This window comes from Vulpes vulpes, chromosome X, assembly GCF_048418805.1.
Source record: "Vulpes vulpes isolate BD-2025 chromosome X, VulVul3, whole genome shotgun sequence".
NCBI lineage: Eukaryota > Metazoa > Chordata > Mammalia > Carnivora > Canidae > Vulpes > Vulpes vulpes.
The window spans coordinates 14332040-14895928 of record NC_132796.1 but is presented as its reverse complement, the minus strand read 5'-3'; the positions used below and the strand labels follow the sequence as shown (position 1 = coordinate 14895928).

Below are 563889 nucleotides of genomic sequence, written 5' to 3'. Positions count from 1 at the left end.
TGCTGACCCGATGAGTCCCGCAGGCTGACTGGGGAAAAGAATGAGGCTGAAAAGACGGCGAGGGTGCCATCATTGGGCTCCCCCAAACCTAGGAGGCCTGCGGGGCTGACGCCATGCACGGGGCGGCCTGGGCCCCCTGGGTCTGCTCTCTGTCTCTCCAGAGAGGAGGATTGCTTTTCTTTCTTTTTTTTTTTTTAAAGTTTTTATGTATTTATTCATGAGAGAGAGGCAGAGACACAGGCAGAGGGAGAAGCAGGCTCCATGCAGGGGGGCCTGATGCGGCCTCGATCCTGGATCCTGGATCAGGCCCTGGGCCACCCAGGCGCCCCAGGAGGAGGCTCTCTGAGCCGGCCGGCGGCCTGCGGCTAAAGGGGCCAGGGCACAGGCCACAGCGAGCTGCAGCAGCTCAGCTGGGTGCCCCTCAAAGTCAAGGGCCACGCTAACAGCTGTCGGCCACCAGCCAGGCCAGGGGTCAGAGGCCACCGTGGAGGCCTGCCTCCTGCGCCTCTGCGGGCTGTGGGCCACCGCGGGGACAGAGGGTCGGGACCGCGCAGCCCGCTCGACGCCCCCGCAGGGGCACAGGAGGTGGGCAGTATAGGGTTCGGGGGTCCCGAGCCTGGATCTCGGGGCCGGAGTCGGCTTGGGCCCGGCTGGAAGCCCGGGCTGCTGGGGGACCGGGCAGCTGCGCCGCCTCAGGCCCGCTTCCCCGGGTCGCTGTACGCCGCACGCTCAGCGACGGCCACCGCTGGAAGGACCCGGGCTTGGGCCCCAAAACCGAAACCACCGCGGAGCTCCGCGCGGTCAGGTGGGCCCCGCGCGAGAGAAGCAGGGGGACCTGGGGGAGGGGGGCGTGGAGGGGCCCTGCTTGCCCAGGGTGGCGGCGGGGGACCTGGGGACAAGGGGCGGGGTCCGGGGTCTGGGCGAAGCCGGGGCCCAGACGATCTGCTGGTGGACGCCGGGGGGGGGGGGGGGGTCACGAGGGGACCGGCTGCAGCGGCCGGAGGATGGAGTCCCTGGGCTCGGAGATGGAGGGGCGCAGGGGGTGGCCGCTGGGGGCGGCGGGTCACAGCTGGGGAGGGTGAGGCGGGGTCCTGTCCCTGAGGTGGGCCGGGTCACCGGGCGTCCAGGCGCTCGTGTCAAGGCCAGCCCGCGCCCGGCGTGCTGTGGCCCCGCTGCGGGGAGAGGAGCTGCGCCCCGGGCTGCAGACCCCGGTGCATCCCCAGCGGACTCTCCGCCCTGGACACGGCCTCGGAGTCTTGACCTTGGAGCCAGGGTCTGCTCCCTCCGGCGCCCCAGGTGCCCACCCAGGTGCCCGCAGGAGCGGGCCAGCAAAGGGCGCCCACCTGCCTTTCCGAAGGCCGCTCTGCGACGGCCGCGTGGCCTCCAGCACCAAGCCGCTGCGGCCGCTGGCGGGTCAACTCCGCGAGCTGATGGAATGAGAAAAGCGAAGCGTCATTGCCACAGGGGCCGGGCCAATAATTTGAAACCCCAGGAGACACGGCCCGGGGTCAGGAGGCCTGGGGTCAGGAGGCTGGGGGTCAGGAGGCCTGGGGTCAGGAGGCCGGGGGTCAGGAGGCCCGGGGTCAGGAGGCCGGGGGTCAGGAGGCCCGGGGTCAGGAGGCCCGGGGTCAGGAGGCCGGGGGTCAGGAGGCCTGGGGTCAGGAGGCCGGGGGTCAGGAGGCCGGGGGGTCAGGAGGCCGGGGGGTCAGGAGGCCCGGGGTCAGGAGGCCGGGGGTCAGGAGGCCGGGGGTCAGGAGGCCGGGGGGTCAGGAGGCCGGGGGTCAGGAGGCCGGGGGTCAGGAGGCCGGGGGGTCAGGAGGCCCGGGGTCAGGAGGCCGGGGGTCAGGAGGCCGGGGGTCAGGAGGCCCGGGGTCAGGAGGCCGGGGGGTCAGGAGGCCGGGGGGTCAGGAGGCCCGGGGTCAGGAGGCCGGGGGTCAGGAGGCCCGGGGTCAGGAGGCCGGGGGTCAGGAGGCCCGGGGTCAGGAGGCCCGGGGTCAGGAGGCCGGGGGTCAGGAGGCCCGGGGGTCAGGAGGCCGGGGGTCAGGAGGCCCGGGGTCAGGAGGCCGGGTGTCAGGAGGCCGGGGGTCAGGAGGCCCGGCCCGAGGCGCAGAGCCCTGCCGCGGTGGCTGCTCTTCCGGGGGCCGCACACCCCAAGCAGGCACAGAGGCGCCGGCCGGCGGGAGCTCTGGCTGGTGGCCCACGGCCGCTTGCTCCCATTCAGACCCGGCAAAGCAAAGCGGCCCGTGCGCCAAGGCCCTGCGAGGTACCCAGGGGAGTCGCCCTGGCGCCGGGGAGGCCCTTCCCCCAAGGCCCCCTGCCTCCTGTCTGTCCCCAGGACCTCCCGAGGCCCGGGCCTCTGCGCTCTGCGCCCCTCCCCCCCCCCCCCCCCCCAGGATCCTCTTGCCTCAGAAAGTGATCCACGGGTCACCGAGCCTAAAACTCTGGCTTCCCGAAACGTCCATTCAGATTCCAAGGCTCCCCGCAGCCAGTGACGCTCTGCCCCCTCCCTGGCGCTTCCGAAGTTAGACGACCACCCGCCCCTTTGGCCATTCAAACCCAACCACTGCTGTGTGAGCAGCAAAGAACTAGACTTCAAATGTCAAAACCAAGACGTCATTTTGCAGCGGCCCCTCCGCCTGTGCCCCCGCCGCCCTAACGCTTCGAACGCGCCCCCGGCGTGTCACGCGTTCCGCACCCCCCAGGACAGGCCGCCGGTTCTGCGGGAAGGAAGCGGCGCTTGGCCGCCCCCCCCCCCCCCCCCCCCCCCCCCCCCCGGGCTCCAGGTCCCGGCGGACAGGAGCGGCCGGGCCAGTCCGAGGCGGGCCTCGCTCTTCACACGCGCCACGCCCTGCCGAGGCCTGGTCCTCCCCGGGCCGCTGACGCCCGCGCCGCCGGCCGGGAGCGCCCCTCCAGCCCCGTTGCCTTTCTGGATTGAATCGGGGCCCGCGGTGCGGGGAGGGGCTGGACGCTGTGCCGTCCCCGTCAGCCACCCCCGCCCCCCGCTGCCACAGTGGGGTCTGCTCACCACCGCCTAGGCTGGTGCCCCCTCAGGCCCGGGCAACGTAGGGGAGGGCGGCGCTGTGAGCGCTGGGCTGGGGGGCGCCGACAGTAGCCTCCGCAGGCAGCCGCCCTTCCTGGGGGCCCGCGGGCACGCGCCTTCCACCTCTGCCACGGTCCGCAGGGCGGCAAAGGGCGGCTCCAAATGCTCAAGTCCTCGGCCCCTTGGTGCTCGGGGTTTCACAGCCCCTGGGCCGGGGGGCGGGGGCGGGGGGGGCAATCAGAGGCCTCCTCGGTTTACCCCACTTAGCAAATGAAACAACACCGGATGCCCAGTGACATTGGAATTTCAGATAAACAACAAATACATTTTATTTATTTTTAAGACTTTATTTATTCATGAGACACACACACACACACACAGAGGCCGAGACCCAGGCAGAGGGAGAAGCAGGCTCCACGCAGGGAGCCCGACGTGGGACTCGATCCCGGGACCCGGGGGTCACGCCCTGGGCCAGAGGCAGGCGCTCAACCGCGGGGCCCCCGGGCGTCCCAACAAATACATTTTTGGCACCAGCAGGTCCCGGTTAATAGTTGGGACCTGCTGCTACTAGAAAATGGCCGCCTGGGTTTCGAGGTACCCGGGCGGCCCGCCGCCCCCCTCGCCCCAAAATGCGCCGTCCGGCCTCCTGCTGGCGGGGGGCGGGGGACACGACAGTCCCTGCGGGCGTCCCCGGGTTGGCAGCAGCGGCTGCGGCTCAGCCCTCTCCGCCCCTCGGCGCGCCCCTCGCACCCACGCGGCCTCTGCCCGGAGGGAAGCCCAAGGGGCGCCCCCCCCGGGGCTGGAGACCAGCGCGGAGCCCCGGCGGCCCGCGTGCGCAGCCGCCCTCCTGGCTGAGGCCCTCTGGCCACCTCGGGCGGGACACGTGGCACCCGGCGGGCCGGCGGGGGTGAATCGGGGCGAACCCTGTGTTCGGGAGCCGTGGCGGGGCCGGGCAGCCTGGCAGCGGCCGTTCCCAGCGCCCTCCCTCGGGCGCGCCCCGGGCACCCAGGCGGTCACCTCCCGCCAGCAGCAGGAGCGGAGCCGCCTGCAGCACGGCTGTGGGGCCTCCAGGGTCCCTCCGGGGCTGCTAAGTAACGTCGGGGGACAGCGAGGGGGGGGGGGGCGGTGAAAACGGAGTCTCCGGATCCCCGCGCAGTTTTGGGATAACTCGGCCCGGCTACGGCCCGAACTGCACGGCCCGGGGAGCGCGGAGCACCCCCCCCCCCCGCCCCGGGTTCCGGGGCGCCGTCTGGGGCGACTGGCTCGGCCGCGTCCCTGGAACAGGCGCGCGGGGAAGGCTGCGTCGGGCGGCCGCGAGGCTCGGCGCCACCAGGAGGCAGCCCGAGGGCAGCGCGGCCCGGGCCGTGCCCACAGCCCACCCCCGCGACGGCGCAGACCGGCCGCAGGAGCTGCCGAGGGCCCCTCGTGTGCGTCGCCGTCGTTTTTGTCGCAGGTGAGGACACAGCGCCCCGGCCGCCCCCTGCAGTGCGGCTCCTGAGAGGGGGTCGGCTTTCCAGGGCAGCAGGGCCCCTACACGACACAACCACCCTCATCACACACATTCAGGCCACGGCAAGTTCCAACACTGTCACCTCGTCGACACCCATACACCAGCCCAGGAGGCTGGGGGGGGGGATGCCCTGCCCCCCCATCACCCTCCCTGGGAGCTAATCTACTCAGACCCAGCATGTAGGCGGCCTCAGAAATCCCCAACTTTTTTCCAGCAGCGAGGTTTTCACGATCACCCCATGTTCCCTATGCTTTGAGGGATTTTATCTACTAAGCTGCAAGTGATAAGTAAATTAATTTGTTCTCCTGTAATTTATTAATTGGAGACCAACATAATGGCCAAATGAAGTTTCTGTTCAGCAAGGATAAATGGTGTTCCCAAGCTGAGGAGCTGGGATTCCTGCCAAAAGCAAAGAAATGTGACATTTTTCTTGGCCGGAGATATCTTATTGAAGCTCCATGAACAGTCTCTGGAGAGCTTTATAAAGTGACATCCTGTGGATTCGTGTTAAGATGACTGCCCTCTGGGGGGAGGGTGGAGGGGGGCCAGGAACCCCAGGAGGGGAGCCATGGGCTCTGATCCCACCATGGCAGCCCCCCTTAGGATAATAATTCGGCTAAGATCCAAGGAGGCAGCAGTGCAGGACAGGAAGGGACCTAATAGCCGGTGCTGGGAATAGGGCCTTCCACCTGTGCTCAAGGCAGAGACTGCCCACTTGGATGATTCAGGGCCTTTGTCCTTTGGTGACAGCCCCAGAAGCCACAGGGGCCCTCAGAATGCCACCTTCCTCAACCTCTGGACACAGCCCAAACATCTGCCTCTGCTCTGAGATGCTCAGAATTCAAAAGGTGTAACTCTACTAGTACAGACACATTCCTAAAAAGGGAGGAAATCCAGGACCCTCCCACAGGGCCTCTTGAGCAACATAGCTAACAGGCCTGTGGTTCTGGCCACACCAGGCCCATGAAGCCATGTGACCCTGAGGATCCACCCTTTCCACCTGAGATGCTCAGTTTTGGCTCATAACCACTATTTCCGATGTGCCCCAGGAGACAGTGACAGACTCTGACCCTAAGCTGGTCTGAACATGAGCCAGGTTTACTTATTTAGAAATGCTTGGCTTTGCTATGAATCCCTGGTATTGTGGAAAGGTCACTGGGATTAGAATCACAAGGACATTGGTTTGACTTTCAATTCCATGAATTTATCTCTGCCACTTTGTCACTTAAAACTCTCGTGTAAAAAAAAAAAAAACTTACAAAACACACACACATAAAAAAAACAACCTATACATCTTTAAGTTCCATTAAAACTGTCTATAGTCGCTACTAATGCAGGGGGAAATGGAATGAATGGCAACTTAAACTAGAAAAAACTAGAGAGAAAAAGCCCCAAATAGCAGTTTAATAAATAAACAGAGTAAGGGGAGTAAAGTTAAATCAAGCATATTAGTTAATTCACCAAAATTGGCTAAAGTGAATTTACCCAATAAAAAACAAAGACTGTTAGAGTTAAAAATAAAAATCTAGATTTATTCTGCTTAGAAGAAAAACACATAAAGTGACAAAGGAAGATTGAAAATAAAATGCCAAAAAGATATAAGAAAAATGCTAAGAAGAAGAAGGCAGGAAAAGCAGAAGAGAAAATTACTGTCCAAAACACTAAATACGATCAAAAAGGATGCTGTATATGATAAAAAATATACAATTAAGCACATTCATGAACTTCTATGCATTCAATAACATAGATGCCAAAATCATAAAGGAAAAAAACCCTTTAGAAAAGCAAATAGATTATAATAAAAACACAGTGATAGAGGGATGTTTTAATTCACCTCTTCCATGGGATCACTGGGTGGTGCAGTGGTTTGGCACCTGCCTTTGGCCCAGGGCGTGATCCTGGAGACCCGGGATCGAATCCCCTCTCTCTGTGTCTCTCATGAATAAATAAAAAGATTTATTCTTTTAGAGAATAAATAATAATAGAGAGAGGGGGGGGCAGAGACACAGGCCGAGGGAGAAGCAGGCCCCATGCCTGGAGCCGGACGTGGGACTCGATCCGGGACTCCGGGACCACGCCCTGGGCTGAAGGGGGCGCTAAACCGCTGGGCCGCAAACCGCTGGGCCACCCACACGTGCTCCTGTTTTTGTTTTGTTTTGTTTTTTTTAAGCAAATTTGTAAGGAATAATAAAAGAATGAAATTTTAAAATAATAGGATGTTTTAAATGTATAAAGAAAGATGATCCTAGAAACCCCTTAAAGAGGAAATTAAAAAGGAAATTACTGCCTATAACCCAATGAAAAGGAGAAAAGTTATACTGCCTAAAATTTACAGGACACAGTGAAAGCAGGTCTTAAAGGAAAATTAATAGCTTAAATGTCTTCATTATTTTTTTAAATGTCTAAAAATGAAGGACCTATACCAAACTTAAGACATTAGAAAAAGAACTGCAGGGGATCCCTGGGTGGCTCAGCGGTTTGGCGCCTGCCTGTCACTCACTCTCTGTCAGATGAATAAATAAAATCTGAAAAAGAAAACCAAACAAGAAAAAGAACAGCAAAATAAGAACCAGAACATCAAAGAGAATGCATACAGATAAAAGCTGAAATAAGTGAAATAGACAACAAATATCCCTCCCTCAAAACAGCTCAAGGGCAAAACAAACGCCAAGGCTGATACATAGACAAAAAAGAGAATGTTGCAAGTCCCTGGCAAGACAGATCAAGGGGAAGGAAAGCAAGCCCAAGTTCGCAAGAGGAGGAATAGGAAAGGTAACCTACCCAGAGATGTAGTAGAAATTAAAACAATCGTGAAAATTTATAAGTAAATTTGAACAACTTAAAGGAAATGACTGATTTATTTACAAAATACAAGCTGCCAAAACAGACCAACAACTTAAAAGAGATCAATTCCAGACTGAAAAGGAGACTGGCAGTCCTACCAGGAAAAAGACGTCAGGCCCACACAGGGCCATCGTTGAGTCTTTTGGGTTTTTGTTTGTTTTTAAAGATGTTATTTATTCATGAGAGACACAGAGAGAGAGGCAGGACACAGGTAGAGGGAGAAGCAGGCTCTGTGTGGGGAGCCCGACACGGGCTCGATCCCGGGATCCTGGGATCGCACCCAGAGCCAAAGGCAGTCACTCAACTGCTGAGCCACCCAGGCGTCTGCCATCGCTGTTTTATCCGACCTTTAGTAGACAAGTGAGTCCAGTGTTCTTTGTACCTGTTTCTCAAACTGAATGTGGACACAAATGATGCAGGGTTCTTGTCAAAATGGAGATGGAGATTTAGTAGATCTGGACGGGGCCTGAGACTGCATTTCTAAGCAGCTCCCAGGTAGAGTGGATGTTGTTGGTTCGTGGAACCCGCTTGAGTAGCAAGGCTCCAACTCTTTCAAGCAGCAGGGGAAACAGATACAAAATTCCACGGTTCACTTTATGAGGCTAGCGCGGCATCAACACCCAAATCACACAAAGCTCATTCTAACAACAGTAAGGTGCTCTCAACCTCAACTTCATTTACAAATATAGATGGAAAGTCTAAATAACATTAGCAAATAGACTCCGGCATGAAATAAAAGGCGTAGAAAGTGCTTCAATGTGAAGAAACCTTAGCAATACGATTCTTTATAGCAATGAACCAAGAGAACAAACCATATAAGGAGCCATTAGTGCTAATGGATGCTAAAAGCAGCCATTCCAAATAAAAACTTTAAGTAAAATAGGAATAGATGGAAACTATGTAAACAAAACTAAGAATATTTATTAAAAACCGACAACAAATATTTTAAATGTCAAACCACTAAAAATGTTCAATTAAAATCAAGGAGGAGACATGAATGCACACGAACACCATTATTATTTACTACTGCTTTGGGGCAATAGTTCTCAACCCCAGATGCCCATCAGAATCCTCTGGGAAGCCTTTCAAAAATATGTACTAATTCAATCTCTGAGCCTAGGGGCCTGGCACTAGGATTTTTAAAAAGAGCTTCCTGGCTGATGTTCATACACAACAAAACCCAGAGTGACAAACCAATCTCAGAGGTTTCAGCAAAAGCAACATGTAAATGAAATAAAATAGCAGGTACGATCATTGGGAAAGAAGTGGAGTTGCCAGATAAAATGCAGACTTTCAAATGAACAATAAATAATTTTTTAGGTTAAGTATATCCCAAGCATTGCATGGGACATACTCATTCTAAAAAAAATTATTCATTATCTGAAATTCATATTTACCTTGGAAATCTGCATTTTTTTGCTATGTCTAGTAACCCTGAAAGAAAAGCTAAACTAGCTCTGTTTATTGGTGCTATAATTGTCTACCTTAAAAACCCAAGAGACCCTATCAAAAAAAACTTTCACAATTATTAACAATATTTGGTAAGGAGGTTGGATACCAGATATAATACAACAAAACAGAGCTTTTTTTTCCCATTCTAACAATAAGTACCTAGAAATGCAAATGGGGTAAGTTTTTCATTTATAATAGTGGCAAAAAACTATAAAATATTAAGGAATAAATTTAATAAAAGAGACATAAGACCCATAAAGGAAAACCTATAATACCCTATTAAAAGACCAAAAACAATTTATGAACAAATGGAAGGTTATAATTGTTCTTAGGAATACTTAATAAAATTTAAAATGTTAAATCTCCCAAATGTAATATATAAATTTCATTCAATTTCAATTAGAATCTTAACAGGGCTTTTCTTGGAATTGTTTAAGGTTATCTTTAAGTTCATATAGAGAAATAAGTGTCTGGGAATAAGCTAAGAAAAGGACAATGGAGGAGACTTACCACATATCAGGGAATTGTATAAAGCAACAAAAATCCAATTAACATCAATATGAAAAGAGACAAGAATTAATGAACACATCTAGAAAACGTAGAATTAAATATTGATATATTTGAGAAATTAGTATAGGACTGTGTGGTGGTTCAATTCAGTGGCAATGCATGTTCAATAAATGAGACTAGAATGACAGGGTATCCATATGGAGGAACATACAAATAAACCATATGGTATAGTATATAAAATAAACTCCTGGATATAAGGACTTAATGCAAAAATAAAAAATTTTCAAGAAAATCCAAGAGACACCAGTGAGAATGGGGAAAATTAACAAGGCAGGAAACAACAAATGTTGGAGAGGATGCAGAGAAAAGGAAACCCTCTTACACTGTTGGTGGGAATGTGAACTGGTGCAGCCACTCTGGAAAACTGTGTGGAGGTTCCTCAAAGAGTTAAAAATAGACCTGCCCTACGACCCAGCAATTGCACTGTTGGGGATTTACCCCAAAGATTCAGATGCAATGAAACGCCGGGACACCTGCACCCCGATGTTTCTAGCAGCAATGTCCACAATAGCCAAACTGTGGAAGGAGCCTCGGTGTCCATCGAAAGATGAATGGATAAAGAAGATGTGGTTTATGTATACAATGGAATATTCCTCAGCCATTAGAAATGACAAATACCCACCATTTGCTTCAACGTGGATGGAACTGGAGGGTATTATGCTGAGTGAAGTAAGTCAATCCGAGAAGGACAGTGTATGTTTTCATTCATTTGGGGAATATAAATAATAGTGAAAGGGAATATAAAGGAAGGGAAAAGAAATGTGTGGGAAATATCAGGAAGGGAGACAGAACATAAAGACTCCTAACTCTGGGAAATGAACTAGGGGTGGTGGAAGGGGAGGAGGGCAGGGGGTGGGAGGGAATGGGTGACGGGCACTGAGGGGGACACTTGACGGGATGAGCACTGGGTGTTTTTCTGTATGTTGGTAAATTGAACACCAATAAAAATTAATTTATAAATTAAAAAAAAAAAAAAGAAAATCCAAGAGAGTAGAGGCACCTGGGTGGCTCAGCCAGTTAAGCATCTAAAGATTTTGTCTTAGGTCATGATATCAGAGTCATAGGATAAAGCCCCAAGTTGGCCTCTGTGCTCAGTGGGGAGTCTGCTTGAGATTCTCTCTCTCCCTCTCCCCCATCCCCAATCCTTCCCGTGCTCTAAAATAAATAAATCTTGAAAAAGAGAGAGAAAGAGAGAGAGAAAGAAAGAATAAGTACATCATCTAGAGAGAATGAGGAGACTTTCTGTAAGTCTAGAAGTTACAAACACAAATATGCAGGGTGCACAAGCCCACACTAGCCCCAATACACCAGGGCATAGAAAATATGCCATTTTTTTTTTGTCTTGGTTTTGCTCTTGTTTTTATTCTTTTCTTTTTTTTTATTATTATTGTTTTCTTTCTCTAAAATGCCACAGTTTAAAAGAACAATTAGCATATAAAAGAATCAGCCCTAAAACTCTCCTCAATGGCAGGGGAGTTCTGCTGGAACACTCAGGTGGGAGGGGCTAGTGGACATAGTATGTATTCCCCTTCTACCTTGAGAGCACAGACCAACGCACAACCTGGGCATCCTAACCAGCCTGCCACTTCAGCACACTCTGGGCCTCTAGCCCACATCAGCCCCAGCTGTCCGACCAAGGTGACCACAGGCCAGTGCATACTAGGATACCTCTGGTTAGCATTCACTACAGGCCTAGCCTTCACATCGAGGTGACATAGGTACAAAGTACCCCCAGAATACTCCAGGCCCACACCACTTTGGCTTCAGATGGCTTGCTAGGGTACCCCTGATGTAGAATGCTCCAGAACATCTCAGCTGACATCTGCTTCTGATCCAGCCGCTCTACCAGGGTGCCCTCTGCATGGAGTTCCCTGGAAACCCCAGCCCTGTGCCTGCATCTGTTTCAGCCCTATCCCTGGGGCACCCCCTGTGTAGAGTACCCTTGAACCCTCCCACCTGCACTGGCCTTGACTCTATCTGCCTAGCAAGGGCATATGCATGAAACACCTTGGGACACCCTGGCTTGCACCCAGTTGAGCTTTAGCTGTCCTGCCAGGCATATTTTGCAGGGAGAGCCCAGGGACCACATCGGCTCATACCCATTTTAGCTTTAGCTGTCCTGCCAGGGTGCCCTCAATGCAAAGCACCCTGGGACCTCTGGGCCTGTACCTTATGTCAGTTCCAGCCACCTCTTCATTCAAAGCAACCTCTGTGCAGAGAGTCCAGGAATACCCTGGTGTATATCCACTTTTGTTTCAGCTATCTAGCCAAAGTACCTTCTATTTGTAGAGCCCCAGGCCTCCAAGCTTGCACACACTTTAGTTTCAGCTATCCTGCTAGGGCACCCTCTGAACAGAGAGCTCAGGGACCTCCCAGCACACACAGTGCACCAGCTCTAACCACCTTACCATGGCTCCCCCGTGCAGAGTGCTATGGAACACTCTGGTGTGCACCCATTTTAGCACCAACTATCCTGCTAGGCAAACCTTAGATAATAGATTCCTGGAACACCTTGGCCTGCATCCACTTCAGTTATACCTGTCCTGACAGAGCACCTGCTGCATATAAAGCCCCAGAACCCTGAGCCCCTGCCAGCCACAGCTCCGGCCAGCCAGCCAAAGTCAACAGGTACACACAGTCCATATAGGGAACATCCAAACACAAGAAACAAACACAAAGTCAAGCAAAACAGGGAGAGACAGAAATATGCTCCAAAAGAAAGAACAAGGAAAAAACCCTCAGAAAAACAACTAAATGAAACAGAGCTAAGCAATATGCCTGATAAAGAACTTAAATGATCATAAAGATATTCACTGGGCCAGAGAAGCAAGTGGAAGAATTCAGTGAGACCTTCAGTAAAGAGATAGAGAATGTATAAAGGAACCAATCAGGATTGAAGAATACAGTAACTGAAATAAAAAAAACATGAGAGAATCAACAGTACATTAGCAGATGTAGAAGAACATATCTGGAAGATAGAGAAATGGAAAACACCCAAGCTGAACAGCAAAAAGAGAAAAAAAAATTTTTTTAATGAGGACAGGTTAAGGGATCTCTTGTGAACCAACATTCACATTATGAGGGTCCTAGAAGAAGAGGGAGAAAGGGGTAGGAAATTTATTTGAAGAAATAATAGCTGAAAACTTCCCTAACTCAGGAAAGGAAAAGGACGTCCAAGTCCAAGAAGCACTGGAGTTCCAAACAAGATGAACCCAACAAGATCCATATCACAACACATAATAATTAAAATGTCAAAGTTTAAAGATAGAGAAGTTTGAAAGCAGCAAGAGAGAAACAAAAAGTTATCTTCACATGAAACCCCCATAAAGCTATCAGCACATTCCTCAGCAGAAACTTGGTAAGCCAGAAGAAAGTGGCATGATATATTCAAAGAGCTGAAGGGAAAAACACCTGCAACCAAGAATACTCTAACTGGTAAAGTTATCATTCAGATTTGAAGAAGAGATAGAACTCCCCCAGATAAACAGAAAATAAAGGAATTAATCACCACTAAACCAGTCTTTTTTTTCTTTTTTCTTTTCGTAAAGATTTATTGATTTATGATAGACAAAGAGAGAGAGAGAGAGAGAGAGAGAGAGAGAGAGAGAGAGAGGCAGAGACACAGGAGAAGGGAGAAGCAGGCTCCATGCCGGGAGCCTGACATGGGACTCCATCCTGGGACTCTAGGATAGCGCCCTGGGCCAAAGGCAGGCACCAAACTGCTGAGCTACCCAGGGATCCCCCTAAACCAGTCTTATAAGAAATGTCAAAAGGACTTCTTTAACTGGAAAATATCCATAATTAGACATAATAAAATTATTAATTAAAAGATGCAAAATATGACAACATATACATAAAACAGAAGAGGGAGTAAACAGAAAAAGGGGAATTTTTTTTAAGAATGCATTTGAAATTCGATGACAATAAATTAATATAGACCATTTACTTAGGATGCTATATAGGAACCACAAAAAATAAGAAAGCTAAACATAACACTATAGAAACTCATCAATCACAAAAAAAGAAAGCAAGAGAAAAAGAACAAGGAAGAAGTTCAAAAGCAACCAGAAAACAAATAACAAAAGGTAATAACTACATACCTATGAATAATTACTTTAAATGTAGATTGCTTTAAATGTAAATAATTACTTTAAATAATTACCTAAATGTTCTGATCAAAAGACATAGGGTGGTGGAATGGATAAAAAAATGAAACACATCTATATGCTGTCTACAAGAAACTCACCTCAGACCTAAAGACACATACAGACTGAAAATGAAGGAATGGAAAAACATTCACCACGCAAATGGAAGTGAAAATAAATGCTGTGGAAGCAATAATTATATTAGACAAAACAGACTTTAAAACAAACACTAGGGGATCCCCGGGTGGCTCAGCGGTTTCGCGCCTGCCTTTGGCCCAGGGCACGATCCTGGAGTCCTGGGATCGAGTTCCACATCCGGCTCCCGGCATGGAGCCTGTTTTTCCCTCTGCCTGTGTCTCTGCCTCTCTCTCTCTCTCTCTCTCTCTCTCTCTCTCTCTCTCTCATAAATAAATAAAAATAAATCTTTAAAACAAACAAACACTAGGGCAGCCTGGGTGGCTCAGCGGTTTAGCGCCACCTTTGGCCCAGGGCGTGATCCTGGAGACCCGGGATCGAGTCCCATATTGGGCTCCCTGCATGGAGCCTGCTTCTCCCTCTGCCTGTGTCTCTGCCTCTCTCTCTCTCTCTCTCTCTCGGTCTCTCATGAATAAATAAATAAAATCTTCAAAAAACAAACAAACACTATAACAAGAGACAAAGAAGGGCATTACAGGGGCACCTGGGTGGCTCAGTCAGTTAAATGTACAGCTCTTGATTGTGGCTCAGGTCATGATCTCAGGGTTGTAAGATCGAGCCCTGCATCAAGACCAGCATTGGGCTCCACACTGGGCATGGAGCCTGCTTAAGATTCTCTCTCTCCCTCTCCTTTGCTTGCTCATTCTTAAAAAACCACAACAAAAAAAAAAAAAAGAAGAAGAAGGGCATTATATAATGATAAAGAGATCAATCCAGTAAGAGGCTATAAAATTGTAAATATCTATGTATCCAACATTAGAGCACCTAAATACATAAATATTAACAAACATAAAAAGAGAAAATGATGGTAAAACTATACTAGTAGGGAAGTTTAACAACCCACTTACAACAATGGATGGATAATCTAGGCAGAAATTAAAGGAAACAATGTCACTGAATGACACATTGGACCAGATGGACATTAACAGATATATACAGAACATTCTGTCTAAAAACAACAGAATACACGTTCTTTTCAAGTGCATATGGAACATTCTCCAGATAGATCATATATTAGGCCACAAAACAAGTCTTGATAAATTTAAGAAGACTGAAATCATACCATGCATCTTTTAAAAAATAAAAATAGTATAAAACTAGAAATAAAGCACAAGAAAAAAATAGAAAAAACACAAACACATGCAGACTAGACAACATGTTACTAAGTAACTAATGGGTCAACAGTCCAAAATCTTTGGGACACAGACATAATGAAAGCAGTTCTAACAGGGAAATCTATAGACATACAGGCCTACCTCAAGAAACAAAAACCTCAAATAAATAATCTAACCTTATGTCTAAAGGAGCCAGAGAAATAACAAAGCCCAAGATGATTGGAAGAAAGGGAATAATACACATCAGAGCAGAAATAAATGACATAAAGACTAAAAGAGAGAGAGAGAGAGAGAGAGAGAGAGAGAGAAATCAATGAAAGTAAAAGCTGTTTTTTTAAAAAAGATAAACAAAATTTATAAAGCCTTACCCACATTCAGCAAGAAAAAAAAGGACTCAAAATCAAAACAAGAGAGATGAAACCATTGACACTATAAAAATATGAAGAATTATAAGAATACTACGCAAGTTTATATGCCAATGAATTAGACAATCTAAAGAAATTGATAAATTCCTAGAAACATACAATCTTCTAAAACTGAACCAGGAGGAAACAGAAAATCTGAACACATTACAGTAACAAAAATGAGTTGGTAATAAAAAAACTACCACAAAATAAAAATCCAGGGCCAGATGGATTCACAGGTGAATTTAACCAAACAATTAAAGAAGAGCTAATATCTATTCTCCTCAAATTATTCCAAAAAATAGAAAAGGAAGGAAAGCTCCTAAGTATATTCTACAAGGCCAGCATTAACCTGATACCAAAACTAGACAAAGACCACAGAAAAAGAAGAAAAAGAAAACTATGAGCCAATATCCCTGATGAACATAGATGTAAAAATCATCAACAAAATATTAGCAAACCACATAAAACAATACATTAAAAAGATAATTCACCAAAACTGAAATTTATTCCATGGATGAAAGGATGGTTCAATATTCACGAATCAATGTGACACACCACGTCAACAAAATGAAGGTTAGAAATCATATGATTATTTCAGAAGATGCAGAAAAAGCGTTTGACAAAATTCAGCATTCATTCATGATAAAAAAATTCTCAACAAAGTGGTATTAGAGGGAACGTATCTCAACATTAATAAAGGCCAAATCTGAAAAATCCACAGCTAACATCATACTCAATTGTAAAACACTGGGAGCTTTTCCTCTAAGGTCAGGAACAAGACAAGGATGCGTATTCTCACCACTTTTATCCAACATAGTACTGGAAGTCCTAGCCACAGCAATCATTCAAGAAAAAGAAGAGGAATCCATATTGGTAAAGAAGAAGTTAAAATGTCATTATTTGCAGATGACTTCATCCTATACATAGAAAGTCCTAGATACCACCAAAAAACTACAAGAATAAATGAATTCAGTAAAGCTGCAGGATACAAAATTAATACCCCAAAATGGTAGCATTTCTATACACCAATAATGAAGTAGCCAGAAGAAATTGAGAAATTTACAATTGCACCAAAAGATATCTCAGAATAAATTTAACAAAAAAGGTTAAAGATCTGTACTCCAAAAACTATAAAATACTAATGAAATAAACTCAAGATGATACAAATGGAAAGATATTCCATGCTCTTGGATTAGAAGAATATTGTTAAAATATCCATATTACCCAATCCACAGAGTCAATGCAATCTCTATCAAAATGCCAACAGTATTTTTCACAAAACTAGAACAAGTAATACTAAAATTTGCATGAACTGCAAAAGACTTCAGGTAGCCAAAGCAAGAAAAGAAGAAGAAAGCTGGAAAAAAAAAAAAAAAGAAGAAGAAGAAGAAAGCTGGAGGTATCACAATTCCAGGTTTCAAGACATACTGCAAAGTTTAGTAAGAAAATGGCATGATACCAACACAAAACAAGACACATAGATCAATATAATAGGATAGAGAGCCCAGAAATAAATTCATAGCTATATGTTCACCCCTCTGTCCAATCTATGACAAAGAAGGCAAGAATATACAATGGAGAAAAGACAGTCTCTTCAACAAATGGTGTTGGGAAAACTGGATAGCTCTACATGTAAAAGAATCAAACCAGACTTTTTCTTTTTCCTTAAACATTTTTTTATCTGCTCATTTGAGAGAGAGAAACCAAGAACACGAGCAGGGTGTAGTGTTAGAGGAAAAGGGAGAAGCAGACTACCCACTGAGCAAGGAGCCCACCACTGGGCTCAATCCCAGGACCCTGGGATCATGACCTGAGCCGAAGTCAGATACTTAACCAATTGAGCCACCCAGGCGCCCTGAAAGCAGACCACTTTTTAATACCATACACAGAAATAAACTCAGAATGGATTAAAGACCTAAATGTGAGACATGTAACCATAAAAATCTTAGAGAAGAGCACAGGCAGTAATTTCTCTGATGTCAGCTGCAGCAACATTTTTCTAGATATGTCTCCTGAGGCAAGGGAAACAAAGCAAAAATAAACTATTGGAACTACATCAAAGTAAAAATCTTTTGCACAGTGAAGGAAACCATCAGCCAAACAAAAAGACAACCTCCTGAATGAGAGGATATATTTGCAAATGACATATCTGATAAGGGGTTAATATCCAAAAAATATAAAGACCCTGTACAACTCAATACCAAAAACCAACAACTCAATTTAAAACTGGGCAGAAGACCTGAATAGACTTTTAAAGAAAATATCCAGATGGCCAACAGACACATGAAAAGATGCTCAATATCACTCATCACCAGGGAAATATGTACATTAAAACCTCAATGAGAGGTCACCACACACCTGTCAGAATGGCTAGGCTCAAAAACAGAAGTAATAAGTACTGGTGAGGATGTGGAGAAAAAGGAACCCTCATACACTATTGGTAGGAATGCAAATCGGCAAAGCCACTGTGGAAAACAGTATGGAGGTTCCTTGAAAAATTAAAAATAGAACTACAATATGATCCCAGAATTCCAATACTGGGTATTTACCCAAAGAAAACAAAAATACTACTTCAAAAAGACATATGCACCCCTATGTTTATTGCATCATTATTTACATAGCTGTGTTATGGAAGCAATCTAAGTATCCACTGATAGATAAATGGATAAGGAAGATGTGGGACACACGTGTGTGTGTGTGTATGTGTGTGTATACATACATCCAATGGCATATTATGCAGCCACAAAAGAGAATGAGATTGTGCCATTTGAGACAACATGGATGGACCTAGAGGGTACTATCCTAAGTGAAATAAGTCAGACTAAGACAAATGTATGATTTCACTCATAAGTGGAATCTAAAAGAAAAGACAAATGAATAAACAAGCAAAAAGCAGAATCAAACATATAAATACAGAGAACAAGCTGATGGTTGCCAGAGGGAGGGGGGACCATGTTGAACAAAATGGGTGAAGGAGAAGGGGAGGTACAGGCTTCCAGTTCCAGAATGAGTCATGGGAATAGAAGTCACAGCATAAGGCATACAGTCAATGCTACTGTAATGGGAATCATTAGGACAGATGGTGGGTACACTTTGTTGAATCACTACATTGTACAACCGAAACTAATGTAACATTGTGTGTCAACTATACTCAAATTAAAAAATTAGAAATTAAAAATAAATACAGGGGCACCTGAGTGGCTCAGTGGTTGAGCATCTGCCTTTGACCCAGGGCATGATCCCGGGGTCCTAGGATTGAGTCCAGCATTGGGCTCCCCACAGTGAGCCTGCTTCTCCTTCTGCCTTCTCTGCCTCTCTCTGTGAATAAATAAATCTTTTAAATAATAAATAGATACATATATATTATGAAAGTAAAAAAGCATATATGGATATATTTACAACATAAAATACAAGAATCTTCATATGGCACAGGTAACATGACAAAGTCAACAGACAATAGATGTGGACAAAAATTTCTAACACAAATGACAAGGGGTTGATTTCTATACTATACAAAAGTATCTTACTAACTGATAGGATGAAGAGCTCAAAAGAAAAAATGAGCAAAAAATATGAATATACAACCTACAGAACAGCATGTCCAAACACATGAAGCAATGTCTAAATTCTGTAGTAGAGAATATAAATTAAAGAACTTATATCATTTTATACCCATCAGAGTCACAAAACAGAACTATAACATTTAATGCTGGTAGAGATGAAGGAGAAGGGAATTTTCATACATTACTGATGAAAATGGCATTACCACAGAATTTTAGGAAGATAATACAGCAACAGCTCTTAATTTTAAAAGACAATTACTATACTAATCAGCAATTCAGCTTCTAGCAATCTGTCCCATTAGTAGGGATGGATTAGTACCCCTATGTAGGGACATACATTCAATATTCATTGCAGCTTTCCTTTAGGGCCCTCTGCCTATGTCTCTGCCTCTCTTTGTGTCACTCATGAATAAATAAACAACATCTTAAAAAAAAAAAAAACAGGCTGGCTGAATCAAGGATGGCCCTCCATAGCTCTCAATTATTATATGGCCATTAAAAAGAAAAATTAGTGAGGCACCTGGCTGGCTCAGTTGGTTAGGCACCTGCGTTTGCTCAGGTCATGATCTTGGGGTCCTGGGATGGAGCCTGAAGTTGGGCTCCCTGCTCAGCGGGAAGCCTGCTTTTCCCTCTCTCTCTGCCCCTCCCCTCTGTTCGTGTTCTCTCTCTCTCTCTCTCTCAAATAAATAAAATCTTTAAAGAAAGAAAAAAAGAAAAGAAAAATTAGTGAACAAAAATGTCCATGGTATCACGGTCCATAATTACCCCAAAGTCTCTCAATAGTAGAGTGGATAAATAAATTTTGGTATATTCACACAACAGGGTATTAGAGAATAACCAGAATGAACAAACTACAACTACATACAACAACCTTATGAATGTCATAAATATAATGTTGTACAAAGGAGTAGATACTGAATGATTCCACGTATACAAAGCCAGCTAAAAAATATCTGTGCGGTCACAAATCACAGTGATAGTTACGCTTGGATGGGGTAGAGGGGAGAAACATGGAGGGAAGCATGAGGGGGATTCTGAGATACTGGTCGTGTTCTATTTCTTGATCTGGGTGGTTACATGGGTGTAATCATTTTGGAAATTCACCAAGAAGTACACTCATGATGTGTGCATTCAAAAAAGAGTAAGAATTAGAGGCATTACAATTTGTAGGGATTTCAACTAGGTATTATTGGTTGAGAAAAGCAGAATGCAGAAAAATATATATAATAACCCATTTTTATACAGTATGCAATAATTAAACATCTTACGTATTACTGTGAATGTAAATATATGATCGTATGAGGATATAGGTCTCTATAGGATCATATGGGACAAAAATATGGAGGCCATCTAATGGGTTGACATGGCTTCTCTAGGTGAGGGAGAAAGGATGATGAAGGCCATGCTTATGTTATGGAGGAAAAAAAGGGGCCCCTGTTTATTTAAAAAATGTATAATATCCCATTTATGTAAAATAATTTAAAAACATTAAAGAGGAAAGTTATTTAGAGAGAAGTTCTACCAAAGTTTAACAATTGAGACTTACTAAATGACAATATTGCATAATTCCAGCCCCATGGCATATTGTGAACAACAATCATTTTCCAAGTAAAAATATGAAGTCTCAAGATTATTAACAAACTGCAGTAGATACCAAAATCTGTTTGCTTCTAGCAATATGGTGGACTCAGACAAGTTGAAAATCCTTTTACCATAATCACCTAGAAGTACTGGCTAAAATGTAACATAATTATTTGAAATGTGCAGCTAAGCTCACAAAAAATAAAAGCAAATCCCCAGGTGCCAGAAACAAAGAGGCAAGGTAGAAAGCAAGGGGTGAGTGCTTTGTGCTAATGGGGGAGGGTATTTGTCTCCAGAACCCAGGGGTTTGGTGTTAATTTCCACACACGGGTAGTAAATGAAGCTTTGGAGGTAGGGAATTGGAACGGAGTACTTAGCATAAAGCCAAGACCCTTAAAGGAGTCTTTTATTTATGAAAAGATTTAAAAACAAGAGCAACCACAGGACATGGGGCTTTGGGTGGGAAAAAAAGAAAAGCTCTGTGAGAATTCAAAACCACAGGACCACAATTCACATTGCTTTTACTCTACCCACATAGTTCAGAAACTCCAGACTAAAGAGGAACAGAATTATTCCTCAAGCAGTGACACTACCACGGCCCAAGGCAGAAAGCAAACAAAAAAACTTCTCTGAAGAGTTGCACCCACATCCCAAATATCATGGGATTTTACATAGGAAAAAAAAAAACCCACAAGCCCTACTAAGGAGGAGTTCAGAAGAAAAAACAGCCAAGCCTTTGAGGGCTGATCAAGAGTCTGCACATACAATTATACCCTCAGGAACGCTAAATACAGAGAGATAGCCAGAAAGAGATTATCAAAGAAATGCATATAAAATGAAGACTAGAAAGGAAGAAAACAAATCCTCATAGAACTAAACCCTATGAATGAAAGAGCCAGCAGAATTGAAAAAAAATTAAATAGGAGAAAGCCCATCACGTATCTCGGAATAAATCTTTTTGAAAAGACTGTAGCAGTAATGAAAAATTCTTTATTAAAAGACATTAGAGAAGACTGAAATGATTGGAAAAAAAATATCCCAACCGTGTTTATGGATAGGGAGACTTGATATATAGCAAAGATGTCAATTCTCTCCAGGTTCATCTATAAGCTTAAGGCCGTTCCCAGCAAAATCCAACAGGAGATTTCATAGAAATCCTAAAATGTACACAGAGGATTCAAGGAACAATGAAAATTGGAAGACTAAAGATGGGCGTGGGGCTCACAGGAAGACTAAGCTGTAGTGTTTAAGTACATGAGCTCATTTGTGAGGGGACAGAGCAAGGAGACGTAGCTTAGAAGCAGAGCTTACATAGGACAGAGGTGGCATTTCAAATTAGTGGGAATGAACTATTCAACACCTGGTGCCTCCATATCACACCCCAAAATCATTTACGGTGGATGCAGGAGTTACAAGCTCTTGAAAAGCACTTTTTTTTTTTTAAAACTTTTGGAGCATTTGGTTGATTCTCATTATTTGTAGCACTTGTGTTCTAGGTTAGGACGGTGACCACTGGTTTTGTGAATGCTGAAGCACGGCTTCCAGGGAGCACAGGGCTTGGGCCCTGCAGCCTCTGGTCACAAGATTTTCATCAATTGATCAGTAACAGACCTGGTTTTATGGAAGACACCTCACTTCATCCATGTAGCTGATTCACAGGGAACTCGGGCCAGCAGAGGTCTACCTCACACCGGAAGGAGGCTTAGCTAACACACCTGTTTCCTCCCAAAGCCCCCCCCCCACCTCCCCACTTCCCCCATTGCCTCCCCCCCCCACCTCCCCACATCCCCCATTGTCCCTCATCCCAATTTCCTGTCCCACCTCAGGGCCTTCTGGCACTTAGGAACAACACTAGAAAGCACATCAACACTACATTTGAGGATCAGTTTAACCAGTGAAATCACCAACACAAAGCACAAAAATACCAAAAAAATGGGGCACCAAATAACATGGTGAGAAGGATGCTTGTTTACGGTATGAGAGCTAAACAGCAAGGCAGGGCAGCACCTTGTTTGACCTCAGCTGGTACATGTTTGACTCAAAATTTCACTACCTTGCACAGGGGCACCATAAATATTGATTTTGGGTTACAAATTTCAGTGAGTAGGTGACTTTGCAAATACAGAATCTGCAAATAATAAGCAGTGACTGTATCTTTGTATTGCCAGGATTGGAGAGAGTATTTGTTTTTGGACAAAATGCAAAAAGCACAAATTATAATGGAAAAGACTGGCACACTGGTTAAGTTGAATTTAAAACTCATGCTTGGGCCTTGCAGATGCGGCCCCGGAGCCTTGCGCCCCACCCAGCCAGCGTCAACCCCTCTGAATTCTTTGATATCACTGTAGACTGTGCTTGGCCCGCGTCTCCTATGAACTGTTTGCAGACAAAGTTCCAATGACAGTAGAGAACTTATGTACTCTGAGCACTGGGGAGGAAGGATTTGGTTATAAAGGTTCCTGCTTCCACAGGATTGTTCTGAAATTTCTATGCCAGGGTGGTGACTTCACATGTCACAATGGCACTGGTAGCCAGTCCATCTATGGGGAGAAATTTGATGAGAATTTCATCCTGAAGCACACAGGTTCTGGCATCTTGTCCATGGCAAATGCTGGACCCAACACAAACAATTCCTAGTTTTTCATCTGCACTGCCAAGCCTGAGTGGTTGGATGGCAAGCATGTGGTCTTTGGCAAGGTGAGAGAGGGCAGGAATATTGTGGAAGCCATGGAACACTTTGGGTCCAGGAATGGCAAGACCGGCAAACCAGCAAGGTCAGCATGGACAGATCTAATAAATTTGACTTGTGTATCTTAACTACCAGACCCTTCCTTCTGTAGCTCAAGAGGGCACCCCTTCACCCCTATCTGCTAAAAATATCCTATAATCTTTGTGCGCCCGCTGAAGCTCTATGGGTTCCATATTTTCCTTATTCCCTTTCAAGTCTAGCTGGATTGCAGTTAAGTTTATAATTAGGAAACAAAAACTAAACCAAAAAAAAAAAAAAGACTTTTGCCTAAAAATATGTGTCAGAATGAAACTTAAAACCTGCATTACTATACTGTCCACCTGAAACTAAGATAACACTATATGTTAACTAACTGGAATTAACATAAAAACTTAAAAATAGGGGATCCCTGGGTGGCTCAGTGGTTTGGCGCCTACCTTGGGCCCAGGGCATGATCCTGGAGTCCCAGGATCGAGTCCCGCATCAGGCTCCCTGCATGGAGCCTGCTTCTCCTTCTGCCTGTGTCTCTGCCTCCCTCTCTCTCTGTGTCTCTTAGAAATAAATAAATAAATAAAATCTTTTAAAAAGATCCCCAAGAATAAATAACCAAATAATATTCAGGAAGCAAAAAAATAAAGATTCATCCTCGATGGCCAGTGATTGGACATTTCTTAAAACCACTATCCTAAGATTATCGGTGGATTTTTACATGAGATAATGGGGCAGAAGCTCTGCATACATCAGGTTGTCCACATTCAGAGCACTCATCAAGATTCTGTTCTTTTGGGAACCACTCTCAGTATGAATTTCTGTGTAAATCGGGGAGATACACACACACACACACACACACACACACACACACACACACACACCAGTAGAAGGGGCTTATATAAACATGGGGGCTGGTTGAGCAGGCTCTGTGGATGCCCTACCTGGTGTTGGAGATTGAAGTCCACTGGGCAGGTAGTCAGGAGGAGGGGAAGATGCAAAGCTGGTTCAGACCTACAAGCACAAGGTGGCACCCCATGGGAACCGACTGAAGACTGAGTCCATTCTTAACCGTCTCTGACATTGGTGATGGGGTCATCCTGCAGAAGCCAGGGCCCTTCATCAAGGAGCTAACACATACCTGGCTCAGGAATCAAAGAAGCTGACAGAGGATCCAGGGGGAACTTAGAGCAATTGCAGGCCACTTCAGGCCAACAAAGTGACTCAGCAGTTCAGCAACAGTGTGTGCAAGCTACACTCTAGCCGCTACTTGCCTTTGTCTTCCCAATCACTCAAGGATCTCCCTGGCCACCTACCTTAACCAGAAACATACAAGAATGGGAATTCTGAGAAATGCAGTTCAGCCTAGCCAAATTGTCACATTGCAAAGCCATCACAGTCTTTAACGGCTATGTCTCTTCAGACCCTCCTCTTGTTCTCATGTTAGCTTTAGTAAATTACATTTTTCTCTAGGAAACAGTCAATTCACCTATTTTTAAAAATGGTAGCTCACGGTATTCTTGTCAACTATTTTCAGCAATTTCTGTAGAGCTACAGTTATAGACCTTTTCACTCATTAATATGGTTATCTTTTTATGTTGTTTCTAGTTCAATTGCATTATGACCACAGAATGTAGTATCTTTGGTTGCTTGGTATTTGAGATATGTTTTGAGGTCTAATACATGATCAATTTTTATAAATGTTCCGTGTGTGCTTGAAAACAATGTGTATTCTCTAAATGTGTGATTCCAGAGTACACACACACACACACACACACACACAATTAGGTGGATTAATTTGGTTGTCCAAAAGTCTATACACTATTTTATTATATACAGTCAATTCCTGACACAGGTACATTAAAAATCTCCCTGTATCAATTTCTCCTAGTAGTTGTGTCAATTTTTGCATTATAAGTTTTAAAGCTCTGTTATTAGATGCATATACATTTATAATTCTTCTATCTTCCTGGTGAATCATTCCTCTTAACATTCAGTAATGACCCCCTTTTATCCCTAACATTTTTTGCCTCAAAGTCTATCCTGTCCATCATTAGTATTGCTACGGTTTTCATTATGCTCTTTTTTCCTCGACCCCTAGGGGTTTCTTTTACTTTCTTGCCAGCTCAGATGTGTATTTAAAAAAGATATTTGTTATATTTTATCCATTATTCCTGGTGTGTGTTCCAGGCAGAGTTGTAGGATATCTAACCTGGCATATTGATAGATTTTGAGGTTCTCAAAATTAGGAAAAAAATGAAACACATACTTGCCTTTAAAGAGAAATCTATTATGTTTGATATGCAATCAGAATAGCAGAATAAATCGCACAATGTATGCATTACCAAGGCCCCATTTCACCAATGAAAGTGTCAAACCGTATTAACTGTAGGGCTTAATCTGAATTGTATTCACTTTGTATCTCCAACAGACAAGAAAAAAATAGGTTTTATCAAACAATACACTCCCACAGCAGATCCCCCAAGGATCTGATATGGCCCCCAACCCTCAAGGGAGGTTCCCCCACGATTGAGAATCACCGGTTTGCGGTCTCCAAAGAAGATTCCGTTTAAAGATGGAAATATTTTATTCCATTAATAGTTTGGTATTCCTCCTCCCATCCCTGAGTCACTCACACATGTTGCACTTTTCACTGCTGCTCTGTGGGTTCCTCTCAACACATTTCCAAATTGCTCTGGTCTCCTTGTTCAAGAGGCCAACAGTAGGCTCAAACCAGTTTCTACCCGGCAATGTGTGAGTCCTAACACTGGAGCCAAATCCTATCAGCTGGCATTTAAGCTAGTCTTATCAATTACAGCTTCCTAGGGACTTCGAAGACCCATGCTATATACATCTGCTCGTGGCATGAATGGGGATCTACTTTACTACTGATTATGAATTACAAGGGTTGTGGAAAAGATGGCATCAGTGATTTGGGCCCAACAGTTTACAAGGAGGGAAAACTAATTCTTGTTAAGCAAGTTTGCTATCTGATTTGTTCACATTATCCAATTTATGTACTACATAGAAAGCCTTTAGAAACTCATTAAAGTCAATGCTTCCATCTTTGTTTAAGTCCATTCTTTCGGCGAGGTCATCAATTTGAAAGTCATCAATATGAATGCTGTAGTGACTATTGAAGAGTTTCCACATGGCACGAAATTCTTCCATGGAAATCAGGCCTAAGTGAATATAGAAGAAGGCTGTGAGTGGTGTAGTTTTAAGACCCACCTAATGGAGGGGTGGGGAAGCTGTAGTGATTGAATAGTCCCAATGAAAAGCTCACTCACATGCCCCACCATCAAGACACCAAAGGAAATAGAAAAGTCAGACTGTCAGTATAAAAAAAAAATATGTCACTTTCAACTACCAAGTGATCCTGAGATTATTCCAAACTGGAATGAGTATACACCGAAGGGATGGGGGTAGACTGTGGTCTGTGGGACTCTGGTGGGATAGAAATTATAAGATCTAAAATCTAGGGAAGGGACATCAAAGCAGAGGGAGAAGATACCCTCGCCCTCAATAAGAGGATTGCAAACAATGGCTCTGTCAAGTTTTATAGGCAATGGTTTACTTTCATATTTTAATTATTGACTTTTTGGTGTTCAATGATCTCTGCAGTTAGGGATTATCCAATTTTTTTTTTTTTAGAGTTTGAAAATAAGTAATTGTGCCTCAAAGCCAAGCAAAAATGAGTTTTCACGACCCTGAGTCCCAAAAACAGAATCAGAAGTCCAAGAATGATTTTTTATTGCCAGGAGTAATCACTATGTTTAAATGGCCAGGAAATGATCTTTTCATCTGTACTGGTGACTTATAAAAGGTCCTGTTCTTGTCTCATAGATACAGAGGCCTATAGGACCCAGAAGGTCTTGAATACATTTTGTGGACAAAGTAAAATAATAATAATATTAAACATGAGTTTATTCCTCCCACTGAGTTAAATCAAGTTTGGACGAAGAATGCAACAGATAAAAACAGTTCTGCTTTCCGAGAAACAGATTAGCCTTTGTTTTCTACTTCTACTAATCAAAGCGTATTTACCTGAGTGATCAGAGTCAATGACGTTAAAGATGATTTGCAGGTCAGATCGGTATCTGTACAGAGTTTCAATTAGAGTCGATTGAGCCTAAAATAAAGATGTTCTCAGTGTTAAAGAGAGAATTAATAACACAGGTCAATTTTAGTAAATGTAACAGATGCAAAACATTATTACCAATTCAACATTGGTGATTTAGAAAGCAAGTGCAAACTGCGTTCGACAGGGAACAGGGCCCAAGCCCATCAGAAGGGGGCGAACAAGAATAGCCAACATTTACTGAGAACACCTGAGTGTGGGCTCTGTGCTGAGTTTTCAATGGGTCATTCTATTCAGTCCTCAACCAGAGCCTCAAAGAACAGAACTATTATTATGGCCATTCTACAGATTAGAAAACAGAGAGGTAAAGTAAGTCTCCCAAGGTTCACATAACTAGTAAATGGGATCTGACTGTCAGCTGCCTGAAGCCAAGGCCTATGAATTTGGTAACCATGGTAAACTGCCTTTTAAGTGAAGCCAAAAGCCTCTTTCGTGTGGATATTTTACTCTCCCACTGAACTTTCCTTTTCTTCTCTTACCTTCTCATCTCCCCTGCAAACAATCACCCCACTCTTGGTTCCCATCAGCTCCCTTCCAGCCCTATGTTAGAACTAATTGCCAAAGGGTTGTTAACTAATAAGTATGGGGGGGGGGGGTAGCTGGTAACTCTCCCTGGGGTATTACCATTTTAAAAGGACAGTCTAAATTCTATAAATCTTTAAGGCATAAAATGTCATGTCAGCAAGTCTATACTCTTACAGTTTAATAGGGACTCTGTTGAGTATGTTAAGGGGAGAGTAGTATAAAAGAATGGAAGTCATATCTTCCCTTCTGTTGGACAGCATGTCAGATAAGAATCATATATTTGACATGGATTTACTTGCAGCTTTTCCTCCTTTTTCCATTTTGCCTATCCTTAGAAGGCACAATTTCCCTGAGTGGATCACAATGTACCTGGGACAGCCCCCTCAGGCCTTTCCCAAAACTGTTCCACCCATCCATTAGTTGATTCCCACTTCTCAACTTTTCAAAGGACTAAGCTCTTCTAATAGATCTTCTTAAGGGTGTTTTGCTCCAGCCACTTTTGTTTTGTTTTGTTTGTTTTTTAAGAGAGAGAACACATACACAACTGGATGAGGGCTGGGGAGCAGCAGAGGGAGAGAGAGAATTTCAGAGTCCTTACTGAGTGAGGAGCTCAGTGTGGGGCTTGATCCCACCATCCACGAGATCATGACCTGAGCTGAAACCAAGAGTCCAATGCTTAACCAACTGAGCCACCCAGGTGCCCCATCACTCCAGCCAGATTTTAGCTGGGGCTACGTTTCACTTGCCTCTTTCACAGGTTTCTGAATGTGGATATCCTCGAAGCTGGACATGTAGTTGATATTTCCATTTTTGTCTGTGGTTACCAGATGTGGACTCAGGGATCTCCATGGTAAGTTCAGTCCCAAAATGTTCTCCATGGAAAAAGCCCACTGGCCCATAGGAAGTTTTCCTAATAACAACAAAGCCCATATCATTGGTTAATAATTTGATAAAGAAATGCAACCTACTTGGCAGAGCCAGTGAGCAGCCTGGGATTTTGAGGCCTGGGTGCATCTTGTTTCCGTTTGTGATTTGTCCCACCAGGCACCACAGCTCTGGTGTATAATTTAGTAATTCCACACTTCCATACATCATCTGGTGCTCATCATGACCGGTGCGCTGCTTAGTTACCATCACAGGCTTCACCCATCGCCCCCCACCCCCCAGTAATCTTCAGTTTGTTCTCTAGAGTTAAGAGCCTCTTTCTTGATTTGTCTTTCTCTCTCCCATTTTTTCCCTTTGCTTGTTTCTTAAATTTCACATAGGAGTGAAATCATATGATATTTGTCTTTCTCTGACTGACTTATCTCACTTAGCATAGTACTCTCTAGTTCATCCATGTCACTGCAAATGGCAAGATTTCATTCTTTTTTTTTCTTTTAAAGATTTTATTTATTTATTCATGAGAGACACAGAGAGAGAGAGAGAGGCAGAGACACAGGCAGAGGGAGAAGCAGGCTCCCTGCAGGGAGCCCCATGTAGGACTCCATCCCAGGGCCCCAAGATCATGACCTGAGCCAAAGGCTGAAGCTCAACCACTGAGCCATGCAGGTGCCCCAGATTTCATTCTTTCTTATGGGTGGGTAATAGTACATTGTATATATATACCACTATTCTTTATCCATTCACTAGTCGGTGGACACTTGTGTTGCTTCTGCATCTTGGCCATTGTAAATAATGCTGCTATAAAGTAGGGGTGCATGTATCCCTTTGAATTAGTGTTCTTGTATTCCTTGGGTAGGTACCCAGTAGTGTGATTGCTGGATTATAAGATATTTATATGTTTAACTTTTTGAGGAACCTCCCTACTGTTTTCCACAGTGGCTGCACCAGTTTGCATTCCCACGAATGGTGCACAAGGGTTCCTTTTTCTCCACATCCTTGCCAACACCTATTGTTTCTTGTGCTGTTGACTTTAGCCATCTTGACAGGTATGAGGTGATAGATCATTGTGGTTTTGATTTGCATTTCCCTGATGATGAGTGGTGTTGAGCATCTTTTCATGTGTCTCTTAGCCATAATTCTTCTTTTAAAATTAAGGTTTAATACATACAGAGAAGTTCACAAAACAAATACAGAGCTCAAAAAAAAAAATACAGAGCTCAGTGAATTATCACAAAGGGAGTTCTATGTAGCCACCAGCAAGGGCAAGAACTAGAACACTGCCAAATACCATATGATTTCACTCATGCGAAATTTAAGAAACAAAACAAACGAGCAAAGGGGCAAACCAAGAAACATAGCCAAGAAACAGATTCTTAACTCTAGAGAACACACTGATGGTTACCAGAGGAGAAGGGTGGGAGGATAGGGTTAAACAGGTGATGGGGATTAAGGAGTGGACTTGTCACGATGAGCACCAGGTGATGTGTGGAAGTGTTGAAACACTATATTGTACATCTGAAACTAATATTACACTGTATATTAACTGGAATTTAAATAAAAACTCAAAGTTAAAAAAAAAAGAAATAGAATATTGCCAATATTCATACCACCTCCCACTTTCCTGAGGAGAGCTGCTACCTTGATTTCTAACATGATAATTTACCTTTTGTCTGTTTTGATCTATGTGTAAGTAGAATCACCAAGTATATATTTTGGAGGGAGACTGGCTTCTTTTGCTCAACACTAAGTTCATGAGAGTCAGCCATGTTGTTCCATTCAGTTTTAACATCTTCATTGTCATTGGTGTATAGTATTCCATGGTGTGAATACACTCAATTTATATATCCATTCTACTGTTGATGGACATTAGGTTATCCCCAGTCTGGGGCTATTACAAACAGTGTTGCTAAGAACATTTCTGTACATGACATTTTGGTGCAATGAACCTATAGCTCAATTTGAAGAGAATTTATATCCTGACAACTTTAGCCCTTGAACACCGTAATATCTACCCATTTATTTGAGTCCTTTTTAATTTCTCTTAATAATATTTTAGAAATCTCATACATCAATCATTAGGTTCCTTCCTCAGCACTTGATTATCTGCTGTGAATGATATCTTTTAAGATTTTCATTATCTAAAAGTTAATTCCTAGCTATCCCAATTATCAGTTACTCCTACTCAGTTCCAAATCTACCCTTCTTTGCCCTATTTTGTGATACTGGAACTGAACCCTGTAAATATTTCATTTTTGGCAGCTGGTATAATGTCAGTAGAGGGTACAGGAAGAATGCTCCAACACTTGGCAGAAGAAATACTGCTGGTATGCTTTCCTTCTTGCTTTTACAGCACAGCATGGTTGCCAGAGGTGTGTGGGAAATGCATTGGCACCCACTCTCTAGTCGACTTCACTGACACCACAGTAAATGGCTTCCTTGCCAGGAATGTGTGGGAGACACAGTGGTACACTGCCCAGAATGGATTTTGCTGGCATCCCAGTGGGTAGCTCCATCCTCTTCAGTCCTGGCCTACCAGCTATAGACTAGCTTTGACATGAGCATCTTAGTGAACTTTCACCCCATCTAGTGGCCCACTGTCACTCTCTCTCCAGTGAGGTCTGAATCTTAGCCTTGGTGGGAGTAAGGGATTCTTTCAAGTTTTTTCCTTCTTTGCATATACTCTCTCAGCCTTAGAGATAGTAGCTGTTCCCTACAGTTTCTTTAGAGTTCTCTTTTAGCCATTTTAGTAATTTAATCACATTTTACTAGTTAATAATTCTTTATGTTAAATTTCTCCCTCTGCTTGTGTCTCTGCCTCTCTCTCTCTGTGTCTCTCATGAATAAATAAATAAAATCTTAAAAAAAAGATAAATTTCCCAATTCAAATTATTGCTGTGGTTTCTGTCTCCCAAATAGACTCTAACAGATTCACTAATATATAGAAATGCAATCCATTTCATTCTACAACTTGTTAAATTCACTTATTAATTCTAATATTTTTTTGTATCTTTATTTTGGTTTTCTATATACTCAATTATGTTGTCTACACATAGTAATATTTTATTTATTTCTTTCTAATTCTTATCATCTTATTTAACTTGCCTTATTGCAATAGCTAGCATCCCTAGTACAGTGTTGAACAATCTTGAGAGTAGACACCTGTATTAGTTTCCTATTGCTGCTGTAACAAATTACCCTTGGCTTAAAAATAACACAAATTTATTACAGTTCTGGAGATTAGAAGTCCAAAATCTGTTTTTGCTGGGCTAAGTCAAATTGTCAGCAGGGCAGGTTCCTTTGGGAAACTAATAGGAGGATCCAATTTCTTCCCCTTTTCAGCTTCTAAAGGCTGTCTATATTCTTTGGCTTGGGGTACCTTCCTCCGTTTTCAGGGTGTATAATTTCTATATTTGCTTCCATCATCATATCACCTTCTCTTCTGACTCCGACTCCTCCTACATCCCTCTTATAAGGACCATTGTGATTATATCAATTCCACCTAGATAATGCAGGATAGTCTCCCTAGGTCAAAATCATTATTTTAATCACATCTGCAAAATTCCTTTAGCCATATGAGGTAACATTTGCAGATTCTAGGGATTAGGATGTAGACACACTGGGGGATAGGAATTATTCAGCATCTTTCTCTCATTCCCAATCTTAGAAGAAAAGGTTTCTTTTAAAAAAAAGATTATATTTATTTATTCATGAGAGACAGACAGAGAGGCAGAGACATAGGCAGAGAGAGAGGTGGGCTCCATGCAGGGACCCTGATGTGGGACTCGATTCTGGGACTCCAGGATCACGCCCTGGGGCTGAAGGCAGACCTCAAACACTGAGTCACCCAGGCATCCCAAAGAAAAGGTTCATTACTCCATCAAGTGTGCTATTTTCTATAGGCTTTGGTAAGATTTCCTTTATGAAATTAAGGAAATTTGCTTCTATTTTTAGTTTTCTAAGTATTTTCTAAAACCATGAAACCAAGGTAAAATAAATCCAAAAAATTTTTCTTATTTTGAGAGAATCATGACTTCTTTAATTTTGTCAAAGCAGTGAATTACACTGATTGGTTTCTGAATGTCAAAACAGCCTAGAATTCCTAACATTTCTAGAATAAACCAAACTTGGTTGTGAAATGTTAACCTTTTGCTAATATTTCATTTAGGAGCTTTTTCATCTAAATTTATGTGTGAGATTAGCCTTAAACTTTTCTTTTCCATAATGTTCTTGCTAGATTTTGGTACCAAGGTTATGCTGACCTCCTAAAATAATCTTGGAAATGTTCTTTCTATTTCCATTCTCTGAAGAGTTTTGTAATACTGATTTTATTCTTAAATGCACATTGTAGTGGCTAATGGAGCTATCTGAACTAAGTTTTCTTTGTGGAAATTTTCAAAATTTCAGATCCATTTTCTTCAACAGCTATAGGATTGTTCATATTTTCTTTTCGTGTCGGTTTTATTGTGCATGTGTGTGTGTACATATTTTAGGAATTTGTCATTTAATCTAAAGTGTCAATTATTAGCATAAGAGTTTCTATAATACATCTTATGAGCTTTTTAATATCTGTAAAGTCTGTAGTAACATTTCCCCTTTCAATTCTGGCATTAGTTTTCTTTCTCTGTCTCCTTACCAGTTTTTATAAAACTTTACCAGTTTCTTTAAAAAACCCTTTATTTTTTTACTTTGTTGATTATAGTTTCATCTTTTAAAATTTAAAATATATGCATGTTCAGTGCTTCTCTAACTTGCATGTTACAAGTTTTGATATGTTGCATTTTCATTATCATTCAGTTGCAGAATTCTAATTTCCACTGTTATTTCTCCTTCAATCTAAGGGTTATTTAGAAGCGTATTGGTCATTTCCAAGCCCCAGGGAACTTTCTGGCTACCTTCTGTCAATTCACTCTAACAGAAAATGTATTCTGTATGTTTCCAATACAAAATTTGTTGAGATTTGCTTTCTGTTCCAGTTTATAGTCAACTTTTGTAAGTATTCCATTTGTGCTTGACAAAAATGTGTATTCTGCAACGTTGGGTGCAAGGTTCTATATATATATTTTTTAGGAAAAATCTGCTAATCTTTTTGTCAGTTAATTCATTTAGTTAAAGGAGGTATTAAAATCTCCCACTATGATGGTAGATTTTTCTACTTCTATTTGTTCTGTCCATTTTTGTTTTACATATTTTTGAGGCCATATGAATAGGTACATGCACATTTAGAATGGATTCAATTGGAAAACTGAACATTTTATCATTATAAAGTGTCCCTTTTTATTTCTAGTAATATATATTTCCTTGAAGTCTACTTTGTCTAATATTAATAGAGTTGTTCCAACTTTGGTTTTGTTAGTGTTTTCATGTTCTATATTTTTCTAAATGTTATTTTCCATATTTTGTACATATGAGTCCATTGTCTACTGGCTTCTATTGCAACTATTGAGAAGTCTGATAACAGTCTAATTGTTTTGTCTTTGTAGTAGTGTGTATTTCTCTCTGCTTTTAAGATATTTTTATTTGCTGTTTGTGCTCTGTAGTTTCTCCACAAGTGTGTATGTGTGTGGGTTTAATTTTTTTTATCCTGTTTGAGAAACACTGTACCTCTCTACCTGTGAATTTGAGTTGCTCATCAGTCTGGAAAGTCTCAGCCATTATCATGTCAAATATATCCTCTCTTATATTCTCTCTTCCTGGGACCCTGAGTAGATGTATATTAGACTTTATTTCACTGTCCATAACTCTTAATCTTTCTAATTCTTTCATAAGCAGTATCTAATCTTCTGTTTAACCCATTCATTATGGTTTTTTTAAACAAGTATATTTTTATATCTATTTGGTTCTTTTTCAAATCATTTTCAAATTCATGTCTGCAATTCCATCTTTTGTTTCTTTAAATATTTCTTAGTTTTTATTTGTATTTAATATTTCTAATATCTGATGTCTTTAGGAAACTAAATCTGTAGTTTGTTGTTTCTGTTGACTCTTGCTCATGGTAGCTAGTCTCCTTGTTTATTTCATGATCTTTGGTTTTAAGCTCATGGGTGATCTCAGTCTTTGGATATACTAGTGGCCAAAATTAGGGATGCATCCTTTGAACATGGATTTTCATTTGCTTTCCAAGAGTCAGGGGGCACTACAAACACAGGCCTACTTTAGCCACTTTGAGGGTCCAGGCTTAGTGTAGAAGCCTCAGATTCAGTTTATCCATCTCTCTATTATCCTATGGTTTAGTCTCAGGATTGAGTGCTGCACCAAAATTAGCATTTGCCCTCAAGATAGTCTACCATTTTGTGCTTGCTTTCTGCTCCATGTTCACACATGTGGTTTCAAAAAACCTTTCATGAGGAAAGAAAATGTTTCCTAGATATTTATCTTACTGTGAGGCTGGTAGCTGTATTAAAAATCTGTGTCCTCTAGAACCTAGCTGTTTCTTAACAGGAGGGTCTTACAGAGTATCTAGTCTGAGACACTACCAGGATAGAAGAGTTGTTGTTTTAAGTTGAAAGAAACTTACTGCAAAGGAGGAATATGGCTTTTTTCAAACACATAATGGATTATATTTTATTTTTATCTCTATCTTTCCTTGCTAGTAAAAATAGAAAACTGAAATCCTAAGAAAGTAAAATAAAAAAAAATGAAAACTGATATGTATGTAAGCTGGTATGTTAAGAAATGGTAAGCATTACATAATTTTATTACCTGATTTACTGCGGTCTTGAAGTTGGAAAGCACGAATGAGATCAGTTTTTCGTGAAATCATTCTCTCTTTTAATATCCTGATGGCACTACTTTCAATAGTATTCACCCTATGTTAACAAAATAATTATTAGGTGAAAGACATATAAATCATCCCATTGTGTCTTGTTTTAATGTACTATGTTACCACGTACCAGTTTCTACTTCAAATGGATTGCCTAATTTCACACATACCATGTTACTAGGTGGTCAATATTTATATATGTATGTATGTGTGTACACGCATTGTGAAATCTTAAAAGGATTACCACTGGTGTTCTCTTTTTGATTTCAAAGATTTATATGAGCAATTGATGTCTGAGCATATCCGAGATAATTTTGAAAACAAGAATAACAAAGAAGGACTTGCTATAAGCACACATTAAAATTTACTGTGAAGTTGCTAAAACCAAACAGCAGGTATTGACACAAGAGAAGACAGATGCATGAGCAGAACATAATAGAAATTACATAAACATAGGGAACTATATATGGGAAAAATATATATGACAAAGAAGGTATTACAATTCAACAGAGAAGGGAAATTTTTTTTTTAAAACATAGTACTAGAATAGTTATCTGTCTGGATGCTAAACTACCTTAGACCATTACAAAAATAATTTTTTTAAAGACTTTATTTATTTATTCATGAGAGACACAGAGAGAGAGAGGCAGAGACACAGGCAGAGGGAGAAGCAGGCTTCCTGCAAGGAGCCCGATGTGGGACTCAATCCCAGATCCCAGGATCATGCCCTGAGCCGAAGGCAGACGCTCAACTGCTGAGCCACCCAGGCGTCCCTCTTTAAAAAAAAAAAAAAAAAAAAAAAGATTTTATTTATGTGAGAGAGAGAGTGAGAGAGCACACACAGGGGGAGGGGCAAAGGGAGATGGAGAAGCAGGCTACTCACTGAGCAGCGAGCAGTATGCAGGGCTCAATCCCAGGATCCTGGGACCATGACTTGAGCCCAAGGCAGATGTCCAGCCACCTGGGCCACCCAGATTCCCCCAAAATAAATTCTAAATAAAGGAGGAAGAAAGGAACAAAGTAGCTATGAGTCATATACCCCCTCCCCCAAAATAGCAAAATGGCAGAGGTAAATCCAACCATATCAATAATAACAGCATATGTGAATAGATTTTTAAAAATAAAAAAGTGGGGACTGTGAGACTGGATTTTTACAAAGAGACCCAACTATATGTTTTCTGCAGGAGATATGCTTTAGTTTCAAAGATACAAAGAGCTTGAAAGAACAACAACAGCAAAAGATGTACTATGCAAACATCAAACATAAGAGAGTTAGAGTGGCTCTACTAATAGCAGAATAGACTTGAAGACAAAATTTGTTACTAAAGATAAAGAGGGATATTTTATAATGATAAGAATCAGACAAGAAGATAAAACAATTATAAACATATACAAACCTAACAATAGAGCCCAAAACTATATGAAGCAAAAATGGTAAGAACGGAAGGGAGAAATAGACACTTTAACAACAATAATAGTCGGGGACTTCAATATTCTACTTTCAACAATGGATAAAACAATGAGGCAGAAAATACATAAGGATATAAAATACTTGAAGAGCACTATAAATAAAGTACTCCCTCCAACAACAGCAGAGTATACATTTTTCTAAAGCACATATGGAATATTCTCCACAATAGACCCTATGCTAGGCCACAATATGTCTCAATAGATTTAACATGATTAAAATCATACAAAGTATCTTTTCTGACTACAAAAGAAATAAATTAGAGATTAGTAACAGAAAGAAATTTGGGGAAATCCCAAATACAAGGAAATTAAACATCATAATCTTAAATAAGAATGGGGCAAAGAAGAAATCACAAGAGAAGTTAGAAAATACTTTAAGATAAATGAAGATTAAAACACAACATGTCAAAACATATGAGACAACTAAAGCAGTGCTTAAAGGAAAATTTATGGCTCTAAATGTCTATGTTATCTCAAATCGATAATATAATCTCTGCCTTCTAAAACTAGAAAGAAAAAAAGAGTAAACCGAAAGAGGGATAGAAAGAACAAAGAATAGAGAAAAACTGCAGGCGTAAATGTTTTATTGTATTTCACAGGTATTTATACATATTGAAAGTTTGTGACAACCCTGAATCTAGCAAGTCTATCAGTGCCAATTTTCAAATAGCATTTTGCTCACTTTGTGTCTCTGTATCATGTTTTGGTAATACAATATCTCAAACCTTTCCAATATTATTTGTTTTTTTTAAAGATTTTATTTATCTATTCATGAGAGACAGAAAGAGAGAGAGAGAGGGAGAGAGAGAGAGAGAAAGAGAGAGGCAGAGGGAGAAGCAGGCTCCATGCAGGGAGCCCGACGTGGGACTCGATCTCGAATCTCCAGGATCACACCCTGGGCTGCAGGCAGCACTAAACTGCTGCGCCACCAGGGCTGCCCTATCTTATTTGTTATAGTGACCTATGATCAGTAATCTTTAATGTTAGTATTGTAATTGTTTTGGTGTGCCACAAACTATGCCCATACAACACAGCCAACTTAATTGATAAATATCTGTTCTGACTGCTCTATTGACCAGCCATCCCCTCACCTCTCTCCCTCTCCTTGAGCTTTCCTATTCTCTGAGACACAGCAATATAGAAATTAGACCAATTAATAACCCTGCAATGGCTTCTAAGTGTTCAAGTGAGAGGAGGAGTCACAGGTCTCTCCCTTTATATTTTTTTAAGTTTATTTATTTATTTTTTTAGTAATGTACACTCAATGTGCAGCTCAAACTCACAACCTCGAGATCAAGAGTAGCATGCTCTTCTGACTGAGGCAGCCAGGTGCTCCTCACTTTAAATAAAAAACTAGAAATGACTAAGCTTAGTGAGGAAGGCATGTTGAAGCCAAGAGAGACTGAAAACTAAGCCTCTTGTATCAAAAAGTTAGTCAAGTTGTGAATGCAAAAAAATTTTTTTGAAGGAAATAATTAAAAGTGCGATTCCAATAAACTCAAATGATAACAAAATGAAACAGCTGTGATTCCTGGGTAGCTCAGCGGTTTAGCACCTGCCTTCGGCTCTGGAGTCCCGGGATCGAGTCCCACATCGGGCTCCCTACATGGGGCCTGCTTCTCCCTCTGCCTGTGTCTCTGCCTCTGTGTGTGTGTGTGTGTGTGTGTGTGTGTGTGTGTGTTTCTCATGAATAAATAAATAAAAACCTTAAAAAAAGAAAATAAGACAGCCTTACTGCTGATATGGAGAAAGTCTGTGTGTTCTGGATAGAAGCTTAAAGCAGCCATAATATTCTCTTAAACCAAAGCCTAATCCAGAGCAAAGTCCTAACTCCCTTCAATTCTATGAAGATTGAAAGAGGTGAGGAAGCTGCAGAAAAAAGATTTGAAACTAGCAAAGATCAGTTCACAAGGTTTAAGGAAAGAAGCCATCTCCACGATATTAAAGTTCAAGGTAAAGCAGCAAGTGCCGATATAGAAGCTATAGGAAGTTATCCAGAAAATCTAGCTAAAATAATTAATGAAGGTGACTCCACTAAACAACAGATTTTCAATGCAGATGAAACAGCCTTCTCTTGGAAGAAGATGCCATCTAGGACTTTCCTAGCTAGGGAGGAGAAGTCAGTGCCTGGCTTCAAAGCTTCCAAGAACAGATTGACTCTGTTAGGGGCTAATGCAACTGTGACTTTAAGTTGACACCAATGTTTATTTGCCATTCTGAAAATCCTAGGGTCTTTGAGAATTATGCTTAATCCACTCTGCCTGTGCTCTATAAATGGATAAAGAAAGCCTAAATGACAGCACACCTATTTATAACATGGTTTACTGAATATATTAAAGCCCATTGTTGAGGCCTACTGCTCAGAAAAAAATTCCTTTCAAAATATGACTGCTCACTGACAATGCACTTGGTCACCTGAGAGCTTTGATGGAGACATATAGTGAGATTGATGTTTTTGTGACTGCTAACACAACATTCATTCTGAAGCTCATGGATCAAGTTGGAATTTAGACTTTCAAATCTTATTATTTAAGAAATACATTTTTGTAAGGCTATAGCTGCCATAGATCATGATTCCTCCGATTGATCTGGGAAAAGTAAATTGAAAACCTTCTGGAAAGGATTCATTATTGTAGATGCCATTATGAACATTCGTGATTCATGGGAAGAGGTCAAATATCAACATCAACAGGAGTTTGGAAGAAGTTGATTCCAACCCTCATGGATGACTTTGAGGGTTTCAAGACTTTGGTGAAGGAAGTCACTGCAGATGTGGTGGAAACAACAAGAGAACTAGAAGTGGAACCTGAAGATGTGACTGCATTGCTGTCATGATTAAACTTGAGTAGATGATGAATTGCTTCTTATGGATGAGCAAAGAAAGTAGTTTCTTGAGACAAATCTACTCCTGATGAAGATGCTGTGAAGATTATTGAAATGACAACAAAGCGTTTGAAATACTATATACATTTAGTTGATAAAGCAGCAGCAGGGTTTGAGAGGACTGGCTTCAATTCTGAAATAAGTTACTGTGGGTAAAGTGCTGTCAAACAGCATTGCGTGCTACAGAGAAATCATTCATAAAAGGAATAGCCAATCAATTTAGCAAATTTCATTGTTGTCTTATTTTAAGAAATTGTCACAGCTGCCCCAAACTTCACCAGCCATCACCCTGATCAGTTAGCGGCCATCAAGATTGAGGCAACACCCTCCACCAGAAAGATTATGACTGGCCAAAAGCTCAGATGATGATAAGCATTTTTTTTTTAGTGATAGAGTATTTTAAAATTAAAGTATATACATTGTTTTTTAGATATGCTATTACATACTTAACAGACTACAGTATAATATAAACATAACTTTATATGCACTGGGAAACTGAAAATTTCTCTTGACTTGCTTTATTGTAATATTTGCTGGTCTGAAACTGAGCCTGCAATATCTCTGAGGTATGCCTATAAATGAAATAGAAACAAAAAACAATAGAGAAAATTGATGAAGCCAAAAATCTGTTCTTTGAAAAGATCAATAAAACTGACAAAACTTTAGCTAGACTGACCAAGAAAAAAAGAAAGAACTCAAATTTCTAAAATCAGGAATGAAAGAGGGGGTCATCACAACTGACCTCACAGAAATAAAAGATTAAAAGGGAATACTGTAAGCAATCGTACACCAACAAATTAGATAATCCAGATGAAATGGACAAATTTCCATAAAGATACATGCTACCAAAACTAAGAAGAAATAGAAAACTTGAACATACTTGGAATAGATGAAAAGATGGAATAAGTAATCAAACAACTTCTCATGAAGAAAAGCTCAGGATGAGATGGTTTCACTAGTGAAGTCTACCAAATATTTAAAGAAGAATTAATATCAATCATTCACAAACTCTTCCAAAAATAGAAGAAGTGGGCATATTACCCATCTTATTATATGAAGCCAGTATTTTATCCTGATACCAAAACCAAAGATCACAAGACAACTACATATTATTGTAACATCTCTTATGAATATAGAAGGAGGGGAATTTGGCTGGCTCAGTCAGTAAAGCATACACAACTCTTGATCTCAGGGTTATGAGTTTGAGCCCCATGTTGGGCATAGAGATTACTTGAAATTTTTTTTATTTTTTTATTTTTTATTTTTTTTTTAAAGATTTTGTTTATTTATTCATAGAGACACAGCTAGAGAGAGAGAGGCAGAGACACAGGCAGAGGGAGAAGCAGGCTCCATGCAGGGAGCCCGACGTGGGACTCGATCCCGGGACTTCAGGATCACGCCCTGGGCTGCAGGCGGCGCTAAACCACTGCACCACCGGGGCTGCCCTTGACATTTTTTTTAATTTGAAAAAAAAATGAATGTAGATGGAAAATCCTCAACAAAACACTAGCAAACCGCATCCAGCAATATATAAAAAGGATCATATATCATGTACAAGTGGGATTTATCCCAGGAACGCAATGTTTGTTTAATATCTGAAATGAACAGGGACACCTGGGGGGCTCAGCAGTTGAGTGTCTGCCTTCGGCTCAGAGCATGATTCCAGAGTCTCAGGATTGAGTCCTGCATCGGGCTCCCTGCATGGAGCCTGCTTCTCCCTCTGCTTATGTCTCTGTCTCTGTCTCTCTCTCTCTCTGTCTCTCATGAATAAATAAATAAGATCTTTTTAAAAAAACTGAAATTAACAAATGTAATACACCATATTAATAAAGAACCAAAACCACATGATCATCTCAATAGATGCAGAAAAAGCATTTGACAAACTCTAACACTCTTTCATGATAAAAACATTCAACAAATTAGATATAGAAGAGAAGTTCCTCAACCTAATGAGGGGCATCTACATAAAACACACAGCTGATATACTTAATGGTGAAAGACTGATGTATCCCTCTTAAGATCAGGAACAAAGCAAGGCTATCTGCTTTCACTACTTCTAGTCAACATTAGTCTAAGAGGGTCTAGCCAGGGCAATTAAGCAAGAAAAAGAAGTTAAAGGCATCCAGATTGGAAAAGAAGCAAAATTATTTTTCATTCAGAAATCATATGATCTTGTATATAAAAATCCCAAGGAATCTACTAAAAACTATTAGAACTAGTAAACAAGTTAATCAAGATTGAACATACAAAAATCAATTGTACTTCTGTACCTAGAAATGAACAATCCAAAAATGTAAATTAAGAAAGCAATTCTACTTACTACAGCACCAAAAAGAATAAAATGCTTAGAAATGAATTTAACAAAAGAAATCCAAGATTTTTACACTGAAAAACCAAAACTTTGTTCAAGGAAATTAAAGCTGTAAATAATGGAGCAATATTCTACGTTCACAGACTCGAAGACCTAATATTGTTAAAATAGCAATAGCCAGGGGTACCTGGGTGGGTCAATCTGTTAAGTGTCTGACTCTTGTTTTTGGCTCAGGTCATGATCTCAGGGTCATGATCTCAAGGTCGTTAGACTGAGCCCATGTTGGGCTTTGCGCTTAGTGGGGAGTCTCCTTAGGATTCTCTCTCTCCTTCCCCTCTGCCTTCCCTCCCCAAGAAATAAATTAATTAATTAATAAGTTAATTATTAAAACCTTAACAATAAAAATAAAATGTCAATGGCCACCAAATACATCTATAGATTTATTTTTTTTTTTTTTAAATTTTATTTATTTATGATAGGCACACAGTAAGAGAGAGAGGCAGAGACACAGGCAGAGGGAGAAGCAGGCTCCATGCACCGGGAGCCCGATGTGGGATTCGATCCTGGGTCTCAAGGATCGCGCCCTGGGCCAAAGACAGGCGCTAAACCACTGCGCCACCCAGGGATCCCCATCTATAGATTTAAAATAATCCCTCTCAAAATCCTAGCTGGCATTTTTGTAGGAGTTGACAAACTGATTCTAAAATTCATATGGAAATGCCAGGGTGCCAGAATAACTGAAACAGTCTTAAAAAATAGGAACAAAGTTCGACTCATATTTCCTAGTTTCAAAACTTACTACAAAGCTACAGTAATCAGGACGCTGTGTTACTTGCATTAGGATAGACCTATAGATCAGTGGAATACAATTTAAAGTCCAGAAATAACCTATACCTTTATGGGTAATTGACTTTTGACAAATGTGCCAAGACAATTAAATGGGAGAAGAACAGTCTTTCTAACTGATGATGCTGGAAAACTGGATATCCACATGTAAAAGTATAAAGTTAGAGCCCTACCTCACACAATACACAAAAATTAACTCAAAGTGGATAGGATATTCAAATGTAAGTGCTTAATCTATAAAATTCTTAGAAGATAATATAGGAATAAATCCTCATATCTTTGGGCTGGGTAATGGCTTCTTAGATACAACACCAAGAGCACAAACAAAAAAGAGAGAGAGAGAGAGAGAGAGAGAGAGATTGGATTTCATCAAAATTAAAAATTTTTGTGCTGCAAATAATACCATCAAGAAAGGGAAAAGCTACCCCACAGAATGAGAGATACTATCTGTAAATCATTTATCTTTTTTTTGTAAATCATTTATCTAATAAACGATGTATATATAGGATATATAAAGAATTCTAACACAACCATAATTAAAAGAGTAATAACTCAATTAAAAATTGAAAAGGGGGGATCCCTGGGTGGCTCAGTGGTTTAGTGCCTGCCTTCAGCCCAGGGCATGATCCTGGAGTCCCGGGATTGAGTCCCACATCGGGCTCCCTGCATGGAGCCTCCTTCTCCTCTGCTTGTATCTCTGCTTCTCTCTATGTCTTTCATGAACAAATAAAATCTTTTAAAAAAAATTGAAAAGGGATCTGATATAAATATTTCTCCAAGAAGATATGCAAATGTCCAATAAGCACATACAAAGGTCCTCAACATCAATGGTCATTAGAAAAATGAAAATCAAAACCACATTGAGAGTCCCACATTCACTAAGATGGCTACAATAAAAAAGATTATAATAAGGGTTGGCAAGGATGTGGAAAATTAGAATCCTCATACACTGCTGGTAGGAATGTAAAATCATGCAGATCCTTGGGAAAAAAGCTTGCAAGTTATTCAAAATGTTAAATATAGAGTTACCATACAATCTAATAATTCCACTTTCAGGTTATATACCCAAGAGAAATGAAAACATGTATGCAGAAAATCTACCTACCAATGTTCAAAACATTATTAATTATAGTAGCCAAAAAGTGGAAATAACCCAAATTTCCATTGATGATCTGATGAATGGTCAAAGAAAATATGAACTATTCAAGCCAAAAGAATCTTGAAAAAGAAAAACAAAACTGGAGTTATCACAATTCCAGACTTCAAGTTACCTTACAAAGTTGTAGTGATCCAAACAATATGTCACTGGCACAAAAATAGACACAGATCAATAGAACAGAATAGAAAACCCAGAAATAAATCAACAATTATATGGTTAATTAATCTTTGACAAAGCAGGAAAGAATATGCAATGGGAAAAAGTCTCTTCAACTAATGGTGTTGAGAAAACTAGACAGCTACAGGCAAAGAATGAAACCACTTTATTACATCATACATAAAAATAAACTCAAAATGGAATAAAATCCTAAATATAAGACCTGAAACCATAAAAATCCTAGAAAAGAGCACGGGCAGTAACCTCTCTGGCATTGGCCATAGCAACTTTTTCTAGATAGGTCTTCTAAGGCAAGGGAAACAAAAGCAAAACTATTGGGACTATATCAAAATAAAAAGCTTCTCCACAGTGAAGGAAACAATCAATACAACTAAAAAGCAGCCTGTGGAATAGAAGAAGATATTTGCAAATGACCTATCTGACAAAAGGTTAGTATCCAAAGTATATAAAAAAACTTATTGGGACGCCTGGGTGGCTCTGTGGTTTGGTGCCTGCCTTCAGCCCAGGGCATGATCCTGGAGTCCCGGGATCGAGTCCCACGTCGGGTTCCCTACATGGAGCCTGCTTCTGCCTATGCCTGTGTCTCTGTGCACATCCCCCACCCCCGTGTCTCTCATGAATAAATAAATACAATCTTAAAAAAAAAGAACTTATCAAACTAAACACTCAGAAAACAAATAATCCAATTTAAAAATGGGCAGAAGACAAGAACAGACATTTCTCCAAAGAAGACATCCAGATGATGTTCAACGTCACTCATCATCAGGGAAATGCAAATCAAAACCACAATGAGATATCAGCTCACACCTATCAGAATGGCTAAAATCAACAACACAAGAAACAATAAGCGTTGGCAAAGATGCAGAGAAAAAGGAACCCTCGTGCACCATTCGTGGGAGTGCAAACTGGTGCAGCCACTGTGGAAAACAGTATGGAGGTTCCTCAAAAAGTTAAAAATAGAAATACCTTATAATTCACCCATCACACTACAAGGTACCTATCCAAAGAATACAAGAACACTAATTCCAAGGGATACAAGCACCCCTAGTTTATAGCAGCATTATTTACAATGGCCAAGATACAGAAGCAACACAAGTGTCCACCGACTAGTGAATGGATAAAGAATAGTGGTACATATACACAATGCACAATTACCCAGTCCTAAAAAAGAATGAAATCTTGCCATTTGCAGTGACATGGATGGAACTAGAGAGCACAATGCTAAGTGAGGTAAGTCAGTCATAGAAAGACAAATACTCTATGATTTCACTCCTATGTGAAATTTAAGGAACAAAACAAATGAGCAAAGGAAAGAGGGAGAGGCAAACCAAGAAATAGACCCTTAACTACAGAGAACAAACTGATGGTTGCCAGAGGGGAGGGATGGGAGGGATGGATTAAAAAGGTGATGGTGTTTAAGGAATGTACTTGTCATGAGCACAGGACTGATGTTTGGAATTGTTCAATCACTGTATTGTATGCTAGGAGGAGGTGACTGGTGAGTGACTGCCAATGGGTTCAAGTTGTCTTTTAGGATGGCAAAAACATTTAAAAACTAGATTATGATGATGGTTGCACAACTCTGTAAATATATTATTGGTGAATTGTGTATTTTAAATTGGGTCAACTTTGGGGTACCTGAGTGGCTCGGTGGTTGAGCCTCTGCTTTAGGCGCAGGTTGTGATTCTGGGGTCCTGGAGTCCCACATCAGGCTCCCCTCAGGGAGCCTGCTTCTCCCTCTGCCTATGTCTCTGCCTTTCTCTGTGTCTCTCATGAACAAATAAATAAAATCTTTAAAAAAGAAACAAACAATAAACACATTAATTTTATACTGAAAACTTCTCAAGAACATCATGTTAAATGGAGAAAAGTAAGATAAGCTATGGATGCCATCACATGGAGAGACACTCAACTCTTGTCACATATGCTTCTAGGTAAAGAGACCAAGAGACAAGAGCACACAGGGCTGTTTGGGGGACAGGGAAGGCTGGGTGGATGTGGGGACTTTCGTTTCTTTACATTCAGTTAGAGGCTGCCCATGGACACTGATGGCTTTACCCATTTAAAGAACATATGAATTGAAAATTACTCCTCTTGGATTCAAATATGAATGCATTCACCCCTTGGTGTCTGAAACTAACCTTACTGTGTTTATACCCATGAGTAACCAGTAAGTAGTTATCTTCCCTCTTGTGGCCACTCTTAATCACTCTGGACTGGTTCTACTTGGCTACCAGTACCAGCGCTCAGAATTCTTAGATCATACACACCTTTGGTAAAGAGGCCTCAAGCACGTTGCCTTAGTTACTTGGTACTGGAAAAATCGAAGGTTCATACCACTGCACAGTTTGATGTAAGCTCCTCGATTGCTGCCTTCTTCATAATAATTAGAAGCAGAAAATACAGTGACAACCTGATTAAAGAAAAAGAGGGCCAGGGTCACGTAGTTAGTTCTCAAAAGGTCCTTCAATAAAGGCAGAGATAGCTCAATTCCTAAAAAAGCAAAAATCAAAGAAGGTCCCAAATCCATACAAATTATCCAAGTCTGACAGGATTTTCTGTGATTCCATTGGAGAGCAGCAAGGCTTTTAAGTCCGTGTCCCTGGGAATGCTCACTTGTACCCACTCATCCCCGCAGTGGAAAGCCTTGCAATCCTGTGTACAATTTCAGTTCCGAATCTCCGAATTCTACTTAATGCTTGGTTTTGCAAATTCTAATTTTCCAAGCGAGTAAAGCTTTTGTTTTCTTTCCTTGTGATATCTGAGTGTTCAAAATAAAACTTGTCTAGTATGCCTTTTTCTTTTGCTTAAAGCTGATTGGTGTAAAGGGCTTGGGGCCCTGCACAAAACCTGTCCTTTAAGGGGACAGAAAAAGGTGGCCAGAATACAGAGTGGCCCAGGACCACTCTGCTGGGAAGGAACCAGCCTTGAGGCCATGGTGGAAGATGGCAGGGTAACACTTGTTGACAGACAACCTGGCTTGGGCTCAGCTCTGCCCTCATCAGCCTGCTGCTTCAGACAAGCTATTTTCTCTGTTTTCTTAGTACAAAGAAACCTTAAATAATACTTGCCTTCACTATCTCACAGCATTAGCATGAGCTGAAAATGAACTAATGGAGTTAAGAAAAGCAAAAGTCTTGAAATAGAAAGAGATGCCACAAATTTGGTATTCTGTTTTATTTATTGCTCTTCTCTGGTAGAAAAGGGACATCCCAAGACAACTTGGAACAAGAAACCCATTCCTCCACCCTCTTCCAGCCTTACCAGACACCACTGAAGGAGCACAACACACTCCATTCTAGTGGCTGCAGCTGAACTGACCATGGCAGGGACTCGCTAGAGCTCACCCACTCGTGAGTGGAAAGGAGGTGTGTTGTGTGGCTCTGCCCTGTACAGGGAAAGCACAAAAGGTCAAAGCGAACTGGATTCGCCGCTGCCTTTGAAGTGCTCTGTGAGGGCAAGTACATTCCTAACCACACTGTGCTGGAGAGTTGCCTTTCGATTCATACAGAAGGAAGCCTGTCTGTGGGTGTACTTAGAGCAACATGTCAGAATTTCTATCTCTGGGATTAGGGAAGATCAGGGAAACAAGCCAAACATCTCTTAGGGTGAGGTACAGGGAGGCCCCTTCAAACAACCTGCCTGAACTCTGTCTACCAAAGCACCGCCTTCTGTTTTGGTCCTGGGGAAGACACCTTCCCATGGACCTTGGGTCAGACACATCCTGTGAAGAAAGACTGCTTGGGGCCAGGATGTGTGTGATGATGTCACCAACAATGTTAGCTTACCTTCCCATCATGGCAGATTTCATACCCTTCAGGCTTACATTCATGAGACCTGATGAGCATCTTCAACTGGTATTTATTAAGAACCTTGGAGGTAATATCAGGTCCAAAGTAGCAGCCCCCTCCTCGACTTGTGTTTGGGTAACAGCCTCTTTTGCCTCTGGGATCACTCCATAGAATATCGATAACCTTTGAACAACAGACCAGATTAGGCCACTATTTACAAGTGAGAGTCTGTCTTTCTAGATTCTAACTTATTTGCCAGAAATATTAACCCAAGTTATTCCAGAGTCTAACTATTTCTCGTTCCTCCTTCAAACTTGTTTCAGACTCATCTCCTCCATGAACTTTTTCCACAATAATTGTCATGCCCACAGCCACCGCAGTCCCTCTCTGCCTCATCCTCAATAACCAGTATAGCGGTACTTTGTAATCATGAAGAATAAGCCCTTGCCTTTGTCTGTCTTTAAAAATCTCGTCATGATCAGTTCACAATTGCTGAATCTGCCAAGGTGTTTTCTCTTAAAAGAACTTCATTGTCATGTTCTAAGGAGAAAGCAACTCCCCACAAGGGACACACATTAGAGGTTCGTAATATGTTCAAAGAGATAAGGTAGGTCTCCCAGCTGTGGCTTTGGCCCTGGTTTTTGTCCTCTTGGAGCAGATGGTATGAGGAAGGCTTTTCCTACCACAAATATAGACAAGCGTTCATCCAAGAATATTTCCTAAGTCATCTCCTTCCCTTTTTGTCCCATTGATAAGAACATTCTCAGCTTCAGCAATACATTTAGCCACTGACTGGTTTCCAAAATGTGTCCTCCTATATCCATAAGTATTTTGGATTTAGGGGCTGAAAGAGGTAAATGCAGGCTACATGATGCCCAAGACTGAAGATTCAAGTTTCTAAGAATATTTTTCATCACTCTGATCCACATATCATGTTTCTTTATTTAAATTCCTATAGGAGTTTAAGCAGTAGTGAGAAAAACTAGCTTTGTCACTAAAGCTGTGCAGCCTCAAGAAAACCTGGGACTCAGTTTCTAGATCTTTAAAATCAGGGGTTTGGGCCAGATGACTTGTAAAATATCTCAAAATTCTAACAGACTATGATTTTCACAGTCTGTATTTTCCATGTTTTTGTTCTGCAGGCTTGAAGGATCATACATTTTAAGTTCTGCAGTTATTCAAGCAGGTCCAAGTCGGGACTTAACAAGAGGACCAGAAATGGTTGTCCCAGTAAACTGGACAATGCACTCATTTATAGGTTTGGTATTGAAGGGGAGTTAGAAATAAGTGAGGAAAAAGACAGCGAGGTGGAGAGAAGAACAGAACTGGTAGGAGAACTCTGGAATGTTTAGCACCTGGTCCGAACTTATGGCAACACTCTGTCAGGCACAAACCAGACACCTGCAGAGTTTTTGATGATTGATTGCAGTGAGAGTGAAAACCACCCAAAGAAGATTCAGACCAGGGTTCTCCTTTCTCCCCCCACTGAATTCCAACATAGGCACAATCCTACCCTACAAACAAATACAATGAAACCCATTTATCTTGTTGGTGTTTATAACAAAACCAACACTTGCATTGTCATATCTGGCTCTTACACTATGAATTCATGTTTGGGCATCTTGATTTGACCTTTAGTATAATGAAGGCAGAAACAAGGAATTGTGTTGTATAAGGAGGGGATTAAGTTTTAAATTCTCACATGAGATGCAAGTCATTTATAGCCAAAATTACCCTTAATGCACACTATACATGATTTTGTATATACAATCTTATACAATAATATGGATGTGTTAATATTTTATGTATGTGATAATGTATAATGGGATAAATAACTTCTATGGAAATAAATTTTTACATACTTTTCTTTTTACCATATACATATAGTTGAAACTTATATAAATTAAATGTATATATAATGGACTCTTGGACTAGAATAAGCACTGACCAAGGAGTTAGTTCTTCAAGTGTCACCTGTGTCATGTTGGGCAAATCATTTAACTTATTTGTGCTTAAGTTGGCTCATCAATGAAATAAGAAAGATATATCTAACATTCATTTTTCTTTGATTCAAAGTCAAAAGGGGTATGAGTCTTATAGAAATGAATGTCTTCAGAATTATCCATTCCATGAATTTGCATTTCTTCTTTCTGTCTAGAATTCAGTCACTTGACTAGGTTTACCCAGACTGTGGCTACAATATAGATTTGTTGTTGAAACAGATTCCTCAGCAGACAGTCTCTTTCCTTCCAACAATGTCCTCTCCTCTGAAAAGCAAGGGCCTTGTGAGTGGTAAGTGCATGAAAGAATAGTTATTTATAATATTCCTTCCTGAAAATGTTCTAATGAAAAATTGGAAAAGTTTTACTGAATGACAGTTTTTACATGACCTGGTGAACAAAAATCTATTTGTGTCTCAGCGTTTAAACCTTCCAAATCCAAAATAAATCCAGCAGAAGTGCCCTGTGCTTGTCTGCAGCTCTAAATAATCCAGTTCCCAAAAGTATGCTTTGTGGGAGAGTTAATAGCTCTGAAAGGTGTATCTAAATGCTTCTCTTTTAAGACACTAATCCTATAGATTCACTATTCCTTTGTATTTTCCCTTAGTCATGTGTCTTCCTTCCAGCTTTTGAACAAGTTGTTTTAAAAGCTGTGCTTAAAAAAATAAAATAAAATAAAAAATAAAAGCTGTGCTTAACCCAAACCTTCCAGTAATACCTAAATTGCTTTAGAGGCCTACTCCTTGTTTGCCCATTGCCTCACTGGATGAGGAGAAACTAGAGCAGTTCATTTCCTTCTTGAGACCCCCTATCACTCTGAAGCCACCTTTCCCTTCAGAAAAGGAGCATGGACATTAAAGTCATACCAGGCATCACATCCTGCTCTATCACTCAGTGACTAGCCAAGTGACTACAAACAAGCCATTGCCCCCTTGGGAGCCTGCACAATGAGGCTGACTACCCTATTTAAAATTACAACTCTGTCCTCTACCTCCAGTTCTCCTGATACTCATAACCTTGTTCTAGTTTTAATTTTTTTCCATAGAACTCTCCACTTAACATATTATATAATTTACTTGCTTATTGTTATACTATTTAACTCCTCCCCCTAGAATGTAAGCTTCATGAGGTAATAGATCTTTAGTCACTGGCATTCTCAAAAGTCTAGAATAGTGACTGACACATAGCAGATGTTCAATAAATACTTGTTAAATGAATGAATTAAGAGAAGGGAGTCACTCAGGAAATAAATTATTCAAATTATTTTTTAAACCTCTCTGGTCTTCCTGTTGCAAGTCTGTCCTAAGAGAAGGGTATCACCCTTGTCTCTATACAGTGACTTAGCTATGAGTACATATATCCCCCACATCTCAGTGATAAAATAAAACTTAAATTATAGCACTCGGCCAAGAATGATGCACTTCTGTGAGTATGGGACAAATAGAGAGCCTATGACCTTTATTATAACATAGCTCATAGATATTGAGAAATAAAGTATGAAATCTGGTTTTATCTGGAAATTTCAACTCTAGCTAACTAAAGTATGCATACCCACTTAGTACGGGTAACTGAGAGAAGAAAATTAAGGATACAACTGAAATTACTAAAATATTGGGAATGAGATTCTGGTCCATTTTACCTGTGTCAGCTCCAGTCATGTGCACGGAGTCTGCAAGATGCCTCATCTCTATTGTTGGGTGGTGAGAAGTTCTAGTACAGAATAATGACTGCCAGTCTCCTCCTCCCACTTCTTAAGGCTCCATCTCTCTAGAATTCTAACTTATCTAGGCTTCCAGTGGCCAGAATTTTCTTTTTGTGCAACTCCAATCTCTTTGGCATCATCCTTTTTATTCACCATAACCCTAGCAGTGCTTGTTCTAACCTTTGGTCTTTGGAGTTTGGATGTCAGAATTTAAGGAGGCATCCTTTCCTACTTGCTATAGGTTGTCTCTTGTACCTTCTTAATTTTCAAATACTTTAGATGCACAAGCCATTGATGAATTCTATTTCTCTCTTACTACCCCTTCTCCTTCCCTCTCTATCCCCACCCCACCTCTCTCTGTCTTTTTCCTCATTGATTAGAGGATATTTTACAACAGAAATCACATTTTAGTCAACATTTTCAGCAGCCAAGGTATGAGTACAGAGTCAAGAAATCACCAAGAGGCTTCTTGGAAGTAAGCAATTAGAAGAAAGCTGATGGTTCTATGATACTATTAGCTCAAGTAGACTGGATGAAAGTTTCACAAAATTAGGGAAAGAGGCAGATGAGCAGAGCCCTCCTAGGGCCAGAATAAGCCTCAAAGATGGTCATACCCTGCCCCTGCAGAAGAGACTGACTTTAGACTTTAATGGGATCAGATCGGGGAGCTATTTGTGAGCCCTAGGGCATTGTTAAGAACAATAGCACAATCAGCTAGCAATTGAAGGCTAACAACAGTATATTACTTAAAATGCCCAGCTTTCAACAAAAATGTTACAAGACATGCAAAACAAAAAATACACAGGAAAAACAAGCAGGCAATAAAAATTGCCTTTGAGGGGATTAGATGTTGACTTAGCAGACAAAGATTTCAAAGCAACTATTATAAATATATTCAAAGACAGAGATATATGTGTATGTGTGTGTATAAATATATATATACACATATGTATGTATATATAAAACATTCCATTCAGCTGGAATGGAATACATTTTCTTCTTAAGAGCACATGGAGCATTCTCCAAGATAGACCATACACTGCCCATTTTAAAAAGCCTCACTATGTTTTAAAAGGATTTAAATCATATAAAGTGTGTTCTCCAACCAAAATTGAATTTAAGCAGAAATCAATGGAAGAAAGAAATATGAGAAATTCACAAATATACAGAAATTAAATAACATGCTGCTAAATAATATATGGGTTGAAGAAGAAACCACAAGGGAAATTAGAAAATACTTTGAGATAAATGGAAATGAAAGCACAACAGCAAAACTTACAGGATGAGCTATAGTAGTAGTTACAGGGAAATGTATAGCCTCCTTATAAAAGGCAAGAGATCTCAAATCAATGACATTACCTTTCACCTTAGGAAACTAGAAAAAGAAGAGCAAACTAAATCTAAAACAAGCAGAAAGAAGGAAATAATAAAAATTTGAGCAGAAGTAAATGAAGGAGAGAACAGAAAATAATAAAGGAAGTCAATAAAACCAAAAATCGGTTCTTTGAAAAGATCAATAAAATTGACAAACCTTAGTGAGACTAAGAAAAAAAGAGACTCAAATTACTAAAATTAGGAATGAAAGATTAGACTGCACTACTGACTTTTTATATATTTAAATATATATATATACATATACACACAATATATATACACATTATATATATATGGCAACTGTAGGTAAACAAATTAGATAAATTAGATGAAATGAACAAATTCCAAGGAAGAGAAACTATCAGGACTACCGAGATACAAACTACTCAAGAAGAAATAAAAAATCTAAATAAAACTATAGCAAGAAAAAAGATTGAATTAGTGATTTTTAAAATTCCTACAAAGAAAAGCCCAGACTCAGATCATTTCACTGATGAATTCTATCAAACATATGAATAAAAATTATTAATCCTCACAAACTCCTCCAAAAAACAGAAGAGGTCACGCCCCAGGCAGAAGGCAGGCACCTAACTATTTAGCCACCCAGGGATCCCCTGTTCTGTATTTTTGTGTGTGTGTGTGATATCTTTGGTATTAGCATAAGACTGGCTTCATAGGACCAGTTGGGAAGCATTAGCTCAGCTGGGAGCCTACTTTTCCCTCTTCCACTCCCCCTACTTGTGCTCTCTCTTTCTGACAAATAAAATCTTTTTAAAAAGTCTAGAAATAAACCTTCATATTTATAGTCAGTTGATTTTTGATAAAAGTGCCAAGAAAATTCAATGAGAATAGTCTTTTAAACAAATGATATTGGGATAACTGGATATCCACATGTAAAAGAATAAAGCTAGACCCCTACCTCCCACCATACACAAAAATTAACTCAAAATGGATTACCCAAATATAACTGCTTAATCTATAAAATTCTTAGAAGAAAATATAGGAATAAATCCTCATGACTTTGGGTTAGGCAATGACTTTTTTTTTTTAAGATTTTATTCATGTATTCATGAGAGACACACAGAAAGAGGCAGAGACAGAGGGAAGAGCAGGCTCCTCACAGGGAGCCCCAATGTGGGGACTCTATCCCAGGACCTGGGATCAGGCCCTGAGCCAAAGGCAGATGCTCAACCACTGAGCCACCCAGGCATCCCTAGGCAATGACTTTTAGACACAACACCAAAAGCACAAGCAGAAAAGAAAAAAAATAGATATTAGATTTCATCAAAATTAAAAACTTTTGTGCTGCAAATAATACCATCAAGAGAGGGAAAAGATAGCCCACAGAATACGAAAGAATGTATCTGCAAATAATATATCTAATAAGGAATTTATATCTAGAATATATGAAGAACTCTTACAATGCAATAATAAAAAGATAATCAACTCAGTTTTTAAAATGAGCAAAGGATCTGAATAGATATTTCTCCAAAGACATACAGATGGCCAATTAGCACATGAAAAGATGCTCAACATCATTAATCATTAGAGAAATGCCAAAACCACAACAAATCAAAACCATAATGAGATTCCACCTCACACCCACCAGGATAGCCATAATCAAAAGGAGAGACAATTTCTTAGTGAGGATGTGAAGAAACTGTAACCTTCATACATTGGTAATAGAAATGTAAAATGTGTAGCCACTTGGGAAAACAGTTTGGAAGTTTCTCAAAATGTTCAGCTTAGAATATCTTATAACCAAGCAATTCCACTCCTAGGTATATACCAAAGAGAAATGAGAACATATGTCCACAGAAAAACTTGTATGTGAATGTTTATGGCAACATCATTCATAATAGCAAAGAAGCAGAAACAACTCAAATGTCTACCCACTGATAAATGAATAAACAAAATGTGGTATACCCAAACAATAGAATATTATTTAGCAATAAAAAGAAACAAAGTTCTGATACATCCCACGACATGGATGAACCTCAAAACATTGGGCTGAGGAAAAGAAGCCAGATACAAAAGATCACATGTGGTATGGGTCCATTTCTTTTCTTTCTTTTTTTGTAAAAAGAGTTTACTTATTTATTCATGAGAGACACACACAGAGACAGACAGAGAGAGAGAGAGAGAGAGTCAGAGACACAGGCAGAGGGAGAAGCAGGCTCCATGCAGGGAGCCCGATGTGGGACTCCATCCTGGGACTCCAGGATCACACCCTGGCTGAAGGTGGCGCTAAACCACTGAGCCACCCAGGCTGCCTGGAATGAGTCCATTTCTGTAACATGTCTAGAATAGGGAAATCTGTAAAAACCAAAGGTAGTTTAGTGGTTGCCTAAGTCTGGGGAAGCGGGTGGTTGGGGAGGGAATGGGGAGTGATACAACACTGTGAATATACCAAAACCATTGAATTATATGCTTTAAATGAAGGATTACATCTCAGTGGAGCTCTTAAAAGTATAGTGATGAATTCAGAAAGAAGAGTATGATCTGCTTAAAAAAGCAAGTCACTTTTTATGTATATAAGGGACAATATCATCTATGCTGCATGTTCATTGCCACTTTGGTGAACACTCTGATTACCTACCTGCTCCCATTCATGCTTTGTTAACTGTTCAGAAAGGGATCCATTTGTTTTGACTTCCCGAGGTATAATAGTTGTATTTATCTTATTTTTCTTCAAGTCATTATCGCGGTCTTCATCTAAGGGAATTGGTGACATCAGCACAGATTTCATCTATAAAACAAATTCACACTGTAGCCAAACTCTTATGTTTCATGCGCTGCATGCAGAAACTTCCCTGCCAGTTGCCACTCTGTCCATGTAGCCATGCCTCAACCTGATGAAGAACACGTGTTTTTCAAGGCCACTTGGGATCAGGATACTTTGCCCAACTTCCCCCTCAAGTACCACAGCTCCATTTTCTCCTAGGAGCCCTGCCAGCCATCCATTCTCACATCCCTTGCCGGAGAGTTTAAATAATACTAAACCAGAGTCTTAGTCTTCTAGAATCTTCCTTCTCTTTCCCTCTGCAATGACAACTCCCCAACCTTACAAAATGTCTTTAATGAAAAACTAAAATAAATAAAACAAAACAAAATGCCTTTAATGAAACTAGAAGGAAGTCGTCATCAGGTTCCTCCAACCCCACTCCCCGCCCCCATTAACAATCATACCATAACAGCAGGTATAAACCAGGAAGCATAGTCATCCCTACACTTAGAGGGTCCTAAGGGATGGGAAAGTGGAGAAACTGGGAAAGTTATAAAATTGGACTTGAAAATCTTTTTTTTTTCTTTTGAAAATCTTCTTCTATTTTATTTATTTATTTACTTACTTATTTACTTGAGAGAGCAAGTGCAAGCAGGGAGGAGGGCAGAGGGAGAGGGAGGAGCAGACCCCCTGCTGAGTAGGGAGCCCCTGGGACTCTGGGATCATGACCCAAGCTGAAGGCAGACACCCAACCAACTGAGCCACCTAAACACCTCGAAAATTTACTTTTATTTTTCATTTGGTAGAGTTCCAAAGGCTTAAACCTTTGCTACAGTTCAATTATATTTAATACAACAAATATGTGCTACCAATTTAACTTCACTCTGGGAGGGAGAGAAGACACAGAAAGTACACAAGTCAAATTTCTATCTTTAAAACCAGGCTTCTGAGTAGGTGGAACGATGATCCCAAAAGGGGGTGAAATTTGAGGTTTCCTGGGAAAATTCCTGGCCCAAAACTTCTCCCCAGGGGGTGTCTTGGTGACTAAAATTCAAACTTCAGGGATGCCTGGGTGACTCACTGGTTGAGTGCCTACTTTCGGCTTGGGGTGTGATACTCAGAGTCCCGATTCAGGCTCCCTGCAGGGAACCTGCTTCTCCCTCTGCCTGTGTCTCTACCTCTCTCTGTGTGTCTCTCATGAATAAATAAATAAAAGCTTTAAAAATAAAATAAAATTCAAACTTTAGTTCCAAGTATCAGGAAAGAGGAAAGAGTTGGAGGAGAGAGCTCCATGTTCTGAGCTTACTCTCTGCTGTTTTCTCCACCCAGGTAATTATATTTAAACCTCCTAACAATTCATTATGGTGGGTATTTTTAGCTTTCATGCACAGGTGCAGAAACTGAGGCTTAGAAAACTTTAGTACCTTGCCCAGTTACCCAGCCAGGAAGTGACAGAAGTAGAAAGTAAAGCTGGCTGTGTCTGTCCAATGACAGAGCCCCGTGGAGTTTACTAGGTCAAGGTGGCTCTCACCTTTTGGTCTCCACAGAGATAGTGATGAGCATTCTGGAGACATGCACTTTTTTTTTTTTTTTTTTTTTGAGTAGGCTCCATGCCCAGCATGGAACCCAACATGAGGCTTGAACTCAGGACACAGATCAAGACCTGGGCTGAGACCAAGAGTCAGACGCTTATCTGACTGAGCCACCCAGGCACTCCAAGACATGCTCTTAATATCTCAAAAAGCTCTAGAGAGAGCTGGGTGCTCCAGCTCACTTCAGAAAAGGAAAATTTTCAATCTGATCAATTGGTAGTGGCTGCCATGGCTGATTAGCGCTGTTGTCACAGGGTGGGTGATGGTAGAGTGTAGTGTTCCTGCCATGTGCTTGCCAATATTTGACTGACAAAAACATCATGTTCCCTTGCTCTTGGCTAGAATCACATCCACTTGTTATGTTAACACTGACTATCTTGTGTTGATCAAAATGTTTTACTGGCTTGACTATTTGCTGATATCATGAAAAAGGTGCCATAGCACCCTGCCTTAAAGGTAGGGTGACCTTAAAATTTATTGCAATTGGAGCACTTCTGAGAGTAAAGGGAGGCACTATTAATAAATACGCCAGGACAACAGGTGCAAGCCAAGAGAGATGGTCATGGTTGGGTGAGGTTGGGGAGGAGATATGTAAAATCACCACAGAATCGGGAAAGGGCTTGTAAAGAAGTTTCTATCCAGTTTTGTCTTAGGTCTTCCCTGCTTTGGTCTTAAATCTCTTAGGAGGTATCCAACCAACACTGATGAAGTATTTACTACATCTAAGATGCTGGAGTTAAAGCAGTGAATTAGAGAAGTAGGGGAGGATAGTAAACAGTACCCCAATTCTTTACTCAATGCTGGTAACTGTTATGTAGGACCTGTACAAGGAGCTTGAGAGCATATAGAAGGGGACCTGATCTAGTCTGGAGGTCATGGAAGGCTTTCCAGAGGAAGGGTACATTTAAGCTGATATTAAAAGGAGGAAAAGTTAGCAATAATACCATCTTTCATATGCATGTAAAGATATAAGGGCTCCAAACACGAGGTGAAAAGGAGTCACATTTCTGTCTGTATCAAAATGATTTCCAGCTCTAAACTCTACTTGTCGAGATTGGTTGGAAGTTGACTATCAATCTTGAGGGGTAAGGGTTCAGGTTTCTCACTAGGACTGTATGTGATCATCTGGTTCCAGAGCTGCTATTGGTCTTTGTGCTCACATTGGATCTCCTATGCCCCCGGTCTGGGGGCTTTGGCTGGGCTCTGGTACAGGATGAAAGATAATTCCAGTCACTCTGCAAGGCCCAGCCAAAGGAGCCCTTTACTAAGTATGGGAGCTTTATAGGCCACACACAGCCTCTTTCCTGAGCCATTCTGTACAGGTTCTTGCTCTGCTTCTGTTGTACTCAATATGATTCTCAGTGTAAACTATTTCCCCCTCAAAATACCCTGAGCCATTGGAGTATAAGAGAAGTCATATCAATCCAGAAATAAATTGCTATACGATTCCATCTATATGAGGCACCCAAAGTTGTCAAATTCAGAGACAGAAAGTAGAATGGTGGTCAGCAGGGGCTAGGGAGAGGGGAGAGTGGAGAGTTGTTGCTTAATGGGTAGAGTTTCTTCCCAAAGATGAAAAGTTCTGCAGGTGGATAGTGGGGGTGGCTGCATGACAATGTGAATGCACTTAATGCCACTGAACTGTACACTTAAAAACGGTTAAAGTGATACATTTTATGTTATGGATATTTTACTGCAATATTAATTAGAAATTTTAGTTTTTAAAAATCAAGATCTTTCACTTTTAGAAACTATATGAAGTGCCAACATTTCCTCATTTTCCACTTTCATCGTGAAAAGTCTATTTTCCATATTTAGAGGTTATCCATTCAGTTCTTTATCTTGCAATCATAGGTTTTCTTAAAATGTGTACTAACTTTTGCAGTTACAACTAAATGCAAATGAATACAAAATAATGAATGAAAGAGGGATAGGGATGCCTGGGTGGCTCAGCAGTTGAGCGTCTACCTTTGGCTCAGGTCATGATCCCCGGGTTCTGGGATCAAGATTCTGCATTGGGCTCCCTGCATAGAGTCTGCTTCTCCCTCTGCCTAAGTCTCTGCCTCTCTGTGTGTCTCTCATGAATAAATAAATAAAATCTTAAAAAAAAAAAAGAGGGCCATATCCCCTCATAAAATTCTGAGACAAGATTTATGTAAACATCGCCTCTTACTTTGTTTCTTTCTATATGGTGGAGTAAGTTCAAGTCTGTGGACTCTGATATACCACCATGGATGACCAGGATTTCATTGTCAATGATTGTACCAATTGGGAGCCAGGTATAGACATCTTCCAAGATTTGTAAGATTTTTTTTCCATGTATCTGTAAGTAAGAACTTGAGTAAGTTTTGTTTTTCTGGTAAATTCAAGTTTATCACAAAAAGCGACAATTTTCATGCCACACAAAGGAAGTCAGCATGGAGTCACTAACCCATCAGCATGAATTAATGCTGTTCTTTTATTCTATGTTTGTCTATCTGTTTGTTTATTCTATATTTTCAATACTTTGACATTTTGGTGCCTTGCAGACCCTGGAGGAGAGATTGTTCCTCCCAGGGCTAGCTAATTCCTAAAAATCATAGATGATTTGCCTTTCATATGCAGATGAGAGTGCCTTTCACATGCAAACGAGCCAATCCAGAGCCCACACTCCCAACCACCTCTTTTATCGGGCTTTGGCACGCCAGGCCACCATTCCCCCGCCTTAATCACCCCACAGCCAGGTACCCAGACAACTAATGACAGCCCTTATTTCCCAGAGAGCTCCTGAAATTGTTCAAACTAGCCAATCCTAAACCTACTTACACTGCCTCCACAGAAACCAAAACAAAGGCTCTTGCCCACATTTTCCCCTCTTTCCTTCTGCCTTCTGACCAATCCTGGTGCTTCCCACGGCCCACGGTGTGATGTGCTGTGCTAAGGCACAGTGAGTAAAAATCTCTTCCTTTACCGTGGTCATTTCTGTATTTGTATGTCTTACCATAAAACAAATCCTGGGTACCTTTAAAACAATAGAATATGTTTTATCTGTGCTAAAACTTACACAAAAGTCACAATGAAAAGGCTTGGTTTAGTCCAGGAAGAAAATTAGGCCTGTATCACAGCCAGGGCTTCCTACTGTGCTTTTATTTTACGTGTAAGGAGTCTGACTAGTTTACCCATCACTCTTCCTGAAGGCTCTTTTTTTGTAGGTCTAGCATAAACAGCAAAAAGAATGCGTTAAGAAAAAAAAGTATGAATCTTACCTTATATTTGTGCAAAATTTCTTTTGTGAAGCCATACCTGAAAAAAACAATTTTATTTAAACAAGTTAAATGCTGATAACTTCTACTTAACGTGAGTCACGCCAAAAGAGGACCCATTGACATTTCACTATCACAAGTATCAAGAACTCAAGAAACTAGAGTTTAGTTGAAACTGACTATTACTTACCCAACTCTTTGCTAGGCATGATAGAAAAGAACAAAAACAGCCAATGACATCATCCCTACTCAGAAGGAGCTTATAGTATAGTTGGAGAAAGAAGATAAATTTTCATGAAACAATTACAAGGCAACTTAAGAAATATGTGCTAGGTATAGGATGTGTGGATGCTGCAAGTACTCAGAGAAGTGTGCTGTGGCAGCTGGGGGAAGCTGTGTGGGAGAATGCTTTTCATGTAGATAGAATTTCTCAGACATCCTAAATCTTACAGTAAATGAATGAAGGCGCGGGAAGGGGTGATGGGGGAAGAGACTGAACAGAGACAAAGAAAAGCCTAGAAGACAACAAGTTAGCCCTTTATACTCTCCCTGATAGAGTTCATGTAATAGTGTTCAAGATTTTAATAGAAAGAGTCAGAAATTTTCATGCCTGAATAGCAATCACTAAGGGAGCTTTAACGATGGAAATTTTTTTTATTACTTTTCCTTGCCTTAGGGTAATAACACATATTCTTAAGGCCCAATATGGGGAAGTCAGAATATAGCATACTCATTCCAGGTTTCCATGCAAATCACATCACGTCAGGCTTCTACAATGTAATGTTATGTTTTCTGAGATTAATTCAGTCCTGTGCTCACCAGAGGTGTCTATGTTGTTAAATCCAATGGGCACCTTGCAGTCTTCATCTTTCTTGCCCTCTCTGAAGCACTAAATATGGTTGACTACATCATCCTTCTGGAAAACTTTTCTTCTCTTGGATTCTGTGACAATAAACCCTCTTGGTTTTCCTTGTATTTTTCTGGGTATTCTAAATCTCCTTTGCAAGTTTTTCTCTGCCTAGCCTTGAATGGTGGCATTCCTTCAGATTCTGTCCTAGGCCCTCTTCTCCCCTCCCTTTCTCTCTTGGCAACCTCATCCTTGCCTAGGGCTTTGGGTACTATCTATGTGCCAATATTGCAGGACAATGCTGAAGGCCACACTGTATTTCTGAGCTCTGGACACATACACTCAACTACCTACTCAAAAGCATTTCAAATCACCTTACCTCAAAATGAACTTTACCATTCTCTCATCCCAACCTTTTCCTCTTATCATGTTCCCAATATCAGTGAGCAATGCCAATGTACTCCCAAATTCAAGCCAGGAACCTAGAGGTTATCTTGGATTCTGTCCTCTTTCAAGTCCCCCATATCACATTACTAAGCTTTAAGCCATCATTGCCTAAATTCCTCTTGAATCTGTCTACTTCTTTGGATCTCCATCCCTACCACCTTGGTCTAGGTGAGAATCCATCATCTATCTCTTTACCTCCTAATTGGCCTCCCACATTCAAATATTCCTTCCTGCTGCATTTTAAAATACAAATTTTATGATACTCTTCTATGATTATTTGTGATGTCCTTAGAAAAAAGTCCAAATTCCTTTGCACGATCCGACCATTTCTTATGTCTCCAGCCCTATTAGGGACCAACCTGTACCTCAGTCTGTGCTTCTACCCTCCTAAAATTCTTTCATATCTAAAAAGTCTTGTCTCAGGCTTTGCATAAGTTGTCCCCTCACTGTAGAATACCATTTCTCACCCACCACAATGGCCCTCTCTGAATTGCCTAATTCATCCTCAGGTCTCAGGCTAATACCATAGTTCTATGAGAGAACCTTCTATTACCCCCAGACAAGTTAGGTCCTCACTTTATAAGCTCATAACACTGTTCAACATAAGTCTTTCCTGCTAGATGTAAACTCTGTGAGAGCAGGGGCCATGTCTCCTTCATTAACTATTACAGACATTAGATAAATATGATTGGCTAATTAAATAAATGAAAGGATAAGTGGCATGCTAAAAAAAAGTATTAAGTTATACATTATATATAAGGGACATCTGATAACAGTCTGGAATTTTTTTTATCATAGTCTTAGCATCTGCTTCCATACCTGAAAATTAGAACTGAATGTCTATACTCATGCCAGGGGTGGGGTGAAACTGCCCCAAAGACAAAACTAATCAGTTGCTGAGCTTTATCAAGGCACCCAAAAACCTAGAACCAAAAGCATGGGACACGTCATGCCTTCTACTGCCCTAGAGCAAACTGGTAAAGGAGGGGTGAAGAAAGAAGGGCAAGGGGAACATTTATCACTGACTGTGCCTTTCAGCAAAATTTGGGAAACCATTTAACCAATCTTTATTCCTCAAATCTCCAGTGAGTCAGATAGTTGAAATGCTACGTTACAGCTGTTCTCAAATATGTTTATGAACAACTATGCCAGAAGCAATCACTATGTCGTAAAAAATACACACATCAGTGAAAAACACAGTACTAGTTTCTGAGACAACATCTGAGGCAAGCCAAAAGAGTAGCAACAGAATGATCTCATCTGAGCCTGCTCATAAAATCTACCACACCCCCAAAGCTGGCCTAACACATCCACCCAGGAGACAATTTAGCCTGTGATGAGAGGCATGGGAGGAAGAGAAAGAACATAATAGAAGGGAGAAACAAGGAAAGAACTGGAAGAAAAGATAGGAAGAAGACTGAGTTGGTAAACAGAGGTAAAACTTGAAATGTCCTTTGAGATTCTCCTCATCCCCACTTCTCTACACTCACCTCTAACTCTCTGTTAGGAATTAAACAGCAGCATTTTTCAATTTTTTTTTTTATGATAGTCACACAGAGAGAGAGAGAGAGAGAGAGGCAGAGACACAGGCAGAGGGAGAAGCAGGCTCCATGTACCGGCAGCCCGACGTGGGATTCGATCCCGGGTCTCCAGGACCGTGCCCTGGGCCAAAGGCAGGCGCTAAACTGCTGCGCCACCCAGGGATCCCGCAGTCTTTTCCAGTATGAGAAACAAAAAGAGGAAATCTAAAGGCCTAGGTTACCTCAGATTCATCATAAAATCTTCATGGTTCCCTCTGTTCAAGTGCAGGTCATTGGGGTAGACAAGAAAACTCACAAACAGGATCATTAGGATCTCTATGGAATGTTTTCCTCGATCTACAAAATCACCATTAAAAATATATGTGTTGCTCCCTGAGGGGAGACCATTCTGCGGAAGGAGGAGAGGGGGAAAAACAAGCAGTTAAAAGAATGCACTTTTAAAAGTAAGGCTTTGTACTCAATGTCCCTGCAAATATGGAGAAAAGAGGCTCAGTCAGTTCCTCCACTGAGAAAAATCTGCTCACTAACTTGAGCTGGTTTTACTCTGTCAGGGCAGGCATTTCCTGCAAGGGACCTTGGAAGTGAAACATTAGCTTGGATAGGAAGATTGGGGGGGCGGGGATGGTGATTGCTCATTCTACTCATTACCTACTATGAGTTTTCTCTGAAAGGAGCTGATTTTTGTCCTATCAAAAATAGCTAACTTGGGCAGCCCAGGTGGCTCAGCAGTTTAGTGCCGCCTTCAGCCCAGGGCATGATCCTGGAGACCTGGGATCCAGTCCCATGTCAAGCTCCCTGAATGGAGCCTGCTTCTCTCTCTGCCTGTGTCTCTGCCTCTCTCTCTCTCCTCTCTCTCTCTCTCTCTCATGAATAAATAAAATCTTAAAAAAAAAAAATAGCTAACCTTATCTCTTCCTTCTCCCTCGAAAGGAAGGAAATGTCCACCCAAGCAAGAACACTGAACCCAGCGCCAAAAGTCTTTCATTCTAAGAGGCCCAACATTTAACTTCTTTGGGTGGTGAATCCCTCAATTTACAAAAAAGGGATGACACTATATCCACCCCCATCCCTGGATCAAACAAGTGAATGGATATGAAAATAACCAGCAAAGTGTAAGGTACCATGGGACTGTGAGCAGGGCTAATATAGTACCAGTACCCTCTGATACAATTGTACCAGGTGTTGGTAGCTGGCAGATATTGTGACTGCTCACTGACTAGGCCATTTTAGTTGTTAAATATTTTGATTATCACTCCTGAGTATGAGATAACACTTTTAAATATAGTATAGTAGGAAAAAAGAATTGGGATCAGGACAAAGGTTTGGTCTTAATAACAGCTATTGATTCATTTACTTGTGTACTACTAAACTCTAAGACAAAACGAACATGCCAGACCCACCAGGCATATCATATCATGCCTGGTAGGGAATGGTCAAGTACATTTTTATTGCATAGTAAAATAAATTCAAATGTTTAAAAAATACATTATAGGGATCCCTGGGTGGCGCAGTGGTTTAGCGCCTGCCTTTGGCCCAGGGCATGATCCTGGAGACCCGGGATCGAATCCCACATCAGGCTCCCGGTGCATGGAGCCTGCTTCTCCCTCTGCCTATGTCTCTGCCTCTCCTTCTCTCTCTGTGTGACTATCGTAAATAAATAAAAATTAAAAAAAAATACATTACAAAGAGAAAAATTTAAACACTCATATATCCAAATGTATGTCCCCTTTCAAAATGTTACCTTCAAGAAATAAGTTACATTAATCGTTTTCAAACTATTTTCAAATTCTTTTTTAGATTTCAAACTACAAAAGAAAATCTTATCTTATATTCACCATTCTAGTAATTATATATATTTTAAATTATTCATATCAACATAGTAGAAATAGTTGAAAAAATATATAATACAGGTTGCAACATATAACCCAGAGATTCCACAAATCATCATGCAATGTAACATTTTCTGAAGACAACTGGAAACAAACAAGCAAGCAAGCAAGCAAGCAGTAGTATAGTATTGTGGGCCAGATATAAGACTTATTTGCTAGTCCAGCTCCACTATTACCCATGCATCCTTGGGTAAATTACTTAATCTTTATCAGCTGTAGTTCATGAGATAATAATTTCCATACTTAACATACAGGGCTATTTTGGAACTCGAATGAGACTGTATGTATAAAATTGCATGAACACCATGAAGCACCATATAAATTAGAAAATTCATTTTATTATGACCTCCATGTTTTTTCTAATTTTAAGATCCCATTATTTTATATTTTCTTAGACATTAATTCATGTAACTTTATCACATTGGACTTAAATAGTATGAACCAGTTGCAAAATATAGGCTATTGCTTATCAAAACTTAAGGAAATAAAGAAGGGTTCCACATCTCTGATACTCTTCCTTCCCTCAGCCTTCAGCCAGCTGGGATGAGTAAACCAGAGGAATCTGAGGGATGTTAGAGGCTATAGACTTTCTTGGGATTCCAGGCCTGAAGGGGGCTAGAGGAGCAGCAGTAGAGAGCTCTGGGGTCAGAACATGGAAGAAGTAGGCCTGAGGAGACCTGTGCACCCCTTGATTAAGGGGAGATCCTGACTCAAAGCATGAGTGTGGTCCTGGTTTGGGGGAGAGGGAGCTGGATCTTACTAGAAGTGTAGGGAACTACTTCTCTATTTCTGAAGCTAATAGAAAACTAACATTTGCATCTAGAGATACCTAGGAGCATAGAGACTTCCTCTCATACTCTTGATGTAGGAGTGGCAACTGTTGTGCCTTTATAGAGAGGCTTAATCTAGCTTAAGCAGAGAATAGAAAATGAAAATAACCTAGTATTCAAGGGGATCTAGTAAACAAAGAGAGGCAGACCAATCAGATCTGCTAAAGTTCTATCCCCTAATGAGGTAGAATTATTGGAGGACAATTTTATTTAAAAAATGAGAGGACCATAAGATAAAGAACAAAAAGTTAATAATTCTTGGCATTTAGTGTGTCATTCAAATTTAAAATAGCAATAGATTAGAGCCAATTTAAAAAGTGATTGGAAAATACATTATTGACCTGGAAGAGCAAACAGATGAAAAATCTTTCACACAGATTATAAAGCAAAATGATGGAAATCATAAGGAATGAGTAAGAAATTAGAGTTCAGAGCCAAGAGAGCTAATATGCCAATAATCATTCCAGAATCAGGAAAAAGGAACAGATGGAGAAGAGGTAATAATTACATAAATAAGAGAGGGAGATTTCTATGATTAAAAAGAGACTTCAGCCTGAAGTTTGAAAGAGTTCCCGAATCCTATGCACAATTGATAGGTAGAAAAATACCCCTATTACCTAAGTCTTAGAAACTGCTAGACAGAAAGAGCAAGTTACAAAGGGAAAAGAATCATCCTGGCATTAGAATTCTAAGATGCAGTAGTGGGAGGTAGAAGATAGTTTAATAAATCTACAAATTAAAGAGAGAAAAGGCCAATGAACCAAGAATTCTATATTGGCCAAAACATCATTAACTTCTTAGGGTGATAGATAATATTTGCAGATATGTAAAGGATCCAATACTAGCAACAACATAGATGATCATCAGGGTGAAAGAAAGACATATGTGAGTATGTAGTGATCTAACACCACAAAAGCAATGAACACGTATTGAATGCTTGTTATATGCTAGACACAGTTTTAGGTGCTAGGAATACAGAAATAAATAACACGAAGTCCCTGCATTCAAGGAGTGTGCATTCAGAGAATGTAGCACCTTCATGCCCCATAGAGGAAAACACTCAAGAAAATATTCTAACGAAATAACAGCTAAGGAAAGACCCAAGAGGAAAGAATATAGAATACAGATGTGAACAATGAACAATGAATCTTCCAATATATAATTAAATTTAAATATAAATCAATACTGATGGGGCACCTGGGTGGCTCACTGGTTGAGCATCTGCCTTTGGCTCAGGTCGTGATCCCAAGGTCCTGGGATTGATGGAGTCCAGCATCAGTCTCCCCAGGGGGAGTCTACCTCTCCATCTGTCTATGTTTCTGCCTCTCTCTTTATTTATTCTCTTTCATGAATAAATAAAATCTTTTTAAAAAATCAATAGTGATAATGTGGAACTTGTATTTAAGTACTAAGCAAGGCTTCTAGAAATAGAAGAGACATACTATGAAGAAAAACCTAATAATGGTCAAGAACTAAAAATATGGCATGTGGAGTAACTAGAATTTATAGGGGAGGTTAGGGGAGAAAAGCAAATTCTCCACAAATTTCATCTCAATGGGGGACATATATGGAAAGTGTGAAAATAAATACATTTATCTTATTGCAGGAGAGAGAAGATAATGGTGGAAGAATAAAGTTATAGCTGTTTGAGAAATATACACATACATTACTTATCAGAAATGTCAGGAATGGGAAGAAAACCACCAATGAATGGAAAAGCACAGTAAAAACACCAAAGAAAACTTCACCAAAACAGCAAAAAGAAGAGGGAGAAGATGAAACAAAGTGAAGTAAATAGTAAGCAAAGTAAAATAGAAGAAAATTTTTCAAAAATATCTGTTGTTATACTATATGTGATTGGGTAAATTCTCCCATTAAAATAACAAGATCACTAGACTACATGAAAATACAAAACTCAGTTATACATAGTTTGTGAGAAATACACATTAAAAAATAGGTAAAGAGAGGTTGAAAACAAGGTAAATACAACAAAGAGAAAACAAAAATGTAAATATTGATACTAGACAGTGGAATTTAAGATTAAAAGTGCTAAACATGATCACAAAGCAACCATACATAATAAAACACACTTATGAAGAAGATATAATTCATGAACTTGTAATCAATAAACAAAAGTACAGTTTTTTGCTTCATATATTTAACTACTATAGATGCAAGAAGAAACTTTAAAAATACCAACACAAATGCAAAATTCAGATTAAATTATTGGTTCAAAATAATGACTACAAAATCTTGACACTCCCTTTAAAGGTGAAGCCTAATTTGCCTCTTCTCAGATGTGGGTTGGATTTAGTGATTTGTTTCTAATGAATTAAAAAAAGAAAAAAGCAGGAGTGATAATGTGCAACTTTGGAGACTAAGTCATAAGAGACACTGCAGCTTCCTGCCTGCTCTCTCTTCTGCATCCCTCGCTCTGGGGAAAGCTAGCTGCTATGTCATGAGACTACCCAAGTACCCTATAGAGAGGCCCATGTGGCTGTTCTGCCGATAACCAGTGAGGAACCGAAATGCTGAGCCTGCAGCCAGGTGAGTTAACAATCTTGGAAATGGGTCCTTGAGCCCCAGTCAACCTTTCAGATGACTGCAGCTCTGGTCAATAATTTGACTGCCACTTCAGGAGAGACCCTAAGCCAAAACCATTCAGCTAAGCTGCACTCAAATTTCTGACCCACAGAAACTGGGAGATACTAAATGTTTCTAGTTTTAAGCCATTAAGTTAAAAAAATAAATAAATAAAAATTTAAAAAGATAAAATAAAATAAATAAACCACTAAGTATTGGGGTAACTTGTTACACAGAAATATATAATATACATATTTAGACAGATGTATCAGAAACTAAATATGTGGAAATACTGAATATTAATCAATGAACTTAATAGGTAGATATAGAAAGAACTTTACATCCTACAAATAGAGAGTACAATTAATTTTTCATATGTCCAAGGAGACTTTATGAGAATCAGTCATGTACTTGATTTCAAAGAAATCCTGAAGAAATTCAAAATAATGGACATTTCATAGGATATGAAATTCTCATATAATAATCCAATAAAGTTTGAAATAAATAATAAAAATATGATTCAAAGAATTCTAGCTTCTTTAATTAAGATCCTTGGAAATTAGAAATTACCATCTTAATAAGCATTACATCAAAGAGAAAATTAAAAGCAAAATTACAAGTTTGATAGAAGGCTCACTTAAAACTACAATTAGAAAAGATGTATAGGGAGGCACCTAGGTGGCTTGTTATATGAGCGTCCAACTCTTGGTTTCAGCTCAGGATATGATCTTATGAGTCATGAGATTGAGCTACATAAGATCCCACTAAATGGGGGGAGTCTGTTCAACTAGAGATTCTCTTCCCCTGCCCCTCCTCCCACTTGTTTTCTCTTGCTCTCTCAAGTAAATAAATAAATCTTAAAAAAAAAAAAAAGATGTGTAGCTTTAAATGCTTTTATTATTAGACAAGATGCACATGAAAGACTTCATCTCAGGAAATTAGAAAAAGAACAATAAAGTCAATCAAATAAAGATAAAGACTGAAATTAATGAAATAGAAAGCAAACCAAAAAAAATGTACAAATCTGAAAGATGATTCTTTGAAAGAACCAATAAAACTGATAAACTCATCATGAGACTGATTGAGGATAAGTGATAAAAGAGAGAATTAAAAAATATGTAAGATTAGGGGTGCCCGACTGGCTCACCAGTAGACCATGTGACTCTTGATATCGCGGTTGTGAGTTTGAGCCCCACGCTGAGTGTAGAGATTACTTAAAAATAAAATCTTTTGGGGGGCAGCCTGGGTGGCTGCCAGCGTGGGGGGCACGCTGGCCTTCAGCCCAGGGCGTGATCCTGGAGACCTGGGATTGAGTCCCACATCGGGCTCCCCACATTGAGCCTACTTCTCCCTCTGCCTGTGTCTCTGCCTCTCTCTCTCTCTGTGTCTCTCATGAATAAATAAAATCTTAAAAAAAAATAAAATAATAAAATAAAATCTTTTTTTAAAATATAAAAAAAGATTTGGGGTGCCTGGGTGGCTCAGTCAGTTAAATGTCTGCCTTTGGCTCAGGTCATGATCTCAAAGTCCTGGGATCCAGCCCCACACAGGCTCTTAGCTCAGCAGGGGGTCTGCTTGTCCTTCTTGTGTGCAACCAGCTGCAGAGCTTATCTGAGAACTGAATCTCCTAGTACTAAGCACACTGGGGAATACATGAGGTCCTGACTGATTGACTCCTGACTACAGTGTTCTCCAGATACAGCTCCTCCACTCCCCCTCGAGTTAATAGACTATTCTTTTACCCTTTGAAGTAAACATGTTTTTCTCTGCTTCTCAAAGTTAATCATTCCTATAGCTAATCTGCTAGCTCTCTTAATAAAACCTGAAGGAGACAAAGCCTTGGGGTCCAAGTCTGAGTGTGAGTCGGAGTCTCGGTCCCCCTGTCCCTCAGGTTAAAATTCAGTGAGACTCCAAGTCTTTCTTCATATCTTCGCCTCCGACTATCCTGGTTCAATGGCATCTTCTCCCTCTGTGTGCGCTCTCTCTCTCTCTCTCTCTCTCATGTGTGTGCATGCTTTCTCTCAAATAAATAAAATCTTTCTAAAAAATTTAAAAATCTGTAAGATTAAAGAGTGGAAAAATACATAAAGGCACAGAGAAGTAGATAAAATAATTATATATATGTAAAACAATATAATATCGACATCTATGGCAATGTACTTTTACTGTCTAGGGAAATGGAGGGTTTCCCTAAAAATAAGAAACTATCAGAACTGATTCAAAAGAAGTAGAAACCTTGAACAGTACATCTCCCTGTGGCTTTCTAGCAGAACTCTATCTCAATTTTCAGGAGCAAATAGTTTTAATGTTATTTAAACCAATGATTCTCATCCTTGGCTGCATATCAGAATCATGTGAGGGGCTTTTTTATTTTTAAAGATTTTATTTCTTTATTAATGAGAGACAGAGAGAGAGGCAGAGACACAGGCAGAGAAAGAAGCAGGCTCCATGCAGGGAGCCCAATGTGGGTCTCCAGGATCACGCCCTGGGGCAAAAGGAGGCACTCAACCACTGAGCCACCCAGGTGTTCCATGTGAGGGGCTTTTAAAAGTTCCTAGGTATCCATCAGAGTCTCTGGGAGTAGGACTCACATATCAGTATTTTTTCCCCACAATTCCTTGGGTATTTATAATGTCAAGTTTGAGAATCAAGGCCTTTAATTATTCCAAACCACAGAAAAAGATGAAAAGCTTTTCAATTCACTTCATGAAACTAGCATAACCTTAATATCAAAAATATAAGATGCATTCAGTATTTTAAAATTATATTTACTATATTTGGATAGTAAACAGGTTTTCCACTGTGATGACAAATCTTCTTGTATTAGAACTTCTCACCTCCAGTTAAACCAAACTTTATAGGTATTTCACCTCTACCACTGGCAAAGAATAATGAATTCCTTCAATCAAACCTAATTTTAAGCCAAAATAGTAATGGTCACCTAGGCCATCCACCTTATACAGCACACTTATTACTCAGTCAGTTTTAACCTTTTCAAAAAATGACACATGTTGTCAAAAGACTAAGATTTGTGATAATGAAGCCCATTCAATAGAATAATATGTCACGGTCTCTGAAAGTGACTCTAAAAGGAGTCTTAAATGTATAACTGAACTCCTGTTCACAGTTAAGCCTTTCAGAACAGCCACTTCAAAGCAGGCAAGACTTATTTGAATATATCAGATCTGCCCTATTGGTTCAGGATTAGTCATATTACTTGATACAGTATGACTTCAAATACATTTTTGTCTTAGAATAATAAGAAAACTAGAAAATAGATAAGAAGATGAGGAGCTAAGTGTCCTTGTACATAAAGTCTCTAGGGTATATAGGCTTCTGGCTACTGAGATTTGATTAGGTTTCCTTCAAAGAAGCAAAAACTTCTGTTATAACCCATCCTTCACTCAGTTCCAGCAAACCAAACTCTCTGGCCTATTCTGCAGCTGATATACAACAAACTGTCTATGACATGGAAATGAAATTGACAAATATAGAAAACCCAGGGTAACTACAACTCTGAACAGCATTCAGATGACCTGAAGGGGGAAAAAATAGCAGGCCACAATTAATTAACTTGAATAGAGACAAAAACAAGATGTTTCCCTATATTCTCACCTATTTCCTACTGACGAACTTTTACGATAAACATCTAGACATTATGCCATTTTTTTTTTGCACATTTTCCCAAGGCACATCAAACAATAACCTCTGGACCACAGCTCCATATTATTCTAATTTTTATTTCTTTTGCAAACCCTATTTGAGGGATCTGTTTCTCTGAATGCAACATACAGCCTTAATCTTCAAAGAAAAAGAATTGACTACTGTGGCAGCGTGAAGTGTATCAGTGATAGAGAAAAAAAGAAAATATTTAATGATATTCCCAAATGGAAAGTCATGGGCATAGGGGGTGGAGAACATTAGGGAAAAGAGAAAGAGAAGGAAGACCAGGTGGCATAGCTTCCAAAGGACAGCATTAGTGTGACACTCATAGGGTGAAGAGTTAATTAGCTTCTCTCTGTCCATGTGCACCTCTTTCAGCTTCAGGAGGTCTCTGCTCACAGCATCAATTTAACAAACTAGTTTGCCAATACTTGATCCAAAGTTTCATGCTTTCCATGCAATGGGGAAAAAGCATCTTGAATTTCAGCAAGGCTAATTAAAGCTCTGAATGAAGTATTTCACATTGGTCACTCTAATTAAGCAAAAGTAGCTGATGAAAATTAACCTTTTCAGAAAATAAAATCTAAAAATATAACCTCACTAATGCTATGTAAATTGCTTCACTTGATGGTATTTGAAGCCATATAATGTTGAGATCCCCTTTTAGCAAAGGTCTGCCATGGTTAACAATGTGACACCGGAGGAAAGCATTCATTTCAAACGCAAATAGAATCATAGCTGAAAACATCTAGCTTAGTCTTAAGGTGCTAAATGATACAATTTTTAAGGACAACCAAATATGAAAGGAACCAAAATCTCAACACAAATAATCAAAAGCAATCAAGGGCATGAATCCCATTATTTATTACAGTGCACCACAACAAATGTGTGAAAATAAAATCTCAGATCCTCCAAAACTTTCTTTCATGATTTAGGTACTTACTAAATTTAAAATTCTTTGAACAGGTTGTCTTAAATTTCACCTTCTCCAGGAAGTCTCCCATGAGGTTAGGTGCCCCTTTAACGTGCTACCTTGTGCTTATCCCCGTCATTAATATGTCCCACCGTGACCTGTCTTGTCTTTTTATTAGTTGACCTTCCCCACTAAACTGTGATGTCTCTCAGGCTAAAAACTGCACCTGAGTCATACTGTATTAGCAACCCATAGTAGAGTACCTCATTCATAATGGGTGTTTAATAAATACACGTGAAATGAATAAACTTCATATTCATCTTTGTATCTTCTCAGTTTTCATATGTGCCTTGAACACTGCAAGAACCAGATGAAAGTCTATTAAATGAACAAATTAGTGGACAGACTCGCTTTTGTAAATGATCTGTTACAACAGTCCAAGTCTTGAACCAAACCAACCGCTTCGATGAAAAAAGTAATATGGCAAGGCATCTCAGGGACTCTACACTGGAACTCTCTCCCTCTCAGGCTCTGCCTTTGGTCCCCCTTGAACCAACCCCAGTCCTGACAAGGGAGAAATTGCCTAGCATAGCACCCGCTCAGAGACGAATAACAATTTTGCTTTGGGGAGCCTGGGTGGCTCAGTGATTGAGGGTCTGATCTGATCCCGGGGTCCTGGATCGAGTCCCCCATCAGGCTCCTTGCAGGGAGCCTTCTTCTCCCTCTGCCTCTCTCTGTCTCTCATGAATAAATAAATAAAATCTTAAAAAACAAACACACAATTTTGCCTTAATTCAAAGCCTGGGGGCTTCCTGGTTTCTCTTTTGGGTTGAGTGAGAGGAATCAGAGCATAATATAAACTTTAGTGATTTACAGCTCCAAAGATCTCCAACAGGAGTACTTTGCCAAACTATTCCCAGCAATCCAAGTTCAATCAGAATGTGAATAAAATACACTTTGAGAAATTAAATAAAAAAGAAAACAAACATGAATTGATAATTTTACTGAATTAAATAAATAATAAGAAATGAAGCAGACCAAGCTAAAGCACAGTCACTAGCTGCTTCTAAATAGAAGCTAGAGAGCCTGTGGCTCACACTGAGGGGCCTCAGCCTGTGCACTCCCGCAGGTGAACCGGAGGAAAGTGCTGCACACAGGGCATTTTACAAAAAATCGGGAATCAAATGCACACTGTTGATGCACTGAGGTTTGCAGTGAGCATCCTCTGCCATCACAGCAACCCTACCATTTCCTGAAACAAGAGAGAGATGGCTTCCGTCAGAGTTAACACCTACTGGCATCCGTGTGCAGCCACCATTGTATCTGGGGCTACAGAGAGAAATCCAATGCTCCCCTTCTCCTGCCTTGTTCCTAAGATGTGCTCTCTTTCCTCCTCATCTACTTTCCTGGCCCATGATGCTTCTCTCAACTAATCTTCCTTTTCCTTTTTTTTATTCTCATGTTCTTTTGTCCTCCTATACCTAAGAGCCAATAATGATACTCACTCATACTGTAAGCATTGCTAAGATGAATTTTCCAGATCACTGAAGCTTACCCCTTTAAAAGCTAAAATGTGTTTTTAAATTACTTTAACCATTTTAACTCAGGGTTTTGAAAATGGGCCATTTGTTCTCCCTACCTCTTAACAGGGTGCACACCATAGCACTTGACACTTTCTTGACGACATAGGCTTGTCAATCTAAGCATCCTCTCAGGTACTTCTGAGAAATAGAGAACTCTCTTCCCTGTACACGTTTCCTATCTCATGCTTATAGGTCTAGATCTCTTCTGTCGGTAACAGCTTTACTTTTCATCCTCATCCTTGTTTCTCACTCCTGCCTTCCTCTCCTATTCCCTCATCTACTGTGGGGTGGGGAGCCAGGCAGGCCAACTTGCAGCGAGAATGTGTCAGACAGGATTTTACTGATATAACAACGTTCACTCGTCTTTGAATAAGGGCCTGGGGCCCACCCTCTGAGGAAAGTTCACTGGATTTGTGACAGCAGTTTACAGAACTGGGAGACCCTTTTTTTCCCTTACTTGTGGGTTTGGGACCACAAAGGAGTGCCAAGCGAAGATAAATAAGTACGTGGGAGCTCGCCCCCCGACAGCAGGGTGTCACTGTCCTTTGTATTCACATAGAAATATTCTTTTCCTGAACAGTCTGTGTGCCGTTTCAGGCTGCCCTGTACCCTTGTGATCCTATCATCATTCCTCATTTAAACTTAAGATAAAAAAATGAGAAAAAGACAAAATGTTGACTTTGGCAAGTGAGATCATCATGTGAAGCAGCTTTCTTGTATGTCCCCCTGTCCCTTCTGGGCCTGCAGCTCCGGACACTCGCTGCCCCCGCTGCCCCTGAGCCGAGTGACTCACCATCATCATGGGCCCATCACGTCCTTCCCTCTCAGACACCACGAACGACAGCACCTTTTCAGCCTCTTTAGAGTGGAACCTTGCCATCATCAGTGGCTCCTTCCTCAGTTTCCCCTTTCAAACCAGGCCATTTTCAGATGCTGGTGCACAGGTTTTATCCCACATCCAAGATGCATTTTAGCTGCTTCTAGCTCATGTCTGTTAAAACTTGAATTCATGTTTTCCAAACATCCCTCTCACCTCCCTCTACCCAAATCCCTCCCAAAGAAGAGTGCCCTACTCTCCCACTGCTGGGTTCTCAGTCTCCACTTCTGGAACGTTGTCGTTGGTTAACTCTCAAAATACTTCTTGCTTTCATGTGAATGCTATATTTTCACCTTTGGTTCTTTTTATGGCACTTCTTACCACCCACCTCCTCCTGTTCAGCCTTTACGTTAGCACTTTCCAGTTTTATATGTTCCATACTGCTCTGCTGATTGAATTAAAGAAACATGTTGCAATTCTCTCTTCCCCTGTCTACTCCCTGAGTCCTTTCCCTGATCACATCTTAATGTCTTCAACTACCTCTCAAGAAATTGGCGTTTCTGAATGCCTCCAAAGTCATTTTTCCCATCTAACTTACTCAACTCTTTGCCCTTTGATATATCTTCCCAAACCTCTAAAAACATAATCGCTGGATTTTCTCTTGTGGTTGTTCCCCACATCCTCCTGCCCCCTCTTCCTTCCTCCAATTGTAACTGTCAACAATAGCAGGATTGAACTTCTGAACATTTTCTATGGCACCATGAAATGAGTTAAACAAATCTCATTCCCCAAGTCATGTAACTCCTTAGTGTCCTCTCACCAGTCCATCTACCCACACTCCCACAGCTTTTCAATTTGGCCAGTAGAATCCCGCTTTCATGGTCAAGAAACTCTTTTCTGTCTTCAACTCACTCAGGAAGACTTCTCTCTGGAAATCTGGGCCTTCCCTAAGAATGCTGCTGGACTCCTGACTCCTGCAGCCCTCTGGAAGGACAGGATTTGTTTCTCCACAGGGTGGATCCCTCAAGGTCAGGAGCTGGGGAGGGTTCACAGCAACTCCTCACACCCACTAAAAGACTCACATCTTGCTAACCTCAGGTCAAAGGGCCTCCTTCTTAGCCAGACCTCTGACTAGCCTTCCTCTCCCTGCTCCTCACCTCATGGTCCTGAGGCCAACTCACTTAACACACTGGCTTTCCATGTCCTAGACCCCCTCATTTCTAATATTCTCTCTCACTCGCTTCAGTCACCCACGTTCCGGACCCTGCCTTGGACTCACGCGTCCCCTAGTACTGTTCCTCGCATAACTTCCCACCATTGCTACTTCCTGAGGCCCGACCCAGTAAGTCTGCTCCCTCTCTCAGAAAGCATGCCAATCGGCAGTCTGGCCATTTTTCCTAGTTGACTGGCTCATCCCGACTCCTCTTCCTTCCCTGCCCAGCTCAGACTCTGGTGGATCTCGGCAATTGCTCTTTTACTATCACCATTGTCTCCCTACCAGGAAAACTTTGGCTGGGCTTCCTGGCATCAACCTAACTTCCTGGGCAGTCTCCCACTTGCCCTGTTCCTGCTCCCGGGCTATCAAGTTCTAGATCCTTCTTTAGACCTCATGCAGTCTCAACCAAATCTCCTAAGTGCTGGCTCCATTCATCCACTCCTGGTTTGGCCCACTCCATTTCCTTCTTGGCTTCCACTCCAAATGAATAAAATTAAAACATTGCATTTCTGTTATGATTTATTAGTTTAAAAAATGCTTGGGGATATTTGTTATTTTATCCACAAGACAACCTTTTGCGGGATGGTAGCTCAAGAATATTACAACCAAAAAAAAAAAAAAAAACCCAACTCAGTTTCATAATAAATAAATAAATAAATAAATAAATAAATAAAATTTTAAAAACCCACTGAGTTTCATAGAAGTTATGTGGCTTACTTAAGCTCTCACAGTCTCCAAAGAATAGACATGATTGGCCATCATAATAATCAGAATATATTTTCTTTCAACCATCTGAGACACCTATGCCATGCCCAGTTATTCAACATGCTAGCTGTGAGGACTGACACAGGGATCAGAAACAGCGATCAAGGGATAATGGCAGAAGTCACCTTGGGATCAATTTTCTATATACAGTTGTCCCAGAAGCAAATATTCAGGTGGTAACACTGGCTCAGACAGGGAAATGAATCCCATCGTAGAGATGCAGGGAAACTCCATGCCAGCCAAGTTGGTCTCTGCCCTCTGTGTGGGCCCCCACAACCAAAACCCAACAAATGAAAAGGAGTCACAGCGTTGGAAGAGCAACTAAGCTCAGCAATGGCGAATCAAGGTAAAGAGAGTTCAGAATTTACTAAGTGGGGCACTCCCTTCACACATAATTAGTGTGCTTTGAAGAGACTGGTATGTGACATGCTCACTTCTGAACAAAATAAAAACAAAACAGATTGTTCTCCTCCTCATCCTGTGCCATCTAGACATTTACAATGTGATAAAGAGCATAAATACAATCAGGTGCAAATCCCAATGGATATATAGGCTATAGGTAACAGTAATATTGAACAAAGACCCAAATTAAATTTTTGAAAGATTTTTTGGTGAAATATGTATTACAGAGCCAAAAAGATATCTATCCCTCTACAAATATTTCAGCTTCTTAGAAAAAAACTGTTACATACATCTGTATTTGTCCATATCCCTAATAACACCAATTTATTGTCTGCCTTAGTATGGGCCTCCCCCCAACAAAAATGCCACTATTTAGCAAAATAATTATTTACCTTATAGAAGATCAAAAAAAGATCATCCAGTTTCCCATGCAAATCACCTGGAGTGCAAATGAAAAATCACTATTCAGTAGGAAACAAGAAAAATGCCCATTTGTGACAGAATTTTTAAACTGAAATACTGCCGTACTGCCAATATTAGTCCAAGCATTCTCAGGGCATTGGGGCTTTACCCTGATGGTATTAATTCGACAATTTGTTTTCATAGTTCTCTGTCCCCTTTCCTATGGGGGGCAGTGTCTGATCTTACAATCACCTATTCACTCCTACCATTGTGCAGCACTGGGCTTACCCCACACCAAGCACTGCATTAAAGGTTTACATGAATAATCCCGTTCTATCCTTACACCTGCTCCATGAGTTGGGTATTATTCTCATCATTCTTAGATAGAAAGGAGGATCAGAGTAGTTAACTGATGCAAAATTACCCACCTACCAAGTATCAGAGCTGGAATTCAAACGCAACTTTATCTCACTCAAAACTTAAGCTCTTAGTGATTATTCTGTATTGTTCACACTATAATCTGTAGGAGATCAGCAAGAGTATCTGTCAGTTGGCATTAAATGCCCAGTGCCTCCCATAGTACCTGGTGCATAATAGGTACTCAATAAATACATTTAATTGCTAAATGTACAGCTTTTTAAAGCCATGTATGTAAAGTCCTGTGTTAGAGAATATGCTCCAGCAATAGCATCTAAAATTGAAAAATTGTGAGTTGACATTCTTTTGATGAGACAGTTATAGGAAGTAAAAATGAAAGCATGACTTTATAAAACTCAGCTAACTAAGGGAAACCATATGAATATATAAAGCCATTAACTAAAAATTAACAGTGAATATATTGGTCAAAAGCCCTATTTGGATAACTATTTCTAGGTAAAATATCTATCTTTCATAGGCTCTGATCATAAAATTTTATTCTTTGCATCCAACTTGATTACCAAAAGAATGCAATATAGAAATACCTTTCCTTGGTTTGCTTAAAATTCCACAACCAAAATCAACCAAATATATGGAACAGAAGACTGCAATTATAATGAGAACAATAAAATAAAAGTCCTGTATCACCAGCACTTATTTACAAAATGACCATAATATTAAGAGCATATTAATGCTATTATATACTTAAATCTCACTGCTTTCATATGATTGTACTCCAAATCCAAGGAAATAAAAGTGGAAAGACTTCTTACTTATAAATTAAATATATATTTTAAATTATTCTATTTTACTAATTTTCTTTAGGGTGACTTGTCTTTCAAAGATTTGAGTAGACAAAATTGTTGCAGCTGGCATGCTAAAAAATGAATTGGTTTCAGTATATTAGGGATTAAGGCTATATAAATATTTTTAACTTCTATTGGACAGTAATAGATAAAACCTGATGTATCATGGAAAGATAAGCCACAGAGAGATATTTCCACTGCAAACAAAAACATGAGTACAGAATTGGTTATTTTTTATAATGTAACTATAGACTAAAACACCTTCTGCATGTGTATTGAAAACTGTGTAGCATGTTGAGATGTTCAGGTAAAAAAATGCATCTGGAAATTGAAATTAAAATAATGGTAAAATTTCATGATACTTTCTCTCCCCCTCCTAGTACTGTCTTAAACAGATGTTTTTGAAGATACAGCCCAAATTTTGAATTTTAAATGATGACCTAATTTATTTAAGTTTAATGGGGCTATAACCACCAAAAATAGGGAAATTACTAGCCTTGGCTTTTCCCTCTAGCAATGGTGCTACATGGAAAAATGTCTGGAAATGAATGTCCAAGATGTGGAGATCTTGAAGTGAATGAACTGTCTGATCAATCCATTCCCTAGACTTTGTCTCGTGATGGAAAATGCAACATCAATCAGAGAGATGCATGACGGGAGTTGGGATAGCAGATATGGGGCTGGCCCTAACTTCGGATGCAGGGGACCTGATTTTTTATTCTGACCCCGCCACTAACAAGCCGAGGTGAGTGAGCCTGGTTGTGGTGGGGAAGAGTTACCACATAGAAATGTAGGGAAGGAAGGGTGCCTGGTTGGCTCATTCAGTAAAACATGTGACTCTTGATCTTTGGGTTGTAAGTTTGAGTCCCACACTGGGTGTAGAGAATACTCAAAAATAAAATCAAGAAAGAAAAGAAAAGAAAAGAAAAGAAAAGAAAAGAAAAGAAAAGAAAAGAAAAGAAAAGAAAAGAAAAGAAGAAAAGAAAAGAAAAGAAAAGGAAGAAAGAAAGGAAGAAGAGAAAAGAGAAAGAGAGGAAGAAAAGAAAAGAAAGAAAAGAAAAGAAAAGAAGAAAAGAAAAGAAAAGAAAAGGAAGAAAGAAAGGAAGAAGAGAAAAGAGAAAGAGAGGAAGAAAAGAAAAGAAAGAAAAGAAAAGAAAAGAAAAGAAAGAAAGAAAGAAAGAAAGAGAGAAGGCAATACATTTTCCTCTCTGGGCCTCAATTTCATCCACAACAACAAGTGACAGACTAGTCCCAGTAAGAATCATTTAGCTCTTGCACTGTGTGATGCCAGGACACCTCTGTCCTCTAATTCACGTCTTCTAGATCCTTTTACCCAAAGATAAGTCTACAATGGCAACTGGAAACATGTGGGAGCAGATCTCACTCTCTGTTTGGCTTATTATACACATTCAGACAGCATATGGAGCCCTGCCTCCATGGACGCCATGGGTTGTTGGCATGGCTTCTCGAGCTTCATGACCTCAAGTCTTAATCTCTGTGAAAAGTAAGAGCCAGGGAGGCCTTAAATAAAAGGCTCCCACTGCTGAGATGCATCATCTGTCAGGCAGAGAGGTGTGTTGGCCTGATCAGGTTGGAACTGAACCATTGAAGATGCTTCAAAAGCCTAAGTCTGAGCATGTAGTGTGTCCTGTTGCATCAAGTCCCTATCACCACTATCAGATGCTGGGAATGGAAATGGTTTTACTAGATTGTCAAATCCACTTCTACCTGCCAGAGGAAAAGAAACACAGGCTAAAAATTGATTTGGAAAATAACAATCACTGTTTTGTAACCTAAAGGCCTAATTAGAAGTTAAGGGAATTGCTGTTCCTTCCACGCACCCCATTCTCAGACAGTTGCAAGCCTGCTGAGCACCAACTGTGTTGAATTTCAATGTGTACCGTTTCTTGAAGCAATATCCTGCCCGGCTGGCCTATATGATAACAAAATCTCAAGTCTTGTTATTTAGAAGAACAAGGAACAGATTTCTGGGACATTCCCACTCTTCTAAAAGCTGCATAGACCAGTTGGAAAAATCTAAAACAGCAGCCAAGGGCAGAGAAGAGTTTAATCTCCACGCTGCCTCAGGCTTTTCGCCTCCCAGCCTAAGTGGTGCATGGAGGCCCACCTAAGGAAAAGTAACACAGAGCAAAGATAATGAGAGCTAGATGGAGGGCAAAGAACGGTGATTCCACCCATGGGTGGTTTTCTGTATTAAAATGCTGCATGCCTTTATAAAAAGCTATGAGTTCTTTAATTTCTCACATAATTAATTCCTGCCAGCTGGTATGCAAAACAAAGACAAGATGGGGAACAGTATTATCATGATAGATAACTCTATATTAACACTCTTCCCTTAATACAGTCCAATTTACACAGTTTTCAAGTTAAGCAAACGATGTAGAACCAAGACACTCCTAAATATTAATTTGGCAGCTCTGCTCTGAAACTTACCACAGATTGTTAACTCTTTGGAGGGAGAAGTTTTTACGTGAGTGAAGTTCGGCATTTGCTTCAGGACTTTCTTGGTTTCAAATAACACCTCTAAGACATAATGAGCATGAAGTATCTGTGAGGGGGAAGCAGAGGAAATACATATAACTATAATATAAATATATAAATATAACTAGCAAGAAAGGCATAACTACGTAGAAAGCTGTAACAGTGGAGCATATGAGCCCATTTCAGGAAGCTGTATTGCAGGATAATGTCTAAACTATTCTCAGATAGATTATTCTAGCAATGTGTCTGGCATACAATAAGCCCTCACTAGAGATTTGTAAACTGAATGAATAAATGGTTCCTAGGACATTTATACTTTCCTGTTCTTAACTGATATCACCCATTCACAGAACGTCTCTGATAGATCCCAAGAGAAGTTATTGAGTTGTATGTGTGTGGGGGGGTACCTCCCTTGCCCCAGGGAAACATGCAGACAAAAATTAAAAATAAAAAAGAAGTAAGGAAAGGAGAAAGAGAGAGAAGGAGAGAGACTGTGGAAGAGGAGCTGCTTTGCATTTGTTTGGGACATCCTGCCTCCTGGGATGGCAGCCAGGTGGTGGTGCTGGGTTCGCAGATCTCACAAGGCAGCCAGAGCAGCCCCAAGAAACCCCTGAGCCAAGAATCCCAGGTGGCTCAATGTTGGGTGCACAGACATGAGAGTATACAGAACAGCAAGTACATTTATATACTGGTCTAAATATAAAACATATTCCAAACCCAAATAAATCATTTGCATTACCTCCTATTACGACTATTCATCCAATTGCCCTCCTCCAGTTAGCGTTGATGACGTCATTGTTTTGGACAGATTTATTCCACTTTCTCTGCTGGGCTTTTGTTTGTTTTAAATCTAGTGTGTTATTCTTCAGTTTTAAAAAAATTATAAAATACCCCAAATACATAATCCCCGAAGGAATATAGCCAATACAAATGTAACGGATGCTACCAGCACTTCATGGGTCAGGACTATTTCCACCACCTGAAATGGGGCTAGCCAAAATCAAGATGTGCTGTAAGTGCAAAACACACACTGGATTTCAAAGACTCGGTATATGAAAAAAAAAGTAAAATGTCTCATTAAAAACTTTTAACGGGGGGGGGGGGCACTTGATGGGATGAGCACTGGGTGTTATGCTATATGTTGGCAAATTGAACTCCAACTAAAAAAAAATTAAAAAATAAACAAATAATAAAATAAAATAAAAACTTTTTTTTTAATTTACCCATTCCACAATTTTTATTTTTTTTATTTTTATTTTTTTAAATTTTTAATTGGTGTTCAATTTGCCAACATACAGAATAACATCCAGTGCTCATCCCATCAAGTGCCCCCCTCAGAGCCCATCACCCAGTCACCTCCACCCCCCCGCCCACCTCCCTTTCTACCACCCCTTGTTCATTCCCCAGAGTTAGGAGTCTCTCATGTTCTGTCTCCCTTTCTGATATTTCCCACTCATTTTTTCTCCTTTCCCCTTTATTCCCTTTCACTATTTTTTATATTCCCCAAATGAATGAGACCATATAATGTTTGTCCTCCGATTGACTTATTTCACTCAGCATAATACCCTCCAGTTCCATCCATGTGGAAGCAAATGGTGGGTATTTGTCATTTCTAATGGCTGAGTAATATTCCATTGTATACATAGACTTATTAAAAACTTTTAACGGAGGGGGGCACTTGATGGGATGAGCACTGGGTGTTATGCTATATGTTGGCAAATTGAACTCCAATAAAAAACGTCAAAAAATAAATAAATAAATAAATAATAAAATAAAAACTTTTAACAGGAGTATATATTAAAACGATAATTTCATACATTGGATTAAATACAGTATTAAAATGATTTTTATCTTTTACATTTTTAAAAGTTTATTTATTTTAGTAATCTTTATACCCAATATGTTTTCAATTTTTTAATGTGACGACTAGACCATTTTTAATTATGTTTGTGGCTCATATTATATTTCTATTGGATACTACTGGTTTAGATTATTAAAGGCCGAGAGGGGTCATTTCTATACATTGTTCAGATACTGTTTTGATTATGGGTTTCAGGAAAGATAGAATTCTTTGTTCCTTTGGCACAATCCTGTCTCATGGTGTCTTAAAATTTCTATTTGCATAGCTATTAAAATAATAAAACTATTTTCTATCCCAGATTCCCAAAATATGATTTAAGTTTGGAGAATTTTCATGATTAAATATACCTTTTTTTGAGAGAGAGATAGAGAGCAGGGGTAGGAGCAGAGGGAAAGGGAGAGAGAATCTTAAGCAGAATACATGAGTATCAGTACTTGCTTACAATGCTGTCTTTCAATAGCATTATAATTGTTTTTATAGTTACAATATTAATACTCAAAAAAGTTAACTTAGATGTTGGTTTCTACATTTATAGAGATGGTCAGAGTAAATAGCAACTTAAATAAAATATTCATATTCTTTTAAAGCCAATGAGGAAGGAAAATACTACTTTTAAAGGATATTTCTTTTTATGAAGTAACAAGTTTTCAAATGGAAAAAAATCTCATTTTTTAGTTGAATAAAAAGTTAAATAGTAAAAAGGAGTATAACTGGAAAGCAATTTTCCTTCTTCCCCACTCAGTCCCTGTCCCCAGAAACAGTCACTGTTAAGGGTGTCTTCATTATCTTTCTAAAACATATTCTATGTGTTGGCAGCATATAAAAATTAATATAACCACATATGAATATGTAATATTAGTATATATTCTATTCTATAAACATATAATCCCTTAAACAAAATGTGGGATATATTCATACAAAGGAATGTTATTCAACTAAAAGTAGGAATGAAATACTGACATATGCTAAAACATGGATGAACCTTGAATACATTTTGCCAAGCAAAAGCCAGACACCAAAGGTCACATACTTTAGGATTACATTTATATGAAATGTCCAGATTAGACAAATTTGTAGAGACAGAAGGCAAATTAGTGGTTGCAAGGGGCTGGAGAGAAGGGGCAATGGGGACTGCTTGATGAGTACAGGGTTTTGTTTTGGGGTGATGAAATGTTCTGAAATTAGATAGTGGTGATGATAGCACAACATTTTGAATATAGTAACACCTGCTAAATCATACACTTTAAAATGATCTATTTATGTTTACATGATCTATTTTATATGAATTTATCTTAACTTTTAAAAATCAAAATATATAAATACTTTTTTTTTTTTTTTACAAATGGGAACACACTGCACTCTCTGTTGAGCCTGTCTTCCCCTAACAGCATAATTTTCTCATTTTTGTAAAGTCAGAATTATGATCTTTTCTGTTACGGCTCCTTGGATATTTGTTATATCTCTTCTCTCTCTTTAAACATATTAAGCATACTTATAAACTCTGAGTCTGATAATGCCATTGTCAAAATATTGGTCTGTTATTTATTGGTTGCCTCAGTTTTCTGTCATGAATCTTATATCTTCCTATGCTTGGTTAATATTTGTATTAAATTCTGGACATTGTACATAACAACTTGAAGAAATAATTTGAGGCCTATCTTCTTCCAGAAAGGATTTACCTTTTCATTTGGCAGGTGGCTAGAAATACCAGCTATCCAGGATAATCTCAATTCAATTTCAGGAATTAGATGATTCCAAGCTTTGATTCAATCCCTACAGAGACAGTCTACTTCTAGCTCACTCTTACTCCTAGGGTATGCCCTTAGGGTCCTAACCTGAGAATGAGGGTTTGGGGGTAATGTCAGAGAAAATAATGGAATAGGTAGCTCACAAGTCCTATCCCTCCACAGAAACACTGAAAACTCAAGCAAAGAAACTGTCAAAATCAACTTTCACAGAACTTTGGAAAGTAAAGTTCACAGCAACCAAGCAAAGGCTGAATCAAGAAAAAGGCAACTTAAAAATGGTTCAGTGCAAGCAGAGAATAAAGGCTAAAATAGGTTTGTAAACAGCCTAGCTAAGCAGTGAAGTGTACCAACACAGAGCCAATCTGCAAAGACAAGGCTTGTCTTTGCTTTGCATTGCTTCTGTCTCTGTCCCACTCTCTATTTCATTCTCTCTCTCTCTCTCTCTCTCTCTCTCTAGCTCCTGGTGTTCAAGGAAATCTCTGTAAAACACTAGTTGAATACAAACTAAAAGGACAGAGACTTCAGAGACCTCACACACAACTAGACCTAGCATACATCTATAGAGCACTCCACCCAACAACATCAGGCTACACATTTTTTTAACAAGAGCATATTGAACATTCTCCAGGATAGACCAGATGTTAGGCCACAAAATAAGCTTCAATAAATTCAAAAAGATTGGAATCATGCAAAGTATCTTATCTGATCACAATGGAATGAAGCTTGAAATCAATAACAGAAGGACAACTGAAAAATTCACAAATATGTAGAAATTAAACAACATAATCAATAGGTCAAAGAAGAAATCACAAAGGAAATTAGAAGCCACTTTGAGATGAATGAAAATGAAAACATTACACACAAAAATATATGGGATGGGGATCCCTGGGTGGCTCAGCGGTTTGGTGCCTGCCTTTGGCCCAGGGTGTGATCCTGGAGACCCGTGATTGAGTCCCACATTGGGTTCCCTGAATGGGGCCTGCTTCTCCCTCTGCCTGTGTCTTTACTTCTCTGTGTGTGTGTGTGTCTCTCATGAATAAATAAATAAAATATTAAAAAATATATATATATATGGGATGTAGCAAAAGCAATGCTCAGAGAGAAATTTATAATTGCAAATGCCTACATTAAAAAGAAGAAAGATCTCAAATGAAAAGCCTAACGTGACACCAAGGAACTAGAGTAAGAACAAACTAAGCCAAAAACTAGCAGCAGAAGAAAAAGGACTAGAGTTCAGATAAATGAAATAGACAACAGAAAAACAAGAGATAAAATTAGCAAAACTCAAAATTGATTCTTTGAAAATATTAACAAAGTTGACAAACCTTTAGCTAGACTGACAAAGAAAAACAAAGAAAATGCAAATAACTATAATCAGAACTAAAAGTGGGACATTACCACCAATCTTAAAGAAATAAAAATAATTATAAGAGAATATTATGAATAATTATACATTAACAAATTAGATAATTTAGATGAAATGGACAAATTCCTGGAAACATACAAATTCCCAAAACTGATTCAGGAAGAAATAGAAAATCTGAATAGGGGGATCCCTAGGTGGCTCAACGGTTTGGCACCTGCCTTTGGCCCAGGGTGTGATCCTGGAGTCCTGGGATTGAGTCCCACATTGGGCTCCCTGCATGGGGCCTGCTTCTCCCTCTGCCTATGTCTCTGCCTCTCTCTCTCTCTCTCTCCTCTCTCTCTCTCTCTCTCTCTCTGTGTGTGTGTGTGTCTCATGAATAAATAAATAAAATCTTTAAAAAAAAAGAAAATCTGAATAGATCTAAGACAAGTAGAGATTGAATCAGTAATCAAAAACCTCCTAACAAGGAAAATCCAAGACAGGCAACTTCACTGGTGAACTCTACTGAACATTTAAGGAATTAACACCAATCCTTCTTAAATTCTTCCAAAAAAGTGAAGAGGAATAAACAATTCCTAACTCATTCTATGAAGCCGATATTACCCTAATACCAAAGTCAAATAAAGACACCATAAGAACATACACATCAATATCCATTCTAAATAAAATGCAAAACAAAAAACAAAAACAACCTCAACAAAATATCAGCAAAAAAATCCAATAAAATTTTAAAAGAATCATAGACCATGACCCAGTGGGATTTATTCCAGGAATACAAGGTGATTCGATGCACACAAAAAAATTAATCAGTGTAATACACACATTAATAGAGTGAAGGAAAAAAACACACAATCATTTCAATTGGTGTAAAAAAGTATTTGACAACATCTAACACCTTTTTATGATAGAACCACTCAGAAAACTAGGAATGGAAGAAAATGTCCTCAACATGATGAAGGACATTGATAAAAAACCCACAACTAACATCAAATTCAATGGTGCAAGACTGAAAGCTTTCCCACCTAAGATCAAGAACAAGACAAGCATGACCAGCCCTCACCACTGCTATTTAACATTGTACTGGAAATTCTAGCCAGGATAATTAGGCAAGAAAAAGAAATAAGAGGCATCTAAACAAAAAAGGAAAAAATAAAACAATATCTATTCCCAGATGACATGATCCTATATATAGATTGTCTCAAAATACACACACTACTAAAGCTAAGAAATGAATTCAGCAGTGGCAGAGTAAAAGCTCAATCCATAAAAATCAATTGTCCTTTTATACACCAATAATGAGCAATCCAAAAGGGAATTAAGAAAGCAATCCCTTTTACAATGGCAATCAAGAGAATAAAATACCAAGGAATAAATTTAAGGTAGTAAAAGACTTGTGCACTGAAAATTAGAAAACATTGCTGAAAGAAATCAAAGAAGACCTAAATAAATGAAAGATATCCTGTGTTTATGAATTGGAAGGCTTAATATTGTCAAGATGGTAATACTATCCAGAGTGATCTACAGATTCAATACAATCCATACCAAAATCCCAATGGGCTTTTTTACAGAAATGGAAATGTCAATCCTTAAATTCATTGCAAGGGGAACCCAAATACCAAAACGATATTGAAAAAGAAGAGCTAAATTGAAGAATTTATGCTTCCTGATTTCAAAACTTAACTACAAAGCTATAGTAATTAAGACAATGTAATGACATAAGGATAGACACATATACAAATGAAGAGAACTGGGAGTCCAGACATACATTAATACATCTATGGCCTATGGCCTATTAGTTTTCAGCATGGGTCTCAAGACCATTCAATGGGGGAAAGAACGGACTCTTAACAGAAGGTGTTAGGACAACTGCATATCCACATGCAAAGAACAAAGTTGGACCCCTACCTCACACCATATACAGAAAGTAACTGAAAATGGTTCATGGAACTAAATTTAAGAGTTAAAACCATAAAATTCTTAAAAGGAACTATAAGGAGTAAATCTTCATGATCTTGGATTTGGCAATGGATTCTTAGATAAAAGACAAAAACACAAGCAATCAAAGAAAAAAATAGATACTTTGGACTTCATCAACATTAGAAACTTTTGTGAATCAAGGCATTATCAAGAAAGTAGAAAGAACCTACAGAATGAAAAAAAATTTTCAAATCATACATTGGAGGGGTGCCTGGGTGGCTCAGTTGGTTAAGCATCAGACTTAGTTTCCGCTTGGGTCATGGTCTCAGGGCCGGGGGATCAAGGCCTGCATCACTGAGCTTCCTGGTCAGCGGGGAGTCTTCTAGAGATTCTCTCTCTCCCTTTCCCTCTGTCCCTCCACCCCACAGTTTCTCTCTCTCAAATAAATAAATAAATAAATCCTTTAAAAAAATCATATATCTGATAAGAGATTTATATCCAGAATATATAAAGAACTCTTACAACTCAATAATAAAAAGACAAATAACCTTATTTCAAAATGGGCAAAGCATCTAAGTAGATATTTCTCCAAAGAATGTGTACAAATTCCCAGTAAACATGGTATAGATGTTCAACATCTTCAGTCATTAGGGAAATGCAAATCAAAACCACAATGAGGTATCACTTCACATGCAACTAGGATGGCTATAATAAAAATACAATTACAAAGAATAAACAAAAGCAAATAACAAGTGTTGACAAAAAAATGTGAAGAAATTGGAACCCTCATGCATTGCTGGTGGGAAGGTAAAGAGGCACAGCCACTGTGGAAAACAGTTTAGCAGCCCCTCAAAAAGTTAAACAGAGTGACCATATGACCCAGCAGTTCCACTCCTAGATATATATACTCAAGAGAACTGAGAACACATTCATACAAAAACCTGTATGTGAATGTTTATAGAAGCATTGTTCATGATAGCCCAAAGGTAGAAAAAAATCCAAATGTCCATCCACTGATGAATGAATAAACAAAATGTGGTATATCCATATAACAGAATATTAGTCAGTCATACCAATAAAGGAGCAATGAAACATGTTATGACATGAATGTACCTTAACAACATTATGCTAAGTGAAAAAGCCAGATACAAGAGGCTACATATTATAGAATTCTATACATGAAATGCCCAAAATAGACAAATCTGTAGAGACAGAAAGTAGAATAATGGGTGCCAGTGGGGAGGGAAGAGGGAATGGTAATGGGTATGGAATTTCTTTGGGGGGTGATGAAAATGTTTTGGAGTTAGTCCTGGTGATAGTTGCACAATTTTGTGACTGTGCTAAAAACCACTGAACTGTACACTTTCTTTCTTATTTATTTTTCATTGGAGAATTGTTGACACACAATGTTACATTAGTTTGAGGTGTACAACACAGTGATTTGACAACTCTGTATGTTATGCTGTACGCTGCGCTCAGCCGCAAGTATAGCTACCTACCATCTGCCACCATACAACGCCACCACAGTACTCTCGACTATATTCCCTATGCCGTAGCTTTAATCTTGATGACTTATTCACTCTATAACTGGAAGCCTGATCTCCTACTCCCTTTCACCCACTTCGCCCATCCCCCCCACCCTTAAATCATTCACTTGAAAATGATGAATTTTACAATATGTGAATTGTATCTCAGAAAAAGGAAAAGGAAATGCATAAGCCTATATACAGACAGGAAGTTGCTGTGCATCTGAGGAGACTTCTATTTAATAGGTTAAGGAAAGCAAAGGGTAGCTCTCACTTATTATGAAGCTTTTCCCCAAAGGAATGCATTTCTGCTATAGTATTTTTCATCCATTCATTCAACAGATAGTCACCGAGCACATGCTATGTATAAGAATCAGGGCAGTATCTGCTTCCACTTGCCTGTTGTTGCTTGAAGGCCTCAACAAGTAAATCAATATCAGTAAAAGTGAGAGGAAATTGCAGCCGAGGACCATGATAGGAGTCTGGGACGTCTATGTGTGAGACATAGTCCTGTCTATCCTTGTAGTCCTGGAGGGTGCTACCAAAAAGTCGAGCAACTAATTCTGGAAAAGGAAAGACAGAAAGGGTGGGGGAATCAACATTCCCATACTTAAAATTCAATAAATATCTTCTTGAATATTGAGCCAATGTAAGGCAGTGTGCTACAGGTATTATGAATATCAAGATATCCCACATTTAATCACGAGGAAGGATTTGTTCTCAGATCATTAGGTACATTCACATGAATCACCCTCATCCCTTCCCGAGTGGACATTGTACCAAAGCAGTGAGTTCATTGGTAGGGAAGAGGAGAAACTCAGGGAAAACTGGTCATTCAAGGTACTATGATGCTCTGAACCTCTACCTCTACATTTTTTGCCTACTCTTACATTGCAGATTTTTACAAATAGGGCTGAAAACATAATAATGTATTGTATTTGATTCAAACATCTGTGCTATTCAGGATCTACAGAAAATTAAACTGCAGCATTCAATTTTTCCCCTGTTAAGCACTTCAAATTTTACTTAGCTATAATAGATTTGTTTCTCTCTTCACATAAAAACAGATTTTCTGACATGATTTTCTTTTTCTTCTTGATAACAAAGCAGATAAAGTTAGATGATGAACCACAGGCAGAAATACCCACAGGGCCTCTCTCTGAGAGAAATATTTCTATGTAACAGATTGCCTGCACTGCCCATTTCAGTAGGTGCTGAGGCCCAGGGTCCCTTTCTTGCTAGGCCACCTATCAAACAGTCAGGCCAAGAACAGAAATCTGGCCAATGTCGGTGGAGAAAGATGAAAGGGGATATGGTAGACTGATTGCAAAAGTGACCCCAATTGTCTATCCCAACCTCTAGCCTGGCTCTTGTCAAGATTCTATTTCCCCAGGCTTCAAATCTGGGTTGTTGGGTTCATGATTTGTGTTAGCCTAAAGAATGTGGTAGAAGTGTTATGTACCATTTCTAAGCCAAGACCTTAGAAGGCCTTGTATGCTTCCATGCTTTCTCTTTTGGACCTATATTACTGCCACAAAGCCCAGGCTAGCCTAATGAAAGCTTCAAGACTATGGAGAACAAAACTGAGTCACCCCAGCCAAGGTCATCCTAGATCAGCCATCAGCCAGCAGACCTCCAAACACATGAGTGAACTCTCACCAAGACCTGAGAAAAACTGCCAAATCAAGCCTGCCAAGATCAGCAGAAACACTCGGATAATCTGTAGACTTGTGGGCAAGAAGTGTTTATTACATGCCACTGAGCTATTGTGGTTGTTTAACACACAGTGTTATTTCGTTAAGAGATAACAGATACGGAGGATGATGATGTATTCTTCAACTCATTAACACTGAATGCTACCAAGCCAATGGGAATCAGAAGTTCTCTGCAAGCTGTTTCTATATTTTTGAATATTTAGAATGGACATGTTTAGAAAGTATGACGTCAGCAGATGTAGATAGAATACATTTCTTTTCATGATCCAGTTATGCTGAGAGATTCCAGTTAAGAACTAAACTTGAAAAAAAACTTTATTTTTTCAAAAAAATATGTATGTCGGGCAGCCCGGGTGGCTCAGCGGTTTAGCGCTGCCTTTAGCCCAGGGCCTGATCCTGGAGACCTGGGATCGAATCCCACGTCAGGCTCCCTGCATGGAGCCCGCTTCTCCCTTTGCCTGTGTCTCTGCCTCTCTCTCTCTCTCCCTGTATCTCTCGTAAAAAAAATAAAATAAAAAAATCTTAAAATATATATATATATGTTATAACATTTGATAATTTAAAAATGCTTTCTAAATTATTGGGTGCCCCAATATTTCTTTGGTGGTGGTTGATGATGTTTTACAAGAAGTTAAATTTAGGAATAATAATGTACGTCTTCAGTGTGGTCCAGCACAGTGTATTTTATTCATTTGGATTTGGTTTGAGATTTAAGAATAACTTAATTACTCCCTGTAATGTTTGAAAACTAGAAATGCAGAGCAGCTTGGTAAATTTTATCTCAGATTCCATTGTGCAAGCAATAAAGCCTAAATACTCTACCTATCTTAATGATTGTACCATTTCGCTCATGGAGATATATCTTCCTGACTCTATACATTTTAATATGGAGCTCCTCTTGGGAAAACAACAATAACAACAAAGAAACACAAAAAAACCCCACCGGTCTCACTATACCATGTTATAACTGACTCATTGAGTAATTCCTACTGAAAGGTACAAGCATGAAAAAAAAAAAAAAGGTACAAGCATGAAATGATTTTCTTTTCCCAATCATGGCCTTCACCTATGCTCTGTCCACTCTCCCTTTCTCATCAGCTCACACATCAATTCCAATTGTGCAATCTTGTTTTTTAAGAAGAAAATTAAAATATTGTTTTTCTTCTTTAAAACAAACCAAAAAAGCTTAGTCTGGCCCTTCTTTCCATATGTTTGTTGACCTTCATTTCTTATAAGTTCCATGATAAATACATGAAAAAGCATCGTTTCCCTAAGCCAATTCCTAGTCAAAACTACTCAATATGAAATATCAGTAAACATCAAATCATAATCCTTTTGCTGACTTTTAGCCACATTAAAAGAAATAACATAGATTCTCTTCCTAATATGGGTAGCTAATGTGAGTCATGTATGAAAACAATCAAAAGCTGTAGCAATTCAAACGCAAGTAGTGTGGGCCTGTAACTATTATAACTATAAGAATAATTTAATGAGTGCCAACAATATATAAAGATTTGTGCAACATGTAATTTGAATGAATCTTTACCTATTTGATTTACAATTCTCTCAATACCAATCTAAACTAATTAAGTATAATGAAATCTTGAATTATAACCAAATGATACCACCTTTACAAGTTGTTCTAAAGAAAATATCTCAAAACTACCCCCCATATATAATCTTTTCTTTTGCCCAGTACAAACTCAAAATCTGGACAGGGAAAATGTTAAAGCCCATAATTAAAAAAAAACAAAACACGTGCACACATATACACAATTTCTGCCTCTACCACCCACATGTCACTTTGAAAACAAGCTCCAAATATGGCTAGGAAAAGAAAAGCACCAATTGAACTGCATTTTATAGTTATTTCATTTCTCAGTTATGAATCTGGATTAAAATTATGAGTGTCCAGGGACGCCTGAGTGGCTCAGCGGTTGAGCACCTGCTTTTGACTCAGAGCATGATCCCGCATTCGGGTCCCGCGTTGGGCTCCTTGCATGGAGCCTGCCTCTCCCTCTGCCTGTGCCTCTGCCTCTTTCTCTGTGTCTCTCATGAATAAATAAATAAATAAAATCTTTTTTAAAAAATTTAGTGTCCATATAATAAACTCAATAAATCGCAAAATGACATTTCATAAAATTTAACACCTGTTTTCTTTAAAAAAAAAAAAAAAACTCAGAAAACTAGAAACGAAAGCCTACCTCCTTAACAGAATTATAAAAATTTAAATCAACAAGAATGGTTTTTCCATTAAAGCATTAACAAAACAGGATGCCTACTTTTACTGCTTCATTTTAACATTGTTCTGCTATTTCCAGCCAACGCAACAAAACACAAACCCAAAATAAGAGCAGTGGCTATTGCATAGAAAGATATAAAAATAAAGTTGCCTGTGGCCAGTGTGATTAAATATCCATCCTCAAGAAAATCAACTGAGAAACTCCCAGAACTGATAGGAGAATTCAGTACTGCAGAGGTTAAGCACACTTGTTCAAAACACAGCTTTACCACTGCTGAGATGAATAACCTTAGGAGGTCACCTTCTAAGCCTCAATATTCTCATCCAACAAAAGGGGATGATAATACTAATCTCAGTGGTCTGTCATGAAGACCAAATGAAATATTTAAAGCACTTAAAAGACATGGCACATGGTAAGCATTTAATAAATATTGGCAATAAGAATAAAAAATTCATTAATGCTATCTTTCAATAGTAGCACAATACAAATAGGTATAAAACAAAAGTTTGTTAAATACTACCAATAATCACTGGAAGATATAATGGGGAAAATAAACTATTGACCATAACCACAAAAAAATAGACAATATCTGGGTCTGATAGGACAATTTGGCTGATCTGGGAAGCAGAAAGAAGAGTCAAAACAACACTGGCACACACTCCATCCCACTCCCCATTTCCATCAGTCTCTGTGTAAACCTATTGCTATGTACAGCAGCTTTGGTTTTCCACCTGTGGGATGGATGTATGGTTTCCCCATCAAGTCTTATGAACTAGTTTGAGAAACTAAGTAGTAGGACATGGAAATGAATGGCTTCCAGGTCACCTCCCACCTATGGAACACCCAGAATATCTCAACTAACCCTGTGCCTCAGATCATTAATCTGGTGCCGATATCTGGAAATGTTAAGTGATCTTCTGTCCCCTAAAAATAACCTGTTTAGGAGTCATAGCACTTCAGCCAAACAGGCCGAGTTGGAGGTTATGTAGAACCTTCCCACCAAAGAGGGCCATCAGAAAGCAATCTATAGTAATGTACAGCATGGTGACCCTAGTTAAGACTACTCTTGTTATATGCTTAAAAGTTGCTAAGAGAGTAAATTTTTAAAGTTCTCACCATGCGCAAAAGAATTGTAACTGTGAGGTGATGAATGTGTTAACTAACATTATTGTGATCATCATTTCATAATATATACATATATGAAATCACTGCATTGTATACCTTAAACTTCTACAATGTTAGATTCAACTATATTTCAATAAAGCTGGAAAACATTTTAGACAAAATCAACCTATAGAAGTAATCTATAAGTTAATTTTTCTGTTACACACAATAGTCAATCAGTAAGATTCTAGAACTCTATAATTATATATAGAGATATATATATAAGAGAATGCACAGCCTATAAATATGCCCTAGTACACATTTTTAAATGAATACATGATGAAGGAGGCATGACAAACCATGGCAAAAAGATACATTATCAAATAAGCATTGTGGGAAAAGTTGGTTAGCTGCTTGGACATTTTCTTTTTGGCTGTGTTCTTTAATTGTTTTCAGCCACTAGGCATCAAAGTTTCCTTTTTTGGTTTAATATAAAAAATCCCAACCCAAACTTATGAAGTGTTAAATTTTTTAAAAGTCAAATCATAAAAAAGTCTAGAAATACAGGCACAGCGATCCACATTTTAAATATTTCAAAGCCTTCTAAGTTTACAAGCAGGGATTCACAAAGAAAAAGATATTTAGACTTGAAAGATATTTTAAATAATTAATGGTTAAAAACTTCCTATACCTGATGGAAAATATCAACCTAGATATCACAGAAGCTTAGCAAACCCCACACAGAATAAAATATAAATGAAGCATCATCAAGGCATATTATAGTTAAAGTCCTACTTTCTAATGTTACTTAGGTTAGTTTGTTTCTTTCCTAACTCCATCAGGTGATCTTATTATTTGTAATACAGTTAAATTCATTTGTCACTGTGTGTACTCTAATTTGGAAACACAGACACACACATTCTTTCCTGTTTGTAATTATTTTTTTATGGATATGAAACATTATCACAGTTCTAAGAGTCAAAACTACAAAAAGGTACATTCAGAGGATGTTACTCCCCCCTTAGCCCTCTACCCAACTCCGTTCTCCCATTCTTTCTCCCTTGTTCCCACCCATCCACTCATCCCCTATAGGTAAACAAGATCATTTGTTTCTGGTTTATTCTATTGGTTTTTCCTGTATTTATTTTTGCACAAACACACACACACACACACACACACACACACACGCATGCACATTCATATCAGGCAAAGATTTCTCAAAGAAGATGCAGAAAGTATTAACCATAAAGGGGAAAAATTGTATTATATTAAAATCAAGAATGGGCAGCCCCAGTGGCGCAGCGGTTTAGCGCCGCCTGCAGCCCAGGGTGTGATCCTGGAGATCCGGGATGGAGTCCCACGTCAGGTTCCCTGCATGAAGCCTGCTTCTCCCTCTGCCTGTGTCTCTGCCTCTCTCTCTCTCTCTCTCTCTCTCTCTCTCTCTCTGTGTGTGTGTCTGTGTGTCTCAATAAATAAATAAAATCTTTTAAAAAAATCAAGAATGTCTGCTATTATCAAAAGGCAGCATTTAACGATTAGGGAGATAAAAGCCAAAGACCAGAAGATATTTGCAATATGTTTATCTAACAGAGATTCATATTCTCATATTTAGAATACTTAGAGCACTTTGAAAACTTGATAAGAAAAAAGCAGCTAACCCAATAAAAGGATGGCAAGAGACCTGAATAGGACTTCACCAAACAGGATGTTGATGTGGCCACTAAAGAGACAAAAATGTAAGCAATTTCACTGCTCACCAGAGAAATACAAACTAAAGCAGAAATGTGATACTACTACATAACTGGCAGAATGGCTAAATGAAAAGGACTGACAATGCCAAGTGCTGAAGAAGATAGAGAATAACTGGCACTCTCATCCACTGAGGGCAGTGGTACAAACTTGGTACAACAATTTTGTAAGATGGATTATCAGCATCTAATAAAGCTGAACATACACATACCCTGTAACCCAAAACATCCACTCTCGGGTCGTGGTACATCTTTATAATACTGGCCCTCAGTGAGTCATGCCCCCTTGTACCCACATCCCTTTACAATATAACGTTGCTTCTCCTCCCTGCAAGAGATAGAGCTCTCCTAGCCCCTATGAATCTGTGGCTGCCCTTGTGACTTGCTTTGACCAGTAGAATATGGAGAACTGACTTTGTGTGAGTTCCAGAGCATAGGCCTTGTAGCTTCTGCCTTTGTTCTCTTGGGATCCAGGTACTATGTAAAGAAGCCCAGGATATCCTACTAGACAGAGAGGCTGCATGAGGAAAATTGAGGTATCTCAGTTCAGAGCCAACACCAAAGTCCCAGACAGGTGAGTAAAACCATCTAGATCTCCCTACCCAGCCCAGCTAGGTTGAATGAGCCCAACGGACACCAGATGGAACAACGACAAGCCATCCCCACTAAGCCCAGTTCAAATGCCTGATCCACAGAATTATGAACAACAAAATGGTTGCTGTTTTTAAGCTACTAAATTTGGGGGGGGGGGGTTGTTATACAGCAATAGGTAACCAGAAATGAGTATATAGCAAAAGAAAATGATATATTTTGTTCACCAAAAAGGACATGTACAAGAATGCACATAGCAGTATCATTCAAATTACCCAAACTGAAAACAACTCAAATGTCCATAAACAGTAGAATGAATACATTTTGGTAAATGCATAAAATGGACCATTATTCCACAATAAGAATGACCGAATTTCAACAACACGGATGACTCTCAAAATATGACATTGAGTAAAAGACAGACTCAACAATGTGTGCTTTCATTTTAGAGTGAAGTTCAAAAACAAGCAAAACCAATCTAGGATATAGAAGTCAGGAAAGTCATCACTGCGGGGGTTAGGAAGTGACTGGCAGGGGGTGGGGCACAGGAGATAGGCTTCAGTGGCTCTGATAACGTTTTCTTTCTTGTTCTGGGTGTGGGTTACAAGGGTGTGCTTACTTCGAGAAAATGTATTGCATCCTATATTTGCAATTTGTGTGCCTTAATGTATGCTATACTTCAAGAAAAGTTTACATAAGAAGATTAAGTCACTGTCTCCTTCTTTGATAAAATTTTTTAATATTTTTAAATCACCTGCAGAATTTTTTGACATGTAGATTTTAAAAAATACAGAGCCTGAGTAAATATCTCTGGGCTGGAACCCCGCCATCTGTGGCTATGAATCTCCGTAAGTAGTTCTGATGCACAGCCCAGATCGAAATATTAGGTCATTAGCAAAAAGAGTGCTGCTTCATTTCATCATCATTATATTTCCTCTCAGAGATATTTTGCCAAAGAACATGAAGCGCAAACAACTATCTTCAAATTGCAATTATCTAAAAGAAAGAAAATGGCAAAATACCCACTTCCACCCACTCCCCACTCCTCAGGTTTGGCTATTCTACCGTTTAGAAAGCTTCTACAGATCATTAAATGCTTTAATTAGTTTCATACATATGCGCTCAGCTCAAAGCATGCCATTAAAACACCATTCTTTTGCCACTGTGAAGGGTGCTCGGGAGATGATTTAAAAGAAGCTCTTAGATGACATACACTTTTAATTAGAACAAAAAATGGTTGGCCCAAATTAAAGAAATAAGTTTTTAAGTCTAGCATCTACCTTGACGATAACGACAGTCATCTTGATTTTGCAGGAGAAATGCATGCCTTGGGAATAACTATAATTTAAAAATCATTTTGAACCGTACCTACATTGCCTGTCCCTGAAATGATTTGCTTAGTCATCTGAGAATGACCAAATACATGATAAAAAGACAGACAGACAGCTAGCTCTGCAGAAAACAGAGAACTGTGTTCAAGCCACCATTTCCCCCAGATTTGCTTCATGAGATACTCAAGATATTTTTCATCTCTCAGCATGAAAGTTTTGTGCATAAAAAATAAGATCCTCTTCACTAAGCTACTATCATACATCAACAGATTATGGTTCAGAGAAGGTGCTCAGCAAATCAACCTTGAATGAAATCTAATTTGGCTTTTTGAAAGTGACAAAGTTAGTCAAATTTAGTCGACAACAATCAGAGAAAAAAGCCACCTGAACTGACTTCACCGGTTGTTTGGTGTCACAAAGATGAGACAGGTGGACATCACTTTAATTTCTTACTGTTCTCCCATTCTTCAGAGTTGACATCCCTTGAGGAGGACAATTCAGTATTTAATGACTGCTTTTCAAAAGACTAAACATTTTTCTTACCTGGATCTTTCTTGTGTATTTGTGTGTAGTTTTCCAACATGAAGGAAAAGAAGTTGGAGAGCTGGACAAAATAAAAATACATTAGTCAATGAATGGACCCCCAAACAGCCATGGTGGTGGCGAATGCTCTCCCAGCTGCCCGAGGTGCTAACGGGTCCCCCTCCCCTCTACAGCTAAAAAGTACTTATTTTCTACTAATAAGCATGAAAGCTGGATGTATACATCATTTTTGGAAGCTTGAAAAAGGCCTTCCTTGCCCATCTACATTTTCTTCTAGAATTCTTACAGGTTTGGTCTCAGGAAAGTCTTTCATGTTTTAACTCCTTAAAATATTTTTTCCTTCATAAAGTAACAAATTTACTTCCTACTGGGGCACATGCCCAAGAACAGAAGAAGACCATTTTGTGTTAGTTAACTAGACATCTGGCAGCCCTCTTCAAAATGTGAATGTCAGGATTGAAAAATACCATCCTCTTCCCAAATCATACTCTCCGCAGCTAGTTCTGAGACGATATCACCCTCTGTTAAAGCTTTCACCAAGGTTCCTCAGCTTAAAATGGACCCAAACTTTCCTTTTCTCGATCATAGGGGTAAAGAGAAGCATTTTACCCAAAAGGAGATGAACTGGCAAAACAGACCTGCAATTGGCCTTGTTCATCAGCATATTCGATAGACTGGAAGATGGTGAGGGCATAGCGTTGTCTGGCCTTCAACCGAGCACTGTAACCTCGGTACCAGTTCTGGATGACCAATGCGGCTTTTAGCGCTGCAGACACGTAGGATATGAAAATCAGAGGATACCAGTTACTATGCAGCTCTAGGACAGGGACGTAGGTGCTTCAGAAAAAAATCAGTACACCTGGATTTCTAGGTTCTAAGAACACACACTGCAATGAGATTTACCTTTATGTTTTTGTAAAATGTCAAGTCTCAAATACCCAGAGAATAATGATGGCATAGCCATTAGGAGTAGAGTTTCTGGGGAGCGCCTGGGTGGCTCATTCATTTGAGTGTCTGATTCTTGATTTGGGCTCAGGTCATGATCTCCAGGTCGTGGGATCAAGCCCCAAGTCATGTTCTGTACTCAGGGGGGTGTTTGCTTGGGATTCTCTCTCTCCATCTGTCCCTTCCTCTGCCCACCCACTTGTGCACACTATCTCTATCAAAAAAAAAATAGTAGAGTTTTGGGACAAGAAGTTGTGAATTTGAATCCCAGATCTGCTAATTACTATCTATGAGACTCTGGTAAGTTATTAGAACTCTCAGGACACCTGGGTGGCTCAGTGGTTGGGCGTCTGCCTTTAGCTCAGAGTGTGATCCCCGGGGTCCTGGGATCGAGTCCCACATCGGGCTCCCTGCAGGGAGCCTGTTTCTCCCTCTGCCTATGTCTCTGCCTATTTTTCTGAGTCTCTCATGAGTAAATAAAATCTTAAAAAAAAAAGTTATTAAAACTCTCAAAGCTTCAGTTTCCTTACCTGTAAAATGGGGAAAATAACAGCACCTACTTCTGGCACTACTCAGGAATATTCATATTCTATGTATGCCCTGGGAAGCAGCCATTCCATTCTTCACTATATACCCCCAAAGCAATCCTATATACCCCTGTTTTGTTGCTTGTGGCAGTAGGGAATTTGACACCAACGCAGCCTGGCTGTCCATCGCTGGGAAGGAGAATGTGTAACTGTGGTGTGTGCACACCACTGGCTATTATGCCACAACTGGGAGCAATAGATTAAATAAACCCACAGCAACATGGGTGGGTCTTAAAAATATAGTGTTTCAGTTAGAACAGTTATTAAAAAGTCAGAGACAATGAAATATAACATATCATTTTATATAAACTTAAAACACACATACACAAAACCAAAACATACATTCATAAGAATATATACAAAGGAAAAGACACTAAACAACCAGATCGGTTATTTATGGGGTGTATGTGTGAATGTGTATAGGGTACAACAAGCAAATTAATTAGCTAAGATAAGAAAGAGTCTCGCACAGACCAGTGATGACAAGGACAATGAATTACAAAGTAGGATTCACTCCAGCTTCTGTACCTGAGATTCAAGTGATACAAAACTGATGGATAAGCAAACACACCTCCCTCCTTCATAGCGTTACGATAAGGATTTAATGAGCTACTACAGGTGAAGAGTTTAGCCCCATGCCTGGTTAATAGATGGCTAAAGAAACGGCTACTATAGTGATAAGCATCGTCTCATTTGTGGATTATTCAGTACACTGACTCTCTTCTGGGGCTCTGAGCCTTTGAATCATCCTGTTGCTTCATGGCTTTGAAGAAAGCGATCAGGTGAGAGATAATGAGATTTAAAATATAGTCTCTTATGCCTTCCTCAAGTTTTAGAGCGAAGAGCAATCAACACCAGCTGGCTTCTTTTATTCATGCTATAATTTTTCCCAGTTAGCACATAAAAATTAAGAGTTGACTATAACAAGAACAATTTGAATTCTAAAAGCAGGATTCTAGCCTCCAGTCTCAGTATCCTTGGCTTAATACTGCTGTGGTACACTAGATATACTAGTCATCTGAGGGTATTTATTTATGTTTCTCCAAGACTCTCTAGTTCGAGACACCCCTTTCATTATTCAGCTTCCAGAAGACCCCAGGAAATAGACATAAGGTCAAGTATCATGATCATTATAGGGGAACAGCCACAGGGAGAAGAAATAGTGATTTGTTCAATATGGCAAAGCAAATGATTGGGAGGCTGGAAATCTCAGCTGTTCTTACCATATCATTATGGAGGGCTCACCTATCAGGTCCCTTCTATGGGACAGTCCGGGTCAGGATAAACCAGCTCTCACCTCAGGGGCTCTCTCTGTTCCTCAAGCACAAAGGAACTGTCCCAGGGCTATTTACCTAGCACTTACTGAGGGCAGGGCCATGGATTCATTTCCTGCAGTCCTCACCGCACCCTGAGGCTGAGACAGACTACTTAAGGTCACTCAGCCAGCAGGTGGAAATGCACAGCACAGAACTGAAGCCAGGTCGCACTGACCTGTAGCCCACGCTCTTAACCTCCCTAGAGCTACTGACCTTTTGCTGGGTCTCGGTTTCTGCATCTGCACAGTGATGTAGTAGGATAAATGATCACTAAAGTTTCTTCAGCTTGGGGTTAGCACCACAGATCATAAATAATCATGCTTACTATTTCTATGACTAATAGTGGGACAAAACAGCTACCATTTGTTAAGGGGCTGCTATAAGATATTTAGCCCTCCCCCCCCCCCCCCCCCCCACATACACACAAGTGTCATCTCCATGTTACACATAAGGAAACTTCAGGTTCAGAGAGGCAAATATCTTGCTTCAAGTCACTTACCTAGTAGTATGGACTCAAGTCTTCTGAGTCCAGACTCTCAGCTCTCTCCACTATAGCCAGTTACTTCTTTCCCTAATCTATTTGTATCTTTCCTTCCTTTGAATAATAATAGCCACCATTTATGGAATGCCTACTATATGCCCGACACTAAGCTACACACATTACTTATACTATCACTTCTAGTCCTCCCCCATGAGGTGAAATAGGTGATCCAAGCCCCGTGTTCTATCTCTGCCTTGCTTCAGGCCAGTCCCTTGCCAAGGTCTCGGCACACTCCCCTGGGGAGGAGTTGCTGTTTTATTTGATAAGCACACAATACTTTCATAGACTATATTTTACTAGTAGGTGTGGAAGGCTGACAGCCATGCTCAGTTCCCTGGCTCTTGCATTGCCTCTTCTCCTGCAAAGGCAGTAAGATGAGCCATCCCCTACCCCCTTCTCTGCTCAGAAATCACCAGGCCTGTTTATGCTTGCTATCCTGTCCCAGAGCCTCTACACATGGGCATGAATGCCACCTACTAAGCTATCACATGTCAGCTGTCACCCCACACTTCTCTAGCGGGCTCGTGGATGCTGAGGCTGGGGCTCTGCAGGCCACATTTCTGATCAGCGGAGTGCTATGGGTTTGGCTCTGCCAACAGGGGCAGTAGAGGGAGATGGTGAGGCTGGAGGAGGATGAGAGACGTACTTCCTCCTGTTCCTCTGAGAGTCTCCAGGCAATAGTTTCCCCACACACACCCCTGCCCCAGGGTCTCCCTGTAGCAGCAGCTAGATCCAGTCTGCAGTACACTGTGCTTACACAACCAGCCTTGGGGCTGCCCCTCAGAGACCCCAGCACCAGCTGGGCAGCCCCCACTCTCAAAGGCTTGAGTTTGACTTCTGCGGGAACCCTCCTCCGACTTTCTAAATGTTAATAATTCCAGTCTCTCCCCTTTGTTCTCTCAGCCTTAGAGATGGTAACTGGCCTACCTCCACGTGTCTTAGAGCTCCTTCAGAGACCTGTTACTGAGGAATGGCTTGATACCCAACTGACAGCTCTTTCCCTTCACTTCTCTCATCACATCCCTCTATGGTTTCCACCTCAGGAAGAGACCTTGCCTGATGAGCCAGTCTCAGCAGGCTCAGGTTAGGCCTCAAGCAGCCAACTGCCTGGACCCTCTGGCTCTGGCCCTTATCAGAATCCCACACAGGGATTTGGAGTACTTAGGCAGCAGCTAGCAAAATGGACTCTGATCTGCATCCTGCTATTGCTCCTTTGCTCTATGGTTGCCCCAACACCCTCTCCCAGCACAGGAAGGAGACCGGAAGGGCAGAGTGGAGTGTACCAACAGCAGACCTCTATGACCTCACCTGATTACTAAGAATTGGCCCCCACCTCCCCACCCCCACCACACACAGCAGGGCCACTCTAGCCAGCTGAGGACTCTCCTCTGGAGCAGAAACCTCCAAAATGGCAAAGGGTACAGCCCAGATAGGATAGACCCTCCCCCGAGGGGTTGCTGTATTCATAACCCCCAACCCTGCCTATAGAGTTGAAGATCTGTGTCGTTCAGTTCTGAACTTGTTGGACAGCTTAGATCCACTTCTGGTCCTGCTGCTTCATCACATAACAGGGCTTGTCTTCCCTGTCACATTAATTCCATGCAGAAAAAAAAAACAAAAATAAAAGATATTGCCATATGTGTCCCAAGGGCCTTCTATTTTTGTTTCTAGAAGGAAGCAACAGCATAGGTTTAATGAGTTACCTGGCCAATTTCCTGTACCCAGCACAGGTGGATTCTCTATTGCCAAGCTGAGGGTTTTTTTTGGTTCTTGTTTTTTAATGGCTTCTTTTCTATGGTGGCAGTCATTATCATGGTATTTTACAGGAAATTAACTATCCATGTAGGAGGCCAACGAATAAGGCAAATCATAAATTCAGAGCATTTGTTTTGTGCGAGGCACTGTGCTTGGTGCTTTCTGTGGATCATTTAATTATATTTGATTTAATCCTCCCAACCATCCCATGAAGTGTCATTACCCTTATTTAACAGATAAGGAGACTGAGGCTCAGAAATAACTTGTTTGGAGTCACATCACTTGTCAGTGGGAGAATACAGAGTCAAATCTGGATTTCTGGAATTCCAGAAACTGGGCTTATACCATTATGCTGTACAACCCAGTGTGGCATTTGGAATCGGCCATAAAAAATGAGACAGTATATACAACAGTAATGTCCTCCTTCCCATAGCGTCTGTACCTCACATTCCCTATGCTCTTTACCTGTTCTGTTGTTCTGCATAGCACGTTTTACCAGCTGACATCCCATACACTCCTATGTTTATATGTTTATTGTCTATCTTCCCCTATTAGCTAAGCTACATGAGAATAGGGACTTTAATTTTGTTCACTGCCATATCCCCAGTACCTGAGGTAAGGCCTGGCAATGGATACTTGTTGAACAAATGAATGCATATCTTCTAGGGCTGTTATAATAATAATGTATTAGTAATGTGTTGATATAGGTATTCATAATATATTAATTGATTGATTCATATAAAATGCTTAGCATGTTGCCTGGCACATAGGAAGCACTCAATAAATAGTAGATGCTTTTAAAAAAAAAAACTAAGGTGGGAATAACATAATAATTGTCTTCCTCCTGGCTAACAACTTCTAGTGTCCCCCCACTCCCAACTTCCTAACTATACATAACAGTGTATTAAAAATTTCACAAACTACTGTGGACAAACACACACCATCTCAGAACCCAAGAGTGAGGAGCCAGAAGTACGGGGCCAACCAGGATCTAGAGGGCACACTCCCTTAGAGAATGTATTCTTGGTTCCAACACTACTTTCTCAGCAAGACCTTTCCTGACCACCCTTTTTAAAATGGCCTCCAGGCCCCCACTGCTATCTCATTTCCTCACCACAGCACTTAACACTATCTGATATAGCATACATTTTACTCATTTGTCATTGTCTGGCTTCTTCCACTAGGATGTAATCTCTGGGACTTTAGTCTTTTGGGTTAGCTGCTATATCCCCTGAGTCTGGAACCGTCCCTAGAACATAGTAGATGCTCAATAAGTATTTGTTGAATAAATGAAATTGCTCTTTAGTTAAGACTTTCCATCTTGTGTTTCTCTTCATGCTGACTGGTGGAGTCTTAGGTTTGGTTTGGTTTTTAAATCGGAGTTTATTTGACAGTTCTTTAAACAAGCAGCTTATCTTCAGAACAATAAGGCATTTAAAGACTCTCTGCTTTTGAAATTCTGCTGGCAGAGGCCTCCTGAGGAGGCATCAGGATGAGCAAATATTTCATATAACTTTAAGGGGCCTGACATCCAGTCAGGAAGAAAGAGACGCACAAGTGTGATAGAACTCATTAAAATGAATTCCAATGAACTGGAAAGAGTATGAACCATCTAGTAGCAAAAGGCTTTAAACAAGGGGGAAAACATCTATTTCCTCAGCTCTTCAAAGCATGATGAGAATAGAGTCTGGCTCAGCTCTGGGACCACAGTTTTCCTTGCTATTTTTGTTTACAGCTATTCTATATCTGCCATCTGCTAGAGTGTGTGACTGTCACAATGAGACTTCAAACTTCACTGGAAAAACAGCTCAAAGCACATGCCCAGTGGACATGAGATGGTCACAAAGTCTGCTTCTTGGGCAGCAAGCAAAAAAAGAACCCTATGAGGCTTCCTCATCCACAAACTGTGGCATCCCTGCACAGCAAGGGCACCACACAGCATTCTTATCCCTGGAAAACATTTGCTTTAAAAAAAAAAACATTTAATTAATTAATTTATTTGAGAGAGAGAGAGACTGCTCAAGCAGGGGGTGGGGGTGGGGGAGGGGGAGGTGCAAGGGAGAGGGAGAGAATCTCAAGCAGAATCCATGTTGAGCATGGAGCCCAATGTGGGGCTTGATCTCACAACCCTGAGATCATGACCTGCCCCAAACCAAGGGTTGGACGCTTAACCGACTGAGCCACCCAGGTGCCCCTGCAAATCATTTTTCTTAAACAAAAGGGAAATGAGAGTAAAGCATGAGGCTTAGTCTCCAAACACTGACAGGCCTCTTAAAACTATCACTTTCCTTAAATGACAACAGAGATCATAGTTTGATCATTCGTAGAAACTTCTGGTGTTCCAGTCAGAGAGGGGCAAGAACTAGAGGTCATTTCTTTGACTTTCTATTTACTCATGTACTCACCCAGCAAGCAACCCATCCACAGGGGATAACAAAAATCAGTTTTTTTTGTTTTTTTGTTTTTTTTTTTTCAAAAATCAGTTTTGAATTTGTAATCTTGAGGCTTCCATTTTGGTTCTGACTCAACCAGGTGCCAACTGTGTAACCTTGGGCAGATTGTTTAACCTCTCTGGTCCTCAGGATCTCATGTGAACAATGAAAACTTGGAATAATGTGATCTCTAAGATTCTCTCCAGTTATAAGATATTCTAATTCATCCTTCTATTTTTTTTAAGGCCACAGCTACAGCCTATTATTGCACATAGCAAAGGTTTAAGTAACCATTCAAGGACAAAATAGGACATGTACTTGTGAACACGTAAATCAGAAGCTTCTGGACAAAGAAGACAAATTCTAAAGGCTACTCAAGTAAAACAATCAATGTGATTCATCATATCAGCAAGAGAAAAACCAAGAACCATATGATCCTCTCATTAGATGCAGAGAAAGCATTTGACAAAATACAGCATCCATTCCTGATCAAAACTCTTCAGAGTGTTGGGATAGAGGGAACATTCCTCAACATCTTAAAAGCCATCTACGAAAAGCCCACAGCAAATATCATTCTCAATGGGGAAGCACTGGGAGCCTTTCCCCTAAGATCAGGAACAAGACAGGGATGTCCACTCTCACCACTGCTATTCAACATAGTACTGGAAGTCCTGGCCTCAGCAATCAGACAACAAAAAGACATTAAAGGCATTCAAATTGGCAAAGAAGAAGTCAAACTCTCCCTCTTCGCTGATGACATGATCCTGTACATAGAAAACCCAAAAGCCTCCACCCCAAGATTGCTAGAACTCATACAGCAATTTGGTAGCGTGGCAGGATACAAAATCAATGCCCAGAAATCAGTGGCATTTCTATACACTAACAATGAGACTGAAGAAAGAGAAATTAAGGAGTCAATCCCATTTACAATTGCACCCAAAAGCATAAGATACCCAGGAATAAACCTAACCAAAGAGGTAAAGGATCTATACCCTAAAAACTATAGAACACTTCTGAAAGAAATTGAGGAAGACACGAAGAGATGGAAAAATATTCCATGCTCATGGATTGGCAGAATTAATATTGTGAAAACGTCAATGATACCCAGGGCAATTTACACGTTTAATGCAATCCCTATCAAAATACCATGGGCTTTTTTCAGAGAGTTGGAACAAATCATCTTAAGATTTGTGTGGAATCAGAAAAGACCCTGAATAGCCAGGGGAATTTTAAAAAAGAAAACCATAGCTGGGGGCATCACAATGCCAGATTTCAGGTTGTACTACAAAGCTGTGGTCATCAAGACAGTGTGGTACTGGCACAAAAACAGACACATAGATCAATGGAACAGAAGAGAGAACCCAGAAGTGGACCCTGAACTTTATGGTCAACTAATATTCGATAAAGGAGGAAAGACTATCCATTGGAAGAAAGACAGTCTCTTCAATAAATGGTGCTGGGAAAATTGGACATCCACATGCAGAAGAATGAAACTAGACCACTCTCTTTCACCATACACAAAGATAAACTCAAAATGGATGAAAGATCTAAATGTGAGACGAGATTTCATCAAAATCCTAGAGGAGAACACAGGCAACACCCTTTTTGAACTTGGCTACAGTAACTTCTTGCAAGATACATCCATGAAGGCAAAAGAAACAAAAGCAAAAATGAACTATTGGGACTTCATCAAGATAAGAAGCTTTTGCACAGCAAAGGATACAGTCAACAAAACTCAAAGACAACCTACAGAATGGGAGAAGATATTTGCAAATGACGTATCAGATAAAGGGCTAGTTTCCAAGATCTATAAAGAACTTCTTAAACTCAACACCAAAGAAACAAACAATCCAATCATGAAATGGGCAAAAGACATGAAGAGAAATCTCACAGAGGAAGACATAGACATGGCCAACATGCACATGAGAAAATGCTCTGCATCACTTGCCATCAGAGAAATACAAATCAAAACCACAATGAGATACCACCTCACACCAGTGAGAATGGGGAAAATTAACAAGGCAGGAAACAACAAATGTTGGAGAGGATGTGGAGAAAAGGGAACCCTCTTACACTGTTGGTGGGAATGTGAACTGGTGCAGCCACTCTGGAAAACTGTGTGGAGGTTCCTCAAAGAGTTAAAAATAGACCTGCCCTACGACCCAGCAATTGCACTGTTGGGGATTTACCCCAAAGATTCAGATGCAATGAAATGCTGGGACACCTGCACCCCGATGTTTCTAGCAGCAATGTCCACAATAGCCACACTGTGGAAGGAGCCTCGGTGTCCATCGAAAGATGAATGGATAAAGAAGATGTGGTCTATGTATACAATGGAATATTACTCAGCCATTAGAAATGACAAATACCCACCATTTGCTTCAACGTGGATGGAACTGGAGGGTATTATGCTGAGTGAAGTAAGTCAATCTGAGAAGGACAAACATTATATGTTCTCATTCATTTGGGGAATATAAATAATAGTGAAAGGGAATATAAGGGAAGGGAGAAGAAATGTGTGGGAAATATCAGAAAGGGAGACAGAACATAAAGACTCCTAACTGGGAAACGAACTAGGGGTGGTGGAAGGGGAGGAGGGCGGGGGGTGGGCGTGAATGGGTGACGGGCACTGAGGGGGCACTTGATGGGATGAGCACTGGGTGTTATTCTGTATGTTGGTAAATTGAACACCAATAAAAAATAAATTTATTAAAAAATAATAAAAAAATAAAGGCTACTCAAAAAAATATATGTATATATTTGTATATATACATATATACATATATTCATATATATTCATATATACATATATTCATATATACATATATATCCATATATATTCATATATATACATATATACATATATAAATATATGTATATCTATGAATCATCCTGGTAGAAAATTTTCAAGTCAAGTCAACTAATATCCTTGACTTTCCCATCAAGGAACTGTAGCAAAGTTTGCTAGCAAGTGTTCTAGGAACATTAAACATTTCACCCATTACTTCTCTTTTGAATTGCCTAAAGTATGATTACTGTGTATGATCTGTTAACTGGCTTGAGTGATAGCCAATAGAAGATGGGGAGAGAAAGTGAAGACAAGAGGGGGCTGGGAGACAGAGACACATGGGAAGGGGCTAAGGTCCAGAGGTTTCAATGAAGATCAAGTGATCAGAAAATGGGATAATGGTCATAAAGACTGCAGAGGCAAAGCTGATCCGGGTGGCCATAGGGACCAGGACACAGGAGCAAGTAGTTCAAGTAGAGTGAGTAAGGGGATGCTGGGGCTTAGGAGGTCAAGGAACTGAGACACCAGTGTATTTGGGGCTGTTCATGGATACAGTGAAGCTGCTCGAGATGATGCCAGGACGTGGTACACAGAGTCTGTGATGGATATAAAAGGTGGGAGAAGGCAAAAACCAGGAAGAACTAATAAATGACACTCCCAAAGGGCAGAACCCTAGGCTACAGCCATCACAACCTCGCCAAAAAGCTCAGGTTGTACAGGACTGGGATATTCTTGCCTTTTGTTTTGAAACATTTTCAAACATATGGGGAAAGGTAAGAATAGTGCAACTGTTAATATTCTGTCACATATGCATTCTCCTACTCTCTCTCTCGTGCTCTCTCCCTCCACCCATAATATCATCATTTCTTCAGTCTCCTTTATTCTAGAACAATTCCTTAGCCTTTTTTTCTCTTTAAAGATACTGAAATTTTTTAAGAGTACAGGCTAGTTATTTAACATATGCCTCAATTTGGATGTGTCTGCTATTTCCTCATGATTAGATTCAGGTTATATATTTTGGCAGGAATAAGTAATGAGACTTTTTCAAGTAGGTTACATCAGGAGGCACATGATGTTCGTTTGTCTCATTATTGGTGATATGAACTTAGATTATTTGGTTTAGGAGGTGCCTGTAGAGGCCACTTTTGGGCAGCAGGCTTGAGTAATAGGAATTCGACCACCTGGCTGAATGAAAACTGGCTCATTAGGAGACCATCCCCCAAAGAGCCATAGGCCCTCGCTGACCAATGGGCTACTTACAACCAGGCATGGGTACCAAAAAAGGGAAATTTCATAGGATCCCCAATCTCCTCACCTTCCTCATCATAACTACGCCCCCATCCCCTCTTCCTGGCAGACAGTCTCTCCTCTGCTGTCCTGCCTGCTGCCCCCTTGCCATGTATCCAATAAACTTCTATTTCCTTTGTTCTGCCTCAGGTGAATTCTTTCACCACCCTTGCAGCTGACCCCTCTACCCAATCGGGTCACCCCATAGGGTCTACCTAAAATTCTCTACTGTGGACATATTTGCTTCCTCTTTATAATTAATAAACAATTTGCAGGAACAAGGCTTTAGGACTTTGTATACATTCTGTTCTCCAAAACATCCATGGATAATTTTTGCCCAAATCTATTCTTTCAATGGTGGTTGCAAAATAGTGATTTTCTAACTCTTTCTCTTCACATTTATTAGGATTCAGATTTTTAAATGCCCCCCACTTAAAGCCTTCTTTTATTCAACAGGACAATGAAACAACATAAAGATTACATAAAGCCCATTTTGTGGTGGACGTTTCCATAAGAACTGTAATCTTTGGCTAACGGCTAACACCATAGTTCAGGAAAATATGAGGCTTTATCTATACAATACCAAACTTATAAGCTAAATCAGTGAAATCAGGAAAACAACAGTTTGCAAGTAACTGTGACCTCTCTACTTTATGAATTTCTGCCAATTTTCTAAAAGAATCGTTATCATGAAGATCTCAGTTTTTAAAAACTTATATTTTTAAGTATGTAAGAAATCTAGTTATGTAAAAGTATTACTAGCATTTTAAATTATTAAAATATTTTCTCATAGGAAATATGTTCTATTCAACGATTCAATAATGACCTTTAATTCTCACTCAGAATTTTAAAAAATTAAATGTCTTGACTGCAATTCTGTTTTACGTCTCCCTTGTTATTAATTACTAATCTGAGTTCTATTGCCACATTCATTCACCCAAGGTCAGATATGATCAGCATTAAATTTTGTCTTCTGTAGCTGCTGAAAAGATAATGCCATATAAAGCCATAATCGAATAAGACAAGTGTTCTGATTCTGGGAAATAACTGGCAATTGGGGCTGAGGTAATGCCCTTTCTTACACTCGGTTGAAATATGTCTCTTTGTAACAGGATTTTCTAACAATTAACAGGATCCGACTAAAAGCTGGCTTCTTCGTGAATGGTCTAGTCAAGGCTAGAAGCTGGTAAAGAACATTTAAATGGGGAGGTAGGACTTCATATCCTTTTAGAAATACTCTCTACCCCCTAAAGGCTCATGATTCTAGAATGGATATCTAAATAATCCATGGTGGAGTCTCATAATATTTAACATTTCTAAAGCATTGGTTAATTAGTCACATAGCAAATAAAGAAAAATAGGAAGATGCATTTAAAAAAAAAAAAAGGAAGATGCATTTAATTGGTGTAAAGAATAAAAAGGATGTTTTGGTTTTGTGTGCCTATTTCATACAGGCAATAAATGTGTTTGTAGTACCAGTCCTATATAAACCTCAAGGCCACCTCATTATCATACCAAAAAGTGAATGATTAACTTGAAGTTATTATTGAGAGGGATCACAATTTCAGATCAAGAAAGTGGTCTCCTTTTACAAAAAGAAAAGTACTCTTGGGGCACTTGGCTGGCTCAGCCAGAAGAGCATGGGACTTTTGATTTCAGGGTCACAAATTCGAACATCACGTTGGTTACAGAGATTACTTAAATCAATAAATAGTTTTTTTTTAAAAAAAAAAAACAAAAAAGAAAAGTTCTCATTTTAAATAATTCTCAGGGCACCTGAGTGGCTCAGTAGGTTGATCATCTGACTCTTGATTTTGGCTCAGGTCATGATCTTAGGGTTGTGAGATCAAGCCCCACATTGGACTCTGCTCAGCCCAGGGTCTGCTTGTTCCTCTGCCTCTGCTCCTAACCCCCGCCCCACGACTCTCTATCTCTAAAGTAAATAAAATCTTTTAAAAATAAAATAAAATATAATGATTCCCTAAGAGTACTCTTATTGTGATGAGCACTGAGTGGTAAATAGAATTGTTGAATCACTATACTGTACACCTGAAACTAATATAACACTGTACTGAAAATAAAAAAAGAAAATAGAAAAAATGAAAAGAAAATGATTTCCAATTGATGCCAAAAAACCAGGGATATATTACATGATATGGGCCAAAAATAAAGATTTGGCACTTTTGATATACTGATGATAATTAAAACCATGAGAGTAAAGTCACCCAAGGAGAGCATTAGAGTGACAAAAGAAAAGAACCAAGAGGAACCCAGAGGAATCCTAATATTTAGAACTTGGGAGAAAGTGGAGCCCTTATAAACAGTTCAGAGACACAAGGAGAATGTGCAGTCACTGAAGCCAAGGGCCATGAGTATTTTAAGAGGGATGTGTGTAGAGTGCCAAGCACTACCAGGAAGCCAAGCAAAATAAGAACTGAAAATGGTCCACTGGATTTCAAGGTCATTCAAGAACTTGTCAAAACCATTTTCCATGGGATTGAATGGAGAAAGTAGGAGACAGCAGTGTAAACGCCCCTTTCAAGAGCAAGCTCTGAGAGGGAGGAGAGTAAGTGGAGGGAAGAAGAGGGCAAGGGAGGGCTTTTCTTCCAAAGGGAAGGGAAAAACAGTTACAAGGGGCCATTTTGGACAGCAGGAAAATTCTGAATATGAGCTCCATGTTAGACAATATTAATCTACCAATGCTAAATGCTTTTCAGAGTGATATAGAATTATAGTTATATAAAAGAATATCCCTGTTTTTAGGACACTCATGCTGAAGTACATGGAGGTTAATATCATATTGTCTACAATTTACTTTCAAATGGAGAGGGAGATAGAGGAGAGAGGGAGAGAGAAAATGATAAAATGTTAACAAAGTGGTGAATCTCAGTGAAGGGAATGTAGGTGTTCGCTGTATTCTTCTCTCTGAAGGTTTGCAATTTTTAAAAATAAGCAGTTGGGGGTAAAGCAAAACAGAATGGCATGAGGAAAAAAATGTATCCAAACCAAAACAAAAGGAAAATCGAGGAAAGGCGCTTGAGCATGTTAGGGCATTAACAGGGTGAGACACATGAGTGGCTCAGTTGGTTAAGTGGCCAACTCCTGATTTTGGCTAAGGTCATGATCTCAGGGTTGCGAGATTGAGCCCTGTGTCAAGCCCTATGTTGGGCTCTGTGCTGGGTGTGGAGCCTGCTTAAGATTCTCTCTCCCTCTCCCTCTCCCTCTCCCTCTGCCCCTTTCCCCATTCCCCACCCTGCTAGCAGTGCTCTCTCTCTCTCTTAAAAAAAAATGTTTATGGAGGGACACCTGGGTGGCTCAGCAGTTGAGCACCTGCCCCTGGCTCAGGGCGTGATCTGTGGTCTCAGGATCAAGTCCCACATGGGGCTCCCTGCCTGGAGCCTGCTTCTCCCTCTGCCTATGTCTCTGCCTTTCTCTCTCTGTGTCTTTCATGAATAAATAAATAAAATCTTTTAAAAAAATGTTAATGGGGTAATAGCTAAGGGAGCAAGCAAGAGTAGTAGAAGGGGGTAATCAATGCCTTTTCTATCCATGTGCACTTGCAGCTATAGAGCATTCTGAGAGACTTTTGAGTGGCAAGAGTTTTAAAGGGCATCTTATCTGATGTCCCATTTCACTGAAGAGGAAAATGAGGGAAATCTCAATTCACAGGGATTTCTGCTATACCCCATAATGCCAGTAAAGACTGCTTGATGGCAATTATAAAGGAAAATCCTCCAATAATAACCAGAATGGCAAGAGCCCCTCTAAAGTTTCAGAAAATTTTTCAGAGAACAACACAGATAAAGGAAACAACATCATTCATTGTTTTTCCATGAAGATCCCAAATATAAATATACAGCTTTGTAAATGACTTAACTTTGGGACTGAGGAGGTAGGAGATACAGGGCTGAGGGTAGAAGGAGGGGATTTCTCAGGCAGCTGTGAATGGCTTATTAGATTTTTATTTTTATTTTTTTTAAAGATTTTATTTATTCATGAGAGAGAGAGAGAGAGAGGCAGGCAGAGACACAGACAGAGGGAGAAGCAGGCTCCATGCAGGAAGCCTGACATGGGACTCGATCCCAAGTCTCCAGGATCACGCCCTGGGCTGAAGGCAGTGCTGAACCGCTGAGCCACCCAAGCTGCCCAATTATTAAATTTTTAAACAACTAAATTAACTAGATGTTATTCCAGGAATTAAAGAAATATTTGGTTTACTAGTTAGTATTTTTAAACTTCTAAGTAAAAATAAAGAACAAATATTTTTTAAAAAGAACAATCTCCATTAGAGAAAATTTCCATTTCTCATAGCTTAAAGCATGAGAACTCCAAAGCCAAAAGCTTTTGTAGGCTCCTCAGCACTTAGGGAAATGAATAAATGCATTTCTAAATGATCTCAAGGGAAGAAATAAAAGAAAATATATCATCGTGTTCTGAAAGTGCTCCATGGGAAAAAAGAGCAATAGATTATTAATTCAAAATGCATCAATATAAAATTTTAAGTATAAAGTGGAGTTTGGGAGAATGAAATCGCAATGTTTAATTTCTATTTTTGGATAAATTCCAATTTTACAAGTCAGGGCAGCATATCAAAGCTGAGGGAGGGAGAAAGACAGACTCCCTGCTGAGTGTGGAGCCCAACAGGGGTACTTGATCTCAGGACCCTGAGGTGAAACCAAGAGTTGGCAACACTTAACCAACTGAGCCACCCAGGTGCCCCAAAGTTTCCTCCAAGAGTTTTACAGAGAAAGAGAAATAATGAACATAGTAGGCACTCAATATAAATGATAACTATTATTTTTCTCTTCCCTGTTGCACATTACAAAAGAAGCAAAATAACAATAATAATACAACATTGATGCTACTTCTCTACATGAAACTAGATAGCCCACAAGAAGAGGATAGTCTCAATTTTATATGTAGGCTACTTTTTCTCAAAAATGCCACAATAGGGTCATCTGGGTGGCTTAGTCAGTTAAGCATCCAATTCTTGGTTTTGGCTTAGAAACCTGGGACTGAGCCCTGAGTCCTGCTCCACGCTCAGTGGGGAGTCTGCTTGAGGATTCTTTCTCTCTTTCTCTCCTTCTGCCCCTCTCCTCGTTCTCTCTTCTCTCTCTCTCTCTCTCATAAATAAACAAACAAACAAATAAATAAATAAAATTTTTTAAATGCCATGGTACTCTAGAGTTCTGTAATAGGGCTGAATGGCCAAAGTGGGAGGAAAAGCCTTTCACACTAGTCAGACTGTGAGAAACAGAGAGCAAGCCCTAACCCTGACTCTGCCACTTACTAGCTATGTGTTCTTAAGCAAATCACTTTGCCTCTCAAAGCTTTGATTTCCTTTCTAACAAATTGAAAACAATCCTTCACAGGCTGTGAAGAACAATTGTATATGAAAGGGCCTGTACAACTATAAAAAGCACTATGCAATAAAAGGTATTTTATATGAGTAAATTTAATTAAAGTTAGTTTCCAAGAGCAGCAACATCGGGAGGCACCATAAAATGGTGTAATGGTTGGCAGCAAAAAAAAAAAAAAAAACCCATAAAAACAAAAAACAAAACTGTAGTCAGAATTCCTTGCATTCAAATCCCAATTCTGGCAGTGATAACTAATATGACCTTGAGAAGTACTTACTTTGCTGAGCATGAGCTTCTTCAATTATACAAAAAAGGAATAATAACACTTTACTCAGGTTTATTGCAAGGATTAAATAAAAAGTATGCAGGATATTTTTAACACTCTCTAGAATATAGTAATTCAGGAAATAATAACTATTATTTTTCTATCAAGACCTCTCAAAACATTCATAACCCTGACACAATAAGTTCATGTCTTTTTTTTTTTAAGTTCATGTCTTAATCACCTGAGTATGAGAATAATCCAAAGTAAGGAAAAAACTACACAAGAAATTCTTCCAAGTATTGTCTCTATTAGTAAAAAATAAATAAATAAATAATTCAATATTAGAAGAATAATTAAGAATATGATGGTCTATCCATAAAGTAAAATGTTTAGTAATGGCTAAAATGCTGTTTTCAAAGAATTTATAACAATTTGAGAAATGTTAATATAATAATGTCTTAATACCAAAAGCAAGGCTATAAGAAATTAATATTTAGGATGATCAGAAATATACACTATACAAAAAAAAAAAAAGAGTGTTAACAGTTGTTGTCTGTGGGTAGTAGAATGATGAATATTATTCCTAACTGCTTTTCTATATTTTATAATATTTTTAAATGAGAAAAACTTTTTATGGATAAATCTAAGTAAATACCATTGTTTCAGTTTTCAGATTTATTATTATAAAATCATAATAAACATTGACATACTCAAGAAAAGATAATGGAAGCATAAAAAGGACTATAAGGGAATACTCTAACAAGTATACACTACTAAATTAAATAGCTTAGATGAAATAGGCAAATTCCTAGAAGGATACAAACTACTAACAATGAATCAAGAAGAAATAGAAAATCTGAATAGACCTATAATAAAGGTAGTATAAGTAATCAAAACACTACCCACAAAGAAAGGCCCATGCTTAGCTCCACTGATGAATTCTACCAAACATTTAAAGAATTAATAGCAATTCATGGGACAACTGGGTGGCTCAGTGGTTTAGCACCTGCCTTTGGCCCCGGGGCGTGGTCCTGGAGTCCTGGGGATCAAGTCCCACATCCGACTCCCTGTATGGAGCCTGCTTCTCTCTCTGCCTGTGTCTCTGCCTCTCTCTCTCTCTCTCTCTCTCTCTCTGTCTCTCTCTGTCTCTCATGAATAAATAAAATCTTAAAAAAAAAAGAATAGCAATTCTTCACAAACTCTTCTAAAAGATGGAAGAGAAGACTTTGTAATTCATTCTATGAGGCTAGTATTACCCTGATAGCAAAACCACACAAACACATCAGAAGAAAACTATAGACCATTATCTCTTTTGAATACAAATGCAAAAATCATAAAACTCTACCAAATTGAATCTAGCAACATATAAAAAAAATTATACATCATAACCAAATGGGATTTATCCCAGGAATGCAAAGTTGGTTCCAACATCTGATGTTCAATTAACTTATCACAGAATAAAGGGCAAAAACTACATGATCATTTTGATACATGCAGATAAAGCATTTGACAAAATGCTTGACAAAATTAAACACTACTTTTTTCTTTTTAAAGATTTTCTTTATTTGAGAGAGAGAACACACAAATAGGAGGAGGGGCAAAGGGAGAGGGAGAAGTAGACTCCCTGATGAGTGGGGAGCCTGACATAGGGCTCAATCCCAGAACCCTGGGATCATGACCCAAGCTGAAGGCAGACATTCAAATGACTAAGCCACCCAGGAGCCCCTAAACACCACTTCTTAATAAAAACAATGGAAAAACTAGGAATAGGAATGAACTTCCTCAACCTGATAAAGAGTATCTTGGAAAAAAACACAGCTAATATTATACATAAAGGTAAAAGAATGAATGTTTTCCCCCTATGATCAGGAACAAGACAAGGATGTGTATTTGTGAATTTCTATTCAACAGTAAGAAAGGTTCTAGCCAGTATAATTATGTAAGAAAATGAAATAAAAGGTATACAATAGAAAGGAAGAAGTAAAACTATCTTTATTAGCAGATGACATAGTTTGTAAATAGAAAATCCTAAGAAATCAACCAGTCTTGGGATATAAGATCAACATACAAAAATCAATTGTTTTCTATACACTTGCAGTGAACAATCCAAAAATGAAATTAAGAAAATAATCCCATTTTATTACATCATTAAAAAGAATGAAAATACTTGTGGTAAATTTAACAAAAGAAATATAAAACTTAAACTGTAAATGCTACAAAAAATTATTGAAAGAAATTAAAGACCTAAATAAATGGGAAGACATTCCATGTTCATGGATCAGATAGTTTGTGAAGCTGACAATACTTCCCAAATTGATCTACAGATTCAGTGCAATCCCCATCAACATTCCAGATGGCTTCTTTTGAGAAACTGACAAATTGATCCTAAAATTCATATGGAAATGCAAGGGACCCAGAAAGCCAAAACAATCTTGAAAAAGAGAAAGTTGAAGGACTCAGACTCCCAACTTCAAAACTTTCTATAAAATACAGTAATGAAGACACTGTGGTACTGGCATAAGAATAGACATATAGATCAATGGGATACAATTCAGAGTCCAGAAATAAACTCTCATGTGTACAGTCAATTGATTTTTGACAAGAGTGCCAGGACCATTCAATGGAGAAAGAATAGTCTTTTCAACAAATGGTGCTGAGATGACTGGATATCCACTTGCAAAGAATAAATTTGTTCCTCTACCTCATACCACATATTAAAACTAACTCAAATGTATCAAAAACCTAAATGTAAGAGCTAAAAATATAAAACTTTTAGAAGAAAACATAACCATAAATAATCTTGGCTTTGGCAATGGATTCTTTGGTATGATGCCAAAAGCATAAGCAACTAAAGAAAAAATAAACTGGACTTCATCAAAATTAAAAACCTTCCTGCTTCAAAGGACATCATCAAGAAAGTGAGAAGACAGCCCACTGAATGAAAGAAAACATTTGCAAATCATATATCTGATAAAGAACTTATAACTGGAATATATAAAGAATTCTTACAATAAAATATTATAAAAACACATAACCAGAAATGGACAGATGATTGAATAGACATTCTTCCAAAGATCTACAAATGGCTAATATACACATGACAAGATGCTCAATATCATTAGTCATTATTAGGGATATGCAAACAAAAACCCTAATGAACTACTATTTCATACCCACTAGGATTGCATAATCAAAAGGACAGACAATAACAAGTGTTGCAAAGGATGTGGAAAAATCGGAACCATTGTATGCTGCTGGTGGAAATGTAGAATGGTGCAGGCACTTGGGAAAAGAGTTTAGAAGTTTCTCAAAATGTTAAACATTGAGCTCTCACATGACCCAGCAATTCTACTCCTAGGTATATACCCAATAGCACTGAAAACGTGTTTACACTCTAACTTGTACATGAATGTTCAGAGTAGCATTGTTCACAATAACAAAAAAAAGTAGAAACAACCCAAATGCTCATCAATTGCTGAATGGATGAATACAATGTATCGTGTTCCTATAATTGAAAATTATTCAGCAATTAAAAGGAACAAAATTCTGATTCATACTATAACATGAACTTTGAAAATATTATGCTGAGTGAAAGAAGTCAGACAGAGAAGACTCCATGTGGTCTGATTACATTTATATGCAATGTCTGGAAGAGCCCAAATCTTTAGAGACAGAAAGTAGATTAGTGATTGCCTAGGGCTGGAGGTAGTGGGTAGGGAAGTCACTCCTAATGGTTTGGGGTAGGGTTATGAAAATGTTCTAAAATTGATAGTGGTGACAGTTGTATAGCTCTCTGTGAATACACTAAAAACCAATGAATTACACACTTTAAACTGGTGAACTGTGTGACATGTGAATTATAGCTCAATGAAACTGCTCTTTTAAGAAAGTGATCCAGGAAGAGTTTGGCATTTCCTCAAAAAGTTAAACATAGAATTACCATATGACCTGGCAATTTCAGTCCTTGGTATATACTCCCAAATAGCTGAAAACAGGGACTCAAACAAGTACATATACCCTCATATTCATAACAGCACTAGTCACAATAGCCAAACAGTTGGAAACAATCCAAATGTCCATCACAAATGAATGGATAAAGAAAATGTGGTCTATCCATACAATGGAATACTATGCAGCCTTAAAAAGGAACAAAGTATGATAGATGCTATAACATGGATGAACCCCAAAAACATGCTAAAGTGAAAGGAGGCAGAGGTAACAATGTATATGATTCCATTTACATGACATGGCCAGAACAGGTAAATTCACAGAGACAGGATACAGACTGGTGCTTGCCAGGGGCTAGAAGGAGAGGGAAATAGGGAGAAACTACCTAATAGATAAGGGCTTTTGCTTTGGAGTGATGGAAATGTTTAGAACTAGACTAGAAGGGGTGGTTACACTTTGTGAATGTACCAAATGCCACTGAAATGTCCTTTTTAAAATGATTAATTTTGTGTTATGTGGATTTCACGTTGGTAAATTAAAAGAAAAACCAATCCCAAAATCTAAGGCAATATTTCCATTTACCTGCACATTTTTTTTAGATTTTATTTATTTATTCATGAGAGACAGAGAGAAAGAGAGGCAGAGACACAGGCAGAGGGAAAAGCAGGTTCCAGGCAGGGAGCCTGACATGGGACTCAATCCAGGGACTCCAGGATCGCACCCTGGGCCAAAAGCAGGAGCTAAACTGCTGAGCCACCCAGGGATCCCTTACCTGTACATTTTAAAAGTTGAGAAGTATTTCTTTTTTTTAACACTTTTTTAAAAAGGATTTTATTTATTTATTTGAGAGAAAGAGTGTGACCAGAGGTGGGGCAGAGGGAGAAGCAGACTCCCTGCCGAGCAGGGAGCCTGATGTGGGGCTCAATCCCAGGAACTTGGCATCATGACCCAAGCTGAAGGCAGAGACTTAACCAACTGAGCTACCCAGGCATCCCAAGAAATATTTCAAAAAGAGAGAATTTATTTTTTACAATCTGGGCTTGGCCTTTTTTGGGCAGAGGGTGGGGGGATACCTGAGAAATTTGGCTAAATTTAAAGAACTCTGGATAATCCTAGATATGAAAAGAATATTACTCCCTTTACTCTCTTATAATTATCACCATGGAATTAGCTCAGTTGAAGCTTTTGAAAGATTTACAGATTTGAAAGAGTACATCTCCTGTGTCCCTACTGTGGGAGATCAGCTTTGCTAACTCACCAGCACAAGTCAGCTGGGAGGCAGAAAAGCATTTGATTCCCAAGAGAAAACTTCACATGCTAATTAGTATAGAATACTCCGCATCCTAAACTCTCCATCTTAAGCCTGAATAAACTTCCAAAAACAAGATGTGGGATAGAAATTGGGAAAATTATCTATAACCTAGATACGAAAAGAATGGAGTTTAAGAGCAAATTATTCAAATAACCATCCCAGTTTGTTGTTGTTTTTATTTTAATTTGCTTGTGGAGACTATGTCCCTTAAACACTCAAGTGAGTTGCAACTAGATTCTAGTAAGGCATGAGAAAGAACTTCAGTATAAAAGAAACAAAGGAAATATTTAAGCCTCTAATTATATGGGGGTCGTGGGGGGCAAGTCATCTATTTAGAAACAACATCTATTTATATATACTTCTTTTGGGGAAGCAGATGATCTTGTGTCTCCCAAATTCTACCTGGAATATTCTCAAAACATGAGGCAAATCTCATGAAGTTCTGTGTTGAAGAGCTATAAAAAAAGAATTTGATCACTGAGGTATAAAATCTAATAAAAAGTCAATGATGCTACTAAATGCCACATAGGTATGGAGAGAGCTATTTATAAGCATATTGAATAAACAGAGACAAATTCACAGAGGCTTTCTTGTTCCCTGCCGTTGAGTTTGAAATTGGTACGTGAGTTTTTATATTGGTACGTGTTCAGCTGCAATCAAATCAAACAGAAGCTCTCTCTTAGATAATACTTTATGATACACGATAAATTCAAAGCTACATCTTCCTAAAGGTAGTTTCCCATGTGATGCCAACATTCAACCTTTAGCTCCAGAGATGGTGCCTTGTGCACAAGCGCAGGGGGCGGCTGCGGAAGCAAGTGGCTGCCCGGGGAAAGGGGAGAAGGCGAATCCGGCTCACTCTGGCTCCCCTTTCATTCAAGAAGACAGGCACCCCCGCTGGCACTCACCTTTCTCAGATTTTCTGTCTTTCGTTGAAGACGAGGTGCCACAGCCCATGTCTTCTAAATCATGTGTGCTCATGAATTTAACTTCTCATTCCAAAACACAGTGTGACAAGTGCCTCCCTTTATGCTGCGAGGAGCCACTCCTAGCTGATCCACCTCAGTCATAGATCCTGATGAGGAAGACACGGGAGGGAGAGGGGGGGAGGGAGGAAAGCACCCGTTAACAGCAAGGTATCGAAGGGCTTCTCGGCAGGATTCATTTTATGCTTCTCAACTGCTGTTCATCATGTGATGTGGAAAGTGATCAGACATCATTTAATCCTGGTGCATTTTCCAAAACACAGCAGCGGCACTAGAGCAGCTATAGATTGTTTTTCTGCTACGCATAAATTCTATTTTCCCTGCGTGTCTGGGTCAGATTGAGGTCTGCATAAAATAAAGCATTTAAAAATGCCAAGAAAAACGGAAATGTAAGAGCACACGATTTTCTAATTGAAATGCAGGGGATGGGATATGAAGGACCTGATGTAATTTAACTGTTTGGGTTTTAAGCTCAAAACAATCAAATGTATCTGGGCTTTTAAAAACACAGATTGGAGACGGACGATGAGACAAAACAACATATTTAAACAACTATGCCAAAATTCACATCAAAGTGAGTTCCTCCACCCTATTTCTCAGAAGCAGCTGGAGAGCTTTTTTTTTTTTTTTTTTAATTTTTATTTATTTATGATAGTCACAGAGAGACAGAGAGAGAGGCAGAGACACAGGCAGAGGGAGAAACAGGCTCCATGCACCGGGAGCCCGATGTGGGACTCGATCCCCGGTCTCCAGGATCGTGCCCTGGGCCAAAGGCAAGCGCCAAACCACTGCACCACCCAGGGATCCCTGGAGAGCTTTTTTTAAAAAAAGGAGGCTCAAGGCCTCCCCCCAGACCAGAGTGTCACCATTGGGGGCGGGGGCGGAGCGCCCTTTTGGTTTGTGGTTTGTTTTGTTTTGTTTTGTTTTTTCTTTTTCTTTTCTAGCTAAACTCTATGCCCAAAGAGGGCTTGAACTTACGACCTGAGATCAAGAGTCCAGTCGGCCAGCTGTCCCTGGTGGGGGTGTCTTTTTTAAACAAGCCATCCATGTGTTTTTGAGACACACTTCCTACCAGGACTATCCTCACACTTATCAGCTGAAACTGCTAAATTGGATTTTAGTATCCCACCTCGTAGCTTTTGGGGGTGATGCTTCCTTTATTTTGTATTGTTCCAAACCAGTCTGATCTAATCTAATCTATTGCATTTCTTAATAGGAACAAAGTCAGAGAACAACTGACCTGGGACCCTATCAGACATGTCTATTTTTCCATTAGCAGTACACTAAAAGCCTCTAAATTTTGACTCAACTAAAGAAATAGAAAAAATAAAATGAACAAAATACTTGAATTATGGAAATATTGTTAGGATAATAATAACCTTAATAAACAGATATTGTGATCAGAGCTAGGGCTGATTTTTTTTTATGTATTGAATGAATTAACCCTCCCACACTTGGGGTTATCTCCAAATTTGATAGGCACTTCTTTCTTATCTTTCTTACCTACATCATGGGTAAAAAATGTTAATAAGTTCATCTCCAAGGGCACAACAGCCCTGTAGCATTTCACTCTGGTCCATTCCCTAGGGTTACTGCAGATCCATTACAGTCACACTCTGAGCATATTCGTTCAGTTAGGCGGTAAATTCATCCATCATAACTATCATCTTACTTGTCTATGAGACATCCTGGGAAATTTTGCTAAATATTTTCATGAAAATAAGATATATATACTTTGACACCTTGAGTATCCCAGCCCCCAGAAGAAGAAAATGAAGAGCAGGAGGAGGAGGGGAGGAAGGAAGGAGGGAAGGAGGACATCAGTTTGGCATGATTTTTAATAACAATCGTAGAAGTTGAAAGGTGGGAGAGACCTTTAAAATTACCTAGAATTTACACAAAGTGTAAGGAAGTCAAGCAACTTGCCTAATGTCCTATAGACAAATTGCTTGTCAAACTTTGGTGCCTATTACCTTCACCTGGGGAGCTTTTAAAACTCCCAATGCTTAAAAACAAACAAACAAACAAACAAAAAAACTCCCAATGCTCAGCACTGCATTAAATGAGAATCTCTGGGGGTTTAGAAAAAGACTGATGCCTGGGTCCCCTCCCCAGAGATTCTAATGTAACTGGGACTGGGTGGGGGTTGGGCATCGAGATTTTTTTTAAAAACTCCTCAGATGATTCTAATGTGCAGCCAAATTTGACAGTCTTTAATAGAGACAATGTTTTAGTGAATCCATGATGACACCTAAGGATCATCACAGTTTCCTCTAAATGCTTTGACTCCATCTGTTTGGAACAGAATTTTTCCAAAGGTCATGTCAGGCTTATAAAGCAGTGGTTTCTGGCATCTATTCTTTTCTCGTTTTTGAAATTGGAGCACTATTTACCAATCACCTGCCTTCTCTCTATACTCAGAAATGTCTTTAAGAAAAAAAGATTTTGTCCATCGAAAGATGAATGGATAAAGAAGATGTGGTTTATGTATACAATGGAATATTACTCAGCAATTAGAAACGACAAATACCCACCATTTGCTTCAACGTGGATGGAGCTGGAGGGTATTATGCTGAGTGAAATAAGTCAATCGGAGAAGGACAAACAGTGTATGTTCTCATTCATTTGGGGAATATAAATAATAGTGAAAGGGAATATAAAGGAAGGGAAAAGAAATGTTGGGAAATATCAGGAAGGGAGACAGAACATAAAGACTCCTAACTCGGGGAAACGAACTATGAGTGGTGGAAGGGGAGGAGGGCGGGTGTTGGAGGGGAATGGGTGACGGGCACTGAGGTGGACACTTGACGGGATGAGCACTGGGTGTTTTTCTGTATGTTGGTAAATTGAACACCAATAAAAATTAATTTAAAAAAAAAAGAAAAAAAGATTTTATCCATTTATTTAGAGATGGGGGAGCAGAGGAAGAGGGAGAGAGAATCTCAAGCAGATTCCACACGGAGCATGGAGCTGACCTGGGCCCATCTCACCACCCCAAGATCACCACCTAAGGCAAAAACTAGTCAGACCCTCAAGTGACTGAGCCACCCAGGTGCCCCCCATTGACAAATTTCTTTTTTAATTTTTAATTTTTTTTGAGAAATTTATTATCGGTCATCTGAAGCAGCAATGAGAACACATCTTCTGGGGTCCTTCATCACCTTTTGAAGTTGTTCACTCCGTCCCGGTGACCTTCTCTATGCACCTACATCAGTGCTCTCCGACATGAGTATCACAAGATTCACCAGGGGAGGTTATTAAAAAATGAACTCTCAGGTTTTACCACCGACACTCAGTCTGGAGGGTCTATCTGCAATTACAACGCAATCTTCCAGGGACTCTGACACAGGCGTTCTGGGATCTCAGTAGGAGAAACACTGCTCTCCATATCCCCCCGGGCTTTACTTCCATCTTTATGCTATTGTTGCTACCCCTTTTTGTGAACACAGAAGAGTTGGGCATTGAGTAGACAACACTGATTTAATAAGAAAAACTGAGAGATTTCAATCTTGATTTTCTTTCTCTAGAAAAAAAATAAAGCAATATCTCTCCAAAGGCATTTGGTTTTTAGCCACCTCTCAGTTCATTACACAACAAACAAAATTCCATATAAAAAATTCACTATGGTAAAAATAAAAATAAAAAAATAAAAAATAAAAATTCACTATGGGGACGCCTGGGTGGCTCAGCCATTGAGCATCTGCCTTTGGCTCAGGGAATGATCTTGGAGTCCCAGGATCGAGTCCCACATTGGGCTCCTGGTGGGGAGTCTGCTTCTCCCTCTGCCTATGTCTCTGCCTCTCTCTCTGTGTTTCTCAGGAATAAATAAATAAAACCTTTTTTAAAAAATTCACTAGGAACTACAAAGCATCAAACTTGAGTATATTTCTGTTAGACTATCAGCTCCATGGGTATCTTCCGTTCTAAATACACCTTGAATCTCTGGCACTTACACAGTACCTTTCACATAGCATATGTTTGATAAATGCTAAATGAATTAATAGAGCTTTCTATGCCAGGGTCCTTTATTTAAAAAAAAAAATTTTTTTATTTGAGACAGAGGATGCACAAGTTCAGAGAGAGAGAACATGAGCGAGGGGAGGGGCAGAGGGAGAAGGAGAAACAGACTCCACACTGAGCAGGGAGCCCAATGTGGAGCTTGATCCCAGGACCCTGGGATCATGATCTGAGCCCAAGGCAGATGCTTAACTGACTGAACCACCCAGGCGCCCCAGCCAGGATCCTTTAAAAAATTAATTGCTGGGGCACCTGGGTGGCTCAGTGGGTTGAGCATCTGACTCTTGATTTCAGCTCAGGCCATGATCTTGGGGTTGTGAGGGCAAGCCTTCTATGGGGTCTATGCTAGGTGCAGAGTCTGCTTGAGAGATTTTTTCTCTCCCTCTCCCTCCCTCTTTGCCTCTCCCCCTGCTTATGCTCTTACTTGCTCACTCTTTCTCTCTCAAATTAATTAATTGAATCTTTTAAAATAATGAATTGCTACAAGTCATTATTGGTCCATGATTTGATGCTATCTGATTATACAAAAGCCTTTTATTAAACCAGAAAATGGGTAGTACTTACACATTCATTTTTAAAGAAGCTTTTAAAAATCATGATGGAGAAAAAATGAGAATTGTTCTAGAATTCTTTGGTTATTAGGAAAAAATTTGCTGTTAAAATTTTTATGTTATTAAATCATTATTAAGCAAGTTCTTCTTAAGCTGTTTTTCTCCTTCAGGTAACAGGCAAAACAAACAAAAAAGAGCTCATCTTAATGCTCACCCAAACAGGAGCTAGGTAAGGCCAGATGCCACTTCTTACTCCCACACACTGCCCAAACTAGGCTGCCATTATCCACTTAAAGGCAGACAGGAAAACAAGTTTTTAAGCAGTGTATATACCTTTGAGGGCATCTCTATCTGGCTGTAAAGCTGATAAAAATGATTTGGGGATTTTCCATTATTGAGAAAAATCGAAGCTCCTTCCATTTCCAGGCCTCTGTCAGCGTTAGAAAAGCACTCAGTATGCCAAAGAAGTCTCTGGAGAAATGATTCCTTAGGGCCTGCAAGGGGTCCTCTGGCTCAAGAGGTGGGGAGTCTCTGCAGCATTGACCAAGACCCAAGGATGCCAGAGACAATGACATGTACTGCAGAAAAGGTGGAACTTGGCAAGAAAAACTTGAAACCTGCCTGGTGCGGCTGCCCCTACCAATATTTATAGATTGAGAATGGTTTTAAAGCACAAACATGAAACAGTGACTCATCATTGGCACTCACTTATAATCTGAAAAAGAAAAGGCTTCTAAGGCTTCTGCTGGAAAGCTTTTACTGTACGTGGGGGAGGGGAAGGCCCAACTGTTTGAGGTCTGGCTCTTTTCATCCTAACCACTTTTCATTTCTCAAGGTGAAAATACAAGGAAAGAACAAATAATGGCCCTTGGAGCCAACCTCACCTCAGCCATTAAGCACCCTACAAGTGCTAGCCCAGCCTCCCCAAGTTGTCATTCATTCTTTATTGTCATACAAAGTACATTCTTCTTGAACTCCCACAGCTTGGCTCAGACACCTGGACCTGGACTCTGCCTCTGGCATTCTAGATGTGAACAGTGTGGTTTCCCATGCTACAGACTCAGCCTTTCTCAGAGATGCTGCCTCTTAGGAGAAATTCCTACTTTAGCTCTGGCCCTGAGGAACCCAAATCCAGAAACCAAAGTCATTCACCTGGCACCAAACTCCCACCTTGCAAAGTGGGAGTGAAGTAAGCAGGTCAAATTCTTCTGTGGAGACATGAGCATGAAGGACAGATATCTCTTCAGGCTCACCCTGCTGCTGTCTCCTTGGTACTCACCCAAACATGGGTTCTACAGCTTGATGGCTGTGGTTGAAGTCTAATTACAGGGCAGAGAATGAGGCTGATGGTGCTAGAGAGGCCCCTGCCACAACTATCTTTCCAGTAGAACACTGCAGCATTTCTTTGTTCATTTCCTTATGTCTGGGGTCTTAAATGAATAAGGACAAGTCTATGAGACCAACCTGGTAACTCTTCCCTGGTCTCATCAGATGAAAGGAGAAGAAGGGGAAGGAAACTACACTGACCACCAGAAGGTGTCTGAAGGCATCTGTTGCTGTGTCATCAAGAGGCAGCTTGGCCTGGTGCCAGGTTTTCCAAGCTATGTTTGTGGAAGAGTAGTTTTCCATGCTTTATGATTCTAGCAATAGGGAAGAAGAAGAAGAAGAAGAAGAAGAAGAAGAAGAAGAAGAAGAAGAAGAAGAAGAAGAAGAAGAAGAAGAAGAAAGAAGAAGAAGAAGAAGAAGAAGAAGAAGAAGAAGAAGAAGAAGAAAGAAGAAGAAGGAAGAAGGAAGAAGAAAGAAGAAAAAGAAGAAGACCCTGCAATCAAATAAGTTGAGGAGAAGTAGGATTAAACAGATTTCTTGACTGCAAGCTTCCTCAGAGCCTTTAACATGTTAATATTCTTCTCTAATAGGAATCTCTAAGAAAGAGCCAAGGTGTTCACTGTTTCCCAAACAGCCTAGCAAGGGGACCCTTTTGAGTTAAAGCATCTCAAGAGCATCTGTTGTTCCTAACTGCCTAATGATGGGTCAGTGGAGCCTGTGGTTTAGAAGTCAAACTGGGGTTATCTGGCTGGCTCAGTCAGTAGAGCATGTGGCTCTTGATCTTAGGGTGGTGAGTTCAAGCTCCACATTGGGTGTGGAGCCTATTTCAATAAAATTTTTTTAAATTAATTAGTTAATTAACATTAATTCCTCTGCACCTCAGTTTTCTCCTAATAAGGAATAATAATGCCTACCTTACAGGCTTGTACTGAGGACTACTGTGGAAAAAACCAGCTTGAACAAAAAAACAATTCTTAGTGGATGAGTCAGGAGGGGTCATGCACAGATGGGTGCCCACCACGGTAAAAGTGCTGAACCGAGACTGTGTTTGCTCAAATCTCTTCCTTCAGAATGCATGGTCTGGGATCTCCCAGAGACTAAAATCCTTGGGTGTCTACTCCTGAGATAATTGTAGATTCATAAGAAATGAACTGTCTTCCTGTGAGAGCACTAAGATCCGCAAGAATGCCATGTCAGTGATAATAATAATAGCTAAAATCACTACTATTTATTAAGGGACTACTGTTTACCCAGCACAGTGGGTGCTTTATATTTCCACTACTCCAGTTAATCTTCACAGCAACTCTTAAGGTGGTACCATCACTCTCATATTACAGATGAAGAACTGAGACTCAGAAATTAAGTATGTACTCCGTGGCACAGCTGACTAGTAGCAGCACCGAAAACCCATTCTGTTCAATGGTTAAAGAATAGAAATGTCCACTAAAACGTAGCTATACTTTGGTTTCAGATCCAATCTGATGAATCTATGTAAGCACTAAATCACTAAAGAGAATTCTCAAACATTGCAAGAAATTCTGTTTTCCTTCCTTACAGAGAAATGGAAACCCAGTTGATCCTCTAAAATAGCAAGAGGCCAAGGGAGCTACAAGATTTCTGAACAGGAAGTTGCATAGTGGGCTTTGGCGAATGTCCCACTATGAAGGGTAGAAGGGTTTCTCAAAGTAACTCTTCCCTCATTTCTAGTTCTCACCCAAGTGACCACAGAGTTTTTCCAAATACCAAGTTCATCTGAAATAGGCAGCAACCCTTCAAATTGCAAAGTCATCTGTACACCTTTCAAAGATGATGACAACTGATTTGCAATCAGGATCTTTGAGAAAAATCACTCCGAGAAATTGCAAAGCAGTAAAATAAACTCTAAGGAGTGCACATTTCCTGTCCTGTGGCTACACAATAGATGTTTATAATGTAGACTTTTGCTTGCTCAAAATACCTAAGAACAAACAAACATATTACCTCTTTCTTCTGCTTGGCCAATGCAGAGGTTTTTCCTCACCCCAGGTGTTGCAAGAGAAACAAAAACAAGAAAACACCCTTCTCTATGAGGGACACAGAGATCTGAAACAAAAGAGGTACAATTCCAGCTCTCTCTGGATTACCCCTCCACACACATACACATGCAAGCACGCATGCATGCACACACTCCACATTTCACACCTCTGCAGCTCTCTGCAGGGAGAACTCTTGCTTAAATAAATCAAGAAATAAATGCACATGCGCCCACACAAAGAAATAACTCAAACAGGCCACAGCTGCTTTGCCTTTCAGCCTGAAAGGCGAGCCTAGAGTCACAGATCCGAGAGAGGCCACGCGTTGGCCTGTGCTCTGCAGCTGTCTGCCCCAACCCTGCCCTATTCCTGGCTCTGAGATAAAGGGACACACTCAAGTTACTGGGCTGGGATGGCAGGACTGCTTTCAAGGGGATCTGGCTCCGTACAGGCAGGGCCAGGCCACTGTTGGCATAAATAACCTGCATCAATAAAAAACACACGCTGAATTTTAGTAAATAAGAGTGGAAAAGTGTTCAGTGGCTAACAACATAGGTCAACCAAGGCTGATTTTTAGGCAACATTGCAAGCCACCTGGGCATGACTAAGAGAAGTGAGACCACCACACATTCCTCCTTGGGACTTGAAAAGGCATGGGTCAGGGAGCAGCCTTGGGTGCTGTGCTGCAGACTCCTCTACGACAGTTGAATTTCTCTAGCTATTCAAATAGCTGTGTGATGGAGAACTTGTCTGTGGAAGGGAGATTCGCCTCCCTCCAGCAGCAGAAAGGAAACTGAAAGTCGACCTGGAATTTTGCTAAGTTAGAGGAGGAAGAGGAGGGAACACATTCGAGAGATCAGGCGCCGATACCAGTACGGGTGCCACCAGCCATAGTTCCGGCATCCTTCCAGGCCATCCGGGGTGATCGTGCTCCCACAGTCTCATGCTGCAGCTGCACCCACAGCAATTCTCCTCCCCTCTTCTGCCTGACTGGTTACACAGCATCTGTTTCTGAGCTTCCTGGCCTTCGGTGTCAGCGTCACAAGCTAGGATTTAAAGGACTCCAGCCAAAATAATTTCATAACCCCACCCAAGCTCCTCTTTAGCCAATTCCTTTCTGCACTTGAGAGCCATAGGAGATCCCGTGAAGTGGTTACCTAGCTTGCTATTTAATCTAATGGAGTCACTTTAAAAATAACTGGAAAGGCAGCTCTGGGCTTCTGTACTTCTATTAGCATATTAAATGTTATCAGAGGGCCTCATTATGAGGCAATACAACAGAATAGGTTTCCATGGCAGGGACTCCAAGACTAGGACCCAACGAGGCTGCCATATACTTTGTAAATGATAGTGTAATTACCCAGGATCTCAAACAAATAGTGGACAATGTTGCTCTTTGGCTGTGTTTCTGGCCAAATGCCTATTCAATCCACAGTGGTTAAATGATAGTTATGTCTAGATATGATTGTTCCAACGCCACCTCTGTGTGAAGCTTTTCCTAAATCACCAAAGGGGAGTTAGGCACTCTGTCTTCTGGCTCTCGAAGCCATGTGTGGGTCCAATTATATAGAGCGTCCCAAGGTGCACTGTAATTTGTCCTTTTACACTTGAAATCCTGAAAGGAAGGGATCCATTTCATTCCTCTTGGCACTCCTGGCACCAAATGAATAAAAGGTATTCACCAAATATTTCTTTAATCACCGAAAGAAAGGAAAGAAGGGAAAGAACTTGTGATTTAGGCAGTTATTTTAACGGCTGGCCTCTGGACCATGCATTGCATTGGCCATACCCTTTATGTGATCTATCTAAAACTTAGAATTTGCTTAAAATGAAGAATTTCACCATATTTTTTCCATCATATGAAGAATGCTGAAATGTGACTTTGAGCACCAAAAAAGTCTTACAGCTGGCCTCCAACTGTCAAATGAACCAGCACTGACGTATGTGAATAAATCATAATAATGATAATAATATTTATTGAGCATGTACTAGGTACTAGGCACTTGTTAGTTTTATGTGTGTTAATCTTATTTAATCCGCACACCCTCCTATGTTGCATATACTATTATTATCATCCCTATTTACACTTTAGGACCTGGAGTCCAAAGTCAAAGAGCAAATGAGTGGCAGAGCTGAGATTTGAACCTAGGCACTTTAATTTTCCAAACCCTACTTATGATCCTTACACTGTACTGCCTTGGTCAGCACCTTAAGTGTTTGCAAAATGAAGGTCCCAGCCTCCTCTCAGATGCTCTCTGACTTTCCTCCAGCTGACCAGGGATGCGTTCTCCCAGCCTGAAAACACAAAAAATAATTGGCAAAGTAATGTTAACAGTTTTAAACTCCCTTGTTAACAGACTTGTACCCCTAACAGTCAAGGTCAGTTTCTCTCTCAGTGGGCACATCACCGTATGAAAACAGCCAGCAGGAAAGGTTGGAAAAGGCCATGGCAATACCAAATCATCCTGCACCAAGATGGCTTATGCTCTTCAATTCGACACAATTCAACACAACACCCTGAGCACCCCTACATGCCAGGCACTGTGCCAAAGGACAGGGACATAAAGGGGGAACAAAATGGACATGATGAGGTGGGGTGAACACATAGGTAAATAAGAAATTAAAATAAAATCACAAATTAAAATCCTTTTCTCCTATTGGAATATAAGCTCCCGGTACCTAAACCAGTGCCAGGCACATAATAGATATAGATTACATGAATAAATAAAAGTGATATGGTATGATAAGATTTCTAATAGGACAGGTACAGGGTGCAGAGGAAGAGCTCCAGCCCAGAAAGGGGGATGAAGGAAGGCTTTCTAAACGAGCTGCTGGGGTGCCCCGTTGGCTCAGTCAGTAGAATGGGTAACTCTTGATCTCGGGATTGTGAATGCAAGCCCCCTTTGGGCATAAGGTTGAGTTAAAGAAAAAGAAAAAAAGAGAAGCGATGCCCTGCCCGAGACCTGATGGTTGAACAGCCAGAAGCTAGAAGTTAACTCAGAAGAGAAGAGGTGAGGGAGAAAAGAGTGTTCTTGCAGATAATGTGTATTTCACCATGCTTAACAAGGATGTGAAATGAGAGAGGTAAGCCAAAAATCAGAATGAACTGAGTTCCTAATTATAATACTGCAATTAGACGTACAAGTGGGTAGTGGAAAGTGCCTATCTTCTTGGACTAAACAATGGCAGCCTCTCCACCCCTGCAGGCCGGACTTACTCTTTCTCGACTGTCTTGGCTGTCCCTCCTTCCTTTCTCACTTGCCCATTTCCCTACTGGGTTTGCCTTCGCCTTCCTTGCTCTCAAATGCTTGTCTCAGGGTCTGCCTCTGAGGGAACCCAGACCAGGACACTTGGTTAGTCTCTGGTGGGAGCAAGCTACAGAAAGAGAGGGATGGAGAGGCTGGTTACCTCACAAGGGAGAGACTGAGCATTGCAGCCAGACCCCTCCTGCCCCACAAGCATTCTGGAGTTGGCCGCAGTTCCATCTTCCACCAAGGAAAAGTAATTCTAATGGGCAGCTCCTATTATTGGTCATGACGCACACCGGGGAACATGCTAGACTCTAGAGCGAGCCACTGGATTTGGGACTAGACCGAGAACAGAAGTAACATGTGCAGACCTATTTGGTGGTACTTAAGGTGTCTGCCCACTTGGGGCCTTTGATACCTCAATGCCCAGCAGCACCCCCTTTGGACAGTAGAAAGCAAAATATTAGAACTCGTATTTTTATCTATTTTTAAATTCTTTTTGAATTTCCTATTTTCATGTATGTTTGGTAATGTACACAATATATGAGTACTGTAGTACTGGTTACAAATAAATTAATATACCCGTATTAGGGGACCGTTCTCAAAAAGCTTGGGCTGTGACAGGTTCACAATCAAAACCATTCCCAGAATTTTGATTTAAAGAGCCTAGTTCCCTTTAAAGAGAAGAAAAGAATACCAAGTAATTTTATGTTTCAATAAAGAGAAAGAATCAAGCTTATTTCCAGGGATGAATTCTGGGTATTGAAAAGGCACAATGAGTAAGAGAAAAGAGACGCCAGCTTTGGCAAGTCATTTGAGAATGATTAAAAGAAATTAAAGGTGGGTTACAAATCACTAGCAAGGCAAAGACATTCATAAAGGCCAGTGCTGGCCGGATGTATCTGTTGGGGTCACCTGGTCAGCAGCCACGATGACAGGCTAAAACAGCTGTCATTACATGTTGAAGTTTACAAGGGCAGCTTTGAAAAGGCTACAAAAGTTGACCTTTCCGTGGTTGTAATTTAATAAACAGAAGATTGGTAGGTACAGGAATTTAAAGTTTGACTACTGCTTCATCTAGCCCTAGCTTGGTCCTAGATGGCTTAAGTCAAAAACAAAAACCACACAAGCTCCTTAAATTAACCCCGAATTTTCAGAAATAAAATCAGAAAGCTGCATAGAGAGTCATGGTCTGGGTAGAATAAGGGCACTCTACCCACCCCACCCATCTCTCCTGCAGAATGAAGCTATAAAACACCCAGAACAGAATCCATGGAGCAGCTTACCTGAGCACTGTGGCAGGCAGACCCAAGATGGCTCCCACAAATCCCTGCCTCCTGGTATCCGTGCTCTTATGTAATCCCCTCTCCTGCAGTGTAAGGCTGGACCTAGTTACTGGCTGACTTCTAATCAGTAAAACATGGCAAAGATGTTAGGATGTTGCCTCCGTGTCTAGGTTATAGAAGACTGCCTTTCTGTCTTGCTAGCAGGCTCCGTCACAACTTGAGTGCTTTTGATGAAGTAAGCTGCCATGCTGGAGAGGCCGACATGGCAGAGGACTGAAGGAAGTCTCTGACCAAAAGCCAGCAAGGAACAAAGGCCCTCGGTCAAACAGACCTCAAGGAACTGGGTCCTGCCAACAATCACTTGAGATTGGAAGTGGATCCTTCTCCAGTTAAGCCTTCCGATGACTGTAGCCTAGCCAACACCTTGACTGCAGCAGCTCGTGAGGACCCAGGTACACTATGTCTGGATTCCTAACCCACAGAAGCTGTGAGATCATAAATGTGCATTTTAAGCTTCTAAGGTTTTTGGAAATCTGTTACATAGCAATGAATAAGTAATACAAGGACTCTGAAAAGTAAGTAGCAGAAGGAAGACTGAGGAAGATGAGAGTTTGAAGTACCACAAAACTGGGGGTGAGGTGGCCATTTTCTTCCCTCCAGTTTTCCCACCTGGATTTGAGGAAGCAAAAATTCAAATTAAAGCCACAAGGGACGCCTGGGTGGCTCAGCGGTTGGGCATCTGCCTTCAGCTCAGGGTGTAGTCCGGGAATCTGGGATTGAGTCCCACATCGGGCTCCTTGCAGGGAGCCTGTTTCTCCCTCTGCCTGTGTCTCTGTCTCTCTCTGTGTGTCTTTCATGAAAAAATACATAAAATCTTAAAAAAAAAATAAAGCTACAAGATAACACAGGACACCTATTAGGATAGTTAACAACAATCCAGTCACACGCAGTGCTGGTTAGGATGTGGAGCAACTAGAACTCTCATACTCTGCTGGTGAGAATGAAAAATGGTACATTTACCCTGAAAAATAGTTTGGTAGTTTCTTGTAAAGTCGAACATACACTTACCATAGGACACCATCATCCTACACCTGGGTATTTACCTAGAGAAGTGAAAGTTTATATTCACACAAAAACCTCTACACAGGTTAAAATGGTCAAATACAGAAAACAGCCCAAATGTCTTTCAGTGGGTGAGTGGATGCACGACTGTGGGACATCTGTACAGTGGAATACTACTTAACAAAAAAAGGAACAAATTATTGATACACACAACCTGAATGAATCTCAAAGGCATTAGGCTGAGTAAAAGAACACGGCTTATAAGGTCACATACATTTCTATGACATTCTTGGGAAGACCCATGGTGATAGAGAATTGATCAGTGGTTGTCAGGGTTTATGGGTGGGGGAGGGTGTGACTACAAGGAAGTAGCAAGAACAAGTTTGGGGGGCAATGTTCTGTATCTTAATTAGGTGACACTAATCTATCCACGTGTCCAGATTCACAAAACTGTATGAGTCGATTTTACTCTACACAAATTTTAAAATAAAGAGTTTCAGAGCTGGCCCTCGTCTAGTGTCTTAGGGTCTGCAAGATAGTAAAGTCCCCAGGGGCTGACTTTGCCAAGGGCTTCCGGAAACCACAGCTAGAAGCAGCGCCTTCTACTGCAAACTTCGACCTCTAAGAAAAACACTTGCCCTTCCATCTGACTTCATCTTAAGCTCTCTATACATGGGCAAAACTAAAAAAAAAAAAAAAAAAAAAAAAAAAAAAGCAGAGATCCCAGGCAAAAAACACACTCCAACCATTCTTTATTCAACAGATACTTACTGAGCATGTTCTAGCTACAAGGCAGAAACAAAACTGAATACATTCTGATCCATTTCCCTTCCAGGTTCACAGTTTAACAAGAGACACAGGTCTGTGCACGAGTAATTTCAAGACAGGAGGTGTAGATACAGAGATATGTCCACGTACTGTTAGATTCTAGAAGGATATTAGTTCTGCCAGGGGAAGTGAGGAAATATTTCATAGAACATGAAAGGTGGGAAAAGGCATTCCAGGGAGCAGGGGCGCATGTTATATGTGAGTAATGTTTCCTGAGACTGGGGGATAGAGAGAGGGTGTATAGAGCAGAGGATGGGGAGGTAGGTTGGTGCCAGCTGTGATCATTCTTGTAAATCACAACAAAGAATTCAGACTTTAACTCATCAGTCAGGGATTACAATTTCAAATGCTTGCGTGGGCTGAAGCAGGTAATATAAATGAATAAAAGCAGCATAGGTGGATTCTAGAGAGTTTTTGTCTAAGTGAGGCAGCTGCTACTTACTGGCAGCTCCCACTTAGGCTGCCATCCAGAAATCCTGGCCCAGGGTTGCCCGATGTAATTTTTCAAGAGAAGCTGAACATATTTTTATGTAAAATCTCCCTACTTTTAAATGTCAGTATATTTCTGCAAATTTAGGATGCCACCAATTATAAGGTATTTCATTATTTTATGTACCAATAAGAAAGAAAAAAGCCACCCATCAAACCATGACCCCCCGTGAATTTTAAGACACATTCCCATCTCAGAGGTGCTAAAATGTGAAAAACATGGACATCTTAGAATCAATAAAAGGCAATCATTCTCATCTTCTCAAAACAAAACAAAACAAAACAAAACAAAACAAAACAAAACAACACTGTACAGGCCCCACGGATGTGGTGTGAAGCTGCCAGACGGCCAACTCAGTTTTTAAGTGAAGGGAAGCCTGAAGGTAATCTGATTAGATTCAAGTTTGAGAAAGATCACTCTGTGGGTCAGATGATGAGGATCTGGAAGCCACAGGAAGCCCAGTGAGGAAGCCCTGGCAACAATCCAGGATATGCTAAAGGCTGGATTAAAGCTGTGCTGGGGGGTGGGGGGTGGGGGAGGCACCTGGGTGGCTCAGCCGTTGAGCGGCTGCCTTCAGCTCAGGTTGTGATCCCGGGGTCCTGGGATAGAGTCCTGCATCAGGCTCCCCATGGGGAGCCTGCTTCTCCCGTTATACCTATGTCTCTCATGAATAAATAAATCTTTAAAAAAATAATAAAAAATAAAGCAGCGCTGCTGGGGATAGAGAGAAGGGGCCCAAATGTGAAAGCCTATCCTATAATAAATCCCACAAGTCCCCAACTGGGTATAGGGAGTGAGGGAGGTTTCCGGTTTGGATTAATCACTTCTTCAGTATTTACTGGGTGCCTACCCCATGCTAGGCATTACGCTGAGTGCTGGGTGTACCGTGGTGGACAAGACAGACGCGGTCCCTGCCCTCTCGTCATCTACAGTCTGGTGAGCAATGTCATTAACTGTGATAGAGTATTAAAGGGGCATAGGGGTAGGACACGAAGGGGAGGTGGAGAAAAAGAATGAATTCACATGTCCCATTAGCAGCAGAAACCTGAGTTTAGAGCCCAGGAAATAAATCAGGTCTACAGATTCTCATCAGGTTACAGATAACAACTGAAGCGGTTCAGGAGGATGAAACAGCCAGGGAGAGCTTATAGAGGTAGGCAAGAGGGGCACAAGCAGCAGCCTGGGGAATTGAGACATTTAAAGGAAAGGAGGAGGAGGAGGAAGGAACAAAGGAGACTAAAAAAGCAACAATCTGGAAAGGAAGAGGCCCAGGAGAGGGGGGTATCTGTAAACCAAGGGAGACAGGTATTATCATATAATCCAATATACTTGCATCTATAATTATTTCGTAGAAATAATTTACCTTGGCAATGTACAATTCAGATTTTTCAGTTACGGGTGTTTTACATGAATGCCAAATAGGCTTATCAGAACTGCTTCTTATTTAGAGAGTTGCGATATTTTTAAATATTGCCACAATCTGTTCCTTTAGCTTGTATGTGCTTGCGTTTTGCATGTATCTCGGTTTGACATCTAGCATGAGTCAATGGCAGAGTAATGGTAATTTCTTACTTCTTCTTATTTTCCTTCTGCAGGAGCTATAATCTGCCATTCCAAGATAAAAATAAAACAAGAATATACATTTATGCAACTCCCTCTTGTATCAAGGCACTGGGAATTGAGCAAAACTGATCTAAGCCCACAGTGGAGTCCCCTTGCAAGAGCATCATGTGGTTCTTGGCCCAGGGCAATGTCATAGGTGAACCTGTAATGTGGTAAGACACTTTGGTCCTCTAGAGTTGCTCAGAAAGGTCCTTTATTTTATAGGAGAGGACACAAGGCTCCGAGAGGTGAGGGGGCCTCCCCAACATTTACAGTCATATGATTGGTGGCCAATACTCCTTCCACATCAAGGTGCCCAATTCCACACTAATAAAGATCACCCAAATATAAATTATATTAAAGTATATATATAATATATACATATAAAGCATATAAAATACCATATTCCATAGGAGGGAGAGAAGGGACCTCATCCTCATACCAAATTCCATACACAAAACCTAAAGTCTACCAGAGTTGGCTAAACAAACAGAGGAAGAAGGCTAACTTTCAATCCTATGGTTCCATGCCTACCCCGATTTCATTCAACTCATCTGCTCCATTAAACATTCTTACCCTTCTCTCTAAGTTGTATCAGGTCTACACTGGTTCAAGGAAAATAGACTCCTAGATCTTCACTTTGTTGGTTGCTGAATCTTTCAGCCTGACTTGCAGGCTCAGGACACAATCCATTGTCACGCTTATAGGTCTAACTTAGAGAGAATTTCTCAGCCTCATCTGGAATTTTCCAGAGGTAGATTCTAGAATTATTCTTTAATAGGTTGCCTTGGCAACCCCACAATGTCAGATGCAGATATGACAGTACCTGCCAACAGAATGTGAACAGCACAACCTGGATGAGAGAACCACTTCTTGTTTATTAGAAAGACAGGTTGCAGGTTCTTCAAGTTTTCTTTCAGCCACCATTTGCCTCCCTGTCAGCCATTTTTGCATCATGAACACAGAAAACAAAGAGGAGTTGCTTTCTTGGAGGAACATTGAATCTATTAGCTAAAACAAGGCCTGGGAAAGATCCATGGCTTTCTTTTCAAAACCATGGTTTTGAGAGTTTTTAGAGAATTTTCTTTAAGAGCACTTATTCTTGTCTTGGTTTCATTCATATATTCATTCAACAAATATTTGTTGAGCATTTATGGTGTGCCAGGCACTGTTCTAGACCTTGGGGAAATACCAGTTAACAAAACTGATAAGGTCCCTTCCCTCCTGAAGTTTATAGCCTCATGGGGGAAGCAAATGTTAATTAAATAATCATAAAAATAAATATGAAATTACAAAGGAGAAGTACATGTAGTATGAGAGTGAGTCAGGAGGTCAAGCAAATAAATGTTTATCAGAGAAAGTAAGCTTTGAACTGACACCTAAAAGCCAAATACTGATTAATTCGATAAAGGTGTTGATGGAGGGAGGAGTCAAGCATACACTTGAGTTAAGACTAGCGACCTGGAGTAAATACTGAAATCTATGATTTAGGAACTTTCAAGGGGAGAACCTAGAGTTTAATGTAGGTTTTAAGCTCACTAAAGCTGAAGTTGGTATTTTTACCAATATTCCAAAGAGTACAAGATCTGTGAGTCTCATTTACATAAAACTCTCTAAAACAGGGCTTCTCAAACTTTAATGTACTTATAAATCAACTCCGGATCTTGTTAAAACACAGATTCCTGGGCCCAGCCCTTAGAGGTCCTGATTCAGTAGGTCTGGAGTGGGGCTCATGAATCTGTGTTTCTAATAAGCTCCCAAGTGATAGATAGTGAAACATGCTTTGAATGGCACTGTTCTGTAACACAGTACAATTTTTATTTGTTTAAATCTCCATTTTTTTTTGTCAACCCACTCTCTCATAACTTTTAGAGTCCAACTACGTTCTACAACGTTCTTATGATTTTTATGGCCAATTGAGTAGTATCACCAGAACAAAAAAGTGTTGTGATATATAAATAAAATAATGCCATAAAGTAAAGATTTCAAATATTTACAAAGAATGAGAGAAATAAAAATTATAAGCAAACTGAGGTATCAGTAATGTGAAATTTCACTGATTACCCAAGTGAGGTGGGTTGTTACTCTCACTTAGTGAAAAGTCTGATTTACAGAGTAGTTTTAAGGACTACTTACCATACCTAGTTTTAAGGAAACGTCATATAAATTAACCTGATGTAACTAAGGGTAGGAAATTTCTATATATTTAATGACTTTTTTTTTTAACAAGTTCACTTTCATTTTTGAATGAAGCTCTGGATTTTATATCACATGAGATAAAATGACCTTTTCAGGAGCCAAAGGCAAGCCACCCCAAAATGTGCCACTTTGGCACACAGATTATTTCCAGCTAAAAACAATCAAGGCCCAAAAAGACACATTGAAGAAACTCCAACCTTCCCCCTAATTGCATAAAACAATTCAGACAGAAGACCTGCTCCAGGAGGAGAGCTCTCACCATAGATCACTACATTATAATATAAACTAGGAGTGGTAGACAGGGAACAGAAGGGTAGGGAAATGGAGCTGGAACCCTCCATCATAAATCTCATGAAATTTTACCTTAGGAATTTTCAAGTCACATTCATTTGAGATTCGTTTTGCTAACTTGGTTTGGACTCAATCCTCTGTCACTTGCGACCACAAGATTCCTTCTGACACTGTCAGATGGGGAAGAAAAGAGAATAATTTAACATAAGGATTACAGACTTAAAAGAAACTTTCCAAACTCTTGCCTAGTGCATCTATTTAATCAAACTGATGGTCAAGCACAATATAAATTACCTTTCCAGAAGAAAAAACAGCAATAAAATCTACAATGTGCAATTGTGTAAATTCATTCATGTTTTTTTTCCAAAAGAAAAAACCTGGGCAATTGAAAGTGTTTTGTTTTGTTTTTTGTAAACATGTCCAGGACAACTCCTTTAAGAATAGATGTGTATTTGGGTTTTAGAACGAACGTTAGACCCAGAGGCTGACACTGGAAACCTATGACTAATACTGAAATAATATTCACAGACAGTTGTCATGGCAGCCTGCTTGTTCTGCACAAAATAGAACCCACTGCATTTTAACAGGATTTATCAGAAGAAAGCTGCTAGCCTACAGACAGCCTCTAACTGAGTTAAACAACCTAATTGGTTTTATTATTACATTAGCCCTCAGTCTATACTCTAATTATATCCTCCCCCAATCACAAATATTTAAAATCACTAATAAAAGTCCATAATATAATTTTTGTTTAACACCTGCATCACTCTTGAAATCATCCCATCAGACTATGGAGGAATAACTCAGAGGCAAGAACCGTTGTGTGCACTGTTGAATCTCCTTGTAAATCTAAAGAAGACAGTAAGCGTTGAGCAAGTAGAGCGAGTAGCTAATTTTCATTTCCATCAACAATTAGCATTGGCTTGATGCTGCTATCAGGTATTTCCTTTTGAGTGGGGTTCTGTAGGAGTGGGGAGTGGCCAAATTGTTCTGTGCTCAGTTCCAAAGTCCCAGGGGAGTGACTTTAGAAACTAGTGGCATCTCAAGACATATAAACAAGGGAGGTGGAGACATAGTATTTTGAGCTAATCTGTTCCTCTCCTGGGTGGGCATCTTTTATCAAATTTAAGCTCGTTGGCTATGATTGTGGGTGATTTTGGAGGTTAGAAATAGCTAGTATTGAGAGGAATACCACACGGAGCCATCTTTATTGTTAGACAGGCTTTTTGCACATCACCCTGCCCCCCTCGCCCCTCTTCCTTCTCCTCTTTCACGTCTCTACTTTCAGAGACAGGAGACAGGGTCTATTAAAATTCAATAACATCCTGAGTTAGGAAAACAACATCAAACCATTATCATCCATTAACAGCTTGGAACAAATCAGTCCTTCGGGTAAATTAATGTTCTTTAAACTCCTTGAGATGGGGTCATATCATACACTTAAAAGAAAAAAAACTTCCCACACTACCCAATACCGTGCTCCCAGACATATTGCAAGCATGTGGTAATAAACAACTTCTACAAGGGATTGCAACACAGAGCAGTCCCTCAGTAGCTGGTGGACAGAGCAGAGACATTGTCAAAATGACATAGTAGACATCTAAGGGTAAGAAACGTGGAAATGTTGAATCGGTAGGTATATGTTTTCCCTTATGTAACTGAAACTACTACTAAACAACGGCATTAAAAATTAGATGTTTTATTTTTCACATGTAACAAAGGAACTAGAAGTATGAAACCTGGGACTGGGTCCCAGGCATCTTCTTTTTTTCAGCCAAGTCACATAGCTTTCTTCTTCAAAATTGTCAACTCATGCTCACAAAGTGGCTGCTCTACCTCCAACATCCACATTTGCATTCCGGGCAGAAAGTAAACAACTAAGGGCAAAATGAGGCATACCACCTGAGTCTACTGTCTTCTAAAGAAATGGTTTTGGAAGACCCCCTGCTTCCATACATCTCATGGCCAGAACTGTGCTTCATAGTCTCTTCTAGCTGCAAGGGAGCCTGGGAAATCAAGTTGTTTTAACTGGATACATTGCCAACTCAAACAAAATCAGGCAGTGCAGTGTAGAGGTTAAATACTGCCCATGGAGCCAGATGGCCTGGGTGTAAAGCCCTGCTCCTTTATTTACTAGCTATATGACTTAGACAAAGTACTTAATTATTCTATGCCTCCATTTTCTCACCTATAAACCAGTCAGAATAACCTTTTCTCACAGGGTTCTTGTGTGGATTAAATGAGTTAATCTGAGCAAAGAGTTTAGAATAGCCTCTAACACATAGCAGGTACAAGTGTCTATTCTTATCTTTATTATTGAGGAAAAGAAAAAGAATGAATTTAGTTTAAGCACCTAGCAGTATGTGCCACAGATGTGTTTGCCCACTCTCTCTAACTCTACATGTCCTGGCTACTGTGCTGTATGTGAGCAAGTACCCTGCTGTGTTCGAGAAGACACACTGAAACCAAAACCCTGCCCTCCCAGAAGTGGCTGTCTCTCTCCCCATTTACTGGGAACCGAGGGCAACCCAAACTTCCAAGTACCCAAGACAGGACACCACTGCCAGCCACTGCGCTGATGCCCATCCATTTTAGATGAATCATCAGGACTCCTTCTATTACAGTCAGTAAACCCAACTCTAGCTAGCCTAAGCAAAACCAGGCACGCATTCTTCAAATAACTGAAGAGTCAACAGGTATAAGTAAGGCATGGCTTGGGAGAGGCCTGACAGGACAGCACCCAATCATTCTCTTTCTCAGCTCTAATCCCTTGCTCTTGGCCCCATTCTCATGCTTTAGGCAGGCAGCAGATGCCTTTCATGCTTTGTGGTCACTCACCAACTTCTGCATTCCCTACATTTGATTCTCACATCCTCAAAGGAGAAACAAGGCATTGGCTTCTCCAGCCTCTCTCCGGGCAAGGGCACAGGTATGTAACTTAGGCTCCAGCAGAGACCTCAGTTCAGAGGGTGGCAGGAGGAGTCAAGGGGTTATGAAATCCATCTTGCGACAACACAAGTGACAGAGGGATCCAGTTTTCAGTCTCGGGGCCCCATCACTGGCTCGACTTGCTGCCTCTGTACTGGAAGGGGGAGCAGTGGGTGTCTTGGCTGGTGCAGCCCTACTATGAGATTAAGACATCATTCCTGGCTTTGGAGTCTCCAAGGCCTTTTTGGAGATCCTGTGAGCCACCAAATGTCCTTTAATAAACTCATTTTCTTGTGAAACTAGCAGGAGTGTTGAATCCACTTAGGTAATGTTCTGCTTTGGTAACCACCCAAAACCCTAGTGCTTTCAATTATCAAGGTTTATTTTTCACTCCTATTCCGTGGCCAGTGCAGGTTGGCTGCAGTTCTGTCTGTCACCTGGGGTCTTTTCTCTAAGACTCAGGCCAACCTCTCTCTGAGTGTTGCTATTCCCATAGCAAAGGGGAAATACGGAAGTAGCGAATCACAAGCTGGCTCTTCACACTTTCACTTGGAAGCGACACATACACATCACTTCTACCCACGTTTAATCAGCCAAAGCAAGTCACTCAGTCAAGCCTATCGCTGGGGAAATGGTATAAAAATCCTACATGGGGAAAAACAGTGAGTATTGTGAACTAGAGGGTTCTACTGTATGCATCTAAGAGGCTGGTCTGATACCTTATAATAGTAAGATGGCAGCAGCCGGGTAAGAAGAGAGAGAGAGATGTAGAAGACTACGTGGGCAAAGAGCAACAAATATCAAATATCCATTACGATAGGCTAATTTCAAATGTTTGAAACATGATGAGCTGCAAAAGGGGGAAGAATAAGGTGAGCTGACATACTAAGGGAATGACTTATTTTCTTAGTACATACTTGGGTTTGCTACTGAAAGGGTATAACTGTTTCTAAGTGAAATCAAAGAAACTGAGCTTCCTAAATCAGCTCAGTGTTTGGGGCCATGGTTTCTTTGGTTGAGTTGCTCTCCATGGGTGAAGCCAGACAGTGGGGAAGCTGCACCACACATCTAAGAATCTGAACACTCAAAAGTCTGAAGCGATTTCTAGTCCTTATCTACTAGTTTGCTGATTTCAGATGCTTATGGGCATACCTGGGGGGTGACAGGCCTCACAAGTCTCACTGGACTGCCTGAATGGCAGAGCTATGGCCATCTCAAAGGCTATCCACAACGCTGACAGTTGCGAGGTCAAAGTCACCAATGGCTTCCTGCTTTTGAGGAATTCATCTTAAAATGACAAAGGAGGGGCACTGATGGCTCAGTGGGCTGAGCGTCTGATAGTTGGTTACTCGGCTCAGGGTCCTGGGATCCAGCCCCGTGCTCAGGTCACAGTGTCAGGATCTTGGGAAAGAGCCCTGCCGTCAGGCTCCTCATTCTGCATGGAGCCCGCTCGAGATTCTCTCTCTCTCTCTCAAATAAATAAACCTTAAAATGAAATAAGATGACAAAGGAAAAAAAATAAAAGGTATCCATTTCCTCCCTGAGTACATATGAAATATTAAAAGAGAACAATGGCACTCTTAGGGCAACAATGCGTAGCCTTTAAGGACATGGGCCTCTTGGAATCACTTAGCTATCAGGAGACTGAGTAGAAGCCCAGCCCTGCCAGTCACTGGCAGAGTGGTGGCAGGCAAGGCACTCAAACTCTCTGGTTGGCTTTAACTTCTTCAGCTGAAACATGAAGACAGTAATACTCACCGAGGCTACCTCAGAGGAGTGTATGCCAAAGTGCTTTGTAAACCATCCTGTACTTGACTAACAATAGACTGTGACTGCACTCTGAGCGCAGCAGGCGGTGGAACAAAAGTCTCCCTCCTTGTCAGGGAACCCATCCTTCCGAGCAAGGGCAGACAGAAGGCTGGAGGACGCACAGAGCATTCCTTAAAGAAAAAAAAAAAAAAACTACAAGTGGGAGTGGAATTTCAGGCCCAATTCGTGGCAGCCTTGTCCTGTGCGGACAGAGGTTAGCAAAGAGGTGGGATATACTTATCATCGGGCATCCTGGTTGTCAGGGCGGTTCATGGACTGGCAGGGAACTGTGAGCCTTCGTGAATCCGTCCACCCGCGGTCATCTGTGCCAAGCCCTCAAGAGGTTTCGTCAAAGGCATCAACAAAAAGGCATTCTGCGGTGGCCTGGTGAATATAACAGGGGCTCGCTAGGATGTAGGATCTTGTACTCTGGAATATTGGTAAAAATACCAACTTCAGCTTTAGTAAGCTTAAAACCTACTCTAGATTCTCCTCCTGAAAGTTCCTAAATCATAGACTTCAGTATTTACTCCAGTATTTACTCCCGAGCTACAGGCCTGCCTCTGTTCCTGGGGAACACATACATGGCAGGTGACTGCCTCAATTTTCCCACCTGGAAAGTAGGGATAACATTTAGACCCAGAGGGGAAGTGGGGGCGTCCAGTCCAACCCATGCATTTCACAAAGGAGGACGCTGACGCTTGGGAGGTGAACTGAAGAGCACGCAGCTAATGAGAAACCAGGGCAGGATAGACTCCAGATTATACCCCAGATTCCTGCGCCTCCCACCCACCTGCTTCTTCCAGGGGTCTGCCCAGGAAGACAGGAACTGGCCGAACGGGCTCCATCATCCCGCCAGCTTCAGAGGAAGATGCCAGGGAAAAAGGCAGGCCCAGCCTTCAGCCCTGTTGGACTCGGCACCCAAGATGCCGCCCCCAGATGGTTTTCAGGGGGTTTCAAGCTTGAGGATGTGAGCGATCCTAGGACGGTGAGGAGGATCCATCCAAAAGCACTGGAGAGGGCAAAGGGCACTGACAATGAAAACTAAGAAGCGAGAGCACACAGGAGCCCTTCGTGGTGGAAGTTTCCAGCACCTACTCGGGCCCACAGTCCTGGAAGCACAGCGACAGGTTCATGGGCCACGACCTGTGCAGTCGCAGGGCCCGCGCTGGGTTTAATGCCCTGCTTGTCACCGTTTGGGAGTTCGCAGTGGCTCACCAGCCAGGAGCCTGGCATTTTCACTTTGCACTGGGCCCCTCCAACCTCGCAGCGGGTCCCGCTTCATCACCCCCAACCCGCACCTTCAAGGGCGGTCCGTCTACGCCGCCCTTCCCACCCCACCCAGGCCGGCCTGTGGGCGGGGGCGGGGGCGGGGGTCCGGCGGGGAGCGGTGCTGACAAAATGGCGGGGGGCACTGGGGGCCTCGGGCGTCGGGCCAGGGGCCACCAACCCGAGGCCCCTTCCAACCGAGAAGCCAGGGTGGCGGCGACCCGCGGCCCCACCCAAAGCCCGCGCCGCCGTCCGTCCCGCGCGGACTTGGGGCCCCCGCGGCTGCCGGAAGCGGATTGTTTCCCGGGAGAAGCCGGGAAGGCGCGGGTCCCGCAGCGGGAGTCGCCGCCGCACCGTCCGCCTCCGCCCGCTGGGCAGGTCCCGCCGACCTCGCAGCTGAGAGAAAGTTTGGGACCGGTGACTAGCGGGGCGGCCCTCAGGAGGGGAACCCCGGCCCTGCGCTCGCCGCGGTCACGCGGGTGGAGCGAACAGCCCAGACGCCACAGCCGGAGCCGGGTACGCGGCCGCGAACGCCGGATCTCGCGGGGGGCGGGGCCACGGTGGAGGAGGAGCTACGGACGAGGGGCGGGGTTTGAGCGGAGGCGCTGGTTCGGACGTGAGACTATGAATAGGCTAATGATGCAGTAAGCTACCGTCAGGGTTCCATAGTGTAGTGGTTATCACGTCTGCTTTACACGCAGAAGGTCCTGGGTTCGAGCCCCAGTGGAACCATGGGTCCGAGGCTTTTTCTTTCCACTTTCAATACTCTTTGAGTGTATGGGCAAGAAAATGAAAAGCAAGACAAAGTATTTTTCTTTCCCCTTTAAAAATAGTATTTGCTTTACTTTTCTATTGGGGGACATTTACATTTTTTTCTTTATTTTTAATTTTTTTGGGGGGGCGTATTTTTCTTTTCTTAAGATTTTATTTATTTATTCATGAGAGACACAGAGAGAGGCAGAGGGACAAGCAGGCTCCCTGCAAGGAGCCTGATATGGGGACTTGATCCCAGAACCCTGGGATCAGGACCTGAGTCCAAGGCAGATACTTAACCACTGAGCCACCCAGGTGCCCCGGGGGGCATATTTTTTTATCCCAGAAGCATGATGACAAATAACCCTCTCCTCCCATCAGCAACAGCAGAAGTGGGCGCCTGGTCCTGTCGTGGTCCCCAGGACGGCCCCGCCCCGCCCCAGGCCCAGGCGGCCTGGGAAAACCCGGAGCTCCCGGGAAGCAAGACCACCTTGGCGGAGCCTTCCCCTGTGGCCAGCACAGACCTGCCCCTCAAAGCCTCCAACTGAAATAGGCAGGGCGAAAGCACTTGGCCTGCAGTTGAATTATTACACATTTATTATTATTATTAAAGGGTTAATTTTTCATTAAACTCTAAAATGCAGAGCGAGGGAAAATAGTCCTTTTCTTTTTAATACAGAGGTAGAGCTTGTTGAATAGACCTTCCTCTGTGTAATGACGAATCCATACACGGTAGAGAACAAATGTCAGGCTTGGAGACACCCAGTAAATACTGACTGAGCGTTCCTCTAGCTCCTTTTTGTCCCTCTTTATAGTTCATTACACTTTCGGGGGGGGGGGTGTCAGGGGGTCATTATCTTTTTCTATTGGCCTTTTTCATCTTTGACAAGAAGAACGAAGGGAAGGTGGGCCCCTGGGGGTTGCGGTGCAGCAGTGGTGGCCCAAAACCAAAAAGGGAAGGCGGAACTCGGCATCCCTCTCCGCATTTTCCACATCGTTTGCCTCAGACAATGTGTACATTTGCATCCTTTTCTAAATCAAGAGCATAACACACGATTGTCCCTGTTATCACAGTCGTTGCACTAACTTGTTTTATTTTTTTATCATCCTACCCATGTTTAAGTGTACAGTTCAGTAATGCTAAGCATATTCACATTGTTGTGAAAAAGGTCTCCAGAACTTTTTCATCTTGCAAAACTGAAACTCGATGCTCATTAAACAACTCCCCTTTTCGCCCACTTTATTATAGTTGGCTGTATAATAATAACAACTAATTATGTCTAGCACTGTTTTAAGTATATATGTAATCATCCCACTTGAACCTCAAACTAACTCTATGACTTAGGCATTATTAGCATCATCTTATAGCTGAGAAAGTTGAAACGCAGAGACCTCAAGCAACTTGTCTAAGGCCACATAACAAGTGGTTGAGCTGAGATTCGCACCCAGTCTGGCCTGGGGATCAGTGCTCTTAACTCTACCTCCTGTGCTGAACCCCCTGACCTTGGCCATGTGGATTGTTTCCTATTTTTTGTTATAAATAACACAGCAAGGGACGTCTTTGTGCGTAACTGTCTCCTTCTCCCAAACTGAGTATTTTCCTGAGTGAATAGGTATGAGCACGATGCCAAGTCGCTTTCTAAGAAGGGAATGCATGTCGCTTTCATAGAATTTGACAATGTTAGTGCTTATTTGGCAGGAAATTGCTCAAGGTCACCCCCGAGAAGATGATAGCAAAGAAAGGATTAAGAGCTGGGTCTTCTGATTGTAGTTTCTCTTGCCCTCTACTGCTTCCCTTCAATTTAAAGCTAGTATAGGGTCGCCTGGGTGGCTCAGTGGGCCAAAGGACCAACTCTTGGTTCCTGCTCACGTCAGGATCTCAGGTGGTGGGCTTGAGCCCCTCACCTGGATCCCTGCTCATTGGGGAGTCTGCTTGGGAGTCTGTCCCTCCCCCTGCTAGCCCTCTATCTCTCTCTCTCTCTCTCTCTCTCTCTCTCTCTCTCAAATAGACAAATCTTTTCTAAAAATAAAGAAAGCATGAAACCCAGTGTCTTCCTTTGCTAAACCGACCTCAGTTGACATTAGATTCTTCTCTGAGACTTCCTCGTCGAGGCAGGTAACTATGTGGGTTAACTTCGTAGGGCTCAGCCAAAGCCCTAAGAACTAAATGGAATAAGATGCTTAATGAGGCCAGTGCTCAAGTTAAGCCCCTGCTCCTGGAGAAGCTCTCCACTTGGATAAGGTAGAGCTGCGGCCAAGGACAAGGGGAGAATGCCCCGCAAGATAGAAGGCTTCTTGTTTTTACTTCTCTTCGGCTATGAAGGTATGTGCTGGGCAACCATTAGCATTTACCAAATACTGAATAGTGCAACTGAATTCGTAATTTTGCTGATTCACAGGAATGCAACCTGAATAATTAAAATATCACTGTATCATTAATTAGCAAGGCATGCTAATTGGTCAAGGGGCATTGTTAATGAACAACAGTTGTCTTTACGTGGTCGTGGTTCTCTTAGTTTCACCGCTGGCTTTCCGGTTCTCTGAGGAACCTTCTAAAGTTCAAAGGATGCTTAAAATGGGACAGAGAGAAGGAAGGGTCTCAGAAACTGCAGAAAATAGCTATAGATTGCAACCACTAATAAGAAAGTGCGGTGTACCCTTGAAAACTTTTAGGAGTCAGAGTTAGAATGACTGTAGAATTTAATCTTCCAAACTAGGACACTATTGAGAGTGGAAGAGGATGCTATTAATAATTCTGCGGACAACAGGTGTAAACCAGGACTGTCCTGGGCAAATCGGGACGTGAGGTCACTCCAGTTTAAATATGGATTAACATAACACGCCGACTACCATCAACTCTAATAGAAAGCATAATCCAACTGAGAGTCAGGAATCTCCAAAGACTCTAGACACTCAATCATTTTTAAATTTCTAAATATGGCCCTGGCAGGAGTAATACGCTTAAATAAGGGGAAATTAAAAACAAATCTCTGAAATATCACCCAATTCAGCTTTTAAATTCTCTCTTAATTTGAACTGATAGTCCTTCATGCCTCTCTTGACTCTCAAGGACCTGTTAGCTCAGAATTCCTTTTAAGGTTCATTCTGAACATTAGAAATTAGTTGAGTGTCTTCTCCGGGGTGATCGTGTATTTAAGCGTGTCACAGGAAATAAGTAAGGAGGGCAGGAAGGTGGAGGCCTCTCCATTCTGCAAATGACCTGGTGGACGGACATGACACCACTCACACAAGTAGAGTCAGAAGCCCTGCTTTAAATCACGTTCCTCTCTGCCCTCTCATTAGACATTATTGGTAGAGTAGTGATTTCATGATCCCCCAACCTCATGACTTTTGGTATTTCGTCCCCTTTCTCGGTATTTGGAAAGATCTGTATGACTGTAATCCCAAGGTCATTTTGCAAACCCAAATACATTCCTAAGTAGGGATCATTGAGACCAGCTGTCTGGTTTTGTCCTCACTGCAAGTAAGAGTCAGCGGCTTGGCCCAGTAACTCTCAATACTTTAAGGTGCTTTGGGTGTTTTGTTGTTTTTCCTTTACTCCTTGCCCTTTCCTCAGCAAGAAAATCTAAACAGAACCTTTCAAGGCTTAGAGTCCAATACTTCTGGTTCTCTGCTATCCATAGGCCTCATCCTCAGATTTCTCTTCTGTGTGATCGGCATTGAGATTCATCCATCCACCCATCCGTGCATCCATCCTTCTGCTCATTTTTGGTCGGTTTGTTACAGACTCTGTCCTTTGGTTGCTGCTGTGGCCCAGGACCCATAAGAACTTGACACGCAGGACACATCTTCGTTGCTTTCACAGTGCTGAGTCTAACTGTGCTCTGTGACCCTCAAATAGGAAGAAGCCCTTGAAAAGTTTACCAACCCATTTTTATATTAAACCTGCCCATTCGGGAGATATTTGTAATAAAAGACACGCTGTCCGGAGGCACAGAGCACAGCACTCTTTCCTGTTCTATTGCTTACCAATCTGTGTACATGTTTGAGGAGCTCCAGAAATTTCCACAAAGAACAGAAAATACCATCTGGCTAGGTAGACTGGAATATGGTCCACTGGGTGGTCCAGTGACCATTTTATGGTCAGTGTGGCTTGGTGACCTATGTGTGCTCTACCCTGAGCTAGAGGGATCCCTGCTTAAGAGACAGAGGGAAAAACGCAGGAATACAGGATGTGGTTGCTGCACTTCATCAGCTTCCCATCCAGATAGAGAATCAAGGCCAACGCACAGGGGGAAAATGTTTTCTATTGCACGACTGGGAACCTGAAGACAAAGATTCTTTGTCTAATTTACCCTTCACGGTTTCTGTTCCACAGTGGCAGTAGCTCCTTATTACAGTGAAATAAGATAAATGGATTGACTCCACTCACGCGTCGGATGAAGATTCACTTGGGAATGCACAAATGGTCATTGTAAAGCACTATCTACGTCTGATAACGGAGGCAGGCTTCTATTTATCTTATATTGTGCATTTTGGATTCAATGCAAATGATGATTTTTTAAAAATCTACCTTCGTAAAATAAAGAGGTCCATTCCTTGGTCATATTTATTATATATATTAAAAAAAAAAAAAACCCGAGCCTCATCTTACAGGTGTGTCTCCTTAGCAGGCGTGTCAACCATCAGAGACAGCAGATTTTTTTAAGCAGCTTATTGAGATATAATTTACATAGCATTAGATTCACCCATTTGAAGTGTGTGATTCAATGGTTTTTAGTATATTTATAGATTGTGGAGCACACAATCCAATTTTAGAACATTTTCATCACCCCCTCCCCTAAAGAGACCGGTAGACATTAAGCCCGTTTCCCCCTCTCCCCAGCCCCTGGCAACCACCCATCTACCTTCTGTCTCCATAAATTTGTCTATTCCGGACATTACATTTAAATGGAATCATACAACATATGGTCTTTTATCTTTCACTTAGCATATGTTTTTGAGATTCATCTGTGTTGAAGCATGTACAGATAACAGATTTACCCAGGAATATGCTTGTAGCCATAAATAGCAACATTTTCACACCAGGACAGTTTCCTTCTTTCTTCTTCTTCGAGAGGGACATCATTGCAGCCTGCTTTCTTCCTGTGTCTTACTCTTGTTTTTCAAGGAAGCTACTTACTGACAGCTTTTGTCATTCATAATTTTATGCTTTCCTCCTCAGCTTCATCTGTTTCCATGGGAAGGAGAGCTCTGTATTTAGTGACATCCATCAAAAAGACTCAAAGGGTCTACCTTTTGTGTGTCTAATGCCCACTCTTCCTCTTGAGCTTGCAAGGTACATTTTGAGACACAGCAAAAGCCTGGACTTTTCTTGCTGTGGTAACAAGGGTTTCCCCATGGAGTGGCCCTTTGGGCAAAAGGGCAGAATGGGCCCATGTTGCATAAACCTAAGATCGGCGAGTGGGAGGCATCTCGGACACTCTAGTGGAACCCTATAATGCGGGGAGAAATCTCAAAAACATTCCACGGAGGGAGAAAAATATGCAACCACACAATCAAAATCTTTTTTCTTCTTTTTTCCTTTAAAGGCTGACCTGTTTTCTCTCGCTCACTGCAACAATGTTATTTTCTGGTATTATAAGATGTTGTACTCAAACACGCTTTTGCTTTTGCTCGCCAGCTTTTTGGTGATTAAATGATTTCGGGGACTGTACAGCCATGTTGCTGCTCCTTGGTGACAGCTTTTCCTGTAAAATGCTTGTTGTTCCTTCTCTCTCTGCTCATTTCCATAAGGATCTGGTGCCTCAGATCCCCAGGCTGCCTATAGACGAACATTTTCTGGAGAGAGGAGCCTGGGAGGGAATAAACATCAGAAATCTGCCCAACATCTGACTGAACACAGGCAGTGGTTCTGAAAGCCGGCCTTCCTCTCAGGACTCTTCCTCTCCACCGGGGCACAGTGGCAGAGCCCCCCCCACACACACACCCCTCTGCCCTTTTTGCCTTCTGCCTTGTTTCTGCAGATCTTCCACCTGCAGCCACAGGTGGGTGGGGGACAGGGAAAGGCCCGAAGTCCGCAGCAATTAGAGGGTCTCATTTGATCTCTGGGTTTGCTCAGTTGCGGCTGCATAAGCCTTCCTCAGTGACACAGCCTCTGGGCCAAACTGATTTAGTTATTAAGGCCACACTGTCAGTGACCCACATGCTTCCCTTTGAATCCCCCCCTCCCCCAAAGGATCTTGGCACAATTGACATTTGTCCAACGGACAGGGCCTTTTTGCTTCTTGAAGATGGGATGGAGCCAACGGCCTCCTGGATTAACGACCCCCAAGTCAACTAACTAGATGCCAATTGCTCCTCTGCCGTTTTGGGGGGAGCAGCTGCAGGACTGTAGCTATGGGTTCACGTGTGCATCCACTGCAAGGAGCACAGGGCGACCCTCAGCCTGTCTGAGCTCCAGGAACTTCCAGCCAAGTGCCCACTCAACCTCAACACTCGCATGTCCTATAGGCCTCGGGAACAGAACATCTTCACTCCATGCCTTGCCATCTCTGTTCCTCCTGGAACCTTCCCCTCTGCCAGTAAATGGCAGCTCTATCCTCCCAGTCCCTCAGGCCTTGAACCTCTCTCTCACACCCATGTCATCTGTCAGCAAGTACCATTGGCTACCTTCCAAAGATGGTCAGAATCCAGCTACTTCTCATCACCTCCACTGCCACCAGCTGGGCCAAGCCATACCGTCTCCCCTCTGGATGACTGCGCTCACCCCACTAGGCTCTCTGCTTCCAGCTTGCCCCAGGCAATCCAGTCTACACTCAGCAGCCAGAGGGAGCCTTCCAAGCCCTCACCTGACTTGTCCCTCCTCTCCTCGAACCCCTGCAAAGGCCTACTCAGGCTAAATGCCAAAGTCCTCATGTGCCCACAAGGCCCTGCACGGATGGTCTCCCATAGCCCGCACTTTATCCCTTCACCTCCTAAAACTCTTTTATTCACCAGCTCCAGCTCCAGAGTCTCCTTGCTCTGTCTAGAGCACACCAAGTACCCACCCAGTACCCACCCAGTACCCACCCAGTACCACCCACCTCAGGGTCTTGACACTTGCTATTCCCCCTGCCCAGAATGCTTTGCTCACAGGTCTCTCACCTCTTTCAGGTCTTCACTCCAACATCACCTTCTCACTGCAGGATATTTTATTCATTCATTCATTAACCCTCACCACCCCCAGCCTAGACTGCACATACCCTAAGAAGGCGGATCCCTTTCCTATTTAGTTAACTGCTATATCCCCAGTACCTAAAGCCGGGCCTGGAATACAGTACATACTCAATGAATATTACTTAAAGAATAAATACTTTGGGACCAGTCATCATCAGGTATCTTTTCTATCAACTTCTATAATTGTACAGGTGCTTAGATACACCGGTGCACAAGAAAGAGGTGGAACACAAAGGCCAGAGCGAGCAGTGAGTTGTGCATGGGGGCCAGAAAAAGTCCTCTGCACGGGGAAGGGGATAAGCAGGCAGAAAAATTGGAAGAAATTTTAAAGCCAAGAAACCATACAGGCATGCATGGAGGCATGAAACAGCCTGGCACACCTGATGAATTACAAGTAGTAGGGAGTGAGAAAGATCAGTTTGGAGAGGCAGGTGGGAGCTAGATCATGGCAACCCCTTGAGAGACACATTCGGATACCCATTTTAGGGATGAGGAAATGGAGAGACATGGCCATACAACTAATAAATGGGAGATGGAACCTGGAGCCTTGCCATGAGGACCCACCAAAGGGTCTGCAGCAAGAAAGTGACACAATCAAGTGTGCATCCCATTCCATTGGCAGCACAAAGGGTGGACGAGGCAAGGTCTCTCTTCAGCAGGGAGTGTATGGGGGGGTAGTGGGGGCCTCATGCAGGAAGCAATGGGCGGCTATGGAGAGGCAAAAGGCCCCTGCTTGACACTGGGTGTGGGAGATTAGGGAAAAAGGTGACTAAGACAAGCCCCAAATCTCTGGATGGGATGCTAAGTGGATGGCAAAGCCATTCAGTGGATAAGAAATAAAGGAGAACAATTTGAGGAAGGATGTAATGAGTTCGGTTTTTAAAAAACCTTTCTATTGAAGTATAGCATACGTACTAGGATTTAAGTATGACAAACCTACAGGAAAGTACAGGTGAGTGTATAGCTGAGTGAATTTTCACGACTGAGCACACCCATGTAACCAGCACTCCGAGCAAGCAACAGAACGTCTCCAGCCCCCCAGAGAGCCTTCCTGGCTTCCTCCCTGCTCCAAATGTGACCAAGACCCTAACGTCTGATGGCATAGATCACTTTTGCCTGCTTCTGTACGTTTCAAATGGATTCGTACGGTGTGTCCATTTTAGCATCTGACTTTCCACTCTGCATTGTTTGTGAGATGCAGCTGTGTTGTAGCATGGAGTTGCAGGTCATCCACTTTCATTGCAGTTTAGTTTTCCACTAGTGTGAATTTGCTACTTGTAGCCATTTACTCTTTTTTTTCTTTTTTACAGAGAAGAGGGTCATGTGGGGGGCAGAGGGAGAGAGAGAGGGAGAGAGAGAGAGGGAGAATCTTAAGCAGGCTCCATGCCCAGCATGGAGCCCAATGCAGGGCTCAATCTCATGACCCTGAGATCATGACCTGAGCCAAAATCAAAAGTCTGATGCTTAACCTACTAAGCTACCCAGGCACCCATATCCATTCTACTCTTGATGGGCATATGAGTGTTTCCAGTTTGGAGTTAATACAAATACTGCTGCTGTGCTGTGGGTAATCTAGTAGGTTTTTGTTAGTTGGAGAACATATGTATGCATTTCTGGTGGGTAAATACGAGTAGAATTGCTGGGTCATAGGGCACGTGTATGTTCCACCTTAGTGTAAGCTGCCAAAAATAGTTTTTCGAAGAAGTCAGACCAACTTATATCCCCACCAGCAACATATGAGAGTTCCCATTGCGCCATGACCTTGTCAAGACTTGGTTGGGTCTGGGCACCTGGGTGGCTTAGTGGTTGAGCATCTGCGTTTGGCTCAGGTCATGATCCCAGGTCCAGGGATCGAGTCCCACATCGGGCTCCCTGTGGGGAGCCTGCGTCTCCCTCTGCCTGTTGTCTCTGCCTCTGTGTGTGTCTTCTCTCATGAATAAATAAATAAAATAGTAAAAAAAAAAAAGACTTGGTTGGGTCCAATTTCAAATAGTAAGAGACATCTATGGGGAGATAGCCGGTAAGCCATTCAAAGCAAGAGTTGGAATCTTGGGCTTAGGAACATTCATGAGGTGAGAGGATCTTCAGAGTGATGGGAGAACCAGGTGAACAGTGTGATGGAAGCTAAAGGAAGATAGGCGGATTGAGAGCATGTGGGAGCATGAAGACATACGGTCAGTGTCGGGAAGAGTTCATTGGATGTGAAAATAAGAATTCAGTACTTCTTTAGCCAGCACAGGCCTTGGCCCCCAAGATGGCCCTACTGACCCTCGTCGCTACCTGAGAGGATCAACTCTGCCCATAGCGGGTAGCCCAAGGAATCTCTAGGAATGAATAACCCGTGAATGAGGCCCAGGAGAGACAGCAGTTTGGTGACCACAGGTGAGGGGTAGCCCTGAAGTGCTCTGACTAAAAGATATGCTCCCCTGGACTCCCACCGCAGCTTGTGCAAACCTGGTGGAGTACTCACCACGTGCGTCACCCAAGGGTCTGTCTTCTCCTGGGTCCTCCAGGCCCTGTGTGCAGAGAGCGACGCTTCTGTATCAGAAGGCCCAGGCCCCGGTGCGGTGCCAGGCTCACAGTGGACATGAAAAAGTGGTTTGCAGAAGAGCTAAATATGTATTATTTAAATGAAGGCACAATTTGAAAAAGAGCACTTTTATAATCGTGACATGAAAGATGAGACCAGGGATCCCTGGGTGGTGCAGCGGTTTGGCGCCTGCCTTTGGCTCAGGGCGCGATCCTGGAGACCCGGGATCGAATCCCACGTCGGGCTCCCGGTGCATGGAGCCTGCTTCTCCCTCTGCCTCTCTCTGTGTGTGTGTGTGTGTGTGTGTGTGTGTGTGTGTGTGTGTGACTATCATAAATAAATAAAAAGAAAGATGAGACCATTCCCTTACTCTCTAAAACGGTCTGAAAGGTTTTTGGGGGGCATCAGATTCAATTTTTAGATAGGAAAGTGGTTAAGGGGGGACTTTTATTTCCTATTGTCTACACTCAAGTTTCGTTCAAGATTTTTATACTAGGTAGGTGTTGCTTTTATGATGAGGAAAGAATTGAAGGCATCCACTTTGGAAAAAATGGGAAATGGAGCTTTGGTGCTTATTAATCCTAAATAACCAAAATATGTCATGGAGGCGGGGGGAGAGGGCTAGGAATCAGCTCCTGAATCGCACATTTGGCAGACACCAGGGATGATGATGATGATGATGATGGTGATGATGATGAAGGGTTAGTAAGTAAAGGGAAAAGCAAGCACTGTTAATGTCAAACGTAACAATATAAGCGTCGATTGTAAGCAATGTTTACATAGTAGGTTCTCAAATATGTTTTTAAAAATACACATAGAAAAAAGACTGGAAAGATTTACACAAAAATGTTAACAGTATTGCCTTTGTGATAAGAAATACAGGAGCGTTTTTTTTCTCTTTGCTACACTAATGCATTTTCCAAAATCCTATAAAGAACAAGAATAATATGAGCATCTGGCTGGCTCAAGTGAGTAGAGTATGTGACTCTTGATCTTGGGGTCGTGAGTTGGAGCCACACTTTGGGGAAGAATTTACTCAAATAATAATAATAATAATTATCCTTGTCTGTTTCATTTTACTGTCCCTAGTTTCTCAGCATCTGTGGAGGTTATTCCTGGCAGATATTTACTTAGTTTGACTTCTTCCAGAAGAGGCTTTGTTAACTTTTATGTGATTATTTCCATTTCACTTTTCCATGGAATGGATCATTTTGTTGAATTTGTTTCTTTTTTTAACCTGATTTTTCCCCCCTTTTTAACCTGATTTTTTCCCCCCTCTTGTCTTTTTGCTTAGCCACCCTGGGATTATCATCTACTGAGGTATGTTGCAGTAAGAAAGCTGTTTATTTATTTATTTTTTTTTTATTGGTGTTCAATTTGCCAACATATAGAATAACACCCAGTGCTCATCCCATCAAGTGCCCCCCTCAGTGCCCGTCACCCAGTCACCCCCACACCCCACCCACCTCCCTTTCCACCACCCCTTCATTGTTTCCCAGAGTTAGGAGTCTCTCATGTTCTGTCTCCCTTTCTGATATTTCCCACTCATTTTTTAAGAAAGCTGTTTTTGAAGATTGTCCTAGCTGAAAATAACGTGTAGGATTATCACTTAAAAAAAAAAAAAAAAGGTATTTTTTAAGATATTTTATTTTGGTGGTAGCAATGGCACATTTTATCCAGGAAAGTTCAAGATTGCTGTTTTAATGAGAGGATGTAAGTAAACCAGGTCTTAATACAGGTGGTATAATCTTGAACCCATTACCTTTTAAAGCTGGATCCCTAAAAGGGACCTCCAGGGGCAGTGAGAGCCTGACCTTGGCCTGGGGCTCCCGCAGCCCCTGAAGATCACTATAATGGGGTGAACAGTGCTCTCTGCATGAGTGTGTCTGTGTGATCATTAGCTGGTCACCCACAGTGGTGGACATTTGTTTATCTGGACTCAAAGATGAGTGGCAACTGTATGTGTTAAGGCTGAACTAATCATCCAGTTGTGCTGCTGTAGTGCAAAAGCATGCATAGAATACAGGTGATGAATGAGCAGGGTTTTTGAACACAAACTTTTCCAGTGGGGCTCTGGCCAGAGTTGCCTTTCGCTGTGACTGACACTCCTGCCCCTCTGGCTTCCTGCAGGATGAGAGTGAGGACCCCTGGTACCAGAAAGCGTGCAAATGTGACTGCCAAGGCAGTCCCAATGGCCTCTGGTCGGCTGGTGCCACCTCCTTAGATTGCATACCAGGTGAGTGTCCCCTCTCCTTAGGGCACCCGCTCCTTGGGGTGTCCTCAGGAACACTGTTTCTCCTTTCTCTTCAACCTGGCTGAATTAATCCCCATGAACACACAGTTGGCCTCTGAGCTTCAAGTCACACAACGGCCACTGTTCCAACATACCACACGGATGGCAGTGTTTAGAAACAGCTTCTTGCATCTCTCCTTGGCCTACGTAAGATGGTGAGCTGGCACCTATTTTCAATGAAATAGACTCACGAAATTTATGGAAATGAATCAATGGCAGGAAGCAGAGCATTTTGAGAAGAGTACAGGCTTTTGAGCCAGAAAGACCAGAGTTGGAATCCTGGCTGCCTCATTTCTTAACTCTAGGACTCCCACTTTGGTCGTTGTCTGTCAAATGGAAGTCATAGTACTGTGTCCGAGGGTTTATTGCTCACCAAACAACCGTGTGCTTCCCCACATTCCCGCCCCCTTAGAGTCAGGTGGCGCCATATGAGCAGTTCCAGTCAAAGTGAGCAGTGTCTCTTCCAAAATGAGCATTTAAGGGCCGGTACTCAACTCTCTGGCTCTCCCTTCCATGCTTGAGAAAGTGCTTCCTCCTTCAGTGTGGGTCCCGGGGGGTTAAATGGAGCAGAAAGGCCTTCGAACCTATAATGGACAAGTCACCTGAGTGAAAAATAAACATTTGTTGGGTCAAGCCTCTGAAATTGCCAAGGCAATTTGTCCTGCAGGCTAACATAGCCCTTCCTGGCTACTATGAATGTCTCCCTGTAAGCTTCATGCCAGCAAACTTGGTCTGCAAACGGCAAGATGCTAAATATTTGTGACTTCGTGGGTCACAGGGTCTCAACTCCTCAATTGGGCCATGGTAGTGCGAAAGCAGCCATAGACAATATGTGAATATGTGAGCATGGCTGTGTTCCAATAAAACTTTATTTCCCAAAGGAGGTGGCGAGCCACATTTGACCCAAGGGCCACAGTTTGCTGACCCCTGCTCTGAGGAGTTGGTTTGCGGAATACATTGGATGAGGCACGAGAGCATCTTGTGTGGCACCCAGCCACCTGTAGTTTAATAAAGGGCGGCCCCCTTTCCCCCCCCCCCCCCCCCCCCCCCCCCCCCCCCCCCCCCGTGAGCTCCCACTCTGACTTTCCGAGGCTTGGGGACCCTGCAAATACTTGCCAAGCTCAGTCCCTTCCATGGCTCTGAGCCTCTTTTGCTTGAAACTGTCTTTGTCACCCCTCTCCAGGGTCACGATGGTGCCATGCCAAGTCATTCACTTTACATAATCGCCTAATAATAGCTCCACTAGAGACAGTATGTGTGTACATGTGTGAGCTTCTCTTCATGATTTCATTAAATTTGTATTAAAATAGCGAATGGCGGGGGAGGCAGGAGAGTCTATCATGGCCTTTACTGCCTCCGTTCCCCTATGTACTAAAGGGCTAGGAGTGCTTTGTGGACCCAGTCTGTTGGGAAGGAACAGCAGGGGCCCGGGAGTGAGGAAAGCAGCAAGTGCTGCTTGGTTTGGTGGCTTCCACCGTCCGGCCCGCTGTGTTCCAGGGCGTGAGCTCCTGCCACCTCTCTCGACTGGCGTGATGTCCAGTCAATATCGAAGCACCCTCCTTAATAATCCATTTAAAATTCAATTCCACCTTTTTCCATCATGTGCCTATTGTGTGCCAGGCACCGAAGGGAAGCTGAAGACAAGGCATCAGCTCCACCCCGAAGGAGTTGCCCGTGCGGTGGGGACAAATGTCCTCTTCACCCAGAGACATGAAGACCGCCTGGAATTCCAACACCAAGTTCTTTCTACACACATCTCGAAAAGAGATTATTTATGCAGACTGGCTTCATTGACCCCATCAGCTGTGAAGCTGAGGAGGCCTGTCTGTGTGTTTGAGGAATGTGAAGTCCACCGGGGTCCCCCAGGCTCTCCCCCCACACCTGCTGAGATCAGAGATTCTTTTAGCTTAAGTGGTGTCCTCTCTCCACCATTTTGGGGTTTGTTTTTTGCTTTTATTTTTTAATAGCACAGATATTTCCAGGAAGGAAAAAATGCAACCCAAGTGTTAAAGGGTTGATTCCTTGGAGTTAATGGGTTTTTCCACGGAAGAGATGATTCAGGGCAGCAGGACTAGCTGCAGTATTCCAGAATTCACTTGCCCCTTAGTGCCTCAGATCCTCACTGGAATGTGAAGAATGCTGCTTGGTTCCTCTGCACCCTGAGATTCCGTGCTTCCATCAGAGCCTGCCTTAGGAGGGAAGAAGAGCCTAGAAAGTGCAGAAGAACAGGAGGGAGGGTCACTCAGAGCTGCCAGGGGGCCTCCCCAGGTGCACACTGGCTGTTACTGTCCAGTGTCGCCATCCACGGAGAAGAAGGTGACTGGCTAGGTGCCTTATGGCCTCCTTAATCTTCGGCTTAACACTATGAAAACGACTAAAAGGTCTGTCTGTCTTCCCCAGTCAAACTGAGATTCCCTTGGCACTCCGACAGGGGCAACAGGGGAAGGAAAGTATCACAACATAAGAAAGCCAATGATTTGTTACTGCTTTACCTTTATTCTAGATTTTATATTTCTATATTATTTTCGGGTTTCCGCTCTATTCCATAAACATTATTCTGTACTGTACTACTTGGCCATGTATGTTCAAGTCTCGTACACATGCACAGCAATAGTTCACGTCTCTCTTGTCAAGAACGTCCCTCAGCTCTCCTTGGGTTTCTCTAGGTTAACGTTCTGTGTAAGCACGTCTGGCCTTCAAGCCTACCAACGGAGAAGCCACCTACTGAATAAGGAAGGCTAGCATGCTAAGTATAGTCTGGGTTAGCAGCACATTTTGAATATGGCTTTATTCCTGGAATGATCAAAGCATCGCTTGCTCAGAGAAAAATGTAGGTTTTCCCTTGAAATGAATGTAGAAACGTTCTTTTTCTACTTAAGATGAGCGTGAAAACAGGCTTCCTAGCTACACTAACTTCCACTGGGCAGAAAACGTGGGAAGGCTATATTCTGTGTGTGATGACGACCCCCTTAATTCCTCCAGCAACATTATTTGTGTTGCTCAATCCTACTTCATGCTTAGAAGACAGTTTCTTTTTGCTCAGGGCGGGTGGGGGGGTGGGTTCTCTGGGCTGGCCAACCTCTATTTCCTCCCTGAGCTTTCTGCTTCCTGTTTCTGCTGTTTTCTGCGCCTCTGCCTAGCGGCCACCCAAGACAGATGATAATCCTTGTGGAGCCCTTCCTTCACTGTCCAATCTAGAACTATCAAGTGCAGAGCATGTGCAGGCATCCTGCTCGGCCCAGAGCATACAATGGTGAGCCAGACAGACCGGGGGAGCTGGCAAGTCCATCATCACAAGGACGGGGACAAGGGACAGGAATGGGGTGTCTGGGGAGGCCGCCGCTGGAGTCCCTCACCCAGCTCAGGGTAGGAAGGGGAAGTGTGCAGAGATCCCAAAGATGAGTAGAGTAGGCTGGGTGAAGGGGGAGGAGAGGGGACAGGAGTGTCACAGGCAGAGGGAAGGCCTCCAGGCCTGCATGAGGACCAAAAGGGAGCTCAGCCAGGACCACAGAAAGGGGGTGGGGGTGGGGGTGGAAGAGGAGGCAGGAAAAATAATAACATATCTTGACTGCAGCTACCTCCACAGCACACAGAGCATGCGAAATGTCGTATTTCCCACTTCTCCAAGCTTAAATAACTCCAGTTTGAGGCCTCCTTTGTCATGGCCTGTGAGGAGTCTAAAGACAGGATCCTTAAAGGTCCTTCCTCTCTCCTTGGACTATAGGAAACCCGCAGGGGCTTCAAGGGCTGCCTGAGGGTAGCTCTCGGCCTGGCCTACGACCCCCCTTGAAGGCAGACACTTGGTGGCGGTTCTTCTCCCTCTGAACCAAGCTCAGCCCAGTCCCGGGAACCTTCCCAGGTTTCCCAAGGGTGTCTCCCTGACCCCATCCATGGTCCAGCCCCTTCAGAGGAAACGTCCCTGCTGAGCTCAGGCCCCTCCACGAAGAACCCCCTTTCCCGGACAAAGGCCAAAGCCCAGAATCTCCAGTCACTTCCTCTAGCGCAATCAGGTAATTTCTGTTGAGGCCTAGATCCTCCAAATCCATACATCTGAGAGATGTTATGCTATCAACAGCCTTTTCCTCTCTTGAATCACACACACACACAAACACGAGTGTGCGGCTTATTCTTCCTGGAGCAAGAGGAGCCCAAACGTTTAGAAACATGAAGCTGGACTCCTCCTCGGGGGAGGGGATGATGGGGCAGGACAGAGAGGGGTGGAGGGGGTTAGATTCCTTTCCGGGTGAGTCTTCACCAGAAAGACAAACATGAAAAACTCAAGAAGGCGTCAATATATTCCCACAAATTCACCCTATTACACCGATATAGTCTGTTGCTCTTGGCCAGCCACTGCAGGCTCTACTCTACAAACATTAATTCATGTAATCCCAGCGACGTTATGAAAGCAGGTACTGTTGTGCCCATTTCACAGATGAAGAAATTGAGACCCAGAGAGGTTAGGCAGCTTGCTTACGCTCACACAGAGAGTGGGATCCAATCCCAGCTCACGCGGACTCTAAGCAGGCATCCCTGACCTTGGCTGCCCGTTACAATCCCTTGCAGCTTTACCCCTAGCCAGGTCCTACCCCAGACCAATGACATCAGAATCTCTGGGCGAGAGACCTGAACATTAGCACTTCTGAACTCCCCAGGTGATATCGAGGCTGAGACCCATCAGAGAGTCTCTGCTTTGTGCCCTGGGCCACACCACCGGGTTTCTGGGGTAGCAGCTAGAGGCACCAATGCCTGAGACAGGAGCACTGGACAGGGGCAAGCTTGGAGCTTGGATGCTGAAGGGCTCAGTTTTGGATGCTTGGGTGTGAAGGATTTTTGGCTCACCCAATGGAATCGTTCACCTGGAAAATGGACAATGGCTAGATAACACTTGGGGCCTGAGGGTCAGGCACTGACTCCCAGATGGCAGCTGAAGCCAAGGGGATGGTGAGATTGTGACTTTCCTGGAGAGCGTGGGCAGGGTCCACGTCTAGACCTCACTGGCCTCCAAGGCCATTGCCATGGGCTAGGTCTCTGCAGGTTTCCAGCCCACTCTTAACTATTAGATGGGCTAATTGGAAAGAAATGGCAAAAGAATTGTGAGGGGGAAACAGAGAAAGAGCAAAATGCCAAGAATAAAGCAATCAGGAGTGGGCTGATGGCTTTTCCTTCCCCTCTGCTCCCTCCCTCCAAGCTATCGGCCCTGGAGCAAGAAACGGGAGGCTCAGGATGGAGGGGCCTTAGAGACATCCACAGTTAGAATTTAACTGACAAACTTGAGCCCCACTGAAACCCAGCTTTCTGGCGCTGGGACCTCGTCCCTCCTTTTGCTGGCATGGGCTTAAAGGGGAATGGAGGAGGTGGAGAAGCCCCTGGGGCCACGGGCACTAGGCCCCTGGATCTGCCAACCAACAGATGCCTTCCCCTACAGGCCAAGGTTTCCAAAGTGCGCTTCGTAAGTGCGCTTGTTAAAAATGAGGGGGCTCCAGGGGTGAAATACTGGAAACCGCATCCTTAACAAGCCCTCCTGATGATTTGACCACACAGGGCATGATCAAGTGGCCCATAGAGCACTCCTGTTCTCTCTCCCAGCAATTCCCTTTTTTTTTTTTACGTGAAGAAAAGAAATATTTAATAAACACCAAGTATTAATACTCCATATACTGGCAGGAATAGGCAGTTCTTGTTCTTTAAGAGGTAAAGCCACCTTTAGGGACAGGAGTGGCCTTCATGGGACTCAGAAGTTTCCAGATGAAAGCCTTTATGTCCTACTGATGCAAGTAGCAGGTTCTAATTTTGTCTGCTCAGCAAATATTTCCTCTCCTTCTCATATTCCTCTGGGAGTATGCAGCCCACCCTACGTGAAACCAATGGGGTTGACCTAAAACATCCCCTGGTTACTAAAGCATGAACTTATGGCCCATCCCTGCTCCATCAGCATAGTCTTTTAATAGGCTCCCGAAGCCTTGGGTACTAGATAAACTATGAATACTGTCCCCTCCCCTCCAGCCCCACTGAGCTGCAGCTACTGGGGAGGGGGGGAGTGGGGGGTGTGTGTTGGATCCTTCCCTTTGGTGCCTTGGGCAGAAAGGTGGTGAAGCCTCCTCGTCAGAGGCCTGAAGCTGTCTTTCTGTCTTCAGTCTCTGAGGACAGGGCATGGCTACCCCTGTGGGCATTCTAGTGTCAGGATGGATGGCGGTCCAGCTTTGGCACGCTTCATTCTGTCCTACTGACTTTTGAAAATTATCCTCCAGAAAGACCTCAGCAGTCATCTTACTGTTGGGAGGTGATGATGCCCCCAGTAAGTGTGTTCAGCTCTTCAATCTGAACTCAAATTTACACATGGAAAAAAAAATATTTAACTTACTTGATGTTTATCGTTCACAATCAGAAAACTGAATGTATTTGTATAAGTTTATCATTTATTTTTCTATAGAAATTTAGCTAGAACCTGTGATTGATTATAAGAGACCCCATTAGTGGCTTAATAAATTAGTTCTGTTTTGACTTCTGTTGCCTAAGGATATCAGGGCTGAGGTCTCTGCAGTTCTTTTGGCCTTCCCCCCATTGTGCAAGATGGCTACCACTGGGCCAGCCATCAAGTCTTCCTTCTAGGCCACAGGAAGAAAGGAGGGGTCAGCAAAAATTGATCAGAAATCCCCAGCAGACATCATCTTATATCTCAGAGGTCAGAAATTGTATCATGTGGTCACTTCTAACTGCAAAAGAGACTGGGAAATGTTTTTTTTTTTTTTTTTTTTTTACTGGTTACATGCTGCCCAGCAAAATTAGGTCTCTTTCATCAAAAACAAGGGGAGAATGGATACTAGGCTGGCAATTGGCAAAAGTCTTTGACCAGGTAACCCAATACTAAATGTAGGAAATACATGAAAAGCAGCAGGCGGTTAACATCTAAGAATCAGCTTTGGCTATTCTTATTTGGAAAAAAATAGCTCCTTTCAACTGTACCTCATTCAACAGTCGCTCAGGAACACTTCACACACACACACACACACACACACACACACACACACACTTTTTTTTTTCTCTTTAGACTAGTGAGAAAACTGCAATTTACAAGTGAGAAATCAGTCTCATATATAATTGCCTTTCTTGCCTCTCACCATTGTTTTGTTTCTATCATTAGCATCATATGCTGCCCGAGGGACCTGATGTCATCTTGCAGGACGGCTAAAAGTGTGTTCATGAGGAATATAAAGAGTATGGCATTTAAGTATGATATTTCTCTGTGAACCTCTTGGTTTTTTTTTAAATATCTAAGTTTGTGGAGGAGGTGAAGTATTTCTCAGCGCCCCCCACCTCAGGTTGCCATAGAGCCCCTTTCGTCTGCTTTTATGAATGTTGAGTCTCTATGGCAATCCTTTTACCTCATCTTCACTCTCTTCTCATAAGAGCAGTAAGTAGGTTGAAGATCCATCGTGAACTGCGCTGCCAAGCAAAACATTCTCCACCTTCCAAAGCGCAGATGAGATGGTTTGATTTGTCATTTTTGTCATGTCGTGTTGGTTGAGTGTTGTGATGTGATAGGAGCGTTTTAATGTGTGTTGTCTTTTCTTTTCCAGAATGCCCGTATCATAAGCCCCTGGGTTTCGAGTCAGGAGAGGTTACACCAGACCAGATCACCTGCTCCAACCTGGATCAGTATGTGGGCTGGTATTCCTCATGGACAGCTAACAAGGCCCGGCTCAACAGTCAAGGCTTTGGGTAAGCAGGGCAGGTGGCTCAGGTGATTTTTTTTCATGTGATTTGAAAAATGTACGTCTTTGTAATAAACGAATGGCAGAGTGCATTTATTTATGTCTTCAACAAAAAGTCATTGAATGCCTTTCATGTGCAGAGGACTGTGGACAAGGTGGATAAGGTCCCAGCCTTCAAGAAGTACACAGGTTAGAGGGGGAGAGGCACTCTAAGCACATAATCACACAACTGATCATTTAGTGAGTATGATAAATGCTGTGGAGGAGACACAGAAGAAAGACCTGATTCATTTGAAGTAGGCAGAAGTCAGATCATGAAGTCATGTTAAGGATTATGGTCCTTATTTTAGGCATAATGAGAGTTTCTTGAATGTGCATTAGTTAGAATACAAGTTTGTGCTGCTGTAACAAAGAGCACCAAAGTACAAAGTAAGTAACATGGAGGTTTATTTCTTGGTCATCTAAAAATTTCATTAGAGGGACACCTGGGTGGCTCAGCGGTTTAGCACTGCCTTCAGCCCAGGGTGTGATCCTGGAGACCTGGGATCGAGTCCCACATCGGGCTCCCTGCATGGAGCCTGCTTCTCCCTCTGCCTGTGTCTCTGCCTCTCTCTTTCTCTCTGTCTCTCATGAATAAATAAATAAAATCTTTTAAAAAAATTAAATAAATACAATTTTCATTAGGCAGTGAAGGGTTATGATGGCTGATGGTTCCAGACTCATTCTGCCTTGTTCTGTCATCCTTCACATGAAGTTTCCATCTTGGGGCCCAAAATGGCTGCTCTAGCTTCCACTATCACATCTCCTTTTAGTCAGTGGGGAGAAAAGAAGCATAGAATACACATACTTTTCTTTAAACGATACAAGCATAATCATATTGGCTACCTTGTCCACACCCCATTCATAAGAATTTGGTCAGATTGTCTCACTTAGCTACAAAGGGAAATACGAACTCTGCTGGGTGGCTATTTGCCCAGGTAAAACTCGGTGGTGGTGGCAGGGAGGGTTCTATTCCTAAAGGAAAATGAGAAGAGAATATTGGGAGACAATTAGTAGATTTTATCAGAGAAAGATTTGAAGTTGGGGAGTATTAGGATCATATTTGTGTTTTTATAAAAATCTGGGTCCTGTGGGGGTGAACTATTTAGTGGTGGTGGTGGTGGTGGGTAACCCAGGGAGACTAGTTAAGAAAGCTAGAGTAGCAATCATCCAGGCAAGAGCTGAGGATGATGTGGGCAAGAACAGCACCAGGGAAATGGAGAAAAGTAAATGAATTTGAGAAACATTTGAGATGGACTCAGTAGATGGATTGGATGTTTGAAGTGATGGAAAGGAAGGGGCCAAGGATCTCTCTCAGATGGGTGGCATGAACACCAGGAGGATGGAGGTAGCATTCTTTTTTTTCTTTTTTTTTAAAGATTTTATTTATTTATTCATGAGAGACACACAGAGAGAGGCAGAGACACAGGCAGAGGGAGGAGCCCGATGTGGGACTCGATCCCAGGACCCTGGGATCACGCCCGAGCCAAAGGCAGACGCTCAGCCACCTAGCCACCCCGGTGTCCCGGATGTAGCATTCTGAGATGGATACTGGAAGGAGTGGTTGGGGTAGAGAGGATTAGTTTACTCTTGGACAGGTTTCATTTGGGATGCTGTAAGGCATTTAGAAGTTGTCTAGACAGCCACTGATACTCAGATTTTGGAATTGAGAAAAGGTCTGGGATGGAAGTTAAAAATTCAAAAGCCACCCAAGGAGCAAGTCTAGAGTGAGAAGAAAAGGCGGCCAAAGACTCAGTCCCAAGAAGCTAATTAATATGCAAAAAATAAATAAAAACCTCAAAGGGGGAATGATAGGTTTCCACAATTCACGAGGGATAGAGCTAAAAAAACAAATCAGTTCCTTCAATGGTTAGTTTGCTTTACGATTGTTAAAAGCCCTTCCAGAGCCCCTTGGCTCAGTGTTGGGCACATGGGAGACCCTCTCTGAAAGCCATAAATGACAGTACCTGAAGGGGAGGCAGATAGGTATAAAGGGACTGAAATTAGGGTAAGACTCACGGAGAAAGAGACATCAGGAGAGACTAAATGAAAAGGGAAGGGGGCTGGCGGGTGCAATAACCATGCATTTTCGTGTTTTGAAGAAAGACCTGTTCAACCACACCCCAAAGGTGATTTCAGCTACACTCAGAGGCCCTTTGACAAATCGGTTGAATCTGGCCAGTTTTCTTCGGGCAGCGGAGATGCAGGGAGAAAGAGAATGGTACAAGGGTAACAGAGGCTCGCCCCTTCTTGGACACGGGCCTCTTGGTGCTTAACTGGTCGCAGCTCCGACTGCCTGCGCACTGCAGAGCTTCCTCAGGGGCTGGCAGCCCCTCAACGGGCAGTGCCTCTCAGCTCCTTGGAGGTGCTCGTGGGAAAAGGCTCCTGGTGATTTGCTGTGTCCCTGGCAGGTGCGCCTGGCTCTCCAAGTACCAGGACAGCAGCCAGTGGCTACAGATCGATCTGAAGGAGGTCAAGGTGATTTCAGGAATCCTCACCCAGGGGCGCTGTGACATCGACGAGTGGATGACCAAGTACAGCGTGCAGTACAGGACGGATGAGAACCTGAACTGGATTTACTATAAGGACCAGACAGGAAACAATCGGGTAAGTTGGGCTGACCCCAAACTACCTTCAGCTCACACTCTCTGGGACTTCTTCCCGCTCCCGTCCTGTCATACCATTGACTCCATGACGAGGGAAGTCATCCATGCTTCTTCCCCACAACATGGTCTACTCTCTGACAAGGCAGGTGTCTTTTCTTACTGTATCCTGGGTGCCTAGCAGCTTGTTCGTGAATGAGCACCACTCTTGTGTACAGAAGAAATCTTTGCCTGAATTCTCATATCAGCTTATAGTTGCTTAAATAATCAAAACTGGCCATTTGGACTATTCCAAGCTCACTGGGCCACTGAACACTTTGCTGCATGGGTCTGACTTGACCTATTATTGATGTGGGTAGGTCCTTGTCCATTTATGTAGGTATGGCCTCTTACTATTGAGACGGATGGCTCGGAAGATTTGGACAATCCAGCAAGTTAGCCACTGAACTACATAAATGATTAAAATGACTCCAGCAGTGCAGACACAGAGGAACTTAAGCCCTTGAGCAGCACCTATGTATCCTACTAACCTCTAAGGGCCAAGCCCCAAGTCTTGTTCACCATAGACTGAACATAGTAGGCTTGTAATTAAGTGTGTGTGTATATATATGTGTGTGTATGTGTGTTTGTGTATATACATGTGTGTGTGTATATATGTGTGTGTATGTATATTTGCAAGGAATTAAAACCTCACTAGCTGTTTGGAAATGTTAACTATCCTTTTGCCTGAGAGTAAGGACTTCTGAAGCTAATTTGGACATTTAATCAGATTAAGTAGATATGTGTGGCTGAAAACCAGAAAGCTTTGTACTCTCTGATGACAAGTTATACAGAGAGATAGATATTCATGGGTTGAGATTTCAAGGGGTTTTATTGAATACAATAGGAAAAGCCATCTTGATATTTCTACATTTTATTTCATTTCTGCTCTCATTAGTTGGCTTTTTCAAAAAGAAATGAGAATTCTTTTTTAAGTCCTGTCTGCATTTCTGAAGGCCTTGACGGTTCTTTGCAAAGAGGCATTCTGCTCAGGCACTTGTACAATCTGGAGGAGCCTGTTCCATCCTCCCTCTTCACCTGTCCCCCGACTTGAAGAGGTTCAAGGGAAAAGAGCTGAGAGAAGGGGATGTGGGATGTTGCTACTGGGAAGAGGGGCAAGATCATGGCGTAGGAGGTCCTTTTTGTTTTGTAGATGGATGAGGCCAATGTGGCAGCCAGATTTTTTTCAGGGAGACAATCCCAGAGAGAAATGAAATGCTCCAGTGTCATCAGGCATAGCACCAGGACTCTAGAAGACTGCAAAGAATGATTTCTTTGGAAATGCAGCCAACCACATCACCTTTTTGTGTTACAGCCAGGGCACCGTGCTATGTTGCGTCCCCCCAAAACACTAAACGACCCTTTTTCTCTCTACTTTGGGTACTGCATTCTCCCTTCCTTATTATTATTATGTCTTTTTCTTTTCCAAAAAGCAGTTTTCCAAGTCTATTTGCCATTTCTATAGATGTAGAGATGTGCAATTAAGCTTTATCTCACAACTTCAGAGCCAGCACACTCGAGCTTTTACTTGAGCCCCACTTTGGATACCTTTGTAATACAGGACCATTTCTCTCATAAGCATGATGTGGTCCTTTTCAAAATTTGTCAAAATGCAAAGGATGAAAACACAAAATTGGCAATAAGGATCAGGAGGTATTTTCTATCAGTGCCATCCAACAGAACATTCTGCAATGACGGAAATGTTAGTACCTGTGCTGTCCAATATGGAAGCCACTAATCACATATAGCTATGGAGCACTTGAACCCTAGCCAGTGTGACTGAGGAAACTGTTATCTAATTTTAATTCACTTAAACTTAAAGAGCCACATGTAGCTAATGCTTCCATATTGGATGGTGTTCTAGATGTCCCCACAGAGTGACTCGGAGAGGCCTAGAGCATGCACAGATGCGAGGCTCTAACATGCAAATTCAGATTTTGGGCCCTGGGGACGGGGGCATGTGCAATTCTCTGAGCCTTAACCACTTGCTGAGATTTCCCAAACTTAAAGGTTGGGGCCAGGGGGATCCCTGGGTGACTCAAAGGTTTGGTGCCTGCCTCCGGCCCAGGGCATGATCCTGTCGATCCGGATCGAGTCCTACATTGGGCTCCCTGCATGAAGCCTGCTTCTCCCTCTGCCTGTGTCTCTGTCTCTCTCTCTATCATGAATAAATAAAATCTTAAAAAAAAAAAAGGTTGGGGCCAGCTTCAGATAGGAATTGTTTGTCCTTTTCCATCCCCTGATGTGATAGCAACAAGATTTTCTCTCTCTTTAGGTCTTCTATGGAAACTCAGACCGAACCTCCACAGTCCAGAACCTTCTGCGGCCCCCCATCATTTCCCGCTTCATTCGGCTGATCCCGCTGGGCTGGCATGTCCGCATTGCCATCCGGATGGAGCTGCTAGAATGCGTCAGCAAGTGTGCCTGAGGCCTCCTTCAGCTCCACACCTGCCCTCGGGGGGTGGGGTGGGGGGGGTAGGGGTGGAGGGCTCAGAGCAGCCTGCAGGGGAACCCTGACAGGGTTCCAACAGGGTGACAAACGCAGCTGTATTTTACAAGCTCTTTTCAATGCAGAGCCTGGCAGAAATAATTTCTTTAAAAAAACAAGTTTCCCATTTCAATCAAAGAGAAAGGAAAACGAGCGTATTTCCCACTCACTGCCAAAGAAAATAAGAACAAAGAAAACGTCCCTAAAACTAGGTTTCATCTAAAAGCCTAAGTAGCAGGGGTAATTTTGCTGCTCTCTTTTTCTTTTTGGTTTTGGTCTGACAGTGTGAAAGGTGTGGTCCCAGGGAACACAAAAGAGCCCAGATAATTTAAAAACTCTTTTGCGTTACCACACTAAAAACAGGAACATAGAGGGTTTTTTTTTCTTTTCTTTTCTTTTTTTTTTTAGGAACACAGAGTTTCATAAAACCTTGATTTGAATGCAAATGGGGAGCAAGCTTGCGGTTTCTCCTTTTAAGTTTTCAGTGAATCATGGCCTTTTAGGACTTTTAGAGCACCCGGCATGCAGGGGGCAAGGTTTTGGGTGACTGGTTGTCAGAGATGAGTAGAGCAGTTGGGAGCCTGTGTCCTGGTCTCCTGGGAGCTGTGCACAACCAATCCCCCCAGGTAAGAGGGCTTCCTCTGCTCTGAGCTTTCACCCCCACGCACACAAGGATAGGGAGGGGGTGGTTGCAGAGCTCTCATTACATACAGATCTATTCTAGCAAATTTTTCCAGCCTGTGGTCACTATCTGGGTGAATACATGGGACAGGCTGCACATGTAAGTAGCAGTTCTCTATATTTAGGAAAGCCAAATGACCAGAGCTCACCAGAATTTCCCCTTATCTAGGGCTACCATTTTTCAACAAGCTTAACATTTTAAAAACAGCTGGCCCAGGAGCTATCACTGGCTACACAGAGGAAGCCCATTAGCTAACTGCATGCTTTGCAGGAAGTGGTCAGACCCTATGTCCTAAGGAGGGCCATGTGGCTGTGTCTCTCACGACCCAACTGTTTAACCTCTCCCCCTTGCCCTAGAACACACAACCATGCCTACTACTGAGGCTGAAATGGCCTTGGGAGGGACAGGGCTAGGAATGGGCCTGGCCTTCTGAGGGGAGTGCATAAAGTAGGGACTTGTCAGGGACCACAGCCTAAGCCTCCTCTGTCATTTATAGCTCAGCCTGAGTTTTCAGGCCGTTCCCTGGGAGAGGTGGATAACATGGGGAGTGGAAAGGAGAGGTATATGAAAGCAGGAGCAGAGAGGGGGTGAAACCAGCGGATGAGGGCCCTTTGTCAAGACCCAGGAATCCAAAACTGTCCTGGCCCTGACACAGCTGAGTCTCTATTAGCAGCTCATTTTCCCAAGTTATGTTTTGTTTTCAAATGCCAAGCCAATTGAATGGACTCACACTAACACAATCTTGGACATTGCATTCACCTTCTCTGTGAGTGGGAAGCCTCCTAAAAGCCCCAAATCTCTTCTCCGGTGTTTTGGGCTTAGAACAGCATTATATTCAACCCACCATCTTTCTAATCCCCTGTATACTTGAAGCTGGAAAAATGCTTTCCTTGCTCAGTATTCTCTCAAATACAAACATATCAAATTCCAGGTGGAGAAAAAAAATCCTCAGGTCTTAGGATACACGAATAAATCCAGTTAGAACAGATGCCTGATCGGAGCCCCTTGCTGGAAAGTTGAATGAACTTTTATCACAACATGGATTGTCAGAGAAAACGGCAGTAGCCAGAGGTCAGGTCCTCTATGACAGGCACACGGACACAGGCGGGGAATACAGCTAAAAGGAAAGAAGAGAAAAATGAAACAGCGTGAGGCAGGGATACAGGTTCTCCAAGTAATTGTTCATGTTGGAAATTTTTGTTTTGTAAAGGTTTAATGAGATAAAGTCATATACCATACAAATCTCACCCATTTCAAGTGTACAATTCAATGACTTGTAGTACACTCAGAGTTGAGTGACCACTATCACAATTTTAGAAAAATTCATCACCCTCACTAAGAAACCTGCACCTATTAGCCATTACCCCCCAACCAACTCACCCACCTGGCCCTAGGTAACCACTGACCCACTTTCTGTAGATTTGCCTATTCTAAACATTTCATATAAATGGAATCACACAATTGTGGTCTTTTCTGTCTGGCTTCTTTTGCTTCGCATCGTGTTTTTCCAAGGTTCATTCATGTTGTAGCATGTGTCAGTATTTAATTCCTTTTTACAGTTGAATATTATTCCAATATACACATAGATCACATTGTATTTATCCATTCATTTGTTGATGGACATTTAGGTTGTTTCCATGTTTTTGGCTATTATGAATAATGCTGCTATAAACAACTGTGTACAAATTTTTGTTTGGATGTATGTTTTTATCTAGCTTGGTTACATACCTTGGAGTGTAATATGTTTATTACATGGTAACTCTATGTTTAACCTTTGGAGGAACTGTCAGATAATTTTCCAAAGTGGCCACACCATTATGCACTCCCACCAGCAATATATGAGAGTTCCAGGTTCTCTACATTTGTTATTATCTGTCTTTTTGATTAGAGCCATCCTGGTGTATATGAAGTAGTATCACACTATGGTTTTGATCTGCATTTCCCTATGACTAATGATGTTAAGCATCTTTTTTTTTTTTTTTTTTTTTACTTTTTTTTTTTTGTTAAGCATCTTTTTATGTGTTCACTGCCCTTTAGTATAAGTTCTTTGGAGAAATATCTATTCAGATTCTTTATTTTAAAATCAGGCGGTCTTTTTATTATTGCATTAAGAGTTCTTTATGTATTCTAGATACAATCACCTTATCAAATACACAACTTGTTAGTATTTTCTCCTATTCTGTAGGCTGTCTTCTTACTCTCTTGACAGAGTCCTTTGAAATACATTTTTAAACTTTAAGTCCAATTTATTCTTCTTTTTATTGTATTTTTGGTGTCACACCTGAGAAACTATTGCCAAATCCAAATCATGAAGATTTACTCCAATGTTTTCTTTCAAGAGTGTCAGTTTTACTTCTTACATTTAGGTCTTTGATCTATTTTGGGTTACTTTTTGTATATGGTATGAGGTAGGGGTCCAAGTTCATTCTTCGCACGTAGACATCCAGTTGTCCCAGCACCATTTGTTGAAAAGACTATTTTTCCCCCCACTGAATGGTCTTGGCATCCTTTTAGAGAAATCACTTGACCGTAAAGGTGACTCTTGATTCTATTACACTGATCTATATGTCTATCTTTATGCCAGTACTACACATTTTGATTACTGCAGCTTTGTAGTGAGTATTGACATTGAAACATGTGAATTCTCCAACTTTGCTCTTCTTCAAGAATGTTTTGGCTATTGAGTCCTTTGAATTTCCATATGAATTTTAGGATCAATGTGTCAACTTCTGCAAAGGCAGCTGAGATTTCACAGTGGAAATTGCTCCATACTCCGGAATTTAATAAACAATGAGATACTGAGATCCATAAAATGTTTATCTTCATGCAACTTGCTTATAATGGCATATTAATTGTGTACCTCACTTAACTTATAACACAGTATAAAAACAAAACTTTTATTGAGGGACATCAGAAGCCTAGCAGAATCTTGTGATTAAACACATGAACTAGTTTATAGTATTATTTCTTTTGTGGGGAAAAATTTCAACTAAAAAATATATATATAGTGTAGCAAAACCTCATGATTTTACCTTAGGTTAACAAGTTTACTTTTATTTTCACAAATGCTAGAGTGTGAAAGTCTACACTCAGATTTTTTAAATTGCGGTAAAATATAACATATTGCAGGAGACTTTAAAAAACTAAATAAAATGCTATGAACAAAGAAGTAGCACTAAGTGTTGCCAAGATTTAAAAAAAAAAAATCTGAGCTGATTTTGGTATTGAGTGTGGAAGAAGGTTACTTGGACAAAGCAAAGGTTACTTAGGCCTTTCAAAATAAAGGTACCACTATGAATTCAGTCTCGGAGGCCAGTAGACTGCATGCCTAAGGTGAGCCTTTGAACATGTGCTGACAAAAGCCCATCCTTTTGTCTACCTGGAGCATGGGTGCTGAGGCCTGCTGACAAATGCATAGCTATAAGGGCTGTTCCTTCCCCTGTGATCCCAAGAATAGCACAAGTTGGGTGGTTCTTAACCCTGACAACTTTACAAGGCTGGTGTGAAGATCAAATTGGATAAATACATCTACAGTGCCTAACGAGCTCTCTAGAACTGGCAGTCAAGACTCCATAACAGAGCTTTTTCAGCTTCATAGGTAGGGCTACCAAGTGAGGCACAAATAATAGTTAGCTAATATTTATTCAGAATCTATCAAGTGCTTTGAAGGTTACCATCTTATTAAATCCTCACAACAACCCTATGAAGTAGGTACTATTATTATTTCCATTTAAGGATAAGGAAACTGAGGCACAGGAAAGTTAAGTAACACACCTAAGGCCACACAAGATGTTGGTGATGGAACTAGGATTCTACTCAGGTAATCGGACTCCAGATCCTGTGCTTTTATAGTCATTTCACCAGTCTCTGGGCCTCTAGTAACTTGTTTTAGTGAACTGCTCTATTCTCAAATCAAATCAACTCAACTACCACTTGCTGGGAGATGAGAGGAAAGGTGGTACATGAATTGCCCCATGTCCGTTTTCGATACTTGGAGACGCAGCAACTGCCCTGCTTAGTAGTGTTTAAGGGTGTAGGCTTTACAATGAAGACTAGGCTTCAAATTCTAGCCAGGTGACCTTGGGTAAGTTAATGTAAGGTCCATAAACCTCAGTTTCCTCATCTACAAAATGAGGATACTACTCACTTCATTGCATTGCTGTGACAAATAAATGTAATATTAAAGTAAAAGCCTTGGCATTGTGCCCAGCCATAATAAGTGCTACAAACAGAAAAATTACAAGCCAATAGATAATTTGATTCAATCTTGAATCACAGTTGAAATCACAGGCCACTAGTTTTTGGGGCATTAAGGAGAAACTCGAGAGTGAAGAAGTTGGAGACGTGGTACTTTTAAGAATGCAAATCATTGGGTTTTAGTTCCTATCCTTTGTTTAGAGAGATAAAGTAAGAAAGTTGGAGAATATTTACGTATGTTATCATACAATCTAAGTTCTTACCCCATTAACAATAAGACCAACTGAGTATCTAAAGACAAAAGTGAGGGTGTAAAATCAGTCAGTAACCCCCCCCCCCAACTCGCCTGTTTTGGTAAATAAAGTTTTATTGGAACACAGCCATACTTATTTACATATTGCCTCTGCTGCTTTTTGCACTAAAATGGCAGAGACCCTGTGGCCCACAGTCTCAAATATTTACTATCTGGCAAAAAAAGTTTGCCAACCTCCTATTTTAAAATATGAAGAAATACTTCATCTTTGCTTTCTCCATCACACGGAGTAGGAGGCAGACATCTCTTCCCATCCTCCCAAACCACTAAGTGAGTGTCTAGATGCAAAAGAGACAAACCACCAAGTGAGTGTCTAGATGCAAAAGAGACAGCACTCCAGTGTGAAAGAAATCAAAAATTTCAAAAGGCCAGGAGGAGAAAAAAGCTTTATAAATAGGGGGGGGGGGGGGAGAGAATATTATCATTAAGTAACAGGATTTGCCCTGCTTTAACATTACTTTCTGTCCCTTAAACTGATTTCAACTTCAAAGGCCCATTATCCTCTATTTGAAATCAAATGAGTTCTTTACAAAGAAGGAACAAACACGGAGCTGCTGGCCATTTAAAAGCCAGGGACCACAAAAGCTCAAGATGGGGACAGCCTGGCAATCACAACAGTCAGTGCAAAATCTGCATTTTATTAAAGACATTTGGGAAGATCCATTCAAAAATACATTGTGCTCAGTAAAAATTAACCATTTCATGCTGATAATTAAGGTTACCACGGAATAGATATTTGTATAATATTTACAGCAACAATAGAAATTTTACAGAAGTTTAGAATGGAATACATGCCAGAAAAAACTTGATAAGATGTACCAACACATGATACAAAGAGTTATATAAACACTTTACAAATGGTTCATAATTAGCTTGTGAGGAATTTAAATATTCAACACTTTAAATTCAGTTTGGATTCAAAAATTAAAAAGGTTAACACCACGTCACACCCTTGCCACAGTAAAAAGTATGGAATTACACTCTGTATTATGGATTATAAAGTCTGTGCAATTAAGAATTTCCACTGATTCTTCATCTACCACAAATTTGGATGTTACGTCATTCTGGCTTATCCATATTTTTAATTTCATGCATGAGCAGGGTTCTCAAAAATCACCCTGCCCTGTGTCTTCCCACATACCCCTTTTGAACTTCCTAGAGATTGAAGAAGCTCAGAACAGTCTTCTAAGTATATACAGAATAACTACCTGAATTCAAAATGGCACAAAGCAATTCTTGGAGATAGGAGTTAGGGGCAACTATTTTGTTTGGTTTTATTGTTTCTGTTAATCAATCCAAGTTTACAGTGAAAATTCACTTCTTGCAATCATAGCTTACCCCTCCAGCCTGACTCAATCAGTGACCAAAGAGGAAATAAGGAAAGGGAAATAGACTGAAATGACTATACTCAATTGTATATCTCTAGTGAAAATGGATTTTATACAAGCTTTGCTTTCCATTTTGGAAAATCTAAGCCATGGTGGAGAACTTAAAAGTTCTCCAAGAGAAAAAGCATCATTTTTTTTTTCTTCTTGAAACTCTGAATGCTTTGTAACTAGAGCTTTTGACAACTCTGGCGATAAACACTTTAATCCCCCAACAGGGACAAAAGTCAAGGCATCTACCTTTTCTATTCCTGGGTTTCATCTGATTAGCCCTGAAGCAGAGCACTAGGACAAGCTTGTCTATGCCTGAAATGAATCAGATCAGGCTTTTGGGAAAGTAAAATCCCAAACCAAAGGAAGTCCTGAGGAAATCTTAGCAGTCTGTCAAAACGGAAGGGATGGAGGAACAGATAAGGCCTCTTTCTCCCTGATACTCTGTGCTGGAAGAGTAGCAAACAAGGCAACTTCTAATCTGCATACAACATGGAAACCAATTTTTTTTTTTAAGATTCCAAAGGAGGATCAACATATGACCCAAGGATCAAATGGGGTTCAGAGAGCTTAACCTTGTGGGTAATGAAGGGCCTTAGAAGTGAAACCAGTTTCACTGCTGCAGTTCTCTGGCCCTAGAAATCCAAAGTGCAGACTACTACAAATTTTTTCTGGCAAAACAAAAGACACACCTCCCTCAAATTTGGGAGTAAACAGTTATCGAATGAAGATACAATGTAGGTCATGATCATCTTTAATATCCTATAGGAAATACACAGAAAGGTGGGCCAGTGCCTGGAGTGGAGAAAGGTGGAGTCAGGACCAGGCCTAATGCTGATGAATTAACAAAGCACTAAGGGAAATGAATATTCACGTAGTAACTGACTTGGCACAAGTCTATGATCTTTTATAGTACATTCAATTAAAAAAGGATAGAATAGAATAGGGCAGCAGGCCCAGAGTTTCCTCACCACCTTACTTCTACCACATTGTGTGTATACAGACAGACGAGGGACTCGTCCTGCCACGGCTTCATTTTCTTGCATTTACTCATGGTTTCAAAGACAGAATTTTTTACCCAGCTGATGAATCAGACTTCAAGATATTCTATATCTCAGCTGGTAAGATACAAAATGAAGAAATCAGAACCACTTACAAGTTTTTGTTTTGTAAGATGGTTCTTTAAGTCTCCGAGAGAAACTTCTTGTGAGATTCTGGCCCTGGAGATTAGCAGCAGGACACTTTCCTGCAGCCCCTTTTAAAGAAACCATTTTTAAAAAAAGCATAAATCCGTTTTCTCTGCCTACACACTTTAATAGTGATGGACTGAAGGAGGCAAGGAAATATATCAATATGTTCTGACTTGGTTCAGTGTATCATACCACATCCCCAGCTCACAAAAGTAATGAGTCTGTGGATCTCAGTGCTCACATGGAGCTCAATATCCCACTATAATGTAGGAGGTAACGAACTTCTAGATATAAAAGCAGTGCTCTCCAGAAAAAAATGTTGTGACCAGGAGAGAATATGCAGATTTCTGAGTCCCAGCTGAACTCTGGGAATAAGTCGCAATGAGCGATTGCCCTTGCTGAAAGTTGGGTCACCACCAGGACCTAGGTGAACAGAAATGGACAGAGCCTTCTACACACTTGAAAAGTAATCCTCTGGCCTTTAAAAAAAGTTGTACACTTATTGAGTCATTCTCAATACATAGCTAGAAGAAAATAAATGGCTTTTTTCCTTATTTACTCTAAAAACTAGTTTAAGAAGTGAGGATATACTATGACGTTAACTAAGATAAGGGGTGCTGGGAAGGGAAAATGGGATAGCATTTTCTAGCGAAGTCCACTAATTTTCAGATTAGGAACATGCTAAACTGGCTAACTCTACAACCACAACATACTTTATAATACATGACGTGACTAGAAACTAACCAGCACAGCTCTGAGCTTAGAATTAAAGTACAACTGCATATGGCAAATCTTAAAGCAGGTTTTAAAACAGATTTAACCAAAGCGTACAGCACAAACACTCCTATAACAGCCACATCACAACCACCAGGAGAGAGTTTTTTGCTTCTAATCGGTCTGTCATATGCCAATATTTGTAAAGAGCTATTAAATGCCTTGAATAAAAGACAATGGCATTTTCTTTTGGGAGACACAGCTAAAAGCCATGGATGCCTTTGAGCAGTTGGTAAAAATCATGCCAATCTGCCAGGCTGCTGCTTGCTTCTAAATATAAGCCTCATGGTTCTATGAAAGATTTTCTAAAGATGCTGACCTAGAATCTAAGTCCTCAAACACCTATAAAGCCACTCTGGTCTCCTCCCAAAGGATGTACCTTTTAGCAGGCCCAAGACAATGAAAACAAACAGGATTCCAAGGATTCAAAAAAAGTGGTAGAAGATTCTTGCAGAGAATGTGATACTAAAGAATTCATACCCGCAGTTTCTCCAGTAGCCTGAAGAGAACAAAGACAGAGCCAAGCTCTGCAGAGCAGTGGGCTTAGAATCCAGTAGAGCAGGGTTTCTTAACCTCACCACTATGGACATTTGGGGCTGGATCATTCTTCGTGTGTGTGTGTGTGTCGGGGGGGGGATCCTGTGTACACAGGATGTTTAGCAGCATCCCTGGCCTCTACCCAGCAGATGCCAGTAGCACCTCACCACTCCCAGTTTCAACAACCAACTATGTCTTCTGACATTGTCAAATGTCCCAGGGAGGCAGAATTGGCCCTGACTGATAACCACTGCTACAGAGACAGCTCACTTGAACTACTTTGCACAGAGCACTTTTGATCTTGGGCTCTGAAGAGGCTAACCCTCAAGCTGAGACCAACCAAGGTATAGTAAAAGTTCATTCAGAACTTCTGAGAAGTGAAGATGGTGGTAAAGTAAAAGTAGAAAAAGAGCAAAGCAGAGTTTCTTTTCAAAAGGAGATCGGCAATACTTCCATAAAATAAAGCAATTCATAAGCCTTCATTCAGTGATATTTTATCCCTTAGGATGTTAGGGCAGATAGCAGAATATGAACATTATAAATTTCCCTTCCTAAAGAAAATGCAGACTTGTGTGACTTTAAAATCATATCCTTCTTATCATGGATGGCAATTTTTGTGAGGTCAATGATTCATCAACCAGAGGAAAACAACAGTTAAATGCTAAGAGAGGGCCCATTAGTTTTGAGAGAAAACTTGACCATTCCCCTCGGCGAGCAGGAAGAGAATTATACATGCTAGAAATGCGGATTGTAGTTCACTTATTATAGCTTACTGAGGTCAATGAAAAGTCAGAATGGACAAAAGTGGAGAAGAGGATAAAAGAGCTACCTCAAAAACACTGGTTGAAAACACTGTAGATATTTTCTGGCTCAAATCTGGGAATGTACGAAAAGTATGTATTGACTCTTCATCAGTTAGGTTTACTTTGCTCTAGGTAGAAGGCAATTATTCTAGCCCTTCTTTGAAGAACCATCATGAATATAAATGTTCTGCAAACATCTGAGATCCCAGTGTTAGCAAGGATGAAAACATGGGAAACCAGCCCCTAGGTGACAACGAGCCTCAAATGCCACAGCATGGCAATGTGACTGCGCAGTTCCTAAGCGCACAGCACAGTGAGAAGTCTTTCCAGAGGAAAAAAATGTAGTTTCTGGTTTGCAAGGGGGGATTACAAGATATAGATCTAGTATGAAAAAGAAGAGTTACACACCCTTTTAGAGTCATTAGTATCCAGGCAAAAACTGCTAAGGGTTCACATCACTTATATAACTGAGCAGCTTGCCTGGGAAAAGCCAGAATTCAGAGCTACTTAAAGAGTACTGAACTGGTGAAAGAAACAAGATATAAAAAGAACTGAAGAGCATGCAAACTACTGGTTTGAATCAAACTGTTTTAATGATAGTACCCAGTTGAGTTTCATTTTAGTGCCTATTACACTTATTAAAATCAAATAAAAAGCACCTTAAAATGACCTCTATATATAATCGATACACATTATAGTAGTTATATAAAAATGTAATATGCACACAATTTAAGATTCAAAGAAACTAAGACCTTTTCTTTATAATCTTTATAATCATCAGAGCTATCATTCTCAAAATCTTGGGGGTGAGGGAACAGTAACTCAGCACATTTCAATTATCGCTGACTTGATTCAGGGGCCAATGCTCTCAGAATCCTGGGACAAGTGATAAATATTGACAAGTTACCCCTTTGAGGGGTGGGGGTGGGGATGGGTCTTTAAAAATATTATTGCTAAGAGACTACTTCCAAAAGTTGAATTCTCTTGATAGATGGTACTGAGGTGATTTCCGTCAAGGATAGCCCAGAGACACGGGGCTATAACCCTTGTTGGCCACAGGCCTTGATGATGCTTCGGAGTAACTTGGGAGTTGAAGGAGATCAAATGAGGGAAAGAAGTCCTGTTCTGATCATGTGTGTGTACTGATGTACATGATAACTTTGTTATAAATGGATAGTCCCAGGAAGAAAAAGTGAGCACAGCAATTTTCTCTACATCTGGAATTGCTTCAGGAGCCTTTTAAATATACTGGAAAGAGCAATTACAGCAACAGCAACAGCAACAACAACAGCAGCAACAACAAAACATTTAGAAATAGAAATGCCACACACAGATCTCACACCCCACCAGCCAAGAGTCTCCGGTACAGCGCACAGGATTCAGGAGCATAGAGCTGGTTTGCAAGATCTGCAGACAGGTTCCTCTTGCAACCTTGCAACCTAGGAATGTTCACTGGCAAATCTTTGGTCTGCACTCTACACTAACACTAAGGAGAAAAGCATATTCTCTCTACAAAGACCCATGAGTAACCCTGGATCTATCCTCTCCTCAGGTGCAAAGAACGTCCCTGGATGCAAACAGGAGCCAACTGTGAGGACGGAGACAACAAGGCCTGCTAGAGCTCTCACTGGCCTACCCGACTGTCTTGCTTATGGGTTTGGGAGGAGATGCTGCATCTCATCTGCTACCAAGGATCATGTCTAGAGGCTACTGCTGGGGCCTAAAAGTTGAGCACGGTTCCCACTGATAGTCACACATAGCCACAATTCAGCTCCCTTGATTAGAAGTATAATACTCACTTCATATCACAAATGTATAAAAATATGGCAGATAGTGTCATAATGATACTTTCTTTAAATGATTATATTTATAAAACAGACAGATATTTACCATATATATATTTATATATAGAATAAAATACTCCTGATGCAATATATAAAGGTTACTGTTTAGTTTTTATAGAAACTACTGTAGCTGTCCCACTGCTTCACAATGTTCCAAACAGCTCAAAATAACTTTACATTTAACATAAAAGGTATGGTTAGAACAGTACAATATTAATTATAAATAAATGTTACAAATCCTATCAAATATGAAGTTTAGAAAACAATTTAAGACATACAGTTAGTTCATCTGCTAACCCTTCAAAGGAATACTCTTGGATTACAATAAACCCCACATTTAGTTTAGGCTAAAAAAAAAAGAAAAAAGAAAAAAAAGAAAAAAGAAAGAAAATCTGTGGTAAGGGCATTGGTCAACACGAATTTTTCTATCCCTTGCAGTACCAGAACACATCCTAGCTTTCCTAAGTTCAACAGGGATTGCACTAAAGCTGGAATGTGCAGGGGAGAAACTGGCAAGAATGTCTTCTTCCTCAATGGCACACTCTATCCATTCTCACACAAGATCCGTGGGGACCAGCAGTCCCTAAGAAACTCCTGCGGCTCTAAGATCCCTGACTAGCATTTGTGGCCGTGAGGAGCCAGAGGGCTCCACACATACAATATTGCACTCACCTTCATAAAGCTGAAAATACTGGCTGACCACCCCAGCCCAGCCCATTCCCCACCCCCCCACACCCTCCCATCCCCTTCCCACTGGCTTACCTACCCCCCCACCCCCACCCCAGCACACATTACAAGGCTGTCTCTTTTAAATCATTCAGATTTGGCATTCGAGACCGATTTGTTCTGTTATAAGGGTGCCCGTTTGGCCCACTCTTGGCACCCAGCTGTTCAGAGTAGGAAGGCCCCTCTGTGGCACTCCGGGTCACAGAGGACACATGCCAACCAGGGTCCATCTGACCTGGCAGCTGGAGGGCTGGCCTGCCCTTCGGTGTGGGCTCCTGCCGGATGTTACTGCTCCCGCCAGAGGCCTGGCTCAGGGGGTGGATCCGAATTTCTGAGAAGGAATTTTTGGCTTGTTGAGTTGTTAAGGGCTGGAAGCGGGGGTCTGAGGAAGCCGGGTGATTTGAGGCTGAAGAGAGATGTAACAGCTTGCGCAGTGATTTTAACGGCTGGCTCTGAAAAAAAAAGATGAGAGTGTGCATAGGACTTAATTTAGAGTAGACTCGAAAGCTGAGAGAGACAGAGCACAGATCTGAGATGACTGCATGTAGCCAGCGGGGCAGGCACAGGGGAAGAGGGGCTAAGTCTAGCCTCATCTGTACTTTTGTTCTTTTTCAGACAAGATCGAAGTTATTTATCTTTAACGAAAAAGCCTAGAGATCTAGATAAGGACTCTAGGGCTGGTGTGGTGGCTGATCAAAGGCTTAGGCACCTTCTATCTGGCTGCATCCCATCTTGACAGGGGGCAGATCTTGACTCAGCCAGCAGGAAGCAGCAAAAGGAATATGCCTCTCTCTTTTTGAGAAGACTTCCCAACAGCTCCACATAAACCTGCCACTTATTTTTTACCTGCCAGGACTCAGCCATTCAATCCTACCTAGCAGCAAGAGAAAGCTGAAAAAATGTAATTTTTCAATTAGGTAGCAACATACTCAGCTAAATATTGCATATCCCCCTTCTGTTCTTATCACCCCAATTTTCCCCTTCCCTTTCTGCACTTTTACTTTTTTGGCGGTGGGGGTAGGATGTGAGCACTGAAAAGTGAACAAAGCAGAGAAAAAAAACAGCAAAAGCCCTATGGACTCTAAAACATAATTCACTCTCAGGAGGCTCTGGATTCTTAACATGCTTGTCTGCTGTGTGGTGGAGGCCCAGACCCCAGAGGTGCTACACTGGGCAGGGGACTGTGCTGCAGGGCAGAAGAGAGAGTCCCAGCAGCCACCTACCCCACACTGGGTGACTCTTCTCAGGGGACTGCTGAACCATGGGCTTCCCACTGGTAAAAAGGTGGTTCACTGCTCTCCCCTCCTATACCTGATGCATGATGAGGCTTACCAGCAGAAGAGGCATGTGAAGGCACCCTGAAATTTAGGGTCCCTGATGGGAAGCCTGCACTCTGGATGTAGCCCTAGCCTAGGGCCACCTCTGGCTACAGGCTGTGCGTCTATGGGCTTGGTAAAGTTTTAATAAAATGTTGATGATCTCAAGGAGTACTAAAAGATTTGCAAGAAAAGAGCATTGAAATCGAAGAGGAATTGTTTGAGAATGGACTCAGGCAGAAATTGCTCCTGGGGAAGTACCCTCTATGGCTATTCCAAAGTCTGTCCAAGACAGCTCTGTGGTCCCCAGGGGAGGTGGCACAGCACAGTACACATCATGAGTGCTCAAAGTTGTGTTTTTTGTTACTGAAACTGGTGTGATAACACAATGAGATTCCTAGTGATTTTTACAGCCCTAACCACATGTGACTATTGAGCAATTACAGAAATTTGGGTCCAGTTGGAGATATAAAGTAGCCTGAAAGGTGCTTCTTAGCATAAGAAATGGCTACACAAAGAAGGTTCTAAAGCCCCATACTTTTTTTATAAAACTGGGAAGAGAAGACGAGGCCCTCACTCAGAGTCTTGTGCTTTTGGTTCAGAAACATACCCAACAACTTAGGTATCTGGTTCTCTACACCCTTTCTGTCCCCTTCCCTCCCCCTTGGCCTATGTTACATTAGAAGTAGAAAATATAAATGGTTGGGCAAATACAAGTGAAATTTGGGAACTCCTGTCAGTGGCTCTAAGTAACAGTTAAAGAAAGTACACAACAAACCTATAAAAATAGACCCTCTTCTGGGCAGCCCAGGTGGCTCAGCGGTTTAGTGCCGCCTTCAGCCCAGGGCCTGATCCTGGAGACCGGGGATGGAGTCCCACGTCAGGCTCCCTGCATGGAACCTGCTTCTCCCTCTGCTTGTGTCTCTGCCTCTCTCTCTCTCTCTCTCTCTCTCTCTCTCTCTTTCTCTCTCTCTGTGCCTCTCATGAATAAATAAATAAAATCTTAAAAAAAAAATAGATCCTCTTCCTCCAAATTACAGAAATCTGTGGCCATCTATCTATCTATCTATAAATACAAGCAATCCTAGAGCTTCATTCAGAAGCTCATGAGGATTGTCAGAAACTACAGTACGGAGGAATACTGGATTTATAAAATATGTTAATATGATCAAAAAACAAGTTAGATTATGTCACTGTGCTTGTTGTAGGATACTGTAAAGATGCAATATTAAAAAATTTTCAATCAAAATAGTTATCCAAAGGAGATAAACCTCAGTTACCTGAAAAAATTTACTGATTCATTTTCTGCTTATTTCCCATTATGGCAGATAAATACAATTATACAATACTGTCTAATATACAGTTCCTAATGCAACTGTTCAATTTTCTATCAAAAATAGTATCAATTTCAGAATTTTATTCTTTCAAGAAAGGTTATCGTATCTTTCAAGGCCCAATTCATATGCTATACCACATTTAACAAAATCCTCATCTTCCCACTACCTCCTCCTCTCACCCTCCGTACATTTTATGGCATGCCTCACTTTTTACCATGAATTATGGTTACTTATAGATTTTCTCTCTCTCCTAAGATATGTAGTACTTACAGGCTGAGACCACATCTTAATTATCCCCCTTACACTTCATCTAACACCCACCCCCCAACACCCTACTCCACCCAGGGCTAGGTGAAGGCCAATGGAAGCTCACTTTTTTTTTCTCATTAAGACATGAGTCACTGAAACGAGATTCACCTGGACTCCCAAGAGTCCAGGATAGCATCTGCTATTCACAGTGACGGTATATTCTGAGGAGGATGTCAGCCTTGTAACACTGAGAGGCTAAATTCCTCAAACCCGCCCACCTCTCAAAAGAGATAAGTCACTGCAGAGTCTAGAATCTAGGAGTGTTACAGGCACCACTCACTTGGGTCTGTAGATCAGAGATCTTCTCAGGACGCCACTCCTTTGGTCTGCTGCTCGGAGTGCTAGCAGAATGAATGGCTTTCTGTAATGTTAGAAGATCGGGGCCATCAGAATTGGGCACCTAGAGGAGAATATAGGGAAGGATTCAATAAGAACCCCAATAAGCCTAATTAAGATATGCAACCACACACCAAGAGGAGAACAAAAGCACATCAAAGGAAACCAAACCTCGACCCCGCACCCCCAATAAAAAAAGAAACCAAAACTCTCCCAATGTTCATAATGCAAGTGATGCCAGTTAAATTCTGCTGCCCTCTTAATAATTTTCCCTGCATTAGGAAAAATTGGCAGATGTCATGCAGCTTTGTTAAAACCTCAACCCTTAAAGCATTCCCATGCTGTTAGTTTTAGTCGCTGTAAGAGAGAGCAGTTAAATTGGGCTGTACCAGAAATTGTTTGTCGTATCCTCATTCCATATTGCAGTTAGGTTATGAACCAGTTCAATAAAACAAAAATTTGTTCCTGCTGGGAAAATGATTCAAACACTGTATTTGGTGGCGCCCAAAGAAGTCTATCAGGCTTTCAAGGATACTGAAGTGGGAAAGTATGGTTTGAATCATATTCCCAAGACATTGCCCAGTAAATCTGGGTCTAGCATTATGTAGTATAAAAATGCTGGAAATTTGTATAAAAATGCTGGAAATTTGTGCCACAAACTCCAGATTAATGCAATTGGTCCATTCACTGATTTTGGTGAACATAGAATAATGCCAAATGCCAAGCAAAAGCTCTGGCTTTACTAAGTGACCAGCAAAAACTAGAGCCAGGCAAGGAAAAAGCAAATCACCGGCTAAGAAAAGTAGAGCCTGCCGGTTCACTCAATTTGGTCAATTCAACTTGGTTTCAAAGAACAAACTGCCAACCAAGTGTTAACAGACTTTGTGAGCCGAATGAAAAGACACTGTTAATTATAAATGTTAATCAAATTCTTTACAGGAAATAAGAGATTTTATGAATGCCGTCTGCCCACAAGTGGCTAACTAGACAACCCAAACTAGCCTTCCACTAGTTTGTTTAGTAGCCTTTTATGCTTCAACTTCCTTAACTGATTCACAAAATCCAGAATGGCAAAGAATTGGTATTTCAGTAACTTTATGGAACTGGCTCAGGTACTTAACTAGCACAAAGAGAATATGACCTCATGAAAATAAAAGACATGCTGTTGTCATCAGTAAAACAAGTTTACTGGAGCAGTTTGCAGGGCTACCATACGTAAAAATGGGTACCATGGGTGGAGTGACTACAGGAAGCTTTTTCAAAGAAGAACTATGCTTTAAATGATTCTTTGAATTAAAAAGAGGAAAGAGGGATTTCTTGATGCTTGGATTCTCCCCGTTGGTGGAATCTGTCTGCAATATAAGATACAAATAAACTAATTGCAAAAAAAAAAAAAAAAAAAGAAAAGAAAAGAAAAGAAAAGAAAAAGAAAAGAAAAAGAAAGAAAAAAAGAAAAAAGGGTGTTCTTACTGAAACTCCTAGCCCTTGGGAGCCCTGATATTGTTCAATGTTAACAGTCACTTAAGGAATCCCTGTGCCGTGTGTGCACCTAGAGGAGTTCTGTGTCATTTCTCACCTGGACATGAAGATGCCAACAAAGTAAATTCAAAACCTGCAAAAACTTCAGTATATATAAAGAACATGTAGTCATGAGCCTTACCTATAATAGGAATGTCTAGAAACCTACACACATCTAGTCACACTGAGCTTACAAAATACGTAAGGATTTATTTATTATCATAAGTACGATTATAAAGAATTGTTTAAAGGGCTACTGGTGAACTTTAATCTTTTCCTAATTGCGAGGGAGGACTTTAGCAATTAAATAACTGACCATGTGATTTGCCTATGGGCGGAGGGTGGAGAAGATACTGCAAACCCTTTTGAACATGGTCAACTCTTGAACCGGAAAACATCACTTGGAAGAGGTAATATCACTGTTGCAGGACTGTACCATCAAAGAAACAGTCTGGTTCTATGCTGTTAAAGAAATATTTACCCCATGGAAAATATGTAGCACAATTCAGAATACAGGTTTTCAAAGTGAAAAAAAAAAAAAAACACAGTTCAATCTTTAAATTGACGCATGATTACCAATTGAGATACTAACTAACTAGGGTACAATTACCAAGTTGGCAAAGTCACCATATGCTCTTGGGGCTTATGTAACTCTGGATATGGAACTGAAGCCAGATTTCCCAAGGCGGCTTCCAGATTTGCTTGAGTCAAAGCAGGCACCTTTACAATACAGAATTATTTTTTGGCATCACTTTTCCCTTTTTTGGATAGCTCAATTGTTAGAGAACTAGAATATATATATGAAGGCATTCAGATCACCTTGTATGAAGACATTCAAGTAAGATAGCCAATTGACGGTTTCTGTTCCCATGACAGGATCCCAGGGAAGAGTAATACGTGACTAAAGAGGCCCTAAGAGAGTGCCCAGGAATCGGTGGCCAGAGGCTCTCCACCAGAGATGGGCCTGTGGCAGGGACTGAGCCTGGGCCTGCTATTTAGGAGAACCCACCTCTGGTTCTCCTGATTATGTGACTTCAGGCAGGTCAGAACTTGCCTGGGCAGTCTTCTATCAGTGAAATAAAGGTGTTAAACTGGATTTAGGACCCGCTGAGGTTTAAAAATATCCTTTTCTTTACATGGCTTGGGCATCACATCTCTTTTTTTTTTTCCTCTTTCTTTCTTTCCTTTTTTTTTTTTTTTTTTGAGTTTTAAGCAAAGGCCACAAAGCTTTTAAAGCTTTCAAAGTTGGTTTACCTAGTTTCCTTTTGCTGAGTTCTAGAAAGTTGGGGGGAGGGGTGGTGGTGGAGCTGACTTTAATTCTGCTTCAGTGCTCACTTTAAGGAGACAGAGTTAACGTGATGCCAGGCTTAGGAGCCTGAAGTCCGACAGAATATAGAGAGCTCTTTGGAAATCTTACTCTGGATACCAGTCTTTAAAACATTTTTTTTCTGGGACGACTGGGTGGCTTAGTCGGTCGGGCACCTGACTTGATTTTGGCTTAGGTCATGAACTCAGGGTTGTGAGATCAAGCCCCACTTTGGGCTCTGTGCTGGGTGTTGAGGCTGCTTGGGATTCTCTCTCTCCCTGTGTGCCTCCCTCTCTCTCTCAAAAAAATTCTTTTAATTAAAAAATGCAGAGGCACAAACAACTTTTGATTTGGAAAAAATCATTGTGGCTGATGTGGAGATATTTTACAGTTCCTTTAACATATCGAAAATGAAATGTATAAAAATCTTTTAAAACAGTTTGAGTGGAGAGGATGTTAGAAAATAATTATTCTCCTATTTACTCTAACTGATAATATTTAAAAATCTAAAATTTGAACCAGATCCTGAATAACAGAGCCAGTCAACATGTAAACACTCAACTCAGGCCATGGTGAGCCAGGGGCTTTAAGTTTAACGTTAGTCTAACACAGACAGGCATCAAAAACCAAATCTACACATAAAACATTTTAATTCCTTAGTTCCTGCTACTTTCTTCTACTTAACTACCGCACAGTAGGTTAGGTTAGTAGACCTGAGGTTAAGAACAAAAACCTCAAAATAAAAATAACAGTGGTTAGGAGAGGTAGTCTATGTTCAATGTTCATGATGGATAAATATGTTCTACAGAAAATGATAAAAGCTTTACGGTACTGGCATGTGAAATATTTTACGCTTTTTCACTTTAAATAAATCAGATCTGTTCATCCAGTCTAAATAACAAATGTAGCAATATTTGATTGAGTGGCATTTTGAGTTGACATTCTGCTTTAAGTGAATTTCAGTTAGAGATTTAGGCAGTCTTTTTTTTAAAACATGAATGTCTCAGGAAATATTACGCAGACATTAAAATGAAGATAACATATATATTATGTGTGTGATTGACAGATATATTATTGAAAGTCAGAAACAAAACTGTACTACTAGGATTACTATTATTTAAAACAAACTAAAAAAACTACCTTCTTTCCACAAACATATGCATAGGCTAAAAAGCTAGGAGAAAATATACCAAAATCCTAATGCTAGTTATAACAGGGTCATAAGATCAGTGTGACAGGGTGATAAGATTAGAAATGATCACTTTTCTCAATTTTTCTATAATGAAATACATCAATTTAACAAATATGCAAGTGAAAGAATTATCTAGAAAGGTAATCTAGGAAGGTTTTTATCTTTTTTCCTTTTTAAATAAGTGAGAGTCAATCATGTAGAAGTACAAATAAAAACAAAAGCGTTTAAAATAGCTGACTCAACAGTCTGTTCTTGAAAGTACCATAAAGCAAAGAGGGAAGCAGGCCTCACGTGGGTGAAGAAGCTCCTGCTGGCCTAGAGGCCTGGCTTCCCCATGTTTTCTCACGTCACTAACCAGCAGAATCCTTGCTTGGGTGGTTCAGTGATGTGATGTGCACGGTTCCATGGAGCCAAACCTTGGTTCAGGCAGAGGGCTCCCAGGAGATAAGACTCGTTCCATTTCACAGTTCAGTCACAAGATAAACATGTCTTCCTACTAAAGCAAACCCTGAAATGTCAAACACTATTCTCCTCTCTGTGATTATGCAGCCCAGTAATGCACTTGTCAACATGGCAACTGGAAAACCAGCCAGGGAAGAATAATGAATGATGGTTAGTTATAGATTTCAAGGTTTAAGCATAAACCAAAACTATTTTCTAAGTTTTCACATTTCCTTAACCCCCAAAGAAAAAGAAATCCTGCAGCTTCATAGTTTTTACATGAATAACAATTTACTGGATGTTTATTGAGAGAGGTTTAAAGTATTCTCTCTTGTCCAAATTAAATTTCTTCTATTCTCGGGAGATTCTGTGGAATCTAGAAAAGGCTCTGTGAGAGGAGAATAGTTGTATAGAATTTAGAAAGACACATATACAATGTATGCATGTCAAATCTCAGTAAGAAAATAATTCACTTTCATTGCCATGTACAAAATGTAAAATACCCACAGACTAATACAGACTCGTTTGCCACTGTATATAGAAAGTAGCCGTCTACTTACTGTTTGAGATTTCTTCTTTTTCTTTTTCATTGACCTGAAAAAACCTTGTTTCTCCTTTTCCTTGAGTTGTTCGGAATGACTAATGTTTTCAGGACTTTTCCTAAATGGGAAGACATTTTTATCATATTGATCTTTCAATCATTCTCCTGCCATTATATGACAAATACAATGAAGCCTAAAAACTGCATGAAACCTGATTCAAACAGCCATGAAAAATCAAGTACATAGGTAAAAAGCCTTTATAAAAGCACAGGAGGAACTGAATCTAATCAACCATGGTTAATGATTAGCCTTTGGCAGAGGTACATTTGAACTGGCAATTTGAGCGTTATTACAAATGATCTGGTAACTGGGCTGCAGGACCATTTTCATGCTGTTGAAAATCTCAAAATTTGAGAGTCTGAAAAGCATAGTTTAAAGGATGCCTTTTGCATAACTCTCCAAGGGAAATAGCGGAAACATTTTCAATATCTTCATTTTTCTATTTACCTTTCTAAAGTCAGCTCGACAAGTTCATTATTACGGGCTTGCCAAGATACTGAACATAAAAAAACAAAACAAAAAACCAATGATACTACAAAAGCATTGTAAATAAAAGTAAAAATTACCTCAAACTGGAAAATTCCTTTCTAAAAAACCTTATACCCATTTATTGAAACTAAATTGAAAAATAGATCAGGTAAGAAAAAACGTAGACAAGATGAATGCTTTAATACAAAGCACTCTTGGAAAAAAAGCTGCTAACTGAAAATACTGACAACATTAAGTTTCAAACCACACTGACACCACCAGGTATTTTAACACAAATAGGAGGTATTAATAGACAGCAAACAGGACACCTTGGCCCTAATAAGTTGCTGACTTGTATGTTAACAGAGGTCCTGCATTACATTAATTTACAGTCTTTAAAATGCAGCCCAACTGGTGTTATTCTTGTACTACAGATATAATAAAAAAGGTTGTACAACCACAGAAAATTCATTTGAAAAACCAAAAACTCAAGATCTAAGACACCAAAGGAAGAAATCAGGAAAACATGACTCTGAAGGAGCAATGATCATTTCTTCTTAAGTGTTTAGCCTAAAAGTTAAATAGGAATACCAAGGAAGTAAAAAGATGTACGATGGGCCCAAGTGTTCCTGAAACTCATTAGGACCTGCAATTTTAAACATCATTGAGAGAGTTCCAAGTTCTGAAGTGAAAGTGTCATAATACAACACAACCAATAAAAATAGCTAGCATTAGAACTCAGAATGATACATTTACAATTTTGAAAGCTAGAAAACTTCAGGTATGATGGAATAGGTAAGAATGGAATAATGAAAAGTTCAGTTCTAAGGAACACAATAAAACAGTGTAGTTTGCTAGAATCACAAAAGCACAACTCTCAGAATTGAAAGGAACCTCACATAGCATCCAGACCAATCAGCAATACTATTTTTAATATCCTATAACTTCCAGAAGTTAAAGAACTATTTGCTTATGATATAGCTTATGTCCTTCCATAATGGGGTCTGCACCTAACCTAGAAGCACATCAAAGCGTTCAGATTAACAGGTACAAGTTCTTTTTTACTGATCAGAATGTAAGTCTAACAAAATCTCCAAGGCCTGCCGAGGGTCAGTAGTAAAAGTGCTTTCTGCCAATCTGGAAAATCTTTTAAGGGGAAGGCGTTGGTCATGACTGCAAGATCAGGTTGGGAATGGGCATTACTTTAAGAATGTTAATGCTGGTGTGAGGGCAAGAGAAGGCCTGAGACACTAGTCTTAGGAGGAAGAGATCTGAGATGGGAAGTAGAGTCTCTATCCAATAAAATGAAAGTGACGAGGCCAGTGAGAAGGGTAATGAACAATAAACAGCCACAGGAGAAAAAGCCCAGGGTTTGTAGTCCCTTATGAGCACAAAATGCAGGGAAGACGAATCAGAGACCCTTTGCAGGGTCTTTTCAGAGATACTAGATAAACTAGAGCCCAAGGGAAGGAGGAATGATGAGGAAAACATCTTCAGACTGAGACTGAACAGAGGTGATGGGGCCAAGATTCAGGCAGGCAAAGATCCCAGAGACTAAAAAAAAAAAAGGAAATAAATTACCCTGAACTAAAAGGATGAAAGCTAGGAGTAAAGTGTGAGCAAGCATGTATCACAAAAGATACAAAAAGGAAGCCAAGGAGAAAGAAAAAGAGTACAAGTGGGAGAGAGAGGAGAAGCTACATGGAAACATACACATACAGAAAGTTAGAGAAACAGGGAAAAAGCCTGGAAGATAGACACAGAGAGAGGTAGAGACAGAGAAAAGCCACTTGGAACACAGGCTCCTAAAAAGCTGTGTGTTGTACAAAAGGATGAAGACAGAAACTTGATCAGTTATGACCAATATTATACCATAATTTACCTCATTTGTCAAGTCTGGACCCTATGATTCTACCTGGTATAGGCAACAGACAGGTCCAAAAGGAGCAGCACAAGAGAAGGTCAAGTGGGTGATCACATCCATCTCAGGTACGGGACCTCTGAGAAGGCCCACCCAGCTAGTCACCTGGCACATTATCCAGGGCTGATCAAACAGCTGGGGTGGGGGTAGCAATCTCCCCCTACTCTGACATCCTCATAACATAACCCCTTTTATAAGGGGTCAAGAGGAAAGAGAGATTTCCAAAGACTCCCCTAAAAAAGGAAGGAATAAAGTTGATGGAATCAAAGCCGACCAACGTTTATGTAGTACTGTGTATGTGGTAATAAGCCGGTGTTAGGTATCGGGTCTAGAGAGAAAAATAAAACAAGGAGTGTGACCTCAAGCTGCTCACAGACTCAAGGCAAGATGCCCAAAGGTTTGACAGAAGGTCAGACATCCAGTGCTTGAGTATAGCAGTGTGACACTTTCTCTGCTACCTCCCCTCCCCTGGCCACAGGACTAAAGTAGTCAGCTGATGTCTGAGAAGAAAATAATCAGTGAACAATTTTGCAAGTTATGATGGCAAGCAATAATGGATGCCAATATATTCATAACTTAACCAGAAGAAAAAGCCTGGGACTGTGTGAGCAGTGATAGCAATCTTTTGCTTACATTAATTACTGGAATTTCTAATTAATTTGGTTTACTGTATAAACATCACTTTTAAACCCAAACTTGACAGCAGTCTTTCCAAACGTATATATTTTGTCTTTTTAAGCAAACTAAGAGCAGCCTGTTTTATAAATCTATATGCTATGTGGATATCTATTCTACATATGAAACCATGAGGACTAGAAATGATATTCCCAGTGGGAGCCTGAGAAAAGCAAAAATAAAATACCCTTCTCCTCTCCCTGGCCATTCGTTGGGATCTTGTACCCTCTTCACACTGTACTGTTACTTGGGATTACTTCTTGCCTGAAAACCTCAGTGCTAACTGCTAAAACTGTGCCTAAGAGTAAACAGGCTTAGGGTGCCTGGGTGGCTTAGTCAGTTGAGCACCCAAATCTTGATTTTCGCTCAGGTCATAATCTCAGGGTCATGAGATTGAGCCCTGCATTGGGCTCCATGCTCAGCAGAGTCTGCTAGAGATTCTCTCTCCCTCTGCAGCCCCGCAACCCTGGCCTCCACCCTTCTCCCCACTTGTGCAGGCACATTCTCCATCTCTCTCTCTCTCATAAATAAATAAATAAATAAATAAATAAATAAATAAATAAATAAAGTCTTCAAAAAAAAAAAAGAAAAGAAAAGAAAAGAGAAAACAGGCTTATAGGGAGGGTGGAGGTATTTTCCTATTAGTAAAGATTAATCTGACTGCATTAACCCTGCTTTTTTTTTTTTTGTTCTGAGATAGTCTGGCTCATCTCCCAGTTCTTAACTGGATTCTGGATAGCTGAGATGGCCAGAATAACGACTCTGGATATTATACTACAATATCTATCACTTTAAAATATGCTATAGGAACTTGATCTTTCCAAGAAACATATACACTGCAGAAATACTCTCTTCCCAAAAGAAATGGGGAAGTACCACTATCAAGGAGAAAGAGACTGCCCTTAGGCAAGTGATAATTTAGGAACAGTGATTCACTATGTTACCACAGCAAGGCCATTCACATTTTTTAAAATTATCAAGCTGCATTTCTCTCAAATATACACAATATGGTGAACCAATGTGGTCTCTTGTTCAAGAAAAAAAAAATCAGGATAAGTCAAACTCATTAAATGACTTAGACCAGGTTAGATGTGATGCTCAAAGGAGAAGTATCATAGCAGCATTAACATGAGGGGCAGTGGGGACAAAAGAATACCGCAATTCAAAGCGGTAATTCTGAAACCCTCTCAAGCTTCCTAACAGCAATATCACAGTAGGGATGACTTGACGGAGGCTTGTCTAAAGTCTGAAGTTCAACGCCCCAATTATGCCTTTAATTCTTTTTAAAAAAACACAACTGTTTTCCAGTTTCTATATATATCTGGTCTAAACAAGCTCTACTCAAACGGACTATCGAAAAGACAGAAACAATATGTTTTTAATACTATTTATCCCACATTTGGATAGGCCTGCCCCCAAGGCCTCTCTGGGCCCCCTTCCTCAGGGGGCAGTTTCCTCACAATGCCCTAGAATGGAATGTGATGCTCCAAAGGCAGCCCACAACCCTTTCTTTGCAGATGAGACTTAGGGCTCAGAGTGAGGAGGGACAGTTTTAGAGTCAGACTACCAGTCATCTGGCTCTTCACTTCGGGGATAGGGGCACCTCACTTCTCCCAGTTTCCCTGCCCCTGAGGGAAGTGATGGCGTGGCTGGACAGAACAATGGTGAGGAAACAGGCCCAAGACCTGATATGCAGTGACTTGCCTGCTCTTTGTGGGGGGATTAGAACCTGGTCCAGGCCCCCTGGTCTGGCAGTGCCCTTTAGACACTCTGTGGTGGGTGGATGGATTACAGAAGAGGTAGGAGGAAGGAAAAATAAAAGAAGACGACGTAGAATAGGGAGCCTGGCTGGTTCAGCTGGAAAAGCATACAACTCTTGATCTGTGGTCGTAAGCTGGATGTAAAGCTTACTTAAAAAGGCCCCACAGTGGGTATAGAGCTTACAAAAAAAAAAAAAAGAAAAGAAAAGAAAAAAAGAGGTGGGGAGAGATGTCCAAAGGAACCCAAGTCACCAAGTGATTAACATTTGTCTGGGACCATCCCCATCTGCCTGGTAGAGATCCAGGCAGTCCCTGGGTCCCTTCCTCTTAGAGATGCCCAAAGGCCAGACCTGACAAGGGTGGTGAGAGGTCAAAAAGGAGCCTAACCTCTACCCTTGGGCCACCCCACGTGCTAGCCCTTCCAGAAGGCCCAACTGGAGGATCTGGCAAGAGAGTAATAAGCTTTAAATCAATCAATCAATCAAACAATCAATCTTAAGTTCTATGCTAAGGACTTGTTTTGCTAAAAAAACATTTTTTTTAAAAAGATACTAATTTTGATCTGACCTAATTGTGATAGAACGATGTTAATCCGTAACCAATTAATTCTCTTTTAAACATTACCACTCCATTATGCAACATCCAAGAAAAAAAAAAAACAATTTTTTCTATACAACTGAGACACTATCCTCCTGGCTTGTCAAAGGCTCACTTAAAAACTATCAAAGCGGGTAACTGCCAGTTGTGCTTGTGCCCCCAGATTAAGTATGGGGGGACTGGTCTCCAGTCACATGGAAAAATAATGCACTAAAGTTTCTCAGCAAAGCAAGTGGAGGGGAGACACTTGACAAGTCATACTGAAGCTAGAGGACATCCGTGGTAAAACACTACTGCAGCTAACAGTAACAAGTCACTGCGTGCCAGGCACTGCTCTGGGTGCTTTTGTTGTTTTCCTTCATTTAATGATCACATGAATCCTGTGAGGGAGGTAGGATTCTTAGGCCTATTTTTACAGATGAGGAAACTGAGGGACAGAGGTTAAAGTCACACGGACAGAAGGTGACATTAATCAAGATGTCCTCTTTCCTGAGTCCAACCTCTCAGGCACTAATGTTAAAACTCTCATTTAGTACATATGGGTGGAAACTGTGCTTATAAAAATCTTTACAACTTTAAAAACATTGTCTTTGTTAGTGTTTTAAAAATAACTAAGTTATTTTTACCATAGGGCGCAGTAGTACTAAAACCTTGATCCAACCCTGCCAACAGGGTGAAAACTGCATAAGCACACAGGGTCAGGAGTACTGAGGGACGCAAGACACTTCTGTGACTTTGGGCTATAAACACCAGAGCTGGAAATGTGACAGAATGGCCCTATTCTAAATTTGCAATGTTACAGGGATACACCATTTTATTCTGAGTAGAGAACTTAGTAGTTTTATGAAGTACACATAAACACCACTCACATCTAGATTCTGGGCAGTCTCTTTGGGCAGCTGAGAGTAGACAGTCTACATTATTATTAGTTTTTTAAAAGGTCCTTAATCCCCAGGCAGATCTGCTGACAAGACTTAATACATGATACAACTCTCCCTAAATTTTTACTACACATGACACAAAGAGATAAAAGGATAAGCAGAGCCAGCACATCATTTTAGCCTGTGACTGACTACCGTTAGGCTTTTTTGTGGTAAAGGGTGTTTCTCCATTTCTTTAAATTTTTTTTTTTTTTTTTTTTTTTTTATTTATGATAGTCACAGAGAGAGAGAGAGAGAGAGAGAGGCAGAGACACAGGCGGCAGAGGGAGAAGCAGGCTCCATGCACCGGGAGCCCGACGTGGGATTCGATCCCGGGTCTCCAGGATCGCGCCCTGGGCCAAAGGCAGGCACCAAACCACTGTGCCACCCAGGGATCCCTGTTTCTCCATTTCTTTCCTTCCACCCTGAATGCAAGTCAGGTGGCACAGAGGTCAAAACTGCAAGCTTTCTAGTCAGACCCCGTGGGGGGCTAGATCTTGGCTCCCCTCTCCTCTCTGCTAAGGGCTGCCCAGGCAAGCACTTTCTCATTTTGAGGCTGCAGCTTTCTTGTCTGTGGAAGGGGAGCCGCTCCCACCCCAAAGGCTGACTGAGAACCAAGTGAGCCTGGCACAGGAAGTGCTAAGCAACATGCATGCTCTGTGATACAATAGCAACAAAAGAGATAGTGAAAGATAGCATTCCCTTTTTTTTTTTTTTAAAGATAGCATTCCTATCAGAAGAACACAATGGAAGATATGTGAGGCATTTAGTGACCAAGCAGATTTTTTTCTTCTTTTACGTGATATTTAATATAAATGCTGAACTTGAAAGAAAACATTACAAATAATGATAAAACACAGTCTCCTAATCAAACAATCTCTCTTGAGAAAGCAAGCAAGCTAAAAAGTGTATTCAGAATTCTTTGAAATTTCAAATCTACAATTAGAAAAAAGGAGAGTAAAAACAAATCAAAATACCCACCATGGATCGAATGCTGGTTGTCTTTTTGAGTGGTTAGTTCCAGAACTGCTCTCTGATGGTAGGGAAGAAACTCTGGTTGATACATTATTTTCATGGAAAGAATTGTCTGGACGAGGAGATGGCACTGAATAACAAAAAAGTAAGTCACTGATGGACTTTTTTGGGCAAAGCAGTTCTTAACTTATTCAATTGCATTCTCTCTCACACAAATCAAACAAGTAAGTCAAAACCCCCCTTCTCCTTTATATACCTTTTGTGTTTTCTGAGGATGGAGGCATTCCAGGGAACATTATCCATCCCCCCAGTGATTACAACATTAGTTTGCAAGGATAAGTTAACATCAGGCAATATACATTCGAAACATAAATTGACTTGTCAGCTGCTTAAATGAAGAAGATTACAGGATATTTAAAAGTATGAATAGGACAGCCTCCTCTCACTGTTTTTGACATTCTTTGAAATTGAGGCTTTCCTACATCATAGATCCAACTATGCAAAATCTATTCTTAGTCTGAAGTGACTCTTAACAATATATGTGCTACAGTATACTAACTGTGCTTTAAGCCTTACACTTGGGAGGCAGAGTCAATTTTGTATTTTTTAAAACTAAATTCCAAAGAAATTCAGTTATTTGCAAAAATACTATTTTTCTCTAAGTTCTCAACCCAGGAATGAAGAGAAAGACAAGCCACAACATATGTGGGTACTTTTCTGCCCTTTGTTGGGAGTGGGATGGAGGGAGACTGTTACCATCTTTTTCTCTAAGTTTTTAAGCTTGATCATAAATCAAAATATATTGCAAATTTCATCACAAAGGAATATACAGGCTGAATATCAAGATAAATGACACCATTTCACCTGACTCAGGTGAAACCAGTAGGACTAAAAACAGGAAGTATTCTGGAAACACCTGTCATTTCAATGGTACCACTAAATCTTCATCCAGTTAGATTTAGTAGAATCACTGAAATGACAGATATCTCCAGATGTTTCACCTAGTTAAGTCTCTTCCTTCTATTCCTGGACTTCCTAAAATAAAAATGTTCTACCTGCCAAATCTTGAAGTGAATTATGAGGAAGACAAATGAGGGGCTTTGCTGATATGAACCAATTTAATTCACTTGCAATCAAAATAAAACTGTCATTCCTAATTAATCAAAACTTTGTTAACATTTTATATTAAAGTATATGCTCCAGACACCTATAGAAATAACACAGGTATGGTCCATTTTGGAAGTAAAACTTATAGTAACAGAAAAAAAGGCATTTGCTCATGTACACAATATTTTAATTAACTTTAATCTGGATTAAAATTTTAGCCCCTTAAGATTCTAAAGTAACCACAGCAGGAGGAAAAACAGAATGCATTAAATGTCATATTCAATGCCCTATACTTTTTCCAAATGGGGGGCTAGGAGGAAACAAGTAGCCTAATTCAATACATTTAGTCCTAAATAACACTTCTATACATTTATTTAGCCTCAAGTTCTTAGTTAAAATGACCAAGCAACTGTCCATGTTCTTCCCCAATTCATGTCCCTTCCAGCTGTCCCCCCAAATCAACAGAATAGTAAAAAGCCAAATGATGTGGGTGAGGGCAACTGTAGAAGGTCATGATGACTCTTAGGAGGCCTTTGGAAACCCAGAACCTTGCCCCTACTCTGGTGGGCTTGCTGTTAGTCACCCCACAGGGGCTAGAGCTCTGGAGGGGCTCTCATTCATTCTATTGCTACATAGCTCTTCAAAGGGGATGCCTTTTTCTGTCAACATCTCCTAAATCCATACAGCCTCCAAAGCCTCTGTTTCAGCTGTCAGTTAATCATCGAAGCACATTTTTCAGGCTATGCAAGTATACTTGAAGATACTCTTTCATCCAATCAACAAATATTTATGAAACTGTCAGACAGTGTGCTAGTCAATGAGGTAAGAGAGGAAAATATGATAAAGGGCCTTGCAACCTTGTGAGAGAGAAATGAAGACCGAGAATCAAGTCTGTGTCATGTTAGAGGCCTAGACAAGGAACCATGGATAGAGCAGAGAAGAAAATGTTTCACTTTGGGTGGAAAGGGAAGACATCGTACTGCAGAGGATTTCAAACTAGAGCCTTACATGGGACAAAAATAAGCTATCCAAGTAATGGGGGGAATGTGTTTCAGGTCGGAGGAGCAGCAGCTGGAGAGGATGGCAAGGGCCAGGGCATGGGATATCTGGAAAGTCATCTTAAGGAATCTAGATCTTGTTGTGATGGCAATGGGAAACCACTGGAGGGCCATCAGCAGGTGAGAGAGGACTGGGGGCAGGCGGTGGGTTGCCTTGCTCTATTTTTGCCCTGTAGCATTTATTATCTTTTACTGTTCTACATTATTATTACATTTAGTGTAGTTCTCTCCTTGTGAGAATGTGAGCTCTGTGAAGGTGGAGACCTCTGGCTGTCTCATTCATGGACATGTTCTAAGCTAGAACAGTGCCAGGCATACAGGTGACCTCAATAAATATTTTAGGACTTAACTGAATGAATGAGTGGTATGGCCAGGACACAGCTTCAGATGGATCATTCCAGAGACTGATGTGATGGCAATTTTGGGAGATAGGGAGATCAGCTGGGAGGCTACTCAAAGAACTCAAGTCAGAAGCCATGAGGGCCTGAACCCGAAGCAGGGAAAAGTATTGGAAGGCGACAGCACAGACAAGGATGGCGCTGACCTGAAGTCAAGGCAGTGAAGTGTAGTGGAGGGCATGGGCTGGAGGTGCAGGGAAGGGCAAGGTAGAGAGGACCCTGGTGGGTGCTCAGAGCTGGGCTTACCTCGGTAGAAACTGCCAACTCTCCTCGGAACAGGGTCATTGTACAGGTGCCGATTTTCTTTGGGGGCGGCACCATCATCAGAGTGAGGGTCATGATATGCTCCACCCTGAGACAAGAAAGAGGTTTATAAAAAGTTACAATAGAGTGGTGATGAGGTGGCTTATGAACTTATAAATTTTTTTTTTAATTTTTATTTATTTATGATAGTCACACACAGAGAGAGAGAGAGAGAGAGGCAGAGATACAGGCAGAGGGAGAAGCAGGCTCCATGCACCGGGAGCCTGACGTGGGATTCGATCCCAGGTCTCCAGGATCGCGCCCTGGGCCAAAGGCAGGCGCCAAACCGCTGCGCCACCCAAGGATCCCGGCTTATGAACTTAGAATAGTACCTAACTGATCTAGAATTTACTCCAGGATCTTTTAGAGAGAAAATTCAGAATTATGGCATGAGGAAAACTACTTAACATTTTAAATGTGAGCCAGTTTGTTATTTGTGGGAGACTGGGTATGAAGAAATTTTAAAAGATAGGCTGTAATAATGTCACATGACCACTCTTTACAAACAAGTTTTATCATAAAAGTTAGCAACTTGTAGAGAATTCAGACCTCAGACTTCTGCCTTGCATGGAACGAAGAGGTGCCCTCTCTGGAAGATTCTTTAACAGAAGATCGAGCCACAGTCATCTCTGGAGGGAGCTGTTCTCCAGGCTGAAAGTCAAATTTAAAAGGATTTATAAGAGTGTCCTGTTCCTAGGGATGAAAATCACCTAAATCACCATGGGCTTTATTTGGCATAATTAGTACCTTCACCAGCTAAAATAAAAAATGTTAGTTGGCTAAAATACAAATTGTCCCATAAAAGAGTGAATCATCTGATGAATGTAAAATAATTCAAACAAATGTCACACAGATGGAAAGTGAAATTCTCATTAAAGTTAAGGCAAGCAGGGAAAGAATTAAGCTGAAAATAGTTCAATTAATTATTAAAAACAAAGAAAATTATCTTCCTAATATCTAGATAGTCATGGTTCTGTGTAGCACTCTAATTAGATTCTATTAGTTAATCCAAAATTTCTCTAGCAGATTTTTCCAAAAAGAACTATGCAGATCCAAAATTATTTTTCATTAAGAACTTAAATGGCAGGTCCAGATGAAATCAAATGTTCTTTGGATATATCATGGAAGAGAATCAGTATTCCTAATCATTTGTCTTAAAATTTCCTAACTACTGTAGTTATATGTACTTAAGTTTTCTTAATCTTCTCTAGGATAACAGTACTTATATTTCATGTAATTTTCTTAACCATGATCAGGACAGCATACATCTCAGGCGACACTGCCTATTTCCCTCAAGGAAGTGAGACACAAGCTAAGAGCAGCCTTGGTCCACAATGGTGTTCACTGAAGGGAAAAGAAGCACCTCATACCCTCGAGGAAAACAGGATTAAGGAACAAAATTACCAAGCCATTAGGAGGACTTAGCTGCATTGTGTATCTGCACATTACACACAGAATTTTATTCTTGAGCCTTACACGATGTATCAAAAACATTTTATTTAAACTTTAAATAGGATTCTTTGTCTCCCTCAACTTCCCAAATGTACTATGAAATAATATTCTTTCATCTGATGTACTTCTTCCTAATTTGTGATAAGATCTCATTTGAATTTTAGCACCTGCAGAGTTTACAAAGCTCTCTAGCAAAGTTTTTAAGAAAATAAATGATTTATATCTAACCTAAACTCTTACGTGACAATGCTAGTTCGGTCCCCTTCTTCTCGAAGGTGGCTGCAGTATTTTGTAAGAGTGATTCCCATCATTTACTTGTGGCTTTAGTCACTTGTCAAACCATCTGCCATCTTTGTGCTTTTAAACTTGTACTATCTTGCAGCTTGGTACTGTACCTCCCGAACTGGACTTAAAATTCTGTAACAGCTGGGTCTGTGCTTAGCCCACAGTAACCACTTATAATTAGATTATCTCCACCATGTTCACAGTCTTTTTTCTGGAACTCTGAGAACCAGTCCATTTGTTCTTTCTCCAAGTTATAGCTTTTTTTTTTTTCTTATATCTCCTCTATTTACACTATGCTGCATGCCAGCACACTTTACCTAGTTTTGATCTCCATCTTATGTTTATGGGCAGCTGCCAAGGCTCTATAGATCTTTCTAGGCCCCAGAGGTTCTCTCTTCTCTAGAGGGACTCCTCCAACCACTGTTCTGACTCCAGTCATGGCATCTCCCACCATGTGCCATCTCCTCCATGTGCACGTGTACATTTCCCATTTCTCCTCCTCTTACCTGGGTACCAGTCTCTCCAACTTCATGGAGGACTGCTCTGCTTAGGGGCCCAGGGTCATTTCTGCCTCAATAGGTCAGCATGATACAGTACAAAGAATGCTGGCCTAGGGACTGAGACATTGTTCCATGATCCCAATCCTGCCTTGGACTATTTGGAAAACTTGGGCAACCCGCCTAACTTCTTGGATCCTCCGCACATTCATCTATGAAATGAAGGGGTTGAATTAGGGGACTTCAAAAGTCCTTTGTCCTACCCTGAAAAGGAGCTCCTAGGGAAGAAGCCTGAAGGCTTCCTTTATCCTCTATTCAATTCTTCAATTCGCACATCGTGTTGTTTGTACATCTGAGGAGTCTTTAAGACCAAACATTTCCCACGAGCATTGACTTAGTCTAGAACATACTCCGCTTTCCTCATGCTTGATTTACTCCAAAAGCCACCTCAAATCTCACATTTTTCACTACAGCAATGTGGAACAAGTTGCAATCCCCACAGCACACCATGCTATTTACTGTCTCTACTAGCCTCCCCCTCTTTTCTGTCCTCTCTTCCAGCCTTTCCTAAGGTCGACTCCACTTCCTCCCCTAGTTAAGCCTCAGAAATCTCTTCTCAGATATCACCTCCCCTGGGAACTGTCCATATCCTCTGTCTGGACTATGCTGTGCCTCTGTCAATGGCACACTGGCCTCTGGCACCAGCCTCACGGCATAGCCATGACTGATCCCTGGTAACTGGGCCCCAACACGCATGCCAAGAGGACAGGGGCCACACCTTCCTCATCATTCTCAAGAGAGCCTACAGTGGTGCCTCATGCAATCAACACCTGAACACATCCTCATTCTTCAGCCATCCAAAACTTCTTTCTACATCCTAGCTCAGAGCAACATCTTTAGTTGCTCCCAAAGTCATTTCTGACTGCTCCTATTTATGATCTTTCTCTGTTCTCAACTCCTATTTATAGTCAGTGCCATAGTAATTTGCTTCTTAATTATTTCATTGTGATCATGTATAATTTACTGTTCCCTGAGAGAAGATAAGTTTGTCAAGGGCAAGGACCCTACCTCAAACTCTTTGGTGTCTGAGAACACCTGGCATAGAGAGTGTTAAACATCTAGAAAACAGCCCCCGCCATCACGGAAGCAGCAACAATTAAAATGTGTTGGATACTCTGTGCCAAGCACTGGGCATGGTGCTTTATACACCATGTTTAAACCTTACAACACTACTTGGATGAGGAATCTGAGGCTAAAAAATTATATCACTTTCACAAATTTACGTCGTTTGAAGCAGACTACAGAACTGGGACACAAACCTAGGTCAACCTGGTTTCCCAACCTGAGCTCTTAGCTACTTCGCTACACCAACTGCTCCATTACTGACAGTCTCCAGCCCATCTTCAGCACCCATCCTGCTAAACCTCCCATTACATATTCCATCCATATTTCCTAAAGTTCTGACACACGCTGATGAATCTATTTTTATACCCTCGAAAAGAGGAGTATTTTCCCTACACAAAACTCTTCTCTCTTTCTAAGAGAGCTTTTTAGAGCTTTCTCTTTCTGAGAAAGAGGGCTTTTCTCTACCCTCACTTCTTTGCTGCAGATGAATGTTTCATATTATGAAAATATAATTTAAAAAACGTGTTCTGTTGTAGGAATGCTACTTCTTTTAAATAGGTTACTGTCAGCAGTTCTAGAGGTTGACAAATCAGTAAGATGGAGGAAGCATTAAGATAAAAACATTGCCTTGAGATTTAAAAACAATCCAAAAGACTGTAAATTGACATTTATTTTGGCTTGAAGTTAAATTTACCTAGGGTTCTACATAAATTAGAAATGTTTCAATTCAGTGAAAATATCGAATAAGGTAGAAGTAAAAGGGTACGATTTAAGCAAATGTGGTCTGGAGAGATTAGAGAAAATCTCTACAAATCACAATAATTTGGGGAAAGTTAAAAACTAACCCATACAACCGATTGATTCTATAATAAATCAAAATAGGATTTTCTCAACAAAATATGCCAGAAAGGAACACTTAAGAAGCAGATTTCTAAAAATAAGTTTTGTTGAGTTCTCCTGAATACTCAACAGTGGACCTTAAATTAATTTTTTTAATAGATAGTCCTTTGAGTACTGCTTCCCTAAATGCATTCTATCAAAAAAGCACAACCTCATATAGTAGGGAAAATTAAAGACTGATCCTATTCACACCCCACACCACCTTCCCATGATGAGCTAACAGATCCAGTCAAGGTCCAAGTTGTACCTGAGGTGATAGGAGCTGCAGGCTGTTGGCCCTGGCCGCCATTCCTTGCCCTACGCTCAAGCTTCCGTCTAAGCCTTTGGCTCTCACTTTGTCCCGGGTCACGTACATGGAATGCCTATGTGGACGCTGCTGGGAAGAGAAGGGGCTAGTATAGCCCAGTCCATAAGAAAAAGATTCATGAGGTGCAGACAGAGAATGGGAATGGCTGCTGTCCATGTGCTCGGGCAGCTTCAACTCCTCCATCGTTTTAGAATGCCTGGTTGTGGTTCGGCGTGAGTCAAGAGTGCCCTCGCTTCGATTATTTCTCCCGGAGGGGCTGAGCAAAGTTCTTGTGTCACTGTGCCTGGTAGGGGTTGGGCTGGTAGGAGAGTTCAAGTCCAAGCAGCTGGATGGGAAGTACCTACTGGTATTGGACTCTGCAATTTGGGCCCTGGCTTCAGAAAGGTTGCTCACAGACTTGGAGTCACTCAACGCCCCGTGGCTTTTGGCCTTGGTCCTGTAAGAGGGACTCCTAGAGGACTGGGGAATAGTGTCAATGTAGCTATGCCGACTCTGCTTCTCAGTGGGCTGCAGTGTCCCAGCTTTGCTCTGAGAGCTTTCCATAAATGAGTGCCGGTTCTGCTGAGATCTGCTGCTTGACTTGAGGTACTTTGTGCCTGGGCCTTCGGAAGGCTTTGGGTCAATATTAAAATCAAACTCTGTCTTTGACTTGGCTTCTTTTGGGCTGAGAAGATGCGGTATGTTATTGTTGGTTAGATCTTTGCTGGTAGACCCAGGTTGGCTGCTTGCTTGGTAGGTTTTGGTGTGCATGGGACTAAGAGTAGCTCCAGCAAGATTTCCATTTAGGAAGCTTTCGTTGGCAGGCAGACCTTCGTCAGCCCGAGGCAGACCCACACTTAGGTTCTGGATGTCCTTGCTGTTGGATCTGTGGTGTGACTGCAAAGCAGTACTTTTGCTGGCTTGGTTTCTATGTTAAAAACAAAAGAAGTATATTAGTTTCTTTCAATAGCAGACACAAAAAGTATCGTTTAAAAAGGGGGGGGGGGCGCTTGAGTGGTTCAATCAGTTAAGTGTCTGCCTTCAGCTCTGGTCATGATCTGGGATCGAGTCCTATGTTGGGCTCCCAGCTCAGCAGGGAGTCTGCTTCTCCTTCTCCCTCTGCTTGCCACTCCCCCTGCTTGTGCTTGCTCTAATAAATAAATAAAATCTTAAAAATATATATACACATGCACACACCCCTAAAATACCTCAAAGACTAAAAACATTAACTCATATGCCAACAAATAACAAGTAACCATGGAAGTAAGCTGCTTAGATCAAGTCACTCTGTAATAAAGCACTGGTCCTGATGAAACAATTTTGACATCCTTAAATGTTCAACTAACTTGTAGCCAACATGGGTTCTAACTAATAATCTGGGAAAATAAGTTTTTGCGTGCTGGTGCTCACATGAGTGTTTGTTAGGAACATCTGATAAGAGAGCTAAGCTATAACAAACTCTTTATAACTCTTTGAATGTCAGAGGCAACATTTAGACTTGAAGGTCATGATGTTCCTTGAACTTCCCTTTTATTTGTAAAACTCACTGCCTGCTTCAGAGATACATACTCACAGCACATACAGACACCAGTACTGTCTTTTGTCTTTAGTTTATATCATCAAAGAATCAGAGTTCTTGCAATATACTCAATAAAAGAAAATGACACTCTAAAACGAAATGTAAACTCTGTTGGAAAACATCATGATTAAGGTTTATGTTTTAGAGAGGTGGCAATACTTTTAGGGCACTTCAGATACCTCCATATACACTAAACAGGAATGTTTCAGTCTTTAACTGAAATCACAGGGATCTAGAGAGTTAATTTCTCTCCAGAAGACACAATTTATTCTCTTCTTCATCTCACACGTCATTATTCCAAACTGACTGAGGCTTTCTTTAGGATTTAAAGCTTCATTTCCTTCTTGGCTTAAAATACAAAATATAAATCCAGAGGAAAACCTTGTCCTCTATTGGAAAGCTGAAACTGACCTCACAGCAAGGTCAGTTTCTTCTACTGCAACTATTTAAAGAAGCATAGTCTGAGATAGGAGAATGTTTTTTTTTTTTTTTTTCCCTTAGGAGAATGTTTTTAAATGAAAAATAATGTACACAACTCTCTTTTTACTATGCATTCCAAAAATGCTGCTGCAAATATTGCTTTTGCTAAAGATGGTTTGACATGGGAGAGTTTTGTTCCCATCACAAACTAATTGAAAGAAAAGTCACATTTTTTTGTCTATAGAATGGTAATCTGTGAAACTATGCCTTTCCATTTTCCCTGAAAATCTACTGCTCAGGCATCAAAAGTAAGGGCTCTTTTCCCATCCTCCTACCATGTTAAAAAAAAAAAAAAAGTATCTGATATCAAGAAAGCCTGTAACAGTTGTGGAAGACCTCATCTCCTAAATGCATTCACTGATCTCTCCTAATTCAGTCACAAGAATTGCAGCATCAAATAAGGTGCTTTAATATGAGCTAACTAAATAAATACCAGGTCCTAGACCTAGAAAGAAATTACAAAGAAACAAGAATTTTGGGGTACCTGGGTGGCTCAGTTAAGTGTGGGACTCTTGATTTTGCATAAGGTCATGCCCTCAGGGTACTGAGATTGAGCCCCACATGGGACTCTGCACTCAGCAGGGAATCTGCCTCTCTTCCTCTTCCTCTGCCCTCCCCCCATCACCTTACACTCTCTAAATGAATAATTTAAAAAATTTTTAAAAATAAAAAAGAAACTAAAGTTTCACCTTCTGCTAAATGATGCCAACTGACTCTATCTCCAGATCAACATAGAGCAGTCATCATATCCTAAGGTATCAGGTTGGCTTTTTTGCAACCCCCTCTTTTTTTTAAAGAGAGAGAGCACGTTGGTGAGATGGTGGTGGAGAGGGTGCAGAGGGAGAGGATCTTAAAGCAGATTCCATGCTGAGGGCAGAGCGGGTTCGATCCCAAGACCTGAGATTAAGACCTGAGCCAAAATCAAGAGCCAGAGGCTTAATGACTGAACCAGCCAAGTACCCTAACGGTATCAGGTTTTAAACCATCAGAGTCCTTTGTCAACTTTTATCTCTGTAACTAAAATATCTTAGCAACTTTTCAAAAACCCAAACAATAATATGCAAATAGTCTAATCCATAAGTAGATCTAAGTGTGCTGGTTATCTTCTATTTACCCAACTCCCTACCTGTTCTCCATTTAGCTCTGCCCCATTCAGGGCCTCAGGAGCTTAATGGTGCACATTGCATCACCCAGATCCCTTGCCACCTAACTCTTAGTTGGGTTTAGCAGTGCAAGGGGCTGGGGGTGGTCTCTCCTACTCCTCCCCAGCATCAGCACCCTAACTCAGATCATAGCTGTGCCTGTCCAGATTACAGCTCTTATGGGGTGGATCCTCCTGCCTGATTCCCCTGGGCTCTCATATTCCCACTTCCTCCCCTTTCTCCTTCAGGTCTAGAGAAGGTAATAGCAGAGATAGCAGATGCAGTTATTGTGTAATGCCTGAAGCTCCAAAGAAAATCAGAAAAGGATAGAGAAGATTGAGGCCAGCTGCTAGAGCTTTTGAAACTGTTGGAAAACACTTATCTCAAAGTAGAGCACAAACCTACATGTTAGGAAGAACATATTCATAGCAACATAAGATACAATTTCTAATGTGACAACGGAGGCTATAACGTTAAGGTAGAAACATTTATCAAAGAGTCAGGTTTCTATAAAAGTACAAAGAGCCTAAACTGCTATTCTGAAAGCTTCTGTCTTAGTATTAATTTGAAACCATTGAGCTTTGCACATAATTCTTAAGTAGAAAGGGCATCAAATTGTCTTCAAATTGGAGTTCTGCCAAAGCACAACAATAAAAAAACTGCTCTGAAAATTCCATAGATCTCTTTGGCACACAACTATAAGGAATCTGTGTTAAACTGCCAAGCATTTAAGAGGATTTTATATATAAACCCTTCTGAAATGGCTGGCAGGACAGATAGTTAATCTCTTTAGTTAAAATAACTTTTCAAAGTAAACATCAAAGATGCAAAGCTATACTTTTATGGAGAAGGATGGCAAAGCAGAATTGGTGAGAAGGCAGGGCAGGCTGAAACACCATCCCACCATATCCAAGTCAGGAGAACCTCAGCATAGTCTGACAGAGACCTAGGAAGGGGCAAGGTAATGCAAGAGTCCACTGCCTCTTCTACAGAGAATGTGAACTTGGACAACAGCTATAAGCTGTGTGAATGTGTCTCAGGGACGAGACAGCTGAGTGTTTAAGTGGCAGCCAATGTGCTATGATGCTGTGAACACCTCTACAGTAGTGCTGGGAAGTCCAAGTTAGCCACAGTCTGTGTAGAATTAGTGTCCCCAACAAGAAGGGATTCCATAGAGGAAATATGAACCATAGACAATGTAGAGAAAAGGACAGTTCCACATACATGTAAACTGAGCTGAGATCATTCCTAGAGAAACCACTCAGGACTTTTTCTTATAAAATTCCACAAAGTGTAAGGACCTAAAAACGAATTCTTCCACAGATTTTATTTACTTATAATTTCTATTCTCGTCTACTTTAAAAGAAGATTTGGGTGGACTCCTAGAAGACCCATATCAACTCATCACCACACATATCCTCCTCACCACACTTATCCTCCTTGACAGAATAGTCCTAAAGAGAGTTCCCAAGGAGAGCCTCAGATCCCCACTGGGATCTCTCAAGTGTTGTCATTAGAGGACAAATACATAGGTCCCCTTTCATGGTATGGGTTATACCACTAATCACTATAGCAAAAAGCAAAAACTTATCATCAGTCTACTGAACTTTATATCCTTGGGATCTTTCTTCTTTGCAAATGTAAGCTAGAGGAGTCAAGTGATAATTAAGGTAGAAGAGAGACAAAAGTACCCGAACTAGAACTACGAGTGATCCCAGATAAGACAAAGGCATAATATGAACTTCTTAAATGGAAAAGAGTAGCTAAATGATGACTATTATTCTTTAGTGTATTAAAATCTCATGGAAACAAACAACAAAGTAAATACAAACTTGGTTAAACAGAATGTGAATCTGTTCACAGGCCTTGAAAAAAATAAAAGTAAAAGAACAAAAGACCCCCAAAACAAATAAAACAATCCAGGTAAGAAAGGCCTGTCTTTCTTAACGGCCACATCTTATAAGATGTGAGGGAAACAAAAACCAAAACCAATCACTTAACAGAGAGTAAAGAGTTGTAAAAAATAATCACACCATCACAGTTAAGCAGAGAAAACATAGGATGAGTGATTACTGCCAATTTATGAATATGTTCACAGGTCTCGGAAAAGTACCAGGTCTTGGGCTTTCAACTTCTAATAGATTAAGAATAATTATTCTACATGCAGAGAAAATTTCAGTGAAAGGAGAAAAAATTTATATTCAAAAAGCTTCATATTAAGAATTATCATATTCTGTTTTTCTTTTAATAGTAGATGAACAAAACTACTCACTACTTCCAGAGCCTGAGCAATACCAGATAAGACCAACTTCTTGGTAGAGGAGGGAAGACAGCCCCCCATCCCAGAAATAGAGTTGTTTTTTTTCTTTTTTAAAGATTACGTTAAAATTTTTTTAAAAGCAGCAATTTTAATCACTATCTACCAAACTGACTTTACTATTTCCATATTCTAATGAAAAAATAACTTCTCAACTCAATGATTAAAAGAACAACAAAAACACAAGAGCCTTCTAATAGAACCAAACCTACTTGGTTCGGTTGCAAAGATTGTCCCAGGTGCCCTCCTACCCATTTGTGTTTGGTATCCTCTTCTCTCTCCAGAAATCCCCTTGCCCTCACCCACACTTTTGCCTCTAAGTATCACACCTGCATCCCATTTATACAGAATCTTCTAAGTTCATAAGGCTAGAAACCCCCTTAGTTGCTAACCTATGCTACCTTTCTCAGGAAATGCATAGGTTTCCATAATATACTTGTTAAAGATAAGTCTTTAAGACCCACACAACTCTTTAATTGTGGTTCTGAATCATGTAATAAGCATAAGGAAGATATTTTTGAATAAAGAGGGCTTTCCTTCTTTTCTCTAATTGCATCATTTAAGCAGCCACCTCCTCCACCTACTTGTAAGACCAACACTGCATCTGTATTTCCTTAAAAGGGAATATTTACCTATTAGACAAAGTGCTGCTTTCCACATGGTAAGGTTTTCTTTTTGCTGACCTTGAAGGGGAGCGATCCAAAAGTCTCTGGGTTTGAAATGTAGGGTGATTCAAACACTGTTCTGTCAAGTATCTGTCAGCTGGGTCCAACTTCAGTAAATTCTTAGGAAACAAAGTTAGGATTAGAAAGAATAATACAAAGTCAAATTTAAATTGTAATAAAAACCTTATTTCTTTTCCTTATAAAAGAAATGCATGGTCATTGCAGAATATCTAGCAGTTTAGTCCAAAAAAAATTTTTTTAAAGAGGACTATCTAAATTACTACATTATCAGGGCACCTGTGTGGCTCAGTAAGTTAAGTGTCTAAATTCGGGGCAGGCCAGGTGGCTCAGCGTTGTGATCCTGGAGACCCAGGATCGAGTCCCATGTCAGGCTCCCTGCATGGAGCCTGCTTCTCCCTCTGCCTATGTCTCTGCCTCTCTCTATATATCTGTGTCTCTCATGAATATATGGGTAGAATCTTTTTTTAAAAAAAAGTGTCTAAAATTTGGCTCAGGTCATGATCTCCAGGTCCTAGGATCAAGCCCTGTGTCAGGTTCTGTGTTCAGCTCAGTCAGAGTCTGTTTCTCCTGCTCCCTCTGCCTCCTCCCCACTTGTGCTTTTTCTAAGTAGATAGATAAAATCTTCTAAATTTTTTTAAATAAATAAAAAATAAATCACCACATTATCTTACTATTGTTGTCCTCTGGGAATAAGCCCTTCTAGTCCTTTTTTGAATACCGTATATACATATTTTCTTTTATAAAATTTGCTCATATTATACATATAAGTTTTGGATCCTGAACTTTTCACTTACTAATCAGAAATATTTTTTACAACGTAATTTAAACATTTGAAATATATTTTGGATGAAGTATATATTCACATGAAAAAATATACACTCATCTTTCTCTTGTCCCCCTCTTGGGAGGCAAGCCCATGTCAGTATCTTCTTGTGCATCCTTCATAGATACTCTGTACCTATCTCTGTCTGTTCCTTTTATTTTACCCAAATAGTAGCAGATACACAATGGTCTGCACTTAGCTTTCTTTCCAATGGACAGTAAAACTTAAGAGATCATTGCATATCGGTGAAGAGCTTTAACTCTATGGATATGCCTTAGATTGTTTTTAGCAATTCCCTAATAATAAACATTTTGGTTGTTCCTTTTATTATTATGAACAATGCTGTAACAAATAACTTTACAACATGTTTGTAAATGACTAAAGAAGTGTGTAGTATGGATATACCATAATTTATTCAACTGGTCTCCTACTGTTGCACATTTAAATGGCTGCTGCTTTGCACTATTATAATTAATGCTATGCTAAACACCTGAAATCCTTGAATACATCCATGATCTCTTTCTTGGATAAAAACTCCCAGAGATGGGTTGTTAACTATGCAAACTTTCAAGGATTATTTTCTATGTGTTGAAATCATCCCCTAGGAAGGTTGTCTAAAATGATACTCCTTTCTCAGCAACTGAGAATCTACCAACTTCCTGCACCTTCATCAACAACAAGCATTATCATTTTTTAAAAATACTATTTGTAAACTAGATATTTAATAAATGGTATCTCATAGCTGTTTTAATTCACATCTGTGATTATAATGAAGTTGAATATTTTTATGCTTACTGGTTACTTACATTCCTTTTTTTTTAACTTACATTCCTTCTTTTCTATTTGTGCATCTATCTTTTTAAAGATTTATTTATTTTGGAGAGAGAAAATGAGAGGAAGGGCAGAAGGAGAGGCAGAGAGAGAATCTTTGGGGATCCCTGGGTGGCTCAGTGGTTTGGCACGTGCCTTTGGCCCAGGGCATGATCCTGGAGTCCCAGGATCGAGTCCCACATCAGGCTCCCTACATGGAGCCTGCTTATCCCTCTGCCTGTGTCTCTGTCTCTGTCTCTCTCTCTCATGTGAATAAATAAGTAAAATATTTAAAAGAGAGAGAGAGAGAGAGAATCTTCAAGCAGACTCCCTGCTGAGTGCAGAGCCAGACACGCGGCTGGATCCCAGGACACTGAGATCATGCCCTGAGCCAAAATCAAGAGTTGGACACCCAACCGACTGAGCCACCCAGGTACCTGTCCTAATTTATTTTTAAGTGTTCTTTATATATCACAATAACTAACCCTTCTATGTTGCAAATAGTAAATGTTTTAACAACTAAAATGTTTTCTTCTGGGCAGCCTGGGTGGCTCAGGGGTTTAGCGCCTGCCTTGGGCCCAGGGCCTGATCCTGGAGACCCGGGATCAAGTCCCATGTCGGGCTCCCTGCATGGAGCCTGCTTCTCCCTCTGCCTGTGTCTCTGCCTCTCTCTCTCTCTCTGTGTGTGTGTATATTCTCATGAATAAATAAATAAAATCTTTAAAAAAATAAAAATAAAAAAATGTTTTCTTCTAATATTATTTTAGTAGTTGGACAAGATTTTAAAAGGTGAATCATTATTAAAACTAGTTGATTTTTATTAACAAATTAAGCAAATACATAAAACATGAACCTACATATCCTAACACAACTCAATAAAACACACTGAATTTGCTGTGACGATATTTGCACAGCAAAATTCAGTGAAGGCATTCTCTATCAGAGAAAGGAAGAATGTTGAAATTCCAGCATTTCCAAATCCATCTCTAGGTCACTTTCATTGGTTTTGCTCACAGTTAACCTCTTTGTGATCCACCTGAACAGTGAGAACAAACCTAGATTTGCTCCCAGTGAGACAGGATTCAATTTCAGATAACCACCTTTAACTTAGCACCACAGAAAATGTGAAGTCTGATCCTACCATACACTGAAATATTCACTTTGGGTCAAATGATTCTGGTAACCCAAACCACTCCTTACATGGAAGTGGATTTACATTCATGTTGATTCAGACACAATTCTAAAATTATCTCAATTCTTTCCTCCTCTTTAGAAAATAAAGAAAACTACGGAGGTATATAAAAATGATTTTGGTCTCACTGGCAATTAAAACAGTTAACATCAGAATGGTTTCAAATGTATGATACTGGTTAAAAACAGAAAAGTTGGCTCCTGAGTAGTATTTTAAATTAGAAGTACATATGACTTTCCACAAGCCACATATCTACTAGCATCAAAGTGCTATTTTAAGATTATCAACTGTAGAAATTACTGCATATACACAAAGAATTATTTTTATGTTCATAAATATAGTTGTTAATTTTCAAATCACTTAACAGGAGGAGGTCTTTATGAGGAAAGTATAAAACTTACTGAGTAAATAGCTTCAAAATTCAGTATTTAGGGGGAAAAACAACATTTTTTAAAAACTAAAATAGAGTCCATATAAATTACTGTAGATTGGGTTAATTCTGGTAACTTGTATCCCCCCCCCCCCCCCACAAAATGGCTAATATCTATAAACAGATGCAGGATGAGATGGCCATTTTAGATATTTATATATGGACAAAATTAACAAATCTGTTTTAGAGAATGGCACAGAGATATATTTCTTCATGAAAGGATAAATGAGGTTATTTACTTTTCAAATTTACTTTAAAAATAGCTGAAAGACAAAGGAATCATTCTATTTATACTACATTCAATAACAAGTCAATATTAATCTTTGGTGAGAGAACTCAGAATTGTGATTTCCAGGAGTGGGGAGGCACATGGGTATACAGCCAGGGAGGGGGTCATAAAGAGGCTTCTAGGGTGTTAATAATTTTCTCGATTTCAGTCTTGATGTGGTTAAATGAATATGTTTACATTCTAAAAACTAACTGAAATGTATATATAATTTGCATACCTTATAAATATACATTTCAATTGAAATGTTTACTTAATGTTAAAAAATTTGAGGCTAAATATGTTAAATTGGAATTAGATTGTATAATTTCCAAATTGGTAACAATACAGAAAGATTCCAGTTATCTTTGTACTTTTATCTGTGCTAGATTTTACCAATGACACTTGGTAATTAGGTTTGGTAATGATTTAACCAAAAAAGTTTAGTTATCTTTTTAAAAAAAACAAAAGGCAGAAAACATGAAATTGTATTTAATTCAGTTCTTTGTCTTTACCCTATTTACATTTCTTAAGTTACTGAATCATTAAGCCCTGATAAATATTGATTGTGTGAAAGAACATATTGACGAAATCCAACTGATTTAAGAGATAATTTATGCCTAATTAACACGAAAGACCCTTGAGGGCTATCTTTTTAACAGCACCTCTCAATCTGTGTTCAGAATACCAGTACTGTAGAGTTATTTTTTAAAAAGTATTGAGTATTTATTTAATTAAACTTGGGAACTGTTGAGCGAGACATAAATGCTTCTTTACTATGGGATTTCTGAAAGCCTTTATAAATTAATGAATGTTTTGAATCTCTACAAAAGCTTATGTGGTATGTATTCTTTCTAAAAAGCCATGTCCCCTCCCCCACTATTACCCCCACACCAATTTGCACGCAGGAACATAGTTTAAAGCACAGCAACGCTCTGAGAGTGCTGCTCAGCAATTCCCAAGTGTGCTAAGTATACCTTTAAAGACTCTGTGCATAATGTAACCTCCTCTCATTTTGAACAATAAGCTACATGGGCATAAAATAAAATTGATCCATTAACAACTATCTTTTGAAGGTCTACTATCAAACAACCAGCACCAGCTTATGTACTGGCTGGCTATGAGGAAAGCTAGGGAAACAGGAAAAACTGGTTCTCACTCAAGAGGTTGTCTGCCTAATGAGGATGAAAAGCTTAAATAAAAAACTGTGAGAATGTTTTAAGCAGTGCAGAGCAGGAAAACCTTCTGGATGAGGGCAGGAGCATGAGGAGGCATGCTCAGGTGTGGTAGTATCAGTGATCCTCATGTGGCCCCCCCCCCAAAAAAAAAGAGCCAGAAAGAACCCAATCATCAGGGAGAGAAGAAGCCAAGTTAGAAAAAGAGAAGAACTAGGTTCACTTACAAAATAATCCTATGAGAGGCCTCTGATATCAAGTTTAAAAAAAAATTAGAATCTCTTTTCTTTCAACTTTCGTTTTAAGATTTGTTTTGAAACGTTATTACTATGCAGCTCTTCAATGCTGAATAAATTTTTAAATTATTTATTATTTATATTTAAATCGTTATTATTCTACCCATTTTAGGAATGTAATTGAGGTATCTTATGGCCCTATCTACATGGAATGTTATAAAACTAGGTACTGCTGCTATTTTAAGTAAATTGCATGCTTTTAACATAACATAGTCCCCCATTACTACTATACATCTATTAACAAAATACATGTATTTTACAAAAGCAGGCTCTGATCACATGAAAACACAAAAAAACCCATAAACCAAAAGACATTTTATACAGACAATATCAACTTGTCCCACCTTCATTAAGTCAAGTAAGACGCTATTTAGAATTCCAAGGTATCTTCTCTCCAATGTCTGAGGATGGTTAACAGCTGGAAACTGTAAGAACAACAGGAGAGGAGTGTCAGCACATGGGGAGTGGGATGCATGTGCATGTACTGTGAGTGCTGGAAAAAGTAGCAAAAAAACAGACATTATTGCTCTAGTGCCAAAGTCAAATTTATTTCCTATGCCTATTACTTTTGTGTCTAGGTATTTGAGGTAAGGATTAAAAGGATTGGGTGTTAAGTAACAGGAAAATGTGCAGGTGAAAGAGAATATTAAATCTAGTAAGACAATGAAGCATGTAAAACAAACCTAACTATAAAAATTTGAGACTGTATTTAAACAGTTTACACAGTACTGTATGTTTATATAGACAATTGTTATAATATACTTTATACAGAATTTGTCTGCTTACACAGACAATTCGTAAGCCTTTGTTACAACATCATTTACTCCTGAAAATTAGAGAAGTAAAATAAAAAGAGAGAGAGAGAAGGCAGAAGCCAGTACTTACAAGGCCACAGAAATGGAAATAGTGAATTCAGACACATGTTCTAGCATTGCTTTTATTTTATTTTTAAGATTTTATTTATTTATTCATGAGAGACACAGAGAGAGGCAGAGACACAGGCAGAGGGAGAAGCAGGCTCTCTGTGGGGAGCCCAATGCAGAACTCGATCCCAGGATCCCTGGATCACGCCCCAGGCTGAAGGCAGACACTCAACCACTGAGCCACCCAGATGCCCCTATCATTGCTTTTAAAATACTCTTTTAATGACCTATTTTCAATTCCTTGCTTTATATAAGTTGGAACAGAAGACAAACAGTCTCCTAAATTATTAAATGCCTTTTTAAATAAAATGAGGGGAGGAGATCAAATTTATTTAGGTGCTCTGTCCTCTCTACCACCTCACATTTTGCAACATCTAAGTAGATGAATAAGTATTAGAGCCCGATGCCATGTACTCCCTCGCAATAGGAAGGCTCCTTTGCTTTTAATACGTTATTTTCTTTATACCAACATAAGAGTATTTCAAAGTACTAGAATCCTTAAACGTGTTAAATACGTGGATGGGAGGACTAGTTATGGAGGAAAATTTTCAAACAAGGCCCTTAAGTCATGATTATGACATTATCTGCACACTGTGCTAGGGATGGCCAGAGATACAGCATATGGGTCAGAACTAAACCTTGCACTGAAGGTGCAACTTGCTACAGTTGGCTAGGACAGCAATCAGCACTGAAGTGTACAGTCAAAAATTCTACTTGAAGGTTGGAGAAAGGAGAGACCAAGGCAGTTTGCAGCTGGAGAAAAAAAGAATCCACAGGTTTTAAAAGAACTAGGTTTTAAAAGATAAGTAAAATGTGGTGACAGAGAAAAGTAGGACAGCACCCCAGACAGAGGAAGTAGAAGGAATATATGAACTTAACACAGACACACAGGCAAACCTATAACTAATTACAGAGCGATGCTTTACAAGGCATGGTAGCAATTCTTATTATTTTAGAGATGAAGAAGGTGACAATCAAAAAGTTCAAGTAACTGATTCTAGGCAGGTTACATAATTAAAAAGCAGAACTAATATTTGCACCCAGGTCTATAATTCAAACCCACACTCTTTCTGAACCTAGGCACCTCTCTCAAGGGAGGTTTTTTTGGATGTTGTTGCGTATTAAATATCAGCCCAAAGAGAGACACCTGTCATGCTGTGATAAACAACTCTGTACTGCTACGTTGTAATTAATATTTTGCTTATGAGGTCTATCTTATGCTACCAGATGTTCCTTTCTTTCTTCAGAAGTAACATTTCATTGATAAGAAAATTAATGAAGAGAGTGAAAAGGTATTAAAAATATTATGATAAGAAATGACCAAGCTAACTTTAAAAAATTAATTTATATGCTTTTGAATGAAATCTACCATTCTCATGTGATAATTCAACAAATAACCAAAACTCAAGCATGGAAGTTTAAATTATATCCCAATGAGTAGCTTCTCTTTCTTTCTTAATCATTTGAACAATACAACACAACAAGAGCACATCTTTAGTGAGCACTTACTATGTGTCAGGCAGTGGTCTGGGCATGTTACAGATAATACTTAACCTTCACAACAACCCCATCAGGTAGTACTTCTGTTATCAGCATTTTCTATATGAAGAAATAGAGGCACAAGAAGCTTGCCAAAGTCATTCATGTAGGAAATACGGAGCCAGGCTTTGCACCCCAGCAGTCTGACTCCAGAATCTATGTCCTAGACTATGGGACATCGATCGCTACTTTTTCTAAATAAAGCATACCAATAGAGCAACATCTTGTTGACTTTCCAATCCCTACACAACTGAATCGAAATGCCAATAACACTAGACCGGTCACCAGTGAGTCTGTGTCTCATGGAAGTTCCAGTTCACACGTCCTACATGCTTGGCCATCTGTCGCAGATATTCTCCAACAGAATGATAAAGGAAGACATTTCCCTCAAATGACGTTGCTAAGCCTCCAAAAAGATTAACCTAATTTAGTTAAAATACCACAAACACTTTCAGACCAAATTGTAAAAATATTAACATTTATAAAAATCAAAGTGTCATGGAAGCAGCAATTTCTCTGAAGGTTATTTATAAGCAGTGTTGTCATGTGGTATCCAGCATCTTATAGATAATACTATTCAGTGAGGAGGTCTGTGAACAAAACAGACCACACACAAATGAGGGAATGAGATCCTTCGTTTGGCCTATCTAACACAAATGCTATTCATTCTTCATATCCATTATAAACTTCCAATCTTCTATAAATCTTTCTCCAGTGAATCCAGCCAATTATGACTTCTAATTTTCCAGAATGTTTAACCCTCTTGTGGTCTCAACCATATTGAGAGATGTTTTAGAAAACAGTGTAATGCACTAAAGAATGAAGTTTTTTTATTATATACCATGCTTTATGATGTTATATTGCTTTCCAATTATTTCATGTGCAAACGTCTTAATTCTTTGGCTCATTTACAAGTTATTAAGGCTAGGTACCATTACACATCTGTTTACACTCTCTTCAGGCAATCAGCATGGAGTCTCTTTAACCAGGCATAGAACAGGAAGCCAACAGGGCCAGCTTGATGTTCCAGAAGTTACAGTTAAAATCCTGAGGTCAGATATTCAATCACTGAATACTATTCAACCTTGTAGGCACTACTCTAGATGTGCTATGAATATAATGGCAGACATGATAGTTCATTTCCTCAAGGAATTAATCAGTTCAGCGAGGATACATATATAATTTTTGAAAACAGCTATTTAAAAGAGATGGCAATGAATGCTACCAGAGCACAGAAAGGGGAGTCACCCACTCCTTGGAAGAGTCTGGAAGGACTTCCGGGAGTGAGAATACTTGACCTCAGTCTGGGGAAAGGAGGAGGAAGAGCTGTCCAGGAAGTAGAGCGAGTACTAGGAGCATCACAGAAATGAAAATACAGAACTGTAGAAGCAACATGTCAAGGAAATGGTGAGAAGTTCAATATGTTAAGTAGGGGGCAATGGTGGGAACGAGTAGCAGACAAGGCTGGAGGGCTAAGAGCAAGGGGTTCTTAATGCTACCTCCTAATGTAAGCAATCCCGTTGAGGCTTTCAAACCCAAAGGAGACAGAACTGAATGTGCAATTTGAGGGAAGATTATTCCAAATCAATGTGAAAAGAATGAAGACAGAAAGTTGGAGAGAGGAGTTTAGGAGTAGTCAATAAGTTCAGGTAAAAGCTGCTAAGGGTGAAAGAAGCATTAGAGATAGAGAGAAGGGAGGCTCAGGTGAGCTTGAGTGCTGACGACACAAACTGGCTCAATGTATCATTCAAGTATTCACTGAGTCCCTAACTAGATATGCTGGACTCTACTACAGATGCTGGAAATAACAGTGAAAAAACAGACGATTTCTGCCATTGGGGAGCTTATACTCTAGTAGTTGAGAATTTGACAGTTGATAATTAACAAGTAAACAAATAAACAACACATCTACATACTAGGGTAAGTGCTAGGATAGAAAAAAAGAAGGATGGTGCTAAGTAAGGGAGACACTAGGAAGATGATGGGGGCAGTATGCTGGTGGCATCAAAGAGGGGGACATTCTTGGAGGGGAGACTTAAAAAGTGAGAAGGGATCGTGCAACAGAAGCACTTTCCCAGGAGAAAGAGCGACAAATCCCAAATCCATGAAGATGGAAAAATCTTAAAATGCTTATAGTAGTCAAAACAAACAAACAAAAAAAGTTGTGGTGAGAGCTTGGAGAGAGAGAGAGAGAAGCAGCCACTATGTTGTGTGCTCATGTGTGAGGAGGGGTTGTTCTTCAAAGTGAAATGAACTGAGGTCCAGAAAGTCAAAAGAAAAATGAAGTGTTCTGCAAATGTCAAGAAAACATGGTTTGGGAACCATGTGTTTAAAAGAAAGGAAGTGGCGGTTTTATAGTTCTCACAATGGTCACCAATCAGCATGTTAGCCCAGAGTAGTTGCAAACAAAAAAGTAGCTTTTGGGGTAGATAGGCAAAAGTAGTTTTTGCCTATAGGTAGGCAGCCTATATCTGGATACTCTAATAAGGTGCCTCTGCAAGTTGCTTGTCTCTCATTTGGGGAAAGTTTATATCTTAAGGCCCTTTTCAGTATATTCCCTGAAAACAAGTTTTATACAAAGTTGGCAAGTCCAGAAAAGGCTGCCCAAGACAATATACTAGTTTGAAGTGCTTCACTGATGCTTCACTGTCAACAGACAAGAAATAGATGCTAGAACACAACCTTTAAATCTATAGAATGCAAGTATTCATAGTCTCCCTCAAATCATTGCAAATATGCTTGTTCAAATAAGCAACAGTCATTTATACATTTTTATATCTCTTGAGGATGCTTAATATTTTACAGAAAGCAACATTCTGAGATAACCAAAGTGTAGAATATGATAATGCATATGCTAGAAGAGGGTTTGATACTTTAGAACTTATAAACTAGGAAAAACATTAGCAGTTCCCACTTTCAAATTCAGACTACTTCTTAAAATTCACAAATACTATATAAGATTCAAAAATAAAATATTATAATGGGGATTATAAACATTGTATTGGGAAAGGGAATAGTATTCAATGGATAGCTTAGCATTCCACTGTGCAATGAACAATGATTTAAATACTGCTGTATTGATTCCATTTGGACTTTTAGTAAAGCCTCTTACCCGGAGCCCATGGAATCGAGGATTACTGTAGAAGAGCTTCATCTGTTCAGATGGAAGTGGTCCTAGCACCTTCTGAATAGTAAAAAGTTGGTCGATTTCGCTCTCTCCAGGAAATAAAGGCTGTCCATCACTAAGCTCCCCAAGAATACAGCCCACTGACCACATATCTACAGACTTCCCATAAGGAGCTCTGAAAAGCAAAGGGAGAGATTATCTTGGCAAATGAAGAAGAAATACATTTTAATAACTTCCAAATTATTTTGAACAGATTCAAAATTTAAAGCAATTTGTGTATTTAAGGAATTAAAAATGAGGCTGAAGAAAAGGAATTATGGATATCCAAGTAAAATTCAGAGCACAAGTAAGTAAATCTATGCTAATAAAACCATCAGTTTAATAACAATTTAGTTAGTATACACTAAGTTGAAGTCTATTCACCTCTGGGCATATTTTGAACATGAATGGCTTAATAAACCCTAATATGTGCACATGTCTGATGAGTTAACATTTCACTTGGAAAATCAAATACTCCCAGGAAATGCATTTTCTAGGTAATTATCCTTTAGCTCTTGAAATGTCAAAAAGTTATACCTCATCCATTTTTTGAGTTCAGACTATTAAAATGTAACTACTGGCTCACGTGTCTTCTTAAACAATAAACATTGAATACTATTTAACTTTTGATTGTATAGAATCACGATTTCTAATATCTAAGGTGGTCTAAGCTCTATTGTATTATTTACCTGAAACTATTTGTACCCTGTGTATATGGCGCTTTATGATAATTATTTGCATCAAAGCATTTTTTTCCATTTCCTTAGGGGTTTACAGCTCTCCACTCGGATCTGAGTTTATGAGAAGGCTTTAGGAGTGTTACTATTATTAATAAGTGGAGACTATATGTGAAAACCTAAGTACTCCAAAAAAGCTTTATATGTATGCCCCAGTATCTATAGCCTTAGGTTAAATTATATGTGGCAGATTAAGAAACCATATTTTCTTTAGTTTCAAATACAAATAATCCAAGTTTTAAGAATGGAAAGCCAAGGGATGCCTGGGTGGCTCAGTGGTTAAGCATCTGCCTTTCAGCTCAAGGCATGATCCTGGAGTCCTGGGATCGAGTCCCATTATTAGGCTCCCTGCATGGAGCCTGCTTCTCCCTCTGCCTATGTCTGTCTGTCTGTCTGTCTCTCTTCGTCTCTCGTGAATAAATAAATAAAATCTTAAAAAAAAAAAAAAAAAAAGAAAGAATAGAAAGCCAAGGATGTCTGGGTGACTCAGTTGGCTAGGTGTCTAACCCTTTTCTTCAGCTCAGGTCATGCATGATCTCAGGGTTGTGGGATTAAGCCCCATGTCAGGCTCCATGCTGAGCATGGAGGCTGCTTAAGATTCTTTCTCTCCTTCTGCCCCTCCCCTCCTCATGTTCATGTTTCTCTAAAGAAATTAAAAAGGTAAGAGAAAATAAAGTATCTGAAAAAAAATATGGGATGAAATTCTAGAATGCTATAATGACACAGCAGTAATACAAAACTTTTAATACTCTAAATTAAAGCACTGTTAACACTATACAGAATATGTTTCTAGGACAATAAATCACTACAACTGTAAGTCAGTATTTTATTTATCTCATTTCCTTCCCACAAAAACCTAAGGACCATATTAGGAAACTTCATGTAGACTTTTTTGGTAGCTTGTTGAGAAGGAAAGGATACTGATATTTCTTTAATATCTGTACAAAAGAAAAAACCTTGTGCTAGATGGAGAAACTTAGGGAAAATTTCTACATAACCAAATCGCACTATTTTTCTTCTGTCAATGGATGTGAATAATTTATGCAGCTGGAACTATTTTGAATGTCAAGGACAAAGTCTTGAGAATGTACAAAAATGTACATTTTTAATGTTAACCAAATATCAACAGATTTCAACGGGATTTTTACACAAATAATATGGTTCTTCAACTAGTACTTGACAATCATTTAATTAGCAATATATAATTTGGCTCAAATTAATTGAAGTTGCAATTTACTTTTGGTAGCTCCCACACATTTCTAAACATAACTGCTGTTTTCTGACAGGTATTATTAGGCAGCAAATACTCTCTGAAGGTCTGCAATAAGGCTGTCCTCAGAATGAACTCCTTGGGGTCATTGTATAGACAAAACTATATTATAAAAAGTCCTCTACCATAATTGAATCCTCAGAGGGTGTTCTAAGAATGATCTACTTCATACTCATTTCTTCTTTGGCAAATCTGCCCAGTAAACTCAAACTCCAATTCCTCCCAAAAGAAAAGGGACTATGCATCCTAGTAAGTCCAGACAGAAGTACACAGAAAAAGAAACAAAGACAATCACAAAAGAAAATCAACCCTAAAACCAAGTTTAAAAATTAGCACAGAAATTCCAAAATCTATCCACACAAAGAGAGATACTAAAGTGACTAACCACATTTGTTTCCCAAGATAAAGCAAGCTATTGATTTTTTTTTTTTAAAGTAAAGCTTTCAATAACTGATATCAACAATTCGTATAGGCTCTATGTCAGCAGTGAATCAAGAATTACAACCAGATGGTTAATAGACACTGGGAAGGGCACCTTGGTGGCTCAGTAGTTGAGCGTCTGCCTTTGGCTCAGGTTGTGATCCCGGAGTCCCGGGACTGAGTCCTGCATCAGTCTCCCCGAAAGGAGTCTACTTCTCTCTCTGCCTATGTCTCTGCCTCTCTCTCTCTGTGTCTTTCATGAATAAATAAATAAAATACTAAAAAAAAAAAAAGAAATACACACTGGGAAATTGTGAACATCAAAATAAACCTTCAGTGAGTAACTTAAACATAATCATCATGATCTTCAACAAAAGGAAATTTATATTCCTACTATATAAAAAAGTATCTTTTTAAAAAAGATTTTATTTATTTATTTGACAGAGAGAGAGCGCGAGAACATGAGTAGGGGAGCAGTAGAGGGAAAGGGAGAAGCAGGGTCCCTGCTGAGCAGGGAGCTCGATGCAGGGTTCGATCCCAGGACCCTGGGATCATGACCTGAGCCAAAGGCAGACATTTAACTGACTGAGCCACCCAGGCACCCCAAAAAGTATCTTTTAAAAATTAAATTTCTCGGGGCACCTGGGTGGCTCAGTTGGTTGAGTGTCTGACTCTTGATTTCTTTTTTTTTTTTAAATAATAAATTTATTTTTTATTGGTGTTCAATTTGCCAACATACAGAATAACACCCAGTGCTCATCCCGTCAAGTGCCCTCCTCAGTGCTCGCCACCCAGTCACCCCCACCCCCCTGACTCTTGATTTCTGTTCAGGTCATGAGATCAAGCCCTGAGTCAGGCTCCAAAACCAGCACAGAGTCTGCTTGAGATTCTCTCTTCCTATCCCTCTACTCCGCTCCCTACTCAAGCTCTCTCTTTAAACAAACACATAAATAAAATCTTTAAAAATTACATTTCTCATATCCCCCATATACTCATTTGGTGCACGAAAGAGATGAAACCTATAATTAGAGCACTGGTCATCATTACCACCGTATCTCATTTTATTTGTAGAATGTGCATTCTTTTTCCATTCTTGGATGGTCCCAAAGAAGTAAATACAATATAGGGAAAATAAGAAAATATTACAAATAAGGTGAGTAGAGGATTATTCATATAACTGTGATTGAGTTCAGGAGGATAGGCTCCTTCTTAGGCTCTCAAGTTAAAACATACTAAAAAGAAAAAAAGAATCTTATCAGAAAATCTTTTTCTGGGGTTAAAAGATGAAAGAGCATTTAAAGTGGAAGGAAGGGGCAGCCCAGGTGGCTCAGCGGTTTAGCACCACCTTCAGCCCAGGGCGTGATCCTGGAGACCCGGGATCGAGTCCCACGTCGGGCTCCCTGCATGGAGCCTGCTTCTCCCTCTGCCTGTGTCTCTGCCTCTCTCTGTGTGTGTCTCTCATGAATAAATAAATAAATAAAATCTTAAAAAAAAAATAAAGTAGAAGGAAGGGTGGGCACAAAGTGGATGGATGTGATGTTGCTGAGAAAATCATCAAAGCAGTGTGTTTGAATAGTCATTTGCCATCAAACAGGATTTCTCTATTCAGAAGAAAATTGGCAATTGGTTCAGTATTTATATCATGTTTCTAGCAACGTGGTTGGATATAAGAGACACTTGATAAGTATTTGCTGAATTAATTAATTAATGAACAAACCAACAGACAGGCCAGGCCTCCCAACAGGAGGTTGAGTTTATTTCTTCATCCCTTGAGTCAGGGCCTGGTCATGTAACAAGCTTTGGCCAATGAGGCAAAAGCCATGCAAACAGAGGCTTGAAAACTACTTTTGTTTTTGGGGCTTGCCCTCTTGCTGCAAGAAATTTTTCAGTTATCACATGAAGCAACTTGGATGAGTGTCTATGGAACGGAGATGGTCTGTTCCAGTTGAAGCCTCGTAAACCCACCAGCTAGACTCCAGATGATCTGCTGGCTGACTGTAGCTACCTGAGTGATTCCCATTGAGACCAATGGATTGAGGAACAATCCAGCTGAACTTCAATTACTAACTTCCCCAAAACACTGGTACCTAGAATTCTGAGCAAATAAAATGGTGTTTGTTTTACATCACTAAGTTTTTTGGGTGGACTGTTACACTGCAATTGGTGACTGGTATTTGATTAACTAAAGATCTTATCTTTCATACATGATCCCTAAGCTAATGATATACGATCAGAAAATATATAAATGTCATTTTATTTAGGGACGGTAACTCACCCAAGTAAGAGTTCTGGGGACCGATACCACCTGGTGGCCACATATTCTGTATAATTAGCATTATTGCCTTCTGATAGATTCCGAGCAAAACCTGAAAGACAGAAAAACCCAAAGGTATAGCTTTGAATAATAAATAATAACTTCATGTTGGTAAAGTATTTCAGTGTTAGTAATATTTTAAAGGAACATCAAAAGAACATAATGACTGGTAATGAATGGGCTGTTTACTAATGGCACCTTCAATTATTTTACTAATTGACATTCATATGTCAATTAAAAGAATAATTTAAGAATACACTAAATTAATATTAATATTTTCTTATTTAGAAAGAATATTTAGTGTATTCACTAAAAAAGCCAGTTGCCTCCTATACTAAAGAAATCCATATTTTTGAAGTCATCACATGCTTTTATAAGCATTCAGAGCATATTTTTAAGTCAGCTCTCTCAATAAATGCAAATTTTAGGAACAAAATGAAGTCCCCACAAGAGCTCAAGTCAAAGCTAAAATACCCTGTCATAGATGGCCATTATATTCCAATATGTGGGACTTAACACAGTATTTGTAGATCTATAATTGCTAATCAGTTCTAGCCATTGTATAAAGAACTAATGATTGACAAAGATGGAAACTAAGCAGGCCAAAATTATTTTCATCTCCTAATATAACTGAGAAGCATATTAGGGGTATCTTAATTACTTATAGACTCTAGTCATTATTTTCCCTTTAAACCCTCACAAAAGGTTTTGGGGTCTAAAAATAAGCCAGTAGGTAAGCTAATTACCCATCTAGCTCACCAAAAGCATACAGATAGTCACAGAGAACCAGAACATTAAAATCAGGGGTAAAAATTAAGGTGTTTGTCAGTTTTGAAAAACAGAAAATAGTGTTTCTTAAAATGGACGAATAAAAAATAAAAACAACCACAGCAAAAAACAAAGCCTGAACTTCAGTTAATCAATGCTTCATTGTAAGGCATATTTGGAAGAAATATTCCTATTTTCAAATGAGATTCTTCAAGCTAGACAAAGGAGCTCCATGCCCTGGGAGGGAAAGCAGTTCGGAACAGAGTACCACATGCAGTGCTGCCATGTGAAACTTCCTTATCACTTAAAATTGTCTTTCCTTTAAGAAATGATGTTGGGGGTGCCTGGGTGGTTCAGCTGCTTAAGCATCTGACTCTTGATTTCGGCTTAGGTCATGATATTGATATCCTGGGATCAAGCCCTAAATCTGTCTCCGTACTCAGTGGGAAATCTGCTTGAGGATTTTCTTTCTCCTTTAACCACCCCCCCCCCCCCCCCCGCCACATGCACACACGCTCACTCGCACTCTCTCTCCCCCCCTAAAATAAATAAATAAATCTTTTTTAAAAAAGAAAGAAAGAAATGATGCCAGTCCAAGGATATCCTTTTCCTATTATCAACCATTCTATAGGTATCTTTTTTGTATTTATAACTTGCTTACAAATTTCAGTAATTTGTGGGTTTAAGCAGATCACCAATCCATAAAATCATGGAAGCACAGTAAAGGGAATATGAGGTGCACAAAATCTCAGTGTTTGGTGGTAACACAATTAGTGACAGGAAGCAAGAAACAGAACCAGAAATACTTCCGAAAATCACAATGCTAAGAAAGTGCTAAAAATGTCAAGGTCAAAATCTTCTAAATAATTATATTTTGGTATTTTTTTAATTCTCCTAAGCTCTTTATAAGATGTTTAACATATAGCAGATTAAAAAAAAACATATAGCAGGATTCTTCTTTGCAACATTCTTTATAAGTATGAAAAAATTTAAGTCCTTTAAAACATTTTTCCTCAGGCAAACAGGTTCATAACACTCAAATTCCTTACAAATACTGAGTGAAAACAGTTATACATGCCTTTAATAGCTACACTAGACAAATCTGGTCATTCACACAGTGCATTCTCTAGCTTCCATTTCTCATTTGTTTGACCCATCTACAAGATACTAAACTAAAATATTTAATGAAAGGCAATGCATTCTCTTTTATACATAGAGGTTTACATCATATTTATGATTATACTTGGATATATGAAAAATAACATTAAAAAAAATCAAGGTTTCTTCAGCATATGGATTAGACAGAAGATTTTCTTAAAGTGATCCAGAACTTAAACACCCTAATTTATAGTTTTAAAACATTACATTACATTATTTTAACTTAAATAGCACTTAATACAGTTTTATATACATGGAAAAGAATGCACAATTTTCTACTAGGATTGAGTACAACTCAAAAGCTTCCTAATATGCTCAACCAGGAGCTGAGATATTACACATCAATTACTAATTATTCATTAAACATTTGAGGGGAATAAATGGAATTGTTCTAAAAGTGTCTTTGACTCTTACAAGTATGTAATTATTGCATATACAGGATACATATGTATTTACCTTGGCATATTATTAGTGTTCATGATTATACCTAAAATAATTTCTATCAATGATTATTACAATATTTTATTTATTTTTTTAAAGATTTTATTTATTTATTCTTGAGAGATAGAAGGAGAGACAGAGCCAGAGACACAGGCAGAGACAGAGCCAGAGACACAGGCAGAGGGAGAAGCAGGCTCCATGTACCGGGAGCCCGACGTGGGATTCGATCCCGGGTCTCCAGGATCGCGCCCTGGGCCAAAGGCAGGCGCCAAACTGCTGCGCCACCCAGGGATCCCTATTACAATATTTTAAAAATATTCTTTCATCCTACTCAAAACAGAAGTCATAGTGGTATTTCATAGAAAATTAGTTTTCTGGAGTCATTAAGAACCGGGCTTATGAATACATGCACGTGCATCTATTTGCTTTGCATTCTCATTAAACAAATACTGCATTATGAATTTTTTTTAAGTGTAGACAAAACTATGCAGAGTACAGTATTCTCCCAGCAATCGATTTTTCAACATATGATGTAATAGAATATTCCTCTGCTAGTTTAAGCCAAAACATTAAAAAATACGTTTAATAAGCCTTTAAAAGCTACTTGTTATATTAAATTAATTCTACTTACAGGGCTCAATTTCTTTTTAACTTACCAAAATCACACAGTTTCAAAACATCATTGTGGCTGATTAAGAGATTTTCTGGCTTTATATCTGAAATATAAAGATGAAGAAACTATTATTAAAAAATGTTCCATGGACTGCTGATTGATACTATTGGTCACTATAATGGCACCTAATTAGAAATATCCAGAGTAAGGTGAATACAAACCTATAGCAATGAAAAGCAGGGTAACACATTTTATACTGGTACATTAAAGTTTCAACTAATTTCTTTTTGAGAAACAGGAAGACCCACAATTTAAGAAATATTTTTCCCTTTAAATCTTAAAGGTATTAATGGGATTTCTGAAAGGAATTTAAGAATCACTGAATCTAGACCACCATGTTTCAAGGAACTATTCTACTTTATAAAATATTAGTAACATAAATTTTTGGAGATAGGATATTAAAAAAAGGTTTACACCCACAAAATACCTTAAAAACACATTTAAGTAGCTAGAATTATATTTACTAGAAAAAAAAACTTCATAAAAAATAGAATTTCTGTTGTGATTTTCTACATAATGTCTATATTTACATATCTCTTTAGCTTTTCTGTGTGGTTCACAATTATAAATGTCTAATGCTGAAGTTATACTGCATGAGTCAAGAAAAGACTTCTCATTTTTTCCGTGGATCTTCAGAAGATGTGGTGGGAGCTGAGTAGAAATACACAGAAAATGCTATTTAATTCCTGCCTTGGGAGGCACCTCACAATACTATTTTTAGAGTAACCATCATCTCTATCAGATGGCAGAGGTGAAAATGGAAAAAGGGAAGAGATGGGAGTAAAATCTGCAGAGAATCATGGTTTCTACTGCTAATTCACAACCATTGATTTATTACTATATACTTAACCAAATCACAGGATCACTTTAGAAATGTAGCTAGCTCAGTTCCTTATTAATAGCTTCATGTTATAGTATAGATTGTTATTAGAATAGATATTAGATGTGCAGTTGACTTGGAGATCTATCTATACCACCAACAACCCTGATAAGGTAACTGGTATGAAAGTCAAATCCAAGAGAAATATAAACTATCTTTTTCTAGACATTTTCTAGACTTTTTCTAATAGGAGTTGGCATTCTTCACATGACCTTTAAGCTATTCTTAAAGTGAGACTATTTTTAAAGTGATATCCTTTTGTGCATGTAAGGTGAATTAAAATGTAGTATTCATTTATCTGATAATTCAGAGACAAGAAGTAGATACTGTAACATTTTCTGATAAACAGCTTCTGGCTTCATTATTTTATCAATATGTGTCCCATTATTGTAAAACTCTGTAATTTAAGATAGATTATCAGGAGAAGATAAACTGCATAAAGTCAAGGACTGTGCTGAGAAAGTAACTGCCCTTTTATTACTATAAACCGCCCACCTCACAGCAATAAAGGACAAAACAGTTTACGGAAGCATACTCATGACCTTTATGCAAGGTTGATCATATCTATAACTTGCAATGGGCACTTTTCACTAATGGGTAGGGAAATTCAGGAAGTTAAAGTATATACTAGAGGTGGTTGGTCTAAGAGGGAATGAAAGGTGACTGTCAAGGGCAGGAAGTCAGTGACTACCTTTAAAAAGCCTTATTCTGGGTGGTTTCACATTACCTGCAGGACCAAAAGGCAACAGAGAACATCCCTTTGTTCTTTTAACTCCAAGGAAACTTCACAGTTCCTATTTGTTGAGTTCTTTATATCCCTAGGCATTTCTAAAGTTGAGAATAGATCTTGTTATACAAACAAAGATCTCACTATAATATCCAAATAAACTTGTCAGTCCATCCTTTTGGTGATACAGAAGGAGACTTGAAAGGTAAATGACATATCATATCCTGTACTTTCAAAATGTATTCAATTTAAATGGAACATCAATGCCCATGGAAATATTCTTAAGATAATAATGTATAAATATTTCATTGTTAATTCTGATATTTTCTTAATATTTTCCATTTCAAAAATTCCATACTTACCTCTATGGACAATATCATTCTTATGGCACCAGTGAATAGCTTTGATTAGCTGATAGATATAACTTTTAACTTTTTCAGGTGGAACCCCATTTGGCATTTCTTCCAGCAATTCAAGCATATTCTAAAAATTAAATAGGGAGTCATTAATCTCCACAAATTACGCAGGCCCATAAATCATGTATTAACAATTTAAAAAAGCATCTTGCCATACTGTGGAAGGAGCCTCGATGTCCATCGAAAGATGAATGGATAAAGAAGATGTGGTTTATGTATACAATGGAATATTACTCAGCAATTAGAAACGACAAATACCCACCATTTGCTTCAACGTGGATGGAACTGGAGGGTATTATGCTGAGTGAAATAAGTCAATCGGAGAAGGACAAACAGTGTATGTTCTCATTCATTTGGGGAATATGAATAATAGTGAAAGGGAATATAAAGGAAGGGAAAAGAAATGTTGGGCAATATCAGGAAGGGAGACAGAACATAAAGACTCCTAACTCGGGGAAACGAACTAGGGGTGGTGGAAGGGGAGGAGGGCGGGTGTTGGAGGGGAATGGGTGATGGGCACTGAGGTGGACACTTGACGGGATGAGCACTGGGTGTTTTTCTGTATGTTGGTAAATTGAACACCAATAAAAATTAATTAAAAAAAAATAAAAAATAAAAAAAAAACAAAAAAAATAAAAAAATAAAAAAGCATCTTGGATGATAATTCACCCAATGCACAGCATGCATTTTTAAGAACTGTTTTGTTTTCCATCTACTATCTTTTTCATGCAGAAGTAGGATACTGTATTAAATCAAAGTTCTCTTTTAAGAGAAATTCCATTCTACTCCCCAGTGTTTGCCCCAAATAATAACCCTGGTACTTTCCACTCTCCCTAAAACCTTCCACACATCACTTTAGAATAGTTTCAAGTGGAAAGCAATACAAAGTAGAGATAAGATGCTGTACTGTATAAAGGAGGGGAGAAACAGTCATTTTAACACAGCGCACTATGCATGTTTAATAGAAACCTGCAGTAAAATCAAGCCTTGAAAATATTTCTGGAACACCTGGAAAATATTCCTAAAAGAAAATGATCCTTATGATTAGAAGTGATCCATGCAATCAGTACAAAAATTAAGACAGGCTGGAAAATGCTGTTGAAATAAACACAGATAGATCCCAAACAAATCAAGTTTCGAAACTTAGTCTAGAGTCAGAGACCACTCTAAAATTCATGCAAAATTTTTTATTAAATAGAAACTCCACTTAAGCTGTCTCCACTGAATTTCCAGATTAACCACACATTTTTCCATTCCCTCTATAAAGTACACTGAAGTCCACAGCATGATTAGTTTATTGTTTGTACATGACCATCTAGGAAAGCAGGTCTCAAAATGTGATCTGTGGATCTCTTGGGGGTGGTTATCAGGTCTTGCAGAAGGCCCATGAAATCAAAACTATATTCATAGTAACACTCAGCTTGTTGGATCTTTCACTATGTTTATATTTATACTGATGACTCAAAGCAAGGATGGGTAAACTGATGGCACCTTAGCATAAATCAAGGCATTGGATTCTTCAATGCTACACTTTCGCAGTTAAAAAAAAAAAAGACAAAAAGCCAGTTTTAGTTAAGGATGTCTTTCTTTGATGAAGCAGTAAAAATTATGACTTGTATTAAATTTCAACTCTTGAGTATATGTCTTTTTAGGAATATATATGATAAAATGAAGAATATACATAAAGCATTTCTGTTGCATAACAAAGCAAGATGGTTGTCTTGAAGAAAATTACTTGGTGATCCAAGTTGAGATAGCGGCTTCTTCTTCATAGAACACCATTTTTTACTCAAAGAATGACCTACAACTGTATTTATGTTAATATGTAATGGGATTATTATTATTTTTAAATGAATATTTTATACTGCTCAGTTTTGACTCAAAATATGATAAATATTAATAGATAAAACCCACATAAATAATCTCTTAGGGTTTCCAAAATAATGTTGAATGTAGGCGTCGCAAGACCAAAAAGTCAGAAAACCTGGTTTGCCTAATACAACCTCACAATTTTGTTCCCACCAGTCAAGCTGCATACATACAATCAGCTGCTTGTTTATAACACTCTCGTACCTATTATAACAGATGCACCTGTTATTTTAATACCATTAAATATCATATAAACCAATGAAATAATGTTTTAAATAAAGAGAGTTGCTGTTTATAAGAAAAACAAAGTTTAATACTTCAGAAAGACTTAATAAAGGAAAGCCACTAAACATACTGCTGTCTAATCAAATGTGAGTGCAACAACTATAAAACGCTGGCAGGGGACAGGTGATGATGGTGATAAGAATTCTGCATTGAGATTGCTTTACAATGTTTTTAAGCTTTTGCTTCACTTTAAAGATGCTCTTGCAGGCTATGATAGTTGATGCATTATGGATATGATGTATTTAAGAAAGACTCGTCAGAACTCCAATCAGAAGACAGATACTCAAAAGGCCTTGACATGACCTCTGAAGAGTAGTAAATGAATATATATTGATCTATTATAAGTTAAAATGTTTGAAGTATGTTTCATTTTTAAATGATTCTCCATTTAAATTGCCTTTTTCAGTTAACAAATGCATAGGAGGTCCTAAATGCACACATGAAATAGAAAGTAAGTTGTATGTCTCATTTCATATTACGCTCTAAATTGATCAGTGGCAGAAAAGAATGTCCCTCAATATCCATTCTTCCCTTAGCCCATGGTAATACAATTTGTAAGTAGATGCATAGGTGCTCAGAATGAAGAGTACATTTCCCCTCTGCCTTGCAGCTAGGGTGGTCATGAAACTAAGTCCTGGCCAATGGGAGGTGATAGCTGGAGCCTCCTTTTGACCTTGAGAACAAGAGCCACATCTCAGGGGTGGTAGAGTGGAAAGGCAGAAGGAAACTTCTATTTTGTTTAAGCCACTGTAATTGTATATCTCTGTAAAAACTCCTACCCTTTAAGAGCATTGTTTTCTTGCCCTCTTGAGACTGTCAATCATTAGGCACTGCCACTGATGGGAGGTCACCTTCCACTGAAAAACCACAGGGTCAAGGCAAGAACCACCGGACTGGGGGACACAAGACAGAAGCTCTGGTAGCAGCTCTGCCAATTATCTGCAGAGAGATCTCACATGGGACAAAATTGGTACACAGAAGTGATTTCTCCATTTGTTCTTATTAAATTGTTATTAATTATGAACCATCACCCTGAGCAGAACAGAAATAAAAAAGACAAACTGAAATAGACCTGTCAGAATTTCATTACTTGGCAGTGAAAATCGTAAATTGCATGATTATTCTTGACAACTAAAAAATAATATAGGGGATCCCTGGGTGGCTCAGCGGTTTAGCGCCTGCCTTTGGCCTAGGGCGCGATCCTGGAGTCCCAGGATCGAGTCCCACATCGGCTCCCAGCATGTAGCCTGCTTTTTCCTCCTTCTGTGTCTCTGCCTCTCTCTCTCTCTCTCTTTCTATGTCTATCATAAATAAATAAATAAATCTTAAAAAAATTTTTAAAATAACATAAAAGAGCTTCTGATTTTTACAGCAATCCTTTTTTATAAATATCAAATTTCAGTTTAATTTTGGTGGGGAAAGTCCCTTAGGAAAATACGTAAATTGACATAGAAATAGAAAACTTTAGGGGAACCTGGGTGGCTCAGTCGGTTAGGCATCCGACTCTTGATTTTGTCTCAGGTCATGATCTCAGGGTTGTGGGATCAAGCTCCTTGTTAGGGTCCACACTGGGTGTGGAGCCTGCTTGAGATTCTCTCTCTCTCCCTCTTCCCCTTCCCACCCTCAAAATGACAGTGTTTTAAAATGACAAAGAAACTTAAAATACTCTTCAAATCTTGCTTGAAATGAAATTACTACGTACATTTATTTTCATTAGAAAACTAATTTGTAAAAGCTGCATTAATTCAAAAGCCACATTCCTGGTCCATCATCTTGGCAATGCTGCTTTTTATTTTGTAATAATGATAATGATGGTGATGACACTGTCATTTATGACATGGAAAGCACCTGGCAAACATAATGCTCTCCAGTATTCATCTTCTTTAGAAAGCCTCATAGTATCATGTAGAAATTCCTCGTTTTATCATGCAGATTCCCATAAAGACATGTACTCAAGAAGTGAAATCTAATAAAAGTAATAATTTTTATTGTTTAAATAGCAGGAAATTAGGAGCCACATACTCATTTATTAAGAAAACCTCTAAAAGGTCCATCTGAGTTCTGCCTCTCTCTATATATCTCTCATGACTAAATAAATAAAAGCTTTTAAAAAATAAAAAAAAAAAATAGGGATGCCTAGGTGGTTCAGCAGTTGAGCCTCTGCCTTTGGCTCAGGGCATGATCCCACTGTCCCAGGTTCGAGTCCCACATCGGGCATCCTGCATGGAGCCTGCTTCTCCCTCTGCCTATGTCTCTGCCTCTCTCTGTGTGTCTCTCATGAATAAATAAATAAAATCCTTTAAAAAAATAAAAATAATGAATGAATGAATGAATGAATGGTCCATCTGGCTCCAGTTTATTCTACTCTTGTCAAGGTAATTATTTCAATTTTGGACAATAACCAACCACTATAGGGCAGCTGCCCCCAAAGAAACTCAGACACATGTATTGATTACCGTAGTTTACATTTGCCCCTAGGCCATACATCATTAAAATTGTCACTAATAGTTACCAATTTAAAAAAAAAATACTAAAGCAAGTATGCAGACAATATGAACTGTGTGTACTTTTCCGATTTTCTCCTGAGCTTCCAATTCCTTATTTGTGGCCTCATCTACCTACTCAAGCCTCACCTTATGCCTCCTGGCACATCTTCTTCCCTCAAAACCAGAACACTGGCAATTCACTAAAGTGGGCTCCATGAGCCCAGTCATTTGCCACCCTAGGTCTGATTTAGGCAGCCATCCTATGCTTGCAGGCTGCCTTCCACACCTCTGTCATTCTATGTCATCACTGTCAATTTACTTATCTCTCCCTCAGAGGCCTTGCCTAGGTTTAATTTAAATAAACCAAGCCTAAAAATTACTTGTTGAACACAGATTCTAAAATATCAGAAGCCAAATTAATTCACTGTTGAAATTTAAGATGATCTCTGTACAGTTAAATTGCACAAAATAATTCAATATATTTCAGGGCTTCTAATGATTATGGATAATAATTCCATTTTTAAAATACTGAGATTATGAGTACATTGACAACACACCAGATAATAATGCTTCCTTGAATAGTGTCAGAAACAACCCTAAATAAAAGAATCAGGCTGGGGTGCCTGGCTGGCTTAGTTGGTAAGACATGTGACTCTTGATCTCAGGGTTGTGAGTTCAAGCCACATGCTAGGTGTAGAAATTACTTATAAAAATTTTTAAAAAGTAAAACAAACAAACAAAAAGCAAATTTCCATACTATCAATTAGTGACTTACTTTTTCAACATACTCAAACACCAAGTACAATTTCCCCCTCCGACGAAAGGCTTCCTTCAGCTCCACGATGTTTTCTTGCTTGAGAGTACGAAGCATTTTAAGCTCTCGTAAAGTCGTTTCCTTGACTTCTTCATTTTCTAGAATGTAAACAATGGTGAATAGAGTAAAATTAAAGCTTTCAAGTCACTGTTAAAAAAATTCCAAGAAAAGTAAAAACATACCAATTCCACTTTCCACTTTGAGTACTTCTGCATAAGAAGTTCAAGGATGTAAGATTAAATATCACATTTTCTTGTTGAAAGGATCAAGAATTAGCAACTTACAGAAGAAAAGGCTTACTTGACCAGCATGAACCTAATTTTCTGCTTGTGTTTTCTTATACTGCGTATTGCAAAGTATATGTATAAACACAGACTTACAGATATGACTTATGAATTCACTGTCATTTTCATTCTAACACTACATACTAAGAAAGGTGGAGTTTAAAAGGGTAAAGAACAATCATCCGTATTAGTGTGCAGAGGAGCCTCTATGCAGCATCTGAAGCAGCTGATGTTTTTAACTTTGGCCTGAAGTTTTGGCTCAAAAGAGCATTTCATTCCTCAAGCTGCATGTGAGTCACCTCAGTGTGCAGAGGTCATGTACCAGGCACCCACAGTGCAGCCACAGTCAAGTTGCAGGGATTTCTAAGAGTGTCTGATCTCTCTGAACAGCAGCTGCTATAGGTTCCTGTTGTCTTTCTGTGGTATGTGCATCTGTCCAACCCAGATGGTGTAGCCGTACTGGGATAGAGAACTTATGCTGAACCAATATAGCCTTCCATATTGTCAATTTCACTCATGATAGTCCCAACAGGCGGGAGGAAGGACAGAAGTCACATTAACTCTAATGGATGAATGGGGAGGGGAGTAAGGAAGGTAATACTTTATTTTAAATGAGTTTTTATTATACCTTTAGATTTAGCCTGGAAACTCTAACTACCATGTTTACATATGGAATACAGGTTCATAATCCTTTATCTGCAATTTCAAAACTCAGTCTAAAAACTGAACACTTTTTCCAAGTTTATGGCAAATCTCTTTAAAAGTAAAACCTGAACTGACATGAGACCACTTATATTGTGTATCCCACTTACTTATGAACATTAATATGTTTGCTTTAGAAATAGTACCTGGTTACAAGGTGCTAAAGTAGCATGCCATATTTCCATTCTAAAACCCAAAAGTTATAAATTCTAAAACACATTTGTCCCCAAGGTTTGGAGTCAAGAGTCAAAATCCTAGCTCAAGACTCCTAAGTTTTTTTGACTCTCAGGTTCAGGCATATCTAACCTCCCTTAGGTTCAGGGAGGAAGAAAATGGAGTTTGGGGATGAAGGTGAGAAAGATGAAAATGCCTTCTAGGAAGAAATGCTTCCCAACCAAGATACACAAGAGAAAAGGGGCTAAATGGGGCTAGAGGGAGAGCAAAGGTTCTAAATTAGGTGCCAGGAATACTTCTCAGATTATTTTCTATCCTAGTCCATCTTCCAGCCCCTGTTCAAATTGAGTTAAAAGAATAAAGAGATAGTAATAAAAGCAGGGGCCTTGTAGCACCAGAATACCTGTAATAAACAGGGAACAATAAAATCAACAGTCCTTTGTCAACTGGTTACACAAGTGAAATATTTTCCCTACTTCAGCAAAAACATAACAAAACAACAACTATTGAAGAACCCTAGAGCAGAGATTAGTAAAGGAGAGAAAAAGATACTGCCTACCAGAAAGCAAGAACTCATAACAAAGGCCAACAGTGGCATAAGCAGTGAGCTAGCTCAGCCCACACCAGGGGGTCAACTGGGAACTGGGGACTCACAGGCTCCCATCAGGGGAAAAGAACATGACACTGTGGGGGCCACCTGGCAGTATAGGGAATGTATGAGATGTGATCAGGGGACTTCCCAAAGAGGCTTAGAGTATCGTAGTGAGACAGAGGTCCAGATGTTTTACAAATTGGGGCTAAGGCAGAGAAGTGGTATTTTGTGGCTTTTAGAATTGCTAACCCCTAGGGAAGACTAAAAAGCCTTTAATCTTGTGAGGAAGGCTAACCTACTTCTCTGCTATCCCATCTGAATTACTTTCAAGACTGGGGTAATCAAAGTAAATATATCTCTAACACAGAGAATGTCACACAGGTCTCAATACAAAGCAAACAATCTTCTAACAAGGAAATAATTCAACACAAATATACTGATTACTCGTGGTCTGGTTCCGGTGTGCTTTTCCATCCCCATCTTATATCCTTCCTTCCTCTGCCTCATGTTAGTCTTTCAGTTCCCAAAATAGCCCCAACTCTATTTTTTCAACCTTACAGCCTTTGAACTTGTTCCTTCTGCCTAGAACTTGCATTCTAGAGCCTAGACTCCCTACAGGGCTGGCTCCTCTTCAGGCTTCAGTTTAAATGGTGCTCCTCACGAGCTTTGCCCAGAAAAATAAACTAAAGCAGGCCTCCATCCCTATTATTCCTTATCACACTACTCTGAACTTTTCTGTCAGAGACTTTCTCACCATTTTTATTTATAGATTCCTTTGCTCATGGATTTACTGTCTGTGTGGCTACCTCTGCTAAACCAAGAGCTCTCAGAGGACAGGCCTAAGTTCTGTTGTTCAGCAATACATACTCAGCCACCTAGGATTGTACCTGGCACGAAGAAGGGATCAATAAATATTTCTGACATGAATGCTTCCATTGGTGTCATAGAAAAACCTTCACTCACATGTAACTAGGTCTCATTCCTTTAAAACATGGGAAGCAGCAATATGATGGCAAGCAAGGGGCACTTCACCCTTTTAGTTCTGAGTACAATGCTTTCAATCTTCTCTCTAGAATGTTGAGAGGGCAGCTTTTCAGGCAGTAGGACAAACTAAATTTATTTTCTTCTATTCATCTCCATTTCTGATTGTCTTGACAATATGTGATTATAAAAAAATGGAGTCTCCAAAAAACAGAAAGCACGAAGGGTCAAGAACACATATATATTTAACCATTCATTAACATCCATAAGCTCTGCTGGAGCTGGGTACAAATGAATGTTGCAACTAAGTCAAAAGTAAATACAGCTGGTGTATCTTTTCTAGTCAAATGCTTGGTGAATTCTTGGCACCCGAAAAGCAACTGAAAAAAGGGAGCTTTGTATTATTAGCAACTTGTGGCAGTTTCACTTTGCTAACAGATAGAGCCACCTCAGAATGGCTAAAGTAGAATGGCTTTAGAAAAAGGAACATTGAAGCAGGGTTTGGAAGAGTTTGGATCCTGTTCACGAACCAACACTGCGACATATGATGCTGGGCAAGCCACTTAACTTTTCATTCATAAAGTAACTAAATAATGGGCACCCTTCCCACCCACACACAGATTTTAAAAATCCCATGGCTTTTTCCAAATCTAATAATGATTTCTTTCCATTAAAACCTCATTGAGGGGTGTCTGGGTGGCTCAGTCAGTGAAGCATCTGCCTTTAGCTCAGGTCATGATCCTGGTCCTGGGATCAAGCCTCAAGTCAGGATCCCTGCTCAGCGAGGAGTCTGCTTCTCCCTCTGCCCTTCCCCCTGCTCATGATCACACACTCTCTCTCTCTCTCATGCTCTCTTTCTCTCAAATAAATAAAATCTTTTTAAAAAATTTCGTTGATTATGAATATAAACCTCCCTGAATTTTGCTACATTGTTAAATGGACATCATTCAAATATATACCAACTCTACGTAAAAATGGCTAGAGAAGAAAGAGAAATGAATGAAAAAGCAGCTCACAAAATCACCTAGCATATGGGGCCCAAACCACCTTATGTGAGCTGCCTACCTATTTTAGGAAATGAAAGCTTCTCTACTGTACACCTGTCACAGATATTAAAAGTTGAGGTAACTAAGAATGTAATGAATGGGAACAAGGCAAGAAGTGGAGTTATTAATTCCTTAAGTGCAGGCAAAATGCAGTCTTCATTACTTGGTCTGTCCTATAATTTTTGTTTCTCCAAGTACTTTGAAGGTTCCTGGCTTACCCTGTACTTTGACAAAACTGTGGCACTAAATGATGATATGACGGGGAAAAGCAATACACATTCCACCTATACGTGCTTCTCACCTCAGGTTCAGAAAGCAGCCAAGCTCTTCAATGAGACAGTTTTTCAAAGGTGACATGAGCACAAAAATCCCTGCCTTCCAGTTGAAATAATCCTGTTGATTCTTTATTTAGGCTAGGCTTCTCCAGTTTACAGATGAAGAAACCAAGTCTAGAAAAGAGTAACTTCCTCAGCGTGAGTGAAGGGAATGCCACACTGAGTAGAACACGGGGACATAGGCAACATGGTATAAGGTAGTAAGCAAGCTTTAGAGAAGTGAGTCAGAACACCCAGGTTCAGGTCTACACTCCGCTACTTCTTAGCTGAGTGGCAAAGCAACATGGTATGGGTGGAAGAAAAATTCAATAAAGATCTTGAAGTCTGCATCTTTCCCAGTTAATCACATACTAGCTGTGCAGCTTTGCATCTTGGGTTCCTTGGCTGTAAAATGGAGTTGGGCTTCTACCAGATGGTTCCGAAGGTCCTTCCAGCTCTAAGACCTGGTGCTTCCATGCAAGTTCTACTTATGTGGATGCTGATGGATCTAGTCGCCAGTTACCACTGAGGGTGTTTAGCTTAGTACAGGCAGCAAGTCTGACAATGTTACATAAATTCTTTTGAGTGACGATTAAATGGCAGGGTAAAAAAAGGATGTTAAGTAAGAAAAAAAAAAACCCAAAGAACTAACCTACTTTTAGCTTGCCAGTTAGGCAAGCTAACACACTAAAAATCAAGAAGGGAGATTCACTAAAGTAAAAGAAAACAATTTTTAAGGGGAGAAAAATCATAGGAGCAAAAGAAATGCAAAGTAAGTAATAAAAAGAAAAAATCTAAAGATGAGCAGAAACTCTATTGTAACTCTATTTTTAAAGAAATGTGGGTTTGGAAAAAAAATCCAGAAATAGCTGTAACCTACTTTATGAAATCACAAACTTGACATTCTTGTAAAGCCAAAGAGGCCCCCCCAAAATGGACCTTTCAATAGGTACAATGGAGGGAGAAAAAGCCAACCCATCCTTATACAAAACCTTAAAGGTACCATGTTTCAGTCTGGTTGCCTTGACTGAAGGAATACCAATAGGAGGGCAATTGACATGACCAGGGAGCTTTGAATGGTGGTATTGCTCTCACATGTACCAAAAAAGATGGCAATCCTTAAATCTTCAGCAATGAAGACCAGGTAGAACACAATGGAAACTTATTAAATCATGAAAGGTACAAATGTGCATCAAACCCTAGAAGCATCTCTGAAGCTTGAAAGAGATCCATTCTGGACATTAAAAGGAAGTGTGATGGGCCACCCAGGTGGCTCAGTGGATGGGCCTCTGCCTTCGGCCTAGGGCGTGATCCTGGGGTCCTGGGATCGAGTCCCACATCGGGCTCCCCACAAGGAGCCTGCTTCTCCCTCTGCCTGTGTCTCTGCCTCTCTCTGTGTCTCTCATGAATAAATAAAATAAAATCTTTAATTAAAAAAAAAAAAAAGGGAAGTGTGATGAAATCACGACTGGCCAGAATGCTCAAGCTTAGTTCATTGAATTTTCTGTTTAACCAAAGATGGGAGAGTTTGCTTTAAGGCCTCTTTTACAGAGAAATTAGGTTTTATAATTTAAGAACCAAAGACTTTGAACCCTTATTTTGTATCATTATACAAAATGAGGCCAGAGTTTCCTCAATCCAGAGATCAAGACAGAGTTCTCTAAAGTCCGGGTAAAAATAAAGATGAAATCAATTAGAGCAAAGAACGGATGACCAAGGAAACATTTTCTCATGTTTAAGAAGAATAAGTATGTCCATTCTAAGAGAAAAAATATTTATCTACAGAAAAGATAAGCAGCAGGATATGAAATGCAAGCCATTTTATTTGATATGAAAGCAGAGACACAACCTGAATCCATCTTCCTGCTATACAGCTCCTTGATAATCAGCCTCCCTGCCATGTACCAAGGCCCAGCAACAAGTAGGGAGGACCCCTCCTCATCTCAGCACCTGTACTTTTAGGGAAAGACTGAAATGTCCTAAGAAGCCAAACATGTTGTCACACTAGAAGATCCAAGTGTATGTCAAAAATAAAGCCTAGATTACAGGACTTCCTCAAGTAAAAGATGAACAGACAATGTTTTTAATTCTTATTAATTCAAATCTATCTAGTCTAAATCACTGCTCTTAGATTATTCAATAAATTGAGGATGGCAGACGTTTGTACATGTGTATGCAGGAGAATTATGTTCCAACAGTGACAGATTATCATCTAAACATCAGATCTCATTGTACGAAATTAGAGTTATAGGAAGGGTAAATGAATTAGGCTAGATCTTTATCATTATACACATAGTCCAAAAAATATCTTTCAACTCAATAATCTCTAGTAACTTTTTGGTCTGTGGTCATTTTTCTCTTCTCAGAAAATCCAAATACTAAGTAGAACTGATTCTCTAAAGACTCCCGGATGATTTGGTATCTATAGTTAATGTTTCTTTGTGGGAACTTACATTAATAGACAAACTCATAGGGCACCTGGGTGGTTCAGTTGATTAAGCATCTGACTCTTGGTTTTGGTGCATGTCGTGATCTCAAGCCCTGCTTCGTGCTCTATGCTGGGCATGGAACCTGCTTAAGATTCTCTCTCTCTCTCCCTCTCCCTGTTCCCCACCACTTGCACGTATACTCTTTTCCTCAAAAAAAAAAAAAAAAAAAAATCCATTATCGGAAACTCTACATTGATGATGATGTATAAAGAAGCAAAAGTCACCAAAACAAAAAAAAAAAAATATTAACCAATGAACTGATCTCAGATAAAAATGTCATCACTCACACAAGTCCTCCATTTGAACACGAGCTTTTATCCTCACCCAGTATGTCAGTTTTGTCTTTAAGGAAAATCACAGACAAAAGACACTGATTAATGATCCGACAGAGTTCTAACAGTTAACTGGAGAGTAAACAACCGACAGGGATGAAGACAGAAAGATGAGGTCATATAAAAAAAGAGAGAAAACTGACAAAGCCTTTGGAGTATTTTTAAATGAGCCTCTTTTTATTATGAAAGTCACTCACTAGCCTACCCTACAATTTTACTGCAAAACTTGCCCTTCTCCCAAAAAAGGTAACACTTGATTCTTTTTTTTCTAAGAAATAGCACATATTTGCTATTATAACCTAAATAGTGTTAACTATAAGATATAATAAACTTATTTTTTATGATTTTTCTTCCATTTTTCTAACTTAAAGTCCCAATCTAACCTTATATTTACTATTAAAGTTTGGATCCCACTTTATTTTTTCTTTTTAATTTTTTTTATTTATTTATGATAGTCACACAGAGAGAGAGAGAGAGAGGCAAAGACATAGGCAGAGGGAGAAGCAGGCCCCATGCACCGGGAGCCCGACGTGGGATTCGATCCCGGGTCTCCAGGATCACGCCCTGGGCCAAAGGCAGGCGCCGAACCACTGCGCCACCCAGGGATCCCTGGATCCCACTTTAGACAGTGATCTACTATCCTGGGATAACAAGGATAGCTTCAACTAAATAGTAGTCTACCTTAAAATGCAGTTTCAAAACATTTTATACAAATTTGTGGACATATGTGAATTTAACAAAGAAATAGGACATGATCACAATCTTTTAAAGCTAACAGAAGGTAACATATACTCTCATAAAACATATCTTGATATTTTATGTTATCAAGTACGAGAATACTTGACTAGCTTGAATGCAAATCAGACCGAGTTCAGATGCTATTTCAGTGTAACAAATGTTTTTACAGGATTATTCCATGATCTTCACAAAGATTTTTAAACATTGGGTTTAGAAAATTCACTATCATAATACCAACAGAATATTTTCAGAGTAACTAATAAATGAGATTAATGAGAGCTACATGACAATAAGGATATTATGATGAAACTCTATTTCTTTAGAATTGACTGGGTGATGGGCACTGAGGGGGGCACTTGACGGGATGAGCACTGGGTGTTATACTATATGTTGGCAAATCGAATGCCAATAAAAAAAAATATATATATATATATATATATATATATATAAGAATTGTCCCAACTGAAATTTAAGGTGATAAAATGGTTCAGAATTAAGTGGTTTCCATAGGGGTTGAATGGACATTCTCATCTGTACTGAACTATCTATGTGCACTTCACATTCCAAAAGGATTGTTCACCACACACATTCCCTTACTTCCATTAAGCAAGATTCTACTCAGATAAGAGGAAAAGGGTAAAGGCAGAAAAGAAGAGTATGCAACCTCCCAGAGAGAGCTAGAAAGAGTAGGAAAGTGTGCCTAGAATAGAACTGGAGCTAAAAAGTTATGAATAATTGCATGCTTTCAGATTCTATCACAGAAATGTTAAGGAAGTATCTTTCTAGAAGTATGTATACATGGGTATACCTACAAAGGTGTCCGTCTACAAATTGGATGGGTGATAAGGCTGCATGTCTGTAAGGTATGGTAACTGATAATGGTCTGGCAGAGATGAGGGCTGAGGGGATTCATGCTTTATCAGCACACAGAAATGAGGGCTGATCAAATGTTTTGTATAGTGTCTGGACTATTCATACACTCCCAAGATCCAACAGCTAGAAACAATGTCTCTTGCCTCAAAATTATTCAAATTCATTCAGGCACTGACTGCTTCCTACCCTGTTTTACTGCTCTTTATTTACAGGTCTTAATTATACTAAGAATTAAGATTTCCTGAAATTACAGCACCTGACTCAGTGCTCATAAATTTCAACAGATACGCTATTGATTACCACTCTGAAGATATCAGCACACAGGTATGAATACATTAACTGAAGCTAAGAATTGGGATGCACAGAACAGGGATTGTGAAAAATATAGCACTTAGTGTTTTTTCTTTTTTTTTTTTAAGCAATGGCATATGTGGCCTAGATTGTACTGCTTTTCAAAAACTTCACAACAATTATTATTTTTGGTGGTAACTGACGCTTGACCATGTGCCTTACAAGATGAATACACAGCCAGAGGTCTTTACATGAAGGCAAAGGTCATGCTTTGATTTACTGTTGCAACCACTCTTTTTAATAGATCACTATTTGTCTTTTCACCACCTGTGGTTAGCCCAAAGCCACTGCTCAAAGAGCTCATTGCCAATGGTCTCAGAGTGGACTGGCCTGGGGCTACTGTTTCCTGTGAGACTACAGATACATCATTTGAAGCAGTTTTTTTTTTTTCTTTAGAACAAGCTAAAAGTATTTATTGCCTTCTCTTTAAAGGCTGGCAAGACAATGGCTACTAAGGTTTCCCAGATGATGTGCATGTGCTCCACATCAGAGGTAGGTATATCAAATACTTGTGAATCTATCCCGGGACTTTGTTAGTGAGCCCTTTTTGTTTTTTAATGTTTGCTAAGTGTCTAAAGTATGGGTGATGAAACTGTTCACATAGAGCCTGTTGTCTTGCAGTACTCAATGTGTGCTGATGGAGGTAGGCTATGACTGCTATTGCCATACTTCCAATTAGGTAGGGAAATTGATGCTATGCTGGTGCCTCTTAGCACTATTTTTCACAAGGCAGGTTATGCTTCAGAGGTAAAAATCAGTGTTATACCACAAATAGGCATTTATGTGAATTTATATGAGCAGGAAAGAACAGAAAATGAAGAACCTCACATTAGTATAATAATTTTGTGGCACTTTTGCTTCAGTTATATTTAGGACATTATGTATGTGGATATTGGATTAGAATGTAAAAAAATATTTCTGTGGGTCTCTGTAGGGAAAAAAAAAAAGGAAAAAGTGCTGCCTAGAGCTTCTGAAAGCCCATGCATACCTTCCTAAATAAGTTTTCTACTTGGCTATCTTTAAATGGCCAATAGTCTAGATTTAAAACCTAATGAATGACTGAAATGCTTTATTTATTTATATTTTTTACATGACTCTTTTTTTGTTGCTTTATTTTAAATTCTCTTACCCAGCATAGGGTAATTTTAATACTCCATCTGAAATGGTCTGGTCATGTGTGACCAAGGACTCCAACTATGGTATTTCTTCTTGAAATGCTTTTATTCTTCCAATGAGTTATTCTAAATATAAAAATCACTTTCTTGATACCATCTACATACCACTTACCCTTGTATTTCTACCTGACTAGAAACCAGAGATCATAGTAACCAATACCAAAGCCCTTCAAACAGCACTTGCTACTTGTGTGAACTCACAAAAGTATTTATTTCAAATCAGTTTTCTCATTTTAACAATATTTAGAAAAGGCATAAATAGCATGCCTTCTACCCAGCATTTGAAGCAAGATTTCCACAATGCTGACTATACCTTAAAATACAAGATGAATTTTCTAGTATCATGAGATTTGAAACGATGAACACAGAAGGAGCTAAATGTTACAAAGCAAAGCATGATATTAAATAAGCTATATTCACTTTCTGAGATGGAGGCTTTAAAATTTCAGGAACAAAGTCTAATTAGCTAGATCCCATCTCTTCCATATTCTATTCACAAGAACTAAATACAAAAAGGAAAAAAGAAAAAAAAATATATATACCTTCACTGTCCTTGAATTTCTTGATTGCCACAATTTCATGTGTTTCCTGCAAAGGAAGAAAAGAGGCAGAAAGTCATTTCCCAGTGTTTTTGAAACTGGGAATCCCAACTGTCTGGGGGTATATTCAGGGACACAGAAGCAAGGAACCTGAGAGTAAAAAAATAGATCCTCGTCTTTCCCAGCCCCTCATTTCCTGGTTCCAAAATTCTCTTTCTTACCACCCTGCAGACATTGTCAGAAAAGGAAAAAAAATAAGGGGAAGAAAGAAGGGGACCAAGAGCAGAGATGGTGATAGACCACAGATAAACCAGAAATGTCAATGTCTTGAGGCTACACAAAAATGCCAGAATGACTGACAACATAATATACCATCATCTGTACTTCCTTCTGAAACTCAGGGACACATTGTCATTGGGCTTCTATCACAGAGAAAAGACTTCTACAATACTTGTCCCCCATTTCAAACCTAAAGAGGGACAAACATCTGAGGCCAAATATCAATCACTATCTCCCTCCTGCCCTTATTTCGCTCTCCTGAATGGTAGTTTTTGAATAGAACTCTACTTTAAACTGAAACATTTAAAAAAAGATAAGGGCTGGAAAGGAAATGGCAATGCTCAGAACTAAGCACCACGAGGTTAAATAACTCATGTCTAATTCTGGTCTATAAAAGGAACAAAAAAAGCTTTTGGCAAAATAATATATAGATTTTTCAAAGTCAATATGTTACATAGAAAGGTCTTCTGAATGACTCAGGTCTGCTTTTTTGTACTCTAAGTGGGTATACTTTCAGATCTGTAGGAGCAAATCTTTTAATAAAAGATTGTCCCTGCATCAAAACAAAGGCTGTAAAAATGCAGACAATAACCAACAAGGTACACATCATTAACTTATTAAAAATATACACTTTTTATAGCTGTTTACAAAAGCAAAGGGGGATCATGAAAGGAAGGAGGAATAAAAGAAAAATGACCACTTTAATTCTTATGCTCAACAACAAACCCTGAGTCATAACTAGGTCTGGGAAATAAAACCCTTTCTGCTTCTCATCTGCCCCTTGAAATAAGAAGAACCTGTTTCAAACTTTCATCTCTGCTATAGGAAAAAGAATTCTGAAAGTGCTGTAGACTATTGAGGAAGAGGGTTCTTAAGAGTATTATATTTTTGTTGTTAATGGAGGATTGATAGAATTGTAGAGTACAGACAGCTTCCAGGATACAATTTATTTGTACTCAGCCTTCCAGGTACTTTCCGATATTGGAAGGGTTTCGTTATTGGGAAGGAATAACTGCAAATTCAAAGTAATGTGGGGGACAATCAGCTAGAATATTAGTACATGTTGTGCCTGGTAACTCTGCTAGGTATGCTGCTCCCTCTTAACACACTCATACCATTTTCTCACCCTGCTTCTTTTCAAAAGGCTCTAGCCAGCAACCTACGAATGACATAAGAGAAAGAACAAACGCTCTCAGGAAACTCGGCTCCAGGCACAAGGAGGCAGCATGATATGCATCCAGGAAGAAAGTAAAACTGCTCACACTGCAGCTCAGTTGGTTAAGCCTTTGGCTCAGGTCATGATCTCAGGGGTCCTTGGATGGAGCCCCAGTCAGGCTCCCCTGCTCAGCAAGTAGACTGCTTCTCCCTTTACTCTTCCCCCTGCTCATGTTCTCTCTCTCTCTCTAATAAATAAAAATCAAATCTTAAAAAAAAAAAAACTGCTCACATTTCAGCTGAGAGTTCTTCTAAGTCATGCTTCATCGTATATTGCACTCTAAATGGAGTCCCAAGGCATCTTTTTATTGAATCCTAAGTGTTAACTTTGTCTGATTTTATAAACGGTCTTGCTTAGTTCAAATTCACCCAGGATAGGACTACAAATTTACATTTACAACGAACTTAGTTACATCATCTTGAAGAAAGAAACTGATTAATTTCTGGCATTTCAAATAGAATGAACTGTATAAAACAGTGCCTGAAAATGGGTCAAATAAAATGAAATGTTTATTCTTTTATTTATCCTTTCACCAATACCATGGAAATCCTCTCTCACTCTCTCAAACACACACACACAAATTCTCTCTCTCTCTCTCTTTCACTCAATACAGTTTATATATTTAAAGAATGAAGCCAAACAGATAAGAGTTTTCCACATAAAATCAATTCAATGCTTAGTGGAAACTACATGCATTTAAAATAACAGAAGATGCTGGAAAGAACCTAACATTTCACTTTTATCCAAACTGCTTAGAAAAATAATGCAGATTCATTACAGAAAACATAAAATATAAAAGACATAATCCTTGCTAGCACTTTCATTTATTTTCTCCCAGTAAATTTTTCTCAAATTGGAACAGTAATATTGTATATGGTGTTACATGTTTTTATTTCACTTGATACTGTATGTATGAGGTGTGCATTTTAACCTGTCATTAAATAATTTTTAAAACCATTATTTTCTTAATGGACTGTTATTTAACTGATCTGTCAATGAACATACTTCAACATCTGCATCTTTATTTCCATAGAGTAAATTTTTCAAGTGATATAACTGGGTCAAAAGGAACATTAAGGCTCCTAATACTGCCAAAACAGATATCCCAAAATACATCATTTCACAGTTCCCTTCAACAATATATAAAAACACCCACTCTACGACCATAGCCAATAGTAAACACAATCACTGAAAAAAGTCTTTAGACATCAGTGAGGTCAGAGAAGTTTCCTTCTATCAATTGGTCAATGAAAAAAGGTCTACTGAGGTTAATATTTTTTTTTGAGGTTAATATTTTTCTTGATGATTCATAGATGTGAATCCGTTGCCAAATTTTGTTACAAAAATTCTTCCCAGATTGATGTGGTCATTAAATTATTTAGAGTCTGGTTGTTGTTGAAAATAACTTATTACTAGTCACATTTTTTGTATATGTGCCTTTATGTCCACTACTTTTGTGTTTGAAGTCCTTACTTAGCTTGAGTATGGTTAATATTCATCCACATTTATTTCTCAGTATTTTAATGATTTAATTTCTTTCCTTGTCTTTATCCATCTGTAATTTAATATATGACATGGTAAAAGAATCTGTATTTAATATAATTCTGAATACTGAATCAATTTTCCCAATACTTTCTACCATGGATTTTTTAGTTGTTCTATCTCAGCATTCTTACATATATGCTTCAGATTTTCTTTCAGAGCTTTCTAGTCTAGTCTACACAACTGATCTGTTGATTCTTATGTTAGAACCAATTTAAATTACTCTGACCTGTTTTATTTATTTTTATCTGAGAGAGACAGAGAGCATACATGAACAGGGAGAGGAGCAGAGGGGAAAGGAAAAGGAGGAGAAAAGAATCTCAAGCAGACCTCAGCATGGGGCTCAATACCACAATCCTGAGACCGTGACCTGAGCCAAAATCAAGCATCTAGCACCTAACCAACTGAGCCACCCAGAGGCCCCTATTGTGACCTGTTTAAAATTAATCTGGGATTATATAGACCCTGGTTCTTCTTTTACCGTTTTGTCAAATTTATTTTTGAGGATAGATTTTGGCTGCTGTACTTAATTTGTAATTACACACATGTGAGCAATTATATGTAATCTGTATTGCTTTATATATTTGATTGGCTTTGATCTTTACATCTAGTCTTTTTCTACAGTGGTTTTCACATTTTTTTAGAGCTTGATTTGCATTAAGTTTTTGCTTAATGTGCATCTTTGAGAGGCTTTCTGAGGAAGTACCCTATTTTCCAAGTCATTACATGTGGGCAAGTCCTCACACATGCATGGCAACTTGGCAGGGATAAAATTTTGGGAAGGCAGCCTTACATTCTCCACTATCTTCAGGGTCCCAGTAAAGTTGTATGCATTGTAAAGCCCTGGAGAGTGCCATTCACATCACAGACATTGTAGGTTTGTGTGTTTATTAAAACAACTTTCCAGGGCAGCCGCGGTGGCTCAGAGGTTTAGCGCTGCCTTGGGCCCGGGGTGTGATCCTGGAGACCCAGGATCGAGTCCCACATCAGGCTCCCTGCATAGAGCCTGCTTCTCCTTCTGCCTGTGTCTCTGCCTCGCTGTGTGTGTGTCTCTCATGAATAAATAAAACAAAACAATTTTCCAGCACATAGGAGTAAAGTCTATAATAAAATCCATGTACTTTTTCTCCATACACTTTCTTCTTCTTTCAAGAAGAAAATGAAGTCTGAGGCCAATTTGATTTTTGTTCCAACATAGATAACTTGGTTTATGCCTAGATCCTATTAGGACTTTTCCTTTTCCTTGGAATATAATTTAAATTACCAGAATATATCTAGAAGAGAGTCTGGGTGGGGGAGCATTGAACTAATATTATCTGAAAATCAATGAAATTAGGAAAGTTTTCTTCTAGCAACCTTAAATGCTGTTTCTAGATCTCTTTTCCTAATATTTTTCACTAGAAACCTTGTAACTTTTAGGTTGGATCTTTCATACTTGCTTTTTATATTTTATTCACTACTGCATAAGTGCCTAGAATAGCAGGCACATAGTAGGTTCAGTAAATATTTCATGAGTGAATTAATCAAAATCGCTGCATCAATTTTGTTCTTTTACTTCTTCCATTTTAGGTTTCTTTATCATCTTATTTCAGCTGACTTCAACTTAGCAATTTTTCCCTTGTTTCAGCTTGTTCTCACTATAGAGGTCATATCTTCCTGGCTTTCCTTGAGAAGACTGCATCTGCTTATTACAAAAACTCATTTTTAGAACTATTGCTTTTAAATCTTCAGAGCAAAGTTTTCTTTATCTTCCCATTAGGTACACATCCCTAATTTTTTTTTTTTTTAACTCATCTCTACTAAGATTGGAAGAGATTCACTAGGCCTGGCACATGAAGGGCTAGTTGGGGTTTTTCAGCCACCTGAACTTCAAAAGCACATCAATGCACCTGAGTCCAATGTCAAACTCTGGATTCCAGCAAACATTCTTCTCATTGGGTTGGCTGGTCTGAGGCTGGATCACCTATGCAGGGTTGTTAGAATAAGTTGTTTGCTGAACCTCCACTTCCTAGCACATCCCATTCCCTCTCCTCTACATTCACCACACCTTGCCATGGGGGTCTATGAATCCTATGATGCAACTTGCTGCTTCCAGTCCTTCTTTGCTTCTTGTCATATTGTAGTTGGGGTGCTTAGTCTCTGAAAAGATCTGGCAATACAGGTGCTGATGTAGGCTACTTGGGGGACAGAGAAGTCCAGCTCCCTCAGGGTCAGATGACAGTTAGATGGTTGCCTGTTTCCAGCTTCAGTGGGGCATGGGTCCAACCAAGCCTTTTTGCTACTCCATTTTGATAGGTTGCCCTATTCTGGTTCAGAAAGCAGAATAAGGAGCATGATGTTCTGTATTTTTCAATCCACCTCCCTGGACTTTGCTAACAATCTTCAATTTCTGGTTTCTTAATTTACAGAAATTTTAGGAGTTTTTGGTTTTTCAAAATCTCTTCATGGGTATTTATTGGAGAGGTAAAAAGTGATACATCAAGTTTTATTACTTGTACTACCACCCTGAGATGCTACACATAATACGGGTGTAGACAAAGAAGAAAAATATATGAAAAATAGTTCTAAAGAACTGTGTTTTAAATTCAATTTATTCACAAGAGCATGCCATTGCCCCCACAACGTCTGCAACAGAATGTCACCAGCTGTAGTCAGCATGATAGGCATAATTTTCTACTTGTTTCAGTATCTTACTTCGTTAAAACAATTAGTTAAAAGCTGACATTATGAACAATAAACTAATGATATGATAAAATATGTAAAAACCATTAATAATAATTCCATGCATCACCCTTAATTTTGTCTCAAAATTGAATTACTTTCAAATGCAAAAAGATAGAGGTTCCTAAATTGTACTGCTATCTCCATGTGTGAACAAGCTATATCAAGGCATTTAACATTTACCAAAATAAATTTCCTCAGCTGAAAAAAAAATTAGAAAGAGAATGAAAAATAAATTTTATGAGTAGTAAAAAATAGAAAAATATCCAGAGGACCTATATTTCTTCCAGTATTCTCAAGATCTCCACCACATAAAAATCATGCCTCTATCATCGAACAACCATCCTGGACACAGAGACTTATAACCAAAACTGACTCCTGCTATCGACTGTCTAAAGCTCCCCAGTCATTGGTTTATGGCCAGAATCAACTGTTCCTCAAAATGCTGGCAAAGCAAATAATTGGTATTAACAATCATAAAATTTACTAAGTTATTTAAAATGCAGTTACATAACTTGATTTAATTATGCTCTGGAACAGTGAATTCTCTAAATTGACCATATACTTTATAAAGAAGTATCAAGAATCATTATTTTAAATGTTTTGCTCTGTAATTTAAAATATCGAACATACATTATAAAAGAGAACAGAAAAAAAAGTGATTTTATTTTACTCTACTATTAGTGGATTCTGAAGTTTATACTATACAATTCATTTCGTATTAATTACTCCCTGAGGAAGCCATTCCTTGGGAGAAAATCTTTATTTCTTCATCCAAATTGTAGGAGATACAATTTGACACTAAAGTATTTTAAAATATTTCAGTCCATGATTTGTATGTAAACACCTCAACCATCTTAAGTTCTTTTACACATTGACATGCAAAACCCTGCAAACGTAGACACTGTTGCCAGACAGACCAATATGGTACCTGAAAGAGCAAGCTTTATTTCAGATTAAATACTTTTGCACCATGCCCTATGCTAAGTGCTTCCCATTTATTATCTCATTTAATCCTCAAATCACTCTCTGAAGAAGATCTTACCATCATGTTCATTTTATGAATCAGGATGTACTGAGTTGTATGGGGATTTTTTGTTTGTTTTTTGAGTACAGTTGACACACAATGTTACATTAGTTTCAGGTGTACAACATAGTGATTCAACACTGAGTTTTAATGAGGTTCTGTAACTTACCCTAAGATCATATGGCTAAGAAGAAATAGAGCTAAGGTTTTAAAACCAGGAAGTCTGATTCTGGAGGCCATTTCTCACCCATGGTCATGCTCTACCACCTTCACAAGCCATAGATATAAATTTTGTTGTTAAAAAGGATATATTCTGGGGACATCTGGGTGGCTCAGCGGTTGAGCTCCTGCCTTCCACCCAGGGCATGATCCTGGAGTCCCAGGATCGAGTATCACATCAGACTCCCACCATGGAGCCTGCCTCTTTCTTTGCCTGTGTCTCTGCCTCTCTCTCTGTGTGTCTCTCACAAATTTAAAATCTTTTTTTTCAAATAAAATCTTTAAAAAAATAAAAATAAAAAGGATATATTCTGAAACATGCACACCTCCACAATGGGGAGGCATTGTTATTTCTCACCTGTGTCTTTCTCAAAAATACATGTTATCACCAATAAAAATGTTCAAATAGTTTTCTAATGTCTGTTATAATATTTATACACCTAAAAGTATGTGCAAAAATTTCATTTTTTCATCTTTATTCTCTTATGTTACAGATACCTTCTTAAACAACTTAAAGAAATTACTTTTAACATTATGAGCAAAATTAGGAAGTGGGAGTAAATAAAGCACTGGATACATTACATGGCAGGTAGATACAACTAACATGTGTTTGCCAAGTACCATAGAATACAAGTTATTAACCAGGATACACAATGATGAAAACTAAACTGCTTTCCAAGAAATCTCTTTACTTGTATTATTTATTGCACACAAACTACCATAGTTTGCCAATATTAAAAGTTAGGTTAACTACCAAATTGAAGTATTTCAGACCATATCAGGAAGGAAAACAATCTATAGAAAAGGAGAGCATTTCTGTCAGTCAGTCATCTAAGAACAGTCTATTAGGCCCTTACTTTATATGAGGTTTTATATGACATCTTAGGTTTGACATGAGTAAATGAAGCATATCATATACACCTAAGCCAATATGTTGATATGTAATAATGCATGTCAGTAAATTAAAGTTTATAACAATAGTTTAAAAGTACAAGTGTTATGCCACAGGAGTTCAAAACAGATTGATCATGTAAATATACAGGAAAAAATGTCAGATTTAAGTCAATAATATGTTGATTTGCTTCTGATCATTCTCTCTTGCTGAAATGTAAAAGGACATAAATATACCTTCGTTCACTCCCATAACTTCTCTCCCTAGAGGTAACTTCTATCCTGAAATTGTTATGTACCACTCCCATGCACATTTTTATTATTACAAATGAATTTACCCATAAGCAATTTTACTACTGTTTTGAACACTGAAAATCACGTAAGTGGCATGTTACTTGTGAGCATCTTTTCGCAACAGCTTTTTGTTTTTAAGCACAACATTGTGTTTGAGACTTAAACATAAATCTAGTTCAGTGGCACTCAGTGTAGAGACTGTGTACCTCCCCCCACCCCGGGGACATCTGGCAATGTCTAGAGATCCTTTTGGTTGTCGCAAAGGGATGGAGTGAGGGCTACTGGCATCTACTGGGTGAAGCCCAGGGCTGCTGCTGAACATCCTACAGTGCACAGGATGGCCCCCATGAAATTACCCAGTCCCAGATGTCAAAATTGCTGGCATTGAAAAACTCTGTTCTAGTTTACTCATTTTAACTGTTTTGGGGGTTCTACTAAAAACACTTCCCCTTAAAAGAAAAACTGATCACATTTTGAGGAGATCAATAAAAATTTTTTAAAGAATATACTGTGAATACAAATTTTAGGTAAAAATGAGTTGATTAAAAGACTAACTCTTCAAAAATTATTAAAGCTATTAATCATGGCACTAAAATGTTTATACTCATCTCATTTTCATAAAATGATTACTTTTATAATAACTTTTGTAATATGGCCCCATTTAAACATAGAGTGGAATATACCAAAAGATATATAAAAATATATTATTTAATTTAAGATTTTATTTATTTATTCATGAGAGACAGAGAGAGAGAGAGGCAGAGACACAGTCATTGGGAGAAGCAGGCTCCCCTGAATCGGGACTGGATCTCAGGACCCCATGACCTGAGCTAATGGTAGCTGCTCAACCACTGAGCCACCAGGCTCCCCTATTTACATTTTTGTTAAAAATTCAGTTATGCTTTTTCAACTGGCCCAAAACAATTCAGCAGTCATACAAAGCTAACAAAACTGCTACAAAGGTTCATCTTATGGGGATATTGTTACAGGAAATACTGGTGTAAATTCTAAAATGTCCATGATTCGTATGCTAAGAGTACTTCATAAAAACTCTTACATTTTAAAAAGCATTACAAGGAAAACTCATAATTTACTAAATGCTCAGCTTCTAAAACGAGGATAGTCTCATGAAAATATTAATACATTATCAAGAATATGAGAGAGCATGCAGCCAAAAAAGGAAGATGTGGGAAGTGGAATCTTAAGATTTACATCAAAAACAACTCCCTTCAAGCCAAGTCAGTAATAAAATTCCTATGTAGCAAAACCTAGTTTGTCATTTATTTCCATTAAAACGTCATATCTCTTCTGCCCTCCTCTGGGCTGGAAATGCCCTCCAGAAATCTTTACTGATGTAAGATGACAGTAAATGAAATATAAAATATCTAGATAAAATGCCTCACCATTCCCTCTTTTCTCCCCTCTGAACCTGGTCCTGTCTTCTGTCCCCGTATCTCAGTGAACAGATAAAAATCTAGCTGGATATTTAGGATCATTCTTGATATCTCCCTTGTCTGCACTCCCAAATCCATTCAAGTGCTGTTGGATTTTGCCTTCTAAATCTTTTTCAAATCAGTCCACAGTTCTCTACCTGACTCCTATCCCAATTCTAGCCCTTTGCATTCCCACTTGGAGTACTTCCTTTCTTTAAAAAGTTTCCAAAAAATGAAGATTATGAAACATAAGACCCTTCAAAGTTTTCATCTGGCCCTCTTCAGAAGCCCTTTAGTAGTCAAGTATTTGAATAAGCTCTTAAAACTCAGAAGGAATTATAGCGTCTTGATTAAAAACCTGTTTTGCTATCTGGCTACTCTGGCCTCCTACAGATCATAAAAATGCACTGCAAAACTGATACTGCTTTCTTTCTGTTAAAAATTTCTTCTTTAGGACACCTGGGTGGCTCAGTTGATTGGGTGTCTGCCTTCAGCTCAGGTCATGATCCCAGGGTCCTGGGATGGAGCCCTGCATCAGGCTTCCTGGTCAGCAGGAAGTCGGCTTCCCACCGCCCCGCCATGCACACATGTGCTCTCTCTCTCTCTCTCTCAAATAATAGAATCTTCAAAAAAATGAAAAAATTTTTTGAGAGAACACGTACAGGAGAACACAAGTAGGGGGAGGGGCAGAGGGAGAAACAGCCTTGGAGCAGGGAGCCAGACAGGGGTTGGATCTCTGGGTCCCAGGATCATCACCTGAGCTGAAGGCAGACACTTAACTGACTTAGCCACCCAGGCACCCCTAAAAATTTCTTCTTTAGCACTGCTATAAAATGGCTGCAGTTGCAAGGTTGCCCATATTTGTCAAGTTATATAAGAAGGCTTACTCACTTAAAAATTAGTATTTATTTATTTCTCCACCTGAAACAATAAAATAAAGATTGTTATCCTTCACTGTCACCTCTACTCCATTCTGTGACAAAGCTAGTGAGATTTCCTTTAGCCTGGAAAAACATAATATGAAAGCAGAGATATCACATAACTACTAATATCTAATATTTGTGTGATACAAAGCATTCCTAGTGATGGAAATAGTTGCAGATCTGAGAACTGGCCAACACTGTGCTTATGGTGCTGTTTAGTAACGTGGCCACCAAATTCTTAGTGCAAACCTGCTGCAAACGTCTAGTCATTTTGTATTAGTGGTGTTTGGGGGAAATCAAAGAAAAAGGGAAATTCTTCGGCCCATGTGGAGTAGAAAGAAGTGAAGAGCCTCTAGAGGTGAGATAAAAGACCATCAGTTTTGTGGGAAGAAAAAACCAAAAGGAGAGGCTCTCTTGTAAATGTAAGCCACATTCTTAAGGAGGCCACTGGAATTCCTACACTAAAGTCTTCCACTATTTTTTATTTGAACATTAAAATGAATATATCCAGTAATAGTGTGAGACTTGAGGCCACAAATATAAGAATAAAAACCATAATAAAAACCATAAAAGTCTAGGAACATTTAGTTGATCAGTACAAACAAGCCAACATACCTGGAAAGCCCCTGTAAGTACTTCTAATAGGCCCAGAATGCCTGTTAGTGAATCAATATCAACCTGGGCAGTGGCTGATACTATCAAAAGATGTAACCATGATTAAGGAAATTAGTTCACATAGAGCTGTACACTTAAAATGGGTACATCTTATTGTATATAAGAAGGTATATGCTTATATGTAAATTATATCTCAAAAGATTTAAAATGAATTATTTAAAAATAATTTATCTCATAGATCAATATAAATTTGCTACCCTATTTTAATATTATAATTACTAAAAAGTTCAAAAAATAAAATACAGTTATTAAGATGAAAAATCGGGTATCCAAAGAACAAATTTTACTAACCCCTATTGCAGAGAAAATAACAATTCTTTTCAATAGAAAGAGACTTTCAAAACAATTTAGCTCCATATTTATAAGTCATACAAAATTCGAGATACCTGATTTTCATATAACTCTTTCAGACATCATATACAGATGCTCTCAAATCATTTTGTCTATACCACACTCAGACTGTGGTTATATCCGCAAGTGAAAGGAAATCTCAAAGAGTACATGGCAAGGATGCCTGTCAGAGGGCATTTTAGTTTAGTAATGTTAACCATCATGTTTGTACTATAGTTACTGTGCAATTGTGTTCAAATTTTATTTCATTTTGCCCTTATTTTACAATAAGCAGATAATGAGAAAATGAAAACTTCACCTCTAGTGATCAATTGAGAAGATAGTATTAATTAGGCATGCCAAATGCAAGCAATCTACATCCTCAATCAGACAATCATTGACTTTAAGCTGTGTTCCATAGTGAACAAAGAGTACAAAATTTAAATTTAACGCTGGAAATATATCCTCAAAGACTAAAACTAAGATGTGCCAAGAAAATGTAGCCTTTTAGTTTTCTGTAACTTTTAACCTTTCTTCCCAAGCTCTGACCTTGATTTAATTTGCATTCCATGGTAGCTCAGTCTTTTTTAGTTTATGGTCTCTTTCTTTCTTTTTTTTTTTTAAGTTTTTATTTATTTATTCATGAGAGACACAGAGAGAGAGAGAGAGGCAGACACATAGGCAAAGAGAGAAGCAAGCTCTATGCAGGGAGCCTGATGTGAGACTCAATCCTGGGACTCCAGGACTACACCCCGGGCCAAAGGCAGATGCTTAACCGCTGAGCCATCCAGGGATCCCCTATGGTCTCTTTCATGTACATGCTCAGTTTCCCCCTCAGATTTTCTGTTTCTACCAAGATGGCAGATGGATGAATGGGTGTGGATTGGGGTTACAGAACTTCATTGTGGTAAGGGAAGGGCTCTCAGATAAATATACATAGGTTCTTTTGCTGTCCCCTGGGACTCTGGTCTCCAAAAGACAAGGTTCCTTATAGGCCTGGACACCAGACACTGGCCTGATGCTGCTGTTGGACCCCACAGGGACTGTGGACTCAGGTATGTGCTCTTGGCTTATAGCCCAGGCCTGGCTCCTCCTCAGCTGTAATTGGTGAAGATATCCAGACTCCTCAATCTCATTTATACCCATGACCTAACAATCAACTACAGTGTTATTGGCTTGCACCTCAACATAGCATTCCTACTGACAGGTTCACTGGCTCTCAACCCAGCCACTTGGAGTATGCAGTAACTTTGAGATTCCTTAGAAGCCAATCACAAGATGAAGGGGACCCAAGAATCCTCTCTCCCTCCACCTAACCACAGCATGCCACATTTTACTCTGCTGTTGCTGCTTCTACTATGATGAGGCAACCTTGCCAGGCAGTTCCTTCAGCTCAAAGAGGGGAAGAGGGCATAAGCTTCCTTCACTTTTGGCTTTACCCTCTCTAAATACAGAATTTCAGTTCCCTGAGGTAATGGGGGACAGGGGAAGAGAGAATGTCAAGACTTGCCTGCCCTAACTCTGCCTGTTTGGCTCACATCCCTTTGGCACCCAGAATGGCTGCCTTTCATCTCTCTTTTAAGTCTTAGTAATTTCCCCTACAAAGAGGCATTCACTCTACTCTCTTACCTGAAACCATGATAGGAGAAAAAGGAGAAAAAAAATCCAACTTATTGATCCAAGATACATCACCAGATATTCCATAAATATTACCTCTGTTAAATATATAAAGATTCAGGTACAATGACAGGGAAAAAAAAGTTTTTAACTATAATTGACTGATGAACTACATAAAAAAACATGGTCCAAATGAAGACAAAAATCTACTGTCCTGCTTTAGTAATGATAGATCGGTTGCTACAGATCCCTTTATTGATGGAAGGAATGACTGTGCCTAGCTTTCTCAGGGCCAATTTTTTCCAGGGAATTGTGTAGATACTAATGAAGTCAGCATACTTAAGTTTTGCAGACACTGGTGGGTAAACAATGTATGGAATGCTAACAATAGTAGAGTTACCTATGATAGAGGCAAGTTGCTCACTGCTTCCTGGGAGCATTAACAAAAACCAGACCCATTAAAAAACAAAACAAAACAAAACAAAACAAAACAAAACAAAACAAAACACCAGACCCATGAGTATATACTCACAACTTCTGTTCAAGTTAGAAACATTACTGCTCAAATGATTATAAAACCACCGCTTAAGAATTTCTGATTCTACCAAAAAAAAAACCACAAGAATTTGATTCTATTTTGCTTTTCTTCATCAATAAGCTGATAAATTGTACATGCATATAAAAAAATCTAAAATCTATAAATCTTCATTTTGGGTCCTACTTTTGCATTTTCCTATAAAGGAAGAAAAATGAGAGTACTGAAAACCAGTAAAGAAAGCCAAAACACCATGTTTTCTTCTAATTCATGAGAAATATGCCTGGGTTTCAGGACAGAAACATGCTTAAGGGAACTCTGAAGTTCAAAAGCAACAGAAATTATGTTCTATATAGCATCTTAAAGCTACTAAGGCATAAGATCCTCCAGCTTACTTTGCCAAAATGTAAAAGACTGAGAGTGAGAGAAACTCAGAAGCTCTCTGTTCAAACAACTGAACTGGATTACCTCTAGGGACCTCATGATCATGCATTCTGATAAGATACGCTCACACACATGCACACAAAAATGGTACAACTAAAATCTGAAACAAATTCCGAGTCACCATTTTGCTGTAACCATGTCCAGTAGAAAACTGAAAATTATATTCAACATAGGTAGCAACAGTTTTTCTTTTCTTAAAAACTTATTTTCAAAGTATCTAGTTAATTACAACTTAGGATGCCTGGGTGGCTCAGCAGTTGAGCACCTGCCTTCAGCTCAGGGCATGATCCTGGAGTCCCTGTATCAAGTCCCACGTCAGGCTCCCTGCATGGAGCCTGCTTCTTTCTCTGCCTATGCCTCTGCCTCTCTGTGTGTATGTCTCTTATGAATAAATAAAATCTTTTAAAAAAAATGTTAATTACAACTTATTTTCTCTTTTATGCATTGTGAAGACTAGAGAACGCCAGATTCACTTTCTCTTACCATAGAAAGAAAGGAGTTATCAAACATAAAACAGCCTAAATATTTTTGAAAGAGCAAGTCTGGTTTGCCTTTCAATCCAAGTACCCAGCACTTTATCTTACATATAATAGCTACGTAACAAAAATGTCTGCAAAACTGAATTGTACCATCTTGTTGTACAGGCATGGAACTGTTTATCAGCATCACATAAGGAAGCTGAATGACCTAAAAAAATGCCACCTTAAATGAAAAAGCAAAAGAGGAGAGGACAAAAATCCCAAAAGTGGCCATGCCTTTGAAACAACTGTGCAATAGAAGTCTCAAGCAGTTCACTGTTTTGAGAGAATTAGCCAAAAAACACTATATAACCTGAAGAAAATTCTTGTGTGGTTGGTTATTTGATGTCAAGAGTATCACTGAAGCATTCTAGTTGAAACCTGCTTCTAGTAATATTCTCCAAAGGCCTCTGAGAGGTCATCAGTTTGCACACAAGAGATATTTCAAACATACTCTGCTGCCAATCACCTGGGAAAAGAAAGATGTATTACATACCATGCAGCCTTGCAACTTTTCAAGGCTTGCAGTATAGGGTTTTAATTCTATGCTTCATCTCCTAACTTAAAAAAAGAGAAAAAGAAAAACCCCAAAATAACAACAACAACCCCTGCTCCTGTCACACCTAATTATTTGTGGTTTCTCAAGTGAACTTTCACACATACTTGCTTACACTCTACTGCCAGCATTCATCCTTTCTTCATTCATTCATTTATTCAATCAACAAACATTTCCCAAGGTCCTATTAGGTGACAGGTACTAGGTACTGTGCTAAGCAAAGCAAGGCAATAGAATATTTATTTGAGTGAGAGACTACCCATAGAGGTGACTTTTTTTAAGCTGCTTCTTAAATCACAAGAAGCCAACCCTGCTACTTCTTCTAATTAATTTTTTTTTTCCTTATTAACACTCTCCCTTGAGGAGCACCTGGGTGGCTCAGTTGGATAAGTGTCTGCCTTCAACTCAGGTCATGATCCCAGGGCCCTAGGATGGAACCCCATCACCGGGCCTCCCTGCTTGGTGAGGGGCCTGCTTCTCCCTGACCCTCTGCAGCTCCCCGACTGTGTGTACTCTCTCTCACTCACTCTGCCTCTCTCTGTGTGTTAAATACATATATAAAATATTTTAAAATTAAAAAAAAAAAAACCTTCCTCTGGGAAGCACTCCAAGATCCCCCCTGCTTATTTTGTATGTTCCTTTTTTGTGGTCCCTAGCACCCTATCCATACCTCCAACTAAGCACTTACCATACTTGCACTAGAATCTGGGATTTGCCACTCAGCCTCACTCCCTATCTCAGACTGTAAGATCCTAAGCCTAGATGTTTCCATAACTCTATGTCCCAAAGACCTAGGAGAAAGACACTCCAAAAGAGTAGGCTAAATGAGTTACGTATTTTAGCTGCTCTAAGAACCTCTTAACAATCTTACAAGGACTGAGAAGAAATGAGGCAATGGACACAGAGAGAATAGAGATTATGTATGTAAATTTTAACTAAAAACATCACAGAAAATAAAGACTAAAACAGTATCTTGTTAAAAAGACCAACCACCTGAGTTCTGACATGAGCAATTTATTTGACATTTTCATGCTCTGAAAGCCTATGAACTCCTCAAGGGCAGAGACCACATCCCAATCACTATGTTGTCATGAGACTTTCTCTTCTAGAATATGGGCTCTCCACAATCATGAACCATGCCCTTTTTTGTTCTTTATCCCAAACATCCAGCAGAACTCACTACACCAAGTGCTTTAACAAATATCTGCTTAATGAATTAACTTTAAGTTTTAAAACTCAGTCCTGTGGTTTCTCTTGAGCTAGAACTAACAAAGATTCCTTTATACATCAATAAAGAATGTATTTAATGATAATAAATCAATATGAATTTGAAAGATCTGCTTCAGATAAATCACATACTGGTTAAGTGCCTATGGAAATTTAAGCACCAATGACATGAAAATGCAAACTAATGAATTATTTTAAGAGAAATTATACATTATTCTCTAACACAACATGACAGAAATTTTATATTCAACACTATGTTTATAAGGAATGGAACAAACTTATACTACCTAGTACATAGAATATGTAAGCAAAACTTGATTCCTCATTTTAAATAAATGAGGAAATTTAAATTTTCACTTAAAAAGAAGGTAAAAGGCAGCATGAATCTCTTCTGAACAGAACTTGATTACATTATAAGTACCTTACCATAAGCCCCTAAAGTGGAATTTAAATCTAATGGCATGGAAATCATTACCATAATGACTTGTGAATCACAACCTTCTAGTTATTCTACTAGCAGTATTTGAACAAAAAGGCACCTAAAGCAATAGAAAATATCATAAATGTATAAATAAATGTGACAAATAATAGACATATATAATAAAATATAACCTGGCTAATTTTTCTCTTGAACACTAAACTACCAAAGGAAATAGAGAATTTTCTAACAAAATCATAATTTCTTACTTTCTGAAACAAATTTAAAAATCTGATTATTAGAAGGCTATATTCCAAACAATTTAAAATATAAGATATGGGGACGCCTGGGTGGCTCAGGGGTTGAGCATCTGCCTTTGGCTTGGGGAGTGATCCCGGAGTCCCAGGATCGAGTCCCATGTCGGGCTCCCTGCATGGAGCCTGCATCTCCATCTGCCTGTCTCTCTGCCTCTCTCTGTGTGTCTGTCGTGAATAAATAAATAAATAATCTTTAAAAGAGAGAAAGAAAGAAAGAAAGAAAGAAAGAAAGAAAGAAAGAAAGAAAGAAGGAAGAAAGAGAGAGAAACCCAGAAACACTTCTTTCAGACACAATCTTGATTTCAAACAAATAATAATAAAGCAAAGTGAAACTCAAAGGTTGTCACACATCCAGAAGAAGGGTAAGAACCTCAGATCTAGAGCCAAACTGCCTGAATTTAAATCATGGCTCTACCACCTACTAGGTAAGTGGCCTTTGGCAAGTTACTGAACTTCTCAGGTGCCTCAATTTCCTTTTCTGAAAACTGGGTCTCATGTCAGTTATTCCTGAGGCTGCTATTAGGATTGAATAAGAGGATACAAGTAAAGTGTTCAGAACAGCACATGAACTAAATGTTATCATCATCACTATCATCAGGAAGAAAGTTCAAAATGCTCTACTTTAGGCATTCCCAAATCATCCAAGCATGTTTCAAGAGGAACTCCGAGAACATGGGGTTTGTCCCTAGGGGTGAGGGGTGCCTTTTCCTGTCCTTAGGGACAACTAACAGTCTTTATTATTATAAAGCCCACTCACAAAGGCAGTGGAGCCGAATTTCCCATCCAATAGGCTAATGTCAAAGAGAGCTGATGTTCCTCCAGGCCTGGGAGGATCACAGGGCTGGGGCTTCTGCATGAGGCAGAGGGGTGTCCAGGACTTTGGACGGTGGTGTTACTTGGATAGATTCCTCCAGTCTGATCACTAAGCACCATGGCCTGGAGAGCTGGGGCCAGGGAAACAATGCCCACTGGAGGGTAGTGCCTGGCAAAAGATTTAATGCTAACCAGAGTAACAAGCAATGGTAACCATGAGAACAACAAGGCACTTAAGGATTAGGCCCCTTCCCCATTTGCCTGGTACTTCATGAACCAAAGAAGGCTTGTATCAGTCACTGGGAAGCAAAGGAGCTCCAATACCACAAGCCACATGGTACAGAGCTAGATTTAGTTTCATTTGTAAAATAAAGAATTGTGTTTTCGACCTGAGTGTCATGAGGCAAATTAAAATCTATTTCACAGGCTTTTGAACTCTATAAAATGATGAGGTCTCTGAAGTTAAGGACAACCTCTCAGTACCATCTATAGTCCCCAGGGCCAATCACAGTACCTGATACATGGTTTATTTCAAGAACAAACTGATGTTGTCATATAAACCAGTATTTACAGACTTTTCACACGCACACAGAGACTTCCAGTTTTTGTTAAGATGGAATAGCCCCACTTCTCCCAGAGCCTTCCTCTGAAACTAAAAATCCCTATATATTACATACAGCCAAGCATAGGAAGACAAGATGGGAAAGAGGCCGAGTGCCTCGGGACTTCAGGACTTGAGGAACACCGCAGCAGTGAGTTCCCTGGGTCTCCCCATTGTCTCCTGTGAATCCCCAAAAGAGTGCTAGAAACCTCCAACCTAGAACCAACACGAGGTAAATATAATGAAGTGCCAAGAAAAGTCTGTTCTCACAGCCAAAAGAGCAGAAAAAGGATAAACTAACAAGAGAAAATCTTTTGGCCAATACTCACCCTACTCCAGGCAAACATCAATGGAATAGCTGCACTACCACCCACTGAGGTTTCAGTAGGGCTGAGCAGGTAGACAGTCTTTACTTCTGCACACGTGCATGCGTGCACAAACACACACGCACACCCTGAGGAAGCAGGAAGCAGGGTTCCAACTGTCTAACTCCCAACCTGGTGCTGCCTCTCTTGGTAAGCCTGGGCAGGAAGTTAATCTTCCATCCCCTGCCTCATACAAGCAGGCACAGCTCCCCATTCCCTGCCTTGTTGTATTGGCAAGTCCAGTCAAGAGCTGATCTTCCATCTCACTCCAGGCAGAAGCAAGCCACAGTACTCTGGCCCCTCTGCCACAGTGGTGTCTGCAGGATGAAGCAGATGCAATAAGGCAGTGTGAATCACTGGTCCACTTTTTTCTGGAAAGCTATTAGCAGGTTCAAGAGAGGAGGAAAATGTCCATCTCACCCTTCCGCAAGAAGGCAGTGGGAGTAAGAGCCAAGGGGGGGGGAGGCAGGGAGATGCCGCCCAAGCAGGAAGCTGAACAAACACACCTAGCCAGCCATGAGGCTACCACTCAAGAGGGAGGCTGCTTCCTGAATAAAATAAAGTAAGTCCAGAGTCTCATGACAAAATTAAAATACGTTCATATAGATATGTAGATATATATAGATATATGCATATGTAGGTATGTGTGCATATATATATGTATATATGCATATATATATATGTGTGTGTGTCTATATAGCTATATATATCTCACTTGTCATACCAAGGACCATGAAAGTCACAACTTGAATGAGAATAGACAAGAGACATCACCACAGAGATGAATCAGATGTTGGAATTATGTGAAAAGGATTTTAAAGCAACCTTAATAAAACTACTTCAACAAGCAACCCAGAAACACCCATGGGCAGAGATTAAAAACAGCCCCAACAAAAGCCTGCTCTCTCAAGCTAAAGACCAAGCAAGGAGCAGCCTAGCATGACAGAAAACATTTAGACAATAACCAATCACTCTGGTCCAGCCAAATGAAACAATGGCTCCATTCACATCAGTAAGGGCAAAATGGGGAGCATGTCCAACCCCTTGCCAGAGTAGTGCCAGTGAAGGCCACATAAGAAGCCTAACTCCCCTAACTCATTGACAAGGAACCTCTCCCCAGTAGGTATCAATGGAAGCAGAATGAGGAAACTGAACTACCATTCCCATCTGTGCCCTCTGCCTTGCAGAGCATTGTCATAAAAGACCAGATAAAACAGAAAATTAAATAAGACAGTCTAATGGCATAATATCCAAAATGTCCAGGCTTCTATAGAAAATCAGTCATCATACTAAGAACTAGGAAAACCTTGACATGAGTGAAAAAAGACTATCAAGAGATGCTAACACAGAGATGTCAGATTTATTTGGCATGAATTTCAAAGTAGCCATCATACAAAGAGAAAGTCTCAAAGGGAATTTTAATTTCACAGAACTTAATGAAAGAAAATACATTACATCAAAATATGTGTGATGCAGCTAAAGCAGTACCAACAGAAAAATTTATAGCACAAAATGCACACATTAGAAAAGAGGAAAGGCCTCAAACCGATAATAAATTCTTACCTCAATACCAGAAAAAGAAATAAGCCTCAAACAAGAAGGAAACATTTAAGATAAAAGCAGAAATCAGTGAAATATCAAACAGGAAAATAATAATTAAAATTTTTTTTAAATAAAGAAAATCTATTAAGCTAAAACTGGTCCTGCTAAAAGATTAAGAAAATTGATGAACTTCTAAAAAGACCAATAAAAAATAAAAAGAGAGATGATAAAAAATCATCAATATCAGGAAGAAAACATGGGAGAGATCCCTAGAATCCCATGGCCATTACCATGAACTTCACACTCCCAAATTTGACAATTTAGAAGGAATGAGTGAATTCCTGGAAAACCACAAACTACTAAACATAACCATAGATGAAATAAACAATTTAAATAGTTGTATAATTAGTAAATAATTGAATTTGCAATTTTAAAGTTCCCAATAAAAGAAATCTTCAGGCTTAGATGGGTTCACTAAAGAAGTCTACCAAACATTTAAAGAATTAACACCAATTTTACACAATCTCTTCCAGAAATTAGAAGGGGAGGAAACACTTCCCAACTCATTTAAGAGGCTACTAATATAATGATATCAAAACCTGACAGAGACAGGTTTTGACAAAGACACAAAAAACCCCAGAAACTATAGATCAAAATCTCTTATGAACTCATGCACAAAAATCCTCAACAAAATATGAGCATATAAAATCCAGTGATGTATACAAAGAACTGCACAGGGGCACCTGGGGGGCTCAGTCAGTTTAATGTCTGTCTTCAGCTCAGGTCATGATCCTGGGGTCCTGGGATCAGGGTCTTGGGATGGAGCCCTGCATTGAGCTCCCTGCTTGGCAGGGAGTCTGCTTCTCTCTCTCCCTCTGCCCCTCCCCCTTGGCTCGTGTTCTCTCTCAAAATAAATATATAAAATCTTAAAAAACAAAACTGTGCATCATAACCCATTGGATTTATTCTAGATATGCAATGCTGATTCAACATTTGAAAATCATGTCAACAGGGTAAAAAAGAAAAATCATATGATCATATCAACTGATATAATAAAACAATCTGACAAAATCAAATACCAATTTATGATTATAAAAAAAAGCCTCTGGCAAATTAGAAATAAGAAGTAAGTTTCTCAGCTTTATAAATATCATCTGCAAAACCCTATAGCTAACATCACATTTAGTGGTGAAAGACTGAATGCTTTTTCCCTAAGATCAGGAACATGAAAAGAATGTCTGCTCTTATCACTATTACTGAACACTGTATTGCAGTAACAGTGACCCTATTTGCAGATGACATGATCATTTACACAAAAAAATCCCAAGAATCCACCAAAACTTCCTAGAACTACTAAGTTTAGCAGGATTGTAAAATACAAGTTCAACACAAAAAATTAATATTTCTTTTTTTTAATATTTATTTTAGAGAGAGACAGCAGGAGCAAGAAGGGCAGAGGAAGAGGGAGAGACAGAACCTCAAGCAGACTCTGCACTGAGCAAAGAGCCCAACACAGGGCTGGATCCCAGGACGGCAAGATCATTACCTGAGCCAAAACCAAGAGTGAATCACTTAATGGACTGTGCCACCCAGGCGTCCCAATCAATCACATTTCTATATGCAAACAACAAAAATGGGAGACAGAAGTTTAAAAGCAAAGTATCATTTACAATTACTCCAAGGAAAGGGATGCCTGAGTGGCCCAGTTAAGTGTTGGACTCTTGATTTTGGCTCAGGACATGATCTCTGGGTTGTGGAATCAACCCATATGGGGCTCTGTACTCATCACAGAGTCTGCTTGTCCCTTTCCCTCTGCTCCTACCCCCATTTGCACACATGTGTGCTCTAACAAACAAACAAAAATCTTAAAAAAAAAGTTACTCCAAGGAAATGAAATATGTACAGGATCTATACCCTGCAAATTATAAAATGTTGGGCAGCCCCAGTGGCTCAGTGGTTTAGTGCTGCCTGCAGCCCAGGGTATGATCCTGGAGACCCGGGATCGAGTCCCACATCAGGCTCCCTTCATGGAGCCTGCTTCTCCCTCTGCCTGTGTCTCTGCTTCTCTCTCTCCTCTCTGTGTATTCTCATGAATAAATAAATAAAATCTTAAAAAAAATTATAAAATGTTGATGAAAAAAAAAAACTGAAGAAACTCTAAGGATATTGAGAAACAAACCGTACTCATGTATTAGAAAACTCAACGAGATGCCAATTTTCCCCAAATTGATATATAGCTTTAATGCAATTCCTATAAAAAATCTCAGCAAGTGTTTTGTAGATATAGGCAAATTTATTCTAAAATGAAAATGGAAAGGCACATGACCTGGAATCACTAAAGAAATTTTGAAGAAGCAGAATAAAATGAGAGGAATCACTATACCTGATGTTAAGGCTTACTACAGAGCTACAGAAAAGTAATCAAGACAGTGTGATACTGGCAGAGGGATAAACACACAGATCAATAGGGCCACACAAATACACCTAACTGATTTTTGTCTGCCAAAGCAATTCAATGGAGGAAGGAAAGATTTTTCCACAAATGGTGATGCTACAGCAATTGGAACCCTTAGCCAAGAAAGAGAAGAGAAGAGACATGCCTCAACCTAAAATTTCACAACTTATACAACAATTCACTCAAAATGGATCATGGAATTAAATACAAGATCATGGACTTGCATTTACTTAAACGTAAATCTATAAAACGTTTAGAAAACAAAGAAGAAAAACTTTAGGATATAGAACTAGACAAAAAGTTAGACTTAGCACCAAAAACACAATCGATAAAAGGAAAAAATGATAAATGATCTTATCAAAATTAAAATTATTTGCTCTGTGGAAGACCTTAAGTGATGGAAAGATAAGCTACAAGCAGGAAGAAAATGCTTTCAAGCATATCCAACAAAGGATTTTAATCCAGAATATATATATATTTTTTAACTCCTTAAACTCAATAGTAATAAAACAAAGAATATAATTAGAAAATGGACAGAAGACACAGCTATCTCACTGAAGAGGATATACAGATCCCAATTAAGCATGTAAAAAGCACACTATTAGCCATTAGAGAAAAGCAAATTGAAACTATAATGAGATCACCTACACACCTATCAGAATGGCTAAAATTGAAAACAGTGATAAATGAGATCACTCATACATTGTTGACGGGAATATAAACCACTCTTGAAAAACAGCATCCCAGATTCTTAACAAACTATATATTCACTTATAACTCAACAGTTACACTCCTGGGCATTTATCCCAGGGAAACAAAACCTGCTGTTCATTTAAAACAACAACAACAACAACAACCTTGTACACAAATGTTCATACAGTTTTATTTGTAATAGTTAAAACCTGGAAACAACCTAAAGATCCTTCAAGAGGTGAATAACCAGTGGTGTCTCCATATTATGGACAACTACTCAGCAATTTAAAAAAAAAACAAAAAGCGAAACTGTTGGTTCATACAAAAACTTGGATGGGTCCTCAAGGGAGTTATGCTGAGGGAAAAAGCCAATCTCAAAAGGTTATATACTGTATCATTCCATTTAAATAGTATTCTCAAAATGACAAAATCATAGAGTTGAACAGATTAGTGCTTGCAAGGAGTTAGGGGAGAGGGGAATGGAGGGGAGCAACTGTGGCTATCAACAGCACAAGAGATCCTTGCCATAAAACTGTTCTGTATCTTCACTGTGGTGGTCACACGGATCTACACAAGTGATAGAAACTTCACGTGTGCATGCATTCACACACATATGAGGGCATGTAAAACTGGTGAAATATGAATAAGGTCAATGAATTATAGCAATAACAGTTTTCTGGTTATGATACTCTACTATAGTTATGCAAGATGTTACTATTGGAAGCAATTAGTGGAAGGATATATGGAATGTATTATTTTTTACCATTGCATGTGAATCTCTAATTATCTCAAGATAAAACTTTAACAAAATCAAGCAAATAGAGACACCAGGCGGCTCAGCAGTTGAGTGTCTGCTTTTGGCTCAGGGCGTGATCCTGAGTTCCCGGGATGGAGTCCCACATTGGGATCCCTGCGGGGAGCCTGCTTCTCCCTCTGCCTATGTCTCTGCCTCTCTCTGTGTGTCTCTGATGAATAAACAGAATCTTAAAAAAAAAAAAATCAAGCAAGAAAGCAATATGTAAAAACCAATGTGAAACAGGAAGTAAGCACAGCAGTGTCCAATCCAAGGTTTCAGAGGTTTTGCAGTGCCCTATAGAAACACACATCTCATTAGTAAAATCTTATTCCTCACGAAACAGTTTGTGAGAAGAAAATCTGAAAGACTCTTTAATAGCCACCAGACTGGGTTTTACAAATGCGGCTGTCAGAACAAGATGCTGTTCATTGGCTGATTTAACGTTTCAGTTGTCCCCATCTTTTCCTTCCTTCCACCCTGTGGGGTGGGAGGAAGCTTCTGATGAAGAGTAGATCAGTTAAAAGAAAAAAAGAAGCTACATTTTTTGCACATCTAAGTAGTGGGTATATCTGTGACCCTGCTACATATAATTAAAGATGCTAATACTAAAACCTTCTGTAATGGAATCACTGCAAATCCATTTCTAAAACTCTGTAGTAGATTTTGCTTAGACTAAGATGTATCAACAGAGTTCAAAAGACTGGGAAAGATGAGTGCAGCCAGAAACTCTCAGAGGAGGCAGACATGCAGGTTACTCTCTTAAAGCTTTATTAAATAAAGAACATTCTCTAGAATATACGATAAACTTGGTCTACATTTGCATTTAATAAAACTGAACATGATAGTAGTCTAATGTGAAATGTTAAACCATTTAGTGTACAAAACTGTTTACGTAGCTGTCATGCAAGAACCAAGTGTGAGGCTTATAGCATTTTCACCCATCTGTGAGTTTTAGAAAGTCACTTGAATAAAATGTTAGATTTCTTCAGTATATATTTCCAACACATTAGTTACATGGGTAATACTCAAACCTTTTTCAACCTTTCTTGCATAAATAAAATCTTAGTACAAGCATCAAAAACACTGGCCACCCCAAAAGACTGCCTGCCAAATTCTTAACAGAATGAGTTCTAAAATAATGCTTATTACATAGGACTTATTAAGTAAAATAAAGCCAAGAACTATCAGTTACTGTAAAATTTGTGTAAGAACATTTAATAGTCCAGCTCTAAGCATTTAAATTTCTCACATTAATGAGTATTGTTTATAGAACTAAAAGTCTATCATTCAAGTATCAATGATTACATTTCAGAAAAAGGACATCATTCTTGACATCTTTCTACAAAAGAAAAAAATCATAATGCATAAAACCAGTATCCATAATAAGCTAAACTGGGTGAAGGGGGCCATTTGGAGGAGGGAAGAGTATTTCACTTTCACAGTAGGAATTAGGTAAACGTCATATGGCCCACAGCACAAAATCCATGAGAAAGGCTCAAATTTGAACCCTCCATTATTTTAAAATCCACGTTCATGGATTGTACATCTGTTTGTACCAATATGTGACAAGTATCTGTTGCTCTTTCATAGACACTGAACCACTGTCAGGAAATATGGGAGAGAAAAAGTCCTTAATAATGTACCACATAATAGCAACTTTTATTTAGAATATAAATTCAAGTCAACCATTTTAAATGCCAACTATGTTCTTCCATTAATCCCCTTCTCTCCTCTACTATCCCAGACACCCCAAAAGAACCCTTTGGGTCTGTTAAGTTTCATAAGTGATGTTAAGTACCACCTCATCTGGGACAAAAATATACTCTCCTTATGTACCTTCCATCTCTTTAACAATTGAGCAAAATCATAATGCTTTCAAGTGTGTATCTAAATCTCCAGGTCATTAAGGCTGCTGCTGGCATAACTGCTGGCTTTACAGAATGGCTGCTGGTCTACAATGACTACTGCCCAGTAGCTACTTTTGTTGTTTTATTTCCCCAGAATTCTGCTTATCGTCAGGGAAATCAAAAGGCTATGTGTGCAGGTTAGTGGTGGTGCTTCCTGCCTGCCCTCTTAGATCTTGCTATGCACTCTGTTTAGCACAGTTTTGCTCATTTCCTTGTTTATTGTAACTGCGGTAGGAAGAACTATTTCGGTTTCCAGGAACCATCTTGTCCTTGTGAAAGGACATGGCAGAGAAAGGAAGAACTAAAAAAGAGTCATTGAAGGGGCTTGGCAGACCAGATGTATCATGGTAAGTCTCACTCTCTGGATGCTTCATATGCTTCTTAAAGGTCTTGAAGAAGATATAGAATAACTCAATGATGTTTAAAGCAAGAGACACCAAGGACACCACCAGCATGAAGAGAATGAAGGTGCTTTTCTCCGTGGGGCGAGAGAGGAAGCAGTCCACCTGATGTGGGCAGGGGTCTCGCTTGCAACTGTAAACCGCATTCAGGCTGAATCCATAGATGTACCACTGGATCAGCAGGAAGGCCACCTCAAAAATGGCCTTGAAGAAGACACTGATGGTATAGATTCGTAGCAAGCCCCTTCTCATTTTCATCTTACAGTATTTTTCAATGTCAAACCTGAAGTTCTTGATTTCGATTTCAATTTCCTCCTGCAAATGCACCTCCATGTTGACACCACTGGTTTGAGCAGCTCTGAGTTCCTCCCCTTTCTGTTTCAGCTTCTCTTCCTTGCGCATAATGTAGAATATATGCACTAGGTACAAGAGTGAGGGGATGGACACAAATATGATCTGCAGGACCCAGATGTGCACATGAGAGATTGGGAAGGACTTATCATAGCAGACATTTTCACAACCAGGTTGCCGAGTATTACAATGAAAGGCAAACTGCTCATCATCCCAGGCTGACTCAACCGCTGTCCCCAGTAGCAGGATTCTGAAAATGAAAAGGACTGAGAGCCACACCTTCCCTCCAGCGGTGGAGTAAGCTTGAACCTGGTCAAGGAGTTGGCCTAAGGCACTCCAGTCACTCATGTTGCCTGTTCGCTCTTCTTTCGCTTAAAAGAAGTGAAGAAGGCACACCAAGTGATTGCACTCCTTGGAGGATGAAGTAAAATGAAAAAGTAAGTTCAAGCACTCAAAACTTTCTAAAGTTTAAAAGTCTGCTACACCGTTTGGTACCTTCCTCACTCTTTCTCCTAATCAAAGACAATTGCTGATACCCAATCAAAGCTTTATGTGGATTCATTTTCATATATAGTGAGCCAATACTCTTAAATAAGGATGTACATATATCAATAATGGGTCAAGTTACATAAATGGAACATAAACACACCTAAAGGTTTCCTTCAATTCTAGAATAAAGTAATCTCCAAAGATAAAGACTGAAACACAAAAACTGAACTAAAGATTCATATGCATATAGTGACCAATTCATCTTCAAACATTATTAGGGCCATCATTGCCCAAATAGGTTATGATAGGGGTGCCTGCCGGGTTCAGTCAGGCATGAGACTTTTCACCTCAGGGTTATAAGTTTGAAACCCATGTTGGTGTGGACACTTTAAAAAGAGGGGTGGAAGACCAAATAGATAATGATATTCATTTGAGCATTATTTATTCAGGGCTTACTAGTCACCAGGTACTATACTGGGCACTGGTCCCTATGGGTGAGCAAAACAGGATTCCTGTACTTGCAACTCACAATTAACTAGAGAAAACAGATCATTAAAAGTACAGTATTTTAGGGGTGCCTGGGTGGCTCAGCCAGTTAAGTGTCTGATTCTTGATGTCTTGATCTCAGGGTTGTGAATTTAAGCTCTCCATTGGGCTCTAAGCCTCTCATGGAGCCTACTTAAAAAAAAAAAGTACAGGATTTTATTAAATCTAAAACACAATTGAGTATAAGATAACCCATTATGTTACCTCCATTCAGAAAGCAATCAAAGCATCCAGTTTTAAGAGGTGCCTCAATTTCAGAAATGTGAGGGGAAATGTACATCTTAGAATCAATGAAAAAGGCTAAGTGAACAGAAAACTGCAGTTTTAAATAAATGCTAAGAAATTTTTTTAAAAAATGGTACTGACGGATATTAACTCAAGGACACCCACATCAGTCTGTATAGTCAGCCAGGCAAAGAGTGTGAAAACTATTAACCTGTGATGAAAGCCAGCATGGGCAAAGCTTTGAGGGTGAGAGAACTCACTGTACTCAGGGAGCTCAAAGGCAGGCAACTGGTCATCAGGGATCAAGCAGAGATAGCACAGCCCAAGACTGGTGCTGGAGGAGGCTACCTCAGGGGTCTGCTTGGCAGCAGTAGCGAAACCCAAAAGCAGAAAGCATGATTATACTGTGGTGCTGGGGCAAGACTGAAGCTGAGAAATTACTAATGGCAGTTCAGGAGCTCTAGGGGCCAGTTGGGAAGTTGGGGTAAGAGATAGGATATGACTAAAGAATGCACAGAGCAGTACAGGGATGATGGTTCTATGCTAAAATGAACAGCCAGTGAATTTTAGTGATGACAAAAAGTAGAAGAGGATGTCAAGAATCATGAGGGTGATCCTGAGAGTCTCTCCCCTAGAGAAAGGAACAGATGATCAATTCTGGCACTGTGGTCCTGAATGCTGTGGTGACTGGGGACATTTGCAAGGGTAGCTGCCATCCCAGTTGGCATAAAGTAGCAAGATCAGGACAAAAACAAAAACAAAACAAGAGGAGCTACTACTCCCTCCTTACCTAGAAATTCAAAGTCAGGATCCAGCCAACAGAGGCCTTAACTTAAATACTTATTTACTGAATGTGAACCACTCTCTCAGTTGAAATGTGAGCACATGGAAACTTTTTGGTTAAAACTAAAATATTGATACACTGCATTTATTCGTGTGGACTTCTTCTAGGAGATTATTATATCAACAGGTTTTTTGCAGTTTTGTGGGAGGTTTTTTGTTTTTGTTTTTGTTTTAAAGTTTCAGGAGGAGCAACACAGACACCAACCTCTAGTCTGTTCAGGGTTGGTGGGAGCCAGCATGGGGCACAACCTTTAACTGTGGCCCTACTGAAGACCTTCTCTTCTTTCTCCATTTCCTCCTGACAGCCCTATATCTTTATAAGAAATGTCTATAAACAAAAGTCTATGTAAAGGTTTCTGCTTCTAATTCAAATCATGCTAGACAAATGGATCTTCCTTTATTTGTTGAAGGTTTTATTTTTAAATAATCTCATTAACCCAACATGGCACTTAAACACACAATCCTGAGATCAAGAGTCACATGCTCCAACAACTGAGCCAGCCAGGTGTCTGAGATCTTACTTTAAAACAAACCACAACTAATTGATTATTACATGGCAAAAAATAATTGTTTTCAGTCAAATCCTTCTAATACAGCAGGACCTCATCATTTCTAAAAAAAAAAAAAAATGTATTTAGTATATTAGGATAAAACCCATAAGTTAATATTTTAATTCTCTCTCCTGAAAAACTTTAATTCCCAAAGATAGATATTCATTTTAAACAATTAAGAAACTTAAAAGAGAAGAATATTTCTTAAATGTGAGTTTGCCAGCAATAATAAATCCTAAATACCATTCAACTAATTTGTTTCTTGGTTTAACAGCTATTCCTCACAATAGATTCAGTGAAAAAAAATAAAACTTAAAATGAAACCTAAAAAAAGAAGGCAAGGCTAATGCAATTTACAATGTCTCAATCGCCCAAGGTTTGTTACAACTGTTATCTAAGGATAAGAACTGAAGGCTCCCAAAATGCAATTTTTTAGCAAGTAATCAAATCACAAGGCTTTGAAGTATATACTGTACTTTCTCAGTTGCTTCAGTAACACATTTTAGCCAAAATGTCCTCCATCATGTAGATTCTGAAAATAATCCTATTAGGCTAAAGTCACCAAGATCTACAGTTTATAATTAATACATTCTTCAAGGTTGATTGAAAATAAACCACTGGCAGCATAAGAGGCATTTATTCTCATTAGTTTTTCAAATTTAAACAGTGCTTAGTCTCCAGAGATTTCAAAATGCCTCAGAAAATTGAGTTACCTTTTCAAAAACAAGTAGGGTAAAGTAATAACAAGTGAAGGTTAAAGACAATAATCCCCGAAACTACTTTAGCATGGATTCTAAAAGGTATCTGATAAAACAGTGCTGTGGGGGAGAAAAGAAAATCAATGATTCCAGTTAATTTAGGGTAAAGCTATTAGCAATTTTCTAAAACTATAAGAAGCTCTTAAGTTTTTCAAATATTTTGTTCTGATAAAGTTCTCACTATAAGCATTTTGAAAATATACAGATCCGAGATTCAAAGGGATGAAAAATAACTAAGAATGAGTCATCTTGGCTAAGGAAACAGGTCATAGAAAAGTTAAGTCTCTTGCTGAACAATTATTTTTAAACTGGACAAGGTATTTCCTTTTTTTTTTTTTTTTTTAAGATTTTTATTTATTTATTCATGAGAGACACACAGAGAGAGAAAGAGGCAGAGACACAGGCAGGGGGAGAAGCAGGCTCCATGCAGGGAGCCTGATGTGGGACTCGATCCCAGGTCTCCAGGATCAGGCCCTGGGCTGAAGGCGGCGCTAAACCGCTGAGCCACCCAGGCTGCCCCTGGACAAGGTATTTCCAATTTTAAAACATAAACGTAAAACTTCTGGTTTCAGCCCCAACAAATAAAGTGCTTACATATTGTCACTCTTGTCCTTACAGCAAGAGGAAAAAAACACTGAAAATCAACTTTCCTTAGGCTTATCAGAGAATTAAAGACATAAGGCAAACTGAACTCCTAAAATGTGGAGAGACAGGCAAATACAGAGAATCACACCCAAGAACAGCTTACCTGGAGCAGAAGGCACTAGAGCAATACACTAGGAAGAAAATAAATGGTAATTTTGACAAAGGCTTGCAAGTAAGAACTCTTAGGAAGCCAATCTTAGGAGAGCCCTCCACAAGCTCCTGGCTTTACCTCCAGGGCTTCACCAGGTTCTGAACATGAAGATCCAAGAATGATCTCCTCCCCTTTTGGGTAAGGCGAAGAAAAAAGTAACACTTTTGAAATATGCACAGGGTAAAGATCCAATAAAAATCTTCTCCCTTTTGAGGAAGGGGAAGGGAAACAGCCATTCTGAAAACACCCAGGGAAAAAGCAGCTGTTTTGAAATAAACCTAGAATGTTCTCCATAATAAAGGCCAACAACTCCAAGGGAAAATTTACTACAATCTGACATGTTGTCCCAGGAAAGGAGAAATTATCCAGCTAGAGCCCCTCTAGCCTTCTTGCTTCACCTAAAAAGAAGGGGAGATACAGGCTAAAAAATACTTCTGAGGGTTGCAGCCCAGGACTCAGGTCCACAAAAAGACTTAAGATTTAGTCCTACGATTATAGAACACTTCTTCTTACCTAGTACTCTACCACCAAGTCACCCAGATTCTGGTACAGTAATGGCGGATTTCAATGGAAAGAGTTGCAAGAAGCAGACTATTTAAAAAGGAGTTCTTAGGAAAGCACTAAGACCATGGGGGAGAAAAACAAACAAACAGACAGATGCCAGAGGAAACTGAAGCCTCTGGCACCTACAGTACAACAAATACTTAATAGCCCAGCCCCAAGCCAAATTACCCTAAAACATTACATTAACAGCCTATTTACCTCAGTTCCCTATTACCTGATATATTCTATCTGGCTTTTAAAAAACATTAAAAAGTGTGCTAAAAGGGAAGACAAAAGGCAGTCTGAGCAGACAAAGTGCAAATCAGAACCAGACTCAGATATGGCACAGATTTGGGGATTATCAGGAATAATTTCAGACAGGGAATTTAAAATAACTATGATTACTAAAGTTAAGAGCTCTAATAGAAAAAGTAGACAACATGTAAGTACAGGTGGGTAATGTAAGCATATACAATTCTAAGAATACTACAAATAAAAAACACTACAACAAAACGAATAATGCTTTTAATGAATTTATCAATAGATTGGACATTGCCAAGGAAAAAATCAGTGAATTTAAAGATATTTCAATAAATATCTAATATCTAAATGCAAAGAGAAACAAAAATTTTAAAAAGCAGAACAGAGTATCTAGAATTACAGAACAATTACAAAAGGTACGACCAGATTACCAGAAGGAAAAGAATGAGATGAAGGAAAAGAAATATTTGAAAGAATAATGGTCAAAAATCTTCCAAAATCTTCCAAAATTAATGGCACCAAACCACACATCAAAAGAGCTCAGAGCAGACAAAGCAAGATAAATTAAAAAAAAAAAAAAAAGACTACTCCTAAACTATATCATATTCAAACTACAGAAAACCAAACATAAAGAGAAAATCATGAAATTATCCAGAGGGAAGAAATATCTTACCTACAGAGAACAAGGATACAAAGTACATCCAACTTTTTTCAGAAGCCATGAAGTGAAATATTTAAAGTGTTGGGGGAAAAAAATCCACCAACCTACAAAGTATTCTGTGAAATTATCCTTCAAAAGTGAAGGAGAGATACTTAAAGTGAGAGAATTTTTTAGCAGTAAACCAGGCTAGTAAGAACTGTTTTTAAAAATTCTTTAGAAAAGGAAAATTATACAGGTCAGAAAGTCAGATCTAGAGAAAATAAGAGCACTGTGGAGAAGTAATAAAGGCAAAATAAAGTATGTTTTTCCTATTAATTAATAGATAACCATTCAAAGTAATAAGGATTATAGCATATGGAAAAGTAAAATGAATGACAGCAATGTTACAAGGGGAATGCGAGGGAAAAATTGAGAAAATTCTAATTTAAGATACTAAATTCCAGGCCATAAAACACAACAGATTTTAAAGCATAAAGATCATACAAAATATAACTCCCATGGGGTGCCCAAGTGGCTCAGTTAGTTAAGCATCCAATTCTTGATTTCAGTTCAGGTCATGATCTCAGGGTCATGGAGCCTGCTTTGGGATTCTCTTTCTTCTTCTTCCTCTGCTTGCTCTCAATCAATCAGTCAATCAAGTACACTCTCACAACACAATGGAATTAAACTAGAAATAACATAAAGCTGGAAAATCTCAAAATATTTAGAGATTAAGCAAGACATTTCTAAATATCACACAGATCAGGGATGCGTAGCTGGCTGAGTCAAATGGAGCATGTGACTCTTGATCTCAGAGTCATGAATGCGAGCCCCACACTGGGCAAAAAGCTTACTTTAAAAAATAAAAATAAAAAAATTAACACAAAGGTCAAAGAAGAAATCCTGAGAAATTTAAAAATATTCTGAACTAAATCAAAGCGATAACACAAATCAAAATTGTGATGTAGTAAAAGCAATGTATAGAAAAATAGTTTATAGCATAGAATATACACATTAGAAAACAGACCTAAAATGATTAACCAAAAAAGTAAATTTAAATAAAAAATAAAATAAAATCAGTAACTAAACTTCTATCTTAGAAAATAAGACAAAGAGAAATAAGCCTAAAACAAGAAGAATAATGAAAATTATAGAAGTAATCAATGAAATTGAACGCAGGAACTCACGGCCCGGGGTGGGGGGGGAGAGGGGAATCAATGAAAACAAAAGCTGGTTCTTTTAAAAGATCAGTAAAATTGATAAACCTCTAGCCAGGCTAACCAAGAAAAAGAAAAAACATAAATTATTAATATTGGAACTGAAAGAAGAGTCAGCACTACCAATCATACAGACATTAAAAGGATAATAAAGGAATATTATTGGGTTGCCTGGGTAGCTCAGTGGTTGAGCGCCTGCCTTTGGCTCAGGGAGTGATCCCAGGGGTCGAGTCCCACATCAGGCTCTCTGCATGAAGCCTACTTCTCCCTCTGCCTATGTCTCTGCCTGCCTCTCTCTCTCTCTCTTTCTCTGTGTCTCATAAATAAATAAATAAATAAAATCTTTAAAAAATAAATAAATAAAGGAATATTATGAATAAATCTATGCCTATAAATATGGTAACTTAGGTAAATGGACTAATTCCTTGAAAGATACAAACTATCAAAACGTATGCAAGGAATAATAGATAATCTGAATAGGCCTATATGTACAAAAGAAAAATCAATAACAGTCTTATAAAACAAAAAGTCCCATACCCAGAGTATTTCACTGGTGACTTCTCTTAAACATTTAATGAGAGATTACACCAATTCTCTACAATCTCTTCCAGAAAAAATAAACTGTTTTGTTCACAGATGATAGGACTGTTCATGAAGAATATACCAAAAAACCTACAATGAAAAATTCCTGCAACTAATAATTCTATCTAGGTCACAACTTACAAGGGTACTATACAAAAGTCAAAGAATAATTGGAAATAAAAATTTAAAACAATACCATTTACGTTATCACACACACAATAAAGTACTGAAGTATAAATCTAACACAATATTTCCAAGATCTGTATGCAAAAATCTATATAGTTATGTTTAAAGAAATCAAAGATTTCAATAAATGGAGAGATATTCTGCATTCGAGAATTAGATAACTCATATTAAGATGTCAATTCTTCTCAACTTGACCTATAGATTCAATGAGATCCCAATCCCAGTAAGCTATTCTCTGGAACAGAACAGAGCCCAAAAATAGACTCAAACACAGCTGATCTCTGACAAAGAAGCAGAGGCAATCCAATAGGGGGGGAAAGGTCTTTTCAACAAATGGTACTGGACGTCCATATGCAAAAAAAAAAAAAAAATCTAGATATAAACCTTTTAAGTTTCATAAAAACTAACTCAAAAGTGGATCACAGACCTAGATACAAAATTACGAAACTTCTAAAAGACAGCCTAAAAAATCTAGGTAACTATGGACTTTGGTGATGAGTTTTTAGATACAACATCAAAAAGACAATCCACGAAAAAAAACTGGTACGTTGGACGTCATTAAAATTTTCTGGTCTGCTAAAGTCACTGTTAATAGGGGCACGTGGGTGGTTCAGTCAGTTAAGCATCTGCCTTGGGCTCAAGTCATGATCCCAGGGTCCTGGGATCAAGTTCCACATCAGGCTCCCGCTTCATGCATCAGGCTCCCTGCTCTTCAAGGAGTCTGCTTCTCCCTCTCCATTTGCCTCTCTGCCCCACTTGCACTTGCTCTCTTGCTCTCTCTCAAAAAAAAAATAAAATCTTTTTAAAAAATAAACAAGGGGATCCCTGGGCGGCTCAGCGGTTTGGCACTTGCCTTTGGCCCAGGGCGTGATCCTGGAGTCCCGGGATCGAGTCCCGCATCGGGCTCCCTGCATGGAGCCTGCTTCTCCCTCTGCCTGTGTCTCTGTCTGCCTCTCTCTCTCTCTCTCTCTCTCTGCCTCTCATGAATAAATAAATAAAATCTTTTTCAAAATAAATAAATAAAGTCACTGTTAACAAAAAGACATGCCACAAACTGGGAGAAAATATGTGCAAACCACTTATCTGCAGAGTGATGTCACTGAAATGGCAAAATAGGGAAATCTGGGGCTCTATCCTTCCAAAGAAATAAATAATAAGCTGGAAAAAGCGCTAGGATCAACTTTTCTAGAACTCTGCAACCAAGGAAAGACTTGATAAAGGAAGTAGCTACTTTGTGATATGAGTGCGGTATGCATTTTAAACTGCCCACCTACCTTATCCCACACACCATATCCATGATAGACAAGCAGATGACAAATAGAAGGCAACTTCCTCAACCTGATAAAGGGCATTTATGAAAAACCCACAGCTAACATCATGCAGACTCAGTGGTAAAAGACTGAAAGGCTTCTCCCCAAGATCAGGAGCAAGAAAAAGATGCCCACTTTCACCACTTAATAACATTATACTAGAAGTTTTAGCCAGAACAACTGGGCAACACAAAGAAATAAAAGGTATCCAAATTAAAAAGGAAGAAATAAAACTATTCTCATACACAGATGATATATATATATATATATATCCATCCATCCTAAAGAATCCATATATTAGAACAAATGAATTCAGCAAAGTTGCAGGTTAAAAAATCAAAACACAGTAATAGCCAGTAGTCCACAAAATGTTAAACACATAATTACCATATGACTGAGCAATTCTACTCCAGGTATATATACAAAAGAATTAAGAGCAAGGACTCAAAATATTTGTATGTGAATGTTCATAGCAGCATTATTCACATTAGCCAAAAGTAGAAGCAATTCAAGTGTCCATCAACAAATGAATGGGTAAACAAAATGTGGTATATGTATACAAAAGAATATTATTCAGCTATAAAAAGGAATGAAGCTCTGATACATGCAACATGAATGAACCATAAAAACTCTACACTAATAGAAGCCAGACACAAATACTGTATTATTCCATGTATATGAAATATATAAAATAGGCAAAACTGTAGAGACAGAAAGTAGATCAGAAGTTGCTGGTGGCAAAGGGGAATGGGGGAGTTCTTGCTTAATTGCTGCAGTTTCTTTTTGGGGTGAGGCTTTTGGAGGCTGGGTGGCTCAATCACTTAAGCATTTGCCTTCGGATCAGGTCATGATCATGAAGTCCTAGGATAGAGCCCTGAGTCAGGTTCCCTGTTCAGCGGGGAGCATGCTTCTCCCTCTCCCTCTGCCCCTCGCCTGTGCTTGTGCTCTCTCTCTCTCTCTCTCTCTAAAAAGTAAATAAAATCTTTGAAGTTGTATAGACTGGCATAAGGACAGACGTATAGACCAACAGCATAAAATTGAGAGTCTGAAAATAAACCCATACAGTGATGGTCAATTTATTTTCAACAAGGGTGACATCACCAATAAAAAGAAAACTGTCTCTTCAACAAATGGTGGGAAAATTGGATATCTACATACAAAAGAATGAAGGTGGACCCCTATCTCATATTACATATAAAAATTAACTCAAAATGAATTAACCACCTAAATAAAGAGCTAAAATCAAACTATTAATTTTTTTTCAAACTATTAATTTTTAAAGGCATAAACCATCATGACCTTGGATTTGCAGTAGTTTCAAAAACACGAGCAACAGAGGAAAAAAAAGAGATAAACTAGATTTTATCAAAATTAAAAACTTTTATGCAAAAGACACATTATTAAGAAAGTGAACAACCCACAGAATGAGGAAAAAAATATTTGCAAACCATATATCTCATAAAGGACTTTTATCCAAAATATATAAAGAACTCTCGCAACTTAATAATACCAACAACTCAAAAGATGGGCAGGGTGGGGCACCTGGGTGGCTCAGTGGTTGAGCCTCTGTCTTTGGCTCGGGTCATGATCCCAGTGTCCTGGGATCGAATCCTGATTCAGGCTCCCCACAGGGAGCCTGCTTCTCCCTCTGCCTATATCTCTGCCTCTCTCTGTGTGTCTCTCATGAATAAATAAGTAAAATCTTTTAAAATAAAAAAAGGGGCAGGTATGGCTAAATGGATGACGAGTATTAAAGAGGGTACATGCTGGGATGAGCAATGGGCATCAAATGTAAATGATAAAGCACTAAATTCTACTCCCAAAACCACACAATATGTGGTTTCTAACTAGAATTTAAACTTTAAAAATTGGGCAAAGGATTTAAATAGATATTTTTCCAAAGAAGATATGCAAATGATCAACAAGCACAAAAAAAGATGCTCAACATCCTATCATTACGGACATACAAATCAAATGCACAATATGCTACCACTTTACGTCACTAGGATGGTCACAACAACAACAAAAATAAGGAAACAAGTATTAGCAAGGATATGGAGAAATTGGAACCTTTGCACATTGCTAGCAGGAATGTAAAGTGGTGCAGCTGCTGTGGAAAAAGTTTTTCGTTTCCTTGGAAAGTTGAACACAGAACTCCCACATTACCTATCACTTCCACTCTTAGGTATAAACCCACAAAGAACTGCAAACAGGAACTCAAAACTTTTACACAAAAGTTCACAGCAGCACTGTTCACAATAGCCAGAACATGGAAGGTGAAAAACAACCCACATATCCGCTGACAGATGAATGGATAGACAAAACGTGATATATTCATACAATGGAATATTAATCAGTCATAAAAAGGAATGAAGTACCGATATATACTGCAATATGGATGAATCTCAAAAATATTATGCTAAATGAAGGAAGGCAAACTGTAAAGGTCATACATTGTATATGATCCCATTATATGAAATGGGATCCAAAATAAGTAAATCTATAGAGACAGAAAGTAGATTGATGGTTGCCAGGGATACAGAGGAGGAGACATGGGGAGTAGGTGCTTAATGGGTGAGGTTTTCTACTGAGGTCATGAAAACATTTTATACCTTGACAGAGGTAGTGACTGTGCAACACTGTAAACACTGAGTGTGAGTGTAAACACTGAGTTGTGCACTTTAAAATGACTGATTTGGAGGGACGCCTGGGTGACTCAGTGGTTGAGCAACTACCTTCTGCCCAGGGTGTGATCCTGGAGTTCTGGGATCGAGTCCCACATCGGGCTCCCTGCATGGAGCCTGCTTCTCCCTCTGCCTGTGTCTCTGCCTCTTTCTCTCTCTCTCTGTGTCTCTCATGAATGAATAAATAAAATATTTTAAAAATAAAATAAATAAAATGACTGATTTGAGGGTGTGTGGGTGGCTCAGTCAGTTGAGCGACTAAATCTTGATTTTGGCTCAGGTAAGGATCTCAAGAGTTCTGAGATCGAACCCCACATCAGTCTCTATACTCAATGTGCAGTCTGCCTGTCCCTCTCCCTTTGCTCCTCCTTGCTTGCTTTCTCTCTAAAATAAATATTTAAAAAAAAATAAAATTAATTGTATGTTATGTCAATTTTACCTGAATCTTTTTTTTTTCTTTAAGGGGCCTAAAATGTGACTTAACTCCTGGGTCTACCACTTACTAACTGGTAAAGACTTCAGGAAATTAACCTAACTGAGCAATAGTTTCCCCCAGGTAAAAAGAAGGTAATCTGTACTTATAGTTGTTATAAAAATTTAAACTAATGAAAATAAAGCACCTAACATGATGCCTAGAAGTCAAAAGGTACTTAGAATAGAAATTATTACTACTTCTTAATTTCTCAGTTATGTTCACCTGAATTATATTCAGAAGATATCTGAAATTTTTAGTCTCCAAAGACTTTCACTGTTCATATTGAAAGAATCTCCTCTTGAATGCAAGTATTCTTTCACAGTCTCAATGAAGATTGTTTTATTCTTTGTACTCGTTTTTTTTAAGACTTTATTTTGAGAGAGAGAGAGAGAGAATATGAGCAAGGGGGAGGGGCAGAGGGAGAGGGAGAAGCAGACTCCCTGAGCAGAGAACCCGATTTGAGGCTCAATCTCAGGACCCCAGGACCATGATCTGAGCTGAAGGCAGATGCTTAACTGACTGAGCTACCCAGGTGCCCCACTTTGTATTCATCTTTGGTTGAAAAGAGTTATTCAGGCCAGTGATAGGACACAGTCAGGGCAAATAGACGGTATGTGTCTCTGTATGCCCAGTCCCTGGCAAAGTCCACTTCTGTGACAGTTGATATGTGAAAGAGGTAACCAATACAGAATTTCCTACCCAGCCATTGAAACGATTTATCCTAGCCCAGCTCTAGAGAAAAGCAATTTTCAGTGTAAGTCCCACACTTTTATTAACTCTATTCCTCAGACTCCAAGAGTTCCAAGGGCAAAAGAGACAAAGAGAAATTGAGACCAATGACCCACTGAGGCCACTATGCTGTTTCCACAGAAATTTCCTTGTTAGAGCTTGTTCAACATTAGGAGTCAGCAAATTTTCTCTGTTAAAGGCCACATAACAAATATTTTAGGCTTTGTATGTCATATAGTCTCCGTCACTACTACTGGACTATTGTCATTTTAGTACAAAAGTATCCATAGAAAATACAGAAATGGATGAATATGGCTATATTCCAATAAAATTTTATTTATAAAATTGTGAGCCACATTTGGAAGTTTGCCAACTCCAGATCTACACTGTCAGGGAGGTTCTCCTGCCCATCCAAATACAGTGGTGTTAAGGGAAACAACCTGAATGAACCACGTGGATCAAGTTTTCCGTTGTGCCATGTAGGGAAGGTTCTACAGTCATCAATATCAATACTCCACCCAAGGGTTCTGGGCCCTCTGACACTCAGAAGCAAACAAATTTCCCACTTTATACCATTTTCATTCAACTGTCCTCAATTAATGGCACTACTTCCTAATTTATTCCCATCTTTATGGTAGTCCTTTTATGGGATTCTAGGAAATACTTATCTTTTTTTCTTTTATTACCGACATGATTTTTTTCCTATGTAGGCTTTCATGAATAATTTATTGAAAAAAATGGGAAAGAAGGTTTCACATCATTTAACTATAATCTTCTCTCAAATTTACCTCTACCAAGCTATATATTAAGCTTCCTTAAGGGGAGGGGGAGAACATGATCTTATATTTTTTGATTTATAGATGCTAGACTAAATTTCTTAAAAATAGGAATTACTTATTGACTTCTACAGAACCAGTGCCAGGCAGAGTACCTGACATTTTGTGGGCACTCAAAAGATTTTTCTTAAGCAGATATTTGGTTGAATTGGTGCACTGCTTTAAGTACAGAAGGTACAAAAAAATTGTTTTTTTATATTTTAAAATCAAAAGGTTTTAACATATGAAAAAAATCTTTAACTTAGAACAGAGTAAAGCTCAAAAGCATTATAGAATATAAACTATAGCTTTTAAGAGTATTTCAGGATATTACCATTTAGATAGAAATAGATCACTGTACTACTTTCCAGTTACTGTTTTCAACAACTGATAGTTATGCTTAACTACTTCAAAGTACCCACCATATGGGCATTTGTTGATCAGTTCCTTTTCTTGTATTACCAATGAATACATAATTCAGGCCTGTGTTTTAAAAAAAATGATTTGCTTTCATTTTTGCTCCTGAAGTTTTAAAAAGAATTTGCATTAAAGAGCTAGTGTAAATCCCTTAAGCACAGACATTTATCAGAGACTAATGAAATTATTCATCTGAAGAAGGTATATAATGTTCTTTTCTTTGAACATCGTGTTTTCATGATTAGCAAAAAAGAAAACTTCCAAGTCCATCTAGTGCCCCTGCCAACTCATCCTCTAGTTGAGGGTAGTGGAGTATGTGGGGAAGGGATGGACAAATCATTTAGGAATTGAGTCACTGTGAGAAGGATGAACAAGGTAAAGTCTTCTGTGTAGACAATATGTAGAGTTAGTACCAGACAGTTCTAACATGACCGTTTCTTTATCCCATTAACTAAAAACCTAACAAACAAATCTAGATCAGGATAATGATAATAATGGTAACAATGAAGATGATAAAAGCCCAAAAATCCTTTTAGTTCCCTGAAGAAGTTAGACTTGCCTGTTAATTGATACATGAGCCATTATTTCTTTTATTGATAACAAGACAACAGAAACGTAGGTAGTTGGCCTTGTATCAAAAAACTAGTAGAATCTGAAATACAAAATATTATAATACAAAGCATGATTTTGATAAGACCTTTGTAGTGTTTCAGAAACTGTTCAATTAATTGGATCAGCAAGAAAAAATAGACCAAGAGAGGAAACCACCTCTCTTGGTTCTTTGAGTACCCCTTTAAGAGTTGACAGAAGATATCTTCCCCCATTAATAATTCCTATGACCCTTGTTCCTGACCCAAAGTCCAGTTTAACATTGTCATCTCAGTAATCTCCATAACTTGTAGTAAATTAAAGTCATTTTAGGAAAGTGTGATTATTTAAAAAAATGATTATGGTGAAATAATCTATACTGAAATATTTCTGACTGCTTACAATCTTTATTAAAAACCCAAGCCTCTCTCTAATTTTCTTCAAATGCTAGAAATTTTGTACACAAGAACCAGGAACCCACATCCTACTTATATCTAAATAAGGAGGAAAGTAATGACAAAGAAAATAATATAATTAATCCTATATATTGTTTGTCATTATTGACTCATCTCTTTTGTGTTTTAAAAACTCAATTCACATGTAAAACTTAAACCTAAAAAAATTTTTAAGACTTGTTTCATTTAATGTGGAAAAAAACTGAAAGTTTACTTTGTTTTAGTAGAAAATAACTGTGTGGTTTCAGATGGCAGACTATAAGTAATCTGTTAAACTGGTGATGGTTCATTGACTTTTCCTCAAGTATCTTCTTTTAAAAAGTTGTTTTTTATTTTTTAAAAGTGACTGAATCATCATTCAGCTTTTTGGTGGAAAACAAAATTAATCTGAAAAAGAAAAAAAGGAATCGCTAATTCAAAATATATAATGCTTGCTAAAAATGAACCTTTATAACAAAAGACAAATCGTGCATAATAAGTGATAATAACGCAAGAAGCCTTTTGCGAGGGGGGAGGAATATGGGTATTCCTGACTAGTGAGTATTTAATCACATCTATTCTACTACTCTTTTTTTTTTTTTTAAGATTTTATTTATTTATTCATGATAGTCATCACAGAGAGAGACAGAGAGGCAGAGACACAGGCAGAGGGAGAAGCAGGCTCCATGCACCTCCTGGGAGCCCGACGTGGGATTCGATCCCGGGTCTCCAGGATCGCACCCTGGGCCAAAGGCAGGCGCCAAACTGCTGCGCCACCCAGGGATCCCTATTCTACTACTCTTAATCTCAATTTCACAACTCTCAAAAGAGAAAAATGGCACAATCCAGATTTTCTCAACCACCTGCTCTCTCCTTAACTTCTTGCAATTTGACATTCAAGGTACCATTTCACTGAAAAGGGTCATCAATAAATGAAAATGTTAAATGAAATGGATCTTCTCACCCCTCAATCTTTATCATCATGGGTGTTTTTAGTATATGTGCTGCTGAAGCAAGCACATCATGGTGTTTTTATGGATTTTTACACTGTTGGAGTACCATTTTAAAGAATCTCTCTTTCTTTCTAGAGGTCTGCTTCCCACTCCTTTCAGTAGGACTATTTAAGCATGCCCTTAACTCTGCTCTGCACTCCCTCTTGACAGGTCCGTAATATTTCACAGTTATGCTCAAGTTAGTGATTTCTGGCATCATATCAAAGCCAGTTCCACCATTTCTTAGCTGCATAATCTTGGCTCTAACATATAACCTCTCTAATGACTCCACTTTCTTATCTGTAAAATGGGTAGAAGAATAGGGCTGTTGTGAGGATTAAGTAGACAACAACCAGCAGAGTTAGCTGGTATATGTTAGATGCTCAGTATTGGTATTTATTACCAAGTTTGGTATTCTGCTGCCATTTTATTCTTTATTTTTTTATGAAAGCCAAACTCATTATTTCTTCCCCAAAGCTCCCCTTTATTAGTTTGTCAGTCATATAAATAATAGCAATGATTTTTCAGTTTACCACAAACCCTTGGGATCATCTCTAATCTTTCCACAGGAACCTGATACTCTACAATAGCTTTCTACAGTGGCCTTCATTTTTGATTCTGTAATTTAAGTCAACTTTATTATTTATTAAATACTTCTTGGTTCTACCCCAATGCTGGATTCTTCATGGCGTTGTATAATTAGTTATCCCAAGAGCATATGTCACCTACACTTCAAAACAAACAAAAATTTCTCATATGTCAACCACAACCAAAGGAAATACATGAATCAGTACTTCCCTGTCCTAGGATGAATTAGCATTGCCCCCCAATCTCTCTCAGTCAGGCTGCACAACCCCCCACCCCCATTTTCCACTTCTAAGCACATCTCCCTACGTCACCACTTTCCATTTGCCCTGCTTTGCTATAAAGATGAGCTCTCTGAGCTTCTGCAAAAGAAAAGCATGCTATAAAATATGCATAAGCACTTCAAAGCAGACATGTAAATAATAAGAGAACCAGCAACACATATCTGGAGAGTAAAGGTCCAAACCAGAACTTCTTCCAAATGTGAGTAGTCCTAAGGTGCCATAAGTAGCTTAACACTTACTACTAAGACGTTTCATATATATATGTCAATGTGTGTAAATACAATAAACAGAGGAAAAGAGAGTACAGTTGCATTTTTCTTTTTTAACTGTGCAGCATTTGTTTCAGAGAATTAAGGAGTATTGTCTTTGGCATGAAACAGCCCAACACCATGCCATGTTCTCAAAAGACAAGATACATTTGTTTATAAACATGACCTCTAAATTTCTTGCAATTACTACACAGATTGTAACAGTAGCTTTCTTTCATACTTGCTCAAATAGATAATGTGCTAGGAATTCTTTAATTATATAAACACCCACAGCCAACCTTATGCAAAAGAGATCAAATTGATGCATAAGTCATCACATATACCTATGCATATATAATCATACAGACCTGATTTATACATTTTTGTGTTTCATTAAATTTTTAAAAGTTACACAAAATATATAGGTATGATTATTTTACATATCATAGGTACAACAGGGAGGATTATATCCATTTTTAACTATAATATGAGATTTCATTTTAATACATTTGTTCAATCCCAAGGGTAAAATCTTAGATGAATCAAATTCTCTCTTTTTGGATAATGGAGCAAAGATTCGAAGGTCTGATTCTAGCTAAAAAGAGGATATATCTATAACAAATCTAATGCCTAAACAGCTGCATATTCTAAAAAGAGTTTTATAGTACTCTGGGTTAGGCACTAATTTATGTGTTACATTTTTCATGCAGCAAAATCTTTTTAGACGCATGTAAAGGAAAAACAACAATACTTAGCTGGTCTACAAGTCCCTCATTTAGTGAAGGTCAGTAAAAAGAGATATTTTTTAGATGCAATGTCATTTGCAGCAATCTCATGGGTTATTTTTTAAAGTATCTGTTTTCTACCTCTTCAGACCATAAGCCAGACAAGAGCAAGAGAACTATGGTTTATTTGTCTATATAACTCAAAGTGCGCTAGGAATCATAGTTCACATTTAGAGTTGGTTTCTCAAGAGCAGGGATATCTGTTTCTCATCTACTTTCACTCTAGTCCCATCTTGCTGGGACTAACAGTGTGCATTATGAGAACCAAGTACAGGTAACAAGCATATCTTCACACACAAATAAACACACTAGACACATGGAAAGATAAAAACAATATATTCAAATAATAAAGTTCATTTTTACATAACGGCAGAAAGAGAGCTTACATAAGGTCAAAAAAAGCATGGGGAAACAGTTATAGGACGAAATATGACAAGACTGAGAGAAAACACTATTGGAAGATTTGCATTATGTATCAGAAAACTTTCAACTTCAAAACTCAAAGGTTAAGATTAAGGGGGCACCTCAGTTGGTTCAGCATCTGCCTTCAGCTCAAGTCATGATCCCAGGGTCCTGGGATCAAGGCCCATATTGGGCTCCCTGCTCTTAGGGAGCCTGCTTCTCCTTCCCCCCCCTCCCCCTGCTTGTGCACACACTCTCTCGTGCTCTCTCTCTCTCTCTCTTTCAAATAAATAAAATCTTTTAAAAAGAAAAAGACGGGACCCCTGGGTGGCTCAGTGGTTGGAGGCCTGCCTTCGGCTCAGGTCATGATCCTGGGATCCAGGATCGAGTCCCACATCAGGCTCCCTGCGAGGAGCCTGCTTCTCTCTCTTCCTATGTCTCTGCCTCTTTCTCTCAGTCTGTGTCTCTCATGAATAAACAAAATCTTTGAAAAGAGAAAGAAAGAAAGAAAGAAAGAAAGAAAGAAAGAAAGAAAGAAAGAAAGAGAACTTAAGGATCCACTTATGCTGCATAAACAGAGTCATGGTATAAAAGGAAGTATTGCGTTCACTGAAAGAATCAAATTTAACTTGGAAACTAACAACCTATTTCCCCCGAGTAGTATCCACCAAGGAATTTTATTTTTTTAAGCTTCAGAAATTTATTATAACTCAAGGCAATTCATTAACAGTATAGCAATTCATTAGAGGGCTTTCCATTTGTTTAATTTCCAACTGCAGTAATATTTCTTAACAAGGTATCCAAGGTGCTAAATTTATTTTATGTATACTATTTTAAATTCTTAATCATCCTAGATCAAGAACCACAGTATTCAAACCATTTTTGTGGATTTACTGGCAGAGATCTTCAGATAATTATTACCAATATAAGATACTTTGAACACCCAATTTCAAGAATAGAAAATTCATTAAGAGATTTATGATCTAAAATCCAAAAATACATCAACTGTCATGAAGCCTTAGATCCAAAACATACCATTTTTGTGCAAGAGTTAAGAAAAAATAAACAAAAACGGTATCCTCTTTATTTATGCATAAACACACATACATATATGTTATGATAGATACATTTCAGAGTTTAAATTATGACTTGGGCTAAATTTCTAAATTCATCTCAGACATAAATTATTCCAGTAGAAAATATCACAAAAAACTTTAATAACAAAATTATACACAAAATAGCATGAGACCAGATACTAATACTCAGACTAGGTATATACCATAACAGAAAGATATTTAACCTAATATTTAAAATTGTTACAGCTGCAACACTTGCCACATTAAAGTTAGTTTCTGAGTAAAACATGCTTATCACTGAGCAACAGCTATGGGAAATCTGGAAAAACTTCCCTAAATAATTGATGATTAGTATAACAGTCCAATAATCTAAATAGTAAGATCCATTTCAAGGGTGATTAACTACAACCAGTAATGATAATCATACACTATTATCTGAAGACCTATTTCATAAGCAAACACCTATCCACTACCTTTCAGAATCTGGTTTCAGATCTACCAAATAATGTAAGTTATTGGATCTATGTGAAAAATAATGACTGAGTGAAACTCCTTCTTGCTCAAAAGTACTTGAACATAAATCTGTCACTACCTTGATTTCTTCTCTATCACCTTTTCTCTCTTCCCATTAGGAAGCTGTTCACTTATATACATAGGTCAGTTGAGAAAAAAATAGCCTATGATTGCAAATAATTAATGACTCCCTAATCATGACAAAGCTTATCCAAAAGTAGTCTTTTTCTGGGTTCACATGTTTGTTCTACTTCACTAAACATCATTATCATAGCCAGACAGTTTTAATTTTAAACACCCATATGCACAGAACAATACATTAGTTTCTAAACAGTTAAACATATACATTATTTTCTTTTCAAAAACCATGTACTTGCCTTGTGTCTGCATTTAAGTACAACTCCATAGGCTCCTACAATAAAAAGAAAGAAACAATTAGGGGCACATATATAAACTGTGTTTTTATTTATGTGTTTTTTACGTATTTATTTCATTTAGAGAAATAAAAGTTCGATTATATTGGCTATCAGTATATGTGATAATAATGATTCCTAAAATGACAATACTCTGCACTGATAATGCAATGAGCCACATATAAATAGAATGTGGATATTTTTTATAGAACAAGAGCATAAGCAATTCATTTGCCCAACAAGTATTTTTAAATGTTTCTCTTTTTAAAGAAAACTTCATTGGAGACATTTTAAATACAAGCTTAAAATTTCTTTCTTTTTTTTTTTTAAGCTTAAAATTTCTGGAGATAAAATTTAGACATAAGAACTTTAAGAGTAAATGAAAATAAACTCAAAAGATTGTAGAAAATTTAAAATTTAAAGGCTTAGTGTTTCCCAGTAGAAAGCTCAGGTACCAAGCCTACCAAATATGTTCTCAATCCTAGAAGACAGAATGTCTTTCCTGACTGGTAAGATAGTATAGGCCTAAGCATCCCAATTAATAACTAGTAGGAGTTGCTATATTTTTGCTATAAATAAAGACTCAGCACAGATCATAAGTAGTCCAAGGTTCTCTGGCCACTTATAGCTAAGCACTTCCACTTTCTTTGGTATACTTTGATGAGATTTGTTACTACAGTTTGGGTTACTTATCCTCTTATCTAGCCAAAAAACTACTTCTTTAGAGGCAGAGCAGAGTTGACAGCAAGATACCCAGGAAACTGAGAGGTTAGAGTTATATTGTGACAACCTAATTAGCAGAATCAAAATGTAATGTATAATAACTTGAGGTTTGTAGAGATGTCAAGAAAATTAACAGACAGGCAAAGTCTGCATACATCTATGACAAGGGAACTTCAGAGAGATGAAATTGGGAAATGTGTCTTGAACAGAATCTGGAGAATCAAAATAAGTCTCCCTCACTTTGGTGGAGATCGATGAATCTTATTATCACAGTCAAGATGTAATCAGCTACTACCACCATCTAACTTAACTCCATAATCACCAGGTAATCCTTCAATTACAATTTAACAGCCCATGCCAGTTTTTCTATGGAGTGAAAATACACTGCCCAGGCTACAGGAATGTAGAGTTTACTACACAATTTTTATTTTCCTTAATATATATGTATTTCCTAGCCAGAAAGCGTCTGAGGTAGTTTATAAGGAAAAAATACATAGCAATGGTAGTTCCAACTATAACTGAAACTGAAATTTTCTGATTTATAGAACAGTCTAGTAGTTTAGTTAATCTGAGCCAATTCCTGAGAAGATGATCCACTACAGGTATACTAAGAAAATCAAAGTTGTGATCCAGAAAAACTTAGGCCCAGAATTTGAAGCATTACAACACTATTATACCCTATGAGCTCACCCGCTCCAGCCGGTACCTTTATTGCATTAGTCTGTAATTATAATACTTTTGGGAAAAGACAAACAAACAAAAAAGCAGCTATATAAAACAGTAGGTAAGACATCAAGAATGAATTTCATTTAAAAAAAAAGAATCAATTTTATTTACATAATTAGTATCAATGAAAAAAAGGAAAAGAAGTTGATGAAAAAGGATCCATTCTTTTTTCTTTTTGGTAGGGGATCCATTCTTTTTATATGGTTTCAACTTCAGAATTTAAAGTATCCAATGAAGAGACTGTATTTTTTTAAAAGATTTATTTATTTATTTGAGAGAGGGGAAGAGAGCACGCATGTGCGTGAACAAGAGCACAGGGGAGGGGCAGAGAGAAAGGGAGAGAGAATCCCAAGCAGACTCCATGTCCAGCACATGGCACATAACTTGAACTCACAGCCTTGAGATTATGACCTAAGCAGAAACCATGGTGCCATGCAGTCATCCCAGACTGTATTTTAATTGTATTTATTTTTAAATGATTTAAATACTTAATATTAAAATCTAGAACAGCTTTGCTGTTCACATAGGTATATCTTTAAAACTCCTTTTAAAATTCACAATTAAAAATAAATAAATAAAATAAAATTCACAATTTATTTGAAAATTCGTAAAGTAAAAATTTTTTTAACATTTGCTTTAAAGATATAAATGCTAGGGGTGCCTGGGTGGCTGTCAGTTAAGCCTCTGACTCTTGATTTTGGCTCAGGTCATGATCTCAGGGTTGTGAGATCAAGCCCCACACTGGCCTGACACCTGCTTAAGATTCTCTCTCCCTCTGTCCCCCCACCCCCTCTAAAAGAATAAATACATGCTAAGAAACCATAATTATAATCATTCATACCCTGTCAACAGAATCATTTCTCAAAATCTCCATAAAGTTATCTTTAAGTCAAGCAACAATTACTAAAAGGAAAAATCAGAGGAGCACCTGGCTGGCTCAGTCAGTTAAGCATCTGCCTTCGGCTCAGGTCATGATCCCAGGGTTCTCATATCGAGCTCCGCACATCAGGCTCCCCACTCAGCAGGGAGTCTGCTTCTCTCTGTCCCCTCTGCCCCTCCCCTCGACTTGTGCTCTCTCTTGCTTGCTCTCTCTCAAATAAATAAAATCTTTTTAAAAAGAAGAAGAAATCAAGAAGACTTATGAAAAATGAATTACCATATATACATAACTACACACATTGCTCAGAAACTTGGAATACTAAACTTACCTTCACCTACAACCCCAAGGATCTCAAATTTATTCATCACATTACCAATGTTAGGAATCTTCATGAAGACAAACTCCTCTTTTGATGCAAGCCACAGAACATGGCATCAAGAAAGAACTTCTGAGAAAGTTGTGAAGTAGAACAAAAATGTCGACAGAAGAAATTCTCACAGGTTGACAGGAATTTTCACATATTTATTCAAATGTGAAGTATGAAATGATTCCCTGAAAAAGAAAACACAAAAGCCTTAAGTTTTTTATTCAGCACTCTAATAACCTATCCTTGTATTTTATACAGTGCTTTTATAATCCTGTTAATATTTCATATACTAAAAATAATAATAATAATAATAATTAGAGAAAAGAACCCAAAATGAACAAAAACAAATGTACCTATCTGTATTTGAAATGAATAACATAATCACACTGAAGGGGAAGAGGGATTCAGAGGGAAAAGAATTAACTCCAGGTAACTTTTTGAGAACAATGTTTTAACTACTCTCCTCTATCTAAATTTAGACAAAAAAAAAATTTATAAACAAATACTATATTTAGATATTTGTTTTTACACAGAGATATGAAATTATGTGTGTTCTCAGACTGAGCAAGTAAGTAAATAAATACACTGTGGATAATGAGAATTTGGCTTCTTATTCTCATAAAAAGAAGTTACAAATACAAAAAGGATGGGGGCACCTGGGTGGCTTAGTCAGTTAGGCCTTTGGCTCAGGTAATGATCCTGGAGTCCTGGGATTGAGCCCTGCATTGGGCTCCCGGCTAAGCAGGAAGTCTGCTTCTCTCTCCCCCTCTACCCCTGCCCCCCTGCTTGTGTGCTCACACTCTCTCTTAAATAAATAAATAAAATCTTTATTAAAAAAAAAAAAGCCAAATATGAAAAGGATGAAGGCTTGGAATTAGAGACCATAGAAGCTCAGTTCTTAATATAGAGATGGAGAAATAGATATAAATGGGTGTGTAAATATACATACACACATATATATATATTCCCTAGCTCTGTCTACTGAGGGGGCCTAGAAGCAATGAAACTCCAACATCCATTAGCACAGCTAATACACCAATAAAAGGAACCAGGTTCTTCAGAGAAATGGCTGATTCCCAGGCAAAAGGAGGAAAAATACAACACAAGCCCAGGATATACATTTGTGGTGCCAGAAAGGATGGTAATGCTCAAAGGATGGTAATGCTCAAAGAAATGACAGGAGCATGTCTAAAGGACACAGGAGTCAGCTTGAGTCACTTCTGGTCAAATGAGAAACATCTAAACAATATATATATATATATATATGAGTATAAACCACAGAATAGAATAAAAACACACCAGTCCCAACTTACATAAATAGATGGAGAAGGAAAAGCTCTTTCTGAGAGTGTAGTTCCAAATAATAAATGGAGTGATGGAATTAGAAAATCACCATTTGGCAACCACCCTGGTAATAATTATTTCAGGCAAGTATCATCAACATATGCTAAAACTAGTATTTGAAAGTTTGATGGAAAACAGGATATTATCTAGTCTCAAAGTAGCTCCACTACAAAATACCCATTAATTAAAAGGGGAAAAATAGTAATTTCATAGTGAAGAATCCTGCCAGACACCACCTTAATTAAGTGATCAAAGTTAACATCATCAATAATAGAACAAATCAACATCATATGCCTCCTGATAGGATGTAGCACAATGTCACTTCTGTCACATTCCTTCCAAAAAGGTAAAACCTGAATCTAACCATAGGCAGCAACAGACAAGCCCAAACTGAGGTACATTCTACTAAGTAACTAACTGGCCTGTATTCTTTAAAAATGTCTAGGTAATAAAGGATAGGGAACCAAGTAACTGTTCCACAAAAGATTAGGAGACATAACTAAATATAATGTATGATACTGGACTGAATTAAATCAGGATAAGAAAAAAAAATTTTTTTACTATAAATTATTATGAGTGATGTACAACATGTAACTGTAAATAAGAATACTATATTATATATTTGAAAGTTGCTAAGAGAGATCTTAGAAGTTCTCATCACAAGGAATAAAAATTGGTAACTGGGTAGTGATGTTAACTAGACTTACTGTGTTCACTTCACAATATATACAAGTATTGAATGATTACGTTGTACACTTAAAACTAATATGATAAATGTCAATGATAGTTCACTATTGGGGAATTAATAAGGTGTAGCCTAGAATCTCTGAGATAGTCTAATAAAAAATGTAATGAACAACAACAAAAAAAGAACACCAACATTTTTAGAGATAAACTTTGCAACAAAGCATTCAGGAAAACAATAGTAAGTATGTGTGCACGGAGAAAGAGATAAAGAATGATTAAATGGTGACGATAAGGGAATTTGGGTCAAGGGTCTATGAAACAAGAAATTCTTTGTACTACCCTTCCAACTTTTCTCTAAATCTAAAATTATTTTAAAATAAGTTTTGTTTCAAAAAACTATCCTATTTTTATGAAAAATAGCTGTACCAACAGAAAATATTGATTTAAAAGAAATAAATCAAAATCAATAAATTATTTGCTGTCTATGAAATTTGAAACTTTTCAAAAATAGGAGTACCCATGTGGTGTGGAAAAGTACTGACTTGAAGTGTGCCTTTTCATATGCTGATGGTCGGAATAAAACTGGTACAAGCTTTCTAAAGAACAATATATCCATAATTAAATGTTTTTAAATGTTCATAGCATGATAAAAGTATCTGACAAAAACCTACAATAAACACCATTCATAAAGGCAAAAATATTAGATGTAGTCTCTTTAAAAATTAAGAATACAAGAAGTCCTATTAATGCTTATTAACATTATTATTAAACATTATCGTGATGGGTTTTAGCCATCTCAGTAAAATAAGAAAAAAATAGATGAATGTAACATATTGGATTGGAAAGAGAAGCAAAATAGAATTTACAGATAAGGGATCCCTGGGTAGCGCAGCGGTTTGGCGCCTGCCTTTGGCCCAGGACGTGATCTTGGAGACCCTGGATCGAATCCCATGTCGGGCTCCCGATGCATGGAGCCTGCTTCTCCCTCTGCCTAGGTCTCTGCGTCTCTCTCTCTCTCTGTGACTATCATAAATAAATTTAAAAAAATAAACCTAAAAAAAATCTTTAAAAAAAAAAAAAGAATTTACAGATAATATTGCCTACATAGAAAATTCAAAGACATTTACAAATCATTCAAATTATAAACGTTAACAAAGTAACTGAATATAAGCTTAATATACAAATATCAATTTTATTTGTAAACATCAATAAACAGAAAATGTAATTTTTAAAACCACATTTATAACAAAAGGGGCATTAAATATTTAGCATAATAAAAGATGTCCAAAACCTCTATTTAAATATATATATATAACTTTATTCAAAGGCATCAGAGAAGATCGAAATAAATAGAGTTATCCCAGTTTTAAGGCTGGAAGCGTGAATATTATAAAGATGTCAATTCTCTCCATATTAATCTATATAGTCAATCCAATTCCAACCAAAATCCCAACAGGGCTTTCTGAAGAATTAAGACAAGCTGATTCTGAAATATATATGGAAGAACAGAGTCTCAAATGCTACCAACACCCTCCTAATAAGAAAGATAGGAAGACTGGACCTTGAGGATAGGATCTGGTAGGATGTCCTACCAAATACATTGAGACATAGAACTGAACTATAGAAATTAAGAGAGAGGGTAGCCCTGGCGGTTTAGCACCGCCTGCAGCCCAGGGCGTGATCCTGGAGACCCTGGATCGAGTCCCACGTCAGGCTCTCTGCATGGAGCCTGCTTCTCCCTCTGCCTGTGTCTCTGCCTCTCTCTCTCTGTCTCTATGAATAAATAAATAAAATCTTTAAAAAAAAAAAAAAAGAAATTAAGAGAGAGGGGACACCTGGGTGGCTTGAACTTCAGTGGTTGAACTGAGCCTTTGGCTCAGGGCATGATCCTGGGATCCGGTCCCACATCAGGCTCCTCTAAGAGAGCCTGCTTCTCCCTCTGCCTATGTCTCTGCCTCTCTCTGTGTGTCTCTCATGAATAAATAAATAAAATCTTAAAAAAAAAAAAAGAAATTAAAAGAGAAGATGGGTGACTGGCTGGCTTAGTAGTAGAGCATGTGACTCTTGATCTGAGGGTTGTGAGTTCAAGCCCATCTTGGGTGTAGAGATTACTCAAATAAAATAAAATAGAAAAGAAATTAAGACAGAGTGGTCTTAGCACAGAGACTGACAAATTTGCCAGTGAAACTGATGTCAGAGCCCACAAATAGACCATACTTTACTATTCCTATGGCTCCACACTCACCTACTACATCAGTCTGTCCTCCACACAAGAATCTTTAGAATAAGTCAGATCATGTCACTACTCTGCTCAAAACCTTCAAATGGTGTTCACATATTATGAGTGAAAGTCAAAGTCCACATGAGTCACAAGGCCTTAAACTCCCCTCCTCTCATATCTCCAATTATTCTCTCCCTTGGCTCACTTCACTCCAGCAACACTGACCTCCTTTTCAGTTCAATATGTAACAAGAAAATCACAGTTATCCCTAACACTAAATATTTCTCTGTCACTCTAACGTTTACTTTAGGTCAAATTCTTATTACCTGAGTTTTCATTCAACATTTACAAATAATGCTTTTGCAAAATAGAAGGCAAGAGAAAGCAGATACTATACTTGATTTAGAAAATTTTAGTTCGTGTGGCACCTAGTGGCTCGGTCAGTTAAGCATCCAAATCTTGATTTCAGCTCAGGTCATGATCTCCATGTCCTAAGATGGAACCATGCATGGGGCTCCAGGCTCAGCATATAGTCTGTTTGAGTTTCTCTCTCTTCCTCTCACTCTACCTGCCCCCCCACCACGCACTCTCTCTCTCTTTCCAAAATAAATAAACTTTTTTAAAAAAATAAAACTTTGGTTCAATGGAATAACAAATTTCTTAGGTACTACTGACATTTATAGAAAATGTCACAATTTCAGAAAAATATTAGTAAATATTTCTTCTATTCATTCATTAAACAAATAATTACTGATTGCCTAATACATTTTAGAGAATGGGTAAATACGACACACAAGACAGTAGTGAACAAGATAGACATGGTTATTGCCTCTTGGGGCTTTACATTTTGTTAGGAAGACACGAGATTATCATCAGATACTGACATTGTTATGGGGGTGGGGGGGGTGATTTCTCCGAGGCCTCTCTTAAAAGGTGATATTTGAAGCGAAAAATATCAGCAACAAGAAAGAGCCAACCATATGAAGATCTAAGTCAGTCACATTACAGGTAAAAGATGCTCAGAGTGCTTCTGAAAATGAATCATTATTTCATTTTCTATAGCTAATTTGGAAGAACACCCAGGAAGCATTTAAATATCTCACTCTGCCAATAATAGCATGGTTCATTTCAAAGGAACCTTGAGATAAAAATTAAATCATTCCCACTAAGAAGACCCGGCCCCTCAAAAGTTATGTACGTAAGTATATATAAAGAACACTTGATCCTACCTGTTCTCTATGGAAATCAAAATTGAATAATGCAAATTGGGAATCAGAATTCAAATGTGTGAGTAAATACATAATATAGGTGTCAAGAACAGTCTTCTAATTACCAGTATTCATATTGAGAAAAACTGTATGCAAAATTGGATTTCACTACAATTTTATATGAATAACACTGAGTAATCTTTAAGACCTAAAAACTCAGATATTTTGGCTTCAACTAACTAAATAACTTGGATGAAGTGTTCCTTTGAGGACAAATACTGGAGGAAATTTTTAAAACAGCCTAACATCTCCACCCCCCCACACCGAAAGACAAGATTGTAAAGAATTAGCTGGTTGAAATCAAGGCAAAAGAATAGGACCTAGAGATGTAATCTAAACCACCCTAAATGGTTTCAGCTGAGGCACTTGAAGATCCAGAAAGATTTTCTCCACTAGGAGAAAAGGAGTCTTGCTCTTAAAACCTTTAAAAATCCAGAAGCAAAAGTCAAAAAGGCAAGAGTGCCAAAAGGAGGAAGTTTGATAAGGCACCACTCACTTAAAGCAGAAACCTCAGAGCTACACTCCCAGAATAAAGGAAACCAGAAATAAATCAGCCCTTGGACAGACTTGAATTACAGTTTCATGTTATTTGAGTGATCAAAATAAACCACTGAGTTACTGAGGTGGTCCCATACTCAGATTGGTGATGTCACCAGTTGTCTGGTGTTTGCAAAGGGGGAATGTGAAAAAAACATGTCTGCAGGAAAGAAACATCAACCTGGGCCTCACAATATTGCTACAGATACTTGTTCTTTACACTGAGCAGTACATAATATACCAAGATCAAGAACCAATAAAAATGACCAAAACAGAAAGTGACTCAGAAAGACATGTAATGGGGATCCCTGGGTGGCGCAGCGGTTTGGCGCCTGCCTTTGGCCCAGGACGCGATCCTGGAGACCCGGGATCGAATCCCACGTCGGGCTCCCGGTGCATGGAGCCTGCTTCTCCCTCTGCCTATGTCTCTGCCTCTCTCTCTCTCTGTGTGTGTGACTATCATAAAAAAAAAAAAAAAAAAAGGAAAGAAAGACATGTAATGTTAGAATTTTCAGGAACAGCCTCTAAAACTACAGGGCTGAATAACTAAAAATCAAAAAGTTGAACATTTTGACAGAACTGGTAGGTCCAAAAGGAAAAAGACCAAATTTGAAAAATAAATGAAAATTCTAGAACTGAAAGATACAATAACAGCAAAGGAACAATAGACAGTTTAAAGAGAAAGGTATCAGGATACAGAGGATTTGGGGCAAACTTTTTAAGCTTGACCAAATGAACGTTGTAGACTGCAGCAATGAATTGGAGGATGCCTTTTTCCTCTCCCAAGCACACACAGGACATTTATAAAAACTGATAATATGCTAGGTCATAACACTGCTCAAAACAAACTACAAAGATTTAAGTGGAGGATGTTCTCCCTGCACAACACAAACAGGCAAGAAATCAACCATAAAAGAAATAACTAGAGAATATGCATATATATGAAAATTAATACACTCAAAATAATCCAGAAGTCAAAGAACAAATCATAACAGACAATTAAAAATAACAAAAATATGGGGCACCTGACTGGCTCAGTCAGTAGAGCATGCTACTCTTGATCTCAGGGTTGTGAGTTCAAGATCACATTGAACATAGAACTTACCTATTTTTAAAAAAATAATAACAAAAATATAAATTTATGGGAAGAAGCTGAAGCAATGCTGGAGGATGAGGACTGAGAGTCATATATGCATATATCACAAAATATTAAAAAATTAAAATAAACTAAGCATCAATATCGAGGTTGAAAAAAACAGCAAAGTAAATCCAAAGAAAATATAAAAACAATCAAGAGCAAAAATTCATGAAATAGAAAACAGACAAAAATGAGTTTTGTTTTGTTTTTTTTAAAGACCTGGATCTTAGAAATCAACTTTGGAACTAATCAAGGGAAAAAAAAACTCAGTCCAGTCAACATCTGGTCACAGGCTTATGATATCCTGAGCAGAGATCCTAGCCACACCATGCCCACTTTTGACATACAGAACTGTGAGTGCTGCTTTAACCTGCTAAGCTTGATTGATTACAAAACAACAGAAAAACAATAGGATAGTATCATTTCGTGTATACACAATTTTGAAACAAAGCTGAGCTATATACTACATGGTTTAGGTATGCATATATAAGTGGTAAATCTATAAAATAAAATTAAAAAGTTAAGTGACCAATGAAGGGTTTCTTAAAAAATCAGGATATTACTGGCAGGGAGGAGCTGAGATTGACAAGAGATACCATAAACAAAGGACTTTCTGGGACACTAGTAATGCTCTATTTTCTTGACTTCAATGATGGTTAAACAGACATTCATTAGAGTGTACATTTATGTTTTGTGTATCTCTATGTTGCTATATTCTTCAACGAAACAAATTTTTAAGAAGTCAAAGAGTTAATTCTGATAATGACATTATATATGAATAGTTTCTTCATTTTCATGGAAGTAAAAGAAAACTTTTTATCAAAGCATTTCAATACTACATGAACCAAAAAAGTTTAAATGAACTCTCTCTGAGGTTCAGACTTCACATAATACATGGTCTCTAGTGCTGGGTGTCAACAAAAACAAAAACTTTCAGTGATGGATAACCTGATCACCACACTCTAAAACTATGAAAATTATGCCAGATAAAGAGCTTGTAAGAAAAGTGGGCAAGTTTGGATCTGATGAGAGATGATGGACATCTAAATGTCTGAAGACTCTTTGGAAAAGAGGGAACAGAGCAGGTGATTTAAGTTATTCTGGGGGGGGGGGGGGGGAACGCCAGGAAGGCTCAGTCAGTTAAGCGTCTGCCTTTGGCTCAGGTCATGATCCCAGGGTCCTGGGATGGAGCCCCACATCCAGCCCCCTGCTCAGTAGAGAGTCTGCTTGTGTTTCTCTCTCTGCCTCTCATCCCTGCTCGTGCTCTCTCTTGCTCTGCCCTCTCTCTCTCAAATAAGTAAATAAAATCTTTTTTTAAAAAAAAAATTATTCTAGGGGGAAGAACTAAGATCAGTGGTATAAGTGAAAAGGAGACAGATGTCAGCTCAGCAGTGACTGGACAATGACGAACCATCAATGGTAACCCATGCATTCTATAAATACCTGTCAGATACCTAGGCCAGCCCACTGTAGATGCTTCAGAATACAGCAGTGAACAACACAAAGCCCCTGCTCTCATAGAGCCCAATGAGGGAAAAGAGACAATAAACATGATCATTCCAGGCATTGACAAATGTTATAAAGGAAAGAAAACCGTCTTTTGATAATTGGGGGGGGTGGGAAGGGGAGGAAAGCAGTGCAGTGGGGAGGAGACAACCCTCTTTTAGATAGTGTGGCCTGGGAAAGGCCTGCCTGAGGAGTTAAGATTTGAGCAAAATCTGTTTAATGTAAAGAACAGGGATGGGAATAGGGATGAGTAAAGAGCGTTCCAGGAAGTACAAAGACCCACACAGAGCTTGATAATTTCAAGAACAAAGGAGACTTGTAATCCGAAGCATAGCAGACAAGAAGGGAACCAGCAGGGGGCAGGAAGAGGCCACTGGATATAGTTTGGCCTGGCCATGGTAGAAAAGTCATGCACTAAACTAGATATCCTCTAAGATCCTTTCCAACATGAAATTCTAACAATCTTTCAAAAATCTTTTGAGTTTTTTATTACTATTAACTTTGTAAACAAATAACAGAATAAACTTTAAAGTGGATGTATTCTACACTAAGAAATACACCTAGAATTAAGCAAACTTGTCTCTGTATTGGCAAGCAAGTACCTACAAGAACTGACAGAAACAGAAGACTTTTAATTTATTTCATATATTATTAGTATTTTGATGAATTTAAGAGTTGCCTAGGCCTTGAATGTTTCCTTTGTGCTGAAATTATGATCTTCATTTCAACGGGTCTTTTCTTCTTCCCAAAGTGAGTACAAAATCAGTTGAATCATGAGTTCTGTTCTCCTCCCTGGCATTGTTTTTATACATACAAATGAGAGAACCATTTTGTCACTGAAAGCTGCACAGGAATGAATTTGGTACGTGACAAAACTTGTTATAAGAAAGTTTAAATGATTAGAAAGCATCTTTAACTCATGATCCACATACAGAAAGAAACCGTATCTATGGAAAGCACAGCCTTGCAAAAAAAAAAAAATCCTAATTACTCTCCTCCTTAGATAATTTCTCCATGTTGCACATAAATGAGGAGAAAATTCACTAGTTTTCTCCTGGATGTGATTAATAATTTTACTTTATTCTACCAACAGTGGAAAAAGTGACTTATCGATCCATTCTCTATAAATCAGTTACCATTATTAAATCCAACGATATTTGCCTATCATGAGTAACATAAACACAGTGTAATAACTTAAGTGTTTCAAACTTCCAAACATGTACTACCTCCCCACTCTTTACCTTTACAATCCATCCACAAAGTAGGAAATTCAGTGACCACTCAATGGATCTCCTCCTACCCAGCTATTTGATACTTCACCTAAGCACTGTCAATCCTACTGAACTCTTTAGTTTTCTCAGAGTCTGAGGGCCCCAAGATTCAGACTGAAAAGAACTAAACTCAGATCAGAGAAATTCAGAGTTCATACTAATATTGTACTATTTTTTAAGTTTTTATTTAAGTAATCTCTACACCCCACGTGGGGTTCAAACTCATGACCCTGAGATCAAGAGCTGCACGCTCTTCCAAATGAGCCAACCAGGTGCCCCAATATTGTACTATTTAAAACACACTATTGGTTAAGAAGGTTTTGAAGGCACTTGCATGAATATATAAGTATCAACTTTATCATGGTTTCCATGAGATAATTTGTTCTGACCACCAAATTCAAAATAACTGATTTTAAAATAAACTTTAAAAATTTGGGGACCACCCAGATTTTGCTCAGTTGATGTGGATCAGAAAATATATCTAAGTTATTGTCCTCTACTCAAAAACAACAAAATTAACATTCATCTGAAAATAGAAGGAACTGAAGTCCAAGACTTTTGAAGAACACCCACAGGATTTAAATGAATTCAAGACTACTGGCCTAGATACATTTCATCCCTGAAATGCTTTAAGACTTTGGATAGGAGATTGCTGAACCTTAGTTGGTTTGGGCAAGTCCTACAGAAAAGATGAGAAAGAAGGGCCTATAGCAAAAGCAGTCACGTTTTTTTGGAAAGGGTAGCATGGTACATTCTGTAAACACTACACCTGAGAATTTTAAACAATCATTTGACAAGTATCTTGAGAGTTAACTATATGCCAGGCACTTGAATAAACACTAGGAATATATCAGTAAAAGAAACAGACAAAACTTCTTATTTCACGGAGTTTATCAAAGAATCACACAATAAGCATAAAATTGCAAATATAAGACCAGCAGAAAAGAGAATATAAGGTGCTACAAGGGCTTGTAACAGAGGGTGCCACCTAATTGGGGAAGGTTGGCTTTTCCAAAGTGTCCAGTGAGCTAAGATCTATAGGACAATTAGACATAAACTTATGGAGGAGGAAGAATGCTCCAGGAAAGAACAATTTATGTTAAAGTCCCAAGTCAGAAAGGAATATGGCAGAGACAAGAGCCTCAAAGGTGGTGGGGGTGGGGTAATCAATAACCTAGTATCAGGTGAGATTGGAGAAATAGATTAGATTATTTTATAGTTATAATTATCTTTACCATAAGACACAAGGAGCCACAGGAAGGTTTTGAACAATGGGAGGGTGGTTTCAGAGGGTGTTATGACAATCAGATGATTTGTGTTTGGAAAAAAGGAAGCGAATGGCTCATTACATGGAAAAGGTGATGCCAGTTTGGGGGCATAAGAACTAGAAAGATACTGCAGAAATCCAGGTGAAGAATTAGGGAAGGATGGACTTAGTTTGTGGATATAAAGAAAATGAATAGATTCAGAATATATTTGGAGAGAAAACCAATACAACTCAGGATGGATTAGAGATGGTAAGTAAGAATAAGAGAAACGAAAGATGGGCACATGGCTGGCTCAGCGGGAAGAGCAAGTGACTCTTATCTTGGGGTTATGAGTTCAAGCCTCACATTGAGGGTTTTTACTTAAAAAAAAAACAAAAAAACTTCAAAGCCTTATTCCAAATCTCTGTACTTTGTACCACCCCACAGTCCCTACACTCAAAAGGGAATAAATGTTTTTTAAAAAGACGGAGAGAGAAATCAAAGATAACTTCTTGGTTTGGAGTTTGGGCTAGGAGTAGATGGAGGTTGTTTCTTGACTGAGGAAAACTAGGAAAAAAAGATTAAAGGAAGGGAGGAGGGGGAAAATCTAGAATTCCATTTTAGCCGCATTAAGTTACATTTATATAGCCATAAAAATGGAACAAAAACCAAGGGGGAAATGCTACAAAACACTGAGGAAAAGAATTTGCAACTGATATCAAAAAGAGTTAATATCCTAACACCTAAAAGATTCCTACTGTTCAATACGATAGGAAGAAACCCAATTTTCAAATGGGCAAAGGGTGGAACACCTGGGTGGCTCCATTGGTTAAGCGTCTGACTCTTGATTTCAGCTCAGGTCAGGATTTTGGAATCTTGGGGTCCTGGGATCAGCCCCCACATCAGGCTCTGCATTCAACAGAAAGCTGGCTTGAGGATTTCTCTCCCTCTGCCCTCCACTCTCTCCAAAATAAATAAATAAGTCTAAATAAGTAAATAAACAAACAAATAAGTAAATGGGCAAAATGTTATGAAGAAATACTTCACAACAAAGGAAACACTTAACACAGTAAAGGAAATGGCTCTTAAACATATAAAAAGTTACTCAACTTTACACATAATTAAAACTGAAGATTAAAACTACACTGAGATTCAGGGTGTGTGGCTGGATCAGTCGGTAGAACACAGGACTCTTGATCTCAGGGTCAAGAGTTCAAGCCCTATATTGGGTATAGAGATTAATAAATAAGTAAATCTGTTTTTAAACTACAGTGAGATTCAATTTCTCAGATTAGCAAAAAAACAAAACATGCCACGTTGATAAGAGCATGAAGAAATTAGATTTATTCATACATTACTGGTGGGAATGTATATTAATACAATTTTTTGGAGGCTAATTTAATAACATCTTTCAAAACTAAAAACAAATATATCCTAATGACTCAGTAATTAAATGTCTAGAAATTGATCATCAGAAACACACAAATACACACACAGATAAGCATACATAACTCACAATAGTATTGCTTATAAAAGCAAAAAAAATGGAAACAACCTTTAAGTACATATTAATAGGGGCATGGTTAAATGAACTGTGGTACATCCACTCAATTTTTTTAAGCTAGACACAGGAAATATGTCTATTTCACAAATTTGAGTTTTCACTCATTTTCCAATAAATCAAAATCATACTTAAAATTGTATTCTAATTAAATACTACATACATCTGTTTAATACACTGGTTCTACATAAAATTATATTTGAAAAAAGATATTTCTTGCTATTTCTTGGAAGTTTGAGAAATCTACTAATTGAAATCTATATAAAAGTACCTGGTTGAATTTACTGGACCTGAAGACATCAAGCAATTTCAAACACTGTCAATAATCTGGAAAATTCACAAAGGCTGCTTGCGTGCTAAATAGTGTTAATGCTGTCACAAACTGACCTTCTTATCATGTCTCCAGACTCCTGGTCCTTGTAACTGATGTGACTGTAGACTGGAGATTATATCCGAGAGATTCTCAAGCCTGAGTTTCTCTCACCAAGTTGAGAGCTGACCTTGACAACTTTCATTTCCTCAGTTAAAAAACATAAAGCTCTTCTGTTGGATGATCTCTGAGGTCCCTTGTAGCTTTCAAATCCCACAATTTCATTTCTAAAAACTCAGAACCTCTCAAACTGAAAATGAGTGTCAAAATCCTCAATTCCTAAGGGATCAGTATAAAATACACATACTTTCCCTTCTCTCTTTTTATTATGGTTCCAAATTACTTACCAAAGTAAGTTTCAAAAGCAATTGAGTAAAATCAGCTTACAACAAGAGAAGGAGTGGCATGATTACCTTTCAGTCTACTTCAGAAAAACTGCAAAACCAGAATATGTGGAATGCTTCTAGTCAAACATCTGGTGATTAAACTATTCCTGGGAGGGTCACTTATGCTAAAGGGAAAAAACAAATAGTAATAATAACTAGACAGCAGCAACTTCATGAGGCATGAAAAAGTCTGGGATATTTTCCAAATGGGTTGGGAGGAAGTTATTTTTATTTAGAGATATTTGTGTCCTATTTAAAACATAGATATTTGTCTCCTATCTTAAAACTTAAGAAAATCAAGCTAAAGATCTTAAAGTTCCTCAGTCAGCTGTCTGTCCTGTTAACTTCAGAAGACTAACAATACTTTGACCAAACAAATTAACAGTAAAAATCGCAAGCAACTCATAAAGGCAATTAATTGATGAAAGCATTCAATTAAGTTCAAGGGATATGAAAGGAACCTAGGTGGTGGAGTTGGTTGAGTGTCCAACTCTTGGTTTCAGCTCAGGTCACAATCTCAGGGTCATAAGATCGAGCACCAAGTTGGGCTCTGGGCTCAGCATGGAGTCTGCTTGAGATTCTCCCTCTCACTCTCCCTCTGCCCCTCCCACTCATGCTCTCACATGCTCTATCTCTCTCTCTTTCTAATAATCTTTAAAAGAGAGAGAGAGAGAGAGAGAGAAAGAGATCTGAACACATAACTAATAAGTAATAAAAATCTTAAAAATAAAATGTAAAGGGGCACCTGGGTGGTTCAGTCCATTAAGCATCTGCTTTCTACTCAGGTCCTGATCCCAGGGCCCTGCCCCATGTCGGGTTCCCTGCTAAGCAGGGAGCCTGCTTCTCCCTCTCCCTCTGCCCCTCCCCCTGCTTGTGCTCTCTCTCTCTCTCTCTCTCTCTCTCTCTCTCAAATATAATCTTAAAAAATAAATTAAAATTTAAAAAGGAAAGATAGGTTCTTTCCTTCAAGGAAATCACAATTTAAAAAAAAACTAAACAAAATTATGCTTAACAGGGCTTTTGAATTACATACAGCTCTCCCACATATTAACTTAATGTTGAGCTGAAGCTTTGATTTGCTTCTATTCATAAACTGAGGTTAAGTGACACTGATACCAAATATGTGGCATCTTTTCCAACACCAACTGGGTGTCCAAACACTCCATTCTAACACTACCCAGAGTTAACATCAGACTCCACAGGTTTAAATGGTTGGTCCCACAGACTTAACTTAAGACACCAGTCACAAGTTCCAGGTCCCCAGGCCACCTGCTCTTAGGTCCAACTTGGCTAAAACTTTGGGGATTCCCACGAACTCCTCCTCAGGTTTGATAATTTCCTAGAATGACTCACAGAACTCAGGAAAACGCTTTACTTACTGATGTGGAGAACAAAGGCAAAATATAGGGGAAAAATTAAACTTTATTTTAACTTACAAGTACTTGAGACAGGCAGAGTAACCTTCATCCAGGAACTCAACTGCCTCAATGTGAGTACTTTGCTAAAGGTAAAAGGCAACATAACCTTGACATTAGCCCAACCTCCAGGATCCTGTAAAAATCCCTTTGGAGGGCAGCCCCGGTGGCACAGCAGTTTAGCGCCGCCTGCAGCCCGGGGTGTGATCCTGGAGACCCAGGATCGAGTCCCACATCAGGCTCCCTGCATGGAGCCTGCTTCTCCCTGTGCCTGTGTCTCTGCCTCTCTCTCTTTCTCTCTCTCTCTTTCATGAATAAATAAAAAAATAAAAAATAATAATAATAAAAATCCCTTTGGAAACTTCCTTTATCTCTACCCTCCCACCCCCACCCCCCGCCAAGATATATGTAGCTATCACCCTCCAAACATATGACCCACTTGATAGACATCTGATGGGTCTCATGACTAAGGTTTTACTAGACAGTAGTAAATGATCCCTCAAGATCCTGGAAACCTTGTTTTCCAATTTCTTAGAGACTTACAGTATCCCTAACCTCCCCTCAACTTCAAAGTATATAATCAGTAACTCCTCACCACCCCAGTACAGCTCTTTCTGCCCAGGGGTCCTATCCCTGTGCTTTAATGAAACCACCCTTTTTGCACTAAAGGCATCTCAAGAATTCTTTCTTGACCGTTTGCTCCCAGACCCCAACATTTCACATCACTTACCATTGTTAGTTTATTATAAAGGATACTTAACTCAGGAAATAGCCAAATGGAAGAGACGAACAGAACAAGGTCCGGGGGGTGGGGGGGGGGGCACACAGCACAAAGGGCTTCTTCCATACCCTCTTAGAGTGCACCACCCTCCAAGCACCTTGGTTGTGTTCACCAATCCAGAAGCTCCCCAAACCCAGCTGTCTAGGGGTTTTTATGAGGGTTTCATTGTGTAGGCATAATTCACTAAATCACTGGCAATTGATAACAGAATTCAATCTCCAGCCTCTCTCCCCTGCCCAGCAGTACAGGTGGGAAAAGGAAGTTGAAATTTCTAACCTTCTAGGAGCACCTGGCTGGCTAAATGGGTGAAGCATGGGACTCTAGATCTTGGGGTTGTGAGTTCATGTCCCACGTTGGACGAAGAGCTTACTTAAATTAAAAAAATAGAAAGTTCTAACCTTCTAATCATTTGTTATCCTTCGGGTGACCAGGCCCCATCCAGAAAGTTATCTACAGACTCTGCCAGGAGTCATTCCACTAGCATGCAAAAGACATTATCACTCAGGAGGTTGAGGTAACATTTCTAAGGCAAGAACAGAATATTCAATAGACAAAGGATAAAGTATTCTAGGCATTCTAGGCAATATTTGTGCTAACATAGGCCAAAAAAAAAAAAAAGCCACCTGGGTGGCTCAGCAGTTGAGCATCTGCCTTTGGCTCAGGTTGTGATCCCGGGGTCCTGAGACCAAGTCCCTCATCATGCTCCCTGCAGGGAGCTGCTTCTCCCTCTACCTATGTCTCTGCCTCTCTCTGTAGGACTCTCATGAATAAATAAATAAAATATTTAAAAATAAATAAAATAAGCAAAAAAAAAAAAAAAAAGATTATTTGTAGAATTCAAGTCATTCTGCTTCTCTGAAATCAGGGCACAGGTCCAGGAATGGTAAGAAATGAGGCTGGGACTAAATCATAAAAAGCCTTGTATGCCAAGCCACAGATATGTTTCCCTATGTTTAAAGAAAGGATTCAACTACAGACAGTATAAGAACTTTGAAGTTCTCTGCCAGAGACAACAGGAAATCAAGAGAAGACTTTTAGGTGAATATTTATTAGTGCTGTTCCAGAAAAATCACCATGGAAGCAGGGAGAAGGTTAGGGCAGAAACACTAATCAGAACGTTACTGATTGATGAGGCCAAGCGCAAAATGATGAAAATCTCAACTAAAACAGCAACAGTGAGATCAGAGAAAGGAGGACAGACTTAAGATATTTAGAAGATGTATTCAAAAGACACAGTGACAGGGCACCTCAGTGGCTCAATCAGTTGAGCCTTAGACTCTTGACCTCAGCTCAGGTCATGATCTCAGGGTCGTGAGACCAAGCCCTGAATCAGGAGCCGAGTCAGGCTCTGTGCTCAGCAGGCAGCCTGCTTTAGATTCTCTCTCCTTCTCCCTCTGCCCCTTCCTCCACTCCTGCGGGTGTGCACATGTGCATGTGCTCTCTCTTAAAAAAAAAAAAAAATTCTTTTGTAAATTTTTTAAAATTTTAAAACAGTTGATGAAAGAAAAATGGAAAATGTAGAGGCCACTTTTAGGCCACCAACTTGAACAGCAGAAACCTGAGTAAGGTAGAAGGACCCATAGCGGCCACATACCCACTCGCTGAACACAAACAGGCCCATTAGGTGACTCACTTCAAAATATCCATAAGGCCTAGATGATCAATGGGTTCCTTACACCCAGACACAGGTACCGAAAAACAAAAATTCTACATTCCCCTTACCTCTTTCACCTTCTCCCTTAACTACAAACTCCCATCACTGCCTTGTAGCAGATGGTCTCTCCTTTGCTGTCCTGCCTGCCACTCCCATGCAATGTACTCAATAAACTTCTATCTCCTTCATTCTGCCTTGGGTGAATTCTTTCACTGCCTGTGATGCTGGCCTCCATGGGTTGAGAGGCCTCACAGCAAAGTCTAGATGATGGCAAAATTTATACCTTGACTACTAGGTGGACTGAGGGCACTGCTAACTGAAACTAGGAATACAGAATTAAGTATTACATGACTTACAATTATGGAGTCTTATATGTTTACATGGGAAGTTGTGTGCTGCACAATACAGATATATCATGGATAGCTGAATGAATACAAAGTTGAACTTCAGGTCAATACTATGGAATATAAGCCATATACATTGAAAATATGAGAAACTCAAGGCTTAACATATTTAATTTCCAAATTCTTTTTTAAAGATTTTTTTATTCATTTATTTGAGAGAGAGCAGAGCAAGTGAAAACAAGAGTATACAGACAGGGGCATAGGGAGAAGGAGAAGCAGACTCCCTACTGAGCAGGAAGCCCAATATGGGGCTCAATCCCAGGACCCTGGGGTCATGACCTGAGCTGAAGGCAAACACTTAACGTACTGAGCCACCCACACACCCCCTTAATTTCCAAGTTAAGGCAACTTCATAAGGAATATAACTTGCACTGTGGGTAAAAAGTGCCTGTCATGTATTCTCAGCCTCCATGATTAAGTCATTTTTCAGATGAATATATTATAATCACATCCTTATAGAATCCTTGGAAAAGATGCTTGGAAAGAGACTGATTCATAGAATTGTGGCATTTTGATCAACACAAAGCCAAAATCATTTAGACCAGAGTTTCTCCAACTATTTGCAGTAAAAGTCTACTTTGTTTGTTTTCCAATCTCTTGTAATTGTATTGTAAAATACAGTAAAAATGGTGTGGCAATATTAAATTACCTTAGTTTCCATACTCTTAGCCTTACTTTTTAAGTACTTTTATACAAAAATAGTTAATACTTTTAAGACTCAATATTTTAAAACTTAAAATTCAAAAACTTAATTTTCTTTCTCATGCACATGTTCTCTCTCAAATAAATAAAATCTTTTAAAATTTTTATTTATTTGAGAGAGAGTGAGAGAGAGAGAACAGGAGCAGGGAGGAGGGGCAGAGGGAGAAAGAGAAGCAGACTCCCTGCTGAATGGGGGCCTGGCGTTGGGCCCTGGTGATCCCAGGACCCAGACCCAGAGATTATGACCTGAGTGGAAGGCAGACAGTTAACTGACTGAGCCACCAAGGGTAACCCAAATAAAATATTTTTTAAAAAGAAAAAAAAAACATTGAATTTCCCACTGCCTGCCCAAAAAAGTCTAAATTTCTAAGGCATTAATGTCAAGGAAAATAACTAAAGACATCTCTTTCACTCAGTCACTCATTTATTCATCATTCAGCAAATACCTATTGAATACCTATAAACTAGGTTAGAGATCATCTCATTGGCCCTTATTTGACAGAGGGGAAAATTCAGGCTCAAGATAAGATATTACTCAATGTAAAATTAACTATAACCTTTGGCAATTGGCTTTCCTGTGAATTTAACTATACTCTAATAATCACCCACTTTCTCCTCTATAAAGAATTCTTGCCTCCAAACCAACTGCACTTACTTATCAACACCTAGAACATGCCTTTCACATTCCCACTTCTGTGCTTTTGTTCAGATCATTTCTGCACACCTAGCCCCAGTCTTTGCAGACTGAAATGTTAGCCATCATTTTTCAAAAATCAAGTAAATTGTAACTTCCTCTCTATTTAGCACAGTTAAAAGTTATCCTCTATAAAAATCTATAAACTTGGCTTTTTTCTTTAGGTAAGATTATGTGATAGATTCTCATGATAAAAATTCAAAAGAATAGTCTATAAATTCTTACAGCATTTACATGACTTTAATCAAATACTTAAATACTTATTGTTTACATACATATATCTCCATTAATCAAAATTTTCTTAGAACTAGATAATATCCATACCTTTACTAAATGCTGTGTCTAGGTCTTGCACATAAAATAAGTACGCAAAAAAGTATTTTTTTTAAATTTCTAAAACAAAACATAAATAAAATTCAGGTATTTCTAAAGCTGGGGGGGTCATTTTCATTTCTTATCAAATCTTTAATGAAGTATCAAAATTAAAAAAAAAATCAATCCACATTGCAACTCTTTTCTGCTGTCAACAAAGAACTTAATAATTATCCACATTTCCAAAATAAGAATAGACTATGCATATTTATAACACTGACACAGAATGAACTTGTAAAAAATATTACTGTCAATTACCATCTGTATGTGGATTATTCATAGTACATTTTACTTTACAGACCCATAGTACTTGTTGTGTTTTTAATTTCATGCAAATAATAAGTAAAGCCCAGTGAAATATAAGTACCATCTTGGGGTGCATGGGTGGCTCAGCATTTGAGCGTCTGCCTTCGGCTCAGGGCACGATCCCAGGATCCTGGGATCGAGTCCCATGTCGGGCTCCCTGAAAGGAGCCTGCTTCTCCCTCTTCTATGTCTCTGCCTCGCTCTCTCTGTGTCTCATGAATAAATAAATTATTATTTAAAAAAATAAAAATAAAAAAATTAACTACCATCTTTCTGTTTAAGGAATCACAGAATCTAAAAATTAAAAGAAACCCTACCTAGTCATTACATGAATGAGGAAATAAAGCTTATATTCAGGTTTCATAATTCGCTTATTAAGAAAGAGCTCTGTTCTGGCTTGACTGAAGGGCCATTCACAATATAGTAAGTGGGAAACTAGAGAGCTTCCTTGTGTCCTCAGTGCCTGCTTCTCAGCATGTTATCATCATTTTCCTTCAAATAATTCCCAGTTTACTTAATCACAGACACAGATTAAATATTTTAAAGAAACCCATGCATTTTTAAAATGTAAATATTGTCTATTATCTACTTTGAATTATTCAAACATATGCTTGACTATGTCAACGTAGCTTAAAATATCCTAATAATTTTAAAAGTCAAAAAGTGAGTTTTTAATTTCTACAATGTAATATATCCTTCTTAGAAAAATGAAAACTCAGGGTGCCTGGGTGGCTCAGTCAGTTAAGCATCTGACTTGATTTCAGTTCTGGTCATGACCTCAGAGGTGTAAATTCAAGCCCCACATCAGCTCCACGCTAGGTATGGAACCTGCGTAAGATCCTCTCTCTCCTTATCGCCCCCTCCCCTCCTTCCTCTCTTTAAAAAAAAAAAGGGGGGGGGGAGAAAATGAAAAACCATTATTTCAATAATCCAACACTAATTAGACTGATGAACAATCAGGTCCACTGCACTCCTTATTGGCACAAACCCTTCCTCTACCTGGACCCTCTTTCAGTTCTGAGAATCAGGGTGTCTTCTAACATGAGGTCAACCCTCAGTAATTATGTAACCACAGACAAGTTATTTAACCTTTTTAAGCCTCTTTTCTCATTCACTAAGAGGGACTGATACTACCTACTTATAGGCTAAAGGGGAGGATTGGGGTTCTATAAGTAAAGCCTCCAATGCATGGAAAGCACATAATAAAAAACAACTATTATTAGTAATTAAATAATATCACTAATTTAACATAATAAAGGAAATAAGAAGGCTAATAACTCTAGAAAGTGGGATTTATCGTCTCAATTATGAGTCTGCATTTGAAGAGATTCCCCAAATGAGACAAGTAATTTATGTCAAGACCCCAAAAGGAATAATAGATTCATGAAATGTCATTAGCATTTTTAAAAGCAATGTTTTTGCTGAAGTAAATAAAACATTTTTAAGGCAAGTAATATCTTAGTCTTGCCATTCTGATGACAAATTATTTGCAAAGCACTGTTATTAAGTTGAATTTTATCACTGGAAAATTTTGTACTCAGCCTAAACAATTTAGAACTACGCTAAATCGAGAATCATTTCTGAAACTGTGCTGTATTATCAATATTTCTGATAATACAGAGTCTTATACCTTCCACTAACTGTATAAAGTAAAACACCTTCCATTGCACCAAGACAAAAACCAAGAATTGACAGATTGATAAGCATCGATAAGCAGAGCTGCTGAGATATATTTGTAAAGCATTTGATTTAGAGTAAAAGCAAATGCACTTCAGTTAACTTTAGCTCTAAAAGGTTTCATGGAAGAAACCAAAGAAATGAGACAAATAAAAAAGGTATAGTTAGGGGACCACAAATGGAAGTACTCTGCTTAAACTATGAAGACAATCCCTCATTTTTAAAAGATAAAACACAGAAAGGAGAGGTGAGTTACAAAGTCTAAACTCTAAAGAAATGTGCTATCAATTAATTACCATCAAAGGATAAAAAAAGGTGGAGGCAATAGAGATTCTCATTTAGAACAAGTGAAATAACTTTAACGAACACTGTTTCCATAAAGGATACTTTATTCCAACAAAATTAAACCAAATAGGAGAAGCATTTCCAGAATGTTGGTGTGAGGATCTCCACATGGACCTTCTTCCCCAGCAACACAATCTTAATTAATGAAAATTATATTTACAGTCTCTCAAAATTGCCTTAAGGACATTTGCCTTAGCAGCAAAAGCAGAATCATTTATTTAAGAAAATCTGTGGCATCTGAGCCACAACCCACTTTCTTACTCCACCCTACCCCCACAGCTCTACTCCAGGTGGGTGTAGCCAGGAAGACCAGGCATCCTCTAATCCCAGCCCCCAGACTAGGGCAAAAGTCTCTCTCTGGAAGCAGCAGGTTTCCAGTTATCTTTCCCCCATCCCCAGCTCCAAGGTGTAGAAACTCTACTGCAGGCAAGCATGGCTGAGAAAATGGGGGCTCCTGCCTCCACCCAGCCCCCACACATAGGACAGAAGCTTTACTCCAGGCAAGGCAGGCTGAAAATACTGGGAAATTCTGAAGTAGAAAACTTAATAACCAAAATGAAAAATTCATTAACACACACCTAGCACCCAGATTCTGGTTTCTAACACTATTCTTTAAAAAAAGGAACCAGGGGGATCCCTGGGTGGCGCAGCGGTTTGGCGCCTGCCTTTGGCCCAGGGCGTGATCCTGGAGACCCGGGATCGAATCCCACGTCAGGCTCCCGGTGCATGGAGCCTGCTTCTCCCTCTGCCTGTGTCTCTGCCTCTCTCTCTCTCTCTCTTTCTGTATGACTATCATCAATAAATTAAAAAAAAAAAAAAAAAAGGAACCAGGGCTCTCTGAAGAAATGGCTGATTCTAAGACTGGGGCAACAAATGAACAAGAGAAGCATGTTGTGCAAAGAAAGGAAGTATTCAAACAAACAAAAAGATGGGTTAAATCAAAGTGGCACAGAAGACAAACGAAAGAGACCCCAATGATCAAAGCAGAAGGAACGTAAGCAACAAAATACAGTAGTAGTATTGGATTGGGATTATAACCCAGAGTATAAAATAAATATCCATATGTCTGTGATGGTATAAATGATTGAATAAATAAATGGGAGAGAGTGGCAAAATCTCCCATCCAAAAGAAACCGGAATAATTTATTTACTCTACCCTCAATTAGTGTGGAGTGGCCTATACAGTGATATTCTTCCAAGGCCTGGGGAGGGAGGGTATTTATCGATAACAGGACATTACTGTGGAGAAAACTGACAAACACTACCTCAGCCATGTGATCAGGATTACCATCAACAGTGATAAACTATGTCAATAACATATACCCTTGATATGGTGTGACAAGAATGGCACTTTGCCTCTATGGTCTTCTTCCCAAAAACATGTACATCAGTCTAATCACAAGAAAAACATTGGACAAATCCTAATTGTAGGATACTCTACAAAATACATAATCAGTACTAATCAACACTTAAATTCATCAAAAATACAAAGTTTCAGAATCTGTAACAATCAAGAGCCTATGGAAACATTACAACTAAATGTAATGTGGCATCCTAGATGGAATCCTGGAAAAGAAAAAATACAGTAGATAAAAACTATGGTAATCTGAATAAAGTACAGATTTTAATATCAATAATCAGCTTCAATACTGCTTTAACTAATTGTAATGAATGTACCATACTAATATAAGGTGTTAATAATAGAGGAAACTGGGTGTGGGGCATATGGAAACTTTCTTTATAATCTTAGCAATTTTTCTGTAAACTGAAAACTATTTTAAATTCTGTTTTAAAGATTTTCTTTATTTGAGAGAGAGAGAGTGAGAGAGAGAGTGAGAGAGAGCAGGGGAGAGGGGCAGACAGAGGAGAAGCAGATTCCCCACTGAGCAGGGTGCCTGATGTGGGACTTAATCCCAGGACTCTGAGATAATGACCTGAGCTGAAGGCAGACACTTAACCAACCGAGCCACCAAGGAACACCTAAGTTATTAGGTTCATTTTTAAAAAACTCATTAGAGGGGCTCTACAGTTGACAGCTGACAGCAGAAAAAAATCAGTGAACTTGTAGATTGATAAAGATTATACCTTCTGAATAAAAGAGAGGAAAACAATGAAGAAAACTAAGCAGAGACTCAAAGAAATGTGGGACACCACTAAGTGCACTTTCGTGAAGGATTAATGTTGTATGTTAACTTGACTGGGCCACAAAGTGCCCAGGTATTTGATTAAACATTCTGGGTGTGTCTATAAAGATTATTTCTAAATGAAGACTAACAGTTGAATCTGCAGACTCAGTAAACCAGAATGCCCTCCCCAATGGGGATGGGCTTCATCCAATCCATTGAAGGCCTGAATATAGGGTAAAAGGCTGAGCAAGAGAGAAATTGCTCCCTGCTTAATGGTGTCTGGTCTTCAAACTGTGGTATCAGTCTTTTCCAGCCTTAGCCTTGGACTAGAATTTACACAATTGGTTCTCAAGCTTTCAGACTGCAGATCTTGGAATATCTCAGCCTCCATAACTGCATGAGCCAATTCCTTATAATAAATATCTCTTTATATCTGTATATCTCTGTGAATATATATATATATACTCCTATTGGTTCCATCTCTGGAGAACCCAGACTAATATACACAACACCACACAACATAATGGGAGTACCAAAAGTAGGAGAGAGAGAGAGAAAAGAACAGAAAAAATATTATAGGAATAATGTCTGAAACCTAAAATCTGATTTAAAACATACACACAGGGATGCTTGGTGGCTCAGCAGTTAAGCATCTGCCTTCAGCTCAGGGCATGATCCTGGAGTCCCGGGATTGAGTCCCACATCAGGCTCCCAGCATGGAGCCTGCTTCTGTATGTGTCTCCTATCCCACCCCCCCACCCCCCACCCCCCACTCCCCGTCTCATGAATAAATAAAATATTAAAAAAAAAAAAAGACTAAAACTATTAGGTTGAAACTAAGGAAATCTGAATAAAGTATGCACTTAGATAATAACCAATATCAGTAATCCATAACCAGTAATCAATAGTCAATTACTAAACATAAACATTCTATACTGTTAAAAGAGTCAATCCATCAAAAAGGTCTAAAACTTACAAACATACACACCGAAAATGAACCAAAGAAATAAGAAAATTTGGATGAATACAACCACAAGATTGATAATAAAGGATCAACTGCAGAGAAAATACTCAAGGGCTCCTATCTTTGTTAATGCATCAATATCTAAATGTGATTACAAGCTTTGTCTGATAAATATGTTTTCTAGTCTTCGGTTATACAAGTTACTAAGGAATGGTAATAACTGCTTCTTTTATGAATATATTACAGTAATAAAATCTAGAACTGTCATAAATAAACATCTCTATAAAGCATTTTTTTTAATAAAACATTTTCTAAATTTAAGTGTTAGAAAATAGGAATAACTATAAACATTTTAGTAGCTGTTTACATTGTCCTTTCCAAGAAAAGCAACAGATCAAGTTTGGAACATTAAAATAACCACCATCAATTTTAATTTCTATTAATACTAAATATTAAAAGTTCAAATGTATTGCAAATAATGTACAAATTATGTGAGAGGGGAAAAGTAGAAATGCTATTTTTCCATTTATCATTTTCTTAAAATGTTATTTAAAAATTACACAGTTTAGGGGTGGGTACCTAGGGGGCTCAGTTGGTTAAGTGTCTGCCTTTGGCTCAGGTCATGATCTCTGGATCCTGGGATTGAGTTCTGCATCAGGATCCCAGCTCAATGGGGAAACTGCTTCCCTCCCCCACTCTGTTCATGCTCTCTCTCACTATCTCTCTCTCTCTCAAATAAGTAAATAAAATCTTTTAAAAAATAAAATAATTAAAAATAAATAAAAATTACACAATTTAAGATATATAAAAACTCAAGACACATCATAGGAAAATTGTGTTTCAAAATGTAAGATCTTTGATATTGAACTTCTTTAGAAAAGTTTCATAAATAGGTTCTTGAAAATTGTAGAGGCCACTTTTAGACAAGAGTCTTGAGCAATAGAAACTTACTTGAGCAAAGCAAATGGGCCCATGGAGACCAATAGGCTAAATGCAAAACAGGCTCATTAAGTGACGGACCTTAAAATAGCAATAGGTCCAAACTAACCAATGGGCTACTTATGACCAGACACAGTTACCAAAAAAGGGAAAATTCCATTTCCCCTACTCTTTCACTCCGACCTATAACTGTGGCCCCTCACCTTAGCCTTATCACGGATCGTTTCTCCTTTGATATCCTGCCTGCTGTTCCTTTGCAGTGTATTCAATAAACTTATCTCCTTTGTTCTGCCTTGGGTGAATTCTTTCATAACCCATATTGCTGGCCTCCATCTGATAGGGATGCCCCCACAGAAATCATGTACTATCTTATGTTCATTTCTAACTTTGGAATAGAAAATACCAGGCAGCCCCGGTGGCACAGCAGTTTAGCGATGCCTGCAGCCCAGGGTGTGATCCTAGAGACCCGGGATCGAGTCCCACATCAGGCTCCTTGCATGGAGCCTGCTTCTCCCTCTGCCTATGTCTCTGCCTCTCTCTCTCTCTCTCTCTCTCTCTCTCTCTCTCTGTGTTTCTCATGAATGAATGAATGAATGAATGATAAAAGAAAAAAGAAAATACCTATGCCCTGAATTGCCTCTCCACCAAGTAAAGTACCTAGAAGCAAGGATTCCATTTTCACAATTCTGTATTTTGTCTGTGCAGCAAAACAGACTTCTACCTTTATCTTCATCTACCACTAACTCTGTGACCTTGGGTAAGTCACTTCCATTTAATTAAAAGGTCCTGGACTGTAATACTACAGTGTGTATACTTTAATCTTTAGTTATTCAAAATTATTGAAGGTGCTGTAGGGAATAAAATTTTGCCACCCTAAAATGTTTCTGGGATCCCTGAGTGGCTCAGTCAGTTACCCATCTGACTCTTGATCTCAGCTCAGGTCTTGATTTCAGGGTCAAGAGTTCTAGCCCCAGGTTGGGCTCCACAATGGGGGTGGAATGTACATCAAAAAGAGAAAGAGAACCAACAGGATTTGAGTTCAGAAACACCTCTTAGTAGAGTGGTTGCTTTTCATGTTTTCCAGGAGACATGAGAGAAAGTACATCTGTGTCCAGGAAAGTTCTCCAAAGGGACAGAGGCTGACATCTTAGGAAGCCCTTCAAATTAAATGCAGTGTAGTTCTAAATCTGTCCCTGCTGGTTATTTTTGAGAAATTACAAACACAGAAGCTTTTAAAAGCCAAGTAGAATTCACCCAGGTGCCCCTGGATGGCTCCATGAATTAAGCGTCTGCTTTTCTCTCCCTCCCTCTTCCTCTCCCTCTCGCTGTACTCGAGCCCTCTCTGGATCTCTCGATCTCTCAAATAAATAAACCTTTAATTTTTTTTTTAATTTAGGGAAAAAAAGTCAGCCTTTTGTAAAAGGGATTTGCATTTATAAGGGAAATGTCCTTTGTAAGAGTGTCTCCCAATCTGGAACTGAGAGAAGACATGACTAAATCTCTAGAAATTGTTAACAGGCCTGAACTGAAATCTGCATAACAACCATACCCTTGTTTACAGTGCTTTTCCTGGTAACCTCCCAAAACTGACTCCCTACCTCCAATATCTTTTGTCTTTGGCTCAAGGTGGTATCTAAGGTAATGACTTCAGCCATTTCAGAGTTACAGTTTTCCTGGGTCTCTCCCTGGTTTACAGAAGTTATACATATTATTAAAAGTTGCTTGAGTACTTCTTGTTAATCTCATGTCAATTTCATTCTTAGACCAGCTAGAATAATTTTAAAAAGTAGAAGTAAACTTCTCTTCCCCAATAGTTCCTAAACTTAGTGATACCATTAAACTTTTAAATCAGAAAGCACTGTTGCAAGAGGTAGGAGGGGACTTTAGAAGAGATAGAAACTTGGAGACCAGCAGAACAACTAGAATTAGTATTGCAAAAGGCCAGGTAAGAGAGTACAGACTTTAATTAAGGTAATAAGAGTGATGAGAACAAAGGCAAAAGAAATGTAGATAAAATTACGTTTCCTTACAACTTGCAGCCCACCGACAAATACTTGAGACAGGCAGTGTATGACATTCCTCAAAGAACACACAACCTTCTTAATGCTTTGCTAGAGGCAAAAAGTAACCTTTGCTGACAAAAGCCAGACCTCCAGGATCCCGAAGTCTTCTTTAACATATGAAAATTCTTTTGGAAACTTCCTTTGTCTTTACCCACCCCCCCCCCCCCAACTTGAAGTATGTAATCAATTACTCCTCACAATCCCAAGGCAGCTCTTACGTCCACGGGTCCTGTCCGATGCCTTAATAAAAACACTGTTTTGCACCAAAACCGCCTCAAGAATTCTTTGAGGGGCGCCTGGGTGGTTCAGCAGATGAGCATCTGCCTTCAGCTCAGGTCGTGATCCCGGGATCCTGGGATCCAGTCCAGCATCAGGCTCCCAGTAGGGAGCCTGCTTCTCCCTCTGCCTAAGTCTCTGCCTCTCTCTGTGTGTCTCTCATGAATAAATAAACAAAATCTTTAAAGAAAAAAAAAAAGAATTCTTTCTTGTTTGCTCCCAGACCACATAACAACAATAGCAGAGATGGAAATAGGATATTTTTCAGGGAAATAATTAACACATATCATAATCTTGGAATTTTTGTTACCATACTAGACCATGATGTGAATAATCACTGCCAGAAATGCCTAGAAAAATGGATAAAATCTAGACTGATACTGTCAAGGGGACAAAAATGATTATTTTAATCTGTAGAGATTTCATTTCATTAGAATTAAAGTTCCCTTGATGGCCTACTTTTTGTATACCATCTTCTCCCTCTAGGTCTTTAAAAAATACCACAATTCTTACACTTAGATAAAATTAGATGTCAGAGACTAACTAAATTAGGCAAGAAGTAAAATTGAAATTCTGTTTTAAACAAAGGATCTTTCTAGTCAAAGAAGTAAAAAGTGTTGGTTTCACACACCTCACTTATAACTAGGATTTTTCTGGACTACTAATTAAAGATAAGATACCGAAATGAAAGACTGGTAAGGAGGGGCACACAAAACTCTTTTGTGAAGCCATTACTTTTAGAAGTTTCTTTGGTTTTCTTTTTTTGTTTGTTTTTATTTACTTGAGACAGCGAGAAAGCACAAGCGGGGAGCAGACTCCCCGGCTGAGCAGGGAGCCCTATGTGGGGCTCAATCCCAGGACCCTGGCATCACAACCCCAGGCAAAGGCAGATGCTTAACTGACTGACTGAGCCACCCAGGCACCCCAGCCATTACCTTTTGTACAGTATCTTACTCTATCTTCCGTGAGGTCACAACAACAAATAACATAAGGCATCTTCAAAGTCACTAAGCAAGGGATCTTGGATACTTCAAGAACTTTTGTTTTAAAAGTATATACAGTTGACCCTTCAACAACACAGGGATTGGGAGTACTGACCCCTGCACAGTCAAAAATCGATGTGTGACTTTGACCCCCCCCCCCTTAACCAGAAGCCATACCAATAACATACACAGTTGATTAACACATTTTGTAGGTTATATGTATTATATACTGTGTATTCCTAAAATAAACTAGAGAAAAGAAAATGTTATTAAGAAAATCCTAAGAGGGGCACCTGGGTGGCTCAGTGGTTGAGCGTCTGCCTTTGGCTCAGGTGGTGATCCCAGGGTCCTCCATCAGGCCCCCTATAGGGAACCTGCTTCTCCCTCTGCCTAGGTCTCTGCATCTCTTTCTGTGTGTCTCACAAATAAATAAAATATTTTTTAAAAAATCATTTAAAAATACATTTACAGTAATATAATCTATTTATTGAAAACTATCCACATATGGATGGTCCCATCCAGTCCAAACCCATGCTGTCCAAGGGTCATCTGTAATTCACAATAATTACCTGCCTTGCATATTCTAGTAAATAGTCTTCAATTGTGTGCACTATGTGGCACACTCAAAAAAGTTACTTTTCCTTTTGTCATGAAAGCATAGAAGCATCTGTCCTATTAAAATTCAGTTTTGATCTGCATATAAAGAAAATTTTCTAATACATAAAATAAGTATTATGTATACCTCTTAATACAAATTCCTAATTATAGCCAATTGTCCATCCAGAGGGAAAGCCCAAGAAACATTCCAAAATTCAAAAAATAAACTTAGTATGAAAGGATACTTCATTGCCAACTGGAGCAAAATTGTTCCAGATTAAGGTACCAAATGCTATATCTCACTGCCCAATGAGATAAATATAAAAGGTACCACAACCTTATCCTTTAATTCATATCATCACCTTCCCATCTTGCCAAGTAACAGAAATTACCTTATTTATATGACATAGTGTATATTACAATTCATGGATTTATAGAATATTCTTATACATTCTCCTAAGCAATGTTAGCATTTTATTTTAGGGCTTATGACCTAACCTATACTAAGACACTATGAAGACTCTTACAATATTTCAAATCTTTTACCTTTTCATATGTTACAAAAATTAAGGATCCACTTGACCACGAAGAGAAATATATTAACACATTTCAAAAAAACCTTGATTGCCTTGTCTAATTTTTTCTCTATATAAGATGTCAATCATTATTTCCCTGGGCCTCACCCACATTCCTTAAAAAAAAAAAAAAAAGGGAAGAAGAAGAAGAAGAAGAAGAAGAAGGAGAAGAAAGAAGAAAGAAAAAGAAGAAAGGAGAAGACAATGATCACGACAAATTCCACCTAGAGTTCCAGAAGCCAGTCCTACCTATCATGGGACACTGGCCCTTGGCCACAGCTTACTGGACTAAAGAAAAAGCCTGTGGCTAAAGCCAGAACTATAATATTCTCCTATCTGGGTGATGGGAATTCAAACTCAGAGACCAATTAGCTATTAGAGAACTGAAGAAGATCCTGTAAACTCAGGGGCTTAGACTGCTATTTTAAGGCAGCTGTAACATACTAACCGCAAGTGAGTAAGTGAGAAATTTAAAATGACTTAAAAAGAAGCAATTCTGAGACAAAGAGTGAGAGAAGCAATTGCTTGATTATTTCTTTCAATTAAGTCCAGGCAATATCCCAGGTTCTTACAATAAAACCTCATTTTACTTACTTAGGTTTTGTTAAGGAAATTTCTATTCCTTAAGAGACTGTTTAATTATAATATGAAGTGTATCACATTAATATATTAACATATGTATTAAATAATCAATTTGGCTGATCTAACGGAGACCCAAAATAACAGTGGCTTAAATAAAAGAGTTGTTTATTTCTCTCTCATGTAAAAGTCTGGATGAGTGTCCAGTGCTTTCTAGCTCACAGACCAAGATATCTGCCTCAGCTCTCACCATTTTGCCTGCATCTCAGACACAGGGAAGAGGAAAAAGTGGGGTACAAGAGGGGCAAAACTCCTTTGTTCTTAAAGAACACCACAAAATATGTGCCCAGAGATTCCATTCATATTGTATTAGCCAAGACTTAATCCTATACCCACACACCTGGCTGCAAAGGAGACTGGGAAATGTAGTCTTTATCTGGGAGGCAAGCACCTGCTAAAAAAAACATCAATTACCATAGTAAAAGTGAACAGACATTGGAAGTCAACTTAAAATGTCAGTCTAAGTTATGTCTAAGCAATACATCTAACTCTCCAGAATACTGCAGTCATTATCAGTGAATAGTCTTTTAAAAGAAAATTAGGAAAAAATAAATTAATAAATAAAAGAAAATTAGAAGAGATTCTCCAACCCTTAAGAAGAAAAAAAAATGAAAATTAAATGAGAAAGAGATAAATGAACCACCGCCACACACACACATTATGGACTGCAGGAAGGAGATAAATGAAAACTATTTCAGCATTTTCTATCTTTTATTATGTCCTTACTCTCTTACCCTCTCAGACTATTCATAAAAAAAAAAATTCCAGAGCTAGTAGGCATGTATGTTACACATGCACTGCAGAAGACAGAAGGCAGACCTGGAAGGGAAAGGGTGTAGTGGGAATCTGAGAATAGCAGACCACTTAATTTTTGCTGGCCGAATGTATCAATGTAGCTGACAAAATTTTGAGACTGTATTTCAAAGAGCCTTGAAGTTCTCAAAATCTCTTGCAAAAAGTTACCTCTTTTTATTCACCATTAGTAGAGTGGAGTATGAACACATCAGAAACTCAACACAATCTTATGACACATTTGGTTACTTTTAACTCCACATCCACCAAAGACTATGTAGAACTATTCATATTTAAATTCTGTACCTGTTTCTTTCTCAAAACGTGAAGATTTTCTGACCTGGAATTCATTTATTTGTATTGTAAAATTCTAAGAACAACAGGAAAAATCAGTGAATAAAGAGAAATTACATAGCAAAATACATTAGGAAAAGGCCATTCTATTAATTAAAAAAGTATACCATTTTAAATTCTCAAGTGATGATAGCATGTGAACATTTCCTCAGTAAATACCATAAGAAAATGGAGATCTTGAGGCTCAAAATACAACATCCCCACCATCTACTGATTAAATGAGGCCAAAAGAGATGCCCAAAATGGGAAACTCAATGTATTGGATCATTCTATTGTGAACTTGATCCAGGTAGAAACTGTGTTTCCCAGAATTCCCTTCCCGGTATGGTACATCAACTTAGAGATGGCCAAACTCTTAGAAGGTCTTTATGGTCAGACATGGTAAGGACAATATAGATGCATCTGGCAGGTTTCAGCTTGTCCTCACCTTCATCTTGTTCCATGTCCAGCTTTTCTTCCTCACCTAACCAACAGTGGCCCAAGACCCATCAACTAGAGACAGGCTGTTGGCTTTGGATCCACCGAGGAAGTAGCTACATGGAGGTAAGAGCCTTCCACAGACCTCTCCACAACCACCCTCTTTGCATTCCCACTTTGATGGCTGTACTCACATGGCTTGTTAAAATTTTCCCAGTAAGCTCTGACTTATACACCTGTACCAGTGCTTCAGGAGGATCTATTAGTGATTGTTTTTCTTTTTCTTAAAGACTTATTTATTGGGCGTTGGGGGATAGGTAGAGGGAGAAGGAGAGACAGAATCTTTTTTTTTTTTCTTTTTTTTTTTGAGAGACATAATCTTAAGCAGGCTCCATGCTGGCATGGAGCCTGACACAGGGCTTGATCCTACAACCCTCAGATCATGACCTGAGCAAAAACCAAGAGTCATGTGCTCAATTGATCCAGGCACCCCAGTGATTATTTTCTTATCCATCCCCTTCCCGATTTTCACATGCTCAGTAACTCTACAATTGTATATAGTCTGCTTACTATGATAAATCCCTTATCCCAGAATACTCACAGTGGCTCTATTTCTTAGAATGAATCTTGAGTAATATACTCAAAATTCAGCAATTTATAATCCAGCAGTATTGACAAAAAGGATTTAATTACTAAAAGCCATTTCTCTGTTACTACTAAGCTGAATTCTTCCTAAGATAACCAGGTTCACTCCACTAATATACTTCTATATGTGAGAAATGTTCACTGCTTTCTATCAAGGCATTCCTAAAAGGACTGCTCAGTTCCTTTTATTTCCCTACATATAGAACATTAATAAAAAAAACTTACTAAATAATCCAAATTATATTATTTATCCTAAGTTGTTTTGCTAAAAATGTTAATAGTTATTTTATAAGTGTTGTTTAACCAACTTTGTCATTTGAGAACTTGCTAAGAGACAAATGGACTAAAACTTACTAATTTTTAAGATATCTTCTCTGAAATGGGCCCATGAATTCTAAAAATAAAATTATAAAACTGCAAAACTTATAATCATTAGAAACACCTTCCCTCCAAAAAAGAAACTAATATATACTAAGCACTCAAGTCCTGAACTACATACTCATAAGTCTGAATTCAACGATTCTTTTAAGTCACCTTTTCTAAAGATTCCCCAAGCCCTATTTGGAAGTTAACAACCGTTAACAACCTAACATACATTTTCATACAGATTTAAGAAATTATTTCATATTTTTTATAAGTATGGCATTAAAATATCCTATAGTTAGCCCACCATATTCAAGGGCATAAAAACAACTCACAATTGAAATGACATTCCGCCATGAGTAAGAACAATAATTAAATACAGATTCAAGGACTGATCTCTAAAGCATTACTTATAAGTGAGAAAATTTACTACAGTTCACCAGTGAACAACACAAATTTGAACTGTGAGGGTCCACTTTCAAACAAATTTTTTGTTTTTTTATTTACCTATTTATTTACCTGAGAGAGAATGCATGTGGGGGTGGGGGTACAGAGGGAGAAGGGGAGAGAGAATCTCAAGCAGATTCCCTGCTGAGCTCAGAGCCTGATTTAGGGCTTGATCTCATGGCCCTGAGATGACTTGAGCCAAAACCAAGAGTTAGACACTTAACCAACTGAGCCACCCAGGTGCCCCTACACAATTTTTTAAAAACAAATACGCTGGAAAATTGGAGAGTTGCAACAATTTGAAAAACAAACCACATAGCCAAAACTATCAAAAAATTTAAGAAAAACATATGTTCTGGATGCACAAAATATATGTACATACTAGTCTGCTAGATCATTTACTACCATAATATATACACAAATCTATTATAAAAAGTTAAAATTTACCAAAAGTTATGCACACACACACCATACATGGTACCATTCAGTCAAGAAAAATGTAAACAAATGTAAAGATGTAGTATTAAATTGTAACTGCATAAAACTGTAGTACATATTGTACTACTGTAATAATTTCCTAGCCACTTTCTGTTGCTTTTGAGGTGAACTCAACTGCTGTATCTTCTTAAAATGCCATGTGACACTAAGCATCTCTGTGTGAGCAGTTAATCCCTCCAGTAAATTGCTTATCACAGTAAAAAGTGATCTCTCACAGTTCTCACGTAGTGTTTAGTGCAATACTATAAACCATGAATAACACCATGGGACCCATAAAAAGTGCCACTAGTAATGCTGGAAGTGCTCCCAAGAAGCAGACAAAAGTCATGACTTTACAAGAAGTTGAATTGCTGGATATGTACCGCCTAGATTGAGGTGTGCAGCTGTGGTTGCCCTACGTTTTAAGATAAATAAATCTAGAGGACCACTGTAAAAAAAAAAAAAAAAAAAAAAAGGATGCATGAAGCCATCACTGCAGCTACACCAACAGGCACAAAAATCTTGCACTTTTTCTGAAATAGCTTTTTATCACACATTGAAAATGCAGCTTTGGAGCGCCTGAGTGCCTCAGTCAGTTGAGCGTCCAACTCTTGATATTGGCTCAGGTCATGATCTCAAGCCCCACATCAGGCTCTGAGCTGGGCATGGAGCCCGCTTGAGATTCTCTCCCTTTGCCCCTCCATGCCTGCTCAGGCTCGCTCTCTCAAAAGAAGAGAAGAGGAGATGAGATAGGAGGGGAGAGTAGGGAGGAGGGGAGAGGAAGAGGAGATAAAGGAAAGGGGAGAGGGGAGGAAAGGAGAGGAGAGGAGAAGAGAGGAGAGGAGAGGAGAGGAGAAAAAAAAGAAAGGAAAGGAAAGGAAAGGAAAGGAAAGGAAAAGAAAGAAAAGAAAAGAAAAGAAAGGAAAAGAAGAAAAGAAAAGAAAAGAAAAGAAAAAAGAAAAGAAAAAAGAGAATAAAGCTCTTTTGTGGGTACAGGATTGCTATAGACTCTAATATGATTCAAGAAAAAGCCAAGTCATTATATGACAACTTAAAGCAAAAGGAAGGTAAAGGATCTAAAGCTGGAGAATTTAATGCCAGCAAAGGATGGTTTGATGATTCAGAAAGGGGTCTGGTTTTAAAATTGTCAGGATAACAGGAGAAGCAGGTTATGTCCATCAAAATGCAGCAGACAAGTTCCCAGATGCCTTTAAGAAAATCATTGAGGATTACAGATAAGGGGCATGGACACTGAGAGACCCATCCCCATCCCCTTTTTAAAAGTTGAATATAAAAAAAAAAACAACTGATGAACACTTTAGCAACCAGACAACTTATTTACATAGAGAAGATAGTTCTTTCAAGTTATGCAAAAATAACACATTAATTCTAGGTACATCCTTAGAGGTGGGGGTTTTGTTCATAATAATGATGTCAAAAGACTAAACAGACTAGTCCAGTGGTACAGGACATAATAAAAACTTCCTGAGTAAAAGTCCTACCTCAGTTCCTTTCCTGTGTATGTTAAACAAAACGTAGCTAACTCTTGGCATTTGAAACTAGAGAAGGCAATTAAAGATAAGCATTCAGCTTTCAGTTCTGGGTGTAATATGTGGATCAAAAGGGAGATGAGGAATGGCACTGTATTAGAGTGGCAAAAGTGTTAAACCATTGAGGGAAAATGTTAGGAAAAGAAATCTAGATTCATGATAACGAAGCAATTGTTTTCTGTAAAATGGAGATAAACAGTAAAGGGTAGATAGGGCCAGCACTGCTTACTTGCCTTTTTTGGCCATAAAAAGGAGTTTATTCTTAATTTCATTTTAAGAGAATGTTGATAGCCACTGGCCCTTGGATTCAGTGCTCATGTTCACTGTTAAAGAGGTTCAAGAAACTAGATTATTTGTTCATTTATGTACCTATTGTCTGTTCCCTGCTAGAAGGTAAGCTTCACAAAGTCAAGTCTATTTGTTGAATCAAAAACAATGAAGAGGGTTGTGGTAGAGATGAAAGAATGTATGTAAAGCCCTCAGGGTTGACCATGAGCATTGCTTAACTAAATGTAAATTGAGTTCACCTACAGCCAATATGAGTTATCTGGCAGATTTAAACTTTTGCATTAAGTCTTGTCAAGTGTAAATTTTTGAAAACTTTTGAATAAAGCTGATTTATAAGGGGGGAGGGAAATCATTAAGGAAAAAGGATATCTGACTGAACAGGTTTTTAATGCAGACAAAAAGTGCCCTCTTCTGGAAAAAAAAATACCACAAAGGACATTTATTAGTAACAAAGAGAATTAAAGCACCAGGATTTAAGGCAGGAAGAGATTGGCTAACTCTGTTGTACAATGCAGTTAGGTATATAATCAGGACTAACCTTATAAAGTTGTTACCTCCCACCCTTGCTAAACCTTGAAGGGAAAAAATAAACACCAGCTGTCAGTCTTTTGGCTATACAACAAGAAGGCCTAGGCAATGACAACCCTTTTTCTGGACTGATTCCATGGATGCTTTGTCTCTAAAGTCACTCTAGTAAGGGACTGCCTTGCCTTTTAAAGTACTTTGACTTTGGACAATGTGCCCCTGACTACCCAGAACACCATGTGTTCAACATCAAAGGCACTGAAGTGATCTACTTGCTCCCAAATACAACATCTGTTTCAGCCTCTAGATCAGAGGGCGATAAGGATCTTCAAGGTTCACTACACATGGTATTTTATGGAAAGGACTATCAACACTATGGAAGCAAACTCTGATAGACATCATTTCATCAAAGTCTGGAAGGATTACCCCATTGAAGATGCCACCATTACAGAAAAAGCCACGAAAACCATCAAGCTGGAAAAAAAATCCTGGCAGAGAAAATTGTGTTGAGATGTTGAGTGACTCCACACAGGCATTACGACAGAGCCAATCAAGCAAACCATGAAGGAGATTGTAGATGGGGGTGGGGGAGGTAAAAGACCTTCAAGATACAGAGCTTGGAGAAATTCAAGAGTTAACTGACACCACATCAGGGAAGTTAACAGAAGACAACTGAAGTCTTGTTGAGTGCCTCCCAACCAGTACCAGATGATAAGGATAAAGACGTTAAAGAAGCAGTACCAGAAAACAAATCGACATTAGACAATCTGGCAGAAGGGTTCTGATTATGAAAGGCTGCTTTTCACTTAAAACTTAGACCTTTCTATGATATGGGCACTGAAACTCAATCAAACAGTTGTAGTACCATATCAAATCATTTCTAGGAAAATGAAAAAGCAACAAACTCAGACAGAAATTATGATGTATTTTCCATAAAGTTACACAGAGTGTGCCTGCCTCTCCTGCCTCCCCTGCCTCCCCTTCCATCTCTTCAGCCTCTGCCAACCCTGAGACAAAACCAATTCCTCCTCTTTCTGCTCCTCCTCTTCAGCCTACTCAACATGAAGACCAAAAGGATGAAAACCTTTATGACCCACATCTACTTAATTATAATCATCATGCCATACAATTAACTTTTCTGTTGTGTGTCTTCATATGAACATCTAATAACCATACATCAGGAACTGGACAAAATGTTTTTGTGGCATCATCATTGCCTAAGTATTCATCATATACAACATCATGTGCAAGAGTTATATGGAAGTGGGTAGCCTATCCTTAAATAGACACAAGGTGAGTGATGTTTAATAAAAAATTAATGTTAGTTTTCTTACTGTTTTATGACTTTGCTTTCAAAGAATTACATTACTCTATAGTATTGCCTCTCTCATAATTGGAGAAACTGCCTATTAGCCTATCATCACATATAAGTGGTTTTTTAAAAATGTAACAATGTCAGGATGCTTGGGTGGCTCAATCGGTTGAGTGACCAACTCTTAATTAAGAGCTTGTTTAAAAAATTCTCTCTCCCTCTCCCCCGCCCCACCACCCTAAAAAATAATAATAATAAAATAAAAATGTAACAATGTCTCCAGTACTGTGTATCTGGTCTCATATAATTTTTGATACAGGTACTGACACAGATGATTCATCTTATAAACAGATGATGTAAACTTGCAGTATCAATAAATACACAACAGTACTAGGAATGTATTTTCTCTTATGATTTTCCTAACATTTTCTTTTCTCTATAAAATCTGTGTTAATCGACTTTATGTTATCAGTAAGGCTTCCTGTCAACAGTAGGCTGTTAGTAGTGAAGTTCTGGGGAAATTACAAATTATTAAGATTTTATACTGTGTGGTGGGGGGGAGGATCAGTATTCCCAAGCCCCACATTGTTCAAGAGTCAACTTGTATATATGAAAACCCAGCCCTATATATAGCTAGAATATGTATAGAGGGAAAGATTAGGAGATACTCTAATAAATGAACCCTTGTTTTACAAAAGAATTTGCTTCATAATTTATTTGAAAGATTCCAAAGAAGTGTTTAAAATTATTCCATCTAAAAAAACTCTGGGGACACCTGGGTGGCTCAGCAGTTTCAGCATCTGCTTTTGGCTCAGGGTGTGATCCTGGAGTCCAGGTATCAAGTCCCACATGGGGCTCCCTGCGTGGAGCTTGCTTCTCCCTCTGCCTGTGTCTCTGCCTCTTTCTCTCTGTGTCTCTCATGAATAAATAAACAGAATCTTAAAAAAAAAAAAATTTTTAACCTGAAAAACAGACTATCTTGTAAGATAGTGCTATTCTATAAAAATACATACAATAATTATAAAAGCCAGCACTTGTGTTTACTAAAGGTGCAGTATTGAATCCCTATCGACAAAATGGTATACAGATTACATTTTGACTGGAAAGGATTTCTTTAACCCCCTGCAAAATTCTCAACTCAAGAAAGACATACACAACGAATAAAATGATTCAGTAAACCACCAATGATAAAAAAAATAATAATAAGTAGCATTTGATTTTATGTGGCTTCCTATAGAATCCTAAAACACTTACTAGATTGAATTTTAGTTACAGTGCCAATACATTTTAAAATGAATAGAAAATACTCTGACTTAATTAAGGTCACTTTTGGGCAGCCCTGGTGGCTCAGCGGTTTAGCGCTGTCTTCAGCCCAGGGCGTGATCCTAGATACCTGGGGTGGAGTCCCACGTCAGGCTCCCTGCATGGAGCCTGCTTCTCCCTCTGCCTGTGTCTCTGCTTCTCTCTCTCTCTCTCTCTCTGTGTGTGTGTGTGTGTGTGTCTCATGAATAAATAAAATCTTAAAAAAAAATTAAGGTCACCTTTTTTTTTTTTTAACTTAAATCAGTCTCACACCTCCATCCATTTGCTGTTTATAATTACAGCTATATATTTTTTCAAACTGGAAAATTGCAAATTGAATTCAAATTTAGCATGCTATAAAATTAGAGTAAGATTTTCCCCTAAACTTGATCTTTAAAAATTTTTAATCTAGAAGAATAATGAAATTATTTAACCAGCTAGATTGATTAAAGATACTAATTTTTTAAAAGAGCACATTTCACATTTGAGTCATTACTTGCAAGCTTTAAAAAGTTTTATAAAGTCATTAATGACTGTCATTAATGACAGTTCACACACATATGACATTAACTGAACACCTACCATGTGTAAAGCACGGTCAATGACATGGATGGGGAGGAGGTTCATTCTACAATGCTAATTACAGTTTTAGCTTTTGTTTGTTCACTCCCATAAATCACAAAACAGTCAATAGAACCCTTCCTCATTATAAATGCGCTTTTTTGCTGTTCCATCTCATTCCAGGACCAGGATGGTACAGACTCCCCCACAGAGATATCCCTACAGAAGTTGACTATTTGAAGTTGCAATCACTTTCCCAAGACTGATCATATCTGTTGACTACCATGATAACAGCAGGCCAAAGACTCCTCCAGTTCCAAGAGTACTTATACTGTACCAATTTTTCTTAAGTATCATTTTAGAAGTCTCACACCAGAAGTAGCCCAGGGAGTTCTCCACTTCTGCAGAGGGCATTGGCATGCTTGGTTAGCGCTGTGTGGTGCTGACAGAGACAAATGCAGGAAAAACTCTTCAAACTGTGTGTGGGAGAGAAGTGGTATATGAGTGTCAATGTGGGCATGTGTCAGGTAGTGTTTCACAGAGGAAAATTCCAAGTTGACTACTAGGTGGATTGCAGCTGAGGGATCAGAGCCTTTTTAAATTTATTTATTAATGAAAGACACAGAAAGGGAGGCAAAGACATAGGCAGAGGGAGAAGCAGGCTCCTCGAGGGCAGCCCAAAGTGGGACTTGATTCCAGGACTCTGGGACCACGCCCTGAGCCAAAGGCAGAGGCTCAACCACTGAGCCACCCAGGAGTCCTTTTTTTTACTCTACTCCTTTGAGGAATTCTTTAAACTATTGATAAGCTTTCATATATATATATACAAGTCCTTGGGATACATTAAGAATTCTCATCATCACAATTAAATTTTAAATACTTAAAGATTTCATAAAATTTGTTTATACAGACTTTAGGAACATTTATGATGTCCCAAAATATACTATTACCTTTCACTGGGCCCCATGACTGGTGAGGTACTCAGAGACTTAGGTTTAAATTCAAAGGTAATTCAGTCATGAGAATGGGATACAGTTTTAACTTTTCATTTAGGAAGAATTTATGCTTCCAATAATGCTAACTGAATAATTCAGACAAACCCTTCCACTGCAAACAATAAAAAGCTAGACAAAAAGATGACAACTGAGAATGAAGGGGAAAAAAAGGATCACTATTCACAGACTACACATAAAGAAAATCCAAAATAATCTACATATAAACTGTAAGAAAAAAATGAGTTTACCAAAGCTGAGGAATAAAAACGATGTTGACTGATCAACATCTGTTGACTATCATAACAGCAGCCCAAAGACTCCTCCAGTTCACAGAAGCATGCAAAACACTGCCAGAGGACAAGCTACAACACGACTGATCCCTCAGGTCACCTGGGTGGCTCTGGTTGAGCGTCTGCCTTTGGCTCAGATTCTGATCCCAGGGTCCTAAGATGGAGTCCAGCAGGAAGCTTGCTTCTCCCTCTGCCTACTTCTCTGCCTCCCTCTCTGTGTCTCTCATGAATAAATAAATAAAATCTTAAAAATTCTTAAAAATAAAGTCAAAAAATGAATTTTTAATACCATTTACAATACCATAAAAAGATTTCAAATTCGGGCACCTGGCTGGCTCAGTCAGTAGAGCATGTGGCTCTTGATCTCAGGGTCATGAGTTTGAGTCCCACTTGGGTGTAGTGTAGACATTGCTTAAATAAACAACTTTAAAAACACATATCAAATTTCTAGAAATGAAAAGTGGAAAATTTTTACACAGGAAACTATAAAAAACAGTACATTACAAAATTAAAGGAAGCCTAGTAAGAGATATTTTATGTTCTTGAGACTTAGGATAGTAAAGATATTATTCTACCCAAATTGATTTAGATACCCAATACAACAAACCTAATCCATCTGAGTAAGTTTTTTAATGGAAATTTGCAGGTTTGGGAAGCCTGGATGGCTCAGGTGGCTAAGTGTCTGCCTTTGGCTCAGGTCATGATCCCAGGGTCCTGGGATCCATCCCTGCTCAGCAGGGAGACCTGCTTCTCCCTCTCCTTCTGCTCCTCCCCTCCTGTGCGCAAGCATGCTGATGCTCTCTATCAAATAAATAAAATCTTAGAAAGAAAGAAAGAAAGAAAGAAAGAAAGAAAGAAAGAAAGAAAGAAAGAAGAAATTAATTAATTAATTAATTTGCAGGCTTATTCAAAAATGTACATAGAAATGCAAGCAGCCAAGGAAAACAAGACAGTCTTGAAGAAGAACAAAAAGACTTTCTCTCTAGGTATCAGGACTTCTTATAAAGCAGAGTCATTAAGACAGTATATTAAAGGGAAAAAAAAGGAGGCACCTGGGTAACTCAGTGGTTGAGTGTCTGCCTTTGGCTCAAGTCATGATCCTGGAATCCTGGGATGGAGCCCCACATCGAGCTCCAGCGGGAAGTCTGTTTCTCCCTCTGCATCTACCCCTCCGTGCTCATGCTTTCTCTCAATCTCTCTCAAATAAGTAAATAAAATCTTAAAAAAAAAAAAACAGTATATTGCACAAACAGATGAAAGAACAGAAAGAGAAATCACACATGAAATGGAAAAAAATCATACATGAAACAAAAATGGATGCTTGTTGTACAACAAAGCTGCCACCACAGACCAGCAAGTAAAATTCAATCATTGCCAATAAATGGTGCTAAGTCATTTGGATATGCATAAGGAAAACAAAATTAAATCTGACCTCTATCTTAAAATATACATAAACATTAATTTCAGGTATATTATAGATCTCAGTGTGACAAAGTCAAAACATAAAGTTCTTAAAAGATAATATAAAAGAATATTCCTCTGAACATACCAGCATCAACCATAAAGGATGGAGCATATAAACTAGACTATATTAAAATAACTAGGGCACCTGGTCACTCAGTTGAATATCCCACTCTTGGTTTCAGCTCAGATCATCTCAGGGTTTTGAAATCAAGCTCTGCTTTGCATTCTGTGCTCAGTGGGGAGAGGTGGGAGGTGTCTTGATCTACTTGAGATTCTCTCCCTCTGCCCCTCCCCCCTGCTTATACATGCATGTTCTAAAATAATCTTTAAAAAAAAAAGAGAACTTCTATTCACAAAAAAAAAAAAAAAAAAAGAATGACCAGGTAAGCCACAAAGTAAAGCAGATATTATTATATACAGAGTTTTTTTTAAATGGTCAACAGAAGCTGATGATAAAAAACAGAACTTTTAATGAATTACTTTTATTGTTTTTAAATTCTCTATAGAAAATGCACTGTTATTGTCAGAACCTGAGGCAGACCACACCCATGATTCCTAGCCCTTGATATACCACTAACTTTTAGAGATCTGCAATGTTTGTCTTCACCTGAGTAAAGTTACAGACATGTTGGCTTTATGACAATACACTAGGCTGTTCACTGATGTTTTATATACCTTATTAAGTGCTTAACATCCTTCACTACAAAATAGTTTTAAAAAATCAAAGGGTAAATAAGTATACCTCCTGACTTAGAACATTTTAAAAAATGAGACAAATATATTTGGTCTTTCTTCCCTTAGAATTTCCTAAGTGACGACAGATGAAGGTGTCTCTTGTTATGGTAATGAGGTGATTTTTGGAAAGGCCCCTAGGTAACCTAAGGATAACTCCCCCATAAGAGAGTTAGATCTTTCACATCTACCCCCATCTCCCAGGAGGGGAGGAGCTAGAGATCCAGTTCAATCACCAATGGCCAATGACTTAATCAACCGTGCCTATATAATGAAGTCCCCAAAAAAGGAGTAAAGAATGATATTCAGAAAGCTTCTGGGTTGGTGAACACATGGAGATTTGGGGAGAGTCATATGTTCAGACAGGGCATAGAAGCTCTGTGCCCTTCCTCCATACCTTGTCCTGTAACATGCATCTCCATTTCATTGTTCCATAGTTATATCCTTTTATAATAAACCAGTAATCTAGTTAAGTAAAATGTTTCTCTGAGTTCTGTGAGCCCCTCTAGCAAATTAGTCAAAGCTAAGGAAGGGGTTGTTGGAACTTCCAATCTATAACCAGCCAGTCAGAAGCCCAAGTGACCATACATGGACTTGGATTGTCCTCTTTAGAGGGTTATGGTGGGGCAGGCAGAGGCAATCTTTTAGGACTGAGCCCTTAATCTGTGGGATCTGATGCTATCTCCAGGTAGACAGTGTCAGAATTGAGTTGAACTGTAAGACACCCAGGTGGTATCTGGATACCATACCATACCACACACACACAAATAGAGTACAGAATCCTTGTTGATGATCAGAAGCTGCAATGGTCCCAGAATTGTAGTTAGCATCTCACAACTTTTCTTACAAAAAGAAAACAAGAACATATATAAATAGGACCTTCACAATACAAATACCTAATAAATCTATGTAAACCTGTTCACTCTTACTAGTAATCAATTAAATTAAAAAAAAAAATCATTTTTAACCTAACACGCTGGTAATGATTAAATTAACTGACAAACATCTAGTGTTCTTTCATAGGTATGGAAATATGAACTCATTCACTGCAAGTAGTAATATAAAGATTCCTGGAAGGTAATCTAGCAATATTTTAAATTTATGGGTACCATTTAATTCAAAAACTCATCCTACCACTAGAAATTTATGCTAAGGAAAACAGACAAATGGGCAAAGAAGGATACTGCAAATGTTTTAGACTGCTGCAGTGCTGTTCAGAATAATCAAGAATAAAAACCTAATGTTAGTCAATGTAGGATTGATAAAGTAAATGATGTCATATTTTATGGAGAATCATGCCACTATTACTGAACTGTATTTACTGATATAGAGTTATAATACCTTGAAGAAAAAAATCATGCTATAGAACATGATATATTCTGACAATGAAAAAATCCTTTCTTTTCTTTTTTTTAAACAAAAAGAAATGAGCAAACTATTCCACATCTTTGCTTGCTGCTTAAGAAATTCACTGGTACTAGGACGCCTTGGTGGCTCAGCCGTTGAGCATCTGCCTTTGGCTGGGATTGTGATCCCAGAGTCCTGGGATCCTCCCCGCGTGGAACCTGCTTCTTCCTCTGCCTGTATCTCTGCCTCTCTCTCTCAGTGTCTTTCATTAATAAAGAAAGAAATAATCTTAAAAAAAAATAAAAAAGAAAGAAATTCACTGGTACTTAGCTGCCTATTTAAAAGAAGAATTCTGGAACTGGGTATTGAGTTCCTATGTATGAGACCATTTTATACCCAATATTAATTGGTTCTTATAAGAGATTATCAGAATAACCTTGTTTTTCTAATAAAAGCCACAATGTTTCATCTTTTTTTTTTTAAAGATTGTATTTATTTACTTGAGGGGGGGAGGGAGAGGGAGAAGCAGACTCCCTACTGAGCAGGGAGGCCCAACACCCACCCCAGGATCTTGAGAATCATGACCTGAACCAAAGCCAGATCCCCAACCGACTGAGCCATCCTGGCACCCCTACAATGTTTCATCTTAAATATAGTTGGAGTTCTTCTCTCAAACTAACGTTGGCAAACAGGGTATCTCATACCGTTTCACCACAGATTTCCTCTGTAATTCCTGATATGGAGAAGCTGTTTTTATGACCATGTGAAATGAAACTGCCATGTTTAGCAATTAGCTGCTTATATAAACAGCATTTCAAAAAATCAATTTCTAAACATATATTAACCTGAATATAATCTTTCACACATGAAACACTAACAAGATCAATTTAATTTGCTTAAGGAATTTTCAGAACTATATAATTCCATGTTTATAAAACTGAATTTAAATCAATGGATACTCTAAGACTTAAACAGAAAAATGTATTGCCTCTCTCTAAGGTGGAATTTGAGGGGATTTTGCTTTCTTTTTCACCTTTCTTAGTGTCCAATTTTCTTGTAATTAGTCTGTATCAATCAGGAGAAGAAGCTATCGGTTTCTAGAAAAATTTTCTTCCTTCAAACCTCACTTCCTGTACCATGTGGCATCTCACCTTCTGCCCGCACTGTATCACCAGGCACCACTATACTCTCTCCCAACACCAGGTCCAATGCCTCAGTGTCTTCTCAGATCATTGCCTGTCTGGACACCTACCCAGCTGACTGTCAAGGCTGATCTGGCCCAGCCATATTACTGCTGGGCACCAATCTCCTTTCAATTCCCAAGACTACTCCTCCCTTAATTTATCTCACAGCTTTCAGTATCTGAATTTTAATTCACCCTATAAGAGTCTGTCAGCTTACAGATGCTCAACATCACTAATCATCAGGGAAATGCAAATCAAAACCACAATGAGATATCACCTGACACCAGTCAGAATAGCTAAAATCAAAATGACAAGAAATAACAAGTGCTGGAGAGGATGGAAAGAAAAGGGAACCGGGGGGATCCCTGGATGGCACAGCGGTTTGGCGCCTGCCTTTGGCCCAGGGCGTGATCCTGGAGACCCGGGATCGAATCCCACGCCGGGCTCCCGGTGCATGGAGCCTGCTTCTCCCTCTGCCTGTGTCTCTGCCTCTCTCTCTCTCTCTCTGTGTGACTTTCATACATACATACATAAATTTTTTTTTTTAAATGGGGACCGGGGATCCCTGGATGGCTCAGTGGATTGGTGCCTGCCTTTGGCCCAGGGCATGATCCTGGAGTCCCGGGATCAAGTTGCACATTGGGCTCCCTGCATCGGGCCGGCTTCTCTCTCTGCCTGTGTCTCTGCCTCCCTCTCTCTGTCTCTCATGAATAAATAAAATCTTAAAAAAAAAAAAAAAAGAAAAGAAAAGGGAAACTTGTACACGGTGGGAATGTAAACTGATGCAGCCATTGTGGAAAATAGTAGAGGTTCCTCAAAAAATTAAAAAATAAGGGCACCTGAGTGGTTCAGTAAGTTTAAGCATCTGATTTTGAGTCAGGTCACGATCTTAGGGTCCTGAGATGGAGTCCTGCATCGAGCCCTGCCTTGGGCTCCCCGCTGAGTGGGTAGTCTGTCTGTCCCTTGCCCTCTGCCCCTCTGCTCACTTGTGCTCTCCCTCAATAAATAAAATCTTTAAAGACAATTTAAAAGTAGGGGTACCTGGGTAGCTCAGTCAGTTAAGCATCTATCTGCCTTCAGCTCAGGTCTCAGGTCATGATCCCAGAGTCTTGGGATTTTGTCTCGCATCAGGCTCCCTGTTCAGCAGGGAGTCTGCTTCTCCCTCTGCCCCTTCCCCTGCTCATACTTGCTCTTTCTCCCTCTGAAATAAATAAGTAAAATCTTAAAGAAAAAAAAATACAAAATAGAAATACCATATGATCCAAGAATTCCACTATTGGATATTTACCCAAAGAAAATGAAAACACTAATTCTAGGGACACCTGGGTGGCTCAGCGGTTAAGCATCTGCCCTCTGCTCAGGGTGTGATCCCAGAGTCCCGGGATCTAGTCCCACATCGGGCTCCCTGCGTGGAGCCTACTTCTCCCTCTGCCTGTATCTCTGCTTCTCTCTCTCTGTCTCTCATGAATAAATAAAATCTTAAAAAAAAAAATTCTAAAAGATATACATCACTGTTTATTTTAACATTATGTACAATAGCCAAGATATGGAAGCAACCTAAGTGTCATCAATAGGCAAATGGGGAAGGAAAATGTGGTGTACGCACACACAATGGAATACTACACAGCAATAACAACAACAACAAAAAAAGATGTGATCATGCCATCTACGACAACATGGATGGACCTAGAGGGTGTTATGCTAAGTGAAATGATTCAGACTGAGAAAGACGAATACCATTATGAGTATTCCATAAATGTAATCTAAAAAAAGAAAAGAAACAAACAAAAAGCAGAATCAGACCTATAAATACAGAAAACAAACTGATGGTTTCCAGAAGGGAAGGTGGTGGGGGCTGGGCAAATCAGAGGAAGGAGAGAGATAACAGGCTTTCCAGTTATGGAATGAGTAAGTCACAGGAGTAAAAAACACAACATAAGGAACATAGTCAATGATATTCTAATTAGAAACATTAACAGGACAGATGATAGCTATACTTGTCACAAGCATAGCATAATGTACAAACTTGTCAAATCCCTAACTTGTACACAAGAAATTAATGTAACATTGTGTGTCGACTATACCCAAATAAAAAAAGATAGGGGCACCTGAGTGGCTTAGTCAGTTAAGTGTCTGCCTTGGCTGCAGTCGTGATCTCAGAGTCCTGGGATCAAGCCTGACATCAGGCTCCCTGCTCAGTGGGGAGTCTGCTTCTCCCTCTGCCTCTCCCCCCTGCTAATGCTCTCTCTCTCAAATAAATAAATAAAATCTTAAAAGAAAATAGGCTTTGTGTTCAATGGCTTTACCCAACTGTAGTGTTCTGAGCACATTTAAGATAGGCTGTTAAACTACAGTGTTCGGTAGGTTAGATGTATTAAATGAATTTTCTACTTACATTATTTTCAATTTACAATGAGTTTATTGGTAAAATAACTCTTTTTCTAAGTCAAAAAAAGATCTGTATACTTTCCTGCTCCATGACTCCACCAAGCAATTCCCTTCTTCTGGCATGCAAACCATCCCAATCAAAAAACCCTTTCAAGATTGACCTCATACACTAACCCCCCTACATGAATGAACCCAAACATGGGTACATTCACCTCTCTGCAACCCAAGTAAGTTGTGATATGCTGTGATATGGAGGTCCCACGCACTTTATCTGTAATTCTAGTAACAATATATTTGGACTTGTATCATTATGTGTGTCTCCTACATCCCTTAGACTAGGATTACGAGTCCTGGGGTGCATAGGTGGATCAGTTGGTTGGGTGTCCAACTCTTGATTTCAGCTCAGGTCATGATCTCAGGGTTGTGAGATCAAGCCCCACATCTGGGGCTCTCTCTCCCTCTGCCTCTCACCCCATCTCTCTCTCCCTCACTTAGGGGGGAAAAATCATCTTCATGAGTCTTTGGACATGGAGATGAATAGGACAGAACCTACCAAGTAAGAACTCAGTTTGAAACTTCCTGAATTGAACTAGTAGCATTTCAAAAGGATACTGTCCTTGATTTAACTACAAGACTTCACATTATAAGCCCTGAATAATAGCTAGTCATATCAATGCCATGCAAAGTACACTAGTTCCCATAGCAAAAGGCAACATGAAAACAGCACTTAAAACAACTTACAAAGACAGGAACCGGTTTCTTCAAAGAACTATGGGTCTTGAAAGTCAATCAAAAGAAGAGATAGAATGTTTAGTTTTTATACTCCTTTAAGGCCATCTGAAAGATAGGATAAGTCTGAATTATTTTCAGATTCATTTGGAAATGGCCCCAAAGGTCTAGGACATGTAGTGGAGGAAATCGAATATTCAGACAGTAAATACATCTAGATAATAAACTTTAATCTTTAGTGCGGTACCAAAAAGAAAGCAACATAAACTAGTACAGCTACTTTAGAAAGTTGTTTGGTATACTGTATATATGCTATGGCTTAACAATTTTCCTCCTAGGTATGTACCCAAGACAAATGAAAGCATCTGCCCACTAAAAGATGTACATAGTAATTTATTTGCATTCGCCAAAACCAAGAAACCGCCTAAATATCCATTAACAAGAGAATGGATAAATTGTGTTTTAACATAAATCTGAGTTTTCCATAAAATGGAAATAAAAAGATTCAGGACACTTTTGCTCCAATCATTGCAAATCACACTCACTGAGAAATCCACAGGAGTGAACAGTTCACATAAACATTTCTATGACATCCAATTATATCTCCCCTGAGAAATGACATGTAATACTACAAATATCAAATTTAGAAACCTAGAAATTTTCATTGTAGTGCATTGCATCAAACCATAGCCTTTGAACATAATGGGCCACCTGCTGAATTCTATTTGATAAGTGGTAAGAACCTAGGTAACAGTTCCTAAATGTTCAATGCTGAAATTTTTTTTTAAAAATCCTCCAAATCCGGGCAGCCCAGGTGGCTCAGCAGTTTAGCGCCGCCTCCAGCCCAGGGTGTGATCCTGGAGACCCGGGATCCAGTCCCACATGGGGCTCCCTGCGTGGAGCCTGCTTCTCCCTCTGCCTGTGTCTCTGCCTCTCTCTCTCTCTCTCTCTCTCTCTCATGAATAAATAAATAAAATCTTTACAAAAAAAAAAAACAAAAAACCTCCAAACCCTAAGGGTGCCTGGATGGCTCAGTCAGTTAAGCGTCCAACTTTTGATCTCAGCTCTGGTCTTGATCTCAGGGTTGTGGGTTCAAGCCCCATGTTGAGCTCCATGTTGGGCATGGAGCCTACTTTAAAAATAGTAAAATAAAAAAATAAAAATCCTCCAAATCCTCAAAAATTTAAAAACAGAACTACTATACAATCCAGTAATCTTACTTCTGGATTTATATCCAAAGGAAGCAAAATCAGTACCTTCAAGAGATATCTGCACTCCCATGTTCACTGCAGCATTACTCAAATAGCCAAAATATGGGAATAATTTAAATGTTTACTGATGGATGAACAGATAAAGAAAATGTGGTGTGTATATACAATGGAATACTATTCAGCTATTTTAAAGAAGAGGAGGAGGAAATTCTGCCATTTCTGACAACCTAAATGAACATAGTGGGCATTATCTAAGTGAAATAAGCCAGAGAAAGACAATACTATAGAATATTACCTGTATATGAAAATTTTTAAGAAGTTAAATTTGTAGAAAGAGGGAAGAACGGTGATTGCTAGGGGATAGAGAAATGGAAAGATGTTGGTCTGAGAGTACAAACTTTCTGTTATTAGATAATTAAGTTCTGAAGATCCAATGTACAGCATGGTTACTTTGGTTAATAATACTGTACTGTATACTTGAAATATGCTAAGAGAGATCTTAAGCATTCTCACCAAAAAAAAAAAAAAAAAACTATAAAGTGATGTTTTTATTAACTTGACAGTAGTAATCATTTCACAATGTATACATGTATCAAGTGATCACATTGCACACTTTAAATATATACAGGGGCACCTGGGTGGCTCAATGGTTGAGCATCTGCCTTTGGCTTGGGTTGTGAGACCAGGGTCCTGGGATCAAGTGCCACATTGGGCTCCCCGCAGGGAGCCTGCTTCTCCCTCTGCCTGTGCCTCTGCCTCTCTGTGTGTCTCTCATGAATAAATAAAATCTTTAAATACACACACATACACACACACACACACACACACACTTGTCAATTATACCTCAATAAAGCTGGGAAGAATAAAAAAATGTACTCTGTTTTAAAACAAAATCCCCAGGCACCTGGGTGGCTCAGTGGTTGAGCATCTGCCTTTGGCTCAGGGTGTGATCTCGGGGTCCTGGGAGGGAGTCCCGCACTGGGCTCCCCACAGGGAGCCTGCTTCTCCCTCTGCCTATGTCCCTGCCTCTCTCTGTGTGTCTCTCATTAATAAATAAAATCTTAAAAATAAAAAAATAAAAAATAAAACAAAATCCCACTTGGGGTGCCCGGATGGTTCAGTTGGTTAAGCATCTGACTTCATATTGGGTCATGATCTCAGGGTCCTGGAATCCAGCCCCACATCCCAGGAGCCTGCTTCTCCCTCCTTCCTCTCCCTCTTCCTCTGTCACTCCCCTCAACTCGTGCTCACTCATGCTTTAATAAAATCTTTTTTAAAGATTTTTTTTAAAATAATAGAATAAATAAAACAAAATCAGTCTTTAAAAAAGGACACTAGGATACATTGAATAAAACCAGCTAAGCGGGATCCCTGGGTGGCGCAGCGGTTTAGTGCCTGCCTTTGGCCCAGGGCGCGATCCTGGAGACCCGGGATCGAATCCCATGTCGGGCTCCCGGTGCATGGAGCCCACTTCTCCCTCGCCTCTGTCTCTGTCTCTGTCTCTGTCTCTCTCTCTCTCTCTCTCTGTGACTATCATAAATAAATTTTTTAAAAAAATAAAACCAGCTAAGCTTCTTCCTGTTATGAAAATACAGAGCCCTTCCCCCTTCTATTCCAACTGTTTAACACTCCAGTTATTTCTGGTACCTACTACTTACTATCCAAGGCCCTAAGGTAAAACCAAAAACCACAGAAGAAAAAGAGAGGAAAAACAAGTTTCCTGACCTCCCAGAAGGAAGAAATACATATGATAGTATTGCAGCAAGTAACTGACTAAAGCTTTTCCAACTCACCAGGTATAACCATGGAACCACATTCTACAAGTATTATCATAAACATTCTGCAACAATGAAGATGTTCTATATCTTCACTGTCTGATACAATAACCACTAATCAAACAACTGGGTTCTTGAATTGTGGCTAGTGCTACTGAAGAACTCAATCTTCATTTTATATAATTAACTTTAATCAATTTAATGTCTAATTAAAGTTTGAATTTAAGTATCCACATGTGGCTAGAAGCTACCATATTTGACAGTGTAATTCCAGACGTATTTTTTTTTAAGATTTTATTTATTCATGAGAGACACAGAGAGAGGGGCAGAGACATAGGCAGAGGGAGGAGAAGCAGGCGCCATACAAGGATCCCGATGTGGAACTCGATCCCAGGACACCGGGACTGAGCCAAAGGCTTCAGAAGCTCAACCACTGAACCACCCAGGCGTCCCTACCATTAATATTTGTTCCCCAGTTATAAGGTTCTACTAGTTGTAAGCACCATCAATTTGATAGGTCTTGAAAGGAGAATAAAAACATTAAACATACATGGCTGGCTTAAGACTCATCTGGATTTCAGAAATGTCCAAGCCAGGGAAAGAAAATGCACTTTAGAATGGAGGAGATCCAGTAGCTGTATTTTCTAGGCCTCTTCCCCTTGGAAGTCAGCAGCCTGTGGAAAATGACTCCAAAATACATCTATGCTACAATATCACCCAGCACAAAGAGGTGTTCAATACATATTGTCACAAAAAGTGTCAGATACAAAGTGTGTCTGTCTGTCTCTCTCTCTCTCCTGTTGGTATTCTTACAGCAAGGACTGAGTCTGTGATATTTTTATTTCCAGCACCTATACTGAAATAATATGCACTCGTTATTTCTTTTAATTGGTATGCATTGATGAGAGTGGTAGGAATGGGGTTGGTTATGAATAACATTTTGAAGACACAAGCAGCAGAACCTGCTGACCAGAATGTGGAATTAAAGGCAGAACTCTAAAAAAATAAAAATAAAAAAATAAATAAATAAATAAAGGCAGAACTCTAGTCCATAAAGAGAAAAAGTAGTATCTGAGGAACTGAGTTTGGGGGAAAAGAAGCTAAATTTAAAAGATCATGTGGTACCTACTAATTATAAAACTATATACTAGATAGTTTTAGAACTACAGAGATGCAACTTGCTCTCAGAAGTTACAGTCCAGTAAAGGGTATGTATATGTATAATTTTAGGAGGGGGGGGCGAGAAGAAAGAGAGGAAGAGAAATGCCATAAGAGACAATGATGAAGTGGTGTGGATACATAGAAGAGAGAAAAGCATGTTTCCAGAAGCTAAGGGTTAGAGTTAAAACAATAAAGCACTACACCAAGGGCAGAAAGAGGGATATGGCCAAAGGAAGAATGTTAAAACCACAAAGATACTGTGAGGGAAGATGACCAGAAGTAGGAGTAAAATGACTGGGAGTATGTGGCAGAAAAAGAGCAAAGAGAGTTTGAAGGATATCCAGACTGCCATCCAAATGTCTGGAGCAACAAATACATGCTGAGAAGCCCTAATTGGTGTTAGCATTCCCAGTCCGGTCCAGGTACCATCTACCTTGCATGTCCCACACATTCCTCCAGCTCCTACTTACTCTTGCCTCTCCATATACCCCATTATCCTACTACGATACGTATCAGGTGACAGGGACAAGGACCATGTATTATTAAACTCAATGCCTTTGTAGAAATAGCACAGTGCCTTGGACATATGGAATAGAATACAATCAATTGAGTATAATTACACTAAAATATTTTCTGTACTGAATTTATAGACACTCATGGCTTATTTTCTTGTGGCACATCAATGAAAACTGTATCTCAACAAGATTGCGTTGTGCCACCTGTTTAAGTGGCCAGAACTTCTCTTCCATTCAACCTGTTGGGCACCAACTATGCACCAGACAGGATACACAAAAGCTCCTCAAAGAAAGAGTTTGTAGAGGAAGCAAACAGGTGAATTAACTACGCGGGAGAAATGCAAAAAGGGATATGCGAGGGGTTTTACACGCCCAGGAGAGGTAGAAACAACTTCTGTCTGGGAGAGAGGGGAAACTCCACTAGGAGAAAAGGCTTCACAGCAATCTTGTCTGTACTGAGTGATTTTCTCCAGGCACTCCGAATTCAGTTCTCTGTATTATATACATATATTTTTAAAGAGTGTTATTCATGGAAAATGGGCTTTTTTGAAAAGTATAAAATGTATTACAAAAGTCCATTTGCACCGTGCATTCCAGCCATACTGGCCTCCAGCATCTCTCTTAACAGAACAGTTACCAACTCCCCACTACTTTTACGAAACAGACTAGCTGATGCCAATAATACAGATGTTTGTGGCTCATAGATAACTGTTTAGTTCAACTTCACACTTCTGCTCCCTTAAATGGAGCTGCTGCATGCTTAGCAACCAAAAGTCAGTTGCATTTCTTCCCCAAAACTACATCAACTCCTCTTGTAACAGCATCACATGGTTTTCAACTAACTAGTATACAAACCAATTAAAAGAAAGTTGCAGTCTCTGTGAAAATTAGGTGGTATGCCTTGAAAAGGCTATATTAAAAATGTGAAGGGGGGCACCTGGCTGGCTCTGTCAGTAGAGCATGCAACACTTGATCTCAGGGTAGTGAGTTCAAGCCCCACATTGAGGGTAGAGTTTACTTTAAAAAGTGACTGTCTGGAAAAAAAAAAAAAAAAAGTGACTGGGATCCCTGGGTGGCTCAGTGGTTTGGCGCCTGCCTTCGGCCCAGGGCGTGGTCCTGGGGTTCCGGGATCAAGTTCCAAATCAGGCCCCCGCATCGGGCTTCCTGCGTGGAGTCTGCTTCTCCCTCTGCCTGTGTCTCTCAGGAATAAATAAATAAAATCATAAATAAATAAATAAATAAATAAATAAAGTGACTATCAAATTAGACACAGATTAGACAATGTTTAAAAAAAAAAGCTCTTAAAAATCTACAATTCTGCACTAGATGGTTTCATAAGTTATCTAAGTTACTGTTCCACTTTCAAGAAATCAAAACTGGATCTACTACACAAATAGGGTGGACTAGGAGTATGATTCATATAAGACAGAAGCCATTGACCTTCAGTCAGCTGATCCATTCTCAGAAAAAAAAGGCCTTGGCCTCACTTCAAAATATTAGCAAAGAAACATATGCTTTATGGCAAAATGTTTGTTGTATGTGCGTTCTTATTTAGTTACTTAGAACTTGACCAATATTTTTTTTAAGATTTTATTTATTTATTCATGAGAGACACAGAGAGAGAGAGAGAGGCAGAGACACAGGCAGAGAGAGAAGCAGGCTCCATGCAGGGAGCCCAAAGCAGGACTCAATCCCAGGACCCCAGTATCACACCCTGGGCCGTGCTCAACCGTTGAGCCATGCAGGCATCCCAAACTTGAGCAATTTTTAAAATTCACTTTCCAATTATGGACCTGATTCCATCAAATAAGAGGGTTCCCACCAGAAACATTGGGCTAACACTTATTCCATCGAGTCTCTGCACAAAGGCCACCTCTCTCAGAAAGCCCCAAAAGTGCTATCTCTTCAAGAGAGCCTTGATTGGTGCTACACTGCAAATTGCTTTTAAACCCCAAATCAGGGCAGCCCCGGTGGCTCAGCAGTTTAGCGGCGCCTTCAGCCTGGGGTGTGATCCTGGAGACCCAGGATCGAGTCCCACATCAGGCTCCCTGCATGGAGCCTGCTTCTCCCTCTGCCTGTCTCTACCTCTCTCTCTGTGTATCTCATGAACAAATAAATAAAAATCTTTAAATAAATAAATAAATAAATCCCAAATCATTTTTAAAGACCAAATGCATTATGTAGAATGAAAATTCTATTAATATTTTTTCATTTCATCTGACGCTCAAAAAGTAAAAAAAAAAAAAAAAAAAAAAAGAAAGACTTCAGGGGCACTTGGGTAGGTAGCTCAGTGGTTGAGCATCTGCCTTTGGCTCAGGTCATGATCCCAGGGTCCTGGGATTGAGTCCCACATCTGGCTCCCCATAGGGAGCCTGCTTCTCCCTCTGCCTGTGTCTCTGCCTCTCTGTGTCTCTGCCTCTCTGTGTCTCTCATGAATAAATAAAATCCAAAAAAAAAAAAAAAATGACTTCAACAGATCACTGCATGAGTAGAGCTAACAAAGGTAACACATGAGAGAAACAGCAGTTGACCAAAGGGATCCATCAAATTCCAAGGTAAGCAATTTAAGGAAAGATAGTATTTTTACCTTGGTGGAGGAAAAATAAGTACAAAATAAGTCAAGGTATTTGAAAACAAACTAAAGAAGAAAATATTAGTATGAACCAGTATTAACAAAACTCCAGGTATCATACACAAATGCTAGACTGGTTCTGAAAAGGAAAATGTTTGCAACTTCATTTTAACAGTAAAGATACATCAGCTAATCAACCACTGCTCCATGTTATTATATAACTCCATGTTATTATATATAAAGGAACCATTCTTTAAACCAGAAAGTTAAAAAAAAAAAAAAAGAAGAAAGTACACATCATAGTCTGTGTTCTTAAGTAGAGTTAAATTAAACAAGGAAGCTATTAGATTGTTGTTGCTGTAATGCTGTGGTGGCCTATAAAGGCAAACCAAAATCTAAGCCTGTAAATGCCTCAAGGTTTGGTTGTCCTTAGGTTTTGCTTTCCTATCGCAAACAGCCAACTAGGCTTTAATAGACAATCAAATAACTTCCTTTCTTTGCCTTCACACCTTTGCCCTTATATATAAGCCTTTACCCTGGGGCTCCTGGCAGCCAAGTGCTCCTAACCACTTCCAGTTTGGCAGTGCCCAAATTGAATTGATTTTTCTTCTGAAACTTTCAAAATTTTTAAGATGCCTCAGTTTATCTTTTAACAGTATCTTACAATTCAATTGTGAAAACTGGAATTAATACATGAAAACTTTGTGTCTAGAGATTACAACAACAGGTGCTTGGTAAATGTTTACTGGTTTCATTAACAGTTTAAGTATTTCAAGATCCTAGTCATACATCAAGAAAACAGTCAAGGGGCACCTGGCTGGTTCAGTTGGAAGAGCATAGGACTCTTGATCTTGGGGTTCTGAGTTTGAGTCCCACACTGGGTATAGAGATTCCTGAAAAATAAAGCAATCTTAAAAAAAAAAAAAAAAAAGAGACAACAGGCAAGATTAGATAATTCAAGTTCATTATTACCAAATAAACCATACAAATCACAACAACTATAAATGTTCAAAGAGTGCTCGTTTTAGACTGTAGAGGTTATGTTTTACACAGGAAAGTGGATTTGAACCAGGTCTGGAAAAAACGTGTGGGGTTGTAGTTAAGTTGTGTGAGCAAATAGAAGAGGGCACATTCCAGCAAAATTTGGTTAAAAACATTTAAGGATTATTATAAATAATGATGATGATGATGATATATAATTTGCAAAGTACTTTCACATTTACCATTTTACTGACTGGATATCACAATGACCCAGTGAATTATTTCACAACCCAGAGATTCATACATTTGAAATGAGAGAGAAAAGGAATATCTGGTGGGGCACCTGGGTGGCACACTTGGTTAAGCGTCCAACTCTTGGTTTCAGCTCAGGTCATGATCTCAGTGTTGTAAGATTGAACGCTGCAAATGGAACAGGGCTCAAGGGCTCAGCAGGGAGTCTGCTTCAGGATTCTCTTTCTTACTCTCTGCCCCTCTCCTCTGCTCACTTGCTTGCTCTCTCCCTCAAATAAATAAATAAATCTTTTTTTAAAAGGCGGGGGAACGCCTGGGTGGCTCAGTGGTTAAGCAGCTGTCTTTGGCCCAGGGCGTGATCCTGGGATCCGGGATCCAGTCCCACGTCGGGCTCCCTGCATGGAGCCTGCTTCTCCCTTGGCCTGTGTCTCTGCCTCTCTCTCTCTGTCTCTCATGAATAAATAAATAAAATCTTAAAAAAGAAAAAGGGTATTTGGTCTAAACTCTACATTGTAATAGAGAAGAAAACTGGGTATGGTTAGATTCTACAGGTTTTGAATGCAAAGCTAAGAAACTTGGATTTCAGTCTGTAAACACTGAGAACTTAGAAGTTTTGTTACAGATTTTTTTTTTTACAGTGACTTATTAAAAAACTACTTAAAATAGAATACTGGCCAACATAATTCAAAGAAAATGGAACACTCATCATTTATTTATTCATTCATTTCACAAATATTTACTAAATATTCTATGCAAGTCACACTATTCCATATGTTAGCAATACAGTAGTAAACAAAACAGAGCAGACCCTGCCTTCATGGAGCTTGAAATCAAAATGATGCAAAAAAATTTAGAATATAATATTTCAAATATATCGGAAGGGCACAGGTTTTCAAATATGATGAAATCATAACAACAGCTAAAATATATAGCACTTTTGTGCTAACCACTGATCTAGCTGCTTTATTTACATTAATTTACTTAATCCTAGCAAGAATCTTTTCTGGTCCTTCACTACCAGAAACCTCATTTTGCCAAAAGGTCACTAAAATCTGTTCCCTAGCCAGGAAGTGACAGAACTGGAATTCAAACCCAAGCAGTCAGGCTCCAAAATTCTTTTTTTTTTTTCTTTAAGATTTCATTTATTTATTCACGAGAGACACACACAGAGAGAGAGAGAGAGAGAGGCAGAGACACAGGCAGAGGGAGAAGCAGGCTCCATGCAGGGAGCCCGACGTGGGACTCGATCCCGGATCCCAGGATCACCCTGGGCTGAAGGCAGCACTAAACCACTGAACCACCAGGGCTGCCCCAAAATCCTTTACTTAACCACTGCAGTATATCCTTAGCAGGTAAGACAAATAGCTTAAAATTGTGCTTTTGGAGCACTTCCATACATTGGACACAACGCTAAGTATTTTTTTTTTTAAAGTGTTACTTATTTTTTTAAGACTTTATTTATTTATTCATGAGAGACGCAGAGAGAGAAAGAGAGGCAGAGACACAGGCAGAGGGAGAAGCAGGCTCCATGCAGGGAGCCTGATGTGGGACTTGATCCCGGGTCTCCAGGATCATGCCCTGGGCTGAAGGCTGTGCTAAACCGCTGAGCCACCCGGGCTGCCCAGTATTTTTACATACATTATGACATTTAATCCTAACAGTATTAAGAGATAAGAAAATAGTTACAGAGGGGCACCTGGCTGGCTCAGTTGGGGGAGTATGCGACTCTTCATCTGAATTGTAAATCTGAGTCCCACGATGGGTATAGAGATGACTTTAAAAAATAAAATCTTTAGGGGTGCATGGATGGTTCAGTTGGTTAAGAGTCTGCCCTTGGCTTAAGTCATGATCTTGGGGTCCTGGAATCCAGCCAGCCTGGGGATCTGGGGCTCTGTGCTAGGTAGGCAATCTGCTTCTCCCTCTCCCTCTGCCCCTCCCCACTGCTTGTGCTCATTTGAGGGCGCACACATGCTCTCTCTCTCTCCCTCTCAAATAAATAAAATCATAAATAAATTAATAAATAAATAGATAGATAGATAGATAGATAGACAAATAAAATCTTAAAAAAGAAAAGAAAATAGTCCCAGAGTCATCCTATACCTTGTCCCTGGTCACCAGCTAGGAAGAATCAAAGCAAAGTTTTTCCAACCCTTCCCAAAGGCTTATTTCTACCTATGAAATTATTTTACAAAACAATTGTTAATAAGCCTCACTGAATGTATCCAAAGTATGTATATATAAATAAATAAATAAACTGAAGAAACCAACAATGTGATGAAGAGATCTATCTATTCATAAAATTTGTGAAAAGTGTATTTATTAGCAAGGCTGACTGAACAGAGTGTTCCATGTGCAGAGTGAAGGTGTGTTAATACTACTCTCTGCAATGGATGTCCCATCACCAATCCTTTCCAGGATTTTATCATTTTTACTAAGAGCCCTTATTTCACCATCCAAGCCAATCAACTACAAGAAACTAAATACAGACCAAACTCTGGCATGTTAATCACTTATTCTATTAAAGTTTGTATATTTGCTAGTTCATCCACTAAAAAATTTTCCCCTCAAATCTCCAGAGCCTAATTATAATTGCTAATTTTTCCTACTTTAATAGAGATTAAATGAAAAACCTATTAACAACAGAGTCATCCTTAGAGTACAAAAAATTGGGCCATTTTCCCTAGCCCCAAACTTGGGAAGCCCCCTGTAGCTGTCACAAGAACTAGAAAGGTAGGTCTTGCAATGAATCAGCACCAAGGTAGAAAATTAAACTGGCAGAGCGCCTGGCTGGCTCTGTCAGTAGAGCACAAGACTCTTGATCCCTTGGGGGTCATGAGTTCAAGCCCCATGTTGGGTATACAGATTACTTTAAATTAATTAAAAAGCTTTAAAAAAAATAAATTGGCAAATACAGTCAGTATCAGCACAAAAAGCCCCTCCTCTCAAAGCCTTTTTTCATTATGACTACAGCAGTATACCTTTTGTCTTCCAACATCTAAGGTCTTCTCCACCAACCAGTAACTTTTACAGTTCATATTGACCACTTCAGGAATAAATTACAAAAGGAGAGAATAAAACAGTAAGAAGTAGAGATGAGATTTAAGAATGGGCTTAACATAAAACTTAACAAAAGAGGATTCATTCATTCAACAAATACTTATTTAGCACCTACTAAGGCTGGAAATACAATGGTTAGCATTCTTCTACATCCTAGTATATCCTATTTTTACCTTGGCTAGAAGCTGGGCAGATGACCCTTTAGGACCCCCATCTATAAAATGGAGCTAATTTAACTATTCTCATAGAAATGTAATGGATTAAATGTGGCACACCAATCTTTAAAATGTTCTGTACTCAAACAAAACACACTTTAAAAACTGAAAGGTTTTCAGAATGGCATGTTTAAAAAGGAAAAAAAAAAAAAGCAGCAGCAGCCTAGAAAAGTAAAAATATATATAGTAAGCTAATGTTTATCCCTGGACAGGAACCAGCCTTAGACATCTCGGTATCCCTCAAGGTATTTGGCATACTGCCCTTCATTTAACAAGGGTTCAGTAAATACAAGCCATCCCTCTCTCTCAGGTATAGAACACTGCAGTTATTTTAATAATCTGGCAAAGGATAAATAATGCACAGAAGAAACTAGTATTTACTGGTGCCTATTGTATACAAGTTACTGTGTTGGGCACTTCACCTATGTTATTTCAATTAATTTTCACAGCCACCTTGTGAGGTATTATTAATAACCACAAAACTAGGAGTGGATTTTGATTTTCCAAGATCAGATCATAATAAATCTAAGCTGAAAGAATGAGTGACGGATCTTACATTCATCAGTGTTTGCTTATTTCAGGCTAAAGAACTCAGTGAACCCTAGAAAGGAGGAGTATTAAAAAAAAAAAAAAAAAAGCCTTTAACATGAAAAGAAAATTACAAAGAAAAATACAAATGGCCAATAAATAAGTTTGGTAAATATTTAATCTTAGAGGTAATTTTTTTAAATCCAGTGAAAAATAAAGAGAAACTGACCACATTGGCCAAAATAGTAAACATTTTTAACTAGCAACCTTTCCTTTAGGTGAATCAGCAGCGTTTCCTTCACACCCTTCACAGGTATGACACAGTGTCATCAGAGTCATCCATCATCACCCCAGTGATTCTCAAGGGAAATATAAAACTAGTGTCCTAAGAACATGATCAAAGATATATGCAAGGATTCACTTTACAAGACATTCTTTGTAAAAAATAAATAAATAAATAAATAAATAAATAAATAAATAAATAGGCATTCTTTGCCACGATGTTTACAATAGAGGAGAAAAAATGGAGAACCTATGGAGGTACAGAGCACTGAAGTTCTACTTCAAAATGGCTGATCAAAAATACATGTTTACCTTTCCTTCTAGAACCAACTGAAATAAGCAAAAGGCACCTGGCTGGCTCAGTCAGTTGAGCATCTGACTCTTGATCTCGGCTCAGGTCTTGATCTCAGGGTTGTGAGTTCCAGCCCCATGTTGGGCTCCATGCTGGATGTGGAGCCTATTTTTTAAAAAAGAGAAAAAGAAAAAGAGAAAGAGAAAGAGAAAGAGAAAGAGAAAGAGAAAGAGAAAGAGAAAGAGAAAGAGAAAGAGAAAGGAGAAAGAAAGAGAGGAAGGAGAAAGAAAAAGAAATATAAAAGAAACAAAAAACAGAGCATCCCTGGGAATGTAGGAAGTGCTCCCAGCAGTCAGACCAATGAGGAATTCCAAGGAACTATGAAGCAGGTTAAGACTGAATAGGTGACAATGGCACCTGACTGGCTCAGTTGTAGAGTACACAACTCTTAACCTCAGGGCAGTGAGTTCAAGCCCCACACCGGGCATGGAGCTTACTTAAAACACAAACAAACAATTATGAGTGGCAAAACCTAGTAGAGCTGAAATATCAACAACTTCGTGGAGGCCAATAAAAGATATCTCCATCAAAAGATACATTTTTTTCCAGAAGAACCCTTGAAAGCTAATATACCTAGCTTAGTCCTTAGTAGTAGGGACTAAGAAAAGAATTGGCTTAATAGTGACCACATAATTGAAAAGCTGTAAAAACCTTTACCGGTGCCACTCCCTGTCCTCTTTCTGCAGGACTAATGCCAAGTCCTGGCTCTCCAAAATCATAGTTCAGACAAGGCATACTCAATAATGTTGAGGCCAGGGAAGTGGGAAAAGGTGCCAATTAACTGTAGCTTCCCTGAGGAATAGGGAGTCCCACCACCTGAAGAGGTAGCAACTCTACAGAAAAACACTGCATTCCAGGCAAAGGAGAGAGCATAAACAAAGACAGTACATTTGAAACAGAATTTTATGGGGAACTCTACTTATCTGAGCAGTGTTTGAGGCTGACAGGGAAAGGATATGAGGCTGAAGAGGTAGGTAGAGAACACACCAGAGAGAGCCTGACAGGCCATATAAACAAATTCAGTCTTTATCCTTTCTCCTTCTCCTGTCAGCAAGAGAGCACAACTGCAGGCTTTCAAGCATATCAGTGATATGATCAAAATCACATTTTATACCATACTAGCATAATGTATCTGGAATTGAACAAGACCCAACTATCTATCTTAGGAGCCTGAGTGGATGGTGGAACCAGTAGGAGATTTTTTTTTTTTTTCAATTAAGGAGCAAAGTATGAGGAAAGGATGCTGTACTTCACATGAGACATGCTCAGTATAAGATACCTATAAGAATACTCAGGTGTAAATTTCTGGAAGGTTTTTAAGAATGAGTCAGGGGGGGGTGGAGAATGAGTCTGAAGCTTATAGGGAAAAGTAGGGGAAGAATTTAGAAACTTAGAAAAACATCTGCAGGTAAGTAGAACTAAAAATCTGGGTGTAATTGAGACAATGACCCATGATAACACTTGGCCAAGAAGTCAAACACCCAGGAAACAGCAGTGTGCAAGAAGTGGACTGGGACAAGCCAACAGAGGTTGCATAGAAAGAAATGAAAGAGGAGGACATGGAGAACAAAGATGCCAAGGGAACAAGCTGCTTCAAGGAAATAGTGATTAACGGTGTCAGGTGCAACAGAAATGTCAAGTAAAATTAGAACTGATGAATCTAACTGAAGCACACAAGAGGTCCAGGTGATCACAGAAAAACACAGTCTAGTGTTGAGAGCGGGAAGTCAGAGAGCAAGAGCTGCAGTTTGAGAAGTGGACAGATTACATATAAACCACTCTCTCAGAGGCTTGGAGGTTAGACAGCTAGGAGAGGAGTGGCCAAGTGGTTTAGAAAAGGTTTTCTACATAAAGACTCCTAACTCTGGGAAATAAACTAGGGGTGGTGGAAGGGGAGGAGGGCGGGGGGTGGGGGTGAATGGGTGACGGGCACTGAGGGGGACACTTGACGGGATGAGCACTGGGTGTTATTCTGTATGTTGGTAAATTGAACACCAATAAAAAATTAATTTATTAAAAAAAAAAAGAAAGAAAAGGTTTTTTAGGGCAGCCCGGGTGGCTCAATGGTTTAGCGCCACCTTCAGCCCAGGATGTGATCCCGGAGACCCGGGATCGAGTCCCACGTTGGCTCCCTGCAGGAAGCCTGATTCTCCCTCTGCCTGTGTCTCTGCCTCTGTGTGTGTGTGTGTGTGTGTCTCATAAATAAATAAAATCTTAAAAAAAAAAAAAAAAAAGGTTTTCTAGGACAAGAACCTTAGGAATAAGATCAGAGAAAAACAACAAAGTCCAAAAGTGAGACTAAGGATACAACAAGGTTACTCAACTTCAGCACAACCAACAGTTTTAAACAGGTAAATTCTTTGCCTGGGGGGCCGTGCCGTGCACTCTAAGATGTCAAGCAGCAACCCTGGCCTCCACCCACCAGATGCTGGGTAGAAGCACACATACCACCCTCCACCACCCCACCCTGTGACAACCAAAAATGTCTTCAGACATTGAAAAACATCCCCTGAGGGCAAAACTACCCCTGGTTGAGGATGAGGAGGTAGAAGGGGAATAACTGATGGAAAAACACTGCTAAAGAAGTAGCACTGAAGCTGAGGGCACCAGGCAAGGGACTGGCCTAGAACAGCAGAAGCACCTCATCTTTTGAGACAGGAGAAAAACAACAGCTCTGTAGAGAGCGGGACTGATAAATTTGTAGATAGAGCCAGAAGCTGCAGAAAATCCACCAAAAGGCCCTCAATATTCTCAAGTGGAGTGGAGGCAAGGTTGTGTGCTAAGTATGAGCAGGGAGGATTTGACGGCAGGTCTGAGAACAGTGACCTGACTTTACAACAATTAACAGAGCCCGGCAGCTGGCAGGTCACAACCAGAGAAGACCAAATGAGGCTAGAAAACTCCAGACTCCCTTCTCTCACTGAGAATGTTAAAATGCACCTCCCCACATAAATCACCTTCTATACATACTGATTATAATCCCAGAGAACTCACGACTCTATGTGAATTTCAACTGCATCATGGAAAGAACAGACTCCTAAGGGTTACCTGAAAAATTAACCCTTTTTTCTTTTAATAACATACATAGTTCCTATCAGATAACAGGAACGGTGTTCTACACAATCCATATCTAAATGAACTTTTGGTGAATAATCTATTCATATCAGAGGATGCCCATGGTTGCAACTACTTCCTAGTTCTTAACTGGATGAACTACTTCCTGCCCGACCAACAGTCAGGAACAACAGTATAGAAAGGATTGGCTGCAAAGACAAGGGCTTATTAGATTCTTCTTGTCACAGGACAGAAATCTTCCTCTTCTTCGTCACAAGACAAAGACCTGCTCACTCATGCTGTCCAAACCAAGAGCAGAAAACTCAAATGATTATGGGACCAGGAAAGCAGAGATGTTGCCTCAAGTCTGTGCATGGGAAAGAAGTTGGAAGTGAACAACCAGCAAAAAGCCAAGAGATACAAAGGCTTGTGCTTGGATGAAGAAGAAAGAAATCTTACGCACAGAAGCCCAAGGCTGTGTGTTGAAGGAATGACCAAAGCAAAAGGGAAAACCCAAGTCTTTGCTTTACCACAGATAAGGAGTTAAATTCACACCACTCTCCAGTTATCAGAAATCCATCTAAGAATAGACCAATAACTGCCAGGAACCGTGACCCAAAGAGTCTCATCAGAGAAAAACGCAAAACCATTCAAAGAAGCATCCCACAAGCCAGGCAAAAGTAAGTAATTCCCAAATTGTCAAATGTTACAAACCTTGACAAGCAAAACTTGGACGGAGGTGGGAGGGCAGACAAATCAGAGATTTCACTCAAGAACTACAATTAATAATCCAAAGGAGAAAAATAAATAAATAAATAAATAAATAATCCAAAGGAGACAAACATAATTATATTTTTAAATGTTCAATGACAAGAAAATGCCCTTATGAAAATCTTTTTTTTTTAAGATTTTATTTATTCATGAGAGAGAGAGAGAGAGAGGCAGAGACATAGGCAGAGGGAGAAGCAGGCTCCCTGGAGGGAGCCCGAAGTGGGACTCGATCCCAGGACCCAGGGATCATGCCCTGAGCCAAAGGTAAATGCTCAACCACTGAGCCACCCAGGTGCCCCGCCCTTATGAAAATCTAAAAGTAGATTTATAAACAGAAATTTTTACATTTTAAAAAATAGCCAAGTGTTTTTATTTAAGATTTTTAAATTTATTTATTTGAGAAAGAGAGAGAGAGAGAGAGAGAGCGTGAGCACAGCAGGGAGGAGTAGTAGAGGGAGGAGACTCCGTTCTGAGCAGGGAGCCTGATGTGGGACTCAGTCTCAGGACTTGGGACCATGACCTGAGCTGAAGGCAGATGCTTAACCAACTGAGCCCCCAGGCACCTTAGCCAAGTGTTTTTAGTGAAAATTCCCAATAAATGGTTTAACCAAATGACTAGACACAGCTAAAGAGAAATTAGTCAATTGTAAGATGGGTGTCAGGAAATCACCCAGAAGTACAAACAGAAAATATTAAAGAAATTTAAGCAACAGGGAGGATACAATGTAAAGATATAACACATATCTAAATAGTTTCAGAAATGGAAAATGGAGAAGCAATATTTAAAAAGATAATGGCTAGGATTTTAACAACTGTAGGCAGCATGAGTCTTCAGACTAATGGAATATACCAAATAAAAGCAGAATAAAAACAAATCTACATGTAGAGATTGATCACAAAGAAACTACAGATCAAAAACAATGAGAAAAATCTTAAAGGTAGCCCAAGGGAAAAGATAATTACCTACATATAAAGAAATTACACCTGAACTGACTGAAGACTTCTCATTAACAAGACTTGTCAAAACACAAAGGAATAATATTATGAAAGTGCTGAGGGAAAATAATTGTCAACGTAAATTCTGTACCCAGCTCAACAATCATTCAAGAGAAAATGTGAAGTAAAGACACTTTCAGAAATACCAAGATCAAGTTTATTAAAAACAGGCCTTTATTGAAAAAGCTACTTAGGAACATTCTTTATAAAAAAGGAACCTGAACCCAAAATGAAGAAATGGGGTGGATGAAGAATGGTGAGCTAAGAAACTTGGAGAACACGTTGATGAGTAAACATTCACTATTTTTATATTAAGATGACTTAAACAAGACAAAACTAAAGCATAAATAACTAACATGGAAGAAAGGATAACAGTTAAAAGGTATAAACCATCCTAAAATCTTTGCCTTATTCAGTAGGTTAAGGATATTAAGTTTAGACTTTAGTTAAATGTGCATGTTAAAATTTTAAGGGTAACCAGACTTCTGTTTTCCACCCTGGAGTAAGAAAGCTGAAAGGAACATAGCTGCCCACCCTAATAATGAAAAAGAGCTGGACTGATTTCAAATTCATGACTTTCTTTAAACTCATCATAGAGCCACTGGCTCAAAATTTGAGGAGACAGGGCCTGCAAGGAGATAGGAGACAACCTTGTGCTCACCTGGGTAGACTGTAACTGGACACTGATAAGAGAAGTGCAGCTAGAATAATTGGCAAGTTGATAAAAACCCGATGTGGCTTTGCTGAAGGAACAGTGTAAAACCACTGGGGAGGTCACAGAAATTGGGGAGACTTCTGTAGGATCTTCCTCCACCAACCCCACCAGGTACAGAGAGCAAAGAGCCCAGAGCATACCCATTGTGATGCAGACGGGGGGGGGGGGGGGGGGGGGGGACTGCAGCTGTGCCTCAGAAGCAAGAAATATACCCTGATCCTTCTCTCTCTATCTCCACTAAGGAAGAAAAGCCCTCATCAAGGCCACTAAGTACTCCAACCCTTAAAGCACTGGTAAAAATTCACTGCAGCTGGCGGAAGGGATTGGCACCCTATGCCTAGGAGAGAGGCAGGATTCCACACTAAGCCCACCACAGAAACCAAGGCTTTGAGACACTGATGCAAGCCTAACCTGAGGTTTAACCAGAACAAAAGACAACCCCCGACCATCACCTCCAAGCTAACCAACTTTAGGTAAACAGCAGAATACTACTGGCAGAGGGACAGGAAAAGAACAAGATCATATAAGGAGACCCTCTCTAAGCCACAGGTCAGAAGAAACACCTGAAACTCAAAATAAAATAAACCAACTCCCAGGGCTCAGTTGGTTGGGCATCCGACTCTTGGTTTTGACTTGGGTCATGATCTCAGGGTCATGGGATTGAACTCTATGTCTGGTACCTCACTCAGCTGGGAGTCTGCTTCTCTCCCTCTGCCCCTGTCCTGGCTCATGCATGTATGTGCACACAAATACTTACTCTTTCTCTAAAATAAATAAATCTTTTTTAAATTAAAAAAATAAATAAATAAGGGATCCCTGGGTGGCTCAGAGGTTTAGCGCCTGCTTTCAGCCCAGGGCGTGATCCTGGAGTAACGGGATCAAGTCCCACATCAGGCTCCCTGCATGGAGCCTGCTTCTCCCTCTGCCTGTGTCTCTGCCTCTCTCTCTTTGTCTCTCATGAATAAATAAATAAAATCTTAAAAAAAAAAATTGGTCAAGTTCTAAGTAACTAAATAAGAACGCACATACAACAAACATTTTGCCATAAAGCAAAATTTTATGAAAAAAAATAAATAAAACTCCCACCTCAATCACAAACTATATGAGAATTTGAAGCCTGAGGTACACTGAGGGTAACCACAGCAACAATCAAACTCAAACCCAGCCCAACTCCTGCCTAACTCAAATCCCTGCACCAAAGACCTGGCACAAGGAAAGATATGCCCATTTACAGACATAAAAATTATACACCTCAGTCTCTACTATTCTACAAAATAAGTCAGGCTTGCAACAAGGAAAAAAAATCACAAGACCTAACAAAAGGCCATGAAAAAACAACACTCAAAAAAGACAAAGAACAGGGACGCCTGGGTGGCTGAGCAGTTAAGGTTAAGCGTCTGCCTCCGGCTCAGGGTGTGCTCCTGGAGTCCCGGGATCCAGTCCCACATCGGGCTCCCTGCATGGAGCCTGCTTCTCCCTCTGCCTGTGTCTCTGCCTCTGTGTGTGTGTGTGTGTGTGTGTGTGTGTCTCTCATGAATAAATAAAATCTTTAAAAAAAAAAAAAAAGACATATGAGACCTAGACATAGACTCAGATTTTGGAAATATCTACAATTAAATTTCAAATATTAAGAGTAAGGTGTAGAGCTCTAACATAAAAGGAGAACAACATGCAAAATCAGGGATAATTTGGCAGAGAGATGAGAACCATAAGAATATGAGGGGCAGGGCAGCCTGGGTGGCTCAGCAGTTTAGCACCACCTTCCACCCAGGGCCTGATCCTGGAGTCCCGGGATCCGGTCCCATGTTGGGCTCCCTGCATGGAGCCTGCTTGTCCCTCTGCCTGTGTCTCTGCGCCTCTCTCTCTCTCTCTCTCTCTCTCTCATGAATAAATAAAAAAATCTCAAAAAAAAAAAAAAAAGAATATGAGGGGCATAGGGCTGGCTCAGTTAGTAGAGCATGCAACTCTCAATCTCGAGGTCCTGAGTTCAAGTGCCATGTTGGGCATTGAGCCTACTTAAAAAAAAAAAAAAAGACAGTACTAAAAATGAAAAATACAGTTAAGAGAAATGAAGAGGCTCTTCACCAGACTCAACTCAAGCAAGCAAAGAATCCATGAACTTGAAAATTACCCCAATCAAAACACTGTGAGAAAACAGAGTGAAAAAACAAACAAAAACATTCAAGAGTTATGGGAAAATACCAAAGGTTCTAACATACTGATAAATGGAATCACAGAAATAGGAGAATGGGACAAGGGAAATATTTGAAGAGATAACAGCTGAAAATATTCCAAAATTAATAAGGCATCTAACTAAAAATCCCAAATGATCATAAAATAGGAAGGAAGACAAACACCCTTCACCCAAAAAAATTTATTGCCACTACTCAGCACCAATATCACTTGAAACTGAATTCCATAAGCTCTGCCATTGCTACTCCTTACAAAATTAAATTAAATTAAAATTTTAAAAAAATATCAAAGGACACCTGGCTGGTTGAGTCAGAAGAGCATGTGACTCTTGATCTAGGGTCATGAGTTTGAGCCCCATATTGGGTATAGAGATTACTCAAATAAATAAAACTATAAAAATAAAAAATAAAATAAAATAAAAAATAAAACATCGCTGTCAATGACGACCAGGTCATCAATTCAACTACACATGATGGCCACATCACAATGCTCACCTCTACATACAAGTCTCACTTCTATGTAAATGACTGTTCAAACCTAGGTCACAAGCCCATATTATTATAGCTGTAAAAGAGACTGGGGAGGTGAGTTTTCTGGGCAAGTGGGACCCATAATATGAGAAATTACCAAAATGTTGAGAAAATATTTAAAAGTCTAAGACAGCATGCTTAAAAACAGGGGCCACCTGGATGGTTTAATCATTTAGCACCCAACTCTTGGTTTTGGTTCAGGTTGTGATCTCAGGGTCATGAGATCAAGTCCCCCATGGGCCTTGATGCTCAGCACAGAGTCTACTCGAGATTCTCTCTCCCCACCCCTCCTGTGCATATGTTCTCTCTCTCTCAAATAAATAATTAAATCCTTTTTAAAAAAAGGTTCTATATTCTGGGAAGCCCGGGTGGCTCAGCGGTTTAGCGCTGCCTTCAGCCCAGGGCGTGATCCTGGAGACCCAGGATCCAGTCGCACGTCAGGCTCCCTGCATGGAGCCTGCTTGTCCCTCTGCCTGTGTCTCTGCCTCTCTGTGTGTCTCTCATGAATAAATAAAATCTTTAAAGAAAAAAAAAAAGGTTATATTTTCAAAAATTAAAAATGAAATAAAAACAAGGGACGCCTGGGAGGTACAGTCAGTTGGGTGTTTAACTCTTGGTTTTGGCTCAGGTTGTCATCTTGGGGTCATGAAATCGAGCCCCACATCAGACTCTGCACTCGGAGCATAGAGTCAGTTTGGGTTTTTCTCTCCCTCTCCTTCTGCCCCTCTCCTCACTCCTATGTCTCTCGCTCGCATCCTCTCTCTCTAAAATAAATAAATATTTTTTGTTTTGTTTTAAAGATTTTATGTATTTGAGAGAGTGGGACAGAGAGCACAAGCAGGGAAGAGGGGCAGGGTGAGAGGGAGAAGCAGGGAGCCCAATACAGGCTCGATCCCAGGACCCTGGGATCATGACCGAGCAAAAGGCAGATGCTTAAGTGACTGAGCCACCCTGGAGCCCAATAAGTAAATCTTTTAAAAAATAAAAACAGAGGTGCCAGGAGTCTCGGTGTCCATCGAAAGATGAATGGATAAAGAGGATGTGGTCTATGTATACAATGGAATGTTACTCAGCCATTAGAAACGACAAGTACCCACCATTTGCTTCCACGTGGATGCAACTGGAGGGTATTCTGCTGAGTGAAATAAGTCAATCGGGGAAGGACAAACATTATATGGTCTCATTCATTTGGGGAATATAAAAAATAGTGAAAGGGAATAAAGGGGAAAGGAGAAAAAATGAGTGGGAAATATCAGAAAGGGAGACAGAACATGAGAGACTCCTAACTCTGGGAAACGAACAATGGGTGGTAGAAAGGGAGGAGGGCGGGGGGTGAGGGTGACTGGATGATGGGCACTGAGGGGGGCACTTGATGGGATGAGCATTGGGTGTTATTCTGTATGTTGGCAAATTGAACACCAATAAAAAATAAATAAAAATAATAATAAAGACTAGATCTGAATAATGAAAAAAAAAAACCAGAGGCACCTTAGTGGCTTGGTTGGTTAAGCAGCTGACTCTTGATTTGGGCTCAGGTAAAAATCGGGCTCCACACACAGCAGGGAGTCTACAGGAGATTCTCTCTTCTCCTCCTCCTCCTCCTCCTCCTCCTCCTCCTCCTCCACCTCCTCTTCCTCCACTTCCTCCTCCTCCGCCTCTCCTTCACTCCCTCCCCATAAAATAAGTAAATAAATATTTTTAAAAAGAAAAGAAAAAATTAAAAAATAAAAACAAACAGAAACAATGTTCATCTAGCCAGCTAATATTGTAGAGTGGATTCTTTGGTAAAGTCATTGCAGAGAGCGTCTTTCTAAAGCATATATTTTATCTCACTATGTGAACACATTTAAAACCAGCCTCCCAGGGCACCTGGCTGGCTCAGCCAGTAGAGCATGCAACTCTTGATCTTGGAGTCTCCAGGTCATGAGTTCAAGCCCCATGTTGGACCTAGAGATTATTTTTTTTTAAATAAATAAAACCAGCCTCCCAATCTAAGGGGCATGAACAGTAGTCTGGAGGTATGTGAAGCCATATGATAAATAAGCAAACACCTTCACAGAATGTCAGTTTTGCTTAACAGTAACTAATATACAATACAAGGTATATACAAGCACACATATGCAGGCACACATGAGAGTTTATTATGGAACAGAACTTACCACTTTAATGAAATCATGCAATAAATCATGAAAATACTCAAAAGAAATGTCACTCTTCTAGTTGCCAACTTTGGCCTCGCCCTCATCTGCTAACGGTAAACATTGGTTGAAAGGTTTCAGGGATGCTACAGGGAGCCATTAGCACCTATTTACACACCAGTGTGGATCTAATTATATAACACAGTTATGCCCAAGAGCAGTGACTAGACACAGGGCAAGGATGTCTATTGGGCAAGCAGAGAGGAAGATCCACTAGACAGGTATCTAACAGAGAAGCCACTAAACAAGGAAGAAGGCACGGACATGAAGGAAGGTGGGCAGAAAAGAGGTACCTTTCATAAGAGAAAAATTTATTGAGCATTTCCTATGTGCCAGGCAATGCACTAGATGCTGAGGCTACAATGGTCAATATCACGCCTCCAGGAGCTTACAGTAGAAAACTGATACCAAAAAAAAGAAGAAGAAGAAAACCGATACCATGCGTTCATCCATTTTACCCAAAGGCTTAACCTTTACCAAAGGCTCACCCCTATTTAAACTCCTGGTTGCAGTATTTCCTATGCATACATAGCATTTTCCTATGTAAAAGTGAAAATGGACAGAAAAAAAGCCAAAAGATGGCCATAAAGAAAGAAAATCAAGATCCTGGAATGTAGCTGAGGTAAAAGCATCAAAACAAAGCATACAATTCATGAATCCATGTTAGTTCTTGCTATTTCCCCAATTTTATATGCTCGTTCTTAGACCCATGTCTTTGAATACACTATCTGCTGGAAAATTCCTTCCTTTCACCAGACATTCTGGGCCTCCTTTAAGACTCTTCACAAACACTCAGGAATCACTGCCTTTCCCAGTCCCCTTAAGTCTGCATTAAGTGCACCTCTTCTGGTCTAGAGTACCAGCGCCCTGTTTTGTTTTGATTTTAAGATTTTATTTATTTATTCATGAGAGATACAGAGAGAGAGGCAGAGACATAAGCAAAGGGAGAAGAAGCAGGCTCTCTGCAGGGAGCCTGATGTGGGACTTGATCCCAAGACCCTAGAATTACAACCTGAGCTGAAGGCAGATGCTGAACCCCTGAGCCACCCAGGTGCCCCATCAGTGCCCTGTCTTTCCATCTGAACATGCATATGACCCTGCACTTTAGTCATGGTTCTTTGCCTCTTCTGCCGGATTACAAACTCCATGAGGGCACACCACATCTTGGCTTTGTATCTCCATCACCTACTATGATGCTGACACCAAGATACCCAAATCATCAGATCCCTTTCATAAAGTGAGTCAAAGACAAATGTGGCTTTCCTTTACCAACCCTGCGCAGAAGGACAGACTCAAAAGCACAACTCCAAATCAAGGAGACAGTCACTCTGGATGCTGGAGAAATCACTAGCACAAAAACATCACTTTCAAACTCCAGTAAAATCTAAATTGAGGCAACTTTTCTAAAATAAATGTCCTATGCTGAATAGGAAGCAAAAAAAGCAATGCCAAAAACCACTGCAAACTTTAAGTTACCAGCACCAGGATTTTAAAAAAAAAAAAAAAAAAATGATTACAGCAACAAGGAGAGAACACAGAGCAGGTATAGAATGCTTCAGAAAAGCCTAAGAACTCAAGGCCAAAGTGAGCTACGTTAGAGGCTGCATCAAAATAGATTTCAAAGGAAATACTTGAAGAAGGAGGTGACGCTGCAGTTATTTTTTGTACATATAGAGGACAAAAGTGCATGATAGCATTCTCTACAGGTATAAACTAACAACTTTACACCAAAGAAGACCTCATTATTCCATCATAAAGGCAAGCAAAAATTCATCATGGCTGATGAGTTCCAAAAAACAAGTGAGCACGTAGGAACACATACTTTAGAAGGAAAAAGAAACAAATCAGCATATGTAAAATGAAACCTTTGGAGCACTTTTATACACATCATCTCACTTGAACATAAGAAGCTCAACAGAGACCAGTTTAATATAAAAGATAAGGTCACAGAATATGAACCAGATTTGAAAATGGTACTTACAGCCAAAGATTGGTATTCCTAAACAATATTAACAAAATTCTCTAAAATCATTATAGGTGCTCAAATGAGATTTCATAAAATATGAATTAGCATAAATGCTGAAAATATTAAACTAGACCTAAGACACTGTATTTGGGGGAAAAAAGAATAAAGCAAATTTAATGCCGATATTTAACGAAACATTTCATTAGAACATTAAACACCTCAAGCAGATTAAAGATGGGGGGCAGTGAGGAATTTTAAGTTTAAATATGGAAGAGAGCTGACACTATTAGAAAAAAATTTAACTCAGTTATAAATAGAAATGACATTCCTACATAAGGTTAACAGAATGGTGAAGGATAAAAGGAGCCTTTAGAAAATTAAAGGTAATTTCTATAAAAACAATGAAAAGAGTATCACAGATGACAATCAATCAAAGACGCAGTTGCAAAAATTTTAGTGAGATGAAGGAAGAATATTCTACTTTGTACAGATTATGACCTTTCCAGTAAATTATCAAGGTTGCATTGAGCTAAAATTCTTGGATTTTGTTTTGTTTTGTTTTGGGGAGGAGGAAGGAGCATTTCATTTCATGTCACAGCTCTGCTTAAAACCTTCAATAGCTTGCCAGAAGACTTAGGACAAGCTCAAAAACCCCATAGATGGCCTACTAAGCTTTTTCAGGACCTGGCCCCTGCCTAATCCTGCTTCATCACCTGCTTCTCTACTTTCCAGCCATTTTGGATTTTTCTCAGTTCTTTTTTTTTTTTTTTTTTTCTCAGTTCTTTAAAAGGTGGTTTTTCAAAAGCCGCTAGCTCTCTCACTCTGCCTCAGGGCATTTATACCTTATGGCCAGGAAAATTTATTTCCCCAACTAGACCATGTCCTTCTCATCCTTCAGATCTCACTTAAATGTTAATTCCTTAGTGTGGCCTTCCTACCTGCTCCCCCCAGGACAGATCCCAATCCCTACTCTGTTACATAATCCCATAGTATCTTGTACCTTGCCTCTGACTCCAATGCAAAACTATAAATTCTTTAAGGGCAAGGCCTCCTCAAAAAAGGAGTGGAGGGAAGGGGCTGGGTGGCTCAGTCAGTTGATTATCCAACTCTTGGTTTTAGCTCAGGTCATGATCTCATAATCTCAGGGTTGTGGGATCGAGCCCCAAGTCAGACTCCCAGCTCAGTGCCAAGTCTGCTTGGATTCTCTCTCTCTCTCTCTCTCCCTTAGCCCCTTCCCCAGAAGAGTATGCTCTTGCACTCTCTCTCTCTCTCAAATAAATACATAAATCTTAAAAAAAAAAAAAAAAAAAGGAGGGGGGCAAGGACTCTTTTTACCTATCACTCTATCCAGCTTTTATCATAATTTGGTATACAGGAGATACTCAGTAAACACTTGCTAAATGAAGGATAGATCCACAGGATGTAGGACCAGTTATCTTAGAAATCATTCATAAAGTATGAAACACCAATTTGCACAAAATGAGATTTTATCTACCTCAACTATTTTCACTTATTAACAATTAAAATAAAACTTCCTTTTCATTTGCAATACTGTTAAATTTTAGTTGTAATATTAGCAAATAACAATTACAGTATTAGCAGAGTGCCTGGCTGACTCAGTCAGTAGAGCATGTGACTCTTGATCTCAGAGTCTTGAGTTCAAGCCCCACGTTGGGCACAGAGCCTACTTTTTTTTTTTCAGAGCCTACTTTAAAAAAAAATAATAACAGTACTAGTAATTAAAGCTAATAACAGGGACACCTGGGTGGCTCAGCGGTTGAGCATCTACCTTTGGCTCAGGGCGTGATCCCGGAGACCTGGGATCGAGTCCCACATCAGGCTTCGTGAATGGAGCCTGCTTCTCCCTCTGCCTGTGTCTCTGCCTCTCTCTCTCTCTGTCTCTCATGAATAAATAAATAAAATCATTTTTAAAATTTTTTTAAAAAATAAAAAATAAAGCTAATAACACTCTGTGAGAGGTTAACAAACCAGATGAGTATGTGGATAAATTCTAGGATATGTCATACCTGAACCAATTTCTGTAATCTATGAAAAATTCTATTCATCAGGAAACTAATTTCTACCCAGCCAGTATCAGGGTAACTGGGCAAACCCAAGTCAGTAAGCTGTACTGTAACTATTACTTGTCACCTTTTTTTATCTGCCATATCTTCCTTAAGTGAATATATGTGCTTAATCTGATTATAACAATAGGACCTTACACTGCCAAGAACCTAATCTTCAGGCATAATACAACATCTAAAACTGGGATTTAAAATTGCAACTTACAGGGGGCCTGTGGCTGGCTCAGTCAGAAGAGCAAGCAACTCTTGATTTTGGGGTCATGAGTTTGAACCCCACGTTGGGTGTAGAGATTATATAAGTAAACAAACTTTAAAAATAAAAAAATTGCAACTTATGAAAAAAAAGGGGGCAGTCTTAAAAATAAATAAATAATATATTCATCTATATGTTAATTTCCAGAAATCAAAGCTGGCACATTTAAAATTACAATTTCCCTCTAAATCAAAATGGTTACATTGTCAGAAAGCACTTCATTACGTTACTATTTAACATTACACCTTATCTTACAAAGGATACAAAGTAACAACAGAATCCTACAGCCATAGCTGTTAAACAGTTTAAAAAAAAAAAAAGTAAACCGATTTCAAACCAGTTATGACTGAATTTACAGTAAACTATTATTATCAGAGTAGTGCTGTGGCCAATCTGTTTGTTATTAAAAATCCAGACACAATCTACCACACAAGGAGTTATTGATTTACCTGCCTGGTACTTGTAAGGGTCACTTTCTATAGAGAAACGTTAATGTAAAAGCAATGAAAGTTAGTTTCCAAAACATTTTATACCTCCAACCAAACCACTGCCTTCTTATTATGTGTACTCAAAAAACAACATCCCTGAACCATCCTATCAGCAATGTCCATCTGCACATGTAGTACACTGAGTGAAGGAGAGCAACTGGGAGCATGGAGATCAGCCTATGCCACACAACTCATTCCCAAGGTAGCTTTACTCCTACATCCATCCTTTAAGGGTAACTAAAAAGAAAATGATGCAAGCAGGAAAACAGCTGTAGCTACAGTACCTTGCAGGTTAAGTCCCGCAACAATCCAATCTGAAGCAACAAAAAAAGGAGACCATGTGTTTGAATACCTGAATTTAATGAAGCCTGCTCTATGGCATGAATCTTTCAAGGGGGATTAGAGCTCAACCAATAAAATGCACAATGTTATTGGCTTAAAATTAAGAAAATCAATTATTTTACCCATAGTCTTAAATCTTTAAGGAATTTTTTTCTTCCCTACTTATATTACTTTTACTTTGATTTCTTTTCTTTTCTTTTTTTCTTTTTTTTTTTTTTTTTTTTTTTTTTTTTTAGTAATTTCAATACCCAAGTTGGGGCTTGAACTCATGATCCTGACATGGAATTGCATGCTCCACCAACTGAATTAGTCATGCACGCCTACCTGGATTTCTTACTCCTGATTTTCCAACATATCACTAAGAACATTACGTTTTATTTGCTGGTTTAAAAGATCAAAACAGGGCAGCCCCAGCGGCCCAGCAGTTTAGCGCCACCTTCAGCCTGGGGTGTGATCCTGGAGACCCAGGATCAAGTCCCACATCAGGCCCCCTGCATGGAGCCTGCTTCTCCCTCTGCCTGTGTCTCTGCCTCTCTCTCTCTGTGTCTGTCATGAATAAATAAATAAAATCTTTAAAAAAAAAAATCAAAACAAAATCAAATCAAAACCACAAAAACAAAAACAAAAAAAAAACACAAAAACAAGGTAATTTATAAGATTTGCAGTACCGTCCTTTATACTCTGCCATACATTATGTTTAGGCAAAACATTTTTAAGATTTCATTTATTTGAGCAATCTCTACATCCAACAGGGGATTCAAACTCATGACCCTGAGATCAGGAGCTGCATGTTCTACCCACCAAGCCAACCAGGCACCTGTAGGCAAAAGCTTTTGAAAATAAAACAGCACTAAGAAATTGTAAAATGTGTAAAAAAAATTTTCTAAAAAACCTTTTTTTTTTTTTAAGATTTATTTATTTGAAACAGAGCAAACCAGAGAGAGCGTGAGCTGGAGGTAGGGGCAGAGGGAGAGGGAGAGGGAGAAGTAGGCTCCATCCCAGAATCCTGAGATTATGACCTGAGCCGAAGGCATTTAACCAACTGAACCACCCAGGCACCTCAAAAGACCTATCTTTTAAGATCTACATCATTTTGTTTATTAGTGTCTGATGATAAAGGGATCTAAGTGGAAGCAAGTAAGTAAGGTTTTTAAAAATGCACATTAGCAGGGAAGATATTTTGGGGGCAATGGAAATGTTCTAAAATTGGATTGCAGTGATGATTATACAACTCCATAAATTTACCCAAAAAAATCACTGAATGGTACACTTAAACAGGTGAATTTTATAGTATGTAAAGTATACCTCAATAATGCTGTTAAAAATGCATACTGAAGGGGCACCTGGGTGGCTCAGTAGGTTAGGCATTCGTCTTTGGCTCAGGTCATGATCCTAGGGTCCTAGGATTGACCCCCATATCGGGCTCCCTGCTCAGTGGGGAGCCTGCTTCTCCCTCTCCCCTCTGCTCATGCTTTCTCTTGCTATCTCTCTCTCTCTCTCTCTCAAATAAATAAATAAAATCTTTTTTTTTTTTAATGCATACTGAAAACCTGCACTTGGTAAAGAAATAAACCCACAAGAATTTATGTATAGGTCCCATCTTTGTAGAACAACTGTCCTGCTCTGGCCAAGATGATTTCTAGCCCTGAGGTTCTACAACATTCATCACTGGTTTCTAACTTTAATAAGTGACAAAAGTGATTTTCATCAATTATAGAATAAAACATCAAGTCCTCTTCCTCCCTAACATGGACCTCTGAGCACTCCTTTGGACTACGCAACTGTTTAGCTCTCTTAATGATGGGTCTTATTTTAAAACACACACACACACAAAATCACAAGAGGCTTCAAGTAGCAGAAAATTCTTTCAAGTAGAAACATTTTTGTCAGAGTCCAACCTATATGTATTAAGAAGAAACAACATACCTCTGTAGACTTCATTTACCTCCAGGTTTTATTTCACTTAAGTCATAACAATTACAGAAAAGATACCCATCTGCAAATTGTAACGGCTGCCATTTAGAATGCATCTAAACCACAAAATTGAATTCAAGGAATACCTTCATCGCCTTTATTAGCGTAGCAAATTTAATCAAAGTCAGTCAAAAGTTACAGTGGAACATGCACAAACATGAAATACCAAGTAGTTAATTAGAAACAGCTACCTCATTTTGGGTGTAAATAATTATGTACAACCTTCATTTATGAAGAAACAGAACTAACGACCCTCTGTTAGAAAAGTCCGCACTTCAGTTTATCCTATCCATAGTGCTGATGAATCGGAGTCCAGCCTCCCATGTGACTAAAGGTCAGGCAGCCTTACCAATGTAGCCTGTGAGCTCCAGGAGGCATATTTTATACCTCAACTCCCACCCCAGGAGTGACTTTACAGTAGGACCTCAAAATATGTTTGGGCAATCAGATTCCTAAAGGGAAGCAGCATGGTTTTGAAGAACACAGGTTCAAGTCAGACCGGTTTAAATGGAAGTTTTGCCTCTGTGGCAGACTAGCTGGGCAATCTGAGCAATTTTCTCTCAAAAAAAAAAAAATTTATTTTCTCTCTCTGAGCCCATTCAATCAAGTGTATAGGGAAATAAGGAAAACATCTACCTCACAGAAGTGTTGTAAGAACACACATACACACGTCTACCCATGCAAATGAATTATTTACTATAGTATCCGGTCTTCAGTAAGGCTCAATAAATAGTATGTTATAATTTAATTATTACAAAGACTGCCCAAAAGAGAGAACACTCCCAAAACTTGACCTTAATCAGAACTGTCTCCAACACAAATGTTTCTGAGAGCTTAATTCAAAATGTTGACAATTAATTTCAAAGACCTGAATGGGTAGGTCCTTTTACCCTCTTAAGTAATTTTCTATTAATTCTCAAATCTTAATTATCTAAATGTTATCAGGCTCAAGTCCTCACCCAGCTTTCACTGACAGAATTGCACCCAACTTCATATCTCAGTATTATGAAGTAAATGTACAAACTTGAGTGAGAAATGAGGCCAAACCTTTCAGTAATCCAGTCATCCATGTGCCGTTCTATATGAAGGAAACATTCTAGAAACTACCAAGAATTTAAATCCAAACACGAAAGTGATGCATTGTCAACAAAAGATTTCTAATATTGAGTTTAAGATTGAAAGTAAATTGGAAAACCCTCCCAAACAGAAAGTTTAAATTTAGTCTTTTAATTACAGTATTTTCCTAAGTTGAAATACGTGACCCAGTTGACAACATCAGATGATAAAGAACGTTTAAGATTCTATCTCCTCTTCTACCAAGGAATTTGATGTTGCAAACAAAAACAAACAAAACAACCTTTGAAATCTAAAACTATCAAATTCTGAGTAAACAGCCTTTTACTATGTAGAAAGCAACTTAATACTTAAAATTTTGCTATTCTCGTACCAAAGTTAAGGGTTACCTGAAAGATTTCCCTCATGTTTTGGGTCTGTGGATGTTGGTGGATTCTTCTAAATGCCTTATTATTGGGCATCAATTTATTACACGAGGTCTTATCCCCACATTTACTGCCAAAATAAAGTCCTTTGCTAACATACCCTCTAAAACCTAGAAGAAATGAATGAGATAACTACCAAAGTTATCAAAATGGAAAGTGGGGGGGAGGTGAACTTTTGACAGACACGCTGAAGGTTTATTTTCTTGGTTCATTTCCTTACAAATTTCCTACAGCCATACTCTTAGATATAGCTGAATTTTCTAACACAAAGTAAATGGAAACAAATCATAATGAAAGGTTAAAATTTCTGCAACAGAAGCCACTGTCATTTCCAACAATGCAACTATTGTTTAAAGAGAGTCTCACAGATTCTTGGACACAGTGGTGAAGCAAGGCTGGGGGGGCGAAGAAAGCATACTTGAAGGAATTTCTCCACCTCTGTATTTTAGTTCGTAATGGAACAATACCGCACCTTCAAAGTAGAAATACCATGTAAAATCTGGTTCTCATTAAATGACTGCCTTAGCCCCATGCAGCATATTTGGAACAGAATCCAACTGATTCGCAATCAGTCAACCTTCTATTACTCATCTATGCGAGATGGCCCTGCAATTTCCCTCAATGGGAGCCTTTTCTTCTAAAACCCCAGGGAATACTGTAGCTACCACACTCTGATTTAAAAGACTCCAAGAAAATTACAATGAAAATAATGGCAGATTTAGTCCAGGGAACTTGCATAAGTAAAAATCAAAAACCTGAGATAAAGGGTAAAATAAAAAAGCCTTCCACAAGCCACTAAATTATAAATCTGAGCAGGAAAAAAGAAATCTTCTCTGGAGAAAGAATGTCTATTTCTAATATTTTTTAATGTATCAAGTTTGGTTTTCAAAAAAATTAGGCTTAGGAAACATGCTAAATAAGCAAAACTAGAATACAAGACATACACACACACACACACACACACACACATCAAATTAATCACTGCATTATGTTTAAAAGGCAAGACAATTGAAAAAGATTTGATACTCCAGTTGAAGACCCTCCAAACTCCTCTGAAATGGTAGATTATTTAACACTCTTGGAATGATTAACTTTATTTAGCATGCCTCTTTTGGAATTCTATTATTTAATACAGCCAAACCGATTTTTTTTTCATCCTAATTAGCTTTCCTTGTACTTGTGAAATGCTCAGCATACACTGTGCTGGCAGCTTTAGTTCTGCAGCTTCTTTCTTCTGGCTCCTTCCCCCCTCACCCAATCCCCCCCCACACGCCCCCCCCCCCAAAAAAAAGATTTCCTTCCCAAATGTTCTCTTCTCTGCATTTGTCAACAGAAACACCCACTGGTGGTGTCAAACTGGTAATACCGCTGCAGGCTTCCTTACTCCTGTTCCAGTGTGAACGGCCAACAATGCTTAAACCTAAAATAGTACTTTTAATAAGGAAATTAAAAGAACTGCTAAGGTATTCAAGTACCATGTTCTCAAAAAGAGGCATACGTTTTTAAAAAATGTATTATTAATGGACCCTAACTGGGTTGCTAAATATAAGATTATACTACCCTCCCTTCAACAGTAAACACACAAGTAAACACCGTTCTTCACATTTTACGAATATTTTAAAACACTTAAAAACAAATCTACATCTAAATGTTATTCACATACAATTCCGAATAGCCTCCGTAAAGATGCCTTTTTGCAACCCTACAGCAAGAAAGGAACACACTGGAAATGTTACCTAAAACGATAATCCTATTTCATACATATTTATGTCTCCCGTTTTCGTCAAATGCTCTCAGACAAATTAATTTGTGTAATCTCGTATATTAACTACATAACCATTAACGTCCAAACAAACCTAATTCAGATTCACGGGAAGAAATTATTCTGTCTGCAATACTTTCTAAAATCAGCCTAAATTTCAGGCAATTAAAATAGATGGTGTTAACAGAACACTGATCTGCAACTACTTAAATAACACAGCATCCGTCTAATCTCACTGTGGAGATACTAAGGTCAGGCTTTTCTTATTCAGGCATCTGTGCTTTAACACTCAAGTGAAGCGAAGAAGAAAAAAAAAAAAAAGAAACCTCAAGGAAGATCTGCCTTTACAGAGAAATACGTTCAGGTTATTTTTTCCCTCAACGTGGGCTTAAAACGTGTCAGTGCGAGCAGGACCTGTTCGTTCGGCAATGGTTCCAAACCTCAGGATTTAATTTCTACGAGGGTCCAAAGGGTACGAAGGTCTGGGAAGGGGCCAATTTCTGCTTCTCCCCACTATGCCAGTCGTGAACTTCACAGCAACGCCTGAAACTTGTTGGGAGGAGGCTGCAAGAGATGCGGGGCCAGCGGTGGGTCGCTCTCGCAGCCTCGCGGGCAGCCAAGGTCAGTCAGCAGGGCCGGGACTCCGGCCCCGGCTCGCAGCCCCCGGGAGGTCGCCGACTCCCTCGGAACTCGGGCCGGGGGCTCGGGCGCACAGGCTCCTCCTCGGCGCCGGCGGCAAGGGGCTTCCCTCGCCGCAAGCCCGGGGGAGCTCGCGCCGCGGGGGCGGCGGGGCGGGGACGCCGCAGACCCGCTGCCGAGGGGAGCCCCGCCGGGCTGCCTCGACCCGCCGCCCCTCCTCACATCCTCCCGTCTCCCCGCGCCCCAAAATCCGGCCCCAACCTCTCGCCGGGGAAGCCCTTCCAGTGGCGCAACGGGGCGCTGAGGAAGGGCCACTCCAGGCTGGGGCACCCTCGCCGCGTCGCCCCGTTCTGGGGGGACCTGCGCCGCCGCCCCTTCTCAGTCTGCCCGGGGAGACCGGGTGGGTCCCCTCTCTCCGGAGAAGCTGCATGGAGCGGAATCGACGTGGGGGCAGAAGGGCTTGAGGGGCGGGTGGCGGCGCAGCTACTCACCCCGCTGAGTCCCCCACCTCCAGCCGGGGACCCCACAGCTCCTGAGGCCGCCGTCGCCGCTTTACCTTTCCCAGTGGCAGGGACAACTAATGGAAACCTCCGGCCCCGCCCTCTCGCAGAGGCGAACGCGCAGCCTAATTTGCTAACTGGCCCGCCCCGGCCGTCCCACTCGGGCCAATGGAGAAGCTTCGAAGACCCCGCCAGGTCCCGCCTCCGCCCCGCCCACTTCTGGTAGAGACCAATGAGGAAAGAGCGCTCGTCCTCGAGTTCGGACCCGCGCGCCCCGCCCGCGCCGCTCGTGCTCGGACCCCAGGAACCTAAGAACGCTGGTTCCTTGTATAAGCTCGCCTGCGCGCGCACGCGCGCGCCGCATCTCCTCGCGGGCCAGGTTTGGTTGCCCAGCCAAGCCCTTAGCACCCTGGGCTGGGTGGCCGGGAGGGGCGGGGCCCGAGCCTGGAGCGGTCGGGAGGAGGGGGTCAGGGGGAGGAGGGCGGGGGTAAGGGGGGAGGGGCGGGGGAGATCGTGACTAAGAAGGGGCTGGCTGCGGGGGTGGAGGGCCGGCGGGGCCCGGGAATCCGCCTCTCACTGCGGAAAAAAAGGGGAATCCTGCCTGCGGCGCAGCGATCCTGGCCACCCTCCAGAGCGACACGTGCGGGGGGGCAGAAGGGTCGTGGAAGAAGGGGGAGAACGCGTTTAGGGGACGAGCCAAGGAACTGCTTGGAAATAAAGGACAGAGGACAGTTTATCTCTGTCTTTGGTAAAAATGATATCGTATCGAAGTCTATTGCAGCTGCTGCCCAACTGTTGCAGCTGTGCGTGCACACATACAGTCACATATACACACATTCACACGTACACTCATCCATCAGCCTACGATCCCTTGGGTGAATTAGGAGCAAAGAACTAGTAGCCTGAGGATTCCTTACACAGCAGCTGGATGCATGCAAAAAGGCTGTTGCAGCAGAGGCATCAACCCACAGCTCTGCTTTGGTCCAATGCTCCACCACACAAGATTCCCCAGCTGGCAATGAAGTCATCCCCGACCGGTAGAAATGTAAAGATCTTCATACCTACCAACAATCAGGTTTCCAAAGAGGATGAAGAGGTGATGAAATGGAAGGAGATACATTTCCAATGCCACTTTTTGAAAATTAAGAAAAATAATCTTGTTTAAAGGCATTGTGGGCAAATCTATGTAAAGCTGCAAAATAATTTCCACGTAAAGCGAAGAGGAAAAATGGGTTTCTTTCTGGTTTAGGAAAAGCGCAGAAAACAAGCATTGTATGAGGTCATAGCAGCCACCAAATGAGAAATAAGCAGTACTGTACAGCAATGGGAAATAGATATCTTGGATTAAATCCACTTAATCTATTCCTGTCGTGAATCTGGTAACAATATGTAACGAGATGCTGTGTTTGGCCACTTGGTGCCAAGCCACTAGGGTTTTCTTTCTCATAGCATGGTGAATATTTGATGAGGAAAGAAGGTGCCTGCTTTCTCTTCAGCTTTTCAGGAAGCAGATTAGAAAATTTTTCAGGTAGGAACCGTGAATTAGCAGTGAGGGAAAATGGAGTCAGAGCCAACAGCAGATCTTTGCAGAGTCTCCTGCCTTCTCCAGATGCAAAGTAACAGTGCTCTGACCTCCAGCTTCACCCACGTGGAGCCAGAATTCCCGGGCCAATCATGCCATTTTCATCCCTGCGTGTTAGCGCCTTCGTGCCAGGAATTGCAGCAGCATTACTTCTGAATCAAATGAAGAATGGTTTCTCTGTATAGACGGAGAAAAACCAATAACTGGATATTCACTGATAGGTCCAATTTAGTTTTAAATAGTAATACTAGATGTATTATAATGTGCCATCCCATATATAACTATGGCCTTCCACTTAGGGACATTTACTTTGATCCGGTTCTGAAGAGTTGGTGAAGGGTTTCTTAGAACCACATCCAGTTCTGCTAATTGCAATATTGATCAAAAGCATATATTTTCTAGGTCAATAAGAGTTAAAAAAGTACCACTCTGGGCAGCCCCGATGGCTCAGCGGTTTAGCGCCTGCCTTCAGCCCAGGGTGTGATCCTGGAGACCCAGAATTGAGTCCCACGTTGGGCTCCCTGCATGGAGCCTGCTTCTCCCTCTGCCTGTGTCTCTGCCTCTCTCTCTGTCTCTCATGAATAAATAAATAAAATCTTTAAAAAAATAAAAATAAAAATAAATAAAAAGTCCCACTCTGCCATTTAACTGAGCTCTTTTCTTATGTAGAAAGAACACTAATACTTAACCACTGAATGAATGCCTGCTATGTGCCAAGAATTTTACATACATTTAGAGCTGCCAGATAAAATACAGGAGGCCTGTTAAATTTGAATTTCAGATAAGCAACAAGTAATTTTATAGTGTAAGTATATATTTTTATCCTGGATACATGTGGGACAAGGGTAGAAAACTAAATAAGCTTTCTAATCATTGTCCAAAAAAACATTTTTGAAATTGCCCCCTCTGGGCCCAGACCTCATAACAAAAGCAGGATCTGGGAGAAAAGCTTAAGAACCAAATCAATGTGAAAAAATAAAAAAGAACCAAATCAATGCATCCCTGTGTAGTGTTTGTAGAAAGAGGTGCACATACTTAAACTAAAAAATGTTTTGCTTTTTATCTGAAATTCAAATTTAACTGGGAATCCTGTATTTTTATTTGCTAAATCTGGCAACCCTACATATGTTATCTCTGAGGCTCATGATTCTCTGAAATATTTTCTGTCAGGTCACATTTTTCTAGATGAAGCAATGACTTCAGAGGCTCCCCAGCATCTATTCATTCCATCCTCCTAATACTACGGCAACTGTGTTGAGGTATCCACACTCCCAGGGTGGTGGGTACTTATTAGTCAATCAATGACTAAGGCCCAATCAGACTAAAGGAAAGGAATTAACATCCTATGATTTGAGGGAAAAGTTTTTCCCTTCTATCCTGCTGGATGAACAAGGAAGCAGATACCTGGGTTCCCTCCGGCAGCCATTTTGTGTTTAGAGGAAAACCAAACTTAGGTTAAAGCCTGTACACTACATAAGGCAGAGTTGAAAAACAGAAAGAAAAAAACAAACAAAAAAACCGCTGTGTTCTCGATGACAACACTGAGTTGCTTAATTAAATAAATGCAAATGCCTTTGCCTTGCACTTAAGACAGTTTGAGTCAAAGTTTCTATTAGATGCCTCAAAAGTGTCCCACTACAGAGTGTGTACTACTCATTATGGGTCTCAATAATAAATGAATAAGTAGCCATCAAGATGTAAGACATCTTTGGGGGATCCCTGGGTGGCTCAGCGGTTTGGCACCTGCCTTTGGCCCAGGGTGTGATCCTGGAGTCCTGGGATCGAATTCTGCGTCGGGGTCCTGGCATGGAGCCTGCTTCTCCCTCCTCCTGTGTCTCTGTCTCTCTCTCTATCATAAATAAATAAATAAATTTATATTAAAAAAAAAAGATGTAAGACATCTTTGTCCTGGATACATGTAGGACAGGTCTGGAAGACTAAATAAGCCTTTTAATCATGGTCAAAAAGCATTTATGATGATACTTACCTGGCAGGGAAGATACCATGATCACGAGGGTGGTTCTCACAGGGCGAGTCTCGTCCACTACACTCAGGTCATTCTGACCACTGCAGGTTCCCCAAACATGGGAAACTCAACCCCAACTTCTGTTGGCAGGGGACTACAGGCCCTGTGGTAGTGGTGGGCGGCGGGGTGCAAAGCATATATGAAATGCCTGTTTGGCTTAGACCTCATAATGCAATCAAGATCTAGGAGAAAAGCGTAAGAGTCAAATCAACGGGTAAATTTGTAGTGTTTGTAGGAAGAGGTGAACATTAGTTATTCCTTGGCCCCGCTCAGAGCTTAAATCAGACTGTCAGATCTTACATGTTTTCATTTAAAGTTCATGCCATTTGGGAAAATGTCATTTTAGAAATGCGAGTCCAGTACCTCATTTTAAACTATTAAAACCTCTATCCCTATCCTCCAGGCACTAAGTTTAACCGCAAACAGTGTGGAAAGAACAGAAATGTCAGCATCAAAAGACCCAAGAGGGAAAACCACACCAGAATAGAATACCATATGAAAGTGGATGGTTTGCAAGACAATGTAGTTTAGTAGCTAAAACCAAAGACCTGGAAACCAGATTGCCTGCATTCAAATGCCAGCTCTAGTTGCGTCCTTAGGCAAATTGTTCAACTGCTCTGTGCCTCAGTTTCTTCCTCTGTAAAATGGGAAGATGACAATAATAGTTCTCACCCGATAGGTCTGGGTGAGTGACTATTTGTGAAATGCTTAGCAGAGCACCGGCCCATGGTAAAGATTTTTTTTTTTTTAATTTTTATTTATTTATTTATGATAGTCACAGAGAGAGAGAGAGAGGCAGAGGGAGAAGCAGGCTCCATGCACCGGGAGCCCGACGTGGGATTCGATCCCGGGTCTCCAGGATCGCGCCCTGGGCCAAAGGCAGGCGCCAAACCGCTGTGCCACCCAGGGATCCCCCATGGTAAAGATTTTACAAGGATTAGCTGTTAGTGAGCAGGGCTCAATTCCGTGGGGTATAAACATGAAGCAGTTTATTTTTCTCCAATGACTACTTTGAACCACGTATTTTTTTTTTGAACCATGTATTTTTTTAATGTGTAAGTGACATATAGTATCCCATTAGTTTCAGGGGTACATCATAGTGATTTGATATTTTTACATTGTGAAATGATCACCCCCAATAAGTCTAGTTACCATCTGTCACCATATGGTTATAACAATATTACTGACTGTGATATATATATATCTCATATGTATATATATATATATATATTTCATGTGCTGTACTTGACATCCCCACTTATTTATTTTATAACTGGAAATTTGTACCTCTTAATCCCCTTCACCTATTTCACCCAAAAACCATGCTTTTATGGCAAATTTGCCCTTTGTGTCCCTTCACATCTTAGACAGTTTTTCTAACATTTAGGTCTTTTTCAGCTATTAAAAATCAATCCAGTTTAAAACTCGAATGTTACCTTTTCGTTAAATCTCATTTCTCCTACTTGCTTCCCACTGTCATCACCTGCCAGGCTTGTGGCTCAAGGCACCTGAAGTGACAAAGGGGTTGGTCAGCCCTTTCACTTCTACTCCAGTTCCTTGGAGAGCAAGGTCGGTTCCCTCACCAAACCCAACTTCCCTGACCACAGGGGTTTTGGGAGGAGGTAGACGGGAGAAGGGACCATCAACTCTTCTGTTAAAAACCTATGAACATCGCACCCACTTCCCTATGCACTTCTCCCCACCACTTCATCTTGGCTGTAGTTGACCTCTGGGTAGAGGGCATCTGAATGACAGGTGTAAAATCTTCCTTCCTGCTCCCATCCCAGAGCCACCACCCACAGCGCGTAGCTGTCATTTCTCCAACAGAAGCCCCCCTAAGTGGACGAAACAGGAAAAATCTCTCCCAAGATACTTCACCCATTTGTCAACAACACACCGAAAACAAGCCAGAATCTCCGCAGGTTAACTCAATATAACTAGAGTTCCAATAACTCAAAGAACCACTCTGGCATCCTGAAAGAATATTTCTGTGTTTACTGCCTGGATCTGAATAACGGTTTCACCGGTTCGAATAGTGTGTGATCTTGAAGTTACTCTCTCTGTGTCTTTGTCTCCTCATCTGGAGTAGGAGAATAATAATGAGTTGTTGTGAAGATTAATGTGGGGTTAGAGGAGTTAAAGCGTGTAAGGTGCTTAAAGCAGTGCTGACACAAAGAAACTGATGGATAAATGCTAATTGCTATTTATTTTTATTTTTTTAGATTGTTTATTTATTTATTCATGAGAGAGAGGCAGAGACATAGGCAGAGGGAGAAGCAGGCTCCCTGCAAGGGGCCCAATGTGAGACTCCATCCCAGACCCCAGGATCACGCCCTGAGCCAAAGGCAGATGCTCAACCACTGAGTCACCCAGGTGTCCCACATTATCTCTTTTAATCCCGACATTGACCCTATGAATGATGTCTTAGTTTGAGTTTCCCCAAAAGTAGACCTTAAGACAATAATGCAAGTGTAAGTAGTGTTATTTGAGACTCGATCCCAAGAAACACCAGAAGATGAGTGGGCTAGTGAGACAGGGAGGAGAAGGAAGCCAATAATAGGTGTGTTAGCAAAGCACTTACCACTGTGGGCGACTGGAGCTCAGCAGGATTTGCTGGGGACCGCTGGGAGAAGATGTAGAGCTTTCACCCCTTCGAGTAAGCTGGGGTGTTTCTCCACCATATTGAAAGCTCTTCTAGGCTTTAACTCCCCAGCATTTCTAGTTCTCCTTATGTGTAGGCAGAGTGTGCTCCCTCAGCCTGGGAAAAACCCTTTGGGAAGAGAATCCTAAGTGATCGCAATAAGCAGCCTTGGGCAGGTGAAAGTGAGTGCCACAGAGACACAGCTGGTACCCCAACAGTATGACCCCCAGCAAAGAGTATCATTATGCCCATTTTACCGCTCTGGCAGGCTACCAAACCCACTATTATGCCCATTTTACAGAACATGTTTTTCAGAATTGTAGTCATCTTAAGAATGTATACTCCAACCAGGAGAAATAGGGGAGAACAATCTGGGCTCCACATTTGATGAGAGATCTTCTTCAAAAGATTTATTTTTTTAAAGATTTTTTATTTATTTATTCATAGAGATGCAGAGAGAGAGAGAGGCAGAGACACAGGCAGAGGGAGAAGCAGGCTCCATGCAGAGAGCCCGACGTGGGACTTGATCCAAGGTCTCCAGGATCACGCCCTGGGCTGCGGGCGGCGCTAAACCGCTGCACCACCAGGGCTGCCCTCTTCAAAAGATTTAAACCATCAAGGAAGAAGCCTGAAATTTGTCTACTTCGAGGATCCTCTGAGATAATAGTTACAACTAGAAGCCTTCCCCAGACCACTGCCCCTTCCCTGCTCCATTTTCAATCCCTTAGGGCGGCTGTGAATTCCTTGGTCTACCTTTAGTCTAGCCTGCCCAAATCATCTGAGATCAATGGTATCCAGGGAGCTGGAGTGGGGCAGTGCTAATAGATGTTGTTACTGATGTAGAAGGGCTTTTTATTTCGAGAGGAATATCTAATAAGATAATAGAGATGTGCTGTCTTTGGCTTTGTAAGAAAAGAGCCAGCTAATTTATAGATAGCAACAGGAAAATAGTGAAAAATAGTTCTATATATTCCAAACCTGATGATTTTAGGCATAAAGGCAGTTCCCAATATCCAATTCCCTTTCTTCTCTAACACAAGGCACAAAATTATGAAAGAGACTTAAAGCCAGAGGAGTATGTCACAAACACTGGTTGCCTCAGATACCTCTTTCTATGGAACATTCATAACTCTACACAACTTTTAGATATCAATAAATCATTTTTTCATATGTTAGTCTCTTAATCCAGATGAAACCATATTTCCCTAGCCAAACAGCAGTCTATTCATCTTCCTTTATTTTATTTTTTAATATTTTATTTATTCATGAGCGACAGAGAGAGAGAGGCAGAGACATAGGCAGAGGGAGAAGCAGGCTCCATTCAAGGAGCCCAATGTGGGACTCAATCCTGGGACTCTGGGATCACACCCTGGGCCGAAGGCAGACGCTCAACCTCTGAGCCACCCAGAGGTTGGCTCCCTTCATCTTCCAGGCGTCCCTTCATCTTCCTTTAGAAATGGTATTAATCAAGGGTGCCTGGGTGGCTTGGTCAGTTAGGCATCCAACTCTTGGTTTCAGCTTGGGTCATGATCTCAAGGTCATGAGATTGAGCCTGGTGTTGGGCTTCATGCTGACTGTAGAGCCTGCTTGGGATTCTCTCTCTCCCTGTGCCCCTCCCCTGCATGCACACTCTCGAAAGAAAGAAAGAAAGAAAGAAAGAAAGAAAGAAAGAAAGAAAGAATATTAATCAACATTTATCGAGTGCTTACTTTGTACCAGGCATTGTGCTGAGCATTTTGCATGTATTACCTCATTTAATTCTCTCGATATTTATATGAAGTTGTGTCAGGGGTTTAAGGTACCCCCACAAATTTCCCCCCCTACTACTCCCTTTAAAACATAAAGCTAAATTCCCCCTTCCTTTGTGTGTGGACTACACTTAGTCACTCCTAACAAATAAAATATGGCAGAAGTGATGGTCATAGAGGGTCATGACCTGAGATTAAGCCATAAAAGGTTTTGCAGCTTCTTCCTCGTTCCTTTGGATCACTTGCTATGGGGAAAGCCACCTACAGGTTGTGGAGATACTCTCAAGACTCCCTATGGAAAGAACATGGGGTGAGGGAACTGAATGAAGCCTCCTATCAACAGCCAGGGAGAAACTGCCAGCAGCCATGGGAGTGCATCATCTTGAAAGCAGTTCCTCCAGCCCCAGTCAAGCCTTCAGGTAAGTGCAACCTCGTGTGAGATCCTGAGCCAGAACAAGCCAGCTAAGCCATTCCTGAATTCCTGACCCACAGAAACTATGTGATGACAAATGTTTCTTGTTTTAAGCCACTAAATGTTGGATTAATTGGTTGTGAAGCAATGAGTAGCTAATGCAAGTGGATCCCATCTCCACTTTATAGACAAGGCTTTCATAACTTGGCCAAGCTTCCTTAGTCAGTAAGCGGTGGAACCACTATGTGGACAAGGTGACTGACTCCAGAAGCCTAATCCTTATCCTCTAAGCTTTACCCTCTCAGCAATAGAAACCATTTCTGTAACCGTGCTATGTGCCAGGAACTTTCCTTATACTGTCTCATTTACACCCACAGCAGTTCCACAGGAAAGATTTTTTTCCCTGCTTTTCAAAGACATTCAGGCCAAAGTTACCATCTTCTCATGGGAATTGATTGATAAGGATGTGCATGAAGCTATGCAAGGGAGGAAACATTGTTGTCCACCTCATTTTTGTCCTTTGCTTACTTGCTTAGCTCGAATGTGAGGCGACTTGATAAGCACCTTACTAATATCCTCCCTCAAAAGGTTTTGAAAGTTTAAAATGACTACAAACAATGCCCTTTCCTTGAATATATGCAGATAGACTGAGATGTAGTATACAGTATATATATTATTTATCTCAAGATTTTAATTAAAAATGGAAAAATTAAAAACACACACGGCATTTAATTTATAAAGAAAACAAATGAGTTTGTAGAGTCTAAGTATTAAAAAGTAATAAAATGGCTGTGCCTTTCATTTCCTAGGTTTAATATCAGACCTGATTCAATGCAATTTTACAGGCTTCTTATAAGGTACCTTGAAATTCTGGGCTAGTTATATAAAAACACACAGTGAAAAACATATTGATCTTGCTTCTTTTCAGATCCATAAAACAATTCTCACTCTCTTAAAATGTTCTAATACAATAATGAGTCATTAGCAAACATTGCTCTTTGGTGTATAATTTTATTCGATATCTACATGACATAAAGCAGAGACTGGGTCAAGAGCAATAGCTACTGTCCTTGGAAAAGTGGGAAAAAATCTTCCAACAGGCTTCAATTATCCAGTTTTGTCACCTGTGTTGATCGGTGTACCGTATTAATGGCTTTGCATTGAAAATAAACATTATGTCTTATTCATTTTTGTTTTGCCAATGCCCAGGACAAGACCTGATGCTCAATAAGCATTTGCTCAATGAATGAATGAAATCAGTGAACTGGTCAATGAGTTCCCACATCATTTTGTGCCATGTTGATGCACAATAGAGGAAAATTAACAATTTAGACAATTACCTGAAGAACAAAAGGATGAACACAAAAGTGGCTAGGTAAATTGAGGCTATAGCATTTGGAGGAGGCAGGTTGGAACAAAAAAGTGTAGACACTGTGAAGTGAACCTGATCTACTTGTACAATTGTCTCAAGTATTGATTTCGTTTCTCTAAAAGAAATTCTTAACCAGCTTTACAGATATAAATCCAATATGGTTTCCAACATGCTTAAGGAAATAAAAAGATACAATGAAAAGAAAATGAAAAATGATAGCCTTTTCGCTATCAAGGAACACAATTATTCAGTTCAAAATGTGTAAGTTTTTATTACATTCTCAAGCAAAAGCAAAGATATGATCTGAAGCACATTAAATAATATGCATCACAGAACACAATCTTTACAGAGTTTGTTTCTCCAGCAACTTCTCCACTAAATTCTCATAGATTTCATTTTTAATACAATGACAAAAGATCAAGCCCACCTGATTTTCTATATTTGTCAAATACAAGATTGAAATAAAAAGAAAGCTGTCCACATTTTTAAACAGAACTCAAAACATGCCTGCTAATGACTGTAAGTTACTTTGTAATGTATAAAAAAGCAAGATGGATTTGTGGAGGAATAGAAGGATGGATGAATGGATAGATAGGAGATAAAGCAAATAAAATAAAATGCTAATATAGAATCTGGGTGGTAGGTATGTGGATGTTCACCATGCATTTCTTTCAATTTTTAGTATTTTGAACATTTTGATAAAAATGTCAGGGAAGGAGCGCCTGGGTGGCTCAGTTGGTTAAGCGTCTGACTCTTGGTTTTGGCTGAGGTGGTGATCCCAGGGTCCTGGGGTCAAGCCCCGCATTGGGCTTTGTTCTGGCAGAGTCTGCTTGTCTCTCTCTTTCTCTCTCTCTCTCTCCTCTAATAAATAAATAAAATCCTAAAATAAAATGTCAGGAAAAATGCTACTTTGATGGAAATATGTATGTTGCTTTATGATTTTGTTCAGGATTTCACTCAAAGTTATGACTGAATCACTGCTAACTGGCCTTAGTATTCCAGCTTAACTAGGACCAGTTACAAACACACACACACACACACACGACATAAATCATTAACTTGCATTGCCATGATAACCCCAAAATAGAGACCACTTATTATTGTACATGTCTGTAGGATTTTTAGCTAAATCCACCATCACCCGCACCACAGAACCTTCCAAAAATTGACTTAAAGCTGCCCCAGGCTATCTATCTATCTATCATCTATCTATCTATCTATCTATCTATCTATCCCTTCTCATTTATTTTATTTCTTATATTTAGGGCTATGCCTACCTATGTTACTCTCTTCTTCAAACTAGGTAGAAGTAAGAATTATATGGAAGTATATGGATATATATATATATATATATATATATATATATATATATATAGAAGAATAAACCTAGCTGGATACACCCCTATCCTAGAAGTTGCTCAGCATATGCCTTCCGTGTACCAGAAAATCAATCTTCCACGTAAAAGGTATTTTATAGAATGGTAGTTTCTGAGGGGCACCTGGATGGCTCAGTCGGTAGAGCATGTGACTCTTAATCTGGGGCTGTGAGTTCAAGTCTCATCCTGGGTATAGACTTTAAAAAAAAAAAAAAAAGAATGTTAGCTTCTGAGCTATTACAGCTACCAAGACTAGAGGGGGCAGTTGGAAAAAAAATCATAAAAACAAATAGCACTCAGCTGGCTTAGCTGGTAGAATGTGCAACTCTTGATCTCAGGGTTGGAGGTTTGAGCCCCAAGCTGGGTGTAGAGATTACTCAAAAATAAAATCTCCAAAAAAAAAAAGACAAATAGAAAAAACAATTTTTTTAAAGACTTTATTTATTCATAGAGACACACACAGAGAGAGAGAGAGAGAGAGAGAGAGAGGCAGAGACACAGGCAGAGGGAGAAGCAGGCTCCGTGCAGAGAGCCTGACGTGGGACTTGATCCAGGGTCTCCAGGATCATACCCTGGGCTGCAGGCAGCGCTAAACCGCTGTGCCACTGGGGCTGCCCAAAAAAAAATTTTAAATGTGGGAAATTGGGGGTATGACAGAGGATCATAAATAATCCCTAGAGCAAACTGTATTTTCCAAAGGTGGCTGCAACAATACCTCTCATCCCACATGTCCTTCTTACAATGTAACTTTGACACTCTTCCCATAGAGAAGGTGGGGGGGGGTCTATGTCCCCTCCCCTTGAATCTTGGCTGGCTTATAATTGTGATGAAAATGACATTGTGTGATTTCCAAGGCCAGGTTAAAAAAGGCAATATAGCTTCTGCTCGGTTCTTTTGGGGAGTTCATTGTTTTTATGGAGCTACACTGTGTGAGAAAGCCCAGACATGCTACCGAGATGGAAGGAACTAACACCCAGTTTCAGCATACCATGTATGTGAATGAGTCACCTTTGGAAGTGTACCCTCCGGCCCTAGTGGCTCTTCAGCCATCCCAGTTGATTCTGCCTGAAATAGAGACAAGCAGTCCACACCAAGCCCTACTCAAATTGAGATTTATAATCAAAATAAATAATCGGAAGCCACTGCATCTACAGGTAGTCATGCAGCAATAAGAGGCAGAGATTGCAACCAACTGATACCTATCAATAATCCAACTATTTTACTTAAACCAATTTTGGTAGTCTCTCACATATGAAACCTTTTTTTCATGAAAATTACTAGCAAATGGCCAGGTTGGCTTGAGTTCATCCATCCAACAAAGATTAATGAGAGCCTATGATATAGAAAACACTGTACTTATCACAGTGGGGATATATAAATGAAGCAGCCAATCATCATAAGCTATATTTTCCTTATTATTTCTCCTCCAAACTGCTAATAAACACGAACATAATCAAAAAGCAATTGTGAGGGCAGTCCCAGTGGCCCAGCGGTTTAGCGCTGCCTTCAACCCAGGGCGTGATCCTAGAGACCCGGGATCAAGTCCCACATCAGGCTCCCTGCTTGGCGCCTGCTTCTCCCTCTGCCTGTGTCTCTGCCTCTCTCTCTCTCTCTCTCTCTCTCTCTCTCTCTGCGTCTCTATGAATGAATAAATAAAATCTTAAAAAAAAAGTAATTGCGAGAAAAGCAAGAAAAGTCTGTTACTTTACTGATTCACAAGCAAGGCAATCAACTCCTAAAAACATCCCATAGCCTAACCAGAGAAAAACAAAACCCAAGTTTATTTTTTAACTAATCAATTTCACTAGTGTAAAAGATAAAACTTCAAGACTTTGTGGATAGGAGATTTCAATGTACCTTGTTGTCTATTCACTGGCTTCCAAGCAAAAGAGTACCTAACTAAATATATCACTTAAATGGTTGCAATATCTCACTCCCCTTTGGAAACTTTATCTATAATGATGAATGCATTTACACAAAGTAAGATCATGGAATTGTATTCCTGTTAGGGCCCCCAGCCTCCCTCTTTTGCTCCTTTTCTTCCCTTTCCAGGGTCTACATCATCCCAGATTCAGTGCCTTGTATATGTTCCTACCCTCTCCCTTTCAAAAGTAGCTCTGGGGAAAACACCTGATGAATTGATTGAAACCAGCCTATAAACGGCTACTAATATGTTGTGTGTAATCAGGAAGCCTTACCACTCTTCAGACTGGAAAGTAAAAGGGCAAGTGTGGTTCTCCTGAACCCAGAATGCTGTGCTGCTGGGTGGCTGGAGTTCTGACTGCTGTTCTACTTGCAGGAAGTCAAGCACCTGTATTCCCACTGACATTGCAAGAACCCTATGGTGTCCTCAACAAAGGGTTGTTTCAGGTTTTTTAAAAAGATATTATTTATTTATTCATGAGAGACACACAGAAAGAGGCAGAGACATAGGCAGAGGGAGAAGCAGGCTTCTCCACGGGGAGCCTGATGCGAAACTCGATCCCAGGACCCCAGGATCATGACCTGAGCTGAAGGCAGACGCTCAACCACTGAGCCACCCAGGAGTCCCAACAAAGGGTTTTTTTAATGACATGGGGAAACTATGATGTAATGTTTGGTGAAAAAAAAAGCAAAACTTATGTGACAGTAAAAACTGCCATTTGGGGGGTGATTACCATGTGTAGGCATTGTACATACATCATCTCATTTAACAAGATAATAATTCTCACAGAAACCCTATGGGACAAGTGTTATCTCCACATCACAGGTAAGAAAGTGGAGCCTTTTTTTTTTTTTTTTAAGATTTTATTTATTTATTCATGAGAGAAACAGAGAGAGACACACACACAGGCAGAGAGAGAAGCAGACTCCCTGCAGGAAGCCCGATGTGGGACTTGATCCCTGGACCAAGATCATGCTCTGAGCCAAAGGCGAACGCTCAACCGCTGAGCCAACCACGCGTCCCCAGAGTTCTTGTTCTTAATCACAACACACTGCTGCCTCCCAGAAGTCCAGCGTGAGCTCAACTACAGGGGGAAAAATAGATGTTTGTTTGTTTATATAAAGATTAGAGAAGATTAGAAAAATATGCTGAAATTTTTTTTTAAGATTTTATTTATTTATTCATGAGAGACACAAAGAGCGAGAGAGGGGCAGAGACACAGACAGAGGGAGAAGCAGGCTCCATGCAGGGAGCCCGACGTGGGACTCGATCCCGGGTCTCCAGGATCACACCCTGGGCCGAAGGCAGGCGCCCAACCGCTGGGCCACCCAGGGATTCCCAATATGCTGAAATGTTGACAATGATTCTCTGATTATTTCTGGTCAGTGGGCTTGTGGTACTGTACTTTTTTTTTTTTTACATTAAATATAAGTTGCCTTCATAGAATAAATAAATAATTCAATTCACCTCTTTTCTTAGAAATAAATATTGAAGAGAGACAGGCTTTTCTTTTTTTCTGACTGTCAAGGCATAACTGCTGGAGGTTGCTAGGGGAGAAATCCAGAAGACTCCGTCTCCATCTAGCCTCTGTACTCAGCCTAGGTGAACTGGTTGGCCCTTGGAAAGCAGTCTATTGCTCCTCCTGTTGAATGAATTAGTGCAGGCAGGAATAGCAATTTAAGCAGGTGTGCTTTTTTATTTTACCCCATAGAGTCCTTAGTTGTATCATCCTTTTTTTCTCTTAAAGATTTTATTTTTGAGTAATCTCTACACCCAACATGGGGCTCACAACACCGAGATCAAGAGTCACATGCTTTACTGACTGAGCCAGCCAGGCGCCCCATCATCCTTTTTTATTTTGAGTGTCTCGATCGATATCTTGGTGCACATTGCCAAGCCCCCTTCAGGGAAGGGCCTGTTGCCCCAGCAGCTGGGAGTGCTGTTGGCAGGCAGCCTCGAGCTATCGGCCATTTGAAGAAGAGCCGCAGCTTCAGAGAGCCACCTGGCCCAGGTGGCCTGCATCCAATGACGGATGGATACAAGGTTATAAAGGTCTGGCCATCTTGGCCCAACCCAGAACAAAGCTCCAGAACTTCCTCCAGGCTGTGGTTGGGCTTGTATGACAGATGGACTTTTTCGTCTTCCCAGTCCTGCTGCCTACGCCTCCCTTCCACAGGGGTTGATCCCAAGAACACTCTCTAATAAACATCCTATGCCCATCTCAGAGTGTGCTTCCTAGGGAATGCAACCTTTGACAAATCTCAATTATTATTTTATTTTTTCACTAAAAATCCATGTCATATTCAATAGAGAAAGTGGAACATTATAGGAAGAAATGAGGGGTAGAAGGACATTTTATAATTTAGCAAGATATTAGGGTGCCTGGGTGATTCAGTCAGTTGGGCATCTGCCGTTGGCTTGGGTCATGATCCCAGGGTCCTGGGATCGGGTCCTGCGTCCAGCTTCTTGCACAGCAGGGAGCCTGCTTCTCCCTCTGCCTGCTGTTCTGCCTGCTTGGTCTCTCTCTCTCTCTGACAGATAAATAAATTCTTAAAAGAATAATTTAGCAAGATATCAGTGTAGATAGCGAGCTTTTCCATTAACCCAACTGTGACTAAGACATTGTCTAAAGTGTCACTAGTCTCCAAGGAATCTGGAAAGGAAGATCTTTCCCAACTTGCACCTTCCCTAAAACAAATGTGATCTCTTGAGGATATTTTGGGACTAGTGGCCCTTCTCTACCACTCAAATATTCTTCCTACTGGTCTCAGTGATGTCACCGTTCCTCAATCATCTGCTTGCCCAGTAGCCCCAGGTTTTATCCAACTGGTCACCAAAAGAAATAAAATGCAAGGAAAGCCAAAGTCTGACCATTCTTCTAAAGTAGATTAAATTTCTACAGTGGTAAATGCTCGTTTCAGGGACAAGAACATACAGAAGAAACTTGGAAGCCATGTGCTGCTCCAAAATGGACCAGAAAGAAAAAAAAGGTTATTGGAAGCGTTGGTTGTTAAGTCGGAAGGGAGGCACGTGGGCCATCATTGGGTCCAGCTAAAGAATGAATAGAGGATTGGCAGAGCATCCCACACTCCAGAAAGTGCCCTGTCACAACTCCCCACTGCCCCCCAGGGTCCCAGACCTGCTCCTAGTTCCATTTATCAGCCTATCCCTGACCACTTACCATTATTGCATACCTCTGCTCCTGTGCACAGAAGCTTCCATCTGTACCTTGAGGTTAGGGAAGTGACCACTTCCACTGCCCTGCATGTGGGGAGGAGAGAGGAGGACAATCTATAGAGGATTAATCCCTGGCATTCCAAGGCAGACTTTTCAACACATTTTTCCACAGAAACACTGCTGTCATAAACTGGTATTTGGGTTCTATGAACGTGCTTCTGGAAGTGCAAGCTGGTGAAGGGGCAGAGGGAGAGAAATCCTCAAGCAGACTTCCCACTGACCATGGAGCCCCACACTGGGCTCCATCCCAGGACCCTGAGATTATGACCTGAGCTGAAACGAAGAGTCAGATGCTTAACCCACTGAGCCACCCAGGAATCCCTCTGTCTTGCTTTCCTCATAATTTCACCTTCCTCAGATTAGTTAGAGCTCAGAAAGTATCAGGTTTTGGGGTACCTGTTTGGCCCGGTCAGTGGAGCATGTGACTCTTAATCTTGGGGTCATAAATTCAAGGCCCAAGCTAAAGTTTTTAAATAAATCTTTTTAAAGTGTCAGGCTTTGTTACCATAATGTGACTGCCACCAAAATGACAGCAAGCAGGCCTGTATTAACTTAGCAATTGAAAGGTTTCTTTGCCTCTATTTCAGATTAAATATGTCAAATTGGGGAAAAGAATTAGTCATGGTTAAACAATTGGAGGAAGCAGTGGTGCCAAGCTGACACCATTTGGGAAATCCTCTGTCTGTATTTAATGTTTAATTTTTTTCTTTTTCTTTTTCTTTTTTTTTTTTCCCCTGATTTTGTCCTGTTGAAAGCATCCATTCATAGTGGTGTCTGTTACTCAAATACCCACATCATAAAAAGTGCAAATCATGGGCAAAAACCCTGACCTCACACCTTCTTTCCAGTTTTGTGCACTTTGCTTCTTTTGTCACCCACATAAAAGTCAGCACCCCACTTAATCCAGTCTACACACTGAGTGACATTCAAAGCAGCACAGCCCAGCCTCCAAAAGTAACTAGACTTCACTGGAGTCCCTGAGACCATGACAAGTCAGGCCCAATCTACAACTCTCACGATACTTATAATCCAGTTTTCTCCTCCCTAACACTTGCAATAGCTCTCCTATCATATAAGTGCCATAGACTGTTGCAATCTATCATTCTCCACTTCACTTTTTTTTAAGCAAGCTCTGTGCCCAACATGGGGCTTGAATTCATGACCCCAAGATCAAGAATCACTTGCTCTACCCACTCAGCCAGTCAGGTGCCCAAGACCTGGCTCTTTTTGCCACGGCCAGCTGGTCCCTGTAACTGGGCTTCAGTGTACGTCATGTCCCCTCATTCCTGCCTCTTTTCATCACAGAAATGCTCACACCACTTCCCATGAGACTCAGTGGTCAGTACATGCAGTCGCAGCGCTGTATCCCTTCAAGAGCCATAGATCCTCCTCCACCACATTTACTAACGTGGCCACAACAAAGCACCATAAACTGAGAGGCTTAAACAACAGAAATTTATCCTCTGACAGCTCTTGAGGCTAGAAGTCTGAGATCCTTCTGATCTCAGGTTGGTTCTTTCTGAGAGCTGGGAAGGAGATTCTATTCCCTACCTCTCCCCTAGCTTCTGGAGGGTTGCTGGCAATCTTTGGCTTTCCTTAGTTTGTAGATGCATCACCCCGATCTCTGCCTTCATGTTCACATGGCATTCTCTCTGTGTGTATGTCTGTGTCCAAATTTCCCCTTTTTATCAGGACACTAGTCATACTGGATTTGGGGCCCACCATACTCCATTATAATCTCTCATCTGAACTAATTCTATCTGTGATGACCCTATTTCCAAATAAGGTCACAATCTGAGGTACTGGGGGTTAGGACTTCAACATATGCAAGGGGGGCGTACAGTTCATGGGATGTTTAGTCAGACTGAGGCAGAAGGTAAAGCATGGAGCCTTGGGAGGTTGGGTACCAGGAGGGCAAACAGGTTTAGAGTGTCTGGGATCTGGCCCAGGTTCCTGTTTGGAGCAACATGGCTTATGGAGAGCCAGAGGGACAAATGTAGTCAGAGTCGGTAGAGACTCCAATGGAAAGATCAAAAACAGACATTTGTTCCAAAGGCCAGAGACAGAATCTAGATTGTCTTGAAAACTAGGAATTATGAATCAGAGGGAGACTGAACTGGGATGAAAAGCAGGTCAGGGACAGGTGAGAAGGATCCAGGGGGATCCCTGGGTGGCGCAGCGGTTTAGCGCCTGCCTTTGGCCCAGGGCGTGATCCTGGAGACCCAGGATCGAATCCCACATCGGGCTCTCGGTGCATAGAGCTTGCTTCTCCCTCTGCCTGTGTCTCTGCCTCTCTCTCTCTCTATGACTATCATAAATAAATAAAAATTTTATAAAAAAAAAAAAAAGAGAGAAGGATCCAGGACTGGCGCCATGGTTGGTCTAAAGTATCCATCTGTATAAAGGTAGTGGAGTGGTTAAGAGAATAGACTCTGGGGACACCTGGGTGGCTCAGCAGTTGAGCGTCTGCCTTTGGCTCAGGGCGTGATCCCAGAGTCCCCAGATCGAGTCCCACATCAGGCTGCCTGCAGGGAGCCTGCTTCTCCCTCTGCCTGTGTCTCTGCCTCTCTCTCTGTGTGTCTCTCATGAATAAATAAATAAAATATTAAAAAAAAGAAAATACAGAGACAAATTAGGAGCGTCATATAGAGCCAGAGGTTCAACTCAAAAATTTTAACTACATTAGTCCCTGTGCTAGGTCCCTGGGATACAAATTGAATCAAATATGGCATGTTTAGTCATTGGCTTAAGGTTACAGAGAGTGACTGATGGAGCCTAGAGCTAAACCCAGGTGTGTAACTCTAGAATCTTCTTTAGAGGGATTTATTTGATGGCCAATGGAGGGGCAAGAATCCTGCTGGGGATTTACAGAGGAAGACACAACTGGGAGTGTCATTTCAAGATAGGTGAGAAATGAGAAAACTGCTAAGATGATAATTTCCTGAGAGAATTGAAGATTGGTCAAATTCAAAGGTCTTGAGTGCTTGTGACTTGCCAGAACAGACGGAAAGCTAGAGACCTTTAGAAGCAACTTCTGGACGCAGTTCTGTCCTGCCCAAAAGATGCTAGGTGGGCAAGCAATTGCCAAACCTGATTCTCCTCTTGTGTTGATCAGCATGGCCACACCCTCTTCCCCATCTGCTTCTCCCTTTGATGCAGTTCTACTGCTTCCTTTTTCCTGATTCCTTGCATCTTCCTACTTTTTATTCTCCAAGAAAAGGCCTTTGGTGCATCAGAGCATATACAATCCTGTGGCTTCTAGAACAGCAACTAAATCTGAATCAGCAGCTGTGACTTGCCCCCGATCCCCCAGTCTCAAATGTCCTGCTGAAAGGACTGGCCACTTAGATGTCACTTTAGGCTCAAAATTGATACAAGTGAACTTCTAATCTTCCCAAACCTGCCTGCCCCTCCCAATGCCCCTTAGGGTCCTCTTAGAGCATCGCTATTCTCCCAACCTTTGGAGCCCTCTTCAATTCCTCCTTAGTCTTTGGGATGCAACTGTTGCCAAGTGTTCTATCAGTGATTTCCAAGTTTCTTTTTTTTTTTAATTTATTTATTTATGTATTTATGATAGACAGAGAGAGAGAGGCAGAGACACAGGAGGAGAGAGAAGCAGGCTCCATGCCGGGAGCCCGACGCGGGACTCGATCCTGTGACTCCAGGATCGCGCCCTGGGCCAAAGGCAGACGCCAAACCGTTGAGCCACCCAGGGATCCCCGATTTCCAAGTTTCTTTTTATTTTTTCCCCATTTTCCGGCCGTAGTCCCAGTTCAGGCCATTGCCTCCACGTATCTTTCAACAATGACTTTGTCTCCTCAACAATTTCTCTTGCCTCTAGCTGTTTCTCCCCTTCAGTCCATCCTGTGTGGAGTTGCCAAGCTGAACTGCCTAAATCACAGCTTGGATCCTGTCACTGCTTAGCTAAGAAAAGCTAGGACTGCCCACGCTCCACAAAGAAAGATCCAGGCTCCTCAAGGGACTTTTGGAGGCCTTTTGCAGGCTGCTTTTTGCCTGGAAGGTGGAGGCATAAGCCGAATGATCCAGATCGGGAGAAGCTTCGAGCTTAGCAGAGTCCTGCTCCAGCCAGCTCACCGTCCTGGGCCAGAAGTACAGACCCACCCAACACTCTGCCGGCCACCCAGGATGTCCCACTCTGTGACCACAGTACTTTGCAACATTCACTTTTCACCGTTGGGAGTGCTAACCTTCTTCCTACCCCCTAGACAGATCCTAGCTAGTATCAAGACCCCATTCTGTTCCCACTCTTCTGCAAACCTTTCCCAGGACATTCCTAGCATCCTTTCCCTCTTGTGAATATCTCTGAAAAGGTCTATTTCTAATACCTCTCATGTGAGCATCCAACTTCTATTACCATCACTACATTTCAAGTTGGCATGTCAAATTGTCGGCTTGCTCTACATCTTTGTACGGTCAGTGCCAAGCAAGCACTGGCATATGTAAAGTTAGATTTAACAACTATGTGCACAATAGTTAACATTGTGAAAATTTTAAATATTTCACACATACAGAAGGGTAAAGACACTAGTATAACAGATAAGCATGCTACCAACCCCCCAGATTTAACAGATGCTAATAATTAACAAAATTTGCTTCAGAAATCTTAAAACAGAAGTAAAATTAAAACATTACAGAGAGGACTTTTTAAATTTTATTTATTTTATTTTATTATTATTTTTTTTTTACAAAGAGCACTTAAAGCCCACCTTCCTCCCCCAATTCATATATATACTTGCTCCTCCCTTTGCTCTTCAGAGGCCACCACTGTCCTCATTCCCATGAATGTGTATAATTTTTAAAAAGATTTTATTTATTTATTTGAGACAGCGAGCAAGGGAGAATGAGCAGAGAGGAGGGGCAGAGGGAGCCCGATGGGGGCTCCATCCCAGGACCTGGAGATCATGACCTGAGCCTAAGGCAGATGCTTAACCGACTGAGCTGCCCAGGCACCCTGAATGTGTGCAATTTAGAGATATTTGTATTTTTTTTAATTTTTATTTATTTATGATAGTCACAAAGAGAGAGAGAGAGAGAGAGAGAGGCAGAGACACAGGCAGAGGGAGAAGCAGGCTCCATGCACCGGGAGCCCAACGTGGGATTCGATCCCGGGTCTCCAGGATCGCGCCCTGGGCCAAAGGCAGGAGCCAAACCGCTGCGCCACCCAGGGATCCCCGAGATATTTGTATTTTTATAAATAATATTGATAATTTTGTTTTTAAATTTTTAAGATTTTATTCATGGTGTTTTAAAGTTTTATACCAATATCCTATTGTATCTATCTGTTCTGATGCAGCTTTTTTTTTTTCACCTTAAGGTTATGTTTTAAGATTCATTCATATGGAGACCTTCATTCATTGTACCTGCTGTTTGTTGTAACAGTTGAATCAGTCAGGATCCCTATGAGAGACCATATCCAAAACTGTTAAGTGGGAAGAGTCCGCTGAAGAGACTCTTTCTGGAGGTGTGGGCAGGGTTATGGGGACCAACAAGGGATAGTGAAGCTCTAGGGACTAGCAGCATCAGGAAACTTTTGTGCAGAATAGCTTTGCTCCAAATCCTGCATTGCTAGCTCTGTGACAATGGATCTGAGCCCTTTAAATGCCTCGCCTGGGCCAGGGCATGCCCATGCCGGCAGTAGAGTCGGGGTGTGACCTCAGGAGGAAAGGGTTTGGCTTCCTGCTCTGCCCTCTGAAGCAGCACTCACAGCTTCTCCAGTGGCCAGCAGCCAGCAGGGTCCCCTGACTCTCGTCTTCCGTGGGTTTGCAGCTCCAAGGATAGGTGTCCCTGTGAGCAGCTTTGCTGGCTGCCCTAGAGGAACAATTCCAAGCAAGTTCCAGAGCACAGATTTCTAGGAGCTTCCACCACTGCAGCATTGCAGTGACTTCCTGCTATTCAGTGAGCCATGGCTGTGCCCTCTTACAAGCTTTGGAGGGTGGGGACTCTTGCCATCCCCCCATACTGGGAGTGTCACTTATGCCTGTATTCTCCAGAGTTCTCTTTACTTCTTACTAATCAACCTCTCATTACTCCAATTCCCTGTTAGAGTTAGTAATTTTTTATGTATTAAACTTTCTCTCTTTAAGCTACTGTGTGACCCTTCTCTTCTGATTGGCCCCAAACTGATACACGGTCATCACTCCTAAGCCTGAAGGGCCCGGGGAGGAGACAGGTAACAAAACCAGTGAGAAACAGTTATGGGCGATTGGCTGCCTCATTAGGAGAAAGGGTACATAACTGGACAATTCTTCATACAATGGAAATATGACACAACATTACGCCAGGTAGTCTCCTCTTTCCTTTCTATTTTTTTTCCCTCTTTCCTTTCTAAATGCATTTGCTCCCCTTTTCCGTCCTGCTCTGTGCCTGGGAAACCGATGGTGGGGTGCTGGTAAGTGATTAACACAAGCACCATGTGGGAGACACAGCAGAACAGAGGTGAGAGCCCCACTGTCCCCTGCTCCCTCCCTGATGGGTTGTGGTTCGGCTGTGACTGTTGAAATGGAGAAGAATTTGCCACCCCAAAATAAGCCTCTTTGGCATAAGGATTATTTTGAGCTGGTTATTTTTAAGAAACGGCAGACATGGAAACGCTCCCAACACCAACTGGTCGAAGTTCCCCCTTTGTAAGAGGCATTTACATGATCAGGGGAAGCTCCATTTGTAGGGGTGTCTCCTCTCTGCACCAGGAAGAAGGGGCTGGCTCTCCATCCCTAGACACTCCTACCAGTGGAGAAGACTTTGGCCTAAATCCGCATCATAATCACACCCTTGTTGACTGTACTTTGCCAGGTAACCTTCCAGAACGGACTCCCTGCATCTTCTTTGGTCTTTAGCTGGAGATGACAGCTGAGGCGGTGGCCAGGGCGGGTCTGTGGAGTCACTCGATTTCCCTGGGTCCCTCTGATGTACACAGGAGGTGAACCTGTTACTAAACTTCCATTTGTTTTTCTCCTGCTAATCGGACTTTTATTATAGGAGGGTCTCAGCCAAGATCCTAGAAGGGTAGAGGGAAAGTTGCTTTTACCCCCTCACACCATGTTTCTCTCCTGACAGTGGACCCAATAGAGTTGATTCTGTGTCCTCTGTGTCGCCTACTAAGGCTGTGGCAGGCATCTCTGTGCATCTGTTTGAGCTGGGTGAGAATTTCAAAGGTGGTCAGTTGCCAGATGGAATAGAGGATACCCAGTTAAATTTGAATTTCGGCAAAACATTAATTTTTTTAGTGCAAGTTTGTCCTAAATAGTGCATGGGACCTATTTATACTAAGGACAATCATTCATTGTCTCTCTGAAAAGAAGATTTAACTGGGAGTCCTGTTTTGCTTTTGTTGCTGCTGAATCTGGCAACTCTGTCTGGGGAGTGGAATCCTGTTGGATATTGTCCTTCCTAAAAGAAGGCCCCCAACATGGTTTGGGTGCTAGAAGTCACATACGATGAATTGCTTTCATGTTCTTCAGACGCCCCTCAACGTATTTTTCAGTCATCTGTAACCCGTGTGGGGTCTGCCTTTTTTCTTTCTTTTTTATTTTTTATTTTTGTTTTATTTATTTATTCTTTGACAGAGAGAGGGAGAGAGAGTACAAGTAGGCCCAGTGGCTCTGAGCAGGGAGCCTCATGAGGGGCTGGATCCCAGGACCCTGGGATTATGACCTGAGCTGAAGGCAGAAGCTCAAGCACTGAGCCACCCAGGTGCCCTGGGGATTGCCTTTATAGGGCTTGACAGTGGGTGAGCCTGTGGCCCCACACGGTAGACCCGGGCCTCTCAGGCACGGTTGAGCAAGACAAAGAGGCCTGTCCCAGGAGTAGGCTCTGGTCTCAACCTCTGTATATTTACATTCACCTTCCCCCTATCACCCTCCACTGGCCGAGGCCTCTGAAGAGGTCAGGGGGTTCACATTTGGAGCCCAGCAACCTTTCCTCCCAGAGTCCCCTGGTCTGAGTCTGGGGTCCCACCTGCCCCCCCCCCCCCCCCCCCCCCCCCCAGGTATCATACTTAATCTTCTCTTGTCTCTGGGTAAATCTGGCCAGGGGTGTGGGTGGAGTGGGGTCCCCGGGGAGCAGTTTATTTGCTGCCAGGGAAAAACCTTTATTACAAAGCAAGGTGACAAATTAAAGCCCAGAGAGGCTTGAATGGTGGTGAAATGTGTCGCCTCCTAGGGGCATTTGTGCCTTAAGCAGTGATTCAAAGGGCTGGGGCTCTAACAATAGATTTCAAGGGAACCTGCCTCCGGCCACGTGTGAATGTGACTGCTGTCTCTTCTTGAGTCAAGTCCCCGTCTTCTTTTTCAGCACTGCCCCTACGAGCTGCTTTTATTTTCCCCCAAACAGAAGGGTCCCTAATCTTGTGACCTTGGAGGTGTAGCTGTTCAATAGATCCAGATCTAGCGGCCGATTGTTGTTTGATTCGGTTTCTCGGGCTCTCCCGGCCGCGGGGAAGCAGTCGCTCTAGCGTTGTGCCGCACTGCCATCTGCTGCCCGGACGTGACAGGCGCCGCAGGCCCTTTCGGCGTGTATTTTTACAAAAGCAGTTTTTTTTCTTAAAGGGGACGAGGACTATTTTGCTTTGTTTTGTAGCATCGATGAACGTCTGCGCTGCGGCGTAACTGAAAACTTTTCTAGGGCTTTGGGGCAGCGAAGAAGACGTTGGCCAAGTGGGGGCTTCTGTCCCGGGACGTCTGCGTCTGCTTTTCTAGCAGATTCTGCTTTTCTAGCAAGCTCTCCGGTGATGCCAGCGCTGCTGGCGCCGGAAGCCCTCGGAGTCGCGCAGGGACCAGAGGAGCCCCGGGACCCGAGCAGGGGCTCGCACAGCCGCCCCTCCCCGGAGAAGCAGGTTTTAAACGGGTCTGGAACCTGCGTGACGCCTCGGTGTCTTTTGTTTGCCTCCCGGGCTTCCTCTCCGGGACGAGAAACGACGCTTCTAATGGTCCCGCAGTGCCATCTCTCGCCTGGAAGTGGCAGCGCCGGAAAGTTACTTTCTGTATTTTCTCACCCGGGTCCCTTCTCAGCCTATGAACCGGTTTGGGGGTTTTGTGTGGTTTTGTGGTTGTTGCCGCTGCTTTTAGTAGACTCCACGCCCAACATGGGGCTTGAACTCAGGGACCCTGAGATTTAAAAAAAAAATTTTTTTATTGGAGTTCAATTTGCCAACATATAGCATAACACCCAGTGCTCATGCCATCAAGTGCCCCCCTCAGTGCCTGTCACCCAGTCACCCCGTCCTCCCACCCACCTCCCCCTCCACCACCCCTAGTTCGTTTCCCAGAGTTAGGAGTCTTTCATGTTCTGTCTCCCTTTCTGATATTTCCCACTCATTTTCTCTCCTTTCCCCTCTATTCCCTTTCACTATTATTTATATTCCCCAAATGAATGAGACCATATAATGTTTGTCCTTCCCCCATTGACTTACGTCACTCAGCATCATACCCTCCAGGTTCATCCATGTCAAAGCAAATGGTGGGTATTTGTCGTTTCCAATGGCTGAGGAATATTCCATTGTATACATAGACCACAGCTTCTTTATCCATTCATCTTTCGATGGACACCGAGGCTCCTTCCACAGTGTGGCTATTGTGGACACTGCTGCCATAAACATTGGGGTGCAGGTGAGGGACCCTGAGATTAAGGGTGGCAGGCTCTACCGACTGACCCAGCCAGGTGCCTGTTTCAGCAGTTCCTTCTCTGGAAGGGAACCAAGGCTACTCATATCCCCGGTGTCTTTTGTTTTGTTAACACTAATAAACCTCAGCAGTTCTGTGTAACTAAAATTTTTAAGAGCCTAAAAGTTCTTTAGAAGCATTTACACAAAATTTTTTATTTATTTATTTATTTTTAAAAGATTTTATTTTATTATTTATTCATGAGAGGCACAGACAGAGAGAGACAGAGGCAGAGACATAGGCAGAGGGAGAAGCAGGCTCCATGCAGGGAGCCCGATGTGGGACTTGATCCCAGGACTCCAGGATCATGTCCTGAGCTGAAGGCAAGCACTAAGCCGCTGAGCCACCCAGGGATCCCCCCCCCTTTTTTTTACACAAAAAAATTAAAAAAAAGAAGCATTTACATAAGGATTTTAGAATTTCTTTGAACACTTGAATGGCCAAAAGTTTTGATGGTGTCAGAAATGATGTTTTCTTTTTCTTTTTCTTTTTTTTAAGATTTTATTTATTTATTCATGAGAGACACAGAGAGAGAGAGAGAGAGGCAGAGACACAGGCAGAGGGAAATGATGCTTTCATTCAAATTAGACTGTTGAGGGAGGAAAAAAAGTCCAATTAACAGGAGAAAAACAAACAGAAGTTAAGTGACAGGTTCACCTCCTGTGTACATCAGAGGGACCCAGGGAAATCGAGTGACTCCGCAGACCCGCCCTGGCCACCGCCTCAGCTGTCATCTCCAGCTAAAGACCAAAGAAGATGCAGGGAGTCCGTTCTGGAAGGTTACCTGGCAAAGTGCAGTCAACAAGGGTGTGATTATGATGCGGATTTAGGCCAAAGTCTTCTCCACTGGTAGGAGTGTCTAGGGATGGAGAGCCAGCCCCTTCTTCCTGGTGCAGAGAGGAGACACCCCTACAAATGGAGCTTCCCCTGATCATGTAAATGCCTCTTACAAAGGGGGAACTTCGACCAGTTGGTGTTGGGAGCGTTTCCATGTCTGCCGTTTCTTAAAAATAACCAGCTCAAAATAATCCTTATGCCAAAGAGGCTTATTTTGAGTTGGTATTTTCTACTCCCCTGCAAGGCTTTCACCCCATCAATGTTTATGGATCGTCAGTTGGGGGCAAAACTCTGTGTTTGGACCTTTGTGAGGACATCCATGTAGGAAGAGCTTTCTGGCTATGGGACTGGAGCAATAGGAGATCCAGTACAGATAAGGTGGGGCCCGAGCTGAGCTTCCCCCTGGGACAGAGAGAGCTCTGAGGAGGGAAGATGCCAGAGAGGAACCAAGTGTCTTCCTCCAGGGTCTGGAAAGTAATCAGTTGTAGCAGGATGATTTACAGGCCGCACCCGGCATCAGGGCACCAACCAGAAAGACCCCCTCACCACAGCATCAGCTGTGGTTTTGAGTCAGGGTTCTCCAGTCTGCAAAACCCCAATTACGTTTTCTGCCAAATCCGGGAAGCACCTCCCTCTCCACTTGGTTTGACCTGTTGTCAATTGAGGGCACAAATGCGGAATTGCTTTTGCCCCAAACTCCTACAGAGTTTATAATGAAACTATTTTCCTGCTTAAACAACAACAACAACAAAACCCTGGGGGGAATGGGGTGACTGGGGGATGGGCATTAAGGAGGGCACTTGATGTAATGAGCCCTGGGTGTTACACGCAGCTGATGGATCACTGGCAAGTTACCTCTCTTAAGACTCAGCTTCGTCATCTGCATCCACTTTTTGGGGTGATGGTGAGGATGAAACGAACATATGGGCCTAGGCCACTTCAACTCATGGGATGAATCCAGTATATGTAGCTGTTAGTGTCATTTATATTTATGGTAGGCTACGTAAAGTCCCCGAATATATCACATCCATTGCCTGGAACCTGGGAATACTGCTTTATATGGCAGACTTTGTAGATGTGATTAAGCTAAGGATCTTTTATTAAGGTTTTATTTATTTATTCATGAGAGACACACAGAGAGAGGCAGAGGGAGAAGCAGGCTCCATGCAGGGAGCCCATGTGGGACTTGATCCCGGGACTCCAGGATCACGCCCTGAACCAAAGGGAGGCGCCCAACCACTGAGCCACCCAGGGATCCCTAAGCTAAGAAATTTGAGATGGGGCTCGATTATCCAGATTGACGCTGATTGCAATCACAAGGGTCTTTAAGAGATGGAGAGAGACAGAGGGAGATGATGCGCACAGAAGAGAAGGCAGTGTGATTACAAGGGCAGAGGTTGGAGGTTGGAGTGATGCTGCCAGGAGGCAAGGGGTGCAGGCAGCCACCAGAAGGGGGAGGAGGTGGGGAACAGATTCTTTGCTAGAGCTTCTGGAAGGAGCACGGTCCTGATACCAGCTCAGTAAAACTGATTTCAAACTTCTGCCCTCAAGAACTGTAAGAGAATACATATCTGGGGGCACCTGGGTGGCTCGGTTGGTTGAGCATCTGACTCTTGATTTCAGCTCAGGTCATGATCTCAGGGTTGTAAGATCGAGCCCCATGTGGGGCCCCTTGCTGAGCATGGAGTCTGGTTAAGGTTTTTTTTTTCCCCTCTCTCTCTCTGCCCCTTCCTCCAATCCAGGACTGTTATCTAAAAAGCTACCTGCAGCTCTGCAGTCCACGCAGGCAATATAAAAGAAGTTGTACAGGGGATCCCTGGGTGGCTCAGCAGTTTAGCGCTGCCTTCAGCCCAGGGTGATCCTGGAGACCCGGGATCAAGTCCCACATCGGGCTCCCTGCATGGAGCCTGCTTCTCCCTCTCCCTGTGTCTCTGCTTCTCTCTCTCTCTGTGTCTCTCATGAATAGACAAATAAAATCTTGGAAAAAAAATAAAAGAAGTTGTAGAAATGCGGGTGGTTTAGAAATTAGACTTTTTCCTGAGCTTTCTTATGAAATATATAGAAATATCCTATGTTACATAAATGCAGATATTCACTTCTGCTTGGTAAGGTAAAGAGATAAGAACCTGGCAGAAAATTTGACCTGAAAGTTGTAAAGTGGGCAAAAAAAATTTTTTTAATGGTATTATTTTTATTTTAATGGTTTATTATATTATTTTTATTTTAATGGTTTCCTTACTACCAATAGCATACATTTCTGAGGCACCTACTGTTAAAAAAATCTTTAAATTATATTTCCACACCAATTTTTAATCTCTTTTCTGACAGTTCTTTTTAGAATGCTTCTTTACCAACTTGTTATCACCTTAATATTTTGGTAGACTGAGAGTATTGCTAGGAAAATTTGTCAAAGGAGCAAAGATTTATCTAAGCCATTTATTCAAATCCTGTTTTCAGGCTTCTATTTCAGGAATGTAATTAAAACCAACTACTGCAGCTTGAATTCTCAGTGGATATAATCTCTGCTGGCCAATCTCTTTTGTGGATTCCATTTCAATGTTATATTAATTACAAGCTTCATCTAATTAAAATTCCTAGTCTGTGGTCTTTCTCCTACCCTTTAGGCCCCAATATTCCTAAGGTGAGCCCAGCAGTGATTGTTTCAACTGTTCACCATCTTTGTTTCCCTGAGTACTTGCAGGCAGTTCCGTGGTGTAGAAAATTAGAATTTGTGCCTTAAAATTCATATTGTCTGGAGGACTATTTCCAGCAAATGTTGCTCCCATTGATGGGATATCTGTAGCTTTAATATCTTGGTTCTCACCAAGCCACCTTTGAAACTACCTTATCCTGGGTGCTAGGACTACAGGACACAGAAGCCTGGGTGTTACACAGACAAAACCCCAGATGGTACAGCCACAGAGACAAGAGCTCCTGCTGCTCACTGATATAATTGTTGTGTGTGAATACCAAAAATAGAAGCAAAATCTACCTCTCCATTCGTGGCTTCCCACTAATGACATAATGATGGAGCAAATGTCAAAACTTCCAGAGTCTAAAAAATCCTGGTTTCACAGTAATCGAGCTCCTTTAAAATTGTCGTGACCATGTGACACAATGACAAAGGAAGTAGTTGTGAGAGGCAGAAACCTAGCAGAACAACAACAGGCAAAAGAGAGGGCCACAGCCCGTGTGCCCAATGCATATCCACCCTAGGGCAGGCCAAGCCTCCTAGGGAGGGGGGCATCTGAATGTGAGAGCTTTGTAACTATCAGATTATGCATGAGGATTTTTAGTGTTCAGATGGTCTGGGTCTTGATGATCTTTTTTTTTTTTTTTTTTTAAGATTTTATGTATTTACTTGAGAGAGAGAGAGAGAGAGAGAGAACTAGAGTGAGAGAGAGAAAGAGAGAGCACAAGCAGGGGGAGCTGCAGGCAGAGGGAGAGGGAGAAGCAGACACCCCAGTTAGCAGGGAGCCCGATGTGGGGCTCCATCCCAGGACCCCCGGATCATGACCCAAGCCAAAGGAAGATGCTTAACTGCCTGAGCCGCCCAGGCACCCCCGTCTTGATGCTCCTATCTCATGGATGCTAATGTTTTATCACGCCTTCTCATCTGTGGCCAGATGCATGCTATTTATCTTCGGCAGCTGACTCTGCTTTGGGTTCATGTACAGTTTGTTCTAAACCAAAAATAAAATTACCTTCAAAGATAATGGCTCAAAGTCAGAGACTTGGTGGGTAGTAAGGGAAAGGGTGGTCCCTGAAGTCAACAAGATCCTTCCAGGATTCCATACTGCCTGCCTAAGAGGCAGGACACCGATTTTTTATGTAACCTATTACTCACTAGAATATTCAGAGGCAATACAAGGAGGCAGATTCTTGGTTACAGTGATGTAATAACTTTTTCTCAAATGATCACTGTAGTTGTTCTCACATCTAATAATTACAATTAAACTTCCTTAATGACTATACCCGTAACATTGACTTTGTGGTTGAGCAGAAGAATATCTTTGTATTTTCTTTAATGAAAAGTTTGTTAAACAAATTAATTGCGTAGACAAGACTACTGAGTGGAAAGGCTGTATTCAATCCCTTTAGAGGCAACCATTTACATACAACACGTAAACACTTGATATGCCAAATATAGGCACTAAATCAGTATGCTGATGGCAAACATTTTTATCTATTTGCTAAAATTGGTTTCTTGGGTAATACATTATTAGTCCAATTACAGATGCTATATATCTTTGAAGGCATGAAAACTTGATTTAGATCACAACATTCCCACTATTCTCTAAACAAATGTGTTGTTCTTACTTCACTGCAATGATTAAATTTGACTATTTCTAGAATGATAGAGGTCTAGCCTAACCACGTCATTTTACAAGTTAGTAAACTGAGGCTCAGAAGCCTCAGTGATGGAAACATACATCATCTGGTGACAATCGAGTGTTACAGACTTGAGCGGTTTCTTTCATGAGTACGAAGAAGGTTCAAAGTCACGGGTGCTTTCCTGTTGTTGCTGCCACTAGAAGCTTCTATTTCTTTTTCTTTTTCTTTTTCTTTTTTTTTTTTTTTAATATTATTTATGGGCAGCCTGGCTGGCTCAGCGGTTTAGCGCCGCCTTCGGCCCAGGGTGTGATCCTGGAGACTCGGGATCGAGTCCCACGTCGGGCTCCCTGCATGGAGCCTGCTTCTCCCTCTACCTATGTCTCTGCCTCTCTCTCTGTGTGTGCCTCATGAATAAATGAATAAAATCTTAAAAAAAAAGATATTATTTATTTAATCATGAGAGACAGAGAGAGAGACAGAGGCAGAGACAGGCAGAGGGAGAAGCAGGCTCCATGCAGGGAGCCTGATGTGGGACTCCATCCGGGGTCTCCAAGATCACACCCTGGGCCAAGGCAGGCACTAAACCACTGAGCCACCAAGGGATCCCCGTAGAAGCTTCTACTTCTGCCATCTATTTGTCCCATCCCAGTTTGCTGGGTATGATCAATTGGCACCTGGCATTGCAGTTCAACCTCCTTCTTAGGTGTACCCTGTTCCACAGGAGTTACAAAGCTAAAAACTACATTCCCCAGGTGGAAGTGGGGTGGAGGCCACCTTCCTGCTGCTTCAGTGCTAGCGCTGGCAAGCAGAATCCTGGAGACGTGGGGTTTTATGCCCCCAAAATGTGGGATCTAATCGGCCTGGTGAGTGTGAAGAGGCCATCGTAGCTAGGGAAACTAGATTTTAGCTGTGTGCCTCTAACCATTATGATAGCAGCCCCTGCTCTTCCCTTTCTCCTTCGCTGCACTATGTGGTCTAGTCTCCCAGGAAAAAGTGGCCACTAAGACTTCCTTTCTCCCCACGTCAGTTATTCTGGGCTACTCTGGGCCAGTCAGAGAACCCAGGGCTCAATGCCCACCTTGTCCCCTGTGCTCCCTGCAAATGAAAACTGGTGGGGCAGGGGCACCTGGGTGGCTCAGTGGTTGAGGGTCTGCCTTTGGCTCAGGTCATGATCCTGGGGTCCTGGGATCGAGTCCTGCATCGGGCTTCCTGCAGGGTGCCTGCTTCTCCCTCTGCCTGTGTCTCTGCCCCTCTCTCTGTGTCTCTCATGAATAAATAAATAAAATCTTTTTTAAAAAAGAAAACTGGTGGGGAGCCCTGGGAGATCTAAATCTTTTCTTGAAAAAAAAAAAAACAAACAAACAAAACAAAGCCATATATCATTTCTGGAGGAAAAAAAATCTATCTTCTTCAGAACACAAAGTTAGATAGCACAGGAAAAAAAAATATGTGTTCCTTGAAAACTTTTGTACTTGATCTGTAAGAAACAGGGAGAGATGAAATGCTTCTAGTGTGACCACAGCAGTGTTTTAGAAAGATGAATCTAGCAAGACTGACCTTGCCTTTTTTTAAAAATTATTATTTTATTTATTTATTCATGAGAGACACAGAGAGAGGGAGAGAGAGGCAGAGACACAGGCCGGGAGAAGCAGGCTCCATGCAGGGAGCCCAACGTGGGAGTCGATCCTGGGACCCCAGGATCACACCCTGGGCCCACGGCTACGCTAAACCCCTGAGCCACCTGGGCTGCCCCTGACCTTGCCTTTGAGATGCTTACAGTAATTAAGCAGGAAATGGCAATCTGGCAGAGTAAGTGATAAATAGAGAATATTCTGAAAACACAGCCAGGACAACCAGAGAAACAACATTTAAGCTGACAGCCAAAGGATGAGTCAGGAGACAGCCTGGGAGAGGGGTGGGAAGAGCCATCCAGGCAGAGGGAAGAGCAGCTCAGAGGCTCAGAGGTGAGGGAAAGAGAGCTTCCCTGCAGATCTGCTGTCTGGAGCCTCTGAGTTGACAGTGGGGGAGAGGAGGAGGAAATGAGAAGAGAGGAGGCTGGAGAGAGAGAATGAAGCCTTGGAGGGCTTTCCAAGCTTGTTAAGGAGTTGAGGATTTCTCTGAGGAGCAACAGGCAGCCACTTAAGCAGAGCAGTGACATAATTACATTTACATTCTAGAAATGTATTCTGGTCACCATATGGAAAATGGATCACCGGGGAGGAAACCAGAGGTTGAGAGACCAGCTGGGAGGCTGCTGCCACCCACCTTAGGCCAGGGACACGACAGCCCAGGCCTAGGTTAGGGCAATGGCAGATGACAGTGAAAGGGACCCAAGACACCTTTCAAAGAGGACTCTTCAAGACATCCCGCTGAACCATCCTTCTAAAAATTGATTTTGCTGTTTCAAATCATGCAAATGAAAATATGGGCTTTGTGTGCACCTCTCACTTGTACACATCAGAATGGCCTAGCTACTGGACACCTATTAACAGACACCAAAACGAATGACTTATAGCCACAGAGAACATAACTGATTTTTATTTTATTTATTAAAGATTTTAAAAATTTATTGGTTAGAGAGAGAGAGAGAGAGAGCACGAGCACAGGGAGGAGTGGCGGAGGGAGAGGGAGAAGCAGATCCCGTGCTGAGCAGGGAGCTCCACACGGGTCTCGATCCCAGGACCCTGGAATCATGACCTGAGCTGAAGGCAGATGCTTAACCCACTGAGCCACCCAGGCACCCACTGCCTCTCTTTTTAAAATTGAAATATCTTCCCTTCCCTCCTAAAATGGAGATATTTTAAATTAAATTAAATTAAATTTATTTATTTATTGCCAGTTTGCATTTATTGATGCTGTGGCTCAGGCCTTGGCTGTGTACTTCCACAGCAGGTACAGCCACTCCTTCCACGCCCGCTTCTGGGTCTTAAGGTTTTTCTCGAGCTTGTTCAGCTGGTGGCACATGGCACATGTCTTCTTGAGCCACAGACCCAGGGACTTGGACTTCTTACAAGTATGCTCCACCATCTTACTCTTGGAGAGTTTCCTGAGGTTCTCTTTCTGAGTCTGGTTGATGATGGTGAGTGCGGATGACGGATTTGTGATCAACTCAGATCTTGGAGAGCTTGGAAGCACACACACACACACACACACACACACGCACGCACACACACCATGCCCTGGCTCCCACCCCCTTCACTTTACTTGACATCTCTTGGGGGACTCAAAGGTTCTTCGATCTCATCAGGCCCCAAACAAAATTTGTGATCTTCTCACACATATCCACTTCTCCTTAATATTCTTTCTCTGTGAAAAAAAATCAGGGGGATCCTTGGGTGGCTCAGTGATTTAGCGCCTGCCTCGGGCCCAGGGTTTGATCCCAGAGGCCTGGGATCGAGTCCTGCATCAGGCTCCTTGGGTGGAGCCTGCTACTCCCTCTGCCTATGTCTCTGCCTCTCTCTCTCTGTCTCTGTCTCTCATGAATAAATAGATAGATAAATAAATAAATAATATTAAAAAAATCAGCCTACCATTTTTTATTTTTTAAATTTGGATTGACAGGATTGATTGTATCAATGTTCTGTGAGTCAGTTCTGTCAATTGATTCGCAGAAGTCGGTCACCAGATTGATAGACAGACCTATCAGAAAGCTATGCATCAACCTGGATATCTCCCTCCCTTTCATCCATCATTTCCAATCGTTCGCCAAGCCCTTTCAATCGCACTTTCTTTATAGCTCTTAAGTCTATCCACTTCACTCCACCTCCATCACCACTGTCCTTATCCAAGCTGCTTGTCCTGGGCTACTGCTATAGGTTCCTAACTGGTCTCCCTGTATCCACTCCGTCCCCCGATATAAAGATGGCTGGCATTCACAGGAGAGGCCTGGAATGAGGATAAAAGTTTGTATGTAGCCATCTATGCCTAAGTGGCTGTTTCTCTTTGTTCTTTTTTTTTTTTTTAAGATTTTATTTATTACTTTGAGAGAGAGAGAGAGGGAGAGCATGAGTAGGGGAAGGGCAGAGAGAAAGGGAGAAGCAGACTCTGCTGAGTGGGGAACCCATTGTGGAGCTCAGTCCCAGGACCCTGAGATCATGATCTGAGCCAAAGTCAGACACTTAATCAATTGACTCACCCAGGCACCCCCTCTTTATATCGTGGATATTAATTCCTTGACTGCAAAATACATCACATATATTTTTTTTACTGCTCTACTGCCTGTCTTTAAACTTGTAGTGTCTTTTAAAATGAGACAGCAGGTTTTAATTTTTATGTAGTTAAAATGATCAATATTTCCCTTGAGGGTGTGTGAACTTTTTTCTTGCTCAGGATGACTGAATCTGTAGCAGTTTTTTTTTTAAATTCTAATTTAAAAAAGATTTTATTTATTTTTATTAGTGAGAGAAAGAGAAAGAATGGGCATGCAGGAGGCAGAGAGAGAAGAAGGAGAGATGTAAACTCCCCATGGAGCTGGGAGCCAGCTGTGAGGCTCCATCTCATGACCCCAAGATCATGACCTGAGCAGATATCAATAGGTGAACGCTTAACCAACTGAGCAACCCAGGCGCTCCACTGCAGCGGGCTTATAAACACAATCCCATATAGATCTTCTTTTGATTTTTTTAGACATATATATATATTTTTTTATAGTTACACCCTTAATCCATCTGGAATTCCTTGTTGTTTATCATGAAATATAGGTCTTTCTTCCCTAATGGATAGCCAATTTTTCCCTCACTTCTAACTGACCAAGCTGTCCTTTGCCCACTGATTTGAAATACTACCTTTATCATACATTAACTTCTCATACATAGGAGTCTATTTCCAAACTCCCCATTCACAGTTTCATTAATTTGGTTTCTTTTTCAGTACCATACTATTTTATTTATATAGTTCTACTTTTTTTTTTAAAGATTTTATTTATTTATTCATGAGAGACACACAGAGAGAGAGGCAGAGACACAGGCAGAGGGAGAAGCAGGCTCCCTGCAGGGAGCCCGATGTGGGACTCGATCCGGGTCTCCAGGATCATGCCCTGGGCTGAAGGCAGTGCCAAACTGCTGAGCCACTGGGGCTGCCCTATTTATATAGTTTTAAAGAATATTTTTCTAACTGGTATTATTAAGATTTTTAAAAAGATTTTTTAAAATTTTATTTTGCCTGAAAAGCTGCATTCCTTAAGTTAAGCGTGCAGTAACCCCTCCTCTGCATTACCCTGAAGACCAAATTGGCTTCTTACTTGAACACACATTGCTAGGGAAGAGTACCAGTAGTTTCCCACTGCTGTAACTCATGGAGCCAAGTCCCACACATCTGGGGAAGTAGCAAGGACCCATGTGTCTCATGCATAACAGGTAAACCCCAAATTGAAAAATGTGCCCTAGTATAAATCTCTTTATTATTATGTTCCAGTTCTGAGATTCAACCCTTCTCTGTTGTTAAAGACTCCCTACGGTCCTCTCTGCTTGCCATTACAATATCTCAATGTACACGTTATAGTGCCCAGGTTTGCTAGAAATTTTCTATACATTTTAGGTTGAGAAAAGATTGTAATCTTTAAAATCAGTCTGTCTCGGGTGCCTGGTTGGCTCAATCCGTACAGTATTCAACTCTTGATCTTGGGGTCGGTTCAAATCCTACATCAAGTGTAGAGATTAACAACAACAACAACAACAACAACAACAACAAAATCAGTCTGTATCAAATCATATCATGCTGGTTGGATCCTGGGACATTCTGTCAGCCAACCCTTTCCATGGGGTCTAGATTCTGGTGAATTTCTAATAATACTTCTTTCTTTTTTTCTTGGGTCTGGATTTGGGAGTCTTTCCAAGTTAATCTTGTTCTGTTTTGTTTTGTTTTTGTTTTTTAAGAGTTTATTTGTAAGTAATCTCTACACCCAATATGGGGCTTGAACCTACAACCCTGAGATCAAGAGTCACATGCTCTACCAACTGAGCCAGCCAGGTGTCCTTTTTTTTAAGTTTATTATTATTTTTTAAAATTAATTTCTACCCCAAACATGGGGTTCGAACTCACAACCTTGAGATCAAGAGTCATATGCTCTTCCAACTGAGCCAGCCAAGTGCCCCTTTCCATGTTAATTTTTTAAAAAGATTTTATTTATTCATTCATGAGAGACACAGAATGAGAGACAGAGACATAGACAGAAGAAGAAGCAGGCTCCCTGAGGGGAGCCTGATGTGGGACTTGATCCCAGGACGCTGGGATCATGACCTGAACCAAAGGCAGACGCTCAACCACTGAGCCACCCAGGTGCCTTCCAGGTTAATTTTGACTAATCTCTAGCTACCCAGTAAGTACCTTCATTAGGCTGGGCAACTGAGGTATCCCAGATTTTTTTTTTAATTTATTTAATGTAATCAAATTTTAGCTTTGCTTTTATTCTGATAGGTGGGCAAACTCTTCCCCACTATTAGAATTTAAGGAGCAAAAGAGCACAGAAGACAATGTCTGGCTTTTAAGCAACTTTTGGATTGTTTTTAGAGAAATGTTTTTCATTGCCTTTAGACCATTGAGAAGGTATGTGTATGAGTGAAAGCTTTAGGTAAAGCTAACTTTGTAGTTAGAAAGAGGGGGCTGGCTTCATTGCTATGACTTGCCTAATGCATTTTTTTAAACTGGGAAAGTGAAATATAACATCTTTTAACTTGAAAAAAATAGCACATTAATCTGATCAAGGTGTGACTATTAAAAGTTTTCACCATTCATCAGAAATCCTTATCATTGTAACTATTGTAAGGATTTTTTTTTTAACGTGAAAAACTGCAACAGAAATTAGTTATAAAAATAGCCTTTGTCAGTAATCCTTCACGCCTGGAGTCTGCCACATGTACAGAATTTTGAAACTAATTAGACTTCATTTTACAAAAGGAGCTTTTTTAAAGAAAGCACTCATTTACATACTAATGAGACAAGTCATTTGCATGTTCATTGAATGCCTCACAAGTTCCCAAACTCATCTTGCCCTCCTTTACACAACTCCATGGTGTATTTGTACATTTCCCCCCCTCACAGTCCTTTACTGGGGCTTTAGCGACTTGCCTGAAATTTTCTTGCCTGCAAACTCCAATTCATCTATCAAGATCCAGTTCAAATGTCACCTCCTCTGAGAAGCCAACTTTTACATTCCCAGGCAGAATTAGTCACTTTTTTTTTTAAAGATTTTATTTATTTATTCATGAGAATACACAGAGAGGAGGGAGAGAGAGGCAGAGACACAGGCAGAGGGAGAAGCAGGCTCCATTCAGAAAGCCCGACGTGGGACTCGATCCCGGGTCTCCAGGATCACACCCTGGGCTGCAGGCGGCACTAAACCGCTGAGCCACCAGGGCTGCCCAGTCACTTTTCTCATAGTAGACCGTCCTTCCCTCTCTATAATCAGTTTACTCACTTACCTTCCTTTCCAAACTCTGAGCTCCTCAGCACCAAACAATATTCCACCATAGTTGTGCTCAATAAATCTTCAAAGCTGAGATTTTCTTATCTTTCTCTTCTTGATATTCCAGTCCTTATGCTTTTCCTTAATATGCTCTCAGAATTTTTTTCAATAATAATTATGTCTTGTTTTTCCCAGTGCTTTGCTTTTTTTCTTTTTCTTTTTCTTTTTTTTTTTGCTTTGCATTTTTTAAGGTAGTTTCATTCATCTATTTCTTTTCAGCCTTTCAACTATCTTTTGGGGGCAGATCTCCATCCCCCCCACTCTCACCGATGAGGAAAGAGAGACCCGGAAATGCCAAGTGCCATAAGATTGCCCAATGAATAAAAGAATCAGATATGGATCCTGGGGGGTGCCTGGGTGGCTCAGTCAGTTAAGCATCTGCCTTTGGCTCAGGCCATGGTCACAGGGTCCTAGGATGAAGCCCCACCTCCTACATTGAAGGTTTGGTGGGGATCCCTGCTCAGTGGGGAATCTGTTTCTCCTTGTCCCTCTGCCCCTCCTCCTGCTCATGCTCTCTTTCTCTGTCTCTCTCAAATGCATAAATAAAATCTTTTAAAAAAAGAAATGGATCTTGGGTTTTCTGATGACTAATGTTTTTTTCCATGATGTGACACTTTTTCTATAATATCTTCTATTCCCCATAGATTTAGTCTACAAAACTACAAAACAAATTGAAAACAAATAGCATCTTTTTTTTTAAGATTTTATTTTTAAGTACTCTCTATATCCAATGGGGGGCTCGAACTCACAACTGCAAGATCAAGAGTTGCACGCTCCAACAACTGACCCAACCAGGCACTCAGAAAGCAAATAGCATCTTAATGTGAAACTTTGAAAGTGTTCCTGTGAATAGGGGGAAAAGAGAAAAATGACCATTCTTATCACTTTTAAGTCATCATTCTTAAATGTCTTAAATATTGAACAATTTAAAATTTATTTATTTTTTTTAATTTTTTTTATTTATTTATGATAGTCACAGAGAGAGAGAGAGAGAGAGAGGCAGAGACATAGGCAGAGGGAGAAGCAGGCTCCATGCACCGGGAGCCCGATGTGGGATTCGATCCCGGGTCTCCAGGATCGCGCCCTGGGCCAAAGGCAGGCGCCAAACCGCTGCGCCACCCAGGGATCCTAATTTAAAATTTATTAAAAGAATAGTTTATAAAGTCTGCTCTTAAATCTCAACTTTGAATGTTTTGAAATTTCTGCTCTGAACAATAGTGTTTGACTTAATTTGAAAAAAGAAAAGTTGATATATATACATATATATCATAATATATATATATGTATTTTTACTGGTACTCTGAAAATACATATGAAAATTATACTGGCATGCTTCATACATTTTTTTAAAGATTTTATTTATTTATTCATGAGAGACACAGAAAGAGAGGCAGAGATACAGGCAGAGGGAGGAGAAGCAGGCTCCAAGCAGGGAACCCGATGTAGGACTTGATCCTGGGAATCCGGGATCATGCCCTGAGCCAAAGGCAGATGCTCAACCACTGAGCCACCCAGGTATTCCCTTCATACATTTTTGGATGAACCATGTCCCTTTGTAATATCTATGTGAAAAAGTTTACTAAATTACGTAAGGAGAAAAAGCAGTACCAAAATATGCCCTTGATTCTTAGGCATTCCTTGAACTGGTGCAGGCAAAGGCACAAGTGTTCCAAAATTCTTCATCTATTGATTTGGAACTTGGCATACATTGTTCCACATCATTGGTGTTCCCAGAATTTCTTCCCTTGTTCCTCTTTTCTTCTTCAACTTTGTGTTCTCCTGGAATAATCTCAGCCCCTCTTATGGCTTCACCCTTTAGGTGTCTGTTTAGAACTGCCAACATTTTAACTCCAGATATGATCAAAGCTCTTCACTAAAAACCCTCTCAGGGTACCTAATATCTTTCCCTTGATGTCTCAATAAAACTGAACATGGATTCATTATCTCCTCCAGTGCTGACATTCTATCTCCTCCCTCCTGCCCCCTCCACAAATCCTGTAAGACCTTCCTCTCTGTTCCCAGGACTACAACCTTGTCCAGGTCTTTATCTCCTGCCTAGTTTGTCTCAGAGCAACTTATCTGATCTTTTGGTCACTTGTTTTTCCCATCTGTAGCCCATTCTTCACACCAATGTCAGAGTTTCCCTCCCCAAACCAAATCTAGCAATCTAATTCCCTTGATTAAAAACCTTCCCTGTAGAAGAGACAAATCTCCCATGTGGAAGAATTCCAAATAATTTATGTAGATACTCCAGCCTTAAGGAGGTGAAGCTATCGGGACGCCTGGGTGGCTCAGTGGTTGAGCGTCTGTCTGCCTTTGGCTCAGGTCGTGATCCTGGGGTCCTGGGATGGAGTCTTGCATCGGGCTCCCTGTAAGGAGCCTGCTTCTCCCTCTGCCTATGTCTCTGCCTTTCTCTGTGTGTCTTTCATCAATAAATAAATAAAGTCTCAAAAATTACATAAAATTTTTATTTATTTATTTTTAAAGATTTTATTTTTAACTAATCTCTATGCCCAATCTGGGGCTCAAACTCACAACCCTGAGATCAAGAGTCACATGCTCCACTGACCGAATCAGATAAGCACCCCTTAAATTTTTTTTTAAAGATTTTATTTATTTATTCATGGGAGATACAGAGAGAAAGAGACAGACACACAGGCAGAGGGAGAAGCAGGCTCCATGCAGGGGGCCCGATGTGGGACTTGATCCTGGGTCTCCAGGGTCATGCCCTGGGCCAAAGGCAGCGCTAAACTGCTGAGCCACCTGGGCTGCCCACCCCTTAAATTTTTTAAAAAGAAAAAAAAAACCTCTTAACTTTAGGAGAAATCCAAATCCAATACTACTGGCATTGAAAGGCCCTCCACGATCTGGCTCCATCCATTACTTCATGTTAATTTTCTGCCACTTCCTACATGTCCAATGATCCACTCTCAATTACTTTTTCAAGGGCGGCCTCGGTGGCGCAGCGGTTTAGCGCCGCCTGCAGCCCAGGGTGTGATCCTGGAGACCGAGGATCGAGTCCCACGTCGGGCTCCCTGCATGGAGCCTGCTTCTCCCTCTGCCTGTGTCTCTGCCTCTCTCTCTCTCTCTGCATTTCTATGAATAAATAAATAAATAAAATGTTAAATAAATTAAATAAAATATTAAAATAAAATAAAAATTAAAATAATATATAAATAATAAAATAATAAATATCATTCTATGAATAAATAAATAAAATATTTAAAAAAAGAAAAGAAACTTCCAAACTGTTTAACAAAAAAAAAAAATAAATTACTTTCTCAATGTTCTACAAATGTTCTACAGATTTTATCATATTTTGTTGGGTCAATGATTAGATCTGCCCACAAAGTCCTACTTAACCCAAATACACATTATGTGTTAGTCATACTTATTCTAAAAGGTATGTGCTATTCTAAGCTCCTTAAAAGAGCAAAGCAAATTGCCTTCTCCAGTACCTTGCTAATTACCCAGACAACCTCCCATACAATGTCTTCTGGCTCTCCCACCATGGACCATTTCAATAAGATTTGGGTAAAATACTAAAGGGAGGGGCGCCTGGCTGGCTCAGTTGGAAGAACATCTAACTCTTGATCTTGGGGTTGTGGGTTTGAGCCCTATGTTGGGTGTAGAGATTACTTAAATAAATTAAACTTTCTAAAAAAGATTTTATTTATTTATTCATGAGAGACAAGAGAGAGAGGCAGAGACACAGGCAGAGACACAGGCAGAGGGAGGAGAAGCAAGCTCCATGCAGGGAGCCTGACATGGGGCTCGATTTCGGGTCCCCAGGATCACACCGTGGGCTGAAGGCAGCGCTAAACCGCTGAGCCACCCAGGCTGCCCTAAATTAAACTTTAGAACAAATACATTTGATTTAAAAAATTAATAAGGAGAAAAAACAATTTTGATCTCGATTTTGTAAGTTTTATAGTATAATCTCAATTGTGTAAAAACACAAAACAGAAAGGGTAGTTATGTCCAGGAAAAGAGAAAAAGAATAGGAAGGAAACCTATTAAAATGCCAATGTGGGGGATCCCTGGGTGGCTCAGTGGTTTAGTGCCTCCTTTCCTTTAAAAAAAAAATGCCAATGTGTATTACCAAGTGGTAAATTATACACAATACTTCTCACTTTTTTGTACTTTCTCATATTTACTTTATTAAAATAATGAAATATAACCTACATATAAAAATGTATCTCATACATATGTACTTTATATTTAATTTATTTCTATCATTTCTTTCCTTTTTTTAAAGATTTTATTTATTTATTCATGAGAGACACAGAGAGAAGGCAGAGACATAGGCAGAGGGAGAAGCAGGCTCCCCGCAGGGAACTTAATGTGGGACCCGATCCTGGGTCTCCAGGGTCACACCCTGGGCCGAAGGCGGGCGCTAAACCGTTGAGCGACCCAGGGATCCCCCCAGATGTCCCTCTATCATTTATTTCTGTTATTTATTTTAAGTAGGCTCTGTGCCCAGTGTGGAGCCCAACATGGGGCTCTCAACTCCAACTCTTGATCCTGAGATCAAGACCTGAGCTGAGATCAAGAGTTGGTTGCCCAACTGACTGAGCCACCCAGGTGCCCCTGTACTTTCTATCTTAAAGTCCCCCCCCCACCCCGCCACCAAAAAAGAAGACAACAAATACAGTGTGACTGTCATCCACGTCAATAAAATAGAACCTTATGGAAGTTTTCCACATTCAACCTCCTTGACTATAACCCTCAATCTTTTCCTCAGGAGCAACTTCTAATTCTTGATAATCAAGTCCTTGTTTTTCACATTTCTTTGTTTTTGTTTTACCCCAGGTATGCATCCTGGATTTGAGTATTGGCTAAGTGGAATCATACTGCTTGTGTTCTCTCTCTCTGTCTTGCTCTTCCTCTTCTATTGCTGAATGCTATGTTTTTGAGATTTCATCGATGTCATAGTGTGTAGCTGTGTAATTATAAATATGCGGCAGTATATATTTCCATTCTACTATAAGATGTACTTGGGTTTTCATTTGGGGGCTATTACAAATCATGTTGACATGAACATTCCTAAACATTTATTTTCTTTACAATGTGCATGCACCAGGTTTTCCAGAGTGTACACATAGAAGAACTACAGACCTGGGGCTCTGTTTGTTTTCAAATTTTAATAAATTTGAAATTTTTAATAAATTATCTAATGATAATGCCAAACGGTTTTCTGAAGCATTTATACCAATTTATAGTCCCGCCAGCAGTATATGAGGCTTCTTATGTTCCACATTAGTATCACAACCTGGTATTGTCATATTTTTGGATATATAATTGGCATTCTTTGAAAAGACTCCAAACAAAACGTTTTACCAGTTTGGACAATTTGTAGTGATATCCCACTGTGACTTTAATTTGTATTCCCCTGATTGCTAATGAGGCTAATGACTGTTTAGTATGTTTATATTTAAAAATAAAAACAAAAAACAAAAAATAAAAACAGAAAGTGACATTTATTTTATTTTATTTAAAAAAACTTATTCATTTATTCATGAGAGACACAGAGAGAGAGAGGCAGAGACACAGGCAGAGGGAGAAGCAGGCTCCATGCAGGGAGCCCAACGCAGGACTCGATCCCGGGTCTCCAGGATCAGGCCCTGGGCCGAAGGCAGGTGCTAAACCGCCAAGCCACCTGGGCTGCCCCCAGAAAGTGAAACTTAAGTAAATATACCTTTTGCAACACCGACAAAAATTTACCATATTTTCGCCTTTTTTCTGGAAGTTCATAGACCTTAGGACACTTTAATTCTACCTACCTCTAGATTTACCACTTTAATACCTACCTCTCGATTTATATTCAGGATGATTATATACTCCAGTTTTCCCAGCAAAGTCCTGGTTTACACCTTCTGTCCCTGTGTCATAATTAGTATCTCCTCTTTTCACTCTCAAACTGTCCTGGGTTGTATATAAACTAATATGGTCATCCTACTTATATGTCTTTATTTTGTATATTTTTTATTCTCTTTATTTCTGTCTCTCCATCTCTCTCTCTCTCTCTCTGTAAGTATGTATACACATATACTGAATGTTTTATGTCCTCTTAAAATTCATAAATGGAAGGCTTAATGCCTCAGGATAATGGTATTAGGAGATGGCACCTTTGGGGAGTAATTAGGTTTAGATGAGATCATAAAGGTGGAGCTCCCATGATATGATTATTACCTCTTTTAAGAAGAGGAAGAGACACCAGAGCTTCTCCTCTGCCATATGAGCACAGAGCAAGAAGTTAGCCATCTGCAAACCAGGAAGAGGGCTCTCACCAGAACCTAACTCTGCTGGCATCCTGATCTCAGACTTCTAGTCTCCAGAACTGTGAGAAAGAAATCTTTGTAGTTTAAGCCACCTGGTCTGTGGTATTTTATTATGGCAGCCCAAGCTAAGTAGCACAGATATATATGTCCCATTAGACATTATTATACTATATTGTTTCATGCAGTCAATATTCATTTAGATTTACCCATCTATTTACCATTTCATTAGCGTTTTTTTTTTTTTTTAAGATTTTGTTTATTTACTCATGAGAGACACAGAAAGAGAAGCAGAGGGAGAAGCAGGCTCTATGCAAGGAGCCCAATGTGGGATTCGATCCTGGGAATCTGGGATCAGGCCCTGAGCCAAAGGCAGACACTTAACCACTGAGCCACCCAGGCTCAGTCCCCTTTCATTAACCTTCAATCAATCCTTTTTGTACCTCTGGTCTGCCCTCTGGGGTCATTTTCTTCTTTCTCTCTTTTTTAAAGATTTTATTTATTTATTTGAGAGAGAGAGCACAAGCAGGGGGAGTGGCAGAGGGAAAGGGAGAAGCAGGCTCCCCACTCTGCAGGGAGCCTGACATGTGGCTCAATTCCAGGACCCTGGGATCATGACCTGAGCTGAAAGCAGACTCTTTTTTTTTTTTTTAAGATTTTATTTATTTACTTATGACAGACACACACAGAGAGAGGCAGAGACACAGGCAGAGGGAGAAGCAGGCTCCATGCAGGGAGCCCAATGTGGGATTTGATCCCAGGTCTCCAGGATCACACCCAGAGCTGAAGGCAGATGCCCAACTGCTGAACCATCCAGATATCCCAAAACAGAAACCAGCACAGGTTGAAGGCAGACTGTTAACTGACCAAACCACCCAGGCACGTTTCTTCTCTTTTTTTTTTTTTTAGTTAGTTTGTTTAAAGTAATCTCTGTGCCCAATGTAGGGTTCAAACTCACAACCCTGAGATCAAGATTGGCATGCTCTACCCACTGAGCCAGACAGGAGCCCTTGGGATCATTTTTCTTCTGTCCAGAGAATTTACTTTAGTATTTACTTTAGTGCAGGTCTTCCAGAAGCTCATTTTCTCAGTTTTTGTTTGTCTTCAATCTTGAAGAATATTTTCAATGGGCGTAGAATTTTAGGTCAGCCATTATTTTATTTCAGCACATTGAAAAGACCTGCCTTCCAGGTTTTTGTTTGATTGTTGAAAATTCACCTGTCAGTCTAGCCATTACTCCTTTGAAATAGTCCATCTCTTTTTCTTTGCTGCTTTTCAGATTTCCTCTTTGTCTTTTTGGTTTTCTGGAGTTTTGCTAGATGTGACTGCTCTGAAATTCTTTTCATTTATCTTGCTTAGGATTCACCAAGCTTTTAGAATCTGTGGGTTGTTATCTTTCAACAGGTCTGAAAGATTTTTCAGCTAATAGCCCTTTAAATAATACCTTTACGCCATTCTTTTTTCTTTCCCTCAAGACCTATAATGAAATGTATGTTGGATCTTCTTATTCTGTCCTCCACCTCTCTTATACTTTCTTCTGTATTTTCTTTTTGTCTCTCTTTCGTGTTAAATTCTGGATAAATTCTGGTGTTCCTTCTAGCCCAGGAGTTGGCAAACTTTTTCTGTAAAGGGTTGAAGAGTAAATCTTTTAGCCTTAACAGGCCACGCAGGGTCTGTTACAACTTCTCCATTCTGCCATCTTAGCACAAAAGCAGCCACAGACTATAAGGAATAGGTATAGCTGTGTTGCAATAAAACTTTATTTATAAAAGCAGGTAGGCCAGATTTTGCCTACAGACCAAAGTTTGCCAACTCCTGTTCTATCCAATAAGCCTTTTTTGTTTTTTTAAAGATTTTATTTATTTGAGAGAGAGATAGTGAGAGCGAGCATGAGCAGGGAGGAGAGGGAGAAGCAGGGTCTCCACTAGCAGGGAGCCTGACAGGGGGCTTGATCCCAGGGCCCTGGGATCATGATCTGAGCTGAAGGCAGATGCCAAAACAACTGAGCCACCCAGGCACCCCCAATAAGTCTTTTTTGACTATATCCAATCACTGTCCAGTTTGAGCTTTTAATTTTGGTTATAACATTTTCCAATCTAGAGGCTCTTTTTATTATCTACTCTTCATTTTTTAAAGATTTTCTTTTTTTCTGGAGATAATTTTAAATGTGTCTGTTATTTCTTTAAAGAAAGTAAGCACACGTTTGTTTGTTTGAACATGCACCAGATGACCACAATATCTGAAGCTGGTTTCTGCTCTTTCTTGTTCACAACGCCCTATTTCCTTGTGTGCTTGATTATCTTTGAGTGGACATTGGTTGTTGCCCCTGAACATTTATTTGTCAGGATTCCCTGATGGTTTAAGATGACAGAAACTCCCTCCAGTGAGAATTTGTTCTTCTTTTGCCTGGGGCTTAAGGGCAGTAAGCATCTAGTATCTGACGGCCATAAACTATATTTATAACTTGAGCTTTTCATGTGGACAGCCCAATAATGTGAATTTGGTCTGCAGTGCCGTGCACGGGTCACCCTGTGGATGAAACTTCATCAACTTTTCTAGTCTTTTTTCCCCTCTTGTTCTTTCAGAGTCAAGGCCAGCATTACTACAGGCTCCTGGATGTAAGAGCAGTGGCATGTTTCCTTCTGGTTCACTTTTATCCCAGAATAATGTGCCCAGGGTCTCCTACTGGACTCCTCGCCACTGGCTTTCAAAATGAAAGTCTGACTCTGCGACATAATGTTTTGCAGAATGCTTTTTTGCTGAGGGAAAAAGCAGCAAAAAGTGCCTTATTTACCTCCCTGGCTACTTGATTCCTCTTAAATTTTCACCTGATTCTGGGGAACCTGGGTGGCTTAGTCAGTTGGGTGTCTACTCGGTTTTGGCTCAGGTCATGATCTCAGGGTTGTGAGATCCAGCCCTGCCTCTGGGGTCTGTGCTCAGCGGGGAGTCAGTTGGAGATTCTCTCTCTCCCTCTGCCCCTTCCCCACCATGCTCTCTCTCTCTCAAGTAAATAAATAAATACATAAATGTTTGGGTTTTTTTAAATCTTTTTTTGGGCAGCCCCGGTGGCACAGCGGTTTAGCGCCGCCTGCAGCCCGAGGTGTGATCCTGGAGACCAGGGATCGAGTCCCATGTCAGGTTCCCTGCTTGGAGCCTGCTTCTCCCTCTGCCTGTGTCTCTGCCTCTCTCTCTCTCTCTCTCTCTGTCTCTCTCTCTCCGTGTCTCTATGAATGAACAAATAAGTAAAAAATCTTTTTAAAAAAATCTTTTTTCACTTGAGTTTTACAATCCTGTCAGCTTTTTATTTTTTTTTAAGTTTTATTTAAGTAAATCTCTGCACCCAACGTGGGGCTCAAACTCACAACCCCGAGATCAAGCTCTTCCAATGGAGCCAGCCAGGCACCCCAGCTTTTCGATGTTTTCATTAAGTTTTTTTGTTTGCTTATTTTTATGAAAATTTTAAAAATATTTATTTGAGAAAGAGAGAGTGCGTGTGCAGGCGCGCACACATGGGGTGGGGGGCAGAGGGAGAGGAAGAAATAGACTCCCTCCCTGAGCAGGAGCCTGACATGGGGCTTGATCCCAGGACCCTGAGATCCTAACCTGAGCTAAAGGCAGACACTTAGCCGACTTAGCCACCCAGGGGCCACTGTTTCTATGAAGTTTTAAAACCAATATTTTACTTAGAATTCGTAGTTGTTTTCACAAGGAAAATTGTTCCAAGTGATATGGCCTACCACTGGAGGAACAAAGTCCTTTTATCTTTATTTTCCAAATTTACTCATGGAAGGTAAAAAATTTTCTTCTAAATTGAGAAGCAAATGCTACTGTTTTAAAAATTAATTTTATTTTTTATTTCAAGTTTGGTTCTTTTTTTTAAAGACTTTATTATTTATTTATTCATGAGAGACACAGAGAGAGAGAGAGAGGCAGAGACACAGGCAGAGGGAGAAGCAGGCTCCATGCAGGGAGCCCGATGTAGGACTCTATCCTGGGTCTCCCAGGGTCATGCCCTGGGCCAAAGGCAGCGCTAAACTGCTGAGCCACCCAGGCTGCCCACCCCTTAAATTTTTTAAAAAGAAAAAAAAAAAACCTCTTAACTTTAGGAGAAATCCAAATCCAATAGTACTGGCATTGAAAGACCCTCCACAATCTGGCTCCATCCATTACTTCATGTTAATTTTCTGCCACTTCCTCCATGTCCAATGATCCACTCTCAATTACTTTCTCAATGTTCTACAAATGTACCAGATTTCATATTTTGTTGGGTCAATGATTAGATCTGCCCACAAAGTCCTACTTAACCCAAATACACATTATGTGTTAGTCATACTTATTCTAAAAGGTATGTGCTATTCTAAGCTCCTTAAAAGAGCAAAGCAAATTGCCTTCTCCAGTACCTTGCTAATTACCCAGACAACCTCCCATACAATGTCTTCTGGCTCTCCCACCATGGACCATTTCAATAAGATTTGGGTAAAATACTAAAGAGAGGGGCGCCTGGCTGGCTCAGTTGGAAGAACATATAACTCTTGATCTTGGGGTTGTGGGTTTGAGCCCTATGTTGGGTGTAGAGATTACTTAAATAAATTAAACTTTTAAAAAAGATTTTATTAAAAAAAAAAGATTTTATTTATTTATTCATGAGAGACAGAGAGAGAGAGAGAGAGAGAGAGAGAGAGAGGCAGAGACACAGGCAGAGGGAGGAGAAGCAAGCTCCATGCAGGGAGCCTGACATGGGGCTCGATTTCGGGTCCCCAGGATCACACCATGGGCTGAAGGCAGCACTAAACCGCTGAGCCACCCAGGCTGCCCTAAATTAAACTTTAGAATAAATAGATTTGATTTAAAAAATTAATAAGGAGAAAAAACAATTTTGATCTCGATTTTGTAAGTTTTATAGTATAATCTCAATTGTGTAAAAACTCAAAACAGAAAGGGTAATTATGTCCAGGAAAAGAGAAAAAGAATAGGAAGGAAACCTATTAAAATGCCAATGTGGGGGATCCCTGGGTGGCTCAGCGGTTTAGCACCTGCCTTTGGCCCAGGGCGCGATGCTGGAGTCCCTGGATGGAGTCCCATGTCGGGCTCCCCGCATGGGGCCTGCTTCTCCCTCTGCCTGTGTCTCTGCCTCTCTCTCTCTCTCTCTATGTCTATCATAAATAAATAAATACATCTTTTAAAAAAATGCCAATGTGTATTACCAAGTGGTTAATTATACACAACACTTCTCACTTTTTTGTACTTTCTCATATTTACTTTATTAAAATAATGAAATATAACCTACATATAAAAATGTACCTCATACATATGTACTTTATATTTAATTTATTTCTATCATTTTTTTTTTTTAAGATTTTATTTATTTATTCATGAGACACACAGAGAGAAGGCAGAGACATAGGCAGAGGGAGAAGCAGGCTCCATGAAGGGAACTTGATGTGGGACTCGATCCTGGGACTCCAGGATCACGCCCTGGGCCAAAGGTAGGTGTTTGTTCAACCACCGGGCCACCCAGATGTCCCTTTTTTTTTTTAAGATTTAGTTATTCATGATAGACATAGAGAGAGAGAGAGAGAGAGAGAGAGAGAGAGAGGCAGAGACACAGGCAGCGAGAGAAGCAGGCTCCATGCAGGGAGCCCGACACGGGACTCGATCCCCGGTCTCCAGGGTCACGCCCTGGGCGGAAGGCAGACGCTAAACCGTTGAGCCACCCAGGGATCCCCCCAGATGTCCCTCTATCATTTATTTCTGTTATTTATTTTAAGTAGTATTTTTAAGTGAGAAATTTTCTTCTAAATTGAGAAGCAAATGCGAGTGTTTTAAAATTTTATTTTAGGGCAGCCCCAGTGGCGCAGCGGTTTGGCGCCGCCTGCAGCCTGGGGTGTGATCCTGGAGACCCGAGGTCAAGTCCCACATCAGGCTCCCTGCATGGAGCCTGCTTCTCCCTCTGTGTCTCTGCCTCTCTCTGTGTGTGTGTGTCTATGAATAAATAAATAAAATCTTTTTAAAAAACTTATTTTATTCTTGATTTCAAGTTTTTATTTTTTTTTAAGATTTTATTTATTTACTCATGAGACACACACACACACACACAGACACACACAGAGGCAGAGACATGGCAGAGGGAGAAGCAGGCTCCATGCAGGGAGCCTGGCATGGGACTCGATCCCCGGTCTGCAGGATCAGGCCCTGAGTCGAAGGCAGGTGCTAAACGACTGAGCCACCCAGCGTCCCGTCAAGTTTTTATTTACATTCCATTAGTTAACATAAATGATTATTTTAATACCAGTGTCGTTAACATAGTGTTGAAAGAAATGTTACTAGAATTTTTAAAAATTGAGATCCAACCCACTGAAAGTGCACAAACCTGTAGTGGGCAGCTTGAGTTTTACTTACGTCTAAATCTGTGTTACTACGACCCAGATCAATACACAGGATGTTTCCAGCTCCTCGGAAGTCCCTCTCAGGGCCCCAGCCAGTATCCCATCTCCCGACGGTAACTACTATTCAGCCTGCGGGAACTATACATTAGTTTTGCCTAAAAAAAATGAAGAATGCGCAGCCCCGGTGGCGCGGCGGTTTAGCGCCGCCTGCAGCCCGGGGTGTGATCCTGGAGACTCGGGATCGAGTCCCACATGGGGCTCCCTGCATGGAGCCTCCTTCTCCCTCTGCCTGTGTCTCTGCCTGTCTCTGAGTCTCATGCATAAATAAATAAAATCTTTAAAAACAAAAAGGAAAAAAGCCAGATCTGTCTGATAACCTCTGTTTCCTAAATACAGTGGCGTTTTCTAGGGCTTTGATGGGTGGACAGCGCCTTCTACTCGCAATTCCGGGTCTGGCTTCTCTTTCTCCCATCCTCTAAGTTTAGATGAACCCCCAGAACCCCCATGTCCTGGTTATTAGTTTACGGACTCTGGGCTTCAAGTCCCCCTCCCCGCCCGGCAGCTGGCTCCAGGTTAGGCCGTGCCAATAGGGGGCGACGAAGGACCGTCCTCGTCCCGCTGCCCGCGGGCCTTCCCGAGGCTGCGAGCGGCTCCCTGCGCGCACCTGGTCCCGCCGCGGCCCCCGGGGGCCGTCTTCTGGCTCTGGCGGCGGTGGGCGGCGGCACCAACTACCCCGAGGCCTGAATCTCAGCTGGGGGGCGGGGGGGCTCCTCGGATTTTCTCAGGTACCCCTCAGCCCTGGGAGTGGCGGCCGCTCTCCGCAGAAGTTATTTCTGTTACCCCTTTGGGGTCTGTGCGTTTCAGTCCTTAACCGCCCTGGCTCAGCTAACAGTTCTTTATATTCCGTTTTCTCTGTTGGGATCACTGCTGTGGTTCCTGTTTCCTGCTCTCTCTCTCTCTCTTTTCTTTCTTTCTTTCTTTTTTTTTTTAAGATTTTATTTATTCCTGAGAGACAGGCAGAGGGAGAAGCAGGCTCCATGCAGGGAGCCCGACGCGGGACTCGATCCTAACACCCCGGGATCACACCCTGGGCCGAAGGCGGCGCTAAACGGCTGAGCCACCCGGGCTGTCCCCAGATTCTGCTCTTGATCTAACCTCCTCTTTCTCTATACCGCTCCCTTATAAATATCCCCCCAAATCCATGACTTTGAAATTTTTATCTCCCTTTGTACCTTTCTCTAAGATTCCAGCTTAGCACGATCAGTGGAAAGCTGGCTCTGCTTTTCCTCCGCCACCTCCTTCTCCTGTGATGTGATTTATAATATATATTTGGCCGTCCTCTGGTTCCTGGCACGGAGCCCCTAAAGCCCTTGGAATTTCCTGTGATAAGAGCCATAAAGGTGTCTTTAGTTATGTTAATGAGTGGCTTTTGGAAAGCCCCTAGGTAACTGGACTGGGGCAGGTTGCCAGGGGAACCGACCTGGGATTAGAGGGTTGGAACTTGTAACAACCCCCCCCCCCCCAACTTCCGGGGAGGAGAGAAAGGGCTGGAGGTTGAATCCACTGCGGATGGCCCAGGAGTTCATCAGTCGTGCCTAGGTAATGATCCCTCCGTAATCCCCCAAAGCGACAGGGTTCCGAGAGCTTCCGGTTGGTGAACCCCAGAAGGTGCGGCCCTAGTGGTGCCCGGAGCGGGCAGGGAAGCTCCGCGCCTCGTCCCGTGCCCCGTGCGTCTCTCCCGTCGGGCGGCTCCCAGCTCAGATCCTTTTGTAGTTAACACCGGCGATCTGGTAAGGAAAATGCTTCCTGGGTTCTGTGAGGCGCTTTAGCAAATTAATCGTACCAGGGAGGGGGTCCTGGGAACCTCTGATTTACTGGGCGTCGGTCAGAAGTACAGGGAACAGCCCGAGTTCGCAGTTGGCGCCCCGAGTGGCGGGTGGTCGTTGGAACCTCCAATTTGTGGCGGGTCGGATCAAAAGCACAGCTGATCACCTGGCTCTGTGAGTGGCATCCAGTTCTGTGGGATTGAACGGTTAACCTGTGGAAGCCGTGCTATACCCAGGTAGATCGGGTCACGATCGAGTTAAATTGTAGGATACCGGGGCGCCTGGGTGGCTGAGGTCATGATCCCGGGTCCTGGGATCGAGCCCCGCGTGGGGCTCCCTGCTGAGCAGGACGTGGGTTTCTCCCTCCTGACTGCTGCTCCCCTGCTTGTGCTCGCGGGCACACGCGAGTGCTCTCTATCAAATAAATAAAATCTTAAAAAAAAAAAAAAAAAGTTGTAGGCTACCCAGCTGGTGTTAGTGCGTTGTTTGTTGGTGTGGGGGGGATCTACCCACACACATTGAAATTGAGGACCAGAACCCTAATCACCTGAATTCCTTATTTCTGTCAAATAGACTGTACCATCTTCCTGGTTTCCGAGTCTCAAACCTAAGTCATCTATGAATATTGAAACCAAAGAAGAGGGAGGGGAGTATTAGTTACGGCATCCTCTACAACTGTCTCCTCTACAACTCTTACAATTATCCCTCACTTTCCCTTCCCATTGTGACTATTTTAAGTTGGCTACTTAAAGAGACTATCATTAGGAAGAACTTACAGGTCTCCAGTCTATAAACTCTACACATACTCCAGATACTGGAAAAGAGCAGCTCTAATCATATTCTCAAAAACCCATAGTGGCTCCCCATTTTCGAGTGACTAACATCCAAACTCCATTGCCTGTCGTTCAAGGTCCTTCACAAAATGGAATCAGCCTGCTTTTCCCAAATCGCTCTGCTCTATGCTCTTTACTCCGGCCAATGGAAGGATTTGCTGTTTCCTATGCATCTCATCCGATTTCTTCACTTTGGTGCTTTTGCCTGAAAAAGTCCTTTGGAGCTTCCCCATGAAGTCTTCCCCAGTGCATCCTTTTGTCTAGAAAGAAATCCCCCTCTTCCTTTGCTTAACTTTCTGTGAACTCTTGACCTAGACCGGTTACAGCATCCCAAGTCCTATCCCAGTATTCAGTGGGGACAGGGTCAGTTACACCTGGCTGGCTGGGAGATGAGGCCCGGAACTGACCCCTCCCTAGCTCTGGGACGACAGCTTGGGGGAGCTGGAACCACCGGAGGGTGGACAAATGAAGGGGCTTGAGGTCTAACAACAATGATGGTTGAGTCGGGCAGAAATAGGGCCTGGGGAACCCAGGATGAAGTAGTAGGCATCCTCAGTAAGTCACAGTAATCCCAGGAAGGTGAAATTTGAAAGTGCACATATGTGGCATCAGAGACTATCATTAGGAAGAACTCAGAAGACTCCATCTAGTAGCTGCAGTTCTTGGACAGTTCAGGGGCAATTCTCTGGTTCAAGGACCCTGAGCCAAAGAAAAGACTTACCGTGAAAGTTACTAGAATCAGAAAGGAGGCAGAGGCCAAGATAGAATCCATTGCTAAGGCCTGGAGCCTCCAGTAGGGGACTGAGATGTTAACCAAGTTTCCAGAACAGAAACTGGGATGCAGTGAAAAAGTCAGAATCCTGCATATAAGAATTAAGGCCCCCACGACAGAACCAAATGATGAGGAAGGGCAGCTGAGTGCTCATGTCCAGCCTTCCAGGGGCTGGAGTCTGTTGCTTCCTGCCTTAAGTCAGATTCATCCTGGGATCTGAATCAATGTTGATTTTATAGGTGTGGGCGAGACCGGACACATTTCTTTTCTCTCTTATAATTACTTCTGCTATATATATTTACCTCTTCCACTGATCTGCACATTTCTGAGGCCAGGGTTTCCTCTGGTTCACCTGGATCTCCCATTGTACCTAATTCAGTGCATTGCACATAGTGATAATGGCTGGTAAATATTTGTTGAATGAGGAAAGGAATAGGCCTGGATCTCTAGAGTGGAAAGATGGGGAACGGGGGTGTGGTTGTTGGGGATGAAGAAGGAGCTACGGATTCAAAGAGCATAGTCCTGGGGCATCTGCCTGGCCCAGTTGGTAGAGCATGTGATTCTTGATCTTGGGGTCATGAGTTCAAGCTCCACTTTTGAGGGTAGTGTGTTTTTTTTTTTTCCTTTTTTTTTTTTTAAGATTTTATTTATTTATTCATAGAGACACAGAGAGAGAATGAGAGGCAGAGACACAGGCAGAGGGAGAAGCAGGCTCCACCCAGAGAGCCCGACGTGGGACTGGATCCAGGGTCTCCAGGATCACGCCCTGGGCTGCAGGCGGCGCTAAACTGCTGCGCCACCGGGCCTGCCCGAAGGTAGTGTTTTCTTAAAAGAAAAGGAAAGAAACCAAAGACGGGCACAGGCAACGAGATGCGATGAGAAACCAGGGTCAGAGAAGTGAGAGAGATGCCAGGCTAGAGCAGGGTAAGCAGGGTAAGCTGTGTTGAGGGGATGGAAACCCTAAGAGAGAAGGGGACTTGTGTGTGTGGGGGGGGGGTTCCCTGGGTAGCTATTTGCATGAAGGAGATTATAATGTAGAGGTTTTATATATGTGTATGTGTATACACACACGGAACAAAAGAGATGTGAGAAAGTGGCTGGAAGTGAAAACTTACTAAATATGCAAATTAGAGGATAATTATATGCACAGCACAGTGATTACCTTAGGAAAAGATCTGTTTTGAGGTTGCTATTAGAAACACAAACAACGACAAAAGGCAAGGTCTGGTAAGACATTTGAAATTTGATTTCAATACCAGTGGCCCCCCCCAAAAATGTGTGTATGGTTTTTCAGAAATACATCCACAAGCTCCAGTGAGTGTGTTCTTATTTTTCCATTTTCTTTTTTTTTTTAATATTTTATTTATTTATTTGACAGAGAGAAAGAGAGCACAAGTAGGGGGAATGGCAGAGGGAGATGGAGAAGCAGACAACCCGCTGAGCAGGGAACCTGATGTGGGGCTCCATTTTCTTTAATTATGAAGCATTTGACATGTAATATGTTTTTAGTGGACTTTTGGTACACAAATTTGACTTAATTACCCTTTCTAACTGTGTCTTTCCATCAATCTAGGTATTTATCCTTCCATCTATCGAATTAAAATTGCAAGTAAGTAGAGGCGCCTAGTTGGCTCTGTCGGTGGAGCATGAGATTCTTGATCTTGGGTCTGTGAGTTCAAGCCTTACTTTGGGTATAGAGCTTTATACTTAAAGAAAAAATTATACACAAATAAGCACCAGTGAACCTACCACCCATCATGAAAGCTAGGAGTTAGTCAACAATATTCATCCCACTATATGGTCTTCAGCCGAGATAACCATCTGAACCCTTTTTTGGTCATTCTCTTGCTTTCCTTGACCTATCTATACTCAGACCTAAAAGTCCATCTTTAATTTTAGTTGTTTTTAACTTTTTTTTTTTTTTTGAAGATTTTTTTTTTTTTTTTTTTTTTTTGAAGATTTTGTTTTTAAGTAATCTCTATACCCAATGTAGGGCTTGAACTCACGACCCTGAAATCAAGAGTCACATTCTCTTCTGACTGAGCCAGCCAGGCATCCCAGTTGTTTTTAACTTTTATTTTTATTTATTTTTATTCATTTATTTAAAGATTTTTATTTATTTATTCATGAGAGACACAGAGAGGCAGAGACATAAGCAGAGGGAGAAGCAGGCTCCATGCAGGGAGCCCGATGTGGAACTCGATCCCAGGACTCCAGGATCACACCCTGGGCGGAAGGCAGGCGCTCAACTGCTGAGCCACCCAGGCGTCCCTGATTTTAACTTTTAAAAAGATATTGAGTTGTATAAAATATTTGTGGACTTGATCTACTTAAAATAATATTGCTAAGACTCATCCTTGTTGGTATGTGTTTCAATGAGGTATAATAATCCATTGTATGAATGTATTACAGTTGATCAATCTACTCTTCTATCAATGAATATTTAGGTAGTTTTAAGATTTTTGCTATTGTGAACAATGCCTCTGACCATATATGTACATGTCTCTTAAGACACTTATATAAGAATTTCTCTGATGTATTTAGGAGTAGAATATCTCTATCATAGAACATGTAAGTTTCAACTTCATGATATAAGGTCAGACTATTTTCTAAGAGGATTATATCAATATACTCTTTTTTTTTTTTTTTTTTTTTAGATTTTATTTACTTATTTGAGAGTGCATGAGTGAAGGCAAGGGGCAGAGGGAGAGAGGGAGAAGTAGACTCCCCACAGAGCAGGGAGCCCAATTTGGTACTCAATCCCAGGTCCCCAGGATCATGACCTCAGCTGAAGGCAGATGCTTAACCTCCTGAGCCACCCAGGTGCCCCTCAATATATTATCCTAACAGCAATATACAAAGGATTCATTTGATCTATGTCCTTTTCAGCACTTGGTATTACCAGACTTTTAAATTTTTGCCAACTAATGGGTGTAAAGTAGCATCTCATTGTGGTCTTGATTTGAATTTCCCTGATCATTTATGGTGTTTAACATCTATTAACATGTCCACTGGTCATATGTGTTTTCTCTTCTGTGAAGTGTCTGTTTTTTTTTTTTTTTTAGATTTATTTTTATTTATTTATGATAGACAAAGAGAGAGAGAGAGAGAGAGGCAGAGACACAGGCAGAGGGAGAGACAGGCTCCATGCCGGGAGCCTGACGCGGGACTTGATCCCGGGACTCCAGGATTGCGCCCTGGGCCAAAGGTAGGCGCGAAACCGCTGAGCCACCCAGGGATCCCCTGAAGTGTTTGTTTATGCCTGTCTTAGTCCCATCAGGCTGCTATAATACCATAGCCTGGTTAGCTAATAAACAACGGAAATTTATTTCTCATGGTTCTGGAGGCTGAGAGGCCCAAGATCAAGGTGCTGGCAGATTTGGTGTCTGGTGAGAGGCCACTTCCTGTTTCGTATGTGACTATCTTCTCATTGTAGATGGAAAGGGAGCTCTCTGGGGTCTTTTTGTTGAAGGCACCAGTCTCGTTCAGGAGGGCTCCACCTCATGACCTAATCACTTCCCAAAGGCTCCACATTCTTATACCATCACATTGAGGGTTACAATTTCAACATATGAATTTTGGGGGGACACAAACATTTAGCCCATAACAATGAATTTTTTCCATTTTCCTATTTGGTTGCTTGTGTTGTTCTTATTCATTTGTAGGGGTTCTTTATATATTCTAGTTGTCTCAGTTGCAAATATCTTCTCCCTGTTTGTAATTCAGGAGGGGGACTATCTATATCTGGGCTCGCTGGTCTATTCTAGTACCATATCATTGTCCTAATTACTATAACTTCATAATTAGTCTTGAGATCTGAGAGACCAATCTGTTCTACTTCAGAAGTATTCTGGCTATTTTTAGTTCCTTCCTTTTAAAGCTACAAAGCTGTTGTTCTCATCTGGGAGTGATATTATCACCCTCCCACTGGACATTGGCAGTGTCTATAGTCATTTTTGATTGTCACAATTTGGAGCTGAGGGATAGGTTTCTACTGGCATATAGTAGGTAGAGGTGAGGGACGCTAGAAGACATCCTACAATGTAATAGTACAACTCCCCAGGACAAAAAATTATTTGGCCCCAAATGTCAACACTGTCAAAGGTGAGAGACCCTGATACAAAGTTTAGAATCAGCTTATCAGGAAAGGAACCCCACTGGATTTTTTAAAAAAATTATTTATTTAGTTGAGAGAGTGAAAGAGCAAGCCAGTGGGGCAAGGGGAGAGGCAGAGGGCAAGGGAAAGAGAGAGTCTCCAGCAGATTCCCCACTGAGCACAGTGCAGGATATGAAGCACGATCTGAACTGAAACCAAGAGTCAGATGCCCAATGGACTGCACCAACCAGGCGCCCCTCGACTGGAATTTTTATTACAATTGCACTGAATCTACAGATTAATCTGGGGGAAACTGAATTTATGAATCATTTCTTTTTTTAAAGATTTTATTTATTCATGAGAGACACAGAGAGAGGCAGAGACTTAGGCAGAGGGAGAAACAGGCTCCCTGTGGGGAACCTGATGTGGGACTCAGTTCCAAGACCCCAGGATCATGCCCTGAGCTGAAGGCAGACACTCAACCACTGAGCCACTCAGGCGTCCCTTATGAATCATTTCTAAATGTGTTTCCTTTTTTTTAAGAACCAACTTTCAGCTTTGTTAGTCTGTTCAATCTTTATTTCATTGATATTCTTACTTGCTTTTATTTTTTCTTTTCTTCTACTTTCCTTGGATTTATTCCTTCTTTTTCTTAACTTCTTAAGTTGGATGATTAATTAATGTTAAAGCTTTCTTGTTTTCTACCCTAGGCATCTAGGGCTATAAAAGTTCAGTCATAAAGCATAATAATAAAATTAATATCTGGGAACCAACTGTCTTTTGCTGGTTTTGTTTTATTTTTCTGAACACTTCCTTTTCATCTTTTCCTTGTTGATAGCATATTAATTTTAGCTACTTCTCTTTTTGTTACCCATTCCTTATCTTTATAGGGCTGTTATTTCTTCATAGGTGGGTGGCCTTTTGTCTGGGGGATTTCTTTCTTCCTTTTTTTTTTTTTTTTTTTTTTTAAGATTTGAGAGAGAGTGAGCATGCTTGTGCATGTGTGAGAGTGGAGGGAGGGGCAGAGGGCGAGAATCTCAAGTTGACTCTGCACTGAGTGAGGAGCCCAATGCAGGGCTCCACCCCAAGACCATGACCAGAGCTGAAATCGAAAGTTGGATGCTCAACCAACTGAGCCACCCAGGGGCCCTTTGTCTGGGGGTTTCTTATCTGCTTACTATTGCTGTTAAAATACTGTGACTTTATTGTATCTGGACTTCATTATTGGCTAGAGTCATTAGTGTGTATTTTATGGTAGGATTCGGTTCAAAAAATTAGAAATCCTCATTTTTATCCTCAAGGAAGTAATTGTTTTATTCAGAAAGCTGAGACTTGAAAAAATAGATAATAAAACCAGAAAAATATCATATAGAGGGGGGCACCTGAGTGGCTCAGTGGTTGAGCATCTACCTTTGGTTCAGGTCGTGATCCCGGGGTCCTGAGATCGAGTCCCGCATTGGGCTCCCCGTAAGGAGCGTGCTTCTCCCTCTGCCTGTGTCTCTGGCTCTTTCTCTCTCTCTCTGTGTCTCTGATGAATAAATAAATAAAATCTTAAAAAAAAAAGCTCATGGAATAGAGAATAAGGAGATCTTTAGCTGAGTTTCTAAGATGCACAGTTAATTTACTTATAATATCGTTTCATTTTACCTCTGTTTAAAAATCTAATACTCAATTTTAAGACCAGAGCAGTTTTGAGATCAAATCATTTATAGCAGTGGTGCTTAATCTTGGCTGCCCAGTAGAATAATGGGGAGCTTTAAAAATATATCAGTGCTCAATTCCAGGGTAATAAGAATCACCTAGAGTGCTTAACACACAGATTTCCATACACCTGCTCTGAAGAGTCAAATTTAGTAGGTGGAGGGCAAGGCCCTGGACTCTGAATGATTAATGAGTATTCAAGGTGATTCTTATGATCAAAGCCAGTTTTGCAAAACACTGATTCAAACCAGTGCTTCTCAAACTTTCATATGCACCCAAATCGCCTGGGCCTCTTGTTACAATGAAGATTCTGATGAAGCAGGTGTGTGGGGGGCATGAGAGTCTGTGTTTTTAACAAGCACTTGGATGCTGCTGAAGCTGCTAACCCACCCTTTGAGTAGTAAGGATTTAGAACAGTTTTGTTCTGTATGACTTTCTCTGAGATAGGAATGTTCTACACTGTCCAATATCACAGTCACTAGGCACATATAGTTGTATAGCCCTTGAAATGAGGCTAATGTGATTAAGGGACTGAATTTTAAATTTTATTTCATTTTCATTAATTGAAAGTAGCTACATGGGATCCCTGGGTGGCGCAGCGGTTTAGCGCCTGCCTTCGGCCCGGGGCACGACCCTGGAGACCAGGGATCGAATCCCACGTCAGGCTCCCGGTGCGTGGAGCCTGCTTCTCCCTCCTCCTGTGTCTCTGCCTCTCTCTCTCTCTCTCTCTGTGAGACTATCATAAATAAATAAAAATTAAAAAAAAAAAAAAAAAAAGAAAGTAGCTACATGTGGCTAGTGGCTACCATTTTGGCCAGATTTAGAATTAACATTCTTTAGGATAACTTACTGAAAGAAGTCTAGCATCATTTCAGGTTCGTAAAGTTATGCTCATTACTCAAAATTTTGATTTATCTCCCTCTGCCTGTGACTCTGCCTCTCTCTCTATGTCTCTCACGCATAAATAAATAAAATCTTAAAAAAATTTTTTTTTAATTTAGAAATCAGTATTCTCCTTACCATTTACATCGACATGGATGGGACTAGAGGGTATTATGCTGAGTGAAATAAGTCAACTGGAGAAAGACAATTATCATATATAGTTTCACTCCTATGTGGAATATAAGAAACAGCGTAGAGGATCATAGGGGAAGGGGAGGGAAAACAGAGGCAAACATGAGAGACTCTTAACTCAGGGAAAGAAACTGAGGGTTGCTGGAGGGGAGGGTTGCTGAGGTGGGTGGGGGGAATGGCATAACTGAGTGGTGGGCATTAAGGAGGGTATGGGATGTGATGAGCACTGGGTGTTACACTCAACTGATAAATTCTTGAACACTACATCTGAAACTAATAATGTACTATATGCTGGCTAATTGAATTTAAATTAAAAAAATCCGTATTCTCATATAGTAAAAACTGTGGGTGTATGTTATTCCTGGAAGCCTCAATAGCCATGTTGTCTTTATAGTGTGCTTTCTAGGAAATTTCTATTTATCTCAATCTTTGCAATTTGGCTACTAAGGTTTGTTTCTCGTTTACAAGGTCTTCCAGAGTCATCAACATTTAAGAAAGGGAATTTGGATAACTCATTTACTGAAATATTTGTTGTTGAAAAAACTCCCCCAGAAATCATCCTGAATGTCCAATTCAGAAATAGTAAAACATTTTTGGGACTTTTGGCAACTCTATTTACCAAGGATTTAAAATACTTAAGGCTGTTCACACCAAAAAACATTTGCAGTCATTTCCTTAGAGAGACCGCCAGAGAGCTGGCCCATCCTGAGCTGCCAAAATGTTTTATGAAAATTTAGAGCTTGCCTGTTATTTGTGGAAACTGTGCTAGCAAATGGGTAGACGACAAGGACCTGATTGTTCATGACACTAAACCTTTAATGTGTTGTGTCGTGCTTTGGAAGCTTGCAGACTTAGGCTTGGTATATTTTTTTTTCCCCTTTCCTAGCTGACACTATATAATAAAAAAGGTTTTGCACACTATGGGTTTACACAAAGCATCCTAACAAAACCACAACTTTCCATCTTCTTTTCTCAGGCACCTGGGTTGAGGTCCCTGGCACTAGCCGGGAGAAGAGAGGCCACTGAGAGCACTATTGCTATTCAAGACCTGCTGGACCCCAGGCTTTAGACCATGTGGTTGACTGACTTCCTCCCTCTAGATGCCTAGGGGCAAGGTTTGGAAAGACAACTTGCTGAGAATGTATGAAGAGTTTGGTGGAAATTTCCAAAAGCCAGGAGCTAAAGAACTTCTTTAAGAAAAGGAAGAAAATGTTCTCTGAGTGAATTTTCTGTTAGTTTGTCTAATTTCACCGTGTCCTATATTGAAAGTTTGCAGAATTTTGCACGAAGGGTTATTTTTATTCATTTACACAAACATATAAGGGTCCATTTGCAAGAAATGGATACCCATTGGTGTCTATAATCAATGTGTTAACCTTGCTGATAGCCCTTACCCTTGAAATTGCTTATTTGTCTGCAGACTGTGTGCTTCTAGCACAGAACCTGGCATGTAGCAAGCTCAGTAACACTTCTTGCCTGAATGAGAAATGAAGGTACAAGGTGTTTTGTAGATGCATTAGGAAGCCGGATACTGCCTTGAGGCAGGTTGTCTGGACCAGCCTGAGAGGGGTTATGGCTGGCTGGTGGGGTTGTTTTCCACTTACTGTACAGTCCAGTGCACTTTAAATTAGTCACAGTCTCAGAAAGGGGCAGAGCCAAATTTAATCCAGATCCCCTGACTCCCCATGCTTTCTCTATTATTCTCTATTCAGAGACTGTGTATGTTGGAAGTAGAGGTACTGCTATAAAACCTGTATGGAATAATTTGAATTGTGGTTGTATCTTTCTGAATTCAAGCCTTCGAATGCCAAAGTGCCCAAAGCATTGCCTTTTTTCCGTCCACTTGTTTATTAACTCAACATTATTGTTGTTCTCCATTTAAAAAAATCTTGACGAGACTGTGTAGAATCTAAAGCATTCCTAATCTATCCGATTATTTCAAGAAGTAATTTAAAATATTTTAAACGAGTAAGCCTTTCTTTTTGAGAAATTCTTTTTAGAGAAATTTGAATTTCTCTAATGTATTTGTTTTGCTTTTAATGGGTTTAGACCGGTGCTTCTCAATCTTTTGTTTTCTTTTTTAAATTGAGGTATAATTAATAAACTATTATATTATAAACTAATATAATGTTTCAGGTGTACAATATAATGATTCGATATTTGCATATATTGCAAAATGATCGCAATAAGTCGTTAACCTCCATTACCACATATAGCCATAAAATTTGTTTCTTGTGATTCAAACTTTTAAGATCTGCTCTCAGCAACTTTTAAATATACAATGTAGTATTAGTAACCACAGTTTCTACTCTGTGTATTACATCTCCAGGACTTGTTTATCTTATAACTGGAAGTTTTGTGCCTTTTGACCACCTTGATCCATTTCAACCTCCACCCCCTCCCTGCTCTGCAACCACTAATGTATTCTATTTGTGAGTTTATTTTTTTCTAATGTGTGTTTCTCAGTGAAGCAGTGTTGATTCCATATTTACGCCTTTCGAATTATTTAAAAATATGCTTGCTCTTCTAGTTGCCTCATTTGAGCATGGTTGTACTTCTTCCAGAGGTTTTTCTTTATTTTGCCTAAACCCTTTTGAGTTAATGTCAGTCTTAAATATTAGATTTGAGCAACCCTTGAGGAACTAACAGCGAGGCTTCCCAAATGTTAACCTGCATCAAACCCCCCTAGAGGACTTGTTAAAACTCAGATTGCTAGGCCCTACTTCAGCATTTCTGGTTCAGTGAGTCTGGAGTGAGACTTGGCGTTTCTGACAAGTTTCCAGGTGAAGCAGGTACTGCTGGTCTGAGGACCACACTTTGAGAACTGCTGACCTAATAGATTGAGGCACTGCATATGAACATCTGCTGATATCATAAAATGAGAGACAACCAGGCATTATGTGCCTCCTGATGGAAGAACACATTATGTACTACCCAGGAAAGCAGTCCTGCAGAATAAAAAAAAAAAAAAAAAAAAAATAGATCTTGAATCTTACCAAGCTCTAAACTACCAGTTTATAAGAAATATAAGGGAGAGAGTAACACATTAAACTATGGGAATGCGGGATCCCTGGGTGGTGCAGCGGTTTGGCGCCTGCCTTTGGCCCAGGGCGCGATCCTGGAGACCCGGGATCGAGTCCCACGTCGGGCTCCCGGTGCATGGAGCCTGCTTCTGTCTCTGCCTGTGTCTCTGCCTCTCTCTCTCTCTCTCTCTCTCTATCATAAATAAATAAAAATTTTAAAAAATTGCATAAAAAAAAATAAACTATGGGAATGCAATTAGCAAAGTCTAGACCATGGAAACCAAGATTCTTCAACTAATAAACTGCAAGGAAAAAAGAGAGATGGAGGAGAAATCTATAGATTAAAAGAGACCTCAAAGCATATCTTATAATTGCAGTGTGGACCTTATTTGCATCCTTTTTTTTTTTTTAAACCTAATGTGTAAAAAAGTGTATGATATTTTATGGGACAATTGGAAATTTGAATAGTGAATGGGTATTTGATGATATGAAGAAATTATTTCTACTTATATATTGAAACTTAGTTTTTAATTTTTTTACTAATTTTTAAAAATATTTTGTTTATTTATTCATGAGAGACACACACAGAGAGGCAGAGACATAGGCAGACAGAGAGGCAGGCTCCCTGTGGAGAGCCTGATGCAGGATGTGATCCCAGAACCCTGGGATCATGCCCTGAGCCAAAGGCAGATGCCCAACCACTGAGCCACCCAGGTGCCCCAAAGCCTTATTTTAAATTATGGTATTGTGGTAGACAGGATAATGCCTTTCCCCTATGTCTACATCCTAATCCCTGGAACCTGTGAACATGTGACAAAAGGGACTTTGCAGATGTGATTCAGGGTGTCGAATGGAGAAATTACTTGGATTACCCAGGTGTGCCCAGTATAATCACAGGGTCCTTATGCAGGAAAAATGGGTTAGGAGAGTCAGAGTCAGAGGAGATGTGACAATTCAAGCAAAGGTCAGAGTGAGAGAGAGGGAGGTTGGAAGATGCTATACTGCTGGCTTTGAAGATGGAGGAAGCAGCCACAAGCCAATGAATGCAGGTGGTGTCTAAAACTGGAAAAGGCGCCTTCCAACTAGGGCCCGGCAGAATGGCTCCTGCAAAGAAGGGTGGCGAGAAGAAGGGCCGTTCTGCCATCAATGAGGTAGTGACCAGAGAATACGCCATCAACATTCACAAACGTATCCATGGAGTGGGTTTCAAGAAGCGTGCCCCTCGGGCACTCAAAGAGATCCGGAAATTTGCCATGAAGAAGATGGGAACTCCAGATGTGCACATTGACACCAGGCTCAACAAAGCTGTCTGGGCCAAAGGAAAAAGGAATGTTCCGTACCATATCCATGTGCGGTTGTCCAGAAAACGTAACGAGGATGAAGATTCACCAAACAAGCTCTACACGCTGGTTACCTACGTACTGTCACCACTTTCAAAAATCTACAGACTGTTAATGTGGATGAGAACTAATCCACATTCTGATTGTCAAATAAAGGTATAAAACTGAAAAAAAAAAAAAAAAAACTGGAAAAGGCAAGGAAACCAATTCTCCTCTAGAGACTCCACAAAGAACACAGCCCTGCCTATACATTTTGGACTTTTGACCTTTGGAACTATAATATAATAAACTTCTGAGGGCTTTTTGTTTTGTTTTGTTTGAAGATTTTATTTTGGGGGCACCTGGGTGGCTAAGTTGGTTGAGCAGCTGACTCTTGATTTCACCTCAGGTCATGATTTTGGGGTCCTGGGATCCAGCCTGAAGTGTGTCTCCACACTCCATGGGGAGTCAGCTTGAGGATTTCTCTCTCTCTCCTTCTGCCCCTCCCCCTGCTCTCTCTCTCTCTCTCTCTCTCTTTCTCTCCCTCTCTCAAATAAATAAATCTTAAAAAGATTTTAGGGGCACCGAGGTTGCTCAGTTGGTTAATTAAGTGCCTGCCTTCAGTTCACTTCAAACCCTGCATTGGGCTCCCTGCTCAGGGAGGAGCCTACTTCTCCCTCTCCCTCTGCTGCCCCCCTGCTTGTGCTTTCTCACTCTCTCTGTCAAATAAACAAACAAATAAACAAAATCTTTAAAAAAATAATAAAAAAGATATGTTTTAAAAAGAAATTTTATTTTTTAAATAATCTCTACACCCAATATGGGGCTCGAATTTACAACTCCCAGATCAAGGAAGTCACGCTCCACCGACTGAGCCAGCCAGGTGCCCCTAAACTTCTGTTGTTTTAAACTGATAAGTTTGTGGTAATTTGTCATAGCAGCAATAGAGCAGTAATGCAGTTATGTTGTAAAGAGAGTCAACTTTTACTATTTAAGAAAAAAATTTTTTGAGAGAGAATGTGTGTGCAAGCACATGAACAGAGGGCAGGGAGGAGAAAGAGAATCCTAAGCAGACACCACACTCAGCTGGGAGCCTGATGTGGTGCCTAATCTCATGACCTTGAGACCATGACCTTAGGTGAAACCCAGAGTCAAATGCTTAACTGACTGAGCCACCCAGGCGCCCCTTTATTTATTTTTAAAGATTTTGTTTTATTTTATTTTATTTTATTTTACTTTATTTTATTTTTTTAAGATTTTATTTTTGAGTAACCTCTACAGCCAACATGGGGCTCTGACTCAGAAACCGGAGATCAAGAGTTGCATGCTCCACTGACTGAGCCAGCTCGGCACCCCTAATTTTGTGTATTAAAAAAAATTAAACACTCATACCCACATAAGAGAAAAATAGTTAATGCTAAGTATTATGACTTAAAAGACTTCCAAAGACCTAGGTTGGTGAACTGCAAGCTGTATTACAAGGAGTGGTAACACAGCCAGATTGAAAGTATCATTGGGACCAGAAGTGAGAGGGTCACAAGATGGCACCAGGACTCAAGAAGACCTAAGGAGGCCGGCCCAGGAAAGACCGGGGATGGATGGGAAATGAATGGTGAGAGGTCTCAGGGAAGTGGAAGAGGTAAACCAGCAAAGACAACAGTATGCACAAAAGAATGGAAAGAATGGATTGAACTGGTCAAGGAGCAGAGGACATTGCATACTTCACAGGACAACAAAATGCTGTATGCTATCTCGTAGGTTCCCAGTCACCTTGGCCTTCAGAAGTAGGCAGGTGACCCCTTTTATCCACCATTTTCCCAATTCTCTTGAACTCACACTCCCCTGATTACACTCTCACTTTTGTCAAATACTGTTGCCTGCTATTTCCATTATTATCTATATTAGTTTGCCTTTTGGCCCTTACAACAATTTCTCTTGGTTGTTTGCTTAATTTTTACTTGTGTGTTTTTGGCAAGGCAGAGGCAAACAACAAACAAAACCCAAGTGCCCAAATCTATTGAATACATGGAAATGCAGAGTCTCTAAATATTTGTCTTCCCAACTACCATGTTGGTTTACAAATCTGTATTTACACAGTGGATCCAAAAGAGAAGGGTCAATAGTTGACCGACACAGTTCCTGGCATAGGTATGAAGTGAAACTTGCTCTTGGCTTTGAATGAAGCAAAGCGCTCATTTTTTTAATCTTTTTTTTTTTTTTTAGATTTTATTTATTTATTCATGAGAGACACAGAGAGAGACAGAGAGAGGCAGAGACACAGGCAGAGGGAGAAGCAGGCTCCATGCAGGGAGCCCAACATGGGACTCGATCCTGGGTCTCCAGGATCACACCCTGGGCTGAAGGCAGCGCTAAACCACTGAACCACCGGGGCCGCCCAAGCAAAGTGTTCATTATCAAGATAATAAGCTTTAATGTAATTGGAGGCCAAACTACTGCCTTAAAGAGAACTCATCATAAGAAAGAGAAAATAATTGTAAGGCAAATTTCAGTAACTTTAGTCAAAAAGAACAGCTTGTGGAAAAGGGGACAGCAAAATTGTAAGACGTGCTAAGTGTAAGGGTGAGGCTTCAACAACGGGTGAAGCTTGGGGACGTGCTGTGAAGTGAAAGATGCTAGACACAATTTATGAGTCCATTGATAAGATACCCAAGAACAGGCAAAACTAATCTGTAATGATAGAAACCAGAATAATGGTGGGGTGGGGGGTGTTCTTGACCGGGAGGAGTCATAAGATTTTCTGGGGTGCTGAAAATTATACCTCGATGTTTGTGTGAGTACATAGGTGCATATCTGTGTAAAACTTAATTGAGTTGTGCATTTATGATTTGTGCACTTTATTGCATGTAGGTTAAAGTTCAGTTGGAAAAAATGAAAGCCCAGATAGATACCATACTTGTTTTGTTCATTTAAAAAAATAAAAGAAATATTTTATTCATTGGTTCATGAGAGATACAAAGAGAGAGGCAGAGACATAGGCAGAGGGAGAAGCAGGCTCCATGCAGGGAGCCCAATGTGGGGCGCTTAGCCTGGCCCTCAAAGTCCTCTCTAAATTGACCCCCTCTGGGACCCCTGGGTGGCTCAGTTGGTGAAGCCTCTGCCTTCAGCTCAGGTCATGGTCCCAGGGTCCTGGGATCGAGCCCTGCATCAGGCTCCTTGCTCAGTGGGGAGTCTGCTTCTCCCTCTGCCTGCTGCTTCCTGCTTGTGCTCTCTCTCTGTCTTTGTCAAATAATAATAAAAAAAATTGACCCCTTCTTATTTTGTTTGGCACAATGAACTTTTCATTGTTGAAAGGCCATGCAGTGACTTCATTACTTTGCACACATGCTATTCCCTATGAGCTTCCACGTCTATTTGGCAAACTTTTCATTCTCCCCCTTTCAGTTCAAATGTTACCTTTACCCTCTTAAGAAATAGGCACATGGGGAACTAGTAATTGTGGTTTATTATCAATAAACAGGCAGCATTTAGGTGCTGTTCATACATTATCTTCTTTTTTAAAAAATGATTTTATTTATTTATTCATGAGAGACACAGAAAGAGGCAGAGACACAGGCAGAGGGAGAAGGAGGCTCCCTGTGGGGAGCCCAATGTGAGACTCGATCCCAGGACCCCGCCGAAGGCAGACACTCAGCCACTGAGCCACCCAGGTGCCCCGTCCATTACCTTCTTTAACCTTCACTCTATGACAATATCTCCAGTTGATTTTACCCACCGTTAGTTCACAGTATTATAGCGACTTGATTACATATGACAGGTGATGAAACCTGTAGTTGCTATACATAGTGCCTCAAATATAAATTCTCAGAGGGTTTACAGAAATGTAAGACTTTGAAGACCCTACCCTATCCTCCCAGTTGGTTGGCTCGATATAATGAAAAGAAAAGCATTTCAATAATAGTCCCAGCAGGAACAGAGTACAGTTACATGTGATTTTGAAGAGAAATGAATGAATTATTAGCAGAGGTGTGGGGAAGTTTAAGGGAACTATTGAGGGATACAGAAGTTGCCCAGGGATTAGGCAAAACCTGGAAACTGAAAGCTGTGCCTGTTCCACTCCTGGAGACCCAGTGAGGACCAGCCCCTGAAAGAGGGGCCTTTCCTTGGAGCTGTCATGGAGCTATCACTACTACTAGACAGATCATAGGCAGGGAAGGCTTAGGAAAGAACTGCCCCCAGCCCCCATATAGGTGACTTCGATCACTCCTGATGGTGCCTGCTGTTGGCCAAACCAACTGTGCAGAGTGATCCACTACTGAAGGTTAAGTCCCCTGAGGCACCGAATCTAAGGCAAAGAAGGGTGAAAATTCATGGGATAGATGATGGTTCAAATGCAGAATGACCAGCACAAAAAGTGTAAAAACAAAATTAATAAATGTTTTGATTGAATGTGCAAAGGACATTCTGTCAGCTGAACAATTGCAATTTCATTCATCTAGTTAATACAATATTTTTTTATTTATTCATGAAAGACACAGGGAGAGAGAGAGGCAGAGACACAGGCAGAGGGAGAAGCAGGATCCATGTAGGGAGCCCGACGTGGGACTCGATCCCGGACACTGGGATGACACCCTGAGTAAAAGGCAGACACCCAGGCGTCGCAGTTTATACAATATTATATGGGTACATCTAAAAATGTTTGCTATGAGGGCCATCTGGATGGGTCAGGTTGGTTAAGTACTCCCCTCTTGGTTTCGGTCCAGGTCATGATCTCAGGGTCGAGGGATCGGGCTCAGCAGGGAGTCTGCTTCTTTCCTTCTCCTCTGCCCCTTTGCCCTGCTCCCTCTCTCTCAAATAAATAAATCTTTAAACTAAATAAAAGTTTGAGAGGATGAAGGGTGTGAAAAGAGACCCTACTTATTTTGAAGATTTTTTTTTAATTTTATTTTTTTATTCATGAGAGACAGAGAGAGAGAGGCAGAGACCCAGGCAGAGGGAGAAGCAGGCTCCATGCAGGGAGCCCAACATGGGTCTCCATCCTGGGTCCCCAGGATCACACCTTGGGTTGAAGGCGGTGCTAAACCGCTGAGCCACCCAGGCTGCCCTATTTTGAAGATCTTAAAATCTATGTGAGTAATCTCTCTTTCTCTCTCTTCTTTGAACTGGGTGTAAGATCCTGGAGTATTCAATTTCTCTTAGACATCTTGGTATCCTCATCCCAAGCACAGCTGCATACAACAAGCATTCAATAAATGCTTGGTGTTTGAATGAAGGACTGAGGGAATGTAATAATGCCCAAGTGTACTGTATGAAGTTCATTGAGTTTATGCCAGTTTTCACAGCATATAGAGTACTTGACTTGGCCAAAGTCAGCTTCAGTTTCACACATTTTGTTGGTAAAAGACTAATTTATGTTTTTTAAAAAAATGTGGGTTCCATTAAGGAAAGACCATGGTTTGGTTTTCTGATAGATATGAATAGCACTTTCCCATCTGTGAAGTAAGTGTGGCAGATTCTATTATCCTTATTTTTAAAATGAAAAAAGCTGAGGCATGGAAAGTTCTAAAGAATTCTGGTTAGTGGATGATAGAATTGGGATTCAAGACAAGAGTTTGGACTTCCTGATACAGCTTTGTCCTTTGACAAAGTAGTCTTCTGGTTAGACTAGAGTCTCTCTTCACATTACAACTTCACTTCTTGATATTTTTCCAAGGAGGTTACTATTTTGAAGTTAGGCAAAGAGGTTTATCAACAATACTAGAAACAATTTATATCATGTTCTTGGTTTAATGGAGAGAAAAGGAGCATTTTGTTAGAAACAAAGATCTGAAAATATTTGTTAACTCAGATACTGTTCATTTGTTATTTAGTACCTACTACATGCATTTTTCCCCTAAGGTAACAGTATGACTGGTGAGTTTACCAGGAATACCTTAGATCTCTAGCCTCTGCCAGGTTTAGTTAGGCTTCTGTGTTTTAGGGAAAAGGAGTGCATGAAGTGGAAAAACTAGAGGGAGTCTTCATTAATCATCCTGAAACGTTAACTTTACCTATGCAAGTAACATCATTTCAATATAAGCATGTATGCTGATGGGAATCTAGATTAAATTTTGCTCATCTAGATAAAACCATCTTTATTCTGTGAACTAATATTAAATTCTAAAGAAAGGTAGAAAGGGAAGTAATCAAACACACTTGTGATACAGGAGTATTTTGCATTGGATTTGGGCAGAGTGAGGATGACGTTTCTTTTTTAAGGTTGTCACAGATTTTGGGCTGAGTCAGAACTATAGGAGCAAATGGACAGAAACAAATCTGAGATGTGAAAAATAATCATGAAAATTTGGATTTTGCTAGCCTTAGTTCTTGTTCTTTCAGTACGTGTATTCTCCTTTTTTGCACATTTTCTAAGCAAAATTAATTGAATGTCATAATGGTAGGTACTCATTCATCTATTCAACAAATATTTACCAAATTCGTACTATGTGCAAGGTGCTTCCATAAAATGTAAAAGAAACAGTGATGTTCTGATCTATGCTAACATCATTAAAAAGCAGTCTCGGGGGCGCCTGGGTGGTGCAGTGGTTGAACATCTGCCTTTGGCTAAGGTTGTGATCCCGGGGTCCTGGGATTGAGTCCCATGTCGGGCTCCCCACAGGGAGCCTGCTTCTCCCTCTGCTGTGTCTCTGCCTCTCTCTGTGTGTCTCTCATGAATAAATAAATAAAAATCTGAAAAAAAAAAAAAAAAAGCAGTCTCAAGTGTATTTTGGCAAAGCCGGAAAGGAAAAAGCAGAGTATGAGTACATAAAAGAATTATTATTAAACGTTTATATACATAATCTATGGTGAAAGTATACGATTCAGGACAGGGTAAAAGGGATAGGAAAGGTTCAGGTATATGTATGTTCAGAAGCTGATACTGCCACTTACTTACTATTTAATACTCAATTTCCTCATCTATAAATGGAGAATAAGAGCACCTACCTCGTAAGAATTTTGTGGAAGAATATGATGAAAATTGACAATTACATATCTAAAGAGGCTAACAAGATTCTCAGCACATGGTAGTTGTCATCATTATCAATAACTCATATTTAAAGTAACAGTCACACGTCTATAAATGCTTTGATGAACGTAGTTACTGATAAGATGTTCTAATATAGATAATGCAAAGTATATTTTTAGAGTAAGGGCTTCAGTAATTTCTTTATTTTTTAAAAAATATTTTATTTATTTCTTCATGATAGAGAGAGAGAGAGAGAGGCAGAGACACAGGCAGAGGGAGAAGCAGGCTCCATGCAGGGAGCCCGACGCGGGACTCGATCCCGGGACTCCAGGACCACGCCCTGGGCCAAAGGCAGGCGCCAAACCGCTGAGCCACCCAGGGATCGCCGGCTTCAGTAATTTCATATTAAAAACTGGAATATGGGAAGTAGATGAGGTGCCTTGAGACAGGCAATTTAACAATCAGAGTAGTATTGCTACATCTTGATAAAGGGTCCGTAGATGTAAAAGATGCCTAAGTGGACAACCCAAGTCTTTCTAATACAGAATGTAGAGATGAATTTCAAATTTTCCTATTGCATAAGGGTTAGAAAGACGATGGCCTGTAATTAAAAATTTAAGCTCCCGGGCAGCCCCGGTGGCTCAGCGGTTTAGCACTGCCTTTGGCCCAGGGCCTGATCCTGGAGACCCGGGATGGAGTCCCACGTCGGGCTCCCTGCACGGAGCCTGCTTCTCCCTCTGCCTGTGTCTCTGCCCCTCTCTTTTTGTGTCTCTCATGAATAAATAAAAATGAAATCTTTAAAAAAATAAAAGTTTAAGCTCCCTCATACCCCCAAGCCTTGCTCTAGCCCATACTAAGGATCTGCTTAGATTAAACCTGTTTATTTATTTTTTTCTCTTAAAGGTATCTTTCTGGCTTTTAGCATTTTTTTTTTAATCTATATTTATTTATGATAGTCACAGAGAGAGAGAGAGAGGCAGAGTGTGTCTCCAGGATCGCGCCCTGGGCCAAAGGCAGGCGCCAAACCGCTGTGCCACCCAGGGATCCCTCTTTCTGGCTTTTAAAAACATTTTGGACTTTCATCTTGGACCATTTTAACATTCCCTTCTTTGTGGTATATATTGTATAATCGATACGGCCAAATCTCTCGTTAATATTTGGATAACAACAACAACAACAACAAAAACAAAAACAAAAAAAATATTTGGATAACAGTGGCCTAGTTTTTGTTTTGTCTTAAAGTTTTTATGAATTTCGCACTAACATTTCAGCAGTTTGATTTTGTGCCATTTGCCAATGCTTAAATACAATAAAAAAATACCCCCACAAAATTTTAAATTGGCCTTCGTTTAATATTGTAAAAGTTCTGTATGAAAATAATTTCTGTATTGTGGAAGATGTTTATATTCCACATTTTTTGTTTTTTAGTTTTAGGCTTCAATTTCCTTATTATGATTTATATATATATATATATATATATATTCTTTAAGATTTTATTTATTTATTCATGAGAGACACAGAGAGAGAGGGAGGCAGAGACACAGGCACATGGAGAAGCAGGCTCCACACAGGGAGCCTGACGCGGGACTTGATCCCGGGACTCCAGGATCAGGCCCTGGGCCGAAGGTGGCCCTAAAACGCTGAGCCACCTGGGCTGCCCTCTAATTATGATTTTTGAAATACAGTATGCCCTATATGCTAAGTTAAGGTGATTACAAATGCAAAACCTACATCCAGCTTTTCAGAGTTGGAGAGAGAAGGCCTGCCAATGGGTTACTTTGTGCTAACACAGCACATTGTATTATTTTTCAAACAAAAGTTTTAAATCTGCTTATACCCAAGCTCACGAGGGATGAAATGTTTTTCTCGGGTTTTCTGTTTGCTATATTTTGTGCGAGGGGCGTCCTGGCCTTTTTCGGGGTTACTTTTACGACTGCCCCCTTCGGCTGGGTGCAACCTCCACCTGCACAACCCCCCTGCCCCCCGGGCGAGGAGGATAAAGCAGAGACCCCAAAATGCATTCTCCAGGACGTTCCCAAGCACTCTCAAACCAGGGAGCAAATTATTTCCCCCTCCAGGTTAATCCAGTACCGTTAGTTTAAGCCTGGGTTTAGAGGAACAACTAAATTCAGAATGTGGGGCTGCAGGGGAATGCATGGCAAAAAGCCATGGGGGGAAAAAAAACAACAGAACTGTTTCAAGGAATATGCTGCAACCCGCGAAGGAGTGGCTTTGCTCAAGCTGCTTTTATAAAGAGTTGCATTTTCCTTGTTCATCGAACTTGCTTCAGTTCCTAGGGAAGCGCCTGGCTTTTCGGTGCGTGGCCGGCGTGGCTGGTGAGCAAGAGTCAAGGGCGATGGCCAAGGGGAGCGAGTGCCCGCGCTGGAACCTGACGCGGACCCCGGGGTGTCCTTGGGGCGCCCATCACGGTCTTGGGTGCACGGGCTGCGACTGGCCTCTTTTTGGCGGGAGGCGCAGACGGCGGGGGGAGGATGGAGGAAAAGTAGCAAGGGCTTTCCTGGGCTCGCAGCGTCTCGCCCCCGCCGCCGCTCGCGCCGCCTTCCGCCCGCGCCCCCAGTCCGGGCCCCGCACGCGGCCGCGGTCGTAGGGCGTGCTTGCGGCAACCGCAGGGCACGCGGGCCGGCCGGGGCGGGGGCGGGGCGGCGGTGGCGGTTGCGGGGCATGCGCGGCTCCGCGCGCGGCTTCTCAAACATGGCGGCGGCGGTGTGAAGACCGGTACCAGTTCGCGGGACCCGTGTGACATTTTCGCTCCTGTGGCCGACGAGACCCGAGGTACGTGGCGACTCCGGGCCCCGTGAGGACCAGAGAGGCGGAGCCGTGGCATCCGGCCTCTGGTCGTTGTCCGCGGGCGGGCGGGTGGCCGGGAGCCCTTCGCGGCGCGTCCCGCGCGAGTAACGCCCCCTTAACTGCCCCGCCGGGTCCGGCCTTAGCTCGACCGTGGCCCACCTTGGGCAGCCTCCTCCCGGAGGCCGGGGCTCCCCTGCCCCACTTAGCGCCCCCCGCGACGCCCCACAGCTGCTTTTGCGCAGCCCCTCGCTTTTCCCCGGGGCCCCGTCGCGGTTCACTGGCCCATCCCTCGCGCGGCGTTTGGTTGCCGTGTTGCTCTCGAGCGGCCCCCGGGCCCGAAGCGCGGACAGCACCCTCCTGAGCATCCTCTTGCTGTGGGTGGAGCTGGGCTGGGGGGGCCGATCTGCGGCCCCGGGGCAGCGCCGGTAGGCGGTGGGGCTGAGGGGCAGGGATGACTTTGCGTGGTCTGGGCTGAAACCCACCCGGTTGCCTTCTGTGGACTTTTGAGATAACTTTTGGAGTTTGGGAGGGAAACGTTAGCCCGGAAGGATGCGCCTGTGGCTTAGCGCGGGCTCCGGTCCCGCTGCCAGGTGCTCGTCGGACTTGCGCCCCGGGACTCTGGGAGGGTGATGGGGGGCCGCCGGTGGCTCAGGCTTGGGGGGGAATTGGGGCTGGAGGGCGCTGCCCTCCTTGCGTGTGTGTTGGAGGTGGCGGTGGAGAGCGGGGCTCCAACTCTCCGGTGGAGCGGCAGGGCGGCCGCTGTACTCTCGCGGCTTGACCTGGTCTAAGGACCATTGGTGCCTTTAAGGGACAGCCTTCTTGCTCTTTCCACCTGACTAGTGGTTGTGCTGCATCCCCGTGTAAATCGCCAGAGGGAGAGCGAGCAGGCGAATGTCATAGATTTTGAGCCTTGAGGTTATACATAGCTTTGCGGTCTGTAATTTGCCCCCTCCCTGGGCCCCCAAATGTTTGGCCAGCGCCAGTATTTACAAATCCTCGCTTAATTGATGTTTTTAAAGGTTGTGAAACATTGGTCATTCATTACAAAGTGTGATTGTAAGTTGAAATTAGCTTTTATTTTGAAGAGTTAGATTAGCTTTGATGATTTAAGTGTTAAGGTGACGTTAGGATATCTCTGGAAAGTGAATGGATCTGTTCGTAGGGGGAAAGTAAGGCACGGAAAGTGAATACTTAAGATCATATGGTTTGCAAATTTGTCAGAGATAGTTTTATCAAAACAACTGCAGATGCTGCTGCATTTCTAATGCTTCCAGGGCTATTCATATTTCTGTTTTGGGGAAAGAGTATTATAAGATGTATAACGTTTATGGAGTACAACTTCCTATGACAAGTTAATTGTATTATAACAATAGTTCATAGATTGATTTAATTCTTTTCAATAGCAGTGCTTGCGAATGTTCTTCAGTAATCACAATTTTGCCTTTCTAGCCATTCTTAATTACTCATTAAAGAACGTATTTCCAAAGGATGAGTGTTGTGTGTTTTTTTTTTCCAGCCTGTGGTTTTGTGTATTTAATGAGAGGGATGCAAAAATAAGCTTTCAGTAAAAAGTCCAGTTGGGATTTTGAGAAAGGAGTGAAATTATGAGCACTCACCTGATGCTTTGTATTTGTTTGGCTGTGGTTTTAGCCACAGTCTTCAAAAAAGTCTGAAAGATACTTTCAAAAAGTTAAACATTTAAAACAGCTTTGAAATTTTTGAAGGGGTATCATATATATCACAACCTTATAAGTTTAAGGATGTATGCTTGTTTCCTTTAGAGAACCTGATTTGTTTTGAAATTGGGAAAAAGGATTAATGTAACTGAACTACTTTATGTGTGAGGTTGCTTTAAAGCTAATGATGTCATGATATGTACAAAAATCATTGGAGTCAGTCTTAAAGAGGTGGTATCAGTTTTTCTCATGAGGCGATAGGTCAGTCTTTTTGTTTCAGTCAATACATATTCATTAAGTGCCTCTGCTGTCTGTAGTATGGAGTTTAGTTCAAGGTGCATTTATTTAGAGGCTATGAGTGTTGGCTTCTGGGTGTTTAAGTGTGCACACCAGTAGTTTATTCCTGAAATTTCAAAGTTATAGCTAAGAAAATCAATACGAATGTAAAACAAATAGTTATTTTATTTCAAGGGCAAATTCAAGGAGTTTGGAATTTTGGTCATAATTCTCTAAACAAAATTCTGGGTGTAACTGAATTATTTCTGACTTGTGTGGCACTTTGTGCCTCTTTATGATTAAATAAAGCTGTACATTTTTATGGGATTATTTTCTAAGTCAAACAGATAAACATACTGGTTAGGCTTGGGAAGAAAAATGAATTATTGGTATAAATTGAAATCTCAGTGTGCTCTGGAGTCTTTTTTAATGCTAAATAACTTTGCTTTTAAGACTGAGTAAGTAGTGTAGTTTGTGACTAAATATTAACTGATAGTTTAGAGCACTTTCTTTTAAAAAAATGTTTCAGGAATCTCTGAGCTCGAAAGTAACAAGGGTTATGATGGCCAGCTATAAGCCAGATGTGACTCTCATTTTCTTTTGGGTTTGTTCCTTTTTAGCTGCCTGCCTGTTCCTCCCAGATGCTTCCTATCTCCCCTCTTCCTGCCCCCCGTTCCCTTTGCTGTTGGTGTCTGTTTCCGCATCACTGAAATGGTCAGGGTAATCCTGTGCTGCCTCACCAAGAAATAATTGATGATAGTAAAGTGCCTTGAAAAGGCTGAGTAAATACCTAGTCTTTTGAATGAAAATGACATCCCTTGTTCCATTTAAGGAAAATCCAAATCCCAATTTTAGTTTGAGCTCTTGGGGCGATGGGTAGAGAGGGAGGGAGGAGGAAAATTTCACTTGAATATTTTATTGCCCCTCTCTTTGGGTTAATAGAAATGATTGTTGTAACTTTAGTAACTAACACTGGAGGATGCAAGGGATCCTCTACTATTTGAGTTATTAGTCGCCTCTAGTCTTTTTTTCCCCCCCAGGTTACCCTGTCTGCTCCACCTTTCCCCCTTTATGCCAACTCTATTCTGATTCCAGCTGTGAATGGAAATCTGAGGTCATTTTCTCTTTCAGTTCACCTCTCTGGGAGTTTCTTTGTCTCCTCATAGTCATATTCCTGGTTTTTAGGATATGCAAGATATGAGCAAAATGAGCTCTGCCAGCCATCAGGGTTAGAGCTGTCGAGGCTGTGGTTGTGAATATAGGTCTGACATTGCCAGGAGATGTTTTGCAGCTTGGAGTGAGCAAATCAGGCACCCCTAAGAATTTTAAGAACATTATTCATGTCTGAAAATTACTACAAAATATCTTAGGATTTGAAGTGATGATTGTTAATTTCAGGAACCAAAAACCTGGAAATTTTGAAAATGGCAGATGTTGATGATTTTGAAAGAAAAAGTTCACCCTTCCCTGGGTTAGGGTCTTAATATTTGTGATCCTTTTGTCTTAGGGAAATAGATGAAAAAAAACCTGCTGTTTATCTGATGTTAGAATGGGCTGATATAATTTAGTGGTAAGTGTTCCAGGCTCTAACTAGTTTGGGCACTGGTTACTCTAAGTATGGAAATGCCTTTACTATAGTGATAACATCTCATTTTTAAAAAGATAACAGAGGTGATGGTTCTTTAAAGCCAGATAACTTGAGAAAAATTTTAGAAACTAAGATTTGGAATGTGTGTGTGTGTATATATATATTCGTTGCTTTTCATTTCATAAGTAAAGCATTTTTGCTTGTTTTGTCTTTATGTTGTCTAATTTAAGTAAATGTTGGCCACCTTGGAAGTAATAATATGAGTGATTTTTTTTTATGCTGAATGGTTTCTACTAAACATATATCCCTAAACCTTTTCCCTACTTTTCATTTTTTGGGCATATAGTGGAAAGGTTTTGACATAAAAAATGAGGATGTCTTATTGCATGACACGTGAAAGATTTGAGAATCTGCTAAGCAGTTTATATGAGGATACTATTCAATTTAATTTTATACTCATCTCCCTAACTAAGCTAGATGAATTCCTTATTTAACCAAAGAGGGGGAACAAAAGAAATAAGCTTTTTTATGAGTAAAGAGCTGGGAAACATTTGAAGATAGCATTTGACTACGTACTACTTGTGACCTGTGTTTATGGCTGTGGCTCTGCCCCTTCCTAAGTTTATAGGAGCAAATTGTTGTAAGAGCGGAAAGAAAGTGCCCACCTTTTGTGGTAATGTGCTATTGTAAACTTCAGAAGGGACAGATGTATTGCAATTCTAGGGCATACCTTTAGGATACTTTCTTTTCTCAGGGAAAGGTTGGTGGGACTCTCTTTGCTTCTTGTCTTTCGAATACATATTTAATTTTTCTCAACCTCTGTTTCTCATAAGGATTAACTGGTGCAGAATTCCAGTCATAAAGAGCTTCGTTTGCTTGGTATGTACGTTGTAGCCTTGGCATAGTCTTTAAATTCAATATGTGTATTGAAAGAGTTCTTATTTTCTTTATCATTTGGTCACTTTTCTCACCTTTCATCATTTTTAGGTAATTTAAGATTTTGATCATATATGTAGTTTTAAGGTAACTGTGGTTGAATCACATGTGTTTTTTTTCTGTTATCTTGCTTCTCTGTACAGTTGTAAACATGCTTTTTACTGTGAAACTTGTTTTTTTTTCTTTCATTTGAAAGATTTAAAGTATTATTTGGAGTATTTCTCAATATAAATGTTATTTGAAAAATAAAGATCAGTATTATCTTAATTTTTTATTAACTTGGTAGAGTCTCATGAGCACATTATCTTTGATAGTTATTAAAAGAATTAAAATGCAGTACTCGATACTGGTAAGTACCTTTAAATATTGCTTTGTTTTATTATTATTTTTTATTTTTTTATTTTTTTAAATATTGCTTTGTTTTAGATTAGAAACTCTGATTTGAGAATTTCTTGAGTTGAGATTTTGAGAGGTTTCAGAAATACTTAATGAATAATTTACTGACACCTGCCTCACATTTTAAGTATTGTCAGGGATGTTTAGTTTTCTGGTCACTTCAGACTGGTTTATTGCATGCTTTTCTGTAGTCTGTTGTCTAGCAGGGATTGTTGTTGTCATCATTTCCATTATTTCTTGTAGGGCTGGTGTTAGAAACCATAAATCTAGACTGCTGTGATAATAGGAACAGGCTGTAACCTGACCCAGTTCTTTTGTCAAAATGTCGCACCGAGAGCTGCCTGTAGTAAATTGACATGCCCTGCTATTAACTTCAGTCCTCCGCAAATGTCGGTGGGCAGCAGGTCTTTGGGCAATTAGCCTGTGGCTGTGCTTTAAAACCTTAGGAATTTACAACTATAAACTGGGATTTTGGCAACCCTTGACTTGTCTTTCATTTATCTGTTTTCTGACATAACATACTTAAGTAAATGCATAGCTTTCAGATAAATTATTTTAAGATTGTAAGTAATTATTTCAACTTGTAAGCTATAATTTTTGAAGTAAATTAAAAATTCTTAAAAATAGTTATTTTCTTCTTGGGTTGTTTTGATACAGAAAAAGATTAATTTCTAACTTTTGGGGGGTAGACTTTACTAAAGCATAATTAAAATTGCTCCTCTAGAAACTTTAATTTCCTCCAGGAGGCTAGATTTGATAAATCTTCACTACCAAAAATGTTCATTCTTAATATTGATATTCACAATTCAGAGATGGAATTTTATTTTTAAAGGTAATTACAACATTATAATTCAGACTTTTTTTCTGATTTATAGAGATATCAGAAAATGGGAAATTTATTTATTTGAATGAATTGAGTAGGTGTTTGTGAGATCTTTAAGTAATGAATCATGTCCAATTCCAACAAGTTTTATATGGCTATATGATGGATATATACACTTTTTCTGTCCTGTATTAGGATAATCACCATTACCAGAAACAAAAAAAAAAGTTGAGAAAGTTAAAAGAGCCAGCTATTCTTTGTCGAAGGAAAATATATAGCTATAATGTATTTCATTTAAATCAGTATGAGTTTTTGCATTTAGGTATAAATGTGAAATACTTTTTACAACCAAAGTAATAAACTATTTTCAAGTCAAAATGAAAAACTTAAAGGTGCTATCTTAATGCAGTTAACTCAGGCCTCCCTATCATCATCTTGTATATTGACTGGGCAGCAGAGAAGAGCTTTTTTGTTTGTTACGCAGTTTTGAAAACAGTGTCTTTATAACAAGATAGACTAAAAAAGAAAAGTTTTACTTATCCTATTTCAGTAGTATTTTCTGCTGAATTATGTGTATGTATAACTTTATCACTTAGTCCAACATTTTCTTTAAAAGTACCAACAAGCATATTTGAACCTCTCCTGGCCTTGAAATTTCTTATACTATTGATATACTCAAGGGAATAAAGGGAAATATAATGAAATATTTATGCAACCAAGTTATTTTATGTGTAGTGACTGTGTCTTTTCCTTTTTGTGTGTGTGAATATTGGTTTAAAGCATGTGTTTTAATTCCAACTGTAATGTAATTGGAATGTATAAACTGAATTCTGGTACAGCATATATTCCTACCTATTCTCCCTGAAAAACCCACTTACAATAGTGACCAATTTACACTGGGGCCTGTCTTTTTGAGACCTCAAACATCCTGGAAGTCAAATTCAGAGTAAAAAATTAAAGGTTTATCAGATGTTGGGGAGAGGATAGATGTGGGGAGTAGGGGACTGTCTCATATCTTACCGAATTTTCTCCTTGGCCCATTGACCTAGACTTGTGTAAATTAAACCATAGCAGATTAAACATTGCAGGAAGGAACAGGGAAGAACAATAACAGCCACCCCCCCCTTTTTTAAAAACCACAATGTTCTGGGACTATATGGTTTAGGTATAAGTAGCCAGTAGCACAGCAGATTATATTTACTCATTTAGCAAACATTTGGGGGGCCCTACATGTGATAGACACTGTGGATAGATACTGGAGAATACAAAGATGAACCATACACAATACTGCCCCTAAAAGCTTATTTCTGTCAAGGGAGATAAAGCATGTACACAAACACAATAGAAGAAATTTTAGCAAAAATGGTTGAGAATTTAAGGACCTATGTCCAGTCTAACTTGGTGATCTTGTGCAGATCTTTGAGCCTCAATATTCTTAACTTTCAAATGGACATTAATAACTAACAACCCTACAGGTTTGTAATAGGCCTTAAATAAGAAAAATGTATATAAAGACCCTAGTAGGATACCAGATATTTAGCAAGAGTTCAATAAGTGACACCTCATAGTATTTGTTATTGCCATTTTATCCCTACCGTCATTAAACCCTAGGGACCATAATTTTTTATCTTCTTATGACTCATTCATGGATCCATTCTATGGACAGTGTATTGAAACTGTCTTTTTGGTGTCTTAACAGACTTAGGTTTGAATTATTTTTCTTTTACTGCCAGCTTTCTGATCTTCAGGAATCAGCAGAACTTGGTAATTGATAAGAAACTGGACAAAGGAAGAAGAGAATCAAAGATGACTTCTAATTCAGAAAGATTGGGTATTAGTCATGTCTATTAAAAAAGGAAGCAGAGGAAGAGTCACTTATTTTGGAAGGCAAAAGAGTGATTTCTTTCTTTCTTTTTAAGATTTTGTTTATTCGTGAGAGACACACAGAGAGAGGCAGAGACATAGGCAGAGGGAAAAGCAGCCTCTCTGCAGGGAGCCTGATGTGGGACTCGATCCCATGACCCTTGGATCATTACCTGAGCCAAAGGCAGATACTCAATCACTGAGCCACCCAGGCGCCCCTAAATATGTAGTCTTTGTAGTGGTTGTGAGGCATTTAGACTGACATTCAATAGGCTATACTAGAAATTTTGGAGGGAGATTGAGGCTAGAAATACTGATACAGGAGTTATCCACAGAGGGATGTTGCATCACGATAGACTAGAATGAGATTCTAGACTCTAAAATTACTAGAATCTAGAGGAATAGAGTGAGTGACTACAGAAGATCAATGGCTAGGAAAGGAGGAAGAAGTAGAGAGGGATAAGAGAGGTAAGGCAAACCAGAGAACCTGAGGCTCAAAGACAAGAGGAGCCTGGAATGAGGGGTGTAAAACACTGAAACACTGAAACGGGGTATGATGCCTGGGAGGTAATTATGGTTTTGGGAAGCACTTCTGAGGAAAGAAGAAAGATTGCAAAAAGTAAAGTATCCCAGCAACTCTTTGTATTTTGAATGTTGTTATATTTATTACCAAAATCTTAGTCATCAGGAAGAGGTTAGTCTGGTAAATATATATTAGAGAATCTTTTCTTCAGGATGCCCAGGTGGCTCAGTGTTTGAGTGCCTGCCTTTGGCTCAGGGTGTGGTCCCGGAGTCCTGGGATCAAGTCCCACATCAGGCTCCCTACGGAGAGCCTGCTTCTCCCTCTGCCTATGTCTCTGCCTCTCTCTCTGTGTCTCTCATGAATAAATACATTAAAAAATCTTAAAAAAAAAAGAATCTTTTCCTCACTGATAAAAATATGATGTTGTCTCAATTTAAGGTCACTTTACTCCTTCAAAAAATGTGTATTTTAATATTTGCCAAATGAGAGGTTCAGCAAACAAGTCTAATAATAAATGCTTAAGTTTGGACATATTTCTGCATATGGGACTTCTGTCTGGGAAATAACCAGCAAACTTTGCTGCTGATGTGGGAACAAATTTATCTTTTTCAGCTTAACATCTGTATTTTTTTTTTTTATACCTTCTTAGGTTGAGATTCTGTATAAGTCCATCCATTTTATAACCTCTGACCAATGGCCTAAATTTGAAAAGGGCCCTGGGAGATTTCTTTCTTGTCAGACTTGTTAAGTTCCTGTCCTTGTCAGAATGTTTACCCTAATTGACCCTTCAGATAGTGGTCTCTAATTAGAGACTCAAGGTGTATTACCTTGTCTTCAAAACAAAACAAAATGGAAAAGCAAAACAACCTGAAACAAAGAAGTTATGAAAAGGCCCTTGTAATCTTCAAATTATAGACCCATTAACTTGCTAAATAGTTCTTTAAAACTTTTTCTCAAAAAAAGAAAAAAAACCCCAGAATTTTCCTCAGGATCACGTAAGATCAATGGGAATTTTAAGTTTAATAATTTCACTATTAATCATTGTTTAATCCTACTGAGAAAATGACTGAAGACAATGCAGGAATTTTCAAAGCATTTGTTGATCTCTTATCAGCTCTTAATTCTATAACAAGATACAATCTTCCAAACAAATGGTTTTGTAAAGATCCCAGAATATCAATGCTTGTTCAAAGTCTGCTAAATACAGTAGCTAGATTTCATGTAACTGTGGTATGTTGGTAAAGGAAACGTCAGTGTCAGACACTTATTAAATAGTTTTAACATACTAACTTTTCTTGTGGCTGATTTATATATGAAAAAAAATTAAAAAAACTTTTTTTAACACCATGAAGTTGCTTCTTATATGCATTCAGTGAAGGAGCTTCTCTATATCCTGGCAAAAACAAAACAAAGTGTTTAATTTTTTTTCTTGCCCAAATTTTCTCTCTCATATGATGTGGAGAATTACTTTGGGAGTCTTATTTGAGTCTTTCTTAAAAGTGCTGAAGCAGTTCAAATTATATTGAGAGCAAAATTAAGCTTTTCTGTTGTTTCTGTGTAGACGATGACTGTGTAAGATACGTTTTTATTTCTAAAAGAATGTTAGGTTCTTAATTTTTTCCAGAAAGACAGCAGCTGTGCTATCTGCATATCTGGTATGTAAGTCCTATAGATATGTTCTTAGATGCACAGCATATCTTTATTTGAGGCACTGGGGATTCAACTATGAATTGATGCTAGTAGTATTTACCAGTGGATCATGGTCTATTCCTTTGACTTCTATAATCTCTACCTTTGTATTGTGACAAAAGACATAGGTGAATTACAGTGTAAAGCTGGGGCATTTTCAGAGGGACAATAGAACTTTTTATGTTTTCTCAAATTATACTCAAAGATAGTTTGTTAAATTAACCAGTATTCCTTTACATCAGGATCTGTACATATTCCTCCTAGTACTCAGTCCTAGGAAAGTGTTTATTTTTCCCATTGAATTTGTATGTATTTTTATCTTGTAGTGAAGCTTATATGGACCAGAGAGAAATTAACCATTCAGGTTGAGTACTTTTATTTTCCAACTGGTACATTTTTATTTGTACCTTTTTTTTTTTTTAAGGGTGGGGAGGGCCAGGAGAGAGAATCCCAAGCAGGACCCATGCCCAGCGCAGAGCCCAATACAGGGCTGGATCTTACCACCCTGCAATCATGAACAGAACCAAAATAAAGGGTTGGTTGCTTAACCTACTGAGCCACCCAGGTGCCCTGGTGTTTATCCCTTTTTAGATTACAAAATAAGCACTAATTTTTCAAAAGCTCTGTTTTAAGTGCTAATCTTGAGAATAGTGAGGTTTTTTTTTGTGAGTTTTTCCTATGACATGAACTTTTGTTTTTTAATTTATTTTTATTTTTAAAAAAGATTTTATTTATTTATTCATAAGAGACACACACACACACACACACACACACACACACACACACACACAGAGAGAGAGAGAGAGGCAGAGACACAGGCAGAGGGAGAAGCAGGCTCCATGCAGGGAGCCCAGTGTGGGACTGGATCCCAGGTCTCCAGGATCACGCCCTGGGCTGAAGGTGGCGCTAAACCGCTGAGCCACCTGGGCTGCCCAGGCATGAACTTTTAGAAGGCATTTAATATTGTCCAGTTTTAATTTTAGCTAAATGTGTTGGTTTTATGAGTTATAATATGGGAAGAATTTTATTGAAAGATTATTGATATATGGAATTTGGAAAGTGTATATTTAAAAGTGATTCAAATGTGTATTATATATGGATTTACGTATGTGATTTTTAACATTTGAAAGGATATATGCCAGATGGTTAACAGCAGGTATTGTTTGATGGTAGGATTATAGGTGATTTTTCCCCCCTTATCTGTCTTCTAATTTTGGGGGGGGGGATGATGAGCATGTAAAAAAAATAATAACCAATTCTAGTTTCTAGGAGTCCACAAAGGCCATTTTGGTTCACAAAGGGCCAAAAGCTATTTTCAGTACTCAAAACCCCTAAAGGAAGTTCATGAACAGTTAGGCCTCAAAGTTGTCCAACACAGGGTGACATCAAGTTTCTTTAGGCTTTAGCTAGAATGTATGTTTTCTGATAATGCTGGTTAGTAGATGGTAGCTGTTTTCTTTGGTAATTATGTGTCTAGGCATTATAGAAAGCATGTATTTATATATTTATTTGCTTATTACTGCTTAATTTAAGATTGACTTAAATTTAGTGTTTCTGTTTCTTGAAACAACACCTTTTTGGTCTATACTTCAGAAGAGAATAATTAAGTAATGCTCAGGAATCAAAGAAGGATCATAGTGTCATTTTGTAACATAATTAATGTTAAGTGTTAATGCTGAAACTGTCTCATCTCAGGCAATTTTAATTAGGACAGATGAGGTGGGATAGAAGTCAGTCTTTGAACTTCCATTTATTTATGATACTATGCTTGGTGCTCTGCCTACACTATCTCATTTTAATTTTCATGACGACACTATGAAGTGTAAGTGGTATTAGCCTTACTTTACGCAAGGGAAAACCAAGATGAAGTAACTTGTGATAGTTTTAAGCATTCGAAATATTTCTATGTAATTCATATAGCTACCACTAACCATTGCAGCATAAGTTGTTTAAGAATATATAATTTGTGGGACGCCTGGATGGCTCACTTGGTTAAGTGTCTGTCCTTGGCTCAGGTCATGATCCCAGGGTCCTGGGATCGAGACCTACATCAGATCCCTGCTAAGTGGGGAGCCTGCTTCTCCTTTTCCCTCTGCCCCTCCCCGTGCTTGTGCATGCTTGTGGGCACACGCTCTCTCTCTCTGCACTCTCTCCAATAAATAAAATCTTAAAAAATATGTATATAATTTGTTAATCATATGCCATAGGCCAGCATTGAGTACAGAGCTGCTTCTTTTTTTTTTTTTTTAATTCATGAGAGACAGAGGCAAAGGGAGAAGCAGACTCCCCATGGGGAGCCTGATGTGGGACTCCATCCCAGGATCCTGGGGTCATACTGACTGAGCCACCTAGGTGCCCCACTTTCTTTTATTATTTAATTCATACTGTTGTAAAATGTTCATATAATGCATAAAAATAAAGGGAAGAAAATTAAGGTCACCTAAAATATCACCACCCTGTGAGATAAAAAAAGGAAGATCACTGAAATACTTTTGCATTACTTTATGCAAACTTGCATACAATTTTATACAAATAGGATAATATCATGCAAGATGTATTCATAAAACACACCCCCTTCCCTTTAGGACACACTATCATCTTTATCTTCCTGGGTAAACCTTATTATAACCTGTTAAGGGCAGCCTGGGTGGCTCAGCAGTTTAGCGCCGCCTTCAGCCCAGGGCCTGATCCTGGAGACTGGGGATTGAGTCCCATGTCAGGCTCCCTGCCTGGAGCCTGCTTCTCCCTCTGCCTGTGTCTCTGCCTCTCTCTCTCTCTCTCTCTCTCTCTCTCTGTGTCTCTCATGAATAAATAAATAAAATCTTTAAAAAAAAATAACCTGTTCAGTGTTCTGTATTTCTCTCCATGCTTAAATAATCTTTTTACTCATTTAACCATATGCAAACCTGTACATTTATATGTTTATAGTGAAAATTTTAGTCACTATCAGTGAACATTTGAGAACTTTTTAAAGCGCAAGTCTTTGTGCTAGCTGTGGGTGAGCTACAAGAAAGAATAATGTGTGGCCTATATTCTCAATCACTTAATATGTGAGAAGAGATGAGTAGGTAAACAACTTGTATTTTACAAGATGTGTCTTGATATGTGGTAAATGTTGGGTGAAGACACAGCCTGAGAACCTTGCAGGGGAGCTTCCATAGGGCAGAAGCTTGCCTTCTTGTTGATTCATATGGGCATAAGCTCCTGACAGGTGGGATTATGCTCACTTGTCAGTAAATAAGTGTCTGTAAGTAAAGTCATGTGTTCAAGTGAAACAAAAAAATATTCTGTTGATTGGTTTAAATGGATTATAGTTTGAGATCTGTTGAGAGAAGCAGTTTTTGTATTTGCTTTATTTCTTTGGCATGGAATTATCCCTTCTCCCATTAGGGAATTATATTTTTTTCCTTTAAAGTTTGGGTATTTTGTAAGGAGGAGGATGTAATATTTTGCTATATGATTCATGGCATTTTTAAAAAAGATGTTATTTATTTATTCATGAGAGACACACAGAGAGAGAGGGGCAGAGACACAGGCAAAGGGAGAAGCAGGCTCCATGCAGGGAGCCTGATGTGGGACTCGATTTTGGGACCCCACGATCATGCCCTGGGCTGAAGGCAGGCGTTAAACTGCTGGGCCACCCAGGGATCCTATGCATGGCATTTTGAAGTTTAAGATAGCTTAAGTAAGTAGTACTTTCTAATACAGAAGTTATTATTTGCTCAAAAGTAAGCTTAAGGGGTGCCTGAGTGGCTTAGTCTGTTAAGTGGTAGACTGTTGATTTCGGCTCAGGTCATGGTCTTGGGGTCCTGGAATTGAGCTCCATGTTGGGCTTTGCACTCATTGGGGAGTCTGCTTGAGGATTCTCTCACTCTCTGTCCCTTTGTCCCTCTCCCTGCTCACAGTCTGTCTTTCTCTAAAATAAATAAATATTTTTTTTATAAAAGTAAGCTTAAGCATTCACTTGACTTTACATCTAGTGCCTAGATTGAATGAGAGTTTACACATTTGCATGGCTCAGTTGGTTGAGTATCCCACTTTTGTGTTTGGCTCACGTCATGGTCTCAGAGTCATTCAGAATGAGCCCCACATCATGCTCCACACTAGGGGTGGAGCCTGCTCAAGATTCTTCCTCTGTCCTTCCCTAACCACTCCACCCCCTGCACTCTTTCTTTCTCTCTCTTTAAAGATTTTATTTATTTATGTGAGAGAGAGAAAAAGCACAGTGGAGAGAGGGAGAGGGAGAAGCAGACTCCCTACTGGGCAGGAATTCCCTCCCCCCAACACAGGGCTTGATCCCAGGACTCTGGGGTCATGACCTGAGCTGAAGTTAGCAGCTTAATCGGGTGAGCCACCCAGGCATTCCCCTCTCTCTCTCTTAGAAAAAGAAAAAAGAATTTATGCATTTGCATATGCCAAATATAAACCTTTGATAGTAGAAGTATTGGGGAGAATCAGGAGGGAAAAACAAATCAATGAAATATATGAATTTCAGAATATTTGAAAAGAAATATTTTATTAAAGATTGGTAGATATTCACTCAGGTATTCAGTTTGAATCTACCTTGTGTTTAGCACTGTTCTGGGTGCTGTGGAATATATATAAAGGAAATAAAAACAGGACCAGGGTCATATTTTCTGTCTCTTTAAAAAATGTATTTATTTATTTTAGAGAGACAGAGTGTGTGCGCACCCTTGAACACAGAGGAGTGAGTGGCAGAGGGAGAGGGAGAGAGAATCTCGAGCCGACTTGGTTCTTAGCACAGAGCCCCATATGGAACTTGATCTCATGACCCTGAGCTCAAGATGTGAGCCAAAACCAAGAGTCCGTTGCTTAACTGGCTGTGCCATCCAGGTGCCCCAGGTTATATTCTCTTAAAGGGAAGACTATTTCATTTAACATTACTGGCATAGTGAAACATGGAAACTACATGGCTTAAGAGGGAAAGCAATAAAAGTTGTCTATAGTGAAAGAAGAATGTTTAGGACAAATAATTTTAATTTTATTGTGACCCTGAAAGAATCCTTAAATTACCAAGCTCACATTTTAAAAAATTTATTTCATTTTATTTCCTTTCAAATATAATTAATGTACAGTGTTATATTAGTGTCAGGTGTACAATATAGTGATTCCGCAGTTCCATACATCACCAGTGCTCATCATGACAAGTGCACTCCTTAATCCCCTTCACCTATTCACTCATCCCCCTACCCACCTCCCCTCTGGTAACCTTCAGTTTGTTCTCTATGGTTAAGAGAGTCTGAATGGTGTCTTCAAACAACTCACTGCACTTTAACACCATGAGGACTGAAAGGGAAAGCTTATTGAGTCACTGACTTGTGCCCTCATAAACAGTTCGAGTTCTTTTTGTGTATCGAAGGCTTTATTTGGCATGACTTTGGACTTCACAAGAGATACATCTGCTCACTGGTGTTGAATGACTATGATAATTGAAAAGGAAAAGTTTCCAAACTCTGAAAGAGTTGATCTTATCTAATATGGCTAATCTCAAACTAAAGGGATCTGGAATTCTTCTTGTCTTTATCTGGGGATAAGTGGTGTTTATTTTATTCCTTGGTCTGTGGTTGTACCTTTAAAATAAGTGGTTTGGATTCCAAAGCACTGATTTTGAAGTTAAGAGTGTTTGCGTTGTTGGGACGCCTGGGTGGCTCAGTGGTTGAGCATCTGTCTTTGGCTCAGGTTGTGATCCCAGGGTGTCCGGGGGACCAAGTCCCGCATCGGGCTCCCTGCAGGGGACCTGCTTCTCCCTCTGCCTATGTCTCTGCCTCTCTCTCTCTGTTTCTCATGAATAAATAATACAATAAAATCTTTAAAAAAAAAGGATTTTTGCATTGCATTTAACTCTAAGAAAGTTCTGTCTTTACTTATTTTATACCTACCAGCAGAGTATGAGAGTTCTAGTTGTTCCATATCCTTATCAACATTTGGTATTGTCAGTCTTTTTAATTTTAGCCATTTATGTAATGGTATCTCATTGTGGTTTTAATTTGTGCTTCCTCAAGTACTAATGATGGTGAGCATCGCTTCACATGCTTGTTGGCTATTTGTGTATCTTCTTTAGCAAAGGCACCATTCAAATCTTTTGCCAATTATGTTTTTTTAAAAGATTTTATTTATTGTTTATTTGAGAGAGAGAGAAAAAGAGAGAGAAAGAGAATAAGTGGGGGGAGAGGCAAAGAGAGAGAGAGAGAGAAAAGCGGACTCCTTGCTGAGCAGGGAGCCCAATGTGGGACTCAATCCTAGGACCCTGGGATCATGATCTGAGCCAAAGGCAGATGCCTAAGCGACTGAGCCACCCAGGCACCCCCAATTATGGTTTTATAGGGCTGTTTACCATTTAAAAATTGAGTTCTTTATGAATTGAGTAAGAGTTCTTTATGTATTCTGGATCTTTTATTGGATACATATTTTGCAAATATTTTTTCCCGTTCTGCGGCTTATCCTTTCCTCAACAGTATCATTTGAAGAGCAGTTGTTTTGATAAAATCCAGTATATCAGTTTTTTTCCTCTGGTGTGTTGTGCTTCTCTGTGTCATATTTAAGAAGTCATAGCCTAACTTAGAGTCAGTCACAAGGTCTCTGTATTTTCTTCTAGAAGTTTTATAGTTGGAGGCTTTGCATTTAGATTTATGATCTTTATTGAGATAATTTTTGTGTATTAACTTTTTTTGCAAATTATGCCTTTATTTATTAAAAAAGCTTTTTTCATGGTGATGTTTTTTATTAGAGTAAGAGAAAAATGGAAGACATCCTTAATGCGTATAAATAAGGACTTAGGTAAATTATGGTACAGCCACATCATAGAATATGAAAAGGAAATGTCCAGATGTAAAAAATAAGGAGAGATAAGCACTTGAGGTGATTTTTTTGATTTGCAAATATAGTTTGTTTGTTTATTTATTTATTTATTTATTTTTTAATTGGAGTTCAATTTGCCAACATAAAGCATATCACCCAGTGCTCATCCTATCAAGTGGCCCCATCAGTGCCTGTCACCCAATCACCCCATCCTCCTGTCCACCTCCCCTTTCATTACCCCTTGTTCATTTCCCAGAGTTAGGTGTCTTTCCTGTTCTGTCTCCCTCACTGATATTTCCCACTCATTTTCTCTCCTTTCCCCTTCATTCCCTTTCACCATTTTTTATATTCCCTAAATGAATGAGACCATATAATGTTTGTCCTTCTCTGATTGACTTATTTACTCAGCATAATACCCTCCAGTTCCATCCTCATTGAAGCAAATGGTGGGTATTTGTTGTTTCTAATGGCTGAGGAATATTCTATTGTATACATAGACCACAGCTTCTTTATCCATTCATCTTTCGATGGACACTGAGGCTCTTTCCACAGTTTGGCTATTGTGTACATTGCTGCTATAAACATCGGGGTGCAGGTGTCCCGGTGATTCACTGCATCTGTATCTTTGGGGTAAATCCCCAGCAGTGCAATTGCTGGGTCGTAGGGCAGATCTATTTTTAACTCTTGGAGGAACCTCCACACAGTTTTCCAGAGCGGCTGCACCAGTTCACATTCTCACCAACAGTGCAAGACAGTTCTTCTTTCTTGACATCCTCTCCAACATTTGTTGTTTCCTGCCTTGTTCATTTTCCCCATTCTCACTGGTGTGAGGTGGTATCTTATGGCGGTTTTGATTTGTATTTCCCTGATGGCCAGTGATGCGGAGCATTTTCTCATGTGCTTGTTGGCCATGTGTATGGCTTCCTCTGTGAGATTTCTCTTCATGTCTTTTGGGTGTTTCATGATTGGATTGTTTTTTTTCTTTGTTGTTGAGTTTAGTAAGTTCTTTATAGATCTTGGATACTAGCCCTTTATCTGATACGTCATTTGCAAATATCTTCTCCCATTCTGTAGGTTGTCTTTTAGTTTTGTTGACTGTTTCTTTTGCTGTGCAGAAGCTTTTTATCTTGATGAAGTCCCAATAATTCATTTTTGCTTTTGTTTCTCTTGCCTTTGTGGATGTATCTTGCAAGAAGTTACTGTGGCCAAGTTCAAAAAGGGTGTTGCCTGTGTTCTCCTCTAGGATTTTGATGGAATCTCGTCTCACATTTAGATCTTTCGTCCATTTTTAGTTTATCTTTGTGTATGGTATAAGAGAATGGTCTAGTTTCATTCTTCTGCACTTGGCTGTTCAATTTTCCCAGCACTTGGCTGTCCTTTTTCCAGTGGATGGTCTTTCCTGCTTTGTCGAATATTAGTTGACCATAGAGTTGAGGGCCTATTTCTGGGTATTTTTAAAATACTTATTAGAGAGAGAGAGAGAGAGAGAGAGAGAGAGAGAGAGAATATACGTGCATGCGCACAAACTGGATGAGGGGCAGAGGGAGGAGCAGGGAGCCTGATGTGGGGCTTGACCATGACCTGAGCTGAGGGCAGATGCTTTACGGACTGAGTCACCCAGGTGCCTCTGTGTATTAACTTCTGCAGTAAGTGTTGTTTTTCATTTTTTTGGTACATGAAAATGTTCCAGTACCATTTGTTAAAAAAAAGAAAAAAAATCCCCAAACTATCCGTTCTTCATTAAATTACCTTGGCACTTGTATTGGCAATCTTTTTTGTATGTGGGTGTGTGTATGTGTTGAAAATCTAAAAAAAAAAAAAAAGAAAAAAGAAAAATCTATTCACCATATATATGTGCATCTTTCAGGACTTTATTCTGTGTCCTTGGTCTATATGTCAGTCCTTGTGCAATATCACTCTATCTTGATTAAATATTGCCTTTGGATAAATTATTAAATCTAGTTTATTAATATTTTCTTTTATGGTTAGTACATTTTTATGTCTATCTAAGAAATTTGTGTGCATGGTACATGGATTTATTTATTTAAGTCTTCAAAGATTTACTTTTAATCATCTCTATACATATATCTTCACCTTCTAGGATTACAAGATTACTTATTCAACTAATGGGAGTAACTGATAACACTTGAGATCAAGAATTCAGTTATGGTTTAGAGATTTGAGAGAAGGGCATAGAAACCTAGGTATACCTTTGATGTGTGACCCATCCCTCAGTTTTTCAACTGAGCCCCTTTGTAAGTAGTGGGACTTATTTTAATGTTATTCACAACTTTTTGCCCTCTGGTTAGAGTTGGTCAGTGCCTTCACTCCTTCATCTCCCTTTACTTTCTGCTTCAATTCAGCACGTTCTATATATTTCATTTTGTCTTTTTCCTTTAGCCACTTGGCTGTGGTCTTTAATTGAAAACATCCTCACTCACAGTAGTATTGAATATTCAATTCATTTGATTTTTTTTAAAAGATTTCATTTATTTATTTATTCATGAGAGACACAGAGAGAGGCAGAGACACAGGCAGAGGGAGAAGCAGGCTCCTTGCAGGGAGCCCGACGTGGGACTCTGTCCCAGGTCTCCAGGATCACGCCCTGGGCTGAAGGCACGCTAAACCACCGAGCCACCTGGGCTGCCCTCATTTGATTATTCTAATCTGACTTTCAGGGCTGATATCTCAAAAGGGGAGGTTGTGCTTTGTGAGTCATTTATGTATGTGGGTGGCTCCTGAAGGCATGGGTCCTGAGAGACTGCAGAGGGAGATGAGAGCCCAGAAGGAACCTGAGCAACTCTAGCATTTCATAATCAAGTAGAGGAGGCAGGAGCCTCTTTAGTGTCTGCTCATTTTGTGTCTTTTTTTTTTTTCCTTTTTATTTATTTATTTATTTTTTATTTTGTGTCTTCAGCCTGAAATTCCTTTCTTTGTCTTCTCTGCTTATTGAAATACTCTTCTTTAAAGGATCAGTTCAAGTGCCACTCCTTTTGAAAAGGCTTCTTTTATATTCCCAGTTAATTGTGCTTTGTGTCTTTGCACAGAGCACCACTTTTACCTCTCTTAATAGAGCTTGGGTTTTATTCTTTGTTCGGTAATTATTTGTTAATATGTCTCTCTCACTAGATTTCCAAGTTCTTTTGTAGTAGACTGTGTATCTTCTATCCACAACAGCACCAAGCACATAGGAATTCTGTAAATATTTGTTAAATAAATGACTATATCACACCTGGAAACAGATGGTGGTAATGTAGAAAGGAACAAGAAAGGCTTTAGGAAAGTGGTGGGATTTATGTCATCTTAAAGGATGGATAGGATTTCAAGAAGCAGCAGAAGGAAGGGTATCTCATGCAGATAGAACAACATGATGAGTTTTGAGCTAGGCCACAGGATAGGTGTAGGTGGTAGATTCAGGTGGCTTTGAAATTGTGAGGGGCCTTAAATAGGCCCAGCAGAAAATTTTTTATTCAATTTGGTAGTCAGTGAAATTACTGAAGCAGGTAGGTGGTTTGGGCAGAAAGTCCATATCTTTTTTTTTTTTTTTTAAAGATTTTATTTATTTGAGAGAGAGAGAGAGAGAGAGAATGCATGCACAGAAGCAGGAGGAGAAGCAGAGAGAGAAGCAGGCTCCCCGCTGAGCAGGGAGCCTGATGCAGGGCTCGAACCCAGGACCCTGGGACCATGATCTGAGCCGAAGGCAGACACTTAACTGACTGAGCCACCCAGGCACCCCAGCAACTTAGCCCATATCTGATATGTATTGAGTAGGTTGGAGAAAGACCCTTGTGGCAAGAGGAGTTAGGTGGCTACAGTATCAGGCCAGGCAGGAGCTAATGAGTGTATAAATCAGTGCCAGGGGAAAGAGAAATGAGAGAGTAAATGTTGGCTGAATATGTGAATGAAAGAAGAGAACCTCACGCATTCAGTCATGCCTGGGGTTTTAAATGCCAAGTACCTAGAAGAGTAGTGTGTTGGTAGAAGAAACAAAAATGCCAGAAGGAGCAAGTTTTGAGGAGATGTTGGCTTGAATTTAAGTCTGTTGAGTCAGAGATACAGAAGGTGTTCTAGGTGGCGTAATGAATGTGTTCTCCATGGGCTTCCTTTATTTTAATTGTTTAGTTTTTATTTAAATTCAGTTAGCCAACATATAGTACATCATTAGTTTTAGATGTAGTTTTCAGTAATTCATCAGTTGCATTTAATACCCAGTGCTCATCCTATCATGTGCCCTCCTTAATGCCCATCAGCCAGTTATCCCATTTCTCCCCCGGCTTCAACAACCCTAAGATCACAGGCTTCCTTTATTTATTTATTTTTTAAAAAAGATTTTATTTTTTCATGAGAGAGAGAGAGAGAGAGAGAGAGGGAGAGAGAGAGGCAGAGACACAGGCAGAAGGAGAAGCAGGCTCCATGCAGGGAGCCTGACATGGGACTCGATCCCCAGGCTCCAGGATCACGCCCTGGGCCGAAGGCGGTGCTAAACCACTGAGCCACCCAGGCCACCCCACAGCCTTCTTTTAAATAAGAAATTACCTTGCATTGTACACATAATCATGGTCTGACCACAGGTACACCTGTGAGTAATGGGAGAATAATGAGAGGTGGATATTCTATTGCCATATTAAATATTTCTGTGTATATACCTCTTTAATAGAACTCATATTGTGTTTATTCATATGCCTGTTTCTGACTGGATGGAGCTGTTGGAGGACAAGGACAGTGTATTATTTATCGTTGTAGATTGCCTGGCATATTGAGGACATACAGGAAAAGTTTGAGTTAATCAATTTGTGACTCACAATACATAGATCTTTGAACAAGTAATTGTCTTGTTAGAAGACTTGACTTTTGCAGTTTTTACAAGTTTTACCAACATGGTCATGACTCTTCTACCGCTCCATAATATGGGCTTAAGTGGGTTTTGGGATAGGCCTTGATTGAATCCCAACTCTACCAATTTACCATCTGCTCTTTTTAATTCACTTAACCATAAAAATTGACCCTTTTATTTTTTATTTTTTTAAGATTTTAAAAATTTATTTATTCATGAGAGACACACAGAGAGAGAGAGGCAGAGACACAGGTAGAGAGAAAAGCAGGCTCCACGCAGGGAGCCCAGTGTGGGACTTGATCCCGGGACACCAGGACCATGCCCTGGGCCAAAGGCAGGCATCAAACTGCTGAGCCATCCAGGGATCCCCAAATTCACCCTTTTAAAGTGTTGCAATTCAGTTGTTTTTAGTGTATTTACAAGGTTGTATAACTATCACCACTATATAATTCCAGAATGTTTTTTTTTTTAAGATTTTATTTATTTATTCATGAAAGACACAGAGAGAGAGGCAGAGATACAGGCAGAGGGAGAAGCAGGCTCTGTGCAGGGAGCCCGATGTGGGACTCGATCCCGGGTCTCCAGGATCAGGCCCTGGGCTGAAGGCGGTGCCAAACCGCTGAGCCACCCAGGCTGCTCCAGAATATTTTCATCACCCCAAAAAAGAGACATCTTACCCATACCCATTAGCAGTCACTCTCCCAGTCCCTCTTTTCCCAGCCTCTGTCAACTTCTAATCTTCTGAACTCTTTTTTATAGATGATACACTTAATTTTTTTAAAAGATTTTATTCATTTATTCATGAGAGACCGCTGAGCCACCTAGGGATCCCCCTGAGCTTATTTTTATTCAAGGAAAGAAATAAATGATATAACTCTATAACAGATTTCTAATAATAATACCCTTCAGAAATCTGCTAAAGGGAGGCGTTAATCTTTCTCCTTGTAGGAAAGAATACTAGAAAAGGATACCATGGGACGAACGGTGAATGAAGGTAAGATTTGCTTTCTAAACATAAGATTTTTAGTTATTCATTTGGAACGAGTACCTTCTAGTAGACTGAACTTTTTGAAGAAAAAAAAAAAAAGCCCTTTTAGGGCAGCCCAGGTGGCTCAGCGGTTTAGAGCAGCCTTCAGCCCAGGGTGTGACACTGGAGACCCGGGATCGAGTCCCCACATCAGCCTCCCTGCGAGGGGCCTGCTTCTCCCTCTGCTTGTGTCTCTGCCTCTCTCTCTCTCTGTGTCTCTCATGAATGAATAAATAAATAAAATCTTTAAAAAAAAGTCCTTTTAGAAATAAAGTCATAGAAGATGTTAGGTGTTTAGAATTGTAATTTCAGAACTGAGTAGCTATTAAACATAATTTTGTCTTTCCTTCCTAGTTTTATAAGTGAGAAAACTCACACTCAGGGAGTTTAAGTGAACAGGTCATAAAATAATCTGTGACAGAGTCAAAATCAGAGTCCATGGGAGCCCCGGTGGCTCAGCGGTTTAGCGCCTCCTTCAGTCCAGGGCGTGGTCCTGGAGACGTGGGATCCTGCCTCTCTCTCCCTCTGTCTCTCTGTCTCTCTTATGAATAAATAAATAAAATCTTAAAAAAAAATCAGAGTCCAGATCTGCTAGCCCTAATATGTTTGGTTAAAAAATGCTTCATCCTGGGGTGCCTGGGTAGTTAAGCATCTGACTCTTGATTTTGGCTCAGGTCATGATCTCAGGGTTTTGAGATAGAGCCTCGCATTGGGCTCTGTGCTGGGCATGGAGCCTGCTTAAGATTCTCTCTTCCCTCTCCCTTTTCCCTTTCTCCCTAAAAGAAAGAAAGAAAGAAACAAATAAATAAAAATAAAAAAATGCTTCGTCTTGTCTTGCTTTAGTGAGAAGTCTGCTCACTGTCCCTTGAATATGCTGTACTCATTTGCACCCTCTCTTTTGAGTTGTATAGTTGATCCTTGAACAACATGGGTTTGAATTGCATGGGTCCACTTACATGTGGATTTTTTTCTGATAAATATATTGGGAAATTTTTTGGAGATTTATGACAATTTGAAAAAACTTTCAAATGAACCATTTCTACACTATTAGTAGTTAAGATTTTGAGGAGTCAAAAGTTATTTGTGGATTTTCGACTGCAGGTGATGAGTATCCCTAACTCCCATGTTCTCAAGGGTCAGCTAACTGTATTTTCTTTTCTATGATAGATTCTGCACACTTTTGGCATCCTAAATCCTGTTCTTCTTTCAAGATCCAGTTCAAGTTCCGTGTCTCTTATGAGCTTTTCTGTGGCCGAATGCTGAATTTTGTCCTCTGCTGTTCCCAATTTTGTCAAATGTTTATAGTTTGTGTAATCTTGTAACTAGATTCTCAGCTTCTCTAGAGCAGGACCATGCCTTTACAGTTTCATTTTCTTTCCTATTAGAAAATCTTACTGTAGAATTATTTAGTAAATATAAGTGTGTACTTTCTTTGTACTAGTCAAGTCATTAAATAGAAAGCAGCTTATATATCCATCTCAAATGTTCACTATCTTGAGGAGGTACTGAGTCATAACCAGAAAGTAGATCTATTACTTTAAATTGTACACTTGGTATCATTCATAGATCCCTTCTTTGAGAAGCTTGTCATTTGACAACTTGGGCATCAATAAGGTAAAACAGTGATAGATTGTCAACACATTAAGTATGGTTAAATTCCTGAGTTCATAATAACACAGCAAAACAAAACTGGTAATCTGTGGAGATTGCTTGGGATCCAACTCATTATTTTAAAAATTAGAAATTAAAGGAAAAAATAAAGTGTTGCTTGTGATTTTCTTATGTGATATGTACCTCAGGTAATTGAATTCATTGAAGAGGGGAGGTTTTTTCTATACAAGTTTTCTGGCTAATAAAGACGGGATGAAGGTGCCTGGGGTGGCTCAGTTGGTTAAGCATCTGCCTTTGGCTCAGGTCATGATTCCAGGGTCCTGGGATCTAGTCCCACGTTGGGCTCCTTGCTCGGTGGGGAACCTGCTTCTTCCTCTTCCTTTGGCCCTCTTCCCTGCTCATGTGCACTCTCTTTCTCTCTCTTTCAAATAAATAAAGTCTGAAAAAACATAAAAACAGGATGATAAAATTAGAATACCTTCATTTTGCAACCACTAATGAACTAATGGATCCAGGCAATAGTCATCCATGGCTGCTTATATCACAAAAAGAAAGAGAACTAGATTATTAGGAGCCTTCTATGAGAAGTACACACCACCACCTGTGAAGTCATCGTCTTTTCTCTCCTCCTCAAAAAAGCCAAATCTGAATGTGATTAAACTCTTCTGGATCAAAACACTAGCACCTTATATTTATAGAAAATATAAGGACCAAAAGAACTCTGCACCATAGGATCTAGTCTGTATAATCCAGATTGTAAAACTAAACTGGCATCATCAGCATCAAAACATTTCCAGAGGAAGGGAGAAGAGAAAGAAAAGGAAAAGGAGCCTATAAATATCAAAAGAGACTTAAGGCACATTATCCATTGCTATATATGGACTTTATTTGGGTCTTGATTCAAAGAGACACACTTAAAATAGGACATTTGGTGAAATATGAATACTGACTGCTTATTTGATGTTATTAAGGAATTATGGTTAATTTTTCAGCATAATATTTTAAAAAATTAATCATTATATATATATATATATATATATATAGACAGAATGTGTTATTTGTAAATTCATAAGGTCTAGTGTTATTGGAGCTCCTCAACTTGGTACAGACAGAAATCTCTGCGTAGTCTTTTGAATCATGTTGTATTCCAGCTTCCTTCTTATGTTTTAAACTCTTAAAAGCATGCAGTTTATTATTTTTTTTAATTTTAGAGAGGGGGAAAGGGGGGCAAGCTCCCTTTTGGGGCTTACATTTGAGTGGAATGAGACATACAGCAAATAAAATAAATGAGCAAATTGTAAGATACACAGTATGTTAGAAAGTGAAATTCTATGTAGAAAATGAGGATATTAATTATAAAATTAAAACTGGGTCTTATTAGAAAATAGTTTGTAGGTTTTCTTTTTTTTTTTTTAAGATTTACTTATTTGAGAGAGAGAGCAAGCATGAATGGGGGAGGCACAGAGGGAGAGAATCTCAAGCAGACTCTCCACTGAGTGCAGAGCCTGATACAGGACTCGATTCCACAGCCCATGAGATCATGATCTGAGCCAAAACCAAGAATCAGACATGCAACTGAGCCACCCAGGTGCCCCTAGTTTATAGATTTTCTAAGAGCACTTTTAGACTTTTGCTATAGCTTTCCAGACTATTTTCTTTGTTTTTTTTTAGATTCAATGGATGTCAAGAAGGAGAATCAGGAGAAACCTCCAAACTCAGGTATATCCTCTGTGCAAAATGGTAGGTTTTAAAGAAGTTCAGTACAATGTATTTTTCTTTTCACTTAGTGTTAGTATGAACTCTTACTGCTTTCAGTATAGTCTATGTATAGCAAACTCCTGTAAATATAAAACCTGAGTAATAGGAAAGGTAAAAACATTTTATTTTGAAAATTTTACTTTGGTTTTATTTTAGAGATAAATTGGTATGTGATTAAAGTAGAAAATATGCATTTCAATGCAAATTTTGCCAAATTAAAGGTATCTAGTTAATAATTGACATTTATTACCAATTAAAATGATAATGTGATTATTAATAAAAACCCTTCTAATATTAGAATCAACGTGAAAATCATTTTTTTTGATAGTCAAAAGATAGTTCATTGGATGAAAGCTTAGTTATTAGGAGGTTTGACAGATCTGTTCTAGAATCCTGGCCTCATTCTTTACTGGCCTTTTGACCTTGGGCACATTACTCAATGTTCTTAGTCTCTTTTTTCTTCTCTATAGCACAGGAATACTACTATTTACTTCATGGGACTGTTGTAATTAAATAAAGAAAATGAATGTAAAGCATTTAATATAATGCCTAGGTATACAGTAAATGTTCAGTAAATGTTTATTAACCTTGAGTTATTAATTCATGTTTTAAGTTCCTTATTGGGAACAGGATGTGTATAGCACTGCATCAGAGACTCAGGAGATTGATTCTAACGCATTGTACCTGCTCTTAAGGAAAACAAGAAAATTAATCATATGCACACAAAAGCTGAATAAAATAACTATAACAAACTTACTGTGTTTATCCGAGTTTTCCAGGCAAACCTTTTGCCCCTTGTTTATCTGTGGTACCTGTCCTGCCAGCCCCACTCTTGGGGTAGTTCACCTATGACTTTCTGTTCCTACAGGAAGACAGCCTATAGAGGTAATCTCCATGGAATCATTCTTTTTCTTTCTTTCTTTCTTTCTTTCTTTCTTTCTTTCTTTCTTTCTTTCTTTCTTTCTTTAAAAGATTTTATTTATTTATTCATGAGAGACAGAAAGAGAGGCAGAGACATGGGCAGAGGGAGAAGCAGGCTACCTGTGGGGAGCCTGCTGCGGGATTCAATCCCAGGACCCCGGGATCACATGCATGAGCAGGGGAAGGAGCAGAGGGAGAAGGAGAGAGACAGTCCTTAAGCAGACCCCACCGAGCACGGAACCCCACATGGGGCTTGATCCTATGACTCCAAGAATCATGACCTGAGCTGAAATCCAGAGTTGAATGCTTAACCGACTAAGCCACCCAGGTGCCCCTGTTTTGTTATTTTTTAAAAAATATTTCATTTATTTATTTTATTTGAGAGAGAGTGTGTGCATGGGGATAGAGGGAGAGGGAGAGAATCCCAAGCCGACTTTATGCTGAGCATGGAGCCTGACATAGCGCTTGATCCCCATGACCTGATCATGGCCTGAGCCAAAACCAAGAGTTGGACACTTAACTGACTGAGCCACCCTGGTCTTTTATAAATGCTCTCCAAGGTCATATGGTGTAGTAGAGCTTCAGTTAGAACCTTGGGTTTCCTGATTGTCAGGTTAGTGCTTAGGAGGTCACTGAAATATCCTGGTCAGTTAATTTTGGAATTATGGATCTCAGTTTTCATTTTAAAAAATGTGTGTGTGTGTGTGTATAAAGATTTTATTTGAGAGAGAGAGTGAGTAGGTGAGAGAGAGCACAAGTGGGGTGGGGGTGGGGGTGGGGACAGAGGGAGAGGGAGAAGCAGATGCCCTGCTGGGCAGGGAGCCTGACTTGGGCTCAGTCCCAGGACCCTAGGATCATGATCTAAGCCGAAGGCAGATGCTTAACTAACTGAGCTGCCCAGGTGCCCCTAAATATATATATTTTAAAATTTTTATTTTAAGTAGGCTCCATGCCCAATGTGGGACTTAAACTGGACCCTGAGATCAAGAGTCCCATACTCTATGGACTGAGCCAGCCAAGTGCCACTGTTTTCACTTTTGACAAAGCTATCCAGTATTAATAAATTTAGGTACATCTATGACTTTTTAGTTTTAGAATGATAATCCATACCTTTTATTCAGTGACTTGTATGTATGCTACATCATTTAATTCTCAAAATACCTTGTACTGTATGTATTACTTTCCCTCATTTTGTAGGTGAAGGAACTAAGGCTGAGAAACTGAAATGACTTGCTCAGGTCACATAGCTTGTAAGAAGCAGAGCCAGACTGGAAAAAGGCAGGTTCGACCTCAGAGCCCATATTCTTGACATTCTGCTGCATGCCATTCAGCACTGTGGTAGGGTTAGCTTCATATCATCTGCAAGTGGAATTAAACCCAGTTTATTTTTTTAATGGAACAATCTCTTAGATTTATCGTTAAAAAAAGCAGAGTGTACAGTGTTATGTATGACATGCTTAATACCATGTGTAATATGTGTATATACACATATAAATACATACACATACAGTGCTATGCTGAAGCTGACTCATACCAGCTTGTGAGAGCCACATGTGCACATCTCTTCCTAGCTTTGTAATTGTTGACTTCACCTTGTCACCTTGTGATTAGCTGTGGTGGTAGTATTTATGCCATAGAAATCTGCAAACACTACCAGTCAGGCTTTTAATTTATATTTTCTGGAAAGCTGGTTGTTAAACATTTAACAACACTCCATTTGTGTGTATGTGTATGTGTGTATAAGCATTCTACCCTTTGAAGGATATATAAGAGGCTGGTAATTCCCCCAGGAAGGGAAACTGTCAAACCCAATATTTTTATAATGAGGAAATTAAGCAGGAGTATAAGTGGTTGATGAGAATTACATTTTGTCTGAATTATGGGGCACCTGGGTGGCTCAGTTGATTAAATGTCCGACTCTTGATTTTTGCTTAGGTCATGATCTTGGGGTTGTGGAATCAAGACCCACAAGGGCTTCCCACTCAGCTGGTAGTCTGCTTCTCTCTCTCTCCTTCTGCCCCTCCTCCTTGTGCACATGCCCACATGTACTCTCTCGCTCTGTCCAAAATAAATTAAAAAAAAAAACCAAAAACACTTTGTATGAATTAGTAGTACCTTTGATACTGTTATCAAGTCTTTTTCTCAGTGTCTTGACAGTCTGACTGGAACAGTGAATTGAAGTGTGCAAGCCAGGCAAAGTACACTGCTTTCTGACCTTCTTCAATACCATTGTAATGTATCATGAAGACTGAGTGAGAGAAAGGACAGCAAGGGTTTGTAGAAAATATAGATCATTAAAGTAATTCATATCAGTGACTGTACTGATGACTGGTTTACTGCTTTGCTCTGCCACCATATTCTTGATACCCTGTATGGAGATCTAATAGTCAATTGAGAAGCAACTCTGGTTCTTAGATTTTTTTTTCTTTCCATAAAGCATTGCAGGGGTAAGACTGTTAGATCACATACCTAAACACCTTTAGTTCTCCATGAAAAAACAAAGAAGTGCCTTCACATTAATGGGATGAAATGATCTTGAATATACACTTGTCTTGAGTAAATTTATATTAGAGACAGATGAGTAGAATTTGCTTTTACTCTATAAAAAAATCCTTCAATTGTTCTTAAGAGTCTACATTTTTAGAATCATTGTGCTAATTCTTCATTACATTGAGAAGATCTGGAGTGTAATTTATATCAGAGCTGTTATCAGAAAGTTGTCTTATTATTTCTATGTTGATAATCAAATGCAGATCAGGAAATTTGAATTTACTCTTTAGGAAGTCTTTTTTTAGAGAGATATGGAGCTAAAGTCCCATTTTACTCCTGAGAGTTAGTATATATATTATATTTGCTAAAAAAACTTTCTTTTGTGTGTATATATATATTTTTTTCCCAGATGATTTCCACTGGGAAAATTACTTGAAAGAGACTGGATCTTTGAGTGCCCCTTCAGACTGTTTCAGACAGGTATGTCAAAATTCTATAGATATTAAATATATTAATGTGAACTCTTAATTTGTTGAGGGATGTCTGTGTGATTGTTAGGTTCTAGCAGTGTGAGGACATGAAGGGATTGTAGTAGTGCCATTTAAGGGCCAGATGGTTTCTTTGCATTCATTCATTAAGAATTTACTGTGTCATGTATACTAAGCCCTTATGATTGTCCATCTGGAGGGAAAGACAGACATGTAAATAATTAATTATGAAAACTATGATAACTCTATACTGGGAGTGCTCACAGAAGAGGTGATATCTGAGATGGTTGGAATGAGGAGAAAAATATTCCAGGCAGAGAGAATATCCAAAGCAAAGGCACATGGATGTAAAAGAACCTGAGTGTTGAGAGATGGCATGGGGTGGCTGGAACACAAAGCGGGTGAAGGTGATAGTGTGGGAATAAGGTTAAAGGTGTGGGAGCTTTTAAACTGTACTGAGGACTTGCACTTAGGCAGTGGTGAGCTGCCTGTTGGTTTTTTTCAAGGGGAATGGCCTAATCAGATTCTTATCTTAGAAAGCCACTCAGGGTACATTTTATAGACTGTATTTGGGTTGCCTGGAGTGGGCAGAGGAGTGAGACCAGCAGTGAGCAGTGTTTTTATGCTGCATGTCAAGCCAAGGAGAGGGTTTGCTCACTATCTGCCATGACTGTTACTTAAAACATTTTGCAGGTATTCTGGTAACATAACCGACCATTTGTTTTTCTTACAGTTGATGCGTTTTAATAAAACTTTATTTGTGTGTATGTGTGTGTGTGTGTGGTACACACACACACACACATACATATATGTGATATATACAGTCCCAGGTTCCACCAGCTAATGACTTCAAAGTTGGCATGAAATTGGAAGCCCATGACCCTCGCAATATGACTTCAATATGTGTAGCCACAGTCGTTGGAATTACTGGTGCCAGGCTACGTTTAAGACTGGATGGTAGTGACAACAGAAATGATTTTTGGAGACTTGTTGATTCTCCAGACATACAGCCTATTGGGACATGTGAAAAGGAAGGGGACTTACTTCAGCCTCCACTGGGTAAGGATAAACTGTTTTTAAAATTAAATATTCTTACTAATGTAATATTCAGTAGAAAAAGTTTCAAGTAGCCTTTTACTCATTTATTTTTAAGATTTTATATTAGTTTTTAAAGGTTTTATTATTTATTTGAAAAAGAGTACACATGAGCAGGGGGAGGATGCAGAGGGACAAGTCGACTCTGCACTGTGCACCAGGCCCATGGGGCCAGGTCTCAGGACCTGAGCTGAAATCAAGAGTCAGCCGCTTAACCAACTGAGCCACTCAGGTGCCCTAGATTTGATTTTTAAATAATCTTTACACCCAATGTAGGGCTTGAACTCACAACCCCAAGATCAAGAGTCACATGCTTTACTGACCAAACCAAGTGGATGTCCCTGAAGTGGCCTTTTAGAAATCTCTTCTAGGCATTTTTGCAAATAGATATTTACCGTGGAGAATGTATGAGAGATCAACTCAGTACCATATGTTACAGAGTTTCACTTAAATACATGTTTGGCATATGTGTGCTGAAGGTTCTCCACTCCAGGGCAAGACATGTGCTGTCTTCAAACTTGAAATTTCAAAAGCAGCTCTACTAGGGCACACATGCAGATTCAGAAACCCTTTTGGGGGAGAAGTTTGTAGCATTTATTACGAGTCACTTTTTCCGTCATTATTGTCTGTTGAACTATTTAGCATTTTTGGCATGGCGGTGAGCACAGGAGAAGGGTATGATTTCACATTCAGACCCCAGTTTCAAACTTGGAATTTCATTATAACTGCAATGAGAAGAAATAGTGAGAGGGGTAGAGGTCAGTACCTTTAAGTCTTTGAAAGGGAGAAAACTGATGGAACTTTATAGCAAAGGTTTTTAAGTACAAAGTTCTCAATTTTTTTTAAGCACTTTAAAAAAAGTTTTTATTTATTCATTCATTCATTCGAGACAGAGAGAGAGAGAAAGAAAGAGAAAGAGAGAGAGAGAGGGAGAGAGAGAGAGAGAGAGAGAGAGGAGAGAAAGGCAGAGGCATAGGCAGAGGGAGAAGCCGACTCCATTCAGGGAGCCTGATGTGGGACTTGATCCTGAATCTCCAGGATCACGCCCTGGGCTGAAGGCGGCACTACACCACTAGCCACCTGGGCTACCCTTGTTTTTTGTTTCTTCTTTACAATGCTGAAAATGAAAGTTCTCTATTGTAAAGCACAATGAGAGAATGGATTTCTTTTTGTCTCTGACTAGTTAATTCCTTTAGAACCCCAAATTTAAGATATTAATAATTGCCACTCTTATAGCAATATATTTTTATACTTTCCTTGCTCTATTTGTTAATTATTCCTAATTCCTAATTTGGTTTAAAATATTTTAAAAAACTAACTAAATATGTGTTATTCCAAGAAGGTGGTTTAGAGTGTGTTTTCTGCCTTTTGCCTTCTTTTCTTTCTTCATATCATTTATGTTTTAAATAGCTCTTAAATCATACAGAATTCTGTAAGAGATAGAAAGAAGTGTAAACCTGAGGCATAGTACTTCCCTGTTTGGATTTGATTTCTGTTTACAACTGATAATATGTTTTTGAATTTTGTTTAAAGAAAGCATAGCTGTTGTGATTGCCAACATTTCAGACACATAGCCAGATTTATGGTCACTGTTTTTCATGTTACTTTTAGAATTTATTAATTAAAAATATGAAATACATAGTGCATACTGATTAATACGTATTTTGATAGTACATATTAAAAATACACAATTTTTGCCAGTTTGATCATTAGGTGCTTCACATAGTTTCCATTTTAATATAACACAGCTTACTTGGTTTTCTTTTATTTAAACCGTAAAGGTTATTATTTAAAAGATTTTTTAAAGTTTTAGTATACAAACAGAAAAGCATACAATTCATAAGTGTACAGCTTATAAATGAACACATCCATAAAAACCATCACCCAAATCAAGAAACAGAACATTATCAGCACCCCAGAAGCCCCACTCCTGCTGATCCCCAGTCATAAACTTCCTATTCCCAAAGGTACCACTATCTAGACTTCTTAACATTGTAGACTAGTTTTATATGTGTTTGAATTTTTATATACACTTTTATCTGTGTTTGGCCTTTTAATCTATGTTTGACTTTAGGCAATTAAAGAATTAAGAAAAATGTCAAATTAAGATGATGATGATGGTAATGATGATTACATGATGTAATAGGACAAGATGAGGGTTAAGAGAAAGGCATAAGGACCAGAGAATTATATTTGTGTTTATTTTTATTTATTTATTTTAAAGATTTTATTTATTTATTCATGAGAGACACAAAGGGGCAAAGACACAGTCAGAGGGAGAAGCAAACTCCCTGGGAGGAGCCTGATATGGGACTTGATCCCAGGACCCTGACACCCTGCCCTGAGTGAAGGCAGACACTCAACCACTGAGCCACACAGGCGTCCCCAGAGATTTATTTTTATGCAATATTCTAATGGCAATGTGGTATTTCCATGTTGTGGATGATTATTTATTAGATATCATTGATAACACTAATTTATTATCAGGGAGTATATAATAACCTCCCCTTCCCTGCATTTTTTTTTCCTAGCAAAAATTATTTCCTTGGGTCAGATTAAGGGGATTTTGGTACAGGATTAATATAGGATGACTTTCTGTCTGAACTTTTTTGCGTGTTTAATCCAAGTGATGGACCCAGTGACCAGTAATTGCCAGGGATACATGTGCCTCCCTACCTTAATGCATGTATCCACCAGGGATACATGCCAGGTTCTCTTTAATTTTGGCATCAGGGCAGGGAAGTGCTGCATGAAATGTATTGCTCCCAGAAGGCAATAAAAGTAGCAGACCTCTACCCCCTGTTGCATGTGCCATATGCTGTGATATTCACCATTAATTGGTGACATCTCTAAAAAAGATACCGTTGAGTGTATTTTGATTTCATCTGATACAAATTCTAAGAGAAGATCTTGTTTAGTGTATGTAAAGATTGCTCAAGTGAGAGCTATCTTTCTTCCTAACATATTGTGTGGAAAAATTTCAAACATAAAGAAAAGGTGAAAATATTTTACAGTGAACACCCACATACCCACTACCTAGGTTCTACTATTGTCATTTTACATCCTTGCTTTATCAGTTACCTATCTGCCTTTCTATTGATTCATCAATTTATCTTATTTTTAAATATGTATTTCAGAGGAAGTTATTGATGTCAGTACACTTCCCTCAAATACTTCAGCATGCATATCATTGATTAGAGTTGAGTGTTTATTTACAGTTTTTAAAAAATTTTGAGGTGAAATTGATATACAATGAAATGCATCATTGTAAGTGTACATTTGCTAAGTTTGACAGAAAACTGTCTTTCTGAAAAGAAATAAGGCAGGGACTCTAAGGAAAAGAAGGGCTGGAAGTTTTTTGCAGCCTTTGCCATGCTTTCGTGACTGTTGGTGGGAACTGAAAGCTCTTCTGGGTTTTGGCTTGGATCACCTCTAGTATTATGGCCCATTTCTAACAGATATATGTGTATGTTGGTGAACTTTAGCTACTGACTTCTCTAAAATAAGAGTGTCTACCCCCTACTGTTAGCATTGTTGCCAAATAATGCAGTGGGTACAGTAGAACTGATTGGAGCTGTTTCCTTAGTTTCTCAATAAGAAAGTCATTCTCTGGAGAAGAATGATAAACAAAACCTATTTTTTATACCAACTTGTTGTAATATCACAGGGAGGCTTTTTTCATGCTGATTTATTTTATAAAATAGGTTATCAGATGAATGCATCATCCTGGCCAATGTTCCTCTTACGAACACTGAATGGATCTGAAATGGCACCTGCAACATTCTTCAAGAAGGTAAGAAAAATGTTATAAAAAGCTTCCATCACCTGGGCTATATAGCTTTATTGTTTTAATAGGGGTACTTAAATACTTTGTCTTCTTCGATATGGAAAAATAAAAATTCTTTTTAAATTACTGGATTGATAAGTGTATTAATCTGCTAAGAGCTGCAATAACAAAGTACCACAGACTAGGTAGCTTAAACAATAGAAATTTATTTTTTCACAGTTCTGGGGACTAGAAGTCCAGAATCAAAGTGACATCAGGGTTGGTTTCTGGTGTGGCCTCTTTCCTCAGCATATAGATGGGTACCTTTTTGCTGTGTCCTCACATGGCCTCTTCTTTGTACATGTGGGGAAGGAGAGGTATCTCTGGTTTCTCTTCCTCTTATAAGAACACCAGTCCTATTGGATTAGAGCCCCACCCATATGACCTCACTTAACCTTTATTACCTCTGTAAAGGCCCTATTTCTGAACACAATGACATTGGGGATTAGGGCTTCAGTTTATGAATTTGAAAGGATATCATTCAAATTCAGGATATCATTCAAGTTCACCATTCAGTTCATTATGGGGACTTAAACACAAATTTATTTTCTTACTCTGGTGGCTAGAAGTCCAAGATCAAGGTGTCAGTAGGCTTGATTTCTTTGGAGGCCTCTCGCCTTGACTTGTAAATGGCTGTCTTCTCTGTGTTTTCACATGATCTGTGTGTCTGTGTCCTCCTTTCCTCTTCTTATGAGGACACCAGTCATTGGATTAGGGCCCAACCTAATGACCTCATTTTATCTTAATTACCTCTTTAAAGACCTTGTCTCCAAACGAAATCACATTCTGGGGTGCTGGGGGTTAGGATTTAAGCATGAATTTGGCAGGAGTGGGGACACAATTCAGTCCATAACAACAAGTCATAAAAAAAGTCTCAATTATAATCACCCACTAGTCAAAATGGATTTGTACCTTCTTTCTTCACCTTAAATATGAAAGGAGTGCTCTACTGGAAGCAAATGTTCTTTGCTATTTTTTATTTACCTTCAGAAGTGAAGTTTCCCCTCACTTTGCTATATTAGTCATCCTTTGACATTGGAGAAAATGATGATGGGCCAAAAAACCACTTGAAAGTTACTTAGATTTGGTTTCAGAAGTTAAAGAATGTTAAAAACAGTCATCAGAAAGAATTTGTTATAAGGAAATATTTGTTATGTAACAGGGAAAATTCCAAAGATAGTTTATGCTCTTGAGAAAATGTTGAAAGAGTACATTATGTTAAGAAACAGTGAGTAAAAGCCAAATTTTAGTTAAATTATGGGTCAGAATATTTCTCTCTCACCCTCTGTCCTGATTCTTTTCTCAGTCACTTAAATTTTATTATAATTATTTATATCAAAAAAAGGATTCAGCAATTCCATACATTTCTCAGTGCTTATCTCAAGGTAAGTGGACTTTTAATCCCCTTTATCTACTTCACCCCTCTCCCCACTCACCTACCCTCTGGCCAACTACCAGTTGTTCTCTATTTAAGAGTCTGTTTTTTTGTCTCTTTTTTCTTTGTTTTGTTTTGTTTCTTAAATTCCACATATGAGTGAAATCATATGGCATCTGTCTTTCTCTGACTTATTTCATTTAGGATTATACTCTCTAGCTCCATCTGTGTTGTTGCAAATGGCAAAATCTTTTTTATGGCTAATATTTCATATATATATATATTTCATATATATGGCTAATATTTCATATATATATATATATACACATACACCATATCTTTATCCATTCGTTTATGGATGGACACCTAGGTTGCTTCCATATCTTGGCTTTTGTGTATAATATTGTGGTAAACATAGGGGTGCATTTATCTTTTCAAATTAGTGTTTTTATTTTCTTTGAATAAATACCCACTAGTGGAATTACTGGATCATAGGGTAATTTTATTTTTAATTTCTTGAGGAACCTCTCCACTATTTTCTGCAGTGGCTGCACCAGTTTGCATTCCCATCACCAGTGCACTAGGGTTCCTTTCCACATCCTCACCAATGTTTGTTATTTCTTGTTTTTTTTTTTATTTTTTATTTTAGCCATTCCAACAGGTGTAAAGTGATTTTCAGTGAAGCTTTGATTTGTGCTTCCCTGATGATGAGTGATGTTGAGCATCTTCCCTCCCTCCCTCTCTTTCTTTCTTTCTTTCTTTCTTTCTTTCTTTCTTTCTTCTTTCTTTTTTTAAAGATTTTATTTATTTGACAGAGCGCACAAGTAGGTGGAATGGCAGGGAAAGGGAGAAGGAGGCTCCCCACTGAGCAGAGAGCCTGATGTAGGGCTTGATCCCAAGACCCTGGAATCATGACCTGAGCTGAAGGCAGATACTTAACTGACTGAACCACCCAGGCAGCCCATTGAGCATCTTTTTATGTGTCTATTGGCCATCTGTATGTCTTCTTTGGAAAAATGTCTATTTAGATCCTCTGCCCATTTTTAAATCAAATTATGTGTTTTTTTGCTGTTGAGTTATAGAAGTTTTTTATATATTCTGAATATTAATCCCTTATCACATACATCATTTGTAGATATCTTCTCCCATTCAGTAAGTTGCTTTTTTATTTTGTTGATGATTTCCTTTGCTGTGTAAAAGCTTTTTATTTTGGTGTGGTCTCAGTGGTTTAATTTTGCTTTTGTTTCTCTTGCCAGAGGAGGCATCTAGAAAAGTAGAAAGATAGAAAATAGAAAGATAGAAAAATAGACACAGAGAAAAATGTTTCTATGGCCAATGTGAAAGAAATTACTGCCTATGTTTTCTTCTAGGAATTTTATGGTTTCAGGTCTCACATTTAGGTTTTTAATCCATTTCAGGTTTGTTTTTGTGTAACAACATGATCCAGTTTTGTTGTTTCTCATATTGCTGTCCAATTTTCCCAGAACCATTTATTGAAGAGACTGTCTTTTCCCCATTGTTGTGAATTAATTGACCATATAAGTGTGGGTTTATTTCTGGGCTCTGTTCTGTTCCATTGATCTATGTGTCTATTTTTGTGCCTATACCATACTGTTTTGATTATTACAGCTTTGTAGTATATCTTCAAATCTGGAATTTTGATACCTCCAACTTTGTTCTTTTTTCTCAAGATTGCTTTGGCTAAGTTTTTTTGTTTTTAAGATTTTATTTATTTATTCAGGAGAGATAAACAGAAAGAGGCAGAGACATAGGCAGAGGGAAAAGCAGGCTCCCTGCAAGGAGTCTGATGTGGGACTTGATCCTGGATCCTGGGATCACGCCCTGGGTCAAAGGCAGACGCTCAACCACTGAGCCGCCCAGGTGTCCCAGTAGGAATTGGATTATATTATTATTTTGTTGTCTCTTCCTAGACTCTGAGTTCCTTTTGAACAGTAAACTGTCTTTGTGTTCTAGGTGTCTGTCGTAGGTCCTGGTACATATACTTGTTAGATGAAGAAAAGATGGAGAGTACAGGAAGATGAATACACATATAGGGAGAAAATGGGTTTTGTTTTGGACATGTCAAGGTGCCTTTGGGAAATCTGAGAAGGGATGACTACTAGTAGACTGTTGGAAGTGTTTAGAACTTAAAAACGTTTGGCTTGGGTATGTGGATATGGGAGTTTTTAGCTTAAATGGTAATGATGGAAGCCTTGAGAATGAATAAGCTAGTCCAGAGAGATTACCAAGAAGGAGAAGAGAGGAGTGTCAAGGTTAGAACCTTGAGAAATACCCACTCACCTTATGATATATAAGTATCCTTATCAGATAGTTACTAAAGGTTGAGAAGAAAGCTGATTCTTGACTATTTGGGGGATAGGAGGTTTATTGGTTACATTAGCAAGAACTAAAGACCAGGTGAAAAGCGTCCTTAGGTAGAGTTAAATTTGTAGTTGTGGGTGCAGAATATCGAAAGTTCATTCCTGGTGGCCTGAATTTACTTTGTGACATAGGAAACTGACAAAGGTTGGAGGAGAGGATTCGTACATAGATTGAATGTCTACTGTGTTCCAACACTGGGGTAGAGAACTTACTCTGTGGTTGAGCAGAAAGTCAGTTAACAAAATAATAAACATATAATGAGGATACATAAAATTAGTCATAAAGTGAATGGTAAATGGAACAGCAGGTATATGAGATGGGAAAAGCAATGGCCTGGACACAACTGCTTTAGGGCCTGTAGGTAATTGCATGGTTAAGATTCACCTTTAGGGTTCTGTTCACATGTCACCTTCCATTTGAGGCTTGTTCTGATTACCCTCCTTTTTTTTTTTTTAAGATTTATTTATTTTAGAGAGAGAATGCACACCTGTGCAGGGTGGGGACCGGAGGAGAGGAGTAGTCAGGGAGCCCATCACAAGGCTCAGTTTCAAGACCTAAGCTGAAACCAAGAGTTAGCCCCCACTTAACCAACTGTGCCACCCAGGTGCCCCACCCTATTTAGTTTTACACGACCTTTCCCCTACATTTTTCTCTGGCTCTTCCTTACTCTGCTTTTTCTTTTTTTGCATAGCACTTATCATTTTTAACATAAAATATATTTTGCTTATGCTATTGTGTTTCTCAGCTTTCTCTTTACTAGTATATGAGTACCACAAAGGGAGGATTTTTGTCTATTTTGCAACTTAATGTATGTCAGGAGTCCTCAGTAGTGTCTGACATTAGTAAGCATTTTGTAAATATTTGTGCATAGATAAGTGAAGTTTAAAGGCCTAGAATTTTTGATGAGATCAAAGAAGTAATTGATTAAAATTAAGGAAGTAGAAATTAAGGATAGGAGTTTGTAGTCAGAAGTAGACTCTGGGAGTACAGCCACAAACAAAACAGTAAAAAAGTTCTTGTCCTTATGGAGCTTGCCTTCTAGCTGGGGAAATGTGTAATAAACCATGCAAAATAAAGTATATGTTATGTTTGATAGTTGTACATGCTAAGGAAAAGGGAGGGTGACATTTTAGTTAGGTTGGCCAGGAAGGTCTTGCTGAGAGGTTGCCATTTGAGTGAAAATCTGAAGAAAGGGAAAGAAGGAACCATAAAGTTACAAGGGTAAGAATATTGTGGGCAGAGGGTTAATGCAGATAATGCTCAGACTGGCTTCAGAGTCTGTGGAATATGAATAGAAATAGCCTTTAAGGAGAAGCATATTGTAGGTAGGTAGGCAAGAAGAGGGGTTAAAAGAGCATTCTTTACTACCTTCTAGGAAAGAATCATTTTCCCCCCATAATAAAAAAGAATGAGCCCTTGGTTTATTTTAGCTATTGCTTTTGCAAATTATATCTTTTTTTTTTAAGTAAGCTTTCCCCTCAACAGGGGGCCTGAATTCACAACCCCAAGATCAAGAGTTGTATGCTCTACCAGGCACTCCTACAAATTATATCTTTCTGTTTAGGAAGTCATTCAAGAACTGATGATGACAAACCATATCCTTTAAAAACATATTTAAAAGCGACTATAGATCATTACCTTTTGTGGACAGCAGAGGGAACCGTTTTGCCAATTATCTAAATCTGGAGGTAGCTTGTTTTGAGATAAAACCCTTTTACTTATTTATTCCTTTGATTTTTTTCAAATATTTGTTTTCTTCCAGAACTCTGTTAATATTTATTTATTTGTATGGTTATACTAATGTAAGTATGATAGAGCATGAAATTCAGAAGAATTAATAAACAGCGTGAAAATCTTAGATAATAAATTGCATTTTGTCCATAATCATTGTCTTTTTTTTGTTACTTGTTAGCTAATAGTGGGATTGATGACAAACTGTTAACATTTGAATCTTAAAATTCTCTTTCCCTGCTCATTCTTGTCTTAATTCTGTTTTGTAGCAGAAAATGTATATTGCCATTTGAACTTAGTTTGGTTTGCTACAGAAAGTCTTATTCTTATTTGATTATATGATAGTGTAAGGTCCAAGGAACCTCATATGTGCCGTGAATGTTTCCTCCATTCTGTGAATGTGCAGTGTAAGTTTATCAACTGCCAAAGTTATTCTTTGTTAAAAACACCTCCCTTTTTTCCTTCCATGTGTAGTAACAGTTATTTGACCTTTAGCCCCTTCATGAAGTGGCAGGCAGTAACTCTGCTTCTTACCAGCTATTTATTTATCAAATAACTTTGATCTTTGATCAAGGTAATTTTTGCCCTGCTGACTTTAGGGTGGTTTTTAAGAATCAAATTAAGATTATGTAATTAAAAGGACTTTGAAGGCTAATAATTAAGGAACTTTAAGACTTCAGTGGTATAAAGGATATCATTGGAAAAGTACAGGACAGTGAGATGAGTTTAAAGGGGACATTTAAAAAAGGAATCAATCTACCAGATATGTTTTTAAATTATATCTTGGTGAAAGAGTTAGTTGAAAGCTTGTTTACTGTTCTTCAGGTGATTACTTGGTTAATTCATTTAAAAAAAAATCTTGCTGTTGAGTATTCTACTGGAAATAACTGTGAATAAGATGTATCTGCTTTTGAGAATCCCTTCGTCTCAGAGAAGGGAATACATTTCAAGAGTAGTTTTGCAGTTGAAGGCAAGAGCACCTCCTTTGAGGGAATGTAGGAGTGGGCAGGAGTTGGCCAGGGAAGCCTTAAAAAGAACAGGAGAACTGGGCTTTGAAGTAGATCATTTGGAGTTGTCTAAGCAGATGATGTGGTAAGAGTGTTCCAAGGAGTTGTCTGCCTATGTTTAAAATCTAGCTCTGACACTTAGGGTATATTCTTAGGCAATTGTGCATCAGTTTTATCTTCTATAAAGTGAGGATAATAATTGCATTGACTTTATAGTGTTGTGAGAATTAAATACATGGAAAACATTTAGTACAGTGCCTGGCGTATACTAAACGATTAAAGGTTAACTTTTTTTTAAGATTTTATTTATTATTCATGAGACACACACACACACAGAGGCAGAGACATAGGCAGAGGGAGAATCAGGCTCCCCTCAGGGAGCCCAATGTGGGACTGGATCCCTGAACTCTAGGATCAGGCCCTGAGCAGAGCTTAACCGCTGAGTCATCCCTGAAGGTTAACTTTAATGTCGTTATCCTAGGGATCTAAGGGGTAGAATTGGCAGGTCGTGGTCTTTGAATATGAGTGTTAAGGGAAAAGAATGTGTCTAGTACAGTGGTTCTTAGCCTTGGATGCATGTTAGGATCACCTGGGGAATTAAAATGTGCTCATGCCTGGGCCCCACCCCAGACCAATTAAATCAATATTCCTGGCCCTGAGTTGTTTTGATGTTTAGTTGGGCTGATTACCCCTGGTCTAGGACTATTTCCAGGCTTCTGATTGGGTGACAGAGTTGATGATGGTGCTATTTACTAGGATAAAAAGCAAATCGAAAGAAAAGGTGTTACTTTTAACATAGCACTTAGGCTTTCTAAGAATCCTGTTAGCATTTGCATGCTTTAAATTTTTATAACTATAAAGGATGCTTTTTTCATATTGATTTCTGGATTGGTTATCATAAGTGAACCCAGTCTATATGACTTTCATGTTCTTGTGCCTGTATCTTTTGCTTGGAGGTGTTTTTTTTTTTTTTTTTTTTAAGATCATATCTACTGCTGTTCATTCTCTTTGGACTTACCAGCTTTCAACATATCCTATAATTTATATATTTATTAGGTTTGCTTGACTCCCTCTTTTAAAATTTCTTGTTGATTGCTTCTCTCTTTTTCCCCTACCTTTACCCCAACCACTACTGCCACCACTACCACCAGAAGGTAAGTTCCACCAGAACAGGGATCTTTGTAATTTTTTGTTCACTAATGAGTCCTAAATTTCTGGTACATACTATGTAACACATATATTTCTTAGATGAATGAATTACTATCAATATGGTTTTGTTTCCTTCTAGGTTCTTGGCTCTGCTCCAGAGTAAGTGAGATGTAGAGCAGAGTTTCAGAGAGATCACTGAGAACTGTTTTCTTCCTGTATTTAATTGATAAACATAGAGTTTAATTTTTGGTTGCTAAAGGTTGTAAGAATACAGTTGAACAACTGCTTCTTATTACATTTTAACAAAAACTTTTTTTTTTAAAATGTTTTGGTAGGAACCACCAAAGCCACCTCTAAATAATTTTAAGGTGGGGATGAAACTTGAAGCAATAGACAAAAAGAATCCTTATCTGATCTGCCCTGCAACTATTGGAGATGTTAGAGGAGATGAAGTTTATATCACATTTGATGGCTGGAGTGGAGCTTTTGATTATTGGTGCAAGTATGATTGTCGAGATATTTTCCCAGTTGGGTGGTGTCGCCTGACAGGAGATATATTACAACCACCAGGAACTAATGGTAAGATGATAAGTAACTACATGTTCTGTTATTTTATTTTATTTTATTTTATTTTATTTTATTTTATTTTATTTATTTTTATTTTATTTTATTTTATTTTATTTATTATTTTATTGAAGTTAGATCTAACTGCTATTGGCATTGAGGTTAGGACTTCATGCTCAGCTGGAGCAGCGGACAGAACAGTGAGGGGACTGTCTAGGCTAGAGAACTGGAGGTAGAAGAAGACAATAATTAGAATTCTTGAGGGCCAACTCAGCATCATAATCTGAATTGACAGTCCACATCAGAGAATGTGAGCAAGCTACAAGTCACACTTGGACCATTGAAGCCTTGCTACTGTAAGCATTTTGGGGTGCTTAGCTATTTTTATAGTTGATATTCAATTTAAAATTACACATAGTATTCCACTGTTTATATCTCAAAGGTAGTTTTTAAACAGTAAGGCATAATAAATGTTATATACATGTTTTGCACAATTTTGGTCAATTTTTAAAAGTTAAATTGATACTTGATAGTTTTAAGTAAAATTTATGTGTCAGTGAAAATTTTATATTATTTAGTTATTTATTTGAAGATTATATTTTATTTATTCATGAGAGACAGAGAAAGAGGCAGAGACATAGGCAGAGGGAGAAGCAAGCTCCCTGTTAGGAGCCTGATGTGGGACTTGATCCCAGGACCCTGTAATCATGACCTGAGCCAAAGGCACCACCTAGGCGCCTCATTTATTGATTTTTTAAAAAAGATTTATTTATTTGAGAGGGAGAAAGAGAAAGAGCATGTGTGCACAAATTGAGGGGGGGGGCAGAGGGAGAGAATCTCAAGCACACTCCCCGCTGAGCACAGAGCCCAGCATGGGACTCAATATCATGACCCCGAGATCATGACCTGAACTGAAATCAAGAGTCAGACACTCAACCAACTGAGCCACCCAGGTGCTCATGTCCGTGAAAATCTTAAACTATGGAAGCCATCATAGATTAACAGGTTATCATAGTTAGGTATTTATCAGTTGTAATATTGTGCTTCCTAAGTTGAATTCTATGATGGTCTATATATTTTCTTTCAGAAAAAAAATCGTTAAAATATTGAGGCTCCTTAGGGACTCTTCTAAGGGCTTAGACATGCGTAACCTGGTCTTCTGTGGTAGAATAACTGCTGAAATTTAAGTGGGATCTAAGGACAGAACCTACTCATTGGCTTAAGTTAAACATAAACTTATTAGTAGAATCAAATGTAAACATTCTTAAAATTTATCCAACCAAAATTTATTTATTTATACCAGAAAAAAAGATGAGTGCAGAAAATGTGTAAGTAGTATGTGGCAGACTAGAGCAGTGGCTAGGTAAAAGCATATAGCCATATTCTTGTAAAGGCTATTAGAATCTTCTTTGATTTGAGACTTTAACACATCCCATTATATTACAGTAGTACATACCATGATGTCCTTTTTTATTAGGTACCTATTTTACCAGTTCCCTGCTACCATAATTCTAGGAAGCAGATATAATGGCTGATTTTTTAAAGTTTAATATGTTACAGATCTTTGTGTATATGATACTAAGGCAGTCTCTGCCCTCAAGCAATTTACCTTCTAGTCGAAGAGGGATAAATATATACTTAAAAAATATACATATGTATGTATGTATTAGCAAAAATGGAGATGTATGCTAGATACGAAAGTGACCCAAAGACTTCCAGTTTGTTTAGGCTGGAGGGAAAAGTAAAGGAATGCTTGACAGAAAGATACATGATGTGAGTATTAAGAGAGGAGGAGTTTGCTAGGCAGAGTAGAGAGATAAAGGTGGGCTGGATACATCACAAAGGTATAAAATCATACAGCTTACCCTGAAAATGAGGGAGTTCAGTTTGGAACATGGTAACTTTGGAATATGTGGCCAAGAATGTTTTTTTATCTCCCACTATTTAGTCTCCCTTTTTTTCTTAGTAACACAGTTCAGCTGCCTAACATGAAGACTACATTTACAGCCTCCCTAGCAGTTATATATGGCCATGAGACTAAGTCCTGGTCAATGGGACAAAAGTATAGCAAGTGTGTTCTGCTTCTATGAAGTGTATATTAGAGAGAGATGAATGTACCCTTCTCTCTTCCTTCTTCCTGCTTCTATCCTACTGCTGGTAATGTGCTTGTTTTGGGTGGAGTTCCATCTTGAACCATGAAATGGAGTCCATATTCTAGACATAGAGTGGAAAGCAGAAAGGAACCAGTCTCTGAGAATTTTGTGGAGCAGAATTTTCATACTGGCCTGTTCCAGACTGTTACTTGAGAGAAATAATTTTCTATATTATATAAATCACTATTCTTTTAGGCTTTTCAGTTACTGTTAGCTGAACTTAATCCTAGCTAATTCAAGGTGATTTTAGGACACCAGGTAAACCTGTCCACTGGATAGCTGCACATGCAAGTATGTAGCCCAAAAGAGATGGGTCTTAGTTGACACAGCAGGTTTGAAAGCCATGATGCTCATTCAGATAAATATTCTCTGTGTCAGGTGGAATTATAGGTGCTGTCTGGGGAGGGATGGGTGGTAAGCAGCTTATACATCCAGTAGATAGCAGCAAGTGGGGGAAGCTTTGGGTGTGGCTTTAATTGTGCATGTGTAACAGGTAGAAGTAGAAAAGGACCAAGGATAGAACCTTTTGGGTGAATAGAAATCAATTCTGAGAAAAAGTACACATAAATATAGGAGAGTTACTAGGTTTGTTTCCCTAACAATAGGAGATGAAAGATTTTAAGAAGTATTCAACACTGTCAAGTACAGCATAGAAGTCAAAAGGAGAGCTCATTAGTAGTCTTAAGTAAAAGCATGGTTACTAGACTACTTTGAAAAGCCAGATTTAGAGAGCTAAGTAAATAGGAGATGCAAAGCATTTTTTAAAAATGTGGTTTCATGGATACTTTCTGAGGTCTGCCATCTCTGTCTTTTATCCCTCTAGACATTTCACCAGTTAAAGTAAAATTTAGAAACTTTACCTCAATTTATATCCCTTTACCCTCCTCCATTCATAATATAATTTTCTTAAATATTTACATTCATTGAGAATGAATTAGACAGTATTATAATTTTTGTTCAACTGTTAAACATAATTAGAAAATTCAGGAGAAGGAAAGTATTTTATTCACCCACATTTTTGTTATTTCAAAATGTTTGTTCTTCCTGATTTTCAGATTCCCTTTTTTTTTTTTATCATTTCCTTTCTGTTTAGAGAATTTCTTTTAAGCATTCTTTTAGGGTATTTCATCTGGCAACACATTCTTAGTTTTCCATCATCCAAGAATGTCTTTATTTCCCCTTCATTCTTGAAGGATAGTTGCTGGATATAGAAATCTGTGTTGACAGTTCTTTTCTTTAAGCACTTGAAAAATGTAGTGCAACTTTCTTCTGGTTTCCAGGGTTTCTGATGAGAAGTTTGGTGTTACTCAAATTGTTTTTCCCCTGTAGGTTCCATTACGATTATAAGTCTATTTTTTGCTTATATTCTTTACTTCATGCTTTATCTATTTTGTGGCTATATTATCAGGTGTGTACAAATTTTGGACTGCTATAGTGTCCTGGTCAGTTGAATCTTCTATACTAACTCTTTTTATGGTGACTTTTTTTTTTTTACCTTAAAGTCTGCTTTATCTTATATTAATGTAGCTATACCAGCTTTTGTCTGGTTGGTGTTCTTGGTCTCTCTGTATCTAATGTTCAACATTTATCTAATCTTATCTGAAAAGATACATTTCTTGTAGTTGGATTTTGATTTTTTGGCTAGCCGGTATGTCTTTTTTTTTTTTTTAAGATTTTTTAATTTATTCATGAGAGATACAGAGAGAGAGAGGCAGAGACCCAGGCAGAGGGAGAAGCAGGCTCCATGCAGGGAGCCGGATGTGAGACTCAATCCTGGGACTCTAGGATCACGCCCTGGGCCGAAGGCAGGCACTAAACTGTTGAGCCACTCAGGGATCCCAGCCAGTATGTCTTTTAACTGGAGCTTTTAATCTATTTATATTTATTGTTATTACAGACATATTTGGTTTTCAGTATGCCACCTTATTTTGAGCTTTTTATTTGTCCTGCCTTTTCTATGTTTTATTTTCCTTTCCTCTTGGGGTTATTTTTTCTTATTCCATTTCCTCCCTTGAAGTTCTACATTATATTAACTATTTTTTTTTATTAACTATTTTTTTAAAGATTTATTTATTTATTCATGAGAGACACAGAGAGAGAGGCAGAGACATAGGTAGACGGAGAAGCAGGCTCCCTGTAGGGAGCCTGATGTGGGACTCAATCCCAGGACCCCAGGATCACACCCTGAGCAAAAGGCAGAGGCTCAACCACTGAGCCACCTAGGCATCCCAACTATTCTTTTAATACTCTAGAAAATTTTAACATGCTTTTTTAACTTAAGCGAAGTCTGAAATATCTTTATTCTGCATTGAGACAATAGAAGGAACTTAGAATACTCTACCCATTTACCTCTTTCAAAGTAATGTTACTATTGTATGTTTTATTTTATTTTATTTTATTTATTTTGAAGGGGAGGAGGGGCAGAGGCAGAGGGAAAGAGAATCAAGCAGACTCCATGCCCAGCATGGAGCCTGGTGTGGGGCTTGATCTTACAACCCTGAGATCATGACCTGAGCCAAAATTAAGAGTTGGATGACCAACCAACTGAGCCTCCCAGGCTCTCCACTGTTGTATGTTTTAGTTTTAGTTAAGTGTATCTTTTGGGAATTCTATTAGCTATTATTATTGTTCATATAGTCAGTATTTGTTGAGATTCACCAGTGCATTCAACATGTTCTTTGCTGTTTATTCCTTCTTAGCATCTCAAACTTTTCGCCTGGGATTAGTTTTCTTCTGTCTGAGATAGATCCTTCACATTTTTCTTCAGTGAGGGGTCTGCTAGTGGCATGCCCCCTCAGTTTACATTCATCTGAATATGTTATTTTAGCTCCTTCCCTGAAAGACTTTTTCTCTGGGTGTTGAATACTAGATTGACAGCCATTTTCTTTCAGTACATTGAAGATAGCATTCTTTTACCCTTTGGTTTCCATTACTGTTGAGAATTCAACTCTTAATCTAATTATTTTTCCTCTGTGATGTCATTTTTTTTCTGTAGCTACTTTAATATTTTCACATCATCTTTGGTGTTTTGCAGTTTTACTCTGATACTTCTAGGTGTGGGTTTTGTCGAATCTTGATATCTTGGCAGAACCACATATATACAAATGATGATTTGTTTATTTTCATGTGTGAAAAACTTTATATGTTTTATATTTTACTTGTTTTATCATCCTTAAGGATTTCAAGTGGCACAAATGATTTGACATTATAAAGCTCTTTTCATGACTGCTTTATGAATACAAATAATCCAAACTATGTTAAGGTAGAATTTGGAAGCATTAGAGTAGAAACAAAGATGTGCCCCCTGTTGCCACATTCTGTTTTGTAAAGTCCCCAGAAGAATCTTAGGATTCTGGGCAAAGTATGGTTAAAGGTTGTTAGTTGATATCACTCAGAGGTATTTCATAAATGACTCATTTTTATTTTTTCCCCAATCATTACTTATTCATTACATTCATTACATAGATTAATAGGGTTACTGTACTTATACAAGGTGAAATACTCTTTGAGTAGAGAAAACATTTACTTTAGCCAACACATCAGTCATTAAATGACAGCTATGATATAAAAATATCATTTCTTAGATATAACGTGATATATTCTTAAAACCATAATTAAAATTATTTTTCATTATTTCTAATTTAACTGTTTTTCTCTAATAGAAAAAAGTAATAAATGCTCAAAGTGAAAAATTCAGAAGAGCATGTAGAGATAGCCATGGCAGATAGTTTGATCTGTATTTGGCTTCGTACTGCTTTTTCTTCTTTTTGACTTGTATGTATAGCTTTAGAACACACATGGCCAAATCAATAGAGAAATGTTGAAATAAGTTGTGGTATAGTTTATTCTTTAGAATAGTATTGAACCATTTAGAAGAATGAGAGGATTCCTGTTTACTAAGAAAAAAAGCTCTCTAAGATGTGTTAACTTGAAAAAGCAACCCTTTAAAATACATACAGTATAATACCATTAAGTCAAAACAAGTATGTATTTCTATATGTAACTGTAGATGTAGATATATACATACATAGAAAAGATCTGAAAGGCTAGATATCAAATCTCTAGTAGTAATTATATCTGAAAAGGGGTGTTGAGTAGTAAAGAGAACTTTTGCTTTTATCTGTGGCTTTTTTAAAAGGTAATTTAAAGATTTTATTTATTCATGAGAGACACACAGAGATGAGGCAGATACATAATAGGCAGAGGGAGAAGAGAATGTTTTATATTATATTTTTACTGCTTTATCATCATTAAGGATTTCAAATGCCACAAATGATCTTGATCCCAGGACCCCGATCCCAGGACTCACAGTGGATACAGCTGCTCCTTCCACACCTGCTTCTGGGTCTTGAGGTTTTTCTCGAGCTTGTTCAGCTGGTGGCACATGGCACGTGTCTTCTTGAGCCACAGACCCAGGGACTTGTACTTCTTACAAGTATGCTCCACCATTTTACTCTTGGAGAATTTCCTGAGGTTCTCTTTCTCTTTCTTTCTTTTCTTTTCTTTTCTTTCTTTCTTTCTTTCTTTCTTTCTTTCTTTCTTTCTTTCTTTTCTTTCTTTCTTTCTTTCTTTCTTTCTTTCTTTCTTTCTTTCTTTCTTTTTTTTTTAAAGATTTTATTTATTTATTCATGAGAGACACAGAGAGAGAGGTAGAGACATAGGCATGGGGAGAACCAGGCTCCTTATGGGGAGTGCAATGCGGGACTCTGTCCCAGGACCCAGGGGTCACGATTTGAGCAGGAGGCAGACGCTCAACCACTGAGCCACCCAGGTGCCCCTGTGGCTTTTTTTTTTTTTTAAAAAACAAGAACCTGTTTGTAGGTTACATTTGTACTTTAAAATAATTAATAGTTTTATTTTAAAAGGGGATTATTCATCGTATTCTAGTTTTTTACCTACTTTTTCATAAAACACTGTGACTGTGTTTCCATGTATAGTATATCCCTGCCAATTTAAGTTTATTTCTATGTTGTATTTATTTCTATGTTTCTATGATGTGATCATCATCATATGGTTTTACCATAATTTACTTAGCCAAACTTGTTATTTTTTTTTCTTTTTTTTTAAAATTTTTATTTATTTATGATAGTCACAGAGAGAGAGGAGAGAGAGAGAGAGAGAGAGGCAGAGACACAGGCAGAGGGAGAAGCAGGCTCCATGCACCGGGAGCCGGACATGGAATTCGATCCAGGGTCTCCAGGATCGCGCCCTGGGCCAAAGGCAGGCGCCAAACCGCTGCGCCACCCAGGGATCCCCCAAACTTCTGTTTTATTTGACATAGATGATATGATGAATATATCTTTGCATATTTCTAATTGTTTCCATAGACTAAATTTGCTGGGTTAGGGGATATGTTTCTAAGATTGACAAATTGTCTTTCAAAGTAGTAATACATTTCTATTCCCCTCAGAGGTGAGTGAAAGTGTTTTTTTTCCTTCTCTGGTCAACTTTGGGCATTATCTTATTATTTTTGCTAATTAAAAAAATGTTTTTAGGAGGTCAGTCAGTTGGGCATCTGCCTTTGGCTCAGGTGGTGATCCCTGTGTTCTGGGATTAAGCCCCACATTGGGCTCCCCACTCTGGGGAACCTGCTTTTCCCTTTCCCCCTGCCTGCTGCTCCCCCTAAGTGCTCCCTCTAGTTCTCTGTCAAATAAATAAATGAAAATCTTTAAAAAGATAGACATTAAAAATATTTTTAAAATTCTCATTTTTAAAGATTTTTAGTGAGGTTGAATGTTTTTCTTTCCATGTATCTTGGCCATTAATATCCTTTTATAATTTTCCTGCTAATTACCTTTTCCCACTGTTTTCTTATTGTTTCCTTTCTTGTTGATTTGTTTTGAGTATTTATTACACATAGCAATAAATGTTGTTAAAGTAAAGGAAAAAAAAGGTAAAACCTCAGTCATTTGCTTTTTTTCAAATTCCAGTATAGTTAACATAAAGTGTTATATTGGTTTCAGGTGTATAATATAGTGATCCAACAATTCTATACATTGCTCATGCTCATCATGATAAGTGTATTCTTTAAAAAATTTTTTTTATTTTAAAGATTTTATTTACTTGAGAGAGAGAGCAGGAGTGGGGGGAGGGACAGTGGTAGAGGGAGTCTGCCCTCTCTGCTGATTGGGGAGTCTGAATGGGGAGCTCGATCCCAGGACCCTGAGATCATGATCTGAGCTAAAGTCAGATGCTTAACCCACTAAGCCACCCAGGTGCCCCCACGATAAGTGTACTCTTAATCCTCTTCACCTATTTCACCCATCTTCCACCCCCACCCTTCTGGTAACCATCAATTCTCTATAGTGAAGAATCTTTTTCTTGGTTTTTCTTTTTCCTTTGCTCATTTATTTTATTCATCTTAAATCCACATATGAGTGAAACATGGTATTTGTCTTTCTCTAACTTATTTCACTTAGCATTATACTCTAGCTCCAACCATGTTGCAAATGGCAAGATTTCTTTTTTTTTTTTTTTAATTTTCTTTATTGGAGTTCAGTTTGCCAACATATAGCATAACACCCAGTGTCATTCTTTTTTTTTATGACTGAATAATAAAGTGTGTATGTGTGTGTGTGTATCACCTCTTTATCCATTTATCTATTAGTGGATTCTCAGGCTGCTTCTATAATCTGGCTATGGTAAATGATGCTGCAATAAACAGAAGGATGCATGTATCCTTCTGAGTTCGTGTTTCTGTATTTTGAGGGGCAGGTACTCAGTAGTGCGGTTACTGGATCATCGGGTAGTTATATTTTTAGCCTTTTGAGGAACATCCATACTGTCTTCCAGAGTGGCTGCACACCAGTTTGCACTCCCTCCAACAGTGCACAACGGTTCCTTTTTTTCCACATTCTCGCCAACACTTGTTGTCTTTTGTGTTTTTGATTTTAGCCATACTGACAGATGTGTGGTGATACATCATTGTAGTTTTCATTTGCATTTCCTTGATGATGAGTGATATTGAGCATCTTTTCATGTTTGTTGGTTATCTGTATATGTTCTTTGGAGAAATGCCTGTTCATGTCTTCTGCCAATTTTTTAATTGGATTATTTATTTTTGGGGGTGTTAAGTTGTATCAGTTTATTATATATTTTAGATACTAACCCTTTATCGAATGTCATTTACAAAATACCTCCTTTCATTCCTAGGTTGTCTTTTAGTTTTGTTAAATTGTTTCCTTTGCTGTGTAGAAGCTTTTTATTTTGATGTAGTCCCAATAGTTTATTTTTGCTTTTATTTCCTTTGCCTCATGAGACAAATCTAGAAAGATGTTGCTAAAGCTGGTGGATTTTTATGATTTCAGGTCTCACATTTAGGTCTTTAATCCATTTTGGGTTTAGTTTTGTGTATGGTGTCATAAAAGTAAAAACTTTTTTCTCAGTTACTTGCTTTTTAATGTAATTCATGTTTTTTAAAAAAATGTACAGAAATATTTATTGACTTGAATATTAAATAATTTAAGGGTCTAAAATAAGGATCTCAGCCAAATAATTTCCTAAGTAATTTTAAATTAATTGAATTTCATAAATTTAAAAAAATCTGTATTTTTGCTTATTTTGAATATTTTTCAAACACACTGGAAATGTTTGGTTTTCAACCTTTACATAACTACTTTTCCAACACTTCCAACAACTAGGATATAATACTTAAAACTTTTTCAAACACTTAATGACTTAAGATAATTCACTTGCATAGTTTCTTAAAGAAATATAATGAGGCATCCATGAATGCCACTTGATTTGACTTTACATTAAAAAACCTACTTATAAGCTTTACTGTTTTTTTTTTCAAGAATAGTAGTAAAGCTTAATATATTTTAAAAACTTACACTAACAAATGTTTTTCTCCCTGTGTTAACACTTCTATAATCAGAAACAGCCAAGTTCTTTTCAGACTTATTATTGGTAGAATAATCCACTGGGAAACTTACCTTGGATAGAAAATTCAGAAAGCTATGTGGCTTTTTTTTTTCTCTTGTTTATTTAGGCTTTCCTTTTTTGGCCCTTATTATGACTCTATAATCTTTCAAAGCCCTTCACCTCTGGTTGGTGCTGTCACCACTCATCAGATTTATTATGGAGACCTGTACAGGGTATCTGGTGAGAAAGAGGAAAGAAGTATGTGTGCTATGTCCCTGACAACTTAAAGAAGGCTGAGTCAAGTAAACTAAAACAAGGCCCATTGTAGATTTTTTCTTGAAGAATTTATTCGATCTTGCTGTTTTCTGTTTCAACTTGTTCCCCACCTCCGTTTTATTTTATATCTTTATTCTCTCTGAAAAAGTGATACAAATTTATGAATGTTCTGTAGGCTATTGATTTATTCTCAGTTGTCCTCCTTTTGTCTCTGGCACATATAGGATTTATAGCCAGTCATCTCATTAGAGTCCATATATTAATTCAGCAACTTAGAATCAGAAGTGGAACTACCATTATTTTAAAGGCTATATGTGATTTTCTTATTTAATACTTTAATTTTTCCTTTATTTGGGAAAGTTTCTAAACAAATAGGTTGCTATTTTGTTTATATAGTTTTATTTATGAATACAATAATTGTAGGTTTCTAGTCTTGAGAAATTGGAAATAATTCAGAAGCAGAGGATTCTTTTTTTTTTTTAAGATTTTATTTATTTGAGAGAGAGTGCGTGGGTGCATGTGTAGGAGTTGGGAGGTGAGCAGAGGGGGAGGGAGAGGGAGAGGGAGAGGGAGAGGCAGGGGCAGGCCCCCTGCAAGCTCCCTGTGGGCTCCCATCTCCAAGACCCAGGAATCATGACCTGAACTGAAGGCAGATGCTTAACCCACTGAGCCACCCAGGCACCCCCAGAAGCAGAGGATTCTTAAAAGATTTGACCTAATCTTAATTTTTCTCTTATTGTGAGATATTCAAAGTTTTTTTTTTTTAATAAATTGCGACATTGTAAACCATTCTACCTGGCTTTAGAGGTACTTAAATACTTTTAAAGTTAACTATGTAAATTAAACTTTGAATTTATATAATTTCTAAAACATTTTTTAATTAGTTTTATTTAACTTAACTCGAGATTTATGTATCATTGATTATAAATTAATGACCTACACTGGTGTGAAGTGTCATCTTGTAGCCTAATTCTTTAAGCAATTGTGACCATACAGACTAGGAGGATGGTAGCGAACTTCCAGATGCTTTGAGTATAAAGTTGCAAGATCTCAAGGGTTTAGAAGAATTCCTCTGGTCCAGAGGGAACTGTGGAGGAGGGGAAAACCTAGAATCAGGAAGCATTCCTGTCTACTGGTACTATAGCCTATCAGTGATGATCTTAACTCATTACTTGATAAAATCCTTCAACTATTGGGTTTCCTACCTCCCACCTCTCACAGAAAAAGCTTTAATTTCTAGGTGGAACTCAAAGGTAACATGGCATTTCTTTCACAACTTTGTAAAACATTTTTGATATTTGATAGAACTGGCACATTAGATTTTCTTTCTTGGTATTTTAGTCATAAATTCTATGAATAGAAAAAAATTGTATGAATAGGAACTTTCTTCTTAAGATTAAAGTAAAATGCTTTGAACAGACTTTAAATGTGATTATCTTGGGCTCTGTTAGCTGCTGCTTTGAATGCTGGTTTATTTTTGTGGTGTGTGTATGTGTATATATGGTTTAGGGGTTTTTTGATTAAAATTTTAAGGGTGTGGGTTTTAAAATCTAAACTTTTGGTCTTTGTAAAAAATGTAACTAGTCATTTTATATGGTGATCTTATTTTGTAAAGCCCTTCCTATCTAGTATTTTTCTATTGAATCGTTTCAAAGTTGTTAGTCTTTTGAGAAGCATTTCAAAGGTTCCATTGAGCAAACAAAGTGCTCTATTCCCTACCCCCACCCCTACCCCATTCTCATTTTCTTAAGAAACAAAACCAGAAATTATGGCTGCTTTTGCTTTTTGTGCAGATGTACGTAGAGTTGTATGTGGTTTCTGTAACTTGGGCTTTACCTTTCTCTAAATTTTAAAGTTAAGATTTAATAGTTTTTAGACATATCTTTACCAACTTTTTTCCTCTTTTAATATGACTGTGTATGTTCAGTAAAAACCACATAGAGCAGCATTTTTCCTTTATGTTATAGTGGGTCAAAAATAACAGATACATATAATTAAGGCTATAAAAAGTTCAAGGTGTGTCATTCCCCTTAGAAACCTTCTGAATGAACACTTAAGCATTTGTTTAGATTTTTGCCCTTAATGTAGTTTATGGTAAAATACAGACTAATATACTTAATTTATTTAGTACTCTTCTTGTTTGGTATAAATGAAATAGAAATGCTATCAACCTAGATTATTTACTCAAAAACCATGAAATTTAAAACAGCTGATATTTTCTTTTTCATAGTAACAGCTTGGAGCAAATGTTTTGCTTGTGCAAATGAGATGGCTATTGTGATGCAAAGAAGGATCTTGGGAAAAAAAATGTTCTTTCTCTGTTTTGAGTATTTCAGCTAAATACTGCAATAATTGCAAGCAGAGCCTGGAGCTTCTTTCTTGTTTCTGTTCTGTGATATATTTTAACAGGTTCTCTTGAGACTTTTAAAATGTCTTAGTTTTTAGGACATGTGGTCCAGCGGGGTTAACTTTGTCTACAGACGCAATGGGTTAGCAGTTAGGTTTCGCATGTCTTCTTATTTCTTTCCAGATTCTCTGACCCAGGGTAACCTTTGGTTCTTCTCTGAAGGCAGGAGTGAGGAAGTTTGAGTAGGTGACTGATGATCACTGACCATACAGCCCACAGACAATATGTGAATTACTTTAACAGTCTTCTTGGTCCCTCCTCCCACACCTCCTCCCCTTAAACCAACAAATGCAAATAGCTTCATCCCCATTTGCTAGAAATCCAGGCTGGCTCTGGCAACATGGGCTTTGTTGTTGACTTGCTTTCTCCAGAAAGGCAGTTTTATTTCTAGTAAAGGAGGAAGGCTATCAAGTGGAACCTAAGTTACATTAATGGTAATACAGCAACAACTTGTTTCTCTGGAATATTTCTAAAGGTAGGAATTTCTCCAAAAGTTTCTTTATATTGTAGTTGGAATACGGTTAAAGAAATTCATTGTCTGCTTTGTGAGCTCTTGTATACTAAATATCCCAATCATTTCTGTTGTCTCAAAAAATTTTCTTTTTTGTTCTAAATATTATTTATTGAAATTGTTGGTGCTATTATTTGATTAGTTACTTCTAAAAACTGTTATATGCTACAAGAGAAAAGTTAGTCTTTGGTTATTTGTACCATAAAAATGGCTTAAAATAAAATAGAACAACCGTATTGTAAGTCAAACTTGATGATTTAAATCTCCAGTTTGCGATGAAGAGTGTTGTCAAATATTTTTCTATAGTTGTGAGGACTATGACATGATTTTTCATTAGTATTATATGATACATATTAGAAGTATTTTTATGATACAGAGATGCGGATAACATTTTACTAATTAACATGTAATACATTTTGTGGAAATTATAGCAGTGACTGCTATGATTTTTTTTAACAGCATAATAGAAGTCATTCTAGAGAAGTCATTCAGTAAGAAAGAAGATGGCATGATTTAAAAATTGAGTGACTTTTAACAGCCCAGAATTGTTAGATGAATTATGAATTAGACTTAAACAACTGAAGTTGCTTCTTTTCATGTTAACTTTCTTCTGAAAATATTAAAGTTTTTGGAAATTGTCATCTTCTTTAATGTCATTGTGACCAAAATCTCGGTTTCTTTTGAAGTAAGCAGATATGAGTAGCAATTGTAAAATATAATGGTCTTCATGGGAAGCACCCCCCATGAAGCTAAAGGGAGCAGTTTACAAAGCATCTGTGATGGGCAAGTATTGTTAAAAGAACATTCTTAAAACCCTTCTAAATTTTAATTGTGTTTTCTAGCTGCTTCTTGCCTTTTTAAAATTTCCTTTCTAGGCTGAAGACTTTTATAATTATATAATAGGTTAGGAAAACTTTATAAATTCCACTAAATTAGATTTTATTTTAATTTAGCATGTATGCCAAGAAAAAAGGCAGTGTCATGTAGGTACGGAGATACATAAATTTAACTGGACTTCTGTATTTTGTTTTAGGTAGCGAGCTGTCCTTTAACCTTTTAATTGCATTTGGGATATTTTTCTCAGTAGCATATTTATAAATTTTCAGTAACCTTAAGGTGGAATATTCTATGCAGGTTAAGGTATGTTTTATAAAGTATATGAAGAGTTTCTTCTCTCTTGAATTTTTTTATCTTAGATCTCCAAGCCCTGTTTTGAAATCGGGGAGATGAGAGCGAATCAAAGCTACAAAGCCTTTCAGTATATTAGTTCAGTATATTAGTTCCAAATGTAATTTTTAAAAGCTCCTAGAAAAGACATAGCATTTCCCAAATAGGGATGCTCTACCAGACTCCTAAAACAAGCTCTTTTAAATGAGATCTCTACTTTAGTAGTGAATGGTTTATTTATTTTTTATATGTGGGAGTTACCTTTTATTGTATATTTAAAGTATTTTTAATACTGTAAAACTGTGGCTCTTGGTTTTGAGAGGGAAACCTACTTGGGTCATCAAGGAAACTCAGAAAGGACAAGGAAGGAATAAAGGCAACAGGGCTGGCATGTTCACACCGTTGAATGCCAACCATGACAACTAAACCATCTCTTTTTGGTAAATGAGCAAGGAACTGGGCATAACATTCAAATTAGAATAGATCCAACCAGGGTTAAAATATGAAAGACTGGGGCCAGCTACCACTAAAAATTAGAGACCTTGTTTTCCTTTGTAACTTTTCCAGTGTTTGCCATCCTTTTTCCATGTAGTGATCAGTTGTAAAACAAACAAACCTTTTTTTCCAAGATTTTATTTATTTATTCATGAGAGACACAGAGAGAGGGAGGCAGAGACAAAGGCAGAGGGAGAAGCAGGCTCCCTGTAGGGAGCCCGATGCAGAACTCGATCCCGGGGCTCCAGGATCTCCTCCTGGCCTTCCTGGACTGAAGGCCAGTGCTCAACCACTGAGCCACCCGGGCGTCCCAACAAATAAATCTTTTACAATGAAATGGCAGGTCAGGGTCTCTAAAAGAACTTTTATACTTGTTTTGGGCACAGTAGGAAAGTGAGAAAAGTGAAAAGTATCTTAGAGGTCTTTAAATAATGATAAAAAGAAGAGTGATGAGCAGATACCTGTGGGAGATGTCTGAACAAGACCAAGAGTACCCCTGCTGCTATGAATCGAAGTAGAGATTAATCAAATATCTCTGCTGGTCGACTGCTTGGGCAGTAGAGATGCTTTTACAATTATATTCTGCTGAGTCAGTCTGTGCTACAGAAGGTATCTACTCCTTAATTCTGAAACTGCTGGAGACAGGTGCAGATTCTAAGGATCACTGCCAGTGTGCAGTGAGCCTGCATGAGTATCTAGTTATTTTTTAGTGGATGCATATATGCCTCTGTGAGTTGTATGTTTTTTTTTAAATCAAAATATTATAATGCTTATGTTGAATAATTGTTTTCTTTAGGGACATGACTTGTTCTGTTATTCAAAAAAGTGGCTAGGTTTATTTTTGTTGGGGCATTTTATAGTTTTAATGACAAAATTGGTATTGTAGAACATTTAGAAAACAAAGATACGTGATGAGTAAAATATAAAAATTGCTTGTATTCTTTTTTTTTTTTTTACGATTTTATTTATTTATTTGAGAGAAAGAGACAGAGAGAGCATGAGTGGGAGACAGAGGGAGAGAGAGAAGCAGGCTCACCACTGACCAGGGAGCCTGAAGTGGGGCTCTATCCTAGGACCCTAGAATCATGACTTGAGCTGTGACCTCAAAATTGCTTGTATTCTTGCCATCTGCTAATTTTTTGGTATATAAACCTCAGGATATTTTAATTAAAAAATCAGAAATGTTAATTAATTGCCAGTAGTCATTGAGACTCGCTGAGGATGTCTTCAGAAGCATATGTTGTATTTTGTTCTATGTATACAGAATTGTATTGGTTTGGCCCCATCTACTTAAGTATTCTTACTCTGTTATTTTAGTAATTAATAGTCATAAAATGTGTTCAGATTATAAATGTTTGATTTTGAGAGAATCCACAAGAAAATTTAAAGAAAGTACTCCTCCAGTATTTGATGGAATTTTTTTTCTTAAGGGTTTATTTAGCCAAGAGAATTGAAAAAAAGGAAAGCCCCTAAACATTGGATTATTTAAGGGCATGTTCATAATTTGTTTTTAGAACTACTTTAGATATTTTTATTTGTGGTTTACACATAAGCTCCCTCAAATTTGAACCTGAAAAAATGTTTAACCAACTATTTAATTCTGCATTTTGTTTTGTTAATAGAAAATATTTTAATTAAAAAACATGTCTTTTCATTGTTTCCCTTACTAATTAAAAATAGTACCTAGTTTCAGGAAAGAGCATGGGCTATTAGGTGAGACAATTCTGAATTTGAATCCCATTTCTACCACTTCTAGACTACGTGTGTGATCCTGGTTAGATGTTACTTATCGCACTGAGCCTCTGATTCTTTATATGTAAAATGGAGATAATAATATTTGTATTTGCTTTACAAAATTGTAAGCACAAATTTTAATAATATATGCAAAGTCTATGGCCCATTTGAAGTATACAGATTTCATTTTTCCCCCCGGTGTTGTTTTTTTCAAAAGAAGTAAAATTCAGATAACAAAGTTAACAATTTTATTTTTATTTTTTTAAAGGACTTTTTAAAAGATTTTATTTATTAATTCATGAGAGACACAGAGAGACAGAGAGGCAGAGACACAGGCAGAGGGAGAAGCAGGCTCCATGCAGGGAGCCCGATGTGGGAATTGATCCTGAGACTCCAGGATCACGCCCTGGGCTGAAGGCTGCGCTAAACCGCTGAGCCACCCAGGGATCCCCTAAAGTTAAAATTTTAAAATGCACAATTTAGGGTCACTTAGGACATGCATAATATTGTGCACCTACCATCTTTATAGTGTCAAAACATTTCATCACCCTAAAAGGAAACCTTGTACCCACTAAATAGTTGTTTCGTTTCTTTCTTCCCTCTTGCCTCTGGTAGTCACTAATCTGTATTGTGTTTTATATTTAACCTATTCTAGACATTTCATGTAAATTGAATCATACAGTATATTATTTTGTGTCTGTCTTCTTTCATTTAGTATGTTTTCAAGGTTCATCCATGTCATTTCAGGTATTAGTACTTCATTCCCTTTTACGGATGAATGATATTCCATTGTATGCATGTATAACACATTTGTTTATCCATTTATTTGTTGATGTACATTTGGATTGTTTCCACCTTTTGGCTTCTGTGAATAGTACTGCTATGAACATCCCTGTACATGTACTTGTTAGAGTCCCTGTTTTTATTTATTTTGGGTGTATACCTAAAAATAGAATTGTTGGTTCATATGTTAATTCTATGTTTAACTTTTTCTGGTACCACCAAACTGTTTTCCAGCAGCTACACTACTTTACATTCCCACCAGCAAAGTATGGGGGTTACAATTTTTCCATATCCCTGTGCCACTACTTATTATTTTCCTTTTTAATAGGCATCTTAGTGGGTGTAAAGTGGCACCAAATTGTAATTTTGATTTGCAGTCCTTCATTTTTTTTTAAAGATTTTATTAATTTATTCAGAGAGAGAGAGAGAGAGAGAGATTGAGAGAGAGAGAGGCAGAGTCACAGGCAAAGGGAGAAGCAAGCTCCATGCAGGGAGCCTGACGTGGGACTTGATCCTGGGTCTCCAGGATCACACCCCGGGCTGCAGGCGGCGCTAAACTGCTGCGCCACCGGGGTTGCCCCCTTTATTTTTTTAAAAAGATTTTTATTTATTTATTTGAGAGAGAAAGCATGTCTGAGCACAGGAGCAGGATAAGGGGCAGATGGAGAAGCAGACTCCCTGCTGAGAAGGGAGCCCCTTGCTGGGCAGGAGCCGGATGCAGGACTGCATCCTGGGACTCGGATCATGAACTGAGCCTAAGGCAGGCACATAACCGACTGAGCCACCCAGGCGCCCTAATCCTTCCTTTATTTTTGAATAGAGTGTGTTCTAGAAGTTGATTTTTTTAAGTTGATTAGTATTTGAAGTTTTTTTTATACACTGTTATATTAGTTTCAGGTGTACAATATAGTGATTTAACAATTCTGCACACACTACTCAGTGCTCACCACCATAAGTGAACTCTTAATCCCCTTCACCTACTTCATCCATGCTCCCCACCCATCTCCTCTTTGGTAACCATCAGTTTGTTCTCCATAGTTAAGAGTGTTTTTTGGCTTGTCTCTTTTTTTCCTGTTTGTTTTGTTTCTTAAGTTCCACAGGTGTGAAATTGTATGGTGTTTGTCTTTCTCTGACTTACTTAAGTCTCTTAACCTTATACTCTCTAGATCCATCCATGTTGTTGCAAATGGCAAGATCTTTTTCTTTTTTATGGCTAATATTCCATTGTGTGTGTGTGTGTGTGTGTGTGTGTGTGTGTATCCATTCATCTATCAATAGATAACTTGAGTTGGTTCTATAATTTGGCTTTTGTAAATAATGCTGCAGTAAACATAGGGATGCACATATCTTTTTGACTTAGTATTTTTGTATTTTTGGATAAATACCCACTAGTAGCATTACTGGATCCTGTGGTAATTCTATTTTTAACTTTTTGAGGAACCTCCATACTGTCTCCTAGAGTGGCTACACCAGTTTGCATTCCCATCAGCAGTGCACAATGTTCCTTTTTCTCCATATCCTCGCCAACACTTGTCTCTTGTGTTTTTGATTTTAGCCATTCTGACAGGTGTATGGTGATATTTCATTGTGGTTTTGGTTTGCATTTCCCTAATGATGAGTGATATTAAGCATCTTTGCATGTGTCTGTTGGCCATCTGTATGTTTTCTTTAGTGAAATGCCTATTCATATCTTCTGCCCATTTTTAAATTGGATTATTTGTGGTGTTTTGGGTGTTGAATTGTATGTTCATTATATATTTACTGTTTATAGTTCATTATATATATTCATTTACATATATCTTCTCCCATTCAGTAGGTTGCCTCTTAGTTTTGTTGATTGTTTCCTTTACTATGCAGAAGCTTTTTATTTTGATGTAGTCCCAATAATTTATTTTTACATTTGATTCCCATGCCTTAGGAGATAAATCTAGAAAAATTTGCTATGGCCAGTATCAGGGAATTACTGCCTGTGCTCTCCTTTGAGATTTTTTTTTTATGGTTTCAGATCTCAGATTTAGATCTTTAATCCATTTTGAGGTTTTTTTTTTTGTGTACAGTATAAGAGAGTGGTCTAGTTTCATTCTTTTTTTAAGTTTCATTATTTTGGTTGTAGCTGTCCAGCTTTCCTAGCACCATTTGTAGAAGGGACTTTTTCCCATTGCATATTCTTGCCTCCTTTGTTGAAGATTAATTGACCACATAATTGTGGATTTATTCTTGGGCTCTGTATTCTATTCTATTGATTTATGTGTCTGTCTTTATGCCAGTGCCATACTATTTTCATTGCTATAGCTTTGTAGTATATCTTGAAATCTGGGGTTGTGATACCTCTAGTTAGTTCCATTCTTTTTCAAAATTGCTTTGGCTGTTCAGGGTCTTTAGTGGTTCCTTACAAATTTTAGGATTATTTGGTCTAATTTTGTGAAAAATGCTATTGGTATTTTGATAGGGATTGCATTAAATCTCTGGATTGCTTTGGATGGTATGGATATTTTAACAGTAAGGGTTCCCCCAGTCCATGAGCTTGGACTATTTTTCCTTTTGTTTGTGTCATCTTCAATTTCTTTCATCAGTATTTTATAGTTTCCAGAGCACAGGTTTTTCACTTCCTTGTTCAAGTTTATTCCTAGGAATTTATTATTTTTGATGCAATTATAAATGGGATAGTTTTCTTAATTTCTCTTTTTACTACTTCATTATTAGTGTATAGAAGTGCAAGGACAGCGCGGGTGGCCAAGTGGTTTAGCGCTGCCTTCAGCCCAGAGCCTGATCCTGGAGACCTGGGATCAAGTCCCATGTCGGGCTCCCTGCGTAGAGCCTGCTTCTCCCTCTGCCTGTGTCTCTGCCTCTCTCTCTCGCTCTCTCTGTCTCTGTTTCTAATGAATAAATAAAATCTTTAAAAAAAAAGTGCAGTGGCTTTTTGCACATTGATTTGGTTCTGTGACCTTACTGCATTCATTTGTCAGCTTTAGTAGTTTTTTGGTGTGGAGTCTTTAGGGTTTTTATGTATACTGTTATGTCATATGCAGATAATGAAAGTTTTATTCCTTCCTTACCAATTTGGATGCCTTTTAATTCTTTTTGTTGTCTGCTGTGACTAGGATTACCAGTACTGTGTTGAATAAAAGAGATGAGAGTGGACATTCCTTGTCTTATTCCTGACCTTAGGGGAAGAGCTCTTCAGTTTTCACCATTGTGTATGTTAGCTGTGGGTTTTTCATATATGGCCTTTAGTAGGTTGAGATATGTTCCCTCTGTAACCTACCTTGTTGAGATGAAGCATATTTTTTTCCAAGAAAACTGTAAAATTTTGTGATGAAGCGATGATGGTATATTTGATGCATAAACTACCTGAATTGTTCGTATGGGAATATAAGACCAGAGACAAAACTTAGATATTAAACATTTATTCATTTTACAAACATTTGTTGGATGCTCATTATGTAGCAGGCCCTAGACCAGATGTTGGAGGTATAATAATGGTTTGAACTTACATAGTTCCTTCCCCTAAAGGAATTCACGGTGTGATGGGACAGATATATAAGTAAAGATAAGATGCTGTAATATCTGCTGCTGGAGATATAGGCAGTATGTGTAGTTTATGAGCGTTAGGTCCTATGGTGTGCCTGGGAGTTTAGTGCTAGAATTTTGCTGTGCTGGTGATTGAGCAGAGTTTCAAATGTATAGTAGGTAAGCCATTGATGAGGGAAGGCCTTTCTTGGATCAGCTTCTGCAAAGTCAATAAGGATCAGACTATTTGGGGACCTGAAACAGATGATTATGGCTGAATCTATAATGATAGTTGGAGAATAGAGGAGATGAGAGAGTTGGAGAATAGAAGATATGTAGAGGGCCTTGGACACCAGGCCAAGGAATTTAGATTTTAGCATATGGATAATGTGGCATCACTGAAGATTTTTTTTTTGAAAGATTTATGAGAGAGAGAGAGAGAGAGAGAGAGAGAGAGAGAACGTGTGGATGGAAGGACGGGCAGAGGGATCCCTGGGTGGCGCAGCGGTTTGGCGCCTGCCTTTGGCCCGGGGCGCGATCCTGGAGACCCAGGATCGAATCCCACGTCGGGCTCCCGGTGCATGGAGCCTGCTTCTTCCTCCGCCTGCGTCTCTGCCTCTCTCTCTCTCTCTGTGACTATCATAAATAAATAAAAGTTAAAAAAAAAAAAAAAGGAAGGAGGGGCAGAGTGAGAGAATTTTCAAGCAGAGTCCCTGCTGAGCACAAAGCCTGACACGGGGCTCGATCTCACGATGCATGAGATCATGACTTGAGCTGGACGCTTAACTGACTGAGCTACCCAGGCGTCCCTGAAGATTTTTTTTTATGAGGAAAAGTGACATACAGGTTGGGTTTTATTTTTTTTAAGTTTTTTATTTATTTAAGTAATCTCTACACCCCACATGGGGCTTGAACTCACAACTCCAATCTCAAGAGTCACATGCTCTTCAAACTGAGCCAGCCAGGTGCCCCACATATAGTTTGTATTTTAGAAAGATCATGATTATATGCTATGCAGTATGGATTGGAAGAGGCAGCCAGGAATGCCAATTTAGAGGCTAGTGTTATAGACTATGTGAGAAATCACAAGATTCTGAACCAAGTCATTTCATAGGCATAAAGAAAACTATCACCAGAAAGTATTTAGGCTTGCTTAGACATGTGGATGGAAGAAGAGTACAAAATGTCTTCAAGATTTCTGACCTCTGATAATTGGGTGTAAAAGGTAATGTTATTCAAGATAGAGCATACCAGATAAGCATATGAATTCTGGTTTTGGACATGTTGAGTGAGAGATGCTTATTTAAAGATTTATTTATTTATTTGAGAGAAGGAGAGCATATGCACCTGAGTTGGGGGAGGGTCAGAGGGAGAAAATCTTCAAGCCGACTCCCCGCTGAGCACAGAAGCTCACTGTGGAGCTTAGTCCCACGACCCGTGAGATCATGATCTGAGCTGAAACCAAGAGTCCCTTAACCAACTGAGCCACCCAGGGGCCCCAAGAAATGCCTATTTAGATTATGTAGTTAGCTATTGAAAACATAGCTCTGGAACTTGGGAGAGGCCTATGATGGGTGGGGGGTGGTTTATGAATGCTTAAGTGGGCAGGAGAATGTAAGAGCAAGTCATTTGGCAATCATCATTATATCTAGGCAGTAGCTGAAATCAAAGGAGTAAACTTAAAGCACTCAAAACTGAGGGGGGTAGAGATAAGGTGGCTAATCCTGGGAAATACCACAGGAAATGTGACAGAGGTAGGAGGAGGACCAGGAGGGAGTGATGTGTGAGATCCAATAAAGAATTTAAAAAGACATTATCTAAAGTGCTTAGTGCTGTTAGGGGTTGTGGGTGACCTTAGCACCCAGAGGTTCCCTAAAAAGAGGTGTCTGGAAGTATAATTGCAGAGGGTTGAAAATAAGAAAATGACAGTAATAGTGAACCTGGGCTAGTCTTTCAAGGAGTCTAGCTCTGAAAGGAGTGAGGTATTAGCTAGAGCAAATGTAGGTAAATAGGAGTTCCTTCTTTGGAGGAAACTTTTTCCTGCATTTGTTAGATATTGACAACAAGGTTTCCCCAATACCCTATCCACTGATAGAAGAGGGCCAGGAGCACCCTCAGGGTCTGGGAAGGGTGGGTAAGAATAGAGGCAGGACTGGTGGTAGTGGTGATGCTGTTGCTACTGCTGCTTAACAGTTAACATTTATTGAATGTATATACCAGGTGCCACATGCTGAATTTAAATACTTTGCCCAAGGTCTTGTAGTTATTATGTGGTCAATCTGGATTTGAACCTAATCTAGAAGCAGAGAAAGGAATAAGTATAATGAGCAGTTGGTACCAGTGGGTCCATTTGATCTTTACCCTATTTCTTCTGAGAAGATTCATAGTCCTCAGCTGGCTTCTGACTTCCAAATGCCTGCTGTGGTGTCAGGAACATGCTTCCTTGTTTAACTTTCCACTAGTAACTACCCCCTGTGGTTTCCTTTAAGAGTTTTTCTTCACATAGTTGAGGTTTTCTAAAATGATATTTTTTATTGCTGAAAATAAGGAAATAAACGTACATTTAAAAGATTCTCAGGGGCACCTGGGTGACCCAGTCAGTTAAGCTTCCAACTCTTAGTTTCTGCTCAGGTCAGGATCTCAGGGTCATGGGATCAAGCCCCATGCCAGGCTCCACCTTTGGCACAGAGTCTACTTGGAACTCTTTCCTTTTCCCTCTCCCTCCTCCAGTTTGTGGCAATGTGAACTCTATGATTCAGGGAGCAAAATTAACAGATAGAGGCATTGGACAACTGAGCTTTCATGAATACCAGGCCTCAAGTTTGGATAGTGATAGTGCAAGTGTAACTATCTCTGAATTTTTCAAAGTTGAAATTTATATTTTTCTTTGCATTTGTAGTTAGCAATATGCAAGATTTTAGTGTAAATGGTAGTTTAATTGTACATGGAGTTTTAAGACTAAGGAAGATGACTTGCAAAGAATTTCTAAACCTGATAAAGGTTCCAAAGTCAAATATTTACAATGACAGATTTTTCTTTTTTTTTTTTTTCTTTTTTTTTTTTTCTTTTTTTAGATTTTTCTTTTTTACTCAGTTTTGGTTTCTCCAAACCATATCTTGCTTTTCTGGTTTGGCTATTTAGAATTTGACTTTGTTTATTTCTTGCCTCAAAATTCAGGGAATCTGTTTTTATAGTAATTTTTGTTCTTCTTGTCATATGGCTGCATATAGTATTCAGTCTATTAGAGGAGAAGGAAATCATATATCATGGATCTACTTAAAGAAATAGGAATTTTATGGATCCACAAATACACTCACAGGAAACCTGAGCTATATGACTGGGACCATATTTATTTCTTCTGGATTTCCTATAAATTGCCTAGGATGGTAAAAAGTACACACTAAGTATTCAGTAAATGGTAGGTAGAAAATCTGGAGAACACTAAGTAACCATACTTCTTTTTTTTATTAAGATTTTATTTATTTTCTTGAGAGAGAGAATGAGAGCAAGCACAGAGGGAGAGGGAGAAGCAGACCTCTGCTGAGCAGGGAGCCTAAAACAGGGCTCAATCCCAGGACTCTGGGATCATGATCCAAGCCAAAGGCAGACATTTAACCAACTGAGCCATGCAGGCACCCCACAACCATGCCTCTTAAGTCTTTTTTAGATTAAAAGCAAGATACATACTAATTTATATCTCTGATCCATTTTGTTTAGGTTCAAGTCAGCCATGTATAAGCTAAACCAGCACATATATAATAGTAGCTGGAAATAGGAAGTTGCTGTTCATTTCTAAGTGTATTTCCTTTTCTGTGGTAATTGTATGTGCAGCTATTTTTTCACAATTCAGAAAAGGCAAGCACTATCTTTCAATAATCATCTTCATGTATCAGCAGAAATGTATATTTAATGAGTACTATTTGGAAATTAATATTAAAGTTAAATCCCCAGGCATGAAAAGTTTTACCAGTGTGTTTTTGTCTGTACTTGTTCATGTTTTCTCTTTGTAAGTATGCCTCTACATCTGGTTTTTTAAAAACTGGAGACTCCCTCTGTTAGAGAGCACCTATGGACTCTCTAGTGAAGTATTACATAGGAATTCATAAGATTGTCTTTGCCCCGCCCTCCCCTTTTTTTTAAACATGTGCACTTTGACTCAGGAGTGAATTTAATAGCCTTTTTTGTTAGAGGACAGAAAGCAAGGCAGCATATTACAAAAACCATGCACTTAGGAGACCAAACGCTCTTAGCCAAATGCGTGATCTTGGGTAAATTATCTAACCTTACAGAGCCTAAGTCTCCTCATGTATAAAGTGGGGAAATGATACCTACTTCATAGGACGTTTGGGTGGATTACATGGGATAACAGGAATGTAAGTGCCTAGCATGTAATGGGTAGCCAATAAATATTGGCATCTGTTTCCTTTCTTCAGTTCCCTCTATTCCAGGCTTCTAGGCCTCCTCTTGACTTTATTTACTGACTTCTGATCATTTCCCAAGATTTATTAATTTCTTTTGCATTTCCACAATTCACTGACTTCTCATCTCCTAGATATTTTTCTTACCTGAATATTCTCTATTCTATCTGAAGATAAGCTGAAGAATCAGGTAGGGTTTGTGTTATTCACATAATTTTATTAAAGATGGTTATATATGTGTGTGTATATATATATACGCCTCCTATATATTTTACATACTGTTTTCAAAAAAGTTTTTACTCACTTTGTGGCCACTGTGAACACATGGTTATAGTGCTATATATTGTTTGAACCTTATCATTTAAAAAAATGTATTTTGTGTTGGAAATAATTTAATTAATACTTAATAGAGTTTCAGCATGGTGTATATGTTATATGATTGCTTCTTAGGGATAATAAATACATGTGTGATGTAGATAGTTTGATTTTGATGTCTAATATATTGCATGATTACTCTTTCCCTTAGTTAAAATAGTTTAAAAAGTGTTTTTTCTAGGTGTTGGGGATATGGCAATAAACGAAGCTGAGTATTTGCCTTTGAAAAGCTTGCTTTCTAAAGTGAAATTTTCTTTTCATATATAAAAATTTTTTATGATGCTTTTTTCTTATTTTGCTCATACTTGTGTATATACCATGAATTAAGGAGCTTGTATTGTAATAGAATATTACATTTTGGGGGAATATTTAAAGCTGTAGCTCAAGTATTTGTGTCCTAAGATTTATTCATTTCAAATACCAAATTTAAAATTTTAAAATGCCCAAATTTAGGGTTCCTTGGTGGTTCTGTTGGTTAAGTATCTGCCTTCGGCTCATGTCATGATCCCAGGGTCCTAGGATCTTGAGCGCCGCGTCAGGGAGCCTGCTTCTCCCTCTCCTGCTGCTGATTTTCCTGCCTATACTCTTTCACTCTCTTTGTCAAATAAATAAATAAAATCTTTAAGAAAAATAAATAAAATGCCCAAATTCTTAGATCAATAATGATTTCATTACATTTTCCATGTTCCACAAAGTTACTATTTTATTTGTTACAACTTTATTACATATTATGTATAGAACATACTGGTTTTGGAGGAATAACATTGGCTTACAGGTCTAAAATAGTTTTTGTTCATTCACTAAATATTTTTTGAGGACCTTATATTCTCTTAGGTTCTCTCTTAAACTAGCTTGGCACAAGAACTTAAATACAGGTCCAAAGCTCAATCTGTTTTCTTTCCTTCATGCCATGTATTGAAGTGGAGACCAGAACTGTGGACATGAATAGATTAGTCAAGACAGGATTTATTTGGATTTAGTAACTAGGACTTGTCATTACTGACCTGTGAAAGAATTTCTTTAAAATGTGTTTGGAAGAAGAAAAGCTTATTACAGGGGACTAAGGAAACACAATAATAAGGAAATTGAAGTATCAAGTATAAGGTGATTCTTCTTGGTATTTTAGTAGTGAATAGAAGGAGATTCATGCAAGGGCTTGAAAGTATACCAGAAACTAGGAGAACTAACTTCAAAATAAGGGATTTGTGAGGGTTGTAAGAGCAAAAGAGTTGGGGATCAAGTGATTAAATACCATGAAGAGAAAGGAAGACATGAAATCATAATGTCCTAGAGGAACCAAAGAAAATAGTTATTAGGACATAAGGGGATTGATTGGGCTTAGAAGAGTAGAAACAAAACTTTTCATTTGATTCAAGAGAAAGACATGAGAATGAATGAAACCTTTTAAGATGGAGAAATGGGATGGTTATGATCACTCCCAAAGATACCCTTTAATCTTCCCATAAGGTAGAAGGCAGGGTCATTTGCTAAATGGAATTGGGTGAGAAGGAGATGGGAACTTTAAAAGGGAAAAACATTCTGTTGTGGAAACATACTTGGAAGTTTGTGAGTTGCAGCAGTGATACCCCAGTTGAGGTTAGTGTGGATTTTATAGCAATCAGTAATATTCTAATGTTCCAAAGCAAGAGTTGGCAAACTACAACTTGAGGGCCAGCCATATCCAGCCCATGTAGCCTGTGACCCAAGAATAGTTTTTATATTCATAAATGATTTAAAAAAAAAAACAAGCAAACAAAGAAACAAAGAAGAATGTGTAATAGAGACTGTATGCGGCCTTCAAAGCCTAAAATATTTACTATCTGGGCCCTTATAGAAAAAGCTTGCTGACTCTTGTTGTATAGTTCAAGACCAGAGAAAACTAATGATAGTATGCCTCAAAGGTGGGAGCCGACATGCTGGATATGATCAAAGATCAAGGAATTTGCGTGTCATCCTTGCACAGGGACCATGCTAATCTTCTCTGTATCATACCAATTTTGTATATGTGCTGCTGAAGCGAGCACAATCAAAGATCGGGGGATGATAAAGTTAGGGATACTAGTTAGAGGGGTATTGGTAAAAGTGGATAGGAAGTTGATAGGGAGTAAAGTAAAGCCAGAAGAAAGTTAATAGATTGGACGAAAATGGAGAGGGTTTGTGGCTAAATCTCATAATGAACATGAAAAGCATGGCCATTTGGTATGAAGCAAAGATGGCAAGTAAGAAAATTAGAGGTAAAGGAAGGGGGCACGGGGCACCTGGGTGGCTCAGTCCGTTGAGCATCTGCCTTGGGCTCAGGTCGTGATCCCCGGGTCTTGGGATTGAGCCCCGGATCAGGCTCTCAGCTCCGTGGGGAGCCTGTTTCTCCCTGCCTCTGCCTACTTCTCTCTCTCTCTGTCTCTCCTTGTTTCTCATGAATAAATAAATCTTGGAAGAAAGAAAAAGAAAAGAAAAAAGAAAAAAGAAGGCACAGTGGTTATCTTGGAGATAGAAAAATTCCAGGAATAGCTAAGTATAACCATTTTAGGGAGGAGCTAAACTCTCCAGTGATGAGGTCAGGATGATGAAATATCAGGATTGTGATGTTTGCATTTCATAATAATGACCGGGAGACAGTGTAAGTATAAATAGTGTGAATTAGGTTACTGGAGTTACTGAAGAAAGCAGAAGTGAGTGTGGAGTAGGAGATAGATGACAGGGAGGAGGTAAGGAGACTGGTTTAAGTAGGTGAATTACTGTAGATAATTCTACAGTAATGGTGGGAGGAAAGTGATGGTGGCAGTGAAGTGGTCTTTCCTTTGCCCTGGCAGCTGAAAGAAGGCTGTTACTTACTCTTGATTGGGTAACTGATAAAAGGTAGATAAAAAGGCTGTAGGGAAAAAAAAAAAAAAGGCTGTAGGGAAGATGTGGTATTCTCAGTCGAAGGTTGATTTATACATAGTCTTGGAGTACGGGAGGAACAAAGCAGTAGATTACTTTCAGGTTGTAAAATGAAGCTCTCAAAATAAAAAGTAGTTGAGTTTTGCATAAATGTGTAAATGTTTTACTTACACAGCTCTTCCTATAAAGAATTTTTGACATTAGTACTTCTTACTATGTAAAATTCATGTTTTTTTGTAATAATAAAATTAAGAGATGCTTAACTGACTGAGCCACCCCAGTGCCCCCTGAAGCTTCATTTATTTTATTTTATTTTTACTTTTTATTTTTTAAAAAAGATTTTGTTTACTTATTTGGGGGGGGGCAGGAGGAGGGACAAAAGGAGAGGGAGAAGCAGGCTCCCTTGCTGAGCAGGGAGCCCAATGTGGGGTTTCATCCTGGCACTTCAGGATCATGACTTGAGCCAAAGGCAGATGCTTAGCCAACTGAGCCACTCAGGCGCCTCTGAAACTTAATTGATTTGAGGGGGTGGAGAGAGAGAGAACAAGTGAGTGAGAGCACAAGAGCAGAGGGAAGGAGAAACGGACGCCCCACTGAGTAGGGAACTTGATGTGGGGCTAGATCCCAGGACACTGGGATCATGACCTGAGTCAAAGGCAGAATGCTTAACCGACTGAGCCACTTAGGCACCCCTGAAACTTCATTTTATTTTCTTTATTTATTTTTAAAGATTTTATTTATTTATTCGTGAGAGACACAGAGAGAGAGGGAGAGGGAGAGGGGCAGAGACACAGGCAGAGGGAGAAGCAGGCTCCATGCAGGGAGCCTGATGTAGGACTTGATCTCGGGTCTCCAGGATCATGCCCTGGGCTGAAGGCGGTGCTAAACCGCTGAGCCACTGGGGCTGCCCTGAAACTTTATTTTAAATGGTACTTTTATTTTCAGTGGTTTTTAATGAATAGCCTTTGGAATATATTTAAAGGTTGAATTAAATTTATTTAGAGTCCTAAGAGGACAGTACCTTGTGTCATTTACTTTAGTTTTATTTTTGTGTTGTTTTTTTTTTCCTCAGTGCCTGTTACAAAGAATATAGCAAAAACACAGTCTTCTGTTTCCAAAGCACCCCAGCATTCAATGCAGACTCCACAGAAAACTGCTGTAATATTACCAACACAGCAGATCAGGAAATCAAGCCGCATTAAGCCACCTCCACAGACTTCAGTCCCTACAAAGGGAAGTGCTGTTAAAAATCTCACACCAAGGAAGAAAGGCCCCAAAAAGGTTAGTTAATCTCCTCCTAATTTGTATTATAGATCTCGGCAGTGCCTTATTTATAACAGAGTTAGGATTTACTAAGAGTATGATGAGGCCCTTTAGGAATGTACTATATGAAAAGCATATATAAAGCTTTTTAAAGCCCACATAGCCATCAAGATTGGTATTCCTTTTCTTGGGTAAACTTAAAACTTTGAATACAATGTTCAACTTTTTCAAAACCACATTGGAAATACTGTATGGGTGTATTTATGTTTAGGCCAGTTTATTTGGAAGTAAGTATACTTTAAAAATGAATGTGAAATGAGTTTTACTGTACATAAATTACGCTTCAATAAATCAGGTGGAAGAGGAATCAAAGTGATAAATTCAATGATGCTAGGCCACCTAACTCACTCCCCCAAAGAAAACAATTTTAAAACCTGGAAATAATAGAAAAAACAACTACTTGAAGATACTGGAAAGTGAATGGAAGCAGACACACTGTGGTTGGGGGGAAGTACATACAGGAGGTGGGGTGTTATACAAAATTCTGTATCTGGCAAGAATACTCCTCAAGAGTGAGGGTAAAGGTAAAGTAAAGACATTTTCAGATAAAAGCATACTTAGAGAATTCCACACTGGCAAACAAGCACTATAAGAAATACTGAAGGAAGTTTATCTCTGGATAAATGTGAATAACTTGGTTTTTGCTTTTTTCCCCTCTTCATTTCTTTATAATAATGTGACTAAAGCAATAATTATATTATGGTCTTGTGGGATAATGTAATGTATAGCATGATGTAATACATTATTACATAACATCAATGCATAACATGATGTAATAATATGACACTTAAGAGTAGAAAGGCTTTGAGTGGAGGATAGGGATATGGATTTCTGTCATTGCAAGGTTTCAACATTTTATGCTAAGTAGTACAATATTAAATATAATAGTACAAGTAGTATTATGTGGGTTATACAGTATAATCCCTAGGGTATATTATAAAAACACAAATATAGAGAAGTATAGCTAAAAAGCCCAGTAGGAAAATAAAATAGAAAAAAAAATAAAATAAAATAGAATTTTAAGGAATATTCAGTAAGTAATTGAAAAAGAAAAAAAAAGGAAAGGAGGAATAGAGGAATAAAATACGGAAGAGACAAATAGAAAAGAAATAATAAAGGGTATATCCAGACCCAAACATATTAATGATTACTTTAAAAGTTAGTAGACTAAACTTTCCAATTAAAAGACAGAGATTATAAAAATGGATTTTAAAAAGACTCAAATATATGTACTACAAGAGATATATTCTTTTTTTTTCTTTTATAAGAGATGATATATTTTTAAGATTTGTTTATTTAGAGGTAGAGAAAGAGAGCAAGCAGGGGGAGGAGCAGAGGGAGAGGGAAAGAGAGAAACTTTAGCAGACTCCTTGCTGAGCTTGGAGCCCACTTTGAGGCTGGGATCATGACCTGTCTGAAACTAAGAGTTGGATACTTAAACATCCAGGGGCCCCACAAGAGATATATTCTTAATATAAAGACATAGAACCTTCCTAGATCTCATTAGAACTAAATTAAATTTCAGCAGTATTACTTAAACATTTCTGAGTTCAGCCATTTGATATCAATATATATAACATTTCTATTTTATTTTAATTAATGTTTACAGTATAGAGCAAAAATGACAATGCCATTTTGATTTTAAAATGCTTAAATTAATGGGGCAGCCCCAGTGTCTCAGCAGTTTAGTGCTACCTTCTGCCCAGGGCGTGATCCTGGAGACCCGGGATCAAGTCCCATGTTGGGCTCCCTGCATGGAACCTGCTTTTCCCTCTGCCTGTGTTCTGCCTCTTTCTCTCTGTGTCTCTCATGAATAAATAAATAAAATCTTTAAAAATAAAATAAAATGCTGAAATTAATATTGGTATTTTTATTTCAAAAAGCATTCAAAAATTTTATTTTTTTAAATTTTAAATAAAAATTAAAATACTGTCAATAACAGCGAATAGATTTCAAATATAAAATCATAAGCAATGAAAAAATCAAATAAGCAAGTTATTGTAAATCATTAGATTAAAATTTTCAAATTTAGAATAAATTACATAAAATTAAGGAAAGTTGTGATATATGAAGGGAAATAATACTTTAAATGCATTAAAAAATTAGAATGTATCAAGGATGTCATTGATGCATATATTTTTGTAAAGATTTGTTTGAGAAAGTGAAAGCGTGTGTAATGGGGATTGGAGGAGAAGGGAGAGGGAGACCCAAGCAGATTCCACTCTGAATGCTTAACGGGACATGGGGCTCAGTCTCATGACCCTGAGCTGAAGCCAAGACTCAGAGGTTTTAATTGACTCTGTCACTAAGGTGCCCTTGATGCATATTCTTTTTTGATGCATATTTTTAATGTGTACTTTCCAGCTGCTGAAAAAAGTCTTTGTGATTAGTTGCTATAAAGATATGAAATAACTTCATAAAGTTTCTCTTTATTCCTTTATTTTCAAATAATTCCTGTGGTAATTTGACAATTTTGAAAAGGTGTTTTTGAAAATATTGTTTAGGGCAGCCCGGGTGACTCAGCAGTTTAGTGCCGCTTTCCGCCCAGGGGGTGATCCTGGAGACCCGGGATGGAGTCCCACATCAGGCTCCCTGCATGGAGCCTGCTTCTCCCTCTGCTTCTCCCTCTGCCTGTCTGTCTGTCTCTCTTTCTCATGAATGAATGAATGAATGAATGAATGAATGAATGAATGAATAAATAAATAAATAACATCTTAAAAAAATATTGTTTATAAGGTGGTAGTGTGGGGTAAGGGACAGATTCTATACATTATTTTTATTTTTTTCTATACATTTCTATACATTTTTTAAAAGACTTGATTTATTTATTTGAGAAAGTGAGTGGGAGAGAGAGCATGAGTTGGGGGGGACCGGAGAGAGAAGCAGACTCCCCATTGAACAGGGATCCCAATGCAAGGCTCCAATCTCAGGACCCTGAGATCACCACCCAAGCAGAAGGCAGACTTTTAACTGAGCCACCCAGGTGCCCCTATAATTTTTTTATAATAAACTTTTTTATTTCAAAGGAAGAATTTTAATTCATCTTTTCTAGCTTTACTGTTTCATCATGAAAATAAGATTCTCATCCAGTTTCCTATATCCTTTTTTAGTGCTGTCATGCCATAGTTTAATTATATTTTTTAAAGATTTTATTTATTTGAGAGAGAGAGGGTGAGAGAGCAAGCATGAACAGGATGGAGGGAGGGAGAAGAAGGGCAGAGGGAGAGGGAGAGGGAGAAGCAGGCTCCCACTGAGCAGGGAGCCCTACATAGGGCTCAATCCCAGGACCCTAGGATTATGACCCTGAGCCAAAGGCAGGCGCTTAACCAACTGAGCCACCCAGGTGCCTCCATAGTTTAATTTTTTAGGAAGTCTTTCAACTAGAGTACGAATTATTCTTGCAGTAGGCTCTGTCAGCTGTCCACATTACATCCCCCCTTAAGGATTCTAGAGGTATAGAAGCACATTTATTCAATTTACAATGTTAATATAACTATACTATCTTGGTATATCTTAAGTCAAAGGATTCAGATTTCAGATTTTTGAAATACTGAAAGAATGAGAATATATCAACACAATATTATAATTCAGTACTTAAAAAATAACATGACTGGGCAGCCCCGGTGGTGCAGCGGTTTAGCGCCGCCTGCAGCCCAGGGGGTGATCCTGGAGACCCTGGATTGAGTCCCACGTCGGGCTCTCTGGGTGGAGCCTGCTTCTCCCTCTGCCTGTGTCTCAGCCTCTCATTCTCTCTCTGTGTCTCTATGAGTAAATAAAAAATAAAAAATCTTTAAAATCTTTAAAAAAAAAACATGACTTACAGTGAACCCAAATGACAGTCATTAATTTAACAAATAAGGAAAATACAAAAACATTGAATGTTATGCTATTTTATCTTCCTTTGTCCCTGCTTTTAAAATATCCCTTATTATTACCTTTTCTAGATACAAGGCCCCCTTCTCTGACATTGGAGAGCCTTATTTAAAGGTAGCTCTGATATTGGAGAGTTTTGTTTGAAGGTAGCTCCAAGGAAACCCCAAGAGTTGATAAAAAATAAAACACTAATAATATTTAAAAATGCCTAGAAGACATTTGGTTCTTATATAAAATAGGCATAATGGTTTTTTTTAAAGATTTTATTTATTTATTCATGAGAGACACAGGCAGAGACATAGGCAGAGAGAGAAGCAGGCTCCATGCAGGGAGCCCCATGTAGGACTCAATCCTGGGACTTCAGGATCACGCCCTGGGCCGAAGGCAGACACTAAACCACTGAGCCACCCACGTGTCCCAAAATAGGCATAATGTTATATGGACTTTAGCAAACCACCTGTAATTTTGTCAAAATTATCATATATAATATGGAGAAATGCAGGCTAGATGTAGTAAAAACCAGATGAGTGACTGCTTTGTAAAGACAGAGTCCATCCTCTGCCTTGTTGAGGTTCCCCGCCCCTTTGGTGTATTGCTAGATTGGATTTGCAGACTCTTCTTTAGCAGTGTGAAAAAACTTGTCATACAGGGAGCCTCAGAAAATAAAAACAAGTTTTATAGAGTGTGCTATTTGGCTAAGGTGTGGCCAGTTGGGGAAGGGGTGATGCTGTGAATCCCATACTTTGGTCTCTTCTTCTTCCACGTGACCACCTTATTGGCCCCTCTGAGGAGCACAGTTTGGAAAGTACTGTAGTTTGTGACACACTCAGGTTTCTAAACCCAAGGACTTCTGACAGCTGATCATTTGTGAACCAGTGATGCTGATAATTTTCTGACTTCCTTATCTATACATTTTTGAAATTGTGTAATATATATTTGTGTTCTTTTAATAGGAAAAATATATTCCTGTTTTGTGTTCTACATCTTCAGCTTCTATAAATTCCCTAACCAGAGACCGTCGTGCTTCATATAAGGATGCTACTCCTGGCACATCTAAAATAGTGATGTCAACAGGTAAATTAGTATTTTTTTAAAGGGTATAAAATTACGAATCTTTTACTCTTTGTTATTTTAGTGTCGCTGAAATCTGAGGAATAAAATAAGAGGAAAAAAGATGATGATAAGACATGTTTTTGTTTTTTTCTTAGCATTTTTCATATTTAAGTATTTTGAAATTCTGGTTGTTCATTTTGATGTTAAGGAGATACTATTTTACTTTTTTTAAGATTTTATTTATTCATGAGAGACAGAGAGAGAGAGGCAGAGACACATGCAGAGGGAGAAGCAGGCTCCATGCAGGGAGCCTGATGTGGGACTTGATCCTGGATCTCCAGGATCACGCCCTGGGCTAAAGGCAGGCACCCAGGGATCCCCAGGAAAGACTGTTTAAATACACAAGTCATTTGAAAATTCAGTACTTTTTAAAAAGATTTCATTTATTCATTCATGGGAGACAGAGAGAGAGAGAGGTAGAGACACAGGCAGAGACACAGGCAGAGGGAGAAGCAGGTTCCATGCAGGGAGCCCGACATGGGACTCAATCCCGGGACTCCAGGATCATGCCCTGGGCCGAAAGCAGGTGCTAAACCACTGAGCCACCCAGGGATCCCCTGAAAATTCAGTACTCAAAGTATTTTAACCATCTTAGTAAGATTTACAAAAAAAAATTGTTTTTAAGATTTTATTTATTTATTCATAGAGAGAAAGAGGCAGAGAGAGAAGCAGGCTCCTTGCAGGGAGCCTGACTCAATCCCGGGTCTCCAAGGATCAGACCCCCGGCTATAGGCGGCGCTAAGCGGCTGCGCCACTGGGGCTGCCCCAGATTTACAAAATTTACCTCATTGTCAAATCTATTTTTGTTTTCCTTTTATCTTGCTTCACAATGTCTTTTGTCTTGTATATATTTTTAAAGATACTTCAAATCTTCTTAGAATACCTTTTAAAAATCTTGACCCATCCTTGCCTTTCAAGGGGCATGATGACTTCAAATTATTCTCTATTATGTGAAGAGTATGAAATGATACAGAAGTAGACTGAACAAATACCCCTTTTATTTGTCATCTCTTCCACATTTTCTTGTTCCCTTCCTATTTTTTAAAGCATGTACCATTGCTTTATCTCCTAGTTCATTGTCTAACTTATACTCTTCTGTTCTTGGACTTTTCTGTCCAGTTTTCCTTTTCTGATTACAAAGAAATTATTTTTTGGAAATAGGAATCACGGGCAGCACTGGTGGCCCAGTGGTTCAGTGCCACCTTCAGCCTGGGGTGTGATCCTGGAGACTCGGAATTGAGTCCCACGTTGGGCTCTGTGCATGGAGCCTGCTTCTCCCTCTGCCTGTGCCTCTGCCTCTCTCTTCTCTCTCTCTCTCTCTCTGTGTCTGTCATGAGTAAATAAAATCTTTTAAAAAAAATGAAATAGAAATCACTTAAAGATTATTGTAACATACCTCATTTTGTGAGTTTATTATTTCTGATTTTTAGTCTGTTAGCAGGAGAGACTAGCTAAAAGTATAACACAAAGGAGATAAAAACATTGAAATCTTTGTTTAGCTTTACTTGTGTTTAGTAGGACTTTGTCCATACCATCAGCACCATGGGTTAAGCTTTAATTTAAAAAAAAAAAGTTATTATTTAAGAGAGAGAGGTAGAGCATGAGCAGGAGGGGCAAAGGGAGAAGGAAAGAGATTCTCAAGCGGACTCCACGCTTAGTGCGGAGCCCAACTCGGAGCTCAATCCCACAACCCCAGGATCACAACCAGGAGTTGGCCCAATGCTGAGCCAAAACCAGGAGTTGGACACCAAACCAACCGCTCCACCCAGGCACCTTGGATTAAGTTTTTTTTTTTTTTTTAATTTTTTTTGAATTAAGTTTTTAATAGCTGTTTCATTTCAGTGACAGAGTCCATCCTTCCTCTGGCTATTGCCACAAGGTTGAATTATCGTATATTTCAATGTAGTGAAAGTGAGATTAATGGGTTTTTATTGTACTGAATGTAGACTATGTATATGTAAAATTTGGCAATATAAATTAGGTAATGGATGAAAATGTGCTTCCTGATTTAGGGGAACAGCATATTTTATGTTTGGTAATAATGTACCCTCATATTGTTACATTGTATGTTGGTTTATATTTATTGATTCTTCGTGAAGAAATACTATGGAAACGTGACATTTACATGATTATAGATGATTTGCCTCTAAATCAAATGCTTTTATTATACTAAGAAAAGCATTATTTTAAAAATTTTCTTGGGATCCCTGGGTGGCGCAGTGGTTTGGCGCCTGCCTTTGGACCGGGGCGCGATCCTGGAGACCCGGGATCGAATCCCACGTCGGGCTCCCGGTGCATGGAGCCTGTTTCTCCCTCTGCCTGTCTCTGCCTCTCTCTCTCTCTCTCTGTGACTATCATGAATAAATAAAGAAAATCTTAAAAAAAAAAAAAAAAAATTTTCTTCATTGAACCTTGGCATTTATATAAAGACCATTTTTATTTTCCTTAAGTTAATGAAAATAATTACTCTAGGTCATTAGAACTTATTGTGTGGCATGTATTTTAAATTATTTGGTTACTTTAGAAAATACAGTGAAGGTACAATGTTGGTGATTTAAAATTCAGTCGGAGAAGGAGTGTATTAACATGACCCATTTTTGAAAGAAAATTCTTGTACTGTGTGTACAGTTAGAAGGTGAAAATATATGTCTTTATACCATTTTAAATGATGTGGGAATGTGTGAAGAATTGTTTTGTGATGCTACTAAAAGTTGGATAGCTCTTATAATTAATTTAGGCAAAATTCTAGAAAATTGAATAGGTATTGGATTATTTCTTTCTAGATTTAATATCTTTATATAGATGTGAAAATAGATTTACATACATACTTTTAGGTAGCATATGATTGTTGATATTAACTGTATTTGGGTTCTCTTTGAGTGAAGTGTGGTTAGTGGGATATGGTAACTAATTGTGTAATGTTTATGTTGCTTTTAACCAATCTGATTTGTTATATTTATATACACGTTTCCCCAAGTGTGTGTCTATGTCAACAAACATGGAGATTCTGGCCCTCACTTGGATCATAAGAAAATCCAGCAGCTGCCTGACCACTTTGGCCCGGGCCCTGTGAATGTGGTGCTCCGGCGGACCGTGCAGGCCTGTGTGGATTGTGCCATCCAAAGTAAGACTGTTTTTGGATTTCTTAAGCCAGATCATCGTGGAGGAGAAGTGATAACTGGTATGTTCATCTAATCCTTTATTCAGCTTTTCTTCCAAATTTGATGTTAGGTTTTGAGAAGGCAAGGAGTTTATAATATTTGTAGACTATTTAACTATCTATAACATTGGCATACTTATATAGATACAGTAGAATATTTATGATAATTACCTGTTAATAGATTTTTAACTCTGGTTTGGAAAGTTTACATTCAAAATAGACAATGTTCAGAGTCCTACTGTAAATTGAGATAAAAGATTTTTTTTTTTTACATACTCTGTTAAGCTCACTATAGAAAAAATACCTTGGTTGATTGTCTGTTCAGATACTACATTTATACCCACAGAATGCTTGGAATAGCAGGAAGCATTCTAGATCACTGAGTTGCTGCTCTTGTTGTTTGCCTTATGAATATTTTTTAAATGAGAAAATGAGAATGCTTTTTACCAGTACAGGTTATTGTGTTTGAATGAGAGGGGCCTTTATAATTTTAGGTAATTCCTTTATAAATTACAAAACCACAAATAAGATTTATAATACATTTCCTAATTGATGGTTTGTTTGATATTGTAGTTTTATCTTTCTATGAAGTAACTCTGACATCTCTTTTCCCCCCAATAGCCTCCTTTGATGGGGAAACTCACTCAGTCCAGCTCCCTCCAGTGAATAGTGCCTCATTTGCTCTGCGTTTTCTTGAGACCTTGTGTCATAGCTTGCAGTGTGATAACCTTTTGAGTAGCCAGCCTTTTAGCTCTTACAGACGTAATACTCCTAGTCCTGCGGAGCATGATAAAAATAAGTCAGGTGAGAGAAAATGTAAAATTTTATACTGGGCTTCTACTTTATATTTTACAATTAACACGAACATCTTGTGTAATTTAGTTTTTCCTTGTGTCCTCCTCAAAATAAACATTTTAGCTACAATGAACTAATTAGACATGTATAATATACAGTTGTTCTTGTTCATTCAAAGTGGGAAAGTAATTTCTTATATTCATAATGAACTTGAGAATCAAAACCTGAAAAGTATCCTGTGTTTTGATTTGCATTTCCCTAATGGCTGAGGTTGTTAAGCATCTTTTCGTGTACTTATTGGCTAAGTGTAGATCTTCTTTGGAGAAATGTCTATTTAAATCCTTTGTCTATTTTTAATTGTCTTTTTATTACATAGAAATAAAATATATTTGTACCTTTTACATATTATATTTATAGTTGTTACACATAAAGAATTCTTTATATATTCTGGATACAAGTTCCATATCAGAAATATCCTTTGTGTATATTTTCTTCTGTTCTGTAGGTTGTCTTTTCACTTTCTTGAGGTGTCCTTTGAAGCATAAAAGTTTTTAATTTCAGTGAAATCCAATTTATTTTTTCTTTTGTTTCTTGTATTTTTGGTGTCATACCTAAGAAAATATTCCTTAGTACAAATTCACAAAGATTTGCTTCTATGTTTACTCCTAAGAATTTTATAATTTTAGCTATAAAGTTTTATAGTTTTTATAGTTTTAGCTATATATAGGCTACTGATCTATTTTGAATTAATTTTTCTATATACAGTAAGGTAAGGGTCCAATTTCATAGTTTTAGCTATATATAGGCTACTGATCTATTTTGAATTAATTTTTCTATATACAGTAAGGTAAGGGTCCAATTTCATTCATTCACATGTGGATATCTAGTTGTCCCAGCACCATTTGTTGAAAAGACTATTCTTTCTCTATTGACTTGTCTTGGCAAGTCAAAAATCACTTGGCTGTGAATGTATGGATTTACTTCTGGACTTTGTATTTCATTGATCTGTATGTCAGTCCTCATGGCAGTACCACAGTATCTTGATTATGGTAGCTTTTTAAAAAGATTTTATCTATTTATTCATGAGAGACACACAGAGAGAGAGGCAGAGACATAGGCAGAGGGGGAAGCAGGCTTCCTGCGGGGAGCCCAATGCAGGAATCAGTCCCAGGACCCTGGGACCATGACCCAAGCCAAAGGTAGATGCTCAACCACTGAGCCACCCAGGTGCTCCATACTGTAGCTTTTTGTAGTAAGTTTTGAAATTCAGAAGTATGAGTTTTCCAACTTTGTTCTTCTTTTTCAAGATTATTTTGGCAATTCTGGGTTTCCATATGAATTTTAAGATCAGTTTGTCAATTTCTGCTGGGATTTTAGTAGATTGTATTTAATCTGTAGATCAGTTCAAGGATTATTGCCATCTAATAACATTGAGTCTTCAGGGTACCTGGGTGGCTCAGTTGGTTAAGCCTCCAACTCTTGATTTTCGTTCAGATCATGATCTCAGGATTTTGGGACTGAGCCTCACATCTGGCTCAGTGTGGAGTCTGCTTGTCCCTCTCCCTCTGCTCCTCCTCTGCTTGTGTGTTCTCTTTCTCTCTCTCTCAAATAAAATCTTTAAAAAAAATAATGTTTAGTTTTCTAGTTCATGAACATGGGACCTGTCTATGTATTTAGGTCTTCCTTAATTTATTTCAACAATATTTTGTAGTTTTTAGGAAGTGCATCTGGCACTTCTTTTTTGATAATTTCATCCCTGAACATTTTATTGTTCTTAACACTATCGTAAACAGAATTAATTTCATAATTTAATTTTTGGATTGTTCATTGCAAGTGTATAGAAATGCAATTGATTTTTGTATTATTGATCTTGCATTCTGTGATCTTGCTGAATTTATTTGTTCTTCTTGGGGTTTTTGTATGTGTGGGCATTTCTTAGGATTTTCTTGAAGTCTGTTTTGTCTGATGTTACTATAGCCATTCCAGTTTTAAGTACTATTTGTATGGTATATTTTTTTCTCACCCTTTTCCTTTGAACTTACTTGTGTATTTGAATTTAAAGTATATATTTTGTATTAAGTATGTAATTGGAACATGAATTTTTTTTTTATCCATTCTGCTAATTCGATTTTTTTAATTCATTCATGAGAGACACAGAGAGAGGTAGAGACATAGGCAAAGGGAGAGGCAAGCTCCCTGTGGGGAGCTGGATGTGGGGCTCAGTCCCAGGACCCTGGGATCACAACCTGAGCCAAAGACAGATGCTCAACCACTGAGCCACCCAGGCGCCCAATTTGATTTTTTTTTTTTTACTGGAATGTTTATCTCATGGATAGTTAATAGAATTACTAATAAGGAAGAATTTATTTATTTATTTATTCATTTATTCATTCATAAAGTAGGATTTACGTCTGGGGCACCTAGGTGGCTCAGTCGATTAAGTCTCTGCCTTCAACCCAGGTCATGATTTCAGAGTCCTGGGTTGAACCCCCACCTTGGGCTCTCTGCTAATGGAGAGGCTGCTTCTCCCTTTCCCTCTGCCTGATGCTTCGCCTGCTTGTGCTTTCTCTGTGTCAAATAAATAATTTTTTAAAAGTAGGATTTACATCTACCATTTTGTTATTTGTTTTCTGATGTCTTAATATTTCTTTTTGTCTTTTCTTTGATAACTTGTTTTTTAAAAAATAGATGTTTTCTTGTATACTATCTTCGTTTTTTTCTTGTTTCTTTGACTAAATTTTTTGAGTTTTTTTTTTTTTTTTCTGTCCAGGAAGTTACTTTCTTAGCAGTTGCCTTGGGGAGTACAATTAACATCATTATTTAAAACAGTATAGTTTGGATTAATACCAACTTAATTTTAATATTATGCAAAAGCTTTGCTACACTACAGTTCTATTTCCTGACCCCTTCTTTGTTCTTTTATTAGCAAATACAGTTTCATAATTTTCTTTTAATTTTTTTAATCCTTTTTTTTGTTTTTTAAGTAAACTCTCTGCCCACCATGGGGCTTGAACTCATGACTCTGAGCTCAAGAGTCACATGTTGTATTGACTGAGCTAGGCACCCCTACTTTTTTTTTTAAGAGAAGAAGGAGAAGAAAAAAGTTAACACAAATATATTTGGCGTGCCTGGGTGGCACAGTTGGTTAAGCATTTGACTCCTGGTTTCAGCTTAGGTCTCATCTTATGGTTGTGAAATTGAGCCCTTCATTGGGCTTCATGCTCCACACTCAGTGTGAAGTCTGCTTGGGTTTCTTTCTCGCTCTTCTCTACCCTTTGCCCTCCAGCGTACATTTGCACTTTCTCTTTCAAATAAATAAGTAATTGTTTAAACACAAATATATTTACTGGTACTGTTTAATTTCCTATGTGAATTTGAGTTACTCTTTTTTTTAAAGACTTTATTTATTTATCCATGAGAGACACACACAGAGAGAGAGAGAGAGAGAGAGAGGCAGAGACACAGGAAGAGGGAGAAGCAGGCTCCATGCAGGGAGCCTGATGTGGGACTCGATCCCAGGATCCCAGGATTACAACCTGAGCTGAAGTCAGATGCTCACCCACTGAGCCACCCAGGCGCCCCCTGAGTTACTCTTGATTGTCATTTCCTTTTTTCTTACTTTTTAAAAAAGTTTCCTTTTTTTGGAAAAGATGTATTTATTTTAGAGAGAGAGAGAGCAGGGGGAGGGGCAGAGGGAGAGAGAATTTCAAGCAGACTCCCTGCAGGACAGACCCTGATGCAGGGCTCAGTCCCACTGACCAGAGCCCATACCAAGAATCGGACACTTATCCAACTGAGCTATCCAGGTGCCCCTTACTTTTTGTTTATGAAGAGTTTAATTTTCCATCATTTTTTAAAGTTTAGTTTTGTTGGATATAGAATTCTTAGTTGATTGTCTTTTTGTTTTAGCAATTTGAATATATCATCCCACTTTCTGCTAACTTCTGTAGTTTCTGAGGAGAAGTCAGTTGTTAATCTTATTGAGGATCCCTTGTAGGTGATGATTTGCTTTTTTCTTGCTAATTTCAAGATTATCTTCATCTTTTGCTTTTGATAGTTCAACTGTGTTTTTTCTAGGTGTGGATATCTTTGAATTTATCCTAATTGGCGATTGTTGAGGTTTTTGAATATTTGGATTAATGTTTTTCATCAAATTTGGGAAACATTTAGCCATTATTTTTTCAAATATTGTTTTGTCCCTTTCTCTCTGCTACCTCTCCTTCTGGAACTCTCCCATTATGTGTATTTTGCTGTCCTTAATGGTATCCCACAGGTCTTTGGGGTCTGATAGTTTTTCCTCATTCTTTTTTCTTTCTGTTCCTTGGATTTTATATTCTCAAATGACCTTTCTTTAAATTTGTTGTTGATCCTTTCTTCTGCTAGTTCAAATCTGCTCTAGAGCCCTACTGGTGAATTTTTCATTTCATTTATATTACTTAACAAGTCCTAAGTTTCTATTTGGTTCTTTTTTGCAATTTTTATCATTTTATTGATAGTCTCTATTTGGGGAGACTTTGTTCCCTTACTTTACTTTGTTAGACATTATATATATTTTTTTAAATTATTTGAACGTAAATAAAATCACCGATTTAATGTCCTTGTTGGGGTGCCTGGGCGGCTCAGTTGGTTAGTGTCTGTCTTTGGCTCAGGTCATGATCCCAGGGTCTTGAGATCGAGCCCCAAGTCAGGCTTCCTTCTCAGCAGGGAGCCTTCTTCTCCCTTTCCTCCCCACTTGTGCTCTCTGTCACTATCTTTGTCTCTCTCTCTCAACTAAGTAAAATCTTAAAAAAGAAAAATCCTTATACTAACTCCAGTATCTGGGCTTCCTCAGAGGCAGTTTGTGTTGACTGTTTTTCCCCCCTTTATATATGCCATACTTTTTTTTTTTTTAAGATTATTTATTTATTTATTCATGACAGAGAAAGAGAGGCAGAGATACAGGCAGAGGGAGAAGCAGGCTCCATGCAGGGAGCCCGACATGGGACTCAATCCTGGGTTTCCAGGATCACACCCCAAGCTGAAGAGGGTGCTAAACCACTGAGCCACCGGGGCTGCCCCTAGGCCATACTTATGTTTCTCATATGTCTCGTAGTTTTTAATTGAAAACTGTACATTTATAAAGAGTATAAAGCAATAACTCTGAGAATCAGATTTTCTCCCCTTCTCTAGTGTTTGTTGTTGCTGGTGCTTTTGTATAGTAACTTTCCTGGACCAACTTAATGACTTCCTGGGCTCATTTATTATATATAGCCAATGAAGTCTGCTCATTTAGCTTAGTTCAGCAAATGATTGGACAGGGATTTCCATAAATGCCTACAATTGGTATGTCTCCCATGCTTTGCCACAGAGTTCTATGTATGTGTTGAAATTTACCTTGAACATTCCAGGAGGCATTTTACAAGTCTGCTTTGTGCAGAGCCTCAAGGTCAGCAAGGAATGAAAGATTAATCTTCTTAGGTCTTTTCTGGGTGTGCATACAACCTTGTACATCACACATATGGCCTCCTAGGTTCCCAGGAGTATCTCTGTGATTTTCAAAGTCTCCTAATGGACATTTTATTCTCCAGGTTTCTTTTTAAAGCATTTTGGTCAGGGGCACCTCGGTGGCTGAGTGGTTGAGCGTCTTCCTTTGGCTCAGGTTGTGGTCCCAGGGTCCTGGGATTGAGTCCCATATGAGGGAGCCTGCTTCTCTCTCTGCCTATGTCTCTGCCTCTCTATGTCTCTCTCATGAATAAATAAACAAAATCTTTTTAAAACATAAAGTTTTTTGGTCAGTTTCTTCTCAGCCTCAGTTGCCTCAGGCAGCAACCATAGCATTAAACAATTGCTACTGTAGGTTTTTTTGTTTGTTTGCTTGCTTGTTTGAGCAATGCCTTAGAGATCGGGCTTTTCACACAGAGCAGGTTCTGATTTAGGTCCAGTAAAACAAGCCCTGAAATCAGCTTTGCATTAACTCTCAAGGTTAGTCAGATAGTGACGGTTCTCTGGGGACAGGGCTGTTTGTGAGCTCTTAAACCCATTGTGTTCCTTCCTGTAACCATTAGGATGTGCTGGTTTTCACAGCTACAGTAGTTGTGAACCTGTTGGTTTGCAAAGCTGCTATAAAACTGAGTGAAGGGGATGATGTTAGGGAAGCTAAAATGCCACAGAATTTGCTGTTCTTTCTGAGATTTAGCTCTTTTTTTCTTGAACAAATGGTTTTTGGATTGTTGTAAGCCTTTACATAATGTCCAGAGTTTTTGAAAACATTAGTTTTGCCATTCTGTTCATTATTTTTATGAAGAAGTGGATCTTTGGAGGTCTTAGTCATCCTGGAAGTGCCTCTCTATGATGACTTTTAAAGTATTTTGTAAAATATCTGGCGTTTTCTAGTTATCTCTGCAGGAAAAGTTTCATGCCTGAGCTTACTATCATACCCAGGAGCAGAAGTCAAGAGTCATCTTTTCTGTTTTATCAGCCCCAGATAATAGACCATACACCAGCTTCATAAACTTTTTATAAGAAAGTATTAGAATATTAAAAGATAAGTAAGGGGGCACCTGGGTGGCTCTGTTGGTTAAGCACCTGCCTTTGGCCCAGGTCATGATCCCAGAGTCCTGGGATCGAGTTCCGCATCGGGGTCCCTGCAGGGAGCCTGCTTCTCTCTGTGTCTCTCATGAATAAATAAAATCTTAAAAAAAAACCCCATTGAATTGTATGCTTTAAAAAAAAAAAGATAAGTAGGGCAGCTCTGGTGGCTCAGTGGTTTAGCGCCGCCTTCAGCCCAGGGCATGATCCTGGAGACCCGGGATCGAGTCCCACATTGGGCTCCTTGCATGGAGCCTGGTTATTCTTCTGCCTGTGTCTCTGTCGTGCTCTCTCTCTCTCTCTCTCTCACATTAATAAATAAATAAAATCTTAAAAAAAAATAAAAGATAAGTAAAGACTTTCTGGTCTTGCTAGGATTCAGAGGTAAACAAATACTTATAGGAAACTATACGCTAGTATTTGAATTTTTCATTTCACTAAAGTATGAAAAAAGTCAGTTACTTCCTTATAGGCATTTAAATGTCCAAATTGTATAAGTGTTTGCCATTCACTGAAATATGTTATGCATATTGGTTTTTGTATTCTCTGATTAAAAATAAAATCAAGCTCTCTTAGACTCTTTAGTAATCAATCAGTAACTAGATGGCTAAAAGTTTCTTATCAGATGATCTTAAGAAGCACACCTGGGCCCCAGCTATTTCGAACCAGAGGACGTTTGACTTTGGTACTTTCTCATTGCAGTCTTTCTTCTCACTCAAGTTCTGTGATCAGACTTTTTAGATTTCTATTATATTTAATTTTTCCTTTTAGTTGGAGGTTAAATCAAGATATTGATTGATACTTAGTGTATAATTGATAATGTGAGATATCATTACTTTCAGGATGATGCCTTAAAGAGTGGTCCTTTAGGTAATTTGGTTTAATAATAGAGTTATAGTAAGGGTAGCTCTAGGCCAGGACTGTTGCCTATAAAATGTGATGTCCATTGTATATGGTCTTTTCCTCTGAATTCTTTTCTTGTTCATGGGAACAATTTTCCCAGGCTTTTTTAGACATTATAATTGATTGCCTCACTGCTTCCTGAGATATTTAGAGATATGTGATGAACCTAGAATAAATGATGCCTGGATTTAATGTTTTTAGCTCTTGAATATGATATCACTGAAATTTTTAATGGGATGAAATCAACACATTATTCATGAACAATCAAGTAATTGATAAATTGCTGATAAGGTTAGCCGAGGCAAACAATTTAGAAACAAAAGTGTTACATGCTGATGATCTGAAAATGCTTGAGAAATGTTAATTAGTTGTAACAGACACTTTTTTTTTTTAAATAGTGAAAGAAGATCTAACAGAAAAAAGCCCCAAGCGACCTTCTCAGGAACCTCCACCTTATGTTGTTCCTGTGTCACCTAAGCTTCCCAAAACAAAGATGCATGCCTCTACAGGTAAATAGTATTTCCATGTTCCAGGAATGGGAAGAAAAGTCACTCTACTACCACTTAATTATATGCTCTCAGGTGGGGGTGTGTATTTGCACAGATGAGTTGAGCATTTAGGCTACTATTTCAGCAACTTTGTTGAGCATTTCATTCTTTTCAGAAGTACACAATTGTCGTTTCTCCTTAGATAAAAATAAAACAATTATAGTAACATTTTTCATTCAGCTTTGTATTACTGAAAGCTGATAAAAAGTGAATAGAAAAGCCAGTACCTCCAGTGTAAGTTTTAAGTGTCTAAGTAGGAAACAAATGTTAGAAGCCAACTGTGGGATCATATTAGAATAGTTGTGAAGAACTGCATTCCTAAAAATGAATGCTTTAGGGAGGTGTTGTTCATAGCCTTGGTAAAAAGACTGTGAAGGGACAGTTGCCATAAGAAATACAGGTAACATTGTGAAATCAATTTGGATTTTAAGACAGTGTCATTACTATAAATTCCAAGGAAGATGGTCATGTTCTTTATGTTAGAAATTTGTGGTTCAGTGTAGCATGGCTTAAGTGAATTGCTGGAGGTTAGGAGATATTTTGATCTTTTAATAGTATTTAAGCTAAGTCTACTTAAGATAATTGCCTTTGTCTTTTTTTTCTTATAGAAGAACTACTGTCTACAGAGGGAAATGGCATGCCCAAAGAGGAAAAGCTTCCTGAAGATTCCAAGAACTCACCACTAAATCCAGGAAGTTCTTTAAGCCCCAGCAGCAGAAATCCCATAAGTACCTCTACTACCATCACTAGGAATTTTTCTCAAAGTGTGCCAGGCACCTCAAGTTCACCACTAGTGGGGACCAAATCTACCAAGAGCAGTCACCATGAAGTTAAATTCCAAATGCAGAAGAAAAGCGAAGGTATATTTAAAAATAGTGATTCTCAACTAATGTGTTTCTTTCTCCTGAAGGTTTCCATGCCAGCAACATCCCCTGAGAGTGTATCACATTGGAGAAAGTGCCAGAATTGAGGAGTCTGAGTCCTCTCCTTTATTTTACTGTCGGGGTCAAGCCACACAGATGCTCTAGTCCCCATGGCAGCATAGAACTAACTGTCTCTGGGGATCTGGATCACCAACCAGCCTCTCTCATAGAGGCTTCTTAGATTGGTGGTTCTTATTAGTGGTTCCATTGTAATTTATCATTTCACTGGATACTGTCTGGACTCACAAACCTCCTATGACTCTGAAGCCTGGAAAGATGCACTTCCTCTCCTTTTTGATGTACTCTCTTCTTTGTCACTTTTGAGACCTTTCCTGACTCCGGCCTGTATCTAGCTTCCAGGTCTGGGCTCTGGTATTCTGTTGCTATAGCCACTTCCCAGTCTCCATACCCTCAGTTACTCTCTCAGGCCCAGCAGGAGTACATGATATGTGTAAATGGGGCAACCACCTGTTGCCATTTGGAAAGAGCCAGAATAGTTTTCCATGTGCTAAAATAGCTCCCCTCTATCCTTTTAAGGATTTAGGGGATGGGACGAGGTGGGCTAAGGGTAGGAATCAATGTTTTGTGCTTTTTCTCCTGGTAGGCATCTAGGCAAGGTGAGTATTAAAGGCAGTAGGAACTTTTCAACTTGATTGCTTTTCTTCATGGTTATTACCTATGGGCAACTGCACTGCATACATGCTCTGATATGCTTAGTGTCATCCTCCCATCTCCCACCTCAGGTACATTGTCTCATGACACATGCAAGGAGTCTGACGATAGATGCTTATTTCTTTCTTTTTTTTTTTTTTATTTATTTATGATAGTCACACATAGAGAGAGAGAGAGAGAGAGGCAGAGACATAGGCAGAAGGAGAAGCAGGCTCCATGCACCAGGAGCCCGATGTGGGATTCGATCCCGGGTCTCCAGGATCGCGCCCTGGGCCAAAGGCAGGCGCCAAACCGCTGCGCCACCCAGGGATCCCGATAGATGCTTATTTCATCAAGGGGTAGTGTACCCAGAATTTTTAGGTATTTTTCACAAAATAAGAGCTTTTAAAGACAGGTCTTCTCAGTAAAAGGCTATAAAAGGTTACCCGTGAAACTTAATATCTCACTTTCAAATGTATGCCTAACACTACTATGTCAAAGTAGCCTGTATTTGGGCTTGAGAAGGCTAGCTTTTGGTCTTTCCAAAAATGGAAAGACCTAATAGTAATAACATTACTTACTAATAATTTACTTATCAGTAATAGAAATCAGCATCATCTTCATCACTATCTGATGTGTGCCAGGCACATGATATTTTATATACCCTTATACAGTACATCTTTATGGCAATTCCTTGAGTGTAGGTGCTGGTAAACATTTTTCTGTGAGAAATCTGAGAAGTCACTTGACTATGGTCCCCAGCTAGAAAGTGGCTGGGTCAGTCCTTGAATCCAGGCACTCTGACTCCAGGCTGTATGCTTAACTGCTAGGCTGTTTCCATCTCCAGAGAATAGGTAAGCATTTCACTTGGAAACTGTCTGGAGGTGTCATTACTATTGTTTTCTTTAAGGTATTGGAACTGTTAATTAAGGCTGAGTCCACCCCTGATTGCTGGTGTTGCTCTCACAACTTCCTGCCCTGCCGCATTGTTTGGATGAAATAAATTGTTCATTTTTATTATAGGGGGGAAATCCAGTAACATCATTGTGGACAAAGTCAAATCACTTTCATTTTATTCATTTCAGAAACATTTACTGTTATTCTAGTGTATTTAAGCCAAAACCATTCAGGAGAAAAGCAAGACTGGACTTTGATTATTTTTCACATAGTTAGTTTATTTCATGTAATTATTTGAATAACACTAATGTTTGCAGCTTAGCTGATTTTTTTGAAGATATGGGCGCAATTAAATGATTTTTTCCATAATAAATTAAAAATAGATGATCTTATAGTTTTATTTTTAATATAAAATTATAGTTTGATACCATAAATTATATCTTTGCATATAGTTTTTCTGTAGTAATCTATAAAACTGTCTACATGTTATTTAAGACATAACCATACTGGATTCTGATGACATAAACCAGAAATCCCACAAAAAAGTTATTTAGAGGTATGATTAACTTGATTAGTTTTGTCAATAATTTCTTAATCTTAAGTCTTTCTTGAACTAAAGGAGAAGACTTTTCTGTCTAAAATGTTAAAATGCCTTAGGCATGGCATGGTCTATACCATCATCATTTTCATTTGGGTTGAAACAGTGCAGTAGCATTTCCTGGTAGATGTGATCAGCATTTTTATCTCTGACTGTGAAAGGGAAGATACATTTTAGTAAAGAGCTTTTAGTTTACATCCAAGTTGTATATTGAAAGAGAAAATAAATACACTTTTGAGCTACACACAGGAAAACTTAGCATTGTGAGTTCATTTACCTTTTTTTCTTTGCCCTTTATCTGGGTAAATACTCAAAATACCCCTAAAATGGCTGGAGCCCAGGTGATAGGAAAGAAAAGGTGTATCTTTGGTTAATTCACACCAAAAAAAGACCAAATTTGTGTTGACGGTCCTTGTTTAAGGAAACAGATCTTCCTAGCAAATGACAAAACTCACTTCTGACACTAAGTAAAGAGTCAAGCGCTCTGGTTGTGTAAAATGAGTGGACACAAATTACAGCACAACTTGGTAAACAGCATAGCTAAAACTTTTTGGGGGTAGGAGTGCATAATTTATTCTATGTCTCAATTATTTCTTTCTTTGACCTATAAACATTCAATCAGAATATCTATTACTATGCAATTAAACTTGAGAGAGGCATTCAGTATAATGTTAACTTTACTTCTGACCTAGCCAAGCAGAAAATAATCCTGTTTTCTTCAAAATTCAGATAAGCATTTAAGCCTTAAGAGACAGGAATTTAAATGGTAAAGTGATGCTAAAAATAGCCACATTGAATACATGGGAGAGTTTCAGTAAAAACTAATTTGGTTCTCAAAGATAATGGGGTTATTGAAATTCACTGATTAAAGTGAATAAATTTAAGCAATTATAAAAACAAAATCTGGAGACTTTCCATTATATTTAGCTAGTAAAAGAAACCTAATCTACAAAGACCACGGGGAGAGAGATTGAGAGAAATTCATTGAAACACTTAAAGAGTAATAGGTTAGCTTACATTAACCTAATTTAACCCACACAACAGATCCTTTGCTGTCTTTGCCTGTGGCCAGCAAGGCCTCAGATTGATCAGTCTGTTTTACGATTTTTGAAGCTTTAAGGTAAATTCTGAAGCTGCTTTTGTTGTTTGGGGGAGGTCAGATGGGGTGCTCTTGGGTAGCCATCCTCAGGTCATTCTAATCTAGCCTTTGACTGGATTCTGCGCTTGGAGTCCTGGGTCCTTGCTGGGGTGCTTGATAGAAGGTTCCAGGAATGAGACCATTTCTCCCTACCTAACATCTCTTCTTTCAGGATAATGATCAGGTCAAGTATGATTTGTCTTTTTTCCCCCCCATTGAAGCTCCAAGTTATATAGCTGTACCCGACCCCAGTGTCCTGAAACAAGGCTTCTCTAAGGACCCTTCAACCTGGTCTGTGGATGAAGTGATACAGTTTATGAAACATAAAGATCCTCAGATATCAGGCCCCCTCGCCGACCTCTTCAGGCAACATGTAATGTATCTTTTGATCCGGTTTTCCTGCCGTAATGCCTTTCAATGACCTCTGTGCAGGCCCTTCAGTTGGATGGATGCTGATTAGTGTGGATGGTGGGGGAACCCTATCAACTGATTTTTTTTCCATATATGAGAAAGGTTACTTGGCCCAAAGTTAGATTCTTAAACGATAGAGGCTGGATCTGTGCTTTATTTTTAAAAAGATTTTATTTATTTATTCATGAAAGACACAGAGAGAGAGAGGCAGAGACACAGGCAGAGGGAGAAGCAGGCTCCATGCTGGGAGCCTGACAGTGGGACTCGATCCCGGGACTCCAGGATCACACCCTGGGCTGAAGGTGGCACTAAACTGCTGAGCCACTGGGCTGCCCCATGGATCTGTGCTTTAAATGGGTACCCGAGTACCTAAAATACTACAAGTCTTCAAGCTCTCAAGAGAAGATGATTCAGCATGGCCACTCTCAGATGTCTTCTCCCACAAGGATCCTCCTCCCCACCTGCTCCCTGCTCGGCCCCAGGACCATGAGTAGGAGGTGGTAACCACAAGCTGTGACAGGGTGTCCTCCTTGTTAATGATGCCCGATGAATCCAGCAACTGTGTAAGATTAAATGTGGTTTTATTTTAAATAGGAGCTCACGAATACCAAATAATATGCTTCTCTGACATACATTGGTTAATTAAGGAAATAAAAAATTTTAGGAGGATGCCTTGTGTCTATTAAGTAATGTTTATAGTCTTTTCTAACAAATTAGTAACCAAATATCTTCCGTCCTTTTCGGTATTCTAAGAAAATCAGTAATTAGTTTTATCATTTAATTAGCTTAGCTTTAGACAACTAATTGATTAGTTTTCAACATAAAGACAACATTGTATAACACATTTACAGTTTGCATTGATGCTGACATCTTCATATTCCCAGCCTTTTTAAGAAAGTTAATGACCGTCTGAAATTGATTTCTACGATTCATAGTTTTCTACCCTTTGTCATAGATATGTAGTATTTTAATCAACACACAGTATTTAAAATCAGATAGTTTGATGCTTAGGCCATTTTTGAAAGATACTGGATTAAATTTCCTTTTTCTTAAAATTTGAAGTGAATTTAGAAATTATCAAATGATGTCTTACTGTATAAATTATATTTTTAATAGTTTTCAGGAAATAAATGCATATTCAGAGAATATATATCAAGAATGTACAGCTGCTCTCTATTTTACATGTTCTTTTATATAAATAACTTGACAAAATATGAATGCATTATTAATTGTAATTTCTTTCTCTCTGTAGGAAATTGATGGAAAGGCCCTGCTACTCCTCAAAAGTGATGTGATGATGAAGTACATGGGTCTGAAACTGGGGCCAGCATTAAAGTTATCATACTACATTGAAAAACTTAAAGAAGGAAAATACAATTGAAAAAAATTTAAACCTCAATTTAAGTTGGATGGAATTCTTATTCTGATAACTTTTAATTTAAAAATATTTTTATTCTCTAAAAAAAAGCAAAAAAAAAATACTTTTATTCTCCTAGCAGCTTGTGTTTGGTAGACAGTTCCTCTAAAAATAGGTTATATCCAGAATTGCAGAACATTATACTCTAAACTACTTTAAAAACCATTTAACAAAAAAAGAAAAAAAATTAACGTGTTAGTTAGTATTAGCATATTCAAATTGGGAGTTCTTTATGTCATTATTTTACAGTTTACAATTTATCATTTTATTGTATAGTTTACAGATTTATTTTTCATGTTAGAAACAGAGAAACACCTTTGATTTCAGTTCATGTTTCTATATAGAACCAAAACAGCTAAATCCCAAAGGGGAAAGTATCAGGGACTGACACATTCTCTAATGAAATCTGTGAGAAGTTTTCCTTAGAAGAGAATATATAAGATGCAACCGTAGATATTATCTCTTTCTCCCAAATATTTTTTTGTCTGTTACTGCAATGTTCTGGTCATGTTCTGCCAGTTTCCAGAAAGGGAAAGCCATATAAATTATTTTCCTTTTGTTATTATCTCTCTGTATGTTGTATTTGTTCATATTTAAAGAAAAAGAGCAAGCTTATAAACCCTCATAAAGTGTTCTTAATCGATTTTTGATAAACTTTGAACAATTATAGGATAAATAGGATGGTTGTTTTATGCAGGAGATATTATACTACAAGGGTGGTTTGGATGGAGTCTGATGAAATTTTTTTCAATAATATACCTATTACTTTAAAACATTACATATTTTCGCTAAGCGTAGATGTTTAACTGGGCATTCATTTCTCACATCTCTATATGAAGACACCTGTGCCCAAATTTTTTAAAGATATATATTTTATTGTCTGTTTATTCTTCATATGGATACTATACCATATTTATATATTATTCTATACCTGTAGGTATACAAACAAGTAAATCTGTTCTTTTTGAATTTAACATGGCACTTTGTACTGCCACAGAGGTAATGGTGAACTATTTATAGAGTTAGAGGTTTTTATTCTGTAAAAAATATGTGCATCATTTGCTATTACTATTACCTCTCAGCTTTGTCTTCAGGGGATAAGAAACAATCCGGAGGTTGGTGTTCATACAGGGAAGCTCTCTGTCCTATGCAATGTTTCTAGTTAATTTGCTTAGCTCTGAGCCATTTATTTTGCTAAATTTTGGAAGATGCATTAATTCTGACATCATTTTAGGCTTTATTTTTAAAGTTAGAACTTTCAAGGGGAAATGGTGCTATATGTTTATTGTAATTACTTTGTATTAACTTTGGTGTAATGTTTATAAGCTATGAGAATCTGTGCTAAAAGTCTTAGCCATTTGTTGTAAATGCCAATAAAATATACACCAGGGGCATGAATGTACATTTTCAGAAAACCAAATGTACTTTATATAAGAATGCAACTATTTAAAGGGTGTTTTATCTATGTTATTCTTTTTGTGTTATAAGACAAAATTCTAATTTAAACCTGGTCTTTTTTCAAATTGTTTGTGTGAAGATGCTGTGCCCAGTTGAACAGTCCTCAGGTGTTTGTATGAATACTGTGTTTTACAATTTTCAGATTTTAAAATATAATAAAGTTTTAAAACCGCAATAATGAATGTCACAGTCTCCACTTTGACTTTTTTTGCTTTCACTGCATGACATTAATGTACGAATTTATTAGAGTTGATAAAGAAACGGTTTACTAAGTGTGTGGTTTTGTGTCCAAATACTTGCCCTCATTCTACAGTTAGGCTGATCCCTAGCAGCAAGGGCTGATCTCTTGTAGGGCCTTAAACTAGACCCCGGGGAGCAGTACAGGGTTCCATCAGTGAGCTTTGTGCTCAAAACTTGTGGCTCGCAATGGTACTGATGATGCAAGTGTGCTAGAAAATGACAATGGCCCCCACAGATCCCGTCACCACCACTGCCCGGGGGGTGTGGGGGGGGGGCGTGTCTACATCTGGCTGGCAGGACCTGGCTGCCCTTTTACTCCTGGGGGCCAGGAGCCATACTGCCTTTCTGCTTTCAGCTCTCCCAGCTTACAGGGTGGAAAAGCCTTAGAGGCTCAGGCTTTTGAGGTTGAATCGCCTTCAGTGTGACCCCTTGCCCCCTCCCCTACGCTGTCTCAGAAGCCGTAGATGCCTCCCACTGCCATAGCATGGCTGCTGGGTCACTGGAGACGACAGGGCCCTCGCTGAGGCTCCAGGGCTGATGCTCTAGTGGCTGGGACGAGGATGTCACTGCCGTCTGGGACACGGGTGATTGAGAACCCCTCGAGCTTTACTGTCTGCTTTGTAAAATTTTAGTCCAGAGATACCGTTGCCACGTTAGGCTCTTGTGAACTCTCCAGGCTTTAAAAGTAATCTTTCCTCTGGTTTTGCCTCAGTCCATCCTTCCAGCCCCGGCTGGCGGCATTCTGCAAGCTGACCTGTGCAGCCCCATGGGCGCACGCGGCGCTCGCTCTCGTCTCTGCGTGGGTTTTTTTTTTTTAATTTTTATTTATTTGCGATAGAGAGAGAGATGCAGAGACACAGGCAGAGGGAGAAGCAGGCTCCCCACGGGGAGCCCGATGCGGGACTCGATCCGGGATCCCAGGATCACACCCTGAAGGCAGGCGCCCAACCGCTGAGCCACCCAGGGAACGCCTGGAACTGCGATTTAAAAATAGAAATAGAGAAGCTCAAAGCCGTGTTGGTGTTGGTAATCTATAAAACGTCAGTCTCCATTGGCTCTGGTAAATGTTCCCTTCTTTTTTTTTTTTTTTTTTGTCCCTTCTTTTTAAAAAGCTCTGTGACTGGGAATCCCTGGGTGGCTCGGCGGTTTAGCACCTGCCTTCGCCCAGGGTGTGATCCTGGGGTCCTGAGATCGAGTCCCACGTCGGACTCCCTGCATGGAGCCTGCTTCTCCCTCTGCCTGTGTCTCTGCCTCTCTCTCTGTGTGTGTCTCTCATGAATAAATAAATAAAATCTAAAAAAAAAAAAAAAAAAAAAAAAAAAAGCTCTGTGATAGTACATTTCAAGCCCCTGCAGAAACAGAAGAGTGTAAGGAACCCGGATCCCATCCCCCAGCCTCAATAATGATGAACCCATGACCAGTCTTGTTGCAGCCAAACACCCACCCGCACCCCCCATTTCCACGTTGTTTTGAAGCAGATAGGACTTATCATTTAACCTAAAGAGGTCACTACATATATTAAAAAGATAAACATTTTAAAAAGTAACCATACTACTGCCACACTTTAAGAATGCATTTCTAGGACTGTTCTCTAATGACAGGAACCAGGTTTCCTCGGAGAAATGTCTGTTTCTAGGAGTGGTGCAGGGAACATTCCAGAGGAGTCTGGAGCATCTTGTAGCACCAGAAGGATGTGCTCCAAAAAGCATAAGGATGGGGCCTTACAGCGGGACACGGGAGCCAACTGAAAGAGCTCCGGAGCCTCAGTCTGGAACCATTTGAGCAACAAGCAAAGCAGAATTGAATTAGAATATTGGATTAGAACCCAAAGCGTAAAAGAAACACCCTTGAGTGCATGGTTTACTGTTGTAAACAAGCGACGGAAGAAACGAGCAGATGGGGGAGAATGGATCTGTGCGGAAGGACCCCCAATAATGTAGAGTCTCACTCGGTCTTATCATGAGGAAAATCACCAGACAAATCCCAACTGGGGAACATTCTTCCAAACACCTGACGGGTACTCCTCAAAACTGCCAAGGTCCTCAAAAACAAGCAAAGTCTGAGAAACCGTCACAGCCCAGAGGAGCCCAAGGAGGCATGCTGACTAAACATGATGTGGGACCCTGGACGGGAACCTGGAACAGAAATGGGCAAAAACTGAGGAAATCTGAACACAGCGTGGGCTTTAGTTCATAATAATATATCAGTGTGACTCATTGTGGCAAATGTACCTAAGATACTAACAGCGGGGAAAATGGGTGTGGGTACTCTCTCTACTATCTCAGTACCTCTCAAGTAGATCTAAAACTATTCTAAAAATTTTAAATTACCTGAAAATGAACATTTCCTCCATATCTTTAAGCAGGCATGTAGTATTCAAATATCTTTTTTTCCTTTTCTTCCTTAGTAGGCTCCCAACCCAGTGTGAGCCCAGGGCAGGGCTTGAACTCACGACCCTGAGATCAAGACGTGAGCTGAGTTTAAGAGCCGGACTCTTAACCCACTGAGCCGCCCAGGTGCCCCTGCAGTACACAAATTGCCGAATATCCCAAGGACATCTTTTGTTTTTACAGGTTGATATTCTGCCTCTTTTAATTCTCCATTATAGTGCTGTCCAGTAGGGACAGATCTAATTCGAGCCATCTACGTAATTTAAATTTCCCAATGGGTACACTGGACAGTAAAACTAAACAGGTAATGTCAATTTTAACAATACCATCGTGTAATCCAGTGTATCCGAACTGCCATCATTCCAACCTGTAGAAGTATTGGAGAGACAGTGTGCACTGTTTTTGTGTCCTCTCTTTAAAGCTCGGTGTGTGTCTTGCACTGAGAGCACATCCCAGTTCAGCCTGGCTCGTTCTCATGCTCAGTAGCCACGTGTGGCTGCAGCGGGGAAAGGCCCCATCGCCTAGCGGACCCGCCGGGCCTCTCTATGCCCCAGACCAGCAGCAGCAGCTTCACCTGGGAACCTGCTGGCCAAGCAAATCCTCAAGCCTGCCCCAGGCCTGCCAAAGGAGAAACTGGGAGTGGGCCTCCCGTCTTCACTCTTTTCTTTTGGAACTTTTCAGAACCTGGGAGCAGGGAAAGGAGGGGTGATATTTATGGGAGTTGACTCAGAAATCTCAATATGCAGCATAAAGTTGGCATCTAATATCCCCCCCAGACACACAGAATTAGTTATTAGGTTCTGTTGCTTCCTTCGGTAGCACACAGCTCATTCTATCCCTTTGGCATCACCTCTTGCTGTCCTATTTTAGAAACACTAGTCGCCCGGGTTCATGGTCAATATTTCCTGTCCTCTTTAGGATGTTATTCACTATGGACCTACAAAAAGTTAGGTCAACTGAATACATACTCAGAATTGTGGCCCTTGGAGCTCTAATGTGATTCTCTCCTACCCGGCTGATCTCATTTCTTGCCAGATCCTGTCCCCCACACTTCATGGCCATTAAGTCATCTTCATACTATTTCCATTTTGTCCCTTCTCGGGTCATGAAACTCATAAACCCCATTAGGAATATTTAATGCAGCTCTTTTCTCCTCACCAGTGAAAATGTCCCCATGACCCTTTTTCCTTGTTTCCACACCTTTGTGTCATCTCACATCGAGTGTGGTTGGACTTCCTCCTCTTCTCGAGTGAATAGATACAGGAGAAGTGATGAGATGTCGATTTTGAGGCCAGACTGAAGAGATGGTGGCTTCCGTCGTAGGTGCTCTCAGATCGCTTGCTCGGGGGGGAGCCAGCTCCCCTAGCACCAGGCAGCCCTTTAAGGGTCTCAGCTGTGCGGCCCAAGGACTACCAACTACTTTGTGAGTGAGCTTGGGGGTGGATCTCAACTCCACCAGCCATCGAGCCTTCCGATGAGATCCCAGCCCCACTGACAGCTTGACTGCCGCCTAATGAGAGGCCTGGAGATGTGGGCAACCAGCTAAGTCACTGCTAAATTCCAGCCCCACAGACAATGTGAGAAAACACAGGTTTGTTGTTTCACGACCGTCTGTAGCTAAAACAACGGTTTCTACTCAATCTGTACTGTTTGAAAGGAAAACTTTGGGTGGATCATTAATCTGTTCCCCTCAGACCTCACTGCCCAACCATTTCCCCGATCCCCTCCCTCCATGGACGCAAGCACAGAATCTGGTGGAAAGCTGTCAGTCGCCCACGGGTGC

General features: G+C 39.7%; 4 protein-coding genes, 2 non-coding genes and 1 pseudogene across 20 annotated transcripts; 3 read left to right on the top strand and 4 right to left on the bottom strand.

Annotated features, from left to right (window-relative positions):
* Positions 1-25407: 25407 nt before the first annotated feature.
* On the bottom strand, positions 25408-136326 carry PPEF1 (protein phosphatase with EF-hand domain 1). Of its 6 annotated transcripts, none has more exons than XM_025997493.2 (17): positions 136000-136077; positions 123482-123648; positions 100676-100803; positions 100038-100098; positions 91162-91325; positions 82297-82411; positions 78610-78656; positions 63778-63944; positions 60725-60761; positions 59653-59802; positions 55762-55911; positions 48084-48269; positions 46566-46708; positions 35389-35495; positions 28551-28714; positions 27186-27270; positions 25408-26320 (listed from the first exon to the last, which is right to left on the bottom strand). In XM_025997493.2, the coding sequence occupies exons 2-17, from the start codon at positions 123552-123554 to the stop codon at positions 26112-26114; spliced, it is 1986 nt and encodes a 661-aa protein (XP_025853278.1). In that variant the 5' UTR covers positions 123555-123648; positions 136000-136077; the 3' UTR covers positions 25408-26111. The 6 variants fall into 6 exon arrangements, with proteins under 6 accessions (XP_025853278.1, XP_072601050.1, XP_072601052.1 ...); XM_072744949.1 differs by lacking the exon at positions 136000-136077 and adding an exon at positions 132336-132508; XM_072744951.1 differs by lacking the exon at positions 91162-91325 and having other exon boundaries at positions 136000-136326.
* A 12810-nt stretch (positions 136327-149136) lies between these two features.
* Positions 149137-149209, top strand: TRNAV-UAC (transfer RNA valine (anticodon UAC)). Its single transcript has one exon. It is a non-coding gene; the product is annotated as a tRNA-Val (tRNA).
* Positions 149210-151461: 2252 nt separating this feature from the next.
* RS1 (retinoschisin 1) lies at positions 151462-176481 on the top strand. Its single transcript, XM_025997495.2, has 6 exons — positions 151462-151553; positions 160234-160259; positions 161070-161175; positions 168810-168951; positions 171395-171590; positions 173901-176481. The coding sequence occupies exons 1-6, from the start codon at positions 151502-151504 to the stop codon at positions 174051-174053; spliced, it is 675 nt and encodes a 224-aa protein (XP_025853280.1). The 5' UTR covers positions 151462-151501; the 3' UTR covers positions 174054-176481.
* On the bottom strand, positions 174489-386941 carry CDKL5 (cyclin dependent kinase like 5). Of its 5 annotated transcripts, XM_072744254.1 has the most exons (20): positions 386565-386941; positions 302461-302684; positions 299768-299802; positions 252314-252359; positions 241682-241818; positions 236213-236333; positions 234227-234286; positions 231165-231255; positions 226409-226598; positions 221179-221259; positions 215790-215941; positions 209601-210567; positions 205644-205745; positions 205038-205143; positions 202235-202358; positions 194871-194970; positions 191083-191205; positions 189798-189917; positions 186791-187007; positions 174489-175912 (listed from the first exon to the last, which is right to left on the bottom strand). In XM_072744254.1, exons 2-20 carry the CDS (start codon positions 302522-302524, stop codon positions 175842-175844), a joined length of 2907 nt encoding a protein of 968 aa, XP_072600355.1. In that variant the 5' UTR covers positions 302525-302684; positions 386565-386941; the 3' UTR covers positions 174489-175841. The 5 variants fall into 5 exon arrangements, with proteins under 5 accessions (XP_072600355.1, XP_072600356.1, XP_025853281.1 ...); XM_072744255.1 differs by lacking the exon at positions 191083-191205 and having other exon boundaries at positions 174490-175912; XM_072744252.1 differs by lacking the exon at positions 174489-175912 and having other exon boundaries at positions 186245-187007.
* On the bottom strand, positions 278558-279794 carry LOC112919134 (gap junction alpha-1 protein-like; annotated as a pseudogene).
* A 75197-nt stretch (positions 386942-462138) lies between the features above and the next one.
* Positions 462139-559658, top strand: SCML2 (Scm polycomb group protein like 2). 6 transcript variants are annotated; one of them, XM_072744655.1, is made up of 15 exons: positions 462175-462267; positions 488015-488083; positions 488881-488986; positions 491922-491992; positions 492825-493059; positions 496800-496888; positions 504901-505144; positions 534774-534982; positions 539851-539971; positions 542988-543191; positions 543792-543974; positions 551834-551944; positions 552592-552843; positions 556412-556563; positions 557854-559658. In XM_072744655.1, exons 2-15 carry the CDS (start codon positions 488024-488026, stop codon positions 557980-557982), a joined length of 2166 nt encoding a protein of 721 aa, XP_072600756.1. In that variant the 5' UTR covers positions 462175-462267; positions 488015-488023; the 3' UTR covers positions 557983-559658. The 6 variants fall into 6 exon arrangements, with proteins under 6 accessions (XP_025853284.1, XP_072600756.1, XP_072600758.1 ...); XM_072744657.1 differs by lacking the exon at positions 556412-556563 and having other exon boundaries at positions 557854-558394; XM_025997498.2 differs by lacking the exon at positions 488881-488986 and having other exon boundaries at positions 462181-462267; positions 488015-488062.
* Positions 532739-532845, bottom strand: LOC112919167 (U6 spliceosomal RNA). Its single transcript, XR_003234832.1, has one exon. It is a non-coding gene; the product is annotated as a U6 spliceosomal RNA (small nuclear RNA).
* Positions 559659-563889: the final 4231 nt, after the last annotated feature.

Coding starts and splice junctions, on each gene's coding strand:
- PPEF1 (XM_025997493.2), bottom strand. CDS start 123,554: ATGAGCACACATGATTTAGAAGACATGGGCTGTGGCACCTCGTCTTCA. Junction 91,326..100,037: donor AATACACAAGAAAGATCCAG/GTAAGAAAAATG, acceptor TTCCTTTTCCAG/AATTAGTTGCTCGACTTTTT. Junction 48,270..55,761: donor CAAAGCATGAATGGGAGCAG/GTAGGTAATCAG, acceptor TGTTGTTCAAAG/GTTATCGATATTCTATGGAG.
- RS1 (XM_025997495.2), top strand. CDS start 151,502: ATGCCCCGCAAGATAGAAGGCTTCTTGTTTTTACTTCTCTTCGGCTAT. Junction 160,260..161,069: donor TGGGATTATCATCTACTGAG/GTATGTTGCAGT, acceptor GGCTTCCTGCAG/GATGAGAGTGAGGACCCCTG. Junction 161,176..168,809: donor CTCCTTAGATTGCATACCAG/GTGAGTGTCCCC, acceptor TTTCTTTTCCAG/AATGCCCGTATCATAAGCCC.
- CDKL5 (XM_072744252.1), bottom strand. CDS start 302,524: ATGAAGATTCCTAACATTGGTAATGTGATGAATAAATTTGAGATCCTT. Junction 221,260..226,408: donor CTCGATTCCATGGGCTCCGG/GTAAGAGGCTTT, acceptor TTGTTCTTACAG/TTTCCAGCTGTTAACCATCC. Junction 210,568..215,789: donor AGCAGCACTTTGTCTAATAG/GTAAATATTCCC, acceptor TTTTTAACATAG/AAACCAAGCCAGCAAAAGTA.
- SCML2 (XM_072744655.1), top strand. CDS start 488,024: ATGTCAAGAAGGAGAATCAGGAGAAACCTCCAAACTCAGGTATATCCT. Junction 488,084..488,880: donor TATATCCTCTGTGCAAAATG/GTAGGTTTTAAA, acceptor CGAGTTTTCCAG/GCAAACCTTTTGCCCCTTGT. Junction 543,975..551,833: donor GCATGATAAAAATAAGTCAG/GTGAGAGAAAAT, acceptor TTTTTTAAATAG/TGAAAGAAGATCTAACAGAA.